The sequence below is a fragment of the Gallinula chloropus genome (genome assembly GCF_964237585.1).
Source record: "Gallinula chloropus genome assembly, chromosome: Z".
Lineage (NCBI taxonomy): Eukaryota > Metazoa > Chordata > Aves > Gruiformes > Rallidae > Gallinula > Gallinula chloropus.
Genome location: NC_140089.1, coordinates 9,192,004 through 9,768,719, shown reverse-complemented (window position 1 = coordinate 9,768,719; position 576,716 = coordinate 9,192,004).

The window sequence follows — 576,716 nt, the reverse complement described above, 5'->3', positions numbered from 1 at the left end:
AGGGTACGGATCATGGACACCTCGTCCAGTCCTTGGCTGCACAGAACGAAGATGACGGTGTTCTTCAGAAGATCTGCGTCCCACCACTCAGCCCCAGATGGCAGATGCTGGTTCAGCCAGGGGAGCAGGGGCTCCAGTGTCTCCTCAGACTGGCGGAAATAGTCTGCCCAGTCCTCAGGTGTAAAGCCAGCCACATCTCTGCTGGGTGCCGGCTCCTCAATCTCCTGCTCTTCTTGGTCATCGTGGTCCTCCAGTGGATCTGATGGTGGTGGCAGATCCAACTCCAAGAAATCGTCCTCAGACCGCAGGGAGAAGCGGACGCTGTTGACCTGCTGCCGGCACAGGGCGCACGATGATTTGTGTTTTGCCCACCGCAGGACGCAGCCCAGGCAGAACTTGTGGCCACAGGGTGTCACGTAAGCCATGTCACCTGGAGCACCCTGGCAGATGGGGCAGCTCCACTGTTCCTCCTCTGTTGCCATGTTGACTTGTTGCAGCGGGCTGGGGAGACCTGCACCGCAGAAGGGAGAGGGGCCACAGTCACTGGCTGTCCCGGGAAGGGGAGAGGAGGAAGCAGGTCGCTGGCCCCTGGCTCCAGAAGGACACCCTCCCAGCTCCCCAAGCCCCACAGCCCACCCCATGGCCACCCCATAGCCACGATTCCTCACACGGCTCACCTCCAATGCCAAAAGCACACCACAGAGGACCCAGCTGCCTCAGCCAGGCAGGGCTGGGGAAACACACCGCACGGCTCTTGAACGGGCACCAAAGCTGCCAATGGCAGACTCCAAAACACCCAGAGAAGCCTGGCTCGAGCCTCCACACCTCGCAGGCACGCTCAGTGGGAGTCCAGGCACGAGCCAGACTGAGCCAGACTCTGCCGGTGCCCCAAGAGAACCACCCAGCGACGTGACGTCACATCCCGCTGCTTGCTGGCATCACAGTGGGCCTCCTGCTCCTGGCGATCTTGCACAGGGTGGCACTGGCCCCTGTGCGGATTGAAAATGTCATTTCCATGCTCCTGGAACTTGGAATATGGCAACAGGTTTGATCAGAAGCACAAATAGTCCAGGGCTGACCTAGCTGAGGCCAGACAGATGAGAAGAAGCCATCAGCAATCTTTGCTGCCTAAGAAGCCACGTTGGGGGGAAACTCAAACAGAAGGCAGACTGTGCACTGGAAAAAGTCTTGGGTTTGGCATTTTTCCCTACCTGAAGCTGATGCTCATACTGGGTTGGAAGGGACCTTTAAAGGTCCTCTAGTCCACCCGCCCTGCAGGAAGCAGGGGCATCTTGCCTAGATCAGGTTGCTCAGAGACCTTGAGTATCTCCTGGGACTGAGCCTTCACTACCTCCCTGGGCAACCTGATCCAGTGATGTAACACCCTCATTCTAAAGAACATTTTCCTAATTTCCAACTTGTATCTACCTTGTCCTGGTAGTGCCCACCACACTCCCTCCTAAAGAACAATCGTCTGCATGGGGCTCAGCTCTCAGCTGGGGCAAAACCAAGACAGCACCTCTTAGTGATTTCTGGCCTGCTGCTGGCTTTCATGAGCACCACTGAGAAGCTGTACAAGCCTCTAAGGAGACAGGACCATGCAAGATAGTTAAGCTCTCCTGTACCTATCAGCCAAGACAATTCCTGCTCTGCTAAATGCATGGTAGGAGGCTGGAGGCGTGAAGGAAGGAGATGTTGCATGTTTCCTCTTCAAGCACAGCTCTGAGGGAACACAGTTTAGCGTTCACACTGAGATTGTCCTCTCTGCAGATGTGACAGGAGCAAAGCAGTCCCTGTGCCACTTAGACACTCACAGACTCCCAGAATCGTAGGGGTTGGAAGGGACCTCCAGAGATCATCGGGTCCAACCCCCCTGCCAGAGCAGGTTCCCTAGGACAGGTCACACAGGGAGGCATCCAGATTGGGCTTGAGTATCTCCAGAGAAGGAGACTCCACCACCTCCCTGGGCAGCCTGTCCCAGGGCTCTGTCACCCTCACTGGGAAAAAGTTCTTCCACATATTGGTGCAGAACTTCCTGTGCTCCAACTTGCAGCCATTGCCCCTTGTCCTGTCTCCTGGCTACAAATGGTGATGACTAAATCTTGACTTCCATTCCAAGGAAATAATCTAGAACATGGTTTTGCAGGAAACAAATTGTGCTCAGGTGAGCATCGTATCAGGCAATACCTGGGAGTATGCTTCAGCAGGGATAGTGAGATCAACTAGTTGCACCTCACATTCTCAATGGGACCAAACCAAGCTGCTGACTCAGTCCAGGTTTTCCTTCTATATTCCTTTGTCCATGTTCACATGCTTACACTGGCACAAAAGGTATGCAGCACAATAATGACTCGCTCTCTATTACTGACCTTTGACAGAAGCACTGCCACATAGGGAGAACCCTGACCCATCACAGAACCAGCCTGAAGGAGCTTGGTGGTCAATGGCTCCAAGTCCCGATGGAAGATGGTGACAAGAGGAGTTCCTCAAGGGTCTGTGCTGGCATCAGTGTTGTTTAATATCTTCATTAATGATACTGACAGTGGGACTGAGTGCACCCTCAGCAATTTTGCTGATGACACCCAGCTGCGTGGTGAGGTTAATGTGCCAGAGGGACAGGATGCCATCCAGGGAGACCTGGACAGGCTGGAGAAGTGGGCCCAGGTGAACCTCATGAGGTTCAACAAAGCCAAGTGCTGGGTCCTGCACCTGAGTCAGGGCAACCCCGTTATCCATAGAAATTAGGAGATGATGTGCTAGAAAGCAGCCCTGAGGAAAAGGACTTGGGGGTGCTCGTGGATGAGAAGCTGGGCATGAGCCACCAATGTGCATCTGCAGCCCAGAAGGACAACCCCATCCTGGGCTGCATCACAAGAAGTGTGGCCAGAAGATTGAGAGGGGATTCTGTCCCTCTGCTCTGCTCTGGGGAGACCTCACCTGCAGTACTGCATCCAGCTTTGGAGCCCTCAACACAAGAAGGACATGGACCTGCTGGAGTATATTCAGAGGAGGCCACAAAAATAATCAATCAATGGGCTGGAGCACCTCTGCTGTGAAGACAGGCTGAGAGAGTTGGGCTTGTTCAGCTTGGAGAAGGCTCTGGGAGGAGCTTACAGCGACCTTCCAGTACCTGAAAAGTACCTGTAGGAAAGCTGGGGAAGAACTGGGAGCATGGAGCACTAGAACAAGGGATAATGGTTTAAAACTTGAAAGGGGGAGATTGTGGTTGGATATTTGGAAAACGTTCTTCAATATAAGGGTGGTAGATCACCGGCACAGGTTGCTCAGAGAGGCGGTGGAGGCCCCATCCCTGGAGACATTCATGGTCAGGCTTGATGGGGCTCTGAGTGACCTGATCTAGTGAAGATGTCCCTGCTCGCTGCAGGGGGGTTGGTCTAGATGACCTCTAAAGGTCCCTTCCAACCTTGTACATTCTATGATTCTGAGAATTTGGGATTTACCTGTGCCAGTCATGGCTAGCCACACATCTCTAAGTGCCCCTCTCTTTTGTAGTCCTCAGTATTCACTTGAAAGCTCTTTAAAAAGAGACAGAATGTATAGGCAGCAAGTATGCCTTGTAGCTTCTTCTAACATGCTACATGTTACACGTCTTGCTCCCAACCTGCAACTGGTTTTGGAGAAGTAGAAACTTTTGGAGAACATTGCTGGTCCTCTTGACTGCTAGACTGGACAAAGCATGCCACGCTGTTGCACTTGCTGGTAGAGGGAAAAAGTTACAGTGGAGAAGATAACTTAGATGCAGGAAAGAAAAGACGCCACAGGAGCATGTCTGGATGCGTTCTTCTCCCACATCCTGGCCTTTGTGCAAATGGGGCCTCTTTGTGAGGCATGTGAATCCCATCCCAGGTTCTTTTTGTGATTCAGTGCATGAGAAGTGATTGGGAAAAATCCGGCAGGAGATAAAGATGCAAAGTGTTCTTTGGTATAATGTGCTTTTACGTCGGGTGGTTGTCAGCTGAAAATCATTGCCTGTCTGACCTCTGTCCACGCACGCCAGCTTTAGAAGCTGCTGCTTTCCAGCTCATGAGGCATGTCACAAGAAACCCACACTTCCTGAAAGGTAATTCTGTCCTGGGTTCATTTATTATCCCATTTATTTCAGGAGAATCAGAGTCACGAAGCTGAAATCTCAAAAGCAGCACAAAGTCTCACCTGACTATCGGTTTCTTAGTAAGGGTAACATGGACCATAGTTGACGTTAGTTATAGTACTTGTCTTGGGACAGTCAGAAGAGTTGTGCAAAAGGTACAGCACTCAGTTCTGTGTAGAATACAGAATATTCTATAGAATATAGAATAGAGTCAGGCAAGAAAAAGTGCACTTTCCCATGAAGCTGATGTACACCAATAGCTTTGCAATGGCTTGTAAACCTCTAGTACTCACCAGTGCATACCTCATAAGCTGTGCCCAAATCGCTTGGACACTAGTGCTGAACCAGTATTTGTTCTTGCAAATAATTCATCTCCCCTACGTGCCTGAGACATTATAAACTCTCCTGACGCTTCCGCCGCGTGCTGCCAGCAAAGAAGAGGTTGTATTGCCTTGGGTCCTTGTCGTGGTTTCACCCCGGCTGAGGGCCAAGATCCACGCAGCTGCCTGCTCCTTAAAGGAAAAGAGCAGGTTAAAGGGAAGGGGCAGGGGGGGAGAAGTAAGGGAAGGGAAAAGGAAGAGAAAGGGGCAAATAACCCCAAAATCAAGAAATTAAGAGGCCCGTGGGTTGGGATAAGGATAGTTTACTGAGATAACAGAAAGATACAATGTAACAATACTAACAGGACTTCAAAGCAAAATATATGAAGCTGTTGATACACAATGCAGTTTCTCACCAAACCACACAACTCAGGCCGTGCCACCCAGAGCCGTCCCAGAACCCGACCGTCCCCCAAGAACCGCGCGTCCCGGAACCGCCCTCGGCCTTCCTCCTGTCAGCCCCCCGATATCCTGGGCAGGACGTAACTGGCGTGGAATACTCTCTTTGGTCAGTTGGGTCACCGGTCCTGGCTTCGCCCCTCCTTTCTCATGAAGAGCTGAGAAAGTCCTTGACTGTCTGACAGCAACTAGAAACATCAGGGTGTTATCAGCACTACTCCCATCTCACTCTCAAACACAGCATTCATCCGCTGTTTCAAATGAAATTAACTCCATCCTGACCAAAACCAGGACATTATCCACCCCTTATTCCATACCATTTACGTCATGACCAAATCCAACCATTTCCTGTTTCAGACACATATATATGTGTGCACACATGTATACGCACATATGTGCATACAGGTATTATTCCCTTAGTCCATTCCTCTGAGTTTGTTGAGTGAATGAACATTTAGTCCATGATGCTTTTCAGGCTTCATTCTTCGTAACAGTCTCTCATGGTGTCAGTATGCACCATTGGATCGTTGTATCTCGGGCTCTCGGCCGATACAGCTGACATGGTCCATGTTCATAGTCTGTAAATCAAAGATGTTCATTTTCAAAGGGAAGGAGGAAAAAGTTCTTGGAACACCAGGTTTTGGTCCCGTCATCGTGGCACTCTTCCTTCATTGACTTGTATGACTCCGGCTGTAACTCCATTGGTACAACATACAACAACATACAGCAATAATATCAATAATGAATGCACAGAGCAATTATTATAATACAATTTCTATCTTATTAATTATATTGGCTATTCTCACCTAAAATCAAATTCCTTTGAGGTACACATCGAACTTCTCCATCCTTCTGCATTACCCACCAAGTACAACCAGGTCCTTGAGCAAAAGCAATCCCAGACATGGGTTTACCTTTGCCTGAAGCAGGGATGACCCAAACTGTCTTCCCTAATATACTCTTCATATGCACCACTGGGACTCTGTCTCCTTCTACAGTACGTGGAAATTTTGACTGAGCAGGACCAGCTCGATTGGTGGATCCTCTAGAGTTAACTAACCATGTGGCTTTGGCTAAATGTGTATCCCAATGTTTGAATGTTCCACCACCCATTGCTTTCAGGGTAGTCTTTAAGAGTCCATTATATCGTTCAATTTTCCCAGAGGCTGGTGCATGATAAGGAATGTGGTACACCCACTCAATGCCATGCTCCTTGGCCCAGGTGTCTATGAGAGCATTTCGGAAATGAGTCCCGTTGTCTGACTCGATTCTTTCTGGGGTGCCGTGTCGCCATAGGACTTGCCTTTCCAGGCCCAGGATTGTATTCCGGGCAGTGGCATGGGGTACAGGATATGTCTGTAGCCAGCCGGTGGTTGCCTCCACCATCGTAAGCACATAACGTTTGCCATGGCGGGTTCGTGGGAGGGTGATGTAATCAATCTGCCAGGCCTCCCCATATTTATATTTCATCCACCGGCCTCCATACCAAAGTGGCTTCAGGTGCTTCGCTTGCTTGATTGCGGCACACATCTCACATTCATGGATAACTTGTGCAATAGCATCCATGGTTAAGTCCACCCGTCGAACCCGAGCCCATCTATATGTTGCATCTCTCCCTTGATGACCTGAGGAATCATGAACCCATCGAGCTAGGAATAATTCACCTTTACGTTGCCAGTCTAGATCTACCTGAGCCACTTGAATCCTGGCAGTCTTATCTACCTGATGGTTGTTTTGATGTTCCTCCATGGCCCGACTCTTAGGCACATGGGCATCAACATGACGTACCTTTACAACAAGCTTCTCTAACCGGGCAGCAATATCTTGCCATAAGTCAGCAGCCCATATGGGTTTGCCTCTCCGCTGCCAGTTGTTCTTTTTCCACTGCTGCAACCAACCCCACAGGGCATTGGCTACCATCCATGAATCAGTATAAAGGTAGAGCATTGGCCACTTTTCTCTCTCAGCAATGTCCGGGGCTAACTGGATGGCTTTCACCTCAGCGAACTGGCTTGATTCACCTTTTCCTTCAGTAGCTTCTGCTACTCATCTTGTAGGACTCCATACAGCAGCTTTCCATCTTCGTTGCTTTCCCACAAGGCGACAGGAGCCATCAGTGAACAGGGCACATTGCTTCTCATTCTCTGGCAGTTTGTTGTAAGGTGGGGCTTCTTCAGCCTGTGTCACCTCCTCATCCTCTGGTGACATCCCAAAATCTTTGCCTTCAGGCCAGTCTGTGATCACTTCCATGATTCCTGGGCGATTAGGGTTTCCTATTTGAGCCGCTGAGTAATCAGTGCAACCCACTTGCTCCACGTAGCATCAGTGGCATGGTGTGTAGAAGGGACTTTCCCTTTGAACATCCAGCCCAGCACTGGTAGTCGGGGTGCTAGGAGCAGCTGGGCTTCGGTTCCAATCACCTCTGAAGCAGCTCGAACCCCTTCATAGGCGGCCAGGATTTCCTTTTCTGTTGGAGTATAATTGGCCTCAGAGCCTTTGTAGGCCCGACTCCAAAACCCCAGCGGTCGACCTCGAGTCTCTCCTTGTGCTTTCTGCCAGAGACTCCAGGTAGGGCCATTTTCTCCGGCCGCAGTGTAAAGCACATTTTTAACGTCTGTCCCTGTCCGGACAGGCCCAAGGGCCACTGCATGGACTATCTCGCGTTTGATCTGCTCAAAGGCTTGTTGCTGCTCAGGGCCCCATTGGAAATCATTCTTCTTCCGAGTTACGTGGTAAAGTGGGCTCACAATGAGACTGTAGTTTGGGACATGCATTCGCCAAAAACCTATAACACCCAAGAAAGCTTGTGTTTCCTTTTTGTTGCTTGGTGGAGACATAGCTGCTATTTTATTGATAATGTCCATTGGGATCTGACGACGCCCATCCTGCCATTTTATTCCTAAAAACTGGATTTCTTGCGTAGGCCCCTTGACTTTACTTTGCTTTATAGCAAAACCAGCTTCTAAAAGGATTTGAATTATCCTTTTTCCTTTCTCAAATACTTCCTCTGCTGTATTGCCCCATACAATGATGTCATCAATATACTGCAGGTGCTCTGGGGCTTCACCCTTTTCCAGTGTAGTCTGAATCAGTCCATGGCAGATGGTGGGGCTGTGTTTCCACCCCTGGGGCAGACGATTCCACGTGTATTGGATGCCCCTCCAAGTGAAAGCAAACTGTGGCCTGCACTCTGGCGCCAGTGGTATTGAGAAGAAAGCATTTGAAATGTCAATTGTGGCATACCACTTGGCTGCCTTCGACTCCAGTTCATACTGCAGTTCCAGCATGTCCGGCACAGCAGCACTCATACCTGGAGTGACTTCATTTAGGCCACGATAATCCACTGTCAGCCTCCACTCTCCATCAGACTTCCGCACTGGCCATATGGGACTGTTAAAGGGTGAGCGAGTTCGGCTGATCACTCCTTGACTCTCCAGTTGACGAATCAGCCTATGGATGGGGATCAGGGAATCCCGGTTAGTACGGTATTGTCTTCTGTGCACTGTCGTTGTAGCAATTGGCACTTGCTGTTCTTCGACCTTCAACAACCCCACAACAGAAGGATCCTCTGAGAGTCCAGGCAAGGCACGCAATTGTTCAATTTCTTCTGTCTCCAAAGCAGCTATTCCAAAAGCCCATCGGTACCCTTTTGGGTCTTTAAAATACCCTCTACGGAGGTAATCTATACCTAAAATGCACGGAGCTTCTGGGCCAGTCACAATTGGGTGTTTCTCCCAGTCCTTCCCAGTTAAGCTCACTTCAGCCTCTAACACAGTCAATTGTTGGGATCCCCCTGTCACTCCAAAAATGCTAACAGGTTCTGTCCCAACATGATTCGATGGCATTATCGTACACTGGGCACCAGTATCCACCAGAGCCTTGTACTCTTGTGGGTCTGACGTGCCAGGCCATCGGATCCACACAGTCCAATAACCACGGTTATCCCTCTCCTCCACCTGGCTGGAGGCAGGGCACCTCTATTGTTGCTGATTGTGTTGGCTGTTCACTGGTGCAGCATTCTTCCTGGCAGAACCGCGTTGTGCGATCCTCTTGCCTCGCAGCTCATTTACTCGTGCTTGAAGGGCTGAGGTGGGCTGCATACCCCACTTACTCATGTCCTCACCATGGTCACGCAGGTAAAACCACAGCGTCTCTCGCGGTGTGTACCTACTGTATCCTCCCTTCTGGGATGATGGACGCTTTCTCCCAATAGCTGCAACATGGCTGCATACGGGTTGGGAGTTGGACACATTTTCGTCAAGTCGCTTGACCAGTTTCTCTACTGCTGCGATCACAGAGAGAGAAACATTGTCCTGATATCTCCGGAGGTGGCTGGACACCTCAGATACGGTTGGTGGATATACATCACTCCAGTCCATTGTTGCCAATGAATTGGTGTGCCCTGCTGGTGCACTTCGTACAACCTTACGCCACATATCTGGGGTGCATAGGACGTCATCAGGATCAGAGGGAAGCTGTGAGTTGTCCAGATCATAATAAATTACCTCCCGTACAGCTAATTCTCTCAGGTGCTGGATAACTGCCTCTAGGTTGTTACACTTGGGTGTTTGACATGTAATGTATTCCTTTATTGGATACCTTTCCCTCACACTTGACAGTAGTCGCCTCCAGAGGCTGAGGATTTCAGACTTTTCACCAATTGCCTTATCAATGTCTTCTTCTCTAGCTAGGGATGCCAACTGCTTGGCCTCCCTGCCATCTAATTCCAGACTACTGGCCCCGTGATCCCAGCATCGGAGCAGCCAAGTGATGATGTGCTCACCTGGGCGGCGGCTGAAATCTATTCGAATTTCACGCAGCTCACTCAGGGACAGGGATCGTGTAACAACAACCTCATCCTGAGATGGTTGAGATGGAACAACCTTATCCTGAGATGGTTGAGATGGCTTTGCCTTATCCTGAGATGGTTTGGATGGCTTTGCTTCATCCTGAGATGGTTGAGATGGCCCTGCCTTATCCCGAGATGGTTGAGATGGCTTTGCCTTATCCTGAGATGGTTTGGATGGCTTTGCCTTATCTTGAGATGGTTTGGATGGCCCTGCTTCATCCTGACATTCATCAGATGACCCAGCTTTATCCTGACATTCATCAGATGACCCTGTTTTATCCTGACCTTCATCAGGTGGCCCTGATTCAATTTCATCCTCATCCTCATCCTTCACTACAGGAACAACTCTCTTTGTGTATTTTCTCTTTCGTACGGGAGCAACAGACACTGATGAGGGTTGATTTTTTGTTTTACCGGCAGTATCTGCTGTAGGGGCAGCAGTAGCTGCAGCATCAGTTGGGCAGGTTGCGGTAGCCACAGTGCTAGTCACAGGAGTTACAGTGGCCTCAGTGTTAGTCCCAGTGGTTACAGTAGCTGCAGTTTCTGCTGGTCTGTTTTCCTTCCTTTCCCTCTGACAGTGCTGACTGCTATCAAGCAGTGTTTGGTAAATAGTGGCCAGGGCCCAGCACAGTGCAGTAAGCTGTGCATCTCTGGGAAACTTACGGCAATTTCTTTTCAGATATGCAGCCACTTTATCAGGGTCCTGTAACTGTTCGGGGGTGAAACTCCAAAACATCGGACGTGAGAAAGTGCCTAGGTAGTTGCCCATATTCTGCCACGTACCCTGCCACTCGTGATTATCTGGCCTCGCAGAACACTCTTGAGTGGTATTCATAAACCTTTGCTTATTATTGAACAAAAGCAGAACCATATTCACCAAACATAACAACAGCAAAATGCTACTTTGAATATCCCAGGGATATTGGAAATTTTCAAAAACTGTTACCAGAGCTGTTGTATTTAGCCCAAAGGAAGAGAAAGCAGCGTAGATATTTCTTTCTGTACTCCCACCATACCAGCTGCCATTATTAACTCCTCCCTGTCTAAAGAATGGACAGGGCAGCAAAATCTCATACAGATACCAGAACACGTTCATGACCATCGATATCACTGTATCATAAACTGTTTTCATAAAATACACCAAAATGAGGTACGGGAACGAAAAGAGGAGCTGCAGCCCCAGGATGTTAAAGGATCCTGCTAGGATTGCATACAACAGATGGTGCTTTTGCTGCCACAGCTGTGAGCACAGCCTTGTAAGTAAATACCAGAGCATCGTGACCAGAGACTGCTTAAATCAAAGTGCTTATCTCAACTTTGACTTAATTACAATCGGGTCAGGGTCAGATCTACCGTTATCCCAACCTTTCGTGACCCACGTTGGGCGCCAAAAAGACTGTCGTGGTTTCACCCCGGCTGAGGGCCAAGATCCACGCAGCTGCCTGCTCCTTAAAGGAAAAGAGCAGGTTAAAGGGAAGAGGGAAGGGGGGTGAGAAGTAAGGGAAGGGAAAAAGGAAGAGAAAGGGGCAAATAACCCCAAGATCAAGAAATTAAGAGGCCCGTGGGTTGGGATAAGGATAGTTTACTAAGATAACAGAAAGATACAATGTAACAATGCTAACAGGACTTCAAAGCAAAATACATGAAGCTGTTGATACACAATGCAGTTTCTCACTGAACCACACAACTCAGGCCGTGCCACCCAGAGCCGTCCCAGAACCCGACCGTCCCCCAAGAACTGTGCGTCCCGGCGCCACGTCCCAGGCCTTCCTCCCGTCAGCCCCCGATATCCTGGGCAGGACGTAACTGGCGTGGAATACTCTCTTTGGTCAGTTGGGTCACCGGTCCTGGCTTCGCCCCTCCTTTGTCATGAAGAGCTGAGAAAGTCCTTGACTGTCTGACAGCAACTAGAAACATCAGGGTGTTATCAGCACTACTCCCATTTCACTCTCAAACACAGCATTCCATCCGCTGTTACAAATGAAATTAACTCCATCCTGACCAAAACCAGGACATAGATCAATGCTGTCCTTGAGCCCATGGGAGCCCCACAGCCTGGGCTACCTTCCCCTGCCATGCTTCCTCAACGATGGCAGATGACATCGTTGTTTTGTTACCATACCTTTAAACCCCTTGGAATCACCATGCTTTGCGTTTCCTGTTCCATCAGAAAATGCAGCGGAACCCCATCAAAGATGCCATGGACTGTCCTGCCACATGCAACAGCCCTACCATCTGTCAATGGTTTGTTGCTCGAGCCAGATGAAGATAACCTAGCCACACCACTGTCTGTAAGATGCTTCTCCTTTTTTGTCTTAACCTTCCTCTAGTTTCAATGAATTGTTTCTTTAGATCCCCATCAAGCTTTTGTTTCTAATTGCATGAGTTGTGATCCCTGCGTACAAGAGCAGACACTTGGGATGGAGGTATAGGGAAAACTAAAGCCACCCCCAGCTGCCCAGTATTATTACCTGAGGTTGGGCTGGAACGCAAGGGGGGTTAACTCCTGCCAGAAAGGCTCTTGGTTCATGTACAGCCCGAGGCTCTGGAATACCACATTTCCCTTTTATTTCTTCCACACTGAGAACGCTGCTCCTGTATCCCCCAGAAATGGAACCCGTTTCTTTTCTCTGTTTTTTTTTTTTTCTCTTTTTAGATTATTTTAACTCTTCCATGCTCAGAGGAAGGTACAGCAGGAATTACCGGGGCAGTGGTAGCAATATCTAATTCTGTCAATTCCTATCAATGCCAAATGTTCAGAGCACGTTTTGGTAGAGGTACATGCAGAGCAACGTCCTTGAACCTTTTTGTCTTTGATGGTAAGAGACATTTCTCGGTTGATGGATTTGCATTCTTTTTCCACTCTGATTTTTCTCTTGAGTAACAGAGCAAATCCCCGTACGGGACCTCGTCCCATTTGCCTTTCCTTTTCCATAACACTATTAACTGCAGAACAGCGTTACGGTTCGGGGTTCCGTTCAAAGGTCACTTTTTCTGTTTCATTTGTACACTGGCCACTTATGATGACAATATTCAGTGAGCTGATTTTGACGAAAATTATCTTCCAGTTCCTTCCAGTGTGCCAAAAGGCAGCTTAAAGGGGGAGACCCTCGCTGTCGGACCTTTGTTTCCTTCAAAGAAACAGGGAAACTTCAGTGCCATTGTGAGCGGTTGCGATTACTCGCCTTTTGCACTCATGGATTACAACATTTGGCAGCAGTTAAAGCCCCTTGCGTTCCAGCCCAACCTCAGGTAATAATACTGGGCAGCTGGGGGTGGCTGAGCTTAACTCCTGAGCGGTGCCCAATTATATTCCACATCCAGTTTCATGAGGGTGACTGTAACGCTACCTTCTTCGCATTGCGCTCCAGGAAATTGACTGTGGATGCAGAGGGAAGACCTGAGTGGTGAGACCCAGCTACGCTGCCGAAGGTGTCCGGCAGCTCTGCGCTGAAAAGCTCAAGATGGGTGAGCCAGAAGAATGCAGCCCGTTTCTTCTTCTTGCTGACACCTGCCAGCGACTGATGGAGGATACCTGACATCTGAAAACGAAGGCTGAGCAAGGCATCGGTTGAACTAAATCACCAGGGCTTTTTATTGGTCTATCTAGGGATCTCTCCTCTATCAGAGAAATGTTATGGCAGTTGCAGGTAAAGCGTCAGGGTCAGTTTTGGAGATTTTTTTTTTTTTTTAATGCTAAAGAATTCTATAATTCTGTGTGTGATTTTAACATTGAAGATGCAGGAATGGATCTCTGGCTGGCTTTAGAGCCTTGCACTGAACTTCTCTGAGGTTTCCCTTCTTTCCCCACCACGGGCAAGAGCTCGGGAGCTCGTGTTCCCCGGGAGAAGGCGGCACGTAACCCCGGGGCTGGGGATTCCGGTGCCTTTATCTGAACCGGACGCATCCCGGTCTGGGTCGGTGTCTGTGCCTGTTGGTCTCAACAGAACCTGGTGGGTCGGAAGAGGAAGTGGGAAGAGAAGGACGGGAGAGTGCCCAGTTCAGGATTAAAATGTGCTGTCAGTCTTGCTAGTTCAGGCTCCTTTCAGAAAATGAGCAAAGAGGGTTGGTAAGGCTGATTTTATTATTTTTGCTTCCTGGTTTTTCTCAGCTTAGGTGGGTTGTGTTAATGGGGTCTGGGATTTGTGGGGTTAGCATGGGGTTTTTTGGTCGGTTTTGTTTGGGGTTTTTTTTGAAACTTGGGTTGTGAGGAGGGGTTTGGTTCTCTGCTTTTTGAAGGCTTCGGGGTTCTGTGGGTTTGGGGGAGGGTTATGGGGTTCTGTGGCATTTAGGGTGTCGGTGGGTTTTCTTGTGGGGGTCTGAGCTTTGGGGGTGTTTTGGGGCTTTGGGGGCGGTTCTAGTTTGTGGGGATTCTTTGGGTATTGTAGTTAGCTTGTTTCTTTTCCTCATCTGTCTCTGTCTGGTTCCCTGTTGGCAGTTTTTAATTCCTCCCTCTCCCCGCTATAGCAGCTCTGTACTGGGGTGGTGTCATGTCTAGCCTGCCTCTCCACTGAGGTCAAAAGAGCTGGCTTTTTCCGTAGTGGCCGCGTCTCTCAGAGCTGAGCCTAGAGTCCCTTTTCTTGCTTTTTCCAGGGGCTTCAATGCAAGTCGGATCCAGGTGGAAACTCTTGTGGCAAACTGGGCTGGAGCAATAACTTTCCAGGGAAGCGGGAGCAAGCCTGGCACAGAAGCGATTTCGGAGGCTTTGGGGGATGCGGTCAGGCACTTGAGAGTCAGGCAGTGTGAGGAATGAGTTTGAAAAGTGCCCTCGTCATCGTCGTCGTTTCTCCCCAGCCGCCAGCTGAGTGCACCACGCACGGGTGCTCTCTCTCTGCAAGGGGGAGGAGGTTGGAAAGGGGAGGGAAAAGAAAACCAAAGGCGCAGTTCCAGTGTGCAGGGCTGAGGAGAGTTTATGCGGAAGTAACAGAGAGAGAATTCACAAAACCAGGACCATGCAGCAAAATAGCTTGAAGCTGGTGATGCGCGGTGCAGTTTCTCCCTGAAGTGCAGGGCTCAGGCTGTACAGCTCCGAGCTGCCCCAAAGCCAGACTGTCCCCAGACCGCACGTCCTGGAGCCGTGCGCTCCAGCCCCACAGCTCCCCCCCAGCTCCAAGCCTCCCTTTATGCTGATGTCGTGGTTTTACCCCGGCTGAGAGCCGAGATCCTCGCAGCTGCCTGCTCCTTAAAGAAAAAGAGCAGGGAAAAGGGAAAAGAGAAGGGGGGGTGAGAGGTAAGGGAAGGGAAAAGGAAGGGGCAAATATCCCCAAAACCAAGAAACTGAAAGGCCCATGGGTTGGGATAAGGATAGTTTACTAAGATAACAGAAAGATACAATATATCAATGCTAACAGGACTTTAGAGCAAAAAATATATGAAGCTGTTGATACACAATGCAGTTTCTCACCGAACCCACAGCTCAGGCCGTGCCACCCAGAGCCGTCCCGGAACCCGACTGTCCCCCGAAAACCGCGTGTCCTGGAGCCGCCCCTGCTCCTCCTCCCATCAGCCCCCCTTTGTACTGAGCAGGACGTAATTGGCGTGGAATACTCTCTTTGGGCAGTTTGGGTCACCTGTCCTGGCTTCGCCCCTCCTTTCTCATGAATAGAGAAATACGAAGAGCTGAGAAGGTCCTTGACTGTCTGACAGCAACTAAAACCATCAGGGTGTTACCAGCACTGCTTTCATTTTAACTCCCAAACACAGCATTCCAGCCGCTGCTGTACATTAAGGTAACTCCATCCTGACCGAAACCAGGACAGCTGACACGATGTCATGGGTGTGGCGTCACCCTCTGCTTAGTTTGGGTGACGTGCCCTGTCCCTGTCCCCTGCCAGCGTTAGGAGAAGCTGGCAAGCGTGTGGCTGCTGGGCGACAGGTGAAAAGCCGGGGTGCGTGAGCAGCGCGGCTCTCGCCTGAGTGCCCAGCGCAGCTGCGGAGAGAAACGGCCTGGCCGGGTCCGCGCCGCCTTTGCTGCCGCGCGGGACTCGCTGCGTACGGAGCGCGGCCGGCCGTTGCCTAGCGACAATGACGCGATAGCGGCGGCGGGCGGCGGAGCATGCGCAGTAAGGCGCAGTGAAGCTGCCCGGAGGACCCCGCGCATGCGCTCTGGAGCGATGTGGTGCAATGGGGGGGGTGGGATACACAGCAGCGGAGGGCACGAACCGACGCATGCGCAGTCGTGCGCTCGGTGCTGCCGCCTTGCGGACACGCAGCGGTACTGCGCCCGGGTGGCGCAGCGCCCGAAAGCCGCTGCCTTCTGCCTCCGTGCGCACTCGCCGCGTTCCCGCGTGGCTGCGCGCAAAACCCGGTGCGTGCGGACTGCGGCGCGGGACTGCGGCCGGGCGGCGCAGCGCGAGCGGCGTGGTAGCGCCGACGAGCATGCGCAGTAGAGCGCGCTGGAGCGGCACGGAGGACCCCGCCCATGCTTGCTGGGGCGAGGCGGAGCCCCGCGGCATGCCGGGAAGTGCGCCGTGCGCAGGCGCAGTAAGGCTCGCCCGGGTCCCGGCGTCCGCCGCGGAGCGCGCCAAGCTCGCCTGGGTTCTCGCCGCGCGGCGCCGCCCGCTCCGCGCTCCCTCCCGCTGAGGCGCCGCTGCCGCCGCCCCGCGCGGGGTCGGCCGGGGCCGGGCGGTCGGCGGGTCGGTGCGGGGCCCGCGGGCGGCGAGGCGCCGCGCGTTCCGCCCGCCCCCCGCAGCCGCGGCCGGCGTTCTCCCGGCGCCGGTCCGTGCCGGGACGTTTCTCCGCGGCTTCCGGCGGGGTGGCTGGGCCGGGGGGGGGTGTGTGGCTCCGCGGTTCGCGGGCAGTGCGCGGAGGGGGTGGCGGCGGGGGCTCGGGGGTGGGGCCAGGCCAGAGCTCCCCTTCCCCGAGCAGCCGGCACGGGAGACGCGAGGCATGGAAGGGGCCGGCGGGGCGGGGCGGGGCGGGGCGGGGCCGGGCGCTCCTGGACGCTGCCCGGTCATCCTGAGCCTGTCCGGGCGGCGGGGTCGGGCCTGGCGCCGGGGCAGCGCTCGGCAGCTGTTTGGCTTTGGTGCTCGGCGGGGTCGGGGTGGGGGGAAGGAGGCGGGGCGGGGTTGTTCTTCTCAGGCTCGTGGTTTTCGCTGGGCTTTGGGGGTGCGGGGGTTCTGTGGGGCTTTGCGTTGGGGCTGGGGTTGGTGGGGTCGGTGCGGGCTTGTGGGGTTGTTTTAGCTGGATAGGGGAAGTTGGTTGGGGCTGGCAGGTTTTGGGGGTGTCTGTGGGGTTTGTGTCTCTCTGGCGTTGCGGCTTGTGGGTTTTCTGTCTCGTGGGGTTGTTTTGGCAGAGGAGGGCTTAGGGCTTCTGTTGTGGTTGTTGTGGCGTTCAGTGGTTATTTTGGGGTTTTGTGGTGTCTGGGGTTTCCGGGTGTCCTGGTTTGGGTCAGGATGGAGTTAACTTCTTTTGTAGCAGCGGATGGAAAGCTGTGTTTGAGAGTTAAAATTAAAGCAGGGCTGATAAACATCAGGGTGTTTGAGTTGTGGTCAAGCAGTCAGGGACTTCTTCAGTTCTTCATGTTTCTCTATTCATGAGAAAGGAGGGGACGAAGCCAGGACAGGTGACACAAACTGGCCAAAGAGAGTATTCCATGCCAATTACATCATGCTCATTATAAAGGGGGGCTGATGGGAGGAGGAGCAGGGGCAGCTCCAGGATGCACGGGTTTTCGGGGGACGGTTGGGTTCCAGGACGGCTCTGGGTGGCACAGCCTGAGTTGTGGGTTCGGTGAGAAACTGCATCGTGTATCACCAGTTTCATCTATTTTTTGCTCTAAAGTCCTGTTAGCATTGTTATATTTTATTTTTTGGCTGTTCTATTAAACTATCCTTATAGCAACCCAGGGGTTTTTGGTTTCTTGGTTTTGGCTTGTTATTTTCCCCCTCCTTTATCCTCCCCCCCCCCCCCCATTTTCTTTTAAAGAGCAGGCAGCTGCGTGGATCTCGGCTCTCAGCCGGGGTAAAACCACAACAGCGGGTTGTTTGGCTTTCTTTGGTTTGGTGGTTATTTTGGTTTGTTCTTCTTTTGGTTTTTGGGGTGGTGGGGTTTTTGGTTTTAATTGGGTTTTTGGAGGTTCTGTGGCTCACAGGGGTTTTTAAATTTTTTGCCATCGGTGGAAATGGAGCACAGGTTCTGCTCTGCCTTGTGTTGCCTTGTCAGCAAACATCTGCAACCTCAGCTAATGTAACTGACGGGCCTGAGCAAGTAGGTCTTGCACTCTGATGTCTCTGTTGGGAATGGTTACGTTGGCCTTGGCTCTGCTGGAGAGGAGGAGCTGAGCTGGACTTGTGCTTTGCCCTTGCAGATGCTGTCCTGGAGAAGGCCGTGCGCAAGCGCGTTCTGAAGCCGTTGAAGGGCCCCACTGAAGCAACGGTGAAAGAGTTTCACGCCGCAGACGCCTCTTGGAAAGAGCTACAGGAAAACCTGCAGCTGGTGCGGCAGAGGAATGCTCAGGAGCCGGGCGTGCTTGTTCCCACACCAGACTTTGTGGACGTTGAAAAGATTCGAGTCAAGCCGGTGACTGTGCAGAAAATGCATTGACCGGAACAGCGAGTCCTGCTGCTGCTGCTGAGAGTCTGCAGACGGGTTTAGGGGCCCTGGAGAATGTGTCAGGTACGGTGCTTCGCGTGGCTCGAGTTCCCTCGAGTTTCGCGTGGCTCCTCCAGACCTTGCCTTTAGTTTAAGTTTCCACAAAGCCTTTTGTTGGTGTGTGTTACATATCAAAGGGATAGGCTTCTGGGCTGCATATAATGGTTTGTCTGTTAGACCATAATGCGTGATCCAGAGCCGACAGCATCCCGCCCTTCCCAGAAAGGCTCTCGGTTCATGTACAGCCCGAGGCTCTGGAATACCAGAAATTGCCTCTTTTTTCGGTCTCTCCCCCAGCCTTTGTTGCCCTTGTGAAATCTCCCAACCCAAGCACATTACAGTTTGGCTTGCTATTTGAGCTTTCTTCTTGGATACCTTGTGCCCATTAAGTCTCCAAAAGTTGAAGAGTTCGGTGCCAAAGTCAGTCAGGCCGTTTCGAAATCCTTGGGGTAGCCGTGTCCATGTCAGCTGTATCTTGGAAAGTCTACTGGAATTACTACAAAAGGTTATATTAATTTCATTGCAATTTTGAGGAAATTGACTTTCCTGTGTTTTTATACTTGCTCTTCTCTGCAAGTTGTATACAAGGGTAGGACGTATGCTGTCCAGTATGAGAGAAGACCCCAGAAGGAGAAATGTTCTGTGTTAGCAACTCATGGACAGAAAATGAAAGAGATTCATGACTACAACATAATTAATTTCTACACCAATTTGCATGCATTCCTCTCATATATCTTTAATGCCTGAAACCGCATCACCACTTTTGCATGGGGCCAGGGTGTCCCTGTTCTAATTAGGAGCTGGTAACAGGGGGCACACTGATTTCCAACAAGCTAAAAGAGATTTGACATAGGTTCTGAATGTTGTGTGTACTCTTCATAAAAAATAGATGTACCTTTGGAACGGAAAGCTCCCTGCAGTAAAGACCTGTCTGGGGCACTTGGAAGAACAGTATACTTGGTGAGGTGGGAGGTGGAGCTCAGTGACAGCAGCCAGCAGGAGCAGATGATGGGCAGGTTGGCCCATCTTCAGCTTGGACGAGAGCTTTCCGTTTGTAGTAGGTTTAACAGAGACTTGGGGCACAGGAACTCAAAACAATGAATGACAGTTTGTTCCATAAGTACAAAGCTACCAAGAGATTTGCATGGTCCTCAGGGAAGTCTGCAGGAAAGTTGGAGAAGCCTTTTCTGAGACTTGAAAAACCAGTAATTATCTAAAAGCAGCAGTGATCACTGGCTTCCCTGTTGCTGTTGATGTCCATTGAAAGGGGTTATGAAGCATGTATGTCTTTTCCTGTGTTCACAAGAGCATGGAAGCTCCTATGGGATTGCAGGACAAGAGGCTAAACTTGCATTGGAAACAGAGAAGGACTGCAAGCTCTGATACCCGCTTTCTGAATGAAATGTCCTTCTTATGGTGGGGAGACCAGAACTGCACACAGTACTCAAGCTGTGGCCTCACCAATGCCGAGTCCAGGGGCACAATTACCTCCTTAGACCTACTGGCCACACTGCTTTTGATACAAGCCAGGACGCCATTGGCCTTCCTGGCTGCCTGGGCACACTGCTGGCTCATATTCAGCCTGCAGTCAACCAACACCCCCAGGGCCTTCTCTTCCTGACAGCTCTCCAGCCAACCTCCCCCAAGCCTGTAGTGCTGCATGGGGTTGTTATGTCCCATGTGCAGCACTCTACACTTGGCCTTGTTAAACTTCATCCCATTGGTCTCAGTCCATGGGTCCAGTCTGTTCAGATCCCTCTGAAGAGCCTCCCTACCCTCAGGCAGATCAACACTTCCTCCAGGTTTAGTGTCATCTGCAAACTTCCTGAGGGAGCATTCAATCCCTTCATCCAGGTCATTGATTGGATGAACAAGACTGGTCATTGATGTTGAACAAGACTGCACCCATGACTGAGCCCTGGGGGACGCCACTCGTGACCAGCATCCAGCTGGATTTGGTTCCATTCACCACCACCCTTTGGGCCCGGCCATCCAGCCAGTTTTTAACCCAGCTGAGGGTCCACCTGTCCAGGCCAGTGGCAGCCAGTTTCTCAGTCAGAATGCTGTGAGAAACCGTATCAAAGGCTTTACTGAAGTCCAAGTAGACACATCCACAGCCTTCCCCTTGTCCAAAACCGGGTCACTTTGTCATAGAAGGTGATCAGGTTAGTTTGACAGGATCTACCTTTTGTAAACCCATGTTGACTAGGCCTGATCCCCTGGTCTTCACGCATGTGCTGCATGGTAGCTCCCAAGATGAGCCTCTCCATGATCTTTCCTGGGACTGAGGTCAGACTGACAGGCCTGTAGTTCCCCAGACCCTCCTTCTGGCTGTTCTTATATATGGGTGTCACTTCTGCCAGCCTCCAGTGGAGTGGATCTTCCCCAGTCTGCCAGGATTGCTGGTAGATGATGGAAAGGGGTTTGGCAGGCACATCTGACAGCTCTCTTAGCACCCTTGGGTGAATCCCATCAGGTCCCATTGACTTGTTAGTGTCTAACTGGCCAAGTAGTTCGCTAATCATTTCCTCCTTACCCATGGGAATTATGCTATTCTTCCCCTCTCTGTCAGCCAGATCCTGAGGATGAGTACTCAGGGAATAACCACATCTACTACTATAGACTGAGGTAAAGAAGGAATTAAGGACCTCAGTCTTGTCCTTATCCCTTGTCACTAATGTTCCCTCAGTATCCAACAAGGGCTGGAGATTCTCCTTGACCCTCCTTTTACTGTTAATGTACCTGTAGAGGGACTTTTTATTATCTTTTACAGAACTGGCCAGTTTGAGTTCCAGTTCAGCTTTAGCCCTTCTGACTTTCTCCCTACATGATCTCACTGAATTCCCATAGTCGGCCCAAGACACTTGCCCCTTCTTCCAAAGCTCATCTTTTTCCCTCTTTTCCCGAAGGTCTTCCTGGATCTCCCTACTCAGCCAAGCTGGCTTCCTTCCTTGCCAACTCCTCTTCTGACAGACTGGGACAGCCTGTTCTTGTGCTGCCAAGATTTCCTTCTTGAGGAGCAGCCAACCCTCTTGGGCTCCTCTGCCCTCAAGGGCTGCCTCCCATGGAATCTTACTGAGCAGCTTCCTGAACAGACCAAAGTCAGCCCTATGGAAGTCTAAGGTGCTTGTTCTGGTGCTTCCCTTTCTTACTTCTCCCAGTACTAAGAATTCTATCAGCTCATGATCACTATGCCCCAGGCATCCTCCAGCCTTCACATCCCCCACTAGGCCTTCTCTGTTAACAAACAACAAGTCCAGCAGGGCAACTTCCCTGGTGGGTTCATTCACCATCTGGATCAGGAAGTTGTCTTCCAAACACTCCAGGAATCTGCTAGACTGCTTCCTCCCTGCTGTACATCCAGGAGACATCTGGTAAATTGAAGTCCCCAATAAGGATGAGGGCTAGTGATCATGAGACTTCTCCCAGTTGTTTAAAAATCAACTCATCAGCTTCCACCTCCTGATCAGGTGGTCTATTGTAGACTCCCATCACTCTGCTTTTATAATTTTTTTGGCAGGGGGGTTGGACCCGATGATCTCTCGAGGTTCCTTCCAACCCCTATGATTCTATATCTCCTTGTTTTCATTTTCCTTTGATCTTTACCCAGAGGCACTCAACCCTTTCATCATCATACTCCAGCTCCAGGCAGTCAAAACATTCTGTGAGATACAGGGCTACCCCACATCCTCTCCTATTCAGCCTGTCACACCTGTATAGTTTATAACCAGCAATTGCAGCATGCCTGTCATGTGAATTGTCCCACCATGTTTCAGTGATGGCAATTACATCACAGTCTCCCTTAGTAACAAGAGCTTCTAATTGCTCCTGTTTATTGCCCATGCTGCGTGCATTGGTGTAGATGCACTTCATCTGGTCTATCGATCTTGATATGCTCCTCAGGGAAGCCTTGTTTCCCAAGAAAAATGCCACTACAGTGGCATTTATAGCATATCATTTTTCAGATGACCAGAAGACTTATTTTCATCAGCTTGTCAATTAATACATTTATCATTTGGACTTTCCCTTTAAGTAAAAGTGTTCTCTCATAACTTTCATACCATTGTAAATTTTTACCATGTGGAGGAATCAAGTAAAATTCAATCAATGTGAGATGTAAATATAGAGAGAAAGAAATATGAAGAAAGTGCAGCAACAGTATTAAGTTTCAGAGCAAAATCATTTATTTTGCCTAACAATGAAGCTGCTAGCTAGAAACAAGACTGATTATTCATAATACCACTCACTACTATTACTAGAACTCACCTGCTGGCCCAGGTCCAACTTTGATGGCTCCAGAGCCTCCTCAGTCCATTGGAAAAAGCCTGCCCAGGCTTCAGGTGGGAAGCCAGTCATGACTTTACCTTCTGGTATTTCCTCAGCCCCCTGCTCTTCCAGGGCATAACCTTCCTCCTGTGGATCTGATGTTGATGGGAAGATCCATCTCCAAACAGTTGGCCTCGGACTGCAGGGAGAAGCAGATGCTGTTAGAAGGTTGCTGGCACAGGGCACACAATGTTTTCTGTTTTGCCCTCCACAGGATGTAGGCCAGGCAGAACCTATGGAGACAAGGAGCATCCTGCTGCTGGATGAGCCAAATTTATCCTCCCTAATCAGCCAACACAGGTGAGCTGAGTCAGTGCAGGTAGGCTGAGTGAGCCAGAGCTGTTTTCCACACCACCTGACACCACTTCCCCATGAAAGTAGCTGGCTGGGGAAGGGTTGGGGCTGTTTGCTTCTAGGGCAGTTGGAGTGTGTTAGCCCTGGGTGTGAGTGTAACAACAGTGGGTGAGGTGGCTGGCCGACTCTGTCTGTTTGAAGAAAGCCTCTCTTCCTCCCTTGTCTCAACAGTGGTGACGTTATCCCAAGAGGTCCCGCACCTCAAAGAGGATGTGTCCTACTGCCCACCTGTACAGACTAGGATTTCAGCCATCAGAAGCAGGTGTTCCTCTGCTTCAGAAAGAGCTAATAAAAACTACACCCCACCAGTCATCCTTTGGTTCTACCTGCACGACCATGGTGAAGACATGAGGAGGTGGGACGGGAAACCCACCTCAGCCCTCCAAGCCAGAGTGAATAACTGTGAGGAAACACAGTTAAAAAAGATCCCTTCAAGAAAAATGCTGCAGCAGTTTCCCGTAGACAGCCCACCAGACTGTGTAATTGTCATTGTACCTGTGACCCTCTTGAAGGGACCTCTAAGTCCTCCTTGCAAGAAGTCAACAGCAAATACAATGAGCAAGATTAGGGGGGCCCTGCTTCCAGCCAGGTGGAGGAAAAGGATAACTGGATCTATTGGACTGTGTGGATCCCATGGCCTGGCACATCAGATCCACAAGAGTACCAAGCAGTAGTAAACTCCGGTGCCCAGTGTCTCAAACAGGTTTGAGGTGATGAGCTGAAACATTGTGGGCAGGAGTAGTTTCTTTCTATATACCTCAGAGAAGTCTTATACACAGGGTTGGGGGGTGGAGTGGGGTGTGTTTGCGTGTGTGTGTGGCCATAAATACATGCATTCCTGCATTTTTAATACAAACCAATTATTAATTAACTTTTTGTTTGAATTGGTGTTCCTAATTGAGAGTGATTGAGAACATGTGAAGAAGAATTAGTCAGAGGCTGGATGTTTTAGCTATAAACAACGCCTCCTTAATTCTTTGATTCTTTTGCCTACTTGCAGGTCAAAGTACCACGGTGCTCTCATCACATTCATTAATATCCCCCATAAGATTTATTGAAGCTGTTTGTGTACTCGTGGTATCTTTTTAAAGAATCACTATATAAATCAGACAAAGCTTTGCAAATGTTTTGAAAATTGACCTGAAGTCTTGAAAACATCAAGGTATTTCACTGTGAAACATGATGCATAATTTAACACTTTGCAGTTGTTAGACAGCCTTCAAAAATTCAAATAACACTCTGTGAAGTAATTCTTTTCATTTCTGTAGTACATGGTCCACAGAGTTGCAATATTTTTGAATAGTCAGTGAGAGAGTGACTTTGATCTTCACTTTTATTTGCATGGAACAAGTCTAAAGCTCACATCCATGTTTTTAAGATAGCTACAGAGCTAAAGGCACCAAATCCATGTCAAAATTGTGTGGGACAGAAGTGGGCCGACGAATTTTTGAAATCAGATCAAACCTCTAAATTAACAGGGCTTTTCCTGGAAAGTTACACTGCAATTATATAGTATTTTCTGGAATAAAACAAGCAGAGCTGCAATATCACAAAAGTTCTGTTTTTAACTTAATGTAGCAGAACCTGAGGATATGACTGGAACAGTCAGCATGCCTGCTCCTGACCACGATCTTCCAGCTTGCTTTGTAGGCAGAACTGTGTTGTTCAAGCTGGAACATGTTTTCATCAGTAGCAGAAATTACTCATGCCATTTGAAATGAGTAATTAGCAGAAAGAAAACCTGAGTAATGATTAAGTTTTCTATTACTGCTACAACTATTGTATTGTATTACAAAATGACATTGCTCAGTCCTGCCAGCTTTCCTTATAGCTCCTTTGCTTTGCAGAGTGACCTGCCATGGATTCCACATCCCTGACCCAGCCCTGCTCACGTGAGGTCTAAGCATTGTACTTAAACACCTCTTTTATCTTTTTTTATGTTATTTCATCTTTATTGTGCATGTTCATGTCCATGGTTGTTTGGCCCTGGCTGGAGGCCAGACACCTGCCAAAGTTGCTCTATCACTTCCCTTTTCAGGTGGACAAGGGAGAAAATGTGTATTGCGAGGCTTAGCAGTTGAGATGATACGGACAGGGAGAGATCATTCCGCAATCAGCGTCACAGGCAAAAGGGACTCAACACAGAATAAAGGAAAGAAAACTTAAAAGGCCTTAAAACCACTGAGAACAACAACAGTCCAGAATGAACTTCACACAGGCCGTTCTTTAAGGTGAGTCGTTAATACCTGTATTAAATGAGTTTGAAAACTGAGATAACACCTGTGTTATCTTAGGGGCTACACACAGGTTTTCTGTGCTTGTAAGGAGTTCATGTGGTTTGAAGCGAAGCGCACAGAGAGCAACATGGGCATCAAAGCAACGTAATTCTGCTCATTCCATGCCTGCTCTGCTGAGTAATGTGAAAAGCAAGAGGACAAATCGAAGCACAAAGTTGCGGCTGGGTGAGGTGCCTGGAGAGGACCTCTGGAATAGAATATCTCTCGAGTGGCAGATGACATCGTTGTTTTGTTACCAAACCTTTAAACCCCTTGGAAGCACCATGCTTTGTGTTTCCCGTTCCATCGGAATATGCAGCGGAACCACATCAAAGATGTCATTGGACTGTCCTGCCACATGCAACAGCCCTACCATCTGTCAATGGTTTGTTGCTCGAGCCAGATGAAGATAACCTAGCCACACCACTGTCTGTAAAATGCTTCTCCTTTTTTGTCCTGGCCTTGCTCTAGTTTCAATGAATTGTTTCTTTAGATCCCCATCAAGCTCTTGTTTCTAATTGCATGAGTTGTGATCCCTGCGTACAGGCACAGACACTTGGGATGGAGTTATAGGGAAAACTAAAGCTCATCAAAATCTGCCCTCTGCAAGTCCAGGGGAAAAGCATTTCTTGTAGGACTTCATTGTAATTGTTGACCTCTCTTTAGTGCAGCATGTTTAATGTCTGCTTCACTGTTTCTTTTTGCTTCACTTAGCTAACTGACTAGTGGATGACAGGTGGACCATGAGCCAGCAGTGTCCCCTGGTGGCTGAGAGGCAATGGGATCCTGGGATGCATCAGGAAGAGTGTGGCCAGCAGGTGAAAGGAAGTGATTCTCCCCCTCTACTCTGCCCTGGTCAGGCCCCACCTGGAGTGTTGTGTCCAGTTCTGGCCTCCCTGGTATAAAACAGACAGGGATCTCCTGGAGAGTGTCCACAGGAGGGACACAAAGACGATTAAGGGCCTGGAGCATCTCCCCTATGAGGAAAGGCTGAGTGAGCTGGGACTGTTCAGCCTGGAGAAAAGAAGACTAAGGGGGGACCTTCTTAATGTTTATAAATATCTTAAGTATGGAAGGGAGGGGAAATGTCCAGACTCTTTTCAGTGGTCTGTGGAGACAGGACAAAGGGCAATGGCTGCAAGTTGGAGCACAGGAAGTTCTGCACAAACATGCGGAAGAACTTTTTCACAGTGAGGGTGACAGAGCCCTGGGACAGGCTGCCCAGGGAGGTGGTGGAGTCTCCTTCTCTGGAGATATTCAAGACCCGTCTTGTGGCATGCAGCTTGAGAAACAAAGCCTCAAGCTCTGCCAGGTTAACAGATAACGGGACGGAGTCTTTAGGCCATGAACCTTGGGGAAACTAAACAAGGTGGCAGCATCGTTGCCAGCCCCCTGCTGGGACAGGCTGCAGGAAAAAGTGGCCTCTATTGCTAAGGTATAGCTGCTGTCTGACCAGGTTTTAGAAGTTCTATTAGCATGATAAGGTAGAGATGCTGCTGTGACAGCAAAATGTTGACCAATCAGATGTAGCCCACGAACACCCGATGTTTGAAAGAAAGCAGCCGTCTGCAGAGCATATAAAAAGGAATGATTCTTTACAAGAAATCGACTCTTGCTTGCATCAAGCTGTGTCCCGTCTCTCTCCGTCGCGGCACTGTCTGGTCGCCTATCTGTGCAATATGAGCTGGGGAGCTGCTTTGGCAGGGGGCTTGGACCCGATGATCTCTTGAGGTCCCTTCCAACCCCTATGATTCTGTGATTCTATATTGTTACACCAAGAAAATACCACCGAGTCAAAGAAAGGTACAGAGACTTGCGTTATTTTCAGTGTCTCCAAACATCACCACTGTTGCAGTTAGATGCCAGGTACACCTGGTACTGCAAGATAGTGGGGCCCCAGAGGGTTAAACAGTTTGGGGCACCAGTAGTAATATCAAGGGGTCTTCCACAAAGTTGAGTGTCTGTGGGAGGAAACATTTTCAAGGCACATGGTGCCATTGCAGCAGTCCATTCATCATGTGCTTTTGCAGTCCTCCTTGGAGATAGCCAGTGGCCCTAGGGGACAGGATGGGCTGTGTGCTGTGAACCAAACCTTCAGGCTGCTTCACAGTGCACCCGAGGTGGAAGTCTCCAGGCCAGTTCTGATGGCACAAAGACCCTGCCACATTAATGCGTGTTCTTTCCCAGCTTCAAGAGTTTTGCTGTGGAATTGGGACATTTGCACTCGTGCAAGCACATGGCGCAGTGGGAGAGGACAAGGTTTTTCTGGTGCAGAGACCTGTGTTCCAGCCATGCAGGTTTCTCAAGAAATTTTACAAGCTCAAGTGCGCAACGTGCAAAATTCCTGGTAAGAAGAGAGGCGCTTGCCCTGCACAGCCCTTGCATGTGTCTTTTTGGCTCGGTGGCCACAGCTGCACGAGAGGGCCAAACAAAGGCCGGTGCCAGCTGGGGAGCACTGAGCATGGGCGTATGTCCAGCAGCCCAGCAGCCTGCCCCTCCCTGGGGAGCCAGCCTCATCTCCCCAGCTCGCCCTCCGCTCCAGCTGCCCTCTCGCAGCAGGAGGCAGGGCTGCTCTTTGCCTTCTGCTGTGCGTCACGTCCGCTCTGGAGATGTGGCCGAAGCTGAAAGGGGACACTGTCTGGCCCAGTTGCCCTGCACGAGGGCTGGGCGCTGATGGCGCCTAGTCTCAGCGCCTGCTGAACGGCGATGGGAGAGACACAGGTGCTTGGAGAGCTTCCCCACTGAGCTGCCGCTCACAGCTCTGCGCCTTGGAGCGTGCAGGCAAAGCATCCAGTCCGGCCTGGATGTCCCCTGAGGGAAGGGAGAGGCGGGAGGGTCAGTGGGGGTCGCAAGGCAGAATTGTGTTGGGACCATCAGCTTCCTGGCAGGAAGGTGTCCTGGTTTTGGTCAGGATGCAGTTAACTTTATTTGTAGCAGCGGATGGAATGCTGTGTTTGAGAGTTAAAATGGGAGTAGTGCTGATAACACCCTGATGTTTCTAGTTGCTGTCAGACAGTCAAGGACTTTCTCAGCTCTTCATGAGAAAGGAGGGGCGAAGCCAGGACAGGTGACCCAACTGGCCAAAGAGAGTATTCCACACCAATTACGTCCTGCCCAGGATATCTGGGGGCTGTCAGAAGGAAGGCCGAGGGCGGCTCCGTGACGCGCGGTTCTTGGGGGGCGGTTGGGTTCGGGGACGGCTCTGGGTGGCACGGCCTGAGTTGTGTGGGTTTGGTGAGAAACTGCATTGTGTATCAACAGCTTCATATATTTTTGCTTTCAAGTCCAGTTAGCATTGTTATATTGTATCTTTCTGTTATCTTAGTAAACTATCCTTATCCTAACCCACGGGCCTCTTATTTCTTGGTTTGGGGTTATTTGCCCCTTCCTTTTCCCGAGAAGGCAGCTGCGTGGATCTCGGCTCTCAGCTGGGGTAAAACCACGACAGAAGGCAAGGGAAGCAGCAGGTGTTGGAGACTATGGGGCCCCTCAGGTCCCACAGGGAGCTGCATCCCCCCAGGAACTTGGCAGCAGTGGCTCCCAAAGATGCCTGCTAGAAGCCTGTTGGAGTCAGCCCCAAAGGAGGGTGGTGCCCTCCTGCTCAGCTGGTGCCCTCTTGTTTCCAGCCTCACAGCTGTGACCACGCACAAATCAGTGGCCACTACCACTTCTGTGAAGCCCATGAGAGTGCCAGCGCCTTGGGGCCAGGGAGCCCGCAGAGGTAATGTCCCAGCGAGTGCTGGCAGGGGGGCTGTGGGTGCTCCTGCCTGGCCCGCAGGGTCCCAAAGAAGCTCTGTTGTGCTTTTCTTTTGCCTCCCAACGGCAGTGAGCGTGCTGGAACCAGTGTTCCTGGCTCAGCGGAGGGTTTCTGTAGCCTTGCAGCAGAGTAGAGCCAGGGCAGCTAGCCAAGAAGTTGGCCAAGCCAGGTGAGCCCTTTGGAGGAGCGCTGACGCCGGGGCATGGAGGCGCATGGTGCCCTGGCTGACGTGCCAGAGAGCCAAGTCCCATGGCCAGGGTGCCCCATGTGCTGAGGCCGAAAGGCCGCACAGATGTCGGCCGGCTGGACATGTGGCCCTCCTGCCCAACAGCCCGGTGGGGCCGGAGCACCTGGCTCTGCCTAAGCTCCCCAAAGCTCAGCGTGTTGTGCCTCTAGATTCCTGCCTGTGATCAAGAAGTCCAAGGAGGAGCTGAAGCAGCCCAGGCCTCCAGCTGAGCCGCGGTTGCATCTCTCTGCATGTGTTCCGCAGCCGTCACGAATGGTATGCCCTAGGGATCTGCCAGCCTTGTGTCACGTTTTGAGCACTGGGGGTTGGGACAGAAGCAAGAGGTGCCCAGTGCCCCAGCCCTCCTGTCCTGCCCAAGCCCGAGGAGAGTAAACGCCGCATGTGTGTTGTGTGCACGGCCTCCAGGTTACGAGCTCGCGCCGCACCGAGAGGGAAGAAAAAGAACTCTGGCTGCTGATGGCATCCAAGCGCCCAGAGATTGAAGCCGACGTGTGGCGCAGATACAATACCGACAGAATGGGGCAGAACGTGGCGCGAGGCCAGGTACGGCACGTGCTTCACAGCCCCCAAGAAAAGGGCATTTCCCCCTCCCCATTCCCTGCGAGGTGAGCAGGGGGGGCCTGCTGCCGCGGGCACAGCTGCAGAGCCGTGGGCATGTGGCCAGGCAGGGGGTCTTCTGTGTTCCTGCGGCCCTGCATATTGCCCCGTGCGAGAAGCTGCAGCATGGGTGGTCTCTCTCATGCCCATACACCTCTGTGAGGGGACAGCAGCACCACCTTAAACATAAGCCAAGACTGTGCAAGTCATACGCCTGGCTGAAGCCCGGGGAACAGCCCCAGCTCTTGGTGGCAGTGCTTAAGGAAAGTGTCTTCTGCCTTTGCAGACCTCCTGCCCCTACGTGTCTGAAGATCCCTTTTGCCCTCCCCCACTCCTGAGAAAGGCCTATGCTGAGAAGCTGAAGGAGCAGCAGGAGAAGAGCTGCCAAAGCTCATCGAGGCCGAGAGCACCGGAGGGGCAGGCAGAGCCGTGCCTCCCAGAGAGAGCACAGGAAAGGTAAGCGTGTCCCATATTGGGCCCTGCTGCCATTCTCCCCCCTGGCTCGTCTGCACTTTTCATGTTGCAGCTTGACTGGGGCACGAGGACCCAGGTGCCGCCGCACAGAGCAGCGGTCTGGCCTCGGCAGCGCCTCTGAACACTACTGTCCTGAGGCCGGCTTTGGGGTGCTGAGGGGTCCTTAGCCCTGGGCACAGAGCTGAGGGCTTTTCTTCTGTGCCCTTTAGCCAGGGGAAGAAGAGGAGGCTGTTGGAGCGCCGTGGGGGAGCCAAAGGCCAGGGACTGCCAGCCATGCCACAGAGGCTGCAAGCGGCCCCGGAGAGTCCAGTGGAAGGGGCCGGTCAGTGGGGACAGGCCCTAGGATCATCGGGACAGCAGTGCCTCTGCCATGGCACATGGCATGGGGAATGCTGGGAGCTGGGCGTGGGGCTTACGCCATGGCCTTGCTGGCGTGTGTGTCACCCACAGCACGGCTGTCCTGGTGTGTCCGGTGGAGACTCCACATTCCAAAAAGCTCTGTTGTTCTGTTAGCAACAGGCTGTGTGTCAGGCATGACTGGGAAAGCAGCACCAGACATTCTGTGATTAATGACTGCACCCATAAAAGGTCTGGCTGCACTTCTCTTGACCTGACTCTGGTGTCACTGGGTGTGCAGTCCAGTGTCATATATTGAAAAATCATAGAATGGCGTGGGTTGGAAGGGACCGCAAGGATCACAGAGCTCCAACCCCCCTGCCAAAGGCTGGGCCACCAACCTCAGGCCTGGATCTACACAAGGTTGCCCAGGGCCCCATCCAACCCGGCCTTGAACACTTCCAGGGACCTGCATCCACTACTTCTCTGGCCAGCCTGTTCCAGCAGCTCACCACTCTCTCTGTAAAAAACTTCCCCCTAATATCTAATCGAAACCTTCCTTCCTTTAGTTTTAATCCATTCCCCCTTGTCCTGCCATTGGCTATCCTTTTAAAAAGTTGAATCCCCTCCTGCTTATAAGCTCCCTTCAGGTACTGGAAGGCTGTAATGAGGTCCCCCCACAGCCTTCTCTTCTCCAGGCTGAACAAGCCCAGCTCCAGAGTTTTCTTTCCTTTATTCTGTGTTGAGCCTGTTTTGCCCGTGACACTGATTCCAGAATGATCTCTGCCTCTCCTTAACTCCTAGGCCTCTCAAAATATATTTTCTACCTGTCCAGCTGAAAAGGGGAGTGATAGACCGACTTTGCTGGCCAGTGCTAAAGCACAACAAGCCACCATCTAGGCTCCTTCTTCTGAGGCTCAACCAGCTAATGAGCACGCAGGGGAGGAGGACCTGCATCCCATGCTGGTCAGAAGGAAAAGAAATCACACTTGCTTTCTCTGAGCACCTCCACAGCACATCAGCATTCCTAGCCAGGTGCCTATTTTGCTGAGCAAAAATTCCCTTAAAGGATTTATTAATGGGGTTTCCCTTGAAGTTGAAAAGAGCAGGGAGTGTTAATGAATATATTTAATTTTCAAGTCTATAAAATAATTTGGCTGAGCATTACCATCTATTTGTTCCTGCTAGCAATGTAAAGCCACTGTTTATCTGTAATTACTGATTCATGGTTATGTCTGGGTCTTCAGCTGGGCAAGGGTCTTCTTGACCTTTGGGTGTCTTTTTTTGGTATTATTATAATGAGGACAGACCAGTTAGGGATGCTGTTTTGGGTTTGCATGGCAAGGGTTTGGTAGTGGACAGTGGGACTGCAGGGTGGCATCGGAAAGAATCTTCTAGAATCTTCCTCTATGTCTGCCAGAGTCCATTCCATCCATCTCCAATATGGACCTGCTGCTGGCCAAGGCTGATCCCAGCAGCAAGGGTGGTAGTGCCTCTGGGATAACATTTTTAAGAAGGAGAACGGATAAAGAAACAAGAAGTTGTAAGAAACTTTTCTGACACTGAGTTCAGTTCAGGAGGAGGAGGTGCTCCACGTTCCTGAGCAGAGATTCCCCTGTAGCCTGTAGAGAAGACCATGGTGAAGCAGGCTGTCCCCCTGCAGCCCATGGAAGATCATGGGGACTAGAGATTCTGTTTGCAGCCTGTGGAGGACCCCATGTCAGAGTAGCTGGAAACAGCTGCAACAAGCTGTGACCCACTGGAAGGCCAATGCTGGAGCAAGCTCCTGGCAGGCCCTGCAGCCTGTGGAGGGACGAGCCCATGCTGGGGTAGGTTTGCTGGGGGGAATTGTGAGCCCACGGGGGACTTGTGCTGGAGCAGCCTGGTCTTGAAGGTCTGCAGCCCACGGAAGGGGACCACGCTTGGGCAGTTTGTGAAGAACTGAAGGCCCTGTGGGAAGGACTCAGGTTGGAGAAGTTCACGGAGGACTTTCTCCCATGGCAGGGACCCCACGCTGCAGCAGGGGCAGAGTGTGAGTCGTCCTTCCCCTGAGGAGGAGGGAGTGGCAAGGACATTGTGTGATGAACTGACTCCACCCCCATTCCCCACCCCCGACTGCCATTGTGGGGGAGGAGGGAGAGAAATGAGTGAAGTTGAGCCTGGGAAGGAGGGCGGGGTGGGAACACATGTTTTAAGGATTCGTTTTATTTCTCATTATCCTACTCTGTTTTGAATGGGTAATAACTTCCTTTAATGCATTTTATTCTGTGTTGAGTCTTTTTTAGCTGTAACAGTAATTGCTGAATGATGTCACCCTGTCCTTATCTTGACCTGCGAGCCTTTCATTGTGTGTTTTCTCCCCTGTCTGTCTCTGGAGAGGGAGTGCTAGAGTAGTGTTGGTGGGCATCTGGCCTCCAGTGAGGGTCAACCCCCCACAGATGCTTGGACTTTGGTTTTCACTGGCTAACTGTGTGTGTTTTAGATGTTCTCAGTGTTCCAGGACAATTAGTTTATAGGTGTTCCTTGAACTAATTCCCTTCTTAGCAACCACATAGCGACTATCTACAGTCATTCTTAATGGAGCCATTGTGATCCAGACCCATGGTTAACTTTCAAGTTTGAGGATGGATATCAACCCCAGGGATGCAAACTTCTCAGGACTAGAAATCTGACTGACTTGTTGGCTTGAAGTTTCCATCAATCCTGGCGTGCAGTTTCCAAAATTTTTTCCAGTGTTGATGTTCATTTTGTGCATAAGTACACAAGCCAAGAATGGAACTTGTTGGCAAGACCAGTTTGATGCAGTGGCCATATCAGGAATGTACTCTGCTGGTGGGATCCATTTTTGCAAGATAATAATCCTCATGTCTTGCAACGTATTTGGTCTTACGAGGAGTAAAGTAAGGACAGCAGGCTATGTAAAGAGACTGTCCTGTCAGAAGAGAATGGCCTTTAAACAAGTAAGAATATAAACACTACCAAGTGGTGGAAAGTGTTAGCCAAATTTACCAGCGAGGCATTGTTTACTGACATTTGGTTCAGCTGTTTAGCAGGGAGTCTCTTGTAGTCAGTGCTTCACAAGAGCCAGGCTTAGGTTACTTCAAGGTGTTTGGTTTGGTGATGACAGTAAGTTCATGTGCAATGAGTTGATCCCTTGTGATTATTTTTGGAAGCTAAGGAGGAGTCAGTTGTGAATGCCTTTTAGATGGGCACAGATCTGCTGGTTTGTAGACTAGGTAGATATATGTAGGGGTGTGTGTTTATTTGCTGCTTTGCAAGCCTCTCGTGAGCGTTACCTCGCGCTTTTTCTGCCAGCCACAAAGATGGGATCAGCTATTTCAGCACTGCAGGAAAAAAAATGCAGATGTTCAGACGTGTCACTTATGGAAAGTGGTAAGAAATGTTGCTTTTGGAAACTGAAAAATGTTACTGTATTTTTGACTGACTTAGAGGTCTCAGGCTGCCTCATCATAAATCCTTCGTAGGGAATTTAGGATAGCACATAAAATAAAGGGGAATACTGTTCTGAAATAAGGGTTCAATTTGAGTACATAGCTCTGCTAAAAGATACAGATGATCCTGGACAATGAGATAAGGGGTTAAATGGTGACTGAGGACATGGGCTGGAACTTAAGGAAGTCAGGCCCAAGGAACAGGCTTGGACCATGTTGATTGATAATGGGGCACAAATTACCACATCAAGGAAAAACAGGCAAAACAATGTGGGGTCTGGATAAATCTAATCATTTTGACCAGGAGTGGAATCGCCCATTAGTAAAGATAACAAACCTTTTCAGAGGCTACAAAATTAACATGCACATAACTGAAGCCTGTATGGAGCTTTGACTTCCTTCAATTCCAGGCCCATGTCCCTCTGTCCTGGTTTTGGTCAGGATGGAGTTAATTTCATTTGTAACAGCAGATGAATGCTGTGTTTGAGAGTGAGATGGGAGTAGTGCTGATAACACCCTGATGTTTCTAGTTGCTGTCAGAAAGTCAAGGACTTTCTCAGCTCTTCATGAGAAAGGAGGGGCGAAGCCAGGACAGGTGGCCCAACTGACCAAAGAGAGTATTCCACGCCAGTTAGGTCCTGCCCAGGATATCTGGGGGCTGACGGGAGGAAGGCCGAGGGCGGCTCCGGGACGCGCGGTTCTTGGGAGACGGTCGGGTTCTGGGACGGCTCTGGGTGGCACGGCCTGAGTTGTGTGGTTTGGTGAGAAACTGCATTGTGTATCAACAGCTTCATATATTTTGCTTTGAAGTCCTGTTAGCATTGTTACATTGTATCTTTCTGTTATCTTAGTAAACTATCCTTATCCCAACCCACGGGCCTCTTAATTTCTTGATCTTGGGGTTATTTGCCCCTTTCTCTTCCTTTTCCCTTCCCTTACTTCTCAACCCCACCCTCCCCTTCCCTTTAACCTGATCTTTTCCTTTAAGGAGCAGGCAGCTGCGTGGATCTTGGCCCTCAGCCGGGGTGAAACCACGACAGTCTTTTTGGCGCCCAATGTGGGGCCCGAAAGGTTGGGATAACGGTAGATCTGACCCTGACCCGATTGTAATTAAGTCAAAGTTGTGAGAAGCACTTTGATTTAAGCAGTCTCTGGTCACGATGCTCTGGTATTTACTTACAAGGCTGTGCTCACAGCTGTGGCAGCAAAAGCACCGTCTGTTGTATGCAATCCTAGCAGGATCCTTTAACATCCTGGGACTGCGGCTCCTGTTTTCGTTCCCGTACCTCATTTTGGTGTATTTTATGAAAACAGTTTATGATACAGTGATATCGATGGTCGTGAACTTGTTCTGGTACTTGTATGAGATTTTGCTGCCCTGTCCATTCTTTGGACAGGGAGGAGTTAATAATGGCAGCTGGTATGGTGGGAGTACAGAAAGAAATATCTATGCTGCTTTCTCTTCCTTTGGGCTAAATACAACAGCTCTGGTAACAGTTTTTGAAAATTTCCAATATCCCTGGAATATTCAAACTAGCATTTTGCTGTTGTTATGTTTGGTGAATATGGTTCTGCTTTTGTTCAATATTAAGCAAAGGTTTATGAATACCACTCAAGAGTGTTCTGCGAGGCCAGATAATTACGAGTGGCAGGGTACGTGGCAGAGTATGGGCAACTACCTAGGCACTTTCTCACGTCCGATGTTTTGGAGTTTCACTCCCAAACAGTTACAGGACCCTGATAAAGTGGCTGCATATCTGAAAAGAAATTGCCGTAAGTTTCCCAGAGATGCACAGCTTACTGCACTGTGCTGGGCCCTGGCCACTATTTACCAAACACTGCTTGATAGCAGTCAGCACTGTCAGAGGGAAAGGAAGGAAAACAGACCAGCAGAAACTGCAGCTACTGTAACCACTGGGACTAACACTGAGGCCACTGTAACTTCTGTGACTAGCACTGTGGCTACCGCAACCTGCCCAACTGATGCTGCAGCTACTGCTGCCCCTACAGCAGATACTGCCGGTAAAACAAAAAATCAACCCTCATCAGTGTCTGTTGCTCCCGTACGAAAGAGGAAATACACAAAGAGAGTTGTTCCTGTAGTGAAGGATGAGGATGAGGATGAAATTGAATCAGGGCCACCTGATGAAGGTCAGGATAAAGCAGGCTCATCTGATGAAGGTCAGGATAAAGCGGGGTCATCTGATGAATCTCAGGATAAGGCAAAGCCATCCAAACCATCTCAGGATAAGGCAAAACCATCTCAACCATCCCGGGATAAGGTTGTTCCATCTCAACCATCTCAGGATGAGGTTGTTGTTACACGATCCCTGTCCCTGAGTGAGCTGCGTGAAATTCGAAAAGATTTCAGCCGCCGCCCAGGTGAGCACATCATCACTTGGCTGCTCCGATGCTGGGATCACGGGGCCAGTAGTCTGGAATTAGATGGCAGGGAGGCCAAGCAGTTGGCATCCCTAGCTAGAGAAGCAGGCATTGATAAGGCAATTGGTGAAAAGCCTGAAATCCTCAGCCTCTGGAGGCGACTACTGTCAAGTGTGAGGGAAAGGTATCCCATAAAGGAATATATTACATGTCAAACACCCAAGTGTAACAACCTAGAGGCAGTTATCCAGCACCTGAGAGAATTAGCTGTACGGGAGGTAATTTATTATGATCTGGACAACTCAGAGCTTCCCTCTGATCCTGATGACGTCCTATGCACTCCAGCTATGTGGCGTAAGGTGGTAAGAAGTGCACCAGCAGGGCACACCAATTCATTGGCAACAATGGACTGGAGTGATGTATATCCACCAACCGTATCTGAGGTGTCCGGCCACCTTCAGAGATATCAGGACAATGTTTCTCTCTCTGTCATCGCAGCAGTAGAGAAACTGGTCAAGCGACTTGACGAAAATGTGTCCATCTCCCAACCCGTATGCAGCCATGTTGCAGCTATTGGGAGAAAGCGTCCATCATCCCAGAAGGGAGGATACAGTAGGTACACACCGCGAGAGACGCTGTGGTTTTACCTGCATGACCATGGTGAGGACATGAGGAAGTGGGGTATGCAGCCCACCTCAGCCCTTAAAGTACAAGTAAATGAGCTGCGAGGCAAGAGGATCGCACAACGCGATTCTGCCAGGAAGAACGCTGCACCAGTGAACAGCCAACACAGTCAGCAACAATAGAGGTGCCCTGCCTCCAGCCAGGTGGAGGAGAGGGATAACCGTGGTTATTGGACTGTGTGGATCCGATGGCCTGGCACGTCAGACCCACAAGAGTACAAGGCTCTGGTGGATACTGGTGCCCAGTGTACGATAATGCCATCGAATCATGTTGGGACAGAACCTGTTAGCATTTTTGGAGTGACAGGGGGATCCCAACAATTGACTGTGTTAGAGGCTGAAGTGAGCTTAACTGGGAAGGACTGGGAGAAACACCCAGTTGTGACTGGCCCAGAAGCTCCGTGCATTTTAGGTATGGATTACCTCCGTAGAGGGTATTTTAAAGACCCAAAAGGGTACCGATGGGCTTTTGGAATAGCTGCTTTGGAGACAGAAGAAATTGAACAATTGCGTGCATTGCCTGGACTCTCAGAGGATCCTTCTGTTGTGGGGTTGTTGAAGGTCGAAGAACAGCAAGTGCCAATTGCTACAACGACAGTGCACAGAAGACAATACCGTACTAACCGGGATTCCCTGATCCCCATCCATAAGCTGATTCGTCAGCTGGAGAGTCAAGGAGTGATCAGCCGAACCCGCTCACCCTTTAACAGTCCCATATGGCCAGTGCAGAAGTCTGATGGAGAGTGGAGGCTGACAGTGGATTATCGTGGCCTAAATGAAGTCACTCCAGGTATGAGTGCTGCTGTACCGGACATGCTGGAACTGCAGTATGAACTGGAATCAAAGGCAGCCAAGTGGTATGCCACAACTGACATTGCAAATGCTTTCTTCTCAATACCACTGGCGCCAGAGTGCAGGCCACAGTTTGCTTTCACCTGGAGGGGCATCCAATACACGTGGAATCGTCTGCCCCAGGGGTGGAAACACAGCCCTAGCATCTGCCATGGACTGATTCAGACTACACTGGAAAAGGATGAAGCCCCAGAGCACCTGCAGTATATTGATGACATCATTGTATGGGGCAATACAGCAGAGGAAGTATTTGAGAAAGGAAAAAGGATAATTCAAATCCTTTTAGAAGCTGGTTTTGCTATAAAACAAAGCAAAGTCAAGGGGCCTACGCAAGAAATCCAGTTTTTAAGAATAAAATGGCAGGATGGGCGTCGTCAGATCCCAATGGACATTATCAATAAAATAGCAGCTATGTCTCCACCAAGCAACAAAAAGGAAACACAAGCTTTCTTGGGTGTTATAGGTTTTTGGCGGATGCATGTCCCAAACTACAGTCTCATTGTGAGCCCACTTTACCACGTAACTTGGAAGAAGAATGATTTCCAATGGGGCCCTGAGCAGCAACAAGCCTTTGAGCAGGTCAAACGCGAGATAGTCCATGCAGTGGCCCTTGGGCCTGTCCGGACAGGGACAGACGTTAAAAATGTGCTTTACACTGCGGCCGGGGAGAATGGACCTACCTGGAGTCTCTGGCAGAAAGCACAAGGAGAGACTCGAGGTCGACCGCTGGGGTTTTGGAGTCGGGCCTACAGAGGATCTGAGGCCAATTATACTCCAACAGAAAAGGAAATACTGGCCGCCTATGAAGGGGTTCGAGCCGCTTCAGAAGTGATTGGAACTGAAGCCCAGCTCCTCCTAGCACCCCGACTACCGGTGCTGGGCTGGATGTTCAAAGGGAAAGTCCCTTCTACACATCATGCCACTGATGCTACGTGGAGCAAGTGGGTTGCACTGATTACTCAACGGGCTCGAATAGGAAACCCTAATCGCCCAGGAATTGTGGAAGTGATCACAGACTGGCCTGAAGGCAAAGATTTTGGGATGTCACCAGAGGATGAGGAGGTAACACGGGCTGAAGAAGCCCCACCTTACAACAAATTGCCAGAGAATGAGAAGCAATATGCCCTTTTCACTGATGGCTCCTGTCGCCTTGTGGGAAAGCAACGAAGATGGAAAGCTGCTGTATGGAGTCCTACAAGACGAGTAGCAGAAGCCGCTGAAGGAAAAGGTGAATCAAACCAGTTTGCTGAGGCGAAAGCCATCCAGTTAGCCCTGGACATTGCTGAGAGAGAAAAGTGGCCAATGCTCTACCTTTATACTGATTCATGGATGGTAGCCAATGCCCTGTGGGGTGGTTGCAGCAGTGGAAAAAGAATAACTGGCAGCGTAGAGGCAAACCCATATGGGCTGCTGACTTATGGCAAGATATTGCTGCCCGGTTAGAGAAGCTTGTTGTAAAGGTACGTCATGTTGATGCCCATGTGCCTAAGAGTCAGGCCATGGAGGAACATCAAAACAGCCATCAGGTAGATAAGACTGCCAGGATTGAAGTGGCTCAGGTAGATCTAGACTGGCAACGTAAAGATGAATTATTCCTAGCTCGATGGGCTCATGATTCCTTGGGTCATCAAGGGAGAGATGCAACATATAGATGGGCTCGAGATCGAGGGGTGGACTTAACCATGGATGCTATTGCACAAGTTATCCATGAATGTAGAGACGTGTGCCGCAATCAAGCAAGCGAAGCGGTTGAAGCCACTTTGGTATGGAGGACGGTGGAGTAAATACAAATATGGGGAGGCCTGGCAGATTGATTACATCACCCTCCCACGCACCCGCCATGGCAAGCGCTACGTGCTTACGATGGTGGAGGCAACCACCGGCTGGCTAGAAACATATCCCGTACCCCATGCCACTGCCCGGAATACAATCCTGGGTCTTGAAAGGCAAGTCCTATGGTGACACGGCACCCCAGAAAGAATTGAGTCGGACAACGGGACTCATTTCTGAAATGCTCTCGTAGACATGTGGGCAAAAGAGTATGGCATTGAGTGGGTGTGCCACATTCCTTATCATGCACCAGCCTCTGGGAAAATTGAACGATATAATGGACTCTTAAAGACTACCCTGAAAGCAATGGGTGGTGGAACATTCAAACACTGGGATACACATTTAGCCAAAGCCACGTGGTTAGTTAACTCTAGAGGATCCACCAATCGAGCTGGTCCTGCCCAGTCAAAATTTCCACGTACTGTGGAAGGAGACAGAGTCCCAGTGGTGCATATGAAGAGTATATTAGGGAAGACAGTTTGGGTCATCCCTGCTTCAGGCAAAGGTAAACCCATGTCTGGGATTGCTTTTGCTCAAGGACCTGGTTGTACTTGGTGGGTAATGCAGAAGAATGGAGAAGTTCGATGTGTACCTGAAAGGGATTTGATTTTAGGTGAGAATAGCAAATATAATTAATAAGGTAGAAATTGTATTATAATAATTTCTCTGTGCATTCATTATTGATATTATTGCTGTATGTTGTATTGTATGTTGTACCAATGGAGTTACAGCCGGAGTCATACAAGACAATGAAGGAAGAGTGCCACGATGACGGGACCAAGACCTGGTGTTCCAAGAACTTTTTCCTCCTTCCCTTTGAAAATGAACGTCTTTGATTCACAGACTATGAACATGGACCATGTCAGGTGTATCGGTCGAGAGCCCGAGATGCAGCATGCAACAATCCAGTGACGCATACTGACACCATGGGAGACTTTTACGACGAATGAAGCCTGAAAATCATCATGGACTAAATGTTCATTCACTCAACCAACTCAGAAGAATGGTCCATAGACTAAGGGAATAATACATGTGTGCACACATATATGTATGTCTGAAACAAGAAATTGTTGGATTTGGTCATGACGTAAATGGTATGGAATAAGGGGTGGATAATGTCCTGGTTTTGGTCAGGATGGAGTTAATTTCATTTGTAACAGCGGATGAATGCTGTGTTTGAGAGTAAGATGGGAGTAGTGCTGATAACACCCTGATGTTTCTAGTTGCTGTCAGACAGTCAAGGACTTTCTCAGCTCTTCATGAGAAAGGAGGGGCGAAGCCAGGACAGGTGACCCAACTGACCAAAGAGAGTATTCCACGCCAGTTACGTCCTGCCCAGGATATCGGGGGCTGACGGGAGGAAGGCCTGGGGCGGCGCCGGGACGCGCGGTTCTTGGGGGACGGTCGGGTTCTGGGACGGCTCTGGGTGGCATGGCCTGAGTTGTGTGGTTTGGTGAGAAACTGCATTGTGTATCAACAGCTTCATATATTTTGCTTTGAAGTCCTGTTAGCATTGTTATATTGTATCTTTCTGTTATCTTAGTAAACTATCCTTATCCCAACCCATGGGCCTCTTAATTTCTTGATTTTGGGGTTGTTTGCCCCTTCCTCTTACTTTTTCCCTTCCCTTACTTCTCACCCCCCACCCCCCACCCCCCCCCCCCCCCGCTTCCCTTTAACCTGCTCTTTTCCTTTAAGGAGCAGGCAGCTGCGTGGATCTTGGCCCTCAGCCGGGGTGAAACCACGACAGAAGGACATTGAGGTCCTCGAGCGAGTGCAGAGAAGGGCAACCAGGCTGGTGAAGGGACTGGAGGTCAAATCCTATGAGGAGCAGCTGAGAGAGCTGCTTTAGTCTGAGGGGCTGTTTAGTCTGGAGAAGAGAAGGCTGAGGGGAGACCTTATCACCACCTACAACTACCTGAAGGGAGCTTGTAGAGAGGTGGGCGATGGTCTCTTCAGCCAGGTGACAGGAGATAGGACAAGGGGCAATGGCATGAAGCTGTGCCAGGGCAGGTTTAGATTGGATAGTAGAAAAAAATTTCTACTGAAAGAGTTGTCACGGCCTGGAACAGGCTGCCAAAGGAGGGGGTTGAGTCACCATCCCTGGATGTGTGCAAAAAAAGGGGTGATGAGGTACATAGGGATATGGTTTAGCATAGGGTGGGAATGGTTGGACTCGATGATCTTCAAAGGCCTCTTCCAACCTTGTGATTCTGTGATTCTGGGAGGAAAATTAAGTACCTTCCTCATGGCACAGGCCTTACAATTACCACACCTTGGCCTTATTAGATACATAGCTTAAAATCACAGTACTGTCAAGTACCTAAAAAAACCCCTGGTCTGGTAGAAAGGGTTGGAACAAGATGGGCTTTGAGTTCCCTTCCACCTCAAACCATTCCATGATTCTATGAATATACTTCATTCTACTGCTCATCACTTAAGATTTCATTTTAGTGCCCATGATGTGGCAGTGAATTTACCAGTACTGAACTAAACCTGGGATGGAGTTAGGCAGTGACCATATTATGAAGCCTGTCTTGGTTTTGTCTTGTCTTGAACAACCTAAAGAATGTAAACCCTTGCCATCTTACTGTATGCTGCCTTTTTGTTGTTCAGGGGCACAGAGTGTGGGGGGTATGTTAATGAGTTCAGGAAGAAAAGCCAGGTCTGACACAGGCTTCAGCAGTAGCTGCTGTTGAGCTTCAACCAAGCTAAAAAAGAAGTCATTTGTGTTCCTGCTTTGTTACATGTCCCTTAGCTTTGAATCTGTACATCTCACCTATAACTACATGTCTTGTTAAACAGCCTCTTGTGGCAGAGCCTGCCAGAAGTGTTGGAAACAGCAGATAACAGTGCCAGCTTGTTTCCCTTCTCCCCACCATTGTTCTGATTACGGTAATAAATTACAAGTGGATTTCTCTTGTCAGTAAAATATTTCAGAGAAATATTTCCATTTCAGTCATTTCTGAAGATATTCTGAATTCTATTTTAATTTTCTTGATGATTTCAACGGGAAAAAAAATTGGAAAGTTTTTGGTGTGTGGTTTTTGGGGTTTTTTACCCTCTAATTTTTGCTGTTTTTCGGAGATCTGGAATAGGCTGCCCAGGGAGGTGGTGGAGTTTCCTTCTCTGGAGATATTCAAGACCCGTCTGGACGCCAATCTGTGCAATATGAGCTGGGGAGCTGCTTTGACAGGGGGGTTGGACTCCATGATCTCTCAAGATCCCTTCCAACCCCTAGGATTCTGTGATTCTGTGGTTCTACACTATTAGGTGGAATTACAAAGAGCCTCTAAGCTTTGGTCTTCAGGGACCATGGCAATATGGCCTCAAGTAAAACCACACATGAAACATGTTGCTAGTCTGTTAATTTCTCCCATTTCTCATTACTGGGTGCCTGAATTATAGCATCCTCCTTTCTCCCTCCTGTCAGACATGGAAAATAAAAGCATTATTCAGAATGCAGGGGAAATACTCAGCTAGTTCTTACTAAAAGAATCAGGAAGAGTTGTTAGAAATTGTGTGACCATTGCTGCAGCATGTATGGAATGAAGTGAATGGGAATGAAAGTGAATTTTCATGTAGTGCATCTACTCCAAAGCTGGAATCAAATGTTGTATCATGTGGCTTAAATATACTGGTTTACAGTTTGTATTTATTAAATTCAAGCATTCCCCAGACATCACACACATTTAAATACATTCAATTTCCATTAGCTATTGGAACTAGGGAGTGAACTTGCCTGTGAACTATAAATTCATAGCCTAGTAAAGGAAAGAGCAAAGAACTCATTTTTGATTGTAAACACAGGCTAACACTGAAAAACACTTTCTTAGCCATTTTTTAAGGAGGTCATTTAGTCATTTCTGTGTCTCACAGAAGATCAGACTTTCCAGATTCTTCAATTTATGGGGAAAAATATGTTCCTCTGTAACAAAAAGTTAGAAGGACAGTTTCCTACAAAGCTTGAAATAGCAAATCTGAAGAGTATAAATATTAAATAAAAGAAATAAATATATAATCTAATCAAGTTAGTCTCACAGAAATAACTTCAACTAAGACACCACTTTCAGGACAATGCTTTTTTTAATAGAAATATAAATGTCTTTGATAATAAGAACCTAATCAAAAATAACTGGTATCACATTTTCATTATCAAGTGCATCAACAAGTCTTGACATCACAGAAATTGGTGTGTAAAAAGCATAAGTATAGTTTATCAATTACAAATATAACCTATTGAAACACAGTAAAGATCACAGTTTAGAAGTAGGTGCTAGTAAAGCTGTTTACATGAGGGTAAATGGATGGGAGGAGAGTCTTTTCTCATGAACAAACATGTGAGTCATCTGAAAGAACCCCACATTGTTGTAGCTTTGCATGGTTTGGTTTTGGTGAAGAGGGGTGGGCAGTAGGGGTGGCTCCTGCAAGAAGCAGCCAGAAGCTCGCTGCAGGCCCAACAGAGCAAACACCAGCCAGCTCAAGGCCAGAGTCATTGTTAATGAGCCCACCAGCGGTGGTCACAGTGCCTCTGGGAACCATATTTAGGAGGGAAAAAACCCACAAGCAGCTGCATTTTGCCCCCAGAGAAGGGAGTGAGAAGATGTAAGAAACTGTGCAGGCAACAAGGCCAGAGAAGGTGGTTGAGGAGGTGCCCCTGCAGCCCATGGGGAAACCCACAGTGGACCAGGTATCCCCACGCAGCCCATGGAAAAGGCCGAGACCCCACCTGCAGCGTGAGGAGAGGCCCCACGCTGGAGCAAGTGGACACATACAGGAGATGCTGTGACTTTGGATGAAGCACCAGGCCACAGATCTACAACTTCATGGAGAGAGACAGGAGGAGACGGAGAGAGAGACAGAGAGAGAGAGAGAACCAAGACAGAGCAGGTTTGCTGGTGGGGTGAAGGCCTGTGACTCCATGGAGAGCCAGGCTGGAGCAGCCTGGGCCTGAGAGACTGACAACATTCTGTGATTTATGACTGCACCCCACAGAAGTGACCCACACCGGGGCAGCTGGTGAAGAGCTGCAGCCCTGTGGGAAAGGACTCCTGTGGAAAAATTTCATGGAGGACTGTCTCCCATGGGTGGGACCCCACGCTGCAGCAATAGAAGGGTTTGAGGAGCCTTTCCCTGCTTAGATTGCTGATGGCTTCTTCTCATCTGTCCAGCCTCAGCTAGGTCATCCCTGGACTATTTGTGCTTCTGATCAAACGTGTCAAAACATGAAGTGTTGACAGGCTCCAAGTTCCAGGAGTGTGGAAATGATGACATTTTCAATCAGCACAGGTGCCAGTGCCAGCCAGAGCACTACCTGTGCAAGAACGCCTGGAGCAGATGGCACACCGTGACGTCAGCTGGAAGTGGGCTGTGATGTCACGTTGCTAGGTGCTTCTCTTGGTGTGCCGGCAGAGTCTGGCTCAGTCTGGCTCGTGCCTGGACTCCCACTGAGCGTGCCTGCGAGGTGTGGAGGCTCGAGCCAGGCTTCTCTAGGTGCTGAGCGGTGTTTCGGTGTCTGCCATCGGCAGCTATTGGTGCCCGTCCCGGAGCTGTGCCCTGTGTTTCCCCGGCCCTGCCTGGCTGAGGCAGCTGGACACTGTGTGGTGTGCTTTCAGTAGCGGAGGTGAGCTGTGTGAGGACTCGTGGCTATTGGGTGGCCATGGGGTGGGCCGTGGGGCATGGAGAGCTGGGAGGGTGTCCTTCTGGATCCAGGGGCCTGGACATGCTTCCTCCGCTCGTCTTGCCAGGACAGCCAGTGACTGTGGCCCCTCTCCCTTCTGCAGTGCAGTTCTCTCCAGCCTGCTGCAAGAAGCCAGGATGGCCACAGAGGAACAGTGGAGCTGCCCCATCTGCCAGGATGCTCCAGATGACGTGGCTTATGTGACACCCTGTCGCCACAAGTTCTGCCTGGGCTGCATCGTGCGGTGGGCAAAACAGAAGTCATCGTGTGCCCTGTGCCGCCAGCATGTCAACACCATCCGCTTCTCCCTGCGGTCAGAGGACGATTTCTTGGAGATACATCTTAGACCACCATCAGATCCACTGGACGACGATGACAACGTGCAAGATCAGGGGAGAGCGGAACCAGCAGCCGGCACAGAGGTGTCTGGCTTCCCACCTGAGGCCTGGGCAGCCTTCTTCCAGCATTCTGAGGAGGCACTGGAGCCCCTGCTGCCCTGGCTGCAACAGGGGCTGCTGTCGGCATCCGAGTGGTGGGAGGCACACGTTATGCAGAGCATCGTCATCTCCACTCTGTGTGACCACGGGCTGGATGAGTTGGCGTTGGTCCGTTCGCTCCAGCATGTCCTGCACGACCAGGCGGTGACCTTTGTGCGCCAGCTCATCGAGGCTGCTGCTGAGCGGTGCAGGGGGCAGATGCTTCAGTACATGGAACAACTGGACTCCGAGGCTGCTGAGGAGCAGGAGGACAGCCCTGCAGCCAGCCCTGGGCCTGCCCTCTCCCCTGGGGGGACTTCCACCTCCTCCCCAGAGGAAACTCCTGCCTCCTCACCGGAGGGGACTCCTATCCCCTCCCCTCAGCCATCTCCTCCTCCCTCGCCGAGGATCACTCCTGCCCCCAACCCCAGCATGGAGGAGGAGCCCTTGGAGGAGCTGGAGCAAGAGGAGGAAGCTCCCTCCACTGCTGCCCAGGGCAGGGACTTGTCACCCAGGAGAACTCCCACCTCCTCACCCCGGCGCCCCCCAAAGAGGAGGGCCAGTGGCTCCCCAGACGACCATTCAGAGCCCAAGAGGCCACATCACCAGCAAGATTAGGGAGACTTCGGAACCATCGAAGCCGGGCCTGGGCCAGCAGCTGGGGCATACACCAGTCCCCATGGGCACCCCGCAGCACCTGCTCTTTTTCTCTGTCTTTTCCTTTACTAAATAGGTTTTTTTTTAGGATAGTTGTTTGGAATTAGATAGCCGTTGTAGTTAAGTCCCATTTCCTTATCATTTCCTAGTTCACCTTCATGATACTTTGTTGTTTTATTGCTTTGGTTTCCATTTTTTGTTCTACCTCATAAGGAATAAAGCATTTACCACATTTACTTGACTCTGAAAAGGACAATGTGTTCTCATTGACTGTCGTGGCTTTGCCCCAGCTGAGCGCTCAGCACCACACAAACGCTGCTCGGGGGATGAGCGAGAGGTCGGGCTGTGCAGAAGGGTTCCCGAGATCGGGGTGTCCCGTGCAGCTCCCCCGAACCACAGTGAAACAGCCACAGAAGCACGTAGCTGTGCAGGTCTCGGGATACAGGGAATGCCTTTGGTTTCAATTCAGGGAGAATGTGCTTCACTGTTGCTGAATACTTCCCTGGTGTTTAGCCAAAGCACCATTTTTTAATTCTACAGTTTTGCCACTCAGATTTGCTTACAGGTTTCAGTAGGAAACTCTTCTTAGAAACATTTTCCTAAGAGAGGTCAGTCTTCTTTTTTACATGAGGCATCTGTGTACCATGGCAGAGTAGCTGCATTCATGTCAGTTTCTCATTGACAAAGTAACACACTGCAAGAAACTTTCATTTATGTGCAATGTCACTGACCCCATGACCAGCTTCTGCTGCTGTCTGCACTGCAATACTTCTGAAGCAGCTTGAAGGTTTTCACTGGACTGCTGCTAAATTTCTGTGGCCTCAGTGGAGATGATGAGAGTGGGGGTCTATGCCCACACTCACAGGACTGTGCTACTGACACTGTGTCCTGCACAGCCAGCTCACTGAAGGGACAGATGCTGCTGTCATCGTTTCCCAGGAAGAACCAGTTGCTTTGGATGAGAGAGGAACACTTTGAACCCAAAGTGCACTGAAGGGTCTCCTTGAGGAGCTTGCCATAACAAGTGCCTCACTGCAAGATTTTGCCGGATGCTGTGGATATTCCCTTGGGGTTGGGGTCCTGGCCCTGCGCCGGGGAGACACCATCACTCAATCCCTAACCAGAGATCAGGACCTGTCCGCTGCCTGAGCTCCACTATTTCCTCTGCCCGGCGGGCGGGCGGGCTGGCCGGTCTGAGCTCTCCCGCTCGCCTGCCTGCGCCGTGGGGGGGGCAGCGACTCCTCCTCACCCCCTTTGAAGGGCAGCGGGAGGTGGGGGGGGGGGGGCACGTGACGTCAGGGGGAGGGTGAGCTCGGGCGAGCTCGCGGGTTGTCGCCGCGGGTCGAGGGGTCTGCGCGGGGTGCCCCGGGCCCGGGAACCCTCTGTACAGCCCGACCTCTCGCCCAGCCCCTCGCAAGAGGCACGAGTCACGTTCACGTGAAGCAGCAGGGAACAGGGCGCCTGGCTGCTGACCGAGCCCGAGGTTACTCACACGCAGGACAAGCCCAGCACACTGTGCTCGCCGGGGGCGGCAGCAGCCACGCAAAAGCTCCGTCACCCGGCTGAAGGCTGCACGGTCACTAATGTCACCCTGGCGCCTCCTGCTAAGCAGCGGGAAGGCAAGTCAGCTCTGTGCGGGAGGAGGAGGACCAGCCACAAGCCACCCTCGTTTGTCACCTCCCGTCACACGTGTGCACAGCACGAATCGAGCAGCAGCACCAGCAAAACCCTCTGCCTGGGGAGGGGAGTGAGGACTGGGAGCTGTGCAAGGGAAGAGGGAAATAGAAGCTGTCAGAGTTTACTTTCACACCAGATGGACCTTTCCATCCCACAATGCTACCGAAACCTTAACTGCATCCAGAAACCGTGAACTGTAAAGAAACAAGTACTACATCTCGGTGTCAGGGGTTCAAGTTGCATCCAGCTACAAGGGATTTTCAAAATTCTAATGTGACTCTTCAACAAAATATTCTGGACTATAACAAGCACCAACAGGGATATTTCCTGTTCCAGTTATTCATTTGTAAATAGTTCTATTGTATATTCACCACTTCTGGTTTCTTCCTTAGAGGAGAATACCAGATTACTCAAAAATAGTACAAAGTATTTTCACCAAAACCACTGTTTAGAAAACACTTTGAATGTTCAAGCATCTAGTGGGATAGAAACATCTGAATAATAATCATTTATTTTTATATAGTGTAAACTATATGTTTCTGACCTCCTGGAAGAAAAGTTCCTCACCTTTTTTCTCTGAAATAGAAAGAAATATGTCAGGGAGAAGGAAAGAGAGGGAAAGGGGGAAGCCAAGGAAAAATCTTTGTATATTTTACAAGATGATAGAATTGAAATTAATTTTGAATTTGGCAGAGCTCTGGCTCTTCAGGGAAATTTGGCTAAAATGACCAAGTTTCATGGGCACAACTGCTTAGCTTGTGCTCTGGATGTACTGCAGACTGATCTCACAGAGTGCTGCATGTACACAACGGGACAAGAGTCCTAGCCCAATGTCGTGGTTTCACCCCGGCTGAGGGCCAAGATCCACGCAGCTGCCTGCTCCTTAAAGGAAAAGAGCAGGTTAAAGGGAAGGGGAGGGGGGGTGAGAAGTAAGGGAAGGGAAAAGGAAGAGAAAGGGGCAAATAACCCCAAGATCAAGAAATTAAGAGGCCCGTGGGTTGGGATAAGGATAGTTTACTAAGATAACAGAAAGATACAATGTAACAATGCTAACAGGACTTCAAAGCAAAATATATGAAGCTGTTGATACACAATGCAGTTTCTCACCAAACCACACAACTCAGGCCATGCCACCCAGAGCCGTCCCAGCACCCGACCGTCCCCCAAGAACCGCGCGTCCTGGAGCCGCCCTCGGCCTTCCTCCCGTCAGCCCCCGATATCCTGGGCAGGACGTAACTGGCGTGGAATACTCTCTTCGGTCAGTTGGGTCACCTGTCCTGGCTTCGCCCCTCCTTTCTCATGAAGAGCTGAGAAAGTCCTTGACTGTCTGACAGCAACTAGAAACATCAGGGTGTTATCAGCACTACTCCCATTTTACTCTCAAACACAGCATTCATCCACTGTTACAAATGAAATTAACTCCATCCTGACCAAAACTAGGACACCCAATCACTCTATCTTTCTTTCTGCTATATATATAACCTCCCTGATGGACAAATCCTGATCGGTTCTGGTCCTGATACCTGTGCAAATCCACAGGTATTTGATTTTAGTCAGAGAAAACTCTCCAGATCTACACATCTGTGACTAGAGGCAGAATTTGGATTTGTTGTACACTCATTTTTGGAGGAAGACTCCATCATGTTTAAAAAGGTGGGAGGTGAACTCCTGGGTCTATTTCAAGGTTATATTGCCAGCCAGAGTATCACTGTGACCATTTTGCAGCCTTTTTATTGCCCCACTTTGCAGCGTGTTTATTCTCTGCACTTTGTAGAGCTGTTACAAGTGATGCATCAGATACTTTTGCTCATCTGGCTATGACTGTCCTTATTTTTTTAATCACTCTGTGTGTGAAAGGATTATTTTTTTTACCAACGAAAAGTGACATGAAATGTCTGTCCCACCTTACAATTTCACTGAAGGCCCAAGAGTTAGAAAAGAAACAGACAAGCCTACAGATCTTGCATACTGTAGCACTTGTCACCTCGTTTGTCTCTGCAAAATAGCTCATTTGGAGAAGATACACCTCTGTATTTCACACACTAAGGCACAAATGGCCTGATGAGTAGACCAAAGGCTCAATGCAGTAGAAGAAACGCAGTCTATAAATCCACTAGGAGACCCAGGTTATACATACATAAACCAAACACAAAGACCTTAACCCTTCTGAGTAAAAAACATTCCCATCTAACCCCACTGAGAAGAGCTGGTGAAGAGTTTGTAGTGTGAGCTGTTCATTTATTGATGGAGGGCCCTTTTAAGACGGACAGGTGGCAGAACTGCAATGATCTGGAAAGTCTTGAGCACATGCGTCAGTCATTGTCTCAGACATCAACTAGGGTATTTACTTTGTTCAGTTCAGAAATGATGAGTAGCATGTTCATTTGTGCCTGTCATCATATGCCCAAGACATGTGTCATGCTATAAAAACTGTAGTTTTAAGTAGCTGTCTCCTGTGTGCTGTGATCAGACCCATTCCTTAGTGCAAATATGCCTTTCTTCTTTTTATCTCACCAATTAGAGATATAGTAAACCTGGCAGTTCAAAACAAGGTTACCATCCTCAGAACAAAACCATCATGATGACGTTTCACTAAACAGTGCATTTTGTTGCTTACAGCACCGGATAGAAGTAATTCCTTCATAACCTCTTACATCAGAAAATCAGTTCAGCAAAAGCTATTTTCACGTGACAGTTCCAAAGGAGGAGATCAGAAACTGAACCCTAAATGCAAAAGTCCAACAATAGTAAAAAGACAGATTCATGTGGAGATGAGCCAAGTTTTGCCTGTATTTTTGTTGTTGAAAATGCCCTTGAGTAGTAAAAAGTAATATTTTTAATTAGACCAAATGACTGTAAAGACAGAGATATAAATAAATAAACACAAGAGATTTCACTTTTCCTGTGCCAGCTAAGGAAGGCAAGGAGCAGGCTGACTGGACTTGTAACCCTGTATGCTTTACTCTAGCTATCAGCCGTGAATCTTGTGAAAGATAATTTTCTTTCTGCAAGCTTTGCCTCTAAAAGTTGTTGTAGCCTTCTTATATCATCTCCTCCTTAACAAAGCAGCAAAGCCAAAATCTCAGTGGATTAAATGCTCTATTTTGTCTCCACATCAATATTTCATAAGGGATTTACATACAGTTAGTATGTTCCACTTCTCCTGCTCCTCATGCATGGATAGACAACAGGAGCAACTCTGTACTCAAACCCACCGTGTGCACCAAGTAACACTACGGTTAGCCAGTCCTTGCAAGCCCACACTGCTATTATTCCTCACTTGTGTCCCATTATCCTTGGCCTTCCCACTCTCCCCACCTACACAGAGTTAAAAATGCAACACTTCTAAATATACCTTTGGGATCTGTGGGTTTCCCAGCAGCAGATTTTGAGCAGTTGGCATTTGACGTCACCAGCCCTGAAAGAGCTGTCTCTTCCACACCACTTTTCTCTATAAATCCTAAAGTCCTCAAAGAGACACGTCTCTCTCCGACTTTTGAATGGGGAAAATGTACCAATGGAAGGAGGAATCAGGAGCTGAGGCACTGACAAAGTTGTTGGCAAAACGCAGCTCTCCCAGCTCCCGCCCCTGCACTCTCTGCTGCACCCTGGCTCTTCACGGGCACAGTGATGGTGGTTTCTCCTTCCTGAGGTGGAGCCTTGCTGGAATAATTGGTGTACTAATTAAGAACTGCCCTAAACATCAGCCTGACTTGCAAGAAGTGGAAACAATCCTTTCTCCAAAAGAGCAGTTTGAGTAAAGATTAGATGAGATCAGGAGCAATCTCCCGCTTCCTGCCTGTGGGAAACAGAAAACCCTTCAGGACACAACCGTATTTTTCTTCCTTTTTCCATCTCTAGCAGCATGCAGAGCAAGGGGACTCTTCTCTGGGGTTTCAGAGTCAGGCACAAAGAGTTCTTGTTCTTTTTGATCATACCCAGCCACACAGCAAATAAAACTTTTGCCATGCTGGAGCAGGTGGAGACACATGAAGGATCCCATAGGAAGCCTACACCGGAGCAAACTCCTGGCAGGGCCTGCAGCCCATGGAGAGAGGGGCCCATGCCAGCGCAGGTTTGCTGAGGTTACTTGTGACTCCATGGAGGGCCAGGACACAGCAGTCTGGTCCTGAAGGTCTGCTCTCCTTAGAAGCCACACTGGGCGAGTTGGTGAAGAACTGAAGCCCCATGGGAAGGACTCACATTGGAGACGTTCATAGAGGTCTGTTTCTCATGAGTGGGACCCCACGCTGGAGCAGGTGCAGTGTGAGGAGTCCCCCGCCCTTCCCCACCAAGGAGGAAGGAGCAGATGAGACAACATGTCATGAACTGACCCCAACCCCCATTCCCTGTCCCAGTGAGCCCAGGAAGTAGGGAGGGGTGGGGGAGGGATTTTACGATTTGGTTTTATTTCTCGTTATCCTACTCGGTTTGCATTTGGTAATAAATTACATTAATTATATTCCACATATTGCCTGTGCTATTAATTGCTGAATGAGCCTTCTCTGTCCTTACCTCAACCCACATGTCTTTTGTTATATTTTCTCTCCCCTGTCCACTTAAGGAGGGGAGCAATAAAGTGGCTTTGGTGGAGATCTGATTTCCAGACAGGGTTAAACCGCTACACCCTCATTCGGTAATTTTATTACAGGTTGTCTTTAAAGCAACAATCACACAACTTTTTCCAACACTAACAGGAACATGTGAAAAACCTGAGGGAGTACACAAGCAAAATTCCATTTCTCCCCTTTATGCAGGCTTTACAGCTCTCAAGACAACGTATTTCACTCCAGGTTTGTTTTGTTTCCTTGTCATCATCCCTCCAATGGGAAGTTGATCCTTGAACCCTGGGCTGCATTTGACAGTGATATAGCCATCTTCTTCACACTACTGCAATTAAAGGAATGCTAATTTATGCCATGAGTCCATATGTTCACACCAAGGATAGGATTCGTTATTTAATCCAGAAAAATGCATCTGAGATTTTTTTTTCAACACTATGCAAAGGTCCCTGATTAGCTTTCAATACTGTGAGCCAGATATTTTGTTCTGTATTTTGTACTAATGTTTAATCTCAGCAGGATCTCTGTTCTACGAAAGCTTTGAAAGGCATACAAATTAATTATATGTATCAAAGAAACCATCACAATTTCCATATCTAATTAGCACAATGTGGTAACATTCACAGTGATATGCTGTTCACCATAATCTTCTTTGCAAGAGCTTATTTCCTACTTTCAAAGTCACGTTAAGGAAGACAGCCAATCTCCTGTTCTACACATCAAGCCATAAGCATTCATCAGGGTGTCAGCAGAGAGTAACACTTCTAGCCTGTCAATATTTAATCTGCAGTCAAATTAAATCATAGACCATTAGGCCCAGTTCATTAAGAGTTCAGTGCACATGTGGAACTGGATGTCATGAAGCTTCTAAATGAAGCATATGCAGTCTTCTGCTCCTTCACCATGGAAATACCACATATGCACACTACATATGCACAGCACCACTACACCCTCTTGTTCTTAAGTACACGCTGCATCAGCGCTGTTACTGCTGAGAAATCACCACATTGCCTTTGTGGATGGGCAGCCTGGACCCCTCTGCTGATGTCAGAGTTCAGCACAGGACCAAAGGGCTGGCATTAGCTTTCAGCAGTGGGATAATATTTGTGTAAAATGATAGTAAGAAACATGCCAGCTATGCAGGGAGCTCCGCCCCTTGCTCCTGTCCCCTCTCCATATTTTCTCAAATTTAACAAACTGGGCTTGGAGGAAGCTCATTCCTCCAGGTCTTTCTGAGAGCAGCAATTAAAAAGAAAACCCACCCTTAGATTGATGATCAGCAGCCACGCCTTCACCTCTCTTTGTGCAGCTCAAATGTGAGACAAACCTCGGGCCTGAAGGCGTCTGCCTTGTGCCAGACTGTGCTAAAGCAAAGTGCAAGGAGTGGGGCTGAGCTGAGATCTGGAGTCAAACCTTCAGATAATGTGGTCCTGCAGCAACAGCCTGAAACACTGTTTACAGCATAGTTTGAGACTTCTGTAATAACACTGTGTAAATGGCACCTGCTCTTAGCTGGTGATGTGTCTGACAACAGGCAGCTCTGACTCAACATGGGTGAAGACAAGGCCATCAGTGGCAGTTTAAAAGCCAGTTGACTGGAGATTAGCAAATGTGATGCTCATCCACAGGAAGGGCCAGAAGGAGGACCTGAGGAACTGTAGGCCTGTCATTCTGACCTTGGTGCCTGGGAAGATTACAGAGCAAAGCATCCTGAGTGTCATCATGAGGCACATGCCGGAAAAACAAGTGATCAGGCCCACTCAGCACAGGTTCATGAAAAACAAGTCCTGCTTGATCAACCTGGTCTCCTTCTATGACAAGATGACACACTTAGTGGATGAAGGAAAAGCTGTGGATGTTCTCTACCTGGATTTTAGCAAAGTTTTTGCACTATTCCCCACAGCATTCTCCTAGAGAAACTGCCTGCTCTAGGCTGGGCTGAGTAAAAAATTGTCTGAGTGGCAGGGCCCAGAGAGTGGTGGTGGATGGCGTTAAATCCAGTTGGCAGCCAGTCACCTGTGGTGTTTCTCACTGTTGGTCTGCTTGAAGGTAGGAAGGCCCTACTGAGGGATCTGGACAAGCTGGATCAATAGGCCAAAACCAATGGCATGAGGTTTAACAAAGCCAAGTGTCAGATCCTGCACTGGGGTCATAATAACCCCAAGCAGTGCTTCAAGCTTGGGGAAGAGTTGCTTGACAGCTGGCTGAACATGAGCCAGCAGTGTGCCCAGGTGGCCAAGAAGGTCAACAGCATCCTGGCCTGTATTAAGAAGAGTGTGGTGAGCATGACTAGAGAAGCAACTGTCCCCCTCCACTCAGCACTGGTGAGGCCTCACCTTAAGTACTGTGTACAGTTTTGGGCCCCTCACTACAGAAAAGACAATGAGGTGCTAGAGCATGTCCAGAGAAGGGCGACAAGGCTGGTGTGGTAACTGGAGAATAAATGTTATGAGGAGGGGCTGAGGGAACTGGGGTTGTTTAGTCTGGAGAAAAGGATGTTGAGGAGAAACCTAATTGTCTCTACAGCTACTGAGCGGAGGTTGTGGAGAAGCAAGTGCTGACCTTTCCTCCCTAGTGACAAGTGATAGGATAGGAGGAAATGGCATCAAGTTATGCCAGGGGAGGTTTAGATTGGAGATTACAAAAAACTGATTCCCAGAGAGGGTTGTTAGGCATTGGAATGGGCTGCCCAGGGAGGTGGTGGAGTCTCCATCCCTGGAGGTATTTAAAAGGCAGGTAAATGTGGTGTTGAGGGACAGGGTTTAGTAGTGGATGGCAGGTTAGTGTGATGGTTGGACTTGATGATCTAAAGGGTCCCTTTCAACCAAGACAACTCTCTGATTCTATGATTCATCCTTTCAACCCAAAGCATTCTATGATTCTAATATAATTATCCTTTAAGAGACAGGGTCACTTGGAAACATAAAGTAGTGGGGAAGTCTGAATCTTTCTGCTATCCCAGTAAACTCTCCTTATCCCATCAAATAAGGTTTTGGTTTCCTGGGTTTTTCCTCTCCCTCCCTTCCCAACTCCCTCTATTACACCCCCCTCGCCCCTCCCCACTTAAAGAACAAGCATTTGTGTGGTGCTCAGTTCTCAGCAGGGGCAAAGCCACGACAGTCAATGAGAACACATTGTCCTTTTCAGAGTCAAGTAAATGTGGTAAATGCTTTATTCCTTATGAGATAGAACAAAAAATGGAAACCAAAGAAATAAACCAACAAAGTATCATGAAGGTGAACTAGGAAATGATAAAGAAATGGGACTTAACTACAACGGCTATCTAATTCCAAACAACTATCCTAAAAAAAAACCTAATTAGTAAAGGAAAAGACAGAGAAAAAGAGCAGGTGCTGCGCAGTGCCCATGGGGGCTGGTGTATGCCCCAGCTGCTGGCCCAGGCCCGGCTTCGATGGTTCCGAAGTCTCCCTAATCTTGCTGGTGATGTGGCCTCTTGGGCTCTGAATGGTCGTCTGGGGAGCCACTGGCCCTCCTCTTTGGGGGGCGCCGGGGTGAGGAGGTGGGAGTTCTCCTGGGTGACAAGTCCCTGCCCTGGGCAGCAGTGGAGGGAGCTTCCTCCTCTTGCTCCAGCTCCTCCAAGGGCTCCTCCTCCATGCTGGGGTTGAGGGCAGTGGTGATCCTCGGCGAGGGAGGAGGAGATGGCTGAGGGGAGGGGATAGGAGTCCCCTCTGGTGAGGAGGCAGGAGTTTCCTCTGGGGAGGAGGTGGAAGTCCCCCCAGGGGAGAGGGCAGGCCCAGGGCTGGCTGCAGGGCTGTCCTCCTGCTCCTCAGCAGCCTCGGAGTCCAGTTGTTCCATGTACTGAAGCATCTGCCCCCTGCACCGCTCAGCAGCAGCCTCGATGAGCTGGCGCACAAAGGTCACCGCCTGGTCGTGCAGGACATGCTGGAGCGAACGGACCAACGCCAACTCATCCAGCCCGTGGTCACACAGAGTGGAGATGACGATGCTCTGCATAACGTGTGCCTCCCACCACTCGGATGCCGACAGCAGCCCCTGTTGCAGCCAGGGCAGCAGGGGCTCCAGTGCCTCCTCAGAATGCTGGAAGAAGGCTGCCCAGGCCTCAGGTGGGAAGCCAGACACCTCTGTGCCGGCTGCTGGTTCCGCTCTCCCCTGATCTTGCACGTTGTCATCGTCGTCCAGTGGATCTGATGGCGGTCTAAGATGTATCTCCAAGAAATCGTCCTCTGACCGCAGGGAGAAGCGGATGGTGTTGACATGCTGGCGGCACAGGGCACACGATGACTTCTGTTTTGCCCACCGCACGATGCAGCCCAGGCAGAACTTGTGGCGACAGGGTGTCACATAAGCCACGTCATCTGGAGCATCCTGGCAGATGGGGCAGCTCCACTGTTCCTCTGTGGCCATCCTGGCTTCTTGCAGCAGGCTGGAGAGAACTGCACTGCAGAAGGGAGAGGGGCCACAGTCACTGGCTGTCCTGGCAAGACGAGCGGAGGAAGCATGTCCAGGCCCCTGGATCCAGAAGGACACCCTCCCAGCTCTCCATGCCCCACGGCCCACCCCATGGCCACCCAATAGCCACGAGTCCTCACACAGCTCACCTCCGCTACTGAAAGCACACCACACAGTGTCCAGCTGCCTCAGCCAGGCAGGGCCGGGGAAACACAGGGCACAGCTCCGGGACGGGCACCAATAGCTGCCGATGGCAGACACCGAAACACCGCTCAGCACCTAGAGAAGCCTGGCTCGAGCCTCCACACCTCGCAGGCACGCTCAGTGGGAGTCCAGGCACGAGCCAGACTGAGCCAGACTCTGCCGGCACACCAAGAGAAGCACCTAGCAACGTGACATCACAGCCCACTTCCAGGTGACGTCACGGTGTGCCATCTGCTCCTGGTGTTCTTGCACAGGTAGTGCTCTGGCTGGCACTGGCACCTGTGCTGATTGAAAATGTTATCATTTCCACACTCCTGGAACTTGGAGCCTGGCAACACTTCATGTTTTGACATGTTTGATCAGAAGCACAAATAGTCCAGGGATGACCTAGCTGAGGCTGGACAGATGAGAAGAAGCCATCAGTAATCTAAGCAGGGAAAGGCTCCTCACACCCTTCCCCTGCTGCACTGTGGGGTCCCACCCATGGGAGACAGTCCTCCACGAACTTTTTCCACAGGAGTCCTTTCCCACAGGGCTGCAGCTCTTCACCAGCTGCCCCGGTGTGGGTCACTTCTGTGGGGTGCAGTCATAAATCACAGAATGTTGTCAGTCTCTCAGGCCCAGGCTGCTCCAGCCTGGCTCTCCATGGAGTCACAGGCCTTCTCCCCCACCAGCAAACCTGCTCTCTCTTGGTTCTCTCTCTCTCTCTCTCTGTCTCCTCCTGTCTCTCTCCATGAAGTTGTAGATCTGTGGCCTGGTGCTTCATCCAAAGTCACAGCATCTCCTGTATGTGTCCACTTGCTCCAGCGTGGGGCCTCTCCTCACGCTGCAGGTGGGGTCTCGGCCTTTTCCATGGGCTGCAGGGGCACCTCCTCAACCACCTTCTCTGGCCTTGTTGCCTGCACAGTTTCTTACATCTTCTCACTCCCTTCTCTGGGGGCAAAATGCAGCTGCTTGTGGGTTTTTTCCCTCCTAAATGTGGTTCCCAGAGGCACTGTGACCACCGCTGATGGGCTCATTAACAATGACTCTGGCCTTGAGCTGGCTGGTGTTTGCTCTGTTGGGCCTGCAGCGAGCTTCTGGCTGCTTCTTGCAGGAGCCACCCCTACTGCCCACCCCTCTTCACCAAAACCAAACCATGCAAAGCTACAACAACGTCGGGTTCTTTCAGATGACTCACATGTTCGTTCATGAGAAAAGACTCTCCTCCCATCCATTTACCCTCATGTAAACAGCTTTACTAGCAGCTACTTCTAAACTGTGATCTTTACTGTGTTTCAATAGGTTATATTCATAATTGATAAACTATACTTATGCTTTTTACACACCAATTTATGTGATGTCAGAGCTTGTTGATGCACTTGATTATGAAAATGTGATAACAGTTATTTTTGATTAGGTTCTTATCATCAAAGACATTTCTATTTCTATATAAAAAGCATTATCCTCCAAGTGATATCTGAGGTGAAGTTATTTTTTGAGACTAACTTGATTAGATTATATATTTAATTCCTTATTTAATATTTATACTCTTCAAATTTGCTATTTCAAGCTTTGGAGGAAACTGTCCTTCTAACTTTTTGTTACAGAGGAACATGTTTTCCCTACATGAAGAAGGATCTGGGAAGTCTGAACATTTGCGAGGCATGTGAAAATGACTAAATGACTTCCTTCAAAGAAAGTGTTTTTCAGTCTCACCCTGTTTTTACAATCAAAAATGAGTTCTTTGTTCTTTCCTTTACTAGGCTATGAATTTATAGTTCACAGGCAAGTTCACTCCCTAGTTCCAGTAGCTAATGGAAATTGAATGTATTTAAATGTGTGTGATGTCTGGGGAATGCTTGAATTTAATAAATACAAACTATAAACCAGTATATTTAAGCCTCATGATACAACATTTGTTTCCAGCTTTGGAGAAGATGCACTACAGGAAAATTCACTTTCATTCACATTCACTTCATTCCATACATACTGCAGCAATGGTCACACAATTTCTAACAACTCTTCCTGATTCTTTTAGTAAGAACTAGCTGAGTATTTCCCCTGCATTCTGAATAATGCTTTTATTTTCCGTGTCTAACAGGAGGGAGTATTGAGGATGCTATAATTCAGGCACCCAGTAATGACAAATGGGAGAAATTAACAGACTAGCAACATGTTTCATGTGTGGTTTTCCTTGAGGCCATATTGCCATGGTCTCTGAAGACCAAAGCTTACAGGCTCTTTGTAATTCCACTTAATAGTGTAGAACCACAGAGTCACAGAATTCTAGGGGTTGGAAGGGACCTTGAGAGATCATGGGGTCCAACCCCCCTGCCAAAGCAGCTCCCTAGCTCATATTGCACAGATAGGCGTCCAGACGGGTCTTGAATATCTCCAGAGATGGAGACTCCACCACCTCCCTGGGCAGCCTATTCCAGAGCTCTGAAAAAATAGTAAAAATTAGAGGGAAAAAACCCCAAAACCTCACACCAAAAACTTTCCAATTTTTTTTCCCGTTGAAATCATCAAGAAAATTAAAATAGAATTCAGAATATCTTCAGAAATGACTGAAATTGAAACATTTCTCTGAAATAATTTACTGACAAGAGAAATCCACTTGTAATTTATTACTGTAATCAGAACAATGGTGGGGAGAAGGCAAACAAGCTGGCGCTGTTATCTGCTGTTTCCACCACTTATGGCAGGCTCTGCCACAAGAGGCTGTTTAACAAGACATGTAGTTATAGGTGAGATGTACAGTTTCAAAGCTAAGGGACATGTAACAAAGCAGGAACACAAATGACTCTTCTTTTAGCTTGGTTGAAACTCAACAGCAGCTACTGCTGAAGCCTGTGTCAGACCTGGCTTTTCTTCCTGAATTCATTAACATACCCCCCACACTCTGTGCCCCTGAACAACAAAAAGGCAGCATACAGTAAGATGGCAAGGGTTTACATTCTTTAGGTTGTTCAAGACAAGACAAAACCAAGACAGGCTTCATAATATGGTCACTGCTTAACTCCATCCCAGGTTTAGTTCAGTACTGGTAAATTCACTGCCACATCATGGGCACTAAAATGAGATCTTCAGTGATGAACAGTAGAATGAAGTATATTCATAGAATCATGGAACGGTTTGAGGTGGAAGAGAGCTCAAAGCCCATCTTGTTCCAACCCTTTCTACCAGACCAGGTTGCCCAAAACCTTATCCAACCTGCCCTTGAACACTGTCAGGGATCCAGGGGCAGCCTCAGCTTCTCTGTGCAGCCTGTGCCAGTGCCTCATCACGCTCATAGTAAAGAATTCATTCCTTGCCTCTATTGAAAGGATCACATAAAGGAAGTTGTGGGTAGCACTGAAGGCCACGTGTTGAAAAGGTTTGTTCATTGCAAAATGGTGACTGACTGATGAAGAAAAATTGTAAGAGAAATAGACTACATGGGAAACAGGATTGTAAGTATTGCTTTGATACTGGATCAACTTGACACTTCACTTTTTTTATAAATGGCTATAGCAAAAATATGAGAAAGATGCTGGAAATAGTGACAGAAAGTATGAGGGGAAAGAAGCTTCTAAGGGAAAAAAAGCCTGAAAAAACGTAGGAAAAGAAATGGGAGGGTGTGGCAGAAATATAGAGAACATTGGGTGGTATTTTTTAGCGTGTTGGCAGAAAAGGAGTGTTGCAAGTTACCCTTTCTTGCAGATGATGACACTACCTGTAAGCCGCTGTACAAAGTGGCTCATAGAGCACTCAGGCTTGAGTAAAAGTGATAGAGTCTGGAGTCAGAAAAATAGAGTTCGAGATGATCTTGCACATGGTTTAGAAAAAAGATGAAGTATTTTTCTGCCATGAGATGAGAGGTGCTGACTGAGATCATGTCTTAGCTGTTGGCTACATTTGAGGGACAATAAGGTGTTGTATTGAGTGTATATGGGAAGTTTTTGGTAGTAGCGCAACTGCATGGGTCATCTTTGTGGAAGGATGCCGCGTCACGACCACTTCAAGCCAGTTCCAGCCAGCTGCAATGGACCCATCTTGCAGGACACAGCCCAGTCCCTCAGCATAGACAAGGGTCCTCTTCCAAAATGTATTTAATGCAGAAAACACATTTGAATAGTTGGTTTTGTGTCTCACTGCTCAGATATATTTTATTTGGTTTTTCCCAAGGCAGTAAATTATTGTGGTGGTTTAGCCCTGGCTGGAGGCCAGACATCCACCAAAGTCAGTCTATTACTCCCCTTCTTAGTTGGACAGGGAAGAATATATATATTAAGAGTCTTAGGATTCAAAATAAGGACAGGGAGGGCTCATCCTGTCATTGAATGACATGGGCAAAACAGACTCAACACAGAATGAAAACTATCTAATTTATTATACTACACTACAAAGAACAGTGAAAACCAGAGTCAGAAGTGTGACTAGAACTTAAAACACTTTCCCCCCACCACTCCCTCTTTATCAGACTTTAGTCAGAATTTTGATCCCTTCTTCCCCCCCCCATTCGCATCACAGAGGGGGCAGGGGGTGGGGGGACAACGGCATTCCTTCCTCACCCTGCTGCACCGTGGGGTCTCACCCAGGGGAGACAGTCCTCCACAAACTTCTACAACATGAATCCTTTCCCACAGGGTTTTATCTTTTTATCACAATGTCTCTCAGTCCCAGTCCTCTGTGGGGTTATAAGGCTCCCCCAGCAAACCTGTTCCAGTGCAAAACTCTCTCTTGCTCATCTCTGTGTCTCTGTTTCTCCTCATGGCTGCAAGTGCTGGCAGGGGCTTGTTCCAACGTAGGGTCACAGCATCTCCTCTACGTCTCCGCCTGCTCCATGCAGTGTGGAGCCCCTCTCAGCCTTCTCCATGGGTTTCTGCAGGGGCTGCAGGGACATCTTTCCCTCTGTCACCTGGGCCGCCTCCTCCCCCACCCATTCCAGCCTTGGTGTCTGCACAGCTCGTTACATCTTCTCGCTCCCTTCTCCGGTGGGAAAAACGCAGCTGCTTCCAGGTTCCAACCATGAGGAGCTGAACATACAAATTAACTCCCCTCCCCTTAACTCTTTCTTTTTTCCATCCAAAAACCCCCATTGTGTTATATGCTACACAGCCCAGCAAATATCTTTGTAACCCTTAGCTGGACTCACCCCAATTTTTCAAAACCTGGATGACTCAAAAACTGAACACAGAACCACACATATGGTCTCAGAAATGTTGAGAAATCATGGGTTTATATTGCCTTTTATTCTTTTATACCTAACTTTCATAGCTATGTGTGTGTACATTTTATATACATACCTATGAACACATGAACATTTTATTAGTCTTTTAACTCAATAGGTCAATTTCTAATAAGAGATTTTTCAAGGGCACATGTATGTTAAGTTTCAGGTTATAGTATTGTTAGCATCACAAACTTATTGAAACTGAAGAAAAAGAACAGGAGGAGCGTAAAAATAAAAAAAAATCAAAAAATCATGGATTGCTGAAGGGATTATAGGCAGTCTGTAACAGTTGCAGTATGGAATTTACAGCCAGGGAAAAGGAAAAGCATATCGCTCTGTACCTGGTATAAAACATAGATGTGTGCCTTAACAAGCTGGAGGAATATCTGAATATGTTTACAAAAATAAGTATGTGCAGGTAATGAGATTTTTGCCAATGAGGACTGAAACCAAGTACCAAAGTTTAAAGACCTCAGTTTTAGGAAGTAAACAGGAAAGCTTGAGTGGTGAAAACCTTTAATGGAAGAGACTGCTCCTCTGCAAATGGGTGCATAATTTGACTGAAAAGAAGGAACTTTTTTAACAGAGCTTACCCCCCTCCCCCCCCCCCCATTTCTTTATTGATAGAAATGGAATTATTTTGAAGCATTACATCTGTACTGTTGTGGTATTTAATAATTTGACTAGAAAAAGGAAAGTAGATTGCCTTGCTATACAGGATGTTAGTGATTTTCTATCTTATAATCTCCTCTCACTTTACTGTTAGTAATTACTGAGAACAAACTGCTTTTTATTGGGATCACTCAAGGCAACTAATTACATGGTTCTAATGAAGTGATCTGTAATGCAGACTTGAAACTTTTTCTATTTCATAAAAAGTGATTTTATAGTGTCTTCAGGAAGTGGGTAATTCTAACAAAAAAAACCCCAAACAAGCAAACAAGCAAAAAGCTTGGTATTGCCTCCAAAGAATCAAGTGGGAATATAAGATACATCATTGATATTTTTCTTTCTGAAGAGGACAGGATAATGACAGTATCCTGATGTTCTCTTTGTTTCACTTAATAAATTCTCTCTCTCCAAATGAAGAAATTTACAGAAACATAAGGAAGTAAGAAAGATTTACATGAATTTAAAACACATGACATATTTAAGAATGATCTATGTGGAGAGTCTTTAAGAAATTACCTATTATACTGCATTTAATTTCTAGTAGATTGCTTTACCTACAAAACACAACTCCATTTTACATCATGTGCAATGTTTCCTCCTAAAAACAACTGTGAGGCATTAGAGTGGGATTATGCATTGCCTTTTCTCCATGTCTTGGAAGTCTGGGGAAAATTAAAATATTTGTGTTTTTTGAAAAATGGCTCTTAGACCAGTGAGAAATGTACAACAATACCATATGAAATGATATTGTTATTCCTGCAAGCAACCTGTTCAAAACCATTTCTATAGCTAACAAGGTTTAATATGAAATTGTGTTACATAGGAATAGCTAATATGTTATAGCTATTGGTTCCATAGAGCAGCATAATTCCTGTTATTAAAATACAAATTATTTTACTTACATGTTTGCAATATAGCTTGCCTTGTCTCAAATTATTGCACACTATACTGAAGTTGCAACATTAAAGGCAATTATTATGAAAACAAATAGCGGGGTCAAATTTAAATCTTAGTATGTGATGTGTTAACTCCACTGAGAAGCTCTAGACATACAGACAGAGGTTTTTATTTACAGATGAGTAGATCTCTGCTTACAGGATGTTTTTGAATGCTTCGTAAATTCAGAACTTGATGTAGAAGCTTTTCAGTCTATGTTTGGAAAAATGCCTCACACAGCTTTAAATAATGATACTGATCCGTGTTACAAGAACATGAGTGAAAACCACCACTAGTGTTTCTTTACCACTTCTTCATTGGAACACTGAAAAACAATTATTCTTAATAATAATGGGTTTATGGTAGGGGACACATAGCCTGTGACATGACCATTGTCACTTGCATTTTTTAAATCAGTCAGGATTTCATTCCGTTAAAGAAAGCCTAGAAATACTGCCTGATGGGGAAAGCTTAGGAAAGACTGATGTTTAATGAGTTCACATAATTTATTTCCTTTTGATCTTTTCTTCCTTTTACACATCGTATTCTTTCATTCACAAAGTTACAGCATGATGCTTTGTTGAGCTGTTTGGTGTTGAAGTGTAGGCATTTCATCACCCAGAAGAAAATCTATAAATATAACAATAGTATTTACCAGGCATTGATCATCATTCTTCCTGGTGTAAAAGGATAATGAAAATGTTGTAGCAGCCCAGCAGATTTTTACCCAATGTTACACTTGCCTGTCAAACCAGTATTTTGTTGAATGATGCAATCTAAATTAAATTAAAACAGAGATGGATTTAGGGAAAAAGGGTAGTAAAAAAAAAAAAGTGTCCAAACAAGTAAAGATTATGAGGAAAGCTGGAGCTAAATTATTGGTTCTCAGTGCTGATACTTTGAAGATTATAAGTAATTGGTATCTTCCCTACAGACTTCTAGCTGAACTTTAAATCTGTGGAAGCAGGTAGCCCCCCCTTCCCACATCCAGGGAAGGTGACTCAACCCCCTCCCTGGGCAGCCTGTTCCAGGCCCTGACAACTCTTTCAGTAGAAAATTTTTTTTCTACTATCCAATCTAAACCTGCCCTGGCACAGCTTCATGCCATTGCCCCTTGTCCTATCTCCTGTCACCTGGCTGAAGAGACCAATGTCCACCTCTCTACAACCTCCCTTCAGGTAGTTGTAGGTGGTGATAAGGTCTCTCCTCAGCCTCCTTTTCTCCAAGATAAACAGCTCCCTCAGTTGCTTCTCACAGGATTTGCCCTCCAGCCCCTTCACCAGCCTGGTTCCCCTTCTCTGCACCTGCTCAAGGACCTCACTGTCCTTCTTATGGTGGGGAGACCAGAACTGCACACAGTACTCAAGCTGTGGCCTCACCAATGCCGAGTACAGGGGCACAATTACCTCCCTAGACCTACTGGCCACACTGATTTTGATACAAGCCAGGATGCCATTGGCCTTTTCTGCTGCCCAGGCACACTGCTGGCTCATATTCAGCCTGCAGTCAACCAACACCCCCAGGTCCTTCTCTGTCTGACAGCTCTCCAGCCACTTTCCCCCAAGCCTGTAGTGCTGCATGGGGTTGTTATGTCCCATGTGCAGCACTCTACACTTGGCCATGTTAAACTTCATCCCATTGGTCTCAGCCCATGGCTCCAGTCTGTTCAGATCCCTCTGAAGAGCCTCCCTACCCTCAGGCAGATCAACACTTCCTCCAGGTTTAGTGTCATCTGCAAACTTCCTGAGGGAGCATTCAATCCCTTCATCCAGGTCATTGATAAAGATGTTGAACAAGACTGGACCCAGGACTGAGCCCTGGGGGACACCACTCATGACCAGCCTCCAGCTGGATTTGGTTCCATTCACCACCACCCTCTGGGCCCGGCCATCCAGCCAGTTTTTAACCCAGCTGAGGGTCCACCTGTCCAGGCCAGTGGCAGCCAGTTTCTCACTCAGAATGCTGTGAGAAACCCTGTCAAAGGCTTTACTGAAGTCCAGATAGACCACACCCACAGCCTGCCCCTTGTCCAAAACCGGGTCACTTTGTCACAGAAGGTGATCAGGTTAGTTTGACAGGATCTACCTCTTGTAAACCCATGTTGACTAGGCCTGATCCCCTGGCCATCACGCATGTGCTGCGTGATTGCTCCCAAGATGAGCCTCTCCATGATCTTCCCCGGGACTGAGGTCAGACTGACAGGCCTGTAGTTCCCTGGATCCTTCTACCGCCCCTTCTCATATAGGGCTGTAAAACCTGCATTGCTGGACATGGTGCTCACCAATGTGGGGGAGATCATTAAAGTTGTAAAGGATGGAGACAGCCTGGGATGCAGTGACCAGGCTCTAGTTGAGTTTGCGATCTCAAGGTATGTGGGCCTCTAGTTGAGTGGAACTTCCCCAGTCTGCCAGGATTTCTGATAGATAATGGAAAGGGGTTTGGCAAGCACATCTGACAGCTCTCTCAGCACCCTCGGGTGAATCCCATCTGTCCCCATTGACTTGTGGATATCTAATTGGCTAAGTAGGTCGTTAATCAATTGCTCCTGAACCATGGGAGCTTTATTATTCTTCCCCTCCCTGTCAGCCAGTTCCTGAGCATGAGTACTCAGGGAATACCCATCTTTGCTATTATAGACTGAGGTAAAGAAGGAATTAAGGACCTCAGCCTTGTCCTCATCTCTTATCACTAATGTTCCCTCAGTATCCAACAAGGGCTGGAGATTCTCCTTGACCCTCCTTTTACTGTTAATATACCTATAGAAGGACTTTTTATTATCTTTTATAGAACTGGCCAGTCTGAGTTCCAGTTCAGCTTTAGTCCTTCTGACTTTCTCCCTACATGATCTCACTAAATTCCTATAGTCATCCCAAGACACCTGCCCCTTCTTCCAAAGCTCATATTTTTCCCTCTTTTCCTGAATTCCTGAATCTCTCTATTCAGCCAAGTGGGCTTCCTTCCTCGCCGACTCCTCTTCCAACAGAAGACTCCTCTTCCTTCCACAGAACTTTTGCTCCTTGATTTCTTAGAAATGGACAAGCCTGTCCAAAGTCATATAGCTGAGTGGGTGAATACTGCTTGCCAGTGCCAGAGCTGTGTTTTGTTTTACAAGAACCTTCTTGCACCCTTGCTGCAGAAAGAGTGATACACTTCACTCATAAGAGAGAAACAACAATATGCTGGCTTGGTAACAAAGACAGAAAAAGTAATATTGCTAAAAGCAACAGTGGTTTAACAAATTTCAATGGCAAGATACACTTGACTGTTTACTGCAGGGTCAGACAAAACTGTTAGGCAGGCCTTCCCATTCTGTCATGAAGTGCAGAAAGGACTCCGTTTTTTTCCAAACTCCTTCTCAGGAACAAGTCTAAGTGTGGCTGGATCCAGTCCTAGTCCCAGACTTGATCAACAGTTCATGTCAAATGGATTATACATGCACAATCAGACCTTTATACCATTTAGCTAGGATTTCAAACTTTAGAATGCTATTAGTCACTTTTTGAGATTCTGTTGTGGCAAAAAATCTCTCAACGTCAAGGAGAAACCTTGAGAGGCATCTCTACTGTGCAACCCACTACCATTCAGGAGAGTTCAAAGGGTTCTTAGGCTGTTCACTATTTAATGGAGTAAGATAACAGACTGATATCTGCAGAGCAATCACAGATGTTGGTTTCTTCCACATTTGGTCTGAGTCAGGCATTGACCAGCACTGTGGTTGGGTGGCACATTGCCATAAATTGGCCCTTGGCTATTGTGTTGTGATGTCAGTTTAATCCACCTGCAGCCAGACACAGCCATCACAAACAGAAATGTCCCTTACAGCCACCACTGGTGGTTATCCCTTGAGCAGGGTTATGGGAAATAAAGGTCAGATTGGGGCAGGGGGAGGAAGGACCACACAGTCACAACTCCATCCTGTTGCCTCAGAGACATCAGTGTGCCAAGTCATAATTTGGTCCTGGGATAATGACAATCCCCAATTTCTGTCTAAACCTTTTAGGCATGTTGAAAACCTCTAGCACAGTAGCCTTCTAGAAAGCTGAAATTGCAGCACTGCTGTAGGGCCAAGAGTGGAAGACAGTTCTTTCCCTGAAAGGGAGATAATAGGAGAGGGAAGGGAGGGTGCTTAAAAGACAGTTTGTCTGCCCATAACAATGATGGATAGATCTCAGTGAGTTTTTTTCAGTACTTAAATGCAGAGCTGAATGCAGAGGGCAAGATGAGACATGGAGCCAGGAAAAGCCAATTCATTAAAAGCTGAGAGCAAGTAAAAGTCTTGTGAGACGCATTGCAGTCCTTGAGCATTAGGGGAGGTCAGTGAGGGAGGTGAAGTCTCATCTCTGGCCTAGAGCTAATTTTGGGGCTATTCCATTCCACAAGCACTTCCTTTCACCATGTCGCAGCACAGAGGCTTCTGAGTTGTTCTTAACACCGATGGCTCAGTTCTCTTCATAGCTGCACACTCTGACTTACTTACAGGTGCATAGAACGAGTGTAAAGATCCCCTTCCTGCTCTCTGAAGGCTCTAATGACAAGCATGGCCAGCTTTCCTTCTACACAACTCCAATGAAGAGCTCTAGACAGGAGGACAAGCCTGAGCAAGCTCCTTAAAGTACTTTAAGTAACATGTCAAAAGTTGTGAGACCCACGTATGTTGCTGAATCTTTGAAAGCAAAGCCGCTGGTACAAGTTCTACTTTAGTACCAACTCCAAGGATAATATTAGACATCCATGTGTGTGTGTGTGTGGGGGGGGGGGGGGGGGGTGTTAAACATTCAATTGCAAGGCATTCAATGTAGGGTTCTACAAAACTGACTATTCAGACCCTGAAACCTCTCTGAAATCTGAGCCTGACAGAAGCAATTTTCATAGTCCATTGTTCAGCATAAATCAGCATTCCCATTCCACTGTGGTTAAACAGGACACTTAGATTCCACTGGTCAGACCTTTTCTGTAACTAACCAAATTCTAACTTGGAGTTCCCATGCATCAAGCCCACAGGGGCTGTGCACTTTCTATTCTTGGAGTTTCCAGGGCCCAACAGGACAAAGCCCTGGGCAACCCGATCTCATATCATGGCTGATGCTGCATTGAGCAGCAGGTTGGACAAGGGGGTCTCCTGAGATCCCTCCCCACTGGGATTATTCTGTGATTCCAGGTGCACCACTTCCAGAGGAATTCCTCTACTAAATCTGGGCTAAGACAATCCAGCTTCACTCCCACAGGTTGTCTTTTGGAGCCACATCTAATTAGCCCCATGAGTAAAGGATCTTGCATGCAGAGAATCAGGCTTGCAGCAGGAGGCTTCTCAGCAAGGTCCAGGTGTCAGGCTCATGCAGCATTAGCAGGGTGCATCTTCCTCATTTGCCAAGTGCATGGTGAACTGAGGTCACAGAAGTAAAACTACAGAGGAGCAGGCAAAAGGGCTTGTATTTCTCAGAACTACATAGTGTGTCCCTGCCCTTGCTCATCTACCAGATAGACTCATTTATTTCAGGAGTGCCTTTCTTTTAGCATTCATGGCTTTGGGAATCTGTGTGACAGGACCTTTATGAACCACAGGTAGCAGTCTCAGGAGTCTTTTTGTTCTGATAACTGGGGAAGTGTGTCTACAGGCATCATCTTCATCGATCTGCTTTTCATTTCAAGGCACAAGTACTAGCAAATGAGGCTTGTTCTTCCCACTCCTCCTGCTCTTGAAGGAACAAAGGGAATGCTTTAATGGGATACCTAAGTAGGCAAAGGAGTGGAAATGGCTATTCTGAAACTCTCTAATGACCTATATACTTAGCTGCTTGGCTACATTTCTTCCTCTGTGTACACCCAAAAATGAAAACTGGTAATTTTCTTGAGGCATCATCAGCTCATGTACTTGGGCCAATGGCAGATGTGCTAAATTTCCCTATGCATTTAAATACACCTACTTGCAGATTCAATTTAGTTGCTGTTTCTCTTGTAGACACATTTTAACATACAGTCTGTTTTGTATGAACCAGGAAAGAAATCATGGCAAATTAGACTTCCCACCCACCCCCAGGAAATAAATCCTGAACAACAACCTTCAAGTTCCCAAGAAGCAGTGGCAGTCAGATTATAAAGCATGAAGGAGGCAAAAGGGGAGAATCAAGAGACAGTACGTGGATCATTTTAGTTTGTCCTACTACTGGGATGAATTCCAGCCAAGGAGCTTAGTAGTCTAACGTATTCCCCAAGGGGGTAGACCAATGGACACTTCCATTGGTGATGCTCCACAGTTAAGATCGGGAATGTTGCCTTAGCTTAGGTCTTTCACACTTGAGCTGAAGATGTACTGTTAATTGCAGCTGGACCAGAGTTAACTGTCTCTCTTTTGCCTGAGTTCACTTAGGAATAACTTGTGCTTTCTGGGAAAAGGGAATAGTTCCACTTCATGGATTTGTAAAACACATGTGTAAACCCAACCTCTGTCTCAGTCCCCTACAGAACCATTTTCAGGAAGGGAAGGGAAAGCAGAGAAAAAAAAAGAAATCAAATGGTAAAAATCTGAAAGCATTTTGTTTACCCTACTGCTGGACCAAAGAGTAAAATGAGCTTCCTGTGCAAATGTGCATTTATACATATCCATCGTTTTGTTCATTATCCCAGCAAATATCAAACATAGAGTCAACAATGGTAGGTAACCAGAAATAACACAAAGAAACTCTGCAAGATAACTTGGAGTGGGGGACAGGGACACCTTTTTATTCCAAAATAAGAGATCTGAGGGGGAAAAACCTCCAAAACCTTGAAAGAGTGTTTCAGAAAGTCATGTGTGGTAATCGATTTGATCACCATTTCAACTTGCCTGCATAAAGTGGGGGAAAAGCCAAGGCACAAAGACTCTATTTTTGCAAAGGAAAATTTAATAAGGTGCAGGCATGGAGAACAGTTGCTCTCCCTGACAAAGAATAAAGCTGCCTGACCAGCAGGTAAATAGAATTAGACAGGGACTGAAGGCACTCTCATAAACGGTAACTGAGAAACACCTGGGAGACTTACCAGCTTTCCAGTTAAGTCTTTGTTCCCTTTCCATCCTGCTGTAATTTGCTATTTGAGAGACAGCCTTTGGTTTCCACAGGCTGAGTCAAAACTACAGTAATGAGGCAGACACCGTCCTGAAGTCTCAATGCAACTTGATGGCATCAGCCTGCCTGAAAAACAAAAATGCCAAAGTACCTGAGTAAGGATCACTGATGACAAGGCTCACGTAGCAATCACACACAGAATAGCTCTGTGGTCCAGGGAAGGGAGAAATGCCTGTGGACCAGCACTCCGTGGACAGATGGCCTGGGTGCATTTCTAGGAACAACACTGGAAACAAAGCATTTCAAGCAAAGCAGAACCAGAGCTGAATCCCATGGAAAGCTGCCTGATAACATCCCCGTTATTGCCTTGGAGGCAGTACAGCCATCCTGGCTGGGTGAACGTGTGAACCACGGTAAGTTACCATACAATGAGCCACACTCAGCCATTTCATAAAGCTTTTATAACCAAAGGAATAGGGACTTGCTTAAGCCAAAGCAACACTGCACAACATTTGAGCTACCATGTCACCTTGGCATCACCTTCTTTTAATTTCACTTAACAATGCAAATGACCCCATGAAGGCACCTATGACAGCAGCCAGGTGATTTTCCTTTGGAAGAAATTACACAGCTTTAAGTCAGTTGTCTCAGTCCAGGGCAGATCTGCCACCACTAAGACAAATACAGATTGGTGCTTGTGTGGGTTTTTTTTAGAACTGAGCATTTGATTCATAGTTAAGATTCCATCTGCTTAACTGTTTGGCATTCCATGGTCAGACTGTTCATGATCAGCTGAGATGGATGAAAAAATTCTCCTTCCCCTCTGCATTCTAGTTTAAAGAAGCTGAATGAGAAAGAAATAAAAAGAAATTATAGGTGGATAAGGAGAGACAGAACATTTTCGGAATACGTCTCTTTTGGATCAGCCTTTCAGGAATGTATTCAGAATGAAAAGAAACACTTATTTTCTTTATACACTGGAACTAAATTAAAGAGTGAATGCCCAAGTCCATTAATCTGTTCTTCCCTCTTTGGAAGTATTCCCTGAGCTGCCTTTGAATCTTCAGGTTTTGGCCTGTCTTCTTGAAAGGGCTTTTGTTTGGTTGCTTTTTGGCAAGCAGCAAATTCTGAAAAGTGAAGGTAAATCCCAGCTGCTTCAGAGCTTCTGCCATGCTAAAGCTCAAGCAATGAGAAATCATCCTCCAAATAACTACACATGCAGTTTTCCATGTTTGTCCACATAGAGTTTGTGAGCACTGATGTATGTTAATGGACGTCCTGCATTTGTGATGGTTTAGAGAGATCTCTGTATCCTTTAGACCAGAGAAATGCTGTGTACAATTAATGCCTAAAAACCATGAGTCATCACCAAATTTTTCTCTGTTTCTCTGAGCAGAAAGTAAGTGTTCTAGCAAATAAGCAAGGTCCAGTGGGAACTTTGTCCTGAATCCTGGCTGTATCTCTGTGTTACAAATAAAATTGTTTCAGCACAGATTTATATTTATTGAACAGTATTATTGAAAGAGCCATTAATAGCTTTGTCTCCAGCCACTATTAAATCTTAGAAAACCACTTTATAAAGCAGTGCCGTTCATTTCGTATTAATACAAAGTCTGGAGTTGACTGAAATTATATGTGAAGTAGATAACCCTATCCCAGGAGAGAAAAATAAAGATGAGTTCTTGCAAAAAGAAACTAATAGATGATATGATATATCCTTTTTATATTTAACTGTAACAGTGCAGATGAGTGGTACTCAGATATCTATCTCCCAAAATTCTCTTATTTTGTAATTGCTTATATTTTCAAAGTCTGTTACTTTCCATCTGTTGAGTTGGAAGTCAAGTTTGACTTCTTGATTTCTCTTTTCTATCCAATAGTTTAAAAGGATTTCAACACTTTATGACCTGCTCTAGTTGATACAGCCCTTGTTTTTCAAGCTGAGGTCTCACATACACAAAAATCCCACCATTTGTAAGTGCATTTTTCTTTAGCAAATTTTTCTTTTCATGTTGCATTAGTCCTCTTCTGTTTAACATTACTACAGCTGGCAGTAAGCTACTTGCAGGCTCGCTTCAAGTACAATGTCTTTTATGACAAAGCATAAACTCCCAATGAAGGCAATTTTCTGAGGTTCCCTCTATAGCTAATAGCATTTCAGAGCTGCTAATCTGAGTTCCTGAAGTGCCTTAAGAATATCTATTTCTTTCTACTGACTACAGTGGATTTCTAAATAAATAAATAGTTTTTAAAAAAATCAGTCATTTTAGTCTAGTCCATGGTCAAATCTTTCACCAGATTTGCAACCTTACAAAGGGTAAGGTTGCAAATCTGCTTTTAGGCTGAAGACAGGGAATGGAAATTTTGAAATCAAAGTGCAATTAATGCCGAGGAGACTGTAGTCAGACTTCCTTTGCTAAAAGATGTTCCTTTGAGAATGAGCAGTTTCAGTTTTTTTCTCAAAACAGCAGGATTCAAATTTCTGTTTTACTCATGCCTTGTACTGATCCACGCTATTTCATAAGTATTTTGAGATCACTGCATTAGTTACTTAATATAGTGTGATGTTTTTTAAAAAATGTATCCTTTTGAATTGCTCTCTTCCTCACTATAAATGTTTCATGCACAACTGATACTTTCTTTCAGAGGTACCACAAAGCGCTGCCATTTCATCTCCATCTGCTACAATTTCACCAGTAGTACCAAGAGTGCCTGAAGAAAGAAAATAGGGAACTTTAAAGATTTTCCTTGAAACAGTCAGCTTGTAAATTACATCTCTATTCTAATGAAAGGTTTTGAAAACTACCTCCCAGCATGAATGTTTCGCCAAGTGGAAGGAAACCTAGCTACAATCAAGTGATAAGACATCCTATACTTCTTGTAAATTTATTTTCCTCTTAACATCTCTGAAAACTTCTATAGTTTTCCGATTTTCACTTGTTTGGTCTCCAGAATCTAAGAGCAAAAGACAGGAACACTTGGTTGAAAGATGCTGTAGCACACTGCTACCACTCACTGGTTGATGCCCACCCTGTTCCTGAACAGCGATCATCACCACTCAGCCAACTGCCACAGTTTATATACTGAGAATGATGTCATACAGTAAGGAATAATCCGTTTGGCCAGGTTGGGTCAGCTGTCCTGGCTATGGTTCCACCTCCTTATACAACCCCTGGCAGAGCTTGGGAAGCTGAAAGCTCCTTGACTTAGTATTACTTAGCACAGCTAAAAACATCAGTGTATTATCAATATCATATCTCCACCTAAATCCAAAACACAACTCTATACCAGCTACTAGGAAGAAAATTAACTCTATCCCAGACAAAATCAGGAGATCTTATAGAATAAGAATCACACAGTAGTAGGGGTTGGAAGGGACCTCTGGAGATCATCCAGTCCAACTTCACTGCTATAGCATGATCACCTGCAGCATGTTGCATAATCACTTCCAGGCAGGTCTTCAGTATCTCCAGAGAAGGAGACTCCACCATCTCTATCACCCTCAAAGTAAAGTTTTTAAGATTTTCCTTATATTGAGGTGGAACTTGCTGTGTTCGGTTTGTGCCTATTGCCCCTTGTCCTGCCACTGGGCACCGCTCAGAAGAGTCTAGCCCCTTCCTCTAGACATCCACTCTAGATATTTATAAGGATTAATCAGATCCCACCTCAGTCTTCTCCAGACCAAACTGAGTCATCTCCCTCAGCCTCTCCTCATACAAAAGATATTCAAGTGCCCAGATCATCTTTGTAGCCAATGACACCATAAAGCAGAGACACCAAACAATAAATACATTAGCAGATACCTCAGGGTTTCTGTGGGGGGGAGAAGGAGACACAAAACCTGTTTCATTCTTTATCTTGGAAAATGTCCGTAAATTTACAAAACACACATTGATGTATCCCCTAGAATAAGGTCATTACTAATTTCTAGCACATCCAAATATTCCCCTCATACTTCATAAGCGAGGAATAAGTCAAAGGTTGGTCTAATAGAGGATTAAGAAAAGTAAACATAAGCCCAGCTGGGGTTTGATGTCTGAGTGTCTCTGGAGTCACAGAAGATAAACAGATCAATTTGTTGGGTTGGGGTTTTTTCATTCCCTCAGAGTATTAAATAAAAAAAAATGAACTAGCTTCAAACTGGAACTGTTGGAGAGGTTTCAGAGGAGGGTCACAAAGATGATTAGAGAACTGGAACACATCCTGTATGAAAAGAGGTTGAGGGAGCTGGGCTTGTTCAGCCTGGAGAAGAGAAGGCTGTAGGGGAACCTCATTGCAGCCTTCCAGTACCTAAAGGGATCAGAAAAACAGGAGGGGAATCAACTTTTTAAAAGGGTAGACAATGGCAGGACAAGGAGAGACCGATTAAAGCTCAATGAGGGGTGGTTCAAATTAGATATTAGGGGGAAGTTCTTTACAGAGAGAGTGGTGAGGGGCTGGAACAGGCTGCCCAGAGAGGTGGTGGATGCCCTGTCCCTGGAGGTGTTCAAGGCCAGGTTGGATGGGGCCCTGGGCAACCTTGTGTAGGTCCAGGCCTGGAGGTTGGTGTCTCTGCCTGTGGCAGGGGGGTTGGAGCTCTATGATCCTTGGGGTCCCTCCCAGCCCATGCCATTCTATGATTCTATAATTCAAAACACAGAAACACATTTCAGAATGCATTTTAATACAAAGTCTTCATTTGCACTGCCATTTCTGCAGGTACCTAAGGCAGAATAGTCACTGTACATACTTTGTTTGTTTTATCAAGTATCTGTGAGGGTTTTTATGCAGTGGGGTTCTCATAGGTTTTGTTTTCTAAAAATTTAAAGTTACACTAATGTGTAAGTTAAAAGCAGTATCTTATTTTGGTTTGTCTAGTAGGAAGAATCCCATGCATGATCCATTAACATCCTTATTCCAAGAACAGAGATGCAATCATTAGTATTTAAGCAGCAAGCTGATGATGACAGCTGTTATCTTGGCCTGTATGTTTTGGCTTGCAAATCATCAGAGTATCCATGTGAAGCAGAAAACTACCAGGAAACAAAATTCAGCCCCAAGTTTTACTGCCATATCAAGTGTGGAAAGTGAAAACAGGACAAAGCTTGTTTGTTTGCAAGAAACAGACGGTAACACAGCTCAGGAGAATTAGCATGGGAAAGAAAGAAAGGCTGTTGCAAATGCCTCCAGCCTTTCTCGCACTGGAGCAAACATTTGTGAAGCCGAGCAGGTCATTAATGACCGTATGTCAGATTTCCCAGCAGTGCAGTGTCACGTTTCAGAGAAATTAATCTTACCCTATGTAAGAAGTAGCAATTTTGTTCCAATGACAGAAACAAAACCTCTCTGATGGCATTTTCTCAGTAAAAGAGTGTCTGCTTTTTCATCCAACACCAGAGGAAAATCAACACCTACAAACATATTATATAATAACTTGAAAAAAACATAACAACCTACATCGTTAAGGAAAAAAAAAGTTGCACTTTAGAGGCTTCACTCAACACAGAGATCCCAAAGCATTAGTAACTTAGATATCGATAAATGGACCGTGTCTCAAAAGAATTATAATTTCAAATGGTAAGTGGTAGAAACAGTGGCTAAGGAAGTGATGTAAAACTGTCTAAGGTGAGCACAAAAGCTATCAGAAGCATCAAGCGCCTTTGACTCTCAGATAGCACTCTGTGTGGACGTTCACATCAGAAAACAGGATCAGAAATACTCCCACCACAAGCCAATTTCAGCCTTTGCCACATACTCTTTCCCCACCTTATTGCACTGTTTACACCCTATTGAGCAGTTGTTTCGTGTTCTTGTCCAAATTCACTCACACTTGTGGCATGTTGTAGGAAGATTGCTGCTAAGCAAAGCAAAAGGACCTATCTTTACTGTCTATTACTAAACACCCATATTAGGGAATTACAAAACACTGTCTTTCAGTTGCAATAAAATTGTTTCGTTTTCTGAAGGGAGGAGAACAGAACTGCAGTGCAGCGTCAGATCTGCTTTTATCAGTATCCCTTGTGAACGGCTGTAAAAACTGCATACTGAGAAAAAACACAGAATCGAAAAAAAAATAACATCAGGCTTTTCACTCCAGTACCTAGAAATAATCAGCGGTATATTACATGAGGATATTAAGCCCTTGTCAAAGACAATTTCTCCAAAACCTGAGAAATGCTAGAGGTGTGAAGGACACCTTCTGTAAAGGTTAACATTGTTTTAAAATAAATAAATAAATAAAAATGTTCAATCTGCCATGCCCCTTGTCTCTAAACATAATAAAGTGGTGGGGCTACCTGCTTCCACAGATTTAAAGTTCAGCTAGAAGTCTGTAGGGAAGATACCAATTACTTATAATCTTCAAAGTATCAGCACTGAGAACCAATAATTTAGCTCCAGCTTTCCTCATAATCTCTACTTGTTTAGACACTTTTTTTTTCTACCCTTTTTCCCTAAATCCGTCTCTGTTTTAATTTAATTTAGATTGTATCATTCAACAAAATACTGGTTTGACAGGCAAGTGGAACATTGGGTAAAAATCTGCTGGGCTGCTACAACATTTTCATTATCCTTTTACACCAGGAAAAATGATGATCAATGCCTGGTAAATACTATTGTTATATTTATAGATTTTCTTCTGGGTGATGAAATGCCTACACTTCAACACCAAACAGCTCAACAAAGCATCATGCTGTAACTTTGTGAATGAAAGAATACGATGTGTAAAAGGAAGAAAAGATCAAAAGGAAACAAATTATGTGAACTCATTAAACATCAGTCTTTCCTAAGCTTTCCCCATCAGGCAGTATTTCTAGGCTTTCTTTAACGGAATGAAATCCTGACTGATTTAAAAAATGCAAGTGACAATGGTCATGTCACAGGCTATGTGTCCCCTACCATAAACCCATTATTATTAAGAATAATTGTTTTTCAGTGTTCCAATGAAGAAGTGGTAAAGAAACACTAGTGGTGGTTTTCACTCATGTTCTTGTAACACGGATCAGTATCATTATTTAAAGCTGTGTGAGGCATTTTTCCAAACATAGACTGAAAAGCTTCTACATCAAGTTCTGAATTTACAAAGCATTCAAAAACATCCTGTAAGCAGAGATCTACTCATCTGTAAATAAAAACCTCTGTCTGTATGTCTAGAGCTTCTCAGTGGAGTTAACACATCACATACTAAGATTTAAATTTGAGCCCGCTATTTGTTTTCATAATAATTGCCTTTAATGTTGCAACTTCAGTATAGTGTGCAATAATTTGAGACAAGGCAAGCTACATTGCAAACATGTAATTAAAATATTTTTTATTTTAATAATGGGAATTATGCTGCTCTATGGAACCAGTAACTATAACATATTAGCTATTCCTATGTAACACAATTTCATATTAAACCTTGTTAGCTATAGAAATGGTTTTGAACAGGTTGCTTGCAGGAATAACAATATCATTTCATATGGTATTGTTGTACATTTCTCACTGGTCTAAGAGCCATTTTTCAAAAAACACAAATATTTTTATTTTCCCCAGACTTCCAAGACATGGAGAAAAGGCAATGCATAATCCCACTCTAATGCCTCACAGTTGTTTTTAGGAGGAAACATTGCACATGATGTAAAATGGAGTTGTGTTTTGTAGGTAAAGCAATCTACTAGAAATTAAATGCAGTATAATAGGTAATTTCTTAAAGACTCTCCACATAGATCATTCTTAAATATGTCATGTGTTTTAAATTCATGTAAATCTTTCTTACTTCCTTATGTTTCTGTAAATTTCTTCATTTGGAGAGAGAGAATTTATTAAGTGAAACAAAGAGAACATCAGGATACTGTCATTATCCTGTCCTCTTCAGAAAGAAAAATATCAATGATGTATCTTATATTCCCACTTGATTCTTTGGAGGCAATACCAAGCTTTTTGCTTGTTTGCTTGTTTGGGGATTTTTTTGTTAGAATTACCCACTTCCTGAAGACACTATAAAATCACTTTTTATGAAATAGAAAAAGTTTCAAGTCTGCATTACAGATCACTTCATTAGAACCATGTAATTAGTTGCCTTGAGTGATCCCAGTAAAAAGCAGTATGTTCTCAGTAATTACTAACAGTAAAGTGAGAGGAGATTATAAGATAGAAAATCACTAACATCCTGTATAGCAAGGCAATCTACTTTCCTTTTTCTAGTCAAATTATTAAATACCACAACAGTACAGATGTAATGTTTCAAAATAATTCCATTTCTATCAATAAAAAATGAGGGGGGTAAGCTCTGTTAAAAAAGTTCCTTCTTTTCAGTCAAATTATGCACCCATTTGCAGAGGAGCAGTCTCTTCCATTAAAGGTTTTCACCACTCAAGCTTTCCTGTTTACTTCCTAAAACAGAGGTCTTTAAACTTTGGTACTTGGTATCAGTCCTCATTGGCAAAAATCTCATTACCTGCACATACTTATTTTTGTAAACATATTCAGATATTCCTCCAGCTTGTTAAGGCACACATCTATGTTTTATACCAGGTACAGAGCGATATGCTTTTCCTTTTCCCTGGCTGTAAATTCCATACTGCAACTGTTACAGACTGCCTATAATCCCTTCAGCAATCCATGATTTTTTGATTTATTTTTATTTATTTTTAACCTACTCCTGTTTTTTTTCTTCAGTTTCAGTAAGTTTGTGATGCTAACAATACTATAACCTGAAACTTAACATACATGTGCCCTTGAAAAATCTCTTATTAGAAATTGACCTATTGAGTTAAAAGACTAATAAAATGTTCTTGTGTTCATAGGTATGTTTGTAAAATGTACACACACATAGCTATGAAAGTTAGGTATAAAAGAATAAAAGGCAATATAAACCCATGATTTCTCAACATTTCTGAGACCATATGTGTGGTTCTGTGTTCAGTTTTTGAGTCATCCAGGTTTTGAAAAATTGGGGTGAGTCCAGCTAAGGGTTACAAAGATATTTGCTGGGCTGTGTAGCATATAACATAATGGGGGTTTTGGATGGAAAAAAGAAAGAGTTAAGGGGAGGGGAGTTAATTTGTATGTTCAGCTCCTCATGGTTGGAACCTGGAAGCAGCTGCGTTTTTCCCACCGGAAAAGGGAGCGAGAAGATGTAACGAGCTGTGCAGACACCAAGGCTGGAATGGGTGGGGGAGGAGGCGGCCCAGGTGACAGAGGGAAAGATGTCCCTGCAGCCCCTGCAGAAACCCATGGAGAAGGCCGAGAGGGGCTCCACACTGCATGGAGCAGGCGGAGACATAGAGGAGATGCTGTGACCCTACGTTGGAACAAGCCCCTGCCAGCACTTGCAGCCATGAGGAGAAACAGAGACACAGAGATGAGCAAGAGAGAGTTTTGCACTGGAACAGGTTTGCTGGGGGAGCCTTATAACCCCACAGAGGACTGGGACTGAGAGACGTTGTGATAAAAAGATAAAGCCCTGTGGGAAAGGATTCATGTTGTAGAAGTTTGTGGAGGACTGTCTCCCCTGGGTGAGACCCCACGGTGCAGCAGGGTGAGGAATGAATGCTGTTGTCCCCCCACCCCCAGCCAAGGAGGAAACCAACTTGCAAGGGACTGACCGAAGCCCCCATCTCCCAGTCCATGTCCCCCTGTGCTGCGATCGGGGGGAAGAAGGGAGTGAAATCATGACAAGAGTGAAGTCTGCTAAGAAGGGAGCGGAAGGGGAGGTTGGAGTTGCTTTAAGGCCTGGAAGAGCAAAACAGCTCATGAAGAAGTAACCGAGAACCCCATTTTTTTCCCATGAGTGCTCTGTGAGTCACTTTGTACAGTGCCTTACAGGTAGTGTCATCATCTACAAGAAAGGGTAACTTGCAACACTCCTTTTCTGCCAACGCGCTAAAAAATACCACCCAATGTTCTCTATATTTCTGCCACACCCTCCCATTACTTTTCCTACATTCTTTCAGGCTTTTTTTCCCTTAGAAGCTTCTTTCCACTCATAATTTCTGTCACTATTTCCAGCATCTTTCTCATATTTTTGCTATAGCCATTTATAAAAAAGTGAAGTGTCAAGTTGATCCAGTATCAAAGCAATACTTACAATCCTGTTTCCCATGTAGTCTATTTCTCTTACAATTTTTCTTCATCAGTCAGTCACCATTTTGCAATGAACAAACCTTTTCAACACGTGGCCTTGAGTGCTACCCACAACTTCCTTTATGTGATCCTTTCAGTAGAGGCAAGAAATGAATTATTTACTATGAGCGTGATGAGGCACTGGCACAGGCTGCACAGAGAAGCTGAGGCTGCCCCTGGATCCCTGACAGTGTTCAAGGGCAGGTTGGATAAGGTTTTGGGCAACCTGGTCTGGTAGAAAGGATTGGAACAAGATGTGCTTTGAGCTCTCTTCCACCTCAAACCGTTCCATGATTCTATGAATATACCTCATTCTACTGCTCATCACTGAAGATCTCATTTTAGTGCCCATGATGTGGCAGTGAATTTACCAGTACTGAACTAAACCTGGGATGGAGTTAAGCAGTGACCATATTATGAAGCCTGTCTTGGCTTTGTCTTGTCTTGAACAACCTAAAGAATGTAAACCCTTGTCATCTTACCGTATGCTGCTTTTTTGTTGTTCAGGGGCACAGAGTGTGTGGGGTATGTTAATGAATTCAGGAAGAAAAGCCAGGTCTGACACAGGCTTCAGCAGTAGTTGCTGTTGAGTTTCAACCAAGCTAAAAGAAGAGTCATTTGTGTTCCTGCTTTGTTACATGTCCCTTAGCTTTGAATCTGTACATCTCACCTATAACTACATGTCTTGTTAAACAGCCTCTTGTGGCAGAGCCTGCCAGAAGTGTTGGAAACAGCAGATAACAGCGCCAGCTTGTTTCCCTTCCTCCCACCATTGTTCTCATTACGGTAATAAATTACAAGTGGATTTCTCTGGTCAGTAAATTATTTCAGAGAAATGTTTCAATTTCAGTCATTTCTGAAGATATTCTGAATTCTATTTTAATTTTCTTGATGATTTCAACGGGAAAAAAATTGGAAAGTTTTTGGTGTGAGGTTTTGGGGTTTTTTTTCCCTCTAATTTTTACTATTTTTACAGAGCTCTGGAATAGGCTGCCCAGGGAGATGGTGGAGTCTCCATCTCTGGAGATATTCAAGACCCGTCTGGACGCCTATCTGAGTGATATGTCCTAGGGAGCTGCTTTGGCAGGGGGGTTGGACCCCATGATCTCTCAAGGTCCCTTCCAATCCCTAGGATTCTGTGACTCTGTGGTTCTACACTATTAAGTGGAATTACAAAGAGCCTGTAAGCTTTGGTCTTCAGAGACCATGGCAATATGGCCTCAAGTAAAACCACACATGAAACGTGTTGCTAGTCTGTTAATTTCTCCCATTTCTCATTACTGGGTGCCTGAATTATAGCATCCTCATTTCTCCCTCCTGTTAGACATGGAAAATAAAAGCATTATTCAGAATGCAGGGGAAATACTCAGCTAGTTCTTACTAAAAGAATCAGGAAGAATTGTTAGAAATTGTGTGACCGTTGCTGCGGTATGTATGTAATTAAGTGAATGTGAATGAAAGTGAATTTTCCTGTAGTGCATCTACTCCAAAGCTGGAAACAAATGTTGTATCATGAGGCTTAAATATACTGGTTTATAGTTTGTATTTATTAAATTCAAGCATTCCCCAGACATCACACACATTTAAATACATTCAATTTCCATTAGCTATTGGAACTAGGGAGTGAACTTGCCTGTGAACTATAAATTCATAGCCTAGTAAAGGAAAGAGCAAGGAACTCATTTTTGATTGTAAAAACAGGGTAAGACTGAAAAACACTTTCTTTGAAGGAAGTCATTTAGTCATTTTCACATGCCTCGCAAATGTTCAGACTTCCCAGATTCTTCTTCATGTAGGGAAAACATGTTCCTCTGTAACAAAATGTTAGAAGGACAGTTTCCTCCAAAGCTTGAAATAGCAAATTTGAAGAGTATAAATATTAAATAAGGAATTAAATATATAATCTAATCAAGTTAGTCTCAAAAAATAACTTCACCTAAGATATCACTTGGAGGACAATGTTTTTTATATAGAAATACAAATGACTTTGATGATAAGAACCTAATCAAAAATAGCTGATATCACATTTTCATAATCAAGTGCATCAACAAGCCCTGACATCACATAAAATGTGTGTAAAAAGCATAAGTATAGTTTATCAATTATGAATATAACCTATTGAAACACAGTAAAGATCACAGTTTAGAAGTAGCTGCTAGTAAAGCTGTTTACATGAGGGTAAATGGATGGGAGGAGAGTCTTTTCTCATGAACGAACATGTGAGTCATCTGAAAGAACCCCACGTTGTTGTAGCTTTGCATGGTTTGGTTTTGGTGAAGAGGGGTGGGCAGTAGGGGTGGCTCCTGCAAGAAGCAGCCAGAAGCTCGCTGCAGGCCCAACAGAGCAAACACCAGCCAGCTCAAGGCCAGAGTCATTGTTAATGAGCCCACCAGCGGTGGTCACAGTGCCTCTGGGAACCATATTTAGGAGGGAAAAAACCCACAAGCAGCTGCATTTTGCCCCCAGAGAAGGGAGTGAGAAGATGTAAGAAACTGTGCAGGCAACAAGGCCAGAGAAGGTGGTTGAGGAGGTGCCCCTGCAGCCCATGGAAAAGGCCGAGACCCCACCTGCAGCGTGAGGAGAGGCCCCACGCTGGAGCAACTGGACACATGCAGGAGATGCTGTGACTTTGGATGAAGCACCAGGCCACAGATCTACAACTTCATGGAGAGAGACAGGAGGAGACAGAGAGAGAGAGAGAACCAAGAGAGAGCAGGTTTGCTGGGGGGGGGAAGGCCTGTGACTCCATGGAGAGCCAGGCTGGAGCAGTCTGGGCCTGAGAGACTAACAACATTCTGTGATTTATGACTGCACCCCACAGAAGTGACCCACTGGGGCAGCTGGTGAAGAGCTGCAGCCCTGTGGGAAAGGACTCCTGTGGAAAAAGTTCGTGGAGGACTGTCTCCCATGGGTGGGACCCCACAGTGCAGCAGGGGAAGGGTGTGAGGAGCCTTTCCCTGCTAAGATTGCTGATGGCTTCTTCTCATCTGTCCAGCCTCAGCTAGGTCATCCCTGGACTATTTGTGCTTCTGATCAAACGTGTCAAAACATGAAGTGTTGCCAGGCTCCAAGTTCCAGGAGTGTGGAAATGATGACATTTTCAATCCGCACAGGTGCCAGTGCCAGCCAGAGCACTACCTGTGCAAGAACGCCTGGAGCAGGTGGCACACCGTGACGTCAGCTGGAAGTGGGCTGTGATGTCACGTTGCTAGGTGCTTCTCTTGGGGTGCCGGTAGAGGATAGCTCAGTCTGGCTCGTGCCTGGACTCCCACTGAGCGTGCCTGCGAGGTGTGGAGGCTCGAGCCAGGCTTCTCTAGGTGCTGAGCGGTGTTTCGGTGTCTGCCATCGACAGCTATTGGTGCCCGTCCCGGAGCTGTGCCCTGTGTTTCCCCGGCCCTGCCTGGCTGAGGCAACTGGACACTGTGTGGTGTGCTTTCAGTAGCGGAGGTGAGCTGTGTGAGGACTCATGGCTATTGGGTGGCCATGGGGTGGGCCGTGGGGCATGGAGAGCTGGGAGGGTGTCCTTCTGGAGCCAGGGGCCTGGACATGCTTCCTCCGCTCGTCTTGCCAGGACAGCCAGTGACTGTGGCCCCTCTCCCTTCTGCAGTGCAGTTCTCCACAGCCCGCGGCAAGAAGCCAGTATGGCCACAGAGGAACAGTGGAGCTGCCCCATCTGCCAGGATGCTCCAGATGACGTGGCTTATGTGACACCCTGTCGCCACAAGTTCTGCCTGGGCTGCATCGTGCGGTGGGCAAAACAGAAGTCATCGTGTGCCCTGTGCCGGCAGCATGTCACCACCATCCGCTTCTCCCTGCGGTCAGAGGACGATTTCTTGGAGATACATCTTAGACCACCATCAGATCCACAGGACGACGATGACAACGTGCAAGATCAGGGGAGAGCGGAACCATCAGCCGGCACAGAGGTGTCTGGCTTCCCACCTGAGGCCTGGGCAGCCTTCTTCCAGCATTCTGAGGAGGCACTGGAGCCCCTGCTGCCCTGGCTGCAACAGGGGCTGCTGTCAGCATCTGAGTGGTGGGAGGCACGTGTTATGCAGAGCATCATCATCTCCACTCTGTGTGACCACGGGCTGGATGAGTTGGCGTTGGTCCGTTCCCTCCAGCATGTCCTGCACGACCAGACGGTGACCTTTGTGCGCCAGCTCATCGAGGCTGCTGCTGAGCGGTGCGGGGGGCAGATGCTTCAGTACACGGAACAACTGGACTCCGAGGCTGCTGAGGAGCAGGAGGACAGCCCTGCAGCCAGCCCTGGGCCTGCCCTCTCCCCTGGGGGGACTTCCACCTCCTCCCCAGAAGAAAGTCCTGCCTCCTCACCGGAGGGGACTCCTATCCCCTCCCCTCAGCCATCTCCTCCTCCCTCGCCGAGGATCACTCCTGCCCCCAACCCCAGCATGGAGGAGGAAGCCTTGGAGGAGCTGGAGCAAGAGGAGGAAGCTCCCTCCACTGCTGCCCAGGGCAGGGACTTGTCACCCAGGAGAACTCCCACCTCCTCACCCCGGCGCCCCCCAAAGAGGAGGGCCAGTGGCTCCCCAGACGACCATTCAGAGCCCAAGAGGCCACATCACCAGCAAGATTAGGGAGACTTCGGAACCATCGAAGCCGGGCCTGGGCCAGCAGCTGGGGCATACACCAGCCCCCATGGGCACCCCGCAGCACCTGCTCTTTTTCTCTGTCTTTTCCTTTACTAATTAGGTTTTTTTTTAGGATAGTTGTTTGGAATTAGATAGCCGTTGTAGTTAAGTCCCATTTCTTTATCATTTCCTAGTTCACCTTCATGATACTTTGTTGGTTTATTTCTTTGGTTTCCATATTTTGTTCTATCTCATAAGGAATAAAGCATTTACCACATTTACTTGACTCTGAAAAGGACAATGTGTTCTCATTGACTGTCGTGGCTTTGCCCCTGCTGAGAGCTGAGCACCACACAAATGCTTGTTCTTTAAGTGGGGAGGGGCGAGGGGGGTGTAATAGAGGGAGTTGGGAAGGGAGGGAGAGGAAAAACCCAGGAAACCAAAACCTTATTTGATGGGATAATGAGAGTTTACTGGGATAGCAGAAAGATTCAGACTTCCCCACTACTTTATGTTTCCAAGTGACCCTGTCTCTTAAAGGATAATTATATTAGAATCATAGAATGCTTTGGGTTGAAAGGATGAATCATAGAATCAGAGAGTTGTCTTGGTTGAAAGGGACCCTTTAGATCATCAAGTCCAACCATCACACTAACCTGCCATCCACTACTAAACCCTGTCCCTCAGCACCACATTTACCTGCCTTTTAAATACCTCCAGGGATGGAGACTCCACCACCTCCCTGGGCAGCCCATTCCAATGCCTAACAACCCTCTCTGGGAATCAGTTTTTTGTAATATCCAATCTAAACCTCCCCTGGCATAGCTTGATGCCATTTCCTCCTATCCTATCACTTGTCACTAGGGAGGAAAGTTCAGCACTTGCTTCTCCACAACCTCCGCTCAGTAGCTGTAGAGACAATTAGGTTTCTCCTCAACATCCTTTTCTCCAGACTAAACAACCCCAGTTCCCTCAGCCCCTCCTCATAACATTTATTCTCCAGTTACCACATCAGCCTTGTCGCCCTTCTCTGGACATGCTCTAGCACCTCATTGTCTTTTCTGTAGTGAGGGGCCCAAAACTGTACACAGTACTTAAGGTGAGGCCTCACCAGTGCTGAGTGGAGGGGGACAGTTGCTTCTCTAGTCATGCTCACCACACTCTTCTTAATACAGGCCAGGATGCTGTTGACCTTCTTGGCCACCTGGGCACACTGCTGGCTCATGTTCAGCCAGCTGTCAAGCAACTCTTCCCCAAGCTTGAAGCACTGCTTGGGGTTATTATGACCCCAGTGCAAGATCTGACACTTGGCTTTGTTAAACCTCATGCCATTGGTTTTGGCCTATTGATCCAGCCTGTCCAGATCCCTCAGTAGGGCCTTCCTACCTTCAAGCAGACCAACAGTGAGAAACACCACTGGTGACTGGCTGCCAACTGGATTTAACGCCATCCACCACCACTCTCTGGGGCCTGCAATTCAGACGGTTTTTTACTCAGCCCAGCCTAGAGCAGGCAGTTTCTCTAGGAGAATGCTGTGGGGAATAGTGCAAAAACTTTGCTAAAATCCAGGTAGAGAACATCCACAGCTTTTCCTTCATCCACTAAGTGTGTCATCTTGTCATAGAAGGAGACCAGGTTGATCAAGCAGGACTTGTTTTTCATGAACCTGTGCTGAGTGGGCCTGATCACTTGTTTTTCCGGCATGTGCCTCATGATGACACTCAGGATGCTTTGCTCTGTAATCTTCCCAGGCAACAAGGTCAGAATGACAGGCCTACAGTTCCTCAGGTCCTCCTTCTGGCCCTTCCTGTGGATGAGCATCACATTTGCTAATCTCCAGTCAACTGGCTTTTAAACTGCCACTGATGACCTTGTCTTCACCCATGTTGAGTCAGAGCTGCCTGTTGTCAGACACATCACCAGCTAAGAGCAGGTGCCATTTACACAGTGTTATTACAGAAGTCTCAAGCTATGCTGTAAACAGTGTTTCAGGCTGTTGCTGCAGTACCACATTATCTGAAGGTTTGACTCCAGATCTCAGCTCAGCCCCACTCCTTGCACTTTGCTTTAGCACAGTCTGGCACAAGGCAGACGCCTTCAGGCCCGAGGTTTGTCTCACATTTGAGCTGCACAAAGAGGGGTGAAGGCGTGGCTGCTGATCATCAATCTAAGGGTGGGTTTTCTTTTTAATTGCTGCTCTCAGAAAGACCTGGAGGAATGAGCTTCCTCCAAGCCCAGTTTGTTAAATTTGAGAAAATATGGAGAGGGGACAGGAGCAAGGGGCGGAGCTCCCTGCATAGCTGGCATGTTTCTTACTATCATTTTACACAAATATTATCCCACTGCTGAAAGCTAATGCCAGCCCTTTGGTCCTGTGCTGAACTCTGACATCAGCAGAGGGGTCCAGGCTGCCCATCCACAAAGGCAATGTGGTGATTTCTCAGCAGTAACAGCGCTGATGCAGCGTGTACTTAAGAACAAGAGGGTGTAGTGGTGCTGTGCATATGTAGTGTGCATATGTGGTATTTCCATGGTGAAGGAGCAGAAGACTGCATATGCTTCATTTAGAAGCTTCATGACATCCAGTTCCACATGTGCACTGAACTCTTAATGAACTGGGCCTAATGGTCTATGATTTAATTTTACTGCAGATTAAATATTGACAGGCTAGAAGTGTTACTCTCTGCTGACACCCTGATGAATGCTTATGGCTTGATGTGTAGAACAGGAGATTGGCTGTCTTCCTTAACGTGACTTTGAAAGTAGAAAATAAGCTCTTGCAAAGAAGATTATGGTGAACAGCATAGCACTGTGAATGTTACCACATTGTGCTAATTAGATATGGAAATTGTGATGGTTTCTTTGATACATATAATTAATTTGTATGCCTTTCAAAGCTTTCGTAGAACAGAGATCCTGCTGAGATTAAACATTAGTACAAAATACAGAACAAAATATCTGGCTCACAGTATTGAAAGCTAATCAGGGACCTTTGCATAGTGTTGAAAAAAAATCTCAGATGCATTTTTCTGGATTAAATAACGAATCCAATCCTTGGTGTGAACATATGGACTCATGGCATAAATCTGCATTCCTTTAATTGCAGTAGTGTTAAGAAGATGGCTATATCACTGTCAAATGCAGCCCAGGGTTCAAGGATCAACTTCCCATTGGAGGGATGATGACAAGGAAACAAAACAAACCTGGAGTGAAATACGTTGTCTTGAGAGCTGTAAAGCCTGCATAAAGGGGAGAAATGGAATTTTGCTTGTGTACTCCCTCAGGTTTTTCACATGTTCCTGTTAGTGTTGGAAAAAGTTGTGTGATTGTTGCTTTAAAGACAACCTGTAATAAAATTACCGAATGAGGGTGTAGTGGTTTAACCCTGTCTGGAAATCAGATCTCCACCAAAGCCACTTTATTGCTCCCCTCCTTAAGTGGGCAGGGGAGAGAAAATATAACAAAAGACATGTGGGTTGAGGTAAGGACAGAGAAGGCTCATTCAGCAATTAATATCACAGGCAATATGTGGAATATAATTAATGTAATTTATTACCAAATGCAAACCGAGTAGGATAACGAGAAATAAAACCAAACCCTCCCTACTTCCTGGGCTCACTGGGACAGGGAATGGGGGTTGGGGTCAGTTCATGACATGTTGTCTCATCTGCTCCTTCCTCCTTGGTGGGGAAGGGCGGGGGACTCCTCACACTGCACCTGCTCCAGCGTGGGGTCCCACTCATGAGAAACAGACCTCTATGAACGTCTCCAATGTGAGTCCTTCCCATGGGGCTTCAGTTCTTCACCAACTCGCCCAGTGTGGCTTCTAAGGAGAGCAGACCTTCAGGACCAGACTGCTGTGTCCTGGCCCTCCATGGAGTCACAAGTAACCTCAGCAAACCTGCGCTGGCATGGGCCCCTCTCTCCATGGGCTGCAGGCCCTGCCAGGAGTTTGCTCCGGTGTAGGCTTCCTATGGGATCCTTCATGTGTCTCCACCTGCTCCAGCATGGCAAAAGTTTTATTTGCTGTGTGGCTGGGTATGATCAAAAAGAACAAGAACTCTTTGTGCCTGACTCTGAAACCCCAGAGAAGAGTCCCCTTGCTCTGCATGCTGCTAGAGATGGAAAAAGGAAGAAAAATACGGTTGTGTCCTGAAGGGTTTTCTGTTTCCCACAGGCAGGAAGCGGGAGATTGCTCCTGATCTCATCTAATCTTTACTCAAACTGCTCTTTTGGAGAAAGGATGGTTTCCACTTCTTGCAAGTCAGGCTGATGTTTAGGGCAGTTCTTAATTAGTACACCAATTATTCCAGCAAGGCTCCACCTCAGGAAGGAGAAACCACCATCACTGTGCCCGTGAAGAGCCAGGGTGCAGCAGAGAGTGCAGGGGCGGGAGCTGGGAGAGCTGCGTTTTGCCAACAACTTTGTCAGTGCCTCAGCTCCTGATTCCTCCTTCCATTGGTACATTTTCCCCATTCAAAAGTCGGAGAGAGACATGTCTCTTTGAGGACTTTAGGATTTATAGAGAAAAGTGCTGTGGAAGAGACAGCTCTTTCAGGGCTGGGGACGTCAAATGCCAACGGCTCAAAATCTGCTGCTGGGAAACCCACAGATCCCAAAGGTATATTTAGAAGTGTTGCATTTTTAACTCTGTGTAGGTGGGGAGAGTGGGAAGGCCAAGGATAATGGGAAACAAGTGAGGAATAATAGCAGTGTGGGCTTGCAAGGACTGGCTAACCGAAGTGTTACTTGGTGCACACGGTGGGTTTGAGTACAGAGTTGCTCCTGTTGTCTATCCATGCATGAGGAGCAGGAGAAGTGGAACATACTAACTGTATGTAAATCCCTTATGAAATATTGATGTGGAGACAAAATAGAGCATTTAGTCCACTGAGATTTTGGCTTTGCTGCTTTGTTAAGGAGGAGATGATATAAGAAGGCTACAACAACTTTCAGAGGCAAAGCTTGCAGAAAGAAAATTATCTTTCACAAGATTCACGGCTGATAGCTAGAGTAAAGCATACAGGGTTACAGGTCCAGTCAGCCTGCTCCTTGCCTTCCTTAGCTGGCACAGGAAAAGTGAAATCTCTTGTGTTTATTTATTTATATCTCTGTCTTTACAGTCATTTGGTCTAATTAAAAATATTACTTTTTACTACTCAAGGGCATTTTCAACAACAAAAATACAGGCAAAACTTGGCTCATCTCCACATGAATCTGTCTTTTTGCTATTGTTGGACTTTTGCATTTAGGGTTCAGTTTCTGATCTCCTCCTTTGGAACTGTCACGTGAAAATAGCTTTTGCTGAACTGATTTCCTGATGTAAGAGGTTATGAAGGAATTACTTCTATCCGGTGCTGTAAGCAACAAAATGCACTGTTTAGTGAAACGTCATCATGATGGTTTTGTTCTGAGGATGGTAACCTTGTTTTGAACTGCCAGGTTTACTATGTCTCTAATTGGTGAGATAAAAAGAAGAAAGGCATATTTGCACTAAGGAATGGGTCTGATCACAGCACACAGGAGACAGCTACTTAAAACTACAGTTTTTATAGCATGACACATGTCTTGGGCATATGATGACAGGCACAAATGAACATGCTACTCATCATTTCTGAACTGAACAAAGTAAATAACCAAGTTGATGTCTGAGGCAATGACTGACGCATGTGCTCAAGACTTTCCAGATTATTGCAGTTCTGCCACCTGTCCGTCTTAAAAGGGCTCTCCATCAATAAATGAACAGCTCACACTACAAACTCTTCACCAGCTCTTCTCAGTGGGGTTAGATGGGAATGTTTTTTACTCAGAAGGGTTAAGGTCTTTGTGTTTGGTTTATGTATGTATAACCTGGGTCTCCTAGTGGATTTATAGACTGCGTTTCTTCTACTGCATTAAGCTTTGGTCTACTCATCAGGCCATTTGTGCCTTAGTGTGTGAAATACAGAGGTGTATCTTCTCCAAATGAGCTATTTTGCAGAGACAAATGAGGTGGCAAGTGCTACAGTATGCAAGATCTGTAGGCTTGTCTGTTTCTTTTCTAACTCTTGGGCCTTCAATGAAATTGTAAGGTGGGACAGACATTTCATGTCACTTTTCGTTGGTAAAAAAAATAATCCTTTCACACACAGAGTGATTAAAAAAATAAGGACAGTCATAGCCAGATGAGCAAAAGTATCTGATGCATCACTTGTAACAGCTCTACAAAGTGCAGAGAATAAACACGCTGCAAAGTGGGGCAATAAACAGGCTGCAAAATGGTCACAGTGATACTCTGGCTGGCAATATAACCTTGAAATAGACCCAGGAGTTCACCTCCCACCTTTTTAAACATGATGGAGTCTTCTTCCAAAAATGAGTGTACAACAAAACCAAATTCTGCCTCTAGTCACAGATGTGTAGATCTGGAGAGTTTTCTCTGACTAAAATCAAATACCTGTGGATTTGCACAGGTATCAGGACCAGAACGGATCAGGATTTGTCCATCAGGGAGGTTATATATATAGCAGAAAGAAAGATAGAGTGATTGGGTGTCCTAGTTTTGGTCAGGATGGAGTTAATTTCATTTGTAACAGTGGATGAATGCTGTGTTTGAGAGTAAAATGGGAGTAGTGCTGATAACACCCTGATGTTTCTAGTTGCTGTCAGACAGTCAAGGACTTTCTCAGCTCTTCATGAGAAAGGAGGGGCGAAGCCAGGACAGGTGACCCAACTGACCAAAGAGAGTATTCCACGCCAGTTACGTCCTGCCCAGGATATCAGGGGCTGACGGGAGGAAGGCCGAGGGCGGCTCCAGGATGCGCGGTTCTTGGGGGACGGTCGGGTTCTGGGACGGCTCTGGGTGGCACTGCCTGAGTTGTGTGGTTTGGTGAGAAACTGCATTGTGTATCAACAGCTTCATATATTTTGCTTTGAAGTCCTGTTAGCATTGTTACATTGTATCTTTCTGTTATCTTAGTAAACTATCCTTATCCGCCCCACGGGCCTCTTAATTTCTTGATCTTGGGGTTATTTGCCCCTTTCTCTTCCTTTTCCCTTCCCTTACTTCTCACCCCCCCTCCCCTTCCCTTTAACCTGCTCTTTTCCTTTAAGGAGCAGGCAGCTGCGTGGATCTTGGCCCTCAGCCGGGGTGAAACCACGACATTGGGCTAGGACTCTTGTCCCGCTGTGTACATGCAGCACTCTGTGAGATCAGTCTGCAGTACATCCAGAGCACAAGCTAAGCAGTTGTCCCCATGAAACTTGGTCATTTTAGCCAAATTTCCCTGAAGAGCCAGGGCTCTGCCAAATTCAAAATTAATTTCAATTCTATCATCTTGTAAAATATACAAAGATTTTTCCTTGGCTTCCCCCTTTCCCTCTCTTTCCTTCTCCCTGCCATATTTCTTCCTATTTCAGAGAAAAAAGGTGAGGAACTTTTCTTCCAGGAGGTCAGAAACATATAGTTTACACTATATAAAAATAAATGATTATTATTCAGATGTTTCTATCCCACTAGATGCTTGAACATTCAAAGTGTTTTCTAAACAGTGGTTTTGGTGAAAATACTTTGTACTATTTTTGAGTAATCTGGTATTCTCCTCTAAGGAAGAAACCAGAAGTGGTGAATATACAATAGAACTATTTACAAATGAATAACTGGAACAGGAAATATCCCTGTTGGTGCTTGTTATAGTCCAGAATATTTTGTTGAAGAGTCACATTAGAATTTTGAAAATCCCTTGTAGCTGGATGTGACTTGAACCCCTGACACCGAGATGTAGTACTTGTTTCTTTACAGTTCACGGTTTCTGGATGCAGTTAAGGTTTCGGTAGCATTGTGGGATGGAAAGGTCCATCTGGTGTGAAAGTAAACTCTGACAGCTTCTATTTCCCTCTTCCCTTGCACAGCTCCCAGTCCTCACTCCCCTCCCCAGGCAGAGGGTTTTGCTGGTGCTGCTGCTCGATTCGTGCTGTGCACACGTGTGACGGGAGGTGACAAACGAGGGTGGCTTGTGGCTGGTCCTCCTCCTCCCGCACAGAGCTGACTTGCCTTCCCGCTGCTTAGCAGGAGGCGCCAGGGTGACATTAGTGACCGTGCAGCCTTCAGCCGGGTGACGGAGCTTTTGCGTGGCTGCTGCCGCCCCCGGCGAGCACAGTGTGCTGGGCTTGTCCTGCGTGTGAGTAACCTCGGGCTCGGTCAGCAGCCAGGCGCCCCGTTCCCTGCTGCTTCACGTGAATGTGACTCGTGCCTCTTGCGAGGGGCTGGGCGAGAGGTCGGGCTGTACAGAGGGTTCCCGGGCCCGGGGCACCCCGCGCAGACCCCTCGACCCGCGGCCACAAGCCGCCAGCTCGCCCGCGCTCACCCAGCCAATCAGGCGGGGCGGGAGGCGGGACCGGAGCCACCGCGGGGGATTTAAAGGCGGGGAAACGTTAACGGTCACCCGCCCGCGAGTGACAAGCAGAGGCGGCAGCGATCGCTGAGCTGAGCTGAGCTGAGCTGAGCTGAGCTGAGCTGAGCTGAGCTGAGCTGAGCTGAGCTGAGCTGAGCTGAGCTGAGCTGAGCTGAGCTGAGCTGAGCTGAGCTGAGGGGCTGGGCGAGAGGTCGGGCTGTACAGAGGGTTCCCGGGACCGGGGCCCCGCCTGCAGATCCCTCGACCCGCGGCGACAACCCGCGAGCTCGCCCGAGCTCACCCTCCCCCTGACGTCACGTGCCCCCCCCACCTCCCGCTGCCCTTCAAAGGGGGTGAGGAGGAGTCGCTGCCCCCCCCCCCGCGGCGCAGGCAGGCGAGCGGGAGAGCTCAGACCGGCCAGCCCGCCCGCCCGCCGGGCAGGGGAAATAGTGGAGCTCAGGCAGCGGACAGGTCCTGATCTCTGGTTAGGGATTGAGTGATGGTGTCTCCCCGGCGCAGAGCCAGGACCCCAACCCCAAGGGAATATCCACAGCATCCGGCAAAATCTTGCAGTGAGGCACTTGTTATGGCAAGCTCCTCAAGGAGACCCTTCAGTGCACTTTGGGTTCAAAGTGTTCCTCTCTCATCCAAAGCAACTGGTTCTTCCTGGGAAACGATGACAGCAGCATCTGTCCCTTCAGTGAGCTGGCTGTGCAGGACACAGTGTCAGTAGCACAGTCCTGTGAGTGTGGGCATAGACCCCCACTCTCATCATCTCCACTGAGGCCACAGAAATTTAGCAGCAGTCCAGTGAAAACCTTCAAGCTGCTTCAGAAGTATTGCAGTGCAGACAGCAGCAGAAGCTGGTCATGGGGTCAGTGACATTGCACATAAATGAAAGTTTCTTGCAGTGTGTTACTTTGTCAATGAGAAACTGACATGAATGCAGCTACTCTGCCATGGTACACAGATGCCTCATGTAAAAAAGAAGACTGACCTCTCTTAGGAAAATGTTTCTAAGAAGAGTTTCCTACTGAAACCTGTAAGCAAATCTGAGTGGCAAAAGTGTAGAATTAAAAAATGGTGCTTTGGCTAAACACCAGGGAAGTATTCAGCAACAGTGAAGCACATTCTCCCTGAATTGAAACCAAAGGCATTCCCTGTATCCCGAGACCTGCACAGCTACGTGCTTCTGTGGCTGTTTCACTGTGGTTCGGGGGAGCTGCACGGGACACCCCGATCTCGGGAACCCTTCTGCACAGGCCGACCTCTCGCTCATCCCCCGAGCAGCGTTTGTGTGGTGCTCAGCTCTCAGCAGGGGCAAAGCCACGACAGTCAATGAGAACACATTGTCCTTTTCAGAGTCAAGTAAATGTGGTAAATGCTTTATTCCTTATGAGGTAGAACAAAAAATGGAAACCAAAGCAATAAAACAACAAAGTATCATGAAGGTGAACTAGGAAATGATAAAGAAATGGGACTTAACTACAACGGCTATCTAATTCCAAACAACTATCCTAAAAAAAAACCTATTTAGTAAAGGAAAAGACAGAGAAAAAGAGCAGGTGCTGCGGGGTGCCCATGGGGGCTGGTGTATGCCCCAGCTGCTGGCCCAGGCCCGGCTTCGATGGTTCCGAAGTCTCCCTAATCTTGCTGGTGATGTGGCCTCTTGGGCTCTGAATGGTCGTCTGGGGAGCCACTGGCCCTCCTCTTTGGGGGGCGCCGGGGTGAGGAGGTGGGAGTTCTCCTGGGTGACAAGTCCCTGCCCTGGGCAGCAGTGGAGGGAGCTTCCTCCTCTTGCTCCAGCTCCTCCAAGGGCTCCTCCTCCATGCTGGGGTTGGGGGCAGGAGTGATCCTCGGCGAGGGAGGAGGAGATGGCTGAGGGGAGGGGATAGGAGTCCCCTCTGGCGAGGAGGCAGGAGTTTCCTCTGGGGAGGAGGTGGAAGTCCCCCCAGGGGAGAGGGCAGGCCCAGGGCTGGCTGCAGGGCTGTCCTCCTGCTCCTCAGCAGCCTCGGAGTCCAGTTGTTCCGTGTACTGCAGCATCTGCCCCCTGCACCGCTCAGCAGCAGCCTCGATGAGCTGGCGCACAAAGGTCACCGCCTGGTCGTGCAGGACATGCTGGAGCGAACGGACCAACGCCAACTCATCCAGCCCGTGGTCACACAGAGTGGAGATGACGATGCTCTGCATAACACGTGCCTCCCACCACTCGGATGCCGACAGCAGCCCCTGTTGCAGCCAGGGCAGCAGGGGCTCCAGTGCCTCCTCAGAATGCTGGAAGAAGGCTGCCCAGGCCTCAGGTGGGAAGCCAGACACCTCTGTGCCGGCTGCTGGTTCCGCTCTCCCCTGATCTTGCACATTGTCATCATCGTCCAGTGGATCTGATGGTGGTCTAAGATGTATCTCCAAGAAATCGTCCTCGGACCGCAGGGAGAAGCGGATGGTGTTGACAGGCTGGCGGCACAGGGCACACGATGACTTCTGTTTTGCCCACCGCACGATGCAGCCCAGGCAGAACTTGTGGCGACAGGGTGTCACATAAGCCACGTCATCTGGAGCATCCTGGCAGATGGGGCAGCTCCACTGTTCCTCTGTGGCCATTTTGGCTTCTTGCCGCGGGCTGAGGAGAACTGCACTGCAGAAGGGAGAGGGGCCACAGTCACTGGCTGTCCTGGCAAGACGAGCGGAGGAAGCATGTCCAGGCCCCTGGATCCAGAAGGACACCCTCCCAGCTCTCCATGCCCCACGGCCCACCCCATGGCCACCCAATAGCCACGAGTCCTCACACAGCTCACCTCCGCTACTGAAAGCACACCACACAGTGTCCAGCTGCCTCAGCCAGGCAGGGCCGGGGAAACACAGGGCACAGCTCCGGGACGGGCACCAATAGCTGTCGATGGCAGACACCGAAACACCGCTCAGCACCTAGAGAAGCCTGGCTCGAGCCTCCACACCTCGCAGGCACGCTCAGTGGGAGTCCAGGCACGAGCCAGACTGAGCCAGACTCTGCCGGCACACCAAGAGAAGCACCTAGCAACGTGACATCACAGCCCACTTCCAGCTGACGTCACGGTGTGCCACCTGCTCCAGGCGTTCTTGCACAGGTAGTGCTCTGGCTGGCACTGGCACCTGTGCGGATTGAAAATGTCATCATTTCCACACTCCTGGAACTTGGAGCCTGGCAACACTTCATGTTTTGACATGTTTGATCAGAAGCACAAATAGTCCAGGGATGACCTAGCTGAGGCTGGACAGATGAGAAGAAGCCATCAGCAATCTCAGCAGTGAAAGGCTCCTCAAACCCTTCTATTGCTGCAGCGTGGGGTCCCACCCATGGGAGACAGTCCTCCATGAAATTTTTCCACAGGAGTCCTTTCCCATAGGGCTGCAGCTCTTCACCAGCTGCCCCGGTGTGGGTCACTTCTGTGGGGTGCAGTCATAAATCACAGAATGTTGTCAGTCTCTCAGGCCCAGGCTGCTCCAGCCTGGCTCTCCATGGAGTCACAGGCCTTCACCCCACCAGCAAACCTGCTCTGTCTTGGTTCTCTCTCTCTCTCTGTCTCTCTCTCCGTCTCCTCCTGTCTCTCTCCATGAAGTTGTAGATCTGTGGCCTGGTGCTTCATCCAAAGTCACAGCATCTCCTGTATGTCTCCACTTGCTCCAGCGTGGGGCCTCTCCTCAGGCTGCAGGTGGGGTCTCGGCCTTTTCCATGGGATGCGGGGGGATACCTGGTCCACTGTGGGTTTCCCCATGGGCTGCAGGGGCACCTCCTCAACCACCTTCTCTGGCCTTGTTGCCTGCACAGTTTCTTACATCTTCTCACTCCCTTCTCTGGGGGCAAAATGCAGCTGCTTGTGGGTTTTTTCCCTCCTAAATATGGTTCCCAGAGGCACTGTGACCACCGCTGGTGGGCTCATTAACAATGACTCTGGCCTTGAGCTGGCTGGTGTTTGCTCTGTTGGGCCTGCAGCGAGCTTCTGGCTGCTTCTTGCAGGAGCCACCCCTACTGCCCACCCCTCTTCACCAAAACCAAACCATGCAAAGCTACAACAATGTGGGGTTCTTTCAGATGACTCACATGTTCGTTCATGAGAAAAGACTCTCCTCCCATCCATTTACCCTCATGTAAACAGCTTTACTAGCACCTACTTCTAAACTGTGATCTTTACTGTGTTTCAATAGGTTATATTTGTAATTGATAAACTATACTTATGCTTTTTACACACCAATTTATGTGATGTCAAGACTTGTTGATGCACTTGATTATGAAAATGTGATACCAGTTATTTTTGATTAGGTTCTTATTATCAAAGACATTTGTATTTCTATTAAAAAAAGCATTGTCCTGAAAGTGGTGTCTTAGTTGAAGTTATTTCTGTGAGACTAACTTGATTAGATTATATATTTATTTCTTTTATTTAATATTTATACTCTTCAGATTTGCTATTTCAAGCTTTGTAGGAAACTGTCCTTCTAACTTTTTGTTACAGAGGAACATATTTTTTCCCCATAAATTGAAGAATCTGGAAAGTCTGATCTTCTGTGAGACACGGAAATGACTAAATGACCTCCTTCAAAAATGGCTAAGAAAGTGTTTTTCAGTGTTAGCCTGTGTTTACAATCAAAAATGAGTTCTTTGCTCTTTCCTTTACTAGGCTATGAATTTATAGTTCACAGGCAAGTTCACTCCCTAGTTCCAGTAGCTAATGGAAATTGAATGTATTTAAATGTGTGTGATGTCTGGGGAATGCTTGAATTTAATAAATACAAACTGTAAACCAGTATATTTAAGCCACATGATACAACATTTGTTTCCAGCTTTGGAGTAGATGCACTACAGGAAAATTCACTTTCATTCCCATTCACTTCATTCCATACATGCTGCAGCAATGGTCACACAATTTCTAACAACTCTTCCTGATTCTTTTAGTAAGAACTAGCTGAGTATTTCCCCTGCATTCTGAATAATGCTTTTATTTTCCATGTCTGACAGGAGGGAGAAAGGAGGATGCTATAATTCAGGCACCCAGTAATGACAAATGGGAGAAATTAACAGACTAGCAACGTTTCGTGTGTGGTTTTACTTGAGGCCATATTGCCATGGTCTCTGAAGACCAAAGCTTACAGGCTCTTCGTAATTCCACCTAATAGTGTAGAACCACAGAATCACAGAATCCTAGGGATTGGAAGGGATCTTGAGACCATGGAGTCCAACCCCCCTACCAAAGCAGCTCCCCAGCTCATATTGCACAGATAGGCGTCCAGACGGGTCTTGAATATCTCCAGAGAAGGAAACTCCACCACCTCCCTGGGCAGCCTATTCCAGATCTCCAAAAAACAGCAAAAATTAGAGGGTAAAAAACCCCAAAAACCACACACCAAAAACTTTCCAATTTTTTTTCCCGTTGAAATCATCAGAAAAATTAAAATAGAATTCAGAATATCTTCAGAAATGATTGAAATTGAAACTTCCCATTGAAATAATTTACTGACAAGAGAAATCCACTTGTAATTTATTACTGTAATCAGAACAATGGTGGGGAGAAGGCAAACAAGCTGGCACTGTTATCTGCTGTTTCCAACACTTCTGGCAGGCTCTGCCACAAGAGGCTGTTTAACAAGACATGTAGTTATAGGTGAGATGTACAGATTCAAAGCTAAGGGACATGTAACAAAGCAGGAACACAAATGACTCTTCTTTTTTAGCTTGGTTGAAGCTCAACAGCAGCTACTGCTGAAGCCTGTGTCAGACCTGGCTTTTCTTCCTGAACTCATTAACATACCCCCCACACTCTGTGCCCCTGAACAACAAAAAGGCAGCATACGGTAAGATGGCAAGGGTTTACATTCTTTAGGTTGTTCAAGACAAGAGAAAACCAAGACAGGCTTCATAATATGGTCACTGCTTAACTCCATCCCAGGTTTAGTTGAGTACTGGTAAATTCACTGCCACATCATGGGCACTTTAAGTGATGAGCAGTAGAATGAAGTATATTCATAGAATCACGGAACGGTTTGAGGTGGAAGGGAACTCAAAGCCCATCTTGTTCCAACCCTTTCTACCAGACCAGGGGTTTTTTTTAGGTACTTGACAGTACTGTGATTTTAAGCTACGTATCTAATAAGGCCAAGGTGTGGTAATTGTAAGGCCTGTGCCATGAGGAAGGTACTTAATTTTCCTCCCAGAATCACAGAATCACAAGGTTGGAAGAGGCCTTTGAAGATCATCGAGTCCAACCATTCCCACCCTATGCTAAACCATATCCCTATGTACCTCATCACCCCTTTTTTTGCACACATCCAGGGATGGTGACTCAACCCTCTCCTTTGGCAGCCTGTTCCAGGCCGTGACAACTCTTCCAGTAGAAATTTTTTTCTACTATCCAATCTAAACCTGCCCTGGCACAGCTTCATGCCATTGCCCCTTGTCCTATCTGCTGTCACCTGGCTGAAGAGACCATCGCCCATCTCTCTACAACCTCCCTTCAGGTAGTTGTAGGTGGTGATAAGGTCTCCCCTCAGCCTTCTCTTCTCCAGACTAAACAGCCCCTCAGACTAAAGCAGCTCTCTCAGCTGCTCCTCATAGGATTTGCCCTCCAGTCCCTTCACCAGCCTGGTTGCCCTTCTCTGCACTCGCTCGAGGACCTCAATGTCCTTCTGTCGTGGTTTCACCCCGGCTGAGGGCAAAGATCCACGCAGCTGCCTGCTCCTTAAAGGAAAAGAGCAGGTTAAAGGGAAGCGGGGGGGGGGGGGGGCGGGGTGAGAAGTAAGGGAAGGGAAAAAGTAAGCGGAAGGGGCAAACAACCCCAAAATCAAGAAATTAAGAGGCCCATGGGTTGGGATAAGGATAGTTTACTGAGATAACAGAAAGATACAATGTAACAATGCTAACAGGACTTCAAAGCAAAATATATGAAGCTGTTGATACACAATGCAGTTTCTCACCAAACCACACAACTCAGGCCGTGCCACCCAGAGCCGTCCCAGAACCCGACCGTCCCCCAAGAACCGCGCGTCCCGGCGCCGCCCTCGGCCTTCCTCCCGTCAGCCCGTGATATCCTGGGCAGGACGTAACTGGTGTGGAATACTCTCTTTGGTCAGTTGGGCCACCTGTCCTGGCTTCGCCCCTCCTTTCTCATGAAGAGCTGAGAAAGTCCTTGACTGTCTGACAGCAACTAGAAACATCAGGGTGTTATCAGCACTACTCCCATCTCACTCTCAAACACAGTATTCATCTGCTGTTACAAATGAAATTAACTCCATCCTGACCAAAACCATGACAGTCCTTTAATGGGCAATCATTTCCTCACTTGCAAAACCAGTCCAAACACAAGGCGTAAATCTTTTGTCAGGGTTTGTGGACTTAACTGGGGAAAACCTATCATCTTCTCTGTGGAATGAATTACATGTAAAGCCACTGCAAATCTCCTCGGGGTTTTAGCAGCCTCAGGAATTTGCATTACACATCGCTGCCACAGGCACTTTCTCCTCTCCTCCCAGTGAAGAGCCCACCAGCTGAGTGCTGAACAGAAAGCTCTTGTAGGAGCAGCATCCCCCATTCACTAACACATGACATGGGTCTGCTCAGTCGCCTTCAGAGTTCCTCTGCTCCTTTCTCACAGCAACAGTGGGCCGATTCCCTCCTCAGTGCAGGGCAGTTACATTGGTATGTTAGCAGACAGTTTCACTGTGAGGTCTGTTAGGAAAGTGAGGAAGTGAGTGGGGTTTTAAACACAACAGTTAAAAAAAAAAAAAGAAAAACTACTTTCAGTAAGTGGAGCTGATGGAATACTATGTTTGGGAGTGAGTTAGGCTGAGAGCAGTGCTGGTCACACACTGATGTTCTAGCTGTTGCCAAGCAGTCAAGGACTTTTCAGTTGTTGATAGGTCACTGCTAGCGGGAAGGGAGGGGACACAGCCAGGACAGGTGACCCAAGCTGCCCAAAGGGGGTATTCCATACCAATGATGTCATGCTCAGCAAAAAAGGGGGGCAGGTGGGGGGAGGAGCAGGCAGCTCCAGGACACACATTTTTGGGGACCATCCAGTTTCAGTGCAGCTCTGAGCTGTGCGGCTGAGTTGTGCAGTTTGCTGAGACACTGCCTTGTGCACCACCAGTTTCATGTGTTTTGCTCTGAAGTCCTGTCATTATTATTATGTTTATCTTTCTGTTATGCCAGTAAACTATCCTTCTCCCAACCCACAAGGTTTTGGTTTCTTGGGTTTTGCTTCTCCCTCCCTTTCCCCCTCCCTGAATTCCCACCCCCCACACTCCCTCCTAACTAACAAGTGGCTGCGTGTTGCCCAGTTCTCAGCTGGGGCAAAACCACGACAGTCAATGAGAACACATTGTCCTTTTCAAAATCAAGTAAATGTGGTAAATGCTTTATTCCTTATGAGGTGAACAGAAAATGGAAACCAAAACAATAAAACAATAAAACAACAAACAAGTTCAAAGTATCAGGAAGGTGAAATGGGGATTCATAAAGAAATGAGACTTAACTATGGGGGTTCTATTCTTACAATAAAATAACTATCCTAAGAAGTATTTATAAACGAAAAGACTGAGAAAAAGAACAGGTGCTGTGGAGTGCCCGTGGGGGCTGGTGTTTGCCCCAGCTGCTGGTCCAGGCCCGGCTTCGATGGCTCCGGGGTCTCCCTAGTCTTGCCGGTGGTGTGGCCTCTTGGGGTCTGAAGCGTCGTCTGAGGACCCACTCGCTCTCCTCTTCGGGGGCCGCCGTGGTGAAGAGGTGGAACTCCTGCCGGGTGATGACTCCCTCCCCTGGGCAGCCATGGAGGAAGCTGCCACCTCCTGTCCCAACTCCTCCAAGGACTCCTCCTCTGCGCTGGTGTTGGACGACGGAGTCACCACCGGCGAGGGGGCAGGAGTGGGCTGTGAGGAGGTGGTAGGAGTCTCCTGCGGTGAAGGAACAGGACTTCCCTCCGGTGATGATGTAGGAGTCCCCCCAGGGATGAGGGCAGGCCCAGGGCTGGTGGCAGGGCTGTACTCCTGATCTTCAGCAGCCTCGTAGAATGGGAAGCCCATGTGCAGGAGCATCTGCTCCCTGCAGCTCTCTGCAGCGACCTCAATGAGTTCATTGACAAAGTTGGCTGTCCGGTCGTGCAGAAAGGGCTGCAGGGTACGGATCATGGACACCTCGTCCAGTCCTTGGCTGCACAGAACGAAGATGACGGTGTTCTTCAGAAGATCTGCGTCCCACCACTCAGCCCCAGATGGCAGATGCTGGTTCAGCCAGGGGAGCAGGGGCTCCAGTGTCTCCTCAGACTGGCGGAAATAGTCTGCCCAGTCCTCAGGTGTAAAGCCAGCCACATCTCTGCTGGGTGCCGGCTCCTCAATCACCTGCTCTTCTTGCTCATCATGGTCCTCCAGTGGATCTGATGGTGGTGGCAGATCCAACTCCAAGAAATCGTCCTCAGACCGCAGGGAGAAGCGGACGGTGTTGACCTGCTGCCGGCACAGGGCGCACGATGATTTGTGTTTTGCCCACCGCAGGACGCAGCCCAGGCAGAACTTGTGGCCACAGGGTGTCACGTAAGCCATGTCACCTGGAGCACCCTGGCAGATGGGGCAGCTCCACTGTTCCTCCTCTGTTGCCATGTTGACTTGTTGCAGCACGGTGGGGAGACCTGCACCGCAGAAGGGAGAGGGGCCACGGTCACTGGCTGTCCCGGGAAGGGGAGAGGAGGAAGCAGGTCGCTGGCCCCTGGCTCCAGAAGGACACCCTCCCAGCTCCCCAAGCCCCACAGCCCACCCCATGGCCACCCCATAGCCACGATTCCTCACACGGCTCACCTCCAATGCCAAAAGCACACCACAGAGGACCCAGCTGCCTCAGCCAGGCAGGGCTGGGGAAACACACCGCACGGCTCTTGAACGGGCACCAAAGCTGCCAATGGCAGACACCAAAACACCCAGAGAAGCCTGGCTCGAGCCTCCACACCTCGCAGGCACGCTCAGTGGGAGTCCAGGCACGAGCCAGACTGAGCCAGGCTCTGCCGGTGCCCCAAGAGAACCGCCCAGCAACGTGACGTCACATCCCGCTGCTTGCTGGCATCACAGTGGGCCTCCTGCTCCTGGCGATCTTGCACAGGGTGGCACTGGCCCCTGTGCGGATTGAAAATGTCATTTCCATGCTCCTGGAACTTGGAATATGGCAACAGGTTTGATCAGAAGCACAAATAGTCCAGGGCTGACCTAGCTGAGGCCAGACAGATGAGAAGAAGCCATCAGCAATCTTTGCTGCCTAAGAAGCCACGTTGGGGGGAAACTCAAACAGAAGGCAGACTGTGCACTGGAAAAAGTCTTGAGTTTGGCATTTTCCCCTACCTGAAGCTGATGCTCATACTGGGTTGGAAGGGACCTTTAAAGGTCCTCTAGTCCACCCGCCCTGCAGGAAGCAGGGACATCTTGCCTAGATCAGGTTGCTCAGAGACCTTGAGTATCTCCTGGGACTGAGCCTTCACTACCTCCCTGGGCAACCTGATCCAGTGATGTAACACCCTCATTCTAAAGAACATTTTCCTAATTTCCAACTTGTATCTACCTTGTCCTGGTAGTGCCCACCACACTCCCTCCTAAAGAACAATCGTCTGCGTGGGGCTCAGCTCTCAGCTGGGGCAAAACCAAGACAGCACCTCTTAGTGATTTCTGGCCTGCTGCTGGCTTTCATGAGCACCACTGAGAAGCTGTACAAGCCTCTAAGGAGACAGGACCATGCAAGATAGTTAAGCTCTCCTGTACCTATCAGCCAAGACAATTCCTGCTCTGCTAAATGCATGGTAGGAGGCTGGAGGCGTGAAGGAAGGAGATGTTGCATGTTTCCTCTTCAAGCACAGCTCTGAGGGAACACAGTTTAGCGTTCACACTGAGATTGTCCTCTCTGCAGATGTGACAGGAGCAAAGCAGTCCCTGTGCCACTTAGACACTCACAGACTCCCAGAATCGTAGGGCTTGGAAGGGACCTCCAGAGATCATCGGGTCCAACCCCCCTGCCAGAGCAGGTTCCCTAGGACAGGTCACACAGGGAGGCATCCAGATTGGGCTTGAGTATCTCCAGAGAAGGAGACTCCACAACCCCCCTGGGCAGCCTGTCCCAGGGCTCTGTCACCCTCACTGGGAAAAAGTTCTTCCCCATATTGGTGCGGAACTTCCTGTGCTCCAACTTGCAGCCATTGCCCCTTGTCCTGTCTCCTGGCTACAAATGGTGATGACTAAATCTTGACTTCCATTCCAAGGAAATAATCTAGAACATGGTTTTGCAGGAAAGGAAACAAATTGTGATCAGGTGAGCATCCTATCAGGCAATACCTGGGAGTATGCTTCAGCAGGGATAGTGAGATCAACTAGTTGCACCTCACATTCTCAATGGGACCAAACCAAGCTGCTGACTCAGTCCAGGTTTTCCTTCTATATTCCTTTGTCCATGTTCACATGCTTACACTGGCACAAAAGGTATGCAGCACAATAATGACTCGCTCTCTATTACTGACCTTTGACAGAAGCACTGCCACATAGGGAGAACCCTGACCCATCACAGAACCAGCCTGAAGGAGCTTGGTGGGCAATGGCTCCAAGTCCCGATGGAAGATGGTGACAAGAGGAGTTCCTCAAGGGTCTGTGCTGGGGCCGGTGGTTTAACATCTTCATTAATGATACTGACAGTGGGACTGAGTTTGCTGATGACACCCAGCTGCGTGGTGAGGTTAATGTGCCAGAGGGACAGGATGCCATCCAGGGAGACCCGGACAGGCTGGAGAAGTGGGCCCAGGTGAACCTCATGAGGTTCAACAAAGCCAAGTGCAGGGTCCTGCACCTGAGTCAGGGCAACCCCGTTATCCATACAGATTAGGAGATGATGTGCTAGAAAGCAGCCCTGAGGAAAAGGACTTGGAGATGCTCGTGGATGAGAAGCTGGGCATGAGCCACCAATGTGCATCTGCAGCCCAGAAGGACAACCCCATCCTGGGCTGCATCACAAGAAGTGTGGCCAGAAGATTGAGAGGGGATTCTGTCCCTCTGCTCTGCTCTGGGGAGACCTCACCTGCAATACTGCATCCAGCTTTGGAGCCCTCAACACAAGAAGGACATGGACCTGCTGGAGTATATTCAGAGGAGGCCACAAAAATAATCAATCAATGGGCTGGAGCGCCTCTGCTGTGAAGACAGGCTGAGAGAGTTGGGCTTGTTCAGCTTGGAGAAGGCTCTGGGAGGAGCTTACAGCGACCTTCCAGTACCTGAAAAGTACCTGTAGGAAAGCTGGGGAAGAACTGTTCCCAAGGGCATGGAGCACTAGAACAAGGGATAATGGTTTAAAACTTGAAAGGGGGAGATTCTGGTTGGATATTTGGAAAATGTTCTTCAATATAAGGGTGGTAGTTCACCGGCACAGGTTGCTCAGAGAGGCAGTGGAGGCCCCATCCCTGGAGACATTCATGGTCAGGCTTGATGGGGCTCTGAGTGACCTGATCTAGTGAAGATGTCCCTGCTCGCTGCAGGGGGGTTGGTCTAGATGACCTCTAAAGGTCCCTTCCAACCTTGTACATTCTATGATTCTGAGAATTTGGGATTTACCTGTGCCAGTCATGGCTAGCCACACATCTCTAAGTGCCCCTCTCTTTTGTAGTCCTCAGTATTCACTTGAAAGCTCTTAAAAAAGCGACAGAACGTATAGGCAGCAAATATGCCTTGTAGCTTCTTCTAACATGCTACATGTTACACGTCTTGCTCCCAACCTGCAACTGGTTTTGGAGAAGTAGAAACTTTTGGAGAACATTGCTGGTCCTCTTGACTGCTAGACTGGACAAAGCATGCCACGCTGTTGCACTTGCTGGTAGAGGGAAAAAGTTACAGTGGAGAAGATAACTTAGATGCAGGAAAGAAAAGACGCCAGAGGAGCATGTCTGGATGCGTTCTTCTCCCACATCCTGGCCTTTGTGCAAATGGGGCCTCTTTGTGAGGCATGTGAATCCCATCCCAGGTTCTTTTTGTGATTCAGTGCATGAGAAGTGATTGGGAAAAATCCGGCAGGAGATAAAGATGCAAAGTATTCTTTGGTATAATGTGCTTTTACATCGGGTGGTTGTCAGCTGAAAATCATTGCCTGTCTGACCTCTGTCCACGCATGCCAGCTTTAGAAGCTGCTGCTTTCCAGTTCATGAGGCATGTCACAAGAAACCCACACTTCCTGAAAGGTAATTCTGTCCTGGGTTCATTTATTATCCCATTTATTTCAGGAGAATCAGAGTCACGAAGCTGAAATCTCAAAAGCAGCACAAAGTCTCACCTGACTATCAGTTTCTTAGTAAGGGTAACATGGACCATAGTTGAGGTTAGTTATAGTACTTGTCTTGGGACAGTCAGAAGAGTTGCGCAAAAGGTACAGCACTCAGTTCTGTGTAGAATACAGAATATTCTATAGAATATAGAATAGAGTCAGGCAAGAAAAAGTGCACTTTCCCATGAAGCTGATGTACACCAATAGCTTTGCAATGGCTTGTAAACCTCTAGTACTCACCAGTGCATACCTCATAAGCTGTGCCCAAATCGCTTGGACACTAGTGCTGAGCCAGTATTTGTTCTTGCAAATAATTCATCTCCCCTACGTGCCTGAGACATTATAAACTCTCCTGACGCTTCTGCCGCGTGCTGCCAGCAAAGAAGAGGTTGTATTGCCTTGGGTCCTTGTCGTGGTTTCACCCCGGCTGAGGGCCAAGATCCACGCAGCTGCCTGCTCCTTAAAGGAAAAGAGCAGGTTAAAGGGAAGGGGGAGGGGGGGAGAAGTAAGGGAAGGGAAAAGGAAGAGAAAGGGGCAAATAACCCCAAGATCAAGAAATTAAGAGGCCCATGGGTTGGGATAAGGATATTTTACTAAGATAACAGAAAGATACAATGTAACAATACTAACAGGACTTCAAAGCAAAATATATGAAGCTGTTGATACACAATGCAGTTTCTCACCAAACCACACAACTCAGGCCGTGCCACCCAGAGCCGTCCCAGAACCCGACCGTCCCACCAAGAACCGCGCGTCCCGGAGCCGCCCCAGGCCTTCCTCCCGTCAGCCCCCCGATATCCTGGGCAGGACGTAACTGGCATGGAATACTCTCTTTGGTCAGTTGGGTCACCGGTCCTGGCTTCGCCCCTCCTTTCTCATGAAGAGCTGAGAAAGTCCTTGACTGTCTGACAGCAACTAGAAACATCAGGGTGTTATCAGCACTACTCCCATCTCACTCTCAAACACAGCATTCCATCCGCTGTTACAAATGAAATTAACTCCATCCTGACCAAAACCAGGACATTATCCACCCCTTATTCCATACCATTTACGTCATGACCAAATCCAACCATTTCCTGTTTCAGACACATATATATGTGTGCACACATGTATACGCACATATGTGCATACAGGTATTATTCCCTTAGTCCATTCCTCTGAGTTTGTTGAGTGAATGAACATTTAGTCCATGATGCTTTTCAGGCTTCATTCTTCGTAACAGTCTCTCATGGTGTCAGTATGCGCCATTGGATCGTTGTATCTCGGGCTCTCGGCCGATACAGCTGACATGGTCCATGTTCATAGTCTGTGAATCAAAGATGTTCATTTTTGAAGGGAAGGAGGAAAAAGTTCTTGGAACACCAGGTCTTGGTCCCGTCTTCGTGGCACTCTTCCTTCATTGACTTGTATGACTCCGGCTGTAACTCCATTGGTACAACATACAACAACATACAGCAATAATATCAATAATGAATGCACAGAGCAATTATTATAATACAATTTCTATCTTATTAATTATATTGGCTATTCTCACCTAAAATCAAATCCCTTTGAGGTACACATCGAACTTCTCCATCCTTCTGCATTACCCACCAAGTACAACCAGGTCCTTGAGCAAAAGCAATCCCAGACATGGGTTTACCTTTGCCTGAAGCAGGGATGACCCAAACTGTCTTCCCTAATATACTCTTCATATGCACCACTGGGACTCTGTCTCCTTCTACAGTACGTGGAAATTTTGACTGAGCAGGACCAGCTCGATTGGTGGATCCTCTAGAGTTAACTAACCATGTGGCTTTGGCTAAATGTGTATCCCAATGTTTGAATGTTCCACCACCCATCGCTTTCAGGGTAGTCTTTAAGAGCCCATTATATCGTTCAATTTTCCTAGAGGCTGGTGCATGATAAGGAATGTGGCACACCCACTCAATGCCATACTCTTTTGCCCACATGTCTATGAGAGCATTTCGGAAATGAGTCCCGTTGTCTGACTCGATTCTTTCTGGGGTGCCGTGTCGCCATAGGACTTGCCTTTCCAGGCCCAGGATTGTATTCCTGGCAGTGGCATGGGGTACAGGATATGTCTCTAGCCAGCCGGTGGTTGCCTCCACCATCGTAAGCACATAACGTTTGCCATGGCGGGTGCGTGGGAGGGTGATGTAATCAATCTGCCAGGCCTCCCCATATTTATATTTCATCCACCGGCCTCCATACCAAAGTGGCTTCAGGTGCTTCGCTTGCTTGATTGCGGCACACATCTCACATTCATGGATAACTTGTGCAATAGCATCCATGGTTAAGTCCACCCCTCGATCTCGAGCCCATCTATATGTTGCATCTCTCCCTTGATGACCCAAGGAATCATGAGCCCATCGAGCTAGGAATAATTCACCTTTACGTTGCCAGTCTAGATCTACTTGAGCCACTTGAATCCTGGCAGTCTTATCTACCTGATGGTTGTTTTGATGTTCCTCCATGGCCCGACTCTTAGGCACATGGGCATCAACATGACGTACCTTTACAACAAGCTTCTCTAACCGGGCAGCAATATCTTGCCATAAGTCAGCAGCCCATATGGGTTTGCCTCTCCGCTGCCAGTTGTTCTTTTTCCACTGCTGCAACCAACCCCACAGGGCATTGTCTACCATCCATGAATCAGTATAAAGGTAGAGCATTGGCCACTTTTCTCTCTCAGCAATGTCCAGGGCTAGCTGGATGGCTTTCACCTCAGCAAACTGGCTTGATTCACCTTTTCCTTCAGTAGCTTCTGCTACTCGTCTTGTAGGACTCCATACAGCAGCTTTCCATCTTCGTTGCTTTCCCACAAGGCGACAGGAGCCATCAGTGAACAGGGCATATTGCTTCTCATTCTCTGGCAGTTTGTTGTAAGGTGGGGCTTCTTCAGCCCGTGTCACCTCCTCATCCTCTGGTGACATCCCAAAATCTTTGCCTTCAGGCCAGTCTGTGATCACTTACACGATTCCTGGGTGATTAGGGTTTCCTATTCGAGCCCGTTGAGTAATCAGTGCAACCCACTTGCTCCACGTAGCATCAGTGGCATGATGTGTAGAAGGGACTTTCCCTTTGAACATCCAGCCCAGCACCGGTAGTCGGGGTGCTAGGAGGAGCTGGGCTTCAGTTCCAATCACTTCTGAAGCGGCTCGAACCCCTTCATAGGCGGCCAGTATTTCCTTTTCTGTTGGAGTGTAATTGGCCTCAGATCCTCTGTAGGCCCGACTCCAAAACCCCAGCGGTCGACCTCGAGTCTCTCCTTGTGCTTTCTGCCAGAGACTCCAGGTAGGTCCATTCTCCCCGGCCGCAGTGTAAAGCACATTTTTAACATCTGTCCCTGTCCTGACAGGCCCAAGGGCCACTGCATGGACTATCTCGCGTTTGATCTGCTCAAAGGCTTGTTGCTGCTCAGGGCCCCATTGGAAATCATTCTTCTTCCGAGTTACGTGGTAAAGTGGGCTCACAATGAGACTGTAGTTTGGGACATGCATCCGCCAAAAACCTATAACACCCAAGAAAGCTTGTGTTTCCTTTTTGTTGCTTGGTGGAGACATAGCTGCTATTTTATTGATAATGTCCATTGGGATCTGACGACGCCCATCCTGCCATTTTATTCCTAAAAACTGGATTTCTTGCGTAGCTCCCTTGACTTTACTTTGCTTTATAGCAAAACCAGCTTCTAAAAGGATTTGAATTATCCTTTTTCCTTTCTCAAATACTTCCTCTGCTGTATTGCCCCATACAATGATGTCATCAATATACTGCAGGTGCTCTGGGGCTTCATCCTTTTCCAGTGTAGTCTGAATCAGTCCATGGCAGATGGTAGGGCTGTGTTTCCACCCCTGGGGCAGACAATTCCATGTGTATTGGATGCCCCTCCAAGTGAAAGCAAACTGTGGCCTGCACTCTGGCGCCAGTGGTATTGAGAAGAAAGCATTTGCAATGTCAATTGTGGCATACCACTTGGCTGCCTTCGACTCCAGTTCATACTGCAGTTCCAGCATGTCCGGTACAGCAGCACTCATACCTGGAGTGACTTCATTTAGGCCACGATAATCCACTGTCAGCCTCCACTCTCCATCAGACTTCCGCACTGGCCATATGGGACTGTTAAAGGGTGAGCGAGTTCGGCTGATCACTCCTTGACTCTCCAGTTGACAAATCAGCCTATGGATGGGGATCAGGGAATCCCGGTTAGTACGGTATTGTCTTCTGTGCACTGTCATTGTAGCAATTGGCACTTGCTGTTCTTCAACCTTCAACAACCCCACAACAGAAGGATCCTCTGAGAGTCCAGGCAAGGCACGCAATTGTTCAATTTCTTCTGTCTCCAAAGCAGCTATTCCAAAAGCCCATCGGTACCCTTTTGGGTCTTTAAAATACCCTCTACGGAGATAATCCATACCTAAAATGCACGGAGCTTCTGGGCCAGCCACAACTGGGTGTTTCTCCCAGTCCTTCCCAGTTAAGCTCACTTCAGCCTCTAACACAGTCAATTGTTGGGATCCCCCTGTCACTCCAAAAATGCTAACAGGTTCAGTCCCAACATGATTCGATGGCATTATCGTACACTGGGCACCAGTATCCACCAGAGCCTTGTACTCTTGTGGGTCTGACGTGCCAGGCCATCGGATCCACACAGTCCAATAACCACGGTTATCCCTCTCCTCCACCTGGCTGGAGGCAGGGCACCTCTATTGTCGCTGACTGTGTTGGCTGTTCACTGGTGCAGCGTTCTTCCTGGCAGAACCGCGTTGTGCGATCCTCTTGCCTCGCAGCTCATTTTACTCGTGCTTGAAGGGCTGAGGTGGGCTGCATACCCCACTTACTCATGTCCTCACCATGGTCACGCAGGTAAAACCACAGCGTCTCTCGCGGTGTGTACCTACTGTATCCTCCCTTCTGGGATGATGGACGCTTTCTCCCAATAGCTGCAACATGGCTGCATACGGGTTGGGAGTTGGACACATTTTCGTCAAGTCGCTTGACCAGTTTCTCTACTGCTGTGATGACAGAGAGAGAAACATTGTCCTGATATCTCCGGAGGTGGCCGGACACCTCAGATACGGTTGGTGGATATGTATCACTCCAGTCCATTGTTGCCAATGAATTGGTGTGCCCTGCTGGTGCACTTCGTACAACCTTACGCCACATATCTGGGGTGCATAGGACGTCATCAGGATCAGAGGGAAGCTGTGAGTTGTCCAGATCATAATAAATTACCTCCCGTACAGCTAATTCTCTCAGGTGCTGGATAACTGCCTCTAGGTTGTTACACTTGGGTGTTTGACATGTAATGTATTCCTTTATGGGATACCTTTCCCTCACACTTGACAGTAGTCGCCTCCAGAGGCTGAGGATTTCAGGCTTTTCACCAATTGCCTTATCAATGTCTTCTTCTCTAGCTAGGGATGCCAACTGCTTGGCCTCCCTGCCATCTAATTCCAGACTACTGGCCCCGTGATCCCAGCATCGGAGCAGCCAAGTGATGATGTGCTCACCTGGGCGGCGGCTGAAATCTTTTCGAATTTCACGCAGCTCACTCAGGGACAGGGATCGTGTAACAACAACCTCATCCTGAGGTGGTTGAGATGGAACAACCTTATCCTGAGATGGTTGAGATGGCTTTGCCTTATCCTGAGATGGTTTGGATGGCTTTGCCTTATCTTGAGATGGTTTGGATGGCCCTGCTTCATCCTGACATTCATCAGATGACCCAGCTTTATCCTGACATTCATCAGATGACCCTGCTTTATCCTGACCTTCATCAGGTGGCCCTGATTCAATTTCATACTCATCCTCATCCTTCACTACAGGAACAACTCTCTTTGTGTATTTCCTCTTTCATACGGGAGCAACAGACACTGATGAGGGTTGATTTTTTGTTTTACCGGCAGTATCTGCTGTAGGGGCAGCAGTAGCTGCAGCATCAGTTGGGCAGGTTGCGGTAGCCACAGTGCTAGTCACAGGAGTTACAGTGGCCTCAGTGTTAGTCCCAGTGGTTACAGTAGCTGCAGTAGCCACAGTGCTAGTCACAGAAGTTACAGTGGCCTCAGTGTTAGTCCCAGTGGTTACAGTAGCTGCAGTTTCTGCTGGTCTGTTTTCCTTCCTTTCCTTCTGACAGTGCTGACTGCTATCAAGCAGTGTTTGGTAAATAGTGGCCAGGGCCCAGCACAGTGCAGTAAGCTGTGCATCTCTGGGAAACTTGCGGCAATTTCTTTTCAGATATGCAGCCACTTTATCAGGGTCCTGTAACTGTTTGGGGGTGAAACTCCAAAACATCGGACGTGAGAAAGTGCCTAGGTAGTTGCCCATACTCTGCCACGTACCCTGCCACTCGTGATTATCTGGCCTCGCAGAACACTCTTGAGTGGTATTCATAAACCTTTGCTTATTATTGAACACAAGCAGAACCATATTCACCAAACATAACAACAGCAAAATGCTAGTTTGAATATCCCAGGGATATTGGAAATTTTCAAAAACTGTAACCAGAGCTGTTGTATTTAGCCCAAAGGAAGAGAAAGCAGCATAGATATTTCTTTCTGTACTCCCACGATACCAGCTGCCATTATTAACTCCTCCCTGTCTAAAGAATGGACAGGGCAGCAAAATCTCATACAGATACCAGAACACGTTCATGATCATCGATATCACTGTATCATAAACTGTTTTCATAAAATACACCAAAATGGGATACGGGAACGAAAAGAGGAGCTGCAGTCCCAGGATGTTAAAGGATCCTGCTAGGATTGCATACAACAGACGGTGCTTTTGCTGCCACAGCTGTGAGCACAGCCTTGTAAGTAAATACCAGAGCATCGTGACCAGAGACTGCTTAAATCAAAGTGCTTATCTCAACTTTGACTTAATTACAATCGGGTCAGGGTCAGATCTACCGTTATCCCAACCTTTCGTGCCCCACGTTGGGCGCCAAAAAGACTGTCGTGGTTTCACCCGGCTGAGGGCCAAGATCCACGCAGCTGCCTGCTCCTTAAAGGAAAAGAGCAGGTTAAAGGGAAGAGGGAAGGGGGGTGAGAAGTAAGGGAAGGGAAAAAGGAAGAGAAAGGGGCAAATAACCCCAAGATCAAGAAATTAAGAGGCCCGTGGGTTGGGATAAGGATAGTTTACTAAGATAACAGAAAGATACAATGTAACAATGCTAACAGGACTTCAAAGCAAAATACATGAAGCTGTTGATACACAATGCAGTTTCTCACTGAACCACACAACTCAGGCCGTGCCACCCAGAGCCGTCCCAGAACCCGACCGTCCCCCAAGAACCGCGCGTCCCGGAGCCGCCCTCGGCCTTCCTCCCGTCAGCCCCCGATATCCTGGGCAGGACGTAACTGGCATGGAATACTCTCTTTGGTCAGTTCGGTCACCTGTCCTGGCTTCGCCCCTCCTTTCTCATGAAGAGCTGAGAAAGTCCTTGACTGTCTGACAGCAACTAGAAACATCAGGGTGTTATCAGCACTACTCCCATCTTTACTCTCAAACACAGCATTCATCCACTGTTACAAATGAAATTAACTCCATCCTGACCAAAACCAGGACATAGATCAATGCTGTCCTTGAGCCCATGGGAGCCCCACAGCCTGGGCTACCTTCCCCTGCCATGCTTCCTCAACGATGGCAGATGACATCGTTGTTTTGTTACCATACCTTTAAACCCCTTGGAAGCACCATGCTTTGCGTTTCCTGTTCCATCAGAAAATGCAGCGGAACCACATCAAAGATGCCATGGACTGTCCTGCCACATGCAACAGCCCTACCATCTGTCAATGGTTTGTTGCTCGAGCCAGATGAAGATAACCTAGCCACACCACTGTCTGTAAGATGCTTCTCCTTTTTTGTCTTAACCTTCCTCTAGTTTCAATGAATTGTTTCTTTAGATCCCCATCAAGCTTTTGTTTCTAATTGCATGAGTTGTGATCCCTGCGTACAAGAGCAGACACTTGGGATGGAGGTATAGGGAAAACTAAAGCCACCCCCAGCTGCCCAGTATTATTACCTGAGGTTGGGCTGGAACGCAAGGGGGGTTAACTCCTGCCAGAAAGGCTCTTGGTTCATGTACAGCCCGAGGCTCTGGAATACCACATTTCCCTTTTATTTCTTCCACACTGAGAACGCTGCTCCTGTATCCCCCAGAAATGGAACCCGTTTCTTTTCTCTGTTTTTTTTTTTTTTCTCTTTTTAGATTATTTTAACTCTTCCATGCTCAGAGGAAGGTACAGCAGGAATTACCGGGGCAGTGGTAGCAATATCTAATTCTGTCAATTCCTATCAATGCCAAATGTTCAGAGCATGTTTTGGTAGAGGTACATGCAGAGCAACGTCCTTGAACCTTTTTGTCTTTGATGGTAAGAGACATTTCTCGGTTGATGGATTTGCATTCTTTTTCCACTCTGATTTTTCTCTTGAGTAACAGAGCAAATCCCCATACGGGACCTCGTCCCATTTGCCTTTCCTTTTCCATAACAGTATTAACTGCAGAACAGCGTTACGGTTCGGGGTTCCGTTCAAAGGTCACTTTTTGCTGTTTCATTTGTACACTGGCCACTTATGATGACAATATTCAGTGAGCTGATTTTTACGAAAATTATCTTCCAGTTCCTTCCAGTGTGCCAAAAGGCAGCTTAAAGGGGGAGACCCTCGCTGTCGGACCTTTGTTTCCTTCAAAGAAACAGGGAAACTTCAGTGCCATTGTGAGCGGTTGCGGTTACTCGCCTTTTGCACTCATGGATTACAACATTTGGCAGCAGTTAAAGCCCCTTGCATTCCAGCCCAACCTCAGGTAATAATACTGGGCAGCTGGGGGTGGCTGAGCTTAAGTCCTGAGCGGTGCCCAATTATATTCCACATCCAGTTTCATGAGGGTGACTGTAACGCTACCTTCTTCGCATTGCGCTCCAGGAAATTGACTGTGGATGCAGAGGGAAGACCTGAGTGGTGAGACCGAGCTACGCTGCCGAAGGTGTCCGGCAGCTCTGCGCTGAAAAGCTCAAGATGGGTGAGCCAGAAGAATGCAGCCCGTTTCTTCTTCTTGCTGACACCTGCCAGCGACTGATGGAGGATACCTGACATCTGAAAACGAAGGCTGAGCAAGGCATCGGTTGAACTAAATCACCAGGGGTTTTTATTGGTCTATCTAGGGATCTCTCCTCTATCAGAGAAATGTTATGGCAGTTGCAGGTAAAGCGTCAGGGTCAGTTTTGGAGATTTTTTTTTTTTTTTTAATGCTAAAGAATTCTATAATTCTGTGTGTGATTTTAACATTGAAGATGCAGGAATGGATCTCTGGCTGGCTTTAGAGCCTTGCACTGAACTTCTCTGAGGTTTCCCTTCTTTCCCCACCACGGGCAAGAGCTCGGGAGCTCGTGTTCCCCGGGAGAAGGCGGCACGTAACCCCGGGGCTGGGGATTCCGGTGCCTTTATCTGAACCGGACGCATCCCGGTCTGGGTCGGTGTCTGTGCCTGTTGGTCTCAACAGAACCTGGTGAGTCGGAAGAGGAAGTGGGAAGAGAAGGACGGGAGAGTGCCCAGTTCAGGATTAAAATGTGCTGTCAGTCTTGCTAGTTCAGGCTCCTTTCAGAAAATGAGCAAAGAGGGTTGGTAAGGCTGATTTTATTATTTTTGTTTCCTGGTTTTTCTCAGCTTAGAGGTTGGGTGGGTTGTGTTAATGGGGTCTGGGATTTGTGGGGTTAGCATGGGGTTTTTTGGTCGGTTTTGTTTGGGGTTTTTTTTGAAACTTGGGTTGTGAGGAGGGGTTTGGTTCTCTGCTTTTTGAAGGCTTCGGGGTTCTGTGGGTTTGGGGGAGGGTTATGGGGTTCTGTGGCATTTAGTGTGTCGGTGGGTTTTCTTGTGGGGGTCTGAGCTTTGGGGGTGTTTTGTGGCTTCTTTGGTTTTGGGGCTTTGGGGGGCGGTTCTAGTTTGTGGGGATTCTTTGGGTATTGTAGTTAGCTTGTTTCTTTTCCTCATCTGTCTCTGTCTGGTTCCCTGTTGGCAGTTTTTAATTCCTCCCTCTCCCCGCTATAGCAGCTCTGTACTGGGGTGGTGTCATGTCTAGCCTGCCTCTCCACTGAGGTCAAAAGAGCTGGCTTTTTCCGTAGTGGCCGCGTCTCTCAGAGCTGAGCCTAGAGTCCCTTTTCTTGCTTTTTCCAGGGGCTTCAATGCAAGTCGGATCCAGGTGGAAACTCTTGTGGCAAACTGGGCTGGAGCAATAACTTTCCAGGGAAGCGGGAGCAAGCCTGGCACAGCAGCGATTTCGGAGGCTTTGGGGGATGCGGTCAGGCACTTGAGAGTCAGGCAGTGTGAGGAATGAGTTTGAAAAGTGCCCTCGTCGTCGTCGTCGTTTCTCCCCAGCCACCAGCTGAGTGCACCACGCACGGGTGCTCTCTCTCTGCAAGGGGGAGGAGGTTGGAAAGGGGAGGGAAAAGAAAACCAAAGGCGCAGTTCCAGTGTGCAGGGCTGAGGAGAGTTTATGCGGAAGTAACAGAGAGAGAATTCGCAAAACCAGGACCATGCAGCAAAATAGCTTGAAGCTGGTGATGTGCGGTGCAGTTTCTCCCTGAAGTGCAGGGCTCAGGCTGTACAGCTCCGAGCTGCCCCAAAGCCAGACTGTCCCCAGACCGCACGTCCTGGAGCCGTGCGCTCCAGCCCCACAGCTCCCCCCCAGCCCCAAGCCTCCCTTTATGCTGATGTCGTGGTTTTACCCCGGCTGAGAGCCGAGATCCACGCAGCTGCCTGCTCCTTAAAGAAAAAGAGCAGGGAAAAGGGAAAAGGGAAGGGGGGGTGAGAGGTAAGGGAAGGGAAAAGGAAGGGGCAAATATCCCCAAAACCAAGAAACTGAAAGGCCCATGGGTTGGGATAAGGATAGTTTACTAAGATAACAGAAAGATACAATATATCAATGCTAACAGGACTTTAGAGCAAAAAATAGATGAAGCTGTTGATACACAATGCAGTTTCTCACCGAACCCACAGCTCAGGCTGTGCCACCCAGAGCCGTCCCGGAACCCGACTGTCCCCCGAAAACCGCGTGTCCTGGAGCCGCCCCTGCTCCTCCTCCCATCAGCCCCCCTTTGTACTGAGCAGGACGTAATTGGCGTGGAATACTCTCTTTGGGCAGTTTGGGTCACCTGTCCTGGCTTCGCCCCTCCTTTCTCATGAATAGAGAAATACGAAGAGCTGAGAAGGTCCTTGACTGTCTGACAGCAACTAAAACCATCAGGGTGTTACCAGCACTGCTTTCATTTTAACTCCCAAACACAGCATTCCAGCCGCTGCTGTACATTAAGGTAACTCCATCCTGACCGAAACCAGGACAGCTGACACGATGTCATGGGTGTGGCGTCGCCCTCTGCTTAGTTTGGGTGACGTGCCCTGTCCCTGTCCCCTGCCAGCGTTAGGAGAAGCTGGCAAGCGTGTGGCTGCTGGGCGACAGGTGAAAAGCCGGGGTGCGTGAGCAGCGCGGCTCTCGCCTGAGTGCCCAGCGCAGCTGCGGAGAGAAACGGCCTGGCCGGGTCCGCGCCGCCTTTGCTGCCGCGCGGGACTCGCTGCGTACGGAGCGCGGCCGGCCGTTGCCTAGCGACAATGACGCGGTAGCGGCGGCGGGCGGCGGAGCATGCGCAGTGAAGTAAGGCGCAGTGAAGCTGCCCGGAGGACCCTGCGCATGCGCTCTGGAGCGATGTGGTGCAATTGGGGGGGGTGGGACACACCGCAGCTGCGGGCACGAACCGGCGCATGCGCAGTCGTGCGCTCGGTGCTGCCGCCTTGCGGACACGCAGCGGTACTGCGCCCGGGTGGCGCAGCGCCCGAAAGCCGCTGCCTTCTGCCTCCGTGCGCACTCGCCGCGTTCCCGCGTGGCTGCGCGCAAAACCCGGTGCGTGCGGACTGCGGCGCGGGACTGCGGCCGGGCGGCAGAGCGCTCGAAACAGGGGCGCCACCATTACCGGGCGGCCGCGCCGTGGTAGCGCCGAGGAGCATGCGCAGTAGAGCGCGCTGGAGCGGCACGGAGGACCCCGCCCATGCTTGCTGGGGCGAGGCGGAGCCCCGCGGCATGCCGGGAAGTGCGCCGTGCGCAGGCGCAGTAAGGCTCGCCCGGGTCCCGGCGTCCGCCGCGGAGCGCGCCAAGCTCGCCTGGGTTCTCGCCGCGCGGCGCCGCCCGCTCCGCGCTCCCTCCCGCTGAGGCGCCGCTGCCGCCGCCCCGCGCGGGGTCGGCCGGGGCCGGGCGGTCGAGGGGTCGGTGCGGGGCCCGCGGGCGGCGAGGCGCCGCGCGTTCCGCCCGCCCCCCGCAGCCGCGGCCGGCGTTCTCCCGGCGCCGGTCCGTGCCGGGACGTTTCTCCGCGGCTTCCGGCGGGGTGGCTGGGCCGGGGCGGGGGGGTGGCTGGGCCGGGGGGGGAGGGGGGGAGTGGCTCCGCGGTTCGCGGGCAGTGCGCGGAGGGGGTGGCGGCGGGGGCTCGGGAGTGGGGCCAGGCCAGAGCTCCCCTTCCCCGAGCGGGGCCGGGCGCTCCTGGACGCTGCCCGGTCATCCTGAGCCTGTCCGGGCGGCGGGGTCGGGCCTGGCGCCGGGGCAGCGCTCGGCAGCTGTTTGGCTTTGGTGCTCGGCGGGGTCGGGGTGGGGGGAAGGAGGCGGGGCGGGGTTGTTCTTCTCAGGCTCGTGGTTTTCGCTGGGCTTTGGGGGTGCGGGGGTTCTGTGGGGCTTTGCGTTGGGGCTGGGGTTGGTGGGGTCGGTGCGGGCTTGTGGGGTTGTTTTAGCTGGATAGGGGAAGTTGGTTGAGGCTGGCAGGTTTTGGGGGTGTCTGTGGAGTTTGTGTCTCTCTGGAGTTGCGGCTTGTGGGTTTTCTGTCTCGTGGGGTCGTTTTGGCAGAGGAGGGCTTAGGGCTTCTGTTGTGGTTGTTGTGGCGTTCAGTGGTTATTTTGGGGTTTTGTGGTGTCTGGGGTTTCCGGGTGTCCTGGTTTGGGTCAGGATGGAGTTAACTTCTTTTGTAGCAGCGGATGGAATTCTGTGTTTGAGTGTGAAAATTAAAGCAGGGCTGATAAACATCAGGGTGTTTGAGTTGTGGTCAAGCAGTCAGGGACTTCTTCAGTTCTTCTGAATGAAATACGCTCCACCCTTCAGCTAAAGGGAAGCAAAATGCTGGAGCCTGCATTGTGCATTTGTAGAGCTGCAAGAAGTCAGCCCAAAGACATTTTGTCACATTAGTTTGGCATTTGCTAATAGCCACTACAGAATCATAGAATAACAAGGTTGGAAGAGACCTTTGAAGATCGAGTCCAACCATTCCCATCCTATGCTAAACCATATCCCTAAGCACCTCATCTACCCTTTTCCTGAACAGATCCAGGGAAGGTGACTCAACCACCTCCCTGGGCAGCCTGTTCCAGGCCCTGACAACTCTTTCAGTAAATTTTTTTTTTAATATCCAATCTGAACCTGCCCTGGCACAGCTTCATGCCATTTCCCCTTGTCCTATCTTCTCCAAGCTAAACAGCCCCAGCTCCCTCAGCTGTTCCTCATATGATTTGCCCTCCAGCCCCTTCACCAGCCTGGTTGCCCTTCTCTGCACCTGCTCAAGGACCTCAATGTCCTTCTTATGGTGGGGAGCCCAGAACTGCACACAGTACTCAAGCTGTGGCCTCACCAATGCTGAGTCCAGGGGCACAATTACCTCCTTAGACCTACTGGCCACACTGCTTTTGATACAAGCCAGGACGCCATTGGCCTTCCTGGCTGCCTGGGCACACTGCTGGCTCATATTCAGCCTGCAGTCAACCAACACCCCCAGGGCCTTCTCTTCCTGACAGCTCTCCAGCCAACCTCCCCCAAGCCTGTAGTGCTGCATGGTGTTGTTATGTCCCATGTGCAGCACTCTACACTTGGCCTTGTTAAACTTCATCCCATTGGTCTCAGTCCATGGGTCCAGTCTGTTCAGATCCCTCTGAAGAGCCTCCCTACCCTCAGGCAGATCAACACTTCCTCCCAGCTTAGTGTCATCTGCAAACTTCCTGAGGGAGCATTCAATCCCTTCATCCAGGTCATTGATAAAGATGTTGAACAAGACTGGACCCAGGACTGAGCCCTGGGGGACGCCACTCGTGACCAGCATCCAGCTGGATTTGGTTCCATTCACCACCACCCTCTGGGCCCGGCCATCCAGACAGTTTTTAACCCAGCTGAGGGTCCACCTGTCCAGGCCAGTGGCAGCCAGTTTCTCAGTCAGAATGCTGTGAGAAACCGTATCAAAGGCTTTACTGAAGTCCAAGTAGACACATCCACAGCCTTCCCCTTGTCCAAAACCGGGTCACTTTGTCATAGAAGGTGATCAGGTTAGTTTGACAGGATCTACCTCTTGTAAACCCATGTTGACTAGGCCTGATCCCCTTGCCATCATGCATGTGCTGCATGGTAGCTCCCAAGATGAGCCTCTCCATGATCTTTCCTGGGACTGAGGTCAGACTGACAGGCCTGTAGTTCCCCGGACCCTCCTTCTGGCTGTTCTTATATATGGGTGTCACTTCTGCCAGCCTCCAGTCGAGTGGATCTTCCCCAGTCTGCCAGGATTGCTGGTAGATGATGGAAAGGGGTTTGGCAAGCACATCTGACAGCTCTCTTAGCACCCTTGGGTGAATCCCATCAGGTCCCATTGACTTGTTAGTGTCTAACTGGCCAAGTAGTTCGCTAATCATTTCCTCCTTACCCATGGGAATTATGCTATTCTTCCCCTCTCTGTCAGCCAGATCCTGAGGATGAGTACTCAGGGAATAACCACATCTACTACTATAGACTGAGGTAAAGAAGGAATTAAGGACCTCAGCCTTGTCCTTATCCCTTGTCACTAATGTTCCCTCAGTATCCAACAAGGGCTGGAGATTCTCCTTGACCTTCCTTTTACTGTTAATGTACCTGTAGAAGGACTTTTTAGTATCTTTTACAGAACTGGCCAGTTTGAGTTCCAGTTCAGCTTTAGCCCTTCTGACTTTCTCCCTACATGATCTCACTGAATTCCCATAGTCAGCCCAAGACACCTGCCCCTTCTTCCAAAGCTCATCTTTTTCCCTCTTTTCCCGAAGGTCTTCCTGGATCTCCCTACTCAGCCAAGCTGGCTTCCTTCCTTGCCAACTCCTCTTCTGACAGACTGGGACAGCCTGTTCTTGTGCAGCCAAGATTTCCTTCTTGAGGAGCAGCCAACCCTCTTGGGCTCCTCTGCCCTCAAGGGCTGCCTCCCATGGAATCTTACTGAGCAGCTTCCTGAACAGACCAAAGTCAGCCCTATGGAAGTCTAAAGTGCTTGTTCTGGTGCTTCCCTTTCTTACTTCTCCCAGTACTAAGAATTCTATCAGCTCATGGTCACTATGCCCCAGGCATCCTCCAACCTTCACATCCCCCACTAGGCCTTCTGTGTTAACAAACAACAAGTCCAGCAGGGCACCTTCCCTGGTGGGTTCATTCACCATCTGGGTCAGGAAGTTGTCTTCCAAACACTCCAGGAATCTGCTAGACTGCTTCCTCCCTGCTGTACATCCAGGAGACATCTGGTAAATTGAAATCCCCAATAAGGATGAGGGCTAGTGATCATGAGACTTCTCCCAGTTGTTTATAAATCAACTCATCAGCTTCCACCTCCTGATCAGGTGGTCTATTGTAGACTCCCATCACTCTGCTTTTATAATTTTTTTGGCAGGGGGGTTGGACCCGATGATCTGTCGAGGTTCCTTCCAACCCCTATGATTCTATATCTCCTTGTTTTCATTTTCCTTTGATCTTTACCCAGAGGCACTCAACCCTTTCATCATCATACTCCAGCTCCAGGCAGTCAAAACATTCTGTGAGATACAGGGCTACCCCACATCCTCTCCTATTCAGCCTGTCACACCTGTATAGTTTATAACCAGCAATTGCAGCATGCCTGTCATGTGAATTGTCCCACCACGTTTCAGTGATGGCAATTACATCACAGTCTCCCTTAGTAACAAGAGCTTCTAATTGCTCCTGTTTATTGCCCATGCTGCGTGCATTGGTGTAGATGCACTTCATCTGGTCTATCGATCTTGATATGCTCCTCAGGGAAGCCTTGTTTCCCAAGAAAAATGCCACTACAGTGGCATTTATAGCATATCATTTTTCAGATGACCAGAAGACTTATTTTCATCAGCTTGTCAATTAATACATTTATCATTTGGACTTTCCCTTTAAGTAAAAGTGTTCTCTCATAACTTTCATGCCATTGTAAATTTTTACCATGTGGAGGAATCAAGTAAAATTCAATCAATGTGAGATGTACATATAGAGAGAAAGAAATATGAAGAAAGTGCAGCAACAGTATTAAGTTTCAGAGCAAAATCATTTATTTTGCCTAACAATGAAGCTGCTAGCTAGAAACAAGACTGGTTATTCATAATATCACCCACTGCTATTACCAGAACTCACCTGCTGGCCCAGGTCCAACTTTGATGGCTCCAGAGCCTCCTCAGTCCAATGGAAAAAGCCTGCCCAGGCTTCAGGTGGGAAGCCAGTCATGACTCTACCTTCTGGTATTTCCTCAGCCCCCTGCTCTTCCAGGGCATAACCTTCCTCCTGTGGATCTGATGTTGATGGAAGATCCATCTCCAAACAGTTGGCCTCGGACTGCAGGGAGAAGCAGATGCTGTTAGCAGGTTGCTGGCACAGGGCACACAATGTTTTCTGTTTTGCCCTCCACAGGATGTAGGCCAGGCAGAACCTGTGGAGACAAGGAGCATCCTGCTGCTGGATGAGCCAAATTTATCCTCCCTAATCAGCCAACACAGGTGAGCTGAGTCAGTGCAGGTAGGCTGAGTGAGCCAGAGCTGTTTTCCACACCACCTGACACCACTTCCCCATGAAAGTAGCTGGCTGGGGAAGGGTTGGGGCTGTTTGCTTCTAGGGCAGTTGGAGTGTGTTAGCCCTGGGTGTGAGTGTAACAACAGTGGGTGAGGTGGCTGGCCGACTCTGTCTGTTTGAAGAAAGCCTCTCTTCCTCCCTTGTCTCAACAGTGGTGACGTTATCCCAAGAGGTCCCGCACCTCAAAGAGGATGTGTCCTACTGCCCACCTGTACAGAGTAGGATTTCAGCCATCAGAAGCAGGTGTTCCTCTGCTTCAGAAAGAGCTAATAAAAACTACACCCCACCAGTCATCCTTTGGTTCTACCTGCGCGACCATGGTGAAGACATGAGGAGTTGGGACAGGAAACCCACCTCAGCCCTCCAAGCCAGAGTGAATAACTGTGAGGATACAAAGTTTAAAAGGTTTCCTTCAAGAAAAATGCTGCAGCAGTTTCCTGTAGACAGCCCACTAGACTGTGTAATTGTCATTGTACCTGTGACCCTCTTGAAGGGACCTCTAAGTCCCCCTTGCAAGAAGTCAACAGCAAATACAATGAGCAAGATTAGGGGGGCCCTGCTTCCAGCCAGGTGGAGGAAAAGGATAACTGGATCTATTGGACTGTGTGGATCCCATGGCCTGGCACATCAGATCCACAAGAGTACCAAGCAGTAGTAAACTCTGGTGCCCAGTGTCTCAAATAGGTTTGAGGTGATGAGCTGAAACATTGTGGGCAGGAGTAGTTTCTTTCTAAGTACCTCAGAGAAGTCTTATACACAGGGTTGGGGGGTGGAGTGGGGTGTGTTTGCGTTTGTGTGTTTGGCCATAAATACATGCATTCCTGCATTTTTGATACAAACCAATTATTAATTAACTTTGTGTTAGAATTGATGTTCCTAATTGAGAGTGATTGAGAACATGTGAAGAAGAATTAGTCAGAGGCTGGATGTTTTAGCTATAAACAACGCCTGTTGTTAGACAGCCTTGAAAAATTCAAGTAACACTCTGTGAAGTAATTATTTTCATTTATGTAGTACATGGTCCACAGAGTTGCAATATTTTTGAATAATCAGTGAGAGAGTGACTTTGATCTTCACTTTTATTTGCATGGAACAAGTCTAAAGCTCACATCCATGTTTTTAAGATAGCTACAGAGCTAAAGGCACCAAATCCATGTCAAAATTGTGTGGGACAGAAGCGGGCCGACAAATTTTTGAAATCAGATCAAACCTCTAAATTAACAGGGCTTTTCCTGGAAAGTTACACTGCAATTATATAGTATTTTCTGGAATAAAACAAGCAGAGCTGCAATATCGCAAAAGTTCTGGTTTTAACTTAATGTAGCAGAACCTGAGGATATGACTGGGACAGTCAGCGTGCCTGCTCCTGACCACGATCTTCCAGCTTGCTCTGTAGGCAGAACTGTGTTGTTCAAGCTGGAACATGTTTTCATCAGTAGCAGAAATTACTCATGCCATTTGAAATGAGTAATGAGCAGAAAGAAAACTTGAGTAATGATTAAGTTTTCTATTACTGCTACAACTATTGTATTGTATTACTAAATGACATTGCTCAGTCCTGCCAGCTTTCCTTATAGCCCCTTTGCTTTGCAGAGTGACCTGCCATGGATTCCACCTCCCTGACCCAGCCCTGCTCACATGAGGTCTAAGCATTGTACTTAAACACCTCTTTTATCTTTTTTTATGTTATTTCATCTTTGTTGTGCATGTTCATGTCCATGGTTGTTTGGCCCTGGCTGGAGGCCAGACACCTGCCAAAGTTGCTCTATCACTCCCCTTTTCAGATGGACAAGGGAGAAAATGTGTATTGAGAGGCTTAGCAGTTGAGATGATACGGACAGGGAGAGATCATTCCGCAATCAGCGTCACAGGCAAAAGGGACTCAACACAGAATAAAGGAAAGAAAACTTAAAAGGCCTTAAAACCACTGAGAACAACAACAGTCCAGAATGAACTTCACACAGGCCGTTCTTTAAGGTGAGTCATTAATACCTGTATTAAATGAGTTTGAAAACTGAGATAACACCTGTGTTACCTTAGGGGCTACACACAGGTTTTCTGTGCTTTAAGGAGTTCATGTGGTTTGAAGCGAAGCACACAGAGAGCAACATGGGCATCAAAGCAACATAATTCTGCTCATTCCATGCCTGCTCTGCTGAGTAATGTGAAAAGCAAGAGGACAAATCGAAGCACAAAGTTGCGGCTGGGTGAGGTGCCTGGAGAGGACCTCTGGAATAGAATATCTCTCGAGTGGCAGATGACATCGTTGTTTTGTTACCAAACCTTTAAACCCCTTGGAAGCACCATGCTTTGTGTTTCCCGTTCCATCGGAATATGCAGCGGAACCACATCAAAGATGCCATGGACTGTCCTGCCACATGCAACAGCCCTACCATCTGTCAATGGTTTGTTGCTCGAGCCAGATGAAGATAACCTAGCCACACCACTGTCTGTAAAATGCTTCTCCTTTTTTGTCCTGGCCTTGCTCTAGTTTCAATGAATTGTTTCTTTAGATCCCCATCAAGCTCTTGTTTCTAATTGCATGAGTTGTGATCCCTGCGTACAGGCACAGACACTTGGGATGGAGGTATAGGGAAAACTAAAGCTCATCAAAATCTGCCCTCTGCAAGTCCAGGGGAAAACCATTTCTTGTAGGACTTCATCGTAATTGTTGACCTCTCTTTAGTGCAGCATGTTTAATGTCTGCTTCACTGTTTCTTTTTGCTTCACTTAGCTAACTGACTGGTGGATGACAGGTGGGCCATGAGCCAGCAGTGTCCCCTGGTGGCTGAGAGGCAATGGGATCCTGGGATGCATCAGGAAGAGTGTGGCCAGCAGGTGAAAGGAAGTGATTCTCCCCCTCTACTCTGCCCTGGTCAGGCCCCACCTGGAGTGTTGTGTCCAGTTCTGGGCTCCCTGGTATAAAACAGACAGGGATCTCCTGGAGAGTGTCCACAGGAGGGACACAAAGACGATTAAGGGCCTGGAGCATCTCCCCTATGAGGAAAGGCTGAGTGAGCTGGGACTGTTCAGCCTGGAGAAAAGAAGACTAAGGGGGGACCTTCTTAATGTTTATAAATATCTTAAGTATGGAAGGGAGGGGAAATGTCCAGACTCTTTTCAGTGGTCTGTGGAGACAGGACAAAGGGCAATGGCTGCAAGTTGGAGTACAGGAAGTTCCGCACCAACATGTGGAAGAACTTTTTCCCAGTGAGGGTGACAGAGCCCTGGGACAGGCTGCCCAGGGAGGTGGTGGAGTCTCCTTCTCTGGAGATATTCAAGACCTGTCTTGTGGCATGCAGCTTGAGAAACAAAGCCTCAAGCTCTGCCAGGTTAACAGATAACGGGACGGAGTCTTTAGGCCATGAACCTTGGGGAAACTAAACAAGGTGGCAGCATCGTTGCCAGCCCCCTGCTGGGACAGGCTGCAGGAAAAAGTGGCCTCTATTGCTAAGGTATAGCTGCTGTCTGACCAGGTTTTAGAAGTTCTATTAGCATGATAAGGTAGAGATGCTGCTGTGACAGCAAAACGTTGACCAATCAGATGTAGCCCACGAACACCCGATGTTTGAAAGAAAGCAGCCGTCTGCAGAGCATATAAAAAGGAATGATTCTTTACAAGAAATCGACTCTTGCTTGCATCAAGCTGTGTCCCGTCTCTCTCCGTCGCAGCACCGTCTGGTCGCCTATCTGTGCAATATGAGCTGGGGAGCTGCTTTGGCAGGGGGCTTGGACCCGATGATCTCTTGAGGTCCCTTCCAACCCCTATGATTCTGTGATTCTATATTGTTACACCAAGAAAATACCACCGAGTCAAAGAAAGGTACAGAGACTTGCGTTATTGTCAGTGTCTCCAAACATCACCACTGTTGCAGTTAGATGCCAGGTACACCTGGTATTGCAAGATAGTGGGGCCCCAGAGGGTTAAACAGTTCGGGGCACCAGTAGTAATGTCAAGGGGAGTCTTCCATGATGTTGAGTGTCTGTGGGAGGAAACATTGTCAAGGCACATGGTGCCATTGCAGCAGTCCATTCATCATGTGCTTTTGCAGTCCTCCTTGGAGATAGCCAGTGGCCCTAGGGGACAGGATGGGCTGTGTGCTGTGAACCAAACCTTCAGGCTGCTTCACAATGCACCCGAGGTGGAAGTCTCCAGGCCAGTTCTGATGGCACAAAGGCCCTGCCACATTAATGCGTGTTCTTTCCCAGCTTCAAGAGTTTTGCTGTGGAATTGGGACATTTGCACTCGTGCAAGCACGTGCCACAGTGGGAGAGGACAAGGTTTTTCTGGTGCAGAGACCTGTGTTCCAGCCATGCAGGTTTCTCAAGAAATTTTACAAGCTCAAGTGCGCAAAGTGCAAAATTCCTGGTAAGAAGAGAGGCGCTTGCCCTGCACAGCCCTTGCATGTGTCTTTTTGGCTCGGTGGCCACAGCTGCGCGAGAGGGCCAAGCAAAGGCCGGTGCCAGCTGGGGAGCACTGAGCATGGGCGTATGTCCAGCAGCCCAGCAGCCTGCCCCTCCCTGGGGAGCCAGCCTCATCTCCCCAGCTCGCCCTCCGCTCCAGCTGTCCTCTCGCAGCAGGAGGCAGGGCTGCTCTTTGCCTTCTGCTGTGCGTCAGGTCCGCTCTGGAGAGGTGGCCGAAGCTGAAAGGGGACGCTGTCTGGCCCAGTTGCCCTGCAAGTGGTCAGCATGACTTTCTTTGATGACTGCCTGCTGGAGCTGGATTCCAGCGGGCACATGCTGGAAGCTCTTCTCGGGGTGAGCTTCTCCTTTCTCCGGGGCTGCTCCCGATGCCTCTGTGGCAATGCAGCCAAAGCTGCCTCCAGCAGCTTCCTCTTGGCTGCCACCACTGGCATGGCCACCTGGCTTAGACCGGCTCTCAGTGAGCTAAGGCCTCGTCCGCTTGTCACCTCTGCCCCTTGGAGGGAGGGGCTGATGTCATCGAGGGAGTAGGCGGCCAGGGGCTTTCTGAGTGGCAGCCTCTGCCTCCTTGAGCAGCAAGGGGCTCTGGCACCTTTGTGAGCAACCAGCATGTTTCCCGGGTGTCTGCTGATGTGTCTCTGTCCCCTTGCAGGACCCCAAGATGATGCGCATCGTGGCCTTTCCGGGCAAAACCGATTTCAATCGGCTCAGTGAAAATGAGATCATCACGCTGCCACGGTGAGGAGGTTGGCTTGTGCAGCCCCCCAGCTGGTCAAGGGAGCCCTTGCTCAGCCCCTGCTGCTGCGGGGGCACCCACTTGCCAGGGTTCCTCTCCTGCCCACCTTAGGCAAGAGCAGCTCCTGGCCAGGAGAGCTTCCCCACTGGGCTGCCGCTCGCTGCTCTGCGCCTTGGAGCGTGCAGGCAAAGCATCCAGTCGGACCTGGATGTCCCCTGAGGGAAGGGAGAGGCGGGAGGGTCAGTGGGGGTCGCAAGGCGGAATTGTGTTGGGACCATCAGCTTCCTGGCAGGAAGGTGTCCTGGTTTTGGTCAGGATGCAGTTAAGTTCATTTGTAGCAGCAGATGGAATGCTGTGTTTGAGAGTTAAAATGCTGATAACACCCTGATGTTTCTAGTTGCTGTCAGACAGTCAAGGACTTTCTCAGCTCTTCATGAGAAAGGAGGGGCGAAGCCAGGACAGGTGACCCAACTGCCCAAAGAGAGTATTCCACACCAATCACGTCCTGCCCAGGATATCTGGGGGCTGTCGGGAGGAAGGCCGAGGGCGGCTCCGGGATGCGCGGTTCTTGGGGGACGGTCGCGTTCTAGGACGGCTCTGGGTGGCACGGCCTGAGTTGTGTGGGTTTGGTGAGAAACTGCATTATGTATCAACAGCTTCATATATTTTTGCTTTCAAGTCCAGTTAGCATTGTTATATTGTATCTTTCAGTTATCTTAGTAAACTATCCTTATCCTAACCCACGGGCCTCTTATTTCTTGGTTTGGGGTTATTTGCCCCTTCCTTTTCCCGAGAAGGCAGCTGCATGGATCTCGGCTCTCAGCTGGGGTAAAACCATGACAGAAGCTAGGGAAGCAGCAGGTGTTGGAGACCATGGGGCCCCCCAGGTGCCACAGGGAGCTGCATCCCCCCAGGAACTTGGCAGCAGTGGCTCCCAAAGATGCCAGCTAGAAGCCTGTTGCAGTCAGCCCCAAAGGAGGGAGGTGCCCTCCTGCTCAGCTGGTGCCCTCTTGTTTCCAGCCTCCCAGCTGTGACCACGCACAAATCAGTGGCCACTACCACTTCTGTGAAGCCCATGAGAGAGCCAGCGCCTTGGGGCCAGGGAGCCCGCAGAGGTAATGCCCCAGCGACTGCTGGCAGGGGGGCTGTGGGATGCTCCTGCCTGGCCCGCAGGGTCCCAAAGAAGCTGTTGTGCTATTCTTTTGCCTCCCAACAGCAGTGAGCGTGCTGGAACCAGTGTTCCTGGCTCAGCAGAGGGTTTCTGTAGCCTTGCAGCAGAGTAGAGCCAGGGCAGCTAGCCAAGAAGTTGACCAAGCCAGGTGAGCCCTTTGGAGAAGCGCTGACGCCGGGGCATGGAGGCGCACGGTGCCCTGGCTGACGTGCCAGAGAGCCAAGGCCCATGGCCAGGGTGCCCCATGTGCTGAGGCCGAAGGGCCGCACAGATGTCGGCCGGCTGGACATGTGGCCCTCCTGCCCAACAGCCCGGTGGGGCCGGAGCACCTGGCTCTGTCTAAGCTCCCCAAAGCTCAGCATGTTGTGCCTCTCTAGATTCCTGCCTGTGATCAAGAAATCCAAGGAGGAGCTGAAGCAGCCCAGGCCTCCAGCTGAGCCGCGGTTGCATCTCCCTGCATGTGTTCCGCAGCCGTCGCGAATGGTATGCCCTAGGGATCTGCCAGCCTTGTGTTACGTTTTGAGCACTGGGGGTTGGGACAGAAGCAAGAGGTGCCCAGTGCCCCAGCCCTCCTGTCCTGCCCAAGCCCGAGGAGAGTAAACGCCGCATGTGTGTTGTGTGCACGGCCTCCAGGTTACGAGCTCGCGCCGCACCGAGAGGGAAGAAAAAGAACTCCGGCTGCTGATGGCATCCAAGCGCCCAGAGATTGAAGCCGACGTGTGGCGCAGATACAATACCGACAGAATGGGGCAGAACGTGGCGCGAGGCCAGGTACGGCGCGTGCTTCACAGCCCCCAGGAAAAGGGCATTTCCCCCTCCCCATTCCCTGCGAGGTGAGCAGGGGGGGCCTGCTGCCGCGGGCACAGCTGCAGAGCCGTGGGCATGTGGCCAGGCAGGGGGTCTTCTGTGTGCCTGCTGCCCTGCATGTTGCCCTATGCGAGAAGCTGCAGCACGGGCGGTCTGTCTCATGCCCATACACCTCTGCGAGGGGACAGCAGCACCACCTTAAACATAAGCCAAGACTCTGCAAGTCATACACCTGGCTGAAGCCTGGGGAACAGCCCCAGCTCTTGGTGGCAGTGCTTAAGGAAAGTGTCTTCTGCCTTTGCAGACCTCCTGCCCCTACGTGTCTGAAGATCCCTTTCGCCCTCCCCACCTCCTGAGAAAGGCCTGTGCTGAGAAGCTGAAGGAGCAGCAGGAGAAGAGCTGCCAAAGCTCATTGAGGCCGAGAGCACCGGAGGGGCAGGCAGAGCCGTGCCTCCCAGAGAGAGCACGGGAAGGGTAAGCGTGTCCCATATTGGGCCCTGCTGCCATTCTCCCCCCTGGCTCGTCTGCACTTTTCATGCTGCAGCTTGACTGGAGCACGAGGACCCAGGTGCCGCCGCACAGAGCAGCGGTCTGGCCTCGGCAGTGCCTCTGAACACTACTGACCTGAGGCCGGCTTTGGGGTGCTGAGGGGTCCTTAGCCCTGGGCACAGAGCTGAGGGCTTTTCTTCTGTGCCCTTTAGCCAGGGGAAGAAGAGGAGGCTGTTGGAGCGCCGTGGGGGAGCCAAAGGCCAGGGACTGCCAGCCATGCCACGGAGGCTGCAAGCGGCCCCGGAGAGTCCAGTGGAAGGGGCCGGTCAGTGGGGACAGGCCCTAGGATCATCGGGACAGCAGTGCCTCTGCCATGGCACGTGGCATGGGGAATGCTGGGAGCTGGGCGTGGGGCTTACGCCATGGCCTTGCTGGCGTGTGTGTCACCCACAGCACGGCTGTCCTGGTGTGTCCGGTGGAGACTCCACATTCCAAAAAGCTCTGTTGTTCTGTTAGCAACAGGCTGTGTGTCAGGCATGACTGGGAAAGCAGCACCAGACATTCTGTGATTAATGACTGCACCCATAAAAGGTCTGGCTGCACTTCTCTTGACCTGACTCTGGTGTCACTGGGTGTGCAGTCCAGTGTCATATATCGAAAAATCATAGAATGGCGTGGGTTGGAAGGGACCGCAAGGATCACAGAGCTCCAACCCCCCTGCCAAAGGCTGGGCCACCAACCTCAGGCCTGGATCTACACAAGGTTGCCCAGTGCCCCATCCAACCCGGCCTTGAACACTTCCAGGGACCTGCATCCACTACTTCTCTGGCCAGCCTGTTCCAGCACCTCAGCACTCTCTCTGTAAAAAACTTCCCCCTAATATCTAATCAAAACCTTCCTTCCTTTAGTTTTAATCCATTCCCCCTTGGCCTGCCATTGGCTATCCTTTTAAAAAGTTGAATCCCCTCCTGCTTATAAGCTCCCTTCAGGTACTGGAAGGCTGTAATGAGGTCCCCCCACAGCCTTCTCTTCTCCAGGCTGAACAAGCCCAGCTCCAGAGGTTTCTTTCCTTTATTCTGTGTTGAGCCTGTTTTGCCCGTGACACTGATTCCAGAATGATCTCTGCCTCTCCTTAACCCCTAGGCCTCTCAAAATATATTTTCTCCCCTGTCCAGCTGAAAAGGGGAGTGATAGACCGACTTTGCTGGCCTGTGCTAAAGCACAACAAGCCACCATCTAGGCTCCTCCTTCTGAGGTTCAACCACCTAATCAGCACGCAGGGGAGGAGGACCTGCATCACATGCTGGTCAGAAGGAAAAGAAGTCACACTTGCTTTCTCTGAGCACCTCCACAGCACATCAGCATTCCTGGCCAGGTGCCTATTTTGCTGAGCAAAAAATCCCTTAAAGGATTTATTAATGGGGTTTCCCTTGAAGTTGAAAAGAGCAGGGAGTGTTAATGAATATATTTAATTTTCAAATCTATAAAATAATTTGGCTTAGCATCACCATCTATTTGTTCCTGCTAGCAATGTAAAGCCACTGTTTATCTGTAATTACTGATTCATGGTTATGTCTGGGTCTTCAGTTGGGCAAGGGTCTTCTTGACCTTTGGGTGTCTTTTTTTGGTATTATTATAATGAGGACAGATCAGTTAGGGATGCTGTTTTGGGTTTGCATGGCAAGGGTTTGGTAGTGGACAGTGGGACTGCAGGGTGGCATCTGAAAGAATCTTCTAGAATCTTCCTCTATGTCTGCCAGAGTCCATTCCATCCATCTCCAATATGGACCTGCTGCTGGCCAAGGCTGATCCCAGCAGCAAGGGTGGTAGTGCCTCTGGGATAACATTTTTAAGAAGGAGAAAGGATAAAGAAGCAAGAAGTTGTAAGAAACTTTTCTGACACTGAGTTCAGTTCAGGAGGAGGAGGTGCTCCACGTTCCTGAGCAGAGATTCCCCTGTAGCCTGTAGAGAAGACCATGGTGAAGCAGGCTGTCCCCCTGCAGCCCATGGAAGATCATGGGGAGTAGAGATTCTGTTGGCAGCCTGTGGAGGACCCCATGTCAGAGTAGCTGGAAACAGCTGCAACAAGCTGTGACCCACTGGAAGGCCAATGCTGGAGCAAGCTCCTGGCAGGCCCTGCAGCCTGTGGAGGGACGAGCCCATGCTGGGGTAGGTTTGCTGGGGGGAATTGTGAGCCCACGGGGGACTTGTGCTGGAGCAGCCTGGTCTTGAAGGTCTGCAGCCCACGGAAGGGGACCACGCTTGGGCAGTTTGTGAAGAACTGAAGGCCCTGTGGGAAGGACTCAGGTTGGAGAAGTTCACGGAGGACTTTCTCCCATGGCAGGGACCCCACGCTGCAGCAGGGGCAGAGTGTGAGTCGTCCTTCCCCTGAGGAGGAGGGAGTGGCAAGGACATTGTGTGATGAACTGACTCCAACCCCCATTCCCCACCCCCCACTGCCATTGTGGGGGAGGAGGGAGAGAAATGAGTGAAGTTGAGCCTGGGAAGGAGGGCGGGGTGGGAACACATGTTTTAAGGATTCGTTTTATTTCTCATTATCCTACTCTGTTTTGAATGGGTAATAACTTCCTTCAATGCATTTTATTCTGTGTTGAGTCTTTTTTAGCTGTAACAGTAATTGCTGAATGATGTCACCCTGTCCTTATCTTGACCTGCGAGCCTTTCATTGTGTGTTTTCTCCCCTGTCTGTCTCTGGAGAGGGAGTGCTAGAGTAGTGTTGGTGGGCATCTGGCCTCCAGTGAGGGTCAACCCCCCACAGATGCTTGGACTTTGGTTTTCACTGGCTAACTGTGTGTGTTTTAGATGTTCTCAGTGTTCCAGGACAATTAGTTTATAGGTGTTCCTTGTACTAATTCCCTTCTTAGCAACCACATAGCGACTATCTACAGTCATTCTTAATGGAGCCATTGTGATCCAGACCCATGGTTAACTTTCAAGTTTGAGGATGGATATCAACCCCAGGGATGCAAACTTCTCAGGACTAGAAATCTGACTGACTTGTTGGCTTGAAGTTTCCATCAATCCTGGCGTGCAGTTTCCAAAATTTTTTCCAGTGTTGATGTTCATTTTGTGCATAAGTTCACAAGCCAAGAATGGAACTTGTTGGTGTGATAGATGAGCCTTTGTTCAGTAAACCACATGTACCTTGAAACAAGTTGTTAACGTTCTGATTTTGTAAGAATGATTGTGTAACGTATATTGTTAGTTGCTAACGAGACATGGAATTGAGTTATAGGTAACTTAGAAGTGGAAACCATAGAAATTAAGTAGCCAATGTATGAGCTTGCTGTTAAAGATGACCAAATATGGGAGAGGGGCCAACTAAGGGACAAGTGAACGTTTGCTGATTCTTCCGATAATAGTTGAAATAGTACGAGGTTTGGATGAATGATCATAAACGGAATGCTTTAGAAGCTTTTCTGCTTGCAGGAGGAGGGAATGATTCTTTTTATGCTTGTACGAGTTAAAACAAAGGTAAAATATTTCGAAGTTAATATTAAGCTTATTTTGTATTATGCTTTGCTTATGAAATGGAACGAGCGATCAGAGGAAGAGAAAGAAGACGAGGCGGATTTGGAAAACATCCAATAAAATAGTTTGTGACCACACTAGTGTGAAAGGAAACCATGTGCGAAATACATCTTACACCAGGGTCATCGATAAGGAAGAATGAAAAAGTCTGTTTAATGATTGTACAAGAAGACGAAGAAAAATGAATATGAACTTTGCTTGGCTAATCACAAAAATGAATATGAACTTTGCTTGGCTAATCACAGAAATGAATGAATAACTGGAAAATAGATTGCTTTGTTTATTAAAGAGTATAAATACTTGTATCCTACCCCTCTACGGCGCGGAGTGGTGAGACTTAGGTCTCCTCCCGCCCAGCGCTGTTTCTTTCTCTCTGAATAAACTGCTGCTAAGCACACTCCCAGCGTGAGTGTCTTGTTTGTCGATAACAGTTGGCAAGACCAGTTTGATGCAGTGGCCATATCAGGAATGTACTCTGCTGGTGGGATCCATTTTTGCAAGATAATAATCCTCATGTCTTGCAACGTATTTGGTCTTACGAGGAGTAAAGTAAGGGCAGCAGGCTATGTAAAGAGACTGTCCTGTCAGAAGAGAATGGCCTTTAAACGAGTAAGAATATAAACACTACCAAGTGGTGGAAAGTGTTAGCCAAATTTACCAGCGAGGCATTGTTTACTGACATTTGGTTCAGCTGTTTAGCAGGGAGTCTCTTGTAGTCAGTGCTTCACAAGAGCCAGGCTTAGGTTACTTCAAGGTGTTTGGTTTGGTGATGACAGTCAGGAAGTTCATGTGCAATGAGTTGATCCCTTGTGATTATTTTTGGAAGCTAAGGAGGAGTCAGTTGTGAATGCCTTTTAGATGGGCACAGATCTGCTGGTTTGTAGACTAGGTAGATTTATGTAGGGGTGTGTGTTTATTTGCTGCTTTGCAAGCCTCTCGTGAGCGTTACCTCGCGCTTTTTCTGCCAGCCACAAAGATGGGATCAGCTATTTCAGCACTGCAGGAAAAAAAATGCAGATGTTCAGACGTGTCACTTGTGGAAAGTGGTAAGAAATGTTGCTTTTGCAAACGGAAAAATGTTACTGTATTTTTGACTGACTTAGAGGTCTCAGGCTGCCTCATCATAAATCCTTCGTAGGGAATTTAGGATAGCACATAAAATAAAGGGGAATACTGTTCTGAAATAAGGGTTCAATTTGAGTACATAGCTCTGCTAAAAGATACAGATGATCCTGGACAATGAGATAAGGGGTTAAATGGTGACTGAGGACATGGGCTGGAACTTAAGGAAGTCAGGCCCAAGGAACAGGCTTGGACCATGTTGATTGATAATGGGGCACAAATTACCACATCAAGGAAAAACAGGCAAAACAATGTGGGGTCTGGATAAATCTAATCATTTTGACCAGGAGTGGAATCGCCCATTAGTAAAGATAACAAACCTTTTCAGAGGCTACAAAATTAACATGCACATAACTGAAGCCTGTATGGAGCTTTGACTTCCTTCAATTCCAGGCCCATGTCCCTCTGTCCTGGTTTTGGTCAGGATGGAGTTAATTTCATTTGTAACAGCGGATGAATGCTGTGTTTGAGAGTAAAATGGGAGTAGTGCTGATAACACCCTGATGTTTCTAGTTGCTGTCAGAAAGTCAAGGACTTTCTCAGCTCTTCATGAGAAAGGAGGGGCAAAGCCAGGACAGGTGGCCCAACTGACCAAAGAGAGTATTCCACGCCAGTTACGTCCTGCCCAGGATATCGGGGAGCTGACGGGAGGAAGGCCGAGGGCGGCTCCGGGACGCGCGGTTCTTGGGGGACGGTCGGGTTCTGGGACGGCTCTGGGTGGCACGGCCTGAGTTGTGTGGTTTGGTGAGAAACTGCATTGTGTATCAACAGCTTCATATATTTTGCTTTGAAGTCCTGTTAGCATTGTTACATTGTATCTTTCTGTTATCTTAGTAAACTATCCTTATCCCAACCCACGGGCCTCTTAATTTCTTGATCTTGGGGTTATTTGCCCCTTTCTCTTCCTTTTCCCTTCCCTTACTTCTCCCCCCCCTCCCCTTCCCTTTAACCTGCTCTTTTCCTTTAAGGAGCAGGCAGCTGTGTGGATCTTGGCCCTCAGCTGGGGTGAAACCATGACAGTCTTTTTGGCACCCAACGTGGGGCCCGAAAGGTTGGGATAACGGTAGATCTGACCCTGACTTGATTGTAATTAAGTCAAAGTTGTGAGAAGCACTTTGATTTAAGCAGTCTCTGGTCACGATGCTCTGGTATTTACTTACAAGGCTGTGCTCACAGCTGTGGCAGCAAAAGCACCGTCTGTTGTATGCAATCCTAGCAGGATCCTTTAACATCCTGGGGCTGCAGCTCCTGTTTTCGTTCCCGTACCTCATTTTGGTGTATTTTATGAAAACAGTTTATGATACAGTGATATCGATGATCATGAACGTGTTCTGGTATCTGTATGAGATTTTGCTGCCCTGTCCATTCTTTGGACAGGGAGGAGTTAATAATGGCAGCTGGTATGGTGGGAGTACAGAAAGAAATATCTATGCTGCTTTCTCTTCCTTTGGGCTAAATACAACAGCTCTGGTAACAGTTTTTGAAAATTTCCAATATCCCTGGGATATTCAAAGTAGCATTTTGCTGTTGTTATGTTTGGTGAATATGGTTCTGCTTTTGTTCAATATTAAGCAAAGGTTTATGAATACCACTCAGGAGTGTTCTGCGAGGCCAGATAATCACAAGTGGCAGGGTACGTGGCAGAGTATGGGCAACTACCTAGGCACTTTCTCACGTCCGATGGTTTGGAGTTTCACTCCCGAACAGTTACAGGACCCTGATAAAGTGGCTGCATATCTGAAAAGAAATTGCCGCAAGTTTCCCAGAGATGCACAGCTTACTGCACTGTGCTGGCCCCTGGCCACTATTTACCAAACACTGCTTGATGGCAGTCAGCACTGTCAGAGGGAAAGGAAGGAAAACAGACCAGCAGAAACTGCAGCTACTGTAACCACTGGGACTAGCACTGAGGCCACTGTAACTTCTGTGACTAGCACTGTGGCTACTGCAACCTGCCCAACTGATGCTGCAGCTACTGCTGCCCCTACAGCAGATACTGCCGGTAAAACAAAAAATCAACCCACATCAGTGTCTGTTGCTCCCATACGAAAGAGGAAATACACAAAGAGAGTTGTTCCTGTAGTGAAGGATGAGGATGAGGATGAAATTGAATCAGGGCCACCTGATGAAGGTCAGGATAAAGCAGGGTCATCTGATGAAGGTCAGGATAAAGCAGGGTCATCTGATGAATGTCAGGATGAAGCAGGGCCATCCAAACCATCTCAGGATAAGGCAAAGCCATCCAAACCATCTCAGGATAAGGCAAAGCCATCTCAACCATCCCGGGATAAGGTTGTTCCATCTCAACCATCTCAGGATGAGGTTGTGGTTACACAATCCCTGTCCCTGAGTGAGCTGCGTGAAATTCGAAAAGATTTCAGCCGCCGCCCAGGTGAGCACATCATCACTTGGCTGCTCCGATGCTGGGATCACGGGGCCAGTAGTCTGGAATTAGATGGCAGGGAGGCCAAGCAGTTGGCATCCCTAGCTAGAGAAGGAGGCATTGATAAGGCAATTGGGGAAAAGCCTGAAATCCTCAGCCTCTGGAGGCGACTACTGTCAAGTGTGAGGGAAAGGTATCCCATAAAGGAATACATCACATGTCAAACACCCAAGTGTAACAACCTAGAGGCAGTTATCCAGCACCTGAGGGAATTAGCTGTACGGGAGGTAATTTATTATGATCTGGACAACTCACAGCTTCCCTCTGATCCTGATGACGTCCTATGCACCCCAGATATGTGGCGTAAGGTGGTACGAAGTGCACCAGCAGGGCACACCAATTCATTGGCAACAATGGACTGGAGTGATGTATATCCACCAACCGTATCTGAGGTGTCCGGCCACCTCCGGAGATATCAGGACAATGTTTCTCTCTCTGTCATCACAGCAGTAGAGAAACTGGTCAAGCGACTTGACGAAAATGTGTCCATCTCCCAACCCGTATGCAGCCATGTTGCAGCTATTGGGAGAAAGCGTCCATCATCCCAGAAGGGAGGATACAGTAGGTACACACCGCGAGAGACGCTGTGGTTTTACCTGCGTGACCATGGTGAGGACATGAGTAAGTGGGGTATGCAGCCCACCTCAGCCCTTCAAGCACGAGTAAATGAGCTGTGAGGTAAAAGAATCGCACAACGCGATTCTGCCAGGAAGAACGCTGCACCAGTGAACAGCCAACACAGTCAGCAACAATAGAGGTGCCCTGCCTCCAGCCAGGTGGAGGAGAGGGATAACCGTGTTTATTGGACTGTGTGGATCCGATGGCCTGGCATGTCAGACCCACAAGAGTACAAGGCTCTGGTGGATACTGGTGCCCAGTGTACGATAATGCCATCGAATCATGTTGGGACTGAACCTGTTAGCATTTTTGGAGTGACAGGGGGATCCCAACAATTGACTGTGTTAGAGGCTGAAATGAGCTTAACTGGGAAGGACTGGGAGAAACACCCAATTGTGACTGGCCCAGAAGCTCCGTGCATTTTAGGTATGGATTACCTCCGTAGAGGGTATTTTAAAGACCCAAAAGGGTACCGATGGGCTTTTGGAATAGCTGCTTTGGAGACAGAAGAAATTGAACAATTGCGTGCCTTGCCTGGACTCTCAGAGGATCCTTCTGTTGTGGGGTTGTTGAAGGTCGAAGAACAGCAAGTGCCAATTGCTACAACGACAGTGCACAGAAGACAATACCATACTAACCGAGATTCCCTGATCCCCATCCATAAGCTGATTCGTCAACTGGAGAGTCAAGGAGTGATCAGCCGAACTCGCTCACCCTTTAACAGTCCCATATGGCCAGTGCGGAAGTCTGATGGAGAGTGGAGGCTGACAGTGGACTATCGTGGCCTAAATGAAGTCACTCCAGGTATGAGTGCTGCTGTGCTGGACATGCTGGAACTGCAGTATGAACTGGAGTCGAAGGCAGCTAAGTGGTATGCCACAATTGACATTGCAAATGCTTTCTTCTCAATACCACTGGCGCCAGAGTGCAGGCCACAGTTTGCTTTCACCTGGAGAGGCATCCAATACACGTGGAATCGTCTGCCCCAGGGGTGGAAACACAGCCCCACCATCTGCCATGGACTGATTCAGACTACACTGGAAAAGGATGAAGCCCCAGAGCACCTGCAGTATATTGATGACATCATTGTATGGGGCAATACAGCAGAGGAAGTATTTGAGAAAGGAAAAAGGATAATTCAAATCCTTTTAGAAGCTGGTTTTGCTATAAAACAAAGCAAAGTCAAGGGGCCTACGCAAGAAATCCAGTTTTTAGGAATAAAATGGCAGGATGGGCGTCGTCAGATCCCAATGGACATTATCAATAAAATAGCAGCTATGTCTCCACCAAGCAACAAAAAGGAAACACAAGCTTTCTTGGGTGTTATAGGTTTTTGGCGGATGCATGTCCCAAACTACAGTCTCATTGTGAGCCCACTTTACCACGTAACTCGGAAGAAGAATGATTTCCAATGGGGCCCTGAGCAGCAACAAGCCTTTGAGCAGATCAAACGCGAGATAGTCCATGCAGTGGCCCTTGGGCCTGTCCGGACAGGGACAGACGTTAAAAATGTGCTTTACACTGCGGCCGGAGAAAATGGCCCTACCTGGAGTCTCTGGCAGAAAGCACAGGGGAGATTCGAGGTCGACCGCTGGGGTTTTGGAGTCGGGCCTACAGAGGATCTGAGGCCAATTACACTCCAACAGAAAAGGAAATACTGGCCGCCTATGAAGGGGTTCGAGCCGCTTCAGAAGTGATTGGAACTGAAGCCCAGCTCCTCCTAGCACCCAGACTACTGGTGCTGGGCTGGATGTTCAAAGGGAAGGTCCCTTCTACACATCATGCCACTGATGCTACGTGGAGCAAGTGGGTTGCACTGATTACTCAACGGGCTCGAATAGGAAACCCTAATCGCCCAGGAATTGTGGAAGTGATCACAGACTGGCCTGAAGGCAAAGATTTTGGGATGTCACCAGAGGATGAGGAGGTAACACGGGCTGAAGAAGCCCCACCTTACAACAAACTGCCAGAGAATGAGAAGCAATATGCCCTTTTCACTGATGGCTCCTGTCGCCTTGTGGGAAAGCATCGAAGATGGAAAGCTGCTGTATGGAGTCCTACAAGACGAGTAGCAGAAGCCGGTGAAGGAAAAGGTGAATCAAGCCAGTTTGCTGAGGCGAAAGCCATCCAGTTAGCCCCGGACATTGCTGAGAGAGAAAAGTGGCCAATGCTCTACCTTTATACTGATTCATGGATGGTAGCCAATGCCCTGTGGGGTGGTTGCAGCAGTGGAAAAAGAACAACTGGCAGCGGAGAGGCAAACCCATATGGGCTGCTGACTTATGGCAAGATATTGCTGCCCGGTTAGAGATGCTTGTTGTAAAGGTACGTCATGTTGATGCCCATGTGCCTAAGAGTCGGGCCATGGAGGAACATCAAAACAACCATCAGGTAGATAAGACTGCCAGGATTCAAGTGGCTCAGGTAGATCTAGACTGGCAACGTAAAGATGAATTATTCCTAGCTCGATGGGCTCATGATTCCTTGCGTCATCAAGGGAGAGATGCAACATATAGATGGGCTCGAGATGGGCTGCGTGGATCTTGGCCCTCAGCCGGGTTGAAACCACGACAGAAGGACATTGAGGTCCTCGAGCGAGTGCAGAGAAGGGCAACCAGGCTGGTGAAGGGACTGGAGGTCACATCCTATGAGGAGCAGCTGTGAGAGCTGCTTTAGTCTGAGGGGCTGTTTAGTCTGGAGAAGAGAAGGCTGAGGGGAGACCTTATCACCACCTACAACTACCTGAAGGGAGCTTGTAGAGAGGTGGGCAATGGTCTCTTCAGCCAGCTGACAGGAGATAGGACAAGGGGAAATGGCATGAAGCTGTGCCAGGGCAGGTTTAGATTGGATAGTAGAAAAAAATTTCTACTGAAAGAGTTGTCAGGGCCTGGAACAGGCTGCCAAAGGAGGGGGTTGAGTCACCATCCCTGGATGTGTGCAAAAAAAGGGGTGATGAGGTACATAGGGATATGGTTTAGCATAGGGTGGGAATGGTTGGACTCGATGATCTTCAAAGGCCTCTTCCAACCTTGTGATTCTGTGATTCTGGGAGGAAAATTAAGTACCTTCCTCATGGCACAGGCCTTACAATTACCACACCTTGGCCTTATTAGATACATAGCTTAAAATCACAGTACTGTCAAGTACCTAAAAAAACCCCTGGTCTGGTAGAAAGGGTTGGAACAAGATGGGCTTTGAGTTCCCTTCCACCTCAAACCATTCCATGATTCTATGAATATACTTCATTCTACTGCTCATCACTTAAGATCTCATTTCAGTGCCCATGATGTGGCAGTGAATTTACCAGTACTCAACTAAACCTGGGATGGAGTTAAGCAGTGACCATATTATGAAGCCTGTCTTGGCTTTGTCTTGTCTTGAACAACCTAAAGAATGTAAACCCTTGCCATCTTACCGTATGCTGCCTTTTTGTTGTTCAGGGGCAGAGAGTGTGGGGGGTATGTTAATGAGTTCAGGAAGAAAAGCCAGGTCTGACACAGGCTTCAGCAGTAGCTGCTGTTGAGCTTCAACCAAGCTAAAAAAGAAGTCATTTGTGTTCCTGCTTTGTTACATGTCCCTTAGCTTTGAATCTGTACATCTCACCTATAACTACATGTCTTGTTAAACAGCCTCTTGTGGCAGAGCCTGCCAGAAGTGTTGGAAACAGCAGATAACAGTGCCAGCTTGTTTGCCTTCTCCCCACCATTGTTCTGATTACAGTAATAAATTACAAGTGGATTTCTCTTGTCAGTAAATTATTTCAGAGAAATGTTTCAATTTCAGTCATTTCTGAAGATATTCTGAATTCTATTTTAATTTTCTTGATGATTTCAACGGGAAAAAAAATTGGAAAGTTTTTGGTGTGTGGTTTTTGGGGTTTTTTACCCTCTAATTTTTGCTGTTTTTCGGAGCTCTGGAATAGGCTGCCCAGGGAGGTGGTGGAGTTTCCTTCTCTGGAGATATTCAAGACCCGTCTGGACGCCTATCTGTGCAATATGAGCTGGGGAGCTGCTTTGGTAGGGGGGTTGGACTCCATGGTCTCAAGATCCCTTCCAACCCCTAGGATTCTGTGATTCTGTGGTTCTACACTATTAAGTGGAATTACAAAGAGCCTGTAAGCTTTGGTCTTCAGGGACCATGGCAATATGGCCTCAAGTAAAACCACACACGAAACATGTTGCTAGTCTGTTAATTTCTCCCATTTCTCATTACTGGGTGCCTGAATTATAGCATCCTCCTTTCTCCCTCCTGTTAGACACGGAAAATAAAAGCATTATTCAGAATGCAGGGGAAATACTCAGCTAGTTCTTACTAAAAGAATCAGGAAGAGTTGTTAGAAATTGTGTGACCATTGCTGCAGCATGTATGGAATGAAGTGAATGGGAATGAAAGTGAATTTTCATGTAGTGCATCTACTCCAAAGCTGGAAACAAATGTTGTATCATGTGGCTTAAATATACTGGTTTACAGTTTGTATTTATTAAATTCAAGCATTCCCCAGACATCACACACATTTAAATACATTCAATTTCCATTAGCTACTGGAACTAGGGAGTGAACTTGCCTGTGAACTATAAATTCATAGCCTACTAAAGGAAAGAGCAAAGAACTCATTTTTGATTGTAAACACAGGCTAACACTGAAAAACACTTTCTTAGCCATTTTTTAAGGAGGTCATTTAGTCATTTCCGTGTCTCACAGAAGATCAGACTTTCCAGATTCTTCAATTTATGGGGAAAAAATATGTTCCTCTGTAACAAAAAGTTAGAAGGACAGTTTCCTCCAAAGCTTGAAATAGCAAATCTGAAGAGTATAAATATTAAATAAAAGAAATAAATATATAATCTAATCAAGTTAGTCTCACAGAAATATCTTCAACTAAGACACCACTTTCAGGACAATGCTTTTTTTAATAGAAATACAAATCTCTTTGATAATAAGAACCTAATCAAAAATAACTGGTATCACATTTTCATTATCAAGTGCATCAACAAGTCTTGACATCACAGAAATTGGTGTGTAAAAAGCATAAGTATAGTTTATCAATTACGAATATAACCTATTGAAACACAGTAAAGATCACAGTTTAGAAGTAGCTGCTAGTAAAGCTGTTTACATGAGGGTAAATGGATGGGAGGAGAGTCTTTTCTCATGAACGAACATGTGAGTCATCTGAAAGAACCCCACATTGTTGTAGCTTTGCATGGTTTGGTTTTGGTGAAGAGGGGTGGGCAGTAGGGGTGGCTCCTGCAAGAAGCAGCCAGAAGCTCGCTGCAGGCCCAACAGAGCAAACACCAGCCAGCTCAAGGCCAGAGTCATTGTTAATGAGCCCACCAGCGGTGGTCACAGTGCCTCTGGGAACCATATTTAGGAGGGAAAAAAACCACAAGCAGCTGCATTTTGCCCCCAGAGAAGGGAGTGAGAAGATGTAAGAAACTGTGCAGGCACCAAGGCCAGAGAAGGTGGTTGAGGAGGTGCCCCTGCAGCCCATGGGGAAACCCACAGTGGACCAGGTATCCCCCCGCATCCCATGGAAAAGGCCGAGACCCCACCTGCAGCCTGAGGAGAGGCCCCACGCTGGAGCAAGTGGACACATACAGGAGATGCTGTGACTTTGGATGAAGCACCAGGCCACAGATCTACAACTTCATGGAGAGAGACAGGAGGAGACGGAGAGAGAGACAGAGAGAGAGAGAGAACCAAGACAGAGCAGGTTTGCTGGTGGGGTGAAGGCCTGTGACTCCATGGAGAGCCAGGCTGGAGCAGCCTGGGCCTGAGAGACTGACAACATTCTGTGATTTATGACTGCACCCCACAGAAGTGACCCACACCGGGGCAGATGGTGAAGAGCTGCAGCCCTATGGGAAAGGACTCCTGTGGAAAAATTTCATGGAGGACTGTCTCCCATGGGTGGGACCCCACAGTGCAGCAGGGGAAGGGTGTGAGGAGCCTTTCCCTGCTAAGATTGCTGATGGTTTCTTCTCATCTGTCCAGCCTCAGCTAGGTCATCCCTGGACTATTTGTGCTTCTGATCAAACGTGTCAAAACATGAAGTGTTGCCAGGCTCCAAGTTCCAGGAGTGTGGAAATGATGACATTTTCAATCCGCACAGGTGCCAGTGCCAGCCAGAGCACTACCTGTGCAAGAACGCCTGGAGCAGGTGGCACACCGTGACGTCAGCTGGAAGTGGGCTGTGATGTCACGTTGCTAGGTGCTTCTCTTGGGGTGCCGGCAGAGGTTGGCTCAGTCTGGCTCGTGCCTGGACTCCCACTGAGCGTGCCTGCAAGGTGTGGAGGCTCGAGCCAGGCTTCTCTAGGTGCTGAGCGGTGTTTCGGTGTCTGCCATCGACAGCTATTGGTGCCCGTCCCGGAGCTGTGCCCTGTGTTTCCCCGGCCCTGCCTGGCTGAGGCAGCTGGACACTGTGTGGTGTGCTTTCAGTAGCGGAGGTGAGCTGTGTGAGGACTCGTGGCTATTGGGTGGCCATGGGGTGGGCCGTGGGGCATGGAGAGCTGGGAGGGTGTCCTTCTGGAGCCAGGGGCCTGGACATGCTTCCTCTGCTCGTCTTGCCAGGACAGCCAGTGACTGTGGCCCCTCTCCCTTCTGCAGTGCAGTTCTCCTCAGCCGGCGGCAAGAAGCCAAAATGGCCACAGAGGAACAGTGGAGCTGCCCCATCTGCCAGGATGCTCCAGATGACGTGGCTTATGTGACACCCTGTCGCCACAAGTTCTGCCTGGGCTGCATCGTGCGGTGGGCAAAACAGAAGTCATCGTGTGCCCTGTGCCGCCAGCCTGTCAACACCATCCGCTTCTCCCTGCGGTCCGAGGACGATTTCTTGGAGATACATCTTAGACCGCCATCAGATCCACTGGACGAAGATGACAACGTGCAAGATCAGGGGAGAGCGGAACCAGCAGCCGGCACAGAGGTGTCTGGCTTCCCACCTGAGGCCTGGGCAGCCTTCTTCCAGCATTCTGAGGAGGCACTGGAGCCCCTGCTGCCCTGGCTGCAACAGGGGCTGCTGTCAGCATCTGAGTGGTGGGAGGCACGTGTTATGCAGAGCATCGTCATCTCCACTCTGTGTGACCACGGGCTGGATGAGTTGGCGTTGGTCCGTTCGCTCCAGCATGTCCTGCACGACCAGGCGGTGACCTTTGTGCGCCAGCTCATCGAGGCTGCTGCTGAGCGGTGCAGGGGGCAGATGCTTCAGTACACAGAACAACTGGACTCCGAGGCTGCTGAGGAGCAGGAGGACAGCCCTGCAGCCAGCCCTGGGCCTGCCCTCTCCCCTGGGGGGACTTCCACCTCCTCCCCAGAAGAAAGTCCTGCCTCCTCACCGGAGGGGACTCCTATCCCCTCCCCTCAGCCGACTCCTGCCCCCTCACCGAGGATCACTCCTGCCCCCAACACCAGCATGGAGGAGGAGCCCTTGGAGGAGCTGGAGCAAGAGGAGGAAGCTCCCTCCACTGCTGCCCAGGGCAGGGACTTGTCACCCAGGAGAACTCCCACCTCCTCACCCCAGCGCCCCCCAAAGAGGAGGGCCAGTGGCTCCCCAGACGACCATTCAGAGCCCAAGAGGCCACATCACCAGCAAGATTAGGGAGACTTCGGAACCATCGAAGCCGGGCCTGGGCCAGCAGCTGGGGCATACACCAGCCCCCATGGGCACCCCGCAGCACCTGCTCTTTTTCTCTGTCTTTTCCTTTACTAATTAGGTTTTTTTTTAGGATAGTTGTTTGGAATTAGATAGCCGTTGTAGTTAAGTCCCATTTCTTTATCATTTCCTAGTTCACCTTCATGATACTTTGTTGGTTTATTTCTTTGGTTTCCATTTTTTGTTCTATCTCATAAGGAATAAAGCATTTACCACATTTACTTGACTCTGAAAAGGACAATGTGTTCTCATTGACTGTCGTGGCTTTGCCCCTGCTGAGAGCTGAGCACCACACAAATGCTTGTTCTTTAAGTGGGGAGGGGCGAGGGGGGTGTAATTGAGGGAGTTGGGAAGGGAGGGAGAGGAAAAACCCAGGAAACCAAAACCTTATTTGATGGGATAAGGAGAGTTTACTGGGATAGCAGAAAGATTCAGACTTCCCCACTACTTTATGTTTCCAAGTGACCCTGTCTCTTAAAGGATAATTATATTAGAATCATAGAATGCTTTGGGTTGAAAGGATGAATCATAGAATCAGAGAGTTGTCTTGGTTGAAAGGGACCCTTTAGATCATCAAGTCCAACCATCACACTAACCTGCCATCCACTACTAAACCCTGTCCCTCAGCACCACATTTACCTGCCTTTTAAATACCTCCAGGGATGGAGACTCCACCACCTCCCTGGGCAGCCCATCCCAATGCCTAACAACCCTCTCTGGGAATCAGTTTTTTGTAATATCCAATCTAAACCTCCCCTGGCATAGCTTGATCATTCAGTCCCATTTCTTTATCATTTCCTAGTTCACCTTCATGATACTTTGTTGTTTTATTGCTTTGGTTTCCATTTTTTGTTCTACCTCATAAGGAATAAAGCATTTACCACATTTACTTGACTCTGAAAAGGACAATGTGTTCTCATTGACTGTCGTGGCTTTGCCCCAGCTGAGAGCTGAGCACCACACAAACGCTGCTCGGGGGATGAGCGAGAGGTCGGGCTGTGCAGAAGGGTTCCCGAGATCGGGGTGTCCCGTGCAGCTCCCCCGAACCACAGTGAAACAGCCACAGAAGCACGTAGCTGTGCAGGTCTCGGGATACAGGGAATGCCTTTGGTTTCAATTCAGGGAGAATGTGCTTCACTGTTGCTGAATACTTCCCTGGTGTTTAGCCAAAGCAGCATTTTCTAATTCTACACTTTTGCCACTCAGATTTGCTTACAGGTTTCAGTAGGAAACTCTTCTTAGAAACATTTTCCTAAGAGAGGTCAGTCTTCTTTTTTACATGAGGCATCTGTGTACCATGGCAGAGTAGCTGCATTCATGTCAGTTTCCCATTGACGAAGTAACACACTGCAAGAAACTTTCATTTATGTGCAATGTCACCGACCCCATGACCAGCTTCTGCTGCTGTCTACACTGCAATACTTCTGAAGCAGCTTGAAGGTTTTCACTGGACTGCTGCTAAATTTCTGTGGCCTCAATGGAGATGATGAGAGTGGGGGTCTATGCCCACACTCACAGGACTGTGCTACTGACACTGTGTCCTGCACAGCCAGCTCACTGAAGGGACAGATGCTGCTGTCATCGTTTCCCAGGAAGAACCAGTTGCTTTGGATGAGAGAGGAACACTTTGAACCCAAAGTGCACTGAAGGGTCTCCTTGAGGAGCTTGCCATAACAAGTGCCTCACTGCAAGATTTTGCCGGATGCTGTGGATATTCCCTTGGCGTTGGGGTCCTGGCCCTGCGCCGGGGAGACACCATCACTCAATCCCTAACCAGAGATCAGGACCTGTCCGCTGCCTGAGCTCCACTATTTCCTCTGCCCGGCGGGCGGGCGGGCTGGCCGGTCTGAGCTCTCCCGCTCGCCTGCCTGCGCCGCGGGGGGGGGCAGCGACTCCTCCTCACCCCCTTTGAAGGGCAGCGGGAGGTGGGGGGGGGGGGGCACGTGACGTCAGGGGGAGGGTGAGCTCGGGCGAGCTCGCGGCTTGTGGCCGCGGGTCGAGGGATCTGCACGCGGGGCCCCGGTCCCGGGAACCCTCTGTACAGCCCGACCTCTCGCCCAGCCCCTCAGCTCAGCTCAGCTCAGCTCAGCTCAGCTCAGCTCAGCTCAGCGATCGCGATCGCCGCCGCCACCGCCCGTCGCTCGCGGGCGGGTGACCGTTAACGTTTCAGCGTCTTTAAATCCCCCGCGGTGGCTCCGGTCCCGCCTCCCTCCCCGCCTGATTGGCTGGGTGAGCGCGGGCGAGCTCGCGGCGTGTGGCCGCGGGTCGAGGGGTCTGCGCGGGGTGCCCCGGGCCCGGGAACCCTCTGTACAGCCCGACCTCTCGCCCAGCCCCTCGCAAGAGGCACGAGTCACGTTCACGTGAAGCAGCAGGGAACAGGGCGCCTGGCTGCTGACCGAGCCCGAGGTTACTCACACGCAGGACAAGCCCAGCACACTGTGCTCGCCGGGGGCGGCAGCAGCCACGCAAAAGCTCCGTCACCCGGCTGAAGGCTGCACGGTCACTAATGTCACCCTGGCGCCTCCTGCTAAGCAGCGGGAAGGCAAGTCAGCTCTGTGCGGGAGGAGGAGGACCAGCCACAAGCCACCCTCGTTTGTCACCTCCCGTCACACGTGTGCACAGCACGAATCGAGCAGCAGCACCAGCAAAACCCTCTGCCTGGGGAGGGGAGTGAGGACTGGGAGCTGTGCAAGGGAAGAGGGAAATAGAAGCTGTCAGAGTTTACTTTCACACCAGATGGACCTTTCCATCCCACAATGCTACCGAAACCTTAACTGCATCCAGAAACCGTGAACTGTAAAGAAACAAGTACTACATCTCGGTGTCAGGGGTTCAAGTCGCATCCAGCTACAAGGGATTTTCAAAATTCTAATGTGACTCTTCAACAAAATATTCTGGACTATAACAAGCACCAACAGGGATATTTCCTGTTCCAGTTATTCATTTGTAAATAGTTCTATTGTATATTCACCACTTCTGGTTTCTTCCTTAGAGGAGAATACCAGATTACTCAAAAATAGTACAAAGTATTTTCACCAAAACCACTGTTTAGAAAACACTTTGAATGTTCAAGCATCTAGTGGGATAGAAACATCTGAATAATAATCATTTATTTTTATATAGTGTAAACTATATGTTTCTGACCTCCTGGAAGAAAAGTTCCTCACCTTTTTTCTCTGAAATAGAAAGAAATATGGCAGGGAGAAGGAAAGAGAGGGAAAGGGGGAAGCCAAGGAAAAATCTTTGTATATTTTACAAGATGATAGAATTGAAATTAATTTTGAATTTGGCAGAGCCCTGGCTCTTCAGGGAAATTTGGCTAAAATGACCAAGTTTCATGGGGACAACTGCTTAGCTTGTGCTCTGGATGTACTGCAGACTGATCTCACAGAGTGCTGCATGTACACAACGGGACAAGAGTCCTAGCCCAATGTCGTGGTTTCACCCCGGCTGAGGGCCAAGATCCACGCAGCTGCCTGCTCCTTAAAGGAAAAGAGCAGGTTAAAGGGAAGGGGAGGGGGGGTGAGAAGTAAGGGAAGGGAAAAGGAAGAGAAAGGGGCAAATAACCCCAAGATCAAGAAATTAAGAGGCCCGTGGGGCGGATAAGGATAGTTTACTAAGATAACAGAAAGATACAATGTAACAATGCTAACAGGACTTCAAAGCAAAATATATGAAGCTGTTGATACACAATGCAGTTTCTCACCAAACCACACAACTCAGGCCGTGCCACCCAGAGCCGTCCCAGAACCCGACCGTCCCCCAAGAACCGCGCATCCTGGAGCCGCCCCAGGCCTTCCTCCCGTCAGCCCGTGATATCCTGGGCAGGACGTAACTGCCGTGGAATACTCTCTTTGGTCAGTTGGGTCACCTGTCCCGGCTTCGCCCCTCCTTTCTCATGAAGAGCTGAGAAAGTCCTTGACTGTCTGACAGCAACTAGAAACATCAGGGTGTTATCAGCACTACTCCCATTTTACTCTCAAACACAGCATTCATCCACTGTTACAAATGAAATTAACTCCATCCTGACCAAAACTAGGACACCCAATCACTCTATCTTTCTTTCTGCTATATATATAACCTCCCTGATGGACAAATCCTGATCCGTTCTGGTCCTGATACCTGTGCAAATCCACAGGTATTTGATTTTAGTCAGAGAAAACTCTCCAGATCTACACATCTGTGACTAGAGGCAGAATTTGGTTTTTTTGTACACTCATTTTTGGAAGAAGACTCCATCATGTTTAAAAAGGTGGGAGGTGAACTCCTGGGTCTATTTCAAGGTTATATTGCCAGCCAGAGTATCACTGTGACCATTTTGCAGCCTGTTTATTGCCCCAATTTGCAGCGTGTTTATTCTCTGCACTTTGTAGAGCTGTTACAAGTGATGCATCGGATACTTTTGCTCATCTGGCTATGACTGTCCTTATTTTTTTAATCACTCTGTGTGTGAAAGGATTATTTTTTTTACCAACGAAAAGTGACATGAAATGTCTGTCCCACCTTACAATTTCACTGAAGGCCCAAGAGTTAGAAAAGAAACAGACAAGCCTACAGATCTTGCGTACTGTAGCACTTGCCACCTCATTTGTCTCTGCAAAATAGCTCATTTGGAGAAGATACACCTCTGTATTTCACACACTAAGGCACAAATGGCCTGATGAGTAGACCAAAGGCTTAATGCAGTAGAAGAAACCCAGTCTATAAATCCACTAGGAGACCCAGGTTATACATACATAAACCAAACACAAAGACCTTAACCCTTCTGAGTAAAAAACATTCCCATCTAACCCCACTGAGAAGAGCTGGTGAAGAGTGTGTAGTGTGAGCTGTTCATTTATTGATGGAGGGCCCTTTTAAGACGGACAGGTGGCAGAACTGCAATAATCTGGAAAGTCTTGAGCACATGCGTCAGTCATTGCCTCAGACATCAACTTGGTTATTTACTTTGTTCAGTTCAGAAATGATGAGTAGCATGTTCATTTGTGCCTGTCATCATATGCCCAAGACATGTGTCATGCTATAAAAACTGTAGTTTTAAGTAGCTGTCTCCTGTGTGCTGTGATCAGACCCATTCCTTAGTGCAAATATGCCTTTCTTCTTTTTATCTCACCAATTAGAGATATAGTAAACCTGGCAGTTCAAAACAAGGTTACCATCCTCAGAACAAAACCATCATGATGACGTTTCACTAAACAGTGCATTTTGTTGCTTACAGCACTGGATAGAAGTAATTCCTTCATAACCTCTTACATCAGGAAATCAGTTCAGCAAAAGCTATTTTCACGTGACAGTTCCAAAGGAGGAGATCAGAAACTGAACCCTAAATGCAAAAGTCCAACAATAGTAAAAAGACAGATTCATGTGGAGATGAGCCAAGTTTTGCCTGTATTTTTGTTGTTGAAAATGCCCTTGAGTAGTAAAAAGTAATATTTTTAATTAGACCAAATGACTGTAAAGACAGAGATATAAATAAATAAACAAACACAAGAGATTTCACTTTTCCTGTGCCAGCTAAGGAAGGCAAGGAGCAGGCTGACTGGACCTGTAACCTTGTATGCTTTACTCTAGCTATTAGCCGTGAATCTTGTGAAAGATAATTTTCTTTCTGCAAGCTTTGCCTCTGAAAGTTGTTGTAGCCTTCTTATATCATCTCCTCCTTAACAAAGCAGCAAAGCCAAAATCTCAGTGGATTAAATGCTCTATTTTGTCTCCACATCAATATTTCATAAGGGATTTACATACAGTTAGTATGTTCCACTTCTCCTGCTCCTCATGCATGGATAGACAACAGGAGCAACTCTGTACTCAAACCCACCGTGTGCACCAAGTAACACTACGGTTAGCCAGTCCTTGCAAGCCCACACTGCTATTATTCCTCACTTGTTTCCCATTATCCTTGGCCTTCCCACTCTCCCCACCTACACAGAGTTAAAAATGCAACACTTCTAAATATACCTTTGGGATCTGTGGGTTTCCCAGCAGCAGATTTTGAGCAGTTGGCATTTGACGTCACCAGCCCTGAAAGAGCTGTCTCTTCCACACCACTTTTCTCTATAAATCCTAAAGTCCTCAAAGAGACATGTCTCTCTCCGACTTTTGAATGGGGAAAATGTACCAATGGAAGGAGGAATCAGGAGCTGAGGCACTGACAAAGTTGTTGGCAAAACGCAGCTCTCCCAGCTCCCGCCCCTGCACTCTCTGCTGCACCCTGGCTCTTCACGGGCACAGTGATGGTGGTTTCTCCTTCCTGAGGTGGAGCCTTGCTGGAATAATTGGTGTACTAATTAAGAACTGCCCTAAACACCAGCCTGACTTGCAAGAAGTGGAAACCATCCTTTCTCCAAAAGAGCAGTTTGAGTAAAGATTAGAGGAGATCAGGAGCAATCTCCCGCTTCCTGCCTGTGGGAAACAGAAAACCCTTCAGGACACAACCGTATTTTTCTTCCTTTTTCCATCTCTAGCAGCATGCAGAGCAAGGGGACTCTGGGGTTTCAGAGTCAGGCACAAAGAGTTCTTGTTCTTTTTGATCATACCCAGCCACACAGCAAATAAAACTTTTGCCATGCTGGAGCAGGTGGAGACACATGAAGGATCCCATAGGAAGCCTACACCGGAGCAAACTCCTGGCAGGGCCTGCAGCCCATGGAGAGAGGGGCCCATGCCAGCGCAGGTTTGCTGAGGTTACTTGTGACTCCATGGAGGGCCTGGACACAGCAGTCTGGTCCTGAAGGTCTGCTCTCCTTAGAAGCCACACTGGGCGAGTTGGTGAAGAACTGAAGCCCCATGGGAAGGACTCACATTGGAGACGTTCGTAGAGGTCTGTTTCTCATGAGTGGGACCCCACGCTGGAGCAGGTGCAATGTGAGGAGTCCCCCGCCCTTCCCCACCAAGGAGGAAGGAGCAGATGAGACAACATGTCATGAACTGACCCCAACCCCCATTCCCTGTCCCAGTGAGCCCAGGAAGTAGGGAGGGGTGGGGGAGGGATTTTACGATTTGGTTTTATTTCTCGTTATCCTACTTGGTTTGCATTTGGTAATAAATTACATTAATTATATTCCACATATTGCCTGTGCTATTAATTGCTGAATGAGCCTTCTCTGTCCTTACCTCAACCCACATGTCTTTTGTTATATTTTCTCTCCCCTGTCCACTTAAGGAGGGGAGCAATAAAGTGGCTTTGGTGGAGATCTGATTTCCAGACAGGGTTAAACCACTACACCCTCATTCGGTAATTTTATTACAGGTTGTCTTTAAAGCAACAATCACACAACTTTTTCCAACGCTAACAGGAACCTGTGAAAAACCTGAGGGAGTACACAAGCAAAATTCCATTTCTCCCCTTTATGCAGGCTTTACAGCTCTCAAGACAACGTATTTCACTCCAGGTTTGTTTTGTTTCCTTGTCATCATCCCTCCAATGGGAAGTTGATCCTTGAACCCTGGGCTGCATTTGACAGTGATATAGCCATCTTCTTAACACTACTGCAATTAAAGGAATGCAAATTTATGCCATGAGTCCATATGTTCACACCAAGGATTGGATTCGTTATTTAATCCAGAAAAATGCATCTGAGATTTTTTTTTCAACACTATGCAAAGGTCCCTGATCAGCTTTCAATACTGTGAGCCAGATATTTTGTTCCGTATTTTGTACTAATGTTTAATCTCAGCAGGATCTCTGTTCTACGAAAGCTTTGAAAGGCATACAAATTAATTATATGTATCAAAGAAACCATCACAATTTCCATATCTAATTAGCACAATGTGGTAACATTCACAGTGCTATGCTGTTCACCATAATCTTCTTTGCAAGAGCTTATTTTCTACTTTCAAAGTCACGTTAAGGAAGACAGCCAATCTCCTGTTCTACACATCAAGCCATAAGCATTCATCAGGGTGTCAGCAGAGAGTAACACTTCTAGCCTGTCAATATTTAATCTGCAGTCAAATTAAACCATAGACCATTAGGCCCAGTTCATTAAGAGTTCAGTGCACATGTGGAACTGGATGTCATGAAGCTTCTAAATGAAGCATATGCAGTCTTCTGCTCCTTCACCATGGAAATACCACATATGCACACTACATATGCACAGCACCACTACACCCTCTTGTTCTTAAGTACACGCTGCATCAGCGCTGTTACTGCTGAGAAATCACCACATTGCCTTTGTGGATGGGCAGCCTGGACCCCTCTGCTGATGTCAGAGTTCAGCACAGGACCAAAGGGCTGGCATTAGCTTTCAGCAGTGGGATAATATTTGTGTAAAATGATAGTAAGAAACATGCCAGCTATGCAGGGAGCTCCGCCCCTTGCTCCTGTCCCCTCTCCATATTTTCTCAAATTTAACAAACTGGGCTTGGAGGAAGCTCATTCCTCCAGGTCTTTCTGAGAGCAGCAATTAAAAAGAAAACCCACCCTTAGATTGATGATCAGCAGCCACGCCTTCACCTCTCTTTGTGCAGCTCAAATGTGAGACAAACCTCGGGCCTGAAGGCGTCTGCCTTGTGCCAGACTATGCTAAAGCAAAGTACAAGGAGTGGGGTTGAGCTGAGATCTGGAGTCAAACCTTCAGATAATGTGGTCCTGCAGCAACAGCCTGAAACACTGTTTACAGCATAGCTTGAGACTTCTGTAATAACACTGTGTAAATGGCACCTGCTCTTAGCTGGTGATGTGTCTGACAACAGGCAGCTCTGACTCAACATGGGTGAAGACAAGGTCATCAGTGGCAGTTTAAAAGCCAGTTGACTGGAGATTAGCAAATGTGATGCCCATCCACAGGAAGGGCCAGAAGGAGGACCTGAGGAACTGTAGGCCTGTCATTCTGACCTTGTTGCCTGGGAAGATTACAGAGCAAAGCATCCTGAGTGTCATCATGAGGCACATGCCAGAAAAACAAGTGATCAGGCCCACTCAGCACAGATTCATGAAAAACAAGTCCTGCTTGATCAACCTGGTCACCTTCTATGACAAGATGACACACTTAGTGGATGAAGGAAAAGCTGTGGATGTTCTCTACCTGGATTTTAGCAAAGTTTTTGCACTATTCCCCACAGCATTCTCCTAGAGAAACTGCCTGCTCTAGGCTGGGCTGAGTAAAAAATTGTCTGAGTGGCAGGGCCCAGAGAGTGGTGGTGGATGGCGTTAAATCCAGTTGGCAGCCAGTCACCTGTGGTGTTTCTCACTGTTGGTCTGCTTGAAGGTAGGAAGGCCCTGCTGAGGGATCTGGACAAGCTGGATCAATAGGCCAAAACCAATGGCATGAGGTTTAACAAAGCCAAGTGTCAGATCCTGCACTGGGGTCATAATAACCCCAAGCAGTGCTTCAAGCTTGGGGAAGAGTTGCTTGACAGCTGGCTGAACATGAGCCAGCAGTGTGCCCAGGTGGCCAAGAAGGTCAACAGCATCCTGGCCTGTATTAAGAAGAGTGTGGTGAGCATGACTAGAGAAGCAACTGTCCCCCTCCACTCAGCACTGGTGAGGCCTCACCTTAAGTACTGTGTACAGTTTTGGGCCCCTCACTACAGAAAAGACAATGAGGTGCTAGAGCATGTCCAGAGAAGGGCGACAAGGCTGGTGTGGTAACTGGAGAATAAATGTTATGAGGAGGGGCTGAGGGAACTGGGGTTGTTTAGTCTGGAGAAAAGGATGTTGAGGAGAAACCTAATTGTCTCTACAGCTACTGAGCGGAGGTTGTGGAGAAGCAAGTGCTGACCTTTCCTCCCTAGTGACAAGTGATAGGATAGGAGGAAATGGCATCAAGTTATGCCAGGGGAGGTTTAGATTGGATATTACAAAAAACTGATTCCCAGAGAGGGTTGTTAGGCATTGGAATGGGCTGCCCAGGGAGGTGGTGGAGTCTCCATCCCTGGAGGTATTTAAAAGGCAGGTAAATGTGGTGCTGAGGGACAGGGTTTAGTAGTGGATGGCAGGTTAGTGTGATGGTTGGACTTGATGATCTAAAGGGTCCCTTTCAACCAAGACAACTCTCTGATTCTATGATTCATCCTTTCAACCCAAAGCATTCTATGATTCTAATATAATTATCCTTTAAGAGACAGGGTCACTTGGAAACATAAAGTAGTGGGGAAGTCTGAATCTTTCTGCTATCCCAGTAAACTCTCCTTATCCCATCAAATAAGGTTTTGGTTTCCTGGGTTTTTCCTCTCCCTCCCTTCCCAACTCCCTCTATTACACCCCCCTCGCCCCTCCCCACCTAAAGAACAAGCATTTGTGTGGTGCTCAGTTCTCAGCAGGGGCAAAGCCACGACAGTCAATGAGAACACATTGTCCTTTTCAGAGTCAAGTAAATGTGGTAAATGCTTTATTCCTTATGAGATAGAACAAAAAATGGAAACCAAAGAAATAAACCAACAAAGTATCATGAAGGTGAACTAGGAAATGATAAAGAAATGGGACTTAACTACAACGGCTATCTAATTCCAAACAACTATCCTAAAAAAAAACCTAATTAGTAAAGGAAAAGACAGAGAAAAAGAGCAGGTGCTGCGGGGTGCCCATGGGGGCTGGTGTATGCCCCAGCTGCTGGCCCAGGCCCGGCTTCGATGGTTCCGAAGTCTCCCTAATCTTGCTGGTGATGTGGCCTCTTGGGCTCTGAATGGTCGTCTGGGGAGCCACTGGCCCTCCTCTTTGGGGGGCGCCGGGGTGAGGAGGTTGGAGTTCTCCTTGGTGACAAGTCCCTGCCCTGGGCAGCAGTGGAGGGAGCTTCCTCCTCTTGCTCCAGCTCCTCCAAGGGCTCATCCTCCATGCTGGGGTTGGGGGCAGTGGTGATCCTCGGCGAGGGAGGAGGAGTTGGCTGAGGGGAGGGGATAGGAGTCCCCTCCGGTGAGGAGGCAGGACTTTCCTCTGGGGAGGAGGTGGAAGTCCCCCCAGGGGAGAGGGCAGGCCCAGGGCTGTCTGCAGGGCTGTCCTCCTGATCCTCAGCAGCCTCGGAGTCCAGTTGTTCCATGAAATGCAGCATCTGCTCCCCGCACCGCTCAGCAGCAGCCTCGATGAGCTGGCGCACAAAGGTCACCGTCTGGTCGTGCAGGACATGCTGGAGGGAACGGACCAACGCCAACTCATCCAGCCCATGGTCACACAGAGTGGAGATGACGATGCTCTGCATAACGTGTGCCTCCCACCACTCAGATGCCGACAGCAGCCCCTGTTGCAGCCAGGGCAGCAGGGGCTCCAGTGCCTCCTCAGAATGCTGGAAAAAGGCTGCCCAGGCCTCAGGTGGGAAGCCAGACACCTCTGTGCCGGCTGCTGGTTCCGCTCTCCCCTGATCTTGCACGTTGTCATCGTCGTCCTGTGGATCTGATGGTGGTCTAAGATGTATCTCCAAGAAATCGTCCTCTGACCGCAGGGAGAAGCGGACGCTGTTGACATGCTGGCGGCACAGGGCACATGATGACTTCTGTTTTGCCCACCGCAGGATGCAGCCCAGGCAGAACTTGTGGCAACAGGGTGTCACATAAGCCACGTCATCTGGAGCATCCTGGCAGATGGGGCAGCTCCACTGTTCCTCTGTGGCCATTTTGGCTTCTTGCCGCGGGCTGGAGAGAACTGCACTGCAGAAGGGAGAGGGGCCACAGTCACTGGCTGTCCTGGCAAGACGAGCGGAGGAAGTATGTCCAGGCCCCTGGCTCCAGAAGGACACCCTCCCAGCTCTCCATGCCCCACGGCCCACCCCATGGCCACCCAATAGCCACGAGTCCTCACACAGCTCACCTCCGCTACTGAAAGCACACCACACAGTGTCCAGCTGCCTCAGCCAGGCAGGGCCGGGGAAACACAGGGCACAGCTCCGGGACGGGCACCAATAGCTGCCGATGGCAGACACCGAAACACCGCTCAGCACCTAGAGAAGCCTGGCTCGAGCCTCCACACCTCGCAGGCACGCTCGGCGGGAATCCAGGCACGAACCAGACTGAGCCAGACTCTGCCGGCACCCCAAGAGAAGCACCTAGCAACGTGACATCACAGCCCACTTCCAGCTGACGTCACGGTGTGCCACCTGCTCCAGGCGTTCTTGCACAGGTAGTGCTCTGGCTGGCACTGGCACCTGTGCTGATTGAAAATGTCATCATTTCCACACTCCTGGAACTTGGAGCCTGGCAACACTTCATGTTTTGACACGTTTGATCAGAAGCACAAATAGTCCAGGGATGACCTAGCTGAGGCTGGACAGATGAGAAGAAGCCATCAGCAATCTCAGCAGGGAAAGGCGCCTCACACCCTTCCATTGCTGCAGCGTGGGATCCCACCCATGGGAGACAGTCCTCCATGAACTTTTTCCACAGGAGTCCTTTCCCACAGGGCTGCAGCTCTTCACCATCTGCCCCGGTGTGGGTCACTTCTGTGGGGTGCAGTCATAAATCACAGAATGTTGTCAGTCTCTCAGGCCCAGACTGCTCCAGCCTGGCTCTCCATGGAGTCACAGGCCTTCACCCCACCAGCAAACCTGCTCTGTCTTGGTTCTCTCTCTCTCTCTCTCTCTCTCTGTCTCTGTCTCCTCCTGTCTCTCTCCATGAAGTTGTAGATCTGTGGCCTGGTGCTTCATCCAAAGTCACAGCATCTCCTGTATGTGTCCACTTGCTCCAGCGTGGGGCCTCTCCTCAGGCTGCAGGTGGGGTCTTGGCCTTTTCCATGGGATGCGGGGGGACACCCGCTCCACTATGGGTTTCCCCAGGGGCTGCAGGGGCACCTCCTCAACCACCTTCTCTGGCCTTGTTGCCTGCATAGTTTCTTACATCTTCTCACTCCCTTCTCTGGGGGCAAAATGCAGCTGCTTGTGGGTTTTTTCCCTCCTAAATGTGGTTCCCAGAGGCACTGTGACCACCGCTGGTGGGCTCATTAACAATGACTCTGGCCTTGAGCTGGCTGGTGTTTGCTCTGTTGGGCCTGCAGCGAGCTTCTGGCTGCTTCTTGCAGGAGCCACCCCTACTGCCCACCCCTCTTCACCAAAACCAAACCATGCAAAGCTACAACAATGTGGGGTTCTTTCAGAAGACTCACATGTTCGTTCATGAGAAAAGACTCTCTTCCCATCCATTTACCCTCATGTAAACAGCTTTACTAGCAGCTACTTCTAAACTGTGATCTTTACTGTGTTTCAATAGGTTATATTTGTAATTGATAAACTATACTTATGCTTTTTACACACCAATTTCTGTGATGTCAAGACTTGTTGATGCACTTGATAATGAAAATGTGATACCAGTTATTTTTGATTAGTTACTTTTTGATTAGATTATATATTTAATTCCTTGTTTATTACTTATACTCTTCAAATTTGATATTTCAAGCTTTGGAGGAAACTGTCCTTCTAACTTTCTTTTTTACAGAGGAACGTTTTCCCTACATAAAGAAGAATCTGGGAAGTCTGAACATTTCTGAGACATGTGAAAATGACTAAATGACTTCCTTCAAAAATGGCTAAGAAAGTGTTTTTCAGTCTTACCCTGTGTTTACAATCAAAAATGAGTTCTTTGCTCTTTCCTTTACTAGGCTATGAATTTATAGTTCACAGGCAAGTTCACTCCCTAGTTCCAGTAGCTAATGGAAATTGAATGTATTTAAATGTGTGTGATGTCTGGGGAATGCTTGAATTTAATAAATACAAACTGTAAACCAGTATATTTAAGCCACATGATACAACATTTGATTCCAGCTTTGGAGTAGATGCACTACATGAAAATTCACCTTCATTCCCATTCACTTCATTCCATACATACTGCAGCAATGGTCACACAATTTCTAACAACTCTTCCTGATTCTTTTAGTAAGAACTAGCTGAGTATTTCCCCTGCATTCTGAATAATGCTTTTATTTTCCGTGTCTGACAGGAGGGAGTATTGAGGATGCTATAATTCAGGCACCCAGTAATGAGAAATGGGAGAAATTAACAGACTAGCAACATGTTTCATGTGTGGTTTTCCTTGAGGCCATATTGCCATGGTCTCTGAAGACCAAAGCTTACAGGCTCTTTGTAATTCCACTTAATAGTGTAGAACCACAGAGTCACAGAATCCTAGGGGTTGGAAGGGACCTTGAGAGATCATGGGGTCCAACCCCCCTGCCAAAGCAGCTCCCTAGGACATATCTACTCAGATAGGCATCCAGACGGGTCTTGAATATCTCCAGAGATGGAGACTCCACCACCTCCCTGGGCAGCCTATTCCAGAGCTCTGAAAAAATAGTAAAAATTAGAGGGAAAAAAAAAACCAAAACCTCACACCAAAAACTTTCCAATTTTTTTTCCCGTTGAAATCATCAAGAAAATTAAAAGAGAATTCAGAATATCTTCAGAAATGACTGAAATTGAAACATTTCTCTGAAATAATTTACTGACAAGAGAAATCCACTTGTAATTTATTACTGTAATCAGAACATTGGTGGGGAGAAGGGAAACAAGCTGGCACTGTTATCTGCTGTTTCCAACACTTCTGGCAGGCTCTGCCACAAGAGGCTGTTTAACAAGACATGTAGTTATAGGTGAGATGTACAGATTCAAAGCTAAGGGACATGTAACAAAGCAGGAACACAAATGACTCTTCTTTTAGCTTGGTTGAAACTCAACAGCAGCTACTGCTGAAGCCTGTGTCAGACCTGCCTGGCTTTTCTTCCTGAATTCATTAACATACCCCCCACACTCTGTGCCCCTGAACAACAAAAAGGCAGCATACGGTAAGATGGCAAGGGTTTACATTCTTTAGGTTGTTCAAGACAAGACAAAACCAAGACAGGCTTCATAATATGGTCACTGCTTAACTCCATCCCAGGTTTAGTTGAGTACTGGTAAATTCACTGCCACATCATGGGCACTAAAATGAGATCTTCAGTGATGAGCAGTAGAATGAGGTATATTCATAGAATCATGGAACGGTTTGAGGTGGAAGAGAGCTCAAAGCCCATCTTGTTCCAATCCTTTCTACCAGACCAGGTTGCCCAAAACCTTATCCAACCTGCCCTTGAACACTGTCAGGGATCCAGGGGCAGCCTCAGCTTCTCTGTGCAGCCTGTGCCAGTGGCTCATCACGCTCATAGTAAATAATTCATTTCTTGCCTCTACTAAAAGGATCACATAAAGGAAGTTGTGGGTAGCACTCAAGGCCACGTGGTGAAAAGGTTTGTTCATTGCAAAATGGTGACTGACTGATGAAGAAAAATTGTAAGAGAAATAGACTACATGGGAAACAGGATTGTAAGTATTGCTTTGATACTGGATCAACTTGACACTTCACTTTTTTATAAATGGCTATAGCAAAAATATGAGAAAGATGCTGGAAATAGTGACAGAAATTATGAGGGGAAAGAAGCTTCTAAGGGAAAAAAAGCCTGAAAAAATGTAGGAAAAGAAATGGGAGGGTGTGGCAGAAATATACAGAACATTGGGTGGCATTTTTTAGCACGTTGGCAGAAAAGGAGTGTTGCAAGTTACCCTTTCTTGCAGAAGATGACACTACCTGTAAGCCACTGTACAAAGTGGCTCACAGAGCACTCAGGCTTGAGTAAAAGTGATAAAGTCTGGAGTCAGAAAAATAGAGTTCGAGATGATCTTGCACATGGTTTAGAAAAAAGATGAAGTATTTTTCTGCCATGAGATGAAAGGTGCTGACTGAGATCATGTCTTAGCTGTTGGCTACATTTGAGGGACAATAAGGTGTTGTATTGAGTGTATATGGGAAGTTTTTGGTAGTAGTGCAACTGCATGGGTCATCTTTGTGGAAGGATGCCGCGTCACGACCACTTCAAGCCAGTTCCAGCCAGCTGCAATGGACCCATCTGCAGGACACAGCCCAGTCCCTCAGCATAGACAAGGGTCCTCTTCCAAAATGTATTTAATGCAGAAAACACATTTGAATAGTTGGTTTTGTGTCTCACTGCTCAGATATATTTTATTTGGTTTTTCCCAAGGCAGTAAATTATTGTGGTGGTTTAGCCCTGGCTGGAGGCCAGACATCCACCAAAGTCAGTCTATTACTCCCCTTCTTAGTTGGACAGGGAAGAATATATATTAAGAGGCTTAGGATTCAAAATAAGGACAGGGAGGGCTCATCCTGTCATTGAATGACATGGGCAAAACAGACTCAACACAGAATGAAGAAGAGAAAACTATCTAATTTATTACACTACACTACAAAGAACAGTGAAAACCAGAGTCAGAAGTGTGACCACATCTTAAAATACTTCTCCCCCCCCCCCTACTCCCTCTTTATCAGACTTTAGTCAGAATTTTGCTCCATTCTTCCCCCCTCCATTCGCATCACAGAGGGGGCAGGGACTGGTGAAAATGGGGTTCTCGGTAGCACCTTCCCCCCATCTCTTCATTCTAAGCAGACTCCCCTTTAGCCATGATCTTGCTCTCTTCTTCCCCCTGCTTGCAGCACAAGGGGGCAGGGACTGGGAAAAAAATGGGGTTCTCGGTTACTTCTTCATGAGCTGTTTTGCTCTTCCAGGTCTTAAAGCAACTCTAACCTCCCCTTCCGCTCCCTTCTTAGCAGACTTCACTCTTGTCATGATTTCACTCCCTTCTTCCCCCCGATCGCAGCACAGGGGGACATGGACTGGGAGATGTGGGCTTCGGTCAGTCCCTTGCAAGTTGGTTTCCTCCTTGGCTGGGGATGGGGGGACAACGGCATTCCTTCCTCACCCTGCTGCACCGTGGGGTCTCACCCAGGGGAGACAGTCCTCCACAAACTTCTACAACATGAATCCTTTCCCACAGGGCTTTATCTTTTTATCACAACGTCTCTCAGTCCCAGTCCTCTGTGGGGTTATAAGGCTCCCCCAGCAAACCTGTTCCAGTGCAAAACTCTCTCTTGCTCATCTCTGTGTCTCTGTTTCTCCTCATGGCTGCAAGTGCTGGCAGGGGCTTGTTCCAACGTAGGGTCACAGCATCTCCTCTATGTCTCCGCCTGCTCCATGCAGTGTGGAGCCCCTCTCGGCCTTCTCCATGGGTTTCTGCAGGGGCTGCAGGGACATCTTTCCCTCTGTCACCTGGGCCGCCTCCTCCCCCACCCATTCCAGCCTTGGTGTCTGCACAGCTCGTTACATCTTCTCGCTCCCTTCTCCGGTGGGAAAAACGCAGCTGCTTCCAGGTTCCAACCATGAGGAGCTGAACATACAAATTAACTCCCCTCCCCTTAACTCTTTCTTTTTTCCATCCAAAAACCCCCATTATGTTATATGCTACACAGCCCAGCAAATATCTTTGTAACCCTTAGCTGGACTCACCCCAATTTTTCAAAACCTGGACAACTCAAAAACTGAACACAGAACCACACATATGGTCTCAGAAATGTTGAGAAATCATGGGTTTATATTGCCTTTTATTCTTTTATACCAACTTTCATAGCTATGTGTATGTACATTTTACATACATACCTATGAACACATGAACATTTTGTTAGTCTTTTAACTCAATAGGTCAATTTCTAATAAGAGATTTTTCAAGGGCACATGTATGTTAAGTTTCAGGTTATAGTATTGTTAGCATCACAAACTTACTGAAACTGAAGAAAAAGAACAGGAGGAGGTTAAAAATAAAAAAAAAAAAAATCAAAAAATCATGGATTGCTGAAGGGATTATAGGCAGTCTGTAACAGTTGCAGTATGGAATTTACAGCCAGGGAAAAGGAAAAGCATATCGCTCTGTACCTGGTATAAAACATAGATGTGTGCCTTAACAAGCTGGAGGAATATCTGAATATGTTTACAAAAATAAGTATGTGCAGGTAATGAGATTTTTGCCAATGAGGACTGATACCAAGTACCAAAGTTTAAAGACCTCTGTTTTAGGAAGTAAACAGGATAGCTTGAGTGGTGAAAACCTTTAATGGAAGAGACTGCTCCTCTGCAAATGGGTGCATAATTTGACTGAAAAGAAGGAACATTTAACAGAGCTTACCCCCCTCCCCCCCTCCCCCATTTCTTTATTGATAGAAATGGAATTATTTTGAAGCATTACATCTGTACTGTTGTGGTATCTAATAATTTGACTAGAAAAAGGAAAGTAGATTGCCTTGCTATACAGGATGTTAGTGATTTTCTATCTTATAATCTCCTCTCACTTTACTGTTAGTAATTACTGAGAACATACTGCTTTTTACTGGGATCACTCAAGGCAACTAATTACATGGTTCTAATGAAGTGATCTGTAATGCAGACTTGAAACTTTTTCTATTTCATAAAAAGTGATTTTATAGTGTCTTCAGGAAGTGGGTAATTCTAACAAAAAAACCCCAAACAAGCAAACAAGCAAAAAGCTTGGTATTGCCTCCAAAGAATCAAGTGGGAATATAAGATACATCATTGATATTTTTCTTTCTGAAGAGGACAAGATAATGACAGTATCCTGATGTTCTCTTTGTTTCACTTAATAAATTCTCTCTCTCCAAATGAAGAAATTTACAGAAACATAAGGAAGTAAGAAAGATTTACATGAATTTAAAACACATGACATATTTAAGAATGATCTATGTGGAGAGTCTTTAAGAAATTACCTATTATACTGCATTTAATTTCTAGTAGATTGCTTTACCTACAAAACACAACTCCATTTTACATCATGTGCAATGTTTCCTCCTAAAAACAACTGTGAGGCATTAGAGTGGGATTATGCATTGCCTTTTCTCCATGTCTTGGAAGTCTGGGGAAAATTAAAATATTTGTGTTTTTTGAAAAATGGCTCTTAGACCAGTGACAATTGTATGTCAATACCATATGAAATGATATTGTTATTCCTGCAAGCAACTTGTTCAAAACCATTTCATAGGAACATTCTATGATTCTATGATTCTATGATTCTATAGCTAACAAGGTTTAATATGAAATTGTGTTACATAGGAATAGCTAATATGTTATAGCTACTGGTTCCATAGAGCAGCATAATTCCTGTTATTAAAATACAAATTATTTTAATTACATGTTTGCAATGTAGCTTGCCTTGACTCAAGTTATTGCACACTATACTGAAGTTGCAACATTAAAGGCAATTATTATGAAAACAAATAGCGGGCTCAAATTTAAATCTTAGTATGTGATGTGTTAACTCCACTGAGAAGCTCTACACATACAGACAGAGGTTTTTATTTACAGATGAGTAGATCTCTGCTTACAGGACGTTTTTGAATGCTTCGTAAATTCAGAACTTGATGTAGAAGCTTTTCAGTCTATGTTTGGAAAAATGCCTCACACAGCTTTAAATAATGATACTGATCCGTGTTACAAGAACATGAGTGAAAACCACCACTAGTGTTTCTTTACCACTTCTTCATTGGAACACTGAAAAACAATTATTCTTAATAATAATGGGTTTATGGTAGGGGACACATAGCCTGTGACATGACCATTGTCACTTGCATTTTTTAAATCAGTCAGGATTTCATTCCGTTAAAGAAAGCCTAGAAATACTGCCTGATGGGGAAAGCTTAGGAAAGACTGATGTTTAATGAGTTCACATAATTTATTTCCTTTTGATCTTTTCTTCCTTTTACACATCGTATTCTTTCATTCACAAAGTTACAGCATGATGCTTTGTTGAGCTGTTTGGTGTTGAAGTGTAGGCATTTCATCACCCAGAAGAAAATCTATAAATATAACAATAGTATTTACCAGGCATTGATCATCATTTTTCGTGGTGTAAAAGAATAATGAAAATGTTGTAGCAGCCCAGCAGATTTTTACCCAATGTTACACTTGCCTGTCAAACCAGTATTTTGTTGAATGATGCAATCTAAATTAAATTAAAACAGAGATGGATTTAGGGAAAAAGGGTAGAAAAAAAAAGTGTCTAAACAAGTAGAGATTATGAGGAAAGCTGGAGCTAAATTATTGGTTCTCAGTGCTGATACTTTGAAGATTATAAGTAATTGGTATCTTCCCTACAGACTTCTAGCTGAACTTTAAATCTGTGGAAGCAGGTAGCCCCCCCTTCCCACATCCAGGGAAGGTGACTCAACCCCCTCCCTGGGCAGCCTGTTCCAGGCCCTGACAACTCTTTCAGTAGAAAATTTTTTTTCTACTATCCAATCTAAACCTGCCCTGGCACAGCTTTATGCCATTGCCCCTTGTCCTATCTCCTGTCACCTGGCTGAAGAGACCAATGTTCACCTCTCTACAACCTCCCTTCAGGTAGTTGTAGGTGGTGATAAGGTCTCTCCTCAGCCTCCTTTTCTCCAAGATAAACAGCTCCCTCAGTTGCTTCTCACAGGATTTGCCCTCCAGCCCCTTCACCAGCCTGGTTGCCCTTCTCTGCACCTGCTCAAGGACCTCACTGTCCTTCTTATGGTGGGGAGCCCAGAACTGGACACAGTACTCAAGCTGTGGCCTCACCAATGCCGAGTACAGGGGCACAATTACCTCCCTAGACCTACTGGCCACACTGATTTTGATACAAGCCAGGATGCCATTGGCCTTTTCTGCTGCCCAGGCACACTGCTGGCTCATATTCAGCCTGCAGTCAACCAACACCCCCAGGGCCTTCTCCTCCTGACAGCTCTCCAGCCACTTTCCCCCAAGCCTGTAGCGCTGCATGGGGTTGTTATGTCCCATGTGCAGCACTCTACACTTGGCCATGTTAAACTTCATCCCATTGGTCTCAGCCCATGGGTCCAGTCTGTTCAGATCCCTCTGAAGAGCCTCCCTACCCTCAGGCAGATCAACACTTCCTCCAGGTTTAGTGTCATCTGCAAACTTCCTGAGGGAGCATTCAATCCCTTCATCCAGGTCATTGATAAAGATGTTGAACGAGACTGGACCCAGGACTGAGCCCTGGGGGACACCACTCATGACCAGCCTCCAGCTGGATTTGGTTCCATTCACCACCACCCTCTGGGCCCGGCCATCCAGCCAGTTTTTAACCCAGCTGAGGGTCCACCTGTCCAGGCCAGTGGCAGCCAGTTTCTCACTCAGAATGCTGTGAGAAACCCTGTCAAAGTCTTTACTGAAGTCCAGATAGACCACATCCACAGCCTGCCCCTTGTCCAAAACCGGGTCACCTTGTCACAGAAGGTGATCAGGTTAGTTTGACAGGATCTACCTTTTGTAAACCCATGTTGACTAGGCCTGATCCCCTGGCCATCACGCATGTGTTGCGTGATTGCTCCCAAGATGAGCCTCTCCATGATCTTCCCCGGGACTGAGGTCAGACTGACAGGCCTGTAGTTCCCTGGATCCTTCTACCGCCCCTTCTCATATAGGGGTGTAAAACCTGCATTGCTGGACATGGTGCTCACCAATGTGGGGGAGATCATTAAAGTTGTAAAGGATGGAGACAGCCTGGGATGCAGTGACCAGGCTCTAGTTGAGTTTGCGATCTCAAGGTATGTGGGCCTCTAGTTGAGTGGAACTTCCCCAGTCTGCCAGGATTTCTGATAGATGATGGAAAGGGGTTTGGCAAGCACATCTGACAGCTCTCTCAGCACCCTCGGGTGAATCCCATCTGTCCCCATTGACTTGTGGATATCTAATTGGCCAAGTAGGTCGTTAATCAATTGCTCCTGAACCATGGGAGCTTTATTATTCTTCCCCTCTCTGTCAGCCAGTTCCTGAGCATAAGTACTCAGGGAATACCCATCTTTGCTATTATAGACTGAGGTAAAGAAGGAATTAAGGACCTCAGCCTTGTCCTCATCTCTTGTCACTAATGTTCCCTCAGTATCCAACAAGGGCTGGAGATTCTCCTTGACCCTCCTTTTACTGTTAATATACCTATAGAAGGACTTTTTATTATCTTTTATAGAACTGGCCAGTCTGAGTTCCAGTTCAGCTTTAGCCCTTCTGACTTTCTCCCTACATGATCTCACTAAATTCCTATAGTCATCCCAAGACACCTGCCCCTTCTTCCAAAGCTCATATTTTTCCCTCTTTTCCTGAATTCCTGAATCTCTCTATTCAGCCAAGTGGGCTTCCTTCCTCGCCGACTCCTCTTCCAACAGAAGACTCCTCTTCCTTCCACAGAACTTTTGCTCCTTGATTTCTTAGAAATGGACAAGCCTGTCCAAAGTCATATAGCTGAGTGGGTGAATACTGCTTGCAAGTGCCAGAGCTGTGTTTTGTTTTACAAGAACCTTCTTGCACCCTTGCTGCAGAAAGAGTGATACACTTCACTCATAAGAGAGAAACAACAATATGCTGGCTTGGTAACAAAGACAGAAAAAGTAATATTGCTAAAAGCAACAGTGGTTTAACAAATTTCAGTGGCAAGGTACACTTGACTGTTTACTGCAGGGTCAGACAAAACTGTTAGGCAGGCCTTCCCATTCTGTCATGAAGTCCAGAAAGGACTCCGTTTTTTTCCAAACTCCTTCTCAGGAACAAGTCTAAGTGTGGCTGGATCCAGTCCTAGTCCCAGACTTGATCAACAGTTCATGTCAAATGGATTATACATGCACAATCAGACCTTTATACCATTTAGCTAGGATTTCAAACTTTAGAATGCTATTAGTCACTTTTTGAGATTCTGTTGTGGCAAAAAATCTCTCAACGTCAAGGAGAAACCTTGAGAGGCATCTCTACTGTGCAGCCCACTACCATTCAGGAGAGTTCAAAGGGCTCTTAGGCTGTTCACTATTTAATGGAGTAAGATAATAGACTGATATCTGCAGAGCAATCACAGATGTTGGTTTCTTCCACATTTGGTCTGAGTCAGGCATTGACCAGCACTGTGGTTGGGTGGCACATTGCCATAAATTGGCCCTTGGCTATTGTGTTGTGATGTCAGTTTAATCCACCTGCAGCCAGACACAGCCATCACAAACAGAAATGTCCCTTACAGCCACCACTGGTGGTTATCCCTTGAGCAGGGTTATGGGAAATAAAGGTCAGATTGGGGCAGGGGGAGGAAGGACCACACAGTCACAACTCCATCCTGTTGCCTCAGAGACATCAGTGTGCCAAGTCATAATTTGGTCCTGGGATAATGACAATCCCCAATTTCTGTCTAAACCTTTTAGGCATGTTGAAAACCTCTAGCACAGTACCCTTCTAGAAAGCTGAAATTGCAGCACTGCTGTAGGGCCAAGAGTGGAAGAAAGTTCTTTCCCTGAAAGGGAGATAATAGGAGAGGGAAGGGAGGGTGCTTAAAAGACAGTTTGTCTGCCCATAACAATGATGGATAGATCCCAGTGAGTTTTTTTCAGTACTTAAATGCAGAGCTGAATGCAGAGGGCAAGATGAGACATGGAGCCAGGAAAAGCCAATTCATTAAAAGCTGAGAGCAAGTAAAAGTCTTGTGAGACGCATTGCAGTCCTTGAGCATTAGGGGAGGTCAGTGAGGGAGGTGAAGTCTCATCTCTGGCCTAGAGCTAATTTTGGGGCTATTCCATTCCACAAGCACTTCCTTTCACCATGTCGCAGCACAGAGGCTTCTGAGTTGTTCTTAACACCGATGGCTCAGTTCTCTTCATAGCTGCACACTCTGACTTACTTACGGGTGCATAGAACGAGTGTAAAGATCCCCTTCCTGCTCTCTGAAGGCTCTAATGACAAGCATGGCCAGCTTTCCTTCTACACAACTCCAATGAAGAGCTCTAGACAGGAGGACAAGCCTGAGCAAGCTCCTTAAAGTACTTTAAGTAACATGTCAAAAGTTGTGAGACCCACGTATGTTGCTGAATCTTTGAAAGCAAAGCCGCTGGTACAAGTTCTACTTTAGTACCAACTCCAAGGATAATATTAGACATCCGTGTGTGTGGGGGGGCGGGGGGTGTTAAACATTCAATTGCAAGGCATTCAATGTAGGGTTCTACAAAACTAACTATTCAGACCCTGAAACCTCTCTGAAATCTGAGCCTGACAGAAGCAATTTTCATAGTCCATTGTTCAGCATAAATCAGCATTGCCATTCCACTGTGGTTAAACAGGACACTTAGATTCCACTGGTCAGACCTTTTCTGTAACTAACCAAATTCTAACTTGGAGTTCCCATGCATCAAGCCCACAGGGGCTGTGCACTTTCTATTCTTGGAGTTTCCAGGGCCCAACAGGACAAAGCCCTGGGCAACCCGATCTCATATCATGGCTGATGCTGCATTGAGCAGCAGGTTGGACAAGGGGGTCTCCTGAGATCCCTCCCCACTGGGATTATTCTGTGATTCCAGGTGCACCACTTCCAGAGGAATCCCTCTACTAAATCTGGGCTAAGACAATCCAGCTTCACTCCCACAGGTTGTCTTTTGGAGCCACATCTAATTAGCCCCATGAGTAAAGGATCTTGCATGCAGAGAATCAGGCTTGCAGCAGGAGGCTTCTCAGCAAGGTCCAGGTGTCAGGCTCATGCAGCATTAGCAGGGTGCATGTTCCTCATTTGCCAAGTGCATAGTGAACTGAGGTCACAGAAGTAAAACTACAGAGGAGCAGGCAAAAGGGCTTGTATTTCTCAGAACTACATAGTGTGTCCCTGCCCTTGCTCATCTACCAGATAGACTCATTTATTTCAGGAGTGCCTTTCTTTTAGCATTCATGGCTTTGGGAATCTGTGTGACAGGACCTTTATGAACCGCAGGTAGCAGTCTCAGGAGTCTTTTTGTTCTGATAACTGGGGAAGTGTGTCTACAGGCATCATCTTCATCGATCTGCTTTTCATTCCAAGGCACAAGTACTAGCAAATGAGGCTTGTTCTTCCCACTCCTCCTGCTCTTGAAGGAACAAAGGGAATGCTTTAATGGGATACCTAAGTAGGCAAAGGAGTGGAAATGGCTATTCTGAAACTCTCTAATGACCTATATACTTAGCTGCTTGGCTACATTTCTTCCTCTGTGTACACCCAAAAATGAAAACTGGTAATTTTCTTGAGGCATCATCAGTTCATTTACTTGGGCCAATGGCAGATGTGCTAAATTTCCCTATGCATTTAAATACACCTACTTGCAGATTCAATTTAGTTGCTGTTTCTCTTGTAGACACATTTTAACATACAGTCTGTTTTGTATGAACCAGGAAAGAAATCATGGCAAATTAGACTTCCCACCCACCCCAGGAAATAAATCCTGAACAGCCTCCAAGATCCCAAGAAGCAGTGGCAGTCAGATTATAAAGCATGAAGGAGGCAAAAGGGGAGAATCAAGAGACAGTACATGGATCATTTTAGTTTGTCCTACTACTGGGATGAATTCCAGCCAAGGAGCTTAGTAGTCTAACGTATTCCCCAAGGGGGTAGACCAATGGACACTTCCATCGGTGATGCTCCACAGTTAAGATCGTGAATGTTGTCTTAGCTTAGGTCTTTCACACTTGAGCTGAAGATGTACTGTTAATTGCAGCTGGACCGGAGTTAACTGTCTCTCTTTTGCCTGAGTTCACTTAGGAATAACTTGTGCTTTCTGGGAAAAGGGAATAGTTCCACTTCATGGATTTGTAAAACACATGTGTAAACCCAACCTCTGTCTCAGTCCCCTACAGAACCATTTTCAGGAAGGGAAGGGAAAGCAGAGAAAAAAAAAGAAAGCAAATGGTAAAAATCTGAAAGCATTTTGTTTACCCTACTGCTGGACCAAAGAGTAAAATGAGCTTCCTGTGCAAATGTGCATTTATACATATCCATCGTTTTGTTCATTATCCCAGCAAATATCAAACATAGAGTCAACAATGGTAGGTAACCAGAAATAACACAAAGAAACTCTGCAAGATAACTTGGAGTGGGGGACAGGGACACCTTTTTATTCCAAAATAAGAGATCTGAGGGGGAAAAACCTCCAAAACCTTGAAAGAGTGTTTCAGAAAGTCATGTGTGGTAATCGATTTGATCACCATTTCAACTTGCCTGCATAAAGTGGGGGAAAAGCCAAGGCACAAAGACTCTATTTTTGCAAAGGAAAATTTAATAAGGTGCAGGCATGGAGAACAGTTGCTCTCCCTGACAAAGAACAAAGCTGCCTGGCCAGCAGGTAAATAGAATTAGACAGGGACTGAAGGCACTCTCATAAACGGTAACTGAGAAACACCTGGGAGACTTACCAGCTTTCCAGTTAAGTCTTTGTTCCCTTTCCATCCTGCTGTAATTTGCTATTTGAGAGACAGCCTTTGGTTTCCACAGGCTGAGTCAAAACTACAGTAATGAGGCAGACACCGTCCTGAAGTCTCAATGCAACTTGATGGCATCAGCCTGCCTGAAAAACAAAAATGCCAAAGTACCTGAGTAAGGATCACTGATGTCAAGGCTCACGTAGCAATCACACACAGAATAGCTCTGTGGTCCAGGGAAGGGAAAAATGCCTGTGGACCAGCACTCTGTGGACAGATGGCCTGGCTGCATTTCTAGGAACAACACTGGAAACAAAGCTTTTCAAGCAAAGCAGAACCAGAGCTGAATCCCATGGAAAGCTGCCTGATAACATGCCCGTTATTGCCTTGGAGGCAGTACAGCCATCCTGGCTGGGTGAACGTGTTGAACCACGGTAAGTTACCATACAATGAGCCACACTCAACCATTTCATAAAGCTTTTATAACCAAAGGAATAGGGACTTGCTTAAGCCAAAGCAACACTGCACAACATTTGAGCTACCATGTCACCTTGGCATCACCTTCTTTTAATTTCACTTAACAATGCAAATGACCCCATGAAGGCACCTATGACAGCAGCCAGGTGATTTTCCTTTGGAAGAAATTACACAGCTTTAAGTCAGTTGTCTCAGTCCAGGGCAGATCTGCCACCACTAAGACAAATACAGATTGGTGCTTGTGTGGGTTTTTTTTAGAACTGAGCATTTGATTCATAGTTAAGATTCCATCTGCTTAACTGTTTGGCATTCCATGGTCAGACTGTTCATGATCAGCTGAGATGGATGAAAAAATTCTCCTTCCCCTCTGCATTCTAGTTTAAAGAAGCTGAATGAGAAAGAAATAAAAAGAAATTATAGGTGGATAAGGAGAGACAGAACATTTTCGGAATACGTCTCTTTTGGATCAGCCTTTCAGGAATGTATTCAGAATGAAAAGAAACACTTATTTTCTTTATACACTGGAACTAAATTAAAGAGTGAATGCCCAAGTCCATTAATCTGTTCTTCCCTCTTTGGAAGTATTCCCTGAGCTGCCTTTGAATCTTCAGGTTTTGGCCTGTCTTCTTGAAAGGGATTTTGTTTGGTTGCTTTTTGGCAAGCAGCAAATTCTGAAAAGTGAAGGTAAATCCCAGCTGCTTCAGAGCTTCTGCCATGCTAAAGCTCAAGCAATGAGAAATCATCCTCCAAATAACTACACATGCAGTTTTCCATGTTTGTCCACATAGAGTTTGTGAGCACTGATGTATGTTAATGGACGTCCTGCATTTGTGATGGTTTAGAGAGATCTCTGTATCCTTTAGACCAGAGAAATGCTGTGTACAATTAATGCCTAAAAACCATGAGTCATCACCAAATTTTTCTCTGTTTTTCTGAGCAGAGAGTAAGTGTTCTAGCAAATAAGCAAGGTCCAGTGGGAACTTTGTCCTGAATCCTGGCTGTATCTCTGTGTTACAAATAAAATTGTTTCAGCACAGATTTATATTTATTGAACAGTATTATTGAAAGAGCCATTAATAGCTTTGGCTCCAGCCACTATTAAATCTTAGAAAACCACTTTATAAAGCAGTGCCGTTCATTTCGTATTAATACAAAGTCTGGAGTTGACTGAAATTATATGTGAAGTAGATAACCCTATCCCAGGAGAGAAAAATAAAGATGAGTTCTTGCAAAAAGAAACTAATAGATGATATGATATATCCTTTTTATATTTAACTGTAACAGTGCAGATGAGTGGTACTCAGATATCTATCTCCCAAAATTCTGTTATTTTGTAATTGCTTATATTTTCAAAGTCTGTTACTTTCCATCTGTTGAGTTGGAAGTCAAGTTTGACTTCTTGATTTCTCTTTTCTATCCAATAGTTTAAAAGGAGTTCAACACTTTATGACCTGCTCTAGTTGATACAGCCCTTGTTTTTCAAGCTGAGGTCTCACATACACAAAAATCCCACCATTTGTAAGTGCATTTTTCTTTAGCAAATTTTTCTTTGCATGTTGCATTAGTCCTCTTCTGTTTAACATTACTACAGCTGGCAGTAAGCTACTTGCAGGCTCTCTTCAAGTACAATGTCTTTTATGACAAAGCATAAACTCCCAATGAAGGCAATTTTCTGAGGTTCCCTCTATAGCTAATAGCATTTCAGAGCTGCTACTCTGAGTTCCTGAAGTGTCTTAAGAATATCTATTTCTTTCTACTGACTACAGTGGATTTCTAAATAAATAAATAGTTTTTTAAAAAATCAGTCATTTTAGTCTAGTCCATGGTCAAATCTTTCACCAGATTTGCAACCTTACAAAGGGGGAAGCTTGCTGCTTTTAGGCTGAAGACAGGGAATGGAAATTTTGAAATCAAAGTGCAATTAATGCCGAGGAGACTGTAGTCAGACTTCCTTTGCTAAAAGATGTTCCCTTGAGAATGAGCAGTTTCAGTTTTTTTCTCAAAACAGCAGGATTCAAATTTCTGTTTTACTCATGCCTTGTACTGATCCACGCTATTTCATAAGTATTTTGAGATCACTGCATTAGTTACTTAATATAGTGTGATTTTTTTAAAAAAATGTATCCTTTTGAATTGCTCTCTTCCTCACTATAAATGTTTCATGCACAACTGATACTTTCTTTCAGAGGTACCACAAAGCGCTGCCATTTCATCTCCATCTGCTACAATTTCACCAGTAGTACCAAGAGTGCCTGAAGAAAGAAAATAGGGAACTTTAAAGATTTTCCTTGAAACAGTCAGCTTGTAAATTACATCTCTATTCTAATGAAAGGTTTTGAAAACTACCTCCCAGCATGAATGTTTCGCCAAGTGGAAGGAAACCTAGCTACAATCAAGTGATAAGACATCCTATACTTCTTGTAAATTTATTTTCCTCTTAACATCTCTGAAAACTTCCATAGTTTTCTGATTTTCACTTGTTTGGTCTCCAGAATCTAAGAGCAAAAGACAGGAACACTTGGTTGAAAGATGCTGTAGCACACTGCTACCACTCACTGGTTGATGCCCACCCTGTTCCTGAACAGCGATCATCACCACTCAGCCAACTGCCACAGTTTATATACTGAGAATGATGTCATACAGTAAGGAATAATCCGTTTGGCCAGGTTGGGTCAGCTGTCCTGGCTATGGTTCCACCTCCTTATACAACCCCTGGCAGAGCTTGGGAAGCTGAAAGCTCCTTGACTTAGTATTACTTAGCACAGCTAAAAACATCAGTGTATTATCAATATCATATCTCCACCTAAATCCAAAACACAACTCTATACCAGCTACTAGGAAGAAAATTAACTCTATCCCAGACAAAATCAGGAGATCTTATAGAATAAGAATCACACAGTAGTAGGGGTTGGAAGGGACCTCTGGAGATCATCCAGTCCAACTTCACTGCCATAGCATGATCACCTGCAGCATGTTGCATAATCACTTCCAGGCAGGTCTTCAGTATCTCCAGAGAAGGAGACTCCACCATCTCTATCACCCTCAAAGTAAAGTTTTTAAGATTTTCCTTATATTGAGGTGGAACTTGCTGTGTTCGGTTTGTGCCTATTGCCCCTTGTCCTGCCACTGGGCACCGCTCAGAAGAGTCTAGCCCCTTCCTCTAGACATCCACTCTAGATATTTATAAGGATTAATCAGATCCCACCTCAGTCTTCTCCAGACCAAACTGAGTCATCTCCCTCAGCCTCTCCTCATACAAAAGATATTCAAGTGCCCAGATCATCTTTGTAGCCAATGACACCATAAAGCAGAGACACCAAACAATAAATACATTACCAGATACCTCAGGGTTTCTGTGGGGGGGAGAAGGAGACACAAAACCTGTTTCATTCTTTATCTTGGAAAATGTCCATAAATTTACAAAACACACATTGATGTATCCCCTAGAATAAGGTCATTACTAATTTCTAGCACATCCAAATATTCCCCTCATACTTCATAAGCGAGGAATAAGTCAAAGGTTGGTCTAATAGAGGATTAAGAAAAGTAAACATAAGCCCAGCTGGGGTTTGACGTCTGAGTGTCTCTGGAGTCACAGAAGATAAACAGATCAATTTGTTGGGTTGGGGTTTTTTCATTCCCTCAGAGTATTAAATAAAAAAAAAATGAACTAGCTTCAAACTGGAACTGTTGGAGAGGTTTCAGAGGAGGGTCACAAAGATGATTAGAGAACTGGAACACATCCTGTATGAAAAGAGGTTGAGGGAGCTGGGCTTGTTCAGCCTGGAGAAGAGAAGGCTGTAGGGGAACCTCATTGCAGCCTTCCAGTACCTAAAGGGATCAGAAAAACAGGAGGGGAATCAACTTTTTAAAAGGGTAGACAATGGCAGGACAAGGAGAGACCGATTAAAGCTCAATGAGGGGTGGTTCAAATTAGATATTAGGGGGAAGTTCTTTACAGAGAGAGTGGTGAGGGGCTGGAACAGGCTGCCCAGAGAGGTGGTGGATGCCCTGTCCCTGGAGGTGTTCAAGGCCAGGTTGGATGGGGCCCTGGGCAACCTTGTGTAGGTCCAGGCCTGGAGGTTGGTGTCTCTGCCTGTGGCAGGGGGGTTGGAGCTCTATGATCCTTGGGGTCCCTTCCAGCCCATGCCATTCTATGATTCTATAATTCAAAACACAGAAACACATTTCAGAATGCATTTTAATACAAAGTCTTCATTTGCACTGCCATTTCTGCAGGTACCTAAGGCAGAATAGTCACTGTACATACTTTGTTTGTTTTATCAAGTATCTGTGAGGGTTTTTATGCAGTGGGGTTCTCATAGGTTTTGTTTTCTAAAAATTTAAAGTTACACTAATGTGTAAGTTAAAAGCAGTATCTTAGTTTGGTTTGTCTAGTAGGAAGAATCCCATGCATGATCCATTAACATCCTTATTCCAAGAACAGAGATGCAATCATTAGTATTTAAGCAGCAAGCTGATGATGACAGCTGTTATCTTGGCCTGTATGTTTTGGCTTGCAAATCATCGGAGTATCCATGTGAAGCAGAAAACTACCAGGAAACAAAATTCAGCCCCAAGTTTTACTGCCATATCAAGTGTGGAAAGTGAAAACAGGACAAAGCTTGTTTGTTTGCAAGAAACAGACGGTAACACAGCTCAGGAGAATTAGCATGGGAAAGAAAGAAAGGCTGTTGCAAATGCCTCCAGCCTTTCTCACACTGGAGCAAACATTTGTGAAGCCGAGCAGGTCATTAATGACCATATGTCAGATTTCCCAGCAGTGCAGTGTCACGTTTCAGAGAAATTAATCTTACCCTATGTAAGAAGTAGCAATTTTGTTCCAATGACAGAAACAAAACCTCTCTGATGGCATTTTCTCAGTAAAAGAGTGTCTGCTTTTTCATCCAACACCAGAGGAAAATCAACACCTACAAACATATTATATAATAACTTGAAAAAAACATAACAACCTACATCATTAAGGAAAAAAAAAGTTGCACTTTAGAGGCTTCACTCAACACAGAGATCCCAAAGCATTAGTAACTTAGATATCGATAAATGGACCGTGTCTCAAAAGAATTATAATTTCAAATGGTAAGTGGTAGAAACAGTGGCTAAGGAAGTGATGTAAAACTGTCTAAGGTGAGCACAAAAGCTATCAGAAGCATCAAACGCCTTTGACTCTCAGATAGCACTCTGTGTGGACGTTCACATCAGAAAACAGGATCAGAAATACTCCCACCACAAGCCAATTTCAGCCTTTGCCACATACTCTTTCCCCACCTTATTGCACTGTTTACACCCTATTGAGCAGTTGTTTCGTGTTCTTGTCCAAATTCACTCACACTTGTGGCATGTTGTAGGAAGATTGCTGCTAAGCAAAGCAAAAGGACCTATCTTTACTGTCTATTACTAAACACCCATATTAGGGAATTACAAAACACTGTCTTTCAGTTGCAATAAAATTGTTTCGTTTTCTGAAGGGAGGAGAACAGAACTGCAGTGCAGCATCAGATCTGCTTTTATCAGTATCCCTTGTGAACGGCTGTAAAAACTGCATACTGAGAAAAAACACAGAATCGAAAAAAAAATAACATCAGGCTTTTCACTCCAGTACCTAGAAATAATCAGCGGTATATTACATGAGGATATTAAGCCCTTGTCAAAGACAATTTCTCCAAAACCTGAGAAATGCTAGAGGTGTGAAGGACACCTTCTGTACAGGTCAACATTGTTTTAGAATAAATAAATAAATAAAAATGTTCAATCTGCCATGCCCCTTGTCTCTAAACATAATAAAGTGGTGGGGCTACCTGCTTCCACAGATTTAAAGTTCAGCTAGAAGTCTGTAGGGAAGATACCAATTACTTATAATCTTCAAAGTATCAGCACTGAGAACCAATAATTTAGCTCCAGCTTTCCTCATAATCTCTACTTGTTTAGACACTTTTTTTTTTCTACCCTTTTTCCCTAAATCCGTCTCTGTTTTAATTTAATTTAGATTGTATCATTCAACAAAATACTGGTTTGACAGGCAAGTGTAACATTGGGTAAAAATCTGCTGAGCTGCTACAACATTTTCATTATCCTTTTACACCAGGAAAAATGATGATCAATGCCTGGCAAATACTATTGTTATATTTATAGATTTTCTTCTGGGTGATGAAATGCCTACACTTCAACACCAAACAGCTCAACAAAGCATCATGCTGTAACTTTGTGAATGAAAGAATACGATGTGTAAAAGGAAGAAAAGATCAAAAGGAAACAAATTATGTGAACTCATTAAACATCAGTCTTTCCTAAGCTTTCCCCATCAGGCAGTATTTCTAGGCTTTCTTTAACGGAATGAAATCCTGACTGATTTAAAAAATGCAAGTGACAATGGTCATGTCACAGGCTATGTGTCCCCTACCATAAACCCATTATTATTAAGAATAATTGTTTTTCAGTGTTCCAATGAAGAAGTGGTAAAGAAACACTAGTGGTGGTTTTCACTCATGTTCTTGTAACACGGATCAGTATCATTATTTAAAGCTGTGTGAGGCATTTTTCCAAACATAGACTGAAAAGCTTCTACATCAAGTTCTGAATTTACGAAGCATTCAAAAATGTACTGTAAGCAGAGATCTACTCATCTGTAAATAAAAACCTCTGTCTGTATGTCTAGAGCTTCTCAGTGGAGTTAACACATCACATACTAAGATTTAAATTTGAGCCCGCTATTTGTTTTCATAATAATTGCCTTTAATGTTGCAACTTCAGTATAGTGTGCAATAACTTGAGACAAGGCAAGCTACATTGCAAACATGTAAGTAAAATAATTTTTATTTTAATAATGGGAATTATGCTGCTCTATGGAACCAGTAACTATAACATATTAGCTATTCCTATGTAACACAATTTTCATATTAAACCTTGTTAGCTATAGACATACCGTGGTTCAACACGTTCACCCAGCCAGGATGGCTGTACTGCCTCCAAGGCAATAACGGGCATGTTATCAGGCAGCTTTCCATGGGATTCAGCTCTGGTTCTGCTTTGCTTGAAAAGCTTTGTTTCCAGTGTTGTTCCTAGAAATGCAGCCAGGCCATCTGTCCACAGAGTGCTGGTCCACAGGCATTTTTCCCTTCCCTGGACCACAGAGCTATTCTGTGTGTGATTGCTACGTGAGCCTTGACATCAGTGATCCTTACTCAGGTACTTTGGCATTTTTGTTTTTCAGGCAGGCTGATGCCATCAAGTTGCATTGAGACTTCAGGACGGTGTCTGCCTCATTACTGTAGTTTTGACTCAGCCTGTGGAAACCAAAGGCTGTCTCTCAAATAGCAAATTACAGCAGGATGGAAAGGGAACAAAGACTTAACTGGAAAGCTGGTAAGTCTCCCAGGTGTTTCTCAGTTACCGTTTATGAGAGTGCCTTCAGTCCCTGTCTAATTCTATTTACCTGCTGGCCAGGCAGCTTTGTTCTTTGTCAGGGAGAGCAACTGTTCTCCATGCCTGCACCTTATTAAATTTTCCTTTGCAAAAATAGAGTCTTTGTGCCTTGGCTTTTCCCCCACTTTATGCAGGCAAGTTGAAATGGTGATCAAATCGATTACCACACATGACTTTCTGAAACACTCTTTCAAGGTTTTGGAGGTTTTTCCCCCTCAGATCTCTTATTTTGGAATAAAAAGGTGTCCCTGTCCCCCACTCCAAGTTATCTTGCAGAGTTTCTTTGTGTTATTTCTGGTTACCTACCATTGTTGACTCTATGTTTGATATTTGCTGGGATAATGAACAAAACGATGGATATGTATAAATGCACATTTGCACAGGAAGCTCATTTTACTCTTTGGTCCAGCAGTAGGGTAAACAAAATGCTTTCAGATTTTTACCATTTGCTTTCTTTTTTTTTCTCTGCTTTCCCTTCCCTTCCTGAAAATGGTTCTGTAGGGGACTGAGACAGAGGTTGGGTTTACACATGTGTTTTACAAATCCATGAAGTGGAACTATTCCCTTTTCCCAGAAAGCACAAGTTATTCCTAAGTGAACTCAGGCAAAAGAGAGACAGTTAACTCCGGTCCAGCTGCAATTAACAGTACATCTTCAGCTCAAGTGTGAAAGACCTAAGCTAAGACAACATTCACGATCTTAACTGTGGAGCATCACCGATGGAAGTGTCCATTGGTCTACCCCCTTGGGGAATACGTTAGACTACTAAGCTCCTTGGCTGGAATTCATCCCAGTAGTAGGACAAACTAAAATGATCCATGTACTGTCTCTTGATTCTCCCCTTTTGCCTCCTTCATGCTTTATAATCTGACTGCCACTGCTTCTTGGGATCTTGGAGGCTGTTCAGGATTTATTTCCTGGGGTGGGTGGGAAGTCTAATTTGCCATGATTTCTTTCCTGGTTCATACAAAACAGACTGTATGTTAAAATGTGTCTACAAGAGAAACAGCAACTAAATTGAATCTGCAAGTAGGTGTATTTAAATGCATAGGGAAATTTAGCACATCTGCCATTGGCCCAAGTAAATGAACTGATGATGCCTCAAGAAAATTACCAGTTTTCATTTTTGGGTGTACACAGAGGAAGAAATGTAGCCAAGCAGCTAAGTATATAGGTCATTAGAGAGTTTCAGAATAGCCATTTCCACTCCTTTGCCTACTTAGGTATCCCATTAAAGCATTCCCTTTGTTCCTTCAAGAGCAGGAGGAGTGGGAAGAACAAGCCTCATTTGCTAGTACTTGTGCCTTGGAATGAAAAGCAGATCGATGAAGATGATGCCTGTAGACACACTTCCCCAGTTATCAGAACAAAAAGACTCCTGAGACTGCTACCTGCGGTTCATAAAGGTCCTGTCACACAGATTCCCAAAGCCATGAATGCTAAAAGAAAGGCACTCCTGAAATAAATGAGTCTATCTGGTAGATGAGCAAGGGCAGGGACACACTATGTAGTTCTGAGAAATACAAGCCCTTTTGCCTGCTCCTCTGTAGTTTTACTTCTGTGACCTCAGTTCACTATGCACTTGGCAAATGAGGAACATGCACCCTGCTAATGCTGCATGAGCCTGACACCTGGACCTTGCTGAGAAGCCTCCTGCTGCAAGCCTGATTCTCTGCATGCAAGATCCTTTACTCATGGGGCTAATTAGATGTGGCTCCAAAAGACAACCTGTGGGAGTGAAGCTGGATTGTCTTAGCCCAGATTTAGTAGAGGGATTCCTCTGGAAGTGGTGCACCTGGAATCACAGAATAATCCCAGTGGGGAGGGATCTCAGGAGACCCCCTTGTCCAACCTGCTGCTCAATGCAGCATCAGCCATGATATGAGATCGGGTTGCCCAGGGCTTTGTCCTGTTGGGCCCTGGAAACTCCAAGAATAGAAAGTGCACAGCCCCTGTGGGCTTGATGCATGGGAACTCCAAGTTAGAATTTGGTTAGTTACAGAAAAGGTCTGACCAGTGGAATCTAAGTGTCCTGTTTAACCACAGTGGAATGGCAATGCTGATTTATGCTGAACAATGGACTATGAAAATTGCTTCTGTCAGGCTCAGATTTCAGAGAGGTTTCAGGGTCTGAATAGTTAGTTTTGTAGAACCCTACATTGAATGCCTTGCAATTGAATGTTTAACACCCCCCGCCCCCCCACACACACGGATGTCTAATATTATCCTTGGAGTTGGTACTAAAGTAGAACTTGTACCAGCGGCTTTGCTTTCAAAGATTCAGCAACATACGTGGGTCTCACAACTTTTGACATGTTACTTAAAGTACTTTAAGGAGCTTGCTCAGGCTTGTCCTCCTGTCTAGAGCTCTTCATTGGAGTTGTGTAGAAGGAAAGCTGGCCATGCTTGTCATTAGAGCCTTCAGAGAGCAGGAAGGGGATCTTTACACTCGTTCTATGCACCCGTAAGTAAGTCAGAGTGTGCAGCTATGAAGAGAACTGAGCCATCGGTGTTAAGAACAACTCAGAAGCCTCTGTGCTGCGACATGGTGAAAGGAAGTGCTTGTGGAATGGAATAGCCCCAAAATTAGCTCTAGGCCAGAGATGAGACTTCACCTCCCTCACTGACCTCCCCTAATGCTCAAGGACTGCAATGCGTCTCACAAGACTTTTACTTGCTCTCAGCTTTTAATGAATTGGCTTTTCCTGGCTCCATGTCTCATCTTGCCCTCTGCATTCAGCTCTGCATTTAAGTACTGAAAAAAACTCACTGGGATCTATCCATCATTGTTATGGGCAGACAAACTGTCTTTTAAGCACCCTCCCTTCCCTCTCCTATTATCTCCCTTTCAGGGAAAGAACTTTCTTCCACTCTTGGCCCTACAGCAGTGCTGCAATTTCAGCTTTCTAGAAGGGTACTGTGCTAGAGGTTTTCAACATGCCTAAAAGGTTTAGACAGAAATTGGGGATTGTCATTATCCCAGGACCAAATTATGACTTGGCACACTGATGTCTCTGAGGCAACAGGATGGAGTTGTGACTGTGTGGTCCTTCCTCCCCCTGCCCCAATCTGACCTTTATTTCCCATAACCCTGCTCAAGGGATAACCACCAGTGGTGGCTGTAAGGGACATTTCTGTTTGTGATGGCTGTGTCTGGCTGCAGGTGGATTAAACTGACATCACAACACAATAGCCAAGGGCCAATTTATGGCAATGTGCCACCCAACCACAGTGCTGGTCAATGCCTGACTCAGACCAAATGTGGAAGAAACCAACATCTGTGATTGCTCTGCAGATATCAGTCTATTATCTTACTCCATTAAATAGTGAACAGCCTAAGAGCCCTTTGAACTCTCCTGAATGGTAGTGGGCTGCACAGTAGAGATGCCTCTCAAGGTTTCTCCTTGACGTTGAGAGATTTTTTGCCACAACAGAATCTCAAAAAGTGACTAATAGCATTCTAAAGTTTGAAATCCTAGCTAAATGGTATAAAGGTCTGATTGTGCATGTATAATCCATTTGACATGAACTGTTGATCAAGTCTGGGACTAGGACTGGATCCAGCCACACTTAGACTTGTTCCTGAGAAGGAGTTTGGAAAAAAACGGAGTCCTTTCTGGACTTCATGACAGAATGGGAAGGCCTGCCTAACAGTTTTGTCTGACCCTGCAGTAAACAGTCAAGTGTACCTTGCCACTGAAATTTGTTAAACCACTGTTGCTTTTAGCAATATTACTTTTTCTGTCTTTGTTACCAAGCCAGCATATTGTTGTTTCTCTCTTATGAGTGAAGTGTATCACTCTTTCTGCAGCAAGGGTGCAAGAAGGTTCTTGTAAAACAAAACACAGCTCTGGCACTTGCAAGCAGTATTCACCCACTCAGCTATATGACTTTGGACAGGCTTGTCCATTTCTAAGAAATCAAGGAGCAAAAGTTCTGTGGAAGGAAGAGGAGTCTTCTGTTGGAAGAGGAGTCGGCGAGGAAGGAAGCCCACTTGGCTGAATAGAGAGATTCAGGAATTCAGGAAAAGAGGGAAAAATATGAGCTTTGGAAGAAGGGGCAGGTGTCTTGGGATGACTATAGGAATTTAGTGAGATCATGTAGGGAGAAAGTCAGAAGGGCTAAAGCTGAACTGGAACTCAGACTGGCCAGTTCTATAAAAGATAATAAAAAGTCCTTCTATAGGTATATTAACAGTAAAAGGAGGGTCAAGGAGAATCTCCAGCCCTTGTTGGATACTGAGGGAACATTAGTGACAAGAGATGAGGACAAGGCTGAGGTCCTTAATTCCTTCTTTACCTCAGTCTATAATAGCAAAGATGGGTATTCCCTGAGTACTTATGCTCAGGAACTGGCTGACAGAGAGGGGAAGAATAATAAAGCTCCCATGGTTCAGGAGCAATTGATTAACGACCTACTTGGCCAATTAGATATCCACAAGTCAATGGGGACAGATGGGATTCACCCGAGGGTGCTGAGAGAGCTGTCAGATGTGCTTGCCAAACCCCTTTCCATCATCTATCAGAAATCCTGGCAGACTGGGGAAGTTCCACTCAACTAGAGGCCCACATACCTTGAGATCGCAAACTCAACTAGAGCCTGGTCACTGCATCCCAGGCTGTCTCCATCCTTTACAACTTTAATGATCTCCCCCACATTGGTGAGCACCATGTCCAGCAATGCAGGTTTTACACCCCTATATGAGAAGGGGCGGTAGAAGGATCCAGGGAACTACAGGCCTGTCAGTCTGACCTCAGTCCCGGGGAAGATCATGGAGAGGCTCATCTTGGGAGCAATCACGCAACACATGCGTGATGGCCAGGGGATCAGGCCTAGTCAACATGGGTTTACAAAAGGTAGATCCTGTCAAACTAACCTGATCACCTTCTGTGACAAGGTGACCCGGTTTTGGACAAGGGGCAGGCTGTGGATGTGGTCTATCTGGACTTCAGTAAAGACTTTGACAGGGTTTCTCACAGCATTCTGAGTGAGAAACTGGCTGCCACTGGCCTGGACAGGTGGACCCTCAGCTGGGTTAAAAACTGGCTGGATGGCCGGGCCCAGAGGGTGGTGGTGAATGGAACCAAATCCAGCTGGAGGCTGGTCATGAGTGGTGTCCCCCAGGGCTCAGTCCTGGGTCCAGTCTCGTTCAACATCTTTATCAATGACCTGGATGAAGGGATTGAATGCTCCCTCAGGAAGTTTGCAGATGACACTAAACCTGGAGGAAGTGTTGATCTGCCTGAGGGTAGGGAGGCTCTTCAGAGGGATCTGAACAGACTGGACCCATGGGCTGAGACCAATGGGATGAAGTTTAACATGGCCAAGTGTAGAGTGCTGCACATGGGACATAACAACCCCATGCAGCACTACAGGCTTGGGGGAAAGTGGCTGGAGAGCTGTCAGGAGGAGAAGGCCCTGGGGGTGTTGGTTGACTGCAGGCTGAATATGAGCCAGCAGTGTGCCTGGGCAGCAGAAAAGGCCAATGGCATCCTGGCTTGTATCAAAATCAGTGTGGCCAGTAGGTCTAGGGAGGTAATTGTGCCCCTGTACTCGGCATTGGTGAGGCCACAGCTTGAGTACTGTGTCCAGTTCTGGGCTCCCCACCATAAGAAGGACAGTGAGGTCCTTGAGCAGGTGCAGAGAAGGGCAACCAGGCTGGTGAAGGGGCTGGAGGGCAAATCCTGTGAGAAGCAACTGAGGGAGCTGTTTATCTTGGAGAAAAGGAGGCTGAGGAGAGACCTTATCACCACCTACAACTACCTGAAGGGAGGTTGTAGAGAGGTGAACATTGGTCTCTTCAGCCAGGTGACAGGAGATAGGACAAGGGGCAATGGCATAAAGCTGTGCCAGGGCAGGTTTAGATTGGATAGTAGAAAAAAAATTTTCTACTGAAAGAGTTGTCAGGGCCTGGAACAGGCTGCCCAGGGAGGGGGTTGAGTCACCTTCCCTGGATGTGGGAAGGGGGGGCTACCTGCTTCCACAGATTTAAAGTTCAGCTAGAAGTCTGTAGGGAAGATACCAATTACTTATAATCTTCAAAGTATCAGCACTGAGAACCAATAATTTAGCTCCAGCTTTCCTCATAATCTCTACTTGTTTAGACACTTTTTTTTTCTACCCTTTTTCCCTAAATCCATCTCTGTTTTAATTTAATTTAGATTGCATCATTCAACAAAATACTGGTTTGACAGGCAAGTGTAACATTGGGTAAAAATCTGCTGGGCTGCTACAACATTTTCATTATTCTTTCACACCACGAAAAATGATGATCAATGCCTGGTAAATACTATTGTTATATTTATAGATTTTCTTCTGGGTGATGAAATGCCTACACTTCAACACCAAACAGCTCAACAAAGCATCATGCTGTAACTTTGTGAATGAAAGAATACGATGTGTAAAAGGAAGAAAAGATCAAAAGGAAATAAATTATGTGAACTCATTAAACATCAGTCTTTCCTAAGCTTTCCCCATCAGGCAGTATTTCTAGGCTTTCTTTAACGGAATGAAATCCTGACTGATTTAAAAAATGCAAGTGACAATGGTCATGTCACAGGCTATGTGTCCCCTACCATAAACCCATTATTATTAAGAATAATTGTTTTTCAGTGTTCCAATGAAGAAGTGGTAAAGAAACACTAGTGGTGGTTTTCACTCATGTTCTTGTAACACGGATCAGTATCATTATTTAAAGCTGTGTGAGGCATTTTTCCAAACATAGACTGAAAAGCTTCTACATCAAGTTCTGAATTTACAAAGCATTCAAAAACGTCCTGTAAGCAGAGATCTACTCATCTGTAAATAAAAACCTCTGTCTGTATGTGTAGAGCTTCTCAGTGGAGTTAACACATCACATACTAAGATTTAAATTTGAGCCCGCTATTTGTTTTCATAATAATTGCCTTTAATGTTGCAACTTCAGTATAGTGTGCAATAACTTGAGTCAAGGCAAGCTACATTGCAAACATGTAATTAAAATAATTTGTATTTTAATAACAGGAATTATGCTGCTCTATGGAACCAGTAGCTATAACATATTAGCTATTCCTATGTAACACAATTTCATATTAAACCTTGTTAGCTATAGAATCATAGAATCATAGAATCATAGAATGTTCCTATGAAATGGTTTTGAACAAGTTGCTTGCAGGAATAACAATATCATTTCATATGGTATTGACATACAATTGTCACTGGTCTAAGAGCCATTTTTCAAAAAACACAAATATTTTAATTTTCCCCAGACTTCCAAGACATGGAGAAAAGGCAATGCATAATCCCACTCTAATGCCTCACAGTTGTTTTTAGGAGGAAACATTGCACATGATGTAAAATGGAGTTGTGTTTTGTAGGTAAAGCAATCTACTAGAAATTAAATGCAGTATAATAGGTAATTTCTTAAAGACTCTCCACATAGATCATTCTTAAATATGTCATGTGTTTTAAATTCATGTAAATCTTTCTTACTTCCTTATGTTTCTGTAAATTTCTTCATTTGGAGAGAGAGAATTTATTAAGTGAAACAAAGAGAACATCAGGATACTGTCATTATCTTGTCCTCTTCAGAAAGAAAAATATCAATGATGTATCTTATATTCCAACTTGATTCTTTGGAGGCAATACCAAGCTTTTTGCTTGTTTGCTTGTTTGGGGTTTTTTTGTTAGAATTACCCACTTCCTGAAGACACTATAAAATCACTTTTTATGAAATAGAAAAAGTTTCAAGTCTGCATTACAGATCACTTCATTAGAACCATGTAATTAGTTGCCTTGAGTGATCCCAGTAAAAAGCAGTATGTTCTCAGTAATTACTAACAGTAAAGTGAGAGGAGATTATAAGATAGAAAATCACTAACATCCTGTATAGCAAGGCAATCTACTTTCCTTTTTCTAGTCAAATTATTAGATACCACAACAGTACAGATGTAATGCTTCAAAATAATTCCATTTCTATCAATAAAGAAATGGGGGGGGGGGGGTAAGCTCTGTTAAAAAAGTTCCTTCTTTTCAGTCAAATTATGCACCCATTTGCAGAGGAGCAGTCTCTTCCATTAAAGGTTTTCACCACTCAAGCTATCCTGTTTACTTCCTAAAACAGAGGTCTTTAAACTTTGGTACTTGGTATCAGTCCTCATTGGCAAAAATCTCATTACCTGCACATACTTATTTTTGTAAACATATTCAGATATTCCTCCAGCTTGTTAAGGCACACATCTATGTTTTATACCAGGTACAGAGCGATATGCTTTTCCTTTTCCCTGGCTGTAAATTCCATACTGCAACTGTTACAGACTGCCTATAATCCCTTCAGCAATCCATGATTTTTTGATTTTTTTTTTTATTTTTAACCTCCTCCTGTTCTTTTTCTTCAGTTTCAGTAAGTTTGTGATGCTAACAATACTATAACCTGAAACTTAACATACATGTGCCCTTGAAAAATCTCTTATTAGAAATTGACCTATTGAGTTAAAAGACTAATAAAATGTTCTTGTGTTCATAGGTATGTTTGTAAAATGTACACACACATAGCTATGAAAGTTAGGTATAAAAGAATAAAAGGCAATATAAACCCATGATTTCTCAACATTTCTGAGACCATATGTGTGGTTCTGTGTTCAGTTTTTGAGTCATCCAGGTTTTGAAAAATTGGGGTGAGTCCAGCTAAGGGTTACAAAGATATTTGCTGGGCTGTGTAGCATATAACATAATGGGGGTTTTTGGATGGAAAAAAGAAAGAGTTAAGGGGAGGGGAGTTAATTTGTATGTTCAGCTCCTCATGGTTGGAACCTGGAAGCAGCTGCGTTTTTCCCACCGGAGAAGGGAGCGAGAAGATGTAACGAGCTGTGCAGACACCAAGGCTGGAATGGGTGGGGGAGGAGGCAGCCCAGGTGACAGAGGGAAAGATGTCCCTGCAGCCCCTGCAGAAACCCATGGAGAAGGCCGAGAGGGGCTCCACACTGCATGGAGCAGGCGGAGACATAGAGGAGATGCTGTGACCCTACGTTGGAACAAGCCCCTGCCAGCACTTGCAGCCATGAGGAGAAACAGAGACACAGAGATGAGCAAGAGAGAGTTTTGCACTGGAACAGGTTTGCTGGGGGAGCCTTATAACCCCACAGAGGACTGGGACTGAGAGACGTTGTGATAAAAAGATAAAGCCCTGTGGGAAAGGATTCATGTTGTAGAAGTTTGTGGAGGACTGTCTCCCCTGGGTGAGACCCTACGGTGCAGCAGGGTGAGGAATGAATGCCGTTGTCCCCCCATCCCCAGCCAAGGAGGAAGCCAACTTGCAAGGGACTGACCGAAGTCCCCATCTCCCAGCCCCTGTCCCCCTGTGCTGCGATCGGGGGGAAGAAGGGAGTGAAATCATGACAAGAGTGAAGTCTGCTAAGAAGGGAGCGGAAGGGGAGGTTAGAGTTGCTTTAAGACCTGGAAGAGCAAAACAGCTCATGAAGAAGTAACCGAGAACCCCATTTTTTTCCCATGAGTGCTCTGTGAGTCACTTTGTACAGTGGCTTACAGGTAGTGTCATCATCTACAAGAAAGGGTAACTTGCAACACTCCTTTTCTGCCAACGCGCTAAAAAATACCACCCAATGTTCTCTATATTTCTGCCACACCCTCCCATTACTTTTCCTACATTCTTTCAGGCTTTTTTTCCCTTAGAAGCTTCTTTCCACTCATAATTTCTGTCACTATTTCCAGCATCTTTCTCATATTTTTGCTATAGCCATTTATAAAAAAGTGAAGTGTCAAGTTGATCCAGTATCAAAGCAATACTTACAATCCTGTTTCCCATGTAGTCTATTTCTCTTACAATTTTTCTTCATCAGTCAGTCACCATTTTGCAATGAACAAACCTTTTCAACACGTGGCCTTGAGTGCTACCCACAACTTCCTTTATGTGATCCTTTCAGTAGAGGCAAGAAATGAATTCTTTACTATGAGCGTGATGAGGCACTGGCACAGGCTGCACAGAGAAGCTGAGGCTGCCCCTGGATCCCTGACAGTGTTCAAGGGCAGGTTGGATAAGGTTTTGGGCAACCTGGTCTGGTAGAAAGGATTGGAACAAGATGGGCTTTGAGCTCTCTTCCACCTCAAACCGTTCCATGATTCTATGAATATACCTCATTCTACTGCTCATCACTGAAGATCTCATTTTAGTGCCCATGATGTGGCAGTGAATTTACCAGTACTCAACTAAACCTGGGATGGAGTTAAGCAGTGACCATATTATGAAGCCTGTCTTGGTTTTGTCTTGTCTTGAACAAGCTAAAGAATGTAAACCCTTGCCATCTTACCATATGCTGCCTTTTTGTTGTTCAGGGGCACAGAGTGTGTGGGGTATGTTAATGAATTCAGGAAGAAAAGCCAGGTCTGACACAGGCTTCAGCAGTAGTTGCTGTTGAGTTTCAACCAAGCTAAAAGAAGAGTCATTTGTGTTCCTGCTTTGTTACATGTCCCTTAGCTTTGAATCTGTACATCTCACCTAAAACTACATGTCTTGTTAAACAGCCTCTTGTGGCAGAGCCTGCCAGAAGTGTTGGAAACAGCAGATAACAGCGCCAGCTTGTTTCCCTTCCTCCCACCATTGTTCTGATTACGGTAATAAATTACAAGTGGATTTCTCTGGTCAGTAAATTATTTCAGAGAAATGTTTCAATTTCAGTCATTTCTGAAGATATTCTGAATTCTCTTTTAATTTTCTTGATGATTTCAACGGGAAAAAAATTGGAAAGTTTTTGGTGTGAGGTTTTGGGGTTTTTTTTCCCTCTAATTTTTACTATTTTTTCAGAGCTCTGGAATAGGCTGCCCAGGGAGGTGGTGGAGTCTCCATCTCTGGAGATATTCAAGACCCGTCTGGACGCCTATCTGAGTGATATGTCCTAGGGAGCTGCTTTGGCAGGGGGGTTGGACCCCATGATCTCTCAAGGTCCCTTCCAATCCCTAGGATTCTGTGACTCTGTGGTTCTACACTATTAAGTGGAATAACAAAGAGCCTGTAAGCTTTGGTCTTCAGAGACCATGGCAATATGGCCTCAAGTAAAACCACACATGAAACGTGTTGCTAGTCTGTTAATTTCTCCCATTTGTCATTACTGGGTGCCTGAATTATAGCATCCTCATTTCTCCCTCCTGTTAGACATGGAAAATAAAAGCATTATTCAGAATGTAGGGGAAATACTCAGCTAGTTCTTACTAAAAGAATCAGGAAGAATTGTTAGAAATTGTGTGACCGTTGCTGCAGTATGTATGTAATTAAGTGAATGTGAATGAAAGTGAATTTTCCTGTAGTGCATCTACTCCAAAGCTGGAAACAAATGTTGTATCATGAGGCTTAAATATACTGGTTTATAGTTTGTATTTATTAAATTCAAGCATTCCCCAGACATCACACACATTTAAATACATTCAATTTCCATTAGCTATTGGAACTAGGGAGTGAACTTGCCTGTGAACTATAAATTCATAGCCTAGTAAAGGAAAGAGCAAGGAACTCATTTTTGATTGTAAAAACAGGGTAAGACTGAAAAACACTTTCTTTGAAGGAAGTCATTTAGTCATTTTCACATGTCTCAGAAATGTTCAGACTTCCCCGATTCTTCTTTATGTAGGGAAAACATGTTCCTCTGTAACAAAAAGTTAGAAGGACAGTTTCCTCCAAAGCTTGAAATAGCAAATTTGAAGAGTATAAATATTAAATAAGGAATTAAATATATAATCTAATCAAGTTAGTCTCAAAAAATAACTTCACCTAAGATATCACTTGGAGGACAATGCTTTTTATATAGAAATACAAATGACTTTGATGATAAGAACCTAATCAAAAATAACTGGTATCACATTTTCATAATCAAGTGCATCAACAAACCCTGACATCACATAAAATGTGTGTAAAAAGCATAAGTATAGTTTATCAATTATGAATATAACCTATTGAAACACAGTAAAGATCACAGTTTAGAAGTAGCTGCTAGTAAAGCTGTTTACATGAGGGTAAATGGATAGAAGGAGAGTCTTTTCTCATGAACGAACATGTGAGTCATCTGAAAGAACCCCACGTTGTTGTAGCTTTGCATGGTTTGGTTTTGGTGAAGAGGGGTGGGCAGTAGGGGTGGCTCCTGCAAGAAGCAGCCAGAAGCTCGCTGCAGGCCCAACAGAGCAAACACCAGCCAGCTCAAGGCCAGAGTCATTGTTAATGAGCCCACCAGCGGTGGTCACAGTGCCTCTGGGAACCATATTTAGGAGGGAAAAAACCCACAAGCAGCTGCATTTTGCCCCCAGAGAAGGGAGTGAGAAGATGTAAGAAACTGTGCAGGCACCAAGGCCAGAGAAGGTGGTTGAGGAGGTGCCCCTGCAGCCCATGGAAAAGGCCGAGACCCCACCTGCAGCCTGAGGAGAGGCCCCACGCTGGAGCAACTGGACACATGCAGGAGATGCTGTGAATTTGGATGAAGCACCAGGCCACAGATCTACAACTTCATGGAGAGAGACAGGAGGAGACAGAGAGAGAGAGAGAACCAAGACAGAGCAGGTTTGCTGGTGGGGGAGAAGGCCTGTGACTCCATGGAGAGCCAGGCTGGAGCAGTCTGGGCCTGAGAGACTGACAACATTCTGTGATTTATGACTGCACCCCACAGAAGTGACCCACTGGGGCAGCTGGTGAAGAGCTGCAGCCCTGTGGGAAAGGACTCCTGTGGAAAAAGTTCGTGGAGGACTGTCTCCCATGGGTGGGACCCCACAGTGCAGCAAGGGAAGGGTGTGAGGAGCCTTTCCCTGCTAAGATTGCTGATGGCTTCTTCTCATCTGTCCAGCCTCAGCTAGGTCATCCCTGGACTATTTGTGCTTGTGATCAAACGTGTCAAAACATGAAGTGTTGCCAGGCTCCAAGTTCCAGGAGTGTGGAAATTACGACATTTTCAATCCGCACAGGTGCCAGTGCCAGCCAGAGCACTACCTGTGCAAGAACGCCTGGAGCAGGTGGCACACCGTGACGTCACCTGGAAGTGGGCTGTGATGTCACGTTGCTAGGTGCTTCTCTTGGGGTGCCGGCAGAGGATAGCTCAGTCTGGCTCGTGCCTGGACTCCCACTGAGCGTGCCTGCGAGGTGTGGAGGCTCGAGCCAGGCTTCTCTAGGTGCTGAGCGGTGTTTCGGTGTCTGCCATCGACAGCTATTGGTGCCCGTCCCGGAGCTGTGCCCTGTGTTTCCCCGGCCCTGCCTGGCTGAGGCAGCTGGACACTGTGTGGTGTGCTTTCAGTAGCGGAGGTGAGCTGTGTGAGGACTCGTGGCTATTGGGTGGCCATGGGGTGGGCCGTGGGGCATGGAGAGCTGGGAGGGTGTCCTTCTGGAGCCAGGGGCCTGGACATGCTTCCTCCGCTCGTCTTGCCAGGACAGCCAGTGACTGTGGCCCCTCTCCCTTCTGCAGTGCAGTTCTCCACAGCCCGCGGCAAGAAGCCAGTATGGCCACAGAGGAACAGTGGAGCTGCCCCATCTGCCAGGATGCTCCAGATGACGTGGCTTATGTGACACCCTGTCGCCACAAGTTCTGCCTGGGCTGCATCGTGCGGTGGGCAAAACAGAAGTCATCGTGTGCCCTGTGCCGCCAGCCTGTCAACACCATCCGCTTCTCCCTGCGGTCAGAGGACGATTTCTTGGAGATACATCTTAGACCACCATCAGATCCACAGGACGACGATGACAACGTGCAAGATCAGGGGAGAGCGGAACCATCAGCCGGCACAGAGGTGTCTGGCTTCCCACCTGAGGCCTGGGCAGCCTTCTTCCAGCATTCTGAGGAGGCACTGGAGCCCCTGCTGCCCTGGCTGCAACAGGGGCTGCTGTCAGCATCTGAGTGGTGGGAGGCACGTGTTATGCAGAGCATCATCATCTCCACTCTGTGTGACCACGGGCTGGATGAGTTGGCGTTGGTCCGTTCGCTCCAGCATGTCCTGCACGACCAGACGGTGACCTTTGTGCGCCAGCTCATCGAGGCTGCTGCTGAGCGGTGCAGGGGGCAGATGCTTCAGTACACGGAACAACTGGACTCCGAGGCTGCTGAGGAGCAGGAGGACAGCCCTGCAGACAGCCCTGGGCCTGCCCTCTCCCCTGGGGGGACTTCCACCTCCTCCCCAGAAGAAAGTCCTGCCTCCTCACCGGAGGGGACTCCTATCCCCTCCCCTCAGCCATCTCCTCCTCCCTCGCCGAGGATCACTCCTGCCCCCAACCCCAGCATGGAGGAGGAAGCCTTGGAGGAGCTGGAGCAAGAGGAGGAAGCTCCCTCCACTGCTGCCCAGGGCAGGGACTTGTCACCCAGGAGAACTCCCACCTCCTCACCCCGGCGCCCCCCAAAGAGGAGGGCCAGTGGCTCCCCAGATGACCATTCAGAGCCCAAGAGGCCACATCACCAGCAAGATTAGGGAGACTTCGGAACCATCGAAGCCGGGCCTGGGCCAGCAGCTGGGGCATACACCAGCCCCCATGGGCACCCCGCAGCACCTGCTCTTTTTCTCTGTCTTTTCCTTTACTAATTAGGTTTTTTTTAGGATAGTTGTTTGGAATTAGATAGCCGTTGTAGTTAAGTCCCATTTCTTTATCATTTCCTAGTTCACCTTCATGATACTTTGTTGGTTTATTTCTTTGGTTTCCATTTTTTGTTCTATCTCATAAGGAATAAAGCATTTACCACATTTACTTGACTCTGAAAAGGACAATGTGTTCTCATTGACTGTCGTGGCTTTGCCCCTGCTGAGAGCTGAGCACCACACAAATGCTTGTTCTTTAAGTGGGGAGGGGCGAGGGGGGTGTAATAGAGGGAGTTGGGAAGGGAGGGAGAGGAAAAACCCAGGAAACCAAAACCTTATTTGATGGGATAAGGAGAGTTTACTGGGATAGCAGAAAGATTCAGACTTCCCCACTACTTTATGTTTCCAAGTGACCCTGTCTCTTAAAGGATAATTATATTAGAATCATAGAATGCTTTGGGTTGAAAGGATGAATCATAGAATCAGAGAGTTGTCTTGGTTGAAAGGGACCCTTTAGATCAAGTCCAACCATCACACTAACCTGCCATCCACTACTAAACCCTGTCCCTCAGCACCACATTTACCTGCCTTTTAAATACCTCCAGGGATGGAGACTCCACCACCTCCCTGGGCAGCCCATTCCAATGCCTAACAACCCTCTCTGGGAATCAGTTTTTTGTAATATCCAATCTAAACCTCCCCTGGCATAGCTTGATGCCATTTCCTCCTATCCTATCACTTGTCACTAGGGAGGAAAGGTCAGCACTTGCTTCTCCACAACCTCCGCTCAGTAGCTGTAGAGACAATTAGGTTTCTCCTCAACATCCTTTTCTCCAGACTAAACAACCCCAGTTCCCTCAGCCCCTCCTCATAACATTTATTCTCCAGTTACCACACCAGCCTTGTCGCCCTTCTCTGGACATGCTCTAGCACCTCATTGTCTTTTCTGTAGTGAGGGGCCCAAAACTGTACACAGTACTTAAGGTGAGGCCTCACCAGTGCTGAGTGGAGGGGGACAGTTGCTTCTCTAGTCATGCTCACCACACTCTTCTTAATACAGGCCAGGATGCTGTTGACCTTCTTGGCCACCTGGGCACACTGCTGGCTCATGTTCAGCCAGCTGTCAAGCAACTCTTCCCCAAGCTTGAAGCACTGCTTGGGGTTATTATGACCCCAGTGCAGGATCTGACACTTGGCTTTGTTAAACCTCATGCCATTGGTTTTGGCCTATTGATCCAGCTTGTCCAGATCCCTCAGCAGGGCCTTCCTACCTTCAAGCAGACCAACAGTGAGAAACACCACAGGTGACTGGCTGCCAACTGGATTTAACGCCATCCACCACCACTCTCTGGGCCCTGCCACTCAGACAATTTTTTACTCAGCCCAGCCTAGAGCAGGCAGTTTCTCTAGGAGAATGCTGTGGGGAATAGTGCAAAAACTTTGCTAAAATCCAGGTAGAGAACATCCACAGCTTTTCCTTCATCCACTAAGTGTGTCATCTTGTCATAGAAGGTGACCAGGTTGATCAAGCAGGACTTGTTTTTCATGAATCTGTGCTGAGTGGGCCTGATCACTTGTTTTTCTGGCATGTGCCTCATGATGACACTCAGGATGCTTTGCTCTGTAATCTTCCCAGGCAACAAGGTCAGAATGACAGGCCTACAGTTCCTCAGGTCCTCCTTCTGGCCCTTCCTGTGGATGGGCATCACATTTGCTAATCTCCAGTCAACTGGCTTTTAAACTGCCACTGATGACCTTGTCTTCACCCATGTTGAGTCAGAGCTGCCTGTTGTCAGACACATCACCAGCTAAGAGCAGGTGCCATTTACACAGTGTTATTACAGAAGTCTCAAGCTATGCTGTAAACAGTGTTTCAGGCTGTTGCTGCAGGACCACATTATCTGAAGGTTTGACTCCAGATCTCAGCTCAACCCCACTCCTTGTACTTTGCTTTAGCATAGTCTGGCACAAGGCAGACGCCTTCAGGCCCGAGGTTTGTCTCACATTTGAGCTGCACAAAGAGAGGTGAAGGCGTGGCTGCTGATCATCAATCTAAGGGTGGGTTTTCTTTTTAATTGCTGCTCTCAGAAAGACCTGGAGGAATGAGCTTCCTCCAAGCCCAGTTTGTTAAATTTGAGAAAATATGGAGAGGGGACAGGAGCAAGGGGCGGAGCTCCCTGCATAGCTGGCATGTTTCTTACTATCATTTTACACAAAGATTATCCCACTGCTGAAAGCTAATGCCAGCCCTTTGGTCCTGTGCTGAACTCTGACATCAGCAGAGGGGTCCAGGCTGCCCATCCACAAAGGCAATGTGGTGATTTCTCAGCAGTAACAGCGCTGATGCAGCGTGTACTTAAGAACAAGAGGGTGTAGTGGTGCTGTGCATATGTAGTGTGCATATGTGGTATTTCCATGGTGAAGGAGCAGAAGACTGCATATGCTTCATTTAGAAGCTTCATGACATCCAGTTCCACATGTGCACTGAACTCTTAATGAACTGGGCCTAATGGTCTATGGTTTAATTTGACTGCAGATTAAATATTGACAGGCTAGAAGTGTTACTCTCTGCTGACACCCTGATGAATGCTCATGGCTTGATGTGTAGAACAGGAGATTGGCTGTCTTCCTTAACGTGACTTTGAAAGTAGAAAATAAGCTCTTGCAAAGAAGATTATGGTGAACAGCATAGCACTGTGAATGTTACCACATTGTGCTAATTAGATATGGAAATTGTGATGGTTTCTTTGATACATATAATTAATTTGTATGCCTTTCAAAGCTTTCGTAGAACAGAGATCCTGCTGAGATTAAACATTAGTACAAAATACGGAACAAAATATCTGGCTCACAGTATTGAAAGCTGATCAGGGACCTTTGCATAGTGTTGAAAAAAAAATCTCAGATGCATTTTTCTGGATTAAATAACGAATCCAATCCTTGGTGTGAACATATGGACTCATGGCATAAATTTGCATTCCTTTAATTGCAGTAGTGTTAAGAAGATGGCTATATCACTGTCAAATGCAGCCCAGGGTTCAAGGATCAACTTCCCATTGGAGGGATGATGACAAGGAAACAAAACAAACCTGGAGTGAAATACGTTGTCTTGAGAGCTGTAAAGCCTGCATAAAGGGGAGAAATGGAATTTTGCTTGTGTACTCCCTCAGGTTTTTCACAGGTTCCTGTTAGCGTTGGAAAAAGTTGTGTGATTGTTGCTTTAAAGACAACCTGTAATAAAATTACCGAATGAGGGTGTAGTGGTTTAACCCTGTCTGGAAATCAGATCTCCACCAAAGCCACTTTATTGCTCCCCTCCTTAAGTGGACAGGGGAGAGAAAATATAACAAAAGACATGTGGGTTGAGGTAAGGACAGAGAAGGCTCATTCAGCAATTAATAGCACAGGCAATATGTGGAATATAATTAATGTAATTTATTACCAAATGCAAACCAAGTAGGATAACGAGAAATAAAACCAAATCGTAAAATCCCTCCCCCACCCCTCCCTACTTCCTGGGCTCACTGGGACAGGGAATGGGGGTTGGGGTCAGTTCATGACATGTTGTCTCATCTGCTCCTTCCTCCTTGGTGGGGAAGGGCGGGGGACTCCTCACATTGCACCTGCTCCAGCGTGGGGTCCCACTCATGAGAAACAGACCTCTACGAACGTCTCCAATGTGAGTCCTTCCCATGGGGCTTCAGTTCTTCACCAACTCGCCCAGTGTGGCTTCTAAGGAGAGCAGACCTTCAGGACCAGACTGCTGTGTCCAGGCCCTCCATGGAGTCACAAGTAACCTCAGCAAACCTGCGCTGGCATGGGCCCCTCTCTCCATGGGCTGCAGGCCCTGCCAGGAGTTTGCTCCGGTGTAGGCTTCCTATGGGATCCTTCATGTGTCTCCACCTGCTCCAGCATGGCAAAAGTTTTATTTGCTGTGTGGCTGGGTATGATCAAAAAGAACAAGAACTCTTTGTGCCTGACTCTGAAACCCCAGAGTCCCCTTGCTCTGCATGCTGCTAGAGATGGAAAAAGGAAGAAAAATACGGTTGTGTCCTGAAGGGTTTTCTGTTTCCCACAGGCAGGAAGCGGGAGATTGCTCCTGATCTCCTCTAATCTTTACTCAAACTGCTCTTTTGGAGAAAGGATGGTTTCCACTTCTTGCAAGTCAGGCTGGTGTTTAGGGCAGTTCTTAATTAGTACACCAATTATTCCAGCAAGGCTCCACCTCAGGAAGGAGAAACCACCATCACTGTGCCCGTGAAGAGCCAGGGTGCAGCAGAGAGTGCAGGGGCGGGAGCTGGGAGAGCTGCGTTTTGCCAACAACTTTGTCAGTGCCTCAGCTCCTGATTCCTCCTTCCATTGGTACATTTTCCCCATTCAAAAGTCGGAGAGAGACATGTCTCTTTGAGGACTTTAGGATTTATAGAGAAAAGTGGTGTGGAAGAGACAGCTCTTTCAGGGCTGGTGACGTCAAATGCCAACTGCTCAAAATCTGCTGCTGGGAAACCCACAGATCCCAAAGGTATATTTAGAAGTGTTGCATTTTTAACTCTGTGTAGGTGGGGAGAGTGGGAAGGCCAAGGATAATGGGAAACAAGTGAGGAATAATAGCAGTGTGGGCTTGCAAGGACTGGCTAACCGTAGTGTTACTTGGTGCACACGGTGGGTTTGAGTACAGAGTTGCTCCTGTTGTCTATCCATGCATGAGGAGCAGGAGAAGTGGAACATACTAACTGTATGTAAATCCCTTATGAAATATTGATGTGGAGACAAAATAGAGCATTTAATCCACTGAGATTTTGGCTTTGCTGCTTTGTTAAGGAGGAGATGATATAAGAAGGCTACAACAACTTTCAGAGGCAAAGCTTGCAGAAAGAAAATTATCTTTCACAAGATTCACGGCTAATAGCTAGAGTAAAGCATACAAGGTTACAGGTCCAGTCAGCCTGCTCCTTGCCTTCCTTAGCTGGCACAGGAAAAGTGAAATCTCTTGTGTTTATTTATTTATATCTCTGTCTTTACAGTCATTTGGTCTAATTAAAAATATTACTTTTTACTACTCAAGGGCATTTTCAACAACAAAAATACAGGCAAAACTTGGCTCATCTCCACATGAATCTGTCTTTTTACTATTGTTGGACTTTTGCATTTAGGGTTCAGTTTCTGATCTCCTCCTTTGGAACTGTCACGTGAAAATAGCTTTTGCTGAACTGATTTCCTGATGTAAGAGGTTATGAAGGAATTACTTCTATCCAGTGCTGTAAGCAACAAAATGCACTGTTTAGTGAAACGTCATCATGATGGTTTTGTTCTGAGGATGGTAACCTTGTTTTGAACTGCCAGGTTTACTATATCTCTAATTGGTGAGATAAAAAGAAGAAAGGCATATTTGCACTAAGGAATGGGTCTGATCACAGCACACAGGAGACAGCTACTTAAAACTACAGTTTTTATAGCATGACACATGTCTTGGGCATATGATGACAGGCACAAATGAACATGCTACTCATCATTTCTGAACTGAACAAAGTAAATAACCAAGTTGATGTCTGAGGCAATGACTGACGCATGTGCTCAAGACTTTCCAGATTATTGCAGTTCTGCCACCTGTCCGTCTTAAAAGGGCCCTCCATCAATAAATGAACAGCTCACACTACACACTCTTCACCAGCTCTTCTCAGTGGGGTTAGATGGGAATGTTTTTTACTCAGAAGGGTTAAGGTCTTTGTGTTTGGTTTATGTATGTATAACCTGGGTCTCCTAGTGGATTTATAGACTGGGTTTCTTCTACTGCATTAAGCCTTTGGTCTACTCATCAGGCCATTTGTGCCTTAGTGTGTGAAATACAGAGGTGTATCTTCTCCAAATGAGCTATTTTGCAGAGACAAATGAGGTGGCAAGTGCTACAGTACGCAAGATCTGTAGGCTTGTCTGTTTCTTTTCTAACTCTTGGGCCTTCAGTGAAATTGTAAGGTGGGACAGACATTTCATGTCACTTTTCGTTGGTAAAAAAAATAATCCTTTCACACACAGAGTGATTAAAAAAATAAGGACAGTCATAGCCAGATGAGCAAAAGTATCCGATGCATCACTTGTAACAGCTCTACAAAGTGCAGAGAATAAACACGCTGCAAATTGGGGCAATAAACAGGCTGCAAAATGGTCACAGTGATACTCTGGCTGGCAATATAACCTTGAAATAGACCCAGGAGTTCACCTCCCACCTTTTTAAACATGATGGAGTCTTCTTCCAAAAATGAGTGTACAAAAAAACCAAATTCTGCCTCTAGTCACAGATGTGTAGATCTGGAGAGTTTTCTCTGACTAAAATCAAATACCTGTGGATTTGCACAGGTATCAGGACCAGAACGGATCAGGATTTGTCCATCAGGGAGGTTATATATATAGCAGAAAGAAAGATAGAGTGATTGGGTGTCCTAGTTTTGGTCAGGATGGAGTTAATTTCATTTGTAACAGTGGATGAATGCTGTGTTTGAGAGTAAAATGGGAGTAGTGCTGATAACACCCTGATGTTTCTAGTTGCTGTCAGACAGTCAAGGACTTTCTCAGCTCTTCATGAGAAAGGAGGGGCGAAGCCGGGACAGGTGACCCAACTGACCAAAGAGAGTATTCCACGGCAGTTACGTCCTGCCCAGGATATCACGGGCTGACGGGAGGAAGGCCTGGGGCGGCTCCGGGACGCGCGGTTCTTGGGGGACGGTCGGGTTCTGGGACGGCTCTGGGTGGCACGGCCTGAGTTGTGTGGTTTGGTGAGAAACTGCATTGTGTATCAACAGCTTCATATATTTTGCTTTGAAGTCCTGTTAGCATTGTTACATTGTATCTTTCTGTTATCTTAGTAAACTATCCTTATCCGCCCCACGGGCCTCTTAATTTCTTGATCTTGGGGTTATTTGCCCCTTTCTCTTCCTTTTCCCTTCCCTTACTTCTCACCCCCCCTCCCCTTCCCTTTAACCTGCTCTTTTCCTTTAAGGAGCAGGCAGCTGCGTGGATCTTGGCCCTCAGCCGGGGTGAAACCACGACATTGGGCTAGGACTCTTGTCCCGCTGTGTACATGCAGCACTCTGTGAGATCAGTCTGCAGTACATCCAGAGCACAAGCTAAGCAGTTGTCCCCATGAAACTTGGTCATCTTAGCCAAATTTCCCTGAAGAGCCAGAGCTCTGCCAAATTCAAAATTAATTTCAATTCTATCATCTTGTAAAATATACAAAGATTTTTCCTTGGCTTCCCCCTTTCCCTCTCTTTCCTTCTCCCTGCCATATTTCTTTCTATTTCAGAGAAAAAAGGTGAGGAACTTTTCTTCCAGGAGGTCAGAAACATATAGTTTACACTATATAAAAATAAATGATTATTATTCAGATGTTTCTATCCCACTAGATGCTTGAACATTCAAAGTGTTTTCTAAACAGTGGTTTTGGTGAAAATACTTTGTACTATTTTTGAGTAATCTGGTATTCTCCTCTAAGGAAGAAACCAGAAGTGGTGAATATACAATAGAACTATTTACAAATGAATAACTGGAACAGGAAATATCCCTGTTGGTGCTTGTTATAGTCCAGAATATTTTGTTGAAGAGTCACATTAGAATTTTGAAAATCCCTTGTAGCTGGATGCGACTTGAACCCCTGACACCGAGATGTAGTACTTGTTTCTTTACAGTTCACGGTTTCTGGATGCAGTTAAGGTTTCGGTAGCATTGTGGGATGGAAAGGTCCATCTGGTGTGAAAGTAAACTCTGACAGCTTCTATTTCCCTCTTCCCTTGCACAGCTCCCAGTCCTCACTCCCCTCCCCAGGCAGAGGGTTTTGCTGGTGCTGCTGCTCGATTCGTGCTGTGCACAGGTGTGACGGGAGGTGACAAACGAGGGTGGCTTGTGGCTGGTCCTCCTCCTCCCGCACAGAGCTGACTTGCCTTCCCGCTGCTTAGCAGGAGGCGCCAGGGTGACATTAGTGACCGTGCAGCCTTCAGCCGGGTGACGGAGCTTTTGCGTGGCTGCTGCCGCCCCCGGCGAGCACAGTGTGCTGGGCTTGTCCTGCGTGTGAGTAACCTCGGGCTCGGTCAGCAGCCAGGCGCCCCGTTCCCTGCTGCTTCACGTGAACGTGACTCGTGCCTCTTGCGAGGGGCTGGGCGAGAGGTCGGGCTGTACAGAGGGTTCCCGGGACCGGGGCACCCCGCGCAGACCCCTCGACCCGCGGCCACAAGCCGCCAGCTCGCCCGCGCTCACCCAGCCAATCAGGCGGGGCGGGAGGCGGGACCGGAGCCACCGCGGGGGATTTAAAGGCGCTGAAACGTTAACGGTCACCCGCCCGCGAGTGACGAGCGATCGCTGAGCTGAGCTGAGCTGAGCTGAGCTGAGCTGAGCTGAGCTGAGCTGAGCTGAGCTGAGCTGAGCTGAGCTGAGCTGAGCTGAGCTGAGCTGAGGGGCTGGGCGAGAGGTCGGGCTGTACAGAGGGTTCCCGGGACCGGGGCCCCGCGTGCAGATCCCTCGACCCGCGGCGACAACCCGCGAGCTCGCCCGAGCTCACCCTCCCCCTGACGTCACGTGCCCCCCCCCCCCCCACCTCCCGCTGCCCTTCAAAGGGGGTGAGGAGGAGTCGCTGCCCCCCCCGCGGCGCAGGCAGGCGAGCGGGAGAGCTCAGACCGGCCAGCCCGCCCGCCCGCCGGGCAGAGGAAATAGTGGAGCTCAGGCAGCGGACAGGTCCTGATCTCTGGTTAGGGATTGAGTGATGGTGTCTCCCGGCGCAGGGCCAGGACCCCAACCCCAAGGGAATATCCACAGCATCCGGCAAAATCTTGCAGTGAGGCACTTGTTATGGCAAGCTCCTCAAGGAGACCCTTCAGTGCACTTTGGGTTCAAAGTGTTCCTCTCTCATCCAAAGCAACTGGTTCTTCCTGGGAAGCGATGACAGCAGCATCTGTCCCTTCAGTGAGCTGGCTGTGCAGGACACAGTGTCAGTAGCACAGTCCTGTGAGTGTGGGCATAGACCCCCACTCTCATCATCTCCACTGAGGCCACAGAAATTTAGCAGCAGTCCAGTGAAAACCTTCAAGCTGCTTCAGAAGTATTGCAGTGTAGACAGCAGCAGAAGCTGGTCATGGGGTCAGTGACATTGCACATAAATGAAAGTTTCTTGCAGTGTGTTACTTTTTCAATGAGAAACTGACATGAATGCAGCTACTCTGCCATGGTACACAGATGCCTCATGTAAAAAAGAAGACTGACCTCTCTTAGGAAAATGTTTCTAAGAAGAGTTTCCTACTGAAACCTGTAAGCAAATCTGAGTGGCAAAAGTGTAGAATTAAAAAATGGTGCTTTGGCTAAACACCAGGGAAGTATTCAGCAACAGTGAAGCACATTCTCCCTGAATTGAAACCAAAGGCATTCCCTGTATCCCGAGACCTGCACAGCTACGTGCTTCTGTGGCTGTTTCACTGTGGTTCGGGGGAGCTGCACGGGACACCCCGATCTTGGGAACCCTTCTGCACAGCCCGACCTCTTGCTCATCCCCCGAGCAGCGTTTGTGTGGTGCTGAGCGCTCAGCTGGGGCAAAGCCACGACAGTCAATGAGAACACATTGTCCTTTTCAGAGTCAAGTAAATGTGGTAAATGCTTTATTCCTTAGGAGGTAGAACAAAAAATGGAAACCAAAGCAATAAAACAACAAAGTATCATGAAGGTGAACTAGGAAATGATAAAGAAATGGGACTTAACTACAACGGCTATCTAATTCCAAACAACTATCCTAAAAAAAAACCTAATTAGTAAAGGAAAAGACAGAGAAAAAGAGCAGGTGCTGCGGGGTGCCCATGGGGGCTGGTGTATGCCCCAGCTGCTGGCCCAGGCCCGGCTTCGATGGTTCCGAAGTCTCCCTAATCTTGCTGGTGATGTGGCCTCTTGGGCTCTGAATGGTCATCTGGGGAGCCACTGGCCCTCCTCTTTGGGGGGCGCCGGGGTGAGGAGGTGGGAGTTCTCCTGGGTGACAAGTCCCTGCCCTGGGCAGCAGTGGAGGGAGCTTCCTCCTCTTGCTCCAGCTCCTCCAAGGGCTCCTCCTCCATGCTGGGGTTGGGGGCAGGAGTGATCCTCGGCGAGGGAGGAGGAGATGGCTGAGGGGAGGGGATAGGAGTCCCCTCTGGTGAGGAGGCAGGACTTTCCTCTGGGGAGGAGGTGGAAGTCCCCCCAGGGGAGAGGGCAGGCCCAGGGCTGTCTGCAGGGCTGTCCTCCTGCTCCTCAGCAGCCTCGGAGTCCAGTTGTTCCGTGTACTGAAGCATCTGCCCCCTGCACCGCTCAGCAGCAGCCTCGATGAGCTGGCGCACAAAGGTCACCGCCTGGTCGTGCAGGACATGCTGGAGCGAACGGACCAACGCCAACTCATCCAGCCCGTGGTCACACAGAGTGGAGATGATGATGCTCTGCATAACACGTGCCTCCCACCACTCAGATGCCGACAGCAGCCCCTGTTGCAGCCAGGGCAGCAGGGGCTCCAGTGCCTCCTCAGAATGCTGGAAGAAGGCTGCCCAGGCCTCAGGTGGGAAGCCAGACACCTCTGTGCCAGCTGCTGGTTCCACTCTCCCCTGATCTTGCACGTTGTCATCATCGTCGTGTGGATCTGATGGTGGTCTAAGATGTATCTCCAAGAAATCGTCCTCTGACCGCAGGGAGAAGCGGACGCTGTTGACATGCTGCCGGCACAGGGCGCACGATGACTTCTGTTTTGCCCACCGCACGATGCAGCCCAGGCAGAACTTGTGGCGACAGGGTGTCACATAAGCCACGTCATCTGGAGCATCCTGGCAGATGGGGCAGCTCCACTGTTCCTCTGTGGCCATACTGGCTTCTTGCAGCAGGCTGGGGAGAACTGCACTGCAGAAGGGAGAGGGGCCACAGTCACTGGCTGTCCTGGCAAGAGGAGCGGAGGAAGCATGTCCAGGCCCCTGGCTCCAGAAGGACACCCTCCCAGCTCTCCATGCCCCACGGCCCACCCCATGGCCACCCAATAGCCACGAGTCCTCACACAGCTCACCTCCGCTACTGAAAGCACACCACACAGTGTCCAGCTGCCTCAGCCAGGCAGGGCCGGGGAAACACAGGGCACAGCTCCGGGACGGGCACCAATAGCTGCCGATGGCAGACACCGAAACACCGCTCAGCACCTAGAGAAGCCTGGCTCGAGCCTCCACACCTCGCAGGCACGCTCAGTGGGAATCCAGGCACGAGCCAGACTGAGCCAGACTCTGCCGGCACCCAGCGACGTGACGTCACATCCCACTGCCTGCTGACGTCACAGTGGGCCACCTGCTCCAGGCGTTCTTGCACAGGTAGTGCTCTGGCTGGCACTTGCACCTGTGCGGATTGAAAATGTTATCATTTCCACACTCCTGGAACTTGGAGCCTGGCAACACTTCATGTTTTGACACGTTTGATCAGAAGCACAAATAGTCCAGGGATGACCTAGCTGAGGCTGGACAGATGAGAAGAAGCCATCAGCAATCTCAGCAGGGAAAGGCTCCTCACACCCTTCCCCTGCTGCACTGTGGGGTCCCACCCATGGGAGACAGTCCTCCACGAACTTTTTCCACAGGAGTCCTTTCCCACAGGGCTGCAGCTCTTCACCAGCTGCCCCGGTGTGGGTCACTTCTGTGGGGTGCAGTCATAAATCACAGAATGTTGTCAGTCTCTCAGGCCCAGACTGCTCCAGCCTGGCTCTCCATGGAGTCACAGGCCTTCTCCCCCACCAGCAAACCTGCTCTCTCTTGGTTCTCTCTCTCTCTCTCTCTCTCTGTCTCCTCCTGTTTCTCTCCATGAAGTTGTAGATCTGTGGCCTGGTGCTTCATCCAAAGTCACAGCATCTCCTGTATGTGTCCACTTGCTCCAGCGTGTGGGGCCTCTCCTCGCGCTGCAGGTGGGGTCTCGGCCTTTTCCATGGGCTGCGGGGGCACCTCCTCAACCACCTTCTCTGGCCTTGGTGCCTGCACAGTTTCTTACATCTTCTCACTCCCTTCTCTGGGGGCAAAATGCAGCTGCTTGTGGGTTTTTTCCCTCCTAAATATGGTTCCCAGAGGCACTGTGACCACCGCTGGTGGGCTCATTAACAATGACTCTGGCCTTGAGCTGGCTGGTGTTTGCTCTGTTGTGCCTGCAGCGAGCTTCTGGCTGCTTCTTGCAGGAGCCACCCCTACTGCCCACCCCTCTTCACCAAAACCAAACCATGCAAAGCTACAACAATGTGGGGTTCTTTCAGATGACTCACATGTTCGTTCATGAGAAAAGACTCTCCTCCCATCCAATTACCCTCATGTAAACAGCTTTACTAACACCTACTTCTAAACTGTGATCTTTACTGTGTTTCAATAGGTTATATTTGTAATTGATAAACTATACTTATGCTTTTTACACACCAATTTCTGTGATGTCAAGACTTGTTGATGCACTTGATTATGAAAATGTGATACCAGTTATTTTTGATTAGGTTCTTATTATCAAAGACATTTGTATTTCTATTAAAAAAAGCATTGTCCTGAAAGTGGTGTCTTAGTTGAAGTTATTTCTGTGAGACTAACTTGATTAGATTATATATTTATTTCTTTTATTTAATATTTATACTCTTCAGATTTGCTATTTCAAGCTTTGTAGGAAACTGTCCTTCTAACTTTTTGTTACAGAGGAACATATTTTTTCCCCATAAATTGAAGAATCTGGAAAGTCTGATCTTCTGTGAGACACGGAAATGACTAAATGACCTCCTTCAAAAATGGCTAAGAAAGTGTTTTTCAGTGTTAGCCTGTGTTTACAATCAAAAATGAGTTCTTTGCTCTTTCCTTTACTAGGCTATGAGTTTATAGTTCACAGGCAAGTTCACTCCCTAGTTCCAGTAGCTAATGGAAATTGAATGTATTTAAATGTGTGTGATGTCTGGGGAATGCTTGAATTTAATAAATACAAACTGTAAACCAGTATATTTAAGCCACATGATACAACATTTGTTTCCAGCTTTGGAGTAGATGCACTACAGGAAAATTCACTTTCATTCCCATTCACTTCATTCCATACATACTGCAGCAATGGTCACACAATTTCTAACAATTCTTCCTGATTCTTTTAATAAGAACTAGCTGAGTATTTCCCCTACATTCTGAATAATGCTTTTATTTTCCATGTCTGACAGGAGGGAGAAAGGAGGATGCTATAATTCAGGCACCCAGTAATGAGAAATGGGAGAAATTAACAGACTAGCAACATGTTTCGTGTGTGGTTTTACTTGAGGCCATATTCCCATGATCTCTGAAGACCAAAGCTTACAGGCTCTTTGTAATTCCACTTAATAGTGTAGAACCACAGAGTCACAGAGTCCTAGTGGTTGGAAGGGACCTTGAGAGATCATGGGGTCCAACCCCCCTGCCAAAGCAGCTCCCTAGGACATATCACTCAGATAGGCGTCCAGACGGGTCTTGAATATCTCCAGAGATGGAGACTCCACCACCTCCCTTGGCAGCCTATTCCAGATCTTCGAAAAACAGCAAAAATTAGAGGGTAAAAAACCCCCAAAACCACACACCAAAAACTTTCCCGTTGAAATCATCAGAAAAATTAAAATAGAATTCAGAATATCTTCAGAAATGATTGAAATTGAAACTTCCCATTGAAATAATTTACTGACCAGAGAAATCCACTTGTAATTTATTACTGTAATCAGAACAATGGTGGGGAGAAGGCAAACAATCTGGCACTGTTATCTGCTGTTTCCAACACTTCTGGCAGGCTCTGCCACAAGAGGCTGTTTAACAAGACATGTAGTTATAGGTGAGATGTACAGATTCAAAGCTAAGGGACATGTAACAAAGCAGGAACACAAATGACTCTTTTTTTTAGCTTGGTTGAAGCTCAACAGCAGCTACTGCTGAAGCCTGTGTCAGATGTCGGTAGAGAGGGCCTGGCGGTCGGAAGATTTCGGGCTGTATGGAAAGGTAGGACCCCCCCCTCTCTTTAGGTAACCAATAGTAGGTAGCCGGTGAGGTAAGCGGACGGAAGTGACATCCAATCCCTGGGGTATAAAGCCCCGCGCCCCTCTCTAATAAACGCCATTTGCCGTCCACCACATTGGTGTCTGTGAGCTGACGGACCGTGCTGCCAGAGTGTGGCGCCGTTGCCGTTCCTGAACCAGGTCGCCATGCCTTACCAAAAGGCAACAAATGGTGCCGAACACCCGGGAAACTCGCCTGCGTCAGGTGAACGGCGGCCGGGCGGCAGGACCAGCCCGGTGGAGGGGACGCCCTCGGACCCACAAGGAGGATGGAAGCCGTTGTGAAGGTCGTATTGGTATTGAGTGTGCAGTGGGGTATTGAGTGTAAGGTTAAAGATTTTACTCTCGCCGTTGCGAGACTTTTGAAAAATCGGGGTCATTGACCAGCTGGTTGGTATTCTCCATCCTAAGGTGTGGGTTAAATGTACTAAAGTTTTAGCCGAGGAAACTATGTCCTCCGGCAGTGGGAAAACTCTGAAATCGTGGGGGAGAGTCGTGCAGGCACTCCGAAAAGCGATACAAGAGCAGGACACTTGGAGGGAGGCGAAAGAATGTTTGTCGGTTATCCCAAAAATTGGGAATCGGGGCGGCCACACAAACTTTGCAGCCCCCAGACGGTGATAAGCCTGCCGAGCCCAGAGATCGAGAGGGTGATATGCCTCGTAAAAGTTCGTGTAAAGTATCATTGGTTTGTTTTCCTCCAGCCCCTGAACTACAAGGGACAGCAATATGACGTGATTTGGATTTTTGCAATTGGACACAGTCAAATCGTTAATTAATGTCTATCTAATGTTAAGAGTTCTTACTGACTATTGCAAATGCAATTTGAAAATTGTTAATTGTTTGAATGTTTTGATTGTAGCTATTGAGCTATTGTGCACACACTTTTCCTTCCTCCTTACTTTATCTCTATCCTCTATCTATCACGGAGTACCATCTATAAGGTGGCAATGTTGAGCCATGGGGTGGTGTGACATACCGTATCCCTCAACAAATGCCTGTACCAGAGGACTTATGTCTCATCATTGCTGAAATATTGTATTAAGATGCTTGTAAAGGGTTAAGGAAGACTTGCTAACAGGATAGCTTGAAGTGCCATAGCAGTGACCTCACATAAACAATGCCTCGCTTGAAGGCCTCTGCCTCACTGATAAAGAAAAAACATCAAAAGGGATGTAAGTTTGGGTCTAACACCATATCTTAAGTAAATTACACACTCAAGGACTATGTGCTCTGTGGAAATAAAATGACTTCTTTGATGAGTTCCAGTACCCCCTCCTCCTTATCTGTTCATGAATTCCTTGCTTGTCTCTAATTGGCCACGAATGCAGGCAAAGCATTTCACTTTAACTAGTTCAAGCTCCCCTTTGTCCTTGAAGGTATACAGAACCTGCTAAAACCAAACTTGTAGTTTGGATCAGAGTCAAGGGGTAACTGAGTCTGTGCAAGACAGAAGGTTACTTGCGGTGATGGAGAAGAGCCATCCGACTTCATCCCACGACCCTCAACGACCACCACCAAACAGCAGTGCACAGGCGCAGTGGGGAGGAGTTGATGGAAATCACTTCTTGGGGCACATTTTAATATGAAGTGGGATGAGTTAGGAATATGAACAGGGGTATGAGGTAACCTAATGAATAAGTATCATTGTTAGTGTGCGGATGTTGCAGGCTAAATAAAGTAACTTAAACCTTGACTCAGTTTTGAGTCTTAATTCTGTTCCCGAGAATTGTGAAGACCTCCTCATGATAAAGCACCTAATTGGACATCACTCAGGGGTTAAGCCCAGCCGCCCCAAGCCACCCAGAGCAATCTGAGGCCGGTTGGAATGCAAGGGGGTTTAACCTCTGCCAAAGCTGTTTATCTGGGTGTGGATTGTGACATTTTAATAGTGTAGTCGGCAGGATTCTCGGAAAACAGAAAGGTGTGAGGTCCTGAGTGCGAATAGGGGAAAATTGATACTTAAGTTGGACCCTCTCAGGATGTATTGCCCCTTTGAGTTGTATAGAATGGCTGCCCCTCTGGCAGTCGGTAGAAGTAAACAAACAGTTGCTGCTAAGCAAGAGAACTCCTGCCTGTCACACAGGAGACGGGGGTTCCATTCCCCAGCAGGGAGTCCTTTTCTGATGGCATTGATTTATTGGTATTGACTTCAGATATTGCTAAAAGGAACTGAGTTTTGAAAATTGATTTAAATTTGACGAACTATTTGTGTGAGTGAAATGAGTTAACTCTGGTGTGAGTGGTATGTGACTGAGCTGCAGCGTAACTGCGAGAGAGAGAAAAACCTTTTCGTAACCATTGTTATGCTTTGCATATGCAAGAAATCTTTGTGCCCGGTACCGTGTGTTGTTTGAATGATTTAAGTGTTTGACTGAGATGCAGTCTGACTGTGAAGCGAGTGTGAGTTCTGATCAGTGGTTCTGTGTCTCCGCAAGGAGAGCAGCTGGAGACAGACAAAGCAAGTGGCAAATTTAAGCTGTTTGTGTGGACAGGAGTCAGAGTATGTGTTGAGAGTGTCCCTGTCAGTAGGAGATGGAATTTTGTTATCAGAAAGAGAAGAAAAAGGGAAATAATTACGGAAGGTATAGAAAACAATCATAATCGTCTCTGGACCATGGGATGGCGAAAAGGCATTCCCCGAGAACTCATGATGGGGTGCCAACAGATAAATTGGAAAAGTTAGTACAAAGACAAGCAAAAAATCCACAAATCAAGGTCGAAAATCCTGTTCCTAGTGCTCTTTTATTGCATTTAACCGTGTCCCCCAAGCTGCCAGGAGGCTAGCTCCTTCGTCCCCTTATAAGTGAGTGGGGGGTGAAGGGTGTATATATATATATCAGAAAACTCACTGGAAACCACTGACGTGATTTACTGATTACTTGTTTTGTAGAACCTAAGTTAATACCTGTAACATTTTTGGTAGACACTACAGTTTATCTCCACACTTAGAACAGAAGATGCTATCTGCATAGTTTTATAAGAAATTGCCTTGTTGCTGCCATTAACATTAAGGGCTCACTGTTCCCCACCCCATTTCCCCACCTTGCTGTTTTTTCCTCTTCTCACCGAGAAGCGAATTTGTTTATTTTCTTTCCAGGGAGAAGAAAGAAGTCACAGTGAGGATGCCTGCCTTATCAGCTGTGTTTATCCCTGCCCTCATTTATGGGGGTAGAGGGAAGCCAATGGAATGTAGCAACTCGCATCTTGCAATGTTGCTTGTCTGATGGGTCGGTTTGCAGCGTTCACGGATTAGCTAACTCAGAGCAAGGCTGGTTACGTAGCAAAAAAAATGGAAAATAACAGGAATTGGTATTAGAGGAAATACAAGCCTCAACTCAGCAGCTGGAGTTACAAGGCAGTTGTAAAAGATTTGTCGAGACTGAAATAGGTGGAACACAAAATTAGGGGGAAAAATGAGTGACCTCCCAAAAGAACAAAGCATTACAGCCTGGCCACATGGAAGCCTAATGAATTGATAACAGGGGCATGGGAACCAATTTACAACCTGAACTACATAATTAGCTTGCAAGCAGTTTTGGAAATAATTTCCAACAAAACTGCCAATGCTACAGATCTCCTGAATCAACAATCTTGAGAGAGTATATGGCATATTAAGTATTTCTACCGTGTCTGATCCTATGGATCCAACACGTGGTGAACCACATGCAAGCAGTTACCGTGATAGAATAAAACATCAGGTTTCTAAAACCAACAAAACAAGTAACTGTTAGGATCATATAACCCTATCCCTTCTATGCTTACTATAAAGTTATTAGTCACGTGGTGTAGCAACTTTCTTCCCCTGAGGTCTAATAGAGACACAGATAGAAACTCTTGATTAACTGAACAAAACTAAACTTTATTGGTGCACATAACTATAACTGAACAAAAACTAAACTTTATTGCTGTGCACAACTATAACAACAATAGAAACCAGCCGCAAAAAGAAAAATAATCAAAATAATAATAAGTCCTGACAATATATAACATTCAATTTTAAAGCGTCGCTCCCACATCTCCAGATCATTTTCATGAGAAGCCTGGGTAGTCTGCCTAGAATTAAAACAATTAACAGAAAAAGAAAATCTTGATTCTTTCTAAATTATCTGAGCTTAAAGAGACCTTTTAGTCTCAGTAATACCCACCTGTCCGGTTGCTCCGGTGGGTAAAGCTGCACTCGTTCCGAAGGTGACAACCTGAAAGTCTAAGGGCAAAGGAACAATACACCGCTATAGCCATAGCAAGGACATTGCCCCTACTGCCTGGCTATAGTGATGTAGAAAGGAAAATTTACCACTCGTGGAGTTGTAGACGCATCCCATGATTCAGGCAGGGGGTTTGAGGTCTCGTCTTCTCTAACGCCGGCCATTTTGTACGGCTCTGCTGTTCGACTGCGTGTTCAGCTACCTGTGTGCTTTCGGAAACGCGCATGCGCAGTTTTCCCTCACCACCTCCCCACAGAAAGTACTAGAAAAGGAAGCTCACGCATGCGTGAACCCAGTGAACCCGGTATTTCCGCCATGATGATGACGCATGACAAAAAAGAAGACTCCAGCCAGTTTTGACCAGGCATGGAGACCCTCTTAAAGCTTATTTGCTAAGTAAGGGGTGAGAGGGTGGAAAAACTGTGGACTGACTGCATTGCATATTCCAAAACTGATCAGTTTTGCATTTCCAAAGTCACGACAAACAAGGAAAGGACAGCTTGCCAATTTCTACTTCTGTTCCAAACAGTCCCCTACCAGCTAAACGAAAGGTTCCCTTAGGCAATTCGATCACAGACTCTCACCTTTCGACTGGCAAATCATTCTTAGGTGTGTTAGATGCTACTTTCCTATCACTGAATCAATCCAACCCCAATCTTACTAATGCATGTTGGCTATGTTATGATGCTTATCCCCCTTACTATGAGAGTATTGTCCTCAACACTCCTTTTAGCTACTCATCGAAAGATAACCCGACTCAGTGCAAGTGGGATACACCACGGAGAGGAATCACTTTGGACCAGGTTAAAGGCCAAGGCATATGTTTTGGTAATGCCACCTTAGCGAGCTGGAACAGTGCGGTCTGTGCAAAAACGGTTGCGATCGATAGAACCCTTAAATGGGCAGTTCCATCCGCATCAGGGATGTGGATTTGTCATCAGACAGGTCTAACCCCCTGTGTGTCCATTAAGCGTTTTAACTCATCAACTGACTTTTGTGTACAAGTTTTGATTATTCCCAGGGTCCTATATCATTCGGATGAAGAAATGAGCTATTATTGGGGAGATGCAGACAACAGGATCCAAAAGAGAGAAATACTGACAGCACTGACAATAGCAACACTGCTCGGCCTGGGAGTAGCTGGCACAGCTACGGGAGCGACCGCTATGCTGAACCATCACCAAGACCTGGCTCGACTACAAACTGCCATCGACGAAGATCTGCAAAGACTCGAGGAATCTATGACCTATCTAGAAAAATCTGTCTCTTCACTCTCAGAGGTTGTCTTGCAGAACAGACGAGGACTAGACCTCCTGTTCATGCAACAAGGAGGCCTTTGTGCCGCCTTGAAAGAGGAATGCTGCTTTTATGCTGACCACACAGGATTAGTCAGGGATTCGATGGCTCAACTGAGAGAAAGGTTAGCTCAGAGAAAAAAGGAAAGAGAGGCCCAACAAGGATGGTTGGGATCATGGTTTAGTTACTCGCCATGGCTAACCACCTTAATATCTACCTTGTTGGGACCAGTTGTAATGATCATAATAGCACTGATTTGCGGACCTTGTGTACTGAACAAGCTCACAGCATTCGTCAAGAGTCGTCTAGAGAGGGTTAACGTTCTCTTTGTAGAAAACAGACAGATGCTTTAAGAAAGCAACCACTGAGCACTACCCCTACTGTTCTGTAGTTGTCCCTAGTATACCCTACTGTCTAAGCTACCCCTGACTATCATTCACTTAATGTGCCTTATGCTACTAACATTATAAGCTATCACTATTATAAGCTATCAATATTATAACTTACCACTATTATATATTATTACTAACATATTATCACTATTATATATTATCACTATTATTATATATTATCACTATTATATATTGTCACTACTGTAGTCCAACACTGTTATAAGCTATCACCTTTTTATATATCAGTATTGTGTGTCACTTTTGCACTTTGCACTATAAGTAGTTTTAGTGAGCACGGGGAGGGGGGAAATGTCGGTAGATAGGGCCTGGCGGTCGGAAGATTTCGGGCTGTACGGAAAGGTAGGACCCCCCCCTCTCTTTAGGTAACCAATAGTAGGTAGCCGGTGAGGTAAGCGGACGGAAGTGACATCCGATCCCTGGGTTATAAAGCCCCGCGCCCCTCTCTAATAAACGCCATTTGCCGTCCACCACATTCGTGTCTGTGAGCTGAATGGACCGTGCTGCCAGAGTGTGGCGACGTTGCCGTTCCTGAACCAGGTCGCCATGCCTTACCAAAAGGCAACAATGTTTAAATACAGATACTGGGTAAATTATATAGGTAGAAATCATATGTTTATATATATGATAGATACTTATATGTATATCAATCCTATATGTATCAATTCTATATACCAATGATATTGGTATAAATTCAGCCATTCAGGAAGTGAGTTTAAGCTGACTCAGGTAACATTGCAATGAGCACAGTGGATGTCCACAGCATTTGAGCTGAGCTTTCAAACTGCTACAGCTGCAAAATATTCAATTTATCTCAAAAGAATCTGGTATTAAAATTATATCTTAATGTTAGAGCAATATAATTAGATCTAGTTGAATGATATTACTGTTTAAGGACATTCACCATTCCCAGTTGCATGCAATTAAATATAAATTTACATAATCAGAAGATATTACATTAATTGATCAATGAAAATTCCTGTAGGATTTCTTGGCCAAGAATTTGTGGTGTTCTAAAATACAACATTTAATAAAATCTATATAGCTACAAGCTAGAAAAAAGCTAACAAATGCTTTAATTTCCCACTTGATCCTGTAGTCTTAATAAGTGATCTAAAAAAGGAGATCACAGAATCACAGAATGATAAGGGTTGGAACGGACATCTGGAGATCATCTAGACCAACCCCCCCGCCAGCGCAGGATCACCTCGAGCAGGCTGCACAGGACAGATTCCAGGCAGGTTTTCAATGTCTCCAGAGAAGGAGACTCCACAACCTCTCTGGGCAGCCTGTCCCAGTGCTCTGCCACCCACACAGAAAGAAGTTCCTCCTCAGGTATAGGTGGAACTTCCTATGATCAAGTATATATCCATTGCCTCCTGTCTTGTCACTAGGCACCACTGGAAAAAGACCGACCTCATCCTCCTGACACCCACCCCTGAAGTATTTGTAAGTATTTATAAGATCAACCTTCAGTCTTCTCTAGGCTAAAAACTCCCAAGTTCCTCAGGCTCTCTTCATAAGGGAGAGGTTCTAGTCCCCTGGCAAGCTTCCAACCTGCTCCTATCGGGAAGTCTAATTTCTGATGTTTGCAGCACATTTGGAAATAATGCCTTTGGTTTAAAATGGTATTCTGCAGTGCAGTCCTATGGTTTTGCCCTGAATCCAAAAAAAGGTACATGAAATATACTAGCATTTTAATTACACTCAGACTGAACACAGTATAAAAATCTTTATTATAGAATATCCACTAAAGAAAAAATGATAAAGCAATCAATGGACTAATGACAAAATCCTGCATTTATCAGAGAATTATGTCTTTATTAACAGGTCACAGAAGAAATTCATTCCTACTGATAACTTGATTCATAAAGACCTATTAATTTCAGTAAACCCACCCACGTATATTAACTGCAAATGTGATTTCTCACTTCCATGGGGTCTGTAATTGTAGAGATTCATTGTTCACCATATTAACAAAATTAACCTGTTAACTTTTTTTTTATTACATAGTCACCTCTTTCATACTCTCAGTACTGTTGGATACAGCGTTTATGGCAACATGGAGCACAAACTGGTTGGGTATTGTAAAAGGTTCCTGCGTCTTCACTAAGCATTCACATTTCCCAGGGCACCACTTCCTTACCTTTAATTCCTCGCTATAGCTCAGTGCCTGCAATAAAGGAAAGAATTGTTCACACTTGTAATTGCAGGTGGTTCTTACTTCCCTGCCCAGAAAACACAGATGCTTTGATCACAGATCAAAGTTGGACCTAGTAGTTGGACTTCATGATCCTTATCGGTCCATTCCAACTCAGGATATCCTGTGATTCTATGAAAGGAAAGGGTGAGTTGGGATTGAAAAGGTATAGAAAAAAAGAAATACACTTCTTTTTTTTTCCAGAGAAGTTGAAAAATTGTTTGCACATACTACATAAAAGATAGCAGAAAGATCAGGTACTCTGACTTTCAAGCTGGTATTTGCCAATCTCTTTAGACTATTTTCTTTAGGCCAGACACTCAGCCTAATCAGTTGGAAAATCACAAACATGGAAATAGTTTGGGGAATATTATCAAAAATACTGTTGCAGTGCTTTTTGCCTAGAAGCTCTGACCATTCTCTGATTAATTATAGGAGCTGAAAGCAATCATATCATGCCTGCTGTACACAGTTTCTTCCCAGGAGTAATCTATGAAGCAACGCTTACAAATCTATACCAGAAATTGCTGCCAGGCAGTCGTAAAGTAAGGAATATGTATTTGTACCTGCACAGCTGTAGATGTTTCTGTGGAGCTGATTTTACTCAATAGTCACCTCAGACATGAGACCCTGTGGTCAGTCTCCAATAAAACAGTGCAGTTAAAATTCTGCAAGAGTGAAGTTAGTATACACATAGAGACCGTGGAGTCTGAGGAAAGCCAGCAGCTATTTGGGGATTTAGTTTTTTTCTCTGTCATTATTTTGACTTTCTACTTTATTTATTTCAATTATTTCAACCATCAAAACTTCTGGCATATGATTATTTATGAGGTTGTTCATTTTCAAAAGACTTTCTCATCAAGCCCTGAGATATTACATCCATGTCTCTCTCATTTAGGCAATCTTTTGCTGATGAAGCCAATTCTCCTCTTGAAATAATGAACGCAGCCTTACCCATTGAGCCTCACCCATCAAGCTTTACCCATCAAGCCAAACATCTCTTGATTTTCACATGTATTCCTGCCACTTTTGTTCTCAATCTATCATCAAGAAAGCTTCTATTGGTATGTAATGTGACAGTAGTTAATACATACAACAAATGTTTCACTTCCAAGGAGCCTTGAAGAAATGAATATTTCTTAATAATTCCATTGTGGGTGATAATATTCTTATGGATTTAGGTGGAAGGTTTTCCAAAACGTATCTGCTCAAAAGACATTTTTTCCTACAGAAGAAACAGTGCTGCAATGTGCAGGTTATGCAGGATTTGGGAATAGCACAATGAACACCGGTGCGCTGTTAATTTCTCAGGACCTACTGGCATTAAAAACGAGTGTGAGCATCTGAAGACAATTTGCCATTTTACAGACTGTCAAAGTAAAGGATGGGAGGCAGATGTCCTACAAGCAGAGTAACTCAAATAAATCAGTGAGCCCTGCAGAACATCAATTCTCCTGTAAGAAACCACCACATTCAAACATCTGTCATATGTTCACATTTTCCAGAATATTTCTTCTCTAGAAGAGTGTGCAGCTAGTCCACATTACTACACACTCTTTTCCCAGAACAGTGGAAGGACTGAAAACATTTTGGAATTTGGAAGATTAAAAAGTGTTAAGTAATCTGATTTATGTTGAAAAAAAGACTCCTATCTTCTTGAATTCCTCTACTGACCAGGAACTGCTGCCATGATTCTTCCAGTAACTAAATGAAGGCAAAGAGGACTCTCTTCAACGTGGTGATAACACATCTCTCTTGAAGTGATTGTGGAATATCAGGTAGAAACAAAGGAAAATATGCTCAGCATAACTAAAAAAGTGTCACATTAGCTGCACCAGACTCCAAGCTATTTCCACTGATAAATTTTTTTCCTGGGTGTATTTGTTACAATGATGGCCTTCTAAAAACAAATCTCATCCTGCTTTATTAGTGTTGCAAACACTGGTGTTGAATCTAGTAGAACATAATTGCAGGCATTAAACTATAAACAGTAGCAGAGGACTGAAATATGAACCCAAACCTGAAGGGAGAAAGTTGCAAATCCTCACACAATCGGCCTGAAAGTGACAAGCCTGTAACTGGAGGAAAGTACTTTGAAGAGGAGGTATTAAAGGTAATGTTGATCCTGAGACTCCATACTGGCTCAACATGAGATTTACACAATGTTAAAAGCAGTATTTGTCAGGTCCCTCCACACAGAGGAACAACTGTCACACCTGAGCTAAAACACAATAGCAAGACTTGTATTAGAGTAGGATACTCATTATGCTTGAAAATGGGCCCATTCCACCCTGAGGAAGGCAAGAAGAAACTATCACACAACCTAACTGGAAAGACAGAAAATGGATCTAGACTGGAAAAAAATGGTTCTGGCTTTTGAACGCCCTGTTTTTCAGCCACAAATTCTTCACCAGCCATTCTCTCTTCCACTGAGTTATCTGAATAAATATTTCTTAATACAGTTATTTAGACTTAGAAACTTATCCATTCCTAAAGCCCATTTGCACCTCTACATTTAAAAAATAACATTTCAGCACCAATTTCCATTTAGATTATGCTGTCAAAAATGATAGGATAAGAATTCTATGAAGTTCTATTCCTCAACTTCTCTAATAGAAAAAACGTTAATACATAACCCCCCTAATATCACTTTGCATAAAATTAAAGTTTTGAAAATATTATAAATTTAGTTTTTATAATCTACATTAGTAACAGCATATACCCATTTATTAGATAAAAATATACCTTATCTTCCTACTATGATGTGGACCCTCCTAGGCTGTAAGTAACATGGATAATCAACTCACACACAAAAGAACTCTGATTAATCAGAGGACCTGCAAAAATTAGGATGCAAATTATGATCCCCAGTCTCTGGATCTCATCCAGCCTTTCTGTATCCTAGTCTATATAAAAAGAAAGGTGCTCAGAAGTTTGAGCAATACAATTCTCCCTTTCTATTCCACTCTCATGAGACCCTACCTGAAGTACTGCATCCATGTCTGGGGTCCCCAACACATGAAAGATATGGGCCTGTTGGAGGGAGTCGAGAGGAGGCCACAAAGATGATCAGATGGCTGGAGCACTTCTGCTGTGAAGACAGGCAGGGAGAGTTTGTGTTGTTCAGCCTGGAGAAGAGAAGGTTCCATCAAGACCATACTGTGGCCTTTCAGTATGCGAAGGGGTCCTATGAGAATGATGGAGAGAGATGTTTTACCTGGTACTTTAGTGACAGGATAAGGGGCAACAGGTTTCGACTGCACGGGGATAGATTACATTGGACACAAAGAAGACATTTTTTACTGTCAGAGTGGTGATACACTGGCACAAGTTGCCCACAGAAGCTGTGGCTGTTCCTTCCCTAGCAATGTTCAAGGCCAGGTTAGATGGGAATTTGACAAATCTGATCTAGTGGAAGATGTCCCTACCCCTGGCAGGGGGAATTGAGCAGGTGATCTTTAAGGATCCCTTCTAACCCAAGACATTCTATCTTTCTATGATTCTATTTCAGTTCTTCTAGTGATACCAACCAATGTTTCCTTGTGTCTGCACCACTTACAGCAAGTTTTCCTGGTCCAGATCCAGAACTGTTTTACCTGGAGCATAACATAATTATGTCAATGCTCAGATTTCACTTTAAATGAATAAAATATATTCAGGTTCTTAGTATTATACCTATCATAACCTGACTACAAATATGACAGACAAGTTTATATATAGCATCTCAACAGTGTCACATTTCAAAATGTTTTAATGTATATAAATTAAGTTCAATGTTTTGACTTTGACTAACAGCAAGCTGAAGTTTCATGAAGTGGAAATGTGGTGGGTTTTTTTCACTTGACAAGGGAACGATCAAGCTTCCTGACCCTACACTGGCTTAAGACCTGCATGTGATCAAGAAGCACAAAACAGGTAACTCATGCTCCAGAGACTCAAGGGAATCATCTGCCATTTAGAGTTCCCAGGTGGAGAGGAGAGCCACTCTGCAAGATGGCAATGATGAAGGAGAACATACAGGGCCTCAGCTCTGCTTCAGCTGCTTCTACTTGCTTGTTACTCAACCAGGTTCAGACCTCTCAACAGTCCTACTGATGGTGTGAAGGCATGACCCTGAAATAGAAACACTAGACAAATTGCCCTTGTTGCTATTCACTTTCCTTCAGGCTACCTGTTTGTTTTGCATTTTTGGATAGCAACGGCACAGAAATTCCTGAAAGCATAAAATGCATCCTTTGACCATCTGTTCTCCCCAGGCCGTGAAACTTCTACTTCAGTTCAATGTCAAAGTGTTCGCTGATGAAACTGCCTTTATTAGCAATGAAGATGAGGAAATCTGTGCAGAGGAAAAAGCACTGACTGAAAAAACAGTAACAGCTTTTTACCATTAGCGAGAGAGAGATTGCTTTTATTTTTTTAAATATAGGCAAAATTATCCCCTATTAACCAGGGACTGCCTCTATTGATGCTTTTTTTAAAAATCTTTTTTTTACAGTCCTTTGCTGATAAAAGTTTCTGCAGATATCCTTTTTTTTTTTTTTGTTCACTATAACCCTGCTATTATTTGGAGTGTAGTAGTTAGACCTGTGTAGGGAACATATGTAGGAAGGTGTTTTACGAGAAGTAGAAGACAGTAATGAGACTGCATGCCCATCTGCCTTAGCAAGTCTAAAGGACAGTGGGTGCCAGATTTCCCATGACATTGAAAGGACAAACAAAAATGACTTAGGTAGAAAGAAAGAACACTTTAGAAAATTCAGAATACATGGAATGTGAAGCAATCATTTCAACAATGTAAACACCAAATAAATGAGAAATTGATCACTAAGTCAATGTTCTGTTATTGCAAAATGTAATAATATTTTTCAGATAAGTACAGTGGAACTAATACTTTTTGTAACAGAGATACTTTATTCTTTCTCTGAAGAGGCATCGAGTGAGTAATAATATTTCTCCTGCATTTAGTGGTGATTTCAGTTCTAAAGGAAAATGTTGTTTCATTGTAAACAGGTTAATAAGACTGTGCATATAAGGAGGTTTTATGTTTAGATTATAGATTAGGTAATATTAGAACTTTGGTGTAAAGCATTCAGTTTTCACATAGTTTGGAAGAAGGTATGTTCAAAAATTAAATATTCCACCAGGGAGGTCTAAACACACTGCAAATCGGTGATGAGACCGACCCAGATGGACATGTGCTTGTCTGTGCTGGACTTCCACTGAAACACAGGATTGGTTCACAAAACATCTAACATAAACCCAAAGCTTTTAAAAGACACAAGATCACAAAGAGAGGTATTACCACAACAGAGAAAATGAGTTGAATAAAATAGATGAAGTCTCTAATATGCAAGCTATCATTTACAAAAGCAAAAAGCAGCAAACTTCAGTCTAAACAGGAATTTGCAATAACCATTTAAAGCTCAAGGTATTAATGCCAATAAATGCAACAGATTAAAGAAATTAAACTTTCTGGAATGCCAGTCTTTCCAAGTTTGAACCTTGTTTGAAAATTGTTGTATTGATTTCAGACCAGAGAAAAAGAACTTAGCTCCATGCTTCACCCATTTTTTTCCTAGGTCTTTCAAATGCTCTTATAAAATTATTATCTTTTTCCTTGTTCTTCCATGGTTAGACAAAGATTTACTAGAAACACACCAGATTGCCTAAGCAAACACTTTGGTTTTTTTACTGTTTATGTAAGGATGGTTATTGCTCTCCGCTAGCTTCATAACTAAAATCAGATTTACCATGTTGCAGAAAGCTGAGCATCTGAAAGTCATACTAACAGTTCAGCAACTGGAGACCACTGCTTTATCATGCTAAGATGTTTTATGCTCCTTTCTTTCCCAATGGCATTCTCACGGCCTTCTCCTTGAAACAGATCAAATTCTCTAGCACAAATATAATTAAGATCTAAATCTCAGAATGAGATAACAACCTTGCATTCTGGTTTGCATAAAACAGATGCAATTTATTGCAATTTGCATCATTTCCTGTGTCTTCTCAAAAAAAAAAAAAAAAAACTAAAAGGAAAAAAGAAATCTTTTTACATGTTGTCCTTGAAACATTTTTGTCATAGAAGAATGATGGGTTAGCTCCAATAAATTTGTCTAACTCAAATAATTTCCTCTGACATTAACAACATTAATTCTGTAGAGTAGCCTCACAGAAGCACATAGCAGGCCTCAGCTAATGCCAGGGAGTCTTGGATGTGCCTCAGACATCTGAATTTTCTTAATGGAGTGTAGTGTTTTACAAAACTCTCCAGAGCCTGTTATTTATTCCCCAAAACAGCAGATGTTCAGAGGAAAGGGTTTGTGCTTTTTCTCGCTCATTTATCTCTGCACACTAAAATAGCCTGATGAGAATTACACCTTTTTTTCCTTCCACTTAACCTACAGAGAAAATTATGGGAATGAAGACTCAGCATAGGGTATGAGGCTGTTTGGGGTGAAACTGAGCCCGTGAAAGGGGCAGGTGTGCTTAAATGTTTTGGTTTTGCTCCTCGATGCCTAAATCAGTAGTTGATTGTTTATGTTAATTGATAATAAATTAAGTTAATCTCTCCCTGCCAAGTCTATTTTGCCTGAGGCAAAAACTGTCTTTCATATAGTTCTCAACACAGTAAGATCCTTATCAAATTGTAAATGCAGGCAACAGACAGGGCTGCTTTTTAATTGCTCGTTTGTATCTGGACATCTTGACTGATTTCACCTATTTAAAAAAGAGTTTTGCTTTAAGGTGCTTGTATAATACAGATAAATGCATATTTGAAGCTGGTTGGATGCTGTATATTAGATGTCTGCAGGAGGAGACCTATACACAGGATATAGTACATCTGGTTCTGACAGGCTGCATAGTTGTGAGTCTGAAGCACCAACATATAGGATGTTGAGACTAAAACCTTTGATCATAGAGTCCTGTGATGCCGTATCTCAATGCCATGAGTATTCCATAGTTGCTCTCCTGGTTTTGGCTAGGAGAGCGTTAATTTCTTTCTAGCAGCTGGTGTAGTAGTGTTTGGGAGTTAGGCTGAGAGCTGTGCTGGTAACACCCTGATGTTTTTAGTTGTTTCCAAGCAGTCAAGGACTTCTCAGTTGTTCATAACACCCTGCTAATGAGAAGGTGGGGGTGCCTAGCAAACTGGGAGGGGACACAACCGGGACAGGTGACCCAAAGTAACCAGAGAGAGTATTCCATACCAATTACGTTAGTCATGCTTAGCATAAAGGAGGGGCTGGCGGGACAGGATAGGACATGGGGGTGGGAGGTGAGACAGGATGGGATGGGATGGGGGGGAGTGTGGGGAGGAGGCTCCAGGGACAAGGAGTCACTGGGGACATCCACTTTCGGGATAGCTCTGAGCTGTATGGCCTGAGTTGTGCAGTTCAGTGAGAAACTGCCTTGTGTATCACCCGTTTCATATATCTTTGCTATAAAAGTCCTATTGTTGCTGTTTCTATCTCTATTGTCCTAGTAAACTGTCCTTATCCCTACTCATGAGGTTCACCTTTAGGGTTTTTTTTCTTTTCCCCTTCCCCTTTCACCCCCCAGAGTGAGTGGCTGCATGGTGCTCAGATCCCAGCTTGGGGCAGAACCAGGACACCACAACAGCTGCATCTCAAAAAAACCCCAACTGTCTCATAAACACCAGCAGAAATGGCAAATAGAATTGGCAACAGCCAGTCAAACAGGAGTTTCTTTCATGCTTAAATTGCTGGTGCAAGTCAATCTGTGCTGCTGCTGCTATTTCTATACACACTGATCAGATTGAAATGCTTAAATTTTAAAATAATTTAAAATTTACTATGGACCTCAGTTTCATTAGATGTTAGTTACTGCATTCTGATAGAGTACCAGAAGTCCATGGCCATTTGGTTTCACTGTTTTGCATTACTGCCTATATTTTACAACCTCACTTTTAAATATACCTTCCATCATGATCAGATCATGAAGCCTGATGATCTTTTTTTCATCCATTCCAGGAGACTCATTGCCTGGATAATTATTCACACATTTAGACATTTAAATATTCACACATTTTAGAAGTAGGATCTTCAGAATTCACTTGCCCAGTTCCTTGTTTTCCCAAAGCAAATAACTAGCATTCTGTCTTGTTTCAATCAATACCACGAATGAGCTACATTCACCTATCTTACTTAATGCCTTTATTCTGTGTGATACTAACACAGGGGATGAACGGAAATACAAGAGTGAAATACAGAAATGCTTTCAATAAAGGGTGACTATCAGGAGACAAGGAGATGTTATTTGGCTGATCAGGTACTAAGGATCACATCATGTCTAGAAGACATGTTTCCAGGAAAAAACCCACATTTATTTTGCCAGACAGTAATGGTTAAATTCTTGCTCCCCAAAATGTCCTCATTTATTTCTTATTCAAGAGAAAATTGAATCTTTCTCCATGTTATGTATGTCTTTCTTTGATATTCAGAAAAGATTTAAGCTAATTTGTATCTGAAGACGATTTGAAAGGGGAGACGGATTATAGAAATACGATTCTCCATCAATGTTTTTTTTTTTGTGCCTTTAGCCTAAGATGCAGAAATGTAAAATTCCTGGCAGGTGAATGCCTGGCAAGCAGATAATTTATGTAAGGTGGCAGACCTTTATTCTTAAGTTTGACAGAGTAACCCTGGTTTGTTCAGATGTTTTGGGTTTTTTCTTTTCTTCCTTCTTTTTTTTTACTCTTTCCTTACTTCACACAAATATTTGCACTTTCTCTGTTCTCCATCCTGAATAACCTATTGTCTATTCTCTATCCTGAATATAGACAATTGATGACTTGATTACTTTGCCTTAGGTCTAGAATCTCTACATAAAACGTTCTTTACTGAAGGACAGAGCAAACATTTGAGGTGAGGCTTTGAGTCTATCAAATGCACAGATCCCTGGTACCTGCCTTGACATGAGCTGCAAGATCTAGCTACACAATGTAGTATTCCTGAACAAGAAGAAGAGACAACAAGAGACAAGAAAATGTATCTTCTATTGATAGGAAGAAGTTTGTCCTAAAAGCAGAAGGTACTGGAACTTTCTATTCATATAATCTTCAAAGATATATGAGGTTTATAAACCTCTTAAAGCTTGTGTACCACCTAAACACACAGGCTCACAGCCACTCATCTGGACAAGGAACACTGGTTCTTGGTGGTCTGGGAAAGCAAAATAAATATTACTGTTACTGCATTTTTTACACTCAGACTTGTGCTCTCAGACTGCCAAAATCCCTGTCAAACACACACAGTCTTTCCCCAGAGCAGCAGTGGCAGGAAACCTCAGTACAGGAGAAATCTAATCAGCATCTGCACTTGGCTGTGCCTGGCAAGTCCCCACCTGTCCCATGGGAATAGACATTGGCAGTGTTAAAAGACTTTGGTCCGGAACTGATCATGTTGCTGTTTTATCCTCTGGATGATGCTTTTCTTCTGAAGATGAAAGAGACCAGGGAGGGGCTGTTCAGTATGCATTCCACATAGCCATTTTTTGGTTTATAAAAATAAATATGAAAAGAATTTCTTATGCTTGAAGTTTCTGTGCCCTTGAAAGTCCCTGACACATTTTCCTTAGCTCATCTCACTTCAGGGAAGATAGCAACTCTGGCAGACTTAAGAAGCATGGTCAGGAGATAGGGTGACAGTTTTAGCCCTGTGCCTGTCTGCACTTTACCATAAAATGACAGAACACCAGTGCTTTAAGCAAAAGGCCAGCACTGTTATTATAGAACACAAATATTATCCAGGGTCACCAAGAAAATCTGTTGAAAATTGAAGAAGTGAGCAACATCTCTAGCATCTTAGTAGGAAGAAATCTGTCTGCATCCTGATGGATCAAGGTACAACAATCAGGAGTGTAGTAGTTTGTAGCTGTAGAAATTAATGTATCAGACATCAGACTAAAAGCTTCATTTATTTTTCCTTTGTCAATAAATAGATTTTTAAAGCATTTAAATAGTCAAGGATAATATTCCAAACAGTCAAAGAGCTGCAAAATGAAGTGTAAAGTATGCCGTTAAAATGTAACTGAAGTAAATATGTTAAGGTGGCAAAAAATTACTGATTTTTTGTTGTTATTATTGCTAAAGCAATAGAAAGAAAGAGAAATTTCCATAGCCAAAGAGCAAGCAATTAAAGATATGAAAGTAGAGACTTAAAGCAATGGGTCACCAAGTGAAGTAGTGACAGCATTGCCACCAGATGATGTTTCAGGTCACATGTGGACCATTTGCTGCTATAGCACATTGGGAAGTATTTTAACCATACCTCATTTCCCCATATATCATTTTTAAGGGGCAGAGAAAAGAGAGATAGGTTGTGTTTTAGTGTATTCATTTCAATTTATCTCCAAGGATAAAAGAAGGGGAGAAAGTATATGATATTTTCAGTGTTTTTTCTATTCCATTTTCCATTGTATTTTTTTTCAGACATATTTGTAGTGAAAGTGTATTTCTAGTGTAGTTTTCTACATTTTGGAGACAAAAGTAAACAAAACTTACAATAACATGAGCCAAATTCACATGCCATCAGAAGAAAGCTGGATAAATGGATCCCAGATTAAGTGAAAAAAACCCTGAGTTCCTTTCAGAACTAATTTGGGGTTCAATGGTTGGAAGGAGATCATCAAGTCCAACCTCCCTGCCAAAGCAGGTCTTGAATCTCCAGAGAAGCAGAACCTGATCCCAAAACTACTTCAGCATAATAATAAAACTCAAGAAATTGTTACAAAAGTATGCATTGAAGCCTACATTAAGTATAATACCTTCCTAGCCAACCAGAGCTCCACAAGAGAACAACTACTTTATCAGCATCTTTCATCTCACGAAGTTTCAAAATGTACCATAATTCAAAGTTTAATATATTTTTTAGCTGGATGTCACAGGAAACATGTTCACTGAGATACCAAATCAGGGCTAGGGAATGTACAAAGTAAGTCAGGGATGAGCAGCACTAGCACAATCTGAAACAGTGTACCACAAATGGCAGACCTTCACCAGGAAGCCAACCCCAGCACACAGCAGATTACTGTTCTCATACAGAATCATTAGAGATCCAAAGATGCTCCAGCTGCAAATGGAGAAAAATTCTTCTACAGCCTGTGCCTTGAGGTAACTGATTTCCTCTGAGGCTTCAGTGGATTGATTCTTTTATTGAGAAAAGTAGAAAAAATTCTCATTTCTCACAGAGGTAAACCTCCTCATTTGCTGAGAGTTATAATGGACTAGTGATGTACAAGTAATTGGTTTCTTGGTTCAGCAGCAGGCAAAAAATAAACCCAAATAAGCAAACAGAGAAAGAGGCAGAAAAGGTTGCATGCCACATGAATTCCACACACACATCTTATTTTTATTTTCATACCAAATTAATTGCTTTATTCACCCCAAAAACTGATGTGGGCGATTACTGTTTTGGAGTTTTTTGCTTTCTTGTTTTGTGAAAGAAAGAACTTCTTTACAGTGAGTGTGACAGAGCATTGGGACAGGCTGTCCCAGAGGTGTGTGGGGTCTGCTTCTCTGGAGATTCAAGACCTGCTTTGGCAGGGAGGTTGGACTTGATGATCTCCTTCCAACCCCTACAATTCTGTGATTCTGTATTTTGAGCATAAAAAACTTTATATCCTCTTTTTCCTACACTCTAAAATTCAGAACTAAGGTGACAACCTAAATGTTGGCAAGCAGGTTTCAAAACCTGTGTTTTGAATCTACTTGACTAAAAAGCACAAATACCTTACAAATGAGTTTGTTGATGTTGCAGATAAAATTCCCTTTGGTTGAAAGTGTTATACCTCCTATGCAAATATTTTCAGTCACTTGAGAGTAAAACTTGGAGTCCAGATGTTCCCTTACTTGCTTACAACCACACCTGTAAGAAGGAAGTACATGAACAAGATTCCTTTTTACAATCTGTGGCCAGTGAATCTAAGAAATGTATGAAAAATTCAATACCTTATCATTTGTTTGCCAGGAACTGATTTGCCAGTGATTTCACACTTAAATCAATTATGTCAGTCCAAATACAGATACTGAATGCAAAGAACAGTTTGTTTTTTTTCTAAATGGAGCACAAGGCTGTCATTCAGACTCAGTCCAAAGAACACCACCTCCTTTGGAAGCTGAATTATATGTTCTAATTAATTTTGTCTACCTTCCATAATGCACAGTCAATCCTTAAGTAGGTTTGGAAAGAACATTTATTGAAGGAAAACTAAAAGACATTTCCATGTGAAACAACCACTTATGACTGAAAGATGGCAAACAAAAGTGAGATAACTCTTTCTAAAACCGAATGTACTAACCACTTACTGCAAGATAAGAAGATGATGTAACTGTGGTACTACTACAGAAAGTAATGTGTGACACACTGTTAACCACCAGCTACATAGAGCATTTCCAAATCAGCTCCAGTGCTCTTCTGATATTGCCTGTTCAGCAATATGCTGAATTCAAATTTGAATGCAAGTGGAACAATTCTCCCTAATACTCCATTTCCTGGAAAGGAATGGTGAAAAGATCAAATTTCTCTGGTGCAATAAATTTGCAGAGCTAGAGGAGTATCATACACTAAGTCCAAATAGCTAAAGTGCAAAAGATTTTGTATTACTTGGTAAATTCATGTGTGATAGATTTTCAGGACAAAGTACAAATATTTTAATATTAAATAGTGGTAAATATACAGGAAGCAAAACATTAGCTAATTGATAATCTTGTTATATTCTATGTCTTCAATAATGTACTCCAACATTAAACCCAGAGATAAATCTATCCATTTTTCCCCTATCCCTCCCTTATTTTTTACCATCCAGCTAAAACTGGGTTTATTAACTTAGGTATTTTTCTGTACTTCAGAAAACCCCAGCTCAGTATTTGACAGTAGTCAAACCTCACTGGCATTAAAGCCCTTTCCTATAGCTGTCTTGTACCTTCAGTTCAAGCCATCAAGTTTCTTTTTAAAGACAATGCCCAACAGTTTGGATTCTTAAGTTTTTCTAAGGAGAACCCAGTGCTCACAGATGGCAGTATTTCTCAACAACTCATTGTGGAGAACCTACACTCATTTACAAGGCCTGATCAGTATCATAACATCCTGACTCAGGGCATGAACACTTAGAGTTTGCTGCAGTGTTTACCTCTGCACGTATACTTTGATATGAAATATGTATTTTAGTGAAATATATCCAGCTCTAGCCTGAAAAACAGCAGCTAACAGCATAAGGAAGTCATGCAGAGTCACTGAGAAGGTTAATTGACAGAGATGACAAGCGTTTGAAACATCATAATTCAGAGATTCTCAAAACCAGGCCAACTTTTTGTGTCTGACTGACCCAAGGTTAGGGCCTTAGCTGCTGTTCCTCTCACTGGAGAAAGTCACAACAGGCAGGGAAAGTTGAAACACAGAAAAAAGATGTTTAAAAATGCCTATCACGCCCTTCTATTTAGACACAAGGATCTGTGAAGACAAAATCATTTTTCTGGGCCATACCATTAAGGACACATGAAATCCACGAAAAATATCAATGGTCAGAACCATACGGATACACTATTAAATCTGATGATAACTCAGCATTGTTGAATAGATACAGAGCCATTCTTGTTTCCTGTTTTAGCCTTCTACAAAAGTATTCTTCAAACTCATGACAGAGATGGCTACCATGCCTATAGTTCATATGACTCCTGCAATTAATTCTTAAGTGTTACAGACTGGTTTTCTTGGTAATACCACCAAAATTTGTGGTGAATCCCACAGAAAAGGAGGAGACATCTTGATATCAAGTATCTTTTATGCATGTTGAAACCTGCAAGCCCAAGCATATCATGCTGAATTTAACAGGCTGTCCTGGTTTTGGCTAGAATCGAGTTAATTTTCACAAGGTGCCTGCATAGATGAGCTCAGCTGGACTTTTCCATACCATGTGATGTCATGCTCCCAATAAGAGTGGGACTAGTTGGGGAGGAGTGGTACTGCACAGCTCTGGGATGGGCTGAGTGTGGGCTGAGTGTCCGGCCAGTCGTCAGGTCGATAAAGTGTTTTGTGTTACCATTGTTTGTGCATATTCTGTAAACATTTCTGTTATTTCCTTCCATCTGTGCTGTCCCAGTAAGCTCTCCCTATCCCAACCACATGGTTTGCCTTTGTCTCCCCAGGGGAAGGGTGAGCGCACCTTGTGCTCAGCTGTTGTCCAGGACTGAACTATGACACAGGCATATTAATTTATTTATATTTAAGCATAATAAGCCTTCAAGGAAAGGTCCTGGTCTTCTGTATTGTGTTACTCAAGGAGAAAAAAATATTTTTGCATCCATTTTACATGATCCTCCAAAATGTTCTCAAGTACTTCGGTAGCTCTTTCTACCAAATTTGCATGTGATGATTACAACTTTGCAAGTGAACATAGATTTCAGCCAAAGCTAGTAAAAATAAAAGTCTTCAACTCAGGCCCTCAAAGGGCAAGAAACAATTCCAGACCCTAGCTTCTTATAATCCTGGATTGTCTGTTCTCTGACGAGAATTGAACATGAAAGAAAAATACTTATCTTCCACATTTGAAAAGGATTTCCATTCTCCCTTCTTCCTGACAGCTTGATAATGGAAATGTCTCATGCAAACCTATTTGAGGAATATAAATCCATCAAGATATGTGGGGCTGTGTGTGTTTTATGTGGTGGGTTTTTTCATGTCAAAGTGATTAAAGAACACTCATTTCAATATGGTCTCACACCTTCAGCAAATTCCACCAGAAATGAGCCATAATAATAAAATTTTATTAGACCCAGCACATTTTTTGTTAATAAATAATTCATCGTATCACAAAGAAAGCAATGTTCTTCTCTGGAAGTTTGAGCATTTGCCCAGGAGGACCCAAGGCCCAGCAGTGTAAGCAACCAGAGAGTCCACCCTGAAGCTGAGAAGCTCATGCAGGTGGGACCAAGCTTAATACATTTCCATGAGAGAAGTGATACCAGTGAAAGACTCCGGGACAGCGCTATGCAGAACAGCAACTCACTTGTGGGAGCATTCCCAAACAGTGTTGTAGGCAATTTCACATACTCAAAAATAAGTAATTGCCTTTCACATTGATCGAAACTCAGGCACCAAGTATATACTGCATTCCATTAATTGCTGCTTCTACTCTTTTTCTTTCTCTGCACCATAATAATTTATACATCAGCATTACAATGGCTCCCTAAAGGTAGGCAGCTTACTCTCCAGCTTATAATGTATCATTAGCAACGTGTTTCTCTGCTCAGTTTTATTGGAATTCGACTGTCTCCCTGTCAAACTTGTATGCACATTTATTATTGTTTGAAGTTTGTTATTTTACTTGATTTGAGCCCTCGGGATAATCCTCTTGATAATCTTCTTGGCATTCCCACTTCATTGTATTAAATGCCAGAAACTGCATTTAAAACAACATTAGCCATATGACACATTCACACGAGTTGGTAAATGTTACAGAGGGGCATAGTACGGGGAGGAAGGATCTTCCAGTCACACACTCAGGAATATTCTTATATTCTTGCTGAAATGCTACTGCATTTCTATGGTTGAGGTCACAGATACCCTGATTCTCTAGATGTTTTGGGTACTTGAGCAAAAAGCTGTACACTTTTTGTGTGAAAAGTGGGAGTGGCAAGAAGCTGCACCAGGGCAGGTTTAGATTGGATATTAGAAAAAAAAAAAATAATGAAAGAGTTGTCAGGGCCTGGACCAGGCTGCCCAGGGAGGGGGTTGTGTCACCTTCCCTGGAGGTGTTTAAAAAAAGGGTCCTAGGGATATGGTTTAGCTTAGAACAGGATTGGTTGGACTTGATGATCTTCAAAGTTCTTTTCCAACCTTGTGATTCTGTGATACTCTAATAAAATTCATGTATGGAAAGCATATTCAAACTATATAAGAATCTGGACAATGAGGTTACTTTATATACCAAAAAATATCCTGTATCGGTGACCCAGCCTGGCAACATTATTTGTCTGTTCTTTTTCCTTTCTTATTCCCTTCCCTTCTGCTCTTCCCAATCCAGGCAGAAATTAACTTGACATTTGAAATTCCAGTGTGACATATTTGTGCTAAACCGATTTACACATAGTAGCACACCAGAAGTCAAAGAGAAAATGGCATGACACCAGTAAGGCTCACTTTTTAATGAGAAAATTACAGGTTGCACATGAAGCAGGTATAAATCAATGTCAAGAACACTTCTACTTCTATAATGACTCAACACTTCTGCACATTTATAAAATACTGCTAGAACTTTGTCTCACTATATTGTTGTCAATGGTAGACTGGAAATTAATTGCTATTTTGACACAAGGAAAGAAGAAAACAACATGTAATAAGATGAATATGTAGGTTAACATTAAAATGTCAGAGCCTATTAATAGGCATGTCAAACAGTCATATTTCTTCAGACAGCAAGTGCTATGACAATTGCTTACTGAAGATTATCCTTTATATCACTCATCACAGTCATTACAACCATCTTGTTCCTTCATCTGCACAGTGGCCAGTATTTCCTGGCTAGTATGGTTCATTTGCAGAAAAAGAACACATACCATTATCATGTGGTTACTTTCACATTATGAAAAAAAAACGCCATATTACTTATGATCAATAATCTCAAAAGCATCATAAATTCAAAACTATCACTTATTGGAGTTTCTTTATAAAAGTGCTTCAAAGGAATTCTTGAGACTCTCCCAAATAAAACTTTCAGTCTGCATTGGACAGAAAATTGTCTGGAACTGGTGTCCACTACTAGGCTTATGTTATGATTGTAGTGACTTCATAAAGCAAGCTGGGTATTTTTAGATGAAGAAATGAAGAAAGACCTGTCAGCCAAAATTAGAACCAGCATTTTTGGTGGAGTGGCTGGATTTCACGTTTTATTGTAATTTCATAATCATGTTCTGGTCCATAATAGACTATCCTGAAATTGTAATGCTAAATTAAGAAAACAAACTGACAATGTCATACTAAAGGTATGGAAGATGGTGTTTACCTGGGGATTGTTATTGTCTGTTCCACCTTGTCCATTTTTTTCCACTTCCATTAACTCTCATAGTTATTTAATACATGCCTGATTTAAAGGGTGTTTGAAGGAAAGAGCCTCTCATGGACACCTGAATGAAGAAGCATGGGACAAGTTTGGAATGGAATTCAGGGGGGAGGGAAAATTACTGAAAGGACTGAAGGACAAGAAAGATTGCTCATGAGTTAAGTGATGCAGTGGAAAAAAAAACATAAAAAAACCAAACCAAAAATAATTTGCAATAGTGAACAGAACAAGACAGTCCAGCATTTCAGAGGTAATTTCTTAGCTTCTAGGTCCAATGTGAAAAAATCCCACAACCTAGTTATTAGATGTAGCCCTGAACAGTTTTTTATGTTTTTAAACAAGATGTATCTAATTAAAACAACTCATATAGTACCCTGCAACATTCTGCTCTCCCCTACCTACTGAAATGCACACAGAATTCTTCTGGTTTAACAAACAGCACTAAACATGTTTCAGATACAATTAAAATATGCCAGAATCACAAAATCACAGAAGGGTAGGGCTTGGAAGGGACCTCAAAAGATCATGTAGTCCAGCCCCCCTGCCAGAGCAAGATCACCAATCTTAGGTCACAACTATTTCATTAATACAGATGTAATAAGCGACTATATTTCTAACAGCTCCTCCAAAATAAAACAGTAAAGACTGTTTTAATATTTCCACAGTTGCATGTAATACCAAGACACCAGAGAAAAACAATATATTTAGATGAAGTATATTTCACTTCAAGAATTATTTGTCCTTTAAGCTAGAACTGATAAATATTCACCAATAGGTAAAACACTAAAACTACATTTTCACAACTGTTAAAATGTCTATTCAAAAGTTATAATACAGTGTAGGAAAAACCAAAGATATGAAATGGAAAGAATATTTAAAAATCAAAGTTATCAGGCTTGTGAATTCTGTGGTGATCCATAGGCATGATTTTTAAAGGGGAAAAGAGAAGCTTTTAGGAAACAATTTCAGTAGGAATTCATATGCTACAGTTTAACAAGAAAGGATTTTTCTTACCATCTTGTTAATTTTAAACCCATTTTTAGCTCAAAATGTGAAATTTAAAATCAATTATTTGCCCTATGCTATTTGGAATGATATTAAATTCCAACAGTATCATAGGAAATTGGGAAACAATCCTGCTGCTGGACACAATTGTACTCTCGTTAAGCTTCAGTATTCTTAAAACATACCTAAGTGTGACTTCTCATTCTCAGCCGGAGTACTGTCAAAAAGGCTATGCAACCATAAGAATACTAGAGATCAGTTATTGGTAAAAAGACTTCTAGCTTTTCAACCACCCACTTCCACATCTCCAGTAGGACATAGCTCAAAGGGGTTTCTGCATTGCTCTAAAAGAAAGCTTAGAAAGAAGTGTATGTTTAATAAGAAGGTTTTATGGGTGAAGTAACAGGGGAAACAAAATTCATGAAACATGGAAGAAGATACCACTTCTTTTCTCAACTCCTGTGTTCTCATTGTCTATTCATTAGGAAGTTTATTTGGGAGGGATGTTACACCATATTTAAAGAAAGACAAGCAGCATCACACCTAGGTGGAACATTCCCAAATCGGGACATGTTTTAAGGTATTTAACGTTAATTGGGAAGAGGAAGTGCATTTCAATTCCTGTAAGAAAGCCAGCATATACAGAAACACATCACAGTCCATCTTTGAACCAAGTATAGAATAGGACCATAGAATCACAGAATTGTCTTGGTTGGAAGGGACCCTTTAGATCATCAAATCCAAACACCTCCCTAATCTGCCATTTACTACTAAACCCTGTCCCTCAGCATCACATCTACCTGTCTTTTAAATACCTCCAGGGATGGAGACTCTACTACCTCCCTGGACAGCCCATTCCAATGGCCATCAACCCTTGCTGTGAAGAAGCTTTTCCTAATATCCAATCTTAACCTACCCTAGTATAGCTTGATACCATTTTCTCTTGTCCTGTCACTTGTCTCTAGGGGAAAAGGTAGCACGTTCTAAGAAATATTTTAGGTGTTACATCTAAATCTAAAATGTGGAGCCAAACCATAAATGGAAATGAGTTCATAAGGAAATAAACCAAAACCATAGAAATTTCCCCCTCTTCACTGCAGAAGAAACATTTTTCAACAGTCTTTACACTTAGTGAGAAGAGTAACAGTAGCTGTAGTTGTCACAACCTGTGTCCTACTGCATCCTTTGGAGGAAAAAACAATGCAGAGAGCTTGACTATAAAAAGCTTCCACCTGTAGTATTTGCCGGACACCTTTTTCTTGAACTAGATTTTCTCAATTAGCAGGTCAGCTAATAGCCTAATACCTGTGGAGAGCCGTGTCTTGATTTGAAAGGTGTGCATAATTACAATCAGGATCAGAGAGATCAAGAAGACTTGGAGAAACTTTCTGAATAAGTAACAAAACCTGAGAGCTTAACTTTTATACAAAAAAGGTTTTCCAGTTAAGGACAGTCCAAAAGTGAACAGAAACAGGCTGTGTTTTAACATGACTAGGTTTCCTGGAGAAACTGCTACGGTATCTGAACAGACACTGTGCACCTGGATCTTAGCTGCTCTACACAGAACTAGAATGAGAACCGTCTGCTCTGAAGGTTATCAACAGAATCATAGAATCACCTTAGTTGGAAGAGACCCTTAAAATCATCAAGTCCAACCACAGCCTAACCCTGACTAGTCCGGCTCTAGATCATGTCCTTAAGCACTTCATCTACACAACTTTTAAATACCTCCAGGGATGGTGACTCCACCACCTCCCTGGGCATCCTATTCCAACGCTTGACAGCTCTTTCAGTAAAGAAATTCTTCCTGATATCTAACCTAAATCTCCCCTCCTGCAATTTCATGCCATTTCCTCTTGTCCTATCACTCACCACCTGAAGGAAGAGACCAACCCAGACATCTCTGCAACCGTCTAGTTGTAGAGAACAATAAGTTCTTTCCTCAGCCTCCTCTTCTCAAGACTAAAAGCTCCCTCAGCCTTTCATGACAGGGCTTGTGCTTCAAACCTTATCAACATCATCACTCTCCTCTGGACATGCTCCAGCATCTCAACATCCTTTCTCTAGTGAAGGGCCCAAAATTGAACACTGTACTCAAGGTGCAGCCTCAAGTACTCAATCCAAAAGATTGTTTCAGAATCTCATGAAAATTTATAACCATTATATCTGTGTCAGCATTTTCTTCATCCTAGGTAGGTTTATTCTTTTCTCAATATTGGCATTCCTAGTCTTCTTTTCTTTCCCTTCTCTTCAGTGTATGGGGAACAGTACTCCTGTCAGCCTTTTTTTGACAAGGTTGAGCAAGCTTACTGTGAATACATGGGTGCTTGATTAATGAAAAATGGTAAAATATCTATTAGATCCTCAATAAAATAATGGAAATGGAGTTTTGCCTGAGATCGTGCTCAATTTCTATCGATACTTTTCATTCTTTGTATATAAAATTCTTTCATATAAGGATTAGATCAATCCACTACTTTAAACCAGAAAATTGCCTTGTTGAACTAATTTTAAAAGGGAATAAAATCACACCACTGAAATTCACTATTCTATAGCAACTCATCTACCCACATCTACTTCAAAAAGTCAGTAGAAACCTTGTAAAAGAGGTGCTCTCAATGGGAAAGTCAACCTTTGACTAAACCAGAAGAGGAGTCTCATTAGTTTTCTACAGCTCTCAGTCTGAAACAGGTGAAGTTTTAGGGATGCATATATAAATGGCAGTGGTAAGCAGAACTTCTCAAGGATCATTCAGTGATCATAAATAGTTATGTACAAAGTCATATGTACCATCTGATCCCTTCACTTTGATGGCAAACATGATGAGATCTGGATGTGCAGTGAAAAAGTCTCTGGTACAAAGTCTGTGCTTCTCATAAGTTATTTATTGTTATTTATTCTGTTGTTTCAGTCTTGTTTATTCATGTGCGAGAGAATTGAGTGATGTTTTATTTTATGACTCAAGAAGAAAAATGTATTATTTAAAAAGAAGTGGATGTGTTACACATTCTTTCAGAGTATAGAAGAGATTTATACATAGTTTGAAAGAAATTATTGTACAAGAAAAATGTTATTCCAAAAGACTTATCAAATTAATTGATTCAATACCAGGTTCCTGTTGTAATTTTGTTCTGGAGAAATACAAACCAGCCACCACTACCCACCACCACCACCCCCCAAGAAAAGAAACAAACCCCACCCAACTGAACAAACATGGTTTTTAATACCAAATTAGAGTAAGTCAGCACAAGTATCATGTATTACAAACTTCTTGTCTCAGACTAATGCCAGATCTTGAACCTCTGTCTAATATTAAGTGAATCAAGGTGGGTAGCAAAGGGCACTGGTGGACACATACATTAAAAGCCTACAAGACATCAAAAGAGGGCTCAAAACATGAATTGTATGCATGCAAATACCCATGGCCAGAGGAGAAAGGAGTGTGGTGTGAATTCCCAGATCTGCAGCATCACTGGGGTCACAGAAACATGTTATAATAGCTTGCGTGACCAGAATTTTATGATGGACATGCACAAACCCTTCAAAGAGGGAGGCAGAGGCAACAAGGAGGGGGTGACACACTATTTGATGAAGTAGTTGGGGTTTGTGGAGGTCTTCTACAGGATGTGCAATAGGTGGGCCAAAGCAAGTAGGTGAGAGCCAGAGAAGAGGACAGGAAAAGTGGTGTCACTTGGTGGCGCTGTCGCTCACCACGCATTGTTTAAAGAAGCCTCTGGTCACACTACCTGGTTCTCCTGGCAATCCTGAACCTCCCTGACATCTGCTGCAAAGGGAAACACGACAGGACATGTCCTATGTAAGTGATTTCTGAATGGTTTCAGAGGTAAGACAAACTCTGGATGAACCAGCCTGGTGTGATGTAAGCCTGGATCTACTCCCCGCTAGCAAGGAAAATGTAATCTGAGCAGTGACAACCAAAAGCAACCTTGACTGTAAGGAGTCTGTATGTGGTCAAGATCCTGTGGGGATTGTGAAGGTAAATAGTTGAGTAAAGATCCAGGACCTCAAGTGAACAGTGTTAGGCTTGCTCAGGTTTATTTTCTCACGGGAGGCAGCTCTGAAAGCGAAGGAACTCAGGAAAGTTAGCAGGCTTTTAAAAACGGCATCGTCCAGGCACATGAACAGTCCATTCTGATGGCTCAGAGAAACAAGTAAATACATTAAGACATCTGGCTCATGGCAGAAATCAAGTTTAAAAAGGCCCAGAAGGAAGCAGAAGGAGACTCAAAGAGGGATTCTTATTACCCAAGAACGCAGAAATGGTGCCAAGAAATCCATAGCTTAGCTGGAGAGTTGCAGTGCAAATAAAGGACAAGAAGTGTCTCTGTTAGTAATGAAAGGGTGAACAAGGAAAACGTGGGCCTTTTGCTGAAAGGCATGGGTGCCTTTGTGACAGTAGACACAGGCAGGCCTGAGCTACCCTGACCATTGTGGTTAATTAAAGGATTCAAGGGGGGAGGAGAAGGACCAGTAGTGTAGGAGGGGAGAGTCAGGCATCACTTGGGAGAGAACTCAACCCTCACAAGTCCATGTGTCGTAATGTGTTTGGCATCCAATTCTCTATCATCTTTGGAAGATGGGAGAGATATCCAGGGACCAGATAAGGGCAATTAATCATGCCCACTTTCAAAAAAGGCAAAGGATATGATCCAAAGAACTACAGGCCAGCCAGTCTCACACTGATCCCGGGTAAAATCATGGATTGCCTCCTCCTGCATTTCTAGGTACAGATTGAAAACAGACCCCATGAATTCACCAAAGGTGAATATTGCTTGTGCAATGTGATGGAGGAACAGCTGTGGATACAATTTACCCTGTCTTTAGCAGATTTGTCAACACTGCGAAATAATAGATTGTCCTGTTTCTAAATTAGGATGTTAGAGTCTAGATGAGTGGACAAAAAGACAGGTGGAAAACTGACTAGATAAACAAGGCTTGCACGGTAGCAGTTAATTGGTTGTATTTACTTGTGAGCAGGTAACAAGTGCAGACCACCGGGCTCTGTACTGAGGCCTGTCCTATTTATTAACATCTCTGTCAGTGACCTGTAATAGGCCAAATTGCTGATGATACCAAACTGGGGGACCAGCTTGATGCATGCAAGAGCAGGGCCTGGGTGCTGTGAGAAGGGCCTAAGGCAAGTAGCCAGGGGCAGGCAGGGGACATCCCATGTGGGATGCTGGACAGAAGAGACATCAAGCAACCAGAGGCAATCAGAGGAGTCCACAGGGGTGGCAGACCTGGAGCACGTGCTCTATAGGAAGGGGCTGCAAGGTCAGGGCTGGAGCAGGCTGCTCAGTCTGGAGCTGAGATGGCTTTGAGGAACCAAATAGCACTGCCACCCATGGGGCAAGGATGGAGAGGATAGGATGGGCCTTGAGAATGATACCTCACAGAAGGGCAAGAGACAGCAGCATCAGCTGAAACTGGAGACATTCAGGCTGGACATAATGAGAAACGTTTCGGCTGTGAGAACCAGAAGGCAGTAGAGCAACCTCAGAGTTTTTCAAGGGGTGATTAGACAAAAACTTGAACAGTCTTGTTTGATTAGTACCAGCATCTGAGTCCCCTTTGTGGAGATGGTTGAAAGATAACCTTCTCAAGAACCTTTCTAACCTTAATTATGCTTTGATCCTATGGCTATACAAAAATCTCATCAACAGAACACAGAAAAGGCTTAATTTTCAGTAACTTCAGCAGTTTCTCCCCTTTCTCAAAAAACATTAGTAAGCCAATTGCTAGTAGTTTATCCTCTCTAGGAAATCTGCTTATCAAGAGCCTACTATTTCACTTCTCGTTAATACTCAGTTAAACTACAGATTTCTGGGCAAATACTAAGAATGAAGGTGTGAACATAATCTTCCACAATTAAAATGGGGGCAATGAAGTCTTCAATCTACTATGAGCTGAAGGTGTGAACATAATCTTCCACAATTAAAATGGGGACAATGAAGTCTTCAATCTACTATGAGCTGATGTTACTGAAATGGCAGTAATACGAAGCTTGGTTTTTGGTAAGACTATGACAGAACTTGTGCGTAAGGAGCAGCTTAAATTAATTCAGGTAATAAACAATGAAAATGGCTGCTAGAGGCTGGACAGGTTAAATTTACAGGAGCTAGCTTTGAATTCAGGTATTTGCAACCACTGGAAAGAAGTTTCTCATTCAAACATTTTTCTTTTAGTTTTCAGAGCTGTCACTGTATTTAGAAATCTGCAAGTGCTATTGTGCAATACTTACCTATGACTTCACAGTAGGCAAGTACAATAATAATGTAATGGGAAATGTAAGTTATTGTGGATGTGGAGGATACTATAATTTTCCTCTTGTAAAAAAGGCAGATCCAAGTAAACTGCTTAAAGACAGATGTCTCCTCTTCCTTGTTCTCATAAGGGACTCATAAAGGACCTGTTCAGATTGAGATATTTTCGGGTCTTTTTGGTTTTGCATGCAAAATTCAAATCAAAACTATTTCTCTTGTTGCAACCCAGTAACATGGGTTTGGGCTTGACTAAGTTTTGTACTGCTGAGACAGGGTCTCAGGACACCTTTGGTCTTGTCTTGACCTGAGCTGTTTCAGCTTTTTATATCTGAGACAGAAGCTGTCAGTCAGGCAGCTATGAACTAGATTTGCCTTAGTTATTACTTGGCTTATAATGATAACAAGTAGTTATTCTGTGTGGATTGAACTGTCTATGACTGTAGACTAAATCATCATGTGACAGAGGAAGAGGTAGGACTAGAGGACCCAACATTTAAGCGCAGAGCAGAGTGGTCACCAGAGGGGTACAGTCTCATGTTTTTCAGGTAAAGCCAGTTTTGTAAATGATAACCAGAAACAGAAGGATTGAACTGGGAATCAACAGAAGATACAAACTGAACAGAAACAAACAAATTTCAAGCAGATTTTGCTAAGAAACTAAAAAAAAAAACCAAACCAACCCAGTGGGCCCAAGACTGAGAAAGAACTCCCCATCATTAATTCACTACAACACCCACTTTACAGTTCCACTTCACATATACCAAGGGATGTCTGTAGCCTTGACAGTAAAGCATCAGAGAAAAGGCCTACTTTCTAAGAGAGTACATTTTATAGTGCTTTTTAATCATACTGTTGCAACTGAGATTTGTCTTTTATTAAATAGATAATTTAGACTTTAAATGTCAGTATTTTTGCTTCAGCATTGTTGTATTGTAATTCCAGCAGATAAGGGCTGATTAAAGTCTCCCATGAGGACCAGGGCCTGTGAACATGAGGTTTCTTACAGTTATTTGAAGAATAACCTTATGTATTTCTTCTACCTGATGGAGAGGTCTACAAAAGCATTCACACCAGTGTGCACCATAACCTTCACCCCAAATGCTTCAACTGACTCCTGACTCATTCTTGCAGTTCAGCTGCTCTCTGACTGTCCCTTGTCATGTTCCCATGCTGTCATTCCTAAGAAGCCTACATGCCACCATCACCGGATTTCAGTCATGTCAGCTTTCACTCCATGTCCCTGTCATCTTAGTGAGGTTAAGGCCCAGTTACTGCATAAAGATTTCTCACTTCTGTCCATTCAGTGTGCTGGCTGCATTTTTGGAGGGGCATTTTCAACAGATACCCAATCACGCTTTTTCCCTAGAAGACCTTCGAGAGCCTTCTCCATAAAGCTATTCTGCAGATACATCCTTCTTCAAGTTCCTATGCTTGAACACATCACCCTTCACCTCTGTTTTCTTGATTGCTATGTCTTTTCCATCACAATTAATTACTTTATTATTGTTATGTCTTTTCCAAGCATCTGGACACTTCACTCCCCTGATCTCTCCCCAAATTCCTTACATGTTCCTTTGGGAACCATTTCCTCTCATGTTATTTATAGTTTAAGGCTATCTTCTGCCAGTTGGCCAGACTGTTGGTAAAGATACTCCACAACAGAGAAAACAGCATTAATACTATATTTGACTTAGTTTCATTCAAAGCCATCTTAGGTATCAGCATTCAGAGACCATCTTGTACTAACACATTTACATTCATATTTTGTCACCTTTTACTACCACAGAGACTTGTATAGGTTGCTAAAACTTCAATAACACACTTGGAGGTGAAATTATTTGCTACAGGGCTTTGGCCTCAAAAGTAATTACAAAGGCAGTTAAAGCAGAATTCAGTAAGAGGAAATTTCCAAGGAGCACAAATCTTTAAGATGAAATTATGTACATGGAGAACTTGCAGGTGTTAACTCTTTTATCCAGGTATGCCCAGATCCATGTTCCAATTCATGAAAACAAAATGACAGCAGCAGCAACAATAACAGTAATCATATTATTGATTAGAGAAAAAGAAAGAGGTGCAAAGAAAGCAAGAGATAGCTGAAAATGCAATTGTAAATCGGTGTCTCGGTCCATATTAGAAAAAGAAAAGAAGGTAGAAAGGTAATAGTAAATGAAGAGTTCTCTGAGTTCAAGACTGATGCATACCTTAAGTCTTAGTTTTCCATATTTCAGTTGAACATCAAGTAAATAGGATATAATTATTCAATTTTGAACAAAATTGCAAATCTGAAGAGCAGATAAGAAATATCTATATCCTGCACCAGTTGTTTTTCAAATTCAGTCTACAAGTTCATAACTGCAGAAGTCCAGATTGAAGGACAGGCCTTTGCTTCCTGCTGCCATCTTCTCATAATTTAGTATGTATCCTATTTTAACAATACAGAGCAGTTAAAAAAACAGGGAGAAAAAAGATGTCTGTAAAACTTTTACTGTGGAAGAAAAAGCAGTGAAGCTGTGTGCTTGGGAACTCCTATCTGAATGACATTAAAACCGATCCATAAAAAAGGCAAATATAACCATCGCAAGACAGTTTTCACTACTGAAACTGAAACAAGCTTCTTGATCTAATTGCACACCTTTTAAATGAATATTCTCAAACTCAGAGCTTATGGACTTCAAGTCAATTCATCAGCGATGGTCACAGTGCCGCTGTGACTCAGACATGGCTGCGTCAAGATCTGCTGGACAAATGAACAGGCAAGATGCAACTCCAGAGGCAGTGGAAGCAGGGACAGGTATCCTAGGAAAAGTACAAGCTTGTTCCCCGGTTGTATAGGGGCCATTTCCCATGCACACTCTGCCTTCTGTTTTCAGTTTCCTCCCGACACAGATTCTTAGGCATGAAAGATCACTGATGGCTTCTTCTCATCTGTCCAGCCTCAGCTAGGTCAGCCCTGCACTATTGGTGCTTGTGATCAAACGTGTTGAAACATGGAAGTGTCACCAGATTCCATGTTCCAGGAGTGTGGAAATGACGACATTTTCAATCCCCACAGGTGCCAGTGCCACCCAGAACGCTACCTGTGCAAGAATGCCTGGAGCAGATGGCACAGCGTGACGTCAGCAGGAAGTGGGCTGTGATGTCACGTTGCTAGGTGCGTCTCTTGGAGCCCTGGCAGAGGATGGCCCAGTCTGACTCGTGCCTGGACTCCCGCCGAGCGTGCCTGCGAGGTGTGGAGGCTTGAGCCAGACTTCCTAGGTGCTGGGTGGTGCTTTGGTGTCTGTCGTCGGCAGCTGTTGGTACCCGTCCCAGAGCCGTATCCTGTGCTTTCCCAGCCCTGCCTGGCTGAGGCAGCCGGACACTCTGTGGTGTGTTTTCAGCAGCGGAGGTGAGCCGTGTGAGGAATCGTGGTTATGGGATGGCCATGGGGTAGGATACAGGGCTTGAGTTACTGGGAGGGTGTCCTTCTGGAGGCAGGGGCCTGGGCACTGCTTCCTCCCTGGGACAGCCAGTGACCGTGGCTCCTCTCCCTTCTGCAGTGCAGTTCTCCCCAGCGTGCTGCAAGAATTCAACATGGCCACGCAGGAGGAACAGCTGAGCTGCCCCATCTGCCAGGATGCTCCAGAGGATGTGGCTTATGTGACCCCTTGTCTCCACAAGTTCTGCCTGGGCTGCATCATGCGCTGGGCAAAACGGAAATCATCGTGCGCCCTGTGCCGCCAGCCTGTCAACACCGTCCTGTTCTCCCTGCGGTCAGAAGATGATTATTTGGAGATGGATCTTCCACCACCATCGGATCCACTGGAGGACGATGAAGACCTGCAAGACCAAGAGACTGCAGAACCAGCAGCCAGGGGAGACATGGCTGGCTTTCCACCTGAGGCCTGGGCAGACTTTTTCCAGCAATCTGTGGAGACACTGGAGCCCCTGATGACCTGGCTGAACCAGGAGCTGCTGTCTGGGGCAGAGTGGTGGGAGGCACGTCTTATGCGGAGCACCGTCATCTTCACTCTGTGCTGCTTTGGGCTGCAGGAGTTGCCCTTGGTCAATGCGCTCCAGCCCTTCGTGCATGACCAGACAGTGCCCTTTGTGCGCAGGCTCATTGAGGCTGCTGCAGAGCGGTGTGGGGAGCAGATGCTCCAGTACATGGACTGCCAGGACTCCGAGACTGAGGAGGAGGAGGAGTACAACCCTGTCGCCAGCCCTGAGCCTGCCCTCTCCCCTGGGGGGACTTCCACCTCCTCCCCAGAGGAAACTCCTACCTCTTCGCCGGACGGCACACCTATCCCCTCCCCTCAGCCAACTCCTGCCCCCTCACCGGGGATCACTCCTGCCCCCAACACCAGCATGGAGGAGGAGCCCTTGGAGGAGCTGGGGCAGGTGGAGGAAGCTCCCTCACCCAGGAGGACTCCCACCTCCTCACCCCGGCGCCCCCCAAAGAGGAGGGCCAGTGGCTCCCCAGATGGCGCTTCAGACAGCAAGAGGCCACACCACCACCAAGACTAGCGATGCCCTGGAGACATCCAAACCCGGCCTGGGTCAGCAGCTGAGGCGTACACCAGCCCCCAAAGGCCACTAGGCCGTTCCTGCTTTTTTCTCTTTTCTTGACCTTTTCTAAGTAATGTTTACACTAGGATAGATACATAGTTGTAATTAAGACACCTTTCTTTCCCAATTCCTATTTCACTTCCCTGATAGTTTGAACGTTTCTTTCCTGTTTGATTCCTTTGGTTTCCATTCTCTGTCCACCTCCTAATGAATAAAGCATTTTCCACATTTACTTGACTCTGGAATGGATGTGTTCTCACTGACTTAACAGGACTAGAAGCCAGTGCACTTCTTCTCCTTGCTGTTCAATGGAATCAGCTGACAAAATTTCCACCCTTGCAGACATACACACCATCCAACTATTCCCAGTCATGATAATGATAATTGGGGTTGAAGCCTCGAAAACCTGGAATCACAGCAGCCTTGCTGACTGTTAAGCAGGTTGTTGGTGCTTTGTGTAGCTGGGGGCTGGGAGAGAAAGGGGGCTGCAGAAAATGGCTGCCGTCAGGAGTCGCTGAAATTCTCTGCAGGCCCCAGGCTGTAAGTACCGGCCAATTCAAGGCCGAAGTTGCTGCTGACCGGGGCCGAGCCAACTGCACATGGTCTCAGCGCCTCTGTGAATCACATGGAGGAGAAAAAAGCTCTCAGGCAGCTGCATTTTGCCACTGCACAAGAGAATGAGATGTAACGAGCTGTGCTGGCACCAAGGCCGGAATGGGTGGGGGAGGAGGCGCCCCGGTGCCAGAGAGAAAGATGCCCCTGCAGCCCCTGGAGAAACCCATGGTGGAGCGGGTGTCCCCTCACAGCCCATGGAAAATGCCAGGACCTCAGCTGCAGCTCACGGAGAGACCCCACACTGGAGCAGGGGGAGATATACAGGAGATGGTGCACTCTTGCAGTTTTTTGAGGCTGTGCTGCTGAGATGGGTTTTTTAAGCAGCAGTTAAGAATTTTTTGCCAGCCTAAACTAAAAACAACATATAATTCAAGTCCAAAGTCATGGCCTAAGAGATAGTCGAGTGCCTCTGAGAATAACCAAATATGATCTTATTTTCTGTTTTCATCCTGAAAATCCTTAGCATTTCTGAGTTTTTGAGAGGAGCCTGTTCAGCCTAGTAACCTATGCTCACTTTATTTCTCACTCTGAATTTGCCTGATGTACCTACTGGAGAATTACCTAGCAGTGTAAAATTAAAGTTTGAAGTAAAATTCTATAATTATTAAACAATTAATAACTCTAAAAGCAGGCCAACACTTTGCCTGGTTCAATAGAAATGATTAGCAGACATGTTAGACTAGAGTTGTAATTTATAACTAATTCTTCACTATGTTTTGCTTTAAATCATGGGGTAGATATTTCTTTACTTTTTGGTGAGCCAAGAAATAACAATTAACTTACTATTGTACAGTACTTTTCATTCAGGAAAAAGCATAATTAAATAATCCTAGTTTAAAAATATTTCTCCCTGTTTCAGGAGAACAGGAACTGTATAGACATAATCTTGCATTAGCCATTCTCCTTCTAAAAAAGCTTTTTTCCCTTTCAATTCTACAGCATATTTCACCAAAATAACTGTTCATTTGGAAGCAAGGGATCTCTGTTTGTGCTTTGCCTCTTGCTCTGTGAGGGATTAGCCATAGACAAAATGGAAAAATCATAGACACAGAAGGAACCCTTCCCTACCTCTAACAACTGCTTCTGCAGGACTTCAAAAGGTGCTTAAAGTCATAGTTAGGAGAGAGAAGTCTCACTGATAATAGAGACCATATTATGAGCATTGCATGCTCACGGGCAAACCTCCTATAGGTAAGACAATGGCAGAGCTGAATTACAAGCATCGACTAGGACATGCAAACCATCACAGTTTTTAAAAATGAATTTTAATAAATGTATCAAAGTCTTAGAAAGACTTTTAAAGCCATAATTAGTTCCAGATATAAAGTGATCAGCCTAAACCAGTTGGAAACAAGAAAGTTAAAAGGAGAAAACAGAACCTTTGCAGTGGTATGTCAATATGCAATAGCTGTAATAAAATCAGTATACTTTTCCACTGGATTTAGAAGTACTCTAGAACAGTGCTACAACTACTTAGCTTTAGTCACCGAGAAACTGAGGTGGAGAGGGGAAAGTGTGAACAAAATGACAACCCAACGTGCTATTCACTTGAACTGAACACTACACTGATGAGTGTGTAATGTCAACAGTGAACTCATTCAAGATCTGTCCACCTAAGATCAAAAAACTTTTTCCTTTTGATCAAAGCATCTGTCAAAGCAAAAGAGAAACATTAAAGCACAAATATTACTGAAGAACTTTTTTTCATACATTCAAACAATGTCAATAGCATTTCATTTGTTTGCTTTTTTAAATATATGTTGTGATATGCACTGTGTTCAGTATTCTTCACGGAACTACAGAAAAGAAAGTAAATTTAGATTAACTGCATATAAGATGATGGGGTGGAGGAACTAGCCTTAAACAATGAGGAATTGATGTTGCTCCTGTTCCTAGTATGCATCAGCTTTTGTCATTCTTGAGCTTCTTCAGACAGTTTATGCGGTTTCATGAGTTCAGGGATGAAGTTACAGACTGGTTACAGAATCTATTTGACAGCTTCCATCCTTACCTGAGTATAGTGTGAGCTTTGGGCATACTGATGGTAGGAACTGTTTTCAACTCCAACCCCACACAGTAATGTGGATACATATGGTAACAAAAAATCCCTTGGCCCACATAAACCCACAGCTTACAAACTGCACAATATAGTCTTTGTGACTGGAATGTGACATGACTTAGAAATATTCAACATGTGTGAGTAAACACACAGGACTTAGAACCATGTACATTAGAACCATGTACATGAAGACAGACATAGACATGCTGAGTTGTAGCTACTCTGCACATTGTATTATTGCTTCTTCTCCTTCCTGTTAAATAAAAAGGTCAAGCAAGTCACTTCCTAGGGCAGCTACTGACACATGGCTTCCCAGAGTAATTACGATTAATAATCCTTTGCATAGCCTGCAGAGATTCCTAAAGAGCATTTATACAATCACAGAACAGATTAAGCAGTTCATAAATTATAGAGGCACAAAGACAGCCATCTAATAATTGGAGCAGTGACGCTTGTGAAGGATGGCCCATCTTCCTGAGCTCTGAGGCCCAAGGCACTGTAAAGCAGCCACATGATGCATCAAATGAGACAAGAACATGCTTAACAGAGCTCCTGTGAGAAAGGCCCCCAATTAAACAAGATAACCCTGCTATGCCAGCTGGCTTTTTATAGTGGACACATTTATATTAAATCCCACTTTGCTGGCTAGGCAAAGTCTGTTTGACAGATTCAATTCAAACTGAAATGAAAAGTGTCTCTGCTGCTTAGGAAAAGTTGGGAATACATGTGTGTCCTACATGCAATTAGAAAATAAGACACATGCAAGGGTTGCTCACCCTTTGGGTGGCTAACTTACATTTCAACAGGTGCTTGCATTAAATCATGGTAGGCCTGACAACTTGATTTGTACTGTGGAGACCACTGAGCTGCTCTTTCTGCTGATTATGGAACCAGCGAGATGCATACTCCACTTTGCTTACGGCTTATACCAAGCAGGGTACAAGCCCCATCTTGTATTAAGTATTTTGGGAGATGCAATGAAGTAAAATGAGGAAGAAGTCGCCTGTGAAGTACAAATTTTAGCACTTGGCCTTACACAGTGTTCTACCTGAGCCAAGGGAGAGAAAAAAGAAAAATAAATAGTGTTAATATTTCCTCATGGCAGAAGAGGAGGAAGATGGGAAACAAAACAAATGAACCCTCTGTCCCGGTTTCAGCCAGAGTGGGGTTAATTCTCTTTCTAGAAGCCAGCAGAATGCCGAGTTTGGGAGTTAGGCTGAGAGCTGTGCTGGTAACACCCTGATGTTTTTAGTTGTTTCCAAGCAGTCAGGGACTTCTCAGCCATTCATATTTGCCTGCTAATGAGAAGGTGGGGAATGCCCAGGAACCTGGGAGGGGACACAGCCAGGACAGGTGACCCAAACTAACCAAAGAGGGTATCCCATACCAGGACCTCATGCTCAGCTTAAAGGAGGGGCTGGTGGGAGAGGAGTGCATAGCTCCACGACATGCAGCCTGGGGACAGTCTGGCTTCAGGATGTGTCTCAGCTGTATGGTCTGCTGTGCTGTGCAGTTTGGTGAGGGACTGCATTGTGCATCACCAGCTTTGTGTATTTTGCTATGAAGTCGCATTTTATTTTTTTTTAGGGGGGTGTGTGGAGCGGTGAAGGGAGGGTGGAGGGAAAAGCAAGTGAGCAGTTGCGTGGTGCTGAGCTGACGGCTGGTCCTAAACCGTGACACCTTCTCGGTTGAACCGTGCAAGTTAACTTGGTACCTCAGCCCTGTTAGAGGACATTCTGTGTCATCTGTGCAAGCAGCTGGAATCATAAACACTGAATGACTTGGGGGCCACAATCTCGGCAAGCACAGAGGCAGTTCAATAAAGTAACCTGATGAAGTTTACTCAGAGCAAATGGCATGCCTGAAAGTAGTAAATAGGTATCATTCTGATTTGATATCAAAAAATAAGGTGAGATATAATTGTATCATTACTTTATTCTCTTCCCATGGAAAGATTGATATTTGTGAGAAATATTTTCCGATGCTATAATAGAAAGTAATTAGTGGCTTAATATCCTTTCCAGACCTAAGAAAAGGAAAGGTAGATGAGTTATTGAATAATAACTTGTGAAGGATATTGGTTTGGATGGTTATTTGAATTTATCAAGGGAAAGGATTGAAAATAGAACCATTAACTAGGTCTGGAGAACCAGACAGAGAAAGGATTATTAAGTTACATAAAACAATAATTTTGAATAAAAATGCATACGCTGTTGAGTGTATTTATTTCTATATTTAGACTCCTACTGTGAACCTAAGCACTGTGCTTGTGAGATGAACATTCCACCATGCAGGACAGAGGAAGGTGCAGGAAGGAGCCAGAATCAGACTAATTCAGGGAGGAATCTCCACAAAGTGACACAAAGTCATGAGAAAGTGAAAGAGACAATTTTTTGTGGGGAAAAAATACAATGGTGTAAAGAAATAGCTCTACAATGACATCTTAATTCCTCAACAAGGAAAATGAGGAAATATGACAAGACCAAATGAAGGCCCTAGAATAAATTTCACAATTTCTCCATGATAAAAGTAATCAGATGCTACTATATCAGCAGGCCCAGCAGCAGTAGAAATACACCAGTAAACACAGGCATTTGAGAAAGCATCCTCAGGCAGCAGGACGCCAGCAAACAGAAACAAACTTCAAGGTTTCCACAGCTGCTAATGGAAACAGATGTGTTATTAGTTAGTAAAAATGCATTGTTAATTAGCAAAGATGCATCATTAGCAAAGAAAGCATATACAGTTAAAAGCAGAACTAAAAGCAAATGAAGGCAGAAAGGACTGCTGCATGCTACCGTGGAACTGTACAGCATATTGCCTTTATGTGTGTGTATATGTGTGTGTGTGTATCGGATTCCATGAGTGATTTCTGGTTTACACTGATTCTTATATGAGGGAAAACTGAGAGATTGGTAGATGTTAATTAAGGTGATACCACGGCACCCTCCACTTGCTGCACCAGACTGCACAGAATTTTATTTATGCCAGGAAAAATATAACATAGTTGAGCTAGTGGTCTTGAAATGATACATGAAAGTTAGGTGAAACTTACCGAAACAGAACTGAAGCTTCCTTGGCATAGTAGATTTACGTTTTGCTAAGTTCAACCATCCCTTGACATTTTATGCCACTGCCCACTGATTACTAGTCTCACAAACTATTGGTGTGTTTTCTCAAATCCTGGCTTGCAGATGTCATCAGAGTCTCTGTAGAATCTCTGCTTTCATTTTCATAAATAAGTTCAGTGTAAAGATATGCGAAGGAAAACTTTGCATTTGATGTAAATGCAAACAGCATAGAAGGTAAAGTGATAAAGACATTATTTTCCTCCACCGCCTTTTTTCCTTCCCAACATTTAATTTTTTTTTCCACCTGATCTCATTATTTTGTAGATTGTCATAATAAACTATTAATATTTTGAACCAACATTTGTATAAAATGAAAGGATTGGGAAGAAAACATGTCAGGGTCTGCTGACTCCTCCTTTCTCCCTCTCTGTTTTGTCAACATTGTCAGCTCTGCTTCAACTTTTTCAGAGCAGACCTTGTTATTTATGCAGAGCAGTTTACTAAAGGATTGTAGAGTGAAATCTAAGGCCTGTGGGACTTGATAAATTGTCAGTGCACTAATCCATACCTATACTCACACCATAAAACAAAACATCAACCAAAAAAACCAAACTAAAAAGAAACCAAAGCAGCATAAGCAGTATCAGTGTAAGGACTTTTCTAATACCATGAGGCTATATAAGCATTTTATATAAGCAAGAAACGTGATAATCAAATGAACAAAGAAAGACAAGTGGTGTTTAAAGGTTTTAACTAGTTCTTAGGCCAACACTGAGGTGGTATGAGAAACAGGAACTCAGTCATAGAACCTGCAAAAGAATGAACAGAAAACAAGCTGAGACATACCGAAAATAGGCAGGACTTACTGCCTGACATGAATGATGCTTCCACATGTGAAGGATGGCTGCCAAACTTAGAGGGAGATAAGCACCACCAGGAGCAGATAATTCTATTTTAGGAAGGGGCAAGTAATGCCATGGTTATTTTTCTGACATAGAATCACAGAATCATAGAATGGTTGGGGTTGGAAGGGACTTTAAAAATCATCAAATTCCAAACATCTTTTGATGGGGAGCATTCAAGCACGATCAACCTCCTCCTCCTCCTCCGGCACAAAAACTGAATCATGAAGAAGTGGCATCTTCTTGTTGCACACTCATAGCTGATTTAGGATATGAGTTCTAAAGACTATTGATTTCCATACATTGTTAAAAGTAGTGGAAATCATTGAACCATGGACTAACCATTTCCGCAAAGGAAGTTGCTAAAGAAACACCAGCCTACTAATGTTTTGCTTGAAAGCTTAAAGGCAGTGGTGTGGTTCTTCCCCAGCTGAGAGCTGAGCACCATGCAGCCATTTATTTTTTGGCTGGGGGGGGTGGGTGGAGGTGGTGGGACGGGGAAAGGGAAGGAGAAGAAAACCCAAGGAACCAAAACCTCGAAGGGCTGGGATAAGGATAGTTTACTGGGATGGCAGCACTACTCTCATCCTAACTCCCAAGCACACCATTCCATCCACTGCTAGAAAAGAAATTAACTCTATCCTAACCGAAACCAGTTTTGATTTGTCCATCTTCTAAACCACTGCAGTGATCTCTAATTCTCTTCTCAATTTAGATTACTTCTCTGATGAAAAAAGCAAACCCACAAAAATACCCCAAGCAAACAAAAAAAACCCAACAACAAAAACCCACCAAACTTTTGAAATAAAGGTAATCATATACTTTCTCCATAATCTGTGGTCAGCTGGTGTGGCCTGGATCATGTTGTTACTGCTGACAGATGTGGGGCACTGTTCCACAGATAATTTATTCTGCAGCAATTATGGATGTCAGCTTCCCAGTCAAAAACAAAACCAACAACAAAAACCCACAAAAAAACCCTGAAACAAGACCACAACCAAAAAACATCTTTTAACATGTGTTTACTAACAGATATTTTCCTTTTAATCAAGCTGACAGATACAGAAATTAATGGAATTTGTTCTAAGGAAGGAACTTACACATATCACTTTTTTTGCCCAGGACATGAAGGAGCTAGGAAATAGATGCTCTTTTGTGAAGCACAGTTAAGCCCAATTAAGTATATAGGCTGCATCTGTGGTTCTCTAACAACACAAATTGAACATCTTTTTTAAATTAGTATGACTTAAAGCACTAATCTTCTGCTTTTAAAGCTTGATTTTGAAACCCTCATTTCCCTAGCAGTGGCTTATTGTGTGAAGTAAGCTGGCCAAATAAAAGCAATTATTCAGATAATGTAACTGAAAATGTTGTAAAAATTTATTGTCTAAAGTATATGACAACTTGACCACACATTTTAGCTGGGAATAACTGAATGTCATCAGTTAATGTGGAATGAAGACACCCTATTAAAACCAAATCTGTCTTAATATTATCAAAGATCTGTAGTTCAGCATCGACTGGGAAAACAGCACATACAGAGAAGGTTGTCATTAAATGCTTCATAAATGCCTTTGCTATAATTAACATTAGCATGCTGTTCCCATTACCAAGTCCAGGGAGTTCGCATAATGTTTTCTACTTGCAAAGGCAAGTAGTTAACAATCTGCGCAGTGATCGCTGTCATGAGAGATCAGAAAGGATAACACCAGGAAGGTTAATGAAATACTGCTGCTGAAGCACAGGGCCCAGCAGGTTAACAGAGGCACTGCACTTAGAACTCGTGCAACAACGATGCACCGTGATGTCATCACGTAGGAGCATAAAAGGTGGAAAACTGTTTTTCCACTAGGACAATCCCCAATGTGTCTCATTTTCCTTCTGTTTCACCTAGTAGAGGGATGTCTTTCTATCAACGACTATTTCTGCAGGCCTCCAGACTGCTGTTGTAGCCAGGACCCCTGAACTTCACCAGAAGAAGTCAGTCTGAGCAAACTGGAAAGAACGATGCCCATCTTCTTGACTAGCTGTATTGAATTCCGTACACGTGAGGACATAGTTAAAGATACTTTCTTTCTCAAACGAGGAAAGCAATGCAAGCTGTAGTAGTCTTTGTTGTAGTCTGCAGTACATAAAGGCTTGGTCTCTAGTTCTAAATCCCGTTAAGAGTTCCTGTAGAAAACTTACTTCTCTGCATCTACAGTGCTATGAATAAGGCAGCATAAGTACTGGCATGAGCCTTGTGAGCGTAAAAGTCTGAAGATATATTATAAACAATCCTAGCTAAAGGTACCTCTGCAAATCTGTTAGCAGCTCTGCATTACAGGCATCGTTGATAAACTCTGATGTGTTGCCAGCTGGGTAAAAAAAACTGTAGAGAGAGAAATCCTCTTTCAAAATCCATCATTCCTCTCTGCCCAGTGAACCTTCCTGGTTTGCTTTTCTTCAGAGCACAGCTTCCTTGCATCCAGACACCACTTCCTATGGAATCTGAGCTCCATTGCTGGTCACAGCACAATCTCATTCCGTATTCACAGAAGCAAAATAAAACACTGTGCTTGATGATCCTTGAAGAGTTACATTCATATGTAGGTACAAGCTTCACTGAAGACACCCCTTAGCTGACTGACCCAAAGGAACTGTCCAATGGCCTTCTTGGTGTAGAAATAGGATTTTTAAATTTTTCATTTTTTTTAAAATAAAATGCAGCATAAAGGAAAAAGCCATAATCAAGGAGGGTAAAGAAACACGACCAATAGCATATGCAACTAAGCCAGACATGCTTGGCAAGTAGGTTTATGACTGCCTCCAAATTTTTAGTTTGCTGTTTGCTCAGACTTTGGCAACAACAGGCCATAGGTTATTTATTGAGTGCTGAGCTGCACAAACACTTTGTTGCTACTGCAGTGCTAGTAGTATTCAGCCTGCGTGCCATGCAGTGCTCAAACCAGACTCACATAAGTGAGTGACATCCAGAATGTGTGTGCTCTTCACAACTGGCAGCCCAAGTGCAGTGTACATGGAAACTCTGGAAAGACAAGTGTGGTGAAAGAAGTGGAAAAATAGAGAAAACAAAGTGAATGGTAAGAAGGAACAAAGAAAAGGTTATATTAAATCTTAAGAGGTTAAAAAATAGGACAAAAGCAATACAAAAGTCATGTCTTGTATATAAAGCAAAGGTACAGTTAGAAATAAGAGTTTGTAATCTGAGAACTGGTGGGGTTTTTATATGCTGTGGTGCAGTATATTCCCATGCCTGTGTCTGAAGGCTACTATAGGGCAAATGGGAATTTGTTCTATGTGGGAGCTAATTGACCAATATCTGGACAAAGAAAGAAACCAATTGGTCTCACCCTCACAGTTGATGACTCTGCTGCTGAGATGTCGTTGCAGTAGACAACAGCAGCAGCAAGGGATGCAAATGAAGAAGTTTCATTCTCAAATGAACATGAGGGTTATGAGACATGACAAAGGGTGGTCACACTGCCAACTGGGAGGAGCCACTTTGGAGAAGATGTTCTGTTTCCCTCTGTTTTGACCACAGCAAGAAGGTAAGGACAACTGGTAAGAGTGAACCAGTTGAATTCAAAGGCTAAAGTTAAGTCCGATGAAAAGAAGACACATGTAGTGACTATTTGGTTCACCAACCAACTCTCTGGGGACTAATATGCTCCCTAGTACAATGATAAAATGTTCTTCTTGTGAATCTTTAACAGAGCTCAATTTTAACTGGTTTTTTTTCTCCTGCTTTGTGAAGGAAATACCATTCTGCTCAGGAGTTTGCATGCAACAAAACAAAACATGCAGAAGAAATGCACACATGCACACACAAATCCAAGAGGTACATTTCCAGGACAAAGAAAATGTGTGTGGTTCACATCTGTATCACAAAATGCCCATATGCCTAATTAGTGAAACTCGTTTAGCTGCATGCTGACATCCAGGCGTTAGTTATGCCAACCTGTGTTGTCTCCGTGCTGGCTTTGGTTCAGCACATCTTTCAAGGACCACCTGTAAACAAGCACTTCCAAAGAAAAGCATTTTTCTTGATTACAGTTCCCTCTATTTTCAATGTTGTTTTTTTTTTTCTCTCTTAGACCAACTAATATCATTCTGTGCTGAGTACACTAGCTGTCAACCTACTGCCTGCTTTAACTTCCATCAGTAATGCATGTTTGCTGCTGCTGGGCTGGCTGTTGTGACTAATCTGTATTCTGGTGCTCTCATCCTCATCCAGCAAACATCCCTCTGCAGCCCGCGGACTTCACTCTGTATTTGGCTGTCTCAGGGAGATGGTCCTCAGCTTTTTGCTTCAGCTCTTCCTCTTTCTGATGCTGGTTCACTTACAGACAATTTACCTTAAAATTATTTGGCAAAGTTACCCCTTAACCTGTACATGTCATTGGCAAAGTCCTCATGTGTGTCTTCTTTGGTGGATTTCCTTCTTCACTCTGGTTTTCAGTCTTCACTGGTATATGTACACTCCTTTAACTAATTACAGTTCTACCTTATCAAAGACATCTCCATTTTCTGTGTCCAAGTAACAAGTTTTCTGTTTCCTTGCTGAATTGATCTTAACATGAGGTACATGTTTGTCTAATTATTTTCTCTTTCTCCGAAGGAAAAGTACTGTTTGCTGACCAACAGCTGTCTCAATAGTAAGAACTCAGAACAATCCAGAATTACAATTTAAGCTAGTGATACCTTGTGTATAAGTGCTTTTAGTTCTGTAAATGAGGAGTGGCAGGATGTCCAGTTTTACTGATGTTTCCTTCCTTACAAAATGTAATTTAATCCAGGCGTTGCCTGATTTAGCAGCAGTGTAGTTCCACAGACCAGAGCAAATTTACCTGACAGAGAAATTAGAACATCACCAGGCCTTGGGCTCTCTAGGTGTGTTCCCTGGAGTGGTTCTTACTGTAGTAGCCTGAAGATATATGTAAGTGTGATGCTCAGCACTGCTGGAACCAAACCTCAAACTGATTTTTGACTAAGAAGAAAAAATGGTGTAACTTAACCTTCCTAGTCTGAAATTAGTTGCAAGCACTGTAGGTGTGTCTCCTGCAGCTGAGCTTCTGTTTCTGCCAGTCCCAACACACTGATAGCCATAAACTCTAAACTGACTAATTAATTGGACACTGCTATTACAATTAAATAAGAATAGAAAAAAATGTCATGATCCTAGCTTAAATAGCCTCTAAATCTTCCCTTTTGTCAGAAATAGCACAGTCCTGCTCTCCCCTTCCTCCACATTTGTTTCTCTAAACATTTCTGAAATACTTCCCAAACACTTGAATATATCTAGTTGTATTTTGACTAATTGCTTGCCAACAGTCTGGATCAAAGCATATACTAGAAATTTCCCTCTCTCCAGCCAAAAACTCCCCACAGGCAGAGAAAGGCCAGTATTGCTCTCAAATGTCAATCTCCCATCAGGAATGTCGATGTGCTCACCTTATACACATACTCATCATCAGACACCCTCAGTACTTAGGGAGGAATGCAGAGTGTGAAGTGCCTAGAGCAGCCCAAACCCAAGGAGATACATGTTGCACGTGTGTCCATGGCCTCCAGGGAAGGAGCTTTCAGCACTAAGAGAGAAAAAAAAGACATCTCTGGCTGGCACAGGCATCAGAGTACAAAGAGATTGACCATGTTGAGGTCACCAGTTCCACTGGAAGAGGGCAGCTCGTGAAGGAGAGTCCAAGCTCAGGACAGAGATCTTACCCCTGTGCTGGGATGCAATGTGGGGAGAGTGCCCAAAGGTAAGTCTTCAGATTCCAGTGTTGTGGCTGAATGCTGTAATCCTGCAATACTTCTCTCATCCTGGAAGGTGGCTGACTTCATCATAAATGAGATGTTATATTATTGTGTTATATCAACAGTAAACTGATCAGGAAGAACAAGGAAAATGGTTGGCAGATTGCTATGTCCATAAAGAAACCTAACTTCTGTACTGACATTTCAGTGCCTCTTAAGCTTCTCTGCAAATCTGTCCTGCAGCTCAGAAGTGAATATTTTCTATCACAGAATTTCCCAGTTGTTTTCTTCACCTTATTTTAATATTAATGCAGATCACTGTTTCTCATAAGGGCAGTGAACTTGAGCAAATACTTACTTATTCATGAGGCGGTACTTCACATCCTTTTGCAATTCTTTCCTGTATCACTTGACAAAGACAGGGGCATAAAACACATCTGTCTGTCTCATCTTTGTTACAGGAGCAGGCTTCAGAGTAAGAGTGAAACTGCCGTCAGAAAAATATATTGCTACAGAAAATCTATTGCAGTTTCTTGCATTAAACAAACAGCATGTTTTCTCTGGAGATCAGAGAACTGGTTTTGATTTATCACAGAAATCACAGATTTAACCTTCTCCCCACCCATCCTTTCTTCCCAGGCTTCACTGTCAGCTTTTATACCTCCTCTCACTGACCAGCACAGGGGGACAGAAAATTAAAGTTGCAGTTAGTTCATCACACATTGTCTCTTCTGCTCCTTCCTCCTCACTCTTCCCCTGCTCCAGTGTGGGATCTCACACATGGGATACAGTTGTTCATGAGCTCTCTTAGTATGTGTCCTTCCCAGGCTGCAGTTCTTGGTGAATTGCTCTAGCACTGGTGCAGTTCTTCAGGAATGGACTGCTCCAGCATGGGTCCCCCACAGCGTCACACGTCCTGCCAGCAAACCTGATCCAGCATGGGCTCCTCTCTCCACAGGATGCAGGTCCTGCCTGGAGTCTGCCACAGCCCAGGCTTCCCACAGGGTCACATCCTCCTTCAGGTGCATCCACATGCTCCAGTCTGAGGTCCTCCATGGGGTACAGGTGGGTATCTGCTCCACTGTGGACCTTCATGGACTGCCAGGGTAAAGCTCTCCTCATTGTGGTCTTCTCCACAGGCTGCAGGGGAATCTCTGCTCCAGCACCTGGAGCACCTCCTCCCCCCTCCCTCCTTCTGCACTGACCTTGGTGTCTACAGGATGTTTTTTCTCACATATTCTCACAACTGTTGCACAGTGGATTTTACCCTTTCTTCAATATGTTAACACAGAGGTGCTACAAGGGTTGCCAAATTTCACCAATGGGAGGTCCACCTTGGAGCCAACTGGCACTGGTTCTTCCTGACATGGTGCAGCCTCTGGTGTCTTCTCACAGATGCCACCCCTGCAACCCAGGTTTTAGTCACTGCACAAATCTGTAGATACACCTAGCATTTCTTAGGGAGCACCAGAATAAAGATTAAATAGCAGCACAATGGTACAATTAGCATGTAGGTTTGGAGTCTAAGCACAAAGAAACTAATTTGCTTAATCTATTCCTGCCACCTAGCACTGTGGATGTAAACGTAAAGTGCCAACACTTTTTGGCCATAACTGGATAAATTTTATCATCTAAACTTTATTCTCTTATGAAACACCATTTTGGAATGTTAAAAAACAATATGAGGACATGCTGCATTTGAGTGCATTTCAATACTAAGAACAAATATTAAAATATTTTATTATCAGGTATTTCTTTGACTTAACAGAATATTACATAATTATGATTTTGGTGATGATGATAATGATTAAGAATTATGTATTGTCTTTTGGAACAGGTGCTGTCAGGAAAACTTTGATTTTTTTTTTCCAAATTAAATTTTGGATTAACCTGAAAGAAGTCCTGAAATATTTTATTCTATGAAAATATCTGTTTATTTAATTTTATTTTTATTTAATGCCATTTAATTTAATTCAAAGCCATTACATTTAGTGCGGTGCCAGTCTACATCAGAATTACACAAAGGTATCTGTGAGATGCTCTTGGACTCATTTTGTTCCTGGGTGCAATTGTTATCTCTCACTATAATATTTCACAAACCTACTCAGAGTTCATATCACTTCTAAAATTATTCATATGAGTTGTGCAACTTTCTTTATAGAGCCAGGGGTATCTGCAGTCCCTGCCCGTTGTAAGCAAAGACATTTCAGTCTAGCCCAGTGTCGCTGGGTCAGGTAAAAGAATCAGAGTACAGAGATCATATTATTTAGACTAGTAGATACATATATAAATATATGTATATAAAAATATATACACTGAAGATTTAGAACTGCAATGATACCTCTTCCCTGAGTCAAATCTGTTGAATCTGGAATCAGCATCTTTGGGAAGATCTCTGCTAATGCTTAGGAAAAGAAGTGTTGAACTGTTCACCTGCAGGGCAACAAACATCCCAGAACTGCATTTTCTATAGGCATGCTGCAACTAAATACCAAGACAGCTGTAGCCTGAGAAGAAATACTGGAGCATAAACATAGCTTTGGAGACACCTGCTCTACAACATAATGTCTTGAGAAGACTTATGTTCCAGAGTTCGGAAAAGTTTATTTAGCTCAACTGGCATATAATCCACTGCAGTTTTATTTGTTGTAATAGCAGTAATACTAGCAATAGAAATAATAATGACATAAATATAAAAGCCAGCAGTGTGCTCTTGCAGCTCGCAAGGCCAATGGTATCCTGGGCTCCATCAGGAGAGGAGTGGCCAGCAGGGACAGGGAGGTGATTGTCCCTCTCTACTCTGCCTTCGTGAGGCCCCATCTGGAGTCCTGTGTCCAGAGCTGGGGCCCGCAATACAAGAAGGATGTGGAACTGTTGGAGAGGGTTCAGAGGAGGGCCACAAGGATGATTAGAGGGCTGGAGCACCTGCCCTACAAAGAGAGGCTGAGGGAGCTGGGCTGGGTCAGCCTGGAGAAGAGAAGGCTGCGGGGGGACCTCACTGCAGCCTTCCAGTACCTGAAGGGAGCTTATAGGCAGGAGGGGATTCGACTTTTTAAAAGAGCAGATAATGGCAGGACAAGGGGGAATGGACTAAAGCTGAAGGAGGGAAGGTTTAGATTAGATATTAGGGGGAAGTTTTTTACAGAAAGAGTGATGAGGTGCTGGAACAGGCTGCCCAGAGAGGTGGTGGATGCCCCGTCCCTGGAGGTGTTCAAGGCCAGGTTGGATGGGGCCCTGGGCAGCCTTGTGTAGCTCCAGGCCTGGAGGTTGGTGTCCCTGCCTGTGGCAGGGGGGTTGGAGCTCTGTGATCCTTGGGGTCCCTTCCAACCCAGACCATTCTATGATTCTATGATTCTATGAAATACAAAAATAAAAGTAAAAACCTTTCTATTAGCTGAGACAGAGGGAATGGATTATTGTAAAACTTTCTTTCATGAGAGAAAGAGAAACATCGCTTAAACTGTGTGCTACTCACCAAAGTTTTTTATGAGGAAAACAAGAAGTGTCTTTTATAAAAGAAAGCACACAGTGAAATAAATACAAGAAATACCAACTCCAGGTTATTCATCCTGAAAGCAACAGATTCAGTAGGTCAGCATGTGGTCCATCTAGAGAAGAAATTCAGAGTGGCAAGTGCAGAACACTGGATTTTGGCAGCATACTGCATTCCAAAGGAAGCAGAGCCAGAAAAAAAAAAAAAAATTGATATTTCTCTGCCATTTTTATTAATCTCATTTGTCAGAACACAACTTTCCAAGTCTCATCGTTCATTTAGAAACTGAGAATCATGGAGTGGTTTGGGCTGTGTGGGACCTTTAAAGATCATCTAGGACACCCTCTACTAGTCCACATTGCTCAAAGCCCCAGCCAACATGGCACAGTACACTTTAAGGGATAGGACATACATAACTCTGGGCAATCTGTTCCAGTGCCTCACTACCCAGACTGTAAAAAATTCCTTCCCCATGTCCAATATAAATTTACCCACTTTCAGTTTAGAACTCTTGCCCCTTCTCCTGTCATTATGTATTCTGGTAAAAGACTACTAACCTTACTCTTTGGGGTTTTTTGTTTTCTCAGTGTTTTTCCTTGCCTTTACTTGAATGACTTTTCAGATGAGATTCCACCCATCTTTCTACCCAAACCTCACTGCAGCTCTATGCTCATAATTTCAAAGGGTTCAGCCGCACCGTGTCATATTTTTTCTATTCCATAAACCTCCCTAATATTGACCTCCCTCATTAGTTTTCAGGCATATTTATTTTGGTTCATAATAACTTACTCTTCCCTTTTGTATTTATCAACTTCCCTACCCCAAAGCAAACAACATTGTGCTCACTTTGTAAAGTGATCAAATATTTGAAATCCGCATTCACTGCACTGAAACTTCCATTCTTCATGCTCCCTTGTTATTGGACAAGCCAGTTAAGAAACTCTCTACAGCTCAATTTTTGGAGTTTCAGTAAGCAGCCATTCCTTATTACAGCACTGGATGCACAGGGGATTGCTCCAACCTGACATGCATACCACTAGTTGTGAGTGCAAAAGCTTGTACCATTCTAGTACGTGCATGTTAATTTCCTTTCCCAGAACTAATTACACAATTTGCATATTTATTACACATGCGCTTCAAGTCTCTGAGGTCCTTCTAGGAGGGTCTTTGGTGGTCCTTTGGTGATCCCTAGTGGTTATTTGAAAATGTCCTTTTCCATTAACTTCTCCAAAGCACATACAGAGTGGATTAATTCAGGTGGTCTGTTTCTTCTATTACAGTTGTCTGGTTTTGACTAGTTTCTTGGTAGTTAATCGGCACACTTCCTATGGCTGTGAAATAGTGTCCTTTGTTGCATTCTTATCTGAGACTCTTTGCATTCCTTCTTAGTTCCCAGTTTGTGATGTTCCTTCTGTTCTTGGTCACCCTGTTCCATTACACAATAATAGCTCAAGGTTTCTTATGCCTTCTATCTATTTTTTCAAAAAGATTCAAAGTTGCTCGAGCCAGCACAAAGCAAGCACAACAGAACTACCATCAAAGGCATTGTGGAATCTTTCAGTCTCTGTTCAAGGTGTCATCTTTTTGAATTCTTTACGTTTTATGTGGAATTGAGGCAGAAAGGTTGCATGAAAAGGAATAAAAATTAAAGCACTACTCTAGATACCTGGATAACATTATAACCTGGAGGAGAGAATCCCAAGGACTATCAAAAGGACTTTAGGGCATTGGGGCAATTAGTTTGAGGTGTTAGAGCACAGGTGGTGTTTTCCTCCATCCCTTTAGAAGCAGGGAAAAACACTGAAAGGAACAGAAAAACACACCTGATCAACTTGTGGCTGAGAGACTGGTGCCATCAGTGGAATATTGGGCTTTTTGATCATAGGCTGGTTTATTAGTCACCAGGTTTCCTGGCGGCAGATGGGGTCCAACTATCCCAAAAGGGGACAAGGAGTTGGCAGGGCTTGTGGACAAGGGCTTTAAAGTAGATCTGAAAGGGGTAGGGGGAAAAACCAGGACAGCTACAAGTGAGCAAACTGCCAGCGTGCCAGGATGGGACTACAAATCCAGCTGATGTGCATCCACACAGCTGGTTATAAAATGTAGGATGGCATGCTACAATCAGAGGTCCTGTGTGTCAGGGAACTTCTTAAGTCTGCTCCAAGAGGTGTGGGGTACGCTGAAGCATATTGAAGTGTTTCAACACAAATACACATAGCATGAGGAACAATCAAGAAGGCCTAGAAATCCTGGCTCAGTACCAGAGGCATGACACTATTGGCTTAAGTGAAACCTGGTGGGAAGAGTCCTGAGACTGGGGAGCAGTGATGGCTAGTTACAGGCTTTTCAGAAAGGCAGGGCAGGAGGTGTGGAGGAGCTGTGCTGTATGTAATGGAGGGGATGGACTGCATGGAGCTGCCAGTTGGGGAGGACACTGTTCAGTCTCTGGTAGGGATTAAGGGACAAACAAAAAAAGGCGATGTAGTGGGAGTCTATTACAGACCACCCGACCAGAACGATGACATTGATGAGTCAGGGAATTAAGAGACACCTCTGCTCTTGTCCTTATGGGGGACTTCAACTTGCCAGACATTCACTAGAAACACCACTGTCAAGCAGGCAGGGCAGGAGGCTGGCTTGGATAAACAGGGATCTTCTTCCAGAGCTTAGGTGGAAAAAGAAAGTTGCAGCTAATGGAAGCAAGGTCAGGCAAAGTGGGAGGATTACAGGGATGCTGTTTGCCTTTGCAGGGAGAAAATTTGTGTGGCCAAAGCTCAGCTGGAGCTGAGGCTGGGCAGTACTGTGGCAAACAATAAAAATGGGAATTTCATACACATTAATAACAAGAGGACGACCAGAGAGAACGTTGGTCCGTTACTCGATAAGAATGGTCACCTTACGAACAGCGGCACAGAAAAAGCAAAGATGTTTAACACCTTTTTTGCCTCTGTCTTCAGCACAGTTGATGGGCTCCGAGTCTCCATATGCCTCAAGTTGGAGGACCTTGACTGAGATAATAACAAACTCCAAGTGAACCCTGAACTTGTGAGCAATTTGCTGCTCCATCTGGATCCGTGTCAGATGATGGGTGCCAATGGGATTCACCCCAGGCCACTCAGGGACCTGGCTGATGTCATTGCGAGACCTCTCTCAATTATTTTCAATGGTCGTGAGAATCAGGCGAGTTCCCAGTTGACTGGAAGCTGGCAAACATCCCAGTTTTCAAGAAGGGTAAGAAAGGGGGTTGGAGCTCTATGATCCTTGGGGTCCCTTCCAAGCCAGACCATTCTATGATTCTATGATTCTATGATTCTAAAGAAGACCCTGGTAATTACAGGTCTGTCAGTCTCACCTCAGTGCCTGGTAAAATTATGGGGAAAATCACACTGGAAGTTACTGAAAAACACATAAAGGACAACACATACCTTGGTGACAGCCAGCATGGGTTCAGGAGAGGAAGGTCCTGTCTATCTAATCTGATTTCCTTTTACGACAAGGTCACTCAGCTGCTTGACTAAGGGAAACCAGTTGATGCTATTTTCTGGATTTCAGCAAGGCTTTCAATACTGTGTCTCACAGTATCTTGCTGGACAAAATGTCCAGCACACAGCTAGACAAAACCATAATGTGTTGGATGGGCAACTGGCTGGCAGGTCAGGCCCAGAGGGTGATAGTGAATGGGGTTACATCTGGCTGGTGGCCAGGCACTGGTGGGATTCCCCAGGGCTCCAGTTTAGGCCCAGTTCTTTTTAATATTTTCATAAACAACCGGGACTCAGGACTAGGGGGTGTCTTAAGTAAGTTTGCAGATGACACCAAACTGGGAGGAGCTATTAACTCTGTGGAGGGTGGAGAAGCCTTGCAGAGGGACCTGGACAGATTGGAGAGCTGGGCAGTCACCATCAGTGTGAAGTTTAACAAGAGCAATATTGGATTCTGCACCTGGGAAGGGGCAACCCTGGCTGCACATCCAGACTGGGGGATCAGATGCTGGAGGCCAGCCATGCTGCAAGGGATTTGGAGTTCTTGGTTGACAGCAAGTTAAACATGAGCCAGCAGTGTGCCCAGGCAGCCAGAAGGGAAAACTGTATCCTGGGGTGCATCAAGCATGGCATGGCCAGCTGGGCCAGGGAGGGGATTGTCCTGCTCTACACTGCACTGGTGAGGCCTCACCTCGAGTACTGGGTGCAGTTTTGGGCACCACAGTGCAAGAGGGACACAGAGCTGTTGGAGAGTGTCAATGGAGGACAATGAGAATGGTGAAGGGTCTGGAGGTGAGGAGAAGCTGAAGTCCCCTGTTCAACCTGGAGAAGGGGAGGCTGAGGGGAGACCTCATCACAGTCTGTGGCTTCCTGAAAAGCAGGAGTGAATGTGCAGGTGCTGATCTCCTCTCTTTGGTGACCACTGACAGAACCCAAGGGAATGGCATGAAGCTGTGGATGTTTAGGTTAGATTAGGAAGAGATTAGGAAGTGATTCTTTACTGAGAGGGTGGTCAGGCACTGGAACAGGTTCCCCAGGGAAGGGGTCACAGCACCCAGCTTGGCTGAGTTCAGGAAGCATCTGGACCATGTTCTTAGTCCCATGCTTTGACTTGGCTGGTCCTGTGTGGAGCCAGGAGTTGGACTCAATGATCCTTATGGATCCCTTCCAGCTCAAGAGTTTCTATGATTCTATGATTCTACAGGTATTCAGAAATTAAAAGAAAGCACCCAAATATAGTTCTCAGTATGGTACCTATGACCAACTGGTAACTGTAACACCCAAGATTTAATGAAATGAGTTAATGTGAACTAAAAAGGTGATGGACAGAATATAGCTGTGCTAGTGTTAAATGACAAAAGGTTGCTGACAATTCATTAAAAATGTTGATGTGCTAATTTAAAAAAAAGAGTCTTGTTTAAGTTATCAAGTTTTAATTTTTTCTCAGTGCCTTTTACAAAGCCAGTGTCCACCACATGCCCAAGATACTACATCTAATTAACTACAACCAAAGATAAAGAATGTAGGAGCTTGATCATGAAACACAGTCTGAATTATTTCTATTAAAGACTTCATCAGTTCCTTCTGATGAAATCTCTTTCTTCCATTAATTTCCAATTCTCATAGATACTGCACAAACTCATCCTTAATGCAAGCCCTTGTGCTGACTCTGCCATCCACAGGGACCAGACCCAGGAGAGGAATGGCATAAAGAGGACTGCATCCAATTCAGCAAGGACAAAAGCCCAGAGCAAGAACAGGCATTACACCTATGCCCAGCACTCTTCAGATTACAGCTGTGTCCTGCCTACAGTTTTGAATCACACAAGTCAGGACAGACATCAGCAAAACAGAGCAAGTGAAGTGGAGGCTACTGAGAGAGTAAGGCTGGAGTACTTGCCCTGCAAGTTGAGGCTTGGCAGCCAGGGCTGGTTCAGCCTGGAGCACAGATGGCAAGTGAAAGCACCTTTTTGCATACAGGGAGGAGATTTGGGGGCAGAAACCTGGCTCTTCCCCAGGGTGACTGCTAGGAGAACAAGAAAGAGTGCCATCAGACATGAGATGAAACTAGAAAGGTTTGGGATGGAGAAAAGAAAAAGGTTTTTCTCTGCAAGGACAGAGGGTGGTGAGTGAGTGTACAGGGAAGTTTTGCCACCTTGGAGGATTTCAGGGCTCAACTGCCGTTTAATGCCCTAAGCAACCTGGTCGGAACCCATGTATGACTCTGCACTGAGAAGAATGCTGAAAGAGAGACCTTCTGAGGAGCCTTACAACCTGAATTATTCCTCAATTCTATGATTTGTCCCTTTTTTACAACTGACACTTAAGGATTAACTAGTATACAACACACGGTTGCAGATAATTTTCCACCAGTCTATCAGACTGCAGATAACAGGATCTATCTTGTCTGCCAAACATTCATTTGAAACTTTTTTGTATGTGAGCTGTGGTCCATCTCCTAGAATCCGCTCATCAGCAGCACTGTGGATTGCAGGGAGTGCCTTGCTGAGATTCACAGCAGTGCTTCTGTCAGGTTGTTTCCATGGCATTTCCAAGATCAGCTCTCAATACATAATGGATTTCCTGATTTCAGTTAGCTCATCCACAAGTACCTTGTGTACACTGTTAGGAATTCATGGGCATTTCACATGCAGACAATTGTTTGTATCTGTCTGTTATTTCACCTTAAGCTGTAACAAGATGCCTTTCATAAATCCCAAAAGGGCTTAGAAGCGACAATGTCATTTCTTTGGAATGACTTTTCATGCTTTTTTAAAAAAAAATATTCTCATTTTAACTTTCTTCAGTTCTCTACAAGATTCCTATAACCAAGAGGTTCATTGCATGACTGCACGTCACCTTGTGTGTAACACATCAGTTATATTAGACGGTGTACATCATCTTCAGCAACTTACTAGTCCTCAAGGTATCTAAGAAGAGATGTCAAGGATGAATTTCTCCTCCAGGTGTTTGCTTACTTACAGCCCACATCTTTGTAGTTGTGAAAACAGATACTGACACTTGGGTAATATTTGGGTAATAAAGTTTTTATGATAGAACTGATGAATCATTTCTTGTCTTTGAGACAAGAAATTATGTGGGGAAACCAGGGTGGAGGAGGAAAGGTTTAAAGGATCACACATTAACTTCCATCTTTCTGTTTTCTATCACAAGACATAACTGATCAGGGGACATGTTGTAGGGGTAGTACTTGTAGAGAGTTGCTCACAGCTGTGCAAGCATATTTGTGTCTACTCAGCTGGTCTGCAGGGACTCCAGATTGGGAAATCTATAGATAATCAAATTCTTGTTTATTTATACCCTTTATGATAGCTTTTGTCAACCCACTTCTATGAGATATATTGTTTTGTTTTAGGCTGTTCACCTCTCTGGGGATCCTCAGGAGGAGACAGTAAATTAGCCAAGGGATTTTTTGCTAAAAGGCTCTCAAAATTTCTGCTGATCACAGCAGCTTAAACATGTAAAGACTGACCAAGAAGAAACAGTTTATTAAGCCACTCCTAAAGGCAGTTAATTGCCTACTAATACAGTGCAAGAAAAACTGCCAGCTGGAGGGATGAAATTACTTTTAGTAGTAAAAGAAAAGAGTAACTGTGATAATACAGCCTGTGCTATTGTGCGATAACATGCTGTGGACCAGCATACATTACAGGTAATGCCATGTCTTTATTTAGCATCATGACAGGCTGCTGCTTCATAACCTTCAATGTACTTGTCTCAGCAACACCATATGACATAATGCCACAGATATCCCCAGTTTACAGGCACCCAGTACAGCCCATGCCATCGAAACCACATGTCTGGCACATGAGGGCAGGACACTCACATGTTTCAGAGCCTGTATGCTTGTGGTGGGATCACCTGTGAGAAGGGACCAACACCTGTCCACCAATTGTTCACCCCCATTCCTCACCAGGACAGGGAGAAGATGGGATGAGAAAGCTCATGGGTCAAAGTGAAGCCAGGAAGAATGCAAGCCAACTAAGCATTGGGAAAAAATTAATTTATTGTCAGTTAAATTCAATCTGGGCAGTGAGAAACAAAGACAAGCATTAAAACTTTCTGGTCCATTTAGTCCCTGTGATCGGGGTGATGTTATTTGGGTTCTCCTGTCTTCCCAGGTTGTCTCTCTCAGCTCTGTTGTGGGTGTGCAAGTTACCTTATATTGTATAACCTAATACGCTCACAGGGGGCCTGACTGTTAAATGATGACTTATGAAAAACAGTATAACTTAAAAGGTGGGGGAATAGATCTATTTTTTCCTTAAATCTTACAGTGAAGACTCTGCTTGTGAGCTGTGCTGTGCTGCAAGTACAAAGCTTTACCACAGAGCTTTATGAGAAGCCAAAAGAATATAAGGTGATGTTGTGATTTATACAGGAGTTATGATGCCAGGCCACTCATGATTGCATCACAAAAAAGACCTTTATCAAATACACAGTTCTGGCTGGGACTGTCTCCAAACACAGACTAAATTATCCACTCTCTACAAACTTATTCCCAGTCAATACTTTGAATTCCCAGGACAGCTGAAGAACAAGTAGTTATATTTTTCACGAAAGGGATTGCCACCTGTCTCTGTTCCCAGAATTGCTGGCAAAACAACAAAAATTTTCAGAAAACTTTTCAGGGAGTTCTCCTTGGGAGACAATGTGGTCCCCCTTCATCCCTAGTGTAACTGTTCTATCATAATTGTTATCTTCCCAACAATAACATCTTCTTGGTCTGCACCACTGTTTCTCAGTGTCCTGGAAATATACAGGAAAAAGTCTTTAAAAATCCAGGCTGCAGAGGTGTGCTGTCAGTACCTCAGCCCACTCAAAGCTAGAATAAATGAAGAAGAGGTTTGAAAACCACTGCAGGAAAAGAAAAGATCACAGTGTCACAGATTCTCAAATAGAGATTGACAGCAGAAGAAAATAAGGGATACATTTTGTATTGCAGTAATAAAACACAGGATATACAGGACAGGAGTAAATATTACTGCAGATAACACGTGAAGCAAAATTCAACTTCTCCACTTTTTGAAATACCTAGGCAAACAAACACATTTCCAACACATGAACTAGCAATATGTTGGAGGTTTAAGGTACTTATTAATTCACATATTATTCAGAAGTATGAGTTTTAAATGCTGATTTTCTAAACATATCTGAATTTTAGGACCATGATGGATTGTTTGGGTTGGGTTTTTTTTTCCCTTTATGAGCATCGGAAACATTTTTCAAAGGCTTGGGACCAAGGCTCACCAAAAAACCCTGACACCATATACTGCTAAGACAGCTTTCTGTACTCACCTAAGCAGGACCAAACAATAATACACTAATATCTTCATGTTGCATTGATTGGGAACTAATGCTCTGATACCTGGCATTAGCTTCTGATATTATTTCACATCATGCACATTTCATAGCTCATGGCTGTATTATATTTCTGATAATGCCAAGATGAACGGGCTCCCCAGGGAAGGGGGTCACAGCACCCAGCTTGGCTGAGTTCAAGAAGCATCTGGACAATGCACTCAGTCCCATGCTCTGACTTGGCTGGCCCAGTGTGGTGCCAGGAGTTGGACTCGATTATCCTTATGGGTCCCTTCCAACTCAGGAGATTCTGTGATTCTAAGCATTTAAAAGACAATTTTTCAGCTTTCATCCAAAGAACAGTTCCTCAGTCCAGGGGACAGATGATAACATGATTATCTCACCACGCGTTTGGAAGGCTGAGGATGGACAAGATGCCACTCACATGACATCCACGAAGGAGACACTGCATCAACACAACAGGGGGAAATGGATGAAACAGCTTTTCCTAATCTTGTGGATTTTACAGTTTGGAATGGGAATGAGCTCAGAAAGCCAAAACAGTAAGGCTTGTGCAAAAAGCTGTGTCTGATTCAGATCATCAAAGGAGCTATTTCTCTGAAACACAGGCTGACTGCAGCCAACATGGCCTCATTGCTCCCTCCTCCATGTGAACAGATAGCTTCAAACCAAAGTCATGGTCATGTGTGTCCTCTAAGGTCATGTCATGAAGGTGATGAGCAAGTTAAACTAGGTCAATTCAGACATATCCCCCAAAACCTGTAAGGCTTTTTTAAAGGCTTGAGTATAATACCCAACCAGGTACCTGCTTGAAAGACTTGTGATGACCTTCAATGAGTTTACTGTTGTAAATCACTAAGACCTGATCTTACCTAAGGATGCCATGGATCCTCCAGATCTCACAGCCACTATGCCATATTCCAAAAGAAAAGTTAAGAGTGGCTTATATACAGCTTACAGTTTCAGTACAGATATTACTGGAAAAGGCTCTATAGCTTCTATCAGTCTGAGGTTCAGACAAGATGACTGTGATGCTCAGTTGTGGGTCAGGCCCCCTGAATCAGAGCCAAAAAACACCCATATGTGGTCCTTTAAATACAGATGTACAAGTCTAGTTACTGCAACACACATTGCATTTGTGATAGGTCACTGATTTTTGTTTTCTGGGTAACCTTATAGTGGATATCAATGAAAAACTTATGGGGAACACATCTACCTTCTACCTGGAGTCAGAATAGTAAACTTATGTGTGAGAAAAATGAATTAATGAAATTACTGTGAACCAGACATAGTTGCATGTATCTGATGTGGTGTTGGTACTGCCCACACATTTTAGCTACATTCCTAAAAACACATTTCTCCTCTGGGGGAGTCACTTATACTCTGATTGTACTTAATGCAGACTTATTTTCTAAGGCAGAGGGAGGGATGGAAGGAAGGGAGGATTTCTTTGTCACCCAAGCATTTAAAAAGCACTCAGAAGAAAAACGTCTAAAGGCAAAGTGAAAAAAAAAAAACAACACAAAACTACAAATGCTTCACTTCAAGCTACTGTCCCACCAAATATGTATCATCTTACTTCATGCTGCAAGTAGGAACAGCTGCTGGTAAGTTGTTTCAGAGATAAAGTTTGTTTGCAAGAAAATTTACCAGTGTTTACCAGACAGTTGTAAATGTAACCTCATTAACAAACTCTGGAAACCCACACTGCAGGGTACCACTTACAGCTGTAACAATAAGCTTAGACATGAGAAGTTCTGACTACCCAGAGGGCAGAAACATCAGGATGTGACAGAAGCTGTGATAGTAGTAAATACAGTGGTGGAAAATGAGAAAAGGGTGTGACCTAATTCCAGAAGCCTGGGAGAGAAATATCTTCTAAACATTGAACAATCAGATGTACTCATGAAGCAAAGTTTATCAGAATTGGTCATAAATTTAAAAAAAAAACAAAAACACTGATGGTCTTACAATGCCTGAGACTGCTGCCACTGAGGCAGATGCCACATAGAAATATCCTCACAGGTAAACTTGGGAAGTGTGGGTTGGATGAGTGGACAATGAGGTGGATTGAGAACTGACTGAATGTCAGAGCCCAGAGTGCTGCGATAAACTGCACAGAGTCTAGTTGGAGGCCAGCAGCTAGTGGTGTGCCCCAAGGGTCAGTACTGCAACTGCATCGTGTTCAACATATTCATCAATGACCTGGACAAAGGGACAGAGTGTACCCTCAGCAGATTTGCTGATGACAACAAACTGAGAAGAGTGGCTGACACACCAGAAAGCTGCTCTGCCATTCAGCAAGAACTGGACAGGCTGGAGGGTTGGGCAGGGAGGAACAAATGAAGGTCAACAAGGACAAGTGCATGGAGGCATTGGTACAGGTTAGGGTTTGACCTGCTGGGAAGCAGCTCTGCAAAGGACCTGGGAGTCCTGCAGGTCAAGAAGTTATCCGTCAGCCAGCAGTGTGACCTCATGGCCAAGAAGGTCAAGGGTATCCTGGAGGATGTTAAGAGAAGTGGTTATCAACCACCTTTGGTGTGGTGAGGCCACATCTGGAGTGCTGTGTCCAGTTCTGGGCTCCCCATTTCAAGAAAGACAGGAAATACTTGAGGCAGTCCAGAGGACTGGAGCATCTCTCACACAAGGAAAGGATGCAGGAGCTGGGTCTGTTTAGCCTTCAGAAGACTGAGACAGTATCTGATTAATGCTTGTAAGTATCTGAAGGCTGGATGTCAAGAGGATGGGCCACACACTTTCAGTGGTGTGCAGCAGAAGGACAAGGGGTGATGGAGGCAAACTGGAACACAGGGAGTTCCATCTCAGTACATGGAAAATCTTCACTTGGATGACAACAGACCACTGGGACAGGCTGTCCACAGAGGTTGTGGAGTCTCTGTCTCTGGAAACATTCCAACCCACCTGGAGGCAATCCTTTGCAACCTGCTGTAGGTGATCATGCTCTAGCAGGAGTGTTGGACTAGATGATCTCCAGAGGTCCCTTCCAACCTCTACCATTCTGGGATTCTGTGATGCCAAAAGTTCTGTTGTATCCACCTACTGCCAAGCATGTCATGCCTTTCCTCCTGAGGCAGATGTCACTGTCAGTGCAGTGAGATTCACAGGTTGTGTTCACTTATGTCTCTGTAACACAGTAGAGCAAGCAGCGGACATGTTCTCATCAATCTGTGATCCTCTGTGGACAAAGCTATTTAGGGATGGTGCAGTGTCCCTACCCCTTTTCCCATGTAATCACACCTCTCACAATATGCAAAATGATATATTTATAGTGCCACTGTGTCACAGGCATGACATCTGTGTGACATACAAGACATGTTTGCTGCCGGTATATGAAGATAACAGTGAGCAGAAGCACAATGACTCATTCAGTGCAACATGCATTTTTTGTTCATTGTTTTAACTGACTTCTCTTTCATCTTTCAAAGGTACCCCTGAGTAACAGTGTACCCTCAAACTTGTAGCTGGAGACCTGAAAATAAGCTACTGGGTGAATGACTGGAAGGATGGATGGATGGATGGATGGATGGATGGATGGATGGATGGATGGATGGATGGATGGATGGATGGATAAATGATGGATGGACAGATGGATGGATAGGTAAATTGACAGAATACTTCTCCATCCCTAACAGCATTTTTCCAGTATGCTTGAATCCTGTAAAGTGACCTCTGTCAAAATGCAGGCAGAAATCAAAAAAGAAAAAATGGGAGAGGAATTATTCTCCATATTAAAATGAAGGTATTTTTCTTCAGTTCCATTAACTGGTGAGGCTCCATAGATTTATTTACATCAGCTGAAAATCTGTTTTTAGAAAAGAAAAGACTAATAGATTTATAAAATAATCAGACCTGTGTAAATACCTGTCTGTATGTATACAAAGGCACACCATGAACAGTTGATATGTCCAGAAAACTGTTGCCAGGCTTTCCAAATTTACAAAAGCCAAATATGTGAGGACATTTAATCCTCAGGTATTTTTTTTTAAAGTTATGGGTGGAGCAGTCACTGTCTTGCTCTGGAAACAAATCATCAATTCAATTTGTATTTCGCATTTAAACAAAGGCATTTATAACCCCAAAATGATATAATCTATAATTTATCCTGTTCCAGGTTTCCTACTTCCCCAGTCCAAGAACTGAAATGTAGGTGGCAAATGCACATGGATAAGGACTTGAAAGTTTAATAATCTCCATGCAGGAAATTTTGGATGGCCAAGATGATGTGGGGTCATGTTTTCTCTCTTGAAAAGAAGTGCAAGTTGAATGAGCACCAAGCCAAAAAGACAAGGGAGGTTGAGAGGAGCTTTGCAGGCTTGCAAGCCTTTGCAGGACCTATTTGTGCACCACATTATGAAGAAGCAAAATATGACCCTCACATCTTGATGCTTGTAACAGGAAAGGATGCTTGATTTAGACAAAGGTGCTAGCAGGAATGACAGAAACATGAAGGAACATCCCTAACTGCCAGAAAGGTGGTATATAACCCTACTTACAGGACACGCTGTCCCTGACAGGACTGTCTGTCTGCTGCAGATCCATTTGTCACGGTCAAGGTTACAGCAGAGTGTCCCAGTGACATTTTGTCTCTGCTTGTAATTAGTGGCCAAAACACTTCAAGGCTCAAAAAGGTTGATACCTTCAACCTATAAATCATCCATATGTTATTTATAAAATAAAGTTTTTTAAAATCCTCAGTCTGCTGGACTGCCTTTAATGTTTTGACTGCCACGTGTGACATTGATAAAAGTGCCCTAGACCCAGATGATGGAAGGAATATAAATGTGTCACAGTATTTCAGCCAACAAAAGTAATGTAGCCTTTCCGTGAGATCTGACTGCCCAGCTCTGAAATAAACAAATCATAACTGCACTGTCATCATTTTTCCCCCAAAAGGTAGAAATACAGTGAATCAGCAGTTTGCTTCCTATAGAACACTCTTGGAATTTCAAATGTTCATTACTGTTAAATCGATTCTGTTTGACATTTGTTCAATATTTCAAATAGTTTGGTTGAAATAATGAGTCTTTCTGCTGCATTCATTAGTATCAGCCATTTGGCTGCTTAAAGCATATTTCTCTGGGTGCTTTTGCTTTAGTCATGTGAATTTTCTGTATTTGCAACTCTGATGTCATGCTGTAATTTAGTTGGCTATTGTCAGAAAAAAACAATGGATAAATATTCACTTAAAACGAGCAGTATAAGCTGGAAAACATTTTTAACCACACTCCCTAATAAATGGCTCTATAAGGAAATAAAGGATACAGCGAGTAAATTTTAAGAGTGAAATACCAGGCAAGTCATAACATAAGCTGCACTGTACATGCTATCTATCTTACTGTGAACAGTTGACTACGTGCAGTCCCTACACTAAAATGATGCCATTAGAGCTTGCAAAGTCAGACTCTGAGAAACAGAAGTTGTAGAATTTCGTGCATTGTGAGTTAAGATTTTGTAATTGCATGATTGCTCTATACATTTTCCACAAAATCCTTTTTTTCCTTCTGAGAATCCATGGCTATGATTTGGAGATTAATAAAAAGTCCAGGAAAGCAGCTGTTTTCTTCTACATAGATGCGTTTTTCACTAATATTAACATATATAGATATATAATAGATATATAATGTTCTTGCTTTTTACATGAAAAATGCTGAAAAAAATCCATCTTCCTGATTAACCTCATGACATCATGATATTGTAAATTGTTTACAATCATTTCTAGAACTGGTGAGAGAGCTGATGGCAGTAGACCATTGCCATACCTTCCTGGAGCAAAAATGGAGTGGCAAGGATCATCTTTCCTGTGGGTTCTAATTTCTGACAAGAATCCCAAGTATCAGTACACAGTCTGAGACCAGATAGAAAAAAACTTTTCAGACCAAAAAGTTCCACATTTTAAAGCAAACCTTAGGTTGTATAATGGAAATGACAGGGCGAATTTCATAACTGGTATAGCTGTTCCAATCCTAGTGGAGTCCTAGCTCAGAGCAGGGGCCTACAAAGGCCCTTAAGAAAGAGAAATACACAATATTCAAAGCTGCTATATTTTAATCAAAAAGAGAGAAGAGAAAATAAGACATCATACAGAAGTATAGGGTTTTTTTCTGAGACTTTCTATATAAATGACAAGAGTAATTTATTATTTCCTCTCTATTTTTCAGCAGTCAAAGCTATGTATTTCCCACTTGAATTTCCTCTTGAGTTTCAGCAAGCCATTGTCAAATATTCTTTGTGAGTGTGATTTCCATTTTTCACAGCTACAATCCATGCTTAGCCTCAAATAATTTATTCTTCTAAATCGTATGGAATTAACAGCCACTCTGCCATAGCTCCATGTAAATAAAGGAAGGACTTTCAATTCCCACTTAGTACAATTCCCACTTTAGCTGAAAAGCAACAAAAACTTCATGTCCTTTTCATCCCACCTGGTGAATCATAGGGTCTATTTTAGCAGACCCTGTGATGATCCACCACAAGCTCTGCATTTGCCTTGGGCTGTGGGTAAACAAGAGTTTCCTCTATGAACCATGCTCACAACTCAGTGAACCCTTCTCAGCACAGCTGTTGGCACTGCAATTGAAAGAACTCCTCCTGTCTTCTCTAGGACCCCACCTTTACCCCCAAACCCTGCTCCTAATTTCCTGTTGCTGTTGAAACAACAGCAAGTTCCCTCTCCAGTTCTTATAAGCAAGTACTGAGAGAGAAGTGGAAGGACTGCTGCATTTCCATAGGAGCTTTGCCTGCTGGTGAGCTCCTCACCGGGAAGACTATGACTACTGGTCATACGAAATGGAGACTATGCATTCAGGTCTGCATGTTCCTCTCCAGCCTTCATAACTGGATTGCATGCAGGTGCCAGTCATCTGCACAAACTACTTTAATCAATATATTCTTTCTACATGCCCATTTAAACACACAATACTTCCACGCTCCTTGGAAGTAACATCTGGTCTCACAGGGGGGTGTGTGTTCCTGTGTCACAGGTCGGTTTGCCACCCACACTTCACTTTTTATGGACTTGACACACAGTTCTGCTTGAAAAGTCAGCTGCAGAAAAATGTGCCTTTCTATCCAGGAGACTGTGTAAGAGTCCCTAGTTCAATAAATGGCAGGAATGCCACGAATGGCAATGATTCATGGCTACTTACATTACTCTTGCAAAGCTACACAGGGCTGAAACAAACATAAACTCCAATGTTTTCTTCCACCTTTGTCAAAGTGTTTTTTCTCCTCGTTTCTCATCTGTGGTACCTTCATGGGGCAACTACTGGCAAAGGGTACTCCAGCTGCCCAAGAGATCATGATTTGCCTTGCAAAGCTTATGCTGCTAGCAGCAGGAGGCAAACAAACCTTGTAGGTTTTGGTTTTTTTACTTGTAAAAGAGTGCACTTCACACGATGACAAGAAAACAATGCAGCAGAGAGGGGAAAGTAAAGCATGCATCTGCAATGAATCTAATTTTATACCTAAGGAATGCTGGGAAATATATAATTTTTCCTGTCATATGTATTTGTCTATACATTAAACATTCAGAGAGGCTCATGAAAAATATTGAGCGCTTCTGGTAATGCCTTTGTATCAGTTTTCTCATTAGACAACCTTCCCCCTATCTGTGGTAAGAATTGTAATGTGCTATTTCAATATGACTGGGAAGAACTATGTCATATAAGGGTTAAAGGGGAATAAAAGGCATTTCATTAATTAACCCTTACCAAGGGACATAGAAAGGATGTGTTTAATTCTGGCTTCTCAGAGTGCAGTCAATGAGGACTCTAGATCTTGATATCTAGGTCTGGCAAGGTGAGTCTAGATTTCCCTGTCTTCCCCACCTACCATAAGACATGGGAGTATGTTGAAGAACTGATGCAGTTCCAGTGAAATGATTCAACCTAACAGCTTCAACAGGCTTTGGATCAGACCTTATGTGAGTTTTTCTGTTCTTATGCAGTTTTATAAATTCATTGCATAGTCAAGAGAAAATGGAGGTTAATAAAACTGACCCCCTTCTGATCAGGGTAATATACATTCTGCCAGACTTCCACACCAGTCCTGCAAGACCAGCAGTGGGTCAATCACACCATAATGTCACTGGGCCGTGAAGAGTAGTTTTGGAGGACAAGGCATGCAGGTTTTTCATGCCACCTGCTATGCATTCTGTTGTAAGCTGCTGTGGTTAACAGACCTGGCAGCGAACATTTGGTGTTCAGGCATATAGCTAAACTCTGTTACTGTGGAGACAAGGGTTGTGCCATGGCCAGGGGCATAAATCCAAATGTAGATGCTTTTGGCATATTAAGAACAGCCTTAGCAGATAAAGCTGGGCAGCAGAAAAGGGGAAAGTTCATCTTTCATATTTCTCTGGAGTAGACCCAGCATAGGAATCCAAAATATGTTGTCCTGCTAAAGAAAGGCATAAAGAAAATAGAGTTTGCCTAAAGCTATCATTCTCTCCTTATGTTCACTGAGAATCCATTACTATGTAAGGTATTGATAAATGTCCCTATCTTTCCTCCACTTTAGGAAAGAAGATAGTCCAGCTAAATGCACTGTGTGCTTAAAAAAAATTGTCTTTTATTATCTGCTTTCACCTAAACAGCAGTATGAAATCAGAAAAGAAGGTTAACACACAAAAAACCCCTCAAAACACACAATGAAATTAGGTTACTCTGAAAATACTATTTGCAAGCAAATCTTGCTTTCACCCCGCTCCTGTGGCAGCTATGGGAAAAGATTTTCTCTGAACTTTTTTAAAGGTGAGATCACACCATCTGGAAGGAGAAAATAGGAAGGTGAGCTGTATGAGAGCAAAAAAGTGCTTATGTGAGTATCTTCCTTGTTTCTCTGGGGATATGAGGAGTTTGGCATCCACAGTGAAATCCACTCACCCCCAAGACCTACTTCTGACTGAAATAATGGAATTTCTCATTTATAATAATAAACATCCCAGGAAGTTATTTAGCTCAAATGGTTACCCTGGAAAATTAGTTAAGCTCTACCAAAACTTGTATATATATTTATTAGAGGAAAGAACAGAAATACAGGAAATAGTTGCTGTAGGTATCCAATGAGTGCACATGTATAATTGTTTCTCCAGAATTCATGGATGTACAAGTTAATAAGGAGAAATTTATTATTTTTAAGAATAAATAATTTTCATTATAACTATTTATGACTGTCACTCTTACTTGAAGGAGAAAAGAAGGAAAAGGAAAAGGAAAAGGAAAAGGAAAAGGAAAAGGAAAAGGAAAAGGAAAAGGAAAAGGAAAAGGAAAAGGAAAAGGAAAAGGAAAAGGAAAAGGAAAAGGAAAAGGAAAGGAAAAGTAAAAGGAAAAGGAAAAAAGGAAAAAAGGAAAACACAAAGTAGAAAAAGAAAACACAAAATTTTTTGCATTTTTAAAATTGTTTGTGACTGCTGTTGCTAGTTCTAAAATGTATTGGGTGGGGGGTTTTAAGAATAAAAATTATCCTTTCCTGAAAGCTTTAATCATAACGTGTCTCAGATCAATCATGCGTGACCTTTGCAATCGCTCTTGCTCTGGTAGTGAAAAAAGGAAAAATAAAACCATCTTCACAGCACAACCAGGAATTTCCAGAGTGTGAGAGTGTGACTGAACCAGCAGCACGCACAGACCGTGTTGCTGCCTGGGGCAGCTGCACCTCAAAAGGGAGTCCCGTGTATCCCGCAAACTGATGCAACATTATAAAGTTCTATGGACTTGCTGCACCTACAGCCACACTTTTGTATGCAAAAAGCAAAAACCTGGCCAGATAAAAGGAAGGATGTTCTGAGACATAGAACTCCAAAAGAAAATGAGGCCTCTTCTCTCAGTAGTACAGGAAAACAAGTCACTTGCCTTGAAAGACAGAGAGCAAAGGTAGCAAAGGAGAGTTTTGTCACCACTGGAAGAAGAACACTTAGAAATATTTAGAGACTGCCCAGAGAGGCTGTGGAGTCTCTGGAGATATTCAATACCCACCTGGACACATTCTTGTGTGACCTGCTCCAGGTGATCCTGCTCTGGCAGGGGGGTTGGACTAGATGAACTTTGGAGGTTGCTTCCAACCCCCACCCTCCTGTGATTCTGTGTGTTCACATGAAAGGATAATGGTTTAAGGCATATCAGATGTCTATAACCCATTTAATCCTGATGGATTGCAGGGTATTTATTTCACCTCCACACTTGATTGCAGGAATGAAAGCTGGCAGGCTGAAACTCCCCATCTGGTTCTGAGCACCGCAGCCTCTGCCCAGCAACACAAGTCACGCTACAGACATCAGCCCAGTCACCTGCACTCTCTCTGCACTTCTACTTAGCACACAGAGGCCAGGTCAAGGTTTTGCTTGCAATATTCAGAGCCTTCTGAAATACCCATAGCTACTTTAGGAGAACAGTCCTCCCTCCACAACCACGGACTCCCAAGAGAGCCTCATTTTCCTCTACTGTAAAAATGTCAATCAGAGAATGATTGAGGAGACAAAGATGGAATGTTATAATTTTTTGCTTTAAGTGCTAAAACTAGTTATTTACCTCAGAGGATTCTGAAATAAACATCCAACCTCCCTTTCCATAGGGACAGATAATATGAGATGATTTGCACCCTCACTTCTCCCACTGGAGAAGAGCATCCCATTTCTTGAAGTAGGACACTACAGTTTCACAGGACAGAAAAAAGGCACAAAATAGACAAGCACTTTATCAAAATTCATAGGGTGGAAACATGGTCATAGAATAATGAAAGACTGCTTTATTGCTCTCAAATTAAGCATCTTTAGTATCTCATGGGATGATGTGGTACAATGAAAGTCATGGACATGCTTGAAGTCAGACTAACATTTTATTCAGTGTTTTTGCATGGAGTCTACTCCAGAGTTCACAACTACTGTTGTCATACAAAGAAATAATAATTTGAACCAAGTTTGGAATATTTCAATTCGTCCAGTAGGTCATAGGATATTTATTTGTATTTTATTTTTTTAAAGCAATGGTAAAACTTTTTTACAAGTGACTTTGACTTCTAAGCCAGCAGACATGAAGAGAGTAAACTTTATTCTGTCCCTGTCTACCTAAGTAAACAGCAGATAGACTCCCTATCACTACCTCCAGGAGAAGCTGAATTACTATTGAAATGAATTAGAGAAATAAGAGGCTGCATAATTTATCTGATTAGATTTAAGCAGGGTGCTACATTCTGTGGCAGCCAGACAAAATAGCAAGGTTACAGCAGCTTGGATCCTACCATAATCTTTAAAAAATGCCAAGGAAATCACCTTTCCAGTGCTTAATATGACTAACATGAACCACAGCCTCATTTTGCTTGGAGCACTACAAAGACACATGATGACAGACCTGTTTTTTTTAATGAAATTTACCATCCTGCAAAGTCTTTTTTATCTTGTTTTGTTAAAGACTGAATAGTACCGAGCACAAACCAGCTAAATAAACTTTTCAGTGGGTGTGAGAAAGACCCACTGCTGCTATTGCTTGATATGGTACATTGCTAGGTGTCATGGTTTAGCCCCCAGTATGGCTTCCACCTCTGCAAACTGACTCAATGCACCTTCTCCTTCATCAGACTCTGAGGGTCATTGTCTAGAACTGTATGAGGCAGCCTCCCAGCTGCGATGCTTTCCCACAACAGGACAGGACCCATCAGTGAACAGGGCACATTACTTGTCCTTTTCTGGCAGTCTGTTATACAGTGGGGTTTCTTCAGCGTGTGTTACCTCCACCTCTGGTGAAATCCCCAAATCTTTGCCTTCTGGCCAGTCCATGACCCTTTCCAGAATTCCTGGGTGCCTGGGGTTTCCTACTTAAGCCCACTGTGTGATCAGTGTGACCTGCTCACTCCATGTAGCATCTGTTGCCCGGTGTGTAGAGGGGACCCTCCCTTTGAACATCCAGCCCAGCACCAGCAGTTGGGCTGCCAGGAGGAGCTGGGTTTCAGGACCAACCACCTCCAAAGCAGCTCAAACTGCTGCAATATATTCTCCCACCTGCCATGCCACCCCTGACTATTCAGTCCCAGGGAACATCTCTGGGTGGTATTCTTAAAACAGCATTTCATAACCCTCAACAAGACTTGAAACACACTCAGGAGACCTAGCAATAGGATGCTTGAGCATCCCAAGGATATTAAAAATTCTCTAAAGCTGTTGTGACCTGTCAGTGGTTCTATGATTCTATGGAAAGGCAAAAGGGGAGGTAAAAGAGTGGGAAAAAGTATAGCCCACCCTCTCCTCCCCACCAGCATCCCCATTGATTTGGTCTGAGTTTTAAAAAATTCTGAAATATTTTTTCCAGTGTATGGACAGGACAGCAGGACCACACAGAAATACCAGCTTAGGCTCACAACCACTGATGTTACCTTATCAGAAGCTGATATCAGACAGTACAACAAAATGAGAATCCTGCCCCCTCTCCCAGAGGTGATAAACAACAGGGCAGAGATTACACAGAGCAAGTGCAGGTCTACACACCACAGCCATGTGACCAAACAAAACGCCATTGTGTCCAACAACTGTTTAAATAACAGTTTTAATACTTATTCTTTAAATACTTATTTTAATACTTATGATTAAATACTTATCATGATTTTGTTTTTAATGCACTTGAGCCAGATACATCATTATCCCAACCCTCTGGGCCCCACACTGGGTGCCAAAAAGGACTGTCGTGGTTTAGCCCCAGCCAGCAGCTGACAACCATATGCTGCTTGCTCACCCCTTTCCCCAGTGGGACAGGGAAGACAGTGGGGAGACACAGGCAAACCCCACAAAGGGTTGGGGTGAGGACTGGGGCAGCAAAGGGAAAGAACAACAACAGAACTTAAAATATACACAACAGTGATAACTCAGGGCGTTGTACAGACCCTACAACTGACCACATGCTCAGCCCTTACTCAGGTCAGTCTGGAACCACCCCCTCCCCAACTAACTGCCTTTTACGGTGAGCGTGATGCCACATGGTGTGGGATACACCTTTGGCCAGCTCAGCCCACCTGTCCTGGCTCCTTGTGAAAATGAATTGTCCTAGCTGAAACCAGGACACTAGGCATCTGGGAGAAGTTGTCCAGCTCACAACGATGGGCAGATCTCAGAGGTATTGTCTTGTCACTGTGGTGTTCAACACTGCAACGTCCCCTTTTGTGTTTTCCTCCCACTGAAGTTGATGTCTGCCATGATATTTATGCGTATTTGACAGCAGAACAAAGCAAGGCTCAAGTAAAGGTGATGATGTTGATGAGGATGATGGTGATGATTATTATTATTAAGTATTACTGTTTCTGCTGCTACTATTACTGAACGGACGTATCAAACAGAAAGCAGCCAGTCCAGCACCAGGAACAGCTGCTGTTACCTGCAGATGTTTCACAGGGATGCACCTTTCAGGGGCAGATGAGATGAAGACTGAAGACAAAAGCAATCAGTTTGAAATAAGACATGTTCAGACTGACAGATTTATCTGCCACAGCGGCTGATGTTACAGACATGGCCTTTAAGAACTTGGTCTCCACACCATTTAGCCGTTGAACAAACTGTTCTTGCCTGCTTCTGTGATGGAAATGAATTTGCACTTGCTGGTCTGTCAGAAAGAGAATGCTTGGGGCAGCAGAATTTTCCTGTTATGGAGACTGATATAAAATCCACTGAAATGAAAATGCTTCAGCAAGCAAGGAACCTAACACTTAAAATTTATTTTTTTAGTTAATATAAGGCCCCCAAAAAGCACAGTTACCTGTTTGTGTGTTCACATTTTGAAGCAAATTCGTTTCCAAGTAGAATTTTTATTTAATTATTTTCTCTCTGCTTTTGCAGTTTTCCAAATAGAACAGTCTTGCTCTGATTGGCAGAAATGATACCTCTCTTGTGCACACAGCAAAATAAGTCATTTGAAATCACTGGAAACATTAAAATCCTGAGACTACTCCCTATCTCATTACATGCTTAATTCCAGTAACTCATTAACCACATCTGCCCCTTGCCAATAGTGTGTTTGCAGCTGAACATGTTGTGTTTCTTCTATGCATATGGACAGTGGGATTAAGTGCACCCTCAGCAAGTTTGTCAACAACATCAAGGGATGTCATCTAGAGGGAATCTGACAGGCTTGAGAGGTGGGCCCATGAAAGCCTCATGAAGTTCAACAAGGCCAAGTGCAATGTCCTGAACATGGGCAGGGTCAGTTCCAAGCTGGGTCAAGAGCAGCCCAGAGGAGAAGGGTTGTTAGTGATGGTCATTGAGAAGCTCTACATGAGTCAGCAATGCATGCTTGCAGCCCAGAGAGCCAAAAGTTTCCTGAGCTGCATCGAAGTGAGCATGACCAGCAGGTCAGGGGAGGTGATTCTGCCCTTCTTGTCTGCTCTGGTGTGACCCTACCTGGAGTACTGCATCCAGCTCTAGGGTCCTCAGTACAAGGCAGGCATGCACCTGTTGGAGTGAGTCTAGAGGAGGGCCACAAAGATGCCAGAACACCCCCCCTATGAAGATGATAGAGTTGGGGTTGTTCCACTTGGAGGAGGCTTGTGGAGGCACCTTACAGCACCCTCCCAGTGCCTACAGGGAGCCCACACAAAAGGTGGAGTGGAACTGTTTACAAGGGCAAGTGGTGATAGGACAAGGGGTAATGGGATTCAATTAAAAGATGGTAGATTTAGGTTAGACATGAAAAAATAATTTCTTCACTATGAGGGTGGTGAGGCATTGGAACAGGTTGCCCAGAGAATCTGTGGATGCCCCAAGATTCCTGCCATTTTTCAAGGCCAGGTTGGATTGGATTTTGGGCAACCTGGTCTAGTGGTGGATGTCCCTGCCAATGACAGGAGGTCTTTAAGGTCCCTTCCAAGCCAAAGCATTCTATGATTCCATGATTCTATGATAAAACACTTAAGGTCACTCCACAGGTAAATAATCTTAGCAAATTTCTTTGCTGTTGGCAAAACTACAGTAAAATTAATTTCACTATGAGGTAGGGTGCAGTGTCTGTTGACTGCATTATGTCTAACAGTATTTTCTTAAATACATTGTGTTTGATATGGTTTATTTGTACTACAGAACGAAGCAGAGTTTAAGATTTTCTAGTTCCACCTGTTCTTCTAATCTATAGTACCCTGCTGTGGTGTTTATTCATTTTCTTAGCGCTTCTCAAAAACAGCAGCAATATACCATCCCTGCTGTTACAGTTCAAGATGACACTGGTTTTAGTTAAAACAGAGTCAGAGGTGGATCTCTGAGAAGTAACAATCTCTGCCCAGGAAGGGTGCAGGATTTTGGACCCTATGCACAAATGTCAGGTCCCTGAACCCAGCCAGTCAAACTCTAGGGTTTGGGGGAACAGAAAGGCGACTACTTTAGGTCTCAAAAACACCTAATAAACTAAAAGCTCAAAACAAAAATCAAAATTACATTACAAAAATAATCTATTGGTGAATAAGGTGATGCAACAGGCTGGTGGTGGCACACAAGCGAAGAAAGGCCATGATCCATGTTATTTATTTCAGATCTTAACTGCTTGCCTGGGTGAATTCATGTCCAGGAACTCAGCTTGTTACTTTTGACTTTCTTTTTTTTTGTCTGTGAAGAGGTAGTTTTCTTAGATAAAAGCATTTTATTATGTTCTTCATACATGATATTTACGTAGTCATGTATGTTTCATCACCTTTCTGATTACTTCTCTAAGAATTATTTCTTACTGTACCAGAAAAAACTCCACAAGACCTTCCTCAAACACAAGTTGCTACTTTAAGATTTGTCCAGAGAAGTAGAAAAGGACAATTTGTTCAAGGCTGGAAATGAAAAACAGCATCTGGATCTGCTCACAGGTGAAATAAAGAAATTACTAGTAACATCATAAATATTATTCCAGAGGACTGCCTTCTCACTCACAAAACATTATACCTCCTTGTAAAAAAGACTGTTCTGAAAAACAGCCTCAGCTTTTATTTGCAACAGCTGTAAAATTATATGCAGTGATGCTTATCCACATGGGACACCCCTTGTGTGGGAAAAAATCTACTGCCAGGAATTCACTTTCTTGGTCTTTCATTTCCTAAGGTAAAGGCACCCTCCCACGCCCTCTCCCAAGCATGAGTCCAAGTTTAGGAGCTCCTTCAGAGAATCATGTTTCTGCCTTTCACCAGAACTCTCTGCTCAGTCCTTATATAACAACGTGATCATGCCTGACTCTGTACTAAGGAAGACGAAAAGAGATTGCTAAAAATTTCTGCTCCCCATGTTCTAAGTCTTCTCCTCTAGTTAAGGCCTGCAAGGCTGCCCTAGCAGGGTGAGTCACAGAGTTGCTATGGCAGCCTTACATGTCATCCTCGCCTTTCCATGAAAAATGGTACAGCACAAAATCCACTCAGAGCAATGTCTGTCAGTGATGCTGATGGTGCATCACAGAAGTTTTACTGGTTTTTGCTCTCTTCTGTTTTCCCTCATACCAATATACTCGTGTTGAGATCCAGATGTCGGATTGTGTGAGGATCCTGTGTTGTTTCTGTTACAGTCAGTGCATTGCCTGAATGTGGCAAGGTTCTGGCAGCAGTGGGGCTACAGAGCTGGCTTCTGTGAGAAGATACCAGGAGCTTCCCACCCTGTCCAGCAGAGCCAGTGCCAGCTGGCTCCAAAACACACACGTCACTGGCCAAAGCTAAGCCCACCAGTGATGGTGATAGTGCTTCTGGGACAAAGTATTTAAGAAAAAGTAACAAACACTATTCAGCAGCCAGAGAGAGGAGTGAGAAGATGTGAGAGAACAGCTCTGCAGACACCAGGGTTAGTGAAGGAGGGGAGGAGCTGCTCCAGGCACCGGAGCTGAGATTTCCCCTGCAGCACCTAATTGAGCCAAGCTAAATCCAGAGTGGGTATCCGGCCCACTGCAGAAACAAAGACATTTATCAGAGGAGAACTGCTGTAGAGGAGTGTGATAGAAATGACGGGCTGCTATGTTAGAACTAGAAAGGACCAAAAAAAGGCATCTATCTGGCACCTAATGCAATGCCATGGGCAGTGCTCACCCTGCCAAGTTTTCAGCTTTATAAAGATTAAATTCCAGTACAAGTTTATACACTTGAAGAACATAAAGCAAAGCAGAGAGAAGAACAGAGGTGGAGATGAACATAAAACTTTATAGTGTCCATCCAGTAAAAAAATTTGGTGAGAATACACTCTCATACATTGCTGGGTAAGTCCTTAAATTGGCTCAGCAGGAGAAATACAGACCCTAAAGCCATCTTACCCATATCAAGCCATATACTAATGCAATTCTGGATTTTATAAAGCTAAATTTCCCTTGTATGTTGCTTTATGTAGTAGTAAAGTAGATTAAACTAATTTGTAAACTACATTTGTAAACTACATTATACTCAAGAAGATGAAAGAAAATTACATAAAAACCTATTTCAGCAACTAAATTAAAAAGCTGAAGACTGGCAAAATCTCCAGGTTCAGCTGGCAGTAGATATTAACAGAGAAGAGGTACTGCATGTCATCTGAATTCACCTCTGTGATATGTTTTTAGGTAGGTGAACCAGCTTTGAACAATCAGACAGCTTCTGGGAAAATGCTTCACGTTTGAAAATAAAAAATAAGATTGAATAGATGAACATAATTATCTAATTCCCAATTGCCTGTACATTTTGTTCGGTGATACAAAACAAACCTATTCTCACTTTCTCTGAAAAGCAGGTTTTGCTTGATTTGCTTATACCTTCACTGGAGCAAATACTGATCTTTTTCAAGTGTGTTTCCTGAGACACGAGCATGACTATATATAAATATACAAGAGATCAGATTTTCCACCTGTGTAACCTATGAGTCTGTCACAAAGTAAAGGGACTCAATCTTCTTAGGAATTTTCAAACTTGCATTTCCAAAGACTAACATTTGTCTATAACCCATATTCAAGAAAAAGATGCCAATAACTTCAGTACAAAATATGATGGTACAGCTTTTACAGAGAAACTTATTTTCACATATTAGCATACGTAATGCATGCAGTGTCCTTTCGAACCTCTAATTATGAAATCCACGCAGATAGGACGCTTTAGAAAACATAAACTTCAGGTTTTTAAATAAGGGAAAAGAAAAAATTGTACCTCACCAACAATGAAACACCAGTTTCACCAATGAAACCTTAAAGGTTGCAGGTCCAGGTGACAGATGACAGTATAAGTTTGCAAATGCAGGAAGATCTAGATAAAAAAGCAGATCATGCAGAAAGAGAGGCCTTGGCACTGAGAAAGGGAATATATTTTTTTCTTTTTAAGTGATATCTATCAAGTTTTAGTCTGACTTACTTCTGGCATTCCCCAGCTTGCATGCTTCTTCATTTTTGTTTGCTTTGTAGTCCAACAAGCAATGTTCAAATTGTGCTGATTTTACACAACAATTGGGGGAAGCAGCACAGGCTAGTAAGTCAAAACCCATTCACACGCTCACTGTCCAAACTGAGACACCTGGTTTGGCCACTGTTGAGATGAGGAAAGAGAATTCCAGGTAGCAGAAGCCTGGACAGGTACAGATTTTTAGGTACAATGTCCATGAGGGTACTCATTTACATACACCCCATTGCTGCTTCACTATAAGCAAATATTGTCCAAGATCTGCAGGTGCTCCAGTCTTTACTGGCTGAAGCAAGGTCCTGATAAACTGCTTTTTACAAAGGCAAAGCAGTTACTCAAGAGACCCTTAACATGGGAATGACTTCTTGCCTTCCAGACTAATTTTATGCCTACAGAGCGTCTATAGGGTGGCAGATTCCTCCTTCTATTATTGGATGGAGTCAGTCCTTCCCCAAAAGTGACTAGTCCTCTCTGCTGACTTTACAGGGCACTCAGGTGATGCCTTCCAAAAAAGTTGGTTTTGGTCTGCTTGGGATAGCTGAGAAGAACCCCATCATAAATTATTACAGAGAGGGACTTATACTATTAAATCTTGTGAATATTTTGAAAATGTGGGAGAGTTTGTCCCTTAGAAATTGAGTCTTATCTACCTTCAGTCATGCAGTTTTCATCAGAGCACATCTCTCAGCAGAAGACAATTTTTTCCTCTCTCAGGACACGGGCCCCATGGGTGCCAGACTGGTGATGATGAGACAGTAAATCCTGCATCATTTGTGACAGACTAAGATGCAAAACAGGACTGTAGAAGGTGGGATTAGAATCTCTATTAAGGTGCAGTTTAAATTACACAAATAACCTGGCAAAAACTTGGTGCATGCAGCAACTAGTAGGTCTAGGAACAAAGCTAGAACTCAGTTCAATTTAGCTCCTAAGATTACAATGTGATGATGAATGTGAAGTAATGATGGGAGGGGGAAGGTGAAGGAAAAGAGAAAGAAAAAGGGGAAGGAGGAGAAAGGCAAGGAAAGATTGAGGCTAGATAGGATAGAACTTGTTTGGTAGGTAAGGGTATGTAAGATACACTAGACATCTATCTTGGATGGAAGTGTTATTAATAGCAAGGCTTCATGCAGCAAATGATCCATGTAGGCTGATCTCTCCATTGCCTGCAGCAATCCTGAAATGTCAGTGAAGCCTTGATAGGTGTGGGGGTGAGTCAGACCAGACAACTGGATCTGAGCATGATGACTCTCTCCTGACCTGTTCTGGTGACAAGTGTATATTTGAGACTTTATGGTATAAAATGGGATTTGTTTCATAACTTTTAACCATGCAAAATGGGAACAGATATAGTTAGAAACCAGAAACAATGTGTAATGCATTGTATTTTCAGCCTGAGGTGTGAAAACTGTTTGCAACATGACAAAAACAATTTTAAGATGTGTCAAGATGTAGTAGATTAGAGTCACATTTCGATCTCAAACACGTATCTGCTTGCTAGAAGCCAAGTAATTCTTTGATTATTTGGGTTTTGTTCAAGGACTCCTGTCTTCTAATCTCCAATAGCAATGATATTGGCAGGGGTTCCCAGTGGTTTATTCTTACACTATCCAGCTCTTATGTTCTTCAGTGTCTTTGAAATATTTCATTTATTTCACATCAAAAATGTGTTAAAGACTACTACCACTACAAATATTCTTGCATGCAATGTAAATAAGCACCTTTCTATCCCAGCATAACTGTTGCCATGAAGATGCACAGTGCTGTGTGATAATGGAATATCTGAACATGTTGAGATAATACATGCCACTTGAAGAATTTTTTTCAGACAGAAAAAAGTTAACAAAACAAATTAAAAAATGGATGATAGTTTAGGTTACGACAGTGGTTTTATACTCACGGACTATAAAGTATACCCAAGAAAATAATCTGTTGCAAGTAGGCTTGATGAGGAAACCACAGCTTAGTTAGGCCCTTGACAAAGCCCATTTCAGTCCTTGGAAATGCTCTCCTGTAACAGTTATTCAAACGACACCAGGAAAGCTATTGCTGTCAATATGTCTTTTATAGACACATATTGCTCTTGATGGCTCAAGAGTCTCAATGTTATATCTTAAGAGGGAGTGATTAGGACAAGGCCCAGCAAGTTACACGTCACTCTCTGCAAATGTTTTCTTACTAAGCAGGACTTTAACTGAAAAAAAAGGGTTTGATTAAAGTATCTGTTTTCTTTTTATTAAAAAAGTAGCCAAAATCCAGCAAGCATTGAAGTCCTCCATGGACCTTACAATTGGAATTGTTCTCTAATTTCACATCCAGAGACTGAATGATGAGAAAATGCACACCAAAACAAACGAGGGAAAATATGGCAAAACAGATGTAAGGATACTCTAGGAGACTAACTGGATGCCTTAAATTGCCACTTTCTAAATACATCTTCACCAAAAATAATTTTCTAAAAATTCCACATGAAAGATAGATTATACATCCTTTTCTCCCTTCATCTAACTACACTGTGTAAATGGAGGGAGATGTTCTCATACCTGAGGATTTTTGCCCTTTTCCACTCTCAATATTATGCACCACCACTTGTCCCCATAAACGAAAAACCTCCTCTCTTCATGAACTCAGTGTTACCAAAGTCTTGCCACCTCCTGTCCAAGCCATTCCCTTTCTGTCTAAACACAGTCTGAGATGAGTTAGGTTTCAGAAACACAGGAGGGAGTGCAAATTGTGGACACCACCACAGGTAGGAAAATTGCACAGTGCTTCCTAAGGATCACTGAACTTTGTTCTGCCAGTCTTCAGCCAAAACACTGTGCTACTCATGAATGATCCTGGAGGACGTGGTGCCTCATATCACACCAGTTTCATTGCAGAGCTTTTATTTCACCTGTCTTGAATTGAGGAAAATAGAAATTATAATTTACAGACTGAAATTCCGTGTCTGGATTCGCGCCATTACATGCCATGGACAACACAGCCAAAGCTTTAAATTCCTAGCAGAAGCTGACTAGCAGCCAACACAGAGACTCGAGCATGGCCCAGATGTGCTTCTAGCACGCTGGTCAAGGGAAAAGCTAGAAACAGTGTCACATTTTATTGCACATTCACTCTCTATGTATTCTTCAGTGCAGTCTTCACAACTGACTGGGATAAGAGAAGGTAATCCAGCCAGAAATGGTGGGTATGTGAATTCCAACAGCTACCTGCTTCTCCAAAGGGAGGGATAATGCCAGCCCAAAAGCTACTGTTGAAAAGAATTCTCGGTAATGGAGAGGACCAGACTGCCCTTTCACAGTGAGGATCTTTAAATGGGGTCATCATACTTTATGCAACTGACAAAGGCAAAGTACACACCTTACACAAAATCTGTTTGCCACCCTTTGAAATGTTCCCACTTACAACCAGCATCATTTTCTACCATTCACACCAGCTGCTTTCCAAGCAGGACATCACTTTGTGTAGACAGCCTGACAGCTTAGTGGCAGCAATGATTGCATCAGTGGAGAATAAAACCCACGGTTGAGTGCTATCTACTTACTGTCAGAAGCTGCATTCACGGTCTATTATATTTTCCAGTTGCCTCCTGCAGATGTGGAGAAAGCAGCAGGAAAAGCACTGATCCTGGCAGAGAAAGGGAAAGAGGAAAAGTGGTCGTCAGTACCTGAGATCTTGGGACCAATTAGAGTCATGCAAAATAGGACCTCTGCTGTGTCATGGAAATGCAGTGATCAGCCCAGCAGTCCTCTGTGTGAGAGTGGAGAGCTCTGTGAATGTGAGCACAGAAATCTGACTCATGTAAAACAAACAGAAAATTGTCCTTTGGTACTTACAAAGTCACACAACTAACGACAAAGAGGAGACAACAGCTCTGGGACCTCCTGCTACATTACTGGAATTTTGCCATAGTCACTTCTGTCACCTGGAGACAGGTTGGTATTTGAAGAGACTTTCAGGGTTATAGAGTAGCTGTATGTGATTTTTCAAGTCTAAGTGCCATAACAGATGTCACAACAGACTACTTACAAGCCCAGTATCAGTTAACCAACCTGTGAGCCTACTGAGAGAAGTATATTCATGTTACTGCAGTCTCTCCTGTACACTATACAGATAATGAGTTACACTTGGTTTGCATTTTGAGTATGCAATGTTCATGCACAATGATATTTGCATAAATACTAGCTTTAAATACTAATTCCCTGGTGGCACAACAATACACAATCAATCAGAAATATTTAACAACAAGTCATGTTAGCTTCAGGCTTGATAGTATAGGTTGCATAAAGTAGGGAATAAATAATTGTAACTCTTAATAAATTCCACTTTTTCCACTTGCAGTTTGTCCTTTATCAACCCTGTTGCACAGAAACCACTTTTTTACAGGAGCCACTAAAGGAAATTCCTTGATACAGTGTATTTCAGGCTGATTTTGCTGCGTGCAAAGGCGATTTAAATAACCTGTTTACTATACACAGAGGAGCCTTCGCAGTTAAGAATGAAAAGGAAAAAATATTCTTTAAAAAAGTATCTTGAAAGAGCACATTTTATTATCAAAACCAGCTATGCCAATATGGATCTCCACAATTATACATGCACTACAACCACTTCTATGACATAATCTGACCTGTGATTTTGAGCAGCAATTCTAAAACCTCACAAATATTTTGCTGTATTGAAAACAATGAAGGAGAGCAGCAGCACCGATATTTCTCAACAACGTCTTGGATATGGAAGGGCCGTTCCATTTATGCTCCCTTAGCTGCTAGGCCAACGTCTGCTGTGCAAACACTTAGGGCTATGAACTTCTTTAATACCAACATGGTGCAAACCCGGTATACAATCCTCCAAGTCTCACACTAATTTACAGTGATGCTACTTTACAGTGTTCCAGCACAAAGTTTTCTTTACCTGCTACTTCAACTCCCTCCTGCTACTTCAACTCCCTCTGCATTAAAAAAGCACATTTTCTTAGTGGGAGGAAAATTAGTGCCTTTCTGACTGGATGTGGTAGCATTTTACACTTGTCCTGCTAGAAACAGGAGAAGCAAATTTGTTCCTATTAAACATTACAGTTAAATCTTAGGTTGGAGCCCAAAAAGAAAATGTTAATTGAAGAAGTCATTTTGTCTGAAGTTTTTTCTAAAATGAGAAAAGTGTGGTCTGCTGACAGAAGCAATGCTGTCCTTGTGAGAACAAAACTCTCATGAGCGATGAAAAGACCATCATCTCAGAGGTCATATCTGTAGAATGAAAACCTACTAAGCCATTAATTTGATGTAAACTAAACATAAGTGACAGTTCTTCATCCTCAGCAAGGACTTGCAATTGTAAAGGGGTTATTAACATACAGAGCTCTTGTTTACAACTGTTGTTAAAATGTCAGTTAGACTAATCAGTCAACCAACCTCCTTTATCCTTCCTTGCCTTTTGCTGTTGCTGCTGAGCTGGTGGTGAGAAATGAAGAGATGGTTGCTTAGGTTAAACAAAGGAGACTTTCTAATAGGTAGAAATTTCCTCTTTTCTTTTATTTTCAAACAACAATTGAATCTGTGTGTCCGCAGCTGCAGACATGCTGAAAAGTTGTGTTTGCCCATCATGATCAGGATCTGAACTACCCAGATTTTTACTGGTCTAAAAGCCAGGGGGTTTAGGCAGCAACCTGATCTCCTCCAGGAATACAGAGCAAAAGGGAGTTTCTGGAAAGTTATAATAAACATCTTATTTTCTTACACTTACATAGGTAAGGAGACATAAAATCTTACAAAGCATATAGAATTGTAGAATCACAGAATCTCCTGAGCTGGAAGGGACCCATAAGGATCACCGAGTCCAAGTCCTGGCTCCACACAGGACCAGCCAAGTCAGAGCAAGGGACTGAGTGCATCGTCCAGATGCTTCTTGAACTCAGCCAATCTGGGTGCTGTGACCCCTTCCCTGGAGAGCCTGTTCCAGTGCCCAACCACCCTCTAAGTAAGGAGCCTCTTTCTAACACCTAACCTAAACCTCCCTTGTTGCAGCTTCATGCAGGTTCTACCAGAAATCCTCACAGAGAGGAGATCAGTGCCTACCCCTTCTCTCCCCCTCATCAGGAAGCCAGAGAATGTGATGACGCTGATGCAAAACTAATTAGAAATAAATGGTTTATTGTAATAAACAGTGAGAACTGCAGACCACAGGAAAAGAGGTTTCTGATGCATGGAGCACTGACTTTAAAGGTAGGATCAGTTCTTGAGGTTTGATTTGTTCCCTCTTTCAAATGATAAATAAGACCCAGTGTTCTAGTGCTCAAGCTGGTGCCAGACATTTGAGACTAGCCTGTTATAACAGCACCAGAGGCTTTTCTCTGTATATAGAAAGCACCCATGCAGAGCTTTCCTTTGGTTTTAGTGGAAAGTAGAAGTCCTATTTTTCTAATAAGTTTGTTCTGTAAGTGTTTTGGAGAGAGGAAGAAATAGAAACAAACAACAAAAAAGACCACAACCAAAAAAAACGCACAAGAACTCAACCAACCACTTGATCTCTGTATTAGGATAAAGCGTCTCTCACAGTAGGCTAAAAATTCACCATGGCAGGAGACCTTCACATGATTTAAATTGCTATTTCCCTAATGAAGTCCTGCATGTGCCAATTTAAACAAGCACCATCAAAGTCTTTCCTTGCTCCGGCCTTTCACACACGATCAAGGAAAGGTTAGGCAGTTTTACTCCAGGCAAGATTTTAAATTCTTCAGAATTAAAAGTCTAAACTTAATTCATGTCAGGTCTACAAACATTGTGCCTTCCAGATTTCTACAATCTCAATTTCTTTTGTATTCCCTTGGAGTGCAGTAGGTTCCTTGACTAGAAGAAAAGGCTAGATATGGACTAATCCTTTATTTGCTAGAAAACCGTATTTAACAGGTAAGGGGACAAAAAAAGCCTTTGGAAAAAATCTTACTTACAAAAATACTGGCTGCTACAGCAACCATTTCACAAAACAAAAAGAGTGGATTGTCATTTTCTGTGTTATTAGATGTACATGAAGTAGCATTATTAAGCCTGTGTTATCAAGACTATATGAAAAAACACATTACATTGTGAATCTCTGAATACATATTGTTATTTAGCCTCTTTAACAGTGAAATTTAAGGTGGATTCTAAGAACTCTGTTTAATTACTTCAGTGCTTGGATCATTCCTGTGCACAGCCAACACTGAAAAACCACTAAACATTGTACTCATTGCTTGGCATATCTTTGGTCTTAAAGGAAAACTCTTTACTCAATTTTTCTCTCTTAAAACTCACAGTTGTTGGTTGATAACAAGAGCTAGAAAGTGAAAGCATATAGAAAAGGGGACAAGAGTATTTACAGTAGCAAACAAATGTATTGTCAAAAAATGTCCTTCAGATAAAATCAGAATTTCCAAGGATTCTATTCTCCACTCTAAAGTTCTTCGCCAATTCTATCACGTTGCTTGGCGTCAGATCTAAAATAGCCTCTTCTTTGTAGCTTCAGTCATGCAAGACATAAACAATGAACCCACTTCAAGAATTCTATGAATGCTGCTTCAATCTTCTTTTCCTGGTATCTGAGAATATTAAAACCTTCATCACCTATCAGTTCTATGAAGCAAATAAATATAACACATATTTAGAAGCATAAGAATGAGAGTTGTTTATGGTTTCTGACTAGTGATACACCTGATTATTGTCCTATCTAGTCCTTTTTTTCTGCTTGTTTCTTGTATTTCTGGATTAGCATATTGATTTACGAAACATTTAGAAGTGGGTCCCACTATTCACTGAAAACCTGACTCATTTTTCTGTGCAGATATTAGATTAGTCTTCAGGCATTCCCTCTCCTTCTCCCTCTCTCTCTTCCTCTCCTTTTCCCTTGCTCTTTCCCTTTCCCTCACACCTTTCCATTTGTACCTTTCCCTCACACTTTTGCTTTTTTCCCTTTCCTTTTGCCTTCCCTTTCCCTCTCACTTTTCCTTTTTTTCCTTTCCATTTCCCTTTCCTGTTGCTTCTCTCTTTCCTCGTCCCCTTCACTTTTCACTCATATTGTCTCTTATTTTCACACACAGAGGCTTTTACCATCTACCCCTTTCACAAGTAATTTACAGCACCTTCATTAATCCTCTAAGATCATGTTGAAGGTGCTCTTTCTGTTCTCTGTGAGTTATCTTCACACCATCCTTCCTGCACAGGATGCTATTGCTCACAGCACTGACAACACCTCTGTGAAGACAGAGTTCTGTAGTTTGTCGGTGCTGGCCTGAGACAGTACCCTTAAAGTGGAAGTGTCAGACAGAGCACGTGCTTTCTACTACCTCTTGCTCACTAATTCCTTCTGTGCTGCTGAGGGTCACTGGGCAGTACTAGCAGAGAAGGGAGAAGATGTGGCACACCTTCAGGGATACCTTGGGCTGGGACTCTGGACAGAACACCCTGCCTTTGACTAATGGTCAGTTCTGCAGACAGGTGTCTTCACAACCCCCTATAAGACTGCTTATTAGGACAGAGGTATTTGTTCCCTGTAGGCATTTGTGGCTCTACAAGCGACCAAAGACAAGACCTCTTTTTTCTGATAAAACAGATGATGGTTCCTCCATCCATGGAGAGAAAAAAAAAGTTTTAAAAAGACAATCAAAAAAGTAAAATGTTGTTTTGACCCAAGTATCTTCCAAGCACGTACTTTGCAAAGGAATTACTTTCCCACACATGCTGTGCTCTCCCTCTTTTACTGCTAACAAAATCCCAGTGCCTAATGCATACAGCCCCAGGATATTTTCATGAATAACTCATAAAAAGCACAGTCAGCCTCCTGAGAAAAGCAAAGTGTGCTTTCTAATATAAGCAAATAGCTTGACTTTTGAATGTTTTACATTTGCAACTGAGACCCTGTAAAGCAATACTAATTATTGTTGGTAGGCAAAGTACTTAGGATCAAAGACTTAAAAATCCACATGCAATTTCCTTATGTATTAGCTGTCATAAAAAAGAATGGATGTTTGATAAGTGTGTTTTTATAGTGTGGTTATATTCAAGATATGACACATTTTATTTATTTATATATATATAGTACAACATCTCTCCTGCATAATTTTTTTCTTTTTAAAATATGTATTTCTAAGAATATATAAAATCTTTTTGTCTAAAAGATCAAATATTCAGTACTAAAGACCTGTCCAGCTTGCTTGACCTCTGTTCTGGCCACCCAAGTCCATATGGTACTGCTTCTAAAGCTGTTCTTCAGCTCGGTTACAGGTACAGGCTCAAGGGCACCAGGCTGCTCTCTTTTTGTGTCATTAGCAATGTAAAGGAGCAGCCTTTTCTTTCAGTTCCCAACCACCAAAAATTGGGGGGGAGGGTTATGCAAATAATTACTTTTGTGGATGGTAATAATACTTCACAGGGCCAAAGCTCATTAAGATTTCTGCAGTTTTACAAAATCACAAAGTAAATGCCACAGATAACACATTAAGGATGGAGGTATGGTCACCCTCAAAAATACTCATTTGGAAGCACTGAATGAATCACAGCTTGATCCAGAGTCCAGTGATGCTGTCAATGAGCCATCTGGCAAATGCAGACCATGTTAAATTCAAGTCTGGGTCTATTGCACATTTTTATGGCTATTCATGTCCAAAACAGCAGCAGCACAAGCTCCAGCACGCAGTGCTGCTACCAAGAGTTATAGCTGCTGTGTTTCTGACATAGAACTAAAGGGAGAAGCACACTGTTTTAACAGAAAACATAAACTTGACACATTCTGTGCCAGCCCTCCCTGAGAAGTAATACTAGTCTGGCTGCAGAAAAACCTCCTGGAGACTTCTCCCCTCTTCCATGGATGCTCAAGGCTGGCAAAGGCCCAAAGCACTGATGGGTAACACAGATAACCTTTCTCCTCAAAGATGGTGCTGCCAGGCAGAGTGTGAGATTGTGCCTGCTGCTGATGCCTTTACAGAGCCACTGGTCAGGCAGAAAAAGTGTTCTTAATGCTAACTGTGTGAGCCCTTGAGGGAGACCTCCAAGAGGGTAATGGAGGCAGCAGCCAGTGATATTTTAGTCTTGCATGGCCTATATTTATGCTTCATATCTACTGTACTCCAAGTATTGCCAAGGGTGGTAAAAAAGAGAAGTCAAGAGAACTCACCTAAAAGATTAGGAGAAGTGAAATTGTAAAGCCAGCTCCAAGAATGGTTTGAGAGGTGGTTCATACCGCTTCCGAGTGCACAGGAAAATCATGTTATTCAGGAGCAGCAGGATTAATGAATCCCACATCCCTCCAGCCTTGCATTATCACCTTCCCATATCTTCTGTATTCTATGCCTGCAGCCCAGTAAATATGATGCCTTGGAATTACTGGTAACATTATTTTCATACTGACCTAACACCTCAAGGTTTTAAGACTTCTCTGTGCTACACCCAGCCTAAGCTATTACAGAGTGCCGAGCCGTGATGGCAGCTGTCTCGCAAGCAGATAAGCATGGCCCCAGTTTGATGTAGCTTCTCTTCAGCATCTGGTGACAGCAGGTACTTACTTGTGTGGACTGAACCATTTGTCACTGTACAGTAAAGTGCAGCGTGGCAGAGTGCAGAGAAAGGGTGGTGCCAGAGGTCCCAGCACCTAGGCTCAGATCATAGCAGTAGGTCAAGGATCACTAAGGAATGCAGACCTCATGGTTGTCAGCTTTTAAGGACTACAAAGCAAGCAGAATAATTTAGTAACTGGGGACAGGTAAAGAAAAGGAACCTGTAGGTAGACTTTGCTAGGAAAACCTGTAAAAACAGGAATATGCTATCATCAATGTCTTTCAAAGGAGGAGGAAACCCCCCTCATTACCATCACACCCCACTAGAAATAAACCCAAGACACTGATGACTCCCTGTACCAACATCCTCTCAAAGACTGAAGCTCTGAAGTGTGGGACTTAGCAAAGGGTTTCTGTGTTCACTTCTAACTGCTTTATTGAGGCTTTTCAGCATTAATTCATGCCATGGGCACAGTGTGTGCTGTGCCATGGGCAAGGGTGTGCTGCAGATATAGCGCTACCATTCCCTGTTACAGATTATGCTCATTCGCACATCCCAAACTCGTGACACTTTCTTTTTCTTATTAATGAAGTTGAGGGTTTTAATAGTGATTTAATTGATTTAGACACTTTCCAATAAGGATACTGAAATATAAAGGTAGGCAATAAACTCTGAATCAATAATGTAATTCTATAATAGGTTCTCAAATTACAGAATCACACAGAATTATGTCAATTAATATCTATTGTTTTCTACTCCTGTTGTTTGCACTGAAATTTTTCTTGTCTTCCATTTATTTCAAAAAAGATACTTTTTTCCAAAGCTCCTTAACATTTATCTACAGTGTTTAGCAATCTTTTCATTTTTAAGCCAAACTATCTGCTCTTTGAGACCAAAACATATACTCCTTCTGAACAAGTTATTATTTTAGATCACAAGATCTAAATTATCAGTAAAAGACATCTTTATTTATCATTTTCTGACTGCATTATGATGCATTCAAAGGCATCATGTAAATGTTATTTGGTGCACCATTATGGATAATTCATGGACTTATTGACTGTTAAGAGGATTATAAAATGTGTACACATCATCACCAGTGGTTAATGACAGTCTTAAAATTAACATTTTCATATCGTATCAGTTAAGTAACATCATTAATTCAGTTCTCATTGATCCAACAAGTGTTAAAACCAGCATAAAATGTATGATTAATAAATAGGCATCCTCATCATTGTTCTGGTGATTATGAATAGAAAATCATGTCCTACAGCAACTAGAAATGTTGTAGGCTGTGCAACGGAGTGCACTGGATGTTCAGATGACAGAGGCAGTAGAAATACCTATGAAGGGCTAGTTCTACTCCTGTCTATATCTATGTTCCCTCGAATCTATCCACAGGAAGTGCTTTGCTGCTATTTACAACGCAGCTGAGTGTGCATCCCTTGTCTGAACTGGGTTCCTGTGTCCACACTGGAAGGCGTTGGGGTCCTGGCCCTGCGCCGGGGAGACACCATCACTCAATCCCTAACCAGAGATCAGGACCTGTCCGCTGCCTGAGCTCCACTATTTCCCCTGCCCGGCGGGCGGGCGGGCTGGCCGGTCTGAGCTCTCCCGCTCGCCTGCCTGCGCCGCGGGGGGGGCAGCGACTCCTCCTCACCCCCTTTGAAGGGCAGCGGGAGGTGGGGGGGGGCACGTGACGTCAGGGGGAGGGTGAGCTCGGGCGAGCTCGCGGGTTGTGGCCGCGGGTCGAGGGGTCTGCGCGGGGTGCCCCGGTCCCGGGAACCCTCTGTACAGCCCGACCTCTCGCCCAGCCCCTCAGCTCAGCTCAGCTCAGCTCAGCTCAGCTCAGCTCAGCTCAGCTCAGCTCAGCTCAGCTCAGCTCAGCTCAGCTCAGCTCAGCTCAGCTCAGCTCAGCTCTCGCTGCCGCCGCTGCTCGTCACTCGCGGGCGGGTGACCGTTAACGTTTCAGCGCCTTTAAATCCCCCGCGGTGGCTCCGGTCCCGCCTCCCGCCCCGCCTGATTGGCTGGGTGAGCGCGGGCGAGCTGGCGGCTTGTGGCCGCGGGTCGAGGGGTCTGCGCGGGGTGCCCCGGGCCCGGGAACCCCCTCGCCCCTGAGAATCAACGTCTGAACGGTTCCCAAATCTGAAGAACAAATTGGCTAAATTTCCCTTTATCCTTTTCATCTCAGTATTTCTGCCCCTTTCTAAGAAGCTGGAGACTCTCCCTTCCTCACCAGCGGCCGTTTTCATTCCTTTATCACCCGTACACAACTCATAGCTGTACACACACAGCCCTCTCTTCATTCCCCCGAGGCTCCTGATGTTGTTTTCCAAGGGGCAGGTTCAGCACTGATTTTAACATGCATCTTGCACTTGATTATTCACAGCATTTTTCCTGGAGAGCTGAATATGGCACTGAGTGTGTTCTCAGAAAGTACTTCAGCGTTCTGTGAGTCAAAGGTTGCCACACGACAGACAGCTTTTCATTAGACAGAAGCTCACAAAGCTTAGAAGGTAACCCCCTCAACAGTCTGAAACTGGGAAATTATGAGGTCTGACCCTTTGTCCAACCCTCCAGAAAAAAAAAATACAAGCACCAGAACAAAATAACTGGTAGCTTCAACTCAAATTTTGGCTGTCATGAGTGACCTGAACCTGGAATGTTTATGTCAACTTCCCCTCCACAGGCATTCAGAAAGAAAAATCGAGATCAGCTTATTTGGTGTTATTTACTTGTTAAGCCTGAAAGTGCTGACACCAAAAACATTAAAATAATGACATACCAATTTCATCATATCTCAGAGGCTGTATTTAAACATACTTCATGTGTCAATATTGACTGAGTAGCTCTGCTTTCGTGTTATCTAAATGGGTATCAGTCTGTATGGAGGAAAAACACTTGGAAACCTGGGCATGGTGTGGACTAACCTGTTATGTTAATGCCAATTGCTTTAACTAATGTTAGGATTGTTAAAACGTGATTTTGGCTATATTACAGAAAGGATAGCCAAATACAGAAAAACAAACCAAACCAAACAAAGAAGCAAAAAACCCAGCCCCAAAACAAAGGAAATTTTATACCCGTTCAGCTATCTCATGCTGTATGCCTGGAAGTAAGCTGAGACATTTTACTATGTCTTGCAATGTTATATTTTACAGTGACAGCACCAATTTGACATAAAGTAACACCTAAAATATTTTGAGAAAATGTCTCCAGTACAATTTTGTTATCATAAAATCATACAAATTAAGGAATATATATTTCTTAAAGTAGCTCATTACAAAGCACTTTGTCAGATTCTGGTGTTGTCAAGGTCACCAGTATTTATGGTAAATGCCTTCCACATGCAAGCCCTGACTTTTTCTCTAACAGGAAATAATCACAGAGACTGAGCTATATTTATAGAACTTACCCCTATAATAAAGAGAATGACAGTCTAAGCAGAAACTATGCAAGAATACAGCTAATTTTGAGATCTACCTTGCTTTCACAGCATTCTGAATTCTATCTAGAAGTTGAAGGAAGACGCTACATTATGAATAAAAATTTATGTTTGAGTCTGTGTATGGCATATAGACCTGAAACAAATATTAATGTAAATATTAACAATTAAAAAGGTAGCACTGGTGACCAATGTCCTGCTTTATGCATTCTCATAGCTGATTTCCTAGAAGTCTGACTGTCCAAGAGTAGTTTTCTTAGTCATCAACCAAAACCACTAATGTCAAAGAATTAGCAGAAAAATTTCTTTTGAACTATTAAATATTAGGAATTCCTAAATGCTTATATTTGGGGAATTGATAATAATTCTAACTATAGTTCCATCAATTGGCTAACAGACACCAGAAACCTGTGGAAAAGCACATAAGTCATAAAGCAGCCCAAAGAGCCAAGGGAAAATTTCCCTGAAATCTCCAACCTGATTCACAGTAGGCTGAAGAACAAGTCAGTTCTGAAAGGTGAGCACTGCTGAGATTGCGGTTACATATACAAGTTTAACAAAACAGGAGGTTCTATGTGCTTTTAGAATTTTTAGCTAGTCCTCACCTCTGTTCTGGATTGCACCTGCAGTATGTTATCACAGCTGTGTGCTGAGCAAGGCAAGGAAACTGTTCAATTGAAAAAAAAATTACCTGTAAAAATTGAATGGTGAACGTTATTGACTTTAGTTATTGAATTATAGAACAGCCCAGGTTGGAAGGACCTCAAAAGACCATTTGATCCAACTTCTTAGGGAAAAAGAAGCCTAAATGAGATCATCTAGCACCCCATCCAATTGCATCTTGAAAACCTCCAGCAATAGAAACTCTACTACATACCTGGGGAGGTTGGTCCCATGAATGCTCATCCTGAAATTATCTTGCTTATGTTTACATGAAAACCCTTCCAGTGCACCTTGCACCTATTGCCCCTTGTCATCTTCTTATAAAGAGAAATCCTCCATCTTCTTCGTAGCAGTGCTATACATACACTGGAATATTGTGTTCAGGTCCACTGAGCTTTCTCTTTTTCATTGAGGAAAGACTTAATTCCTTCAGTCTTCTCCCAGAGGACAGGTTCTTCAGCCCTTTGATCATCTTCATGGCCCTCCTTTGGACACTCTCCAGCCTGTAAAAGCAGAAGACAAGAACAAATCACTGCAGGGAGAACCATCCATCCCCTTCCAGTGCAAGCCCAAACTTATGCTCAATTAATGTGACTTGGCTGCTACTAGAACATATAGCTCAACAGATAGTTGGAGAAAACAAAAGTGGAAATGGAAGAGGAAATTAAAAAGAGGAAAAGGAAATGAGGAAGATGAGAAGGGAAAAAAGAGGAAAGAGCAAGAAGATCTCCATCACTCTCTTTAATTGTATCACACTCTGAGACCTCACAGAAGTCTACAGCAGTGTTTAGACAATGTGTTTACAAACTAATGAACTTTCTTCCTAAATACTTGAGTCTGAACATAACTTGTGTTAGCCTTATGCAAACAACTTAAAAGAAATGAGAAACTTTTTTCTCTCCAGCTGAAAAGGTGAGTGTAAGAGAGGCTTTGGTGGACATCTGGCCTTCAGCCAGGGTCAAACCACCGCAGACATCTAGTAGCATTTTATAGAACTCTTGCTTTAAACACAAAAAAATAAATGAAGCTGGTGCCATTAATCTGGATTTGCATCAGTGTAGGATAGAATTTAGCTCTGGTTCAAAAGAAGCACATGAAAACACATTTTGTGTAGAATTGAAAAGAATGAATTGAGGTGTGTCCAGCAAAGACCGTGGAATGTGTGAGGAAATCAGCCTGAACAGTGGCTGATGTGGCAGCATTTTCATAAATACTTATCTTTATCAAAAGTCCACTGAGCCTTATTAGTATGGGATCTTCTTCAGTCATTAGTGAGCATCCCAACAACATCACAGTGATACTCTTGACCTATTCTCAGTCTCTGCTTGGACTTCATGGGTTTTACTAAATAGCCTTCCTGACTGGATGCACAGATATAATTATACTGTTAAATTTGATGTTTTCACAGATATTTTGCCTTTTAGGGACCATCACCTGCACATGAGATGCAAATATGAATGAACCAGCCACACTTTCCACCACTATCTGTTTCAACAGCTTCTGCAGGATGCTAACATCAGCCAGAAGACATATTTGATGGTATTGTATGGACACTGTACACATACTTCCTCCACTGCCACTCCCAGAATCATCCCTATTCTTTAAAAAGCTTTACTTCCATCTCTGAAGCACCAAGTTTTCTGAGGGAATATCAGTGGGAAGGGAGGACAAATGTCAGAAAGAGCTGTAAAGCTGTCCTTCAGTAAATCAAAGTTTGGCTTGAGGAAGGCTGAGGACAGCTGGTGTTCCAATTCTGGCAAGAGTTGCAGTAGGATCTTCACAGAAACGGAGACCACATGTCTCATTCTCATTAGTTATTTTCCCTCTTTTCAAGATCAGAGGTAGTTTCTTATTGTATAAATACAAGATAGACTGCCAAGTGCCACTAGTCCAAAAGAATTAAAATGTCCTTGAGTATTATAAATTATTTTTTATTAGCTAGAAAGGATGCACACCATTACCCAACTCATGTTGGACAACTTATTCATCAACTTCTGTCACCTGTCACAATAATTTATATATAATGGCACAGCGAACAGTTTTTTCTTAGAGTTTCTTTTTTTCTTTTTTCCCCCATTTCCAGAAGAAAATAATTATTTCTTCTATTTTTAAGGTAAGTTCTAGCATATGGGGTACAATGCCAGGAACAGTCCTTTCAATCACACAATGCTGCACAGTGCAACAGAAGAAATACATCTTTAGTAAATGAGACAGGCAATAAGTACTGTCCCTCCTTCATAAGCACCCAAGGGGATGATAGAGAGAGAAGAATCTTTGCTAATTAAATGCAGTGTATATCTGCAAGAATTGGTCTGAAAGACATACTTTAAATTACCTTTTCTCTGTATCAGAAAGGGAAAGCCAAAAACCAGACATGATGAGTGATCTCAGAGGCCCAGTTCAGCCTGCTACTACAAGAAAGCATGTAAATTCAAGTATATCAACATTTCCAGTTGTTTCAGTGGATTTATTAATTGGCTATGGATTATGCACATACCAAAATTCCTCAAGGAGCTGGAACCATGAGCTGCAGCTTATCAGGCTGAGCTTTATAATACTGCTAAACAACATACAAAACATTCTGGATTGTGAGACTGATAAATGAATGTGGCATGGAGACTTGACCTTAAGAATATAATACAGAGCAGTATGGACATAGATAATCCTGGTCTTGTACTAATGGCTATGTATTTTAAACCTTCTCTGATGCCTTGATTCTGATGCAATTTAGGAATGAAATACAGAATTTCAATTTGGTGTTTCTGTTTGGTATTTTTATTAGAGTAAGAAATTCATAGTTATTTGCTATCTCTTTTTTCCCCTATAGTTTTTATGAAAGGGACCTATATATATATATATGATTATTTGCATTTGAAAGGATGTAAGAAATAATCAAAGAATTAGAGTTGCTTTGTATCACAAAGAATATGATAAGGATAATCATCATCATACCCATACAATGCATATCTATGCTCATTATAGATTTTTCTAAACAGTGATTAGTACTTGTTCAGTGTTACTGGGTTCTTCCTTTAAAGAAAGAAGGTTGTTAAAGCACCTGAGATTAAGATTTAAGCATAGCATTACTAGAACTTCACAAGATTCCCAGAAATCCAGTGGTGGAAGTGCTAACATTGCATTAAAGTTGATTAGCAGCTGATTTTTGCAGAAAGGCATATTGAGGAAACTCTTTAAGATTGAATTAATTAAAATGGAAATTGCAGACACAACTAGATTACAAAAGACAATGAGCTAGAAACTCAGCTGGTACAAATCACTAAAGCATCCTTGAAATCAAAACCTAGCTCAGTGGTTGCTGGAGGACTTCCACATCCTAATTTCAAAGTGTCTTATAGAATTTGTGCTTCGCCGTTTTAATTGTGCCAATGAAAAGTATAGTGTTCCTGTAATCAAATTATTAATGGCTATACAACATAATTAACGGATTGTGTGCAAACTATAGAGCTTTTTTCCCCTTTTAATCACAATATTTCTGTTTAGCTCAGCTAAAAATAAAAAGGACATGCTGTTTTGCAAAATGCACATTTTAAATGCTGTGTTTCTAATTACTTTTGAATAATATGAGCCTTAGCTCCCTGCTCAGAACAAGAATATCCACTTCAAAATAGTGGCATGGGGGTTTGTGACCACCAGAACAAAAGCTGAAATTACATTTTCAAGTGGTGCAGCCAAGCTGACAACTTCTCTTGGTGCAAAATGCTTAAGTAACACTCCTTTCCTTCAAGCAAACATGGATACTTCTCTTTCGGGAACAATGTTATTGTTCTATCAAATTTTACTTATATTTCTAATATGTACTGTGGAAGATTTTGACTTTGAGTCTTCTTTAAACAGATGGGTAAATGCCAGACATAGAGATTTCTGTTTTTTAGGATATGGCAATCAGGAGCTCCAGCTTTGATTAATATCAAAGGACTCATGAGGCTAGTCTTCAGTGCTGGCCTTACTTGGTGTGGTGCGTTCACCCTGGCTGGAGGTCAAACACCTACCAAATTTGCTCTGTCACTCCCCTTTTCAGCTCGACAGGGGAGAAAATACATATAGAGAGGCTTAGAAGTCGAGATAAGGACAGGGAGAGATCATTCTGCAATCAGCGTCACAGGCAGAACAGACTCAAGACAGAATAAAGGAAAGAAAAATCTCTAATGGATGACACTGTCCTGCACACCCAGTGACACCAGAGTTGGGTCATGAGAAGTGCAGCCAGATCTTAAAGCACCTTCCTCCCACCCCTCCCTTCGTAGCAGACTTCACTTTAGTCATGATTTCGCTCCCTTTTTCCCCCCATCATTGTGGCACGGAGAGGGGCAGGGAATGGGGGTTTCCTCAGTTCCTCACAAGTTTTTCTCCTTCTTAGCCAGGGGGGCTTTTCTCACACCCTTTCCCTGATGCACCTTGGGGTCCCACCCACGGGTGACAGTCCTCCAATAACTTCTCCAACATTAGTCCTCTACCTTGGGGCTTCAGCTCTTTCCCAGCTGCCCCAGCATGGGTCACTGCTATGGGTGCAGCCATAAATCATAGAATGCCTCTCAGTCTCTCAGGCCCAGACAGCTCCAGCCTGGCCCTCCATGGAGTCACAGGCCTTCCTCCTGCCCCTGCAAACCTGCTCCATAGTGGGTCTCTCTGTCTCACCTCTGTGTCTCAGTCTCTCTCCACGGGCTGAAAGTGCTGGCAGAGTCTCCCTCCAATGCAGGTCACACCATCTTCTGCATGTCTCCACCTGCTCCAGCGTGAGGCCTCCCCACAGGGCATGTTTCTCTCCAGCAGTACGGGGGCCTCCTCCCCGCCCTTCCCTGGCATTGGTGCCTGCACAGTGACTTAAATCTCCTCCCTATCTTCTCTGAGGGCAAAAAGCAGCGGCTTGCAGGGTTTTTTTCCTCCTAAATGTCATTCTCAGAGGTGCTCTGCCATTTGCTGAAGGGCTCGGCCTTGGTCAGCAGTGACTCTGGCTTTGAAATGGATGATGTTTACTCCCTGGGGCCTGCACAGAGGTTCTGGCTGCTTCTTACAGCAGCCATCTCTGCAGCCCACCTTCTCCATTAAAATCCAGCTATACAAAAGTGCGATAAGCCCTAACAGTGGAACAGCCTTGAAGATAAAGAAAGTGAAGAAAGGGGAGTAATGAGTCCAACAACAGATGAAGAGACAGAGTATATCTTATTTTCAGCTAAAAGGGGTTCCTAACTAGTTTGTGCAGGAATGTGTTTTTGAGACCATGGAGAAAATCATAAAGAGCATGAGAATTTTGGCTTTAAATGGCAGACACATTAGGAGGGGCGATGCCCTGCTTGCCAAGCACTACAACAAAGTACACCTGCTTAACAGTCACCAAGGCTAGTGAGTTTTGGGCTTCAGCCCCAAGTATCATTATCCTTACTGGGAAGAGTTGGAAGGTGTGTACGTCTCCAAGGGTGGAAAATTTTATCAGATGATTCTATTGAAAAGCAAGGAGAAGGAGGACACTGATTCTAGTCCTGTGAAGTCAATGAACATGTTGTCCTTTTCAGAGTCAAGTAAATGTTGTAAATGCTTTATTCTTTATGAGGTGGACAGCAAATAGAAACCAAAGCAATGAACTACCAAAGAGTTGTTCAAAGTATCAGGAAATTGAAATGGGAATTGATAAATAAATAAGGCTTAATTACAAGGGTTCTGTTATTCCAAACAAGTAATAATATAAACATTATAAAAAACATTATAATTAATATAACAAACTTATAATAACAAATAAAAGTAATATAAACAGTCTTTCTTAAAGAAAAAGTCTGAGAAAAAGAGCTGAGTTTCCTTGGGGACTGGTGTGTGCCCCAGCTGCTGGCTCAGGCCTGGCTTCGATGGCTTCAGGGCCTCCTTAGTCTTCCTGGTGGTGTGGCCTCTTGCTCTCCGAATGGTCATCTGCGGAGCCACTGGCCCTCCTCTTTGGGGGGCGCCGAGGAGAGGAGGTGGGACTCCTCCTGGATGAGGAGTCCCTGGAGTCCCTGCCCTGGGCAGAAGTGGAGGGAGCTGCCGCCACCTGCCCCAGCTCCTCCAAGGGCTCCTCCTCCATGCTGGGGTTGGGGGCAGGAGTGATCCCTGGTGACGGGGCAGGACTTGGCTGTTGGGAGGGGATAGGAGTCCCCTCTGGCGAAGAGGCCCAAGTTTCTTCTGGGGAGGATGTAGAAGTCCCCGCAGGGGAGAGGGCAGGCCCAGGGCTGGCTGCAGGGCTGTCCTCGTGCTCCTCAGCAGCTTCAGCGGCCAGTTGGTCTCTGTACTGGCGCATCTGCTCCCCGCACCGCTCCACAGCGACCTCGATGAGCTGGCGCACAAAGGGCACAGTCTGGTCCTCCATCAAGTGCTGGAGCGCATTGACCAAGAGCAACTCATCCAGCCCATAGCGGCACAGAGTGGAGATGACGATGCTCTGTATAACAGGGGCCTCCCACCACTCTGTCCCAGACAGCAGCCCCTGTTGCAGCCAGGGCAGCAGGGGCTCCAGTGCCTCCTCAGAATGCCGGAAAAAGGACGCCCAGGCCTCGGGTGGAAAAGCAGCCACATCTCTGCTGGCTGCCGGCTCTGCAGTCTCCTGCTCTTCTAGGTCATGTTCATCCTCCAGTGGATCTGATGGTGGTAGAAGATCCATCTCCAAGAAGTCGTCCTCAGACCGCAGGGAGAAGCGGACGCTGTTGACACGCTGCCGGCACAGGGCGCACGTTGATTTGTGTTTTGCCCACCGCAGGATGCAGCCCAGGCAGAACTTGTGGCCACAGGGTGTCACGTAAGCCACGTCATCCGGAGAGTCCTGGCAGATGGGGCAATTCCACAGTTCCTCTGTAGCCATGTTGAATTCTTGATGCAAGCTGGAGAGAACTGCACTGCAAAAGGGAGAGGGGCCACAGTCACTGGCTGTCCCAGGAAGGGGAAGAAGCAGTGCCCAGGCCCCTGGCTCCAGAAGGACACCCTCTCAGTTCCCCAAGCCCCATGGCCCACCCCACAGCCATCACATAACCACGATTCCACGCACAGCTCACCTCCACTTCTGAAAGCACACCAGAGTACTCGGCTGCCTCAGCCCAGCAGTGCCAGGGAAACACAGGGCACTGCTCTGGGATGGGCACCAAGAGCTTCCAACGACAGACACCAAAACACCACCCAGCAGCTAGAGAAGCCTCACTTAAGCCTCCACACCTCGCAGGCACGCTCGGTGGGAGTCCAGGCACAAGCCAGACTGAGCCTCTGCTTCTGCCAGCACCCCAAGAGAAGCACCTAGCAACGTGACATCACAGCCCACTGCCTGCTGACGTCACGCTGTGCCATCTGCTCCTGCTGTTCTTGCACAGGTAGTGTTCTGGGTGGCACTGGCACCTGTGGGGATTGAAAATGTCGTCATTTCCACAGTCCTGAACTTGGAACCTGGTGACGCTTCCGTGTTTTGACACATTTGATCGCAAGCACAAATAGTCCAGGGATGAGCTACCTGAGTCTGGACAGATGAGAAGAAGCCATCAGTAACCTTTGCCACCTAAGAAGCTGTGTTGGGAGGAAACTCAAAAGAGAAAGCAGAGCGTGCATAGGAAATGGCACAGGTTTGGCAGAAGCACAAATCTCACTTCAGAGATATGTAGAGCCAGGGCCAAACCACTACACTCAGAAAGATTTCCTCCTAGTGTTTTTTTATCCTCCTCATCACCCTGTATTTTTCCCTTCCATTTTCATTTCCAGCTTCCATCTTCTGATGAAATGTGGTAACAAGGACACTTCACCTGCCATTTCAGCAGAGCCAGTGAGGGGAAGGGCTCCAGAGTAGAGAATCAGAGAATCATAGAATAGAATCACAGAACATACTGGGTTGGCAGGGACCTTTAAAGGTCCTCTAATCCAACCCCCCTGCAGGAAGCAGGGTCATCTTGCCTAGATCAGGTTGCTCAGAGCCCTTGAATATCTTCAGGGACTGCGTCTTCACGACCTCTCTGGGCAACCTGTTCTAGTGATCTACCACCCTCATACTATTTTCCTAATATCCAACCCATACCTACCTTGTCCTGGCTTAAAACCATTACCCCTTGTTCTATTGCTACATGCCTTTGTGAACAGATCTTCCTCAGCTTTCTTAAAGGCAACTTTCAGGTACTGGAAGTCTACTATAAGGTCTCCCCACAGCCTTCTCTCCTCCAGGCTGAACAAGCCCAACTCTCTCAGACTGTTTTCACAGGAGAGATGCTCCAGCTCTTTGATTATTTTTGTGGCCTCTTCTGGATGTGCTCCAACAGGTCTACGTCTTTCCTGTGTTGAGGGCTCCCAAGCTATTGAGTTGTGATTCCAGGTTTTCAAGGCTTCAACCCCAAGTATCATTATCGTTACTGGGAATAGTTGGATTGTGTGTACATCTCCAAGGGTTGAAATTTTGTCAGATGATTGCATTGAAAAGCAAGGAGGAGTAGGACACCGATTCTAGTCATGTTAAGTCAATGAGAACACGTTGTCCTTTTCAGAGACAAGTAAATGTGGTAAATGCTTTATTCCTTATGAGGTGGACAGAGAATAGAAACCAAAGCAATAAAACAACAAGCAGACGTGTGGAGGATTCAGTGCAGACTTGGTTGTTGGAGAAGGGACACAGCTGCACAGACCTGCTCGAGATGGCATAAGTAGGGTAAAGGTTGGTTCAAAGTCAGTGTGCCCTTGGGACCAGCTGCAGGCAGTCCTGTTGTCTTAGAAAGAGGTCTTTCTCATAACAAAATGCAACAGAATGTAAGCAAATGTGTAATAGAATGTAAGCAAGGCCAGGACTGCAATTGATTAGCTGGACCAATGATGAGCTCGGCTTTGCAATATTCAATGAGCTAATTAACTACTATATTTAAGCTATGCTTGTGTGATTAAAGTTGGAGACAGCCTGACGAACCACATGGTGTCTGTGTCTTCCTTCTCCGACAAAATGGTGACCCCGACGTGATTCTCGTCAACTCCCAATCCCCCGACGGGAATACTGCGACGTGGCACCACGGTCGAAGAAGCCGAGCTGGGTCCTGTATGCAGGCAGGACGGCGACTTAATCAGGGTGCACCCCCAAAGATTACAAAGGTAATTTTGGGCCATAGAAGTCTGGAAGCTGCAACAGCGCGCGCTGAGGATTACACGATGGATAGGCAAGTGGCATATGATTTATTTGCAAATACTTTAAGAAAATGGGATATTAAGGGGTTAGATCTAAAAAAGGAATTACCGGGGTTATTGGCTTATGGGTATGCTAAGGGGTGTTTTCAGAACCTGCACACGGTTCACAAGTTAACTGCATAAAGCAATATCAAGCAAAAGCTGCTCAATTAGAAGATCAAAGGGGATAAGACGGAAAGTCAGTCTTGGAAAGTGATTATGTACCTACCACCCCAACTGGACTATTGGTAACAGCTGAACCCTTTAAAACATCAGGGGCTTGTGAGGCAATTCCTCCACAATCTGCTGTCTAAGAGAGTGATTAAGAATTATGAAGTCTTTAAAACCCCTCCTTTTTGAGCAGCGAAGAAAGAAAACTGTTAACAAGCCTTGACAGCACATTTGATTTACCTACTTGGGAAGCTATTGGAGTTCAAATCCTTGACGAACCCTCAGTTCGGGCGAAAGAAACTAAATCCTTAATAACTCTCTGGAAATCAAGTAAAAGGACTTTAACCAAAATAGAGACAGAACACATAGCTGCTACTTCAGCCTTTGCAGCTTTAGCACCAGTTCTGGATTCTACAGAACCGATTTAAAAAGGGAAAAATCTACTATAAAGAATGTGGTTTTGTTTCTGGGTGCTCTTTCATCTACCCCAGTTCCTATGCCAAGTAAGAATGCCGTGTTATCAGAACAAAGTGATAAATCTGTCAGAACTGACCGGGAAGGGGAGCGAGTAGTGCGTGTAAATCTGCCACCACGGCCTGCGCCCCCCCCCCACTACTATACCTTTGGAAGGAAAAATGTGGAAACAAACGTACAACTGACTGCCTTTAATATCTGTTTACCTTTAACTTTTACTGAGCCTAAAAACACGCTATGATGCAGTCGAAAATGTTAACTGGCATCGACAACTTCAGCCTGTTCTTGAAAAGCTGGAAAAAAGCAGAGCTGGCGATGGCATGCCCTGCTGGGAAAGGGTTTGCAGAACTGCCCACCCACCCACCCGAAAATTACTGAGATAAGATCTACCTACATGAAGAATCACCAACTAAGGCACAGAGCAGTGTTGCCCCCATGGACAAGGAACCTAAGCACAGGGACAAGAACCCTACGGAGATGGACACATCACCCACGCCTCCCGACGAACTCCTCAATACATCACTGTCTCCTGACGCCCGAGACACTCTGCAGAGACTGCTTGTCACAGCCTGGGCACGTAAGATGCCGTCAGAATGGGATAAAGGGTTACATCAGGATATTTGGATTCCTACTCAGTTGCGGAACTTACTGGGGAAAAGTTTACGTGGGACTGAGCGGGTGGTGCAGAGAGTGAATAGTGGGCCGGTGGGAGGTGGACGGAAAAGGGAGACCGTGCGGCAGGTCCTGGTGTTCCGCCAGGTCCTAGTGCTCACCCAGGGCTCGGCCCCGGTGACCGTCGGGGTCGCGCTGTGGTTCACAGCACCGGTAGAAGGGCACTGCGGGCAGCAGCCGACACCACCGACACCATGCTGCGCAGCCGAGTGCCTTGGCATAATTGCCATAGAAGTGGGAGAAACCCCCCCCACCCCCATGTGGACTGGATGTGACAACTTGCGTCTTGCAATGTGGTTTGGTGACTTGCTTTGCAGCGTTTGTTTGTATGTGCTATGGGTTCAGAGATGCATTTGTCCACTGAGAACAAGGCTGCCTACTTAGCAAAGGGATTTTTGATAGCAATCATTGAAACTGGGCAGCTTACTTTATAAATTTAACCTGGAAAACAAAAAATCCCCGTTTGGGCTGATTACTAACTACTTACTTGGACAAAAAAAAAAAAAAAAAAAAAAAAAATTGCCCAATTGCAACGTTTAATACAGGAGTAACTGACTACGAGGTGTATAAAGCCTTCCGCAAGTTTGTGGAACATGCAAAGATTTTCAAGGATTGGGTTTTATTTTCCATTATGCGTTTGGACATTGAAAGTTTGATTCATGAGTTACCAGTGCAAAGGATTAGAGATTACTGTGTTTTCTGGCAGTGTGAGCTACTACACAAACAGGGGAATCCAGTAAGTGTGCTCTGCTTTAGCAGCACTTGAATACCCCGTGAAATCAAACTGGACAACAGCTCAGAATATATGGCACAAACATTGCCTATGTTACAGGGACACCACATTTGCCTTCAGGCAAAACCATGGTAAAATATATGAATCAAACTCTCACAAAGCTCTTTATGTTTTGACCTAGTTATGTCTCTCACAGAACAGTTTGGTACCTCCAATAGTGAACCATGCAGTAGGTTTAAAAGAAGGTTTAAAAAAAATAAAAAAAAAAAAAAAGGGAAAAAAAAGGAAAAGAAAAAAAAGAAAAAAAAGAAAAAAGAAAAAAAAAAGAGGGGGAAAAGGGGAGAGAAAAGTCAATGTCAAGTGTTATTAAGAACGAAGTTCAGGTACTAACTTGGGAAGGAGATCTGCCTGTGTCATTACAGATACGGGACCCAAGTGCATAAAGCCGTGGATCCAGAAGAACTCAAGCTTGCATGAACCAGGACGAGATCCGGATCCCAGTAACTGAAGTCAAGTGTTCCAAGTGCAACCACAGTGGACGATGAACTTTGCTGCGAGATATATTGAATGATCTGACAGTCTTTGAAAAAATACATGTATTTGTGCTAAATGAAAATTAGGGAAATAGTCATTTCTGAACAGCCTAAGGTCACAGATTGCGATCAGTACCTGCAGGAAAACATGAGGCTGATGTTACCTGCACTCCTGACACTCCTGATTGGCAAAACAAACAAATGCAACAACAAAGGTATCAAGGCACTTACAATTGGTTTCATGACTGGAGAATTTCAGGATGGATATTGTCAATGGTCAAATTTGGATTATTGGATTTGGTAATTATGGTATTTGTCTTACATTTACTGTCGGGTTCATTGAGCTTTCTGCAAAGGGCCCTTGCAGAGACCTCAAAAAGCAGTTTTTGTAACACAGATGCTAAAAAGGAAAAATTGGCAAGGAGGACAGTGGGCCTGCCGGTGGCCTGGCTCTCCTCACAGAAGACAATATCCTTGAATTCCCATAAGACAGGAAAATTACTCATGCTGAGAGGTATTTGGTAATTACATTCTCAAACATACTGACCTTGAAGACAGAGGTACGCACTGCCTCAACCACTAACCTTTACCTTACTCTTAACATGTCTCTGTATGTGTCTGCAGAACATGATGCAAAAAAAGGTATTGACAGCCTTCAATCAAAAAGAAAACGGGGGAAATGTGGAGGATTCAGTGCAGACTTGGTTGTTGGAGAAAGGACACAGCTGCACAGACCTGCTCAAGATGGCATAAGTAGGGTAAAGGTTGGTTCAAAGTCAGTGTGCCCTTGGGACCAGCTGCAGGCAGTCCTGTTGTCTTAGAAAGAGGTCTTTCTCATAACAAAATGCAACAGAATGTAAGCAAATGTGTAATAGAATGTAAGCAAGGCCAGGACTGCAATTGATTAGCTGGACCAATGATGAGCTCGGCTTTGCAATATTCAATGAGCTAATTAACTACTATATTTAAGCTATGCTTGTGTGATTAAAGTTGGAGACAGCCTGACGAACCACATGGTGTCCGTGTCTTCCTTCTCCGACACAGACGTTCAGAGAATCAGGAAGGTGAAATAGGAATTGAGAAAGAAATTTGGCTTAATTACAACTATGTATCTATCCTAGTGTAAACAGTATTTAGTAAAGGAAAAGACTGAGAAAAAGAGCCTGCACCTCCAAGTGCCCTTTGGGGGCTGGTGTATGCCCCAGCTGCTGACCCAGGCCTGGCTTTGAAGGCTCCAGGGCCTCCTTAGTCTTGCTGGTGGTGTGGCCTCTTTCTCTCTGAAGCATCATCTGGGGAGCTACTGGCCCTCCTCTTTGGGGACACCGGGGAAAGGAGGTGGGAGTCCTCCTGAGTGAGGGAGCTTCCTCCACCTGCCCCACCTCCTAGAAGGGCTCCTCCTCCATGCTGGGGTTGGGGGCAGGAGTGTTCCACAGTGAGGGGGCAGGAGTTAGCTGAGGGGAGGGGATAGGCGTGCCCTCCAGCGAAGAGGCAGGAGTTTCCTCTGGGGAGGAGGTGGAAGTCCCCCCAGGGGAGAGGGCAGGCTCAGGGCTGGCAGCAGGGCTGTTCTTCTGCTCCTCATCAGTCTCGGAGTCCTGGCGGTCTATGTACTGGAGCATCTACTCCTCACACTGCACCACAGCAACCTTGATGAGCTGGTGCACAAAGGGCACTGTCTGGTCCTGCACAAAAGGCTGGAGCGCATTGACCAAGGGCAGCACAGAGAGTAGGTGGTGGCGCTCCACATAACACGTGCCTCCCACTACTTAGATGCAGACAGCAGCTCTTGGTTCAGCCAGGTCATCAGGGGCTCCAGTGTCTCCACAGATTGCTGGAAAAAGTCTGCCCAGGCCTCAGGTGGAAAGCCAGCCATGTCTCCCCTGGCTGCTGGTTCTGCAGTCTCTTGGTCTTGCAGGTCTTCATCGTCCTCCAGTGGATCCGATGGTGGTGGAAGATCCATCTCCAAATAATCATCCTCAGACCACAGGGAGAACAGGACGGTGTTGACAGGCTGGCGGCACAGGGCGCACGATGATTTCCGTTTTGCCCAGCGCATGATGCAGCCCAGGCAGAACTTGTGGAGACAAGGGGTCACATAAGCCACATCCTCTGGAGCATCCTGGCAGATGGGGCAGCTCAGCTGTTCCTCCTGCATGGCCATGTTGAATTCTTGCAGCATGATGGGGAGAACTGCACTGCAGAAGGGAGAGGAGGAGGGGAGGAGAGGGGAGGGGAGGGGAGGTTTGCATTGGAAAAGACCTTTGAGGTCATTGACTTGAACTGTCTAATATGATGCAGCACAACTATTTTTCATAGGCTGGACAAAAGGATTTGCTTTGTATTCCCTATAAACTATGCTCAGGAGCTGTAAATGAATGCAGTATGAAATCTCTGACTGCTCTGACATACATCTCTACATTGCAAGGAATGCGCAAGGGTGGATGGGCTGGAGTATTTCTGCTGGTGGCATACTAACAAAGCAATACACTCAGGATGGAACAAGAAAGAAGAAACTTTGGCCTTTGGGGAATTCAAATTTTTGCTGCAGGTGCTCCACTTTATTTTTCAAAGCATCTGCACAGCTTCACCTCCAGTTCTTCCCCTCCACCACATCAGCTAATGGCACGTGAAACTCCTGATTCACCCTCTGCTCATTCCCCCAACACCTCCACTGAAGCAGTGAGGGATAGTATCTTCAGGGAGTGTCATGGTTCTACCCCGGCTCCATCTTGACTGAAACCAAGACAGGGAGCTAACACAGAAACAGAAAAAATGACAGGAGCGTTCAGAACCAAGTCCAGATCCTGACATTTACTGTCAGTATCTGACAACAGTCACAGTACAGATTTAGCACATAATTAGCATTAGTGCTTCTTATACAGCTATCCTTTGTCAGGCAAGTGGAGGAAAGATTATTTCCACTTTGTGCACAAGTGCTTTATTTTATAATTTCCATGCTGGGTTTAGATTTATATATCAAACTTCCTCCACTGGCATATTTCTGAATAAGCTCTGCTGCTTTAATTAAAAATAAAAGCATTCATCAAATAGAGAGAATGCAGGCATTGCAGCTCCCTGACCTGGCTTATTTCTTAACCTGTGGAGTTAAAAGAAAATCTTCAATGGCTATGTCTTGTGGCCTGCAACATTTCAATTTGCTGCTGCAGAAGGTAAGTCATGATTAAGATACTACTGGAAAATATTAGCCAACAACACTCACACCCCTTCCCCCCTCCCCTTTTTTAAAGGTGACTGTAAGAGATCATATCATTGTGTGACTTTGGGAAATAAGCCCATAAGGAAGTTTTGAATGGTCTCCTGAATTTCAGTCACTGCCCTGCCTGCTCAGAGCATTCACTTTCCTGAAATATGGTTGTGGCAATGGGATGTTGCTGGAAGAACCTGCCCACAGTCAGGCCTGTTGGAGGCATTCTCCTGACCCTTCCCCTCCTCTTCTGAGGTTGCAGTTTCTCCTTCAAAGTAAAGATGATACAGATGGGCAAGGGAACCTATGAAATTATTTCATCCTTTCTCTGTCTCTCCCCTACCACAACATCTTTGCATCAGATCATATCAACCCTTTCCTAAAGACTTCAGACTAGCAGTCTTTAAAAGCTCACTTCTCCAATGTGAGATGGGGTTAAAGCTAATGCTGTCAATGCGTTCTTGAATAACGTATTACTCATTAATTTTTGCAATTAATACTAGTTGGTTCCAAAGGACTTTATTAACTTTATTATCAAACATAAACCTTCCCCAGGCTGTACTTGTGCTATGCTTTTGTGCAGCTGCTTTAACCTCTTGTCTCTGCATACAGCATTCAGTAGGTGTTTTAATTTTTTTTTTTAAATGTAGATGACAGCAATGTTGTCTATAAGTATTTTCTATATCCAGTGTTCTTCCTGGGCATGTTCTCACAAATCTTTTGAAAATACATATTTGAATCCGAATGTATAAATGCCCTGTTACCTGTCAGAATATTTTAAAGGAATGCACTAGGCTGGGAGATAAACTAAACCATCTCTATCACTAGGTATGAGATGTCCAGACTGGATGGTTAATCATGGCAAGTGTCAAGAAATTAATTTGATTCTGTGTTACAAGATAGGCCTTTTCTCCAGATCAGCTAGTGTAAGTCAATTAATCTCCAAAAAAACAGTGCTCCTTTTCTTCTGAATGTAGAGTTCCTCCCTGTACACAATACATTGTCCTTTTTTATTGTATTACAAAATGTGGAATGTTACATAACAATCACTGGCACTGAAAAGACAAATAATGAACTTGATCCAACAGCATTTTCTCATTGACCCTCACAGATCTATTAAGTTCTAAATTTACTCCAAAATGGGTGCTATCCTTTGCTCCTTCTGTAGTCATTGGGGAGAAACAAAACACTGAAAATCCTATCTGTGTGTTCAGAAAGACTGATTTGAGATACAGATTTTTATCTGCTAGCAGTAGAAAAAAACCAGGAAAAATAGATTTCTCTAGGATGAAAGTATCTTTTCTTTTTCCTCCTAAAAATGTTTATTTAAAATACAAAAAAAAAGTTTAAAAATACAAGCTGAATTAATGCAGAACAATAATCCTGAACAAACCACTCAAAGGCAACACAGTCCTGCAAAGGGAGCAGGAAACAAGCATCCAGACTTTTCTTTTTTTTTTCTAGATTAAAGATGGGATTAAATTTGCCTGTAAATAAATCCTAAGGTTATACGAACCTAGAATTCCTGCTCAAAACCACCTTTCGTACCAAAGGGAAGTATTTCTGATCAGAAAAGATGGTACTAAGGAAGAGCCAATGATACCATTTTAGTGTAAAGACTGAGAGCATGACAGTATTCAGAAATCATTCCTTCCACATTCCTACCCTTTGAGTTTCCAATTATAATTCCTGGCCTTACACACAGTGTTGAAACTTACTGCTTGCTATTTCCTGCTGGCACCACACCACCAACAGAGGTAAATGTTCTTTCCTCCACAGAGTTGTTTACTGAATTCCAGGTAGTCGCCTACCTAAAGGAACATAAAGCTCAGTAGCAGCCCTCCTTCTGCTGCCTCTTCAAGCCAATGCAGACTGAAAACATTTGTTCACTTCAGTAATTTCAGAGAATGGCTTTTCTCTCCCACAAAGCAAATAGCTCTAACCTTTCCAACCTCTGTTTGGACTAGTCTGCCTTTCCACATCATCTGCAGGGCAAAAAAGTCAAGAAAGGAGTAATATGCTGTATCCTGCAGAAAGAGAATAAAATCATTCTTCTGTGCTTTCCCGTATCCTCATGACATCAATTTAGCACATGGTCAAAAACTGCCTTCTGAGATCTTTCTGCGTGACCAGAAAGATCTTTCCATCACACAAAAGCAAACCCTTCTTTCAGCACTGCTGAGTCCAGTTCAGAGGTATAAACCAGACCTACCAACTGGTCTGAAAATCCAAGAAATTTCTTAGGACATACGCTGCTTTACTCTGGAAGGTATTTTCCTCCATATTCTCCCCACATTCTCAGATTTATAGTGGGAGGCTTCAAGTCTGTCTGGAATGTCCAGTTGTGGAAATTTCACCTTGAGCTGGGAAAACATTAATATAGTTCTAGTAGGCTTATCCTAGAGAGAAGAAAATGCTCAAAAATGATACTGTGAGAAATTGCACAATTCTTTCTTCCACAGCTCAGAAACTAAATGCATCTGCAAGAGAATAAACTGTACAATGAACTGTCAAGTCAAATAATAGTGTAAATGAGGAAAAGAGATTCCACAGAGTCATCTAATTTCCTGAGGACCTGTCTTTTCTACATAGATCAATACAGTCAGTTGAATGTGAAAAGGCATATTAAGGGCATGATGATATAATCTCAGCCTTCCCTGCTCTAGGTACCATCGTGACACTGCCCCACACTTCCCATGGGCTGCATTACAGGGCATCATTTACTGAAACAAGGCAATGTTACAGGGCAAACTGTTGCATAATTACAGCAGCTAGTATTTGCCTTGATGTATTTGTCTTAGGCTATTGATTTCATCATATTCAGGGAACAAACTATTTTCATCTTCATGTTTTCTGGCCATCGATGTCATTAATACTAACATGCCTCAGTTAAAGCTTAAAGAACTGAGATGATATGGAGGAAAAAAACATAAAGAGAAGCAATAATTAACTACAGGAGGGAAAGGATAAAGACAGGCATGATCATCCCTTGGATTGGAACCACCAGTGCTGCAAAAGGTCACAGAATCACAGAAAAACTAGGTTGGAAAAGACCTTTGAGATCCTTGAGTCCAACCATACCTGTCCTCTACTAAACCATATCCCCGAGCACCTCATCTACCCATCTTTTAAATAAATCCAGGGTCAGTGACTCAACCCTCTCCCTGGGCAGCCTGTTCCAGTGCCTGATAACCCTTTCGGTGAAGAACTTTTTACTAATGTCTAAACTGAACCTGCCCTAGCACAGCTTGAGCCCAATCTGCCTCATCCTATCACCTGTCACTTGGGTGAAGAGACCAACACCTCCTTTCAGGTAGTTGCAGACTGGGATAAGGTGCCCCCTGAGCCTCCTCTTCTCAAGGCTAATTAACCCCACTTCCCTCAGCTGCTTCTGGTAAGGTTTGCTCTCCAGCCCCTTCACTAGGCTGGCTGCCCTTCTCTGGACTCGCTGCAGGACCTCAATGTCTTTCTTGTAGTGGGAGGCCCAAAACTGAACAGAGTACTCAAGGTGTGGCCTCACCAATGCAAGTATAGGGGTACAAAACCCCCCCTGGACTTGTTGGCCATGCTATTTCTGATACAAGCCAGGATGCCATTAGCCATCTTGGCCACCCGGGCACACTGCCTGCTCATGTTCAGTCGGCAGTCAGCCAATACCCCCAGGTCCTTCTCAGCTTGACAGCTATCTAGCAACTCTTCACCAAGCCTGCATGGGGATGTTATGTCCCATGTGCAGCACTCTGTACTTGGCCTTGTTGAACTTCATCCCGTTGATCTCAGCCCATGGGTCCAGTCTGTTCAGATCCCTCTGAAGAGCCTCCCTACCCTCAGGCAGATCAACACTTGCTCCCAGCTTAGTGTCATCTTCAAACTTACTGAAGGAACATTCAATCCCTTCATCGAGGTCATTGATAAAGATGTTGAACAGGACTGGACCCAGGGACTGAGCCCTGGGGATTGCTACTTGTGACTGGCTTCCAGCTGGATTTGGCTCCATTCACCACCACCCTTTGGGCCCGTGCATCCAGTCAGTTGTAACCCACCAGAGAGTGCACCTATCCAGGCCAGTTGCAGCCAGTTTCTCAATCAGAATTCTGTGAGAAACAGTGTCAAAGGTTTTGCTGAAGTTGAGGTACACTATACCCACAGCATCTCCCTCATGCACTAAGCAGGTCACCTTGTCATAGGTTTGGCAGGACCTGCCACATTGACTGGACCTGATGATTCGGTTGTCATGCGTGTGCAGTGTGATAGCACTCAAGATGACCCATTCCATGATCTTCTCTGGCACTGAGGTCAGAAAACAGGTCTGTAGTTTCCTGGATCCTCCCTCCAACCCTTCTTGTAAATAGGTGCAACATCTGCCAGCCTCAAGTGAGACTGTCCTTGGCCCTCCTTTTGCTGTGATGTATCTGTAGAAAGATTTTTTATTTTCTTTCACAGAATTGGCTGATCTGAGTTCTAGTTGGGCTTTAGCCCTTCTGATTTTCTCTCTACATGATCTTACTTCATCCCCATAATCTTCTGGAGATGCCTGCCCCTTCTTTCGTCGACTTTCCTTTGTTTTTGTGATGTCCACCCAGATCTCTCTGTTCAGCCAATCTGGTTTATTCCCTCTCAGGCTCCTTTTCTGGAACATGGGGACAGCCTGTTCTTGTGTCACCAGGATTTCCTTCTTGAAGAGCATTTATCCCTCCTGGGCACCTTTGCCCTTAACTACTGTCTGCCATGCGGCTTTACCAACCAGCCTTCTGAACAGTCCAAAGTCTGGCCTAAAGAAGTCCAAGGTGGCCATTCTACTTACTCCCCCTCTCGCTTTTCCTAGAACTAAGAATTCTATCATCTCGTGATACAGCAGTTACGTGCTTTTTATTGTTTCACTTGTTTGATGATGCTTACATCTTTAAAGAAAATGTAAATAGAAAAATCCCTTGAGCAACATTACTTTGCATTACAAGGTCTTAAGGGAAAGACAGCAAAAAAGCTAACCAAAGAGGTTTGCTGAAAGTAAATTTTCAATGCATAGGAAAAAGCATGTGTTGTCTGTGTGAGTTTGAAACAAACTAAATGAGAATGTTCATGTCCTAAAGAAATAACATAGCAACTTAGATCAGGCTCTTTGGTTACAAGAGCCTTTGATTAAGGATTTTAGTTGGGGGGATTGGAGATTAAGCCTTAGCTTGTTTAAAGTCATTGCACTCCTTTAATAAATATGATCCTTCACAATATTCCTTCTTTAAAGCAGATGTTAAAGAGAAAGGCACGTGTTGCACAGAAATAATGTGATGAAATGAATGAAAAAGTTAAAGCTAGTAACATAAACATCACTAAGAGTCTGTCCTCAGAAACCTCCTTCCTGCACTGTAAAACAATCCAAAAAGACAGTATTTTTACTACAGACTCTGGGGATATTAAAATACTTCCCATATTTTCTTGGTTTTCAAACTATTTCTTTGATGAAACATTGGAAAAATGCTGTGAAAAAGGAGTGATATGTATGTTTTTCAATGTCCGGTTGTCTTCTGGAGAAGAACGTGGGTATCAATCTATTAAATGAGCCAGTATAAAATACTAGTGGAATCTAGATTTCAAGTCAACATTTGCTACACGTTTTCCTCAATAATTTAAATCTATGGTGAAAGAGAAGTCTTCAAAAAAAGTTGTTCAGAATCTGGTGGTACATGCAGATATGTGGAACAATTTCTCCTGTGCTGCAGATGTTTCTACTGCTGAAGAAAGCAACATTTCTGAACTAGTGTATTGTTGATTGTCCGAGTGAGTGGCAATAACACTGAATAATTAACATACAGTCTACTTTATCTCTCCCATCTAAATGCGTATTATCTATATATTGATATAATCTAAAAAAAGTCTAGCACCTCAGGCTCAGTGATAAACAAAATAACATCTCAGCTCTGAAGCTATTTTACAGGAGAATCATACTCAAGCCTTCTTCAAATATCTGTGGGAGACAAAAAATAAAACAAAAAAAAAGTATCAAAAGAGCATTTTCCTAGGAGTATTAAAACCAATGCTGTTTTACGGCAGAAGAGCAACCATACATATACATGACATATACATAAAATAGATATATAACTATATATATGACTTGAATGTATGTATTTAAAGACATGTATTTCTGGATGCATGTGAACATATTTAGTAATGTATGCACATACATTTATATATACCTAGACATTATTCATACCTAGACTTTTATATATTTGGACAATATAGACATCTATATATGATTGTAGTTTATTATTCCTTTAAAATATATGTCTGTTATCATAAGCATATCTCCAGTTAATGATCAACTACAACAAAGTCTTGCTGAGTAATCTTCTGCAGTAGAATAAACTTTAGTGATCAGTTTATGTTCCCAGTTTGATACCATAAGAGTGATTCTCCCAGGTATCAAACATCCTTTGTATTGCATCCAAATGGAGCAGAGTATCCACACATATGGACTGAAATAAACCTGTATAAAGACAGCTAAAATAAAATGCTATCGGTGCAACATTTAAAGCATTTGCTTTTATGATGTGCAGGCAGTTCCAAAACATTTGAAAACCAACTGCTGTATCCTTGAGTGGCTTCTCAAGTAGAAAAAACTGCTGAGCCTCACAAAGCTGGCTAGGGCATGATGCAAAGGAAACATTTGATTCTTTCCATTTGCCAGAAGGCAATTACCAGTTTGTTTTCTGTACGAATGGAGCACGCAGAATGCCATTACTACTGATCTACGCATTATACCACCAAGAGACCCCACCCAGTAATCAGCACGTTCACAGAGCAGAAACACAGATGGGGAACGGAGCAGCTTCTCAGTGAGCGTAGGCAGAAGTCTCCACATTTAACCTCAGCACAGACCATAGAAATAGCAAAGTCTCTTTCACTGGTAACAACTGCTTACACAGCAATTCATGTTCGGCAGCGGAGCAAAAAATACAAATCACACTGCTTCTTGGAAATTGGAATCTGGAAGGTGATATTGCAGAATTCTTTCTTCCTCAATTGTCTCTGAAGTCCAGTTCTCAAAAAGATGTTTCATGAAAAAGTATTCCCAGAAATATTCTATGTTTGGAAAAAGAACTGCAGAAAGTATCAATGGAACGTATACAGACATCAGCAGCCTCAAAAGTGTAAATAAAAAACGTTTTGCTCGTGTGTGAGCTTAACACATGAAATGCATGCGCAGATGTGGTGGCTTAGCCATGACAAACAGCCAAACTCCCATCCATCCAGACTCTGAAGGCATGACGTAACTGTGGGTGGAGATAATGGCTGTCATTGTTTACCATTTACTGCCTTGGGAAAAACATATTTGACTTGAAGAAATTATTTTTTTTCAGCAAATAAAATATATCTGAGCAGTGAGAAACAAAACCAACTATTCAAACAGCTTTTCTGCATTTTGGAAGAGGCCCCTTCTCTATGCTGAGGGACTGGGCTGCATCCTGCAGATGGGTCCATTGCAGGTGGCTGGAACTGGCTTGAAGTGGTCGTGACGCGGCATCCTTCTACAAAGATGACCCATGCAGTTGCACTACTACCAAAAACTTCCCATATACACTCAATACAACACCTTACTGTCCCTCAAATGTAGCCAACAGCTAAGACAAGATCTCAGTCAGCATCTCTAATCTCATGACAGAAAAATACTTTATCTTTTTTCTAAACCATGTGCAAGATCATCTCGAACTCTATTTTTCTGACTCCAGACTCTATCACTTTTACTCAAGCCTGAGTGCTCTGTGAGCCACTTTGTACAGTGGCTTACAGGTAGCGTCATCTTCTGCAAGAAAGGGTAACTTGCAACACTCCTTTTCTGCCAAAGTGCTAAAAAATACCACCCAATATTCTCTATATTTCTGCCACACCCTCCCATTTTTTTTCCTACTTTTTTCAGGCTTTTTTTTCCCTTAGAAGCTTCTTTCCCCTCCTAATTTGTATCACTATTTCCAGCATCTTTCTCACATTTTTGCTATAGACATTTATAAAAAAAGTGAAGTGTCAAGTTGATCCAGTATCAAAGCAATACTTACAATCCTGTTTCCCATGTAGTCTATTTCTCTTACAATTTTTCTTCATCAGTCAGTCACCATTTTGCAATGAACAAACCTTTTCACCACGTGGCCTTGAGTGCTACCCACAACTTCCTTTATGTGATCCTTTCAGTAGAGGCAAGGAATGAATTCTTTACTATGAACGTGATGAGGTACTGGCACAGGCTGCACAGAGAAGCTGTGGCTGCCCCTGGATCCCTGACAGTGTTCAAGGGCAGGTTGGATAAGGTTTTGGGCAACCTGGTCTGGTAGAAAGGGTTGGAACAAGATGTGCTTTGAGTTCCCTTCCACCTCAAACCATTCCGTGATTCTATGAATATACTTCATTCTACTGCTCATCACTGAAGATCTCATTTTAGTGCCCATGACCACAGAATCACAGAATTGTAGGGGTTGGAAGGGACCTCGAGAGATCATCGGGTCCAACCCCCCAAATGTGGCAATGATGTGGCAGTGAATTTACCAGTACTGAACTAAACCTGGGATGGAGTTAAGCAGTGACCATATTATGAAGCCTGTCTTGGTTTTCTCTTGTCTTGAACAACCTAAAGAATGTAAACCCTTGCCATCTTACCGTATGCTGCTTTTTGTTGTTCAGGGGCACAGAGTGTGGGGGGTATGTTAATGAATTCAGGAAGAAAAGCCAGGTCTGACACAGGCTTCAGCAGTAGCTGCTGTTGAGATTAAACCAAGCTAAAAAAAAAAAAAGAGTCATTTGTGTTCCTGCTTTGTTACATGTCCCTTAGCTTTGAATCTGTACATCTCACCTATAACTACATGTCTTGTTAAACAGCCTCTTGTGGCAGACCCTGCCAGAAGCGTTGGAAACTGCAGATAGCAGTGCCAGCTTGTTTCCCTTCTCCCCACCATTGTTCTGATTACAGTAATAAATTACAAGTCGATTTCTCTTGAAAAACACCCAAGTGCATGTGGCTTGAATGCCAAATTTTGAATAAGATCAGGAGTCAGTAAATTATTTCAGAGAAAAGTTTCGATTTCAGTCATTTCTGAAGATATTCTGAATTCCATTTTAATTTTCTTGATGATTTCAACGGGGGAAAAAAAATCGGAAGTTTTTGGTGTGTGTTTTTTGGTTTTTTTTTCCCACTAATTTTTAGTAATTTTTCAGAGCCCTGGAATAGGCTGCCCAGGGAGGTGGTGGAATCTGCATCTCTGGAGATATTCAAGACCCGTCTGGACGCCTATCTGTGCAATATGAGCTGGGGAGCTGCTTTGGTAGGGGGGTTGGACTCAATGGTCTCAAGGTCCCTTCCAACCCCTAGGATTCTGTGATTCTGTGGTTCTACACTATTAAGTGGAATTACAAAGAGCCTCTAAGCTTTGGTCTTCAGGGACCATGGCAATATGGCCTCAAGTAAAACCACACATGAAACGTTGCTAGTCTGTTAATTTCTCCCATTTCTCATTACTGGGTGCCTGAATTATAGCATCCTCCTTTCTCCCTCCTGTTAGACATGGAAAATAAAAGCATTATTCAGAATGTAGGGGAAATACTCAGCTAGTTCTTACTAAAAGAATCAGGAAGAATTGTTAGAAATTGTGTGACCATTGCTGCAGTATGTATGGAATGAAGTGAATGGGAATGAAAGTGAATTTTCCTGTAGTGCATCTACTCCAAAGCTGGAAACAAATGTTGTATCATGAGGCTTAAATATACTGGTTTATAGTTTGTATTTGTTAAATTCAAGCATTCCCCAGACATCACACACATTTAAATACATTCAACTTCCATTAGCTACTGGAAGTAGGGAGTGAACTTGCCTGTCAACTATAAATTCACGGCCTAGTAAAGGAAAGAGCAAATAACACAGGGTAAGACTGAATAAAAACTTTCTTAGCCAATTTTGAAGGAAGTCATTTGGTCATTTTCACGTCTCACAAATGTTCAGACTTTCCAGATTCTTCTTTTTCTGGGGAAAACATGTTCCTCTGTAACAAAAAGTTAGAAGGACAGTTTCCTCCAAAGCTTGAAATAGCAAATTTGAAGAGTATTAAATAAGGAAATAAATATATAATCCAATCAATTTACTCTCACAAAAATAACTTCTACTAAGATACCACTTTGAGGACAATGCTTTTTTTTTAATAGAAAAACAAATGTCTTTGATGATAAGAACCTAATAAAAAATAACTGATATAACATTTTCATACTTAAGTGCATCAACAAGTTTTGACATCACAGAAATTGGTGTGTTAAAAGCATCAGTATAGTTTATCAATTACGAATATAACCTATTGAAACACAGTAAAGATCACAGTTTAGAAGTAGCTGCTAGTAAAGCTGTTTACATGAGGGTAAATGGATGGGAGGAGAGTCTTTTGTGATGAACAAACATGTGAGTCATCTGAAAGAACCCCACATTGTTGTAGCTTTGCATGGTTTGGTTTTGGTGAAGAGGGGTGGGCAGTAGGGGTGGCTCCTGCAAGAAGCAGCCAGAAGCTCACTGCAGGCCCAACAGAGCAAACACCAGCCAACTCAAGGCCAGAGTCATTGTTGACCAAGGCTGAGCCCATCAGCGATAGTCACAGTGCCTCTGGGAACCACATTTAGGAGGGAAAAAACCCACAAGCAGCTGCATTTTGCCCCCAGAGAAGGGAGTGAGAAGATGTAAGAAACTGTGCAGGCACCAAGGCCAGAGAAGGTGGTTGAGGAGGTGCCCCTGCAGCCCATGGAAAAGGCCAAGACCCCACCTGCAGCCTGAGGAGAGGCCCCACGCTGAAGCAAGTGGACACATACAGGAGATGCTGTGACTTTGGATGAAGCACCAGGCCACAGATCTACAACTTCATGGAGAGAGACAGGAGGAGACAGAGAGAGAGAGAGAGAGAGAGAACCAAGACAGAGCAGGTTTGCTGGTGGGGTGAAGGCCTGTGACTCCATGGAGAGCCAGGCTGGAGCAGTCTGGGCCTGAGAGACTGACAACATTCTGTGATTTATGACTGCACCCCACAGAAGTGACCCACACCGGGGCAGCTGGTGAAGAGCTACAGCCCTATGGGAAAGGACTCCTGTGAAAAAAGTTCGTGGAGGACTGTCTCCCATGGGTGGGACCCCACAGTGCAGCAAGGGAAGGGTGTGAGGAGCCTTTCCCTGCTGAGATTGCTGATGGCTTCTTCTCATCTGTCCAGCCTCAGCTAGGTCATCCCTGGACTATTTGTGCTTGTGATCAAACCTGTCAAAACATGAAGTGTTGCCAGGCTCCAAGTTCCAGGAGTGTGGAAATGATGACATTTTCAATCAGCACAGGTGCCAGTGCCAGCCAGAGCACTACCTGTGCAAGAACGCCTGGAGCAGGTGGCACACCGTGACGTCAGCTGGAAGTGGGCTGTGATGTCACGTTGCTAGGTGCTTCGCTTGGGGTGCCGGCAGAGTCTGGCCCAGTCTGGCTCGTGCCAGGACTCCCACTGAGCGTGCCTGCGAGGTGTGGAGGCTCGAGCCAGGCTTCTCTAGGTGCTGAGCGGTGTTTCGGTGTCTGCCATCGACAGCTATTGGTGCCCGTCCCGGAGCTGTGCCCTGTGTTTCCCCGGCCCTGCCTGGCTGAGGCAGCTGGACACTGTGTGGTGTGCTTTCAGTAGCAGAGGTGAGCTGTGTGAGGACTCGTGGCTATTGGGTGGCCATGGGGTGGGCCGTGGGGCATGGAGAGCTGGGAGGGTGTCCTTCTGGAGCCAGGGGCCTGGACATGCTTCCTCCGCTCGTCTTGCCAGGACAGCCAGTGACTGTGGCCCCTCTCCCTTCTGCAGTGCAGTTCTCCCCAGCCCGCGGCAAGAAGCCAGTATGGCCACAGAGGAACAGTGGAGCTGCCCCATCTGCCAGGATGCTCCAGATGACGTGGCTTATGTGACACCCTGTCGCCACAAGTTCTGCCTGGGCTGCATCGTGCGGTGGGCAAAACAGAAGTCATCATGTGCCCTGTGCCGGCAGCCTGTCAACACCATCCGCTTCTCCCTGCGGTCCGAGGAAGATTTCTTGGAGATACATCTTAGACCACCACCAGATCCACAGGATGACGATGACAACGTGCAAGATCAGGGGAGAGCGGAACCAGCAGCCGGCACAGAGGTGTCTGGCTTCCCACCTGAGGCCTGGGCAGCCTTCTTCCAGCATTCTGAGGAGGCACTGGAGCCCCTGCTGCCCTGGCTGCAACAGGGGCTGCTGTCGGCATCCGAGTGGTGGGAGGCACGTGTTATGCAGAGCATCGTCATCTCCACTCTGTGTGACCACGGGCTGGATGAGTTGGCGTTGGTCCGTTCCCTCCAGCATGTCCTTCACAACCAGACTGTGACCTTTGTGCGCCAGCTCATCGAGGCTGCTGCTGAGCGGTGCGGGGAGCAGATGCTCCAGTACACGGAACAACTGGACTCCGAGGCTGCTGAGGAGCAGGAGGACAGCCCTGCAGCCAGCCCTGGGCCTGCCCTCTCCCCTGGGGGGACTTCCACCTCCTCCCCAGAGGAAACTCCTGCCTCCTCACCGGAGGGGAGTCCTGCGCCCTCCCCTCAGCCGACTCCTGCCCCCTCGCCGAGGATCACCACTGCTCCCAACCCCAGCATGGAGGAGGAAGCCTTGGAGGAGATGGGGCAGGTGGAGGAAGCTCCCTCCACTGCTGCCCAGGACGGAGAGTTGTCACCCAGGAGGAGTCCCACCTCCTCACCCCGGCGCCCCCCTAAGAGGAGGGCCAGTGGCTCCCCAGATGACCATTCATATCCAAAGAGGCCACACCGCCGGCAAGATTAGGGAGCCCCCAGAGACACCGAAGCCGGGCTTGGGCCAGCAGCTGGGGCATACACCAGTCCCCATGGGCACCCCACAGGACCTGCTCTATTTCTCTGTCTTTTCCTTTACTAAATAGTCTGTTTTTTAGGATAGTTGTTTGGAATTAGAGAGCCCTTGTAGTAAAGTCCCAGTTCTTTATCATTTCCTAGTTCACCTTCCTGATACTCTGTTTGTTGTTTTATTGCTTTGGTTTCCATTTTTTGTTCTACCTCATAAGGAATAAAGCATTTACCACATTTACTTGACTCTGAAAAGGAAAATGTGTTCTCATTGACTGTCGTGGGTTTGCCCCTGCTGAGAGCTGAGCACCACACAATCGCTGCTCGGGGGATGAGCGAGAGGTCGGGCTGTGCAGAAGGGTTCCCGAGATCGGGGTGTCCCGTGCAGCTCCCCAGAACCACAGTGAAACAGCCACAGAAGCACGTAGCTGTGCAGGTCTCGGGATACAGGGAATGCCTTTGGTTTCAATTCAGGGAGAATGTGCTTCACTGTTGCTGAATACTTCCCTGGTGTTTAGCCAAAGCACCATTTTTTAATTCTACACTTTTGCCACTCAGATTTGCTTACAGGTTTCAGTAGGAAACTCTTCTTAGAAACATTTTCCTAAGAGAGGTCAGTCTTCTTTTTTACATGAGGCATCTGTGTACCATGGCAGAGTAGCTGCATTCATGTCAGTTTCTCATTGACAAAGTAACACACTGCAAGAAACTTTCATTTATGTGCAATGTCACCGACCCCATGACCAGCTTCTGCTGCTGTCTACACTGCAATACTTCTGAAGCAGCTTGAAGGTTTTCACTGGACTGCTGCTAAATTTCTGTGGCCTCAATGGAGATGATGAGAGTGGGGGTCTATGCCCACACTCACAGGACTGTGCTACTGACACTATGTCCTGCACAGCCAGCTCACTGAAGGGACAGATGCTGCTGTCATCGTTTCCCAGGAAGAACCAGTTGCTTTGGATGAGAGAGGAACACTTTGAACCCAAAGTGCACTGAAGGGTCTCCTTGAGGAGCTTGCCATAACAAGTGCCTCACTGCAAGATTTTGCCGGATGCTGTGGATATTCCCTTGGGGTTGGGGTCCTGGCCCTGCGCCGGGGAGACACCATCACTCAATCCCTAACCAGAGATCAGGACCTGTCCGCTGCCTGAGCTCCGCTATTTCCTCTGCCCGGTGGGCGGGCGGGCTGGCCGGTCTGAGCTCTCCCGCTCGCCTGCCTGCGCCGTGGGGGGGTCAGCGACTCCTCCTCACCCCCTTTGAAGGGCAGCGGGAGGTGGGGGGGGGGGGCACGTGACGTCAGGGGGAGGGTGAGCTCGGGCGAGCTCGCGGGTTGTCGCCGCGGGTCGAGGGATCTGCACGCGGGGCCCCGGTCCCGGGAACCCTCTGTACAGCCCGACCTCTCGCCCAGCCCCTCAGCTCAGCTCAGCTCAGCTCAGCTCAGCTCAGCTCAGCTCAGCTCAGCTCAGCTCAGCTCAGCTCAGCTCAGCTCAGCTCAGCTCAGCTCAGCTCAGCTCAGCTCAGCTCAGCTCAGCTCAGCTCAGCTCAGCTCAGCTCAGCTCAGCTCAGCTCAGCTCAGCGATCGCCGCCGCCGCCGCCCGTCGCTCGCGGGCTGGTGACCGTTAACGTTTCAGCGCCTTTAAATCCCCCGCGGTGGCTCCGGTCCCGCCTCCCGCCCCGCCTGATTGGCTGGGTGAGCGCGGGCGAGCTCGCGGCTTGTGGCCGCGGGTCGAGGGGTCTGCGCGGGGTGCCCCGGGCCCGGGAACCCTCTGTACAGCCCGACCTCTCGCCCAGCCCCTCGCAAGAGGCACGAGTCACGTTCACGTGAAGCAGCAGGGAACAGGGCGCCTGGCTGCTGACCGAGCCCGAGGTTACTCACACGCAGGACAAGCCCAGCACACTGTGCTCGCCGGGGGCGGCAGCAGCCACGCAAAAGCTCCGTCACCCGGCTGAAGGCTGCACGGTCACTAATGTCACCCTGGCGCCTCCTGCTAAGCAGCGGGAAGGCAAGTCAGCTCTGTGCGGGAGGAGGAGGACCAGCCACAAGCCACCCTCGTTTGTCACCTCCCGTCACACGTGTGCACAGCACGAATCGAGCAGCAGCACCAGCAAAACCCTCTGCCTGGGGAGGGGAGTGAGGACTGGGAGCTGTGCAAGGGAAGAGGGAAATAGAAGCTGTCAGAGTTTACTTTCACACCAGATGGACCTTTCCATCCCACAATGCTACCGAAACCTTAACTGCATCCAGAAACCGTGAACTGTAAAGAAACAAGTACTACATCTCGGTGTCAGGGGTTCAAGTCACATCCAGCTACAAGGGATTTTCAAAATTCTAATGTGACTCTTCAACAAAATATTCTGGACTATAACAAGCACCAACAGGGATATTTCCTGTTCCAGTTATTCATTTGTAAATAGTTCTATTGTATATTCACCACTTCTGGTTTCTTCCTTAGAGGAGAGTATCAGATTACTCAAAAATAGGACAAAGTATTTTCACCAAAACCACTGTTTAGAAAACACTTTGAATGTTCAAGCATCTAGTGGGATAGAAACATCTGAATAATAATCATTTATTTTTATATAGTGTAAACTATATGTTTCTGACCTCCTGGAAGAAAAGTTCCTCACCTTTTTTCTCTGAAATAGAAAGAAATATGGCAGGGAGAAGGAAAGAGAGGGAAAGGGGGAAGCCAAGGAAAAATCTTTGTATATTTTACAAGATGATAGAATTGAAATTAATTTTGAATTTGGCAGAGCCCTGGCTCTTCAGGGAAATTTGGCTAAAATGACCAAGTTTCATGGGGACAACTGCTTAGCTTGTGCTCTGGATGTACTGCAGACTGATCTCACAGAGTGCTGCATGTACACAACGGGACAAGAGTCCTAGCCCAATGTCGTGGTTTCACCCCGGCTGAGGGCCAAGATCCACGCAGCTGCCTGCTCCTTAAAGGAAAAGAGCAGGTTAAAGGGAAGGGGAGGGGGGGTGAGAAGTAAGGGAAGGGAAAAGGAAGAGAAAGGGGCAAATAACCCCAAGATCAAGAAATTAAGAGGCCCGTGGGTTGGGATAAGGATAGTTTACTAAGATAACAGAAAGATACAATGTAACAATACTAACAGGACTTCAAAGCAAAATATATGAAGCTGTTGATACACAATGCAGTTTCTCACCAAACCACACAACTCAGGCCATGCCACCCAGAGCCGTCCCAGAACCCGACCGTCCCCCAAGAACCGCGCGTCCCTGAGCCGCCCTCGGCCTTCCTCCCGTCAGCCCCTGATATCCTGGGCAGGACGTAACTGGCGTGGAATACTCTCTTTGGTCAGTTGGGTCACCTGTCCTGGCTTCGCCCCTCCTTTCTCATGAAGAGCTGAGAAAGTCCTTGACTGTCTGACAGCAACTAGAAACATCAGGGTGTTATCAGCACTACTCCCATTTTACTCTCAAACACAGCATTCATCCGCTGTTACAAATGAAATTAACTCCATCCTGACCAAAACTAGGACACCCAATCACTCTATCTTTCTTTCTGCTATATAACCTCCCTGATGGACAAATCCTGATCCGTTCTGGTCCTGATACCTGTGCAAATCCACAGGTATTTGATTTTAGTCAGAGAAAACTCTCCAGATCTACACATCTGTGACTAGAGGCAGAATTTGGTTTTGTTGTACACTCATTTTTGGAAGAAGACTCCATCATGTTTAAAAAGGTGGGAGGTGAACTCCTGGGTCTAGTTCAAGGTTATATTGCCAGCCAGAGTATCACTGTGACCATTTTGCAGCCTGTTTATTGCCCCACTTTGCAGCGTGTTTATTCTCTGCACTTTGTAGAGCTGTTACAAGTGATGCATCAGATACTTTTGCTCATCTGGCTATGACTGTCCTTATTTTTTTAATCACTCTGTGTGTGAAAGGATTATTTTTTTTACCAACGAAAAGTGACATGAAATGTCTGTCCCACCTTACAATTTCACTGAAGGCCCAAGAGTTAGAAAAGAAACAGACAAGCCTACAGATCTTGCGTACTGTAGCACTTGCCACCTCATTTGTCTCTGCAAAATAGCTCATTTGGAGAAGATACACCTCTGTATTTCACACACTAAGGCACAAATGGCCTGATGAGTAGACCAAAGGCTTAATGCAGTAGAAGAAACCCAGTCTATAAATCCACTAGGAGACCCAGGTTATACATACATAAACCAAACACAAAGACCTTAACCCTTCTGAGTAAAAAACATTCCCATCTAACCCCACTGAGAAGAGCTGGTGAAGAGTTTGTAGTGTGAGCTGTTCATTTATTGATGGAGGGCCCTTTTAAGACGGACAGGTGGCAGAACTGCAATAATCTGGAAAGTCTTGAGCACATGCGTCAGTCATTGCCTCAGACATCAACTTGGTTATTTACTTTGTTCAGTTCAGAAATGATGAGTAGCATGTTCATTTGTGCCTGTCATCATATGCCCAAGACATGTGTCATGCTATAAAAACTGTAGTTTTAAGTAGCTGTCTCCTGTGTGCTGTGATCAGACCCATTCCTTAGTGCAAATATGCCTTTCTTCTTTTTATCTCACCAATTAGAGACATAGTAAACCTGGCAGTTCAAAACAAGGTTACCATCCTCAGAACAAAACCATCATGATGACGTTTCACTAAACAGTGCATTTTGTTGCTTACAGCACTGGATAGAAGTAATTCCTTCATAACCTCTTACATCAGGAAATCAGTTCAGCAAAAGCTATTTTCACGTGACAGTTCCAAAGGAGGAGATCAGAAACTGAACCCTAAATGCAAAAGTCCAACAATAGTAAAAAGACAGATTCATGTGGAGATGAGCCAAGTTTTGCCTGTATTTTTGTTGTTGAAAATGCCCTTGAGTAGTAAAAAGTAATATTTTTAATTAGACCAAATGACTGTAAAGACAGAGATATAAATAAATAAACACAAGAGATTTCACTTTTCCTGTGCCAGCTAAGGAAGGCAAGGAGCAGGCTGACTGGACCTGTACCCTTGTATGCTTTACTCTAGCTATCAGCCGTGAATCTTGTGAAAGATAATTTTCTTTCTGCAAGCTTTGCCTCTAAAAGTTGTTGTAGCCTTCTTATATCATCTCCTCCTTAACAAAGCAGCAAAGCCAAAATCTCAGTGGATTAAATGCTCTATTTTGTCTCCACATCAATATTTCATAAGGGATTTACATACAATTAGTATGTTCCACTTCTCCTGCTCCTCATGCATGGATAGACAACAGGAGCAACTCTGTACTCAAACCCACCGTGTGCACCAAGTAACACTACGGTTAGCCAGTCCTTGCAAGCCCACACTGCTATTATTCCTCACTTGTTTCCCATTATCCTTGGCCTTCCCACTCTCCCCACCTACACAGAGTTAAAAATGCAACACTTCTAAATATACCTTTGGGATCTGTGGGTTTCCCAGCAGCAGATTTTGAGCCGTTGGCATTTGACGTCACCAGCCCTGAAAGAGCTGTCTCTTCCACAGCACTTTTCTCTATAAATCCTAAAGTCCTCAAAGAGACATGTCTCTCTCCGACTTTTGAATGGGGAAAATGTACCAATGGAAGGAGGAATCAGGAGCTGAGGCACTGACAAAGTTGTTGGCAAAACGCAGCTCTCCCAGCTCCCGCCCCTGCACTCTCTGCTGCACCCTGGCTCTTCACGGGCACAGTGATGGTGGTTTCTCCTTCCTGAGGTGGAGCCTTGCTGGAATAATTGGTGTACTAATTAAGAACTGCCCTAAACATCAGCCTGACTTGCAAGAAGTGGAAACCATCCTTTCTCCAAAAGAGCAGTTTGAGTAAAGATTAGAGGAGATCAGGAGCAATCTCCCTCTTCCTGCCTGTGGGAAACAGAAAACCCTTCAGGACACAACCGTATTTTTCTTCCTTTTTCCATCTCTAGCAGCATGCAGAGCAAGGGGACTCTTCTCTGGGGTTTCAGAGTCAGGCACAAAGAGTTCTTGTTCTTTTTGATCATACCCAGCCACACAGCAAATAAAACTTTTGCCATGCTGGAGCAGGTGGAGACACATGAAGGATCCCATAGGAAGCCTACACCGGAGCAAACTCCTGGCAGGGCCTGCAGCCCATGGAGAGAGGGGCCCATGCCAGCGCAGGTTTGCTGAGGTTACTTGTGACTCCATGGAGGGCCAGGACACAGCAGTCTGGTCCTGAAGGTCTGCTCTCCTTAGAAGCCACACTGGGCGAGTTGGTGAAGAACTGAAGCCCCATGGGAAGGACTCACATTGGAGACGTTCATAGAGGTCTGTTTCTCATGAGTGGGACCCCACGCTGGAGCAGGTGCAGTGTGAGGAGTCCCCCGCCCTTCCCCACCAAGGAGGAAGGAGCAGATGAGACAACATGTCATGAACTGACCCCAACCCCCATTCCCTGTCCCAGTGAGCCCAGGAAGTAGGGAGGGGTGGGGGAGGGATTTTACGATTTGGTTTTATTTCTCGTTATCCTACTCGGTTTGCATTTGGTAATAAATTACATTAATTATATTCCACATATTGCCTGTGCTATTAATTGCTGAATGAGCCTTCTCTGTCCTTACCTCAACCCACATGTCTTTTGTTATATTTTCTCTCCCCTGCCCACTTAAGGAGGGGAGCAATAAAGTGGCTTTGGTGGAGATCTGATTTCCAGACAGGGTTAAACCACTACACCCTCATTCGGTAATTTTATTACAGGTTGTCTTTAAAGCAACAATCACACAACTTTTTCCAACACTAACAGGAACATGTGAAAAACCTGAGGGAGTACACAAGCAAAATTCCATTTCTCCCCTTTATGCAGGCTTTACAGCTCTCAAGACAACGTATTTCACTCCAGGTTTGTTTTGTTTCCTTGTCATCATCCCTCCAATGGGAAGTTGATCCTTGAACCCTGGGCTGCATTTGACAGTGATATAGCCATCTTCTTCACACTACTGCAATTAAAGGAATGCTAATTTATGCCATGAGTCCATATGTTCACACCAAGGATTGGATTCGTTATTTAATCCAGAAAAATGCATCTGAGATTTTTTTTTCAACACTATGCAAAGGTCCCTGATTAGCTTTCAATACTGTGAGCCAGATATTTTGTTCCGTATTTTGTACTAATGTTTAATCTCAGCAGGATCTCTGTTCTACGAAAGCTTTGAAAGGCATACAAATTAATTATATGTATCAAAGAAACCATCACAATTTCCATATCTAATTAGCACAATGAGGTAACATTCACAGTGATATGCTGTTCACCATAATCTTCTTTGCAAGAGCTTATTTTCTACTTTCAAAGTCACGTTAAGGAAGACAGCCAATCTCATGTTCTACACATCAAGCCATAAGCATTCATCAGGGTGTCAGCAGAGAGTAACACTTCTAGCCTGTCAATATTTAATCTGCAGTCAAATTAAATCATAGACCATTAGGCCCAGTTCATTAAGAGTTCAGTGCACATGTGGAACTGGATGTCATGAAGCTTCTAAATGAAGCATATGCAGTCTTCTGCTCCTTCACCATGGAAATACCACATCTGCACACTACATATGCACAGCACCACTACACCCTCTTGTTCTTAAGTACACGCTGCATCAGCGCTGTTACTGCTGAGAAATCACCACATTGCCTTTGTGGATGGGCAGCCTGGACCCTTCTGCTGATGTCAGAGTTCAGCACAGGACCAAAGGGCTGGCATTAGCTTTCAGCAGTGGGATAATATTTGTGTAAAATGATAGTAAGAAACATGCCAGCTATGCAGGGAGCTCCGCCCCTTGCTCCTGTCCCCTCTCCATATTTTCTCAAATTTAACAAACTGGGCTTGGAGGAAGCTCATTCCTCCAGGTCTTTCTGAGAGCAGCAATTAAAAAGAAAACCCACCCTTAGATTGATGATCAGCAGCCACGCCTTCACCTCTCTTTGTGCAGCTCAAATGTGAGACAAACCTCGGGCCTGAAGGCGTCTGCCTTGTGCCAGACTGTGCTAAAGCAAAGTGCAAGGAGTGGGGCTGAGCTGAGATCTGGAGTCAAACCTTCAGATAATGTGGTCCTGCAGCAACAGCCTGAAACACTGTTTACAGCATAGCTTGAGACTTCTGTAATAACACTGTGTAAATGGCACCTGCTCTTAGCTGGTGATGTGTCTGACAACAGGCAGCTCTGACTCAACATGGGTGAAGGTCATCAGTGGCAGTTTAAAAGCCAGTTGACTGGAGATTAGCAAATGTGATGCCCATCCACAGGAAGGGCCAGAAGGAGGACCTGAGGAACTGTAGGCCTGTCATTCTGACCTTGGTGCCTGGGAAGATTACAGAGCAAAGCATCCTGAGTGTCATCATGAGGCACATGCCAGAAAAACAAGTGATCAGGCCCACTCAGCACAGATTCATGAAAAACAAGTCCTGCTTGATCAACCTGCTCACCTTCTATGACAAGATGACACACTTAGTGGATGAAGGAAAAGCTGTGGATGTTCTCTACCTGGATTTTAGCAAAGTTTTTGCACTATTCCCCACAGCATTCTCCTAGAGAAACTGCCTGCTCTAGGCTGGGCTGAGTAAAAAATTGTCTGAGTGGCAGGGCCCAGAGAGTGGTGGTGAATGGAGTTAAATCCAGTTGGCAGCCAGTCACCTGTGGTGTTTCTCACTGTTGGTCTGCTTGAAGGTAGGAAGGCCCTACTGAGGGATCTGGACAAGCTGGATCAATAGGCCAAAACCAATGGCATGAGGTTTAACAAAGCCAAGTGTCAGATCCTGCACTGGGGTCATAATAACCCCAAGCAGTGCTTCAAGCTTGGGGAAGAGTTGCTTGACAGCTGGCTGAACATGAGCCAGCAGTGTGCCCAGGTGGCCAAGAAGGTCAACAGCATCCTGGCCTGTATTAAGAAGAGTGTGGTGAGCATGACTAGAGAAGCAACTGTCCCCCTCCACTCAGCACTGGTGAGGCCTCACCTTAAGTACTGTGTACAGTTTTGGGCCCCTCACTACAGAAAAGACAATGAGGTGCTAGAGCATGTCCAGAGAAGGGCGACAAGGCTGATGTGGTAACTGGAGAATAAATGTTATGAGGAGGGGCTGAGGGAACTGGGGTTGTTTAGTCTGGAGAAAAGGATGTTGAGGAGAAACCTAATTGTCTCTACAGCTACTGAGCGGAGGTTGTGGAGAAGCAAGTGCTGACCTTTCCTCCCTAGTGACAAGTGATAGGATAGGAGGAAATGGCATCAAGTTATGCCAGGGGAGGTTTAGATTGGATATTACAAAAAACTGATTCCCAGAGAGGGTTGTTAGGCATTGGAATGGGCTGCCCAGGGAGGTGGTGGAGTCTCCATCCCTGGAGGTATTTAAAAGGCAGGTAAATGTGGTGCTGAGGGACAGGGTTTAGTAGTGGATGGCAGGTTAGTGTGATGGTTGGACTTGATGATCTAAAGGGTCCCTTTCAACCAAGACAACTCTCTGATTCTATGATTCATCCTTTCAACCCAAAGCATTCTATGATTCTAATATAATTATCCTTTAAGAGACAGGGTCACTTGGAAACATAAAGTAGTGGGGAAGTCTGAATCTTTCTGCTATCCCAGTAAACTCTCCTTATCCCATCAAATAAGGTTTTGGTTTCCTGGGTTTTTCCTCTCCCTCCCTTCCCAACTCCCTCAATTACACCCCCCTCGCCCCTCCCCACTTAAAGAACAAGCATTTGTGTGGTGCTCAGCTCTCAGCAGGGGCAAAGCCACGACAGTCAATGAGAACACATTGTCCTTTTCAGAGTGAAGTAAATGTGGTAAATGCTTTATTCCTTATGAGATAGAACAAAAAATGGAAACCAAAGAAATAAACCAACAAAGTATCATGAAGGTGAACTAGGAAATGATAAAGAAATGGGACTTAACTACAACAGCTATCTAATTCCAAACAACTATCCTAAAAAAAACCTAATTAGTAAAGGCAAAGACAGAGAAAAAGAGCAGGTGCTGCGCAGTGCCCATGGGGGCTGGTGTATGCCCCAGCTGCTGGCCCAGGCCCGGCTTCGATGGTTCCGAAGTCTCCCTAATCTTGCTGGTGATGTGGCCTCTTGGGCTCTGAATGGTCGTCTGGGGAGCCACTGGCCCTCCTCTTTGGGGGGCGCCGGGGTGAGGAGGTTGGAGTTCTCCTTGGTGACAAGTCCCTGCCCTGGGCAGCAGTGGAGGGAGCTTCCTCCTCTTGCTCCAGCTCCTCCAAGGGCTCCTCCTCCATGCTGGGGTTGGGAGCAGTGGTGATCCTCGGCGAGGGAGGAGGAGATGGCTGAGGGGAGGGGATAGGAGTCCCCTCTGGCGAGGAGGCAGGAGTTTCCTCTGGGGAGGAGGTGGAAGTCCCCCCAGGGGAGAGGGCAGGCCCAGGGCTGGCTGCAGGGCTGTCCTCCTGATCCTCAGCAGCCTCGGAGTCCAGTTGTTCCATGAAATGCAGCATCTGCTCCCCGCACCGCTCAGCAGCAGCCTCGATGAGCTGGCGCACAAAGGTCACAGTCTGGTCGTGAAGGACATGCTGGAGGGAACGGACCAACGCCAACTCATCCAGCCCATGGTCACACAGAGTGGAGATGACGATGCTCTGCATAACGTGTGCCTCCCACCACTCAGATGCAGACAGCAGCCCCTGTTGCAGCCAGGGCAGCAGGGGCTCCAGTGCCTCCTCAGAATGCTGGAAAAAGGCTGCCCAGGCCTCAGGTGGGAAGCCAGACACCTCTGTGCCGGCTGCTGGTTCTGCTCTCCCCTGATCTTGCACGTTGTCATCGTCGTCCAGTGGATCTGGTGGTGGTCTAAGATGTATCTCCAAGAAATCGTCCTCTGACCGCAGGGAGAAGCGGATGGTGTTGACAGGCTGGCGGCACAGGGCACACGATGACTTCTGTTTTGCCCACCGCAGGATGCAGCCCAGGCAGAACTTGTGGCGACAGGGTGTCACATAAGCCACGTCATCTGGAGCATCCTGGCAGATGGGGCAGCTCCACTGTTCCTCTGTGGCCATTTTGGCTTCTTGCCGCGGGCTGGAGAGAACTGCACTGCAGAAGGGAGAGGGGCCACAGTCACTGGCTGTCCTGGCAAGACGAGCGGAGGAAGTATGTCCAGGCCCCTGGCTCCAGAAGGACACCCTCCCAGCTCTCCATGCCCCACGGCCCACCCCATGGCCACCCAATAGCCACGAGTCCTCACACAGCTCACCTCCGCTACTGAAAGCACACCACACAGTGTCCAGCTGCCTCAGCCAGGCAGGGCTGGGGAAACACAGGGCACAGCTCCGGGACGGGCACCAATAGCTGCCGATGGCAGACACCGAAACACCGCTCAGCACCTAGAGAAGCCTGGCTCGAGCCTCCACACCTCGCAGGCACGCTCGGCGGGAATCCAGGCACGAGCCAGACTGAGCCAGACTCTGCCGGCACCCAGCGACGTGACGTCACATCCCACTGCCTGCTGACATCACAGTGGGCCACCTGCTCCTGGTGTATTTGCACAGGTAGTGCTCTGGCTGGCACTGGCACCTGTGCTGATTGAAAATGTTATCATTTCCATACTCCTGGAACTTGGAGCCTGGCAACACTTCATGTTTTGACATGTTTGATCACAAGCACAAATAGTCCAGCGATGACCTAGCTGAGGCTGGACAGATGAGAAGAAGCCATCAGTAATCTTAGCAGGGAAAGGCTCCTCACACCCTTCCCCTGCTGCACTGTGGGGTCCCACCCATGGGAGACAGTCCTCCACGAACTTTTTCCACAGGAGTCCTTTCCCACAGGGCTTCAGCTCTTCACCAGCTGCCCCGGTGTGGGTCACTTCTGTGGGGTGCAGTCATAAATCACAGAATGTTGTCAGTCTCTCAGGCCCAGGCTGCTCCAGCCTGGCTCTCCATGGAGTCACAGGCCTTCTCCCCCACCAGCAAACCTGCTCTGTCTTGGTTCTCTCTCTCTCTCTCTCTGTCTCCTCCTGTCTCTCTCCATGAAGTTGTAGATCTGTGGCCTGGTGCTTCATCCAAAGTCACAGCATCTCCTGTATGTGTCCACTTGCTCCAGCGTGGGGCCTCTCCTCAGGCTGCAGGTGGGGTCTCGGCCTTTTCCATGGGCTGCGGGGGCACCTCCTCAACCACCTTCTCTGGCCTTGGTGCCTGCACAGTTTCTTACATCTTCTCACTCCCTTCTCTGGGGGCAAAATGCAGCTGCTTGTGGGTTTTTTCCCTCCTAAATGTGGTTCCTAGAGGCACTGTGACCACCGCTGATGGGCTCAGCCTTGGTCAACAATGACTCTGGCCTTGAGCTGGCTGGTGTTTGCTCTGTTGGGCCTGCAGCGAGCTTCTGGCTGCTTCTTGCAGGAGCCACCCCTACTGCCCACCCCTCTTCACCAAAACCAAACCATGCAAAGCTACAACAATGTGGGGTTCTTTCAGATGACTCACATGTTCGTTCATGAGAAAAGACTCTCCTCCCATCCATTTACCCTCATGTAAACAGCTTTACTAGCAGCTACTTCTAATCTGTGATCTTTACTGTGTTTCAATAGGTTATAGTCATAATTGATAAACTATACTTATGCTTTTTACACACAGTTTATGTGATGTTAGGGCTTGTTGATGCACTTGATTATGAAAATGTGATATCAGTTATTTTTTATTAGGTTCTTATCATCAAAGACATTTGTGTTTCTATTAAAAAAAAACATTGTCCTCCAAGTGATATCTTAGGTGAAGTTATTTTTTGAGACTAACTTGATTAGATTATATATTTAATTCCTTATTTAATATTTATACTCTTCAAATTTGCTATTTCAAGCTTTGGAGGAAACTGTCCTTCTAACTTTTTGTTACAGAGGAACATGTTTTCCCTACATGAAGAAGAATCTGGGAAGTCTGAACATTTGTGAGGCATGTGAAAATAACTAAATGACTTCCTTCAAAGAAAGTGTTTTTCAGTCTTACCCTGTTTTTACAATCAAAAATGAGTTCTTTGCTCTTTCCTTTACTAGGCTATGAATTTATAGTTCACAGGCAAGTTCACTCCCTAGTTCCAATATCTAATGGAAATTGAATGTATTTAAATGTGTGTGATGTCTGGGGAATGCTTGAATTTAATAAATACAAACTATAAACCAGTATATTTAAGCAGCATGATACAACATTTGTTTCCAGCTTTGGAGTAGATGCACTACAGGAAAATTCACTTTCATTCCCATTCACTTCATTCCATACATGCTGCAGCAACGGTCACACAATTTCTAACAATTCTTCCTGATTCTTTTAGTAAGAACTAGCTGAGTATTTCCCCTGCATTCTGAATAATGCTTTTATTTTCCGTGTCTAACAGGAGGGAGAAATGAGGATGCTATAATTCAGGCACCCAGTAATGACAAATGGGAGAAATTAACAGACTAGCAACATGTGTCATGTGTGGTTTTCCTTGAGGCCATATTGCCATGGTCTCTGAAGACCAAAGCTTACAGGCTCTTTGTAATTCCACTTAATAGTGTAGAACCACAGAGTCACAGAATCCTAGGGGTTGGAAGGAACCTTGAGAGATCATGGGGTCCAACCCCCCTGCCAAAGCAGCTCCCTAGGACATATCTACTCAGATAGGTGTCCAGACGGGTCTTGAATATCTCCAGAGATGGAGACTCCACCACCTCCCTGGGCAGCCTATTCCAGAGCTCTGAAAAAATAGTAAAAATTAGAGGGAAAAAAAAAAACAAAACCTCACACCAAAAACTTTCCAATTTATTTTCCTGTTGAAATCATCAAGAAAATTAAAATAGAATTCAGAATATCTTCAGAAATGACTGAAATTGAAACATTTCTGTGAAATAATTTAGTGACAAGAGAAATCCACTTGTAATTTATTACTGTAATCAGAACAATGGTGGGAGGAAGGGAAACAAGCTGGTGCTGTTATCTGCTGTTTCCAACACTTCTGGCAGGCTCTGCCACAAGAGGCTGTTTAACAAGACATGTAGTTATAGGTGAGATGTACAGATTCAAAGCTAAGGGACATGTAACAAAGCAGGAACACAAATGACTCTTCTTTAGGCTTGGTTGAAACTCAACAGCAGCTACTGCTGAAGCCTGTGTCAGACCTGGCTTTTCTTCCTGAATTCATTAACATACCCCCCACACTCTGTGCCCCTGAACAACAAAAAAGCAGCATACGGTAAGATGGGAAGGGTTTACATTCTTTAGGTTGTTCAAGACAAGACAAAACCAAGACAGGCTTCATAATATGGTCACTGCTTAACTCCATCCCAGGTTTAGTTCAGTACTGGTAAATTCACTGCCACATCATGGGCACTAAAATGAGATCTTCAGTGATGAACAGTAGAATGAAGTATATTCATAGAATCATGGAACGGTTTGAGGTGGAAGAGAGCTCAAAGCCCATCTTGTTCCAACCCTTTCTACCAGACCAGGTTGCCCAAAACCTTATCCAACCTGCCCTTGAACACTGTCAGGGATCCAGGGGCAGCCTCAGCTTCTCTGTGCAGCCTGTGCCAGTGCCTCATCACGCTCATAGTAAATAATTCATTTCTTGCCTCTACTGAAAGGATCACATAAAGGAAGTTGTGGGTAGCACTCAAGGCCACGTGTTGAAAAGGTTTGTTCATTGCAAAATGGTGACTGACTGATGAAGAAAAATTGTAAGAGAAATAGACTACATGGGAAACAGGATTGTAAGTATTGCTTTGATACTGGATCAACTTGACACTTCACTTTTTTATAAATGGCTATAGCAAAAATATGAGAAAGATGCTGGAAATAGTGACAGAAATTATGAGTAGAAAGAAACTTCTAAGGGAAAAAAAGCCTGAAAAAATGTAGGAAAAGAAATGGGAGGGTGTGGCAGAAATATACAGAACATTGGGTGGTATTTTTTAGCACGTTGGCAGAAAAGGAGTGTTGCAAGTTACCCTTTCTTGCAGAAGATGACGCTACCTGTAAGCCACTGTACAAAGTGGCTCACAGAGCACTCAGGCTTGAGTAAAAGTGATAGAGTCTGGAGTCAGAAAAATAGAGTTCAAGATGATCTTGCACATGGTTTAGAAAAAAGATGAAGTATTTTTCTGCCATGAGATGAGAGGTGCTGACTGAGATCATGTCTTAGCTGTTGGCTACATTTGAGGGACAATAAGGTGTTGTATTGAGTGTATATGGGAAGTTTTTGGTAGTAGTGCAACTGCATGGGTCATCTTTGTGGAAGGATGCCGCGTCATGACCACTTCAAGCCAGTTCCAGCCAGCTGCAATGGACCCATCTGCAGGACACAGCCCAGTCCCTCAGCATAGACAAGGGTCCTCTTCCAAAATGTATTTAATGCAGAAAACCTATTTGAATAGTTGGTTTTGTGTCTCACTGCTCAGATATATTTTATTTGGTTTTTCCCAAGGCAGTAAATTATTGTGGTGGTTTAGCCCTGGCTGGAGGCCAGACATCCACCAAAGTCAGTCTATTACTCCCCTTCTTAGTTGGACAGGGAAGAATATATATTAAGAGGCTTAGGATTCAAAATAAGGACAGGGAGGGCTCATCCTGTCATTGAATGACATGGGCAAAACAGACTCAACACAGAATGAAGAAGAGAAAACTATCTAATTTATTACACTACACTACAAAGAACAGTGAAAACCAGAGTCAGAAGTGTGACCACATCTTAAAATACTTTCCCCCCCCCACTCCCTCTTTATCAGACTTTAGTCAGAATTTTGCTCCCTTCTTCCCCCCCCCATTCGCATCACAGAGGGGGCAGGGACTGGGGAAAATGGGGTTCTCAGTAGCACCTTCCCCCCATCTCTTCATTCTAAGCAGACTCCCCTTTAGCCATGATCTTGCTCTCTTCTTCTCCCTGCTTGCAGCACAGAGGAGCAGGGACTGGGAAAAAAATGGGGTTCTCGGTTACTTCTTCATGAGCTGTTTTGCTCTTCCAGGTCTTAAAGCAACTCCAACCTCCCCTTCCGCTCCCTTCTTAGCAGACTTCACTCTTGTCATGATTTCACTCCCTTCTTCCCCCCGATCGCAGCACAGGGGGACAGGGGCTGGGAGATGGGGACTTCGGTCAGTCCCTTGCAAGTTGGTTTCCTCCTTGGCTGGGGGTGGGGGGACAACGGCATTCCTTCCTCACCCTGCTGCACCGTGGGGTCTCACCCTGGGGAAACAGTCCTCCACAAACTTCTACAACATGAATCCTTTCCCACAGGGCTTTATCTTTTTATCACAACGTCTCTCAGTCCCAGTCCTCTGTGGGGTTATAAGGCTCCCCCAGCAAACCTGTTCCAGTGCAAAACTCTCTCTTGCTCATCTCTGTGTCTCTGTTTCTCCTCATGGCTGCAAGTGCTGGCAGGGGCTTGTTCCAACGTAGGGTCACAGCATCTCCTCTACGTCTCCGCCTGCTCCATGCAGTGTGGAGCCCCTCTCGGCCTTCTCCATGGGTTTCTGCAGGGGCTGCATGGACATCTTTCCCTCTGTCACCTGGGCCGCCTCCTCCCCCACCCATTCCAGCCTTGGTGTCTGCACAGCTCGTTACATCTTCTCGCTCCCTTCTCCGGTGGGAAAAACGCAGCTGCTTCCAGCTTCCAACCATGAGGAGCTGAACATACAAATTAACTCCCCTCCCCTTAACTCTTTCTTTTTTCCATCCAAAAACCCCCATTATGTTATATGCTACACAGCCCAGCAAATATCTTTGTAACCCTTAGCTGGACTCACCCCAATTTTTCAAAACCTGGACAACTCAAAAACTGAACACAGAACCACACATATGGTCTCAGAAATGTTGAGAAATCATGGGTTTATATTGCCTTTTATTCTTTTATACCTAACTTTCATAGCTATGTGTATGTACATTTTACATACATACCTATGAACACAAGAACATTTTATTAGTCTTTTAACTCAATAGGTCAATTTCTAATAAGAGATTTTTCAAGCGCACATGTATGTTAAGTTTCAGGTTATAGTATTGTTAGCATCACAAACTTATTGAAACTGAAGAAAAAGAACAGGAGGGGGTTAAAAATTAAAAAAAAATCAAAAAATCATGGATTGCTGAAGGGATTATAGGCAGTCTGTAACAGTTGCAGTATGGAATTTACAGCCAGGGAAAAGGAAAAGCATATCGCTCTGTACCTGGTATAAAACATAGATGTGTGCCTTAAAAAGCTGGAGGAATATCTGAATATGTTTACAAAAATAAGTATGTGCAGGTAATGAGATTTTTGCCAATGAGGACTGATACCAAGTACCAAAGTTTAAAGACCTCTGTTTTAGGAAGTAAACAGGAAAGCTTGAGTGGTGAAAACCTTTAATGGAAGAGACTGCTCCTCTGCAAATGGGTGCATAATTTGACTGAAAAGAAGGAACTTTTTTAACAGAGCTTACCCCCCTCATTTTTTTATTAATAGAAATGGAATTATTTTGAAGCATTACATCTGTACTGTTGTGGTATTTAATAATTTGACTAGAAAAAGGAAAGCAGATTGCCTTGCTATACAGGATGTTAGTGATTTTCTATCTTATAATCTCCTCTCACTTTACTGTTAGTAATTACTGAGAACATACTGCTTTTTACTGGGATCACTCAAGGCAACTAATTACATGGTTCTAATGAAGTGATCTGTAATGCAGACTTGAAACTTTTTCTATTTCATAAAAAGTGATTTTATAGTGTCTTCAGGAAGTGGGTAATTCTAACAAAAAAAACCCCAAACAAGCAAACAAGCAAAAAGCTTGGTATTGCCTCCAAAGAATCAAGTGGGAATATAAGATACATCATTGATATTTTTCTTTCTGAAGAGGACAGGATAATGACAGTATCCTGATGTTCTCTTTGTTTCACTTAATAAATTCTCTCTCTCCAAATGAAGAAATTTACAGAAACATAAGGAAGTAAGAAAGATTTACATGAATTTAAAACACATGACATATTTAAGAATGATCTGTGTGGAGAGTCTTTAAGAAATTACCTATTATACTGCATTTAATCTCTAGTAGATTGCTTTACCTACAAAACACAACTCCATTTTACATCATGTGCAATGTTTCCTCCTAAAAACAACTGTGAGGCATTAGAGTGGGATTATGCATTGCCTTTTCTCCATGTCTTGGAAGTCTGGGGAAAATTAAAATATTTGTGTTTTTTGAAAAATGGCTCTTAGACCAGTGAGAAATGTACAACAATACCATATGAAATGATATTGTTATTCCTGCAAGCAACCTGTTCAAAACCATTTCTATAGCTAACAAGGTTTAATATGAAATTGTGTTACATAGGAATAGCTAATATGTTATAGTTACTGGTTCCATAGAGCAGCATAATTCCCATTATTAAAATAAAAATTATTTTAATTACATGTTTGCAATGTAGCTTGCCTTGTCTCAAATTATTGCACACTATACTGAAGTTGCAACATTAAAGACAATTATTATGAAAACAAATAGCGGGGTCAAATTTAAATCTTAGTATGTGATGTGTTAACTCCACTGAGAAGCTCTAGACATACAGACAGAGGTTTTTATTTACAGATGAGTAGATCTCTGCTTACAGGACCTTTTTGAATGCTTTGTAAATTCAGAACTTGATGTAGAAGCTTTTCAGTCTATGTTGGGAAAAATGCCTCACACAGCTTTAAATAATGATACTGATCCGTGTTACAAGAACATGAGTGAAAACCACCACTAGTGTTTCTTTACCACTTCTTCATTGGAACACTGAAAAACAATTATTCTTAATAATAATGGGTTTATGGTAGGGGACACATAGCCTGTGACATGACCATTGTCACTTGCATTTTTTAAATCAGTCAGGATTTCATTCCGTTAAAGAAAGCCTAGAAATACTGCCTGATGGGGAAAGCTTAGGAAAGACTGATGTTTAATGAGTTCACATAATTTGTTTCCTTTTGATCTTTTCTTCCTTTTACACATCGTATTCTTTCATTCACAAAGTTACAGCATGATGCTTTGTTGAGCTGTTTGGTGTTGAAGTGTAGGCATTTCATCACCCAGAAGAAAATCTATAAATATAACAATAGTATTTACCAGGCATTGATCATCATTTTTCATGGTGTAAAAGGATAATGAAAATGTTGTAGCAGCTCAGCAGATTTTTACCCAATGTTACACTTGCCTGTCAAACCAGTATTTTGTTGAATGATACAATCTAAATTAAATTAAAACAGAGACGGATTTAGGGAAAAAGGGTAGAAAAAAAAAAGTGTCTAAACAAGTAGAGATTATGAGGAAAGCTGGAGCTAAATTATTGGTTCTCAGTGCTGATACTTTGAAGATTATAAGTAATTGGTATCTTCCCTACAGACTTCTAGCTGAACTTTAAATCTGTGGAAGCAGGTAGCCCCACCACTTTATTATGTTTAGAGACAAGGGGCATGGCAGATTGAACATTTTTATTTATTTATTTATTTTAAAACAATGTTGACCTTTACAGAAGGTGTCCTTCACACCTCTAGCATTTCTCAGGTTTTGGAGAAATTGTCTTTGACAAGGGCTTAATATCCTCATGTAATATACCGCTGATTATTTCTAGGTACTGGAGTGAAAAGCCTGATGTTATTTTTTTTTCGATTCTGTGTTTTTTCTCAGTATGCAGTTTTTACAGCCGTTCACAAGGGATACTGATAAAAGCAGATCTGACGCTGCACTGCAGTTCTGTTCTCCTCCCTTCAGAAAACGAAACAATTTTATTGCAACTGAAAGACAGTGTTTTGTAATTCCCTAATATGGATGTTTAGTAATAGACAGTAAAGATAGGTCCTTTTGCTTTGCTTAGCAGCAATCTTCCTACAACATGCCACAAGTGTGAGTGAATTTGGACAAGAACACGAAACAACTGCTCAATAGGGTGTAAACAGTGCAATAAGGTGGGGAAAGAGTATGTGGCAAAGGCTGAAATTGGCTTGTGGTGGGAGTATTTCTGATCCTGTTTTCTGATGTGAACGTCCACACAGAGTGCTATCTGAGAGTCAAAGGCGTTTGATGCTTCTGATAGCTTTTGTGCTCACCTTAGACAGTTTTACATCACTTCCTTAGCCACTGTTTCTACCACTTACCATTTGAAATTATAATTCTTTTGAGACACGGTCCATTTATCGATATCTAAGTTACTAATGCTTTGGGATCTCTGTGTTGAGTGAAGCCTCTAAAGTGCAACTTGTTTTTTCCTTAATGATGTAGGTTGTTATGTTTTTTTCAAGTTATTATATAATATGTTTGTAGGTGTTGATTTTCCTCTGGTGTTGGATGAAAAAGCAGACACTCTTTTACTGAGAAAATGCCATCAGAGAGGTTTTGTTTCTGTCATTGGAACAAAATTGCTACTTCTTACATAGGGTAAGATTAATTTCTCTGAAACGTGACACTGCACTGCTGGGAAATCTGACATATGGTCATTAATGACCTGCTCGGCTTCACAAATGTTTGCTCCAGTGCGAGAAAGGCTGGAGGCATTTGCAACAGCCTTTCTTTCTTTCCCATGCTAATTCTCCTGAGCTGTGTTACCGTCTGTTTCTTGCAAACAAACAAGCTTTGTCCTGTTTTCACTTTCCACACTTGCGGTGGCAGTAAAACTTGGGGCTGAATTTTGTTTCCTGGTAGTTTTCTGCTTCACATGGATACTCTGATGATTTGCAAGCCAAAACATACAGGCCAAGATAACAGCTGTCATCATCAGCTTGCTGCTTAAATACTAATGATTGCATCTCTGTTCTTGGAATAAGGATGTTAATGGATCATGCATGGGATTCTTCCTACTAGACAAACCAAAATAAGATACTGCTTTTAACTTACACATTAGTGTAACTTTAAATTTTTAGAAAACAAAACCTATGAGAACCCCACTGCATAAAAACCCTCACAGATACTTGATAAAACAAACAAAGTATGTACAGTGACTATTCTGCCTTAGGTACCTGCAGAAATGGCAGTGCAAATGAAGACTTTGTATTAAAATGCATTCTGAAATGTGTTTCTGTGTTTTGAATTATAGAATCATAGAATGGCATGGGCTGGGAGGGACCCCAAGGATCATAGAGCTCCAACCCCCCTGCCACAGGCAGAGACACCAACCTCCAGGCCTGGACCTACACAAGGTTGCCCAGGGCCCCATCCAACCTGGCCTTGAACACCTCCAGGGACAGGGCATCCACCACCTCTCTGGGCAGCCTGTTCCAGCCCCTCACCACTCTCTCTGTAAAGAACTTCCCCCTAATATCTAATTTGAACCACCCCTCATTGAGCTTTAATCGGTCTCTCCTTGTCCTGCCATTGTCTACCCTTTTAAAAAGTTGATTCCCCTCCTGTTTTTCTGATCCCTTTAGGTACTGGAAGGCTGCAATGAGGTTCCCCTACAGCCTTCTCTTCTCCAGGCTGAACAAGCCCAGCTCCCTCAACCTCTTTTCATACAGGATGTGTTCCAGTTCTCTAATCATCTTTGTGACCCTCCTCTGAAACCTCTCCAACAGTTCCAGTTTGAAGCTAGTTCATTTTTTTTTTATTTAATACTCTGAGGGAATGAAAAAACCCCAACCCAACAAATTGATCTGTTTATCTTCTGTGACTCCAGAGACACTCAGACATCAAACCCCAGCTGGGCTTATGTTTACTTTTCTTAATCCTCTATTAGACCAACCTTTGACTTATTCCTCGCTTATGAAGTATGAGGGGAATATTTGGATGTGCTAGAAATTAGTAATGACCTTATTCTAGGGGATACATCAATGCGTGTTTTGTAAATTTACGGACATTTTCCAAGATAAAGAATGAAACAGGTTTTGTGTCTCCTTCTCCCCCCCACAGAAACCCTGAGGTATCTGCTAATGTATTTATTGTTTGGTGTCTCTGCTTTATGGTGTCATTGGCTACAAAGATGATCTGGGCACTTGAATATCTTTTGTATGAGGAGAGGCTGAGGGAGATGACTCAGTTTGGTCTGGAGAAGACTGAGGTGGGATCTGATTAATCCTTATAAATATCTAGAGTGGATGTCTAGAGGAAGGGGCTAGACTCTTCTGAGCGGTGCCCAGTGGCAGGACAAGGGGCAATAGGCACAAACCGAACACAGCAAGTTCCACCTCAATATAAGGAAAATCTTAAAAACTTTACTTTGAGGGTGATAGAGATGGTGGAGTCTCCTTCTCTGGAGATACTGAAGACCTGCCTGGAAGTGATTATGCAACATGCTGCAGGTGATCATGCTATAGCAGTGAAGTTGGACTGGACGATCTCCAGAGGTCCCTTCCAACCCCTACTACTGTGTGATTCTTATTCTATAAGATCTCCTGATTTTGTCTGGGATAGAGTTAATTTTCTTCCTAGTAGCTGGTATAGAGTTGTGTTTTGGATTTAGGTGGAGATATGATATTGATAATACACTGATGTTTTTAGCTGTGCTAAGTAATACTAAGTCTAGGAGCTTTCAGCTTCCCAAGCTCTGCCAGGGGTTGTATAAGGAGGTGGAACCATAGCCAGGACAGCTGACCCAACCTGGCCAAATGGATTATTCCTTACTGTATGACATCATTCTCAGTATATAAACTGTGGCAGTTGGCTGAGTGGTGATGATCGCTGTTCAGGAACAGGGTGGGCATCAACCAGTGAGTGGTAGCAGTGTGCTACAGCATCTTTCAACCAAGTGTTCCTGTCTTTTGCTCTTAGATTCTGGAGACCAAACAAGTGAAAATCGGAAAACTATAGAAGTTTTCAGAGATGTTAAGAGGAAAATAAATTTACAAGAAGTATAGGATGTCTTATCACTTGATTGTAGCTAGGTTTCCTTCCACTTGGCGAAACATTCATGCTGGGAGGTAGTTTTCAAAACCTTTCATTAGAATAGAGATGTAATTTACAAGCTGACTGTTTCAAGGAAAATCTTTAAAGTTCCCTATTTTCTTTCTTCAGGCACTCTTGGTACTACTGGTGAAATTGTAGCAGATGGAGATGAAATGGCAGCGCTTTGTGGTACCTCTGAAAGAAAGTATCAGTTGTGCATGAAACATTTATAGTGAGGAAGAGAGCAATTCAAAAGGATACATTTTTTAAAAAAAATCACACTATATTAAGTAACTAATGCAGTGATCTCAAAATACTTATGAAATAGCGTGGATCAGTACAAGGCATGAGTAAAACAGAAATTTGAATCCTGCTGTTTTGAGAAAAAAGCTGAAACTGCTCATTCTCAAGGGAACATCTTTTAGCAAAGGAAGTCTGACTACAGTCTCCTCGGCATTAATTGCACTTTGATTTCAAAATTTCCATTCCCTGTCTTCAGCCTAAAAGCAGCAAGCTTCCCCCTTTGTAAGGTTGCAAATCTGGTGAAAGATTTGACCATGGACTAGACTAAAATGACTGATTTTTTTAAAAACTATTTATTTATTTAGAAATCCACTGTAGTCAGTAGAAAGAAATAGATATTCTTAAGGCACTTCAGGAACTCAGATTAGCAGCTCTGAAATGCTATTAGCTATAGAGGGAACCTCAGAAAATTGCCTTCATTGGGAGTTTATGCTTTGTCATAAAAGACATTGTACTTGAAGAGAGCCTGCAAGTAGCTTACTGCCAGCTGTAGTAATGTTAAACAGAAGAGGACTAATGCAACATGAAAAGAAAAATTTGCTAAAGAAAAATGCACTTACAAATGGTGGGATTTTTGTGTATGTGAGACCTCAGCTTGAAAAACAAGGGCTGTATCAACTAGAGCTGGTCATGAAGTGTTGAACTCCTTTTAAACTATTGGATAGAAAAGAGAAATCAAGAAGTCAAACTTGACTTCCAACTCAACAGATGGAAAGTAACAGACTTTGAAAATATAAGCAATTACAAAATAACAGAATTTTGGGAGATAGATATCTGAGTACCACTCATCTGCACTGTTACAGTTAAATATAAAAAGGATATATCATATCATCTATTAGTTTCTTTTTGCAAGAACTCATCTTTATTTTTCTCTCCTGGGATAGGGTTATCTACTTCACATATAATTTCAGTCAACTCCAGACTTTGTATTAATACGAAATGAACGGCACTGCTTTATAAAGTGGTTTTCTAAGATTTAATAGTGGCTGGAAACAAAGCTATTAATGGCTCTTTCAATAATACTGTTCAATAAATATAAATCTGTGCTGAAACAATTTTATTTGTAACACAGAGATACAGCCAGGATTCAGGACAAAGTTCCCACCGGACCTTGCTTATTTGCTAGAACACTTACTTTCTGCTCAGAGAAACAGAGAAAAATTTGGTGATGACTCATGGTTTTTAGGCATTAATTGTACACAGCATTTCTCTGGTCTAAAGGATACAGAGATCTCTCTAAACCATCACAAATGCAGGACGTCCATTAACATACATCAGTGCTCACAAACTCTATGTGGACAAACATGGAAAACTGCATGTGTAGTTATTTGGAGGATGATTTCTCATTGCTTGAGCTTTAGCATGGCAGAAGCTCTGAAGCAGCTGGGATTTACCTTCACTTTTCAGAATTTGCTGCTTGCCAAAAAGCAACCAAACAAAAGCCCTTTCAAGAAGACAGGCCAAAACCTGAAGATTCAAAGGCAGCTCAGGGAATACTTCCAAAGAGGGAAGAACAGATTAATGGACTTGGGCATTCACTCTTTAATTTAGTTCCAGTGTATAAAGAAAATAAGTGCTTCTTTTCATTCTGAATACATTCCTGAAAGGCTGATCCAAAAGAGACGTATTCCGAAAATGTTCTGTCTCTCCTTATCCACCTATAATTTCTTTTTATTTCTTTCTCATTCAGCTTCTTTAAACTAGAATGCAGAGGGGAAGGAGAATTTTTTCATCCATCTCAGCTGATCATGAACAGTCTGACCATGGAATGCCAAACAGTTAAGCAGATGGAATCTTAACTATGAATCAAATGCTCAGTTCTAAAAAAAACCCACACAAGCACCAATCTGTATTTGTCTTAGTGGTGGCAGATCTGCCCTGGACTGAGACAACTGACTTAAAGCTGTGTAATTTCTTCCAAAGGAAAATCACCTGGCTGCTGTCATAGGTGCCTTCATGGGGTCATTTGCATTGTTAAGTGAAATTAAAAGAAGGTGATGCCAAGGTGACATGGTAGCTCAAATGTTGTGCAGTGTTGCTTTGGCTTAAGCAAGTCCCTATTCCTTTGGTTATAAAAGCTTTATGAAATGGCTGAGTGTGGCTCATTGTATGGTAACTTACCGTGGTTCACACGTTCACCCAGCCAGGATGGCTGTACTGCCTCCAAGGCAATAACGGGGATGTTATCAGGCAGCTTTCCATGGGATTCAGCTCTGGTTCTGCTTTGCTTGAAATGCTTTGTTTCCAGCGTTGTTCCTAGAAATGCAGCCAGGCCATCTGTCCACGGAGTGCTGGTCCACAGGCATTTCTCCCTTCCCTGGACCACAGAGCTATTCTGTGTGTGATTGCTACGTGAGCCTTGTCATCAGTGATCCTTACTCAGGTACTTTGGCATTTTTGTTTTTCAGGCAGGCTGATGCCATCAAGTTGCATTGAGACTTCAGGACGGTGTCTGCCTCATTACTGTAGTTTTGACTCAGCCTGTGGAAACCAAAGGCTGTCTCTCAAATAGCAAATTACAGCAGGATGGAAAGGGAACAAAGACTTAACTGGAAAGCTGGTAAGTCTCCCAGGTGTTTCTCAGTTACCGTTTATGAGAGTGCCTTCAGTCCCTGTCTAATTCTATTTACCTGCTGGTCAGGCAGCTTTATTCTTTGTCAGGGAGAGCAACTGTTCTCCATGCCTGCACCTTATTAAATTTTCCTTTGCAAAAATAGAGTCTTTGTGCCTTGACTTTTCCCCCACTTTATGCAGGCAAGTTGAAATGGTGATCAAATCGATTACCACACATGACTTTCTGAAACACTCTTTCAAGGTTTTGGAGGTTTTTCCCCCTCAGATCTCTTATTTTGGAATAAAAAGGTGTCCCTGTCCCCCACTCCAAGTTATCTTGCAGAGTTTCTTTGTGTTATTTCTGGTTACCTACCATTGTTGACTCTATGTTTGATATTTGCTGGGATAATGAACAAAACGATGGATATGTATAAATGCACATTTGCACAGGAAGCTCATTTTACTCTTTGGTCCAGCAGTAGGGTAAACAAAATGCTTTCAGATTTTTACCATTTGCTTTCTTTTTTTTTCTCTGCTTTCCCTTCCCTTCCTGAAAATGGTTCTGTAGGGGACTGAGACAGAGGTTGGGTTTACACACGTGTTTTACAAATTCATGAAGTGGAACTATTCCCTTTTCCCAGAAAGCACAAGTTATTCCTAAGTGAACTCAGGCAAAAGAGAGACAGTTAACTCTGGTCCAGCTGCAATTAACAGTACATCTTCAGCTCAAGTGTGAAAGACCTAAGCTAAGACAACATTCACGATCTTAACTGTGGAGCATCACAGATGGAAGTGTCCATTGGTCTACCCCCTTGGGGAATACGTTAAGACTACTAAGCTCCTTGGCTGGAATTCATCCCAGTAGTAGGACAAACTAAAATGATCCACGTACTGTCTCTTGATTCTCCCCTTTTGCCTCCTTCATGCTTTATAATCTGACTGCCACTGCTTCTTGGGAACTTGAAGGTTGTTGTTCAGGATTTATTTCCTGGGGGTGGGTGGGAAGTCTAATTTGCCATGATTTCTTTCCTGGTTCATACAAAACAGACTGTATGTTAAAATGTGTCTACAAGAGAAACAGCAACTAAATTGAATCTGCAGGTAGGTGTATTTAAATGCATAGGGAAATTTAGCACATCTGCCATTGGCCCAAGTACATGAGCTGATGATGCCTCAAGAAAATTACCAGTTTTCATTTTTGGGTGTACACAGAGGAAGAAATGTAGCCAAGCAGCTAAGTATATAGGTCATTAGAGAGTTTCAGAATAGCCATTTCCACTCCTTTGCCTACTTAGGTATCCCATTAAAGCATTCCCTTTGTTCCTTCAAGAGCAGGAGGAGTGGGAAGAACAAGCCTCATTTGCTAGTACTTGTGCCTTGAAATGAAAAGCAGATCGATGAAGATGATGCCTGTAGACACACTTCCCCAGTTATCAGAACAAAAAGACTCCTGAGACTGCTACCTGTGGTTCATAAAGGTCCTGTCACACAGATTCCCACAGCCATGAATGCTAAAAGAAAGGCACTCCTGAAATAAATGAGTCTATCTGGTAGATGAGCAAGGGCAGGGACACACTATGTAGTTCTGAGAAATACAAGCCCTTTTGCCTGCTCCTCTGTAGTTTTACTTCTGTGACCTCAGTTCACTATGCACTTGGCAAATGAGGAACATGCACCCTGCTAATGCTGCATGAGCCTGACACCTGGACCTTGCTGAGAAGCCTCCTGCTGCAAGCCTGATTCTCTGCATGCAAGATCCTTTACTCATGGGGCTAATTAGATGTGGCTCCAAAAGACAACCTGTGGGAGTGAAGCTGGATTGTCTTAGCCCAGATTTAGTAGAGGAATTCCTCTGGAAGTGGTGCACCTGGAATCACAGAATAATCCCAGTGGGGAGGGATCTCAGGAGACCCCCTTGTCCAACCTGCTGCTCAATGCAGCATCAGCCATGATATGAGATCGGGTTGCCCAGGGCTTTGTCCTGTTGGGCCCTGGAAACTCCAAGAATAGAAAGTGCACAGCCCCTGTGGGCTTGATGCATGGGAACTCCAAGTTAGAATTTGGTTAGTTACAGAAAAGGTCTGACCAGTGGAATCTAAGTGTCCTGTTTAACCACAGTGGAATGGGAATGCTGATTTATGCTGAACAATGGACTATGAAAATTGCTTCTGTCAGGCTCAGATTTCAGAGAGGTTTCAGGGTCTGAATAGTCAGTTTTGTAGAACCCTACATTGAATGCCTTGCAATTGAATGTTTAACACACACCCCCCCACACACACACGGATGTCTAATATTATCCTTGGAGTTGGTACTAAAGTAGAACTTGTACCAGCGGCTTTGCTTTCAAAGATTCAGCAACATACGTGGGTCTCACAACTTTTGACATGTTAATTAAAGTACTTTAAGGAGCTTGCTCAGGCTTGTCCTCCTGTCTAGAGCTCTTCATTGGAGTTGTGTAGAAGGAAAGCTGGCCATGCTTGTCATTAGAGCCTTCAGAGAGCAGGAAGGGGATCTTTACACTCGTTCTATGCACCCGTAAGTAAGTCAGAGTGTGCAGCTATGAAGAGAACTGAGCCATCGGTGTTAAGAACAACTCAGAAGCCTCTGTGCTGCGACATGGTGAAAGGAAGTGCTTGTGGAATGGAATAGCCCCAAAATTAGCTCTAGGCCAGAGATGAGACTTCACCTCCCTCACTGACCTCCCCTAATGCTCAAGGACTGCAATGCGTCTCACAAGACTTTTACTTGCTCTCAGCTTTTAATGAATTGGCTTTTCCTGGCTCCATGTCTCATCTTGCCCTCTGCATTCAGCTCTGCATTTAAGTACTGAAAAAAACTGACTGAGATCTATCCATCATTGTTATGGGCAGACAAATTGTCTTTTAAGCACCCTCCCTTCCCTCTCCTATTATCTCCCTTTCAGGGAAAGAACTTTCTTCCACTCTTGGCCCTACAGCAGTGCTGCAATTTCAGCTTTCTAGAAGGGTACTGTGCTAGAGGTTTTCAACATGCCTAAAAGGTTTAGACAGAAATTGGGGATTGTCATTATCCCAGGACCAAATTATGACTTGGCACACTGATGTCTCTGAGGCAACAGGATGGAGTTGTCACTGTGTGGTCCTTCCTCCCCCTGCCCCAATCTGACCTTTATTTCCCATAACCCTGCTCAAGGGATAACCACCAGTGGTGGCTGTAAGGGACATTTCTGTTTGTGATGGCTGTGTCTGGCTGCAGGTGGATTAAACTGACATCACAACACAATAGCCAAGGGCCAATTTATGGCAATGTGCCACCCAACCACAGTGCTGGTCAATGCCTGACTCAGACCAAATGTGGAAGAAACCAACATCTGTGATTGCTCTGCAGATATCAGTCTATTATCTTACTCCATTAAATAGTGAACAGCCTAAGAGCCCTTTGAACTCTCCTGAATGGTAGTGGGTTGCACAGTAGAGATGCCTCTCAAGGTTTCTACTTGACGTTGAGAGATTTTTTGCCACAACAGAATCTCAGAAAGTGACTAATAGCATTCTAAAGTTTGAAATCCTAGCTAAATGGTATAAAGGTCTGATTGTGCATGTATAATCCATTTGACATGAACTGTTGATCAAGTCTGGGACTAGGACTGGATCCAGCCACACTTAGACTTGTTCCTGAGAAGGAGTTTGGAAAAAAACGGAGTCCTTTCTGCACTTCATGACACAATGGGAAGGCCTGCCTAACAGTTTTGTCTGACCCTGCAGTAAACAGTCAAGTGTATCTTGCCATTGAAATTTGTTAAACCACTGTTGCTTTTAGCAATATTACTTTTTCTGTCTTTGTTACCAAGCCAGCATATTGTTGTTTCTCTCTTATGAGTGAAGTGTATCACTCTTTCTGCAGCAAGGGTGCAAGAAGGTTCTTGTAAAACAAAACACAGCTCTGGCACTGGCAAGCAGTATTCACCCACTCAGCTATATGACTTTGGACAGGCCTGTCCATTTCTAAGAATTCAAGGAGCAAAAGTTCTGTGGAAGGAAGAGGAGTCTTCTGTTGGAAGAGGAGTCGGCGAGGAAGGAAGCCCACTTGGCTGAATAGAGAGATTCAGGAATTCAGGAAAAGAGGGAAAAATATGAGCTTTGGAAGAAGGGGCAGGTGTCTTGGGATGACTATAGGAATTTAGTGAGATCATGTAGGGAGAAAGTCAGAAGGACTAAAGCTGAACTGGAACTCAGACTGGCCAGTTCTATAAAAGATAATAAAAAGTCCTTCTATAGGTATATTAACAGTAAAAGGAGGGTCAAGGAGAATCTCCAGCCCTTGTTGGATACTGAGGGAACATTAGTGATAAGAGATGAGGACAAGGCTGAGGTCCTTAATTCCTTCTTTACCTCAGTCTATAATAGCAAAGATGGGTATTCCCTGAGTACTCATGCTCAGGAACTGGCTGACAGAGAGGGGAAGAATAATAAAGCTCCCATGGTTCAGGAGCAATTGATTAACGACCTACTTGGCCAATTAGATATCCACAAGTCAATGGGGACAGATGGGATTCACCCGAGGGTGCTGAGAGAGCTGTCAGATGTGCTTGCCAAACCCCTTTCCATCATCTATCAGAAATCCTGGCAGACTGGGGAAGTTCCACTCAACTAGAGGCCCACATACCTTGAGATCGCAAACTCAACTAGAGCCTGGTCACTGCATCCCAGGCTGTCTCCATCCTTTACAACTTTAATGATCTCCCCCACATTGGTGAGCACCATGTCCAGTAATGCAGGTTTTACACCCCTATATGAGAAGGGGCGGTAGAAGGATCCAGGGAACTACAGGCCTGTCAGTCTGACCTCAGTCCCGGGGACGATCATGGAGAGGCTCATCTTGGGAGCTATCATGCAGCACATGCGTGATGGCCAGGGGATCAGGCCTAGTCAACATGGGTTTACAAAAGGTAGATCCTGTCAAACTAACCTGATCACCTTCTATGACAAAGTGACCCGGTTTTGGACAAGGGGAAGGCTGTGGGTGTGGTCTATCTGGACTTCAGTAAAGCCTTTGACATGGTTTCTCACAGCATTCTGAGTGAGAAACTGGCTGCCACTGGCCTGGACAGGTGGACCCTCAGCTGGGTTAAAAACTGGATGGATGGCCGGGCCCAGAGGGTGGTGGTGAATGGAACCAAATCCAGCTGGAGGCTGGTCATGAGTGGCGTCCCCCAGGGCTCAGTCCTGGGTCCAGTCTTGTTCAACATCTTTATCAATGACCTGGATGAAGGGATTGAATACTCCCTCAGGAAGTTTGCAGATGACACTAAACCTGGAGGAAGTGTTGATCTGCCTGAGGGTAGGGAGGCTCTTCAGAGGGATCTGAACAGACTGGAGCCATGGGCTGAGACCAATGGGATGAAGTTTAACATGGCCAAGTGTAGAGTGCTGCACATGGGACATAACAACCCCATGCAGCACTACAGGCTTGGGGGAAAGTGGCTGGAGAGCTGTCAGACAGAGAAGGCCCTGGGGGTGTTGGTTGACTGCAGGCTGAATATGAGCCAGCAGTGTGCCTGGGCAGCAGAAAAGGCCAATGGCATCCTGGCTTGTATCAAAATCAGTGTGGCCAGTAGGTCTAGGGAGGTAATTGTGCCCCTGTACTCGGCATTGGTGAGGCCACAGCTTGAGTACTGTGTGCAGTTCTGGGCTCCCCACCATAAGAAGGACAGTGAGGTCCTTGAGCAGGTGCAGAGAAGGGCAACCAGGCTGGTGAAGGGGCTGGAGGGCAAATCCTGTGAGAAGCAACTGAGGGAGCTGTTTATCTTGGAGAAAAGGAGGCTGAGGAGAGACCTTATCACCACCTACAACTACCTGAAGGGAGGTTGTAGAGAGGTGGACATTGGTCTCTTCAGCCAGGTGACAGGAGATAGGACAAGGGGCAATGGCATGAAGCTGTGCCAGGGCAGGTTTAGATTGGATAGTAGAAAAAAAATTTTCTACTGAAAGAGTTGTCAGGGCCTGGAACAGGCTGCCCAGGGAGGGGGTTGAGTCACCTTCCCTGGATGTGGGAAGGGGGGGCTACCTGCTTCCACAGATTTAAAGTTCAGCTGGAAGTCTGTAGGGAAGATACCAATTACTTATAATCTTCAAAGTATCAGCACTGAGAACCAATAATTTAGCTCCAGCTTTCCTCATAATCTCTACTTGTTTGGAAACTTTTTTTTTTTCTACCCTTTTTCCCTAAATCCGTCTCTGTTTTAATTTAATTTAGATTGCATCATTCAACAAAATACTGGTTTGACAGGCAAGTGTAACATTGGGTAAAAATCTGCTGGGCTGCTACAACATTTTCATTATCCTTTTACACCATGAAAAATGATGATCAATGCTTGGCAAATACTATTGTTATATTTATAGATTTTCTTCTGGGTGATGAAATGCCTACACTTCAACACCAAACAGCTCAACAAAGCATCATGCTGTAACTTTGTGAATGAAAGAATACGATGTGTAAAAGGAAGAAAAGATCAAAAGGAAACAAATTATGTGAACTCATTAAACATCAGTCTTTCCTAAGCTTTCCCCATCAGGCAGTATTTCTAGGCTTTCTTTAACGGAATGAAATCCTGACTGATTTAAAAAATGCAAGTGACAATGGTCATGTCACAGGCTATGTGTCCCCTACCATAAACCCATTATTATTAAGAATAATTGTTTTTCAGTGTTCCAATGAAGAAGTGGTAAAGAAACACTAGTGGTGGTTTTCACTCATGTTCTTGTAACACGGATCAGTATCATTATTTAAAGCTGTGTGAGGCATTTTTCCAAACATAGACTGAAAAGCTTCTACATCAAGTTCTGAATTTACGAAGCATTCAAAAACGTCCTGTAAGCAGAGATCTACTCATCTGTAAATAAAAACCTCTGTCTGTATGTCTAGAGCTTCTCAGTGGAGTTAACACATCACATACTAAGATTTAAATTTGACCCCGCTATTTGTTTTCATAATAATTGCCTTTAATGTTGCAACTTCAGTATAGTGTGCAATAACTTGAGACAAGGCAAGCTACATTGCAAACACGTAAGTAAAATATTTTTTATTTTAATAATGGGAATTATGCTGCTCTATGGAACCAGTAACTATAACATATTAGCTATTCCTATGTAACACAATTTTATATTAAACATTGTTAGCTATAGAATCATAGAATCATAGAATCATAGAATGGTCCTATGAAATGGTTTTGAACAAGTTGCTTGCAGGAATAACAATATCATTTCGTATGGTATTGACATACAATTGTCACTGGTCTAAGAGCCATTTTTCAAAAAACACAAATATTTTAATTTTCCCCGGACTTCCAAGACATGGAGAAAAGGCAATGCATAATCCCACTCTAATGCCTCACAGTTGTTTTTAGGAGGAAACATTGCACATGATGTAAAATGGAGTTGTGTTTTGTAGGTAAAGCAATCTACTAGAAATTAAATGCAGTATAATAGGTAATTTCTTAAAGACTCTCCACATAGATCATTCTTAAATATGTCATGTGTTTTAAATTCATGTAAATCTTTCTTACTTCCTTATGTTTCTGTAAATTTCTTCATTTGGAGAGAGAGAATTTATTAAGTGAAACAAAGAGAACATCAGGATACTGTCATTATCCTGTCCTCTTCAGAAAGAAAAATATCAATGATGTATCCTATATTCCCACTTGATTCTTTGGAGGCAATACCAAGCTTTTTGCTTGTTTGCTTGTTTGGGGTTTTTTTTGTTAGAATTACCCACTTCCTGAAGACACTATAAAATCACTTTTTATGAAATAGAAAAAGTTTCAAGTCTGCATTACAGATCACTTCATTAGAACCATGTAATTAGTTGCCTTGAGTGATCCCAGTAAAAAGCAGTATGTTCTCAGTAATTACTAACAGTAAAGTGAGAGGAGATTATAAGATAGAAAATCACTAACATCCTGTATAGCAAGGCAATCTGCTTTCCTTTATCTAGTCAAATTATTAAATACCACAACAGTACAGATGTAATGCTTCAAAATAATTCCATTTCTATCAATAAAGAAATGGGGGAGGGGGGGAGGGGGGTAAGCTCTGTTAAAAAAGTTCCTTCTTTTCAGTCAAATTATGCACCCATTTGCAGAGGAGCAGTCTCTTCCATTAAAGGTTTTCACCACTCAAGCTTTCCTGTTTACTTCCTAAAACAGAGGTCTTTAAACTTTGGTACTTGGTTTCAGTCCTCATTGGCAAAAATCTCATTACCTGCACATACTTATTTTTGTAAACATATTCAGATATTCCTCCAGCTTGTTAAGGCACACATCTATGTTTTATACCAGGTACAGAGCGATATGCTTTTCCTTTTCCCTGGCTGTAAATTCCATACTGCAACTGTTACAGACTGCCTATAATCCCTTCAGCAATCCATGATTTTTTGATTTTTTTTTATTTTTAACCCCCTCCTGTTCTTTTTCTTCAGTTTAAATAAGTTTGTGATGCTAACAATACTATAACCTGAAACTTAACATACATGTGCCCTTGAAAAATCTCTTATTAGAAATTGACCTATTGAGTTAAAAGACTAATAAAATGTTCTTGTGTTCATAGGTATGTTTGTAAAATGTACATACACATAGCTATGAAAGTTAGGTATAAAAGAATAAAAGGCAATATAAACCCATGATTTCTCAACATTTCTGAGACCATATGTGTGGTTCTGTGTTCAGTTTTTGAGTCGTCCAGGTTTTGAAAAATTGGGGTGAGTCCAGCTAAGGGTTACAAAGATATTTGCTGGGCTGTGTAGCATATAACATAATGGGGGTTTTTGGATGGAAAAAAGAAAGAGTTAAGGGGAGGGGAGTTAATTTGTATGTTCAGCTCCTCATGGTTGGAACCTGGAAGCAGCTGCGTTTTTCCCACCGGAGAAGGGAGCGAGAAGATGTAACGAGCTGTGCAGACACCAAGGCTGGAATGGGTGGGGGAGGAGGCGGCCCAGGTGACAGAGGGAAAGATGTCCATGCAGCCCCTGCAGAAACCCATGGAGAAGGCCAAGAGGGGCTCCACACTGCATGGAGCAGGCGGAGACGTAGAGGAGATGCTGTGACCCTACATTGGAACAAGCCCCTGCCAGCACTTGCAGCCATGAGGAGAAACAGAGACACAGAGATGAGCAAGAGAGAGTTTTGCACTGGAACAGGTTTTCTGGGGGAGCCTTATAACCCCACAGAGGACTGGGACTGAGAGACGTTGTGATAAAAAGATAAATCCCTGTGGGAAAGGATTCATGTTGTAGAAGTTTGTGGAGGACTGTCTCCCCTGGGTGAGACCCCACGGTGCAGCAGGGTGAGGAATGAATGCCGTTGTCCCCCCACCCCCTGCCCCCTCTGTGATGCGAATGGTGGGGAAGAAGGGATCAAAATTCTGACTAAAGTCTGATAAAGAGGGAGTGGTGGGGGGAAAGTGTTTTAAGTTCTGGTCACACTTCTGACTCTGGTTTTCACTGTTCTTTGTAGTGTAGTGTAATAAATTAGATAGTTTTCATTCTGTGTTGAGTCTGTTTTGCCCATGTCATTCAATGACAGGATGAGCCCTCCCTGTCCTTATTTTGAATCCTAAGACTCTTAATATATATATTCTTCCCTGTCCAACTAAGAAGGGGAGTAATAGACTGACTTTGGTGGATGTCTGGCCTCCAGCCAGGGCTAAACCACCACAATAATTTACTGCCTTGGGAAAAACCAAATAAAATATATCTGAGCAGTGAGACACAAAACCAACTATTCAAATAGGTTTTCTGCATTAAATACATGTTGGAAGAGGACCCTTGTCTATGCTGAGGGACTGGGCTGTGTCCTGCAGATGGGTCCATTGCAGCTGGCTGGAACTGGCTTGAAGTGGTCATGACGCGGCATCCTTCCACAAAGATGACCCATGCAGTTGCACTACTACCAAAAACTTCCCATATACACTCAATACAACACCTTATTGTCCCTCAAATGTAGCCAACAGCTAAGACATGATCTCAGTCAGCACCTCTCATCTCATGGCAGAAAAATACTTCATCTTTTTTCTAAACCATGTGCAAGATCATCTCAAACTCTATTTTTCTGACTCCAGACTCTATCACTTTTACTCAAGCCTGAGTGCTCTGTGAGTCACTTTGTACAGTGGCTTACAGGTAGTGTCATCTTCTGCAAGAAAGGGTAAATTGCAACACTCCTTTTCTGCCAACGTGCTAAAATACCACCCAATGTTCTGTATATTTCTGCCACACCCTCCCATCTCTTTTCCTACATTTTTTCAGGCTTTTTTTCCCTTAGAAGCTTCTTTCCACTCATAATTTCTGTCACTATTTCCAGCATCTTTCTCATATTTTTGCTATAGCCATTTATAAAAAAGTGAAGTGTCAAGTTGATCCAGTATCAAAGCAATACTTACAATCCTGTTTCCCATGTAGTCTATTTCTCTTACAATTTTTCTTCATCAGTCAGTCACCATTTTGCAATGAACAAACCTTTTCACCACGTGGCCTTGAGTGCTACCCACAACTTCCTTTATGTGATCCTTTCAGTAGAGGCAAGAAATGAATTATTTACTATGAGCGTGATGAGGCACTGGCACAGGCTGCACAGAGAAGCTGAGGCTGCCCCTGGATCCCTGACAGTGTTCAAGGGCCGGTTGGATAAGGTTTTGGGCAACCTGGTCTGGTAGAAAGGATTGGAACAAGATGGGCTTTGAGCTCTCTTCCACCTCAAACCGTTCCATGATTCTATGAATATACTTCATTCTACTGCTCATCACTTAAGATCTCATTTTAGTGCCCATGATGTGGCAGTGAATTTACCAGTACTGAACTAAACCTGGGATGGAGTTAAGCAGTGACCATATTATGAAGCCTGTCTTGGTTTTCTCTTGTCTTGAACAACCTAAAGAATGTAAACCCTTGCCATCTTACCGTATGCTGCCTTTTTGTTGTTCAGGGGCACAGAGTGTGGGGGGTATGTTAATGAATTCAGGAAGAAAAGCCAGGTCTGACACAGGCTTCAGCAGTAGCTGCTGTTGAGCTTCAACCAAGCTAAAAAAGAAGTCATTTGTGTTCCTGCTTTGTTACATGTCCCTTAGCTTTGAATCTGTACATCTCACCTATAACTACATGTCTTGTTAAACAGCCTCTTGTGGCAGAGCCTGCCAGAAGCGTTGGAAACAGCAGATAACAGCGCCAGCTTGTTTCCCTTCTCCCCACCAATGTTCTGATTACAGTATAAATTACAAGTGGATTTCTCTTGTCAGTAAATTATTTCAGAGAAATGTTTCAATTTCAGTCATTTCTGAAGATATTCTGAATTCTATTTTAATTTTCTTGATGATTTCAACGGGAAAAAAAATTGGAAAGTTTTTGGAGTGAGGTTTTGGGGCTTTTTTTCTCTCTAATTTTTACTATATTTTCAGAGCTCTGGAATAGGCTGCCCAGGGAGGTGGTGGAGTCTCCATCTCTGGAGATATTCAAGACCCGTCTGGACGCCTATCTGAGTGATATGTCCTAGGGAGCTGCTTTGGCAGGGGGGTTGGACCCCATGATCTCTCAAGGTCCCTTCCAATCCCTAGGATTCTGTGACTCTGTGGTTCTACACTATTAAGTGGAATTACAAAGAGCCTGTAAGCTTTGGTCTTCAGAGACCATGGCAATATGGCCTCAAGTAAAACCACACATGAAACATGTTGCTAGTCTGTTAATTTCTCCCATTTCTCATTACTGGGTGCCTGAATTATAGCATCCTCAATACTCCCTCCTGTCAGACACGGAAAATCAAAGCATTATTCAGAATGCAGGGGAAATACTCAGCTAGTTCTTACTAAAAGAATTAGGAAGAATTGTTAGAAATTGTGTGACAATTGCTGCAGCATGTATGGAATGAAGTGAATGGGAATGAAAGTGAATTTTCCTGTAGTGCATCTACTCCGAAGCTGGAAACAAATGTTGTATCATGCTGCTTAAATATACTGGTTTACAGTTTGTATTTATTAAATTCAAGCATTCCCCAGACATCACACACATTTAAATACATTCAATTTCCATTAGCTATTGGAACTAGGGAGTGAACTTGCCTGTGAACTATAAATTCATAGCCTAGTAAAGGAAAGAACAAAGAACTCATTTTTGATTGTAAAAACAGGGTAAGACTGAAAAACACTTTCTTTGAAGGAAGTCATTTAGTCATTTTCACATGCCTCGCAAATGTTCAGACTTCCCAGATTCTTCTTCATGTAGGGAAAACATGTTCCTCTGTAACAAAAAGTTAGAAGGACAGTTTCCTCCAAAGCTTGAAATATCAAATTTGAAGAGTATAAGTAATAAATAAGGAATTAAATATATAATCTAATCAAGTTAGTCTCAAAAAATAACTTCACCTAAGATATCACTTGGAGGACAATGCTTTTTATATAGAAATACAAATGTCTTTGATGATAAGAACCTAATCAAAAATAGCTGATATCACATTTTCATAATCAAGTGCATCAACAATCCCTGACATCACATAAAATGTGTGTAAAAAGCATAAGTATAGTTTATCAATTATGAATATAACCTATTGAAACACAGTAAAGATCACAGATTAGAAGTAGCTGCTAGTAAAGCTGTTTACATGAGGGTAAATGGATGGGAGGAGAGTCTTTTCTCATGAACGAACATGTGAGTCATCTGAAAGAACCCCACATTGTTGTAGCTTTGCATGGTTTGGTTTTGGTGAAGAGGGGTGGGCAGTAGGGGTGGCTCCTGCAAGAAGCAGCCAGAAGCTCACTGCAGGCACAACAGAGCAAACACCAGCCAGCTCAAGGCCAGAGTCATTGTTGACCAAGGCTGAGCCCATCAGCGATGGTCACAGTGCCTCTGGGAACCACATTTAGGAGGGAAAAAACCCACAAGCAGCTGCATTTTGCCCCCAGAGAAGGGAGTGAGAAGATGTAAGAAACTGTGCAGGCACCAAGACCAGAGAAGGTGGTTGAGGAGGTGCCCCTGCAGCCCATGGAAAAGGCCGAGACCCCACCTGCAGCGCGAGGAGAGGCCCCACGCTGGAGCAAGTGGACACATACAGGAGATGCTGTGACTTTGGATGAAGCACCAGGCCACAGATCTACAACTTCATGGAGAGAGACAGGTGGAGACAGAGAGAGAGAGAGAGAGAACCAAGACAGAGCAGGTTTGCTGGTGGGGGAGAAGGCCTGTGACTCCATGGAGAGCCAGGCTGGAGCAGTCTGGGCCTGAGAGACTGACAACATTCTGTGATTTATGACTGCACCCCACAGAAGTGACCCACACCGGGGCAGCTGGTGAAGAGCTGAAGCCCTGTGGGAAAGGACTCCTGTGGAAAAAGTTCGTGGAGGACTGTCTCCCATGGGTGGGACCCCACAGTGCAGCAGGGGAATGGTGTGAGGAGCCTTTCCCTGCTGAGATTGCTGATGGCTTCTTCTCATCTGTCCAGCCTCAGCTAGGTCATCCCTGGACTATTTGTGCTTGTGATCAAACATGTCAAAACATGAAGTGTTGCCAGGCTCCAAGTTCCAGGAGTGTGGAAATGATAACATTTTCAATCAGCACAGGTGCCAGTGCCAGCCAGAGCACTACCTGTGCAAGAACACCAGGAGCAGGTCGCCCACTGTGATGTCAGCAGGCAGTGGGATGTGACGTCACGTCGCTGGGTGCCGGCAGAGTCTGGCTCAGTCTGGCTCGTGCCTGGATTCCCGCCGAGCGTGCCTGCGAGGTGTGGAGGCTCGAGCCAGGCTTCTCTAGGTGCTGAGCGGTGTTTCGGTGTCTGCCATCGGCAGCTATTGTTGTGCCCGTCCCGGAGCTGTGCCCTGTGTTTCCCCGGCCCTGCCTGGCTGAGGCAGCTGGACACTGTGTGGTGTGCTTTCAGTAGCGGAGGTGAGCTGTGTGAGGAATCGTGGCTATTGGGTGGCCATGGGGTGGGCCGTGGGGCATGGAGAGCTGGGAGGGTGTCCTTCTGGAGCCAGGGGCCTGGACATGCTTCTTCCGCTCGTCTTGCCAGGACAGCCAGTGACTGTGGCCCCTCTCCCTTCTGCAGTGCAGTTCTCCACAGCCCGCGGCAAGAAGCCAGTATGGCCACAGAGGAACAGTGGAGCTGCCCCATCTGCCAGGATGCTCCAGATGACGTGGCTTATGTGACACCCTGTTGCCACAAGTTCTGCCTGGGCTGCATCGTGCGGTGGGCAAAACAGAAGTCATCGTGTGCCCTGTGCCGCCAGCCTGTCAACACCATCCGCTTCTCCCTGCGGTCAGAGGACGATTTCTTGGAGATACATCTTAGACCACCACCAGATCCACAGGACGACGATGACAACGTGCAAGATCAGGGGAGAGCGGAACCAGCAGCCGGCACAGAGGTGTCTGGCTTCCCACCTGAGGCCTGGGCAGCCTTTTTCCAGCATTCTGAGGAGGCACTGGAGCCCCTGCTGTCCTGGCTGCAACAGGGGCTGCTGTCGGCATCTGAGTGGTGGGAGGCACACGTTATGCAGAGCATCGTCATCTCCACTCTGTGTGACCACGGGCTGGATGAGTTGGCGTTGGTCCGTTCCCTCCAGCATGTCCTTCACGACCAGACTGTGACCTTTGTGCGCCAGCTCATCGAGGCTGCTGCTGAGCGGTGCGGGGAGCAGATGCTGCATTTCATGGAACAACTGGACTCCGAGGCTGCTGAGGATCAGGAGGACAGCCCTGCAGCCAGCCCTGGGCCTGCCCTCTCCCCTGGGGGGACTTCCACCTCCTCCCCAGAGGAAACTCCTGCCTCCTCACCGGAGGGGACTCCTATCCCCTCCCCTCAGCCAACTCCTCCTCCCTCGCCGAGGATCACCACTGCCCCCAACCCCAGCATGGAGGAGGAGCCCTTGGAGGAGCTGGAGCAAGAGGAGGAAGCTCCCTCCACTGCTGCCCAGGGCAGGGACTTGTCACCAAGGAGAACTCCAACCTCCTCACCCCGGCGCCCCCCAAAGAGGAGGGCCAGTGGCTCCCCAGACGACCATTCAGAGCCCAAGAGGCCACATCACCAGCAAGATTAGGGAGACTTCGGAACCATCGAAGCCGGGCCTGGGCCAGCAGCTGGGGCATACACCAGCCCCCATGGGCACTGCGCAGCACCTGCTCTTTTTCTCTGTCTTTTCCTTTACTAATTAGGTTTTTTTTTAGGATAGTTGTTTGGAATTAGATAGCCGTTGTAGTTAAGTCCCATTTCTTTATCATTTCCTAGTTCACCTTCATGATACTTTGTTGGTTTATTTCTTTGGTTTCCATTTTTTGTTCTACCTCGTAAGGAATAAAGCATTTACCACATTTACTTCACTCTGAAAAGGACAATGTGTTCTCATTGACTGTCGTGGCTTTGCCCCTGCTGAGAACTGAGCACCACACAAATGCTTGTTCTTTAAGTGGGGAGGGGCCAGGGGGGTGTAATAGAGGGAGTTGGGAAGGGAGGGAGAGGAAAAACCCAGGAAACCAAAACCTTATTTGATGGGATAAGGAGAGTTTACTGGGATAGCAGAAAGATTCAGACTTCCCCACTACTTTATGTTTCCAAGTGACCCTGTCTCTTAAAGGATAATTATATTAGAATCATAGAATGCTTTGGGTTGAAAGGATGAATCATAGAATCAGAGAGTTGTCTTGGTTGAAAGGGACCCTTTAGATCATCAAGTCCAACCATCACACTAACCTGCCATCCACTACTAAACCCTGTCCCTCAGCACCACATTTACCTGCCTTTTAAATACCTCCAGGGATGGAGACTCCACCACCTCCCTGGGCAGCCCATTCCAATGCCTAACAACCCTCTCTGGGAATCAGTTTTTTGTAATATCCAATCTAAACCTCCCCTGGCATAACTTGATGCCATTTCCTCCTATCCTATCACTTGTCACTAGGGAGGAAAGGTCAGCACTTGCTTCTCCACAACCTCCGCTCAGTAGCTGTAGAGACAATTAGGTTTCTCCTCAACATCCTTTTCTCCAGACTAAACAACCCCAGTTCCCTCAGCCCCTCCTCATAACATTTATTCTCCAGTTACCACATCAGCCTTGTCGCCCTTCTCTGGACATGCTCTAGCACCTCATTGTCTTTTCTGTAGTGAGGGGCCCAAAACTGTACACAGTACTTAAGGTGAGGCCTCACCAGTGCTGAGTGGAGGGGGACAGTTGCTTCTCTAGTCATGCTCACCACACTCTTCTTAATACAGGCCAGGATGCTGTTGACCTTCTTGGCCACCTGGGCACACTGCTGGCTCATGTTCAGCCAGCTGTCAAGCAACTCTTCCCCAAGCTTGAAGCACTGCTTGGGGTTATTATGACCCCAGTGCAGGATCTGACACTTGGCTTTGTTAAACCTCATGCCATTGGGTTTGGCCTATTGATCCAGCCTGTCCAGATCCCTCAGTAGGGCCTTCCTACCTTCAAGCAGACCAACAGTGAGAAACACCACTGGTGACTGGCTGCCAACTGGATTTAACGCCATTCACCACCACTCTCTGGGGCCTGCCATTCAGATGGTTTTTTACTCAGCCCAGCCTAGAGCAGGCAGTTTCTCTAGGAGAATGCTGTGGGGAATAGTGCAAAAACTTTGCTAAAATCCAGGTAGAGAACATCCACAGCTTTTCCTTCATCCACTAAGTGTGTCATCTTGTCATAGAAGGAGACCAGGTTGATCAAGCAGGACTTGTTTTTCATGAACCTGTGCTGAGTGGGCCTGATCACTTGTTTTTCCGGCATGTGCCTCATGATGACACTCAGGATGCTTTGCTCTGTAATCTTCCCAGGCACCAAGGTCAGAATGACAGGCCTACAGTTCCTCAGGTCCTCCTTCTGGCTCTTCCTGTGGATGAGCATCACATTTGCTAATCTCCAGTCAACTGGCTTTTAAACTGCCACTGACGGCCTTGTCTTCACCCATGTTGAGTCAGAGCTGCCTGTTGTCAGACACATCACCAGCTAAGAGCAGGTGCCATTTACACAGTGTTATTACAGAAGTCTCAAGCTATGCTGTAAACAGTGTTTCAGGCTGTTGCTGCAGGACCACATTATCTGAAGGTTTGACTCCAGATCTCAGCTCAGCCCCACTCCTTGCACTTTGCTTTAGCACAGTCTGGCACAAGGCAGACGCCTTCAGGCCCGAGGTTTGTCTCACATTTGAGCTGCACAAAGAGAGGTGAAGGCGTGGCTGCTGATCATCAATCTAAGGGTGGGTTTTCTTTTTAATTGCTGCTCTCAGAAAGACCTGGAGGAATGAGCTTCCTCCAAGCCCAGTTTGTTAAATTTGAGAAAATATGGAGAGGGGACAGGAGCAAGGGGCGGAGCTCCCTGCATAGCTGGCATGTTTCTTACTATCATTTTACACAAATATTATCCCACTGCTGAAAGCTAATGCCAGCCCTTTGGTCCTGTGCTGAACTCTGACATCAGCAGAGGGGTCCAGGCTGCCCATCCACAAAGGCAATGTGGTGATTTCTCAGCAGTAACAGCGCTGATGCAGCGTGTACTTAAGAACAAGAGGGTGTAGTGGTGCTGTGCATATGTAGTGTGCATATGTGGTATTCCCATGGTGAAGGAGCAGAAGACTGCATATGCTTCATTTAGAAGCCTCATGACATCCAGTTCCACATGTGCACTGAACTCTTAATGAACTGGGCCTAATGGTCTATGATTTAATTTGACTGCAGATTAAATATTGACAGGCTAGAAGTGTTACTCTCTGCTGACACCCTGATGAATGCTTATGGCTTGATGTGTAGAACAGGAGATTGGCTGTCTTCCTTAACGTGACTTTGAAAGTAGAAAATAAGCTCTTGCAAAGAAGATTATGGTGAACAGCATATCACTGTGAATGTTACCACATTGTGCTAATTAGATATGGAAATTGTGATGGTTTCTTTGATACATATAATTAATTTGTATGCCTTTCAAAGCTTTCGTAGAACAGAGATCCTGCTGAGATTAAACATTAGTACAAAATACAGAACAAAATATCTGGCTCACAGTATTGAAAGCTAATCAGGGACCTTTGCATAGTGTTGAAAAAAAAATCTCAGATGCATTTTTCTGGATTAAATAACGAATCCAATCCTTGGTGTGAACATATGGACTCATGGCATAAATTTGCATTCCTTTAATTGCAGTAGTGTTAAGAAGATGGCTATATCACTGTCAAATGCAGCCCAGGGTTCAAGGATCAACTTCCCATTGGAGGGATGATGACAAGGAAACAAAACAAACCTGGAGTGAAATACGTTGTCTTGAGAGCTGTAAAGCCTGCATAAGGGGGAGAAATGGAATTTTGCTTGTGTACTCCCTCAGGTTTTTCACATGTTCCTGTTAGTGTTGGAAAAAGTTGTGTGATTGTTGCTTTAAAGACAACCTGTAATAAAATTACCGAATGAGGGTGTAGTGGTTTAACCCTGTCTGGAAATCAGATCTCCACCAAAGCCACTTTATTGCTCCCCTCCTTAAGTGGACGGGGGAGAGAAAATATAACAAAAGACATGTGGGTTGAGGTAAGGACAGAGAAGGCTCATTCAGCAATTAATAGCACAGGCAATATGTGGAATATAATTAATGTAATTTATTACCAAATGCAAACCGAGTAGGATAACGAGAAATAAAACCAAATCGTAAAATCCCTCCCCCACCCCTCCCTACTTCCTGGGCTCACTGGGACAGGGAATGGGGGTTGGGGTCAGTTCATGACATGTTGTCTCATCTGCTCCTTCCTCCTTGGTGGGGAAGGGCGGGGGACTCCTCACACTGCACCTGCTCCAGCGTGGGGTCCCACTCATGAGAAACAGACCTCTATGAATGTCTCCAATGTGAGTCCTTCCCATGGGGCTTCAGTTCTTCACCAACTCGCCCAGTGTGGCTTCTAAGGAGAGCAGACCTTCAGGACCAGACTGCTGTGTCCTGGCCCTCCATGGAGTCACAAGTAACCTCAGCAAACCTGCGCTGGCATGGGCCCCTCTCTCCATGGGCTGCAGGCCCTGCCAGGAGTTTGCTCCGGTGTAGGCTTCCTATGGGATCCTTCATGTGTCTCCACCTGCTCCAGCATGGCAAAAGTTTTATTTGCTGTGTGGCTGGGTATGATCAAAAAGAACAAGAACTCTTTGTGCCTGACTCTGAAACCCCAGAGAAGAGTCCCCTTGCTCTGCATGCTGCTAGAGATGGAAAAAGGAAGAAAAATACGGTTGTGTCCTGAAGGGTTTTCTGTTTCCCACAGGCAGGAAGCGGGAGATTGCTCCTGATCTCCTCTAATCTTTACTCAAACTGCTCTTTTGGAGAAAGGATGGTTTCCACTTCTTGCAAGTCAGGCTGGTGTTTAGGGCAGTTCTTAATTAGTACACCAATTATTCCAGCAAGGCTCCACCTCAGGAAGGAGAAACCACCATCACTGTGCCCGTGAAGAGCCAGGGTGCAGCAGAGAGTGCAGGGGCGGGAGCTGGGAGAGCTGCGTTTTGCCAACAACTTTGTCAGTGCCTCAGCTCCTGATTCCTCCTTCCATTGGTACATTTTCCCCATTCAAAAGTCGGAGAGAGACATGTCTCTTTGAGGACTTTAGGATTTATAGAGAAAAGTGCTGTGGAAGAGACAGCTCTTTCAGGGCTGGGGACGTCAAATGCCAACTGCTCAAAATCTGCTGCTGGGAAACCCACAGATCCCAAAGGTATATTTAGAAGTGTTGCATTTTTAACTCTGTGTAGGTGGGGAGAGTGGGAAGGCCAAGGATAATGGGAAACAAGTGAGGAATAATAGCAGTGTGGGCTTGCAAGGACTGGCTAACCGTAGTGTTACTTGGTGCACACGGTGGGTTTGAGTACAGAGTTGCTCCTGTTGTCTATCCATGCATGAGGAGCAGGAGAAGTGGAACATACTAACTGTATGTAAATCCCTTATGAAATATTGATGTGGAGACAAAATAGAGCATTTAGTCCACTGAGATTTTGGCTTTGCTGCTTTGTTAAGGAGGAGATGATATAAGAAGGCTACAACAACTTTTAGAGGCAAAGCTTGCAGAAAGAAAATTATCTTTCACAAGATTCACGGCTGATAGCTAGAGTAAAGCATACAAGGGTACAGGTCCAGTCAGCCTGCTCCTTGCCTTGCTTAGCTGGCACAGGAAAAGTGAAATCTCTTGTGTTTGTTTATTTATTTATATCTCTGTCTTTACAGTCAGTTGGTCTAATTAAAAATATTACTTTTTACTACTCAAGGGCATTTTCAACAACAAAAATACAGGCAAAACTTGGCTCATCTCCACATGAATCTGTCTTTTTACTATTGTTGGACTTTTGCATTTAGGGTTCAGTTTCTGATCTCCTCCTTTGGAACTGTCACGTGAAAATAGCTTTTGCTGAACTGATTTCCTGATGTAAGAGGTTATGAAGGAATTACTTCTATCCAGTGCTGTAAGCAACAAAATGCACTGTTCAGTGAAAAGTCATCATGATGGTTTTGTTCTGAGGATGGTAACCTTGTTTTGAACTGCCAGGTTTACTATGTCTCTAATTGGTGAGATAAAAAGAAGAAAGGCATATTTGCACTAAGGAATGGGTCTGATCACAGCACACAGGAGACAGCTACTTAAAACTACAGTTTTTATAGCATGACACATGTCTTGGGCATATGATGACAGGCACAAATGAACACGCTACTCATCATTTCTGAACTGAACAAAATAAATAACCAAGTTGATGTCTGAGACAATGACTGACGCATGTGCTCAAGACTTTCCTGATTATTGCAGTTCTGCCACCTGTCCGTCTTAAAAGGGCCCTCCATCAATAAATGAACAGCTCACACTACAAACTCTTCACCAGCTCTTCTCAGTGGGGTTAGATGGGAATGTTTTTTACTCAGAAGGGTTAAGGTCTTTGTGTTTGGTTTATGTATGTATAACCTGGGTCTCCTAGTGGATTTATAGACTGGGTTTCTTCTACTGCATTAAGCCTTTGGTCTACTCATCAGGCCATTTGTGCCTTAGTGTGTGAAATACAGAGGTGTATCTTCTCCAAATGAGCTATTTTGCAGAGACAAATGAGGTGGCAAGTGCTACAGTACGCAAGATCTGTAGGCTTGTCTGTTTCTTTTCTAACTCTTGGGCCTTCAGTCAAATTGTAAGGTGGGACAGACATTTCATGTCACTTTTCGTTGGTAAAAAAAATAATCCTTTCACACACAGAGTGATTAAAAAAATAAGGACAGTCATAGCCAGATGAGCAAAAGTATCTGATGCATCACTTGTAACAGCTCTACAAAGTGCAGAGAATAAACACGCTGCAAAGTGGGGCAATAAAAAGGCTGCAAAATGGTCACAGTGATACTCTGGCTGGCAATATAACCTTGAACTAGACCCAGGAGTTCACCTCCCACCTTTTTAAACATAATGGAGTCTTCCTCCAAAAATGAGTGTACAACAAAACCAAATTCTGCCTCTAGTCACAGATGTGTAGATCTGGAGAGTTTTCTCTGACTAAAATCAAATACCTGTGGATTTGCACAGGTATCAGGACCAGAACGGATCAGGATTTGTCCATCAGGGAGGTTATATATATAGCAGAAAGAAAGATAGAGTGATTGGGTGTCCTAGTTTTGGTCAGGATGGAGTTAATTTCATTTGTAACAGTGGATGAATGCTGTGTTTGAGAGTAAAATGGGAGTAGTGCTGATAACACCCTGATGTTTCTAGTTGCTGTCAGACAGTCAAGGACTTTCTCAGCTCTTCATGAGAAAGGAGGGGCGAAGCCAGGACAGGTGACCCAACTGACCAAAGAGAGTATTCCACGCCAGTTACGTCCTGCCCAGGATATCGGGGGCTGACAGGAGGAAGGCCTGGGGCGGCTCTGGGACGCACGGTTCTTGGGGGACGGTCGGGTTCTGGGACGGCTCTGGGTGGCACGGCCTGAGTTGTGTGGTTTGGTGAGAAACTGCATTGTGTATCAACAGCTTCATATATTTTGCTTTGAAGTCCTGTTAGCATTGTTACATTGTATCTTTCTGTTATCTTAGTAAACTATCCTTATCCCAACCCACGGGCCTCTTAATTTCTTGATCTTGGGGTTATTTGCCCCTTTCTCTTCCTTTTCCCTTCCCTTACTTCTCACCCCCCCTCCCCTTCCCTTTAACCTGCTCTTTTCCTTTAAGGAGCAGGCAGCTGCGTGGATCTTGGCCCTCAGCCGGGGTGAAACCACGACATTGGGCTAGGACTCTTGTCCCGTTGTGTACATGCAGCACTCTGTGAGATCAGTCTGCAGTACATCCAGAGCACAAGCTAAGCAGTTGTGCCCATGAAACTTGGTCATTTTAGCCAAATTTCCCTGAAGAGCCAGAGCTCTGCCAAATTCAAAATTAATTTCAATTCTATCATCTTGTAAAATATACAAAGATTTTTCCTTGGCTTCCCCCTTTCCCTCTCTTTCCTTCTCCCTGCAATATTTCTTTCTATTTCAGAGAAAAAAGGTGAGGAACTTTTCTTCCAGGAGGTCAGAAACATATAGTTTACACTATATAAAAATAAATGATTATTATTCAGATGTTTCTATCCCACTAGATGCTTGAACATTCAAAGTGTTTTCTAAACAGTGGTTTTGGTGAAAATACTTTGTCCTATTTTTGAGTAATCTGGTATTCTCCTCTAAGGAAGAAACCAGAAGTGGTGAATATACAATAGAACTATTTACAAATGAATAACTGGAACAGGAAATATCCCTGTTGGTGCTTGTTATAGTCCAGAATATTTTCTTGAAGAGTCACATTAGAATTTTGAAAATCCCTTGTAGCTGGATGCGACTTGAACCCCTGACACCGAGATGTAGTACTTGTTTCTTTACAGTTCACGGTTTCTGGATGCAGTTAAGGTTTCGGTAGCATTGTGGGATGGAAAGGTCCATCTGGTGTGAAAGTAAACTCTGACAGCTTCTATTTCCCTCTTCCCTTGCACAGCTCCCAGTCCTCACTCCCCTCCCCAGGCAGAGGGTTTTGCTGGTGCTGCTGCTCGATTCGTGCTGTGCACACGTGTGACGGGAGGTGACAAACGAGGGTGGCTTGTGGCTGGTCCTCCTCCTCCCGCACAGAGCTGACTTGCCTTCCCGCTGCTTAGCAGGAGGCGCCAGGGTGACATTAGTGACCGTGCAGCCTTCAGCCGGGTGACGGAGCTTTTGCGTGGCTGCTGCCGCCCCCGGCGAGCACAGTGTGCTGGGCTTGTCCTGCGTGTGAGTAACCTCGGGCTCGGTCAGCAGCCAGGCGCCCCGTTCCCTGCTGCTTCACGTGAATGTGACTCGTGCCTCTTGCGAGGGGCTGGGCGAGAGGTCGGGCTGTACAGAGGGTTCCCGGGCCCGGGGCACCCCGCGCAGACCCCTCGACCCGCGGCCACAAGCCGCGAGCTCGCCCGCGCTCACCCAGCCAATCAGGCGGGGCGGGAGGCGGGACCGGAGCCACCGCGGGGGATTTAAAGGCGCTGAAACGTTAACGGTCACCCGCCCGCGAGTGACGAGCAGCGGCGGCAGCGATCGCTGAGCTGAGCTGAGCTGAGCTGAGCTGAGCTGAGCTGAGCTGAGCTGAGCTGAGCTGAGCTGAGCTGAGCTGAGCTGAGCTGAGCTGAGGGGCTGGGCGAGAGGTCGGGCTGTACAGAGGGTTCCCGGGCCCGGGGCCCCGCGTGCAGATCCCTCGACCCGCGGCGACAACCCGCGAGCTCGCCCGAGCTCACCCTCCCCCTGACGTCACGTGCCCCCCCCCCCCACCTCCCGCTGCCCTTCAAAGGGGGTGAGGAGGAGTCGCTGCCCCCCCCCCCAATCCCACGGCGCAGGCAGGCGAGCGGGAGAGCTCAGACCGGCCAGCCCGCCCGCCCGCCGGGCAGAGGAAATAGTGGAGCTCAGGCAGCGGACAGGTCCTGATCTCTGGTTAGGGATAGAGTGATGGTGTCTCCCCGGCGCAGGGCCAGGACCCCAACCCCAAGGGAATATCCACAGCATCCGGCAAAATCTTGCAGTGAGGCACTTGTTATGGCAAGCTCCTCAAGGAGACCCTTCAGTGCACTTTGGGTTCAAAGTGTTCCTCTCTCATCCAAAGCAACTGCTTCTTCCTGGGAAACGATGACAGCAGCATCTGTCCCTTCAGTGAGCTGGCTGTGCAGGACACAGTGTCAGTAGCACAGTCCTGTGAGTGTGGGCATAGACCCCCACTCTCATCATCTCCATTGAGGCCACAGAAATTTAGCAGCAGTCCAGTGAAAACCTTCAAGCTGCTTCAGAAGTATTGCAGTGTAGACAGCAGCAGAAGCTGGTCATGGGGTCAGTGACATTGCACATAAATGAAAGTTTCTTGCAGTGTGTTACTTTGTCAATGAGAAACTGACATGAATGCAGCCACTCTGCCATGGTACACAGATGCCTCATGTAAAAAAGAAGACTCACCTCTCTTAGGAAAATGTTTCTAAGAAGAGTTTCCTACTGAAACCTGTAAGCAAATCTGAGCGGCAAAACTGTAGAATTAAAAAATGGTGCTTTGGCTAAACACCAGGGAAGTATTCAGCAACAGTGAAGCACACTCTCCCTGAATTGAAACCAAAGGCATTCCCTGTATCCCGAGACCTGCACAGCTACGTGCTTCTGTGGCCGTTTCACTGTGGTTCGGGGGAGCTGCATGGGACACCCCGATCTCGGGAACCCTTCTGCACAGCCCGACCTCTCGCTCATCCCCCGAGCAGCGTTTGTGTGGTGCTGAGCGCTCACCTGGGGCAAAGCCACGACAGTCAATGAGAACACATTGTCCTTTTCAGAGTCAAGTAAATGTGGTAAATGCTTTATTCCTTATGAGGTAGAACAAAAAATGGAAACCAAAGCAATAAAACAACAAACAGAGTATCAGGAAGGTGAACTAGGAAATGATAAAGAAATGGGACTTAACTACAACGGCTATCTAATTCCAAACAACTATCCTAAAAAACACACTATTTAGTAAAGGAAAAGACAGAGAAAAAGAGCAGGTGCTGCGGGGTGGCCATGGGGACTGGTGTATGCCCCAGCTGCTGGCCCAAGCCCGGCTTCGGTGTCTCTGGGGGCTCCCTAATCTTGCCGGCGGTGTGGCCTCTTTGGATCTGAATGGTCGTCTGGGGAGCCACTGGCCCTCCTCTTAGGGGGGTGCCGGGGTGAGGAGGTGGGACTCCTCCTGGGTGACAAGTCTCCATCCTGGGCAGCAGTGGAGGGAGCTTCCTCCACCTGCCCCAGCTCCTCCAAGGCTTCCTCCTCCATGCTGGGGTTGGGAGCAGTGGTGATCCTCGGCGAGGGGGCAGGAGTCGGCTGAGGGGAGGGCGCAGGAGTCCCCTCCAGTGAGGAGGCAGGAGTTTCCTCTGGGGAGGAGGTGGAAGTCCCCCCAGGGGAGAGGGCAGGCCCAGGGCTGGCTGCAGGGCTGTCCTCCTGCTCCTCAGCAGCCTCGGAGTCCAGTTGTTCTGTGTACTGGAGCATCTGCCCCCTGCACCGCTCAGCAGCAGCCTCGATGAGCTGGCGCACAAAGGTCACTGTCTGGTCGTGAAGGACATGCTGGAGGGAACGGACCAACGCCAACTCATCCAGCCCGTGGTCACACAGAGTGGAGATGATGATGCTCTGCATAACACGTGCCTCCCACCACTCGGATGCCGACAGCAGCCCCTGTTGCAGCCAGGGCAGCAGGGGCTCCAGTGCCTCCTCAGAATGCTGGAAAAAGGCTGCCCAGGCCTCAGGTGGGAAGCCAGACTCCTCTGTGCCAGCTGCTGGTTCCACTCTCCCCTGATCTTGCACGTTGTCATCATCGTCGTGTGGATCTGATGGTGGTCTAAGATGTATCTCCAAGAAATCTTCCTCGGACCGCAGGGAGAAGCGGATGGTGTTGACAGGCTGGCGGCACAGGGCGCACGATGATTTCTGTTTTGCCCACCGCACGATGCAGCCCAGGCAGAACTTGTGGCGACAGGGTGTCACATAAGCCACGTCATCTGGAGCATCCTGGCAGATGGGGCAGCTCCACTGTTCCTCTGTGGCCATACTGGCTTCTTGCCGCGGGCTGGGGAGAACTGCACTGCAGAAGGGAGAGGGGCCACAGTCACTGGCTGTCCTGGCAAGACGAGCGGAAGAAGCATGTCCTGGCCCCTGGCTCCAGAAGGACACCCTCCCAGCTCTCCATGCCCCACGGCCCACCCCATGGCCACCCAATAGCCACGAGTCCTCACACAGCTCACCTCCGCTACTGAAAGCACACCACACAGTGTCCAGCTGCCTCAGCCAGGCAGGGCCGGGGAAACACAGGGCACAGCTCCGGGACGGGCACCAATAGCTGCCGATGGCAGACACCGAAACACCGCTCAGCACCTAGAGAAGCCTGGCTCGAGCCTCCACACCTCGCAGGCACGCTCAGCGGGAATCCAGGCACGAGCCAGACTGAGCCAGACTCTGCCGGCACCCAGCGACGTGACGTCACATCCCACTGCCTGCTGACGTCACAGTGGGCCACCTGCTCCAGGCGTTCTTGCACAGTTAGTGCTCTGGCTGGCACTGGCACCTGTGCGGATTGAAAATGTCATCATTTCCACACTCCTGGAACTTGGAGCCTGGCAACACTTCATGTTTTGACACGTTTGATCACAAGCACAAATAGTCCAGGGATGACCTAGCTGAGGCTGGACAGATGAGAAGAAGCCATCAGCAATCTCAGCAGGGAAAGGCTCCTCACACCTTTCCCCTGCTGCACTGTGGGGTCCCACCCATGGGAGACAGTCATCCACGAACTTTTTCCACAGGAGTCCTTTCCCACAGGGCTTCAGCTCTTCACCAGCTGCCCCGGTGTGGGTCACTTCTGTGGGGTGCAGTCATAAATCACAGAATGTTGTTAGTCTCTCAGGCCCAGACTGCTCCAGCCTGGCTCTCCATGGAGTCACAGGCCTTCTCCCCCACCAGCAAACCTGCTCTGTCTTGATTCTCTCTCTCTCTCTCTCTGTCTCCTCCTGTCTCTCTCCATGAAGTTGTAGATCTGTGGCCTGGTGCTTCATCCAAAGTCACAGCATCTCCTGTATGTCTCCACCTGCTCCAGCGTGGGGCCTCTCCTCGCGCTGCAGGTGGGGTCTCGGCCTTTTCCATGGGCTGCGGGGGCACCTCCTCAACCACCTTCTCTGGCCTTGTTGCCTGCACAGTTTCTTACATCTTCTCACTCCCTTCTCTGGGGGCAAAATGCAGCCGCTTGTGGGTTTTTTCCCTCCTAAATATGGTTCCCAGAGGCACTGTGACCACCGCTGGTGGGCTCAGCCTTGGTCAGCAATGACTCTGGCCTTGAGCTGGCTGGTGTTTGCTCTGTTGTGCCTGCAGCGAGCTTCTGGCTGCTTCTTGCAGGAGCCACCCCTACTGCCCACCCCTCTTCACCAAAACCAAACCATGCAAAGCTACAACAATGTGGGGTTCTTTCAGATGACTCACATGTTCGTTCATGAGAAAAGACTCTCCTCCCATCCATTTACCCTCATGTAAACAGCTTTACTAGCAGCTACTTCTAAACTGTGATCTTTACTGTGTTTCAATAGGTTATATTCATAATTGATAAACTATACTTATGCTTTTTACACACCAATTTATGTGATGTCAAGACTTGTTGATGCACTTGATAATGAAAATGTGATACCAGTTATTTTTGATTAGGTTCTTATTATCAAAGACATTTGTATTTCTACTAAAAAAAGCATTGTCCTGAAAGTGGTGTCTTAGTTGAAGTAATTTCTGTGAGACTAACTTGATTAGATTATATATTTATTTCTTTTATTTAATATTTATACTCTTCAGATTTGCTATTTCAAGCTTTGGAGGAAACTGTCCTTCTAACTTTTTGTTACAGAGGAACATATTTTTTCCCCATAAATTGAAGAATCTGGAAAGTCTGATCTTCTGTGAGACACGGAAATGACTAAATGACCTCCTTCAAAAATGGCTAAGAAAGTGTTTTTCAGTCTTACCCTGTGTTTACAATCAAAAATGAGTTCTTTGCTCTTTCCTTTACTAGGCTATGAGTTTATAGTTCACAGGCAAGTTCACTCCCTACTTCCAGTATCTAATGGAAATTGAATGTATTTAAATGTGTGTGATGTCTGGGGAATGCTTGAATTTAATAAATACAAACTGTAAACCAGTATATTTAAGCCACATGATACAACATTTGTTTCCAGCTTTGGAGTAGATGCACTACATGAAAATTCACTTTCATTCCCATTCACTTCATTCCATACATGCTGCAGCAATGGTCACACAATTTCTAACAATTCTTCCTGATTCTTTTAGTAAGAACTAGCTGAGTATTTCCCCTGCATTCTGAATAATGCTTTTATTTTCCATGTCTGACAGGAGGGAGAAAGGAGGATGCTATAATTCAGGCACCCAGTAATGAGAAATGGGAGAAATTAACAGACTAGCAACATGTTTCATGTGTGGTTTTACTTGAGGCCATATTGCCATGGTCTCTGAAGACCAAAGCTTACAGGCTCTTTGTAATTCCACTTAATAGTGTAGAACCACAGAATCACAGAATCCTAGGGGTTGGAAGGGATCTTGAGAGATCATGGGGTCCAACCCCCCTACCAAAGCAGCTCCCCAGCTCATATTGCACAGATTGGCGTCCAGACGGGTCTTGAATATCTCCAGAGATGGAGACTCTACCACCTCCCTGGGCAGCCTATTCCAGAGCTCCGAAAAACAGCAAAAATTAGAGGGTAAAAAACCCCAAAAACCACACACCAAAAACTTTCCAATTTTTTTTCCCGTTGAAATCATCAGAAAAATTAAAATAGAATTCAGAATATCTTCAGAAATGATTGAAATTGAAACTTCCCATTGAAATAATTTACTGACAAGAGAAATCCACTTGTAATTTATTACTGTAATCAGAACAATGGTGGGGAGAAGGCAAACAAGCTGGCACTGTTATCTGCTGTTTCCAACACTTCTGGCAGGCTCTGCCACAAGAGGCTGTTTAACAAGACATGTAGTTATAGGTGAGATGTACAGATTCAAAGCTAAGGGACATGTAACAAAGCAGGAACACAAATGACTCTTCTTTTAGCTTGGTTGAAACTCAACAGCAACTACTGCTGAAGCCTGTGTCAGACCTGGCTTTTCTTCCTGAACTCATTAACATACCCCCCACACTCTGTGCCCCTGAACAACAAAAAGGCAGCATACAGTAAGATGGCAAGGGTTTACATTCTTTAGGTTGTTCAAGACAAGACAAAACCAAGACAGGCTTCATAATATGGTCACTGCCTAACTCCATCCCAGGTTTAGTTGAGTACTGGTAAATTCACTGCCACATCATGGGCACTAAAATGAGATCTTAAGTGATGAGCAGTAGAATGAAGTATATTCATAGAATCATGGAATGGTTTGAGGTGGAAGGGAACTCAAAGCCCATCTTGTTCCAACCCTTTCTACCAGACCAGGGGTTTTTTTAGGTACCTGACAGTACTGTGATTTTAAGCTACGTATCTAATAAGGCCAAGGTGTGGTAATTGTAATGCCTGTGCCATGAGGAAGGTACTTAATTTTCCTCCCAGAATCACAGAATCACAAGGTTGGAAGAGGCCTTTGAAGATCATCGAGTCCAACCATTCCCACCCTATGCTAAACCATATCCCTATGTACCTCATCACCCCTTTTTTTGCACACATCCAGGGATGGTGACTCAACCCCCTCCTTTGGCAGCCTGTTCCAGGCCGTGACAACTCTTTCAGTAGAAATTTTTTTCTACTATCCAATCTAAACCTGCCCTGGCACAGCTTCATCCCATTTCCCCTTGTCCTATCTCCTGTCAGCTGGCTGAAGAGACCATTGCCCACCTCTCTACAAGCTCCCTTCAGGTAGTTGTAGGTGGTGATAAGGTCTCCCCTCAGCCTTCTCTTCTCCAGACTAAACAGCCCCTCAGACTAAAGCAGCTCTCTCAGCTGCTCCTCATAGGATTTGACCTCCAGTCCCTTCACCAGCCTGGTTGCCCTTCTCTGCACTCGCTCGAGGACCTCAATGTCCTTCTGTTGTGGTTTCACCCCGGCTGAGGGCCAAGATCCATGCAGCTGCCTGCTCCTTAAAGGAAAAGAGCAGGTTAAAGGGAAGGGGGGGGGGGGGGTGAGAAGTAAGGGAAGGGAAAAAGTAAGAGGAAGGGGCAAACAACCCCAAAATCAAGAAATTAAGAGGCCCGTGGGTTGGGATAAGGATAGTTTACTGAGATAACAGAAAGATACAATGTAACAATGCTAACAGGACTTCAAAGCAAAAATATATGAAGCTGTTGATACACAATGCAGTTTCTCACCAAACCACACAACTCAGGCCGTGCCACCCAGAGCCGTCCCAGAACCCGACCGTCCCCCAAGAACCGCGCGTCCCGGAGCTGCCCTCGGCCTTCCTCCCGTCAGCCCCCGATATCCTGGGCAGGACGTAACTGGCGTGGAATACTCTCTTTGGTCAGTTGGGCCACCTGTCCTGGCTTCGCCCCTCCTTTCTCATGAAGAGCTGAGAAAGTCCTTGACTGTCTGACAGCAACTAGAAACATCAGGGTGTTATCAGCACTACTCCCATCTCACTCTCAAACACAGCATTCATCTGCTGTTACAAATGAAATTAACTCCATCCTGACCAAAACCAGGACAGTCCTTTAATGGGCAATCATTTCCTCACTTGCAAAACCAGTCCAAACACAAGGCGTAAATCTTTTGTCAGGGTTTGTGGACTTAACTGGGGAAAACCTATCATCTTCTCTGTGGAATGAATTACATGTAAAGCCACTACAAATCTCCTCGGGGTTTTAGCAGCCTCAGGAATTTGCATTACACATCGCTGCCACAGGCACTTTCTCCTCTCCTCCCAGTGAAGAGCCCACCAGCTCAGTGCTTAACAGAAAGCTCTTGTAGGAGCAGCATCCCCTATTCACTAACACATGACATGGGTCTGCTCAGTCGCCTTCAGAGTTCCTCTGCTCCTTTCTCACAGCAACAGTGGGCCGATTCCCTCCTCAGTGCAGGGCAGTTACATTGGTATGTTAGCAGACAGTTTCACTGTGAGGTCTGTTAGGAAAGTGAGGAAGTGAGTGGGGTTTTAAACACAACAGTTAAAAAAAAAAAGAAAACCTACTTTCAGTAAGTGGAGCTGATGGAATACTATGTTTGGGAGTGAGTTAGGCTGAGAGCAGTGCTGGTCACACACTGATGTTCTAGCTGTTGCCAAGCAGTCAAGGACTTGCCCCGCTAGACCTGCTGTTCATGAACAGGGAAGGTCTGGTAGGAGATGTGAAGGTTGGGGACTGCCTTGGACAGAGTGACTATGAAATGATACATTTCTCAATTCATGGTGGAGCTTGGAGGGGGAATAGTAAAACTGCTACCTTGGACTTCCGGAGGGCGGACTTTGATTTGTTCAAGAGACTGGTAGGGGGAGTCCCTTGGCATTTAGTCCTAGCGAACAAAGGGGTACAAGAGAGCTGGTTGCTCTTCAAGAAGGAAGTCTTAAGGGCGCAGGAGCAGGCGGTCCCCCTGAGCCGCAAAATTAGCCGGCGGGGAAGAGGACCGGCGTGGATGAATAGGGAGTTATTCTTGAGGCTCCGGGAGAAAAAGAGAATCTACCGCCTGTGGAAGGAGGGACGGGCAACTGAGAATGAATTCAAGGAAGTCGTCAGGATGTGTAGAGGTGAAATCAGAAAGGCAAAAGCCCAGCTTGAATTTAACCTGGCCGCTGGGGTGAAAAGGAATAACAAACTCTTTTATAAGTACATTAACAGTAAGAGGAGGACAAAGGAGAATATCCACTCTTTACTGGATGAGGCTGGGAATATGATCACTGAGGATAAGGAAAAGGCGGAGGTTCTGAATGCCTTCTTTACGTCTGTCTTTAAAGGTCAGACCAGTTATGCTCAGGGTACTCCTCTCTCTGACCTGGTAGTCTCGGCTGGGGAGCATGCTAATTCCCCTGTGATTCTGGAAGAAACGGTCAGAGACTTCCTACTCCAACTGGACTGCCACAAGTCCATGGGGCCTGATGAGATCCACCCGAGAGTGCTGAGGGAACTGGCAGAGGTGGTAGCCGAGCCGCTTTCCATTATCTATCAGCTCTCCTTGTTGACTGGTGAGGTCCCAGAAGACTGGAGGCTCGCCAATGTGACTCCCATTTACAAGAAAGGTTGTAAGGAGGATCTGGGGAACTACAGGCCTGTTAGCCTGACCTCGGTTCCAGGGAAGGTTATGGAACAGATAGTCTTGAGGGAGATCATGCGGCATCTGTGGGATGGCCGGGGGATTAGGCCTAGCCAGCATGGGCTCATGAAGGGCAGGTCCTGTTTGACCAACCTGATCTCCTTCTATGATCTAGTGACCCATCTGCTGGATGAGGGAAAGGCTGTTGATGTGGTCTACCTAGACTTCAGCAAAGCCTTTGACACTGTCTCCCACGGTATTCTCCTGCAGAAGCTGGCAGCCCGTGGCTTGGATGGGTACACCCTCGGCTGGGTAAGGAGCTGGCTGGAGGGCCGGGCTCAGAGAGTGGTAGTAAATGGAGTTAAATCCAGCTGGCGACCGGTCACGAGTGGTGTTCCCCAGGGGTCGGTGCTGGGGCCTGTCCTCTTCAATATCTTTATTGATGACCTAGATGAGGGCATTGAGTGCACCCTCAGTAAGTTTGCAGATGACACTAAATTGGCTGGGAGTGTGGATCTGCCTGGGGGTAGCGAGGCCCTACAGAGGGATCTGGACAGGCTGGAGAGCTGGGCTGAAGCCAATGGCATGAGGTTCAACAAGAGCAAATGCCGAGTCCTGCACTTTGGCCACAACAACCCCAGGCAGCGCTGTAGGCTTGGGGTGGAGTGGCTGGAGGACTGTGTGGAGGAAATGGACCTGGGGGTACTGATTGATGCACGGCTGAACATGAGCCGACAGTGTGCGCGGGTGGCCGAGAGGGCCAACGGCATCCTGGCTTGCATCAAAAATAGTGTTACTATTAGGAACAGGGAGGTGGTTGTCCCCCTGTACTCAGCACTTGTGAGGCCGCATCTCGAGTACTGTGTTCAGTTTTGGGCCCCTCACTACAGGAAAGACATTGAGGCCCTGGAACGCGTTCAGAGGAGGGCTACTAAGCTGGTGAGGGGTCTGGAACACAGGCCTTATGAGGAGCGGCTGAGGGAGCTGGGATTGTTCAGCCTGGAGAAGAGGAGGCTCAGAGGAGACCTTATGGCTCTCTATAGCTTCCTTAAGGGGGGTTGTAGTGAGCTAGGGGTCGGCCTCTTCTCCCGTGTAGACAGCGACAGAACTAGAGGGAATGGTATCAAGCTGCGCCAGGGGAGGTTCAGGCTGGACATTAGGAAGCACTACTTCTCTGAAAGGGTAGTCAGGCACTGGAATGCACTGCCCAGGGAGGTGGTGGAGTCACCGACCCTGGGGGTGTTCAAGGAAAGACTGGACGTTGTATTGAGGGACATGGTTTAGTGGGAGCTAGTAGTAATAGGTGAATGGTTGGACTGGATGATCTTTTAGGTCTTTTCCAACCTTGATAATTCTGTGATTCTGTGATTCTGTGACTTTTCAGTTGTTGATAGGTCACTGCTAGCGGGAAGGGAGGGGACACAGCCAGGACAGGTGACCCAAGCTGCCCAAAGGGGGTATTCCATACCAATGATGTCATGCTCAGCGAAAAAGGGGGGCAGGTGGGGGGAGGAGCAGGCAGCTCCAGGACACACATTTTTGGGGACCATCCAGTTTCAGTGCAGCTCTGAGCTGTGTGGCTGAGTTGTGCAGTTTGCTGAGACACTGCCTTGTGCACCACCAGTTTCATGTGTTTTGCTCTGAAGTCCTGTCATTATTATTATGTTTATCTTTCTGTTATGCCAGTAAACTATCCTTCTCCCAACCCACAAGGTTTTGGTTTCTTGGGTTTTGCTTCTCCCTCCCTTTCCCCCTCCCTGAATTCCCACCCCCCACACTCCCTCCTAACTAACAAGTGGCTGCGTGTTGCCCAGTTCTCAGCTGGGGCAAAACCACGACAGTCAATGAGAACACATTGTCCTTTTCAAAATCAAGTAAATGTGGTAAATGCTTTATTCCTTATGAGGTGAACAGAAAATGGAAACCAAAACAATAAAACAATAAAACAACAAACAAGTTCAAAGTATCAGGAAGGTGAAATGGGGATTCATAAAGAAATGAGACTTAACTATGGGGGTTCTATTCTTACAATAAAATAACTATCCTAAGAAGTATTTATAAACGAAAAGACTGAGAAAAAGAACAGGTGCTGTGGAGTGCCCGTGGGGGCTGGTGTTTGCCCCAGCTGCTGGTCCAGGCCCAGCTTCGATGGCTCCGGGGTCTCCCTAGTCTTGCCGGTGGTGTGGCCTCTTGGGGTCTGAAGCGTCATCTGAGGACCCACTCGCTCTCCTCTTCGGGGGCCGCTGTGGTGAAGAGGTGGAACTCCTGCCGGGTGATGACTCCCTGCCCTGGGCAGCCATGGAGGAAGCTGCCACCTCCTGTCCCAACTCCTCCAAGGACTCCTCCTCTGCGCTGGTGTTGGACGACGGAGTCACCACCGGCGAGGGGGCAGGAGTGGGCTGTGAGGAGGTGGTAGGAGTCTCCTGCGGTGAAGGAACAGGACTTCCCTCCGGTGATGATGTAGGAGTCCCCCCAGGGATGAGGGCAGGCCCAGGGCTGGTGGCAGGGCTGTACTCCTGATCTTCAGCAGCCTCGTAGAATGGGAAGCCCATGTGCAGGAGCATCTGCTCCCTGCAGCTCTCTGCAGCGACCTCAATGAGTTCATTGACAAAGTTGGCTGTCCGGTCGTGCAGAAAGGGCTGCAGGGTACGGATCATGGACACCTCGTCCAGCCCTTGGCTGCACAGAACGAAGATGACGGTGTTCTTCAGAAGATCTGCGTCCCACCACTCAGCCCCAGATGGCAGATGCTGGTTCAGCCAGGGCAGCAGGGGCTCCAGTGTCTCCTCAGACTGGCGGAAATAGTCTGCCCAGTCCTCAGGTGTAAAGCCAGCCACATCTCTGCTGGGTGCCGGCTCCTCAATCTCCTGCTCTTCTTGGTCATCATGGTCCTCCAGTGGATCTGATGGTGGTGGCAGATCCAACTCCAAGAAATCGTCCTCAGACCGCAGGGAGAAGCGGACGGTGTTGACCTGCTGCCGGCACAGGGCGCACGACGATTTGTGTTTTGCCCAGCGCAGGACGCAGCCCAGGCAGAACTTGTGGCCACAGGGTGTCACGTAAGCCATGTCACCTGGAGCACCCTGGCAGATGGGGCAGCTCCACTGTTCCTCCTCTGTTGCCATGTTGACTTGTTGCAGCGGGCTGGGGAGACCTGCACCGCAGAAGGGAGAGGGGCCACGGTCACTGGCTGTCCCGGGAAGGGGAGAGGAGGAAGCAGGTCCCTGGCCCCTGGCTCCAGAAGGACACCCTCCCAGCTCCCCAAGCCCCACAGCCCACCCCATGGCCACCCCATAGCCACGATTCCTCACACGGCTCACCTCCAATGCCAAAAGCACACCACACAGTGTCCAGCTGCCTCAGCCAGGCAGGGCTGGGGAAACACACCGCACGGCTCTTGAACGGGCACCAAAGCTGCCAATGGCAGACACCAAAACACCCAGAGAAGCCTGGCTCGAGCCTCCACACCTCGCAGGCACGCTCAGTGGGAGTCCAGGCACGAGCCAGACTGAGCCAGACTCTGCCGGTGCCCCAAGAGAACCACCCAGTGACGTGACGTCACATCCCGCTGCTTGCTGGCATCACAGTGGGCCTCCTGCTCCTGGCGATCTTGCACAGGGTGGCACTGGCCCCTGTGCGGATTGAAAATGTCATTTCCATGCTCCTGGAACTTGGAATATGGCAACAGGTTTGATCAGAAGCACAAATAGTCCAGGGCTGACCTAGCTGAGGCCAGACAGATGAGAAGAAGCCATCAGCAATCTTTGCTGCCTAAGAAGCCGCGTTGGGGGGAAACTCAAACAGAAGGCAGACTGTGCACTGGAAAAAGTCTTGGGTTTGGCATTTTTCCCTACCTGAAGGTGATGCTCATACTGGGTTGGAAGGGACCTTTAAAGGTCCTCTAGTCCACCCGCCCTGCAGGAAGCAGGGACATCTTGCCTAGATCAGGTTGCTCAGAGACCTTGAGTATCTCCTGGGACTGAGCCTTCACTACCTCCCTGGGCAACCTGATCCAGTGATGTAACACCCTCATTCTAAAGAACATTTTCCTAATTTCCAACTTGTATCTACCTTGTCCTGGTAGTGCCCACCACACTCCCTCCTAAAGAACAATCGTCTGCGTGGGGCTCAGCTCTCAGCTGGGGCAAAACCAAGACAGCACCTCTTAGTGATTTCTGGCCTGCTGCTGGCTTTCATGAGCACCACTGAGAAGCTGTACAAGCCTCTAAGGAGACAGGACCATGCAAGATAGTTAAGCTCTCCTGTACCTATCAGCCAAGACAATTCCTGCTCTGCTAAATGCATGGTAGGAGGCTGGAGGCGTGAAGGAAGGAGATGTTGCATGTTTCCTCTTCAAGCACAGCTCTGAGGGAACACAGTTTAGCGTTCACACTGAGATTGTCCTCTCTGCAGATGTGACAGGAGCAAAGCAGTCCCTGTGCCACTTAGACACTCACAGACTCCCAGAATCGTAGGGCTTGGAAGGGACCTCCAGAGATCATCGGGTCCAACCCCCCTGCCAGAGCAGGTTCCCTAGGACAGGTCACACAGGGAGGCATCCAGATGGGGCTTGAGTATCTCCAGAGAAGGAGACTCCACAACCCCCCTGGGCAGCCTGTCCCAGGGCTCTGTCACCCTCACTGGGAAAAAGTTCTTCCACATATTGGTGCAGAACTTCCTGTGCTCCAACTTGCAGCCATTGCCCCTTGTCCTGTCTCCTGGCTACAAATGGTGATGACTAAATCTTGACTTCCATTCCAAGGAAATAATCTAGAACATGGTTTTGCAGGAAAGGAAACAAGGTGTGCTCAGGTGAGCATCGTATCAGGCAATACCTGGGAGTATGCTTCAGCAGGGATAGTGAGATCAACTAGTTGCACCTCACATTCTCAATGGGACCAAACCAAGCTGCTGACTCAGTCCAGGTTTTCCTTCTATATTCCTTTGTCCATGTTCACATGCTTACACTGGCACAAAAGGTATGCAGCACAATAATGACTCGCTCTCTATTACTGACCTTTGACAGAAGCACTGCCACATAGGGAGAACCCTGACCCATCGCAGAACCAGCCTGAAGGAGCTTGGTGGGCAACGGCTCCAAGTCCCGATGGAAGATGGTGACAAGAGGAGTTCCTCAAGGGTCTGTGCTGGGGCCGGTGGTTTAACATCTTCATTAATGATACTGACAGTGGGACTGAGTTTGCTGATGACAACCAGCTGCGTGGTGAGGTTAATGTGCCAGAGGGACAGGATGCCATCCAGGGAGACCTGGACAGGCTGGAGAAGTGGGCCCAGGTGAACCTCATGAGGTTCAACAAAGCCAAGTGCTGGGTCCTGCACCTGAGTCAGGGCAACCCCGTTATCCATACAGATTAGGAGATGATGTGCTAGAAAGCAGCCCTGAGGAAAAGGACTTAAGGGTGCTCGTGGATGAGAAGCTGGGCATGAGCCACCAATGTGCATCTGCAGCCCAGAAGGACAACCCCATCCTGGGCTGCATCACAAGAAGTGTGGCCAGAAGATTGAGAGGGGATTCTGTCCCTCTGCTCTGCTCTGGGGAGACCTCACCTGCAGTACTGCATCCAGCTTTGGAGCCCTCAACACAAGAAGGACATGGACCTGCTGGAGTATATTCAGAGGAGGCCACAAAAATAATCAATCAATGGGCTGGAGCACCTCTGCTGTGAAGACAGGCTGAGAGAGTTGGGCTTGTTCAGCTTGGAGAAGGCTCTGGGAGGAGCTTACAGAGACCTTCCAGTACCTGAAAAGTACCTGTAGGAAAGCTGGGGAAGAACTGTTCCCAAGGGCATGGAGCACTAGAACAAGGGATAATGGTTTAAAACTTGAAAGGGGGAGATTGTGGTTGGATATTTGGAAAACGTTCTTCAATATAAGGGTGGTGAGACACTGGCACAGGTTGCTCAGAGAGGCGGTGGAGGCCCCATCCCTGGAGACATTCATGGTCAGGCTTGATGGGGCTCTGAGTGACCTGATCTAGTGAAGATGTCCCTGCTCGCTGCAGGGGGGTTGGTCTAGATGACCTCTAAAGGTCCCTTCCAACCTTGTACATTCTATGATTCTGAGAATTTGGGATTTACCTGTGCCAGTCATGGCTAGCCACACATCTCTAAGTGCCCCTCTCTTTTGTAGTCCTCAGTATTCACTTGAAAGCTCTTTAAATAGAGACAGAATGTATAGGCAGCAAGTATGCCTTGTAGCTTCTTCTAACATGCTACATGTTACACGTCTTGCTCCCAACCTGCAACTGGTTTTGGAGAAGTAGAAACTTTTGGAGAACATTGCTGGTCCTCTTGACTGCTAGACTGGACAAAGCATGCCACGCTGTTGCACTTGCTGGTAGAGGGAAAAAGTTACAGTGGAGAAGATAACTTAGATGCAGGAAAGAAAAGACGCCACAGGAGCATGTCTGGATGCGTTCTTCTCCCACATCCTGGCCTTTCTGCAAATGGGGCCTCTTTGTGAGGCATGTGAATCCCATCCCAGGTTCTTTTTGTGATTCAGTGCATGAGAAGTGATTGGGAAAAATCCGGCAGGAGATAAAGATGCAAAGTATTCTTTGGTATAATGTGCTTTTACGTCGGGTGGTTGTCAGCTGAAAATCATTGCCTGTCTGACCTCTGTCCACGCACGCCAGCTTTAGAAGCTGCTGCTTTCCAGCTCACGAGGCATGTCACAAGAAACCCCACACTAAAACTCCGTTGCTGTGCCACCCTGGATTAGACCTGTGCTGTCTCCCTTTCTGTGGGTGGAGGAGATGAAGCCAAGACGAATGAGCAGCGGAAAGCAGCCCTGAGAAGAGAACAGATTTCTGATGGCAAACTCCAGTTCTGGGCTCCACACAGTGGATAACGCCGTTGCTTACCTGAATGCTTAACACCCTCATTCTCTGCACCAAGGAGAGATTTACCCTGACAAGTTTGCACAAATAGGAAACTGCTGCCAGTGCTATCCAAACAATATCTACTGTTAAAGGGGATGACTGACAGTTACCTACTATTTATGTTCGAGGTGAAGGCTTCTGCTAACAGTTAACTGCAGCAGCAGGTAAACAATCCTCAGCTGAGAGGTAGATATATTAGCTTTGTGTTTTCTGTGAAGGTCATAATAAAAGTGCCCTCTTAAAAGCTTTTGCTTTGTACCTAGCAACAGGCTGCTTACCATTCAGAATTTAAAAAAAAAATAAATCCTTGAACTAGATTTTGTTTGTAGTGCAATATAAATTTCAGTGAATGGGGGTGTGGGGGGGGAAGAGGCAGCCTTGGTAACAATCAAAATAGCCAAACCACTTCTCGTTAGGAATTGTTGGTCATGTTCAGGAAGCAGTAGGTATCTTGGGCCTCTGAAGCCAAGAAGTGGATATTGCCACTATGGATATAGCCCATGATTAAATCCTGGGACATGCCACAAGGCTGAAACAAAACTTGCAGGTCTTGGGGACCGAGTATGAATTACATGGCATAAATAAATCAACAGACCACTGTGGTATAATCCAGTTCAATGCTTCTTCACGTGGATGCCTGCTTTCTGAAACACCAGTGGACTGTGGCAGTGAAGGTGTTAGAAGTTAATCTTGAAAAAAGTTCTTGTGAGCGGTCCTTTGCACAGGACCAGTTGTGATCCAACGTGCCAATATGCTGGTAAAGTCATCTGAGGTGGGTTTGAAGTAGATGGTCAAGGATTAATAAAATGAGACTTTTATTTTAGAGGCTTTTATTTCAGACTACAGCTAGGTGCCTATGCACACAGTGATCGGCTGCTCGATGAAACAAGCTGCAGACATGACCAGAGATGCTTGGGCAGTCTACTGTCAGGCAGGAAATTTGCTTCTGTCTCTTCAGGCTTGACTTGCTGTCCTGGATATCTGCTCTTAAGGTAGATGACTGACAGAACATTTCCTACTATTTATGTGCAAGCTGAAGGCTTCTGCCAGCAGTTAACTGCTGCCATTCACAAACAGTCCTCAAACATGTGCAACCATAACGTTTCCAACCTCTGAAATGACACACCAGAGGAGCTGGGGTCCTCCTTGTATGCTCTGTCACATCTGCCAGCCTCATGAGGACGTCTCAGCTGTCTCAGGGCATTTCAAATGGCATTAGCTGCCCATGTTCAGGTAGCTGACTCATGCCCTTTACATCTGCCAATACCACATCATGACAGTTGTCATTAAGAACATTTGGACTGGACTCACACATGTTATAGCATTTCCAGTCCTAGAAAATCCAATGGGAATTTTAAAACAGTTTTATATAGAAAGAATAAAACTTAACTAGAGTAAATAATGGCCAGGGGTTGAGACTGTGGCTCAGGAACTAGCTGGGCATTGGTTGTCTGCACGTGGTGAATAAACATGATGTGCATCACTTGCTCGGCATATTCACCATCATCATCATCGCTATTACGTTATTTTCCTTCTCTGTCATATTAAACTGGCTTTATTCAACCCCTGAGTTTCACTTTTTTTTTTTTCCCTTTCTGATTCTCTCCCCCATCCCACTGGGGGAGGGGAGCGAGTGAATGATGGTGTGGTGGCTTTAGCTGCCAGCCAGGTAAAACCACAACACTTCCTGAAAGGTAACTCTGTCCTGGGTTCATTTATTATCCCATTTATTTCAGGAGAATCAGAGTCACAAAGCTGAAATCTCAAAAGCAGCACAAAGTCTCACCTGACTATCAGTTTCTTAGTAAGGGTAACATGGACCATAGTTGACGTTAGTTATAGTACTTGTCTTGGGACAGTCAGAAGAGTTGCGCAAAAGGTACAGCACTCAGTTCTGTATAGAATACAGAATATTCTATAGAATATAGAATAGAGTCAGGCAAGAAAAAGTGCACTTTCCCATGAAGCTGATGTACACCAATAGCTTTGCAATGGCTTGTAAACCTCTAGTACTCACCAGTGCATACCTCATAAGCTGTGCCCAAATCGCTTGGACACTAGTGCTGAACCAGTATTTGTTCTTGCAAATAATTCATCTCCCCTACGTGCCTGAGACATTATAAACTCTCCTGACGCTTCTGCCGCGTGCTGCCAGCAAAGAAGAGGTTGTATTGCCTTGGGTCCTTTAATGGGCAATCATTTCCTCACTTGCAAAACCAGTCCAAACACAAGGCGTAAATCTTTTGTCAGAGTTTGTGGACTTAACTGGGGAAAACCTATCATCTTCTCTGTGGAATGAATTACATGTAAAGCCACTACAAATCTCCTCGGGGTTTTAGCAGCCTCAGGAATTTGCATTACACATCGCTGCCACAGGCACTTTCTCCTCTCCTCCGAGTGAAGAGCCCACCAGCTGAGTGCTGAACAGAAAGCTCTTGTAGGAGCAGCATCCCCCATTCACTAACACATGACATGGGTCTGCTCAGTCGCCTTCAGAGTTCCTCTGCTCCTTTCTCACAGCAACAGTGGGCCGATTCCCTCCTCAGTGCAGGGCAGTTACATTGGTATGTTAGCAGACAGTTTCACTGTGAGGTCTGTTAGGAAAGTGAGGAAGTGAGTGGGGTTTTAAACACAACAGTTAAAAAAAAAAAAAGAAAATCTACTTTCAGTAAGTGGAGCTGATGGAATACTATGTTTGGGAGTGAGTTAGGCTGAGAGCAGTGCTGGTCACACACTGATGTTCTAGCTGTTGCCAAGCAGTCAAGGACTTTTCAGTTGTTGATAGGTCACTGCTAGCGGGAAGGGAGGGGACACAGCCAGGACAGGTGACCCAAGCTGCCCAAAGGGGGTATTCCATACCAATGATGTCATGCTCAGCAAAAAAGGGGGGCAGGTGGGGGGAGGAGCAGGCAGCTCCAGGACACACATTTTTGGGGACCATCCAGTTTCAGTGCAGCTCTGAGCTGTGCGGCCTGAGTTGTGCAGTTTGCTGAGACACTGCCTTGTGCACCAGCAGTTTCATGTGTTTTGCTCTGAAGTCCTGTCATTATTATTATGTTTATCTTTCTGTTATGCCAGTAAACTATCCTTCTCCCAACCCACAAGGTTTTGGTTTCTTGGGTTTTGCTTCTCCCTCCCTTTCCCCCTCCCTGAATTCCCACCCCCCACACTCCCTCCTAACTAACAAGTGGCTGCGTGTTGCCCAGTTCTCAGCTGGGGCAAAACCACGACAGTCAATGAGAACACATTGTCCTTTTCAAAATCAAGTAAATGTGGTAAATGCTTTATTCCTTATGAGGTGAACAGAAAATGGAAACCAAAACAATAAAACAATAAAACAACAAACAAGTTCAAAGTATCAGGAAGGTGAAATGGGGATTCATAAAGAAATGAGACTTAACTACGGGGGTTCTATTCTTACAATAAAATAACTATCCTAAGGAGTATTTATAAACGAAAAGACTGAGAAAAAGAACAGGTGCTGTGGAGTGCCCGTGGGGGCTGGTGTTTGCCCCAGCTGCTGGTCCAGGCCCGGCTTCGATGGCTCCGGGGTCTCCCTAGTCTTGCCGGTGGTGTGGCCTCTTGGGGTCTGAAGCGTCGTCTGAGGACCCACTCACTCTCCTCTTTGGGGGCCGCCGTGGTGAAGAGGTGGAACTCCTGCCGGGTGATGACTCCCTGCCCTGGGCAGCCATGGAGGAAGCTGCCACCTCCTGTCCCAACTCCTCCAAGGACTCCTCCTCTGCGCTGGTGTTGGACGACGGAGTCACCACCGGCGAGGGGACAGGAGTGGGCTGTGAGGAGGTGGTAGGAGTCTCCTGCGGTGAAGGAACAGGACTTCCCTCCGGTGATGATGTAGGAGTCCCCCCAGGGATAAGGGCAGGCCCAGGGCTGGTGGCAGGGCTGTACTCCTGATCTTCAGCAGCCTCGTAGAATGGGAAGCCCATGTGCAGGAGCATCTGCTCCCTGCAGCTCTCTGCAGCGACCTCAATGAGTTCATTGACAAAGTTGGCTGTCCGGTCGTGCAGAAAGGGCTGCAGGGTACGGATCATGGACACCTCGTCCAGTCCTTGGCTGCACAGAACGAAGATGACGGTGTTCTTCAGAAGATCTGCGTCCCACCACTCAGCCCCAGATGGCAGATGCTGGTTCAGCCAGGGCAGCAGGGGCTCCAGTGTCTCCTCAGACTGGCGGAAATAGTCTGCCCAGTCCTCAGGTGTAAAGCCAGCCACATCTCTGCTGGGTGCCGGCTCCTCAATCTCCTGCTCTTCTTGGTCATCATGGTCCTCCAGTGGATCTGATGGTGGTGGCAGATCCAACTCCAAGAAATCGTCCTCAGACCGCAGGGAGAAGCGGACGCTGTTGACCTGCTGCCGGCACAGGGCGCACGATGATTTGTGTTTTGCCCACCGCAGGACACAGCCCAGGCAGAACTTGTGGCCACAGGGTGTCACGTAAGCCATGTCACCTGGAGCACCCTGGCAGATGGGGCAGCTCCACTGTTCCTCCTCTGTTGCCATGTTGACTTGTTGCAGCGGGCTGGGGAGACCTGCACCGCAGAAGGGAGAGGGGCCACGGTCACTGGCTGTCCCGGGAAGGGGAGAGGAGGAAGCAGGTCCCTGGCCCCTGGCTCCAGAAGGACACCCTCCCAGCTCCCCAAGCCCCACAGCCCACCCCATGGCCACCCCATAGCCACGATTCCTCACACGGCTCACCTCCAATGCCAAAAGCACACCACAGAGGACCCAGCTGCCTCAGCCAGGCAGGGCTGGGGAAACACACCGCACGGCTCTTGAACGGGCACCAAAGCTGCCAATGGCAGACACCAAAACACCCAGAGAAGCCTGGCTCGAGCCTCCACACCTCGCAGGCACGCTCAGTGGGAGTCCAGGCACGAGCCAGACTGAGCCAGGCTCTGCCGGTGCCCCAAGAGAACCACCCAGCGACGTGATGTCACATCCCGCTGCTTGCTGGCATCACAGTGGGCCTCCTGCTCCTGGCGATCTTGCACAGGGTGGCACTGGCCCCTGTGCGGATTGAAAATGTCATTTCCATGCTCCTGGAACTTGGAATATGGCAACATGTTTGATCAGAAGCACAAATAGTCCAGGGCTGACCTAGCTGAGGCCAGACAGATGAGAAGAAGCCATCAGCAATCTTTGCTGCCTAAGAAGCCGCGTTGGGGGGAAACTCAAACAGAAGGCAGACTGTGCACTGGAAAAAGTCTTGGGTTTGGCATTTTTCCCTACCTGAAGCTGATGCTCATACTGGGTTGGAAGGGACCTTTAAAGTTCCTCTAGTCCACCCGCCCTGCAGGAAGCAGGGACATCTTGCCTAGATCAGGTTGCTCAGAGACCTTGAGTATCTCCTGGGACTGAGCCTTCACTACCTCCCTGGGCAACCTGATCCAGTGATGTAACACCCTCATTCTAAAGAACATTTTCCTAATTTCCAACTTGTATCTACCTTGTCCTGGTAGTGCCCACCACACTCCCTCCTAAAGAACAATCGTCTGCGTGGGGCTCAGCTCTCAGCTGGGGCAAAACCAAGACAGCACCTCTTAGTGATTTCTGGCCTGCTGCTGGCTTTCATGAGCACCACTGAGAAGCTGTACAAGCCTCTAAGGAGACAGGACCATGCAAGATAGTTAAGCTCTCCTGTACCTATCAGCCAAGACAATTCCTGCTCTGCTAAATGCATGGTAGGAGGCTGGAGGCGTGAAGGAAGGAGATGTTGCATGTTTCCTCTTCAAGCACAGCTCTGAGGGAACACAGTTTAGCGTTCACACTGAGATTGTCCTCTCTGCAGATGTGACAGGAGCAAAGCAGTCCCTGTGCCACTTAGACACTCACAGACTCACAGAATCGTAGGGGTTGGAAGGGACCTCCAGAGATCATCGGGTCCAACCCCCCTGCCAGAGCAGGTTCCCTAGGACAGGTCACACAGGGAGGCATCCAGATGGGGCTTGAGTATCTCCAGAGAAGGAGACTCCACAACCCCCCTGGGCAGCCTGTCCTAGGGCTCTGTCACCCTCACTGGGAAAAAGTTCTTCCCCATATTGGTGCGGAACTTCCTGTGCTCCAACTTGCAGCCATTGCCCCTTGTCCTGTCTCCTGGCTACAAATGGTGATGACTAAATCTTGACTTCCATTCCAAGGAAATAATCTAGAACATGGTTTTGCAGGAAAGGAAACAAATTGTGCTCAGGTGAGCATCCTATCAGGCAATATCTGGGAGTATGCTTCAGCAGGGATAGTGAGATCAACTAGTTGCACTTCACATTCTCAATGGGACCAAACCAAGCTGCTGACTCAGTCCAGGTTTTCCTTCTATATTCCTTTGTCCATGTTCACATGCTTACACTGGCACAAAAGGTATGCAGCACAATAATGACTCGCTCTCTATTACTGACCTTTGACAGAAGCACTGCCACATAGGGAGAACCCTGATCCATCACAGAACCAGCCTGAAGGAGCTTGGTGGGCAATGGCTCCAAGTCCTGATGGAAGATGGTGACAAGAGGAGTTCCTCAAGGGTCTGTGCTGGGGCCGGTGGTTTAACATCTTCATTAATGATACTGACAGTGGGACTGAGTTTGCTGATGACACCCAGCTGCGTGGTGAGGTTAATGTGCCAGAGGGACAGGATGCCATCCAGGGAGACCTGGACAGGCTGGAGAAGTGGGCCCAGGTGAACCTCATGAGGTTCAACAAAGCCAAGTGCAGGGTCCTGCACCTGAGTCAGGGCAACCCCGTTATCCATAGAAATTAGGAGATGATGTGCTAGAAAGCAGCCCTGAGGAAAAGGACTTGGGGGTGCTCGTGGATGAGAAGCTGGGCATGAGCCACCAATGTGCATCTGCAGCCCAGAAGGACAACTGCATCCTGGGCTGCATCACAAGAAGTGTGGCCAGAAGATTGAGAGGGGATTCTGTCCCTCTGCTCTGCTCTGGGGAGACCTCACCTGCAGTACTGCATCCAGCTTTGGAGCCCTCAACGCAAGAAGGACATGGACCTGCTGGAGTATATTCAGAGGAGGCCACAAAAATAATCAATCAATGGGCTGGAGCACCTCTGCTGTGAAGACAGGCTGAGAGAGTTGGGCTTGTTCAGCTTGGAGAAGGCTCTGGGAGGAGCTTACAGCGACCTTCCAGTACCTGAAAAGTACCTGTAGGAAAGCTGGGGAAGAACTGTTCCCAAGGGCATGGAGCACTAGAACAAGGGATAATGGTTTAAAACTTGAAAGGGGGAGATTGTGGTTGGATATTTGGAAAACGTTCTTCAATATAAGGGTGGTGAGACACTGGCACAGGTTGCTCAGAGAGGCGGTGGAGGCCCCATCCCTGGAGACATTCATGGTCAGGCTTGATGGGGCTCTGAGTGACCTGATCTAGTGAAGATGTCCCTGCTCGCTGCAGGGGGGTTGGTCTAGATGACCTCTAAAGGTCCCTTCCAACCTTGTACATTCTATGATTCTGAGAATTTGGGATTTACCTGTGCCAGTCATGGCTAGCCACACATCTCTAAGTGCCCCTCTCTTTTGTAGTCCTCAGTATTCACTTGAAAGCTCTTTAAATAGAGACAGAATTTATAGGCAGCAAGTATGCCTTGTAGCTTCTTCTAAGATGCTACATGTTACACGTCTTGCTCCCAACCTGCAACTGGTTTTGGAGAAGTAGAAACTTTTGGAGAACATTGCTGGTCCTCTTGACTGCTAGACTGGACAAAGCATGCCACGCTGTTGCACTTGCTGGTAGAGGGAAAAAGTTACAGTGGAGAAGATAACTTAGATGCAGGAAAGAAAAGACGCCAGAGGAGCATGTCTGGATGCGTTCTTCTCCCACATCCTGGCCTTTGTGCAAATGGGGCCTCTTTGTGAGGCATGTGAATCCCATCCCAGGTTCTTTTTGTGATTCAGTGCATGAGAAGTGATTGGGAAAAATCCGGCAGGAGATAAAGATGCAAAGTATTCTTTGGTATAATGTGCTTTTACGTCGGGTGGTTGTCAGCTGAAAATCATTGCCTGTCTGACCTCTGTCCACGCACGCCAGCTTTAGAAGCTGCTGCTTTCCAGCTCACGAGGCATGTCACAAGAAACCCACACTTCCTGAAAGGTAACTCTGTCCTGGGTTCATTTATTATCCCATTTATTTCAGGAGAATCAGAGTCACGAATCTGAAATCTCAAAAGCAGCACAAAGTCTCACCTGACTATCAGTTTCTTAGTAAGGGTAACATGGACCATAGTTGACGTTAGTTATAGTACTTGTCTTGGGACAGTCAGAAGAGTTGTGCAAAAGGTACAGCACTCAGTTCTGTATAGAATACAGAATATTCTATAGAATATAGAATAGAGTCAGGCAAGAAAAAGTGCACTTTCCCATGAAGCTGATGTACACCAATAGCTTTGCAATGGCTTGTAAACCTCTAGTACTCACCAGTGCATACCTCATAAGCTGTGCCCAAATCGCTTGGACACTAGTGCTGAACCAGTATTTGTTCTTGCAAATAATTCATCTCCCCTACGTGCCTGAGACATTATAAACTCTCCTGACGCTTCCGCCGCGTGCTGCCAGCAAAGAAGATTTTGTATTGCCTTGGGTCCTTGTCGTGGTTTCACCCCGGCTGAGGGCCAAGATCCACGCAGCTGTCTGCTCCTTAAAGGAAAAGAGCAGGTTAAAGGGAAGGGGGAGGGGGGGAGAAGTAAAGGAAGGGAAAAGGAAGAGAAAGGGGCAAATAACCCCAAGATCAAGAAATTAAGAGGCCCGTGGGTTGGGATAAGGATAGTTTACTAAGATAACAGAAAGATACAATGTAACAATACTAACAGGACTTCAAAAGCAAAATATAGGAAGCTGTTGATACACAATGCAGTTTCTCACCAAACCACACAACTCAGGCCGTGCCACCCAGAGCCGTCCCAGAACCCAACCATCCCCCAAGAACCGCGCGTCCCGGAGCCGCCCTCGGCCTTCCTCCCGTCAGCCCCCCGATATCCTGGGCAGGACGTAACTGGCGTGGAATACTCTCTTCGGTCAGTTGGGTCACCGGTCCTGGCTTCGCCCCTCCTTTCTCATGAAGAGCTGAGAAAGTCCTTGACTGTCTGACAGCAACTAGAAACATCAGGGTGTTATCAGCACTACTCCCATCTCACTATCAAACACAGCATTCATCCGCTGTTACAAATGAAATTAACTCCATCCTGACCAAAACCAGGACATTATCCACCCCTTATTCCATACCATTTACGTCATGACCAAATCCAACCATTTCCTGTTTCAGACACATATATAGGTGTGCACACATGTATACGCACATATGTGCATACAGGTATTATTCCCTTAGTCCATTCCTCTGAGTTTGTTGAGTGAATGAACATTTAGTCCATGATGCTTTTCAGGCTTCATTCTTCGTAACAGTCTCTCATGGTGTCAGTATGCGCCATTGGATCGTTGTATCTCGGGCTCTCGGCCGATACAGCTGACATGGTCCATGTTCATAGTCTGTGAATCAAAGATGTTCATTTTCGAAGGGAAGGAGGAAAAAGTTCTTGGAACACCAGGTTTTGGTCCCGTCATCGTGGCACTCTTCCTTCATTGACTTGTATGACTCCGGCTGTAACTCCATTGGTACAACATACAACAACATACAGCAATAATATCAATAATGAATGCACAGAGCAATTATTATAATACAATTTCTATCTTATTAATTATATTGGCTATTCTCACCTAAAATCAAATTCCTTTGAGGTACACATCGAACTTCTCCATCCTTCTGCATTACCCACCAAGTACAACCAGGTCCTTGAGCAAAAGCAATCCCAGACATGGGTTTACCTTTGCCTGAAGCAGGGATGACCCAAACTGTCTTCCCTAATATACTCTTCATATGCACCACTGGGACTCTGTCTCCTTCTACAGTACGTGGAAATTTTGACTGAGCAGGACCAGCTCGATTGGTGGATCCTCTAGAGTTAACTAACCACGTGGCTTTGGCTAAATGTGTATCCCAGTGTTTGAATGTTCCACCACCCATTGCTTTCAGGGTAGTCTTTAAGAGTCCATTATATCGTTCAATTTTCCCAGAGGCTGGTGCATGATAAGGAATGTGGCACACCCACTCAATGCCATACTCTTTTGCCCACATGTCTATGAGAGCATTTCGGAAATGAGTCCCGTTGTCTGACTCAATTCTTTCTGGGGTGCCGTGTCGCCATAGGACTTGCCTTTCAAGACCCAGGATTGTATTCCTGGCAGTGGCATGGGGTACGGGATATGATTCTAGCCAGCCGGTGGTTGCCTTCACCATCGTAAGCACGTAACGCTTGCCATGGCGGGTGCGTGGGAGGGTGATGTAATCAATCTGCCAGGCCTCCCCATATTTGTATTTCATCCACCGTCCTCCATACCAAAGTGGATTCAGGCGCTTCGCTTGCTTGATTGCAGCACATGTCTCACATTCATGGATAACTTGTGCAATAGCATCCATGGTTAAGTCCACCCCTCGATCTCGAGCCCATCTATATGTTGCATCTCTCCCTTGATGACCTGAGGAATCATGAGCCCATCGAGCTAGGAATAATTCACCTTTACGTCGCCAGTCTAGATCTACTTGAGCCACTTGAATCCTGGCAGTCTTATCTACCTGATGGTTGTTTTGATGTTCCTCCATGGCCCAACTCTTAGGTACGTGGGCATTGACATGACGTACCTTTACAACAAGCTTCTCTAACCGGGCAGCAATATCTTGCCATAAGTCAGCAGCCCATATGGGTTTGCCTCTCCGCTGCCAGTTGTTCTTTTTCCACTGCTGCAACCAACCCCACAGGGCATTGGCTACCATCCATGAATCAGTATAAAGGTAGAGCATTGGCCACTTTTCTCTCTCAGCAATGTCCAGGGCTAGCTGGATGGCTTTCACCTCAGCAAACTGGCTTGATTCACCTTTTCCTTCAGTAGCTTCTGCTACTCGTCTTGTAGGACTCCATACAGCAGCTTTCCATCTTCGATGCTTTCCCACAAGGCGACAGGAGCCATCAGTGAAAAGGGCATATTGCTTCTCATTCTCTGGCAGTTTGTTGTAAGGTGGGGCTTCTTCAGCCCGTGTCACCTCCTCATCCTCTGGTGACATCCCAAAATCTTTGCCTTCAGGCCAGTCTGTGATCACTTCCACAATTCCTGGGCGATTAGGGTTTCCTATTCGAGCCCGCTGAGTAATCAGTGCAACCCACTTGCTCCACGTAGCATCAGTGGCATGGTGTGTAGAAGGGACCTTCCCTTTGAACATCCAGCCCAGCACTGGTAGTCGGGGTGCTAGGAGGAGCTGGGCTTCAGTTCCAATCACTTCTGAAGCGGCTCGAACCCCTTCATAGGCGGCCAGTATTTCCTTTTCTGTTGGAGTATAATTGGCCTCAGAGCCTTTGTAGGCCCGACTCCAAAACCCCAGCGGTCGACCTCGAGTCTCTCCTTGTGCTTTCTGCCAGAGACTCCAGGTAGGTCCATTCTCCCCGGCCGCAGTGTAAAGCACATTTTTAACGTCTGTCCCTGTCCGGACAGGCCCAAGGGCCACTGCATGGACTATCTCGCGTTTGATCTGCTCAAAGGCTTGTTGCTGCTCAGGGCCCCATTGGAAATCATTCTTCTTCCAAGTTACGTGGTAAAGTGGGCTCACAATGAGACTGTAGTTTGGGACATGCATTCGCCAAAAACCTATAACACCCAAGAAAGCTTGTGTTTCCTTTTTGTTGCTTGGTGGAGACATAGCTGCTATTTTATTGATAATGTCCATTGGGATCTGACGACGCCCATCCTGCCATTTTATTCCTAAAAACTGGATTTCTTGCGTAGGCCCCTTGACTTTACTTTGCTTTATAGCAAAACCAGCTTCTAAAAGGATTTGAATTATCCTTTTTCCTTTCTCAAATACTTCCTCTGCTGTATTGCCCCATACAATGATGTCATCAATATACTGCAGGTGCTCTGGGGCTTCACCCTTTTCCAGTGTAGTCTGAATCAGTCCATGGCAGATGGTAGGGCTGTGTTTCCACCCCTGGGGCAGACGATTCCACGTGTATTGGATGCCCCTCCAAGTGAAAGCAAACTGTGGCCTGCACTCTGGCGCCAGTGGTATTGAGAAGAAAGCATTTGCAATGTCAATTGTGGCATACCACTTGGCTGCCTTCGACTCCAGTTCATACTGCAGTTCCAGCATGTCCGGCACAGCAGCACTCATACCTGGAGTGACTTCATTTAGGCCACGATAATCCACTGTCAGCCTCCACTCTCCATCAGACTTCCGCACTGGCCATATGGGACTGTTAAAGGGTGAGCGAGTTCGGCTGATCACTCCTTGACTCTCCAGTTGACGAATCAGGCTATGGATGGGGATCAGGGAATCTCGGTTAGTATGGTATTGTCTTCTGTGCACTGTCATTGTAGCAATTGGCACTTGCTGTTCTTCGACCTTCAACAACCCCACAACAGAAGGATCCTCTGAGAGTCCAGGCAATGCAGGCAATTGTTCAATTTCTTCTGTCTCCAAAGCAGCTATTCCAAAAGCCCATCGGTACCCTTTTGGGTCTTTAAAATACCCTCTACGGAGATAATCCATACCTAAAATGCACGGAGCTTCTGGGCCAGTCACAATTGGGTGTTTCTCCCAGTCCTTCCCAGTTAAGCTCACTTCAGCCTCTAACACAGTCAATTGTTGGGATCCCCCTGTCACTCCAAAAATGCTGACAGGTTCTGTCCCAACATGATTCGATGGCATTATCGTACACTGGGCACCAGTATCCACCAGAGCCTTGTACTCTTGTGGGTCTGACGTGCCAGGCCATCGGATCCACACAGTCCAATAACCACGGTTATCCCTCTCCTCCACCTGGCTGGAGGCAGGGCACCTCTATTGTTGCTGACTGTGTTGGCTGTTCACTGGTGCAACGTTCTTCCTGGCAGAATCGCGTTGTGCAATCCTCTTGCCTCGCAGCTCATTTACTCGTGCTTGAAGGGCTGAGGTGGGCTGCATACCCCACTTACTCATGTCCTCACCATGGTCACACAGGTAAAACCACAGCGTCTCTCGCGGTGTGTACCTACTGTATCCTCCCTTCTGGGATGATGGACGCTTTCTCCCAATAGCTGCAACATGGCTGCATACGGGTTGGGAGTTGGACACATTTTCGTCAAGTCGCTTGACCAGTTTCTCTACTGCTGCGATGACAGAGAGAGAAACATTGTCCTGATATCTCCGGAGGTGGCCGGACACCTCAGATACGGTTGGTGGATATGTATCACTCCAGTCCATTGTTGCCAATGAATTGGTGTGCCCTGCTGGTGCACTTTGTACAACCTTACGCCACATATCTGGGGTGCATAGGACGTCATCAGGATCAGAGGGAAGCTCTGAGTTGTCCAGATCATAATAAATTACCTCCCGTACAGCTAATTCTCTCAGGTGCTGGATAACTGCCTCTAGGTTGCTACACTTGGGTGTTTGACATGTAATGTATTCCTTTATGGGATACCTTTCCCTCACACTTGACAGTAGTCGCCTCCAGAGGCTGAGGATTTCAGGCTTTTCCCCAATTGCCTTATCAATGCCTGCTTCTCTAGCTAGGGATGCCAACTGCTTGGCCTCCCTGCCATCTAATTCCAGACTACTGGCCCCGTGATCCCAGCATCGGAGCAGCCAAGTGATGATGTGCTCACCTGGGCGGCGGCTGAAATCTTTTCGAATTTCACGCAGCTCACTCAGGGACAGGGATCGTGTAACAACAACCTCATCCTGAGATGGTTGAGATGGAACAACCTTATCCTGAGATGGTTGAGATGGCTTTGCCTTATCCTGAGATGGTTTGGATGGCTTTGCCTTATCTTGAGATGGTTTGGATGGCCCTGCTTCATCCTGACATTCATCAGATGACCCCGCTTTATCCTGACCTTCATCAGATGACCCTGCTTTATCCTGACCTTCATCAGGTGGCCCTGATTCAATTTCATCCTCATCCTCATCCTTCACTACAGGAACAACTCTCTTTGTGTATTTCCTCTTTCGTACGGGAGCAACAGACACTGATGAGGGTTGATTTTTTGTTTTACCGGCAGTATCTGCTGTAGGGGCAGCAGTAGCTGCAGCATCAGTTGGGCAGGTTGCGGTAGCCACAGTGCTAGTCACAGGAGTTACAGTGGCCTCAGTGTTAGTCCCAGTGGTTACAGTAGCTGCAGTAGCCACAGTGCTAGTCACAGAAGTTACAGTGGCCTCAGTGTTAGTCCCAGTGGTTACAGTAGCTGCAGTTTCTGCTGGTCTGTTTTCCTTCCTTTCCCTCTGACAGTGCTGACTGCTATCAAGCAGTGTTTGGTAAATAGTGGCCAGGGCCCAGCACAGTACAGTAAGCTGTGCATCTCTGGGAAACTTGCGGCAATTTCTTTTCAGATATGCAGCCACTTTATCAGGGTCCTGTAACTGTTCGGGGGTGAAACTCCAAAACATCGGACGTGAGAAAGTGCCTAGGTAGTTGCCCATACTCTGCCACGTACCCTGCCACTCGTGATTATCTGGCCTCGCAGAACACTCCTGAGTGGTATTCATAAACCTTTGCTTAATATTGAACAAAAGCAGAACCATATTCACCAAATATAACAACAGCAAAATGCTACTTTGAATATCCCAGGGATATTGGAAATTTTCAAAAACTGTTACCAGAGCTGTTGTATTTAGCCCAAAGGAAGAGAAAGCAGCATAGATATTTCTTTCTGTACTCCCACCATACCAGCTGCCATTATTAACTCCTCCCTGTCCAAAGAATGGACAGGGCAGCAAAATCTCATACAAGTACCAGAACACGTTCATGATCATCGATATCACTGTATCATAAACTGTTTTCATAAAATACACCAAAATGAGGTACGGGAATGAAAACAGGAGCTGCAGTCCCAGGATGTTAAAGGATCCTGCTAGGATTGCATACAACAGACAGTGCTTTTGCTGCCACAGCTGTGAGCACAGCCTTGTAAGTAAATACCAGAGCATCATGACCAGAGACTGCTTAAATCAAAGTGCTTCTCACAACTTTGACTTAATTACAATCGGGTCAGGGTCAGATCTACCGTTATCCCAACCTTTCGGGCCCCACGTTGGGCGCCAAAAAGACTGTCGTGGTTTCACCCGGCTGGGGGCCAAGATCCACGCAGCTGCCTGCTCCTTAAAGGAAAAGAGCAGTTTAAAGGGAACGGGGGGGGGGGTTGGGGGGGGGGGGGGGGGGGGGAGAAGTAAGGGAAGGGAAAAGGAAGAGAAAGGGGCAAATAACCCCAAGATCAAGAAATTAAGAGGCCCGTGGGTTGGGATAAGGATAGTTTACTAAGATAACAGAAAGATACAATGTAACAATGCTAACAGGACTTCAAAGCAAAATATATGAAGCTGTTGATACACAATGCAGTTTCTCACCGAACCACACAACTCAGGCCGTGCCACCCAGAGCCGTCCCAGAACCCGACCGTCCCCCAAGAACCGTGCGTCCCGGCGCCGCGTCCCAGGCCTTCCTCCCGTCAGCCCCCGATATCCTGGGCAGGACGTAACTGCCGTGGAATACTCTCTTTGGTCAGTTGGGTCACCAGTCCTGGCTTCGCCCCTCCTTTCTCATGAAGAGCTGAGAAAGTCCTTGACTGTCTGACAGCAACTAGAAACATCAGGGTGTTATCAGCACTACTCCCATTTCACTCTCAAACACAGCATTCATCCACTGTTACAAATGAAATTAACTCCATCCTGACCAAAACCAGGACATAGATCAATGCTGTCCTTGAGCCCATGGGAGCCCCACAGCCTGGGCTACCTTCCCCTGCCATGCTTCCTCAACGATGGCAGATGACATCGTTGTTTTGTTACCATACCTTTAAACCCCTTGGAAGCACCATGCTTTGCGTTTCCTGTTCCATCAGAAAATGCAGCGGAACCACATCAAAGATGCCATGGACTGTCCTGCCACATGCAACAGCCCTACCATCTGTCAATGGTTTGTTGCTCGAGCCAGATGAAGATAACCTAGCCACACCACTGTCTGTAAGATGCTTCTCCTTTTTTGTCTTAACCTTCCTCTAGTTTCAATGAATTGTTTCTTTAGATCCCCATCAAGCTTTTGTTTCTAATTGCATGAGTTGTGATCCCTGCGTACAAGAGCAGACACTTGGGATGGAGGTATAGGGAAAACTAAAGCCACCCCCAGCTGCCCAGTATTATTACCTGAGGTTGGGCTGGAACGCAAGGGGGGTTAACTCCTGCCAGAAAGGCTCTTGGTTCATGTACAGCCCGAGGCTCTGGAATACCACATTTCCCTTTTATTTCTTCCACACTGAGAACGCTGCTCCTGTATCCCCCAGAAATGGAACCCGTTTCTTTTCTCTGTTTTTTTTTTCTCTTTTTAGATTATTTTAACTCTTCCATGCTCAGAGGAAGGTACAGCAGGAATTACCAGGGCAGTGGTAGCAATATCTAATTCTGTCAATTCCTATCAATGCCAAATGTTCAGAGCACGTTTTGGTAGAGGTACATGCAGAGCAACGTCCTTGAACCTTTTTGTCTTTGATGGTAAGAGACATTTCTCGGTTGATGGATTTGCATTCTTTTTCCGCTCTGATTTTTCTCTTGAGTAACAGAGCAAATCCCCGTACGGGACCTCGTCCCATTTGCCTTTCCTTTTCCATAACAGTATTAACTGCAGAACAGCGTTACGGTTCGGGGTTCCGTTCAAAGGTCATTTTTTCTGTTTCATTTGTACACTGGCCACTTATGATGACAATATTCAGTGAGCTGATTTTTACGAAAATTATCTTCCATTTCCTTCCAGTGTGCCAAAAGGCAGCTTAAAGGGGGAGACCCTCGCTGTCGGACCTTTGTTTCCTTCAAAGAAACAGGGAAACTTCAGTGCCATTCTGAGCGGTTGCGATTACTCGCCTTTTGCACTCATGGATTACAACATTTGGCAGCAGTTAAAGCCCCTTGCATTCCAGCCCAACCTCAGGTAATAATACTGGGCAGCTGGGGGTGGCTGAGCTTAACTCCTGAGCGGTGCCCAATTATATTCCACATCCAGTTTCATGAGGGTGACTGTAACGCTACCTTCTTCGCATTGCGCTCCAGGAAATTGACTGTGGATGCAGAGGGAAGACCTGAGTGGTGAGACCCAGCTACGCTGCCAAAGGTGTCCGGCAGCTCTGCGCTGAAAAGCTCAAGATGGGTGAGCCAGAAGAATGCAGCCCATTTCTTCTTCTTGCTGACACCTGCCAGCGACTGATGGAGGATACCTGACATCTGAAAACGAAGGCTGAGCAAGGCATCGGTTGAACTAAATCACCAGGGGTTTTTATTGGTCTATCTAGGGATCTCTCCTCTATCAGAGAAATGTTATGGCAGTTGCAGGTAAAGCGTCAGGGTCAGTTTTGGAGATTTTTTTTTTTTAATGCTAAAGAATTCTATAATTCTGTGTGTGATTTTAACATTGAAGATGCAGGAATGGATCTCTGGCTGGCTTTAGAGCCTTGCACTGAACTTCTCTGAGGTTTCCCTTCTTTCCCCACCACGGGCAAGAGCTCGGGAGCTCGTGTTCCCCGGGAGAAGGCGGCACGTAACCCCGGGGCTGGGGATTCCGGTGCCTTTATCTGAACCGGACGCATCCCGGTCTGGGTCGGTGTCTGTGCCTGTTGGTCTCAACAGAACCTGGTGGGTCGGAAGAGGAAGTGGGAAGAGAAGGACGGGAGAGTGCCCAGTTCAGGATTAAAATGTGCTGTCAGTCTTGCTAGTTCAGGCTCCTTTCAGAAAATGAGCAAAGAGGGTTGGTAAGGCTGATTTTATTATTTTTGTTTCCTGGTTTTTCTCAGCTTAGAGGTTGGGTGGGTTGTGTTAATGGGGTCTGGGATTTGTGGGGTTAGCATGGGGTTTTTTGGTCAGTTTTGTTTGGGGTTTTTTTGAAACTTGGGTTGTGAGGAGGAGTTTGGTTCTCTGCTTTTTGAAGGCTTCGGGGTTCTGTGGGTTTGGGGGAGGGTTATGGGGTTCTGTGGCATTTAGGGTGTCGGTGGGTTTTCTTGTAGGGGTCTGAGCTTTGGGGGTGTTTTGTGGCTTCTTTGGTTTTGGGGCTTTGGGGGCGGTTCTAGTTTGTGGGGATTCTTTGGGTATTGTAGTTAGCTTGTTTCTTTTCCTCATCTGTCTCTGTCTGGTTCCCTGTTGGCAGTTTTTAATTCCTCCCTCTCCCCGCTATAGCAGCTCTGTACTGGGGTGGTGTCATGTCTAGCCTGCCTCTCCACTGAGGTCAAAAGAGCTGGCTTTTTCCGTAGTGGCCGCGTCTCTCAGAGCTGAGCCTAGAGTCCCTTTTCTTGCTTTTTCCAGGGGCTTCAATGCAAGTCGGATCCAGGTGGAAACTCTTGTGGCAAACTGGGCTGGAGCAATAACTTTCCAGGGAAGCGGGAGCAAGCCTGGCACAGAAGCGATTTCGGAGGCTTTGGGGGATGCGGTCAGGCACTTGAGAGTCAGGCAGTGTGAGGAATGAGTTTGAAAAGTGCCCTCGTCGTCGTCGTCGTTTCTCCCCAGCCACCAGCTGAGTGCACCACGCACGGGTGCTCTCTCTCTGCAAGGGGGAGGAGGTTGGAAAGGGGAGGGAAAAGAAAACCAAAGGCGCAGTTCCAGTGTGCAGGGCTGAGGAGAGTTTATGCGGAAGTAACAGAGAGAGAATTCACAAAACCAGGACCATGCAGCAAAATAGCTTGAAGCTGGTGATGCGCGGTGCAGTTTCTCCCTGAAGTGCAGGGCTCAGGCTGTACAGCTCCGAGCTGCCCCAAAGCCAGACTGTCCCCAGACCGCACGTCCTGGAGCCGTGCGCTCCAGCCCCACAGCTCCCCCCCAGCCCCAAGCCTCCCTTTATGCTGATGTCGTGGTTTTACCCCGGCTGAGAGCCGAGATCCACGCAGCTGCCTGCTCCTTAAAGAAAAAGAGCAGGGAAAAGGGAAAAGGGAAGGGGGGGTGAGAGGTAAGGGAAGGGAAAAGGAAGGGGCAAATATCCCCAAAACCAAGAAACTGAAAGGCCCATGGGTTGGGATAAGGATAGTTTACTAAGATAACAGAAAGATACAATATATCAATGCTAACAGGACTTTAGAGCAAAAAATATATGAAGCTGTTGATACACAATGCAGTTTCTCACCGAACCCACAGCTCAGGCCGTGCCACCCAGAGCATTCCCAGAACCCGACTGTCCCCCGAAAACCGCGTGTCCTGGAGCCGCCCCTGCTCCTCCTCCCATCAGCCCCCCGTTGAACTAAGCAGGACGTAATTGGCATGGAATACTCTCTTTGGGCAGTTTGGGTCACCTGTCCTGGCTTCGCCCCTCCTTTCTCATGAATAGAGAAATACGAAGAGCTGAGAAGGTCCTTGACTGTCTGACAGCAACTAAAACCATCAGGGTGTTACCAGCACTGCTTTCATTTTAACTCCCAAACACAGCATTCCAGCCGCTGCTGTACATTAAGGTAACTCCATCCTGACCGAAACCAGGACAGCTGACACGATGTCATCGGTGTGGCGTCACCCTCTGCTTAGTTTGGGTGACGTGCCCTGTCCCTGTCCCCTGCCAGCGTTAGAAGAAGCTGGCAAGCGTGTGGCTGCTGGGCGACAGGTGAAAAGCCGGGGTGCGTGAGCAGCGCGGCTCTCGCCTGAGTGCCCAGCGCAGCTGCGGAGAGAAACGGCCTGGCCGGGTCCGCGCCGCCTTTGCTGCCGCGCGGGACTCGCTGCGTACGGAGCGCGGCCGGCCGTTGCCTAGCGACAATGACGCGGTAGCGGCGGCGGGCGGAGGAGCATGCGCAGTAAGGAGCAGTGAAGCTGCCCGGAGGACCCTGCGCATGCGCTCTGGAGCGATGTGGTGCAATGGGGGGGGAAACACCGCAGCTGCGGGCACGAACCGGCGCATGCGCAGTCGTGCGCTCGGTGCTGCCGCCTTGCGGACACGCAGCGGTACTGCGCCCGGGTGGCGCAGCGCCCGAAAGCCGCTGCCTTCTGCCTCCGTTCGCTCTCGCCGCGTTCCCGCGTGGGTGCGCGCAAAACCCGGTGCGTGCGGACTGCGGCGCGGGACTGCGGCCGGGCGGCAGAGCGCTCGAAACAGGGGCGCCGCCATTACCGGGCGGCCGCGCCGTGGTAGCGCCGCAGGATCGAGGAGCATGCGCAGTAGAGCGCGCTGGAGCGGCACGGAGGACCCCGCCCATGCTTGCTGGGGCGAGGCGGAGCCCCGCGGCATGCCGGGAAGTGCGCCGTGCGCAGGCGCAGTAAGGCTCGCCCGGGTCCCGGCGTCCGCCGCGGAGCGCGCCAAGCTCGCCTGGGTTCTCGCCGCGCAGCGCCGCCCGCTCCGCGCTCCCTCCCGCTGAGGCGCCGCTGCCGCCGCCCCGCGCGGGGTCGGCCGGGGCCGGGCGGTCGGCGGGTCGAGGGGTCGGTGCGGGGCCCGCGGGCGGCGAGGCGCCGCGCGTTCCGCCCGCCCCCCGCAGCCGCTGCCGGCGTTCTCCCGGCGCCGGTCCGTGCCGGGACGTTTCTCCGCGGCTTCCGGCGGGGTGGCTGGGCCGGGGGGGGGGGGGTGTGTGGCTCCGCGGTTCGCGGGCAGTGCGCGGAGGGGGTGGCGGCGGGGGCTCGGGGGTGGGGCCAGGCCAGAGCTCCCCTTCCCCGAGCAGCCGGCACGGGAGACGCGAGGCATGGAAGGGGCCGGCGGGGCGGGGCGGGGCCGGGCGCTCCTGGACGCTGCCCGGTCATCCTGAGCCTGTCCGGGCGGCGGGGTCGGGCCTGGCGCCGGGGCAGCGCTCGGCAGCTGTTTGGCTTTGGTGCTCGGCGGGGTCGGGGTGGGGGGAAGGAGGCGGGGCGGGGTTGTACTTCTCAGGCTCGTGGTTTTCGCTGGGCTTTGGGGGTGCGGGGGTTCTGTGGGGCTTTGCGTTGGGGCTGGGGTTGGTGGGGTCGGTGCGGGCTTGTGGGGTTGTTTTAGCTGGATAGGGGAAGTTGGTTGGGGCTGGCAGGTTTTGGGGGTGTCTGTGGGGTTTGTGTCTCTCTGGAGTTGCGGCTTGTGGGTTTTCTGTCTCGTGGGGTTGTTTTGGCAGAGGAGGGCTTAGGGCTTCTGTTGTGGTTGTTGTGGTGTTCAGTGGTTATTTTGGGGTTTTGTGGTGTCTGGGGTTTCCGGGTGTCCTGGTTTGGGTCAGGATGGAGTTAACTTCTTTTGTAGCAGCGGATGGAATTCTGTGTTTGAGTGTGAAAATTAAAGCAGGGCTGATAAACATCAGGGTGTTTGAGTTGTGGTCAAGCAGTCAGGGACTTCTTCAGTTCTTCTGAATGAAATACGCTCCACCCTTCAGCTAAAGGGAAGCAAAATGCTGGAGCCTGCATTGTGCATTTGTAGAGCTGCAAGAAGTCAGCCCAAAGACATTTTGTCACATTAGTTTGGCATTTGCTAATAGCCACTACAGAATCATAGAATAACAAGGTTGGAAGAGACCTTTGAAGATCGAGTCCAACCATTCCCATCCTATGCTAAACCATATCCCTAAGCACCTCATCTACCCTTTTCCTGAACAGATCCAGGGAAGGTGACTCAACCACCTCCCTGGGCAGCCTGTTCCAGGCCCTGACAACTCTTTCAGTAAATTTTTTTTTTAATATCCAATCTGAACCTGCCCTGGCACAGCTTCATGCCATTTCCCCTTGTCCTATCTTCTCCAAGCTAAACAGCCCCAGCTCCCTCAGCTGTTCCTCATATGATTTGCCCTCCAGCCCCTTCACCAGCCTGGTTGCCCTTCTCTGCACCTGCTCAAGGACCTCAATGTCCTTCTTATGGTGGGGAGACCAGAACTGCACACAGTACACAAGGTGTGGCCTCACCAATGCTGAGTCCAGGGGCACAATTACCTCCTTAGACCTACTGGCCACACTGCTTTTGATACAAGCCAGGACGCCATTGGCCTTCCTGGCTGCCTGGGCACACTGCTGGCTCATATTCAGCCTGCAGTCAACCAACACCCCCAGGGCCTTCTCTTCCTGACAGCTCTCCAGCCAACCTCCCCCAAGCCTGTAGTGCTGCATGGGGTTGTTATGTCCCATGTGCAGCACTCTACACTTGGCCTTGTTAAACTTCATCCCATTGGTCTCAGTCCATGGGTCCAGTCTGTTCAGATCCCTCTGAAGAGCCTCCCTACCCTCAGGCAGATCAACACTTCCTCCCAGCTTAGTATCATCTGCAAACTTCCTGAGGGAGCATTCAATCCCTTCATCCAGGTCATTGATAAAGATGTTGAACAAGACTGGACCCAGGACTGAGCCCTGGGGGACGCCACTTGTGACCAGCATCCAGCTGGATTTGGTTCCATTCACCACCACCCTCTGGGCCCGTCCATCCAGCCAGTTTTTAACCCAGCTGAGGGTCCACCTGTCCAGGCCAGTGGCAGCCAGTTTCTCACTCAGAATGCTGTGAGAAACTGTATCAAAGGCTTTACTGAAGTCCAAGTAGACACATCCACAGCCTGCCCCTTGTCCAGAACCGGGTCACTTTGTCATAGAAGGTGATCAGGTTAGTTTGACAGGATCTACCTCTTGTAAACCCACGTTGACTAGGCCTGATCCCCTGGTCTTCACGCATGTGCTGCATGGTAGCTCCCAAGATGAGCCTCTCCATGATCTTTCCTGGGACTGAGGTCAGACTGACAGGCCTGTAGTTCCCCAGACCCTCCTTCTGGCTGTTCTTATATATGGGTGTCACATCTGCCAGCCTCCAGTCGAGTGGATCTTCCCCAGTCTGCCAGGATTGCTGGTAGATGATGGAAAGGGGTTTGGCAAGCACATCTGACAGCTCTCTTAGCACCCTCGGGTGAATCCCATCAGGTCCCATTGACTTGTTAGTGTCTAACTGGCCAAGTAGTTCGCTAATCATTTCCTCCTTACCCATGGGAATTTTGCTATTCTTCCCCTCTCTGTCAGCCAGATCCTGAGGATGAGTACTCAGGGAATAACCACATCTACTACTATAGACTGAGGTAAAGAAGGAATTAAGGACCTCAGCCTTGTCCTTATCCCTTGTCACTAATGTTCCCTCAGTATCCAACAAGGGCTGGAGATTCTCCTTGACCTTCCTTTTACTGTTAATGTACCTGTAGAAGGACTTTTTAGTATCTTTTACAGAACTGGCCAGTTTGAGTTCCAGTTCAGCTTTAGCCCTTCTGACTTTCTCCCTACATGATCTCACTGAATTCCCATAGTCGGCCCAAGACACTTGCCCCTTCTTCCAAAGCTCATCTTTTTCCCTCTTTTCCCGAAGGTCTTCCTGGATCTCCCTACTCAGCCAAGCTGGCTTCCTTCCTTGCCAACTCCTCTTCTGACAGACTGGGACAGCCTGTTCTTGTGCAGCCAAGATTTCCTTCTTGAGGAGCAGCCAACCCTCTTGGGCTCCTCTGCCCTCAAGGGCTGCCTCCCAAGGAATCTTATTGAGCAGCTTCCTGAACAGACCAAAGTCAGCCCTATGGAAGTCTAAGGTGCTTGTTCTGGTGCTTCCCTTTCTTACTTCTCCCAGTACTAAGAATTCTATCAGCTCATGATCACTATGCCCCAGGCATCCTCCAACCTTCACATCCCCCACTAGGCCTTCTCTGCTAACAAACAACAAGTCCAGCAGGGCACCTTCCCTGGTGGGTTCATTCACCATCTGGATCAGGAAGTTGTCTTCCAAACACTCCAGGAATCTGCTAGACTGCTTCCTCCCTGCTGTACATCCAGGAGACATCTGGTAAATTGAAGTCCCCAATAAGGATGAGGGTTAGTGATCATGAGACTTCTCCCAGTTGTTTAAAAATCAACTCATCAGCTTCCACCTCCTGATCAGGTGGTCTATTGTAGACTCCCATCACTCTGCTTTTATAATTTTTTTGGCAGGGGGGTTGGACCCGATGATCTCTCGAGGTTCCTTCCAACCCCTATGATTCTATATCTCCTTGTTTTCATTTTCCTTTGATCTTTACCCAGAGGCACTCAACCCTTTCATCATCATACTCCAGCTCCAGGCAGTCAAAACATTCTGTGAGATACAGGGCTACCCCACATCCTCTCCTATTCAGCCTGTCACACCTGTATAGTTTATAACCAGCAATTGCAGCATGCCTGTCATGTGAATTGTCCCACCATGTTTCAGTGATGGCAATTACATCACAGTCTCCCTTAGTAACAATGGCTTCTAATTGCTCCTGTTTATTGCCCATGCTGCGTGCATTGGTGTAGATGCACTTCATCTGGTCTATCGATCTTGATATGCTCCTCAGGGAAGCCTTGTTTCCCAAGAAAAATGCCACTACAGTGGCATTTATAGCATATCATTTTTCAGATGACCAGAAGACTTATTTTCATCAGCTTGTCAATTAATACATTTATCATTTGGACTTTCCCTTTAAGTAAGAATGTTCTCTCATAGCTTTCATACCATTGTAAATTTTTATCATGTGGAGGAATCAAGTAAAATTCAATCAATGTGAGATATACATATAGAGAGAAAGAAATATGAAGAAAGTGCAGCAACAGTATTAAGTTTCAGAGCAAAATCATTTATTTTGCCTAACAATGAAGCTGCTAGCTAGAAACAAGACTGATTATTCATAATACCACCCACTGCTATTACCAGAACTCACCTGCTGGCCCAGGCCCAGCTTTGATGGCTCCAGAGCCTCCTCAGTCCAATGGAAAAAGCCTGCCCAGGCTTCAGGTGGGAAGCCAGTCATGACTCTACCTTCTGGTATTTCCTCAGCCCCCTGCTCTTCCAGGGCATAACCTTCTCCCTGCAGTCTGAGGCCAACTGTTTGGAGATGGATCATCCATCAACATCAGACACTGTTGCCTAGCTGGCCCAGGGAACAGAATATTTTCTGGTTTGCTCTCCACAGGAAGCAGCACCAGAGAAGACAAGGAGCATCCTGCTGCTGGATGAGCCAAATTTATCCTCCCTAATCAGCCAACACAGGTGAGCTGAGTCAGTGCAGGTAGGCTGAGTGAGCCAGAGCTGTTTTCCACACCACCTGACACCATTTCCCCATGAAAGTAGCTGGCTGGGGAAGGGTTGGGGCTGTTTGCTTCTAGGACAGTTGGAGTGTGTTAGCCCTGGGTGTGAGTGTAACAACAGTGGGTGAGGTGGCTGGCCGACTCTGTCTGTTTGAAGAAAGCCTCTCTTCCTCCCTTGTCTCAACAGTGGTGACGTTATCCCAAGAGGTCCCGCACCTCAAAGAGGATGTGTCCTACTGCCTACCTGTACAGACTAGGATTTCAGCCATCAGAAGCAGGTGTTCCTCTGCTTCAGAAAGAGCTAATAAAAACTACACCCCACCAGTCATCCTTTGGTTCTACCTGCACGACCATGGTGAAGACATGAGGAGTTGGGACGGGAAACCCACCTCAGGCCTCCAAGCCAGAGTGAATAACTGTGAGGAAACACAGTTAAAAAAGATTCCTTCAAGAAAAATGCTGCAGCAGTTTCCCGTAGACAGCCCACCAGACTGTGTAATTGTCATTGTACCTGTGACCCTCTTGAAGGGACCTCTAAGTCCTCCTTGCAAAAAGTCAACAGCAAATACAATGAGCAAGATTAGGGGGGCCCTGCTTCCAGCCAGGTGGAGGAAAAGGATAACTGGATCTATTGGACTGTGTGGATCCCATGGCCTGGCACATCAGATCCACAAGAGTACCAAGCAGTAGCAAACTCCAGTGCCCAGTGTCTCAAACAGGTTTGAGGTGATGAGCTGAAACATTGTGGGCAGGAGTAGTTTCTTTCTAAGTACCTCAGAGCAGTCTTATACACAGGGTTGGGGGGTGGAGTGGGGTGTGTTTGCGTGTGTGTGTGGCCATAAATACATGCATTCCTGCATTTTTGATACAAACCAATTATTAATTAACTTTGTGTTAGAATTGATGTTCCTAATTGAGAGTGATTGAGAACATGTGAAGAAGAATTAGTCAGAGGCTGGATGTTTTAGCTATAAACAACGCCTGTTGTTAGACAGCCTTGAAAAATTCAAGTAACACTCTGTGAAGTAATTATTTTCATTTATGTAGTACATGGTCCACAGAGTTGCAATATTTTTGAATAATCAGTGAGAGAGTGACTTTGATCTTCACTTTTATTTGCATGGAACAAGTCTAAAGCTCACATCCATGTTTTTAAGATAGCTACAGAGCTAAAGGCACCAAATCCAAGTCAAAATTTTGTGGGACAGAAGTGGGCCGACGAATTTTTGAAATCAGATCAAACCTCTAAATTAACAGGGCTTTTCCTGGAAAGTTACACTGCAATTATATAGTATTTTCTGTAATAAAACAAGCAGAGCTGCAATATCGCAAAAGTTCTGGTTTTAACTTAATGTAGCAGAACCTGAGGATATGACTGGGACAGTCAGCGTGCCTGCTCCTGACCACGATCTTCCAGCTTGCTCTGTAGGCAGAACTGTGTTGTTCAAGCTGGAACATGTTTTCATCAGTAGCAGAAATTACTCATGCCATTCTAAATGAGTAATTAGCAGAAAGAAAACTTGAGTAATGATTAAGTTTTCTATTACTGCTACAACTATTGTATTGTATTACTAAATGACATTGCTCAGTCCTGCCAGCTTTCCTTATAGCTCCTTTGCTTTGCAGAGTGACCTGCCATGGATTCCACATCCCTGACCCAGCCCTGCTCACGTGAGGTCTAAGCATTGTACTTAAACACCTCTTTTATCTTTTTTTATGTTATTTCATCTTTATTGTGCATGTTCATGTCCATGGTTGTTTGGCCCTGGCTGGAGGCCAGACACCTGCCAAAGTTGCTCTATCACTCCCCTTTTCAGATGGACAAGGGAGAAAATGTGTATTGAGAGGCTTAGCAGTTGAGATGATACGGACAGGGAGAGATCATTCCGCAATCAGCGTCACAGGCAAAAGGGACTCAACACAGAATAAAGGAAAGAAAACTTAAAAGGCCTTAAAACCACTGAGAACAACAACAGTCCAGAATGAACTTCACACAGGCCGTTCTTTAAGGTGAGTCGTTAATACCTGTATTAAATGAGTTTGAAAACGGAGATAACACCTGTGTTACCTTAGGGGCTACACACAGGTTTTCTGTGCTTGTAAGGAGTTCATGTGATTTGAAGCGAAGCGCACAGAGAGCAACATGGGCATCAAAGCAACATAATTCTGCTCATTCCATGCCTGCTCTGCTGAGTAATGTGAAAAGCAAGAGGACAAATCTAAGCACAAAGTTGCGGCTGGGTGAGGTGCCTGGAGAGGACCTCTGGAATAGAATATCTCTCGAGTGGCAGATGACATCGTTGTTTTGTTACCAAACCTTTAAACCCCTTGGAAGCACCATGCTTTGTGTTTCCCGTTCCATCAGAAAATGCAGCGGAACCACATCAAAGATGCCATGGACTGTCCTGCCACATGCAACAGCCCTACCATCTGTCAATGGTTTGTTGCTCGAGCCAGATGAAGATAACCTAGCCACACCACTGTCTGTAAGATGCTTCTCCTTTTTTGTCTTAACCTTCCTCTAGTTTCAATGAATTGTTTCTTTAGATCCCCATCAAGCTTTTGTTTCTAATTGCATGAGTTGTGATCCCTGCGTACAGGCAGTAAAATGCTTCTCCTTTTTTGTCCTGGCCTTGCTCTAGTTTCAATGAATTGTTTCTTTAGATCCCCATCAAGCTCTTGTTTCTAATTGCATGAGTTGTGATCCCTGTGTACAGGCACAGACACTTGGGATGGAGGTATAGGGAAAACTAAAGCTCATCAAAATCTGCCCTCTGCAAGTCCAGGGGAAAACCATTTCTTGTAGGACTTCATCGTAATTGTTGACCTCTCTTTAGTGCAGCATGTTTAATGTCTGCTTCACTGTTTCTTTTTGCTTCACTTGGCAAACTGACTAGTGGATGACAGGTGGACCATGAGCCAGCAGTGTGCCCTGGTGGCTGAGAGGCAATGGGATCCTGGGATGCATCAGGAAGAGCGTGGCCAGCAGGTCAAAGGAAGTGATCCTCCCCCTCTACTCTGCCCTGGTCAGGCCCCACCTGGAGTGTTGTGTCCAGTTCTGGCCTCCCTGGTATAAAACAGACAGGGATCTCCTGGAGAGTGTCCACAGGAGGGACACAAAGACGATTAAGGGCCTGGAGCATCTCCCCTATGAGGAAAGGCTGAGTGAGCTGGGACTGTTCAGCCTGGAGAAAAGAAGACTAAGGGGGGACCTTCTTAATGTTTATAAATATCTTAAGTATGGAAGGGAGGGGAAATGTCCAGACTCTTTTCAGTGGTCTGTGGAGACAGGACAAAGGGCAATGGCTGCAAGTTGGAGCACAGGAAGTTCTGCACAAACATGCGGAAGAACTTTTTCACAGTGAGGGTGACAGAGCCCTGGGACAGGCTGCCCAGGGAGGTGGTGGAGTCTCCTTCTCTGGAGATATTCAAGACCCGTCTTGTGGCATGCAGCTTGAGAAACAAAGCCTCAAGCTCTGCCAGGTTAACAGATAACGGGACGGAGTCTTTAGGCCATGAACCTTGGGGAAACTAAACAAGGTGGCAGCATCGTTGCCAGCCCCCTGCTGGGACAGGCTGCAGGAAAAAGTGTCCTCTATTGCTAAGGTATAGCTGCTGTCTGACCAGGTTTTAGAAGTTCTATTAGCATGATAAGGTAGAGATGCTGCTGTGACAGCAAAACGTTGACCAATCAGATGTAGCCCACGAACACCCGATGTTTGAAAGAAAGCAGCCGTCTGCAGAGCATATAAAAAGGAATGATTCTTTACAAGAAATCGACTCTTGCTTGCATCAAGCTGTGTCCCGTCTCTCTCCGTCGCGGCACCGTCTGGTCGCCTATCTGTGCAATATGAGCTGGGGAGCTGCTTTGGCAGGGGGCTTGGACCCGATGATCTCTTGAGGTCCCTTCCAACCCCTATGATTCTGTGATTCTATATTGTTACACCAAGAAAATACCACCGAGTCAAAGAAAGGTACAGAGACTTGCGTTATTTTCAGTGTCTCCAAACATCACCACTGTTGCAGTTAGATGCCAGGTACACCTGGTACTGCAAGATAGTGGGGCCCCAGAGGGTTAAACAGTTTGGGGCACCAGTAGTAATATCAAGGGGAGTCTTCCACAAAGTTGAGTGTCTGTGGGAGGAAACATTTTCAAGGCACACGGTGCCATTGCAGCAGTCCATTCATTATGTGCTTTTGCAGTCCTCCTTGGAGATAGCCAGTGGCCCTAGGGGACAGGATGGGCTGTGTGCTGTGAACCAAACCTTCAGGCTGCTTCACAGTGCACCCGAGGTGGAAGTCTCCAGGCCAGTTCTGATGGCACAAAGGCCCTGCCACATTAATGCGTGTTCTTTCCCAGCTTCAAGAGTTTTGCTGTGGAATTGGGACATTTGCACTCGTGCAAGCACATGCCGCAGTGGGAGAGGACAAGGTTTTTCTGGTGCAGAGACCTGTGTTCCAGCCATGCAGGTTTCTCAAGAAATTTTACAAGCTCAAGTGCGCAACGTGCAAAATTCCTGGTAAGAAGAGAGGCGCTTGCCCTGCACAGCCCTTGCATGTGTCTTTTTGGCTCGGTGGCCACAGCTGCACGAGAGGGCCAAGCAAAGGCCAGTGCCAGCTGGGGAGCACTGAGCATAGGCGTATGTCCAGCAGCCCAGCAGCCTGCCCCTCCCTGGGGAGCCAGCCTCATCTCCCCAGCTCGCCCTCCGCTCCAGCTGTCCTCTCGCAGCAGGAGGCAGGGCTGCTCTTTGCCTTCTGCTGTGCGTCAGGTCCGCTCTGGAGATGTGGCCGAAGCTGAAAGGGGACGCTGTCTGGCCCAGTTGCCCTGCACGAGGGCTGGGCGCTGATGGCGCCTAGTCTCAGCGCCTGCTGAACGGCGATGGGAGAGACACAGGTGCTTGGAGAGCTTCCCCACTGGGCTGCCGCTCACAGCTCTGCGCCTTGGAGCGTGCAGGCAAAGCATCCAGTCCGGCCTGGATGTCCCCTGAGGGAAGGGAGAGGCGGGAGGGTCAGTGGGGATCGCAAGGCGGAATTGTGTTTGGACCATCAGCATCCTGGGAGGAAGGTGTCCTGGTTTTGGTCAGGATGCAGTTAATTTTATTTGTAACAGCAGATGAATGCTGTGTTTGAGAGTTAAAATGGGAGTAGTGCTGATAACACCCTGATGTTTTTAGTTGCTGTCAGACAGTCAAGGACTTTCTCAGCTCTTCATGAGAAAGGAGGGGCGAAGCCAGGACAGGTGACCTAACTGACCAAAGAGAGTATTCCACAGCAATTACGTCCTGCCCAGGATATCTGGGGGCTGACGGGAGGAAGGCCGAGGGCGGCTCCGGGACGCGCGGTTCTTGGGGGGCGGTTGGGTTCCAGGACGGCTCTGGGTGGCACGGCCTGAGTTGTGTGGGTTTGGTGAGAAACTGCATTGTGTATCAACAGCTTCATATATTTTTGCTTTCAAGTCCAGTTAGCATTGTTATATTGTATCTTTCTGTTATCTTAGTAAACTATCCTTATCCCAACCCACGGGCCTCTTATTTCTTGGTTTTGGGGTTACTTGCCCCTTCCTTTCACCGAGAAGGCAGCTGCGTGGATCTCGGCTCTCAGCTGGGGTAAAACCACGACAGAAGGCAAGGGAAGCAGGAGGTGTTGGAGACTATGGGGCCCCTCAGGTCCCACAGGGAGCTGCATCCCCCTAGGAACTTGGCAGCAGTGGCTCCCAAAGATGCCTGCTAGAAGCCTGTTGGAGTCAGCCCCAAAGGAGGGTGGTTCCCTTCTGCTCAGCTGGTGCCCTCTTGTTTCCAGCCTCACAGCTGTGACCACGTACAAATCAGTGGCCACTACCACTTCTGTGAAGCCCATGAGAGAGCCAGCGCCTTGGGGCCAGGGAGCCCGCAGAGGTAATGCCCCAGCGAGTGCTGGCAGGGGGGCTGTAGGTGCTCCTGCCTGGACCACAGGGTCCCAAAGAAGCTGTTGTGCTTTTCTTTTGCCTCCCAACGGCAGTGAGCGTGCTGGAACCAGTGTTCCTAGCTCAGCGGAGGGTTTCTGTAGTCTTGCAGCAGAGTAGAGCCAGGGCAGCTAACCAAGAAGTTGACCAAGCCAGGTGAGCCCTTTGAAGAAGCGCTGACGCTGGGGCATGGAGGCGCACGGTGCCCTGGCTGACGTGCCAGAGAGCCAAGTCCCATGGCCAGGGTGCCCCATGTGCTGAGGCCAAAAGGCCGCACAGATGTCGGCCGGCTGGACATGTGGCCCTCCTGCCCAACAGCCCGGTGGGGCCGGAGCACCTGGCTCTGTCTAAGCTCCCCAAAGCTCAGCATGTTGTGCCTCTCTAGATTCCTGCCTGTGATCAAGAAGTCCAAGGAGGAGCTGAAGCAGCCCAGGCCTCCAGCTGAGCCGCGGTTGCATCTCCCTGCATGTGTTCCGCAGCCGTCGCGAATGGTATGCCCTAGGGATCTGCCAGCCTTGTGTCACGTTTTGAGCACTGGGGGTTGGGACAGAAGCAAGAGGTGCCCAGTGCCCCAGCCCTCCTGTCCTGCCCAAGCCCAAGGAGAGTAAACGCCGCATGTGTGTTGTGTGCACGGCCTCCAGGTTACGAGCTCGCGCCGCACCGAGAGGGAAGAAAAAGAACTCCGGCTGCTGATGGCATCCAAGCGCCCAGAGATTGAAGCCGACGTGTGGCGCAGATACAATACCGACAGAATGGGGCAGAACGTGGCGCGAGGCCAGGTACGGCGCGTGCTTCACAGCCCCCAGGAAAAGGGCATTTCCCCCTCCCCATTCCCTGCGAGGTGAGCAGGGGGGGCCTGCTGCCGCGGGCACAGCTGCAGAGCCGTGGGCATGTGGCCAGGCAGGGGGTCTTCTGTGTTCCTGCTGCCCTGCATGTTGCCCTGTGCGAGAAGCTGCGGCACGGGCGGTCTCTCTCATGCCCATACACCTCTGCGAGGGGACAGCAGCACCACCTTAAACATAAGCCAAGACTGTGCAAGTCATACGCCTGGCTGAAGCCCGGGGAACAGCCTCAGCTCTTGGTGGCAGTGCTTAAGGAAAGTGTCTTCTGCCTTTGCAGACCTCCTGCCCCTACGTGTCTGAAGATCCCTTTTGCCCTCCCCACCTCCTGAGAAAGGCCTATGCTGAGAAGCTGAAGGATCAGCAGGAGAAGAGCTGCCAAAGCTCATGGAGGCCGAGAGCACCGGAGGGGCAGGCAGAGCCGTGCCTCCCAGAGAGAGCACGGGAAGGGTAAGCGTGTCCCATATTGGGCCCTGCTGCCATGCTCCCCCCTGGCTTGTCTGCACTTTTCATGCTGCAGCTTGACTGGGGCACGAGGACCCAGGTGCCGCCGCACAGAGCAGGGGTCTGGCCTCGGCAGCGCCTCTGAACACTACTGTCCTGAGGCCGGCTTTGGGGTGCTGAGGGGTCCTTAGCCCTGGGCACAGAGCTGAGGGCTTTTCTTCTGTGCCCTTTAGCCAGGGGAAGAAGAGGAGGCTGTTGGAGCGCCGTGGGGGAGCCAAAGGCCAGGGACTGCCAGCCATGCCACGGAGGCTGCAAGCAGCCCCGGAGAGTCCAGTGGAAGGGGCCGGTCAGTGGGGACAGGCCCTAGGATCATCGGGACAGCAGTGTCTCTGCCATGGCACGTGGCATGGGGAATGCTGGGAGCTGGGCGTGGGGCTTACGCCATGGCCTTGCTGGCGTGTGTGTCACCCACAGCACGGCTGTCCTGGTGTGTCCGGTGGAGACTCCACATTCCAAAAAGCTCTGTTGTCCTGTTAGCAACAGGCTGTGTGTCAGGCATGACTGGGAAAGCAGCACCAGACATTCTGTGATTAATGACTGCACCCATAAAAGGTCTGGCTGCACTTCTCTTGACCTGACTCTGGTGTCACTGGGTGTGCAGTCCAGTGTCATATATCGTAAAATCATAGAATGGCGTGGGTTGGAAGGGACCCCAAGGATCACAGAGCTCCAACCCCCCTGCCAAAGGCTGGGCCACCAACCTCAGGCCTGGATCTACACAAGGTTGCCCAGTGCCCCATCCAACCCGGCCTTGAACACTTCCAGGGACCTGCATCCACTACTTCTCTGGGCAGCCTGTTCCAGCACCTCACCACTCTCTCTGTAAAAAACTTCCCCCTAATGTGTAATTTAAACCTTCCTTCCTTTAGTTTTAATCCATTCCCCCTTGTCCTGCCATTGGCTATCCTTTTAAAAAGTTGAATCCCCTCCTGCTTATAAGCTCCCTTCAGGTACTGGAAGGCTGTAATGAGGTCCCCCCGCAGCCTTCTCTTCTCCAGGCTGAACAAGCCCAGCTCCAGAGTTTTCTTTCCTTTATTCTGTGTTGAGCCTGTTTTGCCCGTGACACTGATTCCAGAATGATCTCTGCCTCTCCTTAACTCCTAGGCCTCTCAAAATATATTTTCTCCCCTGTCCAGCTGAAAAGGGGAGTGATAGACCGACTTTGCTGGCCAGTGCTAAAGCACAACAAGCCACCATCTAGGTTCAACCACCTAATCAGCACACAGGGGAGGAGGACCTGCATCACATGCTGGTCAGAAGGAAAAGAAATCACACTTGCTTTCTCTGAGCACCTCCACAGCACATCAGTATTCCTAGCCAGATGCCTATTTTGCTGAGCAAAAATTCCCTTAAAGGATTTATTAATGGGGTTTCCCTTGAAGTTGAAAAGAGCAGGGAGTGTTAATGAATATATTTAATTTTCAAGTCTATAAAATAATTTGGCTGAGCATCACCATCTATTTGTTCCTGCTAGCAATGTAAAGCCACTGTTTATCTGTAATTACTGATTCATGGTTATGTCTGGGTCTTCAGCTGGGCAAGGGTCTTCTTGACCTTTGGGTGTCTTTTTTTGGTATTATTATAATGAGGACAGATCAGTTAGGGATGCTGTTTTGGGTATGCATGGCAAGGGTTTGGTAGTGGACAGTGGGACTGCAGGGTGGCATCGGAAAGAATCTTCTAGAATCTTCCTCTATGTCTGCCAGAGTCCATTCCATCCATCTCCAATATGGACCTGCTGCTGGCCAAGGCTGATCCCAGCAGCAAGGGTGGTAGTGCCTCTGGGATAACATTTTTAAGAAGGAGAAAGGATAAAGAAGCAAGAAGTTGTAAGAAACTTTTCTGACACTGAGTTCAGTTCAGGAGGAGGAGGTGCTCCACGTTCCTGAGCAGAGATTCCCCTGTAGCCTGTAGAGAAGACCATGGTGAAGCAGGCTGTCCCCCTGCAGCCCATGGAAGATCATGGGGAGTAGAGATTCTGTTGGCAGCCTGTGGAGGACCCCATGTCAGAGTAGCTGGAAACAGCTGCAACAAGCTGTGACCCACTGGAAGGCCAATGCTGGAGCAAGCTCCTGGCAGGCCCTGCAGCCTGTGGAGGGACGAGCCCATGCTGGGGTAGGTTTGCTGGGGGGAATTGTGAGCCCACGGGGGACTTGTGCTGGAGCAGCCTGGTCTTGAAGGTCTGCAGCCCACGGAAGGGGACCACGCTTGGGCAGTTTGTGAAGAACTGAAGGCCCCGTGGGAAGGACTCAGGTTGGAGAAGTTCACGGAGGACTTTCTCCCATGGCAGGGACCCCACGCTGCAGCAGGGGCAGAGTGTGAGTCGTCCTTCCCCTGAGGAGGAGGGAGTGGCAAGGACATTGTGTGATGAACTGACTCCAACCCCCATTCCCCACCCCCCACTGCCATTGTGGGGGAGGAGGGAGAGAAATGAGTGAAGTTGAGCCTGGGAAGGAGGGCGGGGTGGGAACACATGTTTTAAGGATTCGTTTTATTTCTCATTATCCTACTCTGTTTTGAATGGGTAATAACTTCAATGCATTTTATTCTGTGTTGAGTCTTTTTTAGCTGTAACAGTAATTGCTGAATGATGTCACCCTGTCCTTATCTTGACCTGCGAGCCTTTCATTGTGTGTTTTCTCCCCTGTCTGTCTCTGGAGAGGGAGTGCTAGAGTAGTGTTGGTGGGCATCTGGCCTCCAGTGAGGGTCAACCCCCCACAGATGCTTGGACTTTGGTTTTCACTGGCTAACTGTGTGTGTTTTAGATGTTCTCAGTGTTCCAGGACAATTAGTTTATAGGTGTTCCTTGAACTAATTGCCTTCTTAGCAACCACATAGCGACTATCTACAGTCATTCTTAATGGAGCCATTGTGATCCAGACCCATGGTTAACTTTCAAGTTTGAGGATGGATATCAACCCCAGGGATGCAAACTTCTCAGGACTAGAAATCTGACTGACTTGTTGGCTTGAAGTTTCCATCAATCCTGGCGTGCAGTTTCCAAAATTTTTTCCAGTGTTGATGTTCATTTTGTGCACAAGTACACAAGCCAAGAATGGAACTTGTTGGTGTGATAGATGAGCCTTTGTTCAGTAAACCACATGTACCTTGAAACAAGTTGTTAACGTTCTGATTTTGTAAGAATGATTGTGTAACGTATATTGTTAGTTGCTAACGAGACATGGAATTGAGTTATAGGTAACTTAGAAGTGGAAACCATAGAAATTAAGTAGCCAATGTATGAGCTTGCTGTTAAAGATGACCAAATATGGGAGAGGGGCCAATTAAGGGACAAGTGAACGTTTGCTGATTCTTCCGATAATAGTTGAAATAGTATGAGGTTTGGATGAATGATCATAAACGGAATGCTTTAGAAGCTTTTCTGCTTGCAGGAGGAGGGAATGATTCTTTTTATGCTTGTACGAGTTAAAACAAAGGTAAAATATTTAGAAGTTAATATTAAGCTTATTTTGTATTATGCTTTGCTTATGAAATGGAACGAGCGATCAGAGGAAGAGAAAGAAGACGAGGCGGATTTGGAAAACATCCAATAAAATAGTTTGTGACCACACTAGTGTGAAAGGAAACCATGTGCGAAATACATCTTACACCAGGGTCATCGATAAGGAAGAATGAAAAAGTCTGTTTAATGATTGTACAAGAAGACGAAGAAAAATGAATATGAACTTTGCTTGGCTAATCACAAAAATGAATATGAACTTTGCTTGGCTAATCACAGAAATGAATGAATAACTGGAAAATAGATTGCTTTGTTTATTAAAGAGTATAAATACTTGTATCCTACCCCTCTACGGCGCGGAGTGGTGAGACTTAGGTCTCCTCCCGCCCAGCGCTGTTTCTTTCTCTCTGAATAAACTGCTGCTAAGCACACTCCCAGCGTGAGTGTCTTGTTTGTCGATAACAGTTGGCAAGACCAGTTTGATGCAGTGGCCATATCAGGAATGTACTCTGCTGGTGGGATCCATTTTTGCAAGATAATAATCCTCATGTCTTGCAACGTATTTGGTCTTACGAGGAGTAAAGTAAGGACAGCAGGCTATGTAAAGAGACTGTCCTGTCAGAAGAGAATGGCCTTTAAACGAGTAAGAATATAAACACTACCAAGTGGTGGAAAGTGTTAGCCAAATTTACCAGCGAGGCATTGTTTACTGACATTTGGTTCAGCTGTTTAGCAGGGAGTCTCTTGTAGTCAGTGCTTCACAAGAGCCAGGCTTAGGTTACTTCAAGGTGTTTGGTTTGGTGATGACAGTCAGTAAGTTCATGTGCAATGAGTTGATCCCTTGTGATTATTTTTGGAAGCTAAGGAGGAGTCAGTTGTGAATGCCTTTTAGATGGGCACAGATCTGCTGGTTTGTAGACTAGGTAGATTTATGTAGGTGTGTGTGTTGATTTGCTGCTTTGCAAGCCTCTCGTGAGCGTTACCTCGCGCTTTTTCTGCCAGCCACAAAGATGGGATCAGCTATTTCAGCACTGCAGGAAAAAAAATGCAGATGTTCAGACGTGTCACTTGTGGAAAGTGGTAAGAAATGTTGCTTTTGCAAACGGAAAAATGTTACTGTATTTTTGACTGACTTAGAGGTCTCAGGCTGCCTCATCATAAATCCTTCGTAGGGAATTTAGGATAGCACATAAAATAAAGGGGAATACTGTTCTGAAATAAGGGTTCAATTTGAGTACATAGCTCTGCTAAAAGATACAGATGATCCTGGACAATGAGATAAGGGGTTAAATGGTGACTGAGGACATGGGCTGGAACTTAAGGAAGTCAGGCCCAAGGAACAGGCTTGGACCATGTTGATTGATAATGGGGCACAAATTACCACATCAAGGAAAAACAGGCAAAACAATGTGGGGTCTGGATAAATCTAATCATTTTGACCAGGAGTGGAATCGCCCATTAGTAAAGATAACAAACCTTTTCAGAGGCTACAAAATTAACATGCACATAACTGAAGCCTGTATGGAGCTTTGACTTCCTTCAATTCCAGGCCCATGTCCCTCTGTCCTGGTTTTGGTCAGGATGGAGTTAATTTCATTTGTAACAGCGGATGAATGCTGTGTTTGAGAGTAAAATGGGAGTAGTGCTGATAACACCCTGATGTTTCTAGTTGCTGTCAGAAAGTCAAGGACTTTCTCAGCTCTTCATGAGAAAGGAGGGGCAAAGCCAGGACAGGTGGCCCAACTGACCAAAGAGAGTATTCCACGCCAGTTACGTCCTGCCCAGGATATCGGGGGCTGACGGGAGGAAGGCCGAGGGCGGCTCCGGGACGCGCGGTTCTTGGGGGACGGTCGGGTTCTGGGACGGCTCTGGGTGGCACTGCCTGAGTTGTGTGGTTCAGTGAGAAACTGCATTGTGTATCAACAGCTTCATATATTTTGCTTTGAAGTCCTGTTAGTATTGTTACATTGTATCTTTCTGTTATCTTAGTAAACTATCCTTATCCCAACCCACGGGCCTCTTAATTTCTTGATCTTGGGGTTATTTGCCCCTTTCTCTTCCTTTTCCCTTCCCTTACTTCTCACCCCCCTTCCCCCTTCCCTTTAACCTGCTCTTTTCCTTTAAGGAGCAGGCAGCTGCGTGGATCTTGGCCCTCAGCCGGGGTGAAACCATGACAGTCTTTTTGGCGCCCAACGTGGGGCCCGAAAGGTTGGGATAACGGTAGATCTGACCCTGACTCGATTGTAATTAAGTCAAAGTTGTGAGAAGCACTTTGATTTAAGCAGTCTCTGGTCACGATGCTCTGGTATTTACTTACAAGGCTGTGCTCACAGCTGTGGCAGCAAAAGCACCGTCTGTTGTATGCAATCCTAGCAGGATCCTTTAACATCCTGGGACTGCGGCTCCTGTTTTCGTTCCCGTACCTCATTTTGGTGTACTTTATGAAAACAGTTTATGATACAGTGATATCGATGGTCGTGAACTTGTTCTGGTACTTGTATGAGATTTTGCTGCCCTGTCCATTCTTTGGACAGGGAGGAGTTAATAATGGCAGCTGGTATCGTGGGAGTACAGAAAGAAATATCTATGCTGCTTTCTCTTCCTTTGGGCTAAATGCAACAGCTTTGGTAACAGTTTTTGAAAATTTCCAATATCCCTGGAATATTCAAACTAGCATTTTGCTGTTGTTATGTTTGGTGAATATGGTTCTGCTTTTGTTCAATATTAAGCAAAGGTTTATGAATACCACTCAAGAGTGTTCTGCGAGGCCAGACAATCACGAGTGGCAGGGTACGTGGCAGAGTATGGGCAACTACCTAGGCACTTTCTCACGTCCGATGTTTTGGAGTTTCACTCCCGAACAGTTACAGGACCCTGATAAAGTGGCTGCAAATCTGAAAAGAAATTGCCGCAAGTTTCCCAGAGATGCACAGCTTACTGCACTGTGCTGGGCCCTGGCCACTATTTACCAAACACTGCTTGATAGCAGTCAGCACTGTCAGAGGGAAAGGAAGGAAAACAGACCAGCAGAAACTGCAGCTACTGTAACCACTGGGACTAACACTGAGGCCACTGTAACTTCTGTGACTTTCACTGTGGCTACCGCAACCTGCCCAACTGATGCTGCAGCTACTGCTGCCCCTACAGCAGATACTGCTGGTAAAACAAAAAATCAACCCACATCAGTGTCTGTTGCTCCCGTACGAAAGAGGAAATACACAAAGAGAGTTGTTCCTGTAGTGAAGGATGAGGATGAGGATGAAATTGAATCAGGGCCACCTGATGAAGGTCAGGATAAAGCAGGGTCATCTGATGAAGGTCAGGATAAAGCAGGGTCATCTGATGAATGTCAGGATGAAGCAGGGCCATCCAAACCATCTCAGGATAAGGCAAAGCCATCCAAACCATCTCAGGATAAGGCAAAGCCATCTCAACCATCCCGGGATAAGGTTGTTCCATCTCAACCATCTCAGGATGAGGTTGTTGTTACACAATCCCTGTCCCTGAGTGAGCTGCGTGAAATTCGAAAAGATTTCAGCCGCCGCCCAGGTGAGCACATCATCACTTGGCTGCTCCGATGCTGGGATCACGGGGCCAGTAGTCTGGAATTAGATGGCAGGGAGGCCAAGCAGTTGGCATCCCTAGCTAGAGAAGGAGGCATTGATAAGGCAATTGGTGAAAAGCCTGAAATCCTCAGCCTCTGGAGGCGACTACTGTCAAGTGTGAGAGAAAGGTATCCCATAAAGGAATACATCACATGTCAAACACCCAAGTGTAACAACCTAGAGGCAGTTATCCAGCACCTGAGAGAATTAGCTGTACGGGAGGTAATTTATTATGATCTGGACAACTCACAGCTTCCCTCTGATCCTGATGACGTCCTATGCACCCCAGATATGTGGCGTAAGGTTGTACGAAGTGCACCAGCAGGGCACACCAATTCATTGGCAACAATGGACTGGAGTGATGTATATCCACCAACCGTATCTGAGGTGTCCAGCCACCTTCGGAGATATCAGGACAATGTTTCTCTCTCTGTCATCGCAGCAGTAGAGAAACTGGTCAAGCGACTTGACGAAAATGTGTCCAACTCCCAACCCGTATGCAGCCATGTTGCAGCTATTGGGAGAAAGCGTCCATCATCCCAGAAGGGAGGATACAGTAGGTACACACCGCGAGAGACGCTGTGGTTTTACCTGCGTGACCATGGTGAGGACATGAGTAAGTGGGGTATGCAGCCCACCTCAGCCCTTCAAGCACGAGTAAATGAGCTGTGAGGTAAAAGAATCGTACAACGCGGTTCTGCCAGGAAGAACGTTGCACCAGTGAACAGCCAACACAGTCAGCAACAATAGATGTGCCCTGCCTCCAGCCAGGTGGAGGAGAGGGATAACCGTGGTTATTGGACTGTGTGGATCCGATGGCCTGGCACGTCAGACCCACAAGAGTACAAGGCTCTGGTGGATACTGGTGCCCAGTGTACGATAATGCCATCGAATCATGTTGGGACTGAACCTGTTAGCATTTTTGGAGTGACAGGGGGATCCCAACAATTGACTGTGTTAGAGGCTGAAAAGAGCTTAACTGGGAAGGACTGGGAGAAACATCCAATTGTGACTGGCCCAGAAGCTCCGTGCATTTTAGGTATGGATTACCTCCGTAGAGGGTATTTTAAAGACCCAAAAGGGTACCGATGGGCTTTTGGAATAGCTGCTTTGGAGACAGAAGAAATTGAACAGTTGCCTGCATTGCCTGGACTCTCAGAGGATCCTTCTGTTGTGGGGTTGTTGAAGGTCGAAGAACAGCAAGTGCCAATTGCTACAACGACAGTGCACAGAAGACAACACCGTACTAACCGGGATTCCCTGATCCCCATCCATAAGCTGATTCGTCAGCTGGAGAGTCAAGGAGTGATCAGCCGAACTCGCTCACCCTTTAACAGTCCCATATGGCCAGTGCAGAAGTCTGATGGAGAGTGGAGGCTGACAGTGGATTATCGTGGCCTAAATGAAGTCACTCCAGGTATGAGTGCTGCTGTACCGGACATGCTGGAACTGCAGTATGAACTGGAATCAAAGGCAGCCAAGTGGTATGCCACAATTGACATTGCAAATGCTTTCTTCTCAATACCACTGGCGCCAGAGTGCAGGCCACAGTTTGCTTTCACCTGGAGGGGCATCCAATACACGTGGAATCGTCTGCCCCAGGGGTGGAAACACAGCCCTACCATCTGCCATGGACTGATTCAGACTACACTGGAAAAGGATGAAGCCCCAGAGCACCTGCAGTATATTGATGACATCATTGTATGGGGCAATACAGCAGAGGAAGTATTTGAGAAAGGAAAAAGGATAATTCAAATCCTTTTAGAAGCTGGTTTTGCTATAAAGCAAAGCAAAGTCAAGGGGCCTATGCAAGAAATCCAGTTTTTAGGAATAAAATGGCAGGATGGGCGTCGTCAGATCCCAATGGACATTATCAATAAAATAGCAGCTATGTCTCCACCAAGCAACAAAAAGGAAACACAAGCTTTCTTGGGTGTTATAGGTTTTTGGCGAATGCATGTCCCAAACTACAGTCTCATTGTGAGCCCACTTTACCACGTAACTCGGAAGAAGAATGATTTCCAATGGGGCCCTGAGCAGCAGCAAGCCTTTGAGCAGATCAAACGCGAGATAGTCCATGCAGTGGCCCTTGGGCCTGTCCGGACAGGGACAGACGTTAAAAATGTGCTTTACACTGCGGCCGGAGAAAATGGCCCTACCTGGAGTCTCTGGCAGAAAGCACAAGGGGAGACTTGAGGTCGACCGCTGGGGTTTTGGAGTCGGGCCTACAGAGGATCTGAGGCCAATTATACTCCAACAGAAAAGGAAATACTGGCCGCCTATGAAGGGGTTCGAGCCGCTTCAGAAGTGATTGGAACTGAAGCCCAGCTCCTCCTAGCACCCAGACTACTGGTGCTGGGCTGGATGTTCAAAGGGAAGGTCCCTTCTACACACCATGCCACTGATGCTACGTGGAGCAAGTGGGTTGCACTGATTACTCAACGGGCTCGAATAGGAAACCCTAATCGCCCAGGAATCGTGGAAGTGATCACAGACTGGCCTGAAGGCAAAGATTTTGGGATGTCACCAGAGGATGAGGAGGTAACACGGGCTGAAGAAGCCCCACCTTACAACAAATTGCCAGAGAATGAGAAGCAATATGCCCTGTTCACTGATGGCTCCTGTCGCCTTGTGGGAAAGCATCGAAGATGGAAAGCTGCTGTATGGAGTCCTACAAGATGAGTAGCAGAAGCCGCTGAAGGAAAAGGTGAATCAAGCCAGTTTGCTGAGGTGAAAGCCATCCAGTTAGCCCTGGACATTGCTGAGAGAGAAAAGTGGCCAATGCTCTACCTTTATACTGATTCATGGATGGTAGCCAATGCCCTGTGGGGTGGTTGCAGCAGTGGAAAAAGAATAACTGGCAGCGTAGAGGCAAACCCATATGGGCTGCTGACTTATGGCAAGATATTGCTGCCCGGTTAGAGAAGCTTGTTGTAAAGGTACGTCATGTTGATGCCCATGTGCCTAAGAGTCGGGCCATGGAGGAACATCAAAACAACCATCAGGTAGATAAGACTGCCAGGATTGAAGTGGCTCAGGTAGATCTAGACTGGCAACGTAAAGGTGAATTATTCCTAGCTCGATGGGCTCATGATTCCTCAGGTCATCAAGGGAGAGATGCAACATATAGATGGGCTCGAGATCGAGGGGTGGACTTAACCATGGATGCTATTGCACAAGTTATCCATGAATGTGAGACGTGTGCCGCAATCAAGCAAGCGAAGCGGTTGAAGCCACTTTGGTATGGAGGACGGTGGATGAAATACAAATATGGGGAGGCCTGGCAGATTGATTACATCACCCTCCCACGCACCCGCCATGGCAAGCGCTACGTGCTTACGATGGTGGAGGCAACCACCGGCTGGCTAGAGACATATCCCGTGCCCCATGCCACTGCCCGGAGTACAATCCTGGGCCTGGAAAGGCAAGTCCTATGGCGACACGGCACCCCAGAAAGAATTGAGTCAGACAACGGGACTCATTTCCGAAATGCTTTCATAGACATGTGGGCAAAAGAGTATGGCATTGAGTGGGTGTGCCACATTCCTTATCATGCACCAGCCTCTGGGAAAATTGAACGATATAATGGACTCTTAAAGACTACCCTGAAAGCAATGGGTGGTGGAACATTCAAACACTGGGATACACATTTAGCCAAAGCCACGTGGTTAGTTAACTCTAGAGGATCCACCAATCGAGCTGGTCCTGCCCAGTCAAAATTTCCACGTACTGTGGAAGGAGACAGAGTCCCAGTGGTGCATATGAAGAGTATATTAGGGAAGATAGTTTGGATCATCCCTGCTTCAGGCAAAGGTAAACCCATGTCTGGGATTGCTTTTGCTCAAGGACCTGGTTGTACTTGGTGGGTAAAGCAGAAGAATGGAGAAGTTCGATGTGTACCTCAAAGGGATTTGATTTTAGGTGAGAATAGCAAATATAATTAATAAGGTAGAAATTGTATTATAATAATTTCTCTGTGCATTCATTATTGATATTATTGCTGTATGTTGTATTGTATGTTGTACCAATGGAATTACAGCCGGAGTCATACAAGTCAATGAAGGAAGAGTGCCACGATGACGGGACCAAGACCTGGTGTTCCAAGAACTTTTTCCTCTTCCCTTTGAAAATGAACGTCTTTGATTCACAGACTATGAACATGGACCATGTCAGGTGTATCAGTCGAGAGCCCGAGATGCAGCATGCAACAATCCAGTGACGCATACTGACACCATGGGAGACTTTTACGACGAATGAAGCCTGAAAATCGTCATGGACTAAATGTTCATTCACTCAACCAACTCAGAAGAATGGTCCATAGACTAAGGGAATAATACATGTGTGCACACATATATGTATGTCTGAAACAAGAAATTGTTGGATTTGGTCATGACGTAAATGGTATGGAATAAGGGGTGGATAATGTCCTGGTTTTGGTCAGGATGGAGTTAATTTCATTTGTAACAGCAGATGAATGCTGTGTTTGAGAGTAAAATGGGAGTAGTGCTGATAACACCCTGATGTTTCTAGTTGCTGTCAGACAGTCAAGGACTTTCTCAGCTCTTCATGAGAAAGGAGGGGCGAAGCCAGGACAGGTGACCCAACTGACCAAAGAGAGTATTCCACGCCAGTTACGTCCTGCCCAGGATATCGGGGGCTGACGGGAGGAAGGCCTGGGGCGGCTCCGGGACGCGCGGTTCTTGGGGGACGGTCGGGTTCTGGGACGGCTCTGGGTGGCACGGCCTGAGTTGTGTGGTTTGGTGTATTGCATTGTGTATCAACAGCTTCATATATTTTTGCTTTCAAGTCCAGTTAGCATTGTTACATTGTATCTTTCTGTTATCTTAGTAAACTATCCTTATCCCAACCCATGGGCCTCTTAATTTCTTGATTTTGGGGTTGTTTGCCCCTTCCTCTTACTTTTTCCCTTCCCTTACTCTCACACCACCCCCCCCCCCCCACCCCCCTTCCCTTTAACCTGCTCTTTTCCTTTAAGGAGCAGGCAGCTGCGTGGATCTTGGCCCTCAGCCGGGGTGAAACCACGACAGAAGGACATTGAGGTCCTCGAGCGAGTGCAGAGAAGGGCAACCAGGCTGGTGAAGGGACTGGAGGTCAAATCCTATGAGGAGCAGCTGAGAGAGCTGCTTTAGTCTGAGGGGCTGTTTAGTCTGGAGAAGAGAAGGCTGAGGGGAGACCTTATCACCACCTACAACTACCTGAAGGGAGCTTGTAGAGAGGTGGGCGATGGTCTCTTCAGCCAGGTGACAGGAGATAGGACAAGGGGCAATGGCATGAAGCTGTGCCAGGGCAGGTTTAGATTGGATAGTAGAAAAAAATTTCTACTGAAAGAGTTGTCACGGCCTGGAACAGGCTGCCAAAGGAGGGGGTTGAGTCACCATCCCTGGATGTGTGCAAAAAAAGGGGTGATGAGGTACATAGGGATATGGTTTAGCATAGGGTGGGAATGGTTGGACTCGATGATCTTCAAAGGCCTCTTCCAACCTTGTGATTCTGTGATTCTGGGAGGAAAATTAAGTACCTTCCTCATGGCACAGGCCTTACAATTACCACACCTTGGCCTAATTAGATACATAGCTTAAAATCACAGTAGTGTCAGGTACCTAAAAAAACCCCTGGTCTGGTAGAAAGGGTTGGAACAAGATGGGCTTTGAGTTCCCTTCCACCTCAAACCATTCCATGATTCTATGAATATACTTCATTCTACTGCTCATCACTTAAGATCTCATTTTAGTGCCCATGATGTGGCAGTGAATTTACCAGTACTCAACTAAACCTGGGATGGAGTTAAGCAGTGACCATATTATGAAGCCTGTCTTGGTTTTGTCTTGTCTTGAACAACCTAAAGAATGTAAACCCTTGCCATCTTACCGTATGCTGCCTTTTTGTTGTTCAGGGGCACAGAGTGTGGGGGGTATGTTAATGAGTTCAGGAAGAAAAGCCAGGTCTGACACAGGCTTCAGCAGTAGCTGCTGTTGAGCTTCAACCAAGCTAAAAAAGAAGAGTCATTTGTGTTCCTGCTTTGTTACATGTCCCTTAGCTTTGAATCTGTACATCTCACCTATAACTACATGTCTTGTTAAACAGCCTCTTGTGGCAGAGCCTGCCAGAAGTGTTGGAAACAGCAGATAACAGTGCCAGCTTGTTTCCCTTCTCCCCACCATTGTTCTGATTACAGTAATAAATTACAAGTGGATTTCTCTTGTCAGTAAATTATTTCAATGGGAAGTTTCAATTTCAATCATTTCTGAAGATATTCTGAATTCTATTTTAATTTTTCTGATGATTTCAACGGGAAAAAAAATTGGAAAGTTTTTGGTGTGTGGTTTTTGGGGTTGTTTACCCTCTAATTTTTGCTGGTTTTCGTAGCTCTGGAATAGGCTGCCCAGGGAGGTGGTGGAGTCTCCATCTCTGGAGATATTCAAGACCCGTCTGGACGCCAATCTGTGCAATATGAGCTGGGGAGCTGCTTTGGTAGGGGGGTTGGACCCCATGATCTCTCAAGATCCCTTCCAACCCCTAGGATTCTGTGATTCTGTGGTTCTACACTATTAAGTGGAATAACAAAGAGCCTGTAAGCTTTGGTCTTCAGAGACCATGGCAATATGGCCTCAAGTAAAACCACACACGAAACATGTTGCTAGTCTGTTAATTTCTCCCATTTCTCATTACTGGGTGCCTGAATTATAGCATCCTCATTTCTCCCTCCTGTCAGACATGGAAAATAAAAGCATTATTCAGAATGCAGGGGAAATACTCAGCTAGTTCTTACTAAAAGAATCAGGAAGAATTGTTAGAAATTGTGTGACCATTGCTGCAGCATGTATGGAATGAAGTGAATGGGAATGAAAGTGAATTTTCATGTAGTGCATCTACTCCAAAGCTGGAAACAAATGTTGTATCATGTGGCTTAAATATACTGGTTTACAGTTTGTATTTATTAAATTCAAGCATTCCCCAGACATCACACACATTTAAATACATTCAATTTCCATTAGCTATTGGAACTAGGGAGTGAACTTGCCTGTGAACTATAAATTCATAGCCTACTAAAGGAAAGAGCAAAGAACTCATTTTTGATTGTAAACACAGGCTAACACTGAAAAACACTTTCTTAGCCATTTTTGAAGGAGGTCATTTAGTCATTTCCGTGTCTCACAGAAGATCAGACTTTCCAGATTCTTCAATTTATGGGGAAAAAATATGTTCCTCTGTAACAAAAAGTTAGAAGGACAGTTTCTACAAAGCTTGAAATAGCAAATCTGAAGAGTATAAATATTAAATAAAAGAAATAAATATATAATCTAATCAAGTTAGTCTCACAGAAATAACTTCAACTAAGACACCACTTTCAGGACAATGCTTTTTTTAATAGAAATACAAATGTCTTTGATAATAAGAACCTAATAAAAAATAACTGGTATCACATTTTCATAATCAAGTGCATCAACAAGCTCTGACATCACATAAATTGGTGTGTAAAAAGCATAAGTATAGTTTATCAATTACAAATATAACCTATTGAAACACAGTAAAGATCACAGTTTAGAAGTAGCTGCTAGTAAAGCTGTTTACATGAGGGTAATTGGATGGGAGGAGAGTCTTTTCTCATGAACGAACATGTGAGTCATCTGAAAGAACCCCACATTGTTGTAGCTTTGCATGGTTTGGTTTCGGTGAAGAGGGGTGGGCAGTAGGGGTGGCTCCTGCAAGAAGCAGCCAGAAGCTCGCTGCAGGCACAACAGAGCAAACACCAGCCAGCTCAAGGCCAGAGTCATTGCTGACCAAGGCTGAGCCCACCAGCGGTGGTTCACAGTGCCTCTGGGAACCATATTTAGGAGGGAAAAAACCCACAAGCAGCTGCATTTTGCCCCCAGAGAAGGGAGTGAGAAGATGTAAGAAACTGTGCAGGCAACAAGGCCAGAGAAGGTGGTTGAGGAGGTACCCCGCAGCCCATGGAAAAGGCCGAGACCCCACCTGCAGCGCGAGGAGAGGCCCCACACTGGAGCAAGTGGACACATACAGGAGAATGTGTGACTTTGGATGAAGCACCAGGCCACAGATCTACAACTTCATGGAGAGAGACAGGAGGAGACAGAGAGAGAGAGAGAGAGAACCAAGAGAGAGCAGGTTTGCTGGTGGGGGAGAAGGCCTGTGACTCCATGGAGAGCCAGGCTGGAGCAGTCTGGGCCTGAGAGACTAACAACATTCTGTGATTTATGACTGCACCCCACAGAAGTGACCCACACCGGGGCAGCTGGTGAAGAGCTGCAGCCCTGTGGGAAAGGACTCCTGTGGAAAAGGCTCGTGGAGGACTGTCTCCCATGGGTGGGACCCCACAGTGCAGCAGGGGAAGGGTGTGAGGAGCCTTTCCCTGCTGAGATTGCTGATGGCTTCTTCTCATCTGTCCAGCCTCAGCTAGGTCATCCCTGGACTATTTGTGCTTCTGATCAAACATGTCAAAACATGAAGTGTTGCCAGGCTCCAAGTTCCAGGAGTGTGGAAATGATGACATTTTCAATCAGCACAGGTGCCAGTGCCAGCCAGAGCACTACCTGTGCAAGAACGCCTGGAGCAGGTGGCCCACTGTGACGTCAGCAGGCAGTGGGATGTGATGTCACGTCGCTGGGTGCCGGCAGAGTCTGGCTCAGTCTGGCTCGTGCCTGGATTCCCGCCGAGCGTGCCTGCGAGGTGTGGAGGCTCGAGCCAGGCTTCTCTAGGTGCTGAGCGGTGTTTCGGTGTCTGTCATCGGCAGCTATTGGTGCCCGTCCCGGAGCTGTGCCCTGTGTTTCCCCGGCCCTGCCTGGCTGAGGCAGCTGGACACTGTGTGGTGTGCTTTCAGTAGCGGAGGTGAGCTGTGTGAGGACTCGTGGCTATTGGGTGGCCATGGGGTGGGCCGTGGGGCATGGAGAGCTGGGAGGGTGTCCTTCTGGATCCAGGGGCCTGGACATGCTTCCTCCGCTCGTCTTGCCAGGACAGCCAGTGACTGTGGCCCCTCTCCCTTCTGCAGTGCAGTTCTCCCCAGCCTGCTGCAAGAAGCCAAAATGGCCACAGAGGAACAGTGGAGCTGCCCCATCTGCCAGGATGCTCCAGATGACGTGGCTTATGTGACACCCTGTCGCCACAAGTTCTGCCTGGGCTGCATCCTGCGGTGGGCAAAACAGAAGTCATCGTGCGCCCTGTGCCGCCAGCATGTCAACAGCGTCCGCTTCTCCCTGCGGTCCGAGGACGATTTCTTGGAGATACATCTTAGACCACCATCAGATCCACACGACGATGATGACAACGTGCAAGATCAGGGGAGAGTGGAACCAGCAGCTGGCACAGAGGAGTCTGGCTTCCCACCTGAGGCCTGGGCAGCCTTTTTCCAGCATTCTGAGGAGGCACTGGAGCCCCTGCTGCCCTGGCTGCAACAGGGGCTGCTGTCGGCATCTGAGTGGTGGGAGGCACGTGTTATGCAGAGCATCATCATCTCCACTCTGTGTGACCACGGGTTGGATGAGTTGGCGTTGGTCCGTTCCCTCCAGCATGTCCTGCACGACCAGACAGTGACCTTTGTGCGCCAGCTCATCGAGGCTGCTGCTGAGCGGTGCGGGGAGCAGATGTTCCAGTACACAGAACAACTGGACTCCGAGGCTGCTGAGGAGCAGGAGGACAGCCCTGCAGACAGCCCTGGGCCTGCCCTCTCCCCTGGGGGGACTTCCACCTCCTCCCCAGAGGAAACTCCTGCCTCCTCACTGGAGGGGACTCCTGCGCCCTCCCCTCAGCCGACTCCTGCCCCCTCGCCGAGGATCACCACTGCTCCCAACCCCAGCATGGAGGAGGAAGCCTTGGAGGAGCTGGGGCAGGTGGAGGAAGCTCCCTCCACTGCTGCCCAGGACGGAGACTTGTCACCCAGGAGGAGTCCCACCTCCTCACCCCGGCGCCCCCCTAAGAGGAGGGCCAGTGGCTCCCCAGACGACCATTCAGATCCAAAGAGGCCACACCGCCGGCAAGATTAGGGAGCCCCCAGAGACACCGAAGCCGGGCTTGGGCCAGCAGCTGGGGCATACACCAGTCCCCATAGCCACCCCGCAGCACCTGCTCTTTTTCTCTGTCTTTTCCTTTACTAAATAGTGTGTTTTTTAGGATAGTTGTTTGGAATTAGATAGCCGTTGTAGTTAAGTCCCATTTCTTTATCATTTCCTAGTTCACCTTCCTGATACTCTGTTTGTTGTTTTATTGCTTTGGTTTCCATTTTTTGTTCTACCTCTTAAGGAATAAAGCATTTACCACATTTACTTGACTCTGAAAAGGACAATGTGTTCTCATTGACTGTCGTGGCTTTGCCCCAGCTGAGAGCTGAGCACCACACAAACGCTGCTCAGGGGATGAGCGAGAGGTCGGGCTGTGCAGAAGGGTTCCCGAGATCGGGGTGTCCCGTGCAGCTCCCCCGAACCACAGTGAAACAGCCACAGAAGCACGTAGCTGTGCAGGTCTCGGGATACAGGGAATGCCTTTGGTTTCAATTCAGGGAGAGTGTGCTTCACTGTTGCTGAATACTTCCCTGGTGTTTAGCCAAAGCACCATTTTTTAATTCTACAGTTTTGCCGCTCAGATTTGCTTACAGGTTTCAGTAGGAAACTCTTCTTAGAAACATTTTCCTAAGAGAGGTCAGTCTTCTTTTTTACATGAGGCATCTGTGTACCATGGCAGAGTAGCTGCATTCATGTCAGTTTCTCATTGACAAAGTAAAACACTGCAAGAAACTTTCATTTATGTGCAATGTCACCGACCCCATGACCAGCTTCTGCTGCTGTCTACACTGCAATACTTCTGAAGCAGCTTGAAGGTTTTCACTGGACTGCTGCTAAATTTCTGTGGCCTCAATGGAGATGATGAGAGTGGGGGTTTATGCCCACACTCACAGGACTGTGCTACTGACACTGTGTCCTGCACAGCCAGCTCACTGAAGGGACAGATGCTGCTGTCATCGTTTCCCAGGAAGAAGCAGTTGCTTTGGATGAGAGAGGAACACTTTGAACCCAAAGTGCACTGAAGGGTCTCCTTGAGGAGCTTGCCATAACAAGTGCCTCACTGCAAGATTTTGCCGGATGCTGTGGATATTCCCTTGGGGTTGGGGTCCTGGCCCTGCGCCGGGGAGACACCATCACTCAATCCCTAAACTGAGATCAGGACCTGTCCGCTGCCTGAGCTCCACTATTTCCTCTGCCTGGTGGGCGGGCGGGCTGGCCGGTCTGAGCTCTCCCGCTCGCCTGCCTGCGCCGCGGGGGGGGGGCAGCGACTCCTCCTCACCCCCTTTGAAGGGCAGCGGGAGGTGGGGGGGGCACGTGACGTCAGGGGGAGGGTGAGCTCGGGCGAGCTCGCGGGTTGTCGCCGCGGGTCGAGGGACCTGCAGGCGGGGCCCCGGTCCCGGGAACCCTCTGTACAGCCCGACCTCTCGCCCAGCCCCTCAGCTCAGCTCAGCTCAGCTCAGCTCAGCTCAGCTCAGCTCAGCTCAGCTCAGCTCAGCTCAGCTCAGCTCAGCTCAGCTCAGCTCAGCTCAGCTCAGCTCAGCTCAGCTCAGCTCAGCTCAGCGATCGCTGCCGCCGCTGCTCGTCACTCGCGGGCTGGTGACCGTTAACGTTTCCCCGCCTTTAAATCCCCCGCGGTGGCTCCGGTCCCGCCTCCCGCCCCGCCTGATTGGCTGGGTGAGCGCGGGCGAGCTCGCGGCTTGTGGCCGCGGGTCGAGGGGTCTGCGCGGGGTGCCCCGGGCCCGGGAACCCTCTGTACAGCCCGACCTCTCGCCCAGCCCCTCGCAAGAGGCACGAGTCACGTTCACGTGAAGCAGCAGGGAACAGGGCGCCTGGCTGCTGACCGAGCCCGAGGTTACTCACACGCAGGACAAGCCCAGCACACTGTGCTCGCCGGGGGCGGCAGCAGCCACGCAAAAGCTCCGTCACCCGGCTGAAGGCTGCACGGTCACTAATGTCACCCTGGCGCCTCCTGCTAAGCAGCGGGAAGGCAAGTGAGCTCTGTGCGGGAGGAGGAGGACCAGCCACAAGCCACCCTCGTTTGTCACCTCCCGTCACACGTGTGCACAGCACGAATCGAGCAGCAGCACCAGCAAAACCCTCTGCCTGGGGAGGGGAGTGAGGACTGGGAGCTGTGCAAGGGAAGAGGGAAATAGAAGCTGTCAGAGTTTACTTTCACACCAGATGGACCTTTCCATCCCACAATGCTACCGAAACCTTAACTGCATCCAGAAACCGTGAACTGTAAAGAAACAAGTACTACATCTCGGTGTCAGGGGTTCAAGTCACATCCAGCTACAAGGGATTTTCAAAATTCTAATGTGACTCTTCAAGAAAATATTCTGGACTATAACAAGCACCAACAGGGATATTTCCTGTTCCAGTTATTCATTTGTAAATAGTTCTATTGTATATTCACCACTTCTGGTTTCTTCCTTAGAGGAGAATACCAGATTACTCAAAAATAGTACAAAGTATTTTCACCAAAACCACTGTTTAGAAAACACTTTGAATGTTCAAGCATCTAGTGGGATAGAAACATCTGAATAATAATCATTTATTTTTATATAGTGTAAACTATATGTTTCTGACCTCCTGGAAGAAAAGTTCCTCACCTTTTTTCTCTGAAATAGAAAGAAATATGGCAGGGAGAAGGAAAGAGAGGGAAAGGGGGAAGCCAAGGAAAAATCTTTGTATATTTTACAAGATGATAGAATTGAAATTAATTTTGAATTTGGCAGAGCCCTGGCTCTTCAGGGAAATTTGGCTAAAATGACCAAGTTTCATGGGGACAACTGCTTAGCTTGTGCTCTGGATGTACTGCAGACTGATCTCACAGAGTGCTGCATGTACACAGCGGGACAAGAGTCCTAGCCCAATGTCGTGGTTTCACCCCGGCTGAGGGCCAAGATCCACGCAGCTGCCTGCTCCTTAAAGGAAAAGAGCAGGTTAAAGGGAAGGGGAGGGGGGGTGAGAAGTAAGGGAAGGGAAAAGGAAGAGAAAGGGGCAAATAACCCCAAGATCAAGAAATTAAGAGGCCCGTGGGTTGGGATAAGGATAGTTTACTAAGATAACAGAAAGATACAATGTAACAATGCTAACAGGACTTCAAAGCAAAATATATGAAGCTGTTGATACACAATGCAGTTTCTCACCAAACCACACAACTCAGGCCGTGCCACCCAGAGCCGTCCCAGAACCCGACCGTCCCCAAAGAACCGCGCATCCTGGAGCCGCCCTCGGCCTTCCTCCCGTCAGCCCCTGATATCCTGGGCAGGACGTAACTGGCGTGGAATACTCTCTTTGGTCAGTTGGGTCACCTGTCCTGGCTTCGCCCCTCCTTTCTCATGAAGAGCTGAGAAAGTCCTTGACTGTCTGACAGCAACTAGAAACATCAGGGTGTTATCAGCACTACTCCCATTTTACTCTCAAACACAGCATTCATCCACTGTTACAAATGAAATTAACTCCATCCTGACCAAAACTAGGACACCCAATCACTCTATCTTTCTTTCTGCTATATATATAACCTCCCTGATGGACAAATCCTGATCCGTTCTGGTCCTGATACCTGTGCAAATCCACAGGTATTTGATTTTAGTCAGAGAAAACTCTCCAGATCTACACATCTGTGACTAGAGGCAGAATTTGGTTTTGTTGTACACTCATTTTTGGAAGAAGACTCCATCATGTTTAAAAAGGTGGGAGGTGAACTCCTGGGTCTAGTTCAAGGTTATATTGCCAGCCAGAGTATCACTGTGACCATTTTGCAGCCTGTTTATTGCCCCACTTTGCAGCGTGTTTATTCTCTGCACTTTGTAGAGCTGTTACAAGTGATGCATCAGATACTTTTGCTCATCTGGCTATGACTGTCCTTATTTTTTTAATCACTCTGTGTGTGAAAGGATTATTTTTTTTACCAACGAAAAGTGACATGAAATGTCTGTCCCACCTTACAATTTCATTGAAGGCCCAAGAGTTAGAAAAGAAACAGACAAGCCTACAGATTTTGCGTACTGTAGCACTTGCCACCTCATTTGTCTCTGCAAAATAGCTCATTTGGAGAAGATACACCTCTGTATTTCACACACTAAGGCACAAATGGCCTGATGAGTAGACCAAAGGCTTAATGCAGTAGAAGAAACGCAGTCTATAAATCCACTAGGAGACCCAGGTTATACATACATAAACCAAACACAAAGACCTTAACCCTTCTGAGTAAAAAACATTCCCATCTAACCCCACTGAGAAGAGCTGGTGAAGAGTTTGTAGTGTGAGCTGTTCATTTATTGATGGAGGGCCCTTTTAAGACGGACAGGTGGCAGAACTGCAATAATCTGGAAAGTCTTGAGCACATGCGTCAGTCATTGCCTCAGACATCAACTTGGTTATTTACTTTGTTCAGTTCAGAAATGATGAGTAGCATGTTCATTTGTGCCTGTCATCATATGCCCAAGACATGTGTCATGCTATAAAAACTGTAGTTTTAAGTAGCTGTCTCCTGTGTGCTGTGATCAGACCCATTCCTTAGTGCAAATATGCCTTTCTTCTTTTTATCTCACCAATTAGAGACATAGTAAACCTGGCAGTTCAAAACAAGGTTACCATCCTCAGAACAAAACCATCATGATGACGTTTCACTAAACAGTGCATTTTGTTGCTTACAGCACTGGATAGAAGTAATTCCTTCATAACCTCTTACATCAGGAAATCAGTTCAGCAAAAGCTATTTTCACGTGACAGTTCCAAAGGAGGAGATCAGAAACTGAACCCTAAATGCAAAAGTCCAACAATAGTAAAAAGACAGATTCATGTGGAGATGAGCCAAGTTTTGCCTGTATTTTTGTTGTTGAAAATGCCCTTGAGTAGTAAAAAGTAATATTTTTAATTAGACCAAATGACTGTAAAGACAGAGATATAAATAAATAAACAAACACAAGAGATTTCACTTTTCCTGTGCCAGCTAAGGAAGGCAAGGAGCAGGCTGACTGGACCTGTAACCTTGTATGCTTTACTCTAGCTATCAGCCGTGAATCTTGTGAAAGATAATTTTCTTTCTGCAAGCTTTGCCTCTAAAAGTTGTTGTAGCCTTCTTATATCATCTCCTCCTTAACAAAGCAGCAAAGCCAAAATCTCAGTGGACTAAATGCTCTATTTTGTCTCCACATCAATATTTCATAAGGGATTTACATACAGTTAGTATGTTCCACTTCTCCTGCTCCTCATGCATGGATAGACAACAGGAGCAACTCTGTACTCAAACCCACCGTGTGCACCAAGTAACACTTCGGTTAGCCAGTCCTTGCAAGCCCACACTGCTATTATTCCTCACTTGTTTCCCATTATCCTTGGCCTTCCCACTCTCCCCACCTACACAGAGTTAAAAATGCAACACTTCTAAATATACCTTTGGGATCTGTGGGTTTCCCAGCAGCAGATTTTGAGCAGTTGGCATTTGACGTCCCCAGCCCTGAAAGAGCTGTCTCTTCCACAGCACTTTTCTCTATAAATCCTAAAGTCCTCAAAGAGACATGTCTCTCTCCGACTTTTGAATGGGGAAAATGTACCAATGGAAGGAGGAATCAGGAGCTGAGGCACTGACAAAGTTGTTGGCAAAACGCAGCTCTCCCAGCTCCCGCCCCTGCACTCTCTGCTGCACCCTGGCTCTTCACGGGCACAGTGATGGTGGTTTCTCCTTCCTGAGGTGGAGCCTTGCTGGAATAATTGGTGTACTAATTAAGAACTGCCCTAAACACCAGCCTGACTTGCAAGAAGTGGAAACCATCCTTTCTCCAAAAGAGCAGTTTGAGTAAAGATTAGAGGAGATCAGGAGCAATCTCCCGCTTCCTGCCTGTGGGAAACAGAAAACCCTTCAGGACACAACCGTATTTTTCTTCCTTTTTCCATCTCTAGCAGCATGCAGAGCAAGGGGACTCTTCTCTGGGGTTTCAGAGTCAGGCACAAAGAGTTCTTGTTCTTTTTGATCATACCCAGCCACACAGCAAATAAAACTTTTGCCATGCTGGAGCAGGTGGAGACACATGAAGGATCCCATAGGAAGCCTACACCGGAGCAAACTCCTGGCAGGGCCTGCAGCCCATGGAGAGAGGGGCCCATGCCAGCGCAGGTTTGCTGAGGTTACTTGTGACTCCATGGAGGGCCAGGACACAGCAGTCTGGTCCTGAAGGTCTGCTCTCCTTAGAAGCCACACTGGGCGAGTTGGTGAAGAACTGAAGCCCCATGGGAAGGACTCACATTGGAGACGTTCATAGAGGTCTGTTTCTCATGAGTGGGACCCCACGCTGGAGCAGGTGCAGTGTGAGGAGTCCCCCGCCCTTCCCCACCAAGGAGGAAGGAGCAGATGAGACAACATGTCATGAACTGACCCCAACCCCCATTCCCTGTCCCAGTGAGCCCAGGAAGTAGGGAGGGGTGGGGGAGGGATTTTACGATTTGGTTTTATTTCTCGTTATCCTACTCGGTTTGCATTTGGTAATAAATTACATTAATTATATTCCACATATTGCCTGTGCTATTAATTGCTGAATGAGCCTTCTCTGTCCTTACCTCAACCCACATGTCTTTTGTTATATTTTCTCTCCCCTGCCCACTTAAGGAGGGGAGCAATAAAGTGGCTTTGGTGGAGATCTGATTTCCAGACAGGGTTAAACCACTACACCCTCATTCGGTAATTTTATTACAGGTTGTCTTTAAAGCAACAATCACACAACTTTTTCCAACACTAACAGGAACATGTGAAAAACCTGAGGGAGTACACAAGCAAAATTCCATTTCTCCCCTTTATGCAGGCTTTACAGCTCTCAAGACAACGTATTTCACTCCAGGTTTGTTTTGTTTCCTTGTCATCATCCCTCCAATGGGAAGTTGATCCTTGAACCCTGGGCTGCATTTGACAGTGATATAGCCATCTTCTTCACACTACTGCAATTAAAGGAATGCTAATTTATGCCATGAGTCCATATGTTCACACCAAGGATTGGATTCGTTATTTAATCCAGAAAAATGCATCTGAGATTTTTTTTTCAACACTATGCAAAGGTCCCTGATTAGCTTTCAATACTGTGAGCCAGATATTTTGTTCCGTATTTTGTACTAATGTTTAATCTCAGCAGGATCTCTGTTCTACGAAAGCTTTGAAAGGCATACAAATTAATTATATGTATCAAAGAAACCATCACAATTTCCATATCTAATTAGCACAATGAGGTAACATTCACAGTGATATGCTGTTCACCATAATCTTCTTTGCAAGAGCTTATTTTCTACTTTCAAAGTCACGTTAAGGAAGACAGCCAATCTCATGTTCTACACATCAAGCCATAAGCATTCATCAGGGTGTCAGCAGAGAGTAACACTTCTAGCCTGTCAATATTTAATCTGCAGTCAAATTAAATCATAGACCATTAGGCCCAGTTCATTAAGAGTTCAGTGCACATGTGGAACTGGATGTCATGAAGCTTCTAAATGAAGCATATGCAGTCTTCTGCTCCTTCACCATGGAAATACCACATCTGCACACTACATATGCACAGCACCACTACACCCTCTTGTTCTTAAGTACACGCTGCATCAGCGCTGTTACTGCTGAGAAATCACCACATTGCCTTTGTGGATGGGCAGCCTGGACCCTTCTGCTGATGTCAGAGTTCAGCACAGGACCAAAGGGCTGGCATTAGCTTTCAGCAGTGGGATAATATTTGTGTAAAATGATAGTAAGAAACATGCCAGCTATGCAGGGAGCTCCGCCCCTTGCTCCTGTCCCCTCTCCATATTTTCTCAAATTTAACAAACTGGGCTTGGAGGAAGCTCATTCCTCCAGGTCTTTCTGAGAGCAGCAATTAAAAAGAAAACCAACCCTTAGATTGATGATCAGCAGCCACGCCTTCACCTCTCTTTGTGCAGCTCAAATGTGAGACAAACCTCGGGCCTGAAGGCGTCTGCCTTGTGCCAGACTATGCTAAAGCAAAGTGCAAGGAGTGGGGTTGAGCTGAGATCTGGAGTCAAACCTTCAGATAATGTGGTCCTGCAGCAACAGCCTGAAACACTGTTTACAGCATAGCTTGAGACTTCTGTAATAACACTGTGTAAATGGCACCTGCTCTTAGCTGGTGATGTGTCTGACAACAGGCAGCTCTGACTCAACATGGGTGAAGACAAGGTCATCAGTGGCAGTTTAAAAGCCAGTTGACTGGAGATTAGCAAATGTGATGCCCATCCACAGGAAGGGCCAGAAGGAGGACCTGAGGAACTGTAGGCCTGTCATTCTGACCTTGGTGCCTGGGAAGATTACAGAGCAAAGCATCCTGAGTGTCATCATGAGGCACATGCCAGAAAAACAAGTGATCAGGCCCACTCAGCACAGGTTCATGAAAAACAAGTCCTGCTTGATCAACCTGGTCACCTTCTATGACAAGATGACACACTTAGTGGATGAAGGAAAAGCTGTGGATGTTCTCTACCTGGATTTTAGCAAAGTTTTTGCACTATTCCCCACAGCATTCTCCTAGAGAAACTGCCTGCTCTAGGCTGGGCTGAGTAAAAAATTGTCTGAGTGGCAGGGCCCAGAGAGTGGTGGTGGATGGTGTTAAATCCAGTTGGCAGCCAGTCACCAGTGGTGTTTCTCACTGTTGGTCTGCTTGAAGGTAGGAAGGCCCTACTGAGGGATCTGGACAAGCTGGATCAATAGGCCAAAACCAATGGCATGAGGTTTAACAAAGCCAAGTGTCAGATCCTGCACTGGGGTCATAATAACCCCAAGCAGTGCTTCAAGCTTGGGGAAGAGTTGGTTGACAGCTGGCTGAACATGAGCCAGCAGTGTGCCCAGGTGGCCAAGAAGGTCAACAGCATCCTGGCCTGTATTAAGAAGAGTGTGGTGAGCATGACTAGAGAAGCAACTGTCCCCCTCCACTCAGCACTGGTGAGGCCTCACCTTAAGTACTGTGTACAGTTTTGGGCCCCTCACTACAGAAAAGACAATGAGGTGCTAGAGCATGTCCAGAGAAGGGCGACAAGGCTGATGTGGTAACTGGAGAATAAATGTTATGAGGAGGGGCTGAGGGAACTGGGGTTGTTTAGTCTGGAGAAAAGGATGTTGAGGAGAAACCTAATTGTCTCTACAGCTACTGAGCGGAGGTTGTGGAGAAGCAAGTGCTGACCTTTCCTCCCTAGTGACAAGTGATAGGATAGGAGGAAATGGCATCAAGTTATGCCAGGGGAGGTTTAGATTGGATATTACAAAAAACTGATTCCCAGAGAGGGTTGTTAGGCATTGGAATGGGCTGCCCAGGGAGGTGGTGGAGTCTCCATCCCTGGAGGTATTTAAAAGGCAGGTAAATGTGGTGCTGAGGGACAGGGTTTAGTAGTGGATGGCAGGTTAGTGTGATGGTTGGACTTGATGATCTAAAGGGTCCCTTTCAACCAAGACAACTCTCTGATTCTATGATTCATCCTTTCAACCCAAAGCATTCTATGATTCTAATATAATTATCCTTTAAGAGACAGGGTCACTTGGAAACATAAAGTAGTGGGGAAGTCTGAATCTTTCTGCTATCCCAGTAAACTCTCCTTATCCCATCAAATAAGGTTTTGGTTTCCTGGGTTTTTCCTCTCCCTCCCTTCCCAACTCCCTCTATTACACCCCCCTCGCCCCTCCCCACTTAAAGAACAAGCATTTGTGTGGTGCTCAGTTCTCAGCAGGGGCAAAGCCACGACAGTCAATGAGAACACATTGTCCTTTTCAGAGTCAAGTAAATGTGGTAAATGCTTTATTCCTTATGAGGTAGAACAAAAAATGGAAACCAAAGAAATAAACCAACAAAGTATCATGAAGGTGAACTAGGAAATGATAAAGAAATGGGACTTAACTACAACGGCTATCTAATTCCAAACAACTATCCTAAAAAAAAACCTAATTAGTAAAGGAAAAGACAGAGAAAAAGAGCAGGTGCTGCGCAGTGCCCATGGGGGCTGGTGTATGCCCCAGCTGCTGGCCCAGGCCCGGCTTCGATGGTTCCGAAGTCTCCCTAATCTTGCTGGTGATGTGGCCTCTTGGGCTCTGAATGGTCGTCTGGGGAGCCACTGGCCCTCCTCTTTGGGGGGCGCCGGGGTGAGGAGGTGGGAGTTCTCCTGGGTGACAAGTCCCTGCCCTGGGCAGCAGTGGAGGGAGCTTCCTCCTCTTGCTCCAGCTCCTCCAAGGGCTCCTCCTCCATGCTAGGGTTGAGGGCAGTGGTGATCCTCGGCGAGGGAGGAGGAGATGGCTGAGGGGAGGGGATAGGAGTCCCCTCCGGTGAGGAGGCAGGAGTTTCCTCTGGGGAGGAGGTGGAAGTCCCCCCAGGGGAGAGGGCAGGCCCAGGGCTGGCTGCAGGGCTGTCCTCCTGCTCCTCAGCAGCCTCGGAGTCCAGTTGTTCCGTGTACTGAAGCATCTGCCCCCTGCACCGCTCAGCAGCAGCCTCGATGAGCTGGCGCACAAAGGTCACCGCCTGGTCGTGCAGGACATGCTGGAGCGAACGGACCAACGCCAAATCATCCAGCCCGTGGTCACACAGAGTGGAGATGACGATGCTCTGCATAACACGTGCCTCCCACCACTCGGATGCCGACAGCAGCCCCTGTTGCAGCCAGGGCAGCAGGGGCTCCAGTGCCTCCTCAGAATGCTGGAAGAAGGCTGCCCAGGCCTCAGGTGGGAAGCCAGACACCTCTGTGCCGGCTGCTGGTTCCGCTCTCCCCTGATCTTGCACGTTGTCATCGTCGTCCAGTGGATCTGATGGTGGTCTAAGATGTATCTCCAAGAAATCGTCCTCTGACCGCAGGGAGAAGCGGATGGTGTTGACATGCTGGCGGCACAGGGCACACGATGACTTCTGTTTTGCCCACCGCAGGATGCAGCCCAGGCAGAACTTGTGGCGACAGGGTGTCACATAAGCCACGTCATCTGGAGCATCCTGGCAGATGGGGCAGCTCCACTGTTCCTCTGTGGCCATCCTGGCTTCTTGCAGCAGGCTGGAGAGAACTGCACTGCAGAAGGGAGAGGGGCCACAGTCACTGGCTGTCCTGGCAAGACGAGCGGAGGAAGCATGTCCAGGCCCCTGGATCCAGAAGGACACCCTCCCAGCTCTCCATGCCCCACGGCCCACCCCATGGCCACCCAATAGCCACGAGTCCTCACACAGCTCACCTCCGCTACTGAAAGCACACCACACAGTGTCCAGCTGCCTCAGCCAGGCAGGGCCGGGGAAACACAGGGCACAGCTCCGGGACGGGCACCAATAGCTGCCGATGGCAGACACCGAAACACCGCTCAGCACCTAGAGAAGCCTGGCTCGAGCCTCCACACCTCGCAGGCACGCTCAGTGGGAGTCCAGGCACGAGCCAGACTGAGCCAGACTCTGCCGGCACACCAAGAGAAGCACCTAGCAACGTGACATCACAGCCCACTTCCAGCTGACGTCACGGTGTGCCATCTGCTCCAGGCGTTCTTGCACAGGTAGTGCTCTGGCTGGCACTGGCACCTGTGCTGATTGAAAATGTTATCATTTCCACACTCCTGGAACTTGGAGCCTGGCAACACTTCATGTTTTGACATGTTTGATCAGAAGCACAAATAGTCCAGGGATGACCTAGCTGAGGCTGGACAGATGAGAAGAAGCCATCAGTAATCTAAGCAGGGAAAGGCTCCTCACACCCTTCCCCTGCTGCACTGTGGGGTCCCACCCATGGGAGACAGTTCTCCACGAACTTTTTCCACAGGAGTCCTTTCCCACAGGGCTGCAGCTCTTCACCGGCTGCCCCGGTGTGGGTCACTTCTGTGGGGTGCAGTCATAAATCACAGAATGTTGTCAGTCTCTCAGGCCCAGACTGCTCCAGCCTGGCTCTCCATGGAGTCACAGGCCTTCTCCCCCACCAGCAAACCTGCTCTCTCTTGGTTCTCTCTCTCTCTCTCTCTGTCTCCTCCTGTCTCTCTCCATGAAGTTGTAGATCTGTGGCCTGGTGCTTCATCCAAAGTCACAGCATCTCCTGTATGTGTCCACTTGCTCCAGCGTGGGGCCTCTCCTCGCGCTGCAGGTGGGGTCTCGGCCTTTTCCATGGGCTGCAGGGGCACCTCCTCAACCACCTTCTCTGGCCTTGTTGCCTGCACAGTTTCTTACATCTTCTCACTCCCTTCTCTGGGGGCAAAATGCAGCTGCTTGTGGGTTTTTTCCCTCCTAAATGTGGTTCCCAGAGGCACTGTGACCACCGCTGATGGGCTCATTAACAATGACTCTGGCCTTGAGCTGGCTGGTGTTTGCTCTGTTGGGCCTGCAGTGAGCTTCTGGCTGCTTCTTGCAGGAGCCACCCCTACTGCCCACCCCTCTTCACCAAAACCAAACCATGCAAAGCTACAACAACGTCGGGTTCTTTCAGATGACTCACATGTTCGTTCATGAGAAAAGACTCTCCTCCCATCCATTTACCCTCATGTAAACAGCTTTACTAGCAGCTACTTCTAAACTGTGATCTTTACTGTGTTTCAATAGGTTATATTCATAATTGATAAACTATACTTATGCTTTTTACACACCAATTTATGTGATGTCAGAGCTTGTTGATGCACTTGATTATGAAAATGTGATAACAGTTATTTTTGATTAGGTTCCTATCATCAAAGACATTTCTATTTCTATATAAAAAGCATTATCCTCCAAGTGATATCTGAGGTGAAGTTAGTTTTTGAGACTAACTTGATTAGATTATATATTTAATTCCTTATTTAATATTTATACTCTTCAAATTTGCTATTTCAAGCTTTGGAGGAAACTGTCCTTCTAACTTTTTGTTACAGAGGAACATGTTTTCCCTACATGAAGAAGGATCTGGGAAGTCTGAACATTTGCGAGGCATGTGAAAATGAGTAAATGACTTCCTTCAAAGAAAGTGTTTTTCAGTCTCACCCTGTTTTTACAATCAAAAATGAGTTCTTTGTTCTTTCCTTTACTAGGCTATGAATTTATAGTTCACAGGCAAGTTCACTCCCTAGTTCCAGTAGCTAATGGAAATTGAATGTATTTAAATGTGTGTGATGTCTGGGGAATGCTTGAATTTAATAAATACAAACTATAAACCAGTATATTTAAGCCTCATGATACAACATTTGTTTCCAGCTTTGGAGAAGATGCACTACAGGAAAATTCACTTTCATTCACATTCACTTCATTCCATACATACTGCAGCAATGGTCACACAATTTCTAACAACTCTTCCTGATTCTTTTAGTAAGAACTAGCTGAGTATTTCCCCTGCATTCTGAATAATGCTTTTATTTTCCGTGTCTAACAGGAGGGAGAAATGAGGATGCTATAATTCAGGCACCCAGTAATGACAAATGGGAGAAATTAACAGACTAGCAACATGTTTCATGTGTGGTTTTCCTTGAGGCCATATTGCCATGGTCTCTGAAGACCAAAGCTTACAGGCTCTTTGTAATTCCACTTAATAGTGTAGAACCACAGAGTCACAGAATTCTAGGGGTTGGAAGGGACCTTGAGAGATCATGGGGTCCAACCCCCCTGCCAAAGCAGCTCCCTAGCTCATATTGCACAGATAGGCGTCCAGACGGGTCTTGAATATCTCCAGAGATGGAGACTCCACCACCTCCCTGGGCAGCCTATTCCAGAGCTCTGAAAAAATAGTAAAAATTAGAGGGAAAAAACCCCAAAACCTCACACCAAAATCTTTCCAATTTTTTTTCCCGTTGAAATCATCAAGAAAATTAAAATAGAATTCAGAATATCTTCAGAAATGACTGAAATTGAAACATTTCTCTGAAATAATTTACTGACAAGAGAAATCCACTTGTAATTTATTACTGTAATCAGAACAATTGTGGGGAGAAGGCAAACAAGCTGGCGCTGTTATCTGCTGTTTCCACCACTTCTGGCAGGCTCTGCCACAAGAGGCTGTTTAACAAGACATGTAGTTATAGGTGAGATGTACAGTTTCAAAGCTAAGGGACATGTAACAAAGCAGGAACACAAATGACTCTTCTTTTAGCTTGGTTGAAACTCAACAGCAGCTACTGCTGAAGCCTGTGTCAGACCTGGCTTTTCTTCCTGAATTCATTAACATACCCCCCACACTCTGTGCCCCTGAACAACAAAAAGGCAGCATACAGTAAGATGGCAAGGGTTTACATTCTTTAGGTTGTTCAAGACAAGACAAAACCAAGACAGGCTTCATAATATGGTCACTGCTTAACTCCATCCCAGGTTTAGTTCAGTACTGGTAAATTCACTGCCACATCATGGGCACTAAAATGAGATCTTCAGTGATGAACAGTAGAATGAAGTATATTCATAGAATCATGGAACGGTTTGAGGTGGAAGAGAGCTCAAAGCCCATCTTGTTCCAACCCTTTCTACCAGACCAGGTTGCCCAAAACCTTATCCAACCTGCCCTTGAACACTGTCAGGGATCCAGGGGCAGCCTCAGCTTCTCTGTGCAGCCTGTGCCAGTGCCTCATCACGCTCATAGTAAAGAATTCATTCCTTGCCTCTATTGAAAGGATCACATAAAGGAAGTTGTGGGTAGCACTCAAGGCCACGTGTTGAAAAGGTTTGTTCATTGCAAAATGGTGACTGACTGATGAAGAAAAATTGTAAGAGAAATAGACTACATGGGAAACAGGATTGTAAGTATTGCTTTGATACTGGATCAACTTGACACTTCACTTTTTTTATAAATGGCTATAGCAAAAATATGAGAAAGATGCTGGAAATAGTGACAGAAAGTATGAGGGGAAAGAAGCTTCTAAGGGAAAAAAAGCCTGAAAAAACGTAGGAAAAGAAATGGGAGGGTGTGGCAGAAATATAGAGAACATTGGGTGGTATTTTTTAGCGTGTTGGCAGAAAAGGAGTGTTGCAAGTTACCCTTTCTTGCAGATGATGACACTACCTGTAAGCCGCTGTACAAAGTGGCTCATAGAGCACTCAGGCTTGAGTAAAAGTGATAGAGTCTGGAGTCAGAAAAATAGAGTTCGAGATGATCTTGCACATGGTTTAGAAAAAAGATGAAGTATTTTTCTGCCATGAGATGAGAGGTGCTGACTGAGATCATGTCTTAGCTGTTGGCTACATTTGAGGGACAATAAGGTGTTGTATTGAGTGTATATGGGAAGTTTTTGGTAGTAGCGCAACTGCATGGGTCATCTTTGTGGAAGGATGCCGCGTCACGACCACTTCAAGCCAGTTCCAGCCAGCTGCAATGGACCCATCTTGCAGGACACAGCCCAGTCCCTCAGCATAGACAAGGGTCCTCTTCCAAAATGTATTTAATGCAGAAAACACATTTGAATAGTTGGTTTTGTGTCTCACTGCTCAGATATATTTTATTTGGTTTTTCCCAAGGCAGTAAATTATTGTGGTGGTTTAGCCCTGGCTGGAGGCCAGACATCCACCAAAGTCAGTCTATTACTCCCCTTCTTAGTTGGACAGGGAAGAATATATATATTAAGAGTCTTAGGATTCAAAATAAGGACAGGGAGGGCTCATCCTGTCATTGAATGACATGGGCAAAACAGACTCAACACAGAATGAAAACTATCTAATTTATTATACTACACTACAAAGAACAGTGAAAACCAGAGTCAGAAGTGTGACTAGAACTTAAAACACTTTCCCCCCACCACTCCCTCTTTATCAGACTTTAGTCAGAATTTTGATCCCTTCTTCCCCCCCCCATTCGCATCACAGAGGGGGCAGGGGGTGGGGGGACAACGGCATTCGTTCCTCACCCTGCTGCACCGTGGGGTCTCACCCAGGGGAGACAGTCCTCCACAAACTTCTACAACATGAATCCTTTCCCACAGGGTTTTATCTTTTTATCACAATGTCTCTCAGTCCCAGTCCTCTGTGGGGTTATAAGGCTCCCCCAGCAAACCTGTTCCAGTGCAAAACTCTCTCTTGCTCATCTCTGTGTCTCTGTTTCTCCTCATGGCTGCAAGTGCTGGCAGGGGCTTGTTCCAACGTAGGGTCACAGCATCTCCTCTACGTCTCCGCCTGCTCCATGCAGTGTGGAGCCCCTCTTGGCCTTCTCCATGGGTTTCTGCAGGGGCTGCAGGGACATCTTTCCCTCTGTCACCTGGGCCGCCTCCTCCCCCACCCATTCCAGCCTTGGTGTCTGCACAGCTCGTTACATCTTCTCGCTCCCTTCTCCGGTGGGAAAAACGCAGCTGCTTCCAGGTTCCAACCATGAGGAGCTGAACATACAAATTAACTCCCCTCCCCTTAACTCTTTCTTTTTTCCATCCAAAAACCCCCATTGTGTTATATGCTACACAGCCCAGCAAATATCTTTGTAACCCTTAGCTGGACTCACCCCAATTTTTCAAAACCTGGACGACTCAAAAACTGAACACAGAACCACACATATGGTCTCAGAAATGTTGAGAAATCATGGGTTTATATTGCCTTTTATTCTTTTATACCTAACTTTCATAGCTATGTGTGTGTACATTTTATATACATACCTATGAACACATGAACATTTTATTAGTCTTTTAACTCAATAGGTCAATTTCTAATAAGAGATTTTTCAAGGGCACATGTATGTTAAGTTTCAGGTTATAGTATTGTTAGCATCACAAACTTACTGAAACTGAAGAAAAAGAACAGGAGGAGCGTAAAAATAAAAAAAAATCAAAAAATCATGGATTGCTGAAGGGATTATAGGCAGTCTGTAACAGTTGCAGTATGGAATTTACAGCCAGGGAAAAGGAAAAGCATATCGCTCTGTACCTGGTATAAAACATAGATGTGTGCCTTAACAAGCTGGAGGAATATCTGAATATGTTTACAAAAATAAGTATGTGCAGGTAATGAGATTTTTGCCAATGAGGACTGAAACCAAGTACCAAAGTTTAAAGACCTCAGTTTTAGGAAGTAAACAGGAAAGCTTGAGTGGTGAAAACCTTTAATGGAAGAGACTGCTCCTCTGCAAATGGGTGCATAATTTGACTGAAAAGAAGGAACTTTTTTAACAGAGCTTACCCCCCTCCCCCCCCCCCATTTCTTTATTGATAGAAATGGAATTATTTTGAAGCATTACATCTGTACTGTTGTGGTATTTAATAATTTGACTAGAAAAAGGAAAGTAGATTGCCTTGCTATACAGGATGTTAGTGATTTTCTATCTTATAATCTCCTCTCACTTTACTGTTAGTAATTACTGAGAACAAACTGCTTTTTACTGGGATCACTCAAGGCAACTAATTACATGGTTCTAATGAAGTGATCTGTAATGCAGACTTGAAACTTTTTCTATTTCATAAAAAGTGATTTTATAGTGTCTTCAGGAAGTGGGTAATTCTAACAAAAAAAACCCCAAACAAGCAAACAAGCAAAAAGCTTGGTATTGCCTCCAAAGAATCAAGTGGGAATATAAGATACATCATTGATATTTTTCTTTCTGAAGAGGACAGGATAATGACAGTATCCTGATGTTCTCTTTGTTTCACTTAATAAATTCTCTCTCTCCAAATGAAGAAATTTACAGAAACATAAGGAAGTAAGAAAGATTTACATGAATTTAAAACACATGACATATTTAAGAATGATCTATGTGGAGAGTCTTTAAGAAATTACCTATTATACTGCATTTAATTTCTAGTAGATTGCTTTACCTACAAAACACAACTCCATTTTACATCATGTGCAATGTTTCCTCCTAAAAACAACTGTGAGGCATTAGAGTGGGATTATGCATTGCCTTTTCTCCATGTCTTGGAAGTCTGGGGAAAATTAAAATATTTGTGTTTTTTGAAAAATGGCTCTTAGACCAGTGACAATTGTATGTCAATACCATACGAAATGATATTGTTATTCCTGCAAGCAACTTGTTGAACACCATTTCATAGGACCATTCTATGATTCTATGATTCTGTGATTCTATAGCTAACAATGTTTAATATAAAATAGTGTTACATAGGAATAGCTAATATGTTATAGCTACTGGTTCCATAGAGCAGCATAATTCCTGTTATTAAAATACAAATTATTTTAATTACATGTTTGCAATGTAGCTTGCCTTGGCTCAAGTTATTGCACACTATACTGAAGTTGCAACATTAAAGACAACTATTATGAAAACAAATAGCGGGCTCAAATTTAAATCTTAGTATGTGATGTGTTAACTCCACTGAGAAGCTCTACACATACAGACAGAGGTTTTTATTTACAGATGAGTAGATCTCTGCTTACAGGACGTTTTTGAATGCTTCGTAAATTCAGAACTTGATGTAGAAGCTTTTCAGTCTGTGTTTGGAAAAATGCCTCACACAGCTTTAAATAATGATACTGATCTGTGTTACAAGAACATGAGTGAAAACCACCACTAGTGTTTCTTTACCACTTCTTCATTGGAACACTGAAAAACAATTATTCTTAATAATAATGGGTTTATGGTAGGGGACACATAGCCTGTGACATGACCATTGTCACTTGCATTTTTTAAATCAGTCAGGATTTCATTCCGTTAAAGAAAGCCTAGAAATACTGCCTGATGGGGAAAGCTTAGGAAAGACTGATGTTTAATGAGTTCACATAATTTGTTTCCTTTTGATCTTTTCTTCCTTTTACACATCGTATTCTTTCATTCACAAAGTTACAGCATGATGCTTTGTTGAGCTGTTTGGTGTTGAAGTGTAGGCATTTCATCACCCAGAAGAAAATCTATAAATATAACAATAGTATTTGCCAGGCATTGATCATCATTTTTCGTGGTGTAAAAGAATAATGAAAATGTTGTAGCAGCCCAGCAGATTTTTACCCAATGTTACACTTGCCTGTCAAACCAGTATTTTGTTGAATGATACAATCTAAATTAAATTAAAACAGAGATGGATTTAGGGAAAAAGGGTAGTAAAAAAAAAAGTTTCCAAACAAGTAGAGATTATGAGGAAAGCTGGAGCTAAATTATTGGTTCTCAGTGCTGATACTTTGAAGATTATAAGTAATTGGTATCTTCCCTACAGACTTCTAGCTGAACTTTAAATCTGTGGAAGCAGGTAGCCCCCCCTTCCCACATCCAGGGAAGGTGACTCAACCCCCTCCCTGGGCAGCCTGTTCCCGGCCCTGACAACTCTTTCAGTAGAAAATTTTTTTTCTACTATCCAATCTAAACCTGCCCTGGCACAGCTTCATGCCATTGCCCCTTGTCCTATCTCCTGTCACCTGGCTGAAGAGACCAATGTCCACCTCTCTACAACCTCCCTTCAGGTAGTTGTAGGTGGTGATAAGGTCTCTCCTCAGCCTCCTTTTCTCCAAGATAAACAGCTCCCTCAGTTGCTTCTCACAGGATTTGCCCTCCAGCCCCTTCACCAGCCTGGTTGCCCTTCTCTGCACCTGCTCAAGGACCTCACTGTCCTTCTTATGGTGGGGAGCCCAGAACTGCACACAGTACTCAAGCTGTGGCCTCACCAATGCCGAGTACAGGGGCACAATTACCTCCCTAGACCTACTGGCCACACTGATTTTGATACAAGCCAGGATGCCATTGGCCTTTTCTGCTGCCCAGGCACACTGCTGGCTCATATTCAGCCTGCAGTCAACCAACACCCCCAGGGCCTTCTCTGTCTGACAGCTCTCCAGCCACTTTCCCCCAAGCCTGTAGTGCTGCATGGGGTTGTTATGTCCCATGTGCAGCACTCTACACTTGGCCATGTTAAACTTCATCCCATTGGTCTCAGCCCATGGCTCCAGTCTGTTCAGATCCCTCTGAAGAGCCTCCCTACCCTCAGGCAGATCAACACTTCCTCCAGGTTTAGTGTCATCTGCAAACTTCCTGAGGGAGCATTCAATCCCTTCATCCAGGTCATTGATAAAGATGTTGAACAAGACTGGACCCAGGACTGAGCCCTGGGGGACGCCACTCGTGACCAGCCTCCAGCTGGATTTGGTTCCATTCACCACCATCCTCTGGGCCCGGCCATCCAGACAGTTTTTAACCCAGCTGAGGGTCCACCTGTCCAGGCCAGTGGCAGCCAGTTTCTCACTCAGAATGCTGTGAGAAACCATGTCAAAGGCTTTACTGAAGTCCAGATAGACCACATCCACAGCCTGCCCCTTGTCCAAAACCGGGTCACTTTGTCATAGAAGGTGATCAGGTTAGTTTGACAGGATCTACCTTTTGTAAACTCATGTTGACTAGGCCTGATCCCCTGGCCATCACGCATGTGCTGCGTGATTGCTCCCAAGATGAGCCTCTCCATGATCTTCCCTGGGACTGAGGTCAGACTGACAGGCCTGTAGTTCCCTGGATCCTTCTACCGCCCCTTCTCATATAGGGGTGTAAAACCTGCATTACTGGACATGGTGCTCACCAATGTGGGGGAGATCATTAAAGTTGTAAAGGATGGAGACAGCCTGGGATGCAGTGACCAGGCTCTAGTTGAGTTTGCGATCTCAAGGTATGTGGGCCTCTAGTTGAGTGGAACTTCCCCAGTCTGCCAGGATTGCTGGTAGATGATGGAAAGGGGTTTGGCAAGCACATCTGACAGCTCTCTCAGCACCCTCGGGTGAATCCCATCTGTCCCCATTGACTTGTGGATATCTAATTGGCCAAGTAGGTCGTTAATCAATTGCTCCTGAACCATGGGAGCTTTATTATTCTTCCCCTCTCTGTCAGCCAGTTCCTGAGCATGAGTACTCAGGGAATACCCATCTTTGCTATTATAGACTGAGGTAAAGAAGGAATTAAGGACCTCAGCCTTGTCCTCATCTCTTATCACTAATGTTCCCTCAGTATCCAACAAGGGCTGGAGATTCTCCTTGACCCTCCTTTTACTGTTAATATACCTATAGAAGGACTTTTTATTATCTTTTATAGAACTGGCCAGTCTGAGTTCCAGTTCAGCTTTAGTCCTTCTGACTTTCTCCCTACATGATCTCACTAAATTCCTATAGTCATCCCAAGACACCTGCCCCTTCTTCCAAAGCTCATATTTTTCCCTCTTTTCCTGAATTCCTGCATCTCTCTATTCAGCCAAGTGGGCTTCCTTCCTCGCCGACTCCTCTTCCAACAGAAGACTCCTCTTCCTTCCACAGAACTTTTGCTCCTTGATTTCTTAGAAATGGACAAGCCTGTCCAAAGTCATATAGCTGAGTGGGTGAATACTGCTTGCAAGTGCCAGAGCTGTGTTTTGTTTTACAAGAACCTTCTTGCACCCTTGCTGCAGAAAGAGTGATACACTTCACTCATAAGAGAGAAACAACAATATGCTGGCTTGGTAACAAAGACAGAAAAAATAATATTGCTAAAAGCAACAGTGGTTTAACAAATTTCAATGGCAAGATACACTTGACTGTTTACTGCAGGGTCAGACAAAACTGTTAGGCAGGCCTTCCCATTCTGTCATGAAGTCCAGAAAGAACTCTGTTTTTTTCCAAACTCCTTCTCAGGAACAAGTCTAAGTGTGGCTGGATCCAGTCCTAGTCCCAGACTTGATCAACAGTTCATGTCAAATGGATTATACATGCACAATCAGACCTTTATACCATTTAGCTAGGATTTCAAACTTTAGAATGCTATTAGTCACTTTTTGAGATTCTGTTGTGGCAAAAAATCTCTCAACGTCAAGGAGAAACCTTGAGAGGCATCTCTACTGTGCAACCCACTACCATTCAGGAGAGTTCAAAGGGCTCTTAGGCTGTTCACTATTTAATGGAGTAAGATAATAGACTGATATCTGCAGAGCAATCACAGATGTTGGTTTCTTCCACATTTGGTCTGAGTCAGGCATTGACCAGCACTGTGGTTGGGTGGCACATTGCCATAAATTGGCCCTTGGCTATTGTGTTGTGATGTCAGTTTAATCCACCTGCAGCCAGACACAGCCATCACAAACAGAAATGTCCCTTACAGCCACCACTGGTGGTTATCCCTTGAGCAGGGTTATGGGAAATAAAGGTCAGATTGGGGCAGGGGGAGGAAGGACCACACAGTCACAACTCCATCCTGTTGCCTCAGAGACATCAGTGTGCCAAGTCATAATTTGGTCCTGGGATAATGACAATCCCCAATTTCTGTCTAAACCTTTTAGGCATGTTGAAAACCTCTAGCACAGTACCCTTCTAGAAAGCTGAAATTGCAGCACTGCTGTAGGGCCAAGAGTGGAAGAAAGTTCTTTCCCTGAAAGGGAGATCATAGGAGAGGGAAGGGAGGGTGCTTAAAAGACAGTTTGTCTGCCCATAACAATGATGGATAGATCTCAGTGAGTTTTTTTCAGTACTTAAATGCAGAGCTGAATGCAGAGGGCAAGATGAGACGTGGAGCCAGGAAAAGCCAATTCATTAAAAGCTGAGAGCAAGTAAAACTCTTGTGAGACGCATTGCAGTCCTTGAGCATTAGGGGAGGTCAGTGAGGGAGGTGAAGTCTCATCTCTGGCCTAGAGCTAATTTTGGGGCTATTCCATTCCACAAGCACTTCCTTTCACCATGTCGCAGCACAGAGGCTTGTTGTTCTTAACACCGATGGCTCAGTTCTCTTCATAGCTGCACACCCTGACTTACTTACAGGTGCATAGAACGAGTGTAAAGATCCCCTTCCTGCTCTCTGAAGGCTCTAATGACAAGCATGGCCAGCTTTCCTTCTACACAACTCCAATGAAGAGCTCTAGACAGGAGGACAAGCCTGAGCAAGCTCCTTAAAGTACTTTAAGTAACATGTCAAAAGTTGTGAGACCCACGTATGTTGCTGAATCTTTGAAAGCAAAGCCGCTGGTACAAGTTCTACTTTAGTACCAACTCCAAGGATAATATTAGACATGTGTGTGTGTGGGGGGGGGTGTGTGTTAAACATTCAATTGCAAGGCATTCAATGTAGGGTTCTACAAAACTGACTATTCAGACCCTGAAACCTCTCTGAAATCTGAGCCTGACAGAAGCAATTTTCATAGTCCATTGTTCAGCATAAATCAGCATTCCCATTCCACTGTGGTTAAACAGGACACTTAGATTCCACTGGTCAGACCTTTTCTGTAACTAACCAGATTCTAACTTGGAGTTCCCATGCATCAAGCCCACAGGGGCTGTGCACTTTCTATTCTTGGAGTTTCCAGGGCCCAACAGGACAAAGCCCTGGGCAACCCGATCTCATATCATGGCTGATGCTGCATTGAGCAGCAGGTTGGACAAGGGGGTCTCCTGAGATCCCTCCCCACTGGGATTATTCTGTGATTCCAGGTGCACCACTTCCAGAGGAATCCCTCTACTAAATCTGGGCTAAGACAATCCAGCTTCACTCCCACAGGTTGTCTTTTGGAGCCACATCTAATTAGCCCCATGAGTAAAGGATCTTGCATGCAGAGAATCAGGCTTGCAGCAGGAGGCTTCTCAGCAAGGTCCAGGTGTCAGGCTCATGCAGCATTAGCAGGGTGCATGTTCCTCATTTGCCAAGTGCATAGTGAACTGAGGTCACAGAAGTAAAACTACAGAGGAGCAGGCAAAAGGGCTTGTATTTCTCAGAACTACATAGTGTGTCCCTGCCCTTGCTCATCTACCAGATAGACTCATTTATTTCAGGAGTGCCTTTCTTTTAGCATTCATGGCTGTGGGAATCTGTGTGACAGGACCTTTATGAACCACAGGTAGCAGTCTCAGGAGTCTTTTTGTTCTGATAACTGGGGAAGTGTGTCTACAGGCATCATCTTCATCGATCTGCTTTTCATTTCAAGGCACAAGTACTAGCAAATGAGGCTTGTTCTTCCCACTCCTCCTGCTCTTGAAGGAACAAAGGGAATGCTTTAATGGGATACCTAAGTAGGCAAAGGAGTGGAAATGGCTATTCTGAAACTCTCTAATGACCTATATACTTAGCTGCTTGGCTACATTTCTTCCTCTGTGTACACCCAAAAATGAAAACTGGTAATTTTCTTGAGGCATCATCAGTTCATTTACTTGGGCCAATGGCAGATGTGCTAAATTTCCCTATGCATTTAAATACACCTACTTGCAGATTCAATTTAGTTGCTGTTTCTCTTGTAGACACATTTTAACATACAGTCTGTTTTGTATGAACCAGGAAAGAAATCATGGCAAATTAGACTTCCCACCCACCCCCAGGAAATAAATCCTGAACAACAACCTTCAAGTTCCCAAGAAGCAGTGGCAGTCAGATTATAAAGCATGAAGGAGGCAAAAGGGGAGAATCAAGAGACAGTACGTGGATCATTTTAGTTTGTCCTACTACTGGGATGAATTTCAGCCAAGGAGCTTAGTAGTCTAACGTATTCCCCAAGGGGGTAGACCAATGGACACTTCCATCGGTGATGCTCCACAGTTAAGATCGTGAATGTTGTCTTAGCTTAGGTCTTTCACACTTGAGCTGAAGATGTACTGTTAATTGCAGCTGGACCAGAGTTAACTGTCTCTCTTTTGCCTGAGTTCACTTAGGAATAACTTGTGCTTTCTGGGAAAAGGGAATAGTTCCACTTCATGGATTTGTAAAACACATGTGTAAACCCAACCTCTGTCTCAGTCCCCTACAGAACCATTTTCAGGAAGGGAAGGGAAAGCAGAGAAAAAAAAAGAAAGCAAATGGTAAAAATCTGAAAGCATTTTGTTTACCCTACTGCTGGACCAAAGAGTAAAATGAGCTTCCTGTGCAAATGTGCATTTATACATATCCATCGTTTTGTTCATTATCCCAGCAAATATCAAACATAGAGTCAACAATGGTAGGTAACCAGAAATAACACAAAGAAACTCTGCAAGATAACTTGGAGTGGGGGACAGGGACACCTTTTTATTCCAAAATAAGAGATCTGAGGGGGAAAAACCTCCAAAACCTTGAAAGAGTGTTTCAGAAAGTCATGTGTGGTAATCGATTTGATCACCATTTCAACTTGCCTGCATAAAGTGGGGGAAAAACCAAGGCACAAAGACTCTATTTTTGCAAAGGAAAATTTAATAAGGTGCAGGCATGGAGAACAGTTGCTCTCCCTGACAAAGAACAAAGCTGCCTGGCCAGCAGGTAAATAGAATTAGACAGGGACTGAAGGCACTCTCATAAACGGTAACTGAGAAACACCTGGGAGACTTACCAGCTTTCCAGTTAAGTCTTTGTTCCCTTTCCATCCTGCTGTAATTTGCTATTTGAGAGACAGCCTTTGGTTTCCACAGGCTGAGTCAAAACTACAGTAATGAGGCAGACACCGTCCTGAAGTCTCAATGCAACTTGATGGCATCAGCCTGCCTGAAAAACAAAAATGCCAAAGTACCTGAGTAAGGATCACTGATGACAAGGCTCACGTAGCAATCACACACAGAATAGCTCTGTGGTCCAGGGAAGGGAGAAATGCCTGTGGACCAGCACTCTGTGGACAGATGGCCTGGCTGCATTTCTAGGAACAACACTGGAAACAAAGCTTTTCAAGCAAAGCAGAACCAGAGCTGAATCCCATGGAAAGCTGCCTGATAACATGCCCGTTATTGCCTTGGAGGCAGTACAGCCATCCTGGCTGGGTGAACGTGTTGAACCACGGTAAGTTACCATACAATGAGCCACACTCAGCCATTTCATAAAGCTTTTATAACCAAAGGAATAGGAACTTGCTTAAGCCAAAGCAACACTGCACAACATTTGAGCTACCATGTCACCTTGGCATCACCTTCTTTTAATTTCACTTAACAATGCAAATGACCCCATGAAGGCACCTATGACAGCAGCCAGGTGATTTTCCTTTGGAAGAAATTACACAGCTTTAAGTCAGTTGTCTCAGTCCAGGGCAGATCTGCCACCACTAAGACAAATACAGATTGGTGCTTGTGTGGGTTTTTTTTAGAACTGAGCATTTGATTCATAGTTAAGATTCCATCTGCTTAACTGTTTGGCATTCCATGGTCAGACTGTTCATGATCAGCTGAGATGGATGAAAAAATTCTCCTTCCCCTCTGCATTCTAGTTTAAAGAAGCTGAATGAGAAAGAAATAAAAAGAAATTATAGGTGGATAAGGAGAGACAGAACATTTTCGGAATACGTCTCTTTTGGATCAGCCTTTCAGGAATGTATTCAGAATGAAAACACTTATTTTCTTTATACACTGGAACTAAATTAAAGAGTGAATGCCCAAGTCCATTAATCTGTTCTTCCCTCTTTGGAAGTATTCCCTGAGCTGCCTTTGAATCTTCAGGTTTTGGCCTGTCTTCTTGAAAGGGCTTTTGTTTGGTTGCTTTTTGGCAAGCAGCAAATTCTGAAAAGTGAAGGTAAATCCCAGCTGCTTCAGAGCTTCTGCCATGCTAAAGCTCAAGCAATGAGAAATCATCCTCCAAATAACTACACATGCAGTTTTCCATGTTTGTCCACATAGAGTTTGTGAGCACTGATGTATGTTAATGGACGTCCTGCATTTGTGATGGTTTAGAGAGATCTCTGTATCCTTTAGACCAGAGAAATGCTGTGTACAATTAATGCCTAAAAACCATGAGTCATCACCAAATTTTTCTCTGTTTTTCTGAGCAGAAAGTAAGTGTTCTAGCAAATAAGCAAGGTCCGGTGGGAACTTTGTCCTGAATCCTGGCTGTATCTCTATGTTACAAATAAAATTGTTTCAGCACAGATTTATATTTATTGAACAGTATTATTGAAAGAGCCATTAATAGCTTTGGCTCCAGCCACTATTAAATCTTAGAAAACCACTTTATAAAGCAGTGCCGTTCATTTCGTATTAATACAAAGTCTGGAGTTGACTGAAATTATATGTGAAGTAGATAACCCTATCCCAGGAGAGAAAAATAAAGATGAGTTCTTGCAAAAAGAAACTAATAGATGATATGATATATCCTTTTTATATTTAACTGTAACAGTGCAGATGAGTGGTACTCAGATATCTATCTCCCAAAATTCTGTTATTTTGTAACTGCTTATATTTTCAAAGTCTGTTACTTTCCATCTGTTGAGTTGGAAGTCAAGTTTGACTTCTTGATTTCTCTTTTCTATCCAATAGTTTAAAAGGAGTTCAACACTTTATGACCTGCTCTAGTTGATACAGCCCTTGTTTTTCAAGCTGAGGTCTCACATACACAAAAATCCCACCATTTGTAAGTGCATTTTTCTTTAGCAAATTTTTCTTTTCATGTTGCATTAGTCCTCTTCTGTTTAACATTACTACAGCTGGCAGTAAGCTACTTGCAGGCTCTCTTCAAGTACAATGTCTTTTATGACAAAGCATAAACTCCCAATGAAGGCAATTTTCTGAGGTTCCCTCTATAGCTAATAGCATTTCAGAGCTGCTAATCTGAGTTCCTGAAGTGCCTTAAGAATATCTATTTCTTTCTACTGACTACAGTGGATTTCTAAATAAATAAATAGTTTTTAAAAAAATCAGTCATTTTAGTCTAGTCCATGGTCAAATCTTTCACCAGATTTGCAACCTTACAAAGGGGGAAGCTTGCTGCTTTTAGGCTGAAGACAGGGAATGGAAATTTTGACATCAAAGTGCAATTAATGCCGAGGAGACTGTAGTCAGACTTCCTTTGCTAAAAGATGTTCCCTTGAGAATGAGCAGTTTCAGTTTTTTTCTCAAAACAGCAGGATTCAAATTTCTGTTTTACTCATGCCTTGTACTGATCCACGCTATTTCATAAGTATTTTGAGATCACTGCATTAGTTACTTAATATAGTGTGATGTTTTTTAAAAAATGTATCCTTTTGAATTGCTCTCTTCCTCACTATAAATGTTTCATGCACAACTGATACTTTCTTTCAGAGGTACCACAAAGCGCTGCCATTTCATCTCCATCTGCTACAATTTCACCAGTAGTACCAAGAGTGCCTGAAGAAAGAAAATAGGGAACTTTAAAGATTTTCCTTGAAACAGTCAGCTTGTAAATTACATCTCTATTCTAATGAAAGGTTTTGAAAACTACCTCCCAGCATGAATGTTTCGCCAAGTGGAAGGAAACCTAGCTACAATCAAGTGATAAGACATCCTATATTTCTTGTAAATTTATTTTCCTCTTAACATCTCTGAAAACTTCTATAGTTTTCCGATTTTCACTTGTTTGGTCTCCAGAATCTAAGAGCAAAAGACAGGAACACTTGGTTGAAAGATGCTGTAGCACACTGCTACCACTCACTGGTTGATGCCCACCCTGTTCCTGAACAGCGATCATCACCACTCAGCCAACTGCCACAGTTTATATACTGAGAATGATGTCATACAGTAAGGAATAATCCGTTTGGCCAGGTTGGGTCAGCTGTCCTGGCTATGGTTCCACCTCCTTATACAACCCCTGGCAGAGCTTGGGAAGCTGAAAGCTCCTTGACTTAGTATTACTTAGCACAGCTAAAAACATCAGTGTATTATCAATATCATATCTCCACCTAAATCCAAAACACAACTCTATACCAGCTACTAGGAAGAAAATTAACTCTATCCCAGACAAAATCAGGAGATCTTATAGAATAAGAATCACACAGTAGTAGGGGTTGGAAGGGACCTCTGGAGATCGTCCAGTCCAACTTCACTGCTATAGCATGATCACCTGCAGCATGTTGCATAATCACTTCCAGGCAGGTCTTCAGTATCTCCAGAGAAGGAGACTCCACCATCTCTATCACCCTCAAAGTAAAGTTTTTAAGATTTTCCTTATATTGAGGTGGAACTTGCTGTGTTCGGTTTGTGCCTATTGCCCCTTGTCCTGCCACTGGGCACCGCTCAGAAGAGTCTAGCCCCTTCCTCTAGACATCCACTCTAGATATTTATAAGGATTAATCAGATCCCACCTCAGTCTTCTCCAGACCAAACTGAGTCATCTCCCTCAGCCTCTCCTCATACAAAAGATATTCAAGTGCCCAGATCATCTTTGTAGCCAATGACACCATAAAGCAGAGACACCAAACAATAAATACATTAGCAGATACCTCAGGGTTTCTGGGGGGGGGAGAAGGAGACACAAAACCTGTTTCATTCTTTATCTTGGAAAATGTCCATAAATTTACAAAACACACATTGATGTATCCCCTAGAATAAGGTCATTACTAATTTCTAGCACATCCAAATATTCCCCTCATACTTCATAAGCGAGGAATAAGTCAAAGGTTGGTCTAATAGAGGATTAAGAAAAGTAAACATAAGCCCAGCTGGGGTTTGATGTCTGAGTGTCTCTGGAGTCACAGAAGATAAACAGATCAATTTGTTGGGTTGGGGTTTTTTCATTCCCTCAGAGTATTAAATAAAAAAAAAATGAACTAGCTTCAAACTGGAACTGTTGGAGAGGTTTCAGAGGAGGGTCACAAAGATGATTAGAGAACTGGAACACATCCTGTATGAAAAGAGGTTGAGGGAGCTGGGCTTGTTCAGCCTGGAGAAGAGAAGGCTGTAGGGGAACCTCATTGCAGCCTTCCAGTACCTAAAGGGATCAGAAAAACAGGAGGGGAATCAACTTTTTAAAAGGGTAGACAATGGCAGGACAAGGAGAGACCGATTAAAGCTCAATGAGGGGTGGTTCAAATTAGATATTAGGGGGAAGTTCTTTACAGAGAGAGTGGTGAGGGGCTGGAACAGGCTGCCCAGAGAGGTGGTGGATGCCCTGTCCCTGGAGGTGTTCAAGGCCAGGTTGGATGGGGCCCTCGGCAACCTTGTGTAGGTCCAGGCCTGGAGGTTGGTGTCTCTGCCTGTGGCAGGGGGGTTGGAGCTCTATGATCCTTGGGGTCCCTCCCAGCCCATGCCATTCTATGATTCTATAATTCAAAACACAGAAACACATTTCAGAATGCATTTTAATACAAAGTCTTCATTTGCACTGCCATTTCTGCAGGTACCTAAGGCAGAATAGTCACTGTACATACTTTGTTTGTTTTATCAAGTATCTGTGAGGGTTTTTATGCAGTGGGGTTCTCATAGGTTTTGTTTTCTAAAAATTTAAAGTTACACTAATGTGTAAGTTAAAAGCAGTATCTTATTTTGGTTTGTCTAGTAGGAAGAATCCCATGCATGATCCATTATCATCCTTATTCCAAGAACAGAGATGCAATCATTAGTATTTAAGCAGCAAGCTGATGATGACAGCTGTTATCTTGGCCTGTATGTTTTGGCTTGCAAATCATCAGAGTATCCATGTGAAGCAGAAAACTACCAGGAAACAAAATTCAGTCCCAAGTTTTACTGCCACCGCAAGTGTGGAAAGTGAAAACAGGACAAAGCTTGTTTGTTTGCAAGAAACAGACGGTAACACAGCTCAGGAGAATTAGCATGGGAAAGAAAGAAAGGCTGTTGCAAATGCCTCCAGCCTTTCTCGCACTGGAGCAAACATTTGTGAAGCCGAGCAGGTCATTAATGACCATATGTCAGATTTCCCAGCAGTGCAGTGTCACGTTTCAGAGAAATTAATCTTACCCTATGTAAGAAGTAGCAATTTTGTTCCAATGACAGAAACAAAACCTCTCTGATGGCATTTTCTCAGTAAAAGAGTGTCTGCTTTTTCATCCAACACCAGAGGAAAATCAACACCTACAAACATATTATATAGTAACTTGAAAAAAACATAACAACCTACATCATTAAGGAAAAAAAAAGTTGCACTTTAGAGGCTTCACTCAACACAGAGATCCCAAAGCATTAGTAACTTAGATATCGATAAATGGACCGTGTCTCAAAAGAATTATAATTTCAAATGGTAAGTGGTAGAAACAGTGGCTAAGGAAGTGATGTAAAACTGCCTAAGGTGAGCACAAAAGCTATCAGAAGCATCAAACGCCTTTGACTCTCAGATAGCACTCTGTGTGGACGTTCACATCAGAAAACAGGATCAGAAATACTCCCACCACAAGCCAATTTCAGCCTTTGCCACATACTCTTTCCCCACCTTATTGCACTGTTTACACCCTATTGAGCAGTTGTTTCGTGTTCTTGTCCAAATTCACTCACACTTGTGGCATGTTGTAGGAAGATTGCTGCTAAGCAAAGCAAAAGGACCTATCTTTACTGTCTATTACTAAACACCCATATTAGGGAATTACAAAACACTGTCTTTCAGTTGCAATAAAATTGTTTCGTTTTCTGAAGGGAGGAGAACAGAACTGCAGTGCAGCATCAGATCTGCTTTTATCAGTATCCCTTGTGAACGGCTGTAAAAACTGCATACTGAGAAAAAACATAGAATCGAAAAAAAAATAACATCAGGCTTTTCACTCCAGTACCTAGAAATAATCAGCGGTATATTACATGAGGATATTAAGCCCTTGTCAAAGACAATTTCTCCAAAACCTGAGAAATGCTAGAGGTGTGAAGGACACCTTCTGTAAAGGTTAACATTGTTTTAGAATAAATAAATAAATAAAAATATTCAATCTGCCATGCCCCTTGTCTCTAAACATAATAAAGTGGTGGGGCTACCTGCTTCCACAGATTTAAAGTTCAGCTAGAAGTCTGTAGGGAAGATACCAATTACTTATAATCTTCAAAGTATCAGCACTGAGAACCAATAATTTAGCTCCAGCTTTCCTCATAATCTCTACTTGTTTAGACACTTTTTTTTTTCTACCCTTTTTCCCTAAATCCGTCTCTGTTTTAATTTAATTTAGATTGTATCATTCAACAAAATACTGGTTTGACAGGCAAGTGTAACATTGGGTAAAAATCTGCTGAGCTGCTACAACATTTTCATTATCCTTTTACACCAGGAAAAATGATGATCAATGCCTGGCAAATACTATTGTTATATTTATAGATTTTCTTCTGGGTGATGAAATGCCTACACTTCAACACCAAACAGCTCAACAAAGCATCATGCTGTAACTTTGTGAATGAAAGAATACGATGTGTAAAAGGAAGAAAAGATCAAAAGGAAACAAATTATGTGAACTCATTAAACATCAGTCTTTCCTAAGCTTTCCCCATCAGGCAGTATTTCTAGGCTTTCTTTAACGGAATGAAATCCTGACTGATTTAAAAAATGCAAGTGACAATGGTCATGTCACAGGCTATGTGTCCCCTACCATAAACCCATTATTATTAAGAATAATTGTTTTTCAGTGTTCCAATGAAGAAGTGGTAAAGAAACACTAGTGGTGGTTTTCACTCATGTTCTTGTAACACGGATCAGTATCATTATTTAAAGCTGTGTGAGGCATTTTTCCCAACATAGACTGAAAAGCTTCTACATCAAGTTCTGAATTTACGAAGCATTCAAAAACGTCCTGTAAGCAGAGATCTACTCATCTGTAAATAAAAACCTCTGTCTGTATGTCTAGAGCTTCTCAGTGGAGTTAACACATCACATACTAAGATTTAAATTTGAGCCCGCTATTTGTTTTCATAATAATTGCCTTTAATGTTGCAACTTCAGTATAGTGTGCAATAATTTGAGACAAGGCAAGCTACATTGCAAACATGTAATTAAAATAATTTTTATTTTAATAATGGGAATTATGCTGCTCTATGGAACCAGTAACTATAACATATTAGCTATTCCTATGTAACACAATTTCATATTAAACCTTGTTAGCTATAGAAATGGTTTTGAACAGGTTGCTTGCAGGAATAACAATATCATTTCATATGGTATTGTTGTATATTTCTCACTGGTCTAAGAGCCATTTTTCAAAAAACACAAATATTTTCATTTTCCCCAGACTTCCAAGACATGGAGAAAAGGCAATGCATAATCCCACTCTAATGCCTCACAGTTGTTTTTAGGAGGAAACATTGCACATGATGTAAAATGGAGTTGTGTTTTGTAGGTAAAGCAATCTACTAGAAATTAAATGCAGTATAATAGGTAATTTCTTAAAGACTCTCCACATAGATCATTCTTAAATATGTCATGTGTTTTAAATTCATGTAAATCTTTCTTACTTCCTTATGTTTCTGTAAATTTCTTCATTTGGAGAGAGAGAATTTATTAAGTGAAACAAAGAGAACATCAGGATACTGTCATTATCCTGTCCTCTTCAGAAAGAAAAATATCAATGATGTATCTTATATTCCCACTTGATTCTTTGGAGGCAATACCAAGCTTTTTGCTTGTTTGCTTGTTTGGGGTTTTTTTTGTTAGAATTACCCACTTCCTGAAGACACTATAAAATCACTTTTTATGAAATAGAAAAAGTTTCAAGTCTGCATTACAGATCACTTCTTAGAACCATGTAATTAGTTGCCTTGAGTGATCCCAGTAAAAAGCAGTATGTTCTCAGTAATTACTAACAGTAAAGTGAGAGGAGATTATAAGATAGAAAATCACTAACATCCTGTATAGCAAGGCAATCTACTTCCCTTTTTCTAGTCAAATTATTAAATACCACAACAGTACAGATGTAATGCTTCAAAATAATTCCATTTCTATCAATAAAAAAATGAGGGGGGTAAGCTCTGTTAAAAAAGTTCCTTCTTTTCAGTCAAATTATGCACCCATTTGCAGAGGAGCAGTCTCTTCCATTAAAGGTTTTCACCACTCAAGCTTTCCTGTTTACTTCCTAAAACAGAGGTCTTTAAACTTTGGTACTTGGTATCAGTCCTCATTGGCAAAAATCTCATTACCTGCACATACTTATTTTTGTAAACATATTCAGATATTCCTCCAGCTTGTTAAGGCACACATCTATGTTTTATACCAGGTACAGAGCGATATGCTTTTCCTTTTCCCTGGCTGTAAATTCCATACTGCAACTGTTACAGACTGCCTATAATCCCTTCAGCAATCCATGATTTTTTGATTTTTTTTTATTTATTTTTAACCTCCTCCTGTTCTTTTTCTTCAGTTTCAGTAAGTTTGTGATGCTAACAATACTATAACCTGAAACTTAACATACATGTGCCCTTGAAAAATCTCTTATTAGAAATTGACCTATTGAGTTAAAAGACTAATAAAATGTTCTTGTGTTCATAGGTATGTTTGTAAAATGTACATACACATAGCTATGAAAGTTAGGTATAAAAGAATAAAAGGCAATATAAACCCATGATTTCTCAACATTTCTGAGACCATATGTGTGGTTCTGTGTTCAGTTTTTGAGTTGTCCAGGTTTTGAAAAATTGGGGTGAGTCCAGCTAAGGGTTACAAAGATATTTGCTGGGCTGTGTAGCGTATAACATAATGGGGGTTTTTGGATGGAAAAAAGAAAGAGTTAAGGGGAGGGGAGTTAATTTGTATGTTCAGCTCCTCATGGTTGGAACCTGGAAGCAGCTGCATTTTGGCACCGGAGAAGGGAGCGAGAAGATGTAACGAGCTGTGCAGACACCAAGGCTGGAATGGGTGGGGGAGGAGGCGGCCCAGGTGACAGAGGGAAAGATGTCCCTGCAGCCCCTGCAGAAACCCATGGAGAAGGCCGAGAGGGGCTCCACACTGCATGGAGCAGGCAGAGACATAGAGGAGATGCTGTGACCCTCCATTGGAACAAGCCCCTGCCAGCACTTGCAGCCATGAGGAGAAACAGAGACACAGAGATGAGCAAGACAGAGTTTTGCACTGGAACAGGTTTTCTGGGGGAGCCTTATAACCCCACAGAGGACTGGGACTGAGAGACGTTGTGATAAAAAGATAAAGCCCTGTGGGAAAGGATTCATGTTGTAGAAGTTTGTGGAGGACTGTCTCCCCTGGGTGAGACCCCACGGTGCAGCAGGGTGAGGAAGGAATGCCGTTGTCCCCCCATCCCCAGCCAAGGAGGAAACCAACTTGCAAGGGACTGACCGAAGTCCCCATCTCCCAGCCCCTGTCCCCCTGTGCTGCGATCGGGGGGAAGAAGGGAGTGAAATCATGACAAGAGTGAAGTCTGCTAAGAAGGGAGCGGAAGGGGAGGTTAGAGTTGCTTTAAGGCCTGGAAGAGCAAAACAGCTCATGAAGAAGTAACCGAGAACCCCATTTTTTTCCCATGAGTGCTCTGTGAGTCACTTTGTACAGTGGCTTACAGGTAGTGTCATCTTCTGCAAGAAAGGGTAACTTGCAACACTCCTTTTCTGCCAACGTGCTAAAAAATACCACCCAATGTTCTGTATATTTCTGCCACACCCTCCCATTTCTTTTCCTACATTTTTTCAGGCTTTTTTTCCCTTAGAAGCTTCTTTCCACTCATAATTTCTGTCACTATTTCCAGCATCTTTCTCATATTTTTGCTATAGCCATTTATAAAAAAGTGAAGTGTCAAGTTGATCCAGTATCAAAGCAATACTTACAATCCTGTTTCCCATGTAGTCTATTTCTCTTACAATTTTTCTTCATCAGTCAGTCACCATTTTGCAATGAACAAACCTTTTCAACACGTGGCCTTGAGTGCTACCCACAACTTCCTTTATGTGATCCTTTCAGTAGAGGCAAGAAATGAATTATTTACTATGAGCGTGATGAGGCACTGGCACAGGCTGCACAGAGAAGCTGAGGCTGCCCCTGGATCCCTGACAGTGTTCAAGGGCCGGTTGGATAAGGTTTTGGGCAACCTGGTCTGGTAGAAAGGATTGGAACAAGATGGGCTTTGAGCTCTCTTCCACCTCAAACCGTTCTGTGATTCTATGAATATACCTCATTCTACTGTTCATCACTGAAGATCTCATTTTAGTGCCCATGATGTGGCAGTGAATTTACCAGTACTGAACTAAACCTGGGATGGAGTTAAGCAGTGACCATATTATGAAGCCTGTCTTGGCTTTGTCTTGTCTTGAACAACCTAAAGAATGTAAACCCTTGCCATCTTACCGTATGCTGCTTTTTTGTTGTTCAGGGGCACAGAGTGTGGGGGGTATGTTAATGAATTCAGGAAGAAAAGCCAGGTCTGACACAGGCTTCAGCAGTAGTTGCTGTTGAGTTTCAACCAAGCTAAAAGAAGAGTCATTTGTGTTCCTGCTTTGTTACATGTCCCTTAGCTTTGAATCTGTACATCTCACCTATAACTACATGTCTTGTTAAACAGCCTCTTGTGGCAGAGCCTACCAGAAGCGTTGGAAACTGCAGATAACAGTGCCAGCTTGTTTCCCTTCCTCCCACCATTGTTCTGATTACGGTAATAAATTACAAGTGGATTTCTCTGGTCAGTAAATTATTTCAGAGAAATGTTTCAATTTCAGTCATTTCTGAAGATATTCTGAATTCTATTTTAATTTTCTTGATGATTTCAACGGGAAAAAAAATTGGAAAGTTTTTGGTGTGAGGTTTTGGGGTTTTTTTTCCCTCTAATTTTTACTATTTTTTCAGAGCTCTGGAATAGGCTGCCCAGGGAGGTGGTGGAGTCTCCATCTCTGGAGATATTCAAGACCCGTCTGGACGCCTATCTGAGTGATATGTCCTAGGGAGCTGCTTTGGCAGGGGGGTTGGACCCCATGATCTCTCAAGGTCCCTTCCAATCCCTAGGATTCTGTGATTCTGTGGTTCTACACTATTAAGTGGAATTACAAAGAGCCTGTAAGCTTTGGTCTTCAGAGACCATGGCAATATGGCCTCAAGGAAAACCACACATGAAACATGTTGCTAGTCTGTTAATTTCTCCCATTTCTCATTACTGGGTGCCTGAATTATAGCATCCTCATTTCTCCCTCCTGTTAGACACGGAAAATAAAAGCATTATTCAGAATGCAGGGGAAATACTCAGCTAGTTCTTACTAAAAGAATCAGGAAGAATTGTTAGAAATTGTGTGACCATTGCTGCATTATGTATGTAATTAAGTGAATGTGAATGAAAGTGAATTTTCCTGTAGTGCATCTACTCCAAAGCTGGAAACAAATGTTGTATCATGTGGCTTAAATATACTGGTTTATAGTTTGTATTTATTAAATTCAAGCATTCCCCAGACATCACACACATTTAAATACATTCAATTTCCATTAGCTATTGGAACTAGGGAGTGAACTTGCCTGTGAACTATAAATTCATAGCCTAGTAAAGGAAAGAACAAAAAACTCATTTTTGATTGTAAAAACAGGGTAAGACTGAAAAACACTTTCTTTGAAGGAAGTCATTTACTCATTTTCACATGCCTCGCAAATGTTCAGACTTCCCAGATTCTTCTTCATGTAGGGAAAACATGTTCCTCTGTAACAAAAAGTTAGAAGGACAGTTTCCTCCAAAGCTTGAAATAGCAAATTTGAAGAGTATAAATATTAAATAAGGAATTAAATATATAATCTAATCAAGTTAGTCTCAAAAAATAACTTCACCTAAGATATCACTTGGAGGACAATGCTTTTTATATAGAAATACAAATGACTTTGATGATAAGAACCTAATAAAAAATAGCTGATATCACATTTTCATAATCAAGTGCATCAACAAGCCCTGACATCACATAAAATGTGTGTAAAAAGCATAAGTATAGTTTATCAATTATGAATATAACCTATTGAAACACAGTAAAGATCACAGTTTAGAAGTAGCTGCTAGTAAAGCTGTTTACATGAGGGTAAATGGATGGGAGGAGAGTCTTTTCTCATGAACGAACATGTGAGTCATCTGAAAGAACCCCACATTGTTGTAGCTTTGCATGGTTTGGTTTTGGTGAAGAGGGGTGGGCAGTAGGGGTGGCTCCTGCAAGAAGCAGCCAGAAGCTCGCTGCAGGCCCAACAGAGCAAACACCAGCCAGCTCAAGGCCAGAGTCATTGTTAATGAGCCCACCAGCGATGGTCACAGTGCCTCTGGGAACCATATTTAGGAGGGAAAAAACCCACAAGCAGCTGCATTTTGCCCCCAGAGAAGGGAGTGAGAAGATGTAAGAAACTGTGCAGGCACCAAGGCCAGAGAAGGTGGTTGAGGAGGTGCCCCTGCAGCCCATGGAAAAGGCCGAGACCCCACCTGCAGCGTGAGGAGAGGCCCCACGCTGGAGCAACTGGACACATGCAGGAGATGCTGTGACTTTGGATGAAGCACCAGGCCACAGATCTACAACTTCATGGAGAGAGACAGGAGGAGACAGAGAGAGAGAGAGATACAAGACAGAGCAGGTTTGCTGGTGGGGGAGAAGGCCTGTGACTCCATGGAGAGCCAGGCTGGAGCAGTCTGGGCCTGAGAGACTGACAACATTCTGTGATTTATGACTGCACCCCACAGAAGTGACCCACTGGGGCAGCTGGTGAAGAGCTGCAGCCCTGTGGGAAAGGACTCCTGTGGAAAAAGTTCGTGGAGGACTGTCTCCCATGGGTGGGACCCCACAGTGCAGCAGGGGAAGGGTGTGAGGAGCCTTTCCCTGCTAAGATTGCTGATGGCTTCTTCTCATCTGTCCAGCCTCAGCTAGGTCATCCCTGGACTATTTGTGCTTCTGATCAAACGTGTCAAAACATGAAGTGTTGCCAGGCTCCAAGTTCCAGGAGTGTGGAAATGATGACATTTTCAATCCGCACAGGTGCCAGTGCCAGCCAGAGCACTACCTGTGCAAGAACGCCTGGAGCAGGTGGCACACCGTGACGTCAGCAGGCAGTGGGCTGTGATGTCACGTTGCTAGGTGCTTCTCTTGGTGTGCCGGCAGAGTCTGGCTCAGTCTGGCTCGTGCCTGGACTCCCACTGAGCGTGCCTGCGAGGTGTGGAGGCTCGAGCCAGGCTTCTCTAGGTGCTGAGCGGTGTTTCGGTGTCTGCCATCGACAGCTATTGGTGCCCGTCCCGGAGCTGTGCCCTGTGTTTCCCCGGCCCTGCCTGGCTGAGGCAGCTGGACACTGTGTCGTGTGCTTTCAGTAGCGGAGGTGAGCTGTGTGAGGACTCGTGGCTATTGGGTGGCCATGGGGTGGGCCGTGGGGCATGGAGAGCTGGGAGGGTGTCCTTCTGGAGCCAGGGGCCTGGACATGCTTCCTCCGCTCGTCTTGCCAGGACAGCCAGTGACTGTGGCCCCTCTCCCTTCTGCAGTGCAGTTCTCCACAGCCCGCGGCAAGAAGCCAAAATGGCCACAGAGGAACAGTGGAGCTGCCCCATCTGCCAGGATGCTCCAGATGACGTGGCTTTTGTGACACCCTGTCGCCACAAGTTCTGCCTGGGCTGCATCGTGCGGTGGGCAAAACAGAAGTCATCGTGTGCCCTGTGCCGCCAGCCTGTCAACACCATCCGCTTCTCCCTGCGGTCAGAGGACGATTTCTTGGAGATACATCTTAGACCACCACCAGATCCACAGGACGACGATGACAACGTGCAAGATCAGGGGAGAGCGGAACCAGCAGCCGGCACAGAGGTGTCTGGCTTCCCACCTGAGGCCTGGGCAGCCTTCTTCCAGCATTCTGAGGAGGCACTGGAGCCCCTGCTGCCCTGGCTGCAACAGGGGCTGCTGTCGGCATCCGAGTGGTGGGAGGCACGTGTTATGCAGAGCATCATCATCTCCACTCTGTGTGACCACGGGCTGGATGAGTTGGCGTTGGTCCGTTCCCTCCAGCATGTCCTGCACGACCAGACGGTGACCTTTGTGCGCCAGCTCATCGAGGCTGCTGCTGAGCGGTGCAGGGGGCAGATGCTTCAGTACACGGAACAACTGGACTCCGAGGCTGCTGAGGAGCAGGAGGACAGCCCTGCAGCCAGCCCTGGGCCTGCCCTCTCCCCTGGGGGGACTTCCACCTCCTCCCCAGAAGAAAGTCCTGCCTCCTCACCGGAGGGGACTCCTATCCCCTCCCCTCAGCCATCTCCTCCTCCCTCGCCGTGGATCACTCCTGCCCCCAACCCCAGCATGGAGGAGGAGCCCTTGGAGGAGCTGGAGCAAGAGGAGGAAGCTCCCTCCACTGCTGCCCAGGGCAGGGACTTGTCACCCAGGAGAACTCCCACCTCCTCACCCCGGCGCCCCCCAAAGAGGAGGGCCAGTGGCTCCCCAGACGACCATTCAGAGCCCAAGAGGCCACATCACCAGCAAGATTAGGGAGACTTCGGAACCATCGAAGCCGGGCCTGGGCCAGCAGCTGGGGCATACACCAGCCCCCATGGGCACTGCGCAGCACCTGCTCTTTTTCTCTGTCTTTTCCTTTACTAATTAGGTTTTTTTTTAGGATAGTTGTTTGGAATTAGATAGCCGTTGTAGTTAAGTCCCATTTCTTTATCATTTCCTAGTTCACCTTCATGATACTTTGTTGGTTTATTTCTTTGGTTTCCATTTTTTGTTCTACCTCATAAGGAATAAAGCATTTACCACATTTACTTGACTCTGAAAAGGACAATGTGTTCTCATTGACTGTCGTGGCTTTGCCCCTGCTGAGAGCTGAGCACCACACAAATGCTTGTTCTTTAAGTGGGGAGGGGCGAGGGGGGTGTAATAGAGGGAGTTGGGAAGGGAGGGAGAGGAAAAACCCAGGAAACCAAAACCTTATTTGATGGGATAAGGAGAGTTTACTGGGATAGCAGAAAGATTCAGACTTCCCCACTACTTTATGTTTCCAAGTGACCCTGTCTCTTAAAGGATAATTATATTAGAATCATAGAATGCTTTGGGTTGAAAGGATGAATCATAGAATCAGAGAGTTGTCTTGGTTGAAAGGGACCCTTTAGATCATCAAGTCCAACCATCACACTAACCTGCCATCCACTACTAAACCCTGTCCCTCAGCACCACATTTACCTGCCTTTTAAATACCTCCAGGGATGGAGACTCCACCACCTCCCTGGGCAGCCCATTCCAATGCCTAACAACCCTCTCTGGGAATCAGTTTTTTGTAATATCCAATCTAAACCTCCCCTGGCATAGCTTGATGCCATTTCCTCCTATCCTATCACTTGTCACTAGGGAGGAAAGGTCAGCACTTGCTTCTCCACAACCTCCGCTCAGTAGCTGTAGAGACAATTAGGTTTCTCCTCAACATCCTTTTCTCCAGACTAAACAACCCCAGTTCCCTCAGCCCCTCCTCATAACATTTATTCTCCAGTTACCACATCAGCCTTGTCGCCCTTCTCTGGACATGCTCTAGCACCTCATTGTCTTTTCTGTAGTGAGGGGCCCAAAACTGTACACAGTACTTAAGGTGAGGCCTCACCAGTGCTGAGTGGAGGGGGACAGTTGCTTCTCTAGTCATGCTCACCACACTCTTCTTAATACAGGCCAGGATGCTGTTGACCTTCTTGGCCACCTGGGCACACTGCTGGCTCATGTTCAGCCAGCTGTCAACCAACTCTTCCCCAAGCTTGAAGCACTGCTTGGGGTTATTATGACCCCAGTGCAGGATCTGACACTTGGCTTTGTTAAACCTCATGCCATTGGGTTTGGCCTATTGATCCAGCCTGTCCAGATCCCTCAGTAGGGCCTTCCTACCTTCAAGCAGACCAACAGTGAGAAACACCACTGGTGACTGGCTGCCAACTGGATTTAACGCCATTCACCACCACTCTCTGGGCCCTGCCACTCAGACGGTTTTTTACTCAGCCCAGCCTAGAGCAGGCAGTTTCTCTAGGAGAATGCTGTGGGGAATAGTGCAAAAACTTTGCTAAAATCCAGGTAGAGAACATCCACAGCTTTTCCTTCATCCACTAAGTGTGTCATCTTGTCATAGAAGGAGACCAGGTGGATCAAGCAGGACTTGTTTTTCATGAACCTGTGCTGAGTGGGCCTGATCACTTGTTTTTCTGGCATGTGCCTCATGATGACACTCAGGATGCTTTGCTCTGTAATCTTCCCAGGCACCAAGGTCAGAATGACAGGCCTACAGTTCCTCAGGTCCTCCTTCTGGCTCTTCCTGTGGATGAGCATCACATTTGCTAATCTCCAGTCAACTGGCTTTTAAACTGCCACTGACGGCCTTGTCTTCACCCATGTTGAGTCAGAGCTGCCTGTTGTCAGACACATCACCAGCTAAGAGCAGGTGCCATTTACATGGTGTTATTACAGAAGTCTCAAGCTATGCTGTAAACAGTGTTTCAGGCTGTTGCTGCAGGACCACATTATCTGAAGGTTTGACTCCAGATCTCAGCTCAGCCCCACTCCTTGCACTTTGCTTTAGCACAGTCTGGCACAAGGCAGACGCCTTCAGGCCCGAGGTTTGTCTCACATTTGAGCTGCACAAAGAGAGGTGAAGGCGTGGCTGCTGATCATCAATCTAAGGGTGGGTTTTCTTTTTAATTGCTGCTCTCAGAAAGACCTGGAGGAATGAGCTTCCTCCAAGCCCAGTTTGTTAAATTTGAGAAAATATGGAGAGGGGACAGGAGCAAGGGGCGGAGCTCCCTGCATAGCTGGCATGTTTCTTACTATCATTTTACACAAATATTATCCCACTGCTGAAAGCTAATGCCAGCCCTTTGGTCCTGTGCTGAACTCTGACATCAGCAGAGGGGTCCAGGCTGCCCATCCACAAAGGCAATGTGGTGATTTCTCAGCAGTAACAGCGCTGATGCAGCGTGTACTTAAGAACAAGAGGGTGTAGTGGTGCTGTGCATATGTAGTGTGCATATGTGGTATTTCCATGGTGAAGGAGCAGAAGACTGTATATGCTTCATTTAGAAGCTTCATGACATCCAGTTCCACATGTGCACTGAACTCTTAATGAACTGGGCCTAATGGTCTATGATTTAATTTGACTGCAGATTAAATATTGACAGGCTAGAAGTGTTACTCTCTGCTGACACCCTGATGAATGCTTATGGCTTGATGTGTAGAACAGGAGATTGGCTGTCTTCCTTAACGTGACTTTGAAAGTAGAAAATAAGCTCTTGCAAAGAAGATTATGGTGAACAGCATATCACTGTGAATGTTACCACATTGTGCTAATTAGATATGGAAATTGTGATGGTTTCTTTGATACATATAATTAATTTGTATGCCTTTCAAAGCTTTCGTAGAACAGAGATCCTGCTGAGATTAAACATTAGTACAAAATACAGAACAAAATATCTGGCTCACAGTATTGAAAGCTAACCAGGGACCTTTGCATAGTGTTGAAAAAAAAATCTCAGATGCATTTTTCTGGATTAAATAACGAATCCAATCCTTGGTGTGAACATATGGACTCATGGCATAAATTAGCATTCCTTTAATTGCAGTAGTGTGAAGAAGATGGCTATATCACTGTCAAATGCAGCCCAGGGTTCAAGGATCAACTTCCCATTGGAGGGATGATGACAAGGAAACAAAACAAACCTGGAGTGAAATACGTTGTCTTGAGAGCTGTAAAGCCTGCATAAAGGGGAGAAATGGAATTTTGCTTGTGTACTCCCTCAGGTTTTTCATATGTTCCTGTTAGTGTTGGAAAAAGTTGTGTGATTGTTGCTTTAAAGACAACCTGTAATAAAATTACCGAATGAGGGTGTAGTGGTTTAACCCTGTCTGGAAATCAGATCTCCACCAAAGCCACTTTATTGCTCCCCTCCTTAAGTGGGCAGGGGAGAGAAAATATAACAAAAGACATGTGGGTTGAGGTAAGGACAGAGAAGGCTCATTCAGCAATTAATAGCACAGGCAATATGTGGAATATAATTAATGTAATTTATTACCAAATGCAAACCGAGTAGGATAACGAGAAATAAAACCAAATCGTAAAATCCCTCCCCCACCCCTCCCTACTTCCTGGGCTCACTGGGACAGGGAATGGGGGTTGGGGTCAGTTCATGACATGTTGTCTCATCTGCTCCTTCCTCCTTGGTGGGGAAGGGCGGGGGACTCCTCACACTGCACCTGCTCCAGCGTGGAGTCCCACTCATGAGAAACAGACCTCTATGAACGTCTCCAATGTGAGTCCTTCCCATGGGGCTTCAGTTCTTCACCAACTCGCCCAGTGTGGCTTCTAAGGAGAGCAGACCTTCAGGACCAGACTGCTGTGTCCTGGCCCTCCATGGAGTCACAAGTAACCTCAGCAAACCTGCTCTGGCATGGGCCCCTCTCTCCATGGGCTGCAGGCCCTGCCAGGAGTTTGCTCCGGTGTAGGCTTCCTATGGGATCCTTCATGTGTCTCCACCTGCTCCAGCATGGCAAAAGTTTTATTTGCTGTGTGGCTGGGTATGATCAAAAAGAACAAGAACTCTTTGTGCCTGACTCTGAAACCCCAGAGAAGAGTCCCCTTGCTCTGCATGCTGCTAGAGATGGAAAAAGGAAGAAAAATACGGTTGTGTCCTGAAGGGTTTTCTGTTTCCCACAGGCAGGAAGCGGGAGATTGCTCCTGATCTCATCTAATCTTTACTCAAACTGCTCTTTTGGAGAAAGGATGGTTTCCACTTCTTGCAAGTCAGGCTGGTGTTTAGGGCAGTTCTTAATTAGTACACCAATTATTCCAGCAAGGCTCCACCTCAGGAAGGAGAAACCACCATCACTGTGCCCGTGAAGAGCCAGGGTGCAGCAGAGAGTGCAGGGGCGGGAGCTGGGAGAGCTGCGTTTTGCCAACAACTTTGTCAGTGCCTCAGCTCCTGATTCCTCCTTCCATTGGTACATTTTCCCCATTCAAAAGTCGGAGAGAGACATGTCTCTTTGAGGACTTTAGGATTTATAGAGAAAAGTGGTGTGGAAGAGACAGCTCTTTCAGGGCTGGTGACGTCAAATGCCAACGGCTCAAAATCTGCTGCTGGGAAACCCACAGATCCCAAAGGTATATTTAGAAGTGTTGCATTTTTAACTCTGTGTAGGTGGGGAGAGTGGGAAGGCCAAGGATAATGGGAAACAAGTGAGGAATAATAGCAGTGTGGGCTTGCAAGGACTGGCTAACCGAAGTGTTACTTGGTGCACACGGTGGGTTTGAGTACAGAGTTGCTCCTGTTGTCTATCCATGCATGAGGAGCAGGAGAAGTGGAACATACTAACTGTATGTAAATCCCTTATGAAATATTGATGTGGAGACAAAATAGAGCATTTAGTCCACTGAGATTTTGGCTTTGCTGCTTTGTTAAGGAGGAGATGATATAAGAAGGCTACAACAACTTTTAGAGGCAAAGCTTGCAGAAAGAAAATTATCTTTCACAAGATTCACAGCTGATAGCTAGAGTAAAGCATACAAGGTTACAGGTCCAGTCAGCCTGCTCCTTGCCTTCCTTAGCTGGCACAGGAAAAGTGAAATCTCTTGTGTTTATTTATTTATATCTCTGTCTTTACAGTCATTTGGTCTAATTAAAAATATTACTTTTTACTACTCAAGGGCATTTTCAACAACAAAAATACAGGCAAAACTTGGCTCATCTCCACATGAATCTGTCTTTTTACTATTGTTGGACTTTTGCATTTAGGGTTCAGTTTCTGATCTCCTCCTTTGGAACTGTCACGTGAAAATAGCTTTTGCTGAACTGATTTCCTGATGTAAGAGGTTATGAAGGAATTACTTCTATCCAGTGCTGTAAGCAACAAAATGCACTGTTTAGTGAAACGTCATCATGATGGTTTTGTTCTGAGGATGGTAACCTTGTTTTGAACTGCCAGGTTTACTATGTCTCTAATTGGTGAGATAAAAAGAAGAAAGGCATATTTGCACTAAGGAATGGGTCTGATCACAGCACACAGGAGACAGCTACTTAAAACTACAGTTTTTATAGCATGACACATGTCTTGGGCATATGATGACAGGCACAAATGAACATGCTACTCATCATTTCTGAACTGAACAAAGTAAATAACCAAGTTGATGTCTGAGGCAATGACTGACGCATGTGCTCAAGACTTTCCAGATTATTGCAGTTCTGCCACCTGTCCGTCTTAAAAGGGCCCTCCATCAATAAATGAACAGCTCACACTACAAACTCTTCACCAGCTCTTCTCAGTGGGGTTAGATGGGAATGTTTTTTACTCAGAAGGGTTAAGGTCTTTGTGTTTGGTTTATGTATGTATAACCTGGGTCTCCTAGTGGATTTATAGACTGGGTTTCTTCTACTGCATTAAGCCTTTGGTCTACTCATCAGGCCATTTGTGCCTTAGTGTGTGAAATACAGAGGTGTATCTTCTCCAAATGAGCTATTTTGCAGAGACAAATGAGGTGGCAAGTGCTACAGTACGCAAGATCTGTAGGCTTGTCTGTTTCTTTTCTAACTCTTGGGCCTTCAGTCAAATTGTAAGGTGGGACAGACATTTCATGTCACTTTTCGTTGGTAAAAAAAATAATCCTTTCACACACAGAGTGATTAAAAAAATAAGGACAGTCATAGCCAGATGAGCAAAAGTATCTGATGCATCACTTGTAACAGCTCTACAAAGTGCAGAGAATAAACACGCTGCAAAGTGGGGCAATAAACAGGCTGCAAAATGGTCACAGTGATACTCTGGCTGGCAATATAACCTTGAACTAGACCCAGGAGTTCACCTCCCACCTTTTTAAACATGATGGAGTCTTCTTCCAAAAATGAGTGTACAACAAAACCAAATTCTGCCTCTAGTCACAGATGTGTAGATCTGGAGAGTTTTCTCTGACTAAAATCAAATACCTGTGGATTTGCACAGGTATCAGGACCAGAACGGATCAGGATTTGTCCATCAGGGAGGTTATATAGCAGAAAGAAAGATAGAGTGATTGGGTGTCCTAGTTTTGGTCAGGATGGAGTTAATTTCATTTGTAACAGCAGATGAATGCTGTGTTTGAGAGTAAAATGGGAGTAGTGCTGATAACACCCTGATGTTTCTAGCTGCTGTCAGACAGTCAAGGACTTTCTCAGCTCTTCATGAGAAAGGAGGGGCGAAGCCAGGACAGGTGACCGAACTGACCAAAGAGAGTATTCCACGCCAGTTACGTCCTGCCCAGGATATCGGGGGCTGACGGGAGGAAGGCCTGGGGCGGCTCCGGGACGCGCGGTTCTTGGGGGACGGTCGGGTTCTGGGACGGCTCTGGGTGGCACGGCCTGAGTTGTGTGGTTCGGTGAGAAACTGCATTGTGTATCAACAGCTTCATATATTTTGCTTTGAAATCCTGTTAGTATTGTTACATTGTATCTTTCTGTTATCTTAGTAAACTATCCTTATCCCAACCCACGGGCCTCTTAATTTCTTGATCTTGGGGTTATTTGCCCCTTTCTCTTCCTTTTCCCTTCCCTTACTTCTCACCCCCCCTCCCCTTCCCTTTAACCTGCTCTTTTCCTTTAAGGAGCAGGCAGGTGCGTGGATCTTGGCCCTCAGCCGGGGTGAAACCACGACATTGGGCTAGGACTCTTGTCCCGTTGTGTACATGCAGCACTCTGTGAGATCAGTCTGCAGTACATCCAGAGCACAAGCTAAGCAGTTGTGCCCATGAAACTTGGTCATTTTAGCCAAATTTCCCTGAAGAGCCAGGGCTCTGCCAAATTCAAAATTAATTTCAATTCTATCATCTTGTAAAATATACAAAGATTTTTCCTTGGCTTCCCCCTTTCCCTCTCTTTCCTTCTCCCTGCCATATTTCTTCCTATTTCAGAGAAAAAAGGTGAGGAACTTTTCTTCCAGGAGGTCAGAAACATATAGTTTACACTATATAAAAATAAATGATTATTATTCAGATGTTTCTATCCCACTAGATGCTTGAACATTCAAAGTGTTTTCTAAACAGTGGTTTTGGTGAAAATACTTTGTCCTATTTTTGAGTAATCTGGTATTCTCCTCTAAGGAAGAAACCAGAAGTGGTGAATATACAATAGAACTATTTACAAATGAATAACTGGAACAGGAAATATCCCTGTTGGTGCTTGTTATAGTCCAGAATATTTTCTTGAAGAGTCACATTAGAATTTTGAAAATCCCTTGTAGCTGGATGTGACTTGAACCCCTGACACCGAGATGTAGTACTTGTTTCTTTACAGTTCACGGTTTCTGGATGCAGTTAAGGTTTCGGTAGCATTGTGGGACGGAAAGGTCCATCTGGTGTGAAAGTAAACTCTGACAGCTTCTATTTCCCTCTTCCCTTGCACAGCTCCCAGTCCTCACTCTCCTCCCCAGGCAGAGGGTTTTGCTGGTGCTGCTGCTCGATTCGTGCTGTGCACACGTGTGACGGGAGGTGACAAACGAGGGTGGCTTGTGGCTGGTCCTCCTCCTCCCGCACAGAGCTGACTTGCCTTCCCGCTGCTTAGCAGGAGGCGCCAGGGTGACATTAGTGACCGTGCAGCCTTCAGCCGGGTGACGGAGCTTTTGCGTGGCTGCTGCCGCCCCCGGCGAGCACAGTGTGCTGGGCTTGTCCTGCGTGTGAGTAACCTCGGGCTCGGTCAGCAGCCAGGCGCCCCGTTCCCTGCTGCTTCACGTGAACGTGACTCGTGCCTCTTGCGAGGGGCTGGGCGAGAGGTCGGGCTGTACAGAGGGTTCCCGGGCCCGGGGCACCCCGCGCAGACCCCTCGACCCGCGGCCACAAGCCGCGAGCTCGCCCGTGCTCACCCAGCCAATCAGGCGGGGCGGGAGGCGGGACCGGAGCCACCGCGGGGGATTTAAAGGCGGGGAAACGTTAACGGTCACCCGCCCGCGAGCGACGGGCGGCGGCGGCGGTCGCTGAGCTGAGCTGAGCTGAGCTGAGCTGAGCTGAGCTGAGCTGAGCTGAGCTGAGCTGAGCTGAGCTGAGCTGAGCTGAGCTGAGCTGAGCTGAGCTGAGCTGAGCTGAGCTGAGCTGAGCTGAGCTGAGCTGAGCTGAGCTGAGCTGAGCTGAGCTGAGGGGCTGGGCGAGAGGTCGGGCTGTACAGAGGGTTCCCGGGACCGGGGCCCCGCGTGCAGATCCCTCGACCCGCGTCGACAACCCGCGAGCTCGCCCGAGCTCACCCTCCCCCTGACGTCACGTGCCCCCCCCCCCCCCCCCCCCCCCCGCTGCCCTTCAAAGGGGGTGAGGAGGAGTCGCTGCCCCCCCCACGGCGCAGGCAGGCGAGCGGGAGAGCTCAGACCGGCCAGCCCGCCCGCCCGCCGGGCAGAGGAAATAGTGGAGCTCAGGCAGCGGACAGGTGAGGGTCCTGATCTCTGGTTAGGGATAGAGTGATGGTGTCTCCCCGGCGCAGGGCCAGGACCCCAACCCCAAGGGAATATCCACAGCACCCGGCAAAATCTTGCAGTGAGGCACTTGTTATGGCAAGCTCCTCAAGGAGACCCTTCAGTGCACTTTGGGTTCAAAGTGTTCCTCTCTCATCCAAAGCAACTGGTTCTTCCTGGGAAACGATGACAGCAGCATCTGTCCCTTCAGTGAGCTGGCTGTGCAGGACACAGTGTCAGTAGCACAGTCCTGTGAGTGTGGGCATAGACCCCCACTCTCATCATCTCCACTGAGGCCACAGAAATTTAGCAGCAGTCCAGTGAAAACCTTCAAGCTGCTTCAGAAGTATTGCAGTGTAGACAGCAGCAGAAGCTGGTCATGGGGTCAGTGACATTGCACATAAATGAAAGTTTCTTGCAGTGTGTTACTTTGTCAATGAGAAACTGACATGAATGCAGCTACTCTGCCATGGTACACAGATGCCTCATGTAAAAAAGAAGACTGACCTCTCTTAGGAAAATGTTTCTAAGAAGAGTTTCCTACTGAAACCTGTAAGCAAATCTGAGTGGCAAAATTGTAGAATTAAAAAATGGTGCTTTGGCTAAACACCAGGGAAGTATTCAGCAACAGTGAAGCACATTCTCCCTGAACTGAAACCAAAGGCATTCCCTGTATCCCGAGACCTGCACAGCTACGTGCTTCTGTGGCTGTTTCACTGTGGTTCGGGGGAGCTGCATGGGACACCCCGATCTCGGGAACCCTTCTGCACAGCCCGACCTCCCGCTCATCCCCCGAGCAGCGTTTGTGTGGTGCTGAGCGCTCAGCTGGGGCAAAGCCACGACAGTCAATGAGAACACATTGTCCTTTTCAGAGTCAAGTAAATGTGGTAAATGCTTTATTCCTTATGAGGTAGAACAAAAAATGGAAACCAAAGCAATAAAACAACAAACAGAGTATCAGGAAGGTGAACTAGGAAATGATAAAGAACTGGGACTTTACTACAAGGGCTCTCTAATTCCAAACAACTATCCTAAAAAACACACTATTTAGTAAAGGAAAAGACAGAGAAAAAGAGCAGGTGCTGCGGGGTGCCCATGGGGACTGGTGTATGCCCCAGCTGCTGGCCCAAGCCCGGCTTCGGTGTCTCTGGGGGCTCCCTAATCTTGCTGGCGGTGTGGCCTCTTTGGATCTGAATGGTCATCTGGGGAGCCACTGGCCCTCCTCTTAGGGGGGCGCCGGGGTGAGGAGGTGGGACTCCTCCTGGGTGACAAGTCTCCGTCCTGGGCAGCAGTGGAGGGAGCTTCCTCCACCTGTCCCAGCTCCTCCAAGGCTTCCTCCTCCATGCTGGGGTTGGGAGCAGTGGTGATCCTCGGCGAGGGGGCAGGAGTCGGCTGAGGGGAGGGTGCAGGAGTCCCCTCCGGTGAGGAGGCAGGAGTTTCCTCTGGGGAGGAGGTGGAAGTCCCCCCAGGGGAGAGGGCAGGCCCAGGGCTGGCTGCAGGGCTGTCCTCCTGCTCCTCAGCAGCCTCGGAGTCCAGTTGTTCTGTGTACTGGAGCATCTGCTCCCCGCACCGCTCAGCAGCAGCCTCGATGAGCTGGCGCACAAAGGTCACAGTCTGGTCGTGCAGGACATGCTGGAGGGAACGGACCAACGCCAACTCATCCAGCCCGTGGTCACACAGAGTGGAGATGACGATACTCTGCATAACACGTGCCTCCCACCACTCGGATGCTGACAGCAGCCCCTGTTGCAGCCAGGGCAGCAGGGGCTCCAGTGCCTCCTCAGAATGCTGGAAAAAGGCTGCCCAGGCCTCAGGTGGGAAGCCAGACACCTCTGTGCCGGCTGATGGTTCCGCTCTCCCCTGATCTTGCACGTTCTCATCGTCGTCCTGTGGATCTGATGGTGGTCTAAGATGTATCTCCAAGAAATCGTCCTCGGACCACAGGGAGAAGCGGATGGTGTTGACATGCTGGCGGCACAGGGCACACGATGATTTCTGTTTTGCCCACCGCAGGATGCACCCCAGGCAGAACTTGTGGCGACAGGGTGTCACATAAGCCACGTCATCTGGAGCATCCTGGCAGATGGGGCAGCTCCACTGTTCCTCTGTGGCCATTTTGGCTTCCTGCAGCAGGCTGGGGAGAACTGCACTGCAGAAGGGAGAGGGGCCACAGTCACTGGCTGTCCTGGCAAGACGAGCGGAGGAAGCATGTCCAGGCCCCTGGCTCCAGAAGGACACCCTCCCAGCTCTCCATGCCCCACGGCCCACCCCATGTCCACCCAATAGACACGAGTCCTCACACAGCTCACCTCCGCTGCTGAAAGCACACCACACAGTGTCCAGCTGCCTCAGCCAGGCAGGGCCGGGGAAACACAGGGCACAGCTCCGGGACGGGCACCAATAGCTGCCGATGGCAGACACCGAAACACCGCTCAGCACCTAGAGAAGCCTGGCTCGAGCCTCCACACCTCGCAGGCACGCTCGGCGGGAATCCAGGCACGAGACAGACTGAGCCAGACTCTGCCGGCACCCAGCGACGTGACATCACATCCCACTGCCTGCTGACGTCACAGTGGGCCACCTGCTCCAGGCGTTCTTGCACAGGTAGTGCTCTGGCTGGCACTGGCACCTGTGCGGATTGAAAATGTCATCATTTCCACACTCCTGGAACTTGGAGCCTGGCAACACTTCATGTTTTGACACGTTTGATCAGAAGCACAAATAGTCCAGGGGTGACCTAGCTGAGGCTGGACAGATGAGAAGAAGCCATCAGCAATCTCAGCAGGGAAAGGCTCCTCACACCCTTCCCCTGCTGCACTGTGGGGTCCCACCCATGGGAGACAGTCCTCCACGAGCCTTTTCCACAGGAGTCCTTTCCCACAGGGCTGCAGCTCTTCACCAGCTGCCCCGGTGTGGGTCACTTCTGTGGGGTGCAGTCATAAATCACAGGATGTTGTCAGTCTCTCAGGCCCAGACTGCTCCAGCCTGGCTCTCCATGGAGTCACAGGCCTTCTCCCCCACCAGCAAACCTGCTCTCTCTTGGTTCTCTCTCTCTCTCTCTCTCTCTGTCTCCTCCTGTCTCTCTCCATGAAGTTGTAGATCTGTGTCTTGGTGCTTCATCCAAAGTCACAGCATCTCCTGTATGTGTCCACTTGCTCCAGCGTGGGGCCTCTCCTCACGCTGCAGGTGGGGTCTCGGCCTTTTCCATGGGCTGCAGGGGCACCTCCTCAACCACCTTCTCTGGCCTTGGTGCCTGCACAGTTTCTTACATCTTCTCACTCCCTTCTCTGGGGGCAAAATGCAGCTGCTTGTGGGTTTTTTCCCTCCTAAATGTGGTTCCCAGAAGCACTGTGACCACCGCTGATGGGCTCATTAACAATGACTCTGGCCTTGAGCTGGCTGGTGTTTGCTCTGTTGAGCCTGCAGTGAGCTTCTGGCTGCTTCTTGCAGGAGCCACCCCTACTGCCCACCCCTCTTCACCAAAACCAAACCATGCAAAGCTACAACAATGTGGGGTACTTTCAGAAGACTCACATATTTGTTCATCACAAAAGACGCTCCTCCCATCCATTTACCCTCATGTAAACAGCTTTACTAGCAGCTACTTCTAAACTGTGATCTTTACTGTGTTTCAATAGGTTATATTCATAATTGATAAACTATACTTATGCTTTTTACACACATTTTATGTGATGTCAGGGCTTGTTGATGCACTTGATTATGAAAATGTGATATCAGCTATTTTTTATTAGGTTCTTATCATCAAAGACATTAGTATTTCTATATAAAAAGCATTGTCCTCCAAGTGATATCTTAGGTGAAGTTATTTCTGTGAGACTAACTTGATTAGATTATATATTTAATTCTTTTATTTAATATTTATACTCTTCAAATTTGCTATTTCAAGCTTTGGAGGAAACTGTCCTTCTAACTTTTTGTTACAGAGGAACATATTTTTTCCCCACAAAATGAAGAATCTGGAAAGTCTGATCTTTTGTGAGACGTGGAAATGACTAAATGACTTCCTTCTAAAAATGGCTAAGAAAATGTTTTTCAGTCTCACCCTGTTTTTACAATCAAAAATGAGTTCCTTGCTCTTTCCTTTACTAGGCTATGAATTTATAGTTCACAGAAAAGTTCACTCCCTAGTTCCAGTAGCTAATGGAAATTGAATGTATTTAAATGTGTGTGATGTCTGGGGAATGCTTGAATTTAATAAATACAAACTATAAACCAGTATATTTAAGCCTCATGATACAACATTTGTTTCCAGCTTTGGAGTAGATGCACTACAGGAAAATTCACTTTTATTCCCATTCACTTCATTCCATACATGCTGCAGCAACGGTCACACAATTTCTAACAATTCTTCCTGATTCTTTTAGTAAGAACTAGCTGAGTATTTCCCCTGCATTCTGAATAATGCTTTTATTTTCCATGTCTGACAGGAGGGAGAAAGGAGGATGCTATAATTCAGGCACCCAGTAATGAGAAATGGGAGAAATTAACAGACTAGCAACGTTTCGTGTGTGGTTTTACTTGAGGCCATATTGCCATGGTCTCTGAAGACCAAAGCTTACAGGCTCTTCGTAATTCCACCTAATAGTGTAGAACCACAGAGTCACAGAATCCTAGGGATTGGAAGGGATCTTGAGACCATGGAGTCCAACCCCCCTACCAAAGCAGCTCCCCAGCTCATATTGCACAGATAGGCGTCCAGACGGGTCTTGAATATCTCCAGAGAAGGAAACACCACCACCTCCCTGGGCAGCCTATTCCAGAGCTCTGAAAAACAGCAAAAATTAGAGGGTAAAAAACCCCAAAAACCACACACCAAAAATTTTCCAATTTTTTTTCCCGTTGAAATCATCAGAAAAATTAAAATAGAATTCAGAATATCTTCAGAAATGATTGAAATTGAAACTTCCCATTGAAATAATTTACTGACAAGAGAAATCCACTTGTAATTTATTACTGTAATCAGAACAATGGTGGGGAGAAGGCAAACAAGCTGGCACTGTTATCTGCTGTTTCCAACACTTCTGGCAGGCTCTGCCACAAGAGGCTGTTTAACAAGACATGTAGTTATAGGTGAGATGTACAGATTCAAAGCTAAGGGACATGTAACAAAGCAGGAACACAAATGACTCTTCTTTTTTAGCTTGGTTGAAGCTCAACAGCAGCTACTGCTGAAGCCTGTGTCAGACCTGGCTTTTCTTCCTGAACTCATTAACATACCCCCCACACTCTGTGCCCCTGAACAACAAAAAGGCAGCATACAGTAAGATGGCAAGGGTTTACATTCTTTAGGTTGTTCAAGACAAGACAAAACCAAGACAGGCTTCATAATATGGTCACTGCTTAACTCCATCCCAGGTTTAGTTGAGTACTGGTAAATTCACTGCCACATCATGGGCACTTTAAGTGATGAGCAGTAGAATGAAGTATATTCATAGAATCACGGAACGGTTTGAGGTGGAAGGGAACTCAAAGCCCATCTTGTTCCAACCCTTTCTACCAGACCAGGGGTTTTTTTTAGGTACTTGACAGTACTGTGATTTTAAGCTACGTATCTAATAAGGCCAAGATGTGGTAATTGTAAGGCCTGTGCCATGAGGAAGGTACTTAATTTTCCTCCCAGAATCACAGAATCACAAGGTTGGAAGAGGCCTTTGAAGATCATCGAGTCCAACCATTCCCACCCTATGCTAAACCATATCCCTATGTACCTCATCACCCCTTTTTTTGCACACATCCAGGGATGGTGACTCAACCCCCTCCTTTGGCAGCCTGTTCCAGGCCGTGACAACTCTTTCAGTAGAAATTTTTTTCTACTATCCAATCTAAACCTGCCCTGGCACAGCTTCATGCCATTGCCCCTTGTCCTATCTCCTGTCACCTGGCTGAAGAGACCATCGCCCATCTCTCTACAACCTCCCTTCAGGTAGTTGTAGGTGGTGATAAGGTCTCCCCTCAGCCTTCTCTTCTCCAGACTAAACAGCCCCTCAGACTAAAGCAGCTCTCTCAGCTGCTCCTCATAGGATTTGACCTCCAGTCCCTTCACCAGCCTGGTTGCCCTTCTCTGCACTCGCTCGAGGACCTCAATGTCCTTCTGTCGTGGTTTCACCCCGGCTGAGGGCCAAGATCCACGCAGCTGCCTGCTCCTTAAAGGAAAAGAGCAGGTTAAAGGGAAGCGGGGGGGGGGGGGGGGGGGGGGGGGCGGGGTGAGAAGTAAGGGAAGGGAAAAAGTAAGCGGAAGGGGCAAACAACCCCAAAATCAAGAAATTAAGAGGCCCGTGGGTTGGGATAAGGATAGTTTACTGAGATAACAGAAAGATACAATGTAACAATGCTAACAGGACTTCAAAGCAAAATATATGAAGCTGTTGATACACAATGCAGTTTCTCACCAAACCACACAACTCAGGCCGTGCCACCCAGAGCCGTCCCAGAACCCGACCGTCCCCCAAGAACCGTGCGTCCCGGAGCCGCCCAAGGCCTTCCTCCCGTCAGCCCCCGATATCCTGGGCAGGACGTAACTGGCGTGGAATACTCTCTTTGGTCAGTTGGGTCACCTGTCCTGGCTTCGCCCCTCCTTTCTCATGAAGAGCTGAGAAAGTCCTTGACTGTCTGACAGCAACTAGAAACATCAGGGTGTTATCAGCACTACTCCCATCTCACTCTCAAACACAGCATTCATCTGCTGTTACAAATGAAATTAACTCCATCCTGACCAAAACCAGGACAGTCCTTTAATGGGCAATCATTTCCTCACTTGCAAAACCAGTCCAAACACAAGGCGTAAATCTTTTGTCAGGGTTTGTGGACTTAACTGGGGAAAACCTATCATCTTCTCTGTGGAATGAATTACATGTAAAGCCACTGCAAATCTCCTCGGGGTTTTAGCAGCCTCAGGAATTTGCATTACACATCGCTGCCACAGGCACTTTCTCCTCTCCTCCCAGTGAAGAGCCCACCAGCTGAGTGCTGAACAGAAAGCTCTTGTAGGAGCAGCATCCCCCATTCACTAACACATGACATGGGTCTGCTCAGTCGCCTTCAGAGTTCCTCTGCTCCTTTCTCACAGCAACAGTGGGCCGATTCCCTCCTCAGTGCAGGGCAGTTACATTGGTATGTTAGCAGACAGTTTCACTGTGAGGTCTGTTAGGAAAGTGAGGAAGTGAGTGGGGTTTTAAACACAACAGTTAAAAAAAAAAAAAGAAAACCTACTTTCAGTAAGTGGAGCTGATGGAATACTACGTTTGGGAGTGAGTTAGGCTGAGAGCAGTGCTGGTCACACACTGATGTTCTAGCTGTTGCCAAGCAGTCAAGGACTTTTCAGTTGTTGATAGGTCACTGCTAGCGGGAAGGGAGGGGACACAGCCAGGACAGGTGACCCAAGCTGCCCAAAGGGGGTATTCCATACCAATGATGTCATGCTCAGCAAAAAAGGGGGGCAGGTGGGGGGAGGAGCAGGCAGCTCCAGGACACACATTTTTGGGGACCATCCAGTTTCAGTGCAGCTCTGAGCTGTGCGGCTGAGTTGTGCAGTTTGCTGAGACACTGCCTTGTGCACCACCAGTTTCATGTGTTTTGCTCTGAAGTCCTGTCATTATTATTATGTTTATCTTTCTGTTATGCCAGTAAACTATCCTTCTCCCAACCCACCAGGTTTTGGTTTCTTGGGTTTTGCTTCTCCCTCCCTTTCCCCCTCCCTGAATTCCCACCCCACACACTCCCTCCTAACTAACAAGTGGCTGCGTGTTGCCCAGTTCTCAGCTGGGGCAAAACCACGACAGTCAATGAGAACACATTGTCCTTTTCAAAATCAAGTAAATGTGGTAAATGCTTTATTCCTTATGAGGTGAACAGAAAATGGAAACCAAAACAATAAAACAATAAAACAACAAACAAGTTCAAAGTATCAGGAAGGTGAAATGGGGATTCATAAAGAAATGAGACTTAACTACGGGGGTTCTATTCTTACAATAAAATAACTATCCTAAGAAGTATTTATAAACGAAAAGACTGAGAAAAAGAACAGGTGCTGTGGAGTGCCCGTGGGGGCTGGTGTTTGCCCCAGCTGCTGGTCCAGGCCCGGCTTCGATGGCTCCGGGGTCTCCCTAGTCTTGCCGGTGGTGTGGCCTCTTGGGGTCTGAAGCATCGTCTGAGGACCCACTCGCTCTCCTCTTCGGGGGCCGCCGTGGTGAAGAGGTGGAACTCCTGCCGGGTGATGACTCCCTGCCCTGGGCAGCCATGGAGGAAGCTGCCACCTCCTGTCCCAACTCCTCCAAGGACTCCTCCTCTGCGCTGGTGTTGGACGACGGAGTCACCACCGGCGAGGGGGCAGGAGTGGGCTGTGAGGAGGTGGTAGGAGTCTCCTGCGGTGAAGGAACAGGACTTCCCTCCGGTGATGATGTAGGAGTCCCCCCAGGGATGAGGGCAGGCCCAGGGCTGGTGGCAGGGCTGTACTCCTGATCTTCAGCAGCCTCGTAGAATGGGAAGCCCATGTGCAGGAGCATCTGCTCCCTGCAGCTCTCTGCAGCGACCTCAATGAGTTCATTGACAAAGTTGGCTGTCCGGTCGTGCAGAAAGGGCTGCAGGGTACGGATCATGGACACCTCGTCCAGTCCTTGGCTGCACAGAACGAAGATGACGGTGTTCTTCAGAAGATCTGCGTCCCACCACTCAGCCCCAGATGGCAGATGCTGGTTCAGCCAGGGCAGCAGGGGCTCCAGTGTCTCCTCAGACTGGCGGAAATAGTCTGCCCAGTCCTCAGGTGTAAAGCCAGCCACATCTCTGCTGGGTGCCGGCTCCTCAATCACCTGCTCTTCTTGCTCATCATGGTCCTCCAGTGGATCTGATGGTGGTGGCAGATCCAACTCCAAGAAATCGTCCTCAGACCGCAGGGAGAAGCGGACGCTGTTGACCTGCTGCCGGCACAGGGCGCACGATGATTTGTGTTTTGCCCACCGCAGGACGCAGCCCAGGCAGAACTTGTGGCCACAGGGTGTCACGTAAGCCATGTCACCTGGAGCACCCTGGCAGATGGGGCAGCTCCACTGTTCCTCCTCTGTTGCCATGTTGACTTGTTGCAGCACGGTGGGGAGACCTGCACCGCAGAAGGGAGAGGGGCCACGGTCACTGGCTGTCCCGGGAAGGGGAGAGGAGGAAGCAGGTCCCTGGCCCCTGGCTCCAGAAGGACACCCTCCCAGCTCCCCAAGCCCCACAGCCCACCCCATGGCCACCCCATAGCCACGATTCCTCACACGGCTCACCTCCAATGCCAAAAGCACACCACAGAGGACCCAGCTGCCTCAGCCAGGCAGGGCTGGGGAAACACACCGCACGGCTCTTGAACGGGCACCAAAGCTGCCAATGGCAGACACCAAAACACACAGAGAAGCCTGGCTCGAGCCTCCACACCTCGCAGGCACGCTCAGTGGGAGTCCAGGCACGAGCCAGACTGAGCCAGGCTCTGCCGGTGCCCCAAGAGAACCACCCAGCGACGTGAGGTCACATCCCGCTGCTTGCTGGCATCACAGTGGGCCTCCTGCTCCTGGCGATCTTGCACAGGGTGGCACTGGCCCCTGTGCGGATTGAAAATGTCATTTCCATGCTCCTGGAACTTGGAATATGGCAACAGGTTTGATCAGAAGCACAAATAGTCCAGGGCTGACCTAGCTGAGGCCAGACAGATGAGAAGAAGCCATCAGCAATCTTTGCTGCCTAAGAAGCCACGTTGGGGGGAAACTCAAACAGAAGGCAGACTGTGCACTGGAAAAAGTCTTGAGTTTGGCATTTTCCCCTACCTGAAGCTGATGCTCATACTGGGTTGGAAGGGACCTTTAAAGGTCCTCTAGTCCACCCGCCCTGCAGGAAGCAGGGACATCTTGCCTAGATCAGGTTGCTCAGAGACCTTGAGTATCTCCTGGGACTGAGCCTTCACTACCTCCCTGGGCAACCTGATCCAGTGATGTAACACCCTCATTCTAAAGAACATTTTCCTAATTTCCAACTTGTATCTACCTTGTCCTGGTAGTGCCCACCACACTCCCTCCTAAAGAACAATCGTCTGCGTGGGGCTCAGCTCTCAGCTGGGGCAAAACCAAGACAGCACCTCTTAGTGATTTCTGGCCTGCTGCTGGCTTTCATGAGCACCACTGAGAAGCTGTACAAGCCTCTAAGGAGACAGGACCATGCAAGATAGTTAAGCTCTCCTGTACCTATCAGCCAAGACAATTCCTGCTCTGCTAAATGCATGGTAGGAGGCTGGAGGCGTGAAGGAAGGAGATGTTGCATGTTTCCTCTTCAAGCACAGCTCTGAGGGAACACAGTTTAGCGTTCACACTGAGATTGTCCTCTCTGCAGATGTGACAGGAGCAAAGCAGTCCCTGTGCCACTTAGACACTCACAGACTCACAGAATCGTAGGGGTTGGAAGGGACCTCCAGAGATCATCGGGTCCAACCCCCCTGCCAGAGCAGGTTCCCTAGGACAGGTCACACAGGGAGGCATCCAGATGGGGCTTGAGTATCTCCAGAGAAGGAGACTCCACCACCTCCCTGGGCAGCCTGTCCCAGGGCTCTGTCACCCTCACTGGGAAAAAGTTCTTCCACATATTGGTGCAGAACTTCCTATGCTCCAACTTGCAGCCATTGCCCCTTGTCCTGTCTCCTGGCTACAAATGGTGATGACTAAATCTTGACTTCCATTCCAAGGAAATAATCTAGAACATGGTTTTGCAGGAAAGGAAACAAATTGTGCTCAGGTGAGCATCGTATCAGGCAATACCTGGGAGTATGCTTCAGCAGGGATAGTGAGATCAACTAGTTGCACCTCACATTCTCAATGGGACCAAACCAAGCTGCTGACTCAGTCCAGGTTTTCCTTCTATATTCCTTTGTCCATGTTCACATGCTTACACTGGCACAAAAGGTATGCAGCACAATAATGACTCGCTCTCTATTACTGACCTTTGACAGAAGCACTGCCACATAGGGAGAACCCTGACCCATCACAGAACCAGCCTGAAGGAGCCTGGTGGGCAATGGCTCCAAGTCCCGATGGAAGATGGTGACAAGAGGAGTTCCTCAAGGCTCTGTGCTGGGGCCGGTGGTTTAACATCTTCATTAATGATACTGACAGTGGGACTGAGTTTGCTGATGACACCCAGCTGCGTAGTGAGGTTAATGTGCCAGAGGGACAGGATGCCATCCAGGGAGACCTGGACAGGCTGGAGAAGTGGGCCCAGGTGAACCTCATGAGGTTCAACAAAGCCAAGTGCAGGGTCCTGCACCTGAGTCAGGGCAACCCTGTTATCCATACAAATTAGGAGATGATGTGCTAGAAAGCAGCCCTGAGGAAAAGGACTTGGGGGTGCTCGTGGATGAGAAGCTGGGCATGAGCCACCAATGTGCATCTGCAGCCCAGAAGGACAACCCCATCCTGGGCTGCATCACAAGAAGTGTGGCCAGAAGATTGAGAGGGGATTCTGTCCCTCTGCTCTGCTCTGGGGAGACCTCACCTGCAATACTGCATCCAGCTTTGGAGCCCTCAACACAAGAAGGACATGGACCTGCTGGAGTATATTCAGAGGAGGCCACAAAAATAATCAATCAATGGGCTGGAGCACCTCTGCTGTGAAGACAGGCTGAGAGAGTTGGGCTTGTTCAGCTTGGAGAAGGCTCTGGGAGGAGCTTACAGAGACCTTCCAGTACCTGAAAAGTACCTGTAGGAAAGCTGGGGAAGAACTGTTCCCAAGGGCATGGAGCACTAGAACAAGGGATAATGGTTTAAAACTTGAAAGGGGGAGATTGTGGTTGGATATTTGGAAAACGTTCTTCAATATAAGGGTGGTAGATCACCGGCACAGGTTGCTCAGAGAGGCGGTGGAGGCCCCATCCCTGGAGACATTCATGGTCAGGCTTGATGGGGCTCTGAGTGACCTGATCTAGTGAAGATGTCCCTGCTCGCTGCATGGGGGTTGGTCTAGATGACCTCTAAAGGTCCCTTCCAACCTTGTACATTCTATGATTCTGAGAATTTGGGATTTACCTGTGCCAGTCATGGCTAGCCACACATCTCTAAGTGCCCCTCTCTTTTGTAGTCCTCAGTATTCACTTGAAAGCTCTTTAAATAGAGACAGAATTTATAGGCAGCAAGTATGCCTTGTAGCTTCTTCTAACATGCTACATGTTACACGTCTTGCTCCCAACCTGCAACTGGTTTTGGAGAAGTAGAAACTTTTGGAGAACATTGCTGGTCCTCTTGACTGCTAGACTGGACAAAGCATGCCACGCTGTTGCACTTGCTGGTAGAGGGAAAAAGTTACAGTGGAGAAGATAACTTAGATGCAGGAAAGAAAAGACGCCACAGGAGCATGTCTGGATGCGTTCTTCTCCCACATCCTGGCCTTTGTGCAAATGGGGCCTCTTTGTGAGGCATGTGAATCCCATCCCAGGTTCTTTTTGTGATTCAGTGCATGAGAAGTGATTGGGAAAAATCCGGCAGGAGATAAAGATGCAAAGTATTCTTTGGTATAATGTGCTTTTACGTCGGGTGGTTGTCAGCTGAAAATCATTGCCTGTCTGACCTCTGTCCACGCACGCCAGCTTTAGAAGCTGCTGCTTTCCAGCTCACGAGGCATGTCACAAGAAACCCCACACTAAAACTCCGTTGCTGTGCCACCCTGGATTAGACCTGTGCTGTCTCCCTTTCTGTGGGTGGAGGAGATGAAGCCAAGACGAATGAGCAGCGGAAAGCAGCCCTGAGAAGAGAACAGATTTCTGATGGCAAACTCCAGTTCTGGGCTCCACACAGTGGATAACGCTGTTGCTTACCTGAATGCTTAACACCCTCATTCTCTGCACCAAGGAGAGATTTACCCTGACAAGTTTGCACAAATAGGAAACTGCTGCCAGTGCTATCCAAACAATATCTACTGTTAAAGGGGATGACTGACAGTTACCTACTATTTATGTTCGAGGTGAAGGCTTCTGCTAACAGTTAACTGCAGCAGCAGGTAAACAATCCTCAGCTGAGAGGTAGATATATTAGCTTTGTGTTTTCTGTGAAGGTCATAATAAAAGTGCCCTCTTAAAAGCTTTTGCTTTGTACCTAGCAACAGGCTGCTTACCATTCAGAATTTAAAAAAAAAAATAAATCCTTGAACTAGATTTTGTTTGTAGTGCAATATAAATTTCAGTGAATGGGGGTGTGGGGGGGGGGGGAAGAGGCAGCCTTGGTAACAATCAAAATAGCCAAACCACTTCTCGTTAGGAATTGTTGGTCATGTTCAGGAAGCAGTAGGTATCTTGGGCCTCTGAAGCCAAGAAGTGGATATTGCCACTATGGATATAGCCCATGATTAAATCCTGGGACATGCCACAAGGCTGAAACAAAACTTGCAGGTCTTGGGGACCGAGTATGAATTACATGGCATAAATAAATCAACAGACCACTGTGGTATAATCCAGTTCAATGCTTCTTCACGTGGATGCCTGCTTTCTGAAACACCAGTGGACTGTGGCAGTGAAGGTGTTAGAAGTTAATCTTGAAAAAAGTTCTTGTGAGCGGTCCTTTGCACAGGACCAGTTGTGATCCAACGTGCCAATATGCTGGTAAAGTCATCTGAGGTGGGTTTGAAGTAGATGGTCAAGGATTAATAAAATGAGACTTTTATTTTAGAGGCTTTTATTTCAGACTACAGCTAGGTGCCTATGCACACAGTGATCGGCTGCTCGATGAAACAAGCTGCAGACATGACCAGAGATGCTTGGGCAGTCTACTGTCAGGCAGGAAATTTGCTTCTGTCTCTTCAGGCTTGACTTGCTGTCCTGGATATCTGCTCTTAAGGTAGATGACTGACAGAACATTTCCTACTATTTATGTGCAAGCTGAAGGCTTCTGCCAGCAGTTAACTGCTGCCATTCACAAACAGTCCTCAAACATGTGCAACCATAACGTTTCCAACCTCTGAAATGACACACCAGAGGAGCTGGGGTCCTCCTTGTATGCTCTGTCACATCTGCCAGCCTCATGAGGACGTCTCAGCTGTCTCAGGGCATTTCAAATGGCATTAGCTGCCCATGTTCAGGTAGCTGACTCATGCCCTTTACATCTGCCAATACCACATCATGACAGTTGTCATTAAGAACATTTGGACTGGACTCACACATGTTATAGCATTTCCAGTCCTAGAAAATCCAATGGGAATTTTAAAACAGTTTTATATAGAAAGAATAAAACTTAACTAGAGTAAATAATGGCCAGGGGTTGAGACTGTGGCTCAGGAACTAGCTGGGCATTGGTTGTCTGCACGTGGTGAATAAACATGATGTGCATCACTTGCTCGGCATATTCACCATCATCATCATCGCTATTACGTTATTTTCCTTCTCTGTCATATTAAACTGGCTTTATTCAACCCCTGAGTTTCACTTTTTTTTTTTTCCCTTTCTGATTCTCTCCCCCATCCCACTGGGGGAGGGGAGCGAGTGAATGATGGTGTGGTGGCTTTAGCTGCCAGCCAGGTAAAACCACAACACTTCCTGAAAGGTAACTCTGTCCTGGGTTCATTTATTATCCCATTTATTTCAGGAGAATCAGAGTCACGAAGCTGAAATCTCAAAAGCAGCACAAAGTCTCACCTGACTATCAGTTTCTTAGTAAGGGTAACATGGACCATAGTTGACGTTAGTTATAGTACTTGTCTTGGGACAGTCAGAAGAGTTGTGCAAAAGGTACAGCACTCAGTTCTGTGTAGAATACAGAATATTCTATAGAATATAGAATAGAGTCAGGCAAGAAAAAGTGCACTTTCCCATGAAACTGATGTACACCAATAGCTTTGCAATGGCTTGTAAACCTCTAGTACTCACCAGTGCATACCTCATAAGCTGTGCCCAAATCGCTTGGACACTAGTGCTGAACCAGTATTTGTTCTTGCAAATAATTCATCTCCCCTACATGCCTGAGACACTGTAAACTCTCCTGACGCTTCCGCCGCGAGCTGCCAGCAAAGAAGAGGTTGTATTGCCTTGGGTCCTTTAATGGGCAATCGTTTCCTCACTTGCAAAACCAGTCCAAACACAAGGCGTAAATCTTTTGTCAGGGTTTGTGGACTTAACTGGGGAAAACCTATCATCTTCTCTGTGGAATGAATTACATGTAAAGCCACTGCAAATCTCCTCGGGGTTTTAGCAGCCTCAGGAATTTGCATTACACATCGCTGCCACAGGCACTTTCTCCTCTCCTCCCAGTGAAGAGCCCACCAGCTGAGTGCTGAACAGAAAGCTCTTGTAGGAGCAGCATCCCCCATTCACTAACACATGACATGGGTCTGCTCAGTCGCCTTCAGAGTTCCTCTGCTCCTTTCTCACAGCAACAGTGGGCCGATTCCCTCCTCAGTGCAGGGCAGTTACATTGGTATGTTAGCAGACAGTTTCACTGTGAGGTCTGTTAGGAAAGTGAGGAAGTGAGTGGGGTTTTAAACACAACAGTTAAAAAAAAAAAAGAAAACCTACTTTCAGTAAGTGGAGCTGATGGAATACTATGTTTGGGAGTGAGTTAGGCTGAGAGCAGTGCTGGTCACACACTGATGTTCTAGCTGTTGCCAAGCAGTCAAGGACTTTTCAGTTGTTGATAGGTCACTGCTAGCGGGAAGGGAGGGGACACAGCCAGGACAGGTGACCCAAGCTGCCCAAAGGGGGTATTCCATACCAATGATGTCATGCTCAGCAAAAAAGGGGGGCAGGTGGGGGGAGGAGCAGGCAGCTCCAGGACACACATTTTTGGGGACCATCCAGTTTCAGTGCAGCTCTGAGCTGTGCGGCTGAGTTGTGCAGTTTGCTGAGACACTGCCTTGTGCACCACCAGTTTCATGTGTTTTGCTCTGAAGTCCTGTCATTATTATTATGTTTATCTTTCTGTTATGCCAGTAAACTATCCTTCTCCCAACCCACCAGGTTTTGGTTTCTTGGGTTTTGCTTCTCCCTCCCTTTCCCCCTCCCTGAATTCCCACCCCACACACTCCCTCCTAACTAACAAGTGGCTGCGTGTTGCCCAGTTCTCAGCTGGGGCAAAACCACGACAGTCAATGAGAACACATTGTCCTTTTCAAAATCAAGTAAATGTGGTAAATGCTTTATTCCTTATGAGGTGAACAGAAAATGGAAACCAAAACAATAAAACAATAAAACAACAAACAAGTTCAAAGTATCAGGAAGGTGAAATGGGGATTCATAAAGAAATGAGACTTAACTACGGGGGTTCTATTCTTACAATAAAATAACTATCCTAAGAAGTATTTATAAACGAAAAGACTGAGAAAAAGAACAGGTGCTGTGGAGTGCCCGTGGGGGCTGGTGTTTGCCCCAGCTGCTGGTCCAGGCCCGGCTTCGATGGCTCCGGGGTCTCCCTAGTCTTGCCGGTGGTGTGGCCTCTTGGGGTCTGAAGCATCGTCTGAGGACCCACTCGCTCTCCTCTTCGGGGGCCGCCGTGGTGAAGAGGTGGAACTCCTGCCGGGTGATGACTCCCTGCCCTGGGCAGCCATGGAGGAAGCTGCCACCTCCTGTCCCAACTCCTCCAAGGACTCCTCCTCTGCGCTGGTGTTGGACGACGGAGTCACCACCGGCGAGGGGGCAGGAGTGGGCTGTGAGGAGGTGGTAGGAGTCTCCTGCGGTGAAGGAACAGGACTTCCCTCTGGTGATGATGTAGGAGTCCCCCCAGGGATGAGGGCAGGCCCAGGGCTGGTGGCAGGGCTGTACTCCTGATCTTCAGCAGCCTCGTAGAATGGGAAGCCCATGTGCAGGAGCATCTGCTCCCTGCAGCTCTCTGCAGCGACCTCAATGAGTTCATTGACAAAGTTGGCTGTCCGGTCGTGCAGAAAGGGCTGCAGGGTACGGATCATGGACACCTCGTCCAGTCCTTGGCTGCACAGAACGAAGATGACGGTGTTCTTCAGAAGATCTGCGTCCCACCACTCAGCCCCAGATGGCAGATGCTGGTTCAGCCAGGGCAGCAGGGGCTCCAGTGTCTCCTCAGACTGGCGGAAATAGTCTGCCCAGTCCTCAGGTGTAAAGCCAGCCACATCTCTGCTGGGTGCCGGCTCCTCAATCACCTGCTCTTCTTGCTCATCATGGTCCTCCAGTGGATCTGATGGTGGTGGCAGATCCAACTCCAAGAAATCGTCCTCAGACCGCAGGGAGAAGCGGACGCTGTTGACCTGCTGCCGGCACAGGGCGCACGATGATTTGTGTTTTGCCCACCGCAGGACGCAGCCCAGGCAGAACTTGTGGCCACAGGGTGTCACGTAAGCCATGTCACCTGGAGCACCCTGGCAGATGGGGCAGCTCCACTGTTCCTCCTCTGTTGCCATGTTGACTTGTTGCAGCACGGTGGGGAGACCTGCACCGCAGAAGGGAGAGGGGCCACGGTCACTGGCTGTCCCGGGAAGGGGAGAGGAGGAAGCAGGTCCCTGGCCCCTGGCTCCAGAAGGACACCCTCCCAGCTCCCCAAGCCCCACAGCCCACCCCATGGCCACCCCATAGCCACGATTCCTCACACGGCTCACCTCCAATGCCAAAAGCACACCACAGAGGACCCAGCTGCCTCAGCCAGGCAGGGCTGGGGAAACACACCGCACGGCTCTTGAACGGGCACCAAAGCTGCCAATGGCAGACTCCAAAACACCCAGAGAAGCCTGGCTCGAGCCTCCACACCTCGCAGGCACGCTCAGTGGGAGTCCAGGCACGAGCCAGACTGAGCCAGACTCTGCCGGTGCCCCAAGAGAACCACCCAGCGACGTGAGGTCACATCCCGCTGCTTGCTGGCATCACAGTGGGCCTCCTGCTCCTGGCGATCTTGCACAGGGTGGCACTGGCCCCTGTGCGGATTGAAAATGTCATTTCCATGCTCCTGGAACTTGGAATATGGCAACAGGTTTGATCAGAAGCACAAATAGTCCAGGGCTGACCTAGCTGAGGCCAGACAGATGAGAAGAAGCCATCAGCAATCTTTGCTGCCTAAGAAGCCACGTTGGGGGGAAACTCAAACAGAAGGCAGACTGTGCACTGGAAAAAGTCTTGGGTTTGGCATTTTTCCCTACCTGAAGCTGATGCTCATACTGGGTTGGAAGGGACCTTTAAAGGTCCTCTAGTCCACCCGCCCTGCAGGAAGCAGGGGCATCTTGCCTAGATCAGGTTGCTCAGAGACCTTGAGTATCTCCTGGGACTGAGCCTTCACTACCTCCCTGGGCAACCTGATCCAGTGATGTAACACCCTCATTCTAAAGAACATTTTCCTAATTTCCAACTTGTATCTACCTTGTCCTGGTAGTGCCCACCACACTCCCTCCTAAAGAACAATCGTCTGCGTGGGGCTCAGCTCTCAGCTGGGGCAAAACCAAGACAGCACCTCTTAGTGATTTCTGGCCTGCTGCTGGCTTTCATGAGCACCACTGAGAAGCTGTACAAGCCTCTAAGGAGACAGGACCATGCAAGATAGTTAAGCTCTCCTGTACCTATCAGCCAAGACAATTCCTGCTCTGCTAAATGCATGGTAGGAGGCTGGAGGCGTGAAGGAAGGAGATGTTGCATGTTTCCTCTTCAAGCACAGCTCTGAGGGAACACAGTTTAGCGTTCACACTGAGATTGTCCTCTCTGCAGATGTGACAGGAGCAAAGCAGTCCCTGTGCCACTTAGACACTCACAGACTCACAGAATCGTAGGGGTTGGAAGGGACCTCCAGAGATCATCGGGTCCAACCCCCCTGCCAGAGCAGGTTCCCTAGGACAGGTCACACAGGGAGGCATCCAGATGGGGCTTGAGTATCTCCAGAGAAGGAGACTCCACCACCTCCCTGGGCAGCCTGTCCCAGGGCTCTGTCACCCTCACTGGGAAAAAGTTCTTCCACATATTGGTGCAGAACTTCCTGTGCTCCAACTTGCAGCCATTGCCCCTTGTCCTGTCTCCTGGCTACAAATGGTGATGACTAAATCTTGACTTCCATTCCAAGGAAATAATCTAGAACATGGTTTTGCAGGAAAGGAAACAAATTGTGCTCAGGTGAGCATCGTATCAGGCAATACCTGGGAGTATGCTTCAGCAGGGATAGTGAGATCAACTAGTTGCACCTCACATTCTCAATGGGACCAAACCAAGCTGCTGACTCAGTCCAGGTTTTCCTTCTATATTCCTTTGTCCATGTTCACATGCTTACACTGGCACAAAAGGTATGCAGCACAAAAATGACTCGCTCTCTATTACTGACCTTTGACAGAAGCACTGCCACATAGGGAGAACCCTGACCCATCACAGAACCAGCCTGAAGGAGCTTGGTGTTCAATGGCTCCAAGTCCCGATGGAAGATGGTGACAAGAGGAGTTCCTCAAGGGTCTGTGCTGGCATCAGTGTTGTTTAATATCTTCATTAATGATACTGACAGTGGGACTGAGTGCACCCTCAGCAATTTTGCTGATGACACCCAGCTGCGTGGTGAGGTTAATGTGCCAGAGGGACAGGATGCCATCCAGGGAGACCTGGACAGGCTGGAGAAGTGGGCCCAGGTGAACATCATGAGGTTCAACAAAGCCAAGTGCTGGGTCCTGCACCTGAGTCAGGGCAACCCCGTTATCCATAGAAATTAGGAGATGATGTGCTAGAAAGCAGCCCTGAGGAAAAGGACTTGGGGGTGCTCGTGGATGAGAAGCTGGGCATGAGCCACCAATGTGCATCTGCAGCCCAGAAGGACAACCCCATCCTGGGCTGCATCACAAGAAGTGTGGCCAGAAGATTGAGAGGGGATTCTGTCCCTCTGCTCTGCTCTGGGGAGACCTCACCTGCAGTACTGCATCCAGCTTTGGAGCCCTCAACACAAGAAGGACATGGACCTGCTGGAGTATATTCAGAGGAGGCCACAAAAATAATCAATCAATGGGCTGGAGCACCTCTGCTGTGAAGACAGGCTGAGAGAGTTGGGCTTGTTCAGCTTGGAGAAGGCTCTGGGAGGAGCTTACAGCGACCTTCCAGTACCTGAAAAGTACCTGTAGGAAAGCTGGGGAAGAACTGTTCCCAAGGGCATGGAGCACTAGAACAAGGGATAATGGTTTAAAACTTGAAAGGGGGAGATTGTGGTTGGATATTTGGAAAACGTTCTTCAATATAAGGGTGGTAGATCACCGGCACAGGTTGCTCAGAGAGGCGGTGGAGGCCCCATCCCTGGAGACATTCATGGTCAGGCTTGATGGGGCTCTGAGTGACCTGATCTAGTGAAGATGTCCCTGCTCGCTGCATGGGGGTTGGTCTAGATGACCTCTAAAGGTCCCTTCCAACCTTGTACATTCTATGATTCTGAGAATTTGGGATTTACCTGTGCCAGTCATGGCTAGCCACACATCTCTAAGTGCCCCTCTCTTTTGTAGTCCTCAGTATTCACTTGAAAGCTCTTTAAAAAGAGACAGAATGTATAGGCAGCAAGTATGCCTTGTAGCTTCTTCTAACATGCTACATGTTACACGTCTTGCTCCCAACCTGCAACTGGTTTTGGAGAAGTAGAAACTTTTGGAGAACATTGCTGGTCCTCTTGACTGCTAGACTGGACAAAGCATGCCACGCTGTTGCACTTGCTGGTAGAGGGAAAAAGTTACAGTGGAGAAGATAACTTAGATGCAGGAAAGAAAAGACGCCAGAGGAGCATGTCTGGATGCGTTCTTCTCCCACATCCTGGCCTTTGTGCAAATGGGGCCTCTTTGTGAGGCATGTGAATCCCATCCCAGGTTCTTTTTGTGATTCAGTGCATGAGAAGTGATTGGGAAAAATCCGGCAGGAGATAAAGATGCAAAGTATTCTTTGGTATAATGTGCTTTTACGTCGGGTGGTTGTCAGCTGAAAATCATTGCCTGTCTGACCTCTGTCCACGCACGCCAGCTTTAGAAGCTGCTGCTTTCCAGCTCATGAGGCATGTCACAAGAAACCCACACTTCCTGAAAGGTAACTCTGTCCTGGGTTCATTTATTATCCCATTTATTTCAGGAGAATCAGAGTCACGAAGCTGAAATCTCAAAAGCAGCACAAAGTCTCACCTGACTATCAGTTTCTTAGTAAGGGTAACATGGACCATAGTTGACGTTAGTTATAGTACTTGTCTTGGGACAGTCAGAAGAGTTGTGCAAAAGGTACAGCACTCAGTTCTGTGTAGAATACAGAATATTCTATAGAATATAGAATAGAGTCAGGCAAGAAAAAGTGCACTTTCCCATGAAGCTGATGTACACCAATAGCTTTGCAATGGCTTGTAAACCTCTAGTACTCACCAGTGCATACCTCATAAGCTGTGCCCAAATCGCTTGGACACTAGTGCTGAACCAGTATTTGTTCTTGCAAATAATTCATCTCCCCTACGTGCCTGAGACATTATAAACTCTCCTGACGCTTCCGCCGCGTGCTGCCAGCAAAGAAGAGGTTGTATTGCCTTGGGTCCTTGTCGTGGTTTCACCCCGGCTGAGGGCCAAGATCCACGCAGCTGCCTGCTCCTTAAAGGAAAAGAGCAGGTTAAAGGGAAGGGGGAGGGGGGGAGAAGTAAGGGAAGGGAAAAGGAAGAGAAAGGGGCAAATAACCCCAAGATCAAGAAATTAAGAGGCCCGTGGGTTGGGATAAGGATAGTTTACTAAGATAACAGAAAGATACAATGTAACAATACTAACAGGACTTCAAAGCAAAATATATGAAGCTGTTGATACACAATGCAGTTTCTCACCAAACCACACAACTCAGGCCGTGCCACCCAGAGCCGTCCCAGAACCCGACCGTCCCCCAAGAACCGCGCGTCCCGGAACCGCCCTCGGCCTTCCTCCTGTCAGCCCCCCGATATCCTGGGCAGGACGTAACTGGCGTGGAATACTCTCTTTGGTCAGTTGGGTCACCGGTCCTGGCTTCGCCCCTCCTTTCTCATGAAGAGCTGAGAAAGTCCTTGACTGTCTGACAGCAACTAGAAACATCAGGGTGTTATCAGCACTACTCCCATCTCACTCTCAAACACAGCATTCATCCGCTGTTACAAATGAAATTAACTCCATCCTGACCAAAACCAGGACATTATCCACCCCTTATTCCATACCATTTACGTCATGACCAAATCCAACCATTTCCTGTTTCAGACACATATATATGTGTGCACACATGTATACGCACATATGTGCATACAGGTATTATTCCCTTAGTCCATTCCTCTGAGTTTGTTGAGTGAATGAACATTTAGTCCATGATGCTTTTCAGGCTTCATTCTTCGTAACAGTCTCTCATGGTGTCAGTATGCACCATTGGATCGTTGTATCTCGGGCTCTCGGCCGATACAGCTGACATGGTCCATGTTCATAGTCTGTAAATCAAAGATGTTCATTTTCAAAGGGAAGGAGGAAAAAGTTCTTGGAACACCAGGTTTTGGTCCCGTCATCGTGGCACTCTTCCTTCATTGACTTGTATGACTCCGGCTGTAACTCCATTGGTACAACATACAACAACATACAGCAATAATATCAATAATGAATGCACAGAGCAATTATTATAATACAATTTCTATCTTATTAATTATATTGGCTATTCTCACCTAAAATCAAATTCCTTTGAGGTACACATCGAACTTCTCCATCCTTCTGCATTACCCACCAAGTACAACCAGGTCCTTGAGCAAAAGCAATCCCAGACATGGGTTTACCTTTGCCTGAAGCAGGGATGACCCAAACTGTCTTCCCTAATATACTCTTCATATGCACCACTGGGACTCTGTCTCCTTCTACAGTACGTGGAAATTTTGACTGAGCAGGACCAGCTCGATTGGTGGATCCTCTAGAGTTAACTAACCATGTGGCTTTGGCTAAATGTGTATCCCAATGTTTGAATGTTCCACCACCCATCGCTTTCAGGGTAGTCTTTAAGAGTCCATTATATCGTTCAATTTTCCCAGAGGCTGGTGCATGATAAGGAATGTGGTACACCCACTCAATGCCATGCTCCTTGGCCCAGGTGTCTATGAGAGCATTTCGGAAATGAGTCCCGTTGTCTGACTCGATTCTTTCTGGGGTGCCGTGTCGCCATAGGACTTGCCTTTCCAGGCCCAGGATTGTATTCCTGGCAGTGGCATGGGGTACAGGATATGTCTCTAGCCAGCCGGTGGTTGCCTCCACCATCGTAAGCACATAACGTTTGCCATGGCGGGTTCGTGGGAGGGTGATGTAATCAATCTGCCAGGCCTCCCCATATTTATATTTCATCCACCGGCCTCCATACCAAAGTGGCTTCAGGTGCTTCGCTTGCTTGATTGCGGCACACATCTCACATTCATGGATAACTTGTGCAATAGCATCCATGGTTAAGTCCACCCGTCGAACCCGAGCCCATCTATATGTTGCATCTCTCCCTTGATGACCTGAGGAATCATGAGCCCATCGAGCTAGGAATAATTCACCTTTACGTTGCCAGTCTAGATCTACTTGAGCCACTTGAATCCTGGCAGTCTTATCTACCTGATGGTTGTTTTGATGTTCCTCCATGGCCCGACTCTTAGGCACATGGGCATCAACATGACGTACCTTTACAACCAGCTTCTCTAACCGGGCAGCAATATCTTGCCATAAGTCAGCAGCCCATATGGGTTTGCCTCTCCGCTGCCAGTTGTTCTTTTTCCACTGCTGCAACCAACCCCACAGGGCATTGGCTACCATCCATGAATCAGTATAAAGGTAGAGCATTGGCCACTTTTCTCTCTCAGCAATGTCCGGGGCTAACTGGATGGCTTTCACCTCAGCAAACTGGCTTGATTCACCTTTTCCTTTAGTAGCTTCTGCTACTCATCTTGTAGGACTCCATACAGCAGCTTTCCATCTTCGATGCTTTCCCACAAGGCGACAGGAGCCATCAGTGAACAGGGCATATTGCTTCTCATTCTCTGGCAGTTTGTTGTAAGGTGGGGCTTCTTCAGCCTGTGTCACCTCCTCATCCTCTGGTGACATCCCAAAATCTTTGCCTTCAGGCCAGTCTGTGATCACTTCCACGATTCCTGGGCGATTAGGGTTTCCTATTTGAGCCCGCTGAGTAATCAGTGCAACCCACTTGCTCCACGTAGCATCAGTGGCATGGTGTGTAGAAGGGACTTTCCCTTTGAACATCCAGCCCAGCACTGGTAGTCGGGGTGCTAGGAGCAGCTGGGCTTCAGTTCCAATCACTTCTGAAGCGGCTCGAACCCCTTCATAGGCGGCCAGTATTTCCTTTTCTGTTGGAGTGTAATTGGCCTCAGATCCTCTGTAGGCCCGACTCCAAAACCCCAGCGGTCGACCTCGAGTCTCCCCTTGTGCTTTCTGCCAGAGACTCCAGGTAGGTCCATTCTCCCCAGCCGCAGTGTAAAGCACATTTTTAACATCTGTCCCTGTCCGGACAGGCCCAAGGGCCACTGCATGGACTATCTCGCGTTTGATCTGCTCAAAGGCTTGCTGCTGCTCAGGGCCCCATTGGAAATCATTCTTCTTCCGAGTTACGTGGTAAAGTGGGCTCACAATGAGACTGTAGTTTGGGACATGCATTCGCCAAAAACCTATAACACCCAAGAAAGCTTGTGTTTCCTTTTTGTTGCTTGGTGGAGACATAACTGCTATTTTATTGATAATGTCCATTGGGATCTGACGACGCCCATCCTGCCATTTTATTCCTAAAAACTGGATTTCTTGCATTGGCCCCTTGACTTTACTTTGCTTTATAGCAAAACCAGCTTCTAAAAGGATTTGAATTATCCTTTTTCCTTTCTCAAATACTTCCTCTGCTGTATTGCCCCATACAATGATGTCATCAATATACTGCAGGTGCTCTGGGGCTTCACCCTTTTCCAGTGTAGTCTGAATCAGTCCATGGCAGATGGTGGGGCTGTGTTTCCACCCCTGGGGCAGACGATTCCACGTGTATTGGATGCCCCTCCAAGTGAAAGCAAACTGTGGCCTGCACTCTGGCGCCAGTGGTATTGAGAAGAAAGCATTTGAAATGTCAATTGTGGCATACCACTTGGCTGCCTTCGACTCCAGTTCATACTGCAGTTCCAGCATGTCCGGCACAGCAGCACTCATACCTGGAGTGACTTCATTTAGGCCACGATAATCCACTGTCAGCCTCCACTCTCCATCAGACTTCCGCACTGGCCATATGGGACTGTTAAAGGGTGAGCGAGTTCGGCTGATCACTCCTTGACTCTCCAGTTGACGAATCAGCCTATGGATGGGGATCAGGGAATCCCGGTTAGTACGGTATTGTCTTCTGTGCACTGTCATTGTAGCAATTGGCACTTGCTGTTCTTCGACCTTCAACAACCCCACAACAGAAGGATCCTCTGAGAGTCCAGGCAAGGCACGCAATTGTTCAATTTCTTCTGTCTCCAAAGCAGCTATTCCAAAAGCCCATCGGTACCCTTTTGGGTCTTTAAAATACCCTCTACGGAGGTAATCTATACCTAAAATGCACGGAGCTTCTGGGCCAGTCACAATTGGGTGTTTCTCCCAGTCCTTCCCAGTTAAGCTCACTTCAGCCTCTAACACAGTCAATTGTTGGGATCCCCCTGTCACTCCAAAAATGCTGACAGGTTCTGTCCCAACATGATTCGATGGCATTATCGTACACTGGGCACCAGTATCCACCAGAGCCTTGTACTCTTGTGGGTCTGACGTGCCAGGCCATCGGATCCACACAGTCCAATAACCACGGTTATCCCTCTCCTCCACCTGGCTGGAGGCAGGGCACCTCTATTGTTGCTGACTGTGTTGGCTGTTCACTGGTGCAGCGTTCTTCCTGGCAGAACCGCGTTGTGCGATCCTCTTGCCTCGCAGCTCATTTACTCGTGCTTGAAGGGCTGAGGTGGGCTGCATACCCCACTTACTCATGTCCTCACCATGGTCACGCAGGTAAAACCACAGCGTCTCTCGCGGTGTGTACCTACTGTATCCTCCCTTCTGGGATGATGGACGCTTTCTCCCAATAGCTGCAACATGGCTGCATACGGGTTGGGAGTTGGACACATTTTCGTCAAGTCGCTTGACCAGTTTCTCTACTGCTGCGATGACAGAGAGAGAAACATTGTCCTGATATCTCCGGAGGTGGCCGGACACCTCAGATACGGTTGGTGGATATGTATCACTCCAGTCCATTGTTGCCAATGAATTGGTGTGCCCTGCTGGTGCACTTCGTACAACCTTACGCCACATATCTGGGGTGCATAGGACGTCATCAGGATCAGAGGGAAGCTGTGAGTTGTCCAGATCATAATAAATTACCTCCCGTACAGCTAATTCTCTCAGGTGCTGGATAACTGCCTCTAGGTTGTTACACTTGGGTGTTTGACATGTAATGTATTCCTTTATTGGATACCTTTCCCTCACACTTGACAGTAGTCGCCTCCAGAGGCTGAGGATTTCAGACTTTTCACCAATTGCCTTATCAATGTCTTCTTCTCTAGCTAGGGATGCCAACTGCTTGGCCTCCCTGCCATCTAATTCCAGACTACTGGCCCCGTGATCCCAGCATCGGAGCAGCCAAGTGATGATGTGCTCACCTGGGTGGCGGCTGAAATCTATTCGAATTTCACGCAGCTCACTCAGGGACAGGGATCGTGTAACAACAACCTCATCCTGAGATGGTTGAGATGGAACAACCTTATCCTGAGATGGTTGAGATGGCTTTGCCTTATCCTGAGATGGTTTGGATGGCTTTGCTTCATCCTGAGATGGTTGAGATGGCCCTGCCTTATCCCGAGATGGTTGAGATGGCTTTGCCTTATCCTGAGATGGTTTGGATGGCTTTGCCTTATCTTGAGATGGTTTGGATGGCCCTGCTTCATCCTGACATTCATCAGATGACCCAGCTTTATCCTGACATTCATCAGATGACCCTGTTTTATCCTGACCTTCATCAGGTGGCCCTGATTCAATTTCATCCTCATCCTCATCCTTCACTACAGGAACAACTCTCTTTGTGTATTTCCTCTTTCGTACGGGAGCAACAGACACTGATGAGGGTTGATTTTTTGTTTTACCGGCAGTATCTGCTGTAGAGGCAGCAGTAGCTGCAGCATCAGTTGGGCAGGTTGCGGTAGCCACAGTGCTAGTCACAGGAGTTACAGTGGCCTCAGTGTTAGTCCCAGTGGTTACAGTAGCTGCAGTTTCTGCTGGTCTGTTTTCCTTCCTTTCCCTCTGACAGTGCTGACTGCTATCAAGCAGTGTTTGGTAAATAGTGGCCAGGGCCCAGCACAGTGCAGTAAGCTGTGCATCTCTGGGAAACTTACGGCAATTTCTTTTCAGATATGCAGCCACTTTATCAGGGTCCTGTAACTGTTCGGGGGTGAAACTCCAAAACATCGGACGTGAGAAAGTGCCTAGGTAGTTGCCCATACTCTGCCACGTACCCTGCCACTCGTGATTATCTGGCCTCGCAGAACACTCTTGAGTGGTATTCATAAACCTTTGCTTATTATTGAACAAAAGCAGAACCATATTCACCAAACCTACCAACAGCAAAATGCTACTTTGAATATCCCAGGGATATTGGAAATTTTCAAAAACTGTTACCAGAGCTGTTGTATTTAGCCCAAAGGAAGAGAAAGCAGCGTAGATATTTCTTTCTGTACTCCCACCATACCAGCTGCCATTATTAACTCCTCCCTGTCTAAAGAATGGACAGGGCAGCAAAATCTCATACAGATACCAGAACACGTTCATGACCATCGATATCACTGTATCATAAACTGTTTTCATAAAATACACCAAAATGAGGTACGGGAACGAAAAGAGGAGCTGCAGCCCCAGGATGTTAAAGGATCCTGCTAGGATTGCATACAACAGACGGTGCTTTTGCTGCCACAGCTGTGAGCACAGCCTTGTAAGTAAATACCAGAGCATCGTGACCAGAGACTGCTTAAATCAAAGTGCTTATCTCAACTTTGACTTAATTACAATCGGGTCAGGGTCAGATCTACCGTTATCCCAACCTTTCGTGCCCCACGTTGGGCGCCAAAAAGACTGTCGTGGTTTCACCCGGCTGGGGGCCAAGATCCACGCAGCTGCCTGCTCCTTAAAGGAAAAGAGCAGGTTAAAGGGAAGAGGGAAGGGGGGTGAGAAGTAAGGGAAGGGAAAAAGGAAGAGAAAGGGGCAAATAACCCCAAGATCAAGAAATTAAGAGGCCCGTGGGTTGGGATAAGGATAGTTTACTAAGATAACAGAAAGATACAATGTAACAATGCTAACAGGACTTCAAAGCAAAATACATGAAGCTGTTGATACACAATGCAGTTTCTCACCAAACCACACAACTCAGGCCGTGCCACCCAGAGCCGTCCCAGAACCCGACCGTCCCCCAAGAACCGTGCGTCCCGGAGCCGCCCTCGGCCTTCCTCCCGTCAGCCCCCGATATCCTGGGCAGGACGTAACTGGCGTGGAATACTCTCTTTGGTCAGTTGGGTCACCGGTCCTGGCTTCGCCCCTCCTTTCTCATGAAGAGCTGAGAAAGTCCTTGACTGTCTGACAGCAACTAGAAACATCAGGGTGTTATCAGCACTACTCCCATTTCACTCTCAAACACAGCATTCCATCCGCTGTTACAAATGAAATTAACTCCATCCTGACCAAAACCAGGACATAGATCAATGCTGTCCTTGAGCCCATGGGAGCCCCACAGCCTGGGCTACCTTCCCCTGCCATGCTTCCTCAACGATGGCAGATGACATCGTTGTTTTGTTACCATACCTTTAAACCCCTTGGAAGCACCATGCTTTGCGTTTCCTGTTCCATTGGAAAATGCAGCGGAACCACATCAAAGATGCCATGGACTGTCCTGCCACATGCAACAGCCCTACCATCTGTCAATGGTTTGTTGCTCGAGCCAGATGAAGATAACCTAGCCACACCACTGTCTGTAAGATGCTTCTCCTTTTTTGTCTTAACCTTCCTCTAGTTTCAATGAATTGTTTCTTTAGATCCCCATCAAGCTTTTGTTTCTAATTGCATGAGTTGTGATCCCTGCGTACAAGAGCAGACACTTGGGATGGAGGTATAGGGAAAACTAAAGCCACCCCCAGCTGCCCAGTATTATTACCTGAGGTTGGGCTGGAACGCAAGGGGGGTTAACTCCTGCCAGAAAGGCTCTTGGTTCATGTACAGCCCGAGGCTCTGGAATACCACATTTCCCTTTTATTTCTTCCACACTGAGAACGCTGCTCCTGTATCCCCCAGAAATGGAACCCGTTTCTTTTCTCTGGTTTTTTTTTTTTCTCTTTTTAGATTATTTTAACTCTTCCATGCTCAGAGGAAGGTACAGCAGGAATTACCGGGGCAGTGGTAGCAATATCTAATTCTGTCAATTCCTATCAATGCCAAATGTTCAGAGCACGTTTTGGTAGAGGTACATGCAGAGCAACGTCCTTGAACCTTTTTGTCTTTGATGGTAAGAGACATTTCTCGGTTGATGGATTTGCATTCTTTTTCCGCTCTGATTTTTCTCTTGAGTAACAGAGCAAATCCCCGTACGGGACCTCGTCCCATTTGCCTTTCCTTTTCCATAACAGTATTAACTGCAGAACAGCGTTACGGTTCGGGGTTCCGTTCAAAGGTCACTTTTTGCTGTTTCATTTGTACACTGGCCACTTATGATGACAATATTCAGTGAGCTGATTTTTACGAAAATTATCTTCCAGTTCCTTCCAGTGTGCCAAAAGGCAGCTTAAAGGGGGAGACCCTCGCTGTCGGACCTTTGTTTCCTTCAAAGAAACAGGGAAACTTCAGTGCCATTGTGAGCGGTTGCGATTACTCGCCTTTTGCACTCATGGATTACAACATTTGGCAGCAGTTAAAGCCCCTTGCATTCCAGCCCAACCTCAGGTAATAATACTGGGCAGCTGGGGGTGGCTGAGCTTAACTCCTGAGCGGTGCCCAATTATATTCCACATCCAGTTTCATGAGGGTGACTGTAACGCTACCTTCTTCGCATTGCACTCCAGGAAATTGACTGTGGATGCAGAGGGAAGACCTGAGTGGTGAGACCGAGCTACGCTGCCGAAGGTGTCCGGCAGCTCTGCGCTGAAAAGCTCAAGATGGGTGAGCCAGAAGAATGCAGCCCGTTTCTTCTTCTTGCTGACACCTGCCAGCGACTGATGGAGGATACCTGACATCTGAAAACGAAGGCTGAGCAAGGCATCGGTTGAACTAAATCACCAGGGGTTTTTATTGGTCTATCTAGGGATCTCTCCTCTATCAGAGAAATGTTATGGCAGTTGCAGGTAAAGCGTCAGGGTCAGTTTTGGAGATTTTTTTTTTTTTTAATGCTAAAGAATTCTATAATTCTGTGTGTGATTTTAACATTGAAGATGCAGGAATGGATCTCTGGCTGGCTTTAGAGCCTTGCACTGAACTTCTCTGAGGTTTCCCTTCTTTCCCCACCATGGGCAAGAGCTCGGGAGCTCGTGTTCCCCGGGAGAAGGCGGCACGTAAGCCCGGGGCTGGGGATTCCGGTGCCTTTATCTGAACCGGACGCATCCCGGTCTGGGTCGGTGTCTGTGCCTGTTGGTCTCAACAGAACCTGGTGGGTCGGAAGAGGAAGTGGGAAGAGAAGGACGGGAGAGTGCCCAGTTCAGGATTAAAATGTGCTGTCAGTCTTGCTAGTTCAGGCTCCTTTCAGAAAATGAGCAAAGAGGGTTGGTAAGGCTGATTTTATTATTTTTGCTTCCTGGTTTTTCTCAGCTTAGAGGTTGGGTGGGTTGTGTTAATGGGGTCTGGGATTTGTGGGGTTAGCATGGGGTTTTTTGGTCGGTTTTGTTTGGGGTTTTTTTTGAAACTTGGGTTGTGAGGAGGGGTTTGGTTCTCTGCTTTTTGAAGGCTTCGGGGTTCTGTGGGTTTGGGGGAGGGTTATGGGGTTCTGTGGCATTTAGGGTGTCGGTGGGTTTTCTTGTAGGGGTCTGAGCTTTGGGGGTGTTTTGTGGCTTCTTTGGTTTTGGGGCTTTGGGGGCGGTTCTAGTTTGTGGGGATTCTTTGGGTATTGTAGTTAGCTTGTTTCTTTTCCTCATCTGTCTCTGTCTGGTTCCCTGTTGGCAGTTTTTAATTCCTCCCTCTCCCCGCTATAGCAGCTCTGTACTGGGGTGGTGTCATGTCTAGCCTGCCTCTCCACTGAGGTCAAAAGAGCTGGCTTTTTCCTTAGTGGCCGCGTCTCTCAGAGCTGAGCCTAGAGTCCCTTTTCTTGCTTTTTCCAGGGGCTTCAATGCAAGTCGGATCCAGGTGGAAACTCTTGTGGCAAACTGGGCTGGAGCAATAACTTTCCAGGGAAGCGGGAGCAAGCCTGGCACAGAAGCGATTTTGGAGGCTTTGGGGGATGCGGTCAGGCACTTGAGAGTCAGGCAGTGTGAGGAATGAGTTTGAAAAGTGCCCTCGTCGTCGTCGTTGTTTCTCCCCAGCCACCAGCTGAGTGCACCACGCACGGGTGCTCTCTCTCTGCAAGGGGGAGGAGGTTGGAAAGGGGAAGGAAAAGAAAACCAAAGGCGCAGTTCCAGTGTGCAGGGCTGAGGAGAGTTTATGCGGAAGTAACAGAGAGAGAATTCACAAAACCAGGACCATGCAGCAAAATAGCTTGAAGCTGGTGATGCGCGGTGCAGTTTCTCCCTGAAGTGCAGGGCTCAGGCTGTACAGCTCTGAGCTGCCCCAAAGCCAGACTGTCCCCAGACCGCACGTCCTGGAGCCATGCGCTCCAGCCCCACAGCTCCCCCCCAGCCCCAAGCCTCCCTTTATGCTGATGTCGTGGTTTTACCCCGGCTGAGAGCCGAGATCCTCGCAGCTGCCTGCTCCTTAAAGAAAAAGAGCAGGGAAAAGGGAAAAGAGAAGGGGGGGTGAGAGGTAAGGGAAGGGAAAAGGAAGGGGCAAATATCCCCAAAACCAAGAAACTGAAAGGCCCATGGGTTGGGATAAGGATAGTTTACTAAGATAACAGAAAGATACAATATATCAATGCTAACAGGACTTTAGAGCAAAAAATAGATGAAGCTGTTGATACACAATGCAGTTTCTCACGGAACCCACAGCTCAGGCCGTGCCACCCAGAGCCGTCCTGGAACCCGACTGTCCCCCGAAAACCGCGTGTCCTGGAGCCGCCCCTGCTCCTCCTCCCATCAGCCCCCCTTTGTACTGAGCAGGACGTAATTGGCATGGAATACTCTCTTTGGCCAGTTGGGTCACCTGTCCTGGCTTCGCCCCTCCTTTCTCATGAATAGAGAAATACGAAGAGCTGAGAAGGTCCTTGACTGTCTGACAGCAACTAAAACCATCAGGGTGTTACCAGCACTGCTTTCATTTTAACTCCCAAACACAGCATTCCAGCCGCTGCTGTACATTAAGGTAACTCCATCCTGACCGAAACCAGGACAGCTGACACGATGTCATCGGTGTGGCGTCGCCCTCTGCTTAGTTTGGGTGACGTGCCCTGTCCCTGTCCCCTGCCAGCGTTAGGAGAAGCTGGCAAGCGTGTGGCTGCCGGGCGACAGGTGAAAAGCCGGGGTGCGTGAGCAGCGCGGCTCTCGCCTGAGTGCCCAGCGCAGCTGCGGAGAGAAACGGCCTGGCCGGGTCCGCGCCGCCTTTGCTGCCGCGCGGGACTCGCTGCGTACGGAGCGCGGCCGGCCGTTGCCTAGCGACAATGACGCGGTAGCGGCGGCGGACGGCGGAGCATGCGCAGTGAAGTAAGGCGCAGTGAAGCTGCCCGGAGGACCCTGCGCATGCGCTCTGGAGCGATGTGGTGCAATTGGGGGGGGGGTGGGAGACACCGCAGCTGCGGGCACGAACCGGCGCGTGCGCAGTCGTGCGCTCGGTGCTGCCGCCTTGCGGACACGCAGCGGTACTGCGCCCGGGTGGCGCAGCGCCCGAAAGCCGCTGCCTTCTGCCTCCGTGCGCACTCGCCGCGTTCCCGCGTGGCTGCGCGCAAAACCCGGTGCGTGCGGACTGCGGCGCGGGACTGCGGCCGGGCGGCAGAGCGCTCGAAACAGGGGCGCCGCCATTACCGGGCGGCCGCGCCGTGGTAGCGCCGCAGGATCGAGGAGCATGCGCAGTAGAGCGCGCTGGAGCGGCACGGAGCACCCCGCCCATGCTTGCTGGGGCGAGGCGGAGCCCCGCGGCATGCCGGGAAGTGCGCCGTGCGCAGGCGCAGTAAGGCTCGCCCGGGTCCCGGCGTCCGCCGCGGAGCGCGCCAAGCTCGCCTGGGTTCTCGCCGCGCGGCGCCGCCCGCTCCGCGCTCCCTCCCGCTGAGGCGCCGCTGCCGCCGCCCCGCGCGGGGTCGGCCGGGGCCGGGCGGTCGAGGGGTCGGTGCGGGGCCCGCGGGCGGCGAGGCGCCGCGCGTTCCGCCCGCCCCCCGCAGCCGCGGCCGGCGTTCTCCCGGCGCCGGTCCGTGCCGGGACGTTTCTCCGCGGCTTCCGGCGGGGTGGCTGGGCCGGGGCGGGGGGGTGGCTGGGCCGGGGGGGGGGGGGGGGGGAGTGGCTCCGCGGTTCGCGGGCAGTGCGCGGAGGGGGTGGCGGCGGGGGCTCGGGAGTGGGGCCAGGCCAGAGCTCCCCTTCCCCGAGCGGGGCCGGGCGCTCCTGGACGCTGCCCGGTCATCCTGAGCCTGTCCGGGCGGCGGGGTCGGGCCTGGCGCCGGGGCAGCGCTCGGCAGCTGTTTGGCTTTGGTGCTCGGCGGGGTCGGGGTGGGGGGAAGGAGGCGGGGCGGGGTTGTTCTTCTCAGGCTCGTGGTTTTCGCTGGGCTTTGGGGGTGCGGGGGTTCTGTGGGGCTTTGCGTTGGGGCTGGGGTTGGTGGGGTCGGTGCGGGCTTGTGGGGTTGTTTTAGCTGGATAGGGGAAGTTGGTTGGGGCTGGCAGGTTTTGGGGGTGTCTGTGGGGTTTGTGTCTCTCTGGAGTTGTGGCTTGTGGGTTTTCTGTCTCGTGGGGTTGTTTTGGCAGAGGAGGGCTTAGGGCTTCTGTTGTGGTTGTTGTGGTGTTCAGTGGTTATTTTGGGGTTTTGTGGTGTCTGGGGTTTCCGGGTGTCCTGGTTTGGGTCAGGATGGAGTTAACTTCTTTTGTAGCAGCGGATGGAATTCTGTGTTTGAGTGTGAAAATTAAAGCAGGACTGATAAACGTCAGGGTGTTTGAGTTGTGGTCAAGCAGTCAGGGACTTCTTCAGTTCTTCTGAATGAAATACGCTCCACCCTTCAGCTAAAGGGAAGCAAAATGCTGGAGCCTGCATTGTGCATTTGTAGAGCTGCAAGAAGTCAGCCCAAAGACATTTTGTCACATTAGTTTGGCATTTGCTAATAGCCACTACAGAATCATAGAATAACAAGGTTGGAAGAGACCTTTGAAGATCGAGTCCAACCATTCCCATCCTATGCTAAACCATATCCCTAAGCACCTCATCTACCCTTTTCCTGAACAGATCCAGGGAAGGTGACTCAACCACCTCCCTGGGCAGCCTGTTCCAGGCCCTGACAACTCTTTCAGTAAATTTTTTTTTTAATATCCAATCTGAACCTGCCCTGCCACAGCTTCATGCCATTTCCCCTTGTCCTATCTTCTCCAAGCTAAACAGCCCCAGCTCCCTCAGCTGTTCCTCATATGATTTGCCCTCCAGCCCCTTCACCAGCCTGGTTGCCCTTCTCTGCACCTGCTCAAGGACCTCAATGTCCTTCTTATGGTGGGGAGCCCAGAACTGCACACAGTACTCAAGGTGTGGCCTCACCAATGCTGAGTCCAGGGGCACAATTACCTCCTTAGACCTACTGGCCACACTGCTTTTGATACAAGCCAGGACGCCATTGGCCTTCCTGGCTGCCTGGGCACACTGCTGGCTCATATTCAGCCTGCAGTCAACCAACACCCCCAGGGCCTTCTCTTCCTGACAGCTCTCCAGCCAACCTCCCCCAAGCCTGTAGTGCTGCATGGGGTTGTTATGTCCCATGTGCAGCACTCTACACTTGGCCTTGTTAAACTTCATCCCATTGGTCTCAGCCCATGGGTCCAGTCTGTTCAGATCCCTCTGAAGAGCCTCCCTACCCTCAGGCAGATCAACACTTCCTCCCAGCTTAGTGTCATCTGCAAACTTCCTGAGGGAGCATTCAATCCCTTCATCCAGGTCATTGATAAAGATGTTGAACAAGACTGGACCCAGGACTGAGCCCTGGGGGACGCCACTCGTGACCAGCATCCAGCTGGATTTGGTTCCATTCACCACCACCCTCTGGGCCTGTCCATCCAGCCAGTTTTTAACCCAGCTGAGGGTCCACCTGTCCAGGCCAGTGGCAGCCAGTTTCTCAGTCAGAATGCTGTGAGAAACCGTATCAAAGGCTTTACTGAAGTCCAAGTAGACACATCCACAGCCTTCCCCTTGTCCAAAACTGGGTCACTTTGTCATAGAAGGTGATCAGGTTAGTTTGACAGGATCTACCTCTTGTAAACCCATGTTGACTAGGCCTGATCCCCTGGTCTTCACGCATGTGCTGCATGGTAGCTCCCAAGATGAGCCTCTCCATGATCTTTCCTGGGACTGAGGTCAGACTGACAGGCCTGTAGTTCCCCGGACCCTCCTTCCGGCTGTTCTTATATATGGGTGTCACATCTGCCAGCCTCCAGTCGAGTGGATCTTCCCCAGTCTGCCAGGATTGCTGGTAGATGATGGAAAGGGGTTTGGCAGGCACATCTGACAGCTCTCTTAGCACCCTTGGGTGAATCCCATCAGGTCCCATTGACTTGTTAGTGTCTAACTGGCCAAGTAGTTCGCTAATCATTTCCTCCTTACCCATGGGAATTATGCTATTCTTCCCCTCTCTGTCTGCCAGATGCTGAGGATGAGTACTCAGGGAATAACCACATCTACTACTATAGACTGAGGTAAAGAAGGAATTAAGGACCTCAGTCTTGTCCTTATCCCTTGTCACTAATGTTCCCTCAGTATCCAACAAGGGCTGGAGATTCTCCTTGACCCTCCTTTTACTGTTAATGTACCTGTAGAAGGACTTTTTAGTATCTTTTACAGAACTGGCCAGTTTGATTTCCAGTTCAGCTTTAGCCCTTCTGACTTTCTCCCTACATGATCTCACTGAATTCCCATAGTCGGCCCAAGACACTTGCCCCTTCTTCCAAAGCTCATCTTTTTCCCTCTTTTCCCGAAGGTCTTCCTGGATCTCCCTACTCAGCCAAGCTGGCTTCCTTCCTTGCCAACTCCTCTTCTGACAGACTGGGACAGCCTGTTCTTGTGCAGCCAAGACTTCCTTCTTGAGGAGCAACCAACCCTCTTGGGCTCCTCTGCCCTCAAGGGCTGCCTCCCATGGAATCTTACTGAGCAGCTTCCTGAACAGACCAAAGTCAGCCCTATGGAAGTCTAAGGTGCTTGTTCTGGTGCTTCCCTTTCTTACTTCTCCCAGTACTAAGAATTCTATCAGCTCATGGTCACTATGCCCCAGGCATCCTCCAACCTTCACATCCCCCACTAGGCCTTCTGTGTTAACAAACAACAAGTCCAGCAGGGCACCTTCCCTGGTGGGTTCATTCACCATCTGGGTCAGGAAGTTGTCTTCCAAACACTCCAGGAATCTGCTAGACTGCTTCCTGCCTGCTGTACATCCAGGAGACATCTGGTAAATTGAAGTCCCCAATAAGGATGAGGGCTAGTGATCATGAGACTTCTCCCAGTTGTTTAAAAATCAACTCATCAGCTTCCACCTCCTGATCAGGTGGTCTATTGTAGACTCCCATCACTCTGCTTTTATAATTTTTTTGGCAGGGGGGTTGGACCCGATGATCTCTCGAGGTTCCTTCCAACCCCTATGATTCTGTATCTCCTTGTTTTCATTTTCCTTTGATCTTTACCCAGAGGCACTCAACCCTTTCATCATCATACTCCAGCTCCAGGCAGTCAAAACATTCTGTGAGATACAGGGCTACCCCACATCCTCTCCTATTCAGCCTGTCACACCTGTATAGTTTATAACCAGCAATTGCAGCATGCCTGTCATGTGAATTGTCCCACCATGTTTCAGTGATGGCAATTACATCACAGTCTCCCTTAGTAACAAGAGCTTCTAATTGCTCCTGTTTATTGCCCATGCTGCATGCATTGGTGTAGATGCACTTCATCTGGTCTATCGATCTTGATATGCTCCTCAGGGAAGCCTTGTTTCCCAAGAAAAATGCCACTACAGTGGCATTTCTAGCATATCATTTTTCAGATGACCAGAAGACTTATTTTCATCAGCTTGTCAATTAATACATTTATCATTTGGACTTTCCCTTTAAGTAAGAGTGTTCTCTCATAACTTTCATACCATTGTAAATTTTTACCATGTGGAGGAATCAAGTAAAATTCAATCAATGTGAGATGTACATATAGAGAGAAAGAAATATGAAGAAAGTGCAGCAACAGTATTAAGTTTCAGAGCAAAATCATTTATTTTGCCTAACAATGAAGCTGCTAGCTAGAAACAAGACTGATTATTCATAATACCACCCACTGCTATTACCAGAACTCACCTGCTGGCCCAGGTCCAACTTTGATGGCTCCAGAGCCTCCTCAGACCAATGGAAAAAGCCTGCCCAGGCTTCAGGTGGGAAGCCAGTCATGACTCTACCTTCTGGTATTTCCTCAGCCCCCTGCTCTTCCAGGGCATAACCTTCCCCCTGTGGATCTGATGTTGATGGAAGATCCATCTCCAAACAGTTGGCCTCAGACTGCAGGGAGAAGCAGATGCTGTTAGCAGGTTGCTGGCACAGGGCACACAATGTTTTCTGTTTTGCCCTCCACAGGATGTAGGCCAGGCAGAACCTGTGGAGACAAGGAGCATCCTGCTGCTGGATGAGCCAAATTTATCCTCCCTAATCAGCCAACACAGGTGAGCTGAGTCAGTGCAGGTAGGCTGAGTGAGCCAGAGCTGTTTTCCACACCACCTGACACCACTTCCCCATGAAAGTAGCTGGCTGGGGAAGGGTTGGGGCTGTTTGCTTCTAGGACAGTTGGAGTGTGTTAGCCCTGGGTGTGAGTGTAACAACAGTGGGTGAGGTGGCTGGCCGACTCTGTCTGTTTGAAGAAAGCCTCTCTTCCTCCCTTGTCTCAACAGTGGTGACGTTATCCCAAGAGGTCCCGCACCTCAAAGAGGATGTGTCCTACCTGTACAGAGTAGGATTTCAGCCATCAGAAGCAGGTGTTCCTCTGCTTCAGAAAGAGCTAATAAAAACTACACCCCACCAGTCATCCTTTGGTTCTACCTGCACGACCATGGTGAAGACATGAGGAGGTGGGACGGGAAACCCACCTCAGCCCTCCAAGCCAGAGTGAATAACTGTGAGGAAACACAGTTAAAAAAGATTCCTTCAAGAAAAATGCTGCAGCAGTTTCCCGTAGACAGCCCACCAGACTGTGTAATTGTCATTGTACCTGTGACCCTCTTGAAGGGACCTCTAAGTCCTCCTTGCAAGAAGTCAACAGCAAATACAATGAGCAAGATTAGGGGGGCCCTGCTTCCAGCCAGGTGGAGGAAAAGGATAACTGGATCTATTGGACTGTGTGGATCCCATGGCCTGGCACGTCACATCCACAAGAGTACCAAGCAGTAGTAAACTCCGGTGCCCAGTGTCTCAAATAGGTTTGAGGTGATGAGCTGAAATATTGTGGGCAGGAGTAGTTTCTTTCTAAGTACCTCAGAGAAGTCTTATACACAGGGTTGGGGGGTGGAGTGGGGTGTGTTTGCGTGTGTGTGTGGCCATAAATACATGCATTCCTGCATTTTTGATACAAACCAATTATTAATTAACTTTGTGTTTGAATTGATGTTCCTAATTGAGAGTGATTGAGAACATGTGAAGAAGAATTAGTCAGAGGCTGGATGTTTTAGCTATAAACAACGCCTGTTGTTAGACAGCCTTGAAAAACTCAAGTAACACTCTGTGAAGTAATTATTTTCATTTATGTAGTACATGGTCCACAGAGTTGCAATATTTTTGAATAATCAGTGAGAGAGTGACTTTGATCTTCACTTTTATTTGCATGGAACAAGTCTAAAGCTCACATCCATGTTTTTAAGATAGCTACAGAGCTAAAGGCACCAAATCCCTGTCAAAATTGTGTGGGACAGAAGTGGGCCGACGAATTTTTGAAATCAGATCAAACCTCTAAATTAACAGGGCTTTTCCTGGAAAGTTACACTGCAATTATATAGTATTTTCTGGAATAAAACAAGCAGAGCTGCAATATCACAAAAGTTCTGTTTTTAACTTAATGTAGCAGAACCTGAGGATATGACTGGGACAGTCAGCGTGCCTGCTCCTGACCACAATCTTCCAGCTTGCTCTGTAGGCAGAACTGTGTTGTTCAAGCTGGAACATGTTTTCATCAGTAGCAGAAATTACTCATGCCATTCTAAATGAGTAATTAGCAGAAAGAAAACCTGAGTAATGATTAAGTTTTCTATTACTGCTACAACTATTGTATTGTATTACTAAATGACATTGCTCAGTCCTGCCAGCTTTCCTTCTAGCTCCTTTGCTTTGCAGAGTGACCTGCCATGGATTCCACCTCCCTGACCCAGCCCTGCTCACGTGAGGTCTAAGCATTGTACTTAAACACCTCTTTTATCTTTTTTTATGTTATTTCATCTTTATTGTGCATGTTCATGTCCATGGTTGTTTGGCCCTGGCTGGAGGCCAGACACCTGCCAAAGTTGCTCTATCACTCCCCTTTTCAGATGGACAAGGGAGAAAATGTGTATTGAGAGGCTTAGCAGTTGAGATGATACGGACAGGGAGAGATCATTCCGCAATCAGCGTCACAGGCAAAAGGGACTCAACACAGAATAAAGGAAAGAAAACTTAAAAGGCCTTAAAACCACTGAGAACATCAACAGTCCAGAATGAACTTCACACAGGCCGTTCTTTAAGGTGAGTCGTTAATACCTGTATTAAATGAGTTTGAAAACTGAGATAACACCTGTGTTATCTTAGGGGCTACACACAGGTTTTCTGTGCCTGTAAGGAGTTCATGTGGTTTGAAGCGAAGCGCACAGAGAGCAACATGGGCATCAAAGCAACATAATTCTGCTCATTCCATGCCTGCTCTGCTGAGTAATGTGAAAAGCAAGAGGACAAATCGAAGCACAAAGTTGCGGCTGGGTGAGGTGCCTGGAGAGGACCTCTGGAATAGAATATCTCTCGAGTGGCAGATGACATCGTTGTTTTGTTACCAAACCTTTAAACCCCTTGGAAGCACCATGCTTTGTGTTTCCCGTTCCATCGGAATATGCAGCGGAACCACATCAAAGATGCCATGGACTGTCCTGCCACATGCAACAGCCCTACCATCTGTCAATGGTTTGTTGCTCGAGCCAGATGAAGATAACCTAGCCACACCACTGTCTGTAAAATGCTTCTCCTTTTTTGTCCTGGCCTTGCTCTAGTTTCAATGAATTGTTTCTTTAGATCCCCATCAAGCTCTTGTTTCTAATTGCATGAGTTGTGATCCCTGCGTACAGGCACAGACACTTGGGATGGAGGTATAGGGAAAACTAAAGCTCATCAAAATCTGCCCTCTGCAAGTCCAGGGGAAAACCATTTCTTGTAGGACTTCATTGTAATTGTTGACCTCTCTTTAGTGCAGCATGTTTAATGTCTGCTTCACTGTTTCTTTTTGCTTCACTTAGCTAACTGACTGGTGGATGACAGGTGGGCCATGAGCCAGCAGTGTGCCCTGGTGGCTGAGAGGCAATGGGATCCTGGGATGCATCAAGAAGAGTGTGGCCAGCAGGTGAAAGGAAGTGATTCTCCCCCTCTACTCTGCCCTGGTCAGGCCCCACCTGGAGTGTTGTGTCCAGTTCTGGGCTCCCTGGTATAAAACAGACAGGGATCTCCTGGAGAGTGTGCACAGGAGGGACACAAAGATGATTAAGGGCCTGGAGCATCTCCCCTATGAGGAAAGGCTGAGTGAGCTGGGACTGTTCAGCCTGGAGAAAAGAAGACTAAGGGGGGACCTTCTTAATGTTTATAAATATCTTAAGTATGGAAGGGAGGGGAAATGTCCAGACTCTTTTCAGTGGTCTGTGGAGACAGGACAAAGGGCAATGGCTGCAAGTTGGAGTACAGGAAGTTCCGCACCAACAATCGTAAGAACTTTTTCCCAGTGAGGGTGACAGAGCCCTGGGACAGGCTGCCCAGGGAGGTGGTGGAGTCTCCTTCTCTGGAGATATTCAAGACCCGTCTTGTGGCATGCAGCTTGAGAAACAAAGCCTCAAGCTCTGCCAGGTTAACAGACAACGGGACGGAGTCTTTAGGCCATGAACCTTGGGGAAACTAAACAAGGTGGCAGCATCGTTGCCAGCCCCCTGCTGGGACAGGCTGCAGGAAAAAGTGGCCTCTATTGCTAAGGTATAGCTGCTGTCTGACCAGGTTTTAGAAGTTCTATTAGCATGATAAGGTAGAGATGCTGCTGTGACAGCAAAACGTTAACCAATCAGATGTAGCCCACGAACACCCGATGTTTGAAAGAAAGCAGCCGTCTGCAGAGCATATGAAAAGGAATGATTCTTTACAAGAAATCGACTCTTGCTTGCATCAAGCTGTGTCCCGTCTCTCTCCGTTGCGGCACCGTCTGGTCGCCTATCTGTGCAATATGAGCTGGGGAGCTGCTTTGGCAGGGGGCTTGGACCCGATGATCTCTTGAGGTCCCTTCCAACCCCTAGGATTCTGTGATTCTATATTGTTACACCAAGAAAATACCACCGAGTCAAAGAAAGGTACAGAGACTTGCGTTATTTTCAGTGTCTCCAAACATCACCACTGTTGCAGTTAGATGCCTGGTACTGCAAGATAGTGGGGCCCCAGAGGGTTAAACAGTTTGGGGCACCAGTAGTAATATCAAGGGGTCTTCCACAAAGTTGAGTGTCTGTGGGAGGAAACATTGTCAAGGCACATGGTGCCATTGCAGCAGTCCATTCATCATGTGCTTTTGCAGTCCTCCTTGGAGATAGCCAGTGGCCCTAGGGGACAGGATGGGCTGTGTGCTGTGAACCAAACCTTCAGGCTGCTTCACAATGCACCCGAGGTGGAAGTCTCCAGGCCAGTTCTGATGGCACAAAGACCCTGCCACATTAATGCGTGTTCTTTCCCAGCTTCAAGAGTTTTGCTGTGGAATTGGGACATTTGCACTCGTGCAAGCACATGCCGCAGTGGGAGAGGACAAGGTTTTTCTGGTGCAGAGACCTGTGTTCCAGCCATGCAGGTTTCTCAAGAAATTTTACAAGCTCAAGTGCGCAACGTGCAAAATTCCTGGTAAGAAGAGAGGCGCTTGCCCTGCACAGCCCTTGCATGTGTCTTTTTGGCTCGGTGGCCACAGCTGCGCGAGAGGGCCAAGCAAAGGCCGGTGCCAGCTGGGGAGCACTGAGCATGGGCGTATGTCCAGCAGCCCAGCAGCCTGCCCCTCCCTGGGGAGCCAGCCTCATCTCCCCAGCTCGCCCTCCGCTCCAGCTGCCCTCTTGCAGCAGGAGGCAGGGCTGCTCTTTGCCTTTTGCTGTGCGTCAGGTCCGCTCTGGAGATGTGGCCGAAGCTGAAAGGGGACACTGTCTGGCCCAGTTGCCCTGCACGAGGGCTGGGCGCTGATGGCGCCTAGTCTCAGCGCCTGCTGAACGGCGGTGGGAGAGACACAGGTGCTTGGAGAGCTTCCCCACTGGGCTGCCGCTCACAGCTCTGCACCTTGGAGCGTGCAGGCAAAGCATCCAGTCGGGCCTGGATGTCCCCTGAGGGAAGGGAGAGGCGGGAGGGTCAGTGGGGGTCGCAAGGCGGGATTGTGTTTGGACCATCAGCATCCTGGGAGGAAGGTGTCCTGGTTTTGGTCAGGATGCAGTTAACTTCATTTGTAACAGCAGATGAATGCTGTGTTTGAGAGTTAAAATGGGAGTAGTGCTGATAACACCCTGATGTTTTTAGTTGCAGTCAGACAGTCAAGGACTTTCTCAGCTCTTCATGAGAAAGGAGGGGCGAAGCCAGGACACTTGACCCAACTGGCCAAAGAGAGTATTCCACACCAATTACGTCCTGCCCAGGATATCGGGGGCTGACGGGAGGAAGGCCGAGGGCGGCTCCGGGACGCACGGTTTTTGGGGGGCGGTTGGGTTCCGGGACGGCTCTGGGTGGCACGGCCTGAGTTGTGTGGGTTTGGTGAGAAACTGCATTGTGTATCAACAGCTTCATATATTTTTGCTTTCAAGTCCAGTTAGCATTGTTATATTGTATCTTTCTGTTATCGTAGTAAACTATCCTTATCCCAACCCACGGGCCTCTTATTTCTTGGGTTTGGGGTTACTTGCCCCTTCCTTTTCCCGAGAAGGCAGCTGTGTGGATCTCGGCTCTCAGCTGGGGTAAAACCACGAGAGAAGGCAAGGGAAGCACGAGGTGTTGGAGACTATGGGGCCCCTCAGGTCCCACAGGGAGCTGCATCCCCCCAGGAACTTGGCAGCAGTGGCTCCCAAAGATGCCTGCTAGAAGCCTGTTGGAGTCAGCCCCAAAGGAGGGTGGTTCCCTTCTGCTCAGCTGGTGCCCTCTTGTTTCCAGCCTCCCAGCTGTGACCACGTACAAATCAGTGGCCACTACCACTTCTGTGAAGCCCATGAGAGAGCCAGCGCCTTGGGGCCAGGGAGCCCGCAGAGGTAATGCCCCAGCGAGTGCTGGCAGGGGGGCTGTGGGTGCTCCTGCCTGGACCACAGGGTCCCAAAGAAGCTGTTGTGCTTTTCTTTTGCCTCCCAACGGCAGTGAGCGTGCTGGAACCAGTGTTCCTAGCTCAGCGGAGGGTTTCTGAAGTCTTGCAGCAGAGTAGAGCCAGGGCAGCTAACCAAGAAGTTGGCCAAGCCAGGTGAGCCCTTTGGAGAAGCGCTGATGCCGGGGCATGGAGGCGCATGGTGCCCTGGCTGACGTGCCAGAGAGCCAAGTCCCATGGCCAGGGTGCCCCATGTGCTGAGGCCGAAAGGCCGCACAGATGTCGGCCGGCTGGACATGTGGCCCTCCTGCCCAACAGCCCGGTGGGGCCGGAGCACCTGGCTCTGTCTAAGCTCCCCAAAGCTCAGCGTGTTGTGCCTCTCTAGATTCCTGCCTGTGATCAAGAAGTCCAAGGAGGAGCTGAAGCAGCCCAGGCCTCCAGCTGAGCCGCGGTTGCATCTCCCTGCATGTGTTCCGCAGCCGTCGCGAATGGTATGCCCTAGGGATCTGCCAGCCTTGTGTCACGTTTTGAGCACTGGGGGTTGGGACAGAATCAAAAGGTGCCCAGTGCCCCAGCCCTCCTGTCCTGCCCAAGCCCAAGGAGAGTAAACGCCGCATGTGTGTTGTGTGCACGGCCTCCAGGTTACGAGCTCGCGCCGCACCGAGAGGGAAGAAAAAGAACTCCGGCTGCTGATGGCATCCAAGCGCCCAGAGATTGAAGCCGACGTGTGGCGCAGATACAATACCGACAGAATGGGGCAGAACGTGGCGCGAGGCCAGGTACAGCGCGTGCTTCACAGCCCCCAGGAAAAGGGCATTTCCCCCTCCCCATTCCCTGCGAGGTGAGCAGGGGGGGCCTGCTGCCGCGGGCACAGCTGCAGAGCCGTGGGCATGTGGCCAGGCAGGGGGTCTTCTGTGTGCCTGCTGCCCTGCATGTTGCCCCGTGCGAGAAGCTGCAGCACGGGCAGTCTCTATCATGCCCATACACCTCTGCGAGGGGACAGCAGCACCACCTTAAACATAAGCCAAGACTGTGCAAGTCATACGCCTGGCTGAAGCCCGGGGAACAGCCCCAGCTCTTGGTGGCAGTGCTTAAGGAAAGTGTCTTCTGCCTTTGCAGACCTCCTGCCCCTACGTGTCTGAAGATCCCTTTTGCCCTCCCGACCTCCTGAGAAAGGCCTATGCTGAGAAGCTGAAGGAGCAGCAGGAGAAGAGCTGCCAAAGCTCATGGAGGCCGAGAGCACCGGAGGGGCAGGCAGAGCCGTGCCTCCCAGAGAGAGCACAGGAAGGGTAAGCGTGTCCCATATTGGGCCCTGCTGCCATTCTCCCCCCTGGCTCGTCTGCACTTTTCATGCTGCAGCTTGACTGGGGCACGAGGACCCAGGTGCCACCGCACAGAGCAGCGGTCTGGCCTCGGCAGCGCCTCTGAACACTACTGTCCTGAGGCCGGCTTTGGGGTGCTGAGGGGTCCTTAGCCCTGGGCACAGAGCTGAGGGCTTTTCTTCTGTGCCCTTTAGCCAGGGGAAGAAGAGGAGGCTGTTGGAGCGCCGTGGGGGAGCCAAAGGCCAGGGACTGCCAGCCATGCCACGGAGGCTGCAAGCGGCCCCGGAGAGTCCAGTGGAAGGGGCCGGTCAGTGGGGACAGGCCCTAGGATCATCGGGACAGCAGTGCCTCTGCCATGGCACGTGGCATGGGGAATGCTGGGAGCTGGGCGTGGGGCTTACGCCATAGCCTTGCTGGTGTGTGTGTCACCCACAGCACGGCTGTCCTGGTGTGTCCGGTGGAGACTCCACATTCCAAAAAGCTCTGTTGTTCTGTTAGCAACAGGCTGTGTGTCAGGCATGACTGGGAAAGCAGCACCAGACATTCTGTGATTAATGACTGCACCCATAAAAGGTCTGGCTGCACTTCTCTTGACCCGACTCTGGTGTCACTGGGTATGCAGTCCAGTGTCATATATCGAAAAATCATAGAATGGCGTGGGTTGGAAGGGACCGCAAGGATCACAGAGCTCCAACCCCCCTGCCAAAGGCTGGGCCACCAACCTCAGGCCTGGATCTACACAAGGTTGCCCAGGGCCCCATCCAACCCGGCCTTGAACACTTCCAGGGACCTGCATCCACTACTTCTCTGGCCAGCCTGTTCCAGCACCTCAGCACTCTCTCTGTAAAAAACTTCCCCCTAATATCTAATCGAAACCTTCCTTCCTTTAGTTTTAATCCATTCCCCCTTGTCCTGCCATTGGCTATCCTTTTAAAAAGTTGAATCCCCTCCTGCTTATAAGCTCCCTTCAGGTACTGGAAGGCTGTAATGAGGTCCCCCCACAGCCTTCTCTTCTCCAGGCTGAACAAGCCCAGCTCCAGAGTTTTCTTTCCTTTATTCTGTGTTGAGCCTGTTTTGCCCGTGACACTGATTCCAGAATGATCTCTGCCTCTCCTTAACTCCTAGGCCTCTCAAAATATATTTTCTTCCCTGTCCAGCTGAAAAGGGGAGTGATAGACCGACTTTGCTGGCCAGTGCTAAAGCACAACAAGCCACCATCTAGGCTCCTTCTTCTGAGGCTCAACCAGCTAATGAGCACGCAGGGGAGGAGGACCTGCATCACATGCTGGTCAGAAGGAAAAGAAATCACACTTGCTTTCTCTGAGCACCTCCACAGCACATCAGCATTCCTAGCCAGGTGCCTATTTTGCTGAGCAAAAATTCCCTTAAAGGATTTATTAATGGGGTTTCCCTTGAAGTTGAAAAGAGCAGGGAGTGTTAATGAATATATTTAATTTTCAAGTCTATAAAATAATTTGGCTGAGCATTACCATCTATTTGTTCCTGCTAGCAATGTAAAGCCACTGTTTATCTGTAATTACTGATTCATGGTTATGTCTGGGTCTTCAGCTGGGCAAGGGTGTTCTTGACCTTTGGGTGTCTTTTTTTGGTATTATTATAATGAGGACAGACCAGTTAGGGATGCTGTTTTGGGTTTGCATGGCAAGGGTTTGGTAGTGGACAGTGGGACTGCAGGGTGGCATCGGAAAAAATCTTCTAGAATCTTCCTCTATGTCTGCCAGAGTCCATTCCATCCATCTCCAATATGGACCTGCTGCTGGCCAAGGCTGATCCCAGCAGCAAGGGTGGTAGTGCCTCTGGGATAACATTTTTAAGAAGGAGAAAGGATAAAGAAGCAAGAAGTTGTAAGAAACTTTTCTGACACTGAGTTCAGTTCAGGCGGAGGAGGTGCTCCACGTTCCTGAGCAGAGATTCCCCTGTAGCCTGTAGAGAAGACCATGGTGAAGCAGGCTGTCCCCCTGCAGCCCATGGAAGATCATGGGGACTAGAGATTCTGTTGGCAGCCTGTGGAGGACCCCATGTCAGAGTAGCTGGAAACAGCTGCAACAAGCTGTGACCCACTGGAAGGCCAATGCTGGAGCAAGCTCCTGGCAGGCCCTGCAGCCTGTGGAGGGACGAGCCCATGCTGGGGTAGGTTTGCTGGGGGGAATTGTGAGCCCACGGGGGACTTGTGCTGGAGCAGCCTGGTCTTGAAGGTCTGCAGCCCACGGAAGGGGACCTCGCTTGGGCAGTTTGTGAAGAACTGAAGGCCCTGTGGGAAGGACTCAGGTTGGAGAAGTTCACGGAGGACTTTCTCCCATGGCAGGGACCCCACGCTGCAGCAGGGGCAGAGTGTGAGTCGTCCTTCCCCTGAGGAGGAGGGAGTGGCAAGGACATTGTGTGATGAACTGACTCCAACCCCCATTCCCCACTCCCCACTGCCATTGTGGGGGAGGAGGGAGAGAAATGAGTGAAGTTGAGCCTGGGAAGGAGGGCGGGGTGGGAACACATGTTTTAAGGATTCGTTTTATTTCTCATTATCCTACTCTGTTTTGAATGGGTAATAACTTCAATGCATTTTATTCTGTGTTGAGTCTTTTTTAGCTGTAACAGTAATTGCTGAATGATGTCACCCTGTCCTTATCTTGACCTGCGAGCCTTTCATTGTGTGTTTTCTCCCCTGTCTGTCTCTGGAGAGGGAGTGCTAGAGTAGTGTTGGTGGGCATCTGGCCTCCAGTGAGGGTCAACCCCCCACAGATGCTTGGACTTTGGTTTTCACTGGCTAACTGTGTGTGTTTTAGATGTTCTCAGTGTTCCAGGACAATTAGTTTATAGGTGTTCCTTGAACTAATTGCCTTCTTAGCAACCACATAGCGACTATCTACAGTCATTCTTAATGGAGCCATTGTGATCCAGACCCATGGTTAACTTTCAAGTTTGAGGATGGATATCAACCCCAGGGATGCAAACTTCTCAGGACTAGAAATCTGACTGACTTGTTGGCTTGAAGTTTCCATCAATACTGGCGTGCAGTTTCCAAAATTTTTTCCAGTGTTGATGTTCATTTTGTGCATAAGTACACAAGCCAAGAATGGAACTTGTTGGCAAGACCAGTTTGATGCAGTGGCCATATCAGGAATGTACTCTGCTGGTGGGATCCATTTTTGCAAGATAATAATCCTCATGTCTTGCAACGTATTTGGTCTTACGAGGAGTAAAGTAAGGACAGCAGGCTATGTAAAGAGACTGTCCTGTCAGAAGAGAATGGCCTTTAAACGAGTAAGAATATAAACACTACCAAGTGGTGGAAAGTGTTAGCCAAATTTACCAGCGAGGCATTGTTTACTGACATTTGGTTCAGCTGTTTAGCAGGGAGTCTCTTGTAGTCAGTGCTTCACAAGAGCCAGGCTTAGGTTACTTCAAGGTGTTTGGTTTGGTGATGACAGTCAGTAAGTTCATGTGCAATGAGTTGATCCCTTGTGATTATTTTTGGAAGCTAAGGAGGAGTCAGTTGTGAATGCCTTTTAGATGGGCACAGATCTGCTGGTTTGTAGACTAGGTAGATTTATGTAGGGGTGTGTGTTTATTTGCTGCTTTGCAAGCCTCTCGTGAGCGTTACCTCGCGCTTTTTCTGCCAGCCACAAAGATGGGATCAGCTATTTCAGCACTGCAGGAAAAAAAATGCAGATGTTCAGACGTGTCACTTGTGGAAAGTGGTAAGAAATGTTGCTTTTGCAAACGGAAAAATGTTACTGTATTTTTGACTGACTTAGAGGTCTCAGGCTGCCTCATCAGAAATCCTTCGTAGGGAATTTAGGATAGCACATAAAATAAAGGGGAATACTGTTCTGAAATAAGGGTTCAATTTGAGTACATAGCTCTGCTAAAAGATACAGATGATCCTGGACAATGAGATAAGGGGTTAAATGGTGACTGAGGACATGGGCTGGAACTTAAGGAAGTCAGGCCCAAGGAACAGGCTTGGACCATGTTGATTGATAATGGGGCACAAATTACCACATCAAGGAAAAACAGGCAAAACAATGTGGGGTCTGGATAAATCTAATCATTTTGACCAGGAGTGGAATTCCCATTAGTAAAGATAACAAACCTTTTCAGAGGCTACAAAATTAACATGCACATAACTGAAGCCTGTATGGAGCTTTGACTTCCTTCAATTCCAGGCCCATGTCCCTCTGTCCTGGTTTTGGTCAGGATGGAGTTAATTTCATTTGTAACAGCAGATGAATGCTGTGTTTGAGAGTGAGATGGGAGTAGTGCTGATAACACCCTGATGTTTCTAGTTGCTGTCAGAAAGTCAAGGACTTTCTCAGCTCTTCATGAGAAAGGAGGGGCGAAGCCAGGACAGGTGACCCAACTGACCAAAGAGAGTATTCCACGCCAGTTACGTCCTGCCCAGGATATCGGGGGGCTGACGGTAGGAAGGCCTGGGGCGGCTCCGGGACGCGCGGTTCTTGGGGGACGGTCGGGTTCTGGGACGGCTCTGGGTGGCACGGCCTGAGTTGTGTGGTTCAGTGAGAAACTGCATTGTGTATCAACAGCTTCATATATTTTGCTTTGAAGTCCTGTTAGTATTGTTACATTGTATCTTTCTGTTATCTTAGTAAACTATCCTTATCCCAACCCACGGGCCTCTTAATTTCTTGATCTTGGGGTTGTTTGCCCCTTCCTCTTACTTTTTCCCTTCCCTTACTTCTCACCCCCCACCCCCCACCCCCCCCCCCGCTTCCCTTTAACCTGCTCTTTTCCTTTAAGGAGCAGGCAGCTGCGTGGATCTTGGCCCTCAGCCAGGGTGAAACCACGACAGAAGGACATTGAGGTCCTCAAGCGAGTGCAGAGAAGGGCAACCAGGCTGGTGAAGGGACTGGAGGGCAAATCCTATGAGGAGCAGCTGAGAGAGCTGCTTTAGTCTGAGGGGCTGTTTAGTCTGGAGAAGAGAAGGCTGAGGGGAGACCTTATCACCACCTACAACTACCTGAAGGGAGCTTGTAGAGAGGTGGGCGATGGTCTCTTCAGCCAGGTGACAGGAGATAGGACAAGGGGCAATGGCATGAAGCTGTGCCAGGGCAGGTTTAGATTGGATAGTAGAAAAAAATTTCTACTGAAAGAGTTGTCAGGGCCAGGAACAGGCTGCCAAAGGAGGGGGTTGAGTCACCATCCCTGGATGTGTGCAAAAAAAGGGGTGATGAGGTACATAGGGATATGGTTTAGCATAGGGTGGGAATGGTTGGACTCGATGATCTTCAAAGGCCTCTTCCAACCTTGTGATTCTGTGATTCTGGGAGGAAAATTAAGTACCTCCTCATGGCACAGGCCTTACAATTACCACACCTTGGCCTTATTAGATACATAGCTTAAAATCACAGTACTGTCAAGTACCTAAAAAAACCCCTGGTCTGGTAGAAAGGGTTGGAACAAGATGGGCTTTGAGTTCCCTTCCACCTCAAACCATTCCATGATTCTATGAATATACTTCATTCTACTGCTCATCACTTAAGATCTCATTTTAGTGCCCATGATGTGGCAGTGAATTTACCAGTACTCAACTAAACCTGGGATGGAGTTAAGCAGTGACCATATTATGAAGCCTGTCTTGGTTTTGTCTTGTCTTGAACAACCTAAAGAATGTAAACCCTTGCCATCTTACTGTATGCTGCCTTTTTGTTGTTCAGGGGCACAGAGTGTGGGGGGTATGTTAATGAGTTCAGGAAGAAAAGCCAGGTCTGACACAGGCTTCAGCAGTAGCTGCTGTTGAGCTTCAACCAAGCTAAAAAAGAAGAGTCATTTGTGTTCCTGCTTTGTTACATGTCCCTTAGCTTTGAATCTGTACATCTCACCTATAACTACATGTCTTGTTAAACAGCCTCTTGTGGCAGAGCCTGCCAGAAGTGTTGGAAACAGCAGATAACAGTGCCAGCTTGTTTGCCTTCTCCCCACCATTGTTCTGATTACAGTAATAAATTACAAGTGGATTTCTCTTGTCAGTAAATTATTTCAATGGGAAGTTTCAATTTCAATCATTTCTGAAGATATTCTGAATTCTATTTTAATTTTTCTGATGATTTCAACGGGAAAAAAAATTGGAAAGTTTTGGGTGTGTGGTTTTTGGGGTTTTTTACCCTCTAATTTTTGCTGGTTTTCGTAGCTCTGGAATAGGCTGCCCAGGGAGGTGGTGGAGTCTCCATCTCTGGAGATATTCAAGACCCGTCTGGACGCCAATCTGTGCAATATGAGCTGGGGAGCTGCTTTGGTAGGGGGGTTGGACCCCATGATCTCTCAAGATCCCTTCCAACCCCTAGGATTCTGTGATTCTGTGGTTCTACACTATTAAGTGGAATAACAAAGAGCCTGTAAGCTTTGGTCTTCAGAGACCATGGCAATATGGCCTCAAGTAAAACCACACACGAAACATGTTGCTAGTCTGTTAATTTCTCCCATTTCTCATTACTGGGTGCCTGAATTAGAGCATCCTCCTTTCTCCCTCCTGTCAGACATGGAAAATAAAAGCATTATTCAGAATGCAGGGGAAATACTCAGCTAGTTCTTACTAAAAGAATCAGGAAGAATTGTTAGAAATTGTGTGACCATTGCTGCAGCATGTATGGAATGAAGTGAATGGGAATGAAAGTGAATTTTCATGTAGTGCATCTACTCCAAAGCTGGAAACAAATGTTGTATCATGTGGCTTAAATATACTGGTTTACAGTTTGTATTTATTAAATTCAAGCATTCCCCAGACATCACACACATTTAAATACATTCAATTTCCATTAGCTATTGGAACTAGGGAGTGAACTTGCCTGTGAACTATAAATTCATAGCCTACTAAAGGAAAGAGCAAAGAACTCATTTTTGATTGTAAACACAGGCTAACACTGAAAAACACTTTCTTAGCCATTTTTGAAGGAGGTCATTTAGTCATTTCCGTGTCTCACAGAAGATCAGACTTTCCAGATTCTTCAATTTATGGGGAAAAAATATGTTCCTCTGTAACAAAAAGTTAGAAGGACAGTTTCCTACAAAGCTTGAAATAGCAAATCTGAAGAGTATAAATATTAAATAAAAGAAATAAATATATAATCTAATCAAGTTAGTCTCACAGAAATAACTTCAACTAAGACACCACTTTCAGGACAATGCTTTTTTTAATAGAAATACAAATGTCTTTGATAATAAGAACCTAATCAAAAATAACTGGTATCACATTTTCATAATCAAGTGCATCAACAAGTCTTGACATCACAGAAATTGGTGTGTAAAAAGCATAAGTATAGTTTATCAATTACAAATATAACCTATTGAAACACAGTAAAGATCACAGTTTAGAAGTAGCTGCTAGTAAAGCTGTTTACATGAGGGTAATTGGATGGGAGGAGAGTCTTTTCTCATGAACGAACATGTGAGTCATCTGAAAGAACCCCACATTGTTGTAGCTTTGCATGGTTTGGTTTTGGTGAAGAGGGGTGGGCAGTAGGGGTGGCTCCTGCAAGAAGCAGCCAGAAGCTCGCTGCAGGCCCAACAGAGCAAACACCAGCCAGCTCAAGCCCAGAGTCATTGCTGACCAAGGCTGAGCCCACCAGCGGTGGTTCACAGTGCCTCTGGGAACCATATTTAGGAGGGAAAAAACCCACAAGCAGCTGCATTTTGCCCCCAGAGAAGGGAGTGAGAAGATGTAAGAAACTGTGCAGGCACCAAGGCCAGAGAAGGTGGTTGAGGAGGTACCCCGCAGCCCATGGAAAAGGCCGAGACCCCACCTGCAGCGCGAGGAGAGGCCCCACGCTGGAGCAGGTGGAGACATACAGGAGAATGTGTGACTTTGGATGAAGCACCAGGCCACAGATCTACAACTTCATGGAGAGAGACAGGAGGAGACAGAGAGAGAGAGAGAGAGAACCAAGACAGAGCAGGTTTGCTGGTGGGGGAGAAGGCCTGTGACTCCATGGAGAGCCAGGCTGGAGCAGTCTGGGCCTGAGAGACTGACAACATTCTGTGATTTATGACTGCACCCCACAGAAGTGACCCACACCGGGGCAGCTGGTGAAGAGCTGCAGCCCTGTGGGAAAGGACTCCTGTGGAAAAGGCTCGTGGAGGACTGTCTCCCATGGGTGGGACCCCACAGTGCAGCAGGGGAAGGGTGTGAGGAGCCTTTCCCTGCTGAGATTGCTGATGGCTTCTTCTCATCTGTCCAGCCTCAGCTAGGTCATCCCTGGACTATTTGTGCTTGTGATCAAACATGTCAAAACATGAAGTGTTGCCAGGCTCCAAGTTCCAGGAGTGTGGAAATGATGACATTTTCAATCCGCACAGGTGCCAGTGCCAGCCAGAGCACTACCTGTGCAAGAACGCCTGGAGCAGGTGGCCCACTGTGACGTCAGCAGGCAGTGGGATGTGATGTCACGTCGCTGGGTGCCGGCAGAGTCTGGCTCAGTCTGTCTCGTGCCTGGATTCCCGCCGAGCGTGCCTGCGAGGTGTGGAGGCTCGAGCCAGGCTTCTCTAGGTGCTGAGCGGTGTTTCGGTGTCTGCCATCGGCAGCTATTGGTGCCCGTCCCGGAGCTGTGCCCTGTGTTTCCCCGGCCCTGCCTGGCTGAGGCAGCTGGACACTGTGTGGTGTGCTTTCAGCAGCGGAGGTGAGCTGTGTGAGGACTCGTGTCTATTGGGTGGACATGGGGTGGGCCGTGGGGCATGGAGAGCTGGGAGGGTGTCCTTCTGGAGCCAGGGGCCTGGACATGCTTCCTCCGCTCGTCTTGCCAGGACAGCCAGTGACTGTGGCCCCTCTCCCTTCTGCAGTGCAGTTCTCCCCAGCCTGCTGCAAGAAGCCAAAATGGCCACAGAGGAACAGTGGAGCTGCCCCATCTGCCAGGATGCTCCAGATGACGTGGCTTATGTGACACCCTGTCGCCACAAGTTCTGCCTGGGCTGCATCCTGCGGTGGGCAAAACAGAAGTCATCGTGTGCCCTGTGCCGCCAGCATGTCAACAGCGTCCGCTTCTCCCTGCGGTCCGAGGACGATTTCTTGGAGATACATCTTAGACCACCATCAGATCCACTGGACGACGATGACAACGTGCAAGATCAGGGGAGAGCGGAACCAGCAGCTGGCACAGAGGAGTCTGGCTTCCCACCTGAGGCCTGGGCAGCCTTTTTCCAGCATTCTGAGGAGGCACTGGAGCCCCTGCTGCCCTGGCTGCAACAGGGGCTGCTGTCGGCATCCGAGTGGTGGGAGGCACGTGTTATGCAGAGCATCATCATCTCCACTCTGTGTGACCACGGGTTGGATGAGTTGGCGTTGGTCCGTTCCCTCCAGCATGTCCTGCACGACCAGACAGTGACCTTTGTGCGCCAGCTCATCGAGGCTGCTGCTGAGCGGTGCGGGGAGCAGATGCTCCAGTACACAGAACAACTGGACTCCGAGGCTGCTGAGGATCAGGAGGACAGCCCTGCAGCCAGCCCTGGGCCTGCCCTCTCCCCTGGGGGGACTTCCACCTCCTCCCCAGAGGAAACTCCTGCCTCCTCACTGGAGGGGACTCCTGCGCCCTCCCCTCAGCCGACTCCTGCCCCCTCGCCGAGGATCACCACTGCCCCCAACCCCAGCATGGAGGAGGAAGCCTTGGAGGAGCTGGGGCAGGTGGAGGAAGCTCCCTCCACTGCTGCCCAGGACGGAGACTTGTCACCCAGGAGGAGTCCCACCTCCTCACCCCGGCGCCCCCCTAAGAGGAGGGCCAGTGGCTCCCCAGACGACCATTCAGATCCAAAGAGGCCACACCGCCGGCAAGATTAGGGAGCCCCCAGAGACACCGAAGCCAGGCTTGGGCCAGCAGCTGGGGCATACACCAGTCCCCATAGCCACCCCGCAGCACCTGCTCTTTTTCTCTGTCTTTTCCTTTACTAAATAGTGTGTTTTTTAGGATAGTTGTTTGGAATTAGATAGCCGTTGTAGTTAAGTCCCATTTCTTTATCATTTCCTAGTTCACCTTCCTGATACTCTGTTTGTTGTTTTATTGCTTTGGTTTCCATTTTTTGTTCTACCTCTTAAGGAATAAAGCATTTACCACATTTACTTGACTCTGAAAAGGACAATGTGTTCTCATTGACTGTCGTGGCTTTGCCCCAGCTGAGAGCTGAGCACCACACAAACGCTGCTCAGGGGATGAGCGAGAGGTCGGGCTGTGCAGAAGGGTTCCCGAGATCGGGGTGTCCCGTGCAGCTCCCCCGAACCACAGTGAAACGGCCACAGAAGCACGTAGCTGTGCAGGTCTCGGGATACAGGGAATGCCTTTGGTTTCAATTCAGGGAGAATGTGCTTCACTGTTGCTGAATACTTCCCTGGTGTTTAGCCAAAGCACCATTTTTTAATTCTACACTTTTGCCGCTCAGATTTGCTTACAGGTTTCAGTAGGAAACTCTTCTTAGAAACATTTTCCTAAGAGAGGTCAGTCTTCTTTTTTACATGAGGCATCTGTGTACCATGGCAGAGTAGCTGCAGTCATGTCAGTTTCTCATTGACAAAGTAACACACTGCAAGAAACTTTCATTTATGTGCAATGTCACTGACCCCATGACCAGCTTCTGCTGCTGTCTACACTGCAATACTTCTGAAGCAGCTTGAAGGTTTTCACTGGACTGCTGCTAAATTTCTGTGGCCTCAGTGGAGATGATGAGAGTGGGGGTCTATGCCCACACTCACAGGACTGTGCTACTGACACTGTGTCCTGCACAGCCAGCTCACTGAAGGGACAGATGCTGCTGTCATCGCTTCCCAGGAAGAACCAGTTGCTTTGGATGAGAGAGGAACACTTTGAACCCAAAGTGCACTGAAGGGTCTCCTTGAGGAGCTTGCCATAACAAGTGCCTCACTGCAAGATTTTGCCGGATGCTGTGGATATTCCCTTGGGGTTGGGGTCCTGGCCCTGCGCCGGGGAGACACCATCACTCAATCCCTAACCAGAGATCAGGACCTGTCCGCTGCCTGAGCTCCACTATTTCCTCTGCCCGGTGGGCGGGCGGGCTGGCCGGTCTGAGCTCTCCCGCTCGCCTGCCTGCGCTGCGGGGGGGGCAGCGACTCCTCCTCACCCCCTTTGAAGGGCAGCGGGAGGTGGGGGGGGGCACGTGACGTCAGGGGGAGGGTGAGCTCGGGCGAGCTCGCGGGTTGTCGCCGCGGGTCGAGGGATCTACACGCGGGGCCCCGGTCCCGGGAACCCTCTGTACAGCCCGACCTCTCGCCCAGCCCCTCAGCTCAGCTCAGCTCAGCTCAGCTCAGCGATCATCGCCGCCGCCGCCGCCGCCGCCGCCGCCGCCGCCGCCGCCGCCGCCGCCGCCGCCGCCGCCGCCGCCGCCGCCGCCGCCGCCGCCGCCGCCGCCGCCGCCGCCGCCGCCGCCGCCGCCGCCGCCGCTCGTCACTCGCGGGCGGGTGACCGTTAACGTTTCCCCGCCTTTAAATCCCCCGCGGTGGCTCCGGTCCCGCCTCCCGCCCCGCCTGATTGGCTGGGTGAGCGCGGGCGAGCTCGCGGCTTGTGGCCGCGGGTCGAGGGGTCTGCGCGGGGTGCCCCGGTCCCGGGAACGCTCTGTACAGCCCGACCTCTCGCCCAGCCCCTCGCAAGAGGCACGAGTCACGTTCACGTGAAGCAGCAGGGAACGGGGCGCCTGGCTGCTGACCGAGCCCGAGGTTACTCACACGCAGGACAAGCCCAGCACACTGTGCTCGCCGGGGGCGGCAGCAGCCACGCAAAAGCTCCGTCACCCGGCTGAAGGCTGCACGGTCACTAATGTCACCCTGGCGCCTCCTGCTAAGCAGCGGGAAGGCAAGTCAGCTCTGTGCGGGAGGAGGAGGACCAGCCACAAGCCACCCTCGTTTGTCACCTCCCGTCACACGTGTGCACAGCACGAATCGAGCAGCAGCACCAGCAAAACCCTCTGCCTAGGGAGGGGAGTGAGGACTGGGAGCTGTGCAAGGGAAGAGGGAAATAGAAGCTGTCAGAGTTTACTTTCACACCAGATGGACCTTTCCATCCCACAATGCTACTGAAACCTTAACTGCATCCAGAAACCGTGAACTGTAAAGAAACAAGTACTACATCTCGGTGTCAGGGGTTCAAGTCACATCCAGCTACAAGGGATTTTCAAAATTCTAATGTGACTCTTCAACAAAATATTCTGGACTATAACAAGCACCAACAGGGATATTTCCTGTTCCAGTTATTCATTTGTAAATAGTTCTATTGTATATTCACCACTTCTGGTTTCTTCCTTAGAGGAGGATACCAGATTACTCAAAAATAGTACAAAGTATTTTCACCAAAACCACTGTTTAGAAAACACTTTGAATGTTCAAGCATCTAGTGGGATAGAAACATCTGAATAATAATCATTTATTTTTATATAGTGTAAACTATATGTTTCTGACATCCTGGAAGAAAAGTTCCTCACCTTTTTTCTCTGAAATAGAAAGAAATATGGCAGGGAGAAGGAAAGAGAGGGAAAGGGGGAAGCCAAGGAAAAATCTTTGTATATTTTACAAGATGATAGAATTGAAATTAATTTTGAATTTGGCAGAGCTCTGGCTCTTCAGGGAAATTTGGCTAAGATGACCAAGTTTCATGGGGACAACTGCTTAGCTTGTGCTCTGGATGTACTGCAGACTGATCTCACAGAGTGCTGCATGTACTCAGCGGGACAAGAGTCCTAGCCCAATCACTCTATCTTTCTTTCTGCTATATAACCTCCCAGATGGACAAATCCTGATCCGTTCTGGTCCTGATACCTGTGCAAATCCACAGGTATTTGATTTTAGTCAGAGAAAACTCTCCAGATCTACACATCTTTGACTAGAGGCAGAATTTGGTTTTGTTGTACACTCATTTTTGGAAGAAGACTCCATCATGTTTAAAAAGGTGGGAGGTGAACTCCTGGGTCTAGTTCAAGGTTATATTGCCAGCCAGAGTATCACTGTGACCATTTTGCAGCCTGTTTATTGCCCCACTTTGCAGCGTGTTTATTCTCTGCACTTTGTAGAGCTGTTACAAGTGATGCATCAGATACTTTTGCTCATCTGGCTATGACTGTCCTTATTTTTTTAATCACTCTGTGTGTGAAAGGATTATTTTTTTTACCAACGAAAAGTGACATGAAATGTCTGTCCCACCTTACAATTTCATTGAAGGCCCAAGAGTTAGAAAAGAAACAGACAAGCCTACAGATCTTGCATACTGTAGTACTTGCCACCTCATTTGTCTCTGCAAAATAGCTCATTTGGAGAAGATACACCTCTGTATTTCACACACTAAGGCACAAATGGCCTGATGAGTAGACCAAAGGCTTAATGCAGTAGAAGAAACGCAGTCTATAAATCCACTAGGAGACCCAGGTTATACATACATAAACCAAACACAAAGACCTTAACCCTTCTGAGTAAAAAACATTCCCATCTAACCCCACTGAGAAGAGCTGGTGAAGAGTTTGTAGTGTGAGCTGTTCATTTATTGATGGAGGGCCCTTTTAAGACGGACAGGTGGCAGAACTGCAATAATCTGGAAAGTCTTGAGCACATGCGTCAGTCATTGCCTCAGACATCAACTTGGTTATTTACTTTGTTCAGTTCAGAAATGATGAGTAGCGTGTTCATTTGTGCCTGTCATCATATGCCCAAGACATGTGTCATGCTATAAAAACTGTAGTTTTAAGTAGCTGTCTCCTGTGTGCTGTGATCAGACCCATTCCTTAGTGCAAATATGCCTTTCTTCTTTTTATCTCACCAATTAGAGACATAGTAAACCTGGCAGTTCAAAACAAGGTTACCATCCTCAGAACAAAACCATCATGATGACGTTTCACTAAACAGTGCATTTTGTTGCTTACAGCACCGGATAGAAGTAATTCCTTCATAACCTCTTACATCAGGAAATCAGTTCAGCAAAAGCTATTTTCACGTGACAGTTCCAAAGGAGGAGATCAGAAACTGAACCCTAAATGCAAAAGTCCAACAATAGCAAAAAGACAGATTCATGTGGAGATGAGCCAAGTTTTGCCTGTATTTTTGTTGTTGAAAATGCCCTTGAGTAGTAAAAAGTAATATTTTTAATTAGACCAAATGACTGTAAAGACAGAGATATAAATAAATAAACAAACACAAGAGATTTCACTTTTCCTGTGCCAGCTAAGGAAGGCAAGGAGCAGGCTGACTGGACCTGTACCCTTGTATGCTTTGCTCTAGCTATCAGCCGTGAATCTTGTGAAAGATAATTTTCTTTCTGCAAGCTTTGCCTCTAAAAGTTGTTGTAGCCTTCTTATATCATCTCCTCCTTAACAAAGCAGCAAAGCCAAAATCTCAGTGGATTAAATGCTCTATTTTGTCTCCACATCAATATTTCATAAGGGATTTACATACAGTTAGTATGTTCCACTTCTCCTGCTCCTCATGCATGGATAGACAACAGGAGCAACTCTGTACTCAAACCCACCGTGTGCACCAAGTAACACTACGGTTAGCCAGTCCTTGCAAGCCCACACTGCTATTATTCCTCACTTGTTTCCCATTATCCTTGGCCTTCCCACTCTCCCCACCTACACAGAGTTAAAAATGCAACACTTCTAAATATACCTTTGGGATCTGTGGGTTTCCCAGCAGCAGATTTTGAGCAGTTGGCATTTGACGTCACCAGCGCTGAAAGAGCTGTCTCTTCCACACCACTTTTCTCTATAAATCCTAAAGTCCTCAAAGAGACATGTCTCTCTCAGACTTTTGAACGGGGAAAATGTACCAATGGAAGGAGGAATCAGGAGCTGAGGCACTGACAAAGTTGTTGGCAAAACGCAGCTCTCCCAGCTCCCGCCCCTGCACTCTCTGCTGCACCCTGGCTCTTCACGGGCACAGTGATGGTGGTTTCTCCTTCCTGAGGTGGAGCCTTGCTGGAATAATTGGTGTACTAATTAAGAACTGCCCTAAACATCAGCCTGACTTGCAAGAAGTGGAAACCATCCTTTCTCCAAAAGAGCAGTTTGAGTAAAGATTAGATGAGATCAGGAGCAATCTCCCGCTTCCTGCCTGTGGGAAACAGAAAACCCTTCAGGACACAACCGTATTTTTCTTCCTTTTTCCATCTCTAGCAGCATGCAGAGCAAGGGGACTCTTCTCTGGGGTTTCAGAGTCAGGCACAAAGAGTTCTTGTTCTTTTTGATCATACCCAGCCACACAGCAAATAAAACTTTTGCCATGCTGGAGCAGGTGGAGACACATGAAGGATCCCATAGGAAGCCTACACCGGAGCAAACTCCTGGCAGGGCCTGCAGCCCATGGAGAGAGGGGCCCATGCCAGAGCAGGTTTGCTGAGGTTACTTGTGACTCCATGGAGGGCCTGGACACAGCACTCTGGTCCTGAAGGTCTGCTCTCCTTAGAAGCCACACTGGGCGAGTTGGTGAAGAACTGAAGCCCCATGGGAAGGACTCACATTGGAGACGTTCATAGAGGTCTGTTTCTCATGAGTGGGACCCCACGCTGGAGCAGGTGCAGTGTGAGGAGTCCCCCGCCCTTCCCCACCAAGGAGGAAGGAGCAGATGAGACAACATGTCATGAACTGACCCCAACCCCCATTCCCGGTCCCAGTGAGCCCAGGAAGTAGGGAGGGGTGGGGGAGGGATTTTACGATTTGGTTTTATTTCTCGTTATCCTACTCGGTTTGCATTTGGTAATAAATTACATTAATTATATTCCACATATTGCCTGTGCTATTAATTGCTGAATGAGCCTTCTCTGTCCTTACCTCAACCCGCATGTCTTTTGTTATATTTTCTCTCCCCTGTCCACTTAAGGAGGGGAGCAATAAAGTGGCTTTGGTGGAGATCTGATTTCCAGACAGGGTTAAACCACTACACCCTCATTCGGTAATTTTATTACAGGTTGTCTTTAAAGCAACAATCACACAACTTTTTCCAACACTAACAGGAACCTGTGAAAAACCTGAGGGAGTACACAAGCAAAATTCCATTTCTCCCCTTTATGCAGGCTTTACAGCTCTCAAGACAACGTATTTCACTCCAGGTTTGTTTTGTTTCCTTGTCATCATCCCTCCAATGGGAAGTTGATCCTTGAACCCTGGGCTGCATTTGACAGTGATATAGCCATCTTCTTCACACTACTGCAATTAAAGGAATGCAAATTTATGCCATGAGTCCATATGTTCACACCAAGGATTGGATTCATTATTTAATCCAGAAGAATGCATCTGAGATTTTTTTTTCAACACTATGCAAAGGTCCCTGATCAGCTTTCAATACTGTGAGCCAGATATTTTGTTCTGTATTTTGTACTAATGTTTAATCTCAGCAGGATCTCTGTTCTACGAAAGCTTTGAAAGGCATACAAATTAATTATATGTATCAAAGAAACCATCACAATTTCCATATCTAATTAGCACAATGTGGTAACATTCACAGTGATATGCTGTTCACCATAATCTTCTTTGCAAGAGCTTATTTTCTACTTTCAAAGTCACGTTAAGGAAGACAGCCAATCTCATGTTCTACACATCAAGCCATAAGCATTCATCAGGGTGTCAGCAGAGAGTAACACTTCTAGCCTGTCAATATTTAATCTGCAGTCAAATTAAATCATAGACCATTAGGCCCAGTTCATTAAGAGTTCAGTGCACATGTGGAACTGGATGTCATGAAGCTTCTAAATGAAGCATATGCAGTCTTCTGCTCCTTCACCATGGAAATACCACATCTGCACACTACATATGCACAGCACCACTACACCCTCTTGTTCTTAAGTACACGCTGCATCAGCGCTGTTACTGCTGAGAAATCACCACATTGCCTTTGTGGATGGGCAGCCTGGACCCCTCTGCTGATGTCAGAGTTCAGCACAGGACCAAAGGGCTGGCATTAGCTTTCAGCAGTGGGATAATATTTGTGTAAAATGATAGTAAGAAACATGCCAGCTATGCAGGGAGCTCCGCCCCTTGCTCCTGTCCCCTCTCCATATTTTCTCAAATTTAACAAACTGGGCTTGGAGGAAGCTCATTCCTCCAGGTCTTTCTGAGAGCAGCAATTAAAAAGAAAACCCACCCTTAGATTGATGATCAGCAGCCACGCCTTCACCTCTCTTTGTGCAGCTCAAATGTGAGACAAACCTCGGGCCTGAAGGCGTCTGCCTTGTGCCAGACTATGCTAAAGCAAAGTGCAAGGAGTGGGGTTGAGCTGAGATCTGGAGTCAAACCTTCAGATAATGTGGTCCTGCAGCAACAGCCTGAAACACTGTTTACAGCATAGCTTGAGACTTCTGTAATAACACTGTGTAAATGGCACCTGCTCTTAGCTGGTGATGTGTCTGACAACAGGCAGCTCTGACTCAACATGGGTGAAGACAAGGTCATCAGTGGCAGTTTAAAAGCCAGTTGACTGGAGATTAGCAAATGTGATGCCCATCCACAGGAAGGGCCAGAAGGAGGACCTGAGGAACTGTAGGCCTGTCATTCTGACCTTGGTGCCTGGGAAGATTACAGAGCAAAGCATCCTGAGTGTCATCATGAGGCACATGCCAGAAAAACAAGTGATCAGGCCCGCTCAGCACAGATTCATGAAAAACAAGTCCTGCTTGATCAACCTGGTCACCTTCTATGACAAGATGACACACTTAGTGGATGAAGGAAAAGCTGTGGATGTTCTCTACCTGGATTTTAGCAAAGTTTTTGCACTATTCCCCACAGCATTCTCCTAGAGAAACTGCCTGCTCTAGGCTGGGCTGAGTAAAAAATTGTCTGAGTGGCAGGGCCCAGAGAGTGGTGGTGGATGGCGTTAAATCCAGTTGGCAGCCAGTCACCAGTGGTGTTTCTCACTGTTGGTCTGCTTGAAGGTAGGAAGGCCCTACTGAGGGATCTGGACAAGCTGGATCAATAGGCCAAAACCAATGGCATGAGGTTTAACAAAGCCAAGTGTCAGATCCTGCACTGGGGTCATAATAACCCCAAGCAGTGCTTCAAGCTTGGGGAAGAGTTGCTTGACAGCTGGCTGAACATGAGCCAGCAGTGTGCCCAGGTGGCCAAGAAGGTCAACAGCATCCTGGCCTGTATTAAGAAGAGTGTGGTGAGCATGACTAGAGAAGCAACTGTCCCCCTCCACTCAGCACTGGTGAGGCCTCACCTTAAGTACTGTGTACAGTTTTGGGCCCCTCACTACAGAAAAGACAATGAGGTGCTAGAGCATGTCCAGAGAAGGGCGACAAGGCTGGTGTGGTAACTGGAGAATAAATGTTATGAGGAGGGGCTGAGGGAACTGGGGTTGTTTAGTCTGGAGAAAAGGATGTTGAGGAGAAACCTAATTGTCTCTACAGCTACTGAGCGGAGGTTGTGGAGAAGCAAGTGCTGACCTTTCCTCCCTAGTGACAAGTGATAGGATAGGAGGAAATGGCATCAAGTTATGCCAGGGGAGGTTTAGATTGGATATTACAAAAAACTGATTCCCAGAGAGGGTTGTTAGGCATTGGAATGGGCTGCCCAGGGAGGTGGTGGAGTCTCCATCCCTGGAGGTATTTAAAAGGCAGGTAAATGTGGTGCTGAGGGACAGGGTTTAGTAGTGGATGGCAGGTTAGTGTGATGGTTGGACTTGATGATCTAAAGGGTCCCTTTCAACCAAGACAACTCTCTGATTCTATGATTCATCCTTTCAACCCAAAGCATTCTATGATTCTAATATAATTATCCTTTAAGAGACAGGGTCACTTGGAAACATAAAGTAGTGGGGAAGTCTGAATCTTTCTGCTATCCCAGTAAACTCTCCTTATCCCATCAAATAAGGTTTTGGTTTCCTGGGTTTTTCCTCTCCCTCCCTTCCCAACTCCCTCTATTACACCCCCCTCGCCCCTCCCCACTTAAAGAACAAGCATTTGTGTGGTGCTCAGTTCTCAGCAGGGGCAAAGCCACGACAGTCAATGAGAACACATTGTCCTTTTCAGAGTCAAGTAAATGTGGTAAATGCTTTATTCCTTATGAGGTAGAACAAAAAATGGAAACCAAAGAAATAAACCAACAAAGTATCATGAAGGTGAACTAGGAAATGATAAAGAAATGGGACTTAACTACAACGGCTATCTAATTCCAAACAACTATCCTAAAAAAAAACCTAATTAGTAAAGGAAAAGACAGAGAAAAAGAGCAGGTGCTGCGCAGTGCCCATGGGGACTGGTGTATGCCCCAGCTGCTGGCCCAGGCCCGGCTTCGATGGTTCCGAAGTCTCCCTAATCTTGCTGGTGATGTGGCCTCTTGGGCTCTGAATGGTCGTCTGGGGAGCCACTGGCCCTCCTCTTTGGGGGGCGCCGGGGTGAGGAGGTGGGAGTTCTCCTGGGTGACAAGTCCCTGCCCTGGGCAGCAGTGGAGGGAGCTTCCTCCTCTTGCTCCAGCTCCTCCAAGGGCTCCTCCTCCATGCTGGGGTTGGGGGCAGTGGTGATCCTCGGCGAGGGAGGAGGAGTTGGCTGAGGGGAGGGGATAGGAGTCCCCTCCGGTGAGGAGGCAGGAGTTTCCTCTGGGGAGGAGGTGGAAGTCCCCCCAGGGAAGAGGGCAGGCCCAGGGCTGGCTGCAGGGCTGTCCTCCTGATCCTCAGCAGCCTCGGAGTCCAGTTGTTCCATGAAATGCAGCATCTGCTCCCCGCACCGCTCAGCAGCAGCCTCGATGAGCTGGCGCACAAAGGTCACAGTCTGGTCGTGAAGGACATGCTGGAGGGAACGGACCAACGCCAACTCATCCAGCCCGTGGTCACACAGAGTGGAGATGACGATGCTCTGCATAACACGTGCCTCCCACCACTCAGATGCCGACAGCAGCCCCTGTTGCAGCCAGGGCAGCAGGGGCTCCAGTGCCTCCTCAGAATGCTGGAAGAAGGCTGCCCAGGCCTCAGGTGGGAAGCCAGACACCTCTGTGCCGGCTGCTGGTTCCGCTCTCCCCTGATCTTGCACGTTGTCATCGTCGTCCAGTGGATCTGATGGTGGTCTAAGATGTATCTCCAAGAAATCGTCCTCTGACCGCAGGGAGAAGCGGACGCTGTTGACATGCTGGCGGCACAGGGCACATGATGACTTCTGTTTTGCCCACCGCAGGATGCAGCCCAGGCAGAACTTGTGGCAACAGGGTGTCACATAAGCCACGTCATCTGGAGCATCCTGGCAGATGGGGCAGCTCCACTGTTCCTCTGTGGCCATTTTGGCTTCTTGCCGCGGGCTGGAGAGAACTGCACTGCAGAAGGGAGAGGGGCCACAGTCACTGGCTGTCCTGGCAAGACGAGCGGAGGAAGTATGTCCAGGCCCCTGGCTCCAGAAGGACACCCTCCCAGCTCTCCATGCCCCACGGCCCACCCCATGGCCACCCAATAGCCACGATTCCTCACACAGCTCACCTCCGCTACTGAAAGCACACCACACAGTGTCCAGCTGCCTCAGCCAGGCAGGGCCGGGGAAACACAGGGCACAGCTCCGGGACGGGCACCAATAGCTGTCGATGGCAGACACCGAAACACCGCTCAGCACCTAGAGAAGCCTGGCTCGAGCCTCCACACCTCGCAGGCACGCTCGGCGGGAATCCAGGCACGAACCAGACTGAGCCAGACTCTGCCGGCACCCCAAGAGAAGCACCTAGCAACGTGACATCACAGCCCACTTCCAGCTGACGTCACGGTGTGCCACCTGCTCCTGGCGTACTTGCACAGGTAGTGCTCTGGCTGGCACTGGCACCTGTGCTGATTGAAAATGTCATCATTTCCACACTCCTGGAACTTGGAGCCTGGCAACACTTCATGTTTTGACACGTTTGATCACAAGCACAAATAGTCCAGGGATGACCTAGCTGAGGCTGGACAGATGAGAAGAAGCCATCAGCAATCTCAGCAGGGATAGGCTCCTCACACCCTTCCACTGCTGCAGCGTGGGGTCCCACCCATGGGAGACAGTCCTCCATGAACTTTTTCCACAGGAGTCCTTTCCCACAGGGCTGCAGCTCTTCACCAGCTGCCCCGGTGTGGGTCTCTTCTGTGGGGTGCAGTCATAAATCACAGAATGTTGTCAGTCTCTCAGGCCCAGACTGCTCCAGCCTGGCTCTCCACGGAGTCATAGGCCTTCTCCCCCACCAGCAAACCTGCTCTGTCTTGGTTCTCTCTCTCTCTCTCTCTCTCTCTGTCTCTGTCTCCTCCTGTCTCTCTCCATGAAGTTGTAGATCTGTGGCCTGGTGCTTCATCCAAAGTCACAGCATCTCCTGTATGTGTCCACTTGCTCCAGCGTGGGGCCTCTCCTCAGGCTGCAGGTGGGGTCTTGGCCTTTTCCATGGGCTGCGGGGGGACACCCGCTCCACTATGGGTTTCCCCAGGGGCTGCAGGGGCACCTCCTCAACCACCTTCTCTGGCCTTGTTGCCTGCATAGTTTCTTACATCTTCTCACTCCCTTCTCTGGGGGCAAAATGCAGCTGCTTGTGGGTTTTTTCCCTCCTAAATGTGGTTCCCAGAGGCACTGTGACCACCGCTGGTGGGCTCATTAACAATGACTCTGGCCTTGAGCTGGCTGGTGTTTGCTCTGTTGGGCCTGCAGCGAGCTTCTGGCTGCTTCTTGCAGGAGCCACCCCTACTGCCCACCCCTCTTCACCAAAACCAAACCATGCAAAGCTACAACAATGTGGGGTTCTTTCAGAAGACTCACATGTTCGTTCATGAGAAAAGACTCTCCTCCCATCCATTTACCCTCATGTAAACAGCTTTACTAGCAGCTACTTCTAAACTGTGATCTTTACTGTGTTTCAATAGGTTATATTTGTAATTGATAAACTATACTTATGCTTTTTACACACCAATTTCTGTGATGTCAAGACTTGTTGATGCACTTGATAATGAAAATGTGATACCAGTTATTTTTGATTAGTTACTTCTTGATTAGATTATATATTTAATTCCTTGTTTATTACTTATACTCTTCAAATTTGATATTTCAAGCTTTGGAGGAAACTGTCCTTCTAACTTTCTTTTTTACAGAGGAACGTTTTCCCTACATAAAGAAGAATCTGGGAAGTCTGAACATTTCTGAGACATGTGAAAATGACTAAATGACTTCCTTCAAAAATGGCTAAGAAAGTGTTTTTCAGTCTTACCCTGTGTTTACAATCAAAAATGAGTTCTTTGCTCTTTCCTTTACTAGGCTATGAATTTATAGTTCACAGGCAAGTTCACTCCCTAGTTCCAGTAGCTAATGGAAATTGAATGTATTTAAATGTGTGTGATGTCTGGGGAATGCTTGAATTTAATAAATACAAACTGTAAACCAGTATATTTAAGCCACATGATACAACATTTGATTCCAGCTTTGGAGAAGATGCACTACAGGAAAATTCACCTTCATTCCCATTCACTTCATTCCATACATACTGCAGCAATGGTCACACAATTTCTAACAACTCTTCCTGATTCTTTTAGTAAGAACTAGCTAAGTATTTCCCCTGCATTCTGAATAATGCTTTTATTTTCCGTGTCTGACAGGAGGGAGTATTGAGGATGCTATAATTCAGGCACCCAGTAATGAGAAATGGGAGAAATTAACAGACTAGCAACATGTTTCATGTGTGGTTTTACTTGAGGCCATATTGCCATGGTCTCTGAAGACCAAAGCTTAGAGGCTCTTTGTAATTCCACTTAATAGTGTAGAACCACAGAATCACAGAATCCTAGTGGTTGGAAGGGACCTTGAGAGATCATGGGGTCCAACCCCCCTGCCAAAGCAGGTCCCTAGGACATATCACTCAGATAGGCGTCCAGACGGGTCTTGAATATCTCCAGAGATGGAGACTCCACCACCTCCCTTGGCAGCCTATTCCAGAGCTCTGAAAAAATAGTAAAAATTAGAGGGAAAAAAACCCCAAAAACCACACACCAAAAACTTTCCAATTTTTTTTCCCGTTGAAATCATCAAGAAAATTAAAATAGAATTCAGAATATCTTCAGAAATGACTGAAATTGAAACATTTCTCTGAAATAATTTACTGACAAGAGAAATCCACTTGTAATTTATTACCGTAATCAGAACAATGGTGGGAGGAAGGGAAACAAGCTGGCACTGTTATCTGCTGTTTCCAACACTTCTGGCAGGGTCTGCCACAAGAGGCTGTTTAACAAGACATGTAGTTATAGGTGAGATGTACAGATTCAAAGCTAAGGGACATGTAACAAAGCAGGAACACAAATGACTCTTTTTTTTAGCTTGGTTGAAGCTCAACAGCAGCTACTGCTGAAGCCTGTGTCAGACCTGCCTGGCTTTTCTTCCTGAATTCATTAACATACCCCCCACACTCTGTGCCCCTGAACAACAAAAAGGCAGCATACGGTAAGATGGCAAGGGTTTACATTCTTTAGCTTGTTCAAGACAAGACAAAACCAAGACAGGCTTCATAATATGGTCACTGCTTAACTCCATCCCAGGTTTAGTTCATTACTGGTAAATTCACTGCCACATCATGGGCACTAAAATGAGATCTTCAGTGATGAACAGTAGAATGAGGTATATTCATAGAATCATGGAACGGTTTGAGGTGGAAGAGAGCTCAAAGCCCATCTTGTTCCAACCCTTTCTACCAGACCAGGTTGCCCAAAACCTTATCCAACCGGCCCTTGAACACTGTCAGGGATCCAGGGGCAGCCTCAGCTTCTCTGTGCAGCCTGTGCCAGTGCCTCATCACGCTCATAGTAAATAATTCATTTCTTGCCTCTACTGAAAGGATCACATAAAGGAAGTTGTGGGTAGCACTCAAGGCCACGTGTTGAAAAGGTTTGTTCATTGCAAAATGGTGACTGACCGATGAAGAAAAATTGTAAGAGAAATAGACTACATGGGAAACAGGATTGTAAGTATTGCTTTGATACTGGATCAACTTGACACTTCACTTTTTTATAAATGGCTATAGCAAAAATATGAGAAAGATGCTGGAAATAGTGACAGAAATTATGAGGGGAAAGAAGCTTCTAAGGGAAAAAAAGCCTGAAAAAATGTAGGAAAAGAAATGGGAGGGTGTGGCAGAAATATACAGAACATTGGGTGGCATTTTTTAGCACGTTGGCAGAAAAGGAGTGTTGCAAGTTACCCTTTCTTGCAGAAGATGACACTACCTGTAAGCCACTGTACAAAGTGGCTCACAGAGCACTCAGGCTTGAGTAAAAGTGATAAAGTCTGGAGTCAGAAAAATAGAGTTCGAGATGATCTTGCACATGGTTTAGAAAAAAGATGAAGTATTTTTCTGCCATGAGATGAGAGGTGCTGACTGAGATCATGTCTTAGCTGTTGGCTACATTTGAGGGACAGTAAGGTGTTGTATTGAGTGTATATGGGAAGTTTTTGGTAGTAGTGCAACTGCATGGGTCATCTTTGTGGAAGGATGCCGCGTCACGACCACTTCAAGCCAGTTCCAGCCAGCTGCAATGGACCCATCTGCAGGACACAGCCCAGTCCCTCAGCATAGACAAGGGTCCTCTTCCAAAATGTATTTAATGCAGAAAACACATTTGAATAGTTGGTTTTGTGTCTCACTGCTCAGATATATTTTATTTGGTTTTTCGCAAGGCAGTAAATTATTGTGGTGGTTTAGCCCTGGCTGGAGGCCAGACATCCACCAAAGTCAGTCTATTACTCCCCTTCTTAGTTGGACAGGGAAGAATATATATTAAGAGGCTTAGGATTCAAAATAAGGACAGGGAGGGCTCATCCTGTCATTGAATGACATGGGCAAAACAGACTCAACACAGAATGAAGAAGAGAAAACGATCTAATTTATTACACTACACTACAAAGAACAGTGAAAACCAGAGTCAGAAGTGTGACCACATCTTAAAATACTTCTCCCCCCCCCCCCACTCCCTCTTTATCAGACTTTAGTCAGAATTTTGATCCCTTCTTCCCCCCTCCATCGCATCACAGAGGGGGCAGGGACTGGTGAAAATGGGGTTCTCGGTAGCACCTTCCCCCCATCTCTTCATTCTAAGCAGACTCCCCTTTAGCCATGATCTTGCTCTCTTCTTCCCCCTGCTTGCAGCACAAGGGGGCAGGGACTGGGAAAAAAATGGGGTTCTCGGTTACTTCTTCATGAGCTGTTTTGCTCTTCCAGGCCTTAAAGCAACTCTAACCTCCCCTTCCGCTCCCTTCTTAGCAGACTTCACTCTTGTCATGATTTCACTCCCTTCTTCCCCCCGATCGCAGCACAGGGGGACAGGGGCTGGGAGATGTGGGCTTCGGTCAGTCCCTTGCAAGTTGGTTTCCTCCTTGGCTGGGGGTGGGGGGACAACGGCATTCCTTCCTCACCCTGCTGCACCGTGGGGTCTCACCCAGGGGAGACAGTCCTCCACAAACTTCTACAACATGAATCCTTTCCCACAGGGCTTTATCTTTTTATCACAACGTCTCTCAGTCCCAGTCCTCTGTGGGGTTATAAGGCTCCCCCAGCAAACCTGTTCCAGTGCAAAACTCTCTCTTGCTCATCTCTGTGTCTCTGTTTCTCCTCATGGCTGCAAGTGCTGGCAGGGGCTTGTTCCAACGTAGGGTCACAGCATCTCCTCTACGTCTCCGCCTGCTCCATGCAGTGTGGAGCCCCTCTCGGCCTTCTCCATGGGTTTCTGCAGGGGCTGCAGGGACATCTTTCCCTCTGTCACCTGGGCCGCCTCCTCCCCCACCCATTCCAGCCTTGGTGTCCGCACAGCTCGTTACATCTTCTCTCTCCCTTCTCCGGTGGGAAAAACGCAGCTGCTTCCAGGTTCCAACCATGAGGAGCTGAACATACAAATTAACTCCCCTCCCCTTAACTCTTTCTTTTTTCCATCCAAAAACCCCCATTGTGTTATATGCTACACAGCCCAGCAAATATCTTTGTAACCCTTAGCTGGACTCACCCCAATTTTTCAAAACCTGGACAACTCAAAAACTGAACACAGAACCACACATATGGTCTCAGAAATGTTGAGAAATCATGGGTTTATATTGCCTTTTATTCTTTTATACCTAACTTTCATAGCTATGTGTATGTACATTTTACAAACATACCTATGAACACAAGAACATTTTATTAGTCTTTTAACTCAATAGGTCAATTTCTAATAAGAGATTTTTCAAGGGCACATGTATGTTAAGTTTCAGTTTATAGTATTGTTAGCATCACAAACTTATTTAAACTGAAGAAAAAGAACAGGAGGAGGTTAAAAATAAAAAAAAAAAATCAAAAAATCATGGATTGCTGAAGGGATTATAGGCAGTCTGTAACAGTTGCAGTATGGAATTTACAGCCAGGGAAAAGGAAAAGCATATCGCTCTGTACCTGGTATAAAACATAGATGTGTGCCTTAACAAGCTGGAGGAATATCTGAATATGTTTACAAAAATAAGTATGTGCAGGTAATGAGATTTTTGCCAATGAGGACTGATACCAAGTACCAAAGTTTAAAGACCTCAGTTTTAGGAAGTAAACAGGAAAGCTTGAGTGGTGAAAACCTTTAATGGAAGAGACTGCTCCTCTGCAAATGGGTGCATAATTTGACTGAAAAGAAGGAACTTTTTTAACAGAGCTTACCCCCCCCCCCCCATTTCTTTATTGATAGAAATGGAATTATTTTGAAGCATTATATCTGTACTGTTGTGGTATTTAATAATTTGACTAGAAAAAGGAAAGTAGATTGCCTTGCTATACAGGATGTTAGTGATTTTCTATCTTATAATCTCCTCTCACTTTACTGTTAGTAATTACTGAGAACATACTGCTTTTTACTGGGATCACTCAAGGCAACTAATTACATGGTTCTAATGAAGTGATCTGTAATGCAGACTTGAAACTTTTTCTATTTCATAAAAAGTGATTTTATAGTGTCTTCAGGAAGTGGGTAATTCTAACAAAAAAACCCCAAACAAGCAAACAAGCAAAAAGCTTGGTATTGCCTCCAAAGAATCAAGTTGGAATATAAGATACATCATTGATATTTTTCTTTCTGAAGAGGACAAGATAATGACAGTATCCTGATGTTCTCTTTGTTTCACTTAATAAATTCTCTCTCTCCAAATGAAGAAATTTACAGAAACATAAGGAAGTAAGAAAGATTTACATGAATTTAAAACACATGACATATTTAAGAATGATCTATGTGGAGAGTCTTTAAGAAATTACCTATTATACTGCATTTAATTTCTAGTAGATTGCTTTACCTACAAAACACAACTCCATTTTACATCATGTGCAATGTTTCCTCCTAAAAACAACTGTGAGGCATTAGAGTGGGATTATGCATTGCCTTTTCTCCATGTCTTGGAAGTCTGGGGAAAATTAAAATATTTGTGTTTTTTGAAAAATGGCTCTTAGACCAGTGACAATTGTATGTCAATACCATATGAAATGATATTGTTATTCCTGCAAGCAACTTGTTCAAAACCATTTCATAGGACCATTCTATGATTCTATGATTCTATGATTCTATAGCTAACAAGGTTTAATATGAAATTGTGTTACATAGGAATAGCTAATATGTTATAGCTACTGGTTCCATAGAGCAGCATAATTCCTGTTATTAAAATACAAATTATTTTAATTACATGTTTGCAATGTAGCTTGCCTTGGCTCAAATTATTGCACAGTATACTGAAGTTGCAACATTAAAGGCAATTATTATGAAAACAAATAGCGGGCTCAAATTTAAATCTTAGTATGTGATGTGTTAACTCCACTGAGAAGCTCTACACATACAGACAGAGGTTTTTATTTACAGATGAGTAGATCTCTGCTTACAGTACATTTTTGAATGCTTCGTAAATTCAGAACTTGATGTAGAAGCTTTTCAGTCTATGTTTGGAAAAATGCCTCACACAGCTTTAAATAATGATACTGATCCGTGTTACAAGAACATGAGTGAAAACCACCACTAGTGTTTCTTTACCACTTCTTCATTGGAACACTGAAAAACAATTATTCTTAATAATAATGGGTTTATGGTAGGGGACACATAGCCTGTGACATGACCATTGTCACTTGCATTTTTTAAATCAGTCAGGATTTCATTCCGTTAAAGAAAGCCTAGAAATACTGCCTGATGGGGAAAGCTTAGGAAAGACTGATGTTTAATGAGTTCACATAATTTATTTCCTTTTGATCTTTTCTTCCTTTTACACATCGTATTCTTTCATTCACAAAGTTACAGCATGATGCTTTGTTGAGCTGTTTGGTGTTGAAGTGTAGGCATTTCATCACCCAGAAGAAAATCTATAAATATAACAATAGTATTTACCAGGCATTGATCATCATTTTTCGTGGTGTAAAAGAATAATGAAAATGTTGTAGCAGCCCAGCAGATTTTTACCCAATGTTACACTTGCCTGTCAAACCAGTATTTTGTTGAATGATGCAATCTAAATTAAATTAAAACAGAGATGGATTTAGGGAAAAAGGGTAGAAAAAAAAAGTGTCTAAACAAGTAGAGATTATGAGGAAAGCTGGAGCTAAATTATTGGTTCTCAGTGCTGATACTTTGAAGATTATAAGTAATTGGTATCTTCCCTACAGACTTCTAGCTGAACTTTAAATCTGTGGAAGCAGGTAGCCCCCCCTTCCCACATCCAGGGAAGGTGACTCAACCCCCTCCCTGGGCAGCCTGTTCCAGGCCCTGACAACTCTTTCAGTAGAAAATTTTTTTTCTACTATCCAATCTAAACCTGCCCTGGCACAGCTTCATGCCATTGCCCCTTGTCCTATCTCCTGTCACCTGGCTGAAGAGACCAATGTTCACCTCTCTACAACCTCCCTTCAGGTAGTTGTAGGTGGTGATAAGGTCTCTCCTCAGCCTCCTTTTCTCCAAGATAAACAGCTCCCTCAGTTGCTTCTCACAGGATTTGCCCTCCAGCCCCTTCACCAGCCTGGTTGCCCTTCTCTGCACCTGCTCAAGGACCTCACTGTCCTTCTTATGGTGGGGAGCCCAGAACTGGACACAGTACTCAAGCTGTGGCCTCACCAATGCCGAGTACAGGGGCACAATTACCTCCGTAGACCTACTGGCCACACTGATTTTGATACAAGCCAGGATGCCATTGGCCTTTTCTGCTGCCCAGGCACACTGCTGGCTCATATTCAGCCTGCAGTCAACCAACACCCCCAGGGCCTTCTCTGTCTGACAGCTCTCCAGCCACTTTCCCCCAAGCCTGTAGAGCTGCATGGGGTTGTTATGTCCCATGTGCAGCACTCTACACTTGGCCATGTTAAACTTCATCCCATTGGTCTCAGCCCATGGGTCCAGTCTGTTCAGATCCCTCTGAAGAGCCTCCCTACCCTCAGGCAGATCAACACTTCCTCCAGGTGTAGTGTCATCTGCAAACTTCCTGAGGGAGCATTCAATCCCTTCATCCAGATGTTGAACAAGACTGGACCCAGGACTGAGCCCTGGGGGACACCACTCATGACCAGCCTCCAGCTGGATTTGGTTCCATTCACCACCACCCTCTGGGCCCGGCCATCCAGCCAGTTTTTAACCCAGCTGAGGGTCCACCTGTCCAGGCCAGTGGCAGCCAGTTTCTCACTCAGAATGCTGTGAGAAACCCTGTCAAAGGCTTTACTGAAGTCCAGATAGACCACATCCACAGCCTGCCCCTTGTCCAAAACCGGGTCACCTTGTCACAGAAGGTGATCAGGTTAGTTTGACAGGATCTACCTTTTGTAAACCCATGTTGACTAGGCCTGATCCCCTGGCCATCACGCATGTGTTGCGTGATTGCTCCCAAGATGAGCCTCTCCATGATCTTCCCCGGGACTGAGGTCAGACTGACAGGCCTGTAGTTCCCTGGATCCTTCTACCGCCCCTTCTCATATAGGGGTGTAAAACCTGCATTGCTGGACATGGTGCTCACCAATGTGGGGGAGATCATTAAAGTTGTAAAGGATGGAGACAGCCTGGGATGCAGTGACCAGGCTCTAGTTGAGTTTGCGATCTCAAGGTATGTGGGCCTCTAGTTGAGTGGAACTTCCCCAGTCTGCCAGGATTTCTGATAGATGATGGAAAGGGGTTTGGCAAGCACATCTGACAGCTCTCTCAGCACCCTCGGGTGAATCCCATCTGTCCCCATTGACTTGTGGATATCTAATTGGCCAAGTAGGTCGTTAATCAATTGCTCCTGAACCATGGGAGCTTTATTATTCTTCCCCTCTCTGTCAGCCAGTTCCTGAGCATAAGTACTCAGGGAATACCCATCTTTGCTATTATAGACTGAGGTAAAGAAGGAATTAAGGACCTCAGCCTTGTCCTCATCTCTTGTCACTAATGTTCCCTCAGTATCCAACAAGGGCTGGAGATTCTCCTTGACCCTCCTTTTACTGTTAATATACCTATAGAAGGACTTTTTATTATCTTTTATAGAACTGGCCAGTCTGAGTTCCAGTTCAGCTTTAGTCCTTCTGACTTTCTCCCTACATGATCTCACTAAATTCCTATAGTCATCCCAAGACACCTGCCCCTTCTTCCAAAGCTCATATTTTTCCCTCTTTTCCTGAATTCCTGAATCTCTCTATTCAGCCAAGTGGGCTTCCTTCCTCGCCGACTCCTCTTCCAACAGAAGACTCCTCTTCCTTCCACAGAACTTTTGCTCCTTGATTTCTTAGAAATGGACAAGCCTGTCCAAAGTCATATAGCTGAGTGGGTGAATACTGCTTGCAAGTGCCAGAGCTGTGTTTTGTTTTACAAGAACCTTCTTGCACCCTTGCTGCAGAAAGAGTGATACACTTCACTCATAAGAGAGAAACAACAATATGCTGGCTTGGTAACAAAGACAGAAAAAGTAATATTGCTAAAAGCAACAGTGGTTTAACAAATTTCAATGGCAAGATACACTTGACTGTTTACTGCAGGGTCAGACAAAACTGTTAGGCAGGCCTTCCCATTCTGTCATGAAGTCCAGAAAGGACTCCGTTTTTTTCCAAACTCCTTCTCAGGAACAAGTCTAAGTGTGGCTGGATCCAGTCCTAGTCCCAGACTTGATCAACAGTTCATGTCAAATGGATTATACATGCACAATCAGACCTTTATACCATTTAGCTAGGATTTCAAACTTTAGAATGCTATTAGTCACTTTTTGAGATTCTGTTGTGGCAAAAAATCTCTCAACGTCAAGGAGAAACCTTGAGAGGCATCTCTACTGTGCAGCCCACTACCATTCAGGAGAGTTCAAAGGGCTCTTAGGCTGTTCACTATTTAATGGAGTAAGATAGTAGACTGATATCTGCAGAGCAATCACAGATGTTGGTTTCTTCCACATTTGGTCTGAGTCAGGCATTGACCAGCACTGTGGTTGGGTGGCACATTGCCATAAATTGGCCCTTGGCTATTGTGTTGTGATGTCAGTTTAATCCACCTGCAGCCAGACACAGCCATCACAAACAGAAATGTCCCTTACAGCCACCACTGGTGGTTATCCCTTGAGCAGGGTTATGGGAAATAAAGGTCAGATTGGGGCAGGGGGAGGAAGGACCACACAGTCACAACTCCATCCTGTTGCCTCAGAGACATCAGTGTGCCAAGTCATAATTTGGTCCTGGGATAATGACAATCCCCAATTTCTGTCTAAACCTTTTAGGCATGTTGAAAACCTCTAGCACAGTACCCTTCTAGAAAGCTGAAATTGCAGCACTGCTGTAGGGCCAAGAGTGGAAGAAAGTTCTTTCCCTGAAAGGGAGATAATAGGAGAGGGAAGGGAGGGTGCTTAAAAGACAGTTTGTCTGCCCATAACAATGATGGATAGATCCCAGTGAGTTTTTTTCAGTACTTAAATGCAGAGCTGAATGCAGAGGGCAAGATGAGACATGGAGCCAGGAAAAGCCAATTCATTAAAAGCTGAGAGCAAGTAAAAGTCTTGTGAGACGCATTGCAGTCCTTGAGCATTAGGGGAGGTCAGTGAGGGAGGTGAAGTCTCATCTCTGGCCTAGAGCTAATTTTGGGGCTATTCCATTCCACAAGCACTTCCTTTCACCATGTCGCAGCACAGAGGCTTCTGAGTTGTTCTTAACACCGATGGCTCAGTTCTCTTCATAGCTGCACACTCTGACTTACTTACAGGTGCATAGAACGAGTGTAAAGATCCCCTTCCTGCTCTCTGAAGGCTCTAATGACAAGCATGGCCAGCTTTCCTTCTACACAACTCCAATGAAGAGCTCTAGACAGGAGGACAAGCCTGAGCAAGCTCCTTAAAGTACTTTAAGTAACATGTCAAAAGTTGTGAGACCCACGTATGTTGCTGAATCTTTGAAAGCAAAGCCGCTGGTACAAGTTCTACTTTAGTACCAACTCCAAGGATAATATTAGACATCCATGTGTGTGTGGGGGGGGGTGTGTTAAACATTCAATTGCAAGGCATTCAATGTAGGGTTCTACAAAACTGACTATTCAGACCCTGAAACCTCTCTGAAATCTGAGCCTGACAGAAGCAATTTTCATAGTCCATTGTTCAGCATAAATCAGCATTGCCATTCCACTGTGGTTAAACAGGACACTTAGATTCCACTGGTCAGACCTTTTCTGTAACTAACCAAATTCTAACTTGGAGTTCCCATGCATCAAGCCCACAGGGGCTGTGCACTTTCTATTCTTGGAGTTTCCAGGGCCCAACAGGACAAAGCCCTGGGCAACCCGATCTCATATCATGGCTGATGCTGCATTGAGCAGCAGGTTGGACAAGGGGGTCTCCTGAGATCCCTCCCCACTGGGATTATTCTGTGATTCCAGGTGCACCACTTCCAGAGGAATCCCTCTACTAAATCTGGGCTAAGACAATCCAGCTTCACTCCCACAGGTTGTCTTTTGGAGCCACATCTAATTAGCCCCATGAGTAAAGGATCTTGCATGCAGAGAATCAGGCTTGCAGCAGGAGGCTTCTCAGCAAGGTCCAGGTGTCAGGCTCATGCAGCATTAGCAGGGTGCATGTTCCTCATTTGCCAAGTGCATAGTGAACTGAGGTCACAGAAGTAAAAATACAGAGGAGCAGGCAAAAGGGCTTGTATTTCTCAGAACTACATAGTGTGTCCCTGCCCTTGCTCATCTACCAGATAGACTCATTTATTTCAGGAGTGCCTTTCTTTTAGCATTCATGGCTTTGGGAATCTGTGTGACAGGACCTTTATGAACCACAGGTAGCAGTCTCAGGAGTCTTTTTGTTCTGATAACTGGGGAAGTGTGTCTACAGGCATCATCTTCATCGATCTGCTTTTCATTTCAAGGCACAAGTACTAGCAAATGAGGCTTGTTCTTCCCACTCCTCCTGCTCTTGAAGGAACAAAGGGAATGCTTTAATGGGATACCTAAGTAGGCAAAGGAGTGGAAATGGCTATTCTGAAACTCTCTAATGACCTATATACTTAGCTGCTTGGCTACATTTCTTCCTCTGTGTACACCCAAAAATGAAAACTGGTAATTTTCTTGAGGCATCATCAGTTCATTTACTTGGGCCAATGGCAGATGTGCTAAATTTCCCTATGCATTTAAATACACCTACTTGCAGATTCAATTTAGTTGCTGTTTCTCTTGTAGACACATTTTAACATACAGTCTGTTTTGTATGAACCAGGAAAGAAATCATGGCAAATTAGACTTCCCACCCACCCCCAGGAAATAAATCCTGAACAACAACCTTCAAGTTCCCAAGAAGCAGTGGCAGTCAGATTATAAAGCATGAAGGAGGCAAAAGGGGAGAATCAAGAGACAGTACATGGATCATTTTAGTTTGTCCTACTACTGGGATGAATTCCAGCCAAGGAGCTTAGTAGTCTAACGTATTCCCCAAGGGGGTAGACCAATGGACACTTCCATCGGTGATGCTCCACAGTTAAGATCGTGAATGTTGTCTTAGCTTAGGTCTTTCACACTTGAGCTGAAGATGTACTGTTAATTGCAGCTGGACCGGAGTTAACTGTCTCTCTTTTGCCTGAGTTCACTTAGGAATAACTTGTGCTTTCTGGGAAAAGGGAATAGTTCCACTTCATGGATTTGTAAAACACATGTGTAAACCCAACCTCTGTCTCAGTCCCCTACAGAACCATTTTCAGGAAGGGAAGGGAAAGCAGAGAAAAAAAAAGAAAGCAAATGGTAAAAATCTGAAAGCATTTTGTTTACCCTACTGCTGGACCAAAGAGTAAAATGAGCTTCCTGTGCAAATGTGCATTTATACATATCCATCGTTTTGTTCATTATCCCAGCAAATATCAAACATAGAGTCAACAATGGTAGGTAACCAGAAATAACACAAAGAAACTCTGCAAGATAACTTGGAGTGGGGGACAGGGACACCTTTTTATTCCAAAATAAGAGATCTGAGGGGGAAAAACCTCCAAAACCTTGAAAGAGTGTTTCAGAAAGTCATGTGTGGTAATCGATTTGATCACCATTTCAACTTGCCTGCATAAAGTGGGGGAAAAGCCAAGGCACAAAGACTCTATTTTTGCAAAGGAAAATTTAATAAGGTGCAGGCATGGAGAACAGTTGCTCTCCCTGACAAAGAACAAAGCTGCCTGGCCAGCAGGTAAATAGAATTAGACAGGGACTGAAGGCACTCTCATAAACGGTAACTGAGAAACACCTGGGAGACTTACCAGCTTTCCAGTTAAGTCTTTGTTCCCTTTCCATCCTGCTGTAATTTGCTATTTGAGAGACAGCCTTTGGTTTCCACAGGCTGAGTCAAAACTACAGTAATGAGGCAGACACCGTCCTGAAGTCTCAATGCAACTTGATGGCATCAGCCTGCCTGAAAAACAAAAATGCCAAAGTACCTGAGTAAGGATCACTGATGTCAAGGCTCACGTAGCAATCACACACATAATAGCTCTGTGGTCCAGGGAAGGGAGAAATGCCTGTGGACCAGCACTCTGTGGACAGATGGCCTGGCTGCATTTCTAGGAACAACACTGGAAACAAAGCTTTTCAAGCAAAGCAGAACCAGAGCTGAATCCCATGGAAAGCTGCCTGATAACATGCCCGTTATTGCCTTGGAGGCAGTACAGCCATCCTGGCTGGGTGAACGTGTTGAACCACGGTAAGTTACCATACAATGAGCCACACTCAACCATTTCATAAAGCTTTTATAACCAAAGGAATAGGGACTTGCTTAAGCCAAAGCAACACTGCACAACATTTGAGCTACCATGTCACCTTGGCATCACCTTCTTTTAATTTCACTTAACAATGCAAATGACCCCATGAAGGCACCTATGACAGCAGCCAGGTGATTTTCCTTTGGAAGAAATTACACAGCTTTAAGTCAGTTGTCTCAGTCCAGGGCAGATCTGCCACCACTAAGACAAATACAGATTGGTGCTTGTGTGGGTTTTTTTTAGAACTGAGCATTTGATTCATAGTTAAGATTCCATCTGCTTAACTGTTTGGCATTCCATGGTCAGACTGTTCATGATCAGCTGAGATGGATGAAAAAATTCTCCTTCCCCTCTGCATTCTAGTTTAAAGAAGCTGAATGAGAAAGAAAGAAAAAGAAATTATAGGTGGATAAGGAGAGACAGAACATTTTCGGAATACGTCTCTTTTGGATCAGCCTTTCAGGAATGTATTCAGAATGAAAAGAAACACTTATTTTCTTTATACACTGGAACTAAATTAAAGAGTGAATGCCCAAGTCCATTAATCTGTTCTTCCCTCTTTGGAAGTATTCCCTGAGCTGCCTTTGAATCTTCAGGTTTTGGCCTGTCTTCTTGAAAGGGATTTTGTTTGGTTGCTTTTTGGCAAGCAGCAAATTCTGAAAAGTGAAGGTAAATCCCAGCTGCTTCAGAGCTTCTGCCATGCTAAAGCTCAAGCAATGAGAAATCATCCTCCAAATAACTACACATGCAGTTTTCCATGTTTGTCCACATAGAGTTTGTGAGCACTGATGTATGTTAATGGACGTCCTGCATTTGTGATGGTTTAGAGAGATCTCTGTATCCTTTAGACCAGAGAAATGCTGTGTACAATTAATGCCTAAAAACCATGAGTCATCACCAAATTTTTCTCTGTTTTTCTGAGCAGAGAGTAAGTGTTCTAGCAAATAAGCAAGGTCCAGTGGGAACTTTGTCCTGAATCCTGGCTGTATC